The sequence below is a fragment of the Vanellus vanellus genome (assembly GCF_965231255.1).
Source record: "Vanellus vanellus genome assembly, chromosome: 1".
Classification (NCBI taxonomy): domain Eukaryota; kingdom Metazoa; phylum Chordata; class Aves; order Charadriiformes; family Charadriidae; genus Vanellus; species Vanellus vanellus.
This window is the reverse complement of record NC_138905.1, coordinates 23,422,724-23,999,439: the sequence shown is the minus strand read 5'-3', so window position 1 is coordinate 23,999,439 and position 576,716 is coordinate 23,422,724. Positions and strand designations below refer to the sequence as shown.

The 576,716-nt window shown below is 38.8% G+C and overlaps 2 protein-coding genes across 3 annotated transcripts; both read right to left on the bottom strand.

The window, feature by feature from the left end:
* Positions 1–154,692: 154,692 nt before the first annotated feature.
* On the bottom strand, positions 154,693–502,255 carry GRM8 (glutamate metabotropic receptor 8; the record flags this gene model as incomplete). Its single annotated transcript, XM_082479348.1, has 9 exons — positions 154,693–154,989; positions 200,760–201,695; positions 226,471–226,607; positions 288,523–288,723; positions 348,154–348,291; positions 349,462–349,616; positions 350,098–350,233; positions 439,476–439,692; positions 501,746–502,255. 9 exons carry the CDS (start codon positions 502,253–502,255, stop codon positions 154,693–154,695), a joined length of 2,727 nt encoding a protein of 908 aa, XP_082335474.1.
* Positions 502,256–552,912: 50,657 nt separating this feature from the next.
* ZNF800 (zinc finger protein 800) lies at positions 552,913–564,727 on the bottom strand. Of its 2 annotated transcripts, XM_082479976.1 has the most exons (5): positions 564,674–564,727; positions 563,810–563,917; positions 561,489–561,584; positions 557,684–557,827; positions 552,913–554,727 (listed from the first exon to the last, which is right to left on the bottom strand). In XM_082479976.1, the coding sequence occupies exons 2-5, from the start codon at positions 563,868–563,870 to the stop codon at positions 552,962–552,964; spliced, it is 2,067 nt and encodes a 688-aa protein (XP_082336102.1). In that variant the 5' UTR covers positions 563,871–563,917; positions 564,674–564,727; the 3' UTR covers positions 552,913–552,961. The 2 variants fall into 2 exon arrangements, with proteins under 2 accessions (XP_082336102.1, XP_082336101.1); XM_082479975.1 differs by lacking the exon at positions 564,674–564,727 and having other exon boundaries at positions 563,810–564,003.
* Positions 564,728–576,716: the final 11,989 nt, after the last annotated feature.

The following is a 576,716-nucleotide window of genomic DNA, read 5'->3' as shown; positions in this document are numbered from 1 at the left end:
ACCTTCTCTGATGAACAAATGGCAGAAAGAATCAGGAACACCTTTCTATTTAATACCGATGGTGAAAGCAGGCTGTCCATGCCTCTGGGCAGCCTCTCCATGACTGACACCTGAATGATGTATGCTTCCATCTTTGATTTTCTTTTAATTTGCGTTTTTTCTCTGTTTATCCTTCCTTAGAGATTTCTGTTTCTGACCAGCTTGTACTCTGTGTTACTGTTACTGATGCTTCATATTACTGAGGAACCCTATGACTCACACTCTTTGTGGGTTTTCAATATCATAGTGATTCTCTCCAAAACTTCATGCTGTTTTCCTGGGTAATGTAATGACCAAACCTCTGGAGCTGAACCTCCTATACTGTTACTTGGTAAATGTACTTCAAAATTTCAAAAGAGTTTTGAAATTCTAATGTTTCCTTTTATTAAAGCAAAAATTGGAACAAATAACTCTTTAAATAAAGAAGATTCAGCCTTTTCAGGTGATTAGAGTAAAAGGATACAAACCAAACTTTTCACCTTCCCACACCTCTTTGTTGTGCAAATCCTTTCTCAAGGTGTTGTTCTCTAGCCATCAGTTTTTGGTAGTTTTATGGGTTACATCAAAGACCACGCAGACTCTTCTTGGTCTCTAGAAAAAACGTCTTTCTTTCCATCAAGATTGAGGCTGATCTGTCTGTTCCCTTCTCTTTTCAGGAGTCTTCTCTTTTGTTTTTATTGCTGCTATATGTCTCGTTCCTTTCTGACCTCACTTGAGCTCAAGATATTTCTTCCAGTAGAGAAGAATTTATTGTCCATTTCTAGACTTACTGTCCATTTAAGGGTGTACTGTCAGGAGAGGACCCCTCATTGCAGAGATATTTTTCTGGCCTTTTATGCAGCTATGGAAATCATTTATATTTAGCAGAACGTGAAGTTTCCACAGTAGAAACAGTAGTAGAAAGCGAAGAAACAAATCAAGCAGGTATAATGTACTACGAGCAATGATAATGCAAACTGTCTATCTCAATACATCTGTCAGCTTTTGTGTTTCTGTCCCACATGTCACAACATCTGTAGCAATTAAGCTGTTTGTGTGGTTATGAACTGGATCAGTAAACAAATTTTGGATAAATATGATCCTTTCCACAGATTTTTTTAGTGACAGACTTCACAGCAAAATCCTATGACCTGCTGTACTTGAATAAATGAGGGGCAATAGCCTCCTAAACTGATTTTGCCTCTTGAAAGATGGAACAAGAATTCAAAACCTTATAAAGTCTTTGGGAAAGTTCCTACCTACATTCTAGCCTGGGAGAATCAGGCACAATACAAGATAGTTATGGCATCTCCTTTGTGTCCAGTATACTCTGTCTGTTCAGGGTCAGCTCCACAGAATCAAGCTGTACAACACAAGAATTAACTGCTTTGTAATCTGGTAGCAGACTGAAGTCTTTGTGTGTTACGTTTTGGGATTGAAAAGCCATCACTGCAACTTTTCCCACATCTTCTTTCTCTCATTCCTTCTCAGGGCATTCCAGTCATATTGAGAGTTGTTTCTTACCTGTATTATTCAAAACTATTCTGTTCTTTTTAAGCTCGCTGAAGTAATGAAATTGTTTTATAACGTATCTGTAATAAACTTACATGTCATGCTATATGACACATATAGGATTTGGGACACAAAATGGTATTATCTCACCTTATCTGAATGTGAAGCCAAACCCAGACTTCATAGGAACAGAAATTCTTTTGTTGCATTAACAATGCAAAAATTATTTTAGGAGTAGGTATTTCTGCCTGCTATTTGGTTAATTTACATGTAGTGCTTTTGCCTTTCAAGAACAAATGACTCATTTCATACATGCTGGCAGGTATGTATTTTCAGATCTATTAGTAGTGTCACAGAGTGCTCAGAGCTCTTAATTTTCAGTTTTATTTCCTGTGTGGCAAATTAATAAACTACTTTATTCAGTACTGAGAACAGATAACTGATCTTATTCTCTTTCTTAGAAGACAAACAGAATGGGTAGCCAGGTTAAAATATTGCAAAACTTCTGTCTAAACAGCATATTTTCTTACCTTGGGGAATTTTTCAAAGTATTCTGATGAAAATGATTCAATGATTTTTTTGTTATTCATCCTCCCCACTACCTGAAAATCTCCAGCCAAACATTCAGAGCTCAGTTTGGGATCAGATGAGGGTGAGAGTGTGGGACCTGGCATGAGAGAACTTGCAGACCCTCAGTGAGAGCTGGGAGATAAAATTAGAATGGAGTGATGCCAGATGCAACACATGGAAGAAAATCATCAACAGTTGGTTTGTGCACATTCTGAGGTGACAGAATCTATGATGTCCAGCTGAGGTGAGGTCTAATGATATACTCAAATAAAGTTTACATATATTTTCCACAATTTTCTGCCATCTGGATAGCCTATTACTTTACAATTTGTTGTTCTTTGAGTTAATAACACATTAAAGGTAAAGATTTAGCAGAGGCAGAGGGGTACTGAGAGGACTAGAAAGCATCTACCAGCACTGTTTGATACTGAAATACCATATCTTTCTTCAATTTGGGCATCACTTTTGACTCCTGGAATTCTTCATCATCTGGGATTTGAGATTTTCAACTTTTATATAAATTTTCACCCCACAGCTGGAGGTTCTCTGGGATTCAGAAATGTTTGCTGAATTCAACAGATCAAATAGATTGACCCATTACACATTTAAATAACCTGTGATTTAGGAGACCTACTGCACTTACCTCAGCAGTCTGTATGGGCTGGCCAAATATCAGAAACTAATTAGAGAAAGTTAAAAAGAAACGTGACATCAGCAACAGGAAGGGAGCTGATGCTGAACCTGGATGTCCATCCAGTTGTAGGAAACACGCTATGTAATCCTTTAACTGAGTTTTTGTTATTATCTTTAGCTCAAGGAATCTTTTTACCAAAAATGATGACTACAAAATCATATTATACAACAACTAACGATGTCCAAGGGTTTGAATTTGATTCCTAAGCTGGAACTGAGTTACAACTAGAAAAAAGGATTTGCAATAAGAGTTCCTTATTTTAAACAGTGGCTAACAATTGGAACTGGCCTGTACTGCTATTACTGCTGTTTGGAAGAAGGGCTGGATGAGTCCTCTGGATTTATTTCCGATGTTTAAATGGAATTTAGCAGATGTGTGCAAATCTGGTTCATAAAGCTTTATATTTCTGCTTGAACTGTTCATTTGCTTTAAATAGGAAGTGCAGATGAGGACTTCAGAGAGGACAGAAAGGTAACTGAAGGGCCTATTGATATATAAAGAGATGAAGCATTAATAATGTAGTAAAATTAGCTAGAGTCTGATGGGAGATGACAAGGAGTAATGTAACAGCATGTGAAATGGAGTTGGGAGGAGAGACTGCATGAAAAATTACATTTACTAGTAAGTAATTTATTCTTTCATTCCTTAAAATAATGCAAGACTAGGGGAAAAAGAATGTGGGTCGAGTTGTGGCCTGCTATTCTAACCACTTCATCTCACAGTCCCTTTCATAAACATACTGAGCCCTGTCTCATAAGTGGAGATTTTTCTGCCTCCTCTCACCCCCAACAAGCTGTTCCTGAACATCTTTTATTTGATCATTAAGAACTTTCCTCTCACCCTAGATTAAATTTTTCATCACCAGTTTGCACTCCTGTGTGATGTGATAGTTTGTCAGCTTGATTGCTGCTGGACTTCTCTGCAGGGTCTGCTGGTTTCAAAACTTAGTAGTCAGGGACCTTGAATTCCAGAACCACAAAGTGGACTGGACACCAGAAATCTCACTCTGGTTTCTTTCACGGTGGCAATGTGGCTAGAATGGCAAGGCAAAGCATTGGCAAAATGCTGGACAAATGATAAAAAATGTCACATAACTCTTCAGCGAGGAGAATCTGAAGGTGACTAGTCAAATTTTTCTTTCTCTACATGTGTTCCAATCTATTTTACATAAAGAGATGCACGTAGATTTGGGGCTTCACACTGTATTTACACAGCCCAGTAGCAATCTAGATCAGGAGTTCTAACTTTAACTTCTTGGCCACAGTTTGGACACAGTCTTTTGAACTAGACGTAAGTACATAGTTTTCCCCAAGTCCAGTTTAAGGCAGCTGAATTGCATGGGGTTTTTTCATTAATCTCTCAAGGTACACACTATCTAGCATTTCTCAGCCCTGTGTAAGCTGCAATAGATGAGAGTTCTTTGCTAGCCGCTACGTTTAGTTTTTCTTATTAGCAACACTTATGCCTAAAAACACTACTTTGATAGTAACAGACAGCAATCGAGTAACTCCTCAGCCTTCCTTAGCTGGACTAGATGATCTCCAGAGGTCCCTTCCAACCCTGACTATTCTGTGATTCTGTGATTCTGTGAAACTGGAAGAGAGGAGGTTTAGATTAAACATTAGGAAGAAATTTTTCACTCTGAGGGTGGTAAGGCACTGGAACAGGTTGCCCAGAGAGGTTGTGGATGCCCCATCCCTGGAGGTGTTCAGGGCCAGGCTGGACGTGGTCTTGGGCAACCTGGTCTAGTGGGAGGTGTCCCTGCCTATGGCAGGGGGGTTGGAACTGGATGATCTTCAAGGTCCTTTCCAGCCTAAACCGTTCTATGATTAAACAAGTCACATTCTTTAGTTTCCTTTCAAGTAGTAGCTGCTTCAGTCCCTGAACACCCTCCTCGGGCTTTTTTGTTCCATTCTGAGTTCTTTTTTCATTAGCGTGAGTAACCAGAGTCATACATGCCTTCTGCGAGAAGGCTAACCTGACCTAAATTGTACAGTGGGATCAATTTCTTCCTGCCTCTGCTGGAAGCCTCTGTTCTGCTGTACTAAGACTTCATTTGTCTTTTCCACAGCTACATCAAGTTAGCAGCCGGAAATTATGCTGTGATCAACGAACAGATCAAAGTCCTTTCATCTTTTTTTCTGTAGATAAGCTCCTAGACTGATGTCATGGAAGTTTATGTTATTAGACCTGAAGCACATAATCCTGCACATTTATCAATTGCATTACACATTAAAATTCCTGTCATCACAGTAGTTAGTTCTTCCTGTATATACTAATTCTTTTCTTATGGACAACACGTCCCAACTTTATTTCATCACAAATTCTGAGTCAAATGCTATCCTTTGTGGTTTAGGTAAAAATAGTCAACCATGTGTCCTACAAATTATTCCTGTGAAATGCCACTTAACTGATAGCTGATCTTTTAAAATCCATTGTCATCTTCTTTTCATGTTATTGTTTCTCCCTTGCTTTTTAATTCAACTGTAATCCCATCTTCACTATTTTTTTTCCATAAAGAATCAAAATAGATGCTCTGTTGTAGTCCTAATACAGGAAATAATGTAAGTCTCATCAATGTTAAAAAGAAAAAAAGGTATTTGTCATTTATGTTAGCATATGTTCTGATTGATAAACAAAGTTTACACTTATTTCATTTTTGTTTTATTAAATCTTTATGTATTCTTAATGCTTTATTCTGACTGTTAAAACTACAGAAATCAGAGGGTTTCTGACTAAATCTCTTATTCTTTCTACTCTCCTCCTCAGTAAATATTCTTTTAAATAAGAAGCATTTTGCATTATACAGTATAATCACACATTCTATTCTTCAACTGTACAGTACCAAACCATGAGATAATAAACATAATGAAAATGCTTTCTATTATGTACATATTGCTGTGTGTTTATTCTTTTAAAGCAGTCAGATGGCAACATCCACATTTTATAAATAAAATGAACTAAGTAATTTTATTTTTGCTTCACTTGAGTTATGATTATTTCCATTCTATACATTTAATTCCATTAGTCAACTTATTTTTTCTCTTATATTCAATATCTTCCTCTTTTCTGAAGACAAAAACTTGAATTAACTTCATGATTCAGATTTAACTACTCAGGCTACTACTTGCAACTCATTTCATTTGCTGGTCCAGTTGTTAATAAAGACCACTTTTTACACACTGATTTTTTTTCATTATTATTTTTCATTTTTCTAGCTAAATTCAAGTAAAACTGTGGAAGAGTCTCTTAAAATAAAAATTCCAGTTTTGAAACTCACCTGAAGCATAACATTTGGCTAATTTACATATATATCTGAAACCTATTTAAGCCAGGATCCTCCAGTAGAATGTGGGCTACGTGTTACTGAGAATGTATTGTGTGGATTTTAGATTGCCAGAAGAAAATCACTATGAATAAGTTGAATTTTATCTCTGGGTACCTCCATTTCCAGTTCAACACAAGAGAAAGATTGTAACTGGATTTAGGTGGAGTTATTGGACTGGTTGTAAAAGATTCCTGTACAAATGAACCTGAGGTGTCTGTTACATACTCTGGCCTTGTTTTCAGATGGAGAATTTATTAGTACATTCTGTAAACCACCATTTGTGATATTTTTTTTATTATTAAAATGTTCCTTCTAGAGCTAACAACTTGATTGCTTCATAATTTTAACTGTTTTGCTTAATTAATACACTTAAATCACAATTAGTCAGATGTATGGGGGTTCTGATATGTCTGTCCCACAGGGACATTCAGGATACAAAACTTTCTTACATTTTAGACTTTAAAGTTAGGCAAGACAATAAATTTTAGATTTTCAGGAAGGAACTATTCTAGCTCATACTGTCTATAATAAAAGAAAACAAACACATGTTGGTGCGTAATGCATATTCAGTATCTTCCTTAACAAACTCTCATTACAATCTACTTTCACCTTAGTATGACACTAAACAGTGAACTGAAATTTGAACAAATGCAGGAGATGCCAGTAAGATTAAATAGAAAAACAGTATGTGTTGGTATAAACATTTTTTCAAAGAGTTTTCACACATCAACTCTATGAATAACATGATGTAAAATATCAATATTTATTTTTCATTTCCCAGGAATCTGAAACCTTTGCATCTATTTAGTAGCAATAGAGACTGTTCTGTATTACAAGATGTACACTAAGCATCAAGTAATGAAAATAAACTTACTTTTTTCTTTTTTTTTTCTTTTTTTTCTTTTCTTTTTTCTTTTCTTTTTTTTTTTCAACTTTGCTATTGAATCAGTTCCCTTAAGCAAACTGTTCCTGAAGGAAAGAACCGGCAGCCAGTTGGAATAGGGAAGACAAAATACAATGTATCCTGAAGCAAATTTTTATAATGGCTTAATTAATAAGTCTGTTTTAATAGTTAATAAGTTTGCCAGTTTACTAAAGTTATTGTAAAAAGAATATCATTCCTTTCTGGAGCATATAGTTTGTAATATGTTTTTCAAGAAGGAAAATCTCTGCAAAATTTCTTTAGAGAAGAGTATTGTGCTACTTTGAGAACTGTGTGCAAAAAACAGCCTTCAGCTCTTAATGTACCTTATATTACAAAACTGTCTTACACATATCCCAAGTGGTGTAATGAGTTCTACTGAAATGCTACAATTAATGATACCCTTTCATTTCATTCTGCTTGTGAATGATGAACGTTTCTCCTATATTCAGTATGGGAAGAGAATTTTAGGTCATAAAACTCATATCAGAGTAATGAGTTACTTACTAGCAGCAACTTTTAAATTATTATCGGCATCATTTTCACAGACCCTGTTTCTCATGGGTAACTTGAACCACCCCGACATCTATTGGAAGGGTTACACAGCCAGGCATAGGCAATCCAGGACGTTCTTGGATTGCATTGAGGACAAATTCCTTCTCCAAGTGGTTGAGGAGCCAATGAGGAGACGAGCTATGCTGGACCTTGTTCTTACCAACAAGGAGGGGCTGGTAGACTGTGTCAAACTCAAGGGTAGCCTGGGCTGTAGTGACCATGAAATGGTCAAGTTTGAGATCCTCGAGGCAGCAAGGAAGGTGCACAGCAGGCTGACCACCCTTGACTTTGGGAGAGCTGACTTTGGCCTCTTGTAGAATCTGCTTGGCATGGTGCCATGGGATGAAGCGCTGGAGGGAAGGGGGGTCCAAGAAAGTCGGTTAATATTCAAGGACCACCTCCTCCAAGCTCAGGAGCGATGCATCCCTACAAAGAGGAAGGCAGGCAGAAAACCCTGGAGGCCTGCATGGATGAACAAGGAGCTCCTGGACATGACCAAAAGGAAAAAGGAGGCCTATAGGGAGTGGAAACAGGGGCGGGTAGCCTGGGAGGTATACAGAGGAATCGTTTGAGCAGCCAGGGATTGGGTTAGACAAGCTAAAGCCCAGATAGAACTAGATCTGGACAGGGACATGAAGACAAACAAAAAATCCTTCTTTAAGTATGTCAGTGAGAAAAGAAAGACTAGGGAAAATGTGGGCCATCTCCGGAAGGAAACGCAAGAACTGGTTTCCCAGGACAGAGTCAGAGCTGAGGTACTCAATGACTTTTTTGCCTCTGTCTTCACTGGCAAGGACTGCAGCCACACTGCCCATGACACAGAATGCAAAGACCAGGATTGGGAAAATGGAGAACCGCCCACTGTAGGTGAAGATCAAGTGCAAGACCACCTGAGGAATCTCAAGGTGCACAAGTCCACTGGACCTGATGAGATACATCCGCAGGTCCTGAGGGAACTGGCAGATGAAATCGTTAAGCCACTAGCCATCATATTTGAGAAGTCGTGGCGGTCTGGCGAGGTTCCTGCCGACTGGAAAAGGGGAAATATAACCCCTATTTTCAAAAAGGGAAACAAGGAAGACCCAGGGAAGTACAGGCCAGTCAGTCTCACCTCTGTGCCTGGCAAGATCATGGAGCAGATCCTCCTGGAAACTCTGCTGAGGCACGTAGAAAACAAGGAGGTGATTGGTGACAGCCAGCACAGCTTCACCAAGGGCAAGTCATGCCTGACAAATTTGGTGGCCTTCTACGAAGGGGTTACAGTGGCAGTGGATAAGGGAAGACCAACTGATGTCATCTACTTGGACTTGTGCAAAGCGTTTGACACTGTCCCACATGATATCTTGGTCTCTAAATTGAAGAGACATGGATTCTTCAAATGGACCACTCGGTGGATAAAGAACTGGCTGGACGGTCGCACTCAAAGAGTTGCGGTCAACGGCTCGATGTCCAAGTGGAGAGCAGTGACGAGTGGCGTTCCTCAGGGGTCGGTACTGGGGCTTGTACTGTTCAACATCTTTGTCAGCGACATGGACAGTGAGGTCGAGTGCACCCTCAGCAAGTTTGCTGATGACACCAAGCTGTTTGGCAAGGTAAACACGCTGGAGGGGAGGAATGCCATCCAGAGGGACCTGGACAGGCTGGAGAGGTGGGCCCAAGCCAACCTCATGCAGTTCAACAAGGCCAAGTACAAGGTCTTACACCTGGGTCAGGGCAATCCCAAGCACAAATACAGGCTCGGCGGGGAATGGCTGGAGAGCAGCCCTGAGGAGAAAGACCTGGGGGTGCTGATTGACGAGAAGCTCAACATGAGCCAGCAGTGTGCGATCACAGCCCAGAAGGCCAACTCCATTACATCACTGCATGTTTACATTTACGCAGAGCTTTAACTCACTAATTAAGTGAATTAAGCTTATGCTGGAGATATGATGCAGAACAGCTGTACAGAATCAAAGAATCTGGCAACTGATGCATACTATATTAATCTTATGGGACTCTGCTGCCTCCTGATTCAATAAAGTCCCCTATGTTAAGGATCCAGGTGGAAGATGATTATGCAACGTCCCACTTGTGGTATGAATATTCCCCAGTCTCCTTCATGGTTATTTTGGAAGGGAAGAGTAGGCGCAGACAGATAGATGGTGCTTCTTTACCTATTTTTTCAGCTTCAATAGACACAGCTTTAGCAACTCATCCCATTTTACCATATGTTGTGACCTATATCTAGGTCATATCTCTGGAGAGTCCAGCTCTGAGTGATTTTCTAAAGAAGTCTGACTAAAATTTGAAACTTTATTGTCTATAAAATAAAATCAAAATTAACTGGGGAAGCTTGGGAAAATAGCTTGAGATGAGTAAGTCAAATAGGCAGGGGTCTCAAGGCCTGTAAAAGTGTTAATGTCTTTATTTGGACCTTTGGTAGAGTGTCACCCAGTAATAAAATTAGATTTATTATTATAGGCCTCAAGATATTGTCACAGGCTTTTAGAAAAGAAGCGATTTTATGTGTATCTATGCAATTTAAGCAATTTTGCCTGTGACTGAGAATTCCCTGTAGTTTCTAGAAATGAGACCTTTAAATGTATCTTTAATTTATGCTTTTTGCACACTAGACTTTTAAGAAAAGTAGTGGTACTCTTAGAACATCAGTAATAACTGAGTATTTTTTCTCTGTTTTGTGGAGGGTGGGTGTCTGTCTGCCATCCCTCCCCCTTGCTAAATAAAATATTGCGTAATAGTACAACCCACTGGTATATTCTTTCTTTGCAAAAACAATACAATACAGCCCCCCCCAAATCAAAAACCCCACAAAATACACAAAATACCTCAAATCCTTTTGAAACTTTGACCAGTTTGAACCAGTTTTGCCAGAGGAACAGAAGTCACAGAAAAAAAGATGATGACTAGATTCTAGCAAGTTTTGTGGAGACTAGCAACTGAATACTGAGAAGAGATCCACCAATGCCCACAGGCAACGCTTTAAGACAGAAAAAGCTAAATTAGCCTTTGAGAATCCACAAAGAACCTCTGTATGAAGAGGCAAAAACTGCAGTAACCAAAGCCTTGTTGGCTCTGCTACTGACAGAAACATTCATTTTGCAAAGCTTCTATGTACGTGTTGTAACAGGAATTCAGAAGGTTGAAAGAGTGGGTGTTCAGAATATAAACCACAATGTATTCCTCCTCTATTTTTGTTTCTTTATTTCTACTAGATTGTGTTCTCATACACTTGAACACTCTTACTTCATTTGAAAAAAAGATTTGAGAAATCTTTTTTGATGGCCAGGCTCTCTAGAGCTAGAATGAAACATTAGCCATGTGAAGCAGATGACCTAGAGACAGTCCCCTCTTCCCTACCTCAGTTTTGCATGTCCCGTGAACTGTGTCAACCGGACTTACATCAACTTGTACAAAGAAGTACTGAAATGAGGGAAGGAGTAAATAGAGGTATTAGGCGGGTTTAGATTTTGACTTTAGGACTGACACCTCAGTGTCATTAATCAAACCTATGTCTGGGTTTAAAGCGCATGAAGTTAAAAAATGTTCACTCTCACATTTTGAACGTGTCTCTACATTTATGCAAAAACCAGCTTCCTTTTATGTATATATATACACACATATACATATGTATGTTTGATATGTATGTATATTTACATTATCCTATGTTGAAAAGCAGAGGAACAATTAGATGTTAAAAAAAAACAATTCTGCAATGTTGCTTCAGAATAATAGTCTCTGTAGAAAAAGGAAAGAATAGGTGTGTTTCATCATCAAAACAAATATACTTTGTATGTTTATCTACAAGTAATGGGAGAAGAATACTTAGAATGTGAGATTTCATCTTTGATCTGTTCACAACAAAATCCTCCCGACACTAATGAATTTCTCTGTACAATGTTCACTGTGGAAGTAGACATGAAATATTTAAGCAGTCACTGTCATACTGTCACAAGGACACCTCAGCATGGACCCCTCTTCTAATATTTTTTCCAGGTAGATATTTGAAGAAAGTAACAAGTTCAAATTGCTGAAGAGATGAGAACGTGCTGGAAGTTTCTGCATTTGTCATTCAACAAACGCTTTTCATTACATTCAAAGAAACAGCTCATTTCTCTGAAGGACAAAATGGCGCATATCTTTTATACCCAAATATATTTACAATTGAGAGACTGGGGTTTATGTGCCAAGGTTGAAGAGTTCCACCATTGTAACTACATGCAGGTTATGTCGCAGGAGGCTCAAAACACAGGAAAGGTAATGGTGTATTCTGTATGGAGAAATTGTCCTGTCTATTGAGATAAACTTCTATTGTGTATTATGCACAGTAGACTAAATGCTTCCCTGTATGCTATTCTAACAAAAGAGGTGACTTCACTGAGGTAGCATTGGGGTTTTTTTTACATTTTCCGTTGCATTGAATATGATCTGACACCATACAAGTACTAAAAATCAACCTGGTTTACACTTGGCTTTCACAGAACCCTTTTTATTCATCTCCATTCCATCAAAAGTAACAGAATATGTGCTCATGCTTAGTATATTCAAAGCAGGAATAAAATTATAAATTTTACACTCAGAATAATCTAATTTTATATTTTATCCATTTTGCTTTACACTGCAATAGATTAGGTATGCTAGCCAGAGCAATGATATTTCCACTGAGAAGTAAGTCCTTAAACAGCTCTCCAATAGTCACCTATAATTGCCCAAATATCTCTGAATGTTTGTTGTTACAGGTTATTAAAGAACTGGTATTTTATAATGTAGGTTTACTTTGAGCCTGCAGAAAATTTGATAATCTATTAGATGTTCTCATATGTACTTTTTCCAGTCTATCTAATAGATAAACTACCCCTATTCAAAAGAGCGTGTCAGCATATGGTTAATCTTGTGTTTAAGGTTGTTCAGAGTTAACTTAAAAATAATGTATGTAAAGTTAAGTGTTTTACTTCATAAGAATACTTAATTTAAATGCTCAAATGTCTGGAAAACTTGACTTTAAAGATATTCTGCAGCTCAGAAAGCACCCCATAATTCACTGTTTACTTGATTATTCTCCCCTATTTTTCTCAACATTTATTGATTGTTTTCAAACAGATTGATATTTTTTAACATTTCTCTCAAGGATAATCTTACATAATTAATGACTTTTGATCATTATTTGATTTTCCATTCATGCCATCGCATGTGACATTGTTTCTAATCTATACTCAAATAAGCATTATCTAGGAAAAGCACATTCAGAATCCATTGCTCATTAGTCATAAAGGGTGAAGCATTAAACTGTTCTGTCTGAGAGGATTCAGAACATTAAAATCCAGTCACATGAATATTTGCAAATGGTGACAGGATAGAAACCCTAAAGCTGCATACACTTTTTAAACAGCTTCCATAGAAAGGCAAGGCAGAGAGTGTCTGGTAGGTACCAGAAGCTCCATTCTCACTAAATGTCTTTGTCTCCCTTTTCCAGTACTGGCTCTTCGTGACTGACCCTGTAGAAGGAAAAAGGATGTTTTTCTTAGGATTAATCTGGCCAAAGCTAGACTCTAAAATATAGGCTGCTGTGTCTGAACTAATCATCTAAACTTCCTTTATAGCTGGTGGGAACAGGAAAACACTTTAGGATGAAATTAATGTAATGTCATCTGAAGGTACTTATCCATCAGATGAGTCACACCTTAAAAGAGCCTGTTCTCTCCAGTGACTTTAAAGGGCACCAGAAGTTACTTTCTTCGATGTATATATCTTCTAAATTTAGGTGAGAGAAGGTCTGTATTTCAGGATTGACAACATGGGGAGGAAAAAATATTTTTAATATTGTAATTGTAATAAAACCGTTACAAGTATAGCATTTTCTGACAACATATAGCATATTTCATAACATATAGCATAATTCATCCATCACATAGGAAAGGCTATCCCAACCTTTGATCAGATAAAATATTTCACATTGTAAGAACTTCGCTGACAAGAAAAAAGGAATGAAAATTCCATCCTTCTTTTACCTCGATAGCCAAATGTATGTATATATAGGTCATTAATATAATTTGAGTACTGAATGAATTGCAGTTAGTTTTAGAGCAATATGCTGTGGCAAATTCTTGTACTTGTTCTCTCAGACCAAAGAAATGTGAACAGTCTTAGCTTTCAGACTCCTGTGTAGTTCAAAGGGAGAGGGAGGGAACACAATTTTTTTTTTTTTATATATTAAAGGTAAAAAAGTTATATTTTACTATTAACTGTAATTTGGTCAGTCTCTTAGCTTATTAAACAATGCAGGCAAGACTTTGGTCAAGGACATATTTTGAAGTGTTTCTAACTGTATTTAGTGAACTAGTATAGGACTACCTATCAATGTGTTATTTCAGCTGTTAAAATTCTGAAATAGAAATGATTTTCTGTCATGAAGTGCTAGATACTATTTAAAGTCAACAAAATATGCCCAAGGACATAGAGTGTGATGTGTTCCCATATCATCTGCTTTTCTCATGCAGAGTCTATTTGACTACTTTGTTGGATGGGAAACACAGAAATGAACTAGAAGAAAATAGAACCCAAATTTCATTCTTTTTGATTTTGAGGACAAGATACTTTCAAAGTTATGTACAACTTCAGGATTCTGATGCACACAACACAGAGCTAAAAGTAAGCAAATACAACCATTTTTATAGCCTACTTTGAGGAAGCTGTGATCACCAATCTTTTTCATGTTAAGAATTTAGAAATAATTTTATTCTGTGATTGAGAGTAAAGCTGCCTCCCTCAATCATTCAAAATATATTTTTAGAAACACACAGATATGTACTTAAGAAAGGTGCATCGCACTTAACCTAAACTACACTTCAAACATTGGCCTGATTCTAACCTCATTTACATTAGTTAAAATAAGCTGAAGTCACTGATGTTACAGTGTGAATCTGGGGAGAAGCAATATGTATATAACTATAGGAACTTTGTGTGTTCTCCAATATGTAATGAGCACAGCATGCTACTGTTTGAAGAAATAGCGTAGCTGTGAGTTTTTGACCAACTATAAACCAAATGTGTGCTCTTACTATGTACTTTACCCTTAAATGTCACATTTGGAATTAGTTATTGCTGAGGTACCTCAGACTGTATGTGGTAGGTTGACCCTGGCTGGAGCCCAGGTGCCCACTCTATCATTCCCCTCCTCACAAGGACAGGGGAGGGAAAATATAATGAAAGTCTCATGGGTTGAGATAAGGACAGGGAGATCACTCGCCACTTACCATCATGGGCAAAAGAGACTCAACTTGGAGAAGGTGAATTTAATGTTTTACCAATCAAATCATAGCAGGGTAATGAGAAATAAAACGAAGTCTTAAAAAACATCGTCACCCTACCCCTTTCTTCTTCCCAGGCTTAACTATACTACCAATTTCCCCCTCCTGAGTGGCACAGGGGAATGGGGAATGGGGGTTGTGGTCAGTTCATCACACATTGTTTCTGTCGCTCCTTCCTCCTCGGGGAGGGACTCCTCATGTTCTTTCTCTGCTCCAGCGTGGGGTCCCTCCCATGGGAGACAGTCCTCCACGAACTTCTCCAATGTGAATCCTTCCCACAGGCTGCAGTTTACAAACTGCTCCAGCCTGGGCCCCTTCCATGGGATTCAGTCCTTCAGGAACAGATTGCTCCAGTGTGGGTCTCCCAGGGGGTCACTAGTCCTGCCAGCAAACCTGCTCCAGCATGGGCTCCTTTCTCCATGGGTCCAAAGGCCTTGCCAGGCACTTGCTCCAGCATGGCTTCTCCATGGGTTCACAGCCTCCTTCAGGCATCCACCTGCTGCAGTGCGGGGTCCTCCACGCGTACAGGTGGATATCTGCTCCACCATTAACCTCCAAGGGCTGCAGGAGAACAGCCTGCCTCACCATGGTCTTCACCATGGACTGCTGTGAAATCTTTGCTCTGGCACCTGGAGGACCTCCTCCCCCTCCTTATTCACTGACCTGGGTGTCTGCAGAGTTGTTTCTCTCACATATTCTCACTCCTCTCTCCGGCTGCAATTGGTGTCATGCAGGCTTTTTTCCCCCTGCTTAAATACATTATCACAGAGGCGCTACCATCAGCACCGATGGGCTCAGCCTCGGCCAGTAGTGGGTCCATGTTGGAGCTTCTAACTCCTTCTCACAGATGCCACCCCTGTGGCCATGCAAAGTGAATACATTTGTATTATTTGACAACTATTTTATATACAGTGCATATATATACACTAAAAAAAAAAAAAAACAAAAAAAAACAAACGAAACCTGATACAGTTGTATAGGTATTTTTATATATATGGCCTTATGTCAGTATATATATCTATAAGTGAGCATATATCATTATATACACAAATATACCAGTGGGGTTTTTTCATTAAGAGAAAAAATTGTGAGCCCATAATCAAGTCTAGTATATTTATATACTGACAAATACAAATATATATATATGTGTGTGTGTGTGTGTGTATGTAATTTGCCTTTATAAACTTCTCTTTGCTTTTTTTTTCCTGATACTCAGATCTTCAGAAAATCAACATTTATTTGCCCTTTAAAGGCCTTGGATGAATAATAATCTTAGGAAAAGTCACCTAATCTATTTTAGATGCTTTTTTTAGGATCAGATGAATCACACTCTGGAGGTACCTTTTCCTCTTTTCTAAGTACAAAGTGTTTGTAGGGTGACTTTCTTAGCCTTGAACATCTACTTGTTATATCCCTATGTGAATGTAGATAAATATCTCCAGATATAATGCAGACAGAAATTCATTATTTTAAGCAGAATAAGTTCCAAATAAAGCACAGCCGGAAAAATGAAGTAAAACAATTAAATCTTGTTAGAATTTCAAGAGTGGAGTAGAAAGGAATAAAAGCCAGTGGGATAGACTTCATTTGTGTTTCCTTCTTGAAGGTTCATACATTTGGGAAAATATCCAAAATCATTATCAATTAATGAATTCCCCATTGCTTTGGTTGCAACTTTAACAATATTTAGAAAAAATGACATGTTTATTTGCACATTTGCATTGCTGCCTAATTCTGCAGGTACTTAAAACTCTCTAGGATGTTACCTTGTCAACCTGAGAGCTACTCAGAACTTAACTGCTTGTGACTGCTGAAAATCCTGATCTAAACAGCAACACCTCTACCCCTTGCCAAAGCCCTGGCTAATGTTAAGGCACCATAATTCCTTGTAATGGACAATTTATTAAGCTGCTTCTGTCCTTTCTTACCACAAAGCAACAGTCATAAGTTCAGCACAAAGCACAGGGGTTGTGACTGATTTCATTAAGCTGGATGAAAGATGTGGACATGTTGGACAACAACTTTGGGGTTAACGTCCTTTCCTGGGAAGCAAGCGATAAAAATTCTTAGGCACAGAAAGGATTCAAAACAACATTTCCTAAGACAATAATCTCCTTCAATAAGTTAGCTAAGGTAGGCTGATCCCTTAGTCATAAGGCTATAGCTTTGGGATGAAGATATTCATCTGCAAGTCCTTGATAACTTGAATACATTTATTTTAATATGATGTTAATGATATTAAATATTTAGAGACCTGGGGATTGAAGTCTAGCTGTCAGTTGTTGCCTGAATATCTAGTTCCAAGAATCAAGCTCTTGTTTCTTTGTTTTACCTCTTGTAGTCCTTTTTATACAGTGTCATCTACAGGACAGGTAAAGACGGCCTGTTCTTCTCCTTTTATGTTTTATACCTGGAAATAACATGCTGTAACTACTATCTTGGAATGCAGTTCACGGTTCATTTGAAGAACCCAAATTTCCTATTTCTTGGATGACTGTTATGTAAAGAGTGGGTATTATCATTATCATGCTCTGTTCAAAAAGTTATTTGCTCTCCAGAGAGGTTTCAATGTTCTGCATAGTGAGTGGACAGAGTTATTAATCTGAGCTCAAATGAGGGTAGAATTTGAGACGTTGCTGTGCCTGGCATCCCTTATTTTTTACTGCTATGCTGGCTTTCCGTATTTCCTTGCAAGCACTTTCTACTCCCCTGCAGCTTTGGCAATATGAAAAACACTTTGCATGTGAAATATCCGGTTTTCACTGACATCCCAATTAGCTCCGAAACAGGCGTTTTCAAAGGGCTTTTTTCTACGTCATAAGGAACTCTGCACAAAACAGCTAGTACGAATCTGTGAACATGCAAACAATACTGAAAATACCAAATGAGAAATTATTAGAGTGGAACTGTGAATCTGTATGGGAAGGTATTACCAACAGCTAAACCTTCTTTCATTTCTGATTAGCATGCCTATTACTAGGTTCTCAAAAAATACAAGTATCTGTCATAGACATGAAAGCCCTATATTGAAATAACATAATCAACATTGCAATGGTATCATAGAATAATAGAACAGCTTGTGTTGGAAGGTCATCTAGTCCAACCCCCAACTCTTTCCAAAAGTTATTAATTATCATTTCTATAGCAGTCAAAACACCTTAATGCTTATGTGTTTGCACTTTGACGCAGTCTTCTCTTATATGGTCACATTTTTTTCCTACGTTTTTTCCCACATAGCCTATTTCTCATTCCGTTAACATGACAGAAAGCTTTTGAGACATAGAGCATTGATTAATACTTGCTTGCATTTTATTAATAATCATTTTTAAGCCTAGATTTTTCTTTTGCCCATTATCTAAACTCTGCTCTGAAGAAAGAAATAAGAACTTCCTTATGTCCTTTTTATGGTATTCATCACTTGCTAGAGTGCTGAAGTTTTTCAAAGATGTCAATATATCAGTTTTCATAACACTACTTTTCCATTATCTCTCCAGTAGGTAAACTGAGCGACATGCTAGAATGAACTCATTAAGGTTCTGTCCCTATTTAAAGAATTTATGCATGGTTTTTGCACCTTACTTTTCTTTAAATATAATATGTATTTTAAAAGCACAGGCCTGATTAATTTATGTAACTCTGTGCTTTTTCAGATTTTCTGCCAGAAAAATCCAGGTTCTTATGGCAGTCATAAGCAACATATAGACTGTAGGGACCCAGAAAAATTCTGTTAACTGCTTTGCCTAGTATTACCTGGAGCTTCATGGCACAGTAAGTAATAGAATCCAGGTCACTAGGTCATTGTTCAACTACCCTAGAACACATTTTTTTTCTATTCCTTTATTCAATTCTTTGCCTTGTTTACTAGAAAAAAACACTAGACATCTTTTACGGCAACCTTATTCTGACAGAATTTGTTGAGATCAAACATGTTTAGAGAAATGTGATGACTTCATCAGATCTTCTGAAGAAACAGGCCAGTTTTGGAGCTCACTTTCCTGCCTGTTTTTGGTTAGCTCCCCTGTCTATCTTCTTTGCTTTTTAGTTTTAGGCCAGCTTGTGCACACACTCTTCTTCAGAGCAGGATCACAAAATCGTCCATGCTCCAGTTTCCAAGGCTCCTTACTTTTCAGCTGCCTGGTCTCAGGCACCCTGACCGTGGAGACATGAGAGTTTCCAAAATCTGTTATCTCCATTTTCAAAATCATTTCACTACAAATTTTCCCCACACATTCACCCAGAGACAGGTCCTCAACTCTCCACGAGTTTAATCACACACAGATGAAGTTTTACAAGTGTTAGTCTCAGACCAGCAACTTCGATGCCTTAGGCGTGAGATTCTGCCAGTGGGACCCTATTCCCCTCCTGTTTCCAAATGCTGGAACTCCAAATGCCTCTAGTGTCCGTGTGGAAGCCTCCGCTTTGCTCTGTGTCCCAGCAATCCCTGCATGCCGTCAGATACCCCAGCTCCTGCAAGAGATGTTCGAGGGGAGCAGAGGAGGGGGTGAGGGTTCAGTGGGGGTCAACCAGAGGGGTTGGTCTGCTAGGGCACCCCAGCTCACCGCACAACCCAGTGTGCAATCTACGTGCTCTCCCTGGGCAGCACCCATACCGACAGCCGAGAGGTCTGAGTGAGCTAGAGGAAACTGAAGAAAGTGTGGGAGCAAGCATTCGTTGACCTCCATAACTAGATCATCAAAATATGTGCATAAATAAGCAAAAAGACAAGTATTGCGCTGTGTAAAGACTGAATGACACTTCCAGATAGGCAAAGAACCCCCTTTCCCGGTGCCATTAAAAATGAGTGTCACCTGTGGATGTTCATTTAACGCAAGCTTGAAATTCCTTTCCGTGCTACTCCGGTATAAAGGTGACTTATTAGTGCAACAACTTGATACACCCTAGTAGATATACTGTTAGAATATTATTGCAGTATCACTTTTTAAGTTTTCCAAATAATCTATTTCCTGCATTTTTTTGTACCTAAATTATAGCAAATGAAATATTTTAATAACATGTTTGTGAAAGACTGCTCACTTTTTCCAATTGCCATTATGAAAAGCTTTTGTCCATTATCTCCTAAATGTTCCTATTATTGAGCCATTTTACCCTAAATTTGCTTCTGACTTATATATGTTCTGTCTTTGAATTATTATTGATTAAAAAGTCATTTATTCCTGCAATAAGTTAAACAAGAAACTAAGAAGGTATATGTATTTACAGTAATGGAGTCCTCTTGTTTTTCAGTTTTGGTTTGGTTTTTATTTCATTTTGCCACCTGTAATCTTTTCAGAGCTTCTATTTTATTATTTTATTTATTTATTTTTATTTCTTTAATGGCTCAGTTTCTTTTAGTTTCACTGAAGTCCGAGTTACTTGGTGTCACACCAGCTTAGCTGCAAAAGCAGCTAACAATGCTGGGAAAAATGCAGTTAGTGACACCTTATAACGAGGTATTCAAAATGATGGCAAGCTCTTAGACAAAGAGAGGGAAGTTAATTTTACCTGAACACTAGCACCTGAAGAGCAGTCCCTAATGGATTGATTACTACAAAAAACGCACCATTATATGCTTCGTGGGTTAGCATATTTATTTGATGTATTATTTCCAGCCTTCTTGAATTTTTCATGTAAAAGTTTCATTTTGTAGATCTTGATGTTGATAGAGAGGCTATAGATAGTAGCATTTTTGTTTATACTTGGGACCAGAACATGGGTAATCTCAGGGACCGCACCACCACCCTCTGGATATTCTTCACAGAGTAAGGCTACAAACATAGTTTTTCTTTGTATTATTAAAATTCAGTAATTTTAATAATGAATTTTCTTGGGAAAAAAGGGATTTCTGAGAAAAAAATGGATTTTCTTTCTCACTCAACTTTTACTGCCATCTATATAAGGACAAAGAAGAAGTTGCAATTAGAGTTTACCTATAACAAAACAAAAGAAGGCAGAAAAGTCAGGTGGAGTTAAAAAGAAGAATTCTCCATATTGGTTGTATTTCTCATAACACAGGTAGAGCTGTTTGACATTGTTTTTGCTATCCTGTTCATATCTTTCTGTTGTTAAACCAGCTACATTATATTTGGCAATTCTAGTCCTTCAAGAAACATGATTTACAGAAGACTAGCGAACTGAATTGGAGCTCCTATAACACAAGGACATAAAAAATACACTTTAATAATTTTTGTTCCTTTGCTGAACTGGGGGCACCTGTTTAAACTATAGATTGAGGATTGTGTCCATGCAGCAAAATATTCTGACCCAAGTCAAACCTACCCAAATCAAAATAGCAAATAATTATTTTTACTTTCTCTCTCTTCCCTTGTCTCTCTCTCAATAAATATATACACACGCATATATGAAGCTGAAGATGTTACAATTTTTTAAATTTACCATTTTCTTTCAATACTTTTTAGAAAACTGTGTTCTTCTCAAGGATGTATTATAATATAAAAGAAATTTATTGTTTATTTTATATTAGTAAATAAATATTAAAACAATAGTCAGGCAGTATAAACATGTATTTTAGAATTACTTAGGTAAATGCTCTACGCTGTAGAAAAATACAGCTAATAAGAATTTATAGTTACATCATTGAATAAATCCCAACACAATCATCCTTTGAGACTTATCAGAATACAAAAAAGTTAGAAAATGTGACTTTCTAATCATATGTCCCAGTAAGCATTGGGAAAATTCAGTCTTCAGTGATCCTCTGAATCTCTAACTGCAGTTCCTGGTCATAGCACCTGCCTAGTAGGAAAATGGTGCAGAGGGAAGACATACAGATACGTTAATGTTTCATTAATTTTCTTATGCATTTCATTTAACCTTTTTATATATATATATTAGAAGAATTGTATCTTTTAGTAAGAATGAGATGCGCTAGGACATTTTTTTTTTCCTTGTTTTGTGTTTAGGCAGTTGGTTCACAAGAAGAACCAACTATTCTTTGATTTAACTAGGTAGAAGTAGTGCCCTTTGTACTCAGAGAAAAAAAGTGGAATTAACCAGTGTCAAACATGAACAGCATTTCTGTATCTTTTAGAGCTTTGTACACAACCAGCTGCAAAGATGGCAGACAAAATCTTGGGAGCACTGGATAAAAACACTAGTTGATGACCTGTCACGAAAACATTTCCTTTGCTCAGTAAGATGTTCTTTGGAAGCTGTTATAAGGAGATTAAAATGACGGATGATGACACAGTCTAAACAGCACACAGTATTTCACTGGTCGTATGTGTAAGGCTGAAAGTCACCTGGAACTTTTTCTGTCTTTGTCTCTGCAGTTTTGATACATTTTTGTTAAAGCCCAGAACAAAAAATTAACCTAAATTAAAGCAACCATTTCACAGTAATAATACCGACTGGTTTTTTTTATCTTTCATATCACATCAGAATGGTGCTGACTGAAGATTCTAAAAGACTTTCAATATAAACAAATTGACAAGCAGAGAACAAAATGGCTTGAGAACTATTTACTACACAGAGAAATTGCTGGTTCTTATTAAAGCCCTTCTCTTTCTCCATTTTTATTTATCTGTTTGCTTATCATGCAAATGAATTATAAGGTTACAGTTATCTGGGCTTGTCTACTTGATCTTGTATGTATTAGTATCATTGGAATACTAACAGGTGTAAAAAGAATTTATTGCTTAAATGACAATGGAAATGCTGTTTTCCATAGTTCATTTTTTTTAAATTCTGTTGATCTGTGGCAAAACATGGTTTGTTATATTTTTTTCTGTGTAATCAGGTGTCTTCATTAATAACTTGGATGATGGGATGGAGTGTACTCTCAGTGAGACTGCAAACCTGACTGGGTGGAGTGATCACTATGCTGGAGGTCCAGAATGACTTCACCAGGCTGGAGAAATGGGTTGATAGAAAACTTGTGAAGGTCAACAGAAGCAAGTGGAAAGTCTTACATCTGTGATGGAATGTGAACAGTACAGAGTGGGCACCAAGTAGATAGAAAGCAGTGACAGGGAAAAGAAGCTGATAGACAACAAGTTGAATGAGTTGAATCCTTACAGCAAAGAATACCAACAATGTTCCAGCTGTATTAGCAAGAGTGTTGCCAGCAGCTCCAGGGAGGTGAGCCTTCCCCTCTATTCAATGCTTGTAAGACCACATCTGCAGTATTGTGTCCAGTTTGGGCCTCTCCCACACAAGAATGGCATTGACAGATTGGAACAAGTCTAGTGAAAGACCAACAAGATGACTGAAGTCTCATGACATAGAAGGAAAGGCTAAGAGAACTGAGTTTATTCGACCTCAAGAAAAGAAGGCAAACAATGGGAGGGTAAGAGGAGACAAAGCCAGACTTTCTGCTCCAACATGGACAGGCATAGGAAGACAGGCAATGGCTGCAAGTTGGAGCAAAGAAATCCTGATTCAGTATAAAACGCAATTTGTTTTTTTTTTTTCCCCATAAGTATTGTGAAACATTAGAACAGGTTGCCCAAAGATGTTGTGGCATCTTCATCCTTGAAGATATTAAAAACTCAGCTGTACAGGTCCCTGAGCAACCTGATCTAATTGGACTTGCTGTGAGTGGAGAGTCAAAGACGACCTACAGACATCTCTGTAACCTAAAATACTCAATGATTCTATTAAAGGAATTCATGCTTGTTTCTTGAAAACAAAAGAACTTACTACTTACAAATGGTGACAGTCAATACCTTTCTAGCTCTGTGCATAAAGATCAGTGTATTGGTGCTTCCTTACAACCTCTTTTGCTTCTGCAACTTTTATTTTTTCCTCTGTCATTCCACTAAGGTTGCTATATAGTGTATATAATCTGGTTCCTAGTCTTTATATAGCCAGTAAGTCTTCCCTTGTACTCCAAAGAAACTTACACTGTCATCCTCCAGTTTTCTCATACCGTATCACTGTCTCCAAGACTACTGTTCTGCTATATAACAAAATGGAAGGGATACATGACAGTACCTAAGATCTCTGACTCCTATTCACTATGAATTGGTATGTCTATTAAAAATGGGATATTAATATATATCTTTTGCTTGCAGTTAAAATCTTCTGAGGCATGAAATTTGTTCTTCAATTTTAATAGACAAAATAGGTTTAGGAAATCACATTACATTGATTCTTTACAGCATGGCATTACACCTTCCACTTTATTCATATACCTGTGAACAATCAGGTGTTTGAAAGTCTGTAAACCAGGAATTTACACTGAAGAAACCTGATTAGAATAAGTAGGTTTTGATCTTGCTGGTACTGTAGCACCACAGATTAGTTATCTCTAAACTGTTTCTGTTGTCTCCTACTGTACTCACTTGTATATACAAACAATAACGTTAGTCACCCCTGCCAGTGCACGATGCACTTTTTTTTTTCTTTGTATGATCTGACCTGATTGATTTATAGCTCATGGGGTGACTGCTTTGAAACTGTGTGGTGTGAATATGAACTGTTGGCATTACATAGAGAGATGAATACGTTAGCATCAAGGACTCTGATCTCAAGTCCCAGTAGAATCAATAGGACTTTATCATCTGAAAGCAAGCAGGTTCCTGACAGAACTAGGTCCTTACAGTCTCGGGACTCAGCCAAAATACTTTTCATCTCATGAAATAATGGCAGAATGTCTCCCTAAACAGAGGAAACTTACAAAGTATGACTAACACTACCTGGACAGAGATCTTATGAAACAGCCATATTACAAGAAGCCGAAAGAAACTGGGTGGGATAATGCTATCACTATGTAGCTTGCACCCCATGGGAGAGTAATAGTGAATAAAAGCAGCGTACTGATAACACTAATTAACTAGAGGTATCGTGCTGCTGAATGATATAGAAGAAAAAAAAATAATTAGGAAAAATAGATGCAAAGCAAGCAAGATGGAACAGAAAAATAGCTGAAGAAACAGGCAAAAATGAAATGGAACAGAATGTTTTTCAGGGACAAGGGTGCTTGACAAAATTGATCATCTTACAGGGAAGGATAAACCATCGATTCAAAAGCAAAAGAACATGGTAGCAAAATTAGATTGAATATATGTATCCTTATAGAGATAAACGGAGGTAAGAAGTAAAATGTGAAAAGCAGAAGAAAATCATCTTCAAATTGCCAATCCGTCAGTGATATAGGGAAACACAGAAATGGTATATTAATAATCTTTTTTTTTTTCAGGTGCATTAAACTTCAAAGCTGGACATTATAACAGTAAAGGAGGAAAACCTGGGAGTCAGTGGATGGCAACACATGCAGTTTTAGCTAGTTTCAGCCATATAAATGATAGTTCCTGACAGACATTGTTGAGCTTTATCTGCCTTTGGGTGTCTAAGCCAAAAGTTGGATTCTGAAAGAAATATGGAAAACATTTCCCTTCTGACACAGATACAGGAATTTTGAGCTAATATACTTGTGAATGCAAGACTGTAAAATCCACCCTGCTTTCTGTTGACAGCATCATAAAAACAGCACTAATGTTATAATCTGCTTATAAAGAAACTCTGTGTGTAAACTGGGAATGGGCTAACAGCGAATCCAAGTGTATTGGGCCATAAACTTATGGGTAGCTTGTAGCCATTTTAGAAGATTGCAGTCATTAGGTGACGTTTTCTCAAAGAGGAAATGCCTCCTGTTCACAGACCCTGATCCTGGCTCATTTAAACTGCTTTTATATTATCGGTTCTATTGGACTAATTTCTGACACACAGAGAAATGAGTAAGACCCATCATGTGTGGCTTTAGCTTTCATAGTTACTTTAAGAAGACCATTAGGAAATTATTTTTTTTCTTTTTGGAGAAGAATGTTAGGGAGAAAAGCAGGAGAAAATGACAAAAGGAGGGGACTGAAGAGTGGTATGGGTGGTTGCAGGTAAATGGCAGACCCGAAGCTCACTTTAGCCGCAGTTCAGTAACTTGGCTCCGTGAGGCTGGAACGACGGTGAAACCGGTGATGTGTAGAACATGGGTACTGCAGGCAGCATTTAGCTTCCTCGGGTCAGTGAAAATGTGATTCCAAAAGTATTGGAAGTGTCTGTTGTCAGCATGTCTCCTCTTCTGTGGTTTTGCCAAACTTGAGATGGATTCCTGAGGAAGTTAACGGGACCCTAAACAGGATAAAACCAAGAGACTTCTGTGTTGCCAGCAGATGTCTAAATTGGTCTAGGTTTGTACAAGCTGACTCTATTTTATACCTGGACCTCTACTTTCTTCTTTGCCATCTGGCCTTTTTCCAGGATGGATGGTGGATCCAAGGCAACATGAGTGTGAGAGCAGGCAGAAGGTCTGCGATGCCCTTTCATGTGATTTGGTTTCTAAAGTGAGAAACATGGTCCAGACAGGAAATACTGTTTGGACTGTAATTTTGTCTTCCATAAAAATGAATCGGTTTTCCCAATTCCAATAAAAAAAAATGAAACCAGAAAGAGTTGGTTTATTTTACGAATCAATTTATTAAAAAAAAAAAAAAATCATATTTTAAAAGGGGGTTATAGTTTATTAAACTGTAAGGGATCTTAGGCAGTGGATAAGACACGGGGCTCTTTCTTCCCTCCATTCTAAGTAATGAAAGAGTTCTATTATTATTTGACTTAACTTAAATGTGCAATCTCCTGCAGCTGTTCTGATGGTTCAGCCCAAAACTGGTTCTGTTGTTTTGTAATATTCTTTCCAATTAATACTAAAATTGTATTTTATTTTATTTTATTTTATTTTATTTTATTTTATTTTATTCTGAGAGCTTAAAGAGACTAGCAGTAGTTGCCTCCATTTGATTTGTACTTCTCTGCTACCATTATTATGATGCTGAAATCAAGGCAATTTTAAGTGAAGAGAAGACTGTGAGACACAGAGAGGTTGTGGAGCTTTTCTTTCTGACCATGTAATTCAATCACCAGAACAGACAGGCTCAAGTAATACAATATTTGTGTTGCAAAACAGTTTGTACTCCAGGGTTTTTACCAGTTTTAGTTTAGCTCTTGCTAAAGGTCAAGGTATGTTTCTCTGAACAGAAAACAACTCAGGATCCTCAGACTGACACAGCATAATTTTCATAGATCATATTATAGGATGATATGTGCTCCTCTTGCTACCTAAGCTCTGTCAAAGCCTTGGATAAATCTGAACATACCAATTTTTATAAATAATGTTATAAAAAATGAAAACATGCAAAATTAACAATAATGTTTCAGCAGCTCTCATCCAGACTTTTGCTTATATGAGCCCTCAAGAACTAACTTGGTTCTAAAAATGAAAACATAGCAGATTTGTAGATAGAGGATGGTTTAGTGAAACACACCAGCTCTAACAGGTACATAAGTATTTCAGTGCTTCATCTACTTCATGTAGGAATTACAAGTGAGTGAAATAACACAATGTAAATACAAATCCTTTTAAATTCATCCTAGTTTAGCCGCATGGATATAAGAATATGATGTGTGGGAAATATTAAGTACAGGGAGAATCACGCAGAAACTATAAAACTCAGAAGTGTGATGGACACCTCTCTGTTGAAAGTGGGCACACTTCACAGCCCACAGTCCAGACAGCAGGTTTGGGATAGAAGCATTATATTTCTAATGAGTGATCTTCCTCAGCTAAGAAAATCACCTCCTACTTAGGCTGGAGCTTTAAAGCTAATTTGGCAAGCAAAGTAGTGTCTGGCAACCAAAATAGCCTTTAAAGTAGTTTCTGTGGTTTGTTAAGTTCTTCAGAAACACTGGTATCACTCAGGATGTTTTTGCTGGGGTTTAAATTATCTCAAATAATCAAATGAAGACAAGGATTTATAAGCGTCAGATTACCCATTTAGTGAAGCATGGGTTCTGCTCATCCTGATCAGGATTGCTTTGAAGGTTGGTGACTTCATTTGGATGTTTCCCAGTCCAAAAAGTGATGGTCTGTTACCACTTTCTCATATACAAGATTTCTCTCTCATAATTTATGGATGAAAAAATCAGTTCTGCTGCTTCTTCACTCTTGATGCCCAGTGGATACTGGAAGCAGTACCTTGTGCTAGTATCAGTGACTTTTCTATCCTGCAATAAAAGTGTTCCTTCAGGTAACTATGACCACTCTGTTACTTGGAACCTGAATATACTTGTTTGCCTTGTTGCCTTCTGCAGTATCTTGAAATACATTTCAGTAACACTTCTTTTACTTTTGTCTCATTACCTTGTAAGAATGTATGTTCATTGCTAGTATGAAATACTAGCATTTTCCACCTAACTGGAGGTTTTCTAGGAAATGCAGTACTGTAGAAAAGAAAGGAGGCAAGGAACCAAAGTCTCTCATTATTGTTGATCAGTACCTTAATAGTTCACTATTTTACATAAGTATATAAGTATGTGGGCATATCTGTGTATGGAGATTACTTATGGTAGAAGAAAATGTTTTTTTTATATTAGAAATTCTATGTCATTATCAAATAGCACCTGCCCATCTTATAAACACAAGAATAGCAAATTTATCAAAATATTATCTTATGTATTTAAGACATGGTTTAGGGGTGGACTTGGTAGTGTTAGTTTAACGGTTGGACTTGATGATCTTAAGGGTCTAAATGATTCTATGATTCTATTATTCTATTTCAGTGTCTTCTTGTGAAGGCAGCTGTGGGAAATATTACATTTCAAATCTCTCACTGAGAGCATACGCGAATGTACTTTACAGTAGCAGAATCTTGCACAGTATCTCATAAGCAGCAAAAACTGTATTTCACAAAGAATGAGTTCCGTCAAGTTAGTGGTTTCAAGTTTTATTATCATGCTTTATTGATTTTTTTTGGACATGATAATGATATATATCAAATTAATATCCATGCAGCAAAAGCAATTTCTTATTCCTAGGAACTTATTAATCCTTGAAATTGTCTTTAGTATTATGAACTTTCAGCGTGTTAGTAATTTGTATTTTCCTACAAATTTTGTTAGTTTACAGCCTTAAGAGAAGATATATATTGAGGAGTTGTTTTTTTTTAATATTGAATAAGTAATATTTATAATATTTTCTTATTGATATATGTTGATTATATCGTTACAATATCTGAGTTTTTCATTTTCTCTCCTTGTCTACAGAATTTAATAAACCCCTCTAGCTTTGTTAAATCTGTTCATCAGTTATAGACAGTAGGATTCCATTTCAGTAAATAAATATAAAATATAGGGGAATATCAATCTGTCTATTGATCTATCTATTGAACTACCTAGCTATCTATAGGACAGCACCCAAATATATTCGAGTCAGTCCTATGGCATCAATCACCTTGTCACCTGGGAAAACTGGAGCAGAAAACACACACGTCTTTTAAAAATTTTTGTTTACTTCACCTGGTTGTACTGTAAAAGATCACACTACATATAACTACTGTAGCAAAGTACAGTGAATGCAAATGACAAAGCAATATGTTCTTTGTCTGTGAAAGGGAAAGGAAGAATTGCTGCAGATAAGTAGTGGCATTGATCAGGCTCAACATTCTTAAACCAGGGGCAATACTAGAACATTTCCTTCTTTTATTTTTTCATTCCTCCCTTCCTCTTCTCCTAGAGCTTGTGACCATCATTTAACTTCTTTGTTATTACCTTTGTTTTGGCAGCATATGTGGCAACACATGCTGTATGTATGGGTTTTGTTCTCTTTGTTTCACCATAAACCAGCTCTGTCCACCTTTCAAGGTTGCATCCCTTTAGTGATCAGTGATTGACTGTTTCTGATTTGTGGCTATATCCCCAGAGCCCTTGGTATCATCTGTGCCTGTATTGTCAAAGCTGCTGTTATTATCTTGTGCTCACACATTTAGGGCACCATGTTACAATCTACATTGTATCTATCTTGATAGATAGATAGATAGATAGATAGATAGATAGATAGATAGATAGGTTGTATTTCTGTGTGTGTATGAAATTGTAATTATGGTTTTCTTTTGCCAGTGTCAGTTTTGTATTCCATCACTACTTGCTGCGCTGTCAATTTTGTCACAAGTACTTCTGGGCATAAGATTGAGGCATGAGCAAATGAAATCATGAAGAGGGAAAGGATTTCTGGGTTTTTGAGTGAGCAGAAGAGTGTAGAAGGAGTTGATCTGTAGCATTGAAGTGCTGATAGAAAGACTGGATTTTTTGCTGGGGTTGTGTTCAGACTGTGGAGAAGGTATGCAGAGCAGCACACCAGCTGGAATGCACGGATGTTCCATCAACCTCTTCCTGCTCACGGTTTTCCCTTGCAGAAAAATTGGGTACCATCATGGAGTCTAGACATGGTAATGATCCAGTTTTGGAGCTGTGATTGTAGGCCAGGAAATGCTGCCCTGTCTCGCTGCATATACAGAGACTGACTAAGCAGACATCTTGTCCCAAATTCTGGACTATTTAGTACTCCATCAGAGAAGCAAGATGATTTAATGGTAAATAAAATGGGAAAAGATTCAGGAGTTGACCAAGCCCCACTTTAGTGGAAGTTCTGTATCTAGTTAGCCACTGAGTCATGTTACACAATGCAGGAGAGTGCATCAGCCCCTGCTAGTGACTGAACACTGGTGTTGCAATAGTCCTCTCAATCTGCACCTGCAAAATCACCATTTTTCACCATACGATGGAAACTGGGCTATTAGAAAAGATCTTGTAACATGATTATTTTTCTGGAGCTGCTATGTATCCCCAAGAAAGACATTCATCTCACTCTGCCTCACTTTCTCATACTTTTGTAAGTCATGTTAAACAGCAGAATATCAGGTCCAGAATGATACTGTCACTAAAACTCAATTCAGTGTTGATATGGGGAGGTTGAAAAAATGCTAGAATCCATGTAGAGTTCCAAAAAGGACTTTGGCATTGGTATTCTGAACATTACAACACATAATTTACTGGCAGGTGGTCCACAGAGCAGGTTCACAGCTCACAGATGTCCTCAGGAAGCGTCGACTGCATAAATACAGGATAGGAAATAACTGGCTTGGTAGCAGTTTTTCAGAAAATAATTTAGGTCATGAGTCAACAGTGTCATGCTGTTGAGAAGTAAAACAAGCATCACACAGATGTATGTGAACAGGAACCCATCCTGAAAATAAAAAGAAGAAAAGAAAGAGAGAGAAAAAGGGTGAAAAAGAGAAGGAAGGAAAGGAAGAAAGGAAGAAAAAAGAAACAAACAAAGAGCAAGAAACAAAGAAACAAAAGAAGAAAGGAAGGAAGAAAGAAAAATGTGCACTACACATACCCAGAGAGATGACTTCCAGTCCTGAACATGCTCAATTCTGTTATCTTTACTTTCATATTAATTTATTCAGTGTTATTGCTATTTCAAATAAATAATACAAAATCATTTTTAACACTAAAAGTGCTATATAAAGTACTGATATTTTTAATGACTATTGCAGCCTTTACATTGAAATAGCCGGGTTTGCAACTTCTATTAACACTAGCTGAAGTTATTGATTTATAATCCAAAATGGTTTGACATCATTGTCAATAGCTTTTCTTTACAGATGCTGGAAATTAAAATGTAATTTTTGTAAAGCAAAAATTTCAATACTAATTTCCATAAAATGTTGATGTTCAAATAGAATACCATTTCCAAAAATATCCTGGAGCTCAGCTTTGAAAAGAAGAAATGTTGCCTATTTTCTGTGACCAGTATGAGGAGTTAATGCTTGGGAAGTGCTGAGATAAATCCTTATTGATGACTCAGTTAACATCTTGAAGCGAACAGAGTATAAACCAGACAAAATATGTTTTCTTTTTTTTATAACTCAACAAGCGAGGGCATGCAGTCATTAACAAAGGAAAAGGAATGCAATCAAAACAAGTGAAAGACAAAGTCTTAGACTGTGGTGTTGATGACTCATTTTCAAACCCCTTTTCAAATTTTCACTTTATTTTCTAGGGTGGACACCTCACCCGTGCCAGTTTGTGTGACACTTATTAAAAAAAATGTGGAACTTATTTATGTAACGTACTCCTAATGTTTCATGTGCACCTTACATATACGAATGTATTTCTGTTACATCTTTGGATACTCAAAATAAACTGTTTCCAGCTAAGGTGACAGTGACAGTGAACCCCTGAGTCACAGGGCAGACGGCGGGTGTGACGTGCAGCAGTCATCCCCGCCGAGGCCGATAGACTGATACCCTCCATGACTTTAATGCCCTCCCAGTAATGTTGGGGTGTGTCTTACAGGAACTTCCTTAACTTGGATTCAGACTGACAGATACGGTATTTGTGAGGCCGATGAGAGCCTAGGATGGCCAGCTCCACACTAGTCTAACAGCAGCCAGCATTGCAGAGGAATTTCAATCAGTCAGGTGACAATCAGCTGCAATCCCCGAGGAGCTGGTTACCACCTCTTCTGCATAGTGGTCTTTCACTGCTCTGAAAAGCTTACTTGTAACACTGCTTACATTGTCGAGTGTAAAAATAGCTGCTTGTGGCTACTTACCCTGTCCGCGTGCGTTAATTTAAAAACTGAGATCTTCTATACTGTGTTCCCCTGAATATGAATCAGTTAGTTTGTAAACAAAGAACTGAAAAAGATGAGTTTGGCCTGGAGAGACAGCCGAGTCATTCTGTAATCCCCATCCCTTGAATGTAAATGTCAGAGATTTTCTTATTTTACATAATAGCATCTATTTTAGCTTAATGAGCTCTGGGACTTTTGTAGTAAAGTGGTTCAGTCAGTGCCTGCACTTTAAACTTTTCTATCCAAGATTTCTCTTCTTGCCCACTATTAAGAGAAACTTAATAGATTGTCTCCAGGAACTTTCTTTTCTCCTTTCTCTTCATTTTAGCTATTTATTTTAATAAACAGTGTTTGAATTAATTTGAGTATCTCTATCTTATTAGGATAGTGGGTTTTGTTATGCTATGCCTTTTATACCATTTACAAATGAGACACATTCAAATTTTGGTATGAAATCTTTGGAGATTTGATTCAGAAGCAGAAGTTATCACAGAAGATTATTTCTAGTTTAGGTTAAAATAGCTAAATATACCCACTGATCAAAAGAGGAAAACATTTACAAAACTTGAATTATTTTTTTTTCCTTTAGCACTACAACTTTGAAAAAATACAGTATGAATAAAGCAATAATGTTCAACAGTAATTGACATAATTTATCCTCGATTGTGTGACATTATTCTTATTTGTTGTATTGTACATATCCTTTGAAATGAAAGGAAAATTCTGCCTTGTTATAATACCTTACCTAAACAGATGTACTGCTTTAAAAGGCTAAAGAAAGTTTAACATCCTCTAATAAATTATTTGAAAAGAAGTGAATACTGGTTTGGATGTACATTTCCACCAAAAATTTTATTGCAAGCAAAATGGAAATCCAAATCTGAACATTTCCTCTTGTTGTCATTGATATTATTGGTAGTAGCCACATAAGAGAAGGTACTTCAAAACAGCTGGCTATATTCAGAGAACAGGAGCCTCTAGGGTAATAAGTTAAGGCATTAGTCAGCAAACACCTTCCTTGGGTCTATAAATACCAATGTTGAGTATAAAACAGTGATTTTACAGTGTTCAGAGCTGATAAACCCTTAGCATTTCAAATCCAGGGCAATGCAAGTTAAAAGGAGTGATTCAACTAAAGAGATTCCCAAGGAAAGCATGAGGCTTTTCAAAGGTCTGGAAAATCAGACATCAAGAAGAAGTTGAAAGGTATGTTTAGACTAAGGACAGGAAAAGACAGTAGCAGTGTTCATATATGTAAAACAAAGCTTTTAAGGAGTTTATTCCCTTCTCAAAATTCACTGCAGATCAGAAAAGTGACTTTAAATAATGGAAAGAAAGTGTGTAATATTGAGGACAATGAAGTACTACAGTGGTTTGTTGGGAGGCTGTGACAACTCCCTCAGCTCTAGTTTATTTATTTATTGCTCATATTATTATCCAAATAAAATCATGAAGAAATTAATTCAGAGTGCTGAAGTCAATGCAAAATTTTACAAAGACTGAAACACAAGGCTATGTCCTGGACCTTAGATGGATATTCTTTAAAAATTATGCTTAAAACCCCCCAATATTTTCATTTAAATTTTACAGAAAATATTTTCAGATTGAACTAGTATTTTGTCTTCAAGTGTTCTAACTTTTCCATAATTAGTGTATCATTACCCTATCCAATGATGGAGTCTACTGCAACATTAGCAAAATATTTTCTTTATTTGCACACTAATTTATTTACACGTCATATTATACCAGTATTAAACACTAACAAGATTGATAAATGCAATTTCATGGTGCAAACCTGTGATAGTAAAGGGGTTTGAAATTTCATGCCAATCCAACTAAACACCACAAAATATAGCTGTGAATCGTTCTTTTTCTTTTTTTAATCTCCCTAAATATTTTACGCTGCTCAATGAGGGTGAGACAAATTATAAGTTCATTATAAGAATTATAATGAATAGCAGTTACATTTGTATTATTGCCCATTTTCATTTTTCTCATTATCCTGACAATAGGCTGATGTTGTTTTGCCTCATGTTCTCATGACAGTTTGCCAGAGAAGCGCTGTATCAGAATGCTAATGTCTCATCACAGCCATTCTTTGACAGTAAACTTCAACGCTCTGATTTTTCTGGTGTTCAACAGTTTTGTTCAGTGGGTCTATCCTGCTTTACAGTGGCAGTAACCCATGTGGAAGAGTTAAAAATGGACTAGCTGTCAAAGTATGGAAAAGGGTGAGCTCTGTATCTTTAAGGATATTAAATATTTAAAGATTTTTCAAATAACACTCTAAGACTTTGCAATTTAGGTATATTTTTTAAAACTATAAGACTAAAGAGATACTACTTAATTTTTTAAGTAAACCATTGCCAGCTACAAGTTTAGAGTTTATCTAGGAAATTTATGCGTGATCATTGAGTTGCCATATATTTTATCTGAAAATTATTCTTTTTCAATATTCCATGAGCCAAACAGGGCATGTATTCTTGGTCAAAATTGATTCAACATCTGTCTTGCTGTGTATTTCCTCAATAATCAAGCAGATTTTCTTTAGCTAAATTCTCTTTAGAAATATGGTATCTTAGCAAAATATGATAGGTTTATTGAATACTAATATACTCATCTACACAGTCCCTATCTATTGCCCAGCATTATTTTACATATCCATTTCATCATGTGCATAACTGAAGCTGGTGAATAGTCATCCCACTCAGTAAAACATAAATATTCATTTGATTTTAAGTTCACTGTCTTAGACATTCTAACTTCCTTAAATGTGAAAAGGTGTTTAAGTGCTATGCAGTGATGGGGCCCAGAGGTTTTAACGAGAGTAATTTACTCAATGTGAGAGATAAAAATAAGAAGCTTGTTGCTAATCATCTAACCTTAATTACTATAAATCTCCAAACTCCCAAGTTCGTGAAGAACATTAACTTTGGATCCAGAATGAAATTTACTTTCGTGGATCAAAAGTTGATTTTTTCTTTGCATGAGAATAGATAAACTGGTGTGTACGAAGTTGATTAATATGATTAAAAAAAAACCAGCTAAAAAACAAGGAGAAAAATAAAGGTACAACTTGTCTTGGATTTGACAAAAAATTACTGAAACTATAGAATTAGCACAAAGAAATAAAATTTCCTTTGGTACTTTATCAGTATCATGCTTTAGGAAGAATTTCAGCATTTCTTATTGGGTGTACTAGAGGATGTTACCATAAAAGAGAGGGATTGCATAGCAATGCTGTGTTGAAGAATTGAAGTTGAGACTAGATCAAGACATTCATCCACTTAATTCAGTTTAAAATATTGTTTTTGATGGAGACAACTCGTCTGCCTAAACATTTGAAAAAAACCCCAAACTATTTATTTTATTAATCTAGTGTTATTTGAAGACAGAAAGGGGAAAGGGGAGGTAATTACACTATTAAAGATACAGGTCATGAACCTATTCTCCATCTGTTTCTTGTTCTAACATAGTTTACATTGGAATACAACTTGATAGTACTAAATTCAGCACATTGAAGCACTTCTGTCTGTTAAATCCTGGATATCAGACATAACAGAATTTCACAGGGGTATGAATTAGCCATGTTTCTGCAGTCATGATTGTCACGGGCCTAGAGCTCTTTAAAGCAGTACTAGTGAAATAATTAATTTCCTTGGTTCCTTTATCAATTAATTCAAATGTTGACGGACAGTCATAGTTTCTGGGCTCATAGGATCTTCAATATACCAAGCGTCATGGCTTTAAAACAGCCTAACCTGACTAAGACTCCAAAAACTTACAGACAATTTGAGAATTTTTAATAAAATAAATTGTCCAAGTATTGAAATAATTCACAAACCAAAATTGCCTGTCAGCCCAGCTGAAGCGACCATATTTTAGAGTCAGTTAGCAGATCCATCCATTTTCTTGAATGGGCAAGTTAAATCACCAGCCATCACAAGTCTATGAAGAAATCATGCCACTGTCACCTCGGTATTTTAAATGTAAAAAAACACTGGACCTCATTGATTATCTTTCAGTGTGTTCTATCCTTCTCTCTTCCCTGTTTATCATGATGTATTTAATAATTTGGAGTAAAACACAGACCAAGTAAAAATGTGCAACATTTTCTACAGTTTATTTCTGCTATGTATCTGTCTATATAGGTAAACCCTATAGAAACAGAGACATTCACACTTCCTAGCATAGCATGTGTGATTGAGCTTACAGAAAGTTAAAAAGAAATAACAAAACCTCAGAGTGAAGAAGGTTTTGTCCTCTGTTTCTAAGATTCATCTTTGTAGACATCAGTCACTTTGTTCAAAGATCCTACTTTTAAAATTCATTTGAGAACTTAGCCTACACTTTTCTGGAGTTTGGAAATTTGTATAAAGTTGTCTCAGGCAGTCTTCACAAATATTTTTTTCTGCAGGTGCTAAACCTTTATAGGTATTGGGGGGGAAAGGTCATGTGAATAGCAGCAAGTAAATAATAATTTAAATTAATATCTAACTGTGTTCCAACAGGAAAGCTACAGTTTTCTTCAAAGGTTAGGAAAAATTTAACCTTTACTGTAAGCAGCAGAAAAGGCTGTAGATTGGAGATGAGCATAAACATGCTTTAAAACTGAACTGAGTAACATTTGGAAATCCCTGTGTGCCACAAACGTTTTACTGCCTGTTGTCCTTTCAAGTCATGTCACATGGCTTTCTGATCCGTGTTTTGACAAAACACTGATCACTCAATAAAAACCATTTGGAAAGCATTTTGGGTATATTTTACAAGTACAGCTGGAAAACCATGTAGGAATGGGTGCTGTTTTCAGGTGACAATCAACTAATGTCTTTGCTAAACAACATCATGTAGTGTTGCTAATAAAATGATGTTCCACTAAATAAGCAATTGGATTGGATTTGGAGTTAAGAGAACTGATGAGTTCTTGTTATGCATGACAATAGCATTAGAAGCAAAAGAAAATGCAAGCACTGCTTATTCATGACTTGATTCACTAAAACCTGAAATAAACAAAGAGTATAAGACAGTTCAAACCACAGTAACTGGAAGTTAAGGCACTAAATGCAGAATCCTCTGTCAAAATTGGGCCCTGATGGCATGCATCCACAAGTGCTGAGAGAGCTGGCGGATGTTATTGCTAGACCACTCTCCATCGTCTTTGAAAGGTCACGGAGAACAGGAGAGGTGCCTGAGGACTGGAGGAAGGCTGACATCACTCCGATCTTCAAAAAAGGCAAGAAGGAGGACCCAGGGAACTACAGACCAGTTAGTCTAACCTCTGTCCCTGGGAAGGGAATGGAGCGACTCATTCTGGATGTCATCTCCAAACACATTGAGGAACAGGAAGTTATTGGAAGTGGTCAACATGGATTTACCAAGGGTAAATCATGCTTGACCAATCTGATAGCTTTCTATGATGTTATAACTGGTTGGCTGGATGAGGGGAGAGTTTTGGATGTCAGCTACCTTGACTTCAGCAAGGCTTTTGACAATGGCTCCCATAACATCCTCATTAGGAAGCTGAGGAAGTATGGGCTAGATGAGGTGACAGTGAGGTGGATTGAGAGTTGGCTGCGTGACAGAACTCAGAGGGTTGTGATCAGTGGCACAGAGTCTAGTTGGAGGCCTGTAACCAGTGGTGTCCCCCAGGGGTCAATACTCGGTCCAATTTTGTTTAATATATTCATTAATGACCTGGATGAGGGGACAGAGTGTATCCTCAGCAAGTTTGCTGATGATACCAAACTGGGAGGGGTGGCTGACACCCCAGAGGGCCGTGCTGCCATCCAGCGTGACCTGGACAGGTTGGAGAGCTGGGCAGAGAAGAACCTAATGAGGTTCAACAAAAGCAAGTGCAAGGTCCTGCACCTGGGGAGGAAGAATGCTAGGCACCAGTACAGGTTAGGGGCGGACCTGCTGGGAAGCAGCTTGGAGGAGACGATCTGGGGGTTGTGGTAGACAGTAAATTATCCATGGCCCAGCAATGTGCCCTTGTCGCCAAAAAGGCCAATGGAATCCTGGGCTGCATAGGGAAGAGTGTGGCCAGTAGGTCGAAGGAGGTCATTCTCCCCCTCTACTCTGCACTGGTGAGGCCACAACTGGAATACGGTGTCCAGTTTTGGGCTCCCCAGTTCAAGAGCGACAGGGAACTGCTGAAGTGAGTCCAGCGAAGGGCAACGAAGATGATTAAGGGCTTGGAGCATCTGCCTTATGAGGAAAGGCTGAGAGAGCTGGGACTCTTTAGCCTGGAGAAGAGAAGGCTGAGGGGAGACCTTATTATGGCGTACAAGTACCTAAAGGGTGGCTTGAAGGAGGATGGAGCCAGGCTCTTTTCAATGGTTCCCAATAACAGGACGAGGGGCAACGGGCACAAGTTAGAACACAGGAAGTTCCGTTCAAATACACGGAAACACACATTTATGGTGAGGGTGACAGAGCAGTGGCACAGGCTGCCCAGGGAGGTTGTGGAGTCTCCTTCTCTGGAGATTTTCAAGACCCGCCTGGATGCAGTCCTGAGTAATGTGCTCTGGGCAATCCTGCTTTGGCAGGGGAGTTGGACTGGATGATCTCTAGAGGTCCCTTCCAACTCTGAAAAAATTCTGTGATTCTGTGAAAATCACCAGAACACTTTCAGAAATAAATAGTGATATTTTAATATTTCACTATTTCGGATTCCACTGCAGTGTTTAGACAACTTAATGTAAATACGATGTTTTTTTTTCTAGCAATTTCTAAAGCAAAGAGAAGATAGGCACATTTTACGGTGTTACTCTAAGTGTCATTTTTCATCCTTTTATGATGTTTCATTTCACATTACTCTGCATAATATGCCAAATCAAAAAAAATATGCATAGGCTTTTCTTAACAGTGGCGCTATTTTCTGTGTTCTGTTAAAGGAAGAGAAACTTTGAAATCCAGATTGCCACAGGCAGGTTTGAACAAACCTGTTACTGAACGTTTGGTTAAACAAAAAATTGCTCTCGTTCTGCAATAACACAAATGCGGTGTTACCTGCATATCAAACACCAAAGATACATTTCCAAAGTGAACTTCCTTTGCAAAACTGACACAACCATTTCTGTAATTATCATGATTTTTTAAAAGATTTCAGAGTGTTTTAATAAAATTGTCAGAGTGTTCTTACAACTCTACTTTCTATTATATTTTATTTAATCTGCTAGATGCTTTAGACCAATTGTATAAAAAGGATTGAGAAAAATAATTCTGCTATGCAGTGAGAGATGAGTGGTGTGTGGGTGTTCTCCTTCCCTTCCAAAATCAGGGAACAATTAACCATTAACTTCTGCTCCAGCTGAATTTTCTTAAATGACTCATTCTGATCAGGTATTAAATGTTCATCCTTCCAAATTGTGAACTGCCATGTGATAGGATATGCATCAGAGAAATATCTGAATATTTTCTTTAAGGGCCTCTTTTATCAGGTAGTAACAGGAACACTTTTTTTCTCAGAAAAATTAAGATTTTTTCCTTACTAGACTTTGCTTTCATTAATATCTTTTTCCACTAGAATTTTAATTTGGAGAATTTTCCTACAGAGGTATCTGTGGCATGATGATATTATATCTTGCTTCTTCATTATACTGGCTCCAATTATGATTGACTGTCTTTACCGGTGCATGCATTTGTCTTATTCTAAAATTGATAGAATACACACGCTTAGCCTGAAATATACTGGTAGTCACTGGTGACTTATGTGTGTCTAGAAGTTCTGTTTATAGTCAAGTTTCTACTTCTGCATTTACAAGAAATCTGTTGAAAGTTCCTTTCTTTGCTTTTTATGACTTAGGTGCTATTTGGATTAGAATAATACTAGAATTGTGAAATAATTTTCAGTCTCTGAAAGATGTAGTAGACTGTATCAAGGGAAAGCGTTGAACTATCAGCCACTCAGAAGGCAAAAAATAACAAGTCAGCAAAAGTTGTAATGACAAAGTTTTCTTTAGCTAACAACAAAAACACCTCCCTTCACAGGAAGCAAAAGAGCTCATCACAAGACATTTCTTTATTTTCTTATGCATTATTAAAGAAAGGGAAAACAAAACAAGCCGCAGCTCAAACTGCATCTTTGCTTCTTCTTTATTATTGTCTTCTGCACTATTAATTCTGGTTTTATTTGGAACTTTGCTGTCTGATAGAGCCTAGCATCTCAGTTATAGAACAGGACTCTATTTTGCTGGACAGGCCTTAGAGTATTACATTAAAAAATAGATCCTATCTAAGAAGAATAAAGATGCCGAGCAACAAGGATGTGTTCCTGATGGCAAACAGAACGGAACCATTTAGTTGTTGTTTTCCAAATCTTAATTATACATTTCTAAAAAGTACAGTCTAATTTCTCACAGTTGTCATTTGCTAAGCTATTCATGTTATGTAAGTAATTGGTATTTTTCTTTATTTTTCTGGGAAAAATAAAACTCAAGCAAATGAATATGAAAATGCTTTGGTTTGGATCAACATTTGAACTGTAGCTTTTATAACTGAAATTAAAAGCCTGTATGTTTAATTCTATTTGTTTTTCTTGCATCCAACACAAGCATTCCACTTACACATGTAGAAGGAAAGTGAGGGAAGATTAAAAATGAAAGAGGATGGCCACCTCTTATTGAGTAGCTCTGGTGTCTGGAGATCTTATGACTGTTATCCTGCTGACCAATGGTTTTGCCAATTTGGAGTGAATTTGCAAATACTTTCAGAAGAACCGAATGCACAGTTTTTTTCACATTGGCCATATGATGGAGTAGATAAAATTCATAGACAAAATTTGTGATATCAAAGGGATAACTTACTCCTGTATGAAATCCTTCTCTGAATGACCATGTCTACCTCCTTCCATTCAGCTTTCGAGACGATTCTGCTAGAAGAGAATGGATCCCTAAGAAAAAATAATTTTGGGACCTTTAATGAGGTTTGTCTCAATATTTTGCTTCTGTTTTGTTTTGAGGAAGGCATTGCTATCTCAAGATGGTTTATTGATTTGTTCAGGAAAATCAATCCCAGATTTAACTCTACTGCTGTGAACTTATGATTCAAACGAACATGACATAGCCGGTTTTGTGGCATTTTCATTGCTGTTGTTGCCAACATATTTACCAACTATCAAACAAACTTTACACTGCTGTCAGGCACAGCATAGGGAGAACACCAAAAAAAATGTCAAGCAAAAACATTGACTAAGGAAAACGTCTTACCAGGTACTTTACTTCCTATTTCAGCTCTTCTTATGTCTGGAATAAAGGGAGAAACACTTTGTTTTAGTTTTTAAAACTATTGCAGCAAGCCCTTACATGCAAATCCTCTTTTGTAATCAATCATGAAGGACTAAGCACATGCATTCCACTCTTATCTGCAATATTAGATGAGGGTGGGCAGTGAGAGAGTTGTGACTCTAAAGGAAGGTTTCAATTTCTTAAGTTAAACATTTTCTTCAGAGTTGGAAGGCTTAAGTGCCCCTGATCAGGCACCCTGTTTCATTCCTCGTTATGACTTAAATTATATCGTCTTTCTCCATACAGATCAACACAGATTTGGCAGTGCTTGTTGTATTAGCTCTGTGTCTGAAGATCTTAAGCCATACGTTAAGGAAATAAAATCTCCCCCCAGAATATACTAGAAAGTATTTCTCTAGGCACAATCATTAAGAAGAATATAATGATCAGCCAGAAGAAATACATTCTTTACTGAATTTCAAGTTAACACTTTGGAGCTAAGATCTAATGATAACTTAGGAGGCAGGCAATTACTAATAGAATGATACAATTAAAGGTAATGCAAAACAGTACTGTTCACTACGCTTCTGTGGGGTCATTCTTCCCTTCCATTAAGGAAGGTATATGTTTTACATGAACAAAAAATTCTGCAGTATCTACTAATAGTTTAATTAGGGGCAGTAAGAGGATGTTATGAGCACTTATCTCCACACACTAATTGCAGAAAAACAACTAGGTTTTATCTTGATGGCCTCTCTAAAACTACTACCTCAGCTGAGAGCCAGTCCTTCGTTGTTTAGAGTATCCCCACAGTCACATTGTTTAATGTCCATACAACAAAAAGTCAATTTGCATCACAGTCACTCTTTTCATATGGGAAAATTTACTCAAAAAAGATAATTTAACAAGGTTTTTAATTCTTCCAGGGGCAGTGCAAACTTGTTCTGATCCTGCTCTCAGGTCTCCTTTGCAAAGAGGAGAGTTAGCCTGTCAGTTTTTATACAGATCTTACAACATTTAGACTGAAGGCTGAGCAGAGATAAATAATGACCATTAGAACTGCTTGGGGAACTCAAAGACATTTTTAAGACATAACTAATTGGGTTTTTTTCCAAATATTTTTTTATTCTTAGGAGAATTTTTTTCAAAATATCTCTTTTCTGTTCTGGCCCTAGTATCAGTAGTAATCTCAAGAATATAGACTGACATCTGTCATTGGTCAATAACATATTTTCATTCTAATATCTTCCTGATTCAAAAAATTTGATTTTCTTCTACTCTTCAACCATAAATAGCCATAGATTGTTAGGAAGCTGAGCAAAATAAGGTAACTTAGAAAATGGCATAATATAAACTACTTGAATTGTTGGGTATACAGTAAAATTACCCCAATACTTAATATTTGTGGTGTTATCTTAAAATAGAACCAGTAAGAAAAACAAGGGTATGTATACATATGTGTCTGTGAAGTATTTGCTTATTTCTTGTCTATACAGCATTATCATGAGTATAAATATTGCATCACAGGTATAAATGGAAGAAATTCAACTTTCCCCTTAACAATTGCTTCAAAGACCATTAATAAATTCCTGGGTGTGTGGCTACCTCGTTGCACCCCTCTTGCAGGAGATGCAGGTGCTGCGGCTCCAGGGATGCACCACGGGTAGGCGATGGGCACACATCAGTGCGGGTTCCTGTCTGCAGGGTTCAGCTCCCCGGGGTGTTTCGGGGGAGGATGGATCACCCTCCAGCAGCACCCCCCTGCCTTGCCCTCCCTGTTTCCCTCTCAGTGACTTTCCCCCATTAAAAATATTTATACCTCTTTTATATCACTTTTCAAGCTTGTGAGAAACGCGCTCACTGTATTGAATTTTAGTCTGAGGCAAATTCGGTGGAGCAAAGAATATTTATTACAGCGCTGGGAGTTACACAGGGGATTTCTCCTCCTGCGTCTCATTTTTCCCTTTACAACCGCTTGTTTTTATTTCGTATTCCTTATAATTATTCATGTTTCTTCTTGGAACATAGTTTGCATAATCAATGAGTTTTTGGAACGCGACCCACCCCCAAATACATAAACAATGAGTTCTGGGAATGCAACATGCCCCCCTCCCAGGCGCTATGCTTCTTCAAGGGTCTTTCTGATAGTCCATGGAGGGAGGGCCAAAGTCTTTATCACCATGTCCTTCTTGTGGCTTCTTCATTCTTTACGCTTCTGTGGTTATCTTAGCTAACTACACCACCCTTTGTTCTGCAAATTTTCGGTAGTTCTAACTGTTGCTTTCGTCTGATATCCTATTTAAAACTATCCCTTTTCCAAAGGCATAGCAAGCACACACCCATCTTAGCTGAAGCCATAGCGAGCACACATTCACTTTTAGCTGAAGCAAAATTTTTGCCAAATTACTTATTACAAGATGAACTCTCCTCTGTTTCAAAAGTCTCCTTCCAGTTCCCTAGTTAATGTTTAATCTGGTTGATGATCACTTTCCTCTTTAGCATGACCAATTTGAGGCAAAAGTGTTTTCAGACAGTTTTGGGTGTGCTTTTCCCAAAGCACTCACATACCTGTCCTAAGAGCTGAGCATTCTTATCTGAGCACCCCAACAACAGCCTTCTCATTTGCATCCTTTCACTGTAAAACACCGCTTTTTTGTGCATCAGAATTATCTGGCTGACCAGGTGCATTTTGCTTCTAGTGTCAAGGCTTACTACCCAAAGTCTTGTTTTGTTCAGTAACAGAGATTTACTCAGGAAAATTCTTCAAGTCTCGCGGTATGAATACATTTATTTAAAGAGAACACAGCTATGAGGCACAAGTTTATCTTTGTGATGTGTAGACACTTCCCCTACAGTAAGGGAAGCACCTCTTTTTTCTATAATCTCCCGTAAGTTCCGTCATGGAGAAAAGAAAAACAGATAAATAACAGAATATTCCTCTTCAGTCAATATTTCATGCTATGTTCTTCCTGTCTCCACACCTCAGAAGATGATGAAGAAACAACCTGCCAACTCCCCTCAATGAAAGGCCTACAGTTGTGTCTGCTCTTTTTACAGTGCACAAATTGCTCCTTTTAGTTTACAGGGAAAAACACAACCCAAAGGTCTAGTTTTGTCTAGGCCCTCGAATCTCCAGCCAAAAGTAGATGGGAACAGGTATAACGGCCTTGAATAGGAATGAGATTTATCTTTTTAGCCTGTGATTCTTTCTTTCTGCTTGAATGATGTTTTTTTCATAATGTAGTTGTTCTGATATTACACTACAGCTTACTTTCTCAAAACAGGACAATATTGGCAAGAAAACAATTTGCTTTCCTTAATTGCTTTTATAGGAAAATTATTTAATCAGATGGTTCATATCCCCATTGTCCTCTTGGAGAAAGCTCCTTATTAATTACAGAGCAATCATTGAATAAAGACAACGAAATATGCAAAATCATGACAAATTAATTATACAGACATGAAAGTTCAAATAACTAGTTTCATATCTATGTTGTTACAGAACTTCCTTGATTACCAGAAAGAAAGTTGAACATACAATTTATATGTTTTGCAAGATGTCTTGGAATGTCACCAGTGAGTTACTTGGACACTATAGTAATGAATTGTTGCTATACTATGTGTAAGCCTTTCATCACCAATTGACCTGTTAAATATTGTCTTAGAACAATCATGATGTAGATGATTATGCTTAATTTGTAGACAAAAGCGCTAAAGTACAAAAATGATGTCTTGTTCTATGATAACCAATCCTTTGGTAGCAGAAGCATGAACAGAATATCTAGAATCATAGAGGAGAATCATAAAATCATTTAGGTTGGAAAAGACCTTTAGGATCATTGAGTCCAACCATTAAACTAACACTGTCAAGTCCACCCCTAAACCATGTCCCTAAGCGCTATGTCTACAGGTCTTTAAAATACCTCCATGGATGGTAACTCAGTCACTTCCCTGGGCAGCCTGGTCCAGTGCTTGATAAGCCTTTTGGTGAATAAGTTTTTCCTAATATCCAACCTAAACCTTCCCTGGAGCAACCTGAGGCTGTTTCCACTTGTCTTATTGCTTGTTACTTGGGAGAAGAGACCAACACTCACCTCACTACAGCCTCCTTTCAGGCAGTTGCAGAGAGCAATAAGGTCTCTCCTCAGCCTCCTTGTCTCCAGACTAAACAACCCCATTTCCCTCAGACACTCCTCATAAGACTTGTGCTCCAGGGCTTTGTTGCCCTTCTCTGGACATGCTCCAGAATCTCAGTGTCTGGCTTGTAGTGAAGGGCCCAAAACTGAACACAGTACTCAAGGTGTGGCCTTACCAGTGCTGAGCACAGCAGGATGATGACTTCCCTAGTCCTGCTGGCCACACTATTTCTGACACAAGCCAGGATGCTATTGGCCTTCTTGGCCACCTGGGCACACTGATGGCTCCTATTCAGATGGCTGTTGACTAACACTGCCAGGTCCTTTTCTGCCAGGCAGCTTTCCAGCCACTCTTCCCCAGGCCTGTAGTGCTGCATGGGGTTGTTGTGACCCAAGTGCAGGACCCGGCACTTGGCCTTGTTGAATCTCGTACAGTTGGCCTCGGCCTATCGATCCAGCCTGTTCAGATCCCTCTGAAGCACCCTTCTCCTTTCAAGCAGATCAACACTCCTGCCCAAGTAGGAATTCAGTAACCAGTAGTGACATAATTTCTCCTTTTCCTATTTTACGCAGAGAATATTGGTATGGAAACTTTTTTTTTTTCTGTTAGTGACATTAGTTATTTCAAGTTATTTTGTTTGGTTTGAAAATTCAGTTTAAGATACAATGTTACTGCACTGCAGTTACTCTTTTAAGTTTAAATTTATACTGTTTAGTGTTCAGGACGTACTGATTTAGACACATATTCTGTTTATTCACATAAAATTCCATTGCTCAGTTTCAATATAGAAACATAAACTGTGCCTTCAGTTTCCAATCTAAAGAAAGAAAATTTTGTTACTAACATCTGATGACACATAATACAATAATTACTGTGGAAATTCTGATTTTTAACTCTGGCCAAGTAAATGTCTTTATTTTATTGAATAAAAAGCCTCATTTTTAATTCAATAGAAGTTTCAGTTTAAAGTAATTCCACCAGCAAACAACTGTGGCACAGCTCTTCTACTAATCGTATACTCATGAACCTTGATTTTCAGGAAGGAAATTTTATTATCCTGAGTCCAGTTTGCTCTAATTTGTTGTATGTTACTTTTTTCTTCTGAAAACAGGTGGAAACTGTTGATCTCTATTTCCCAGAATACCCTCAACCTGCAGCAGTAAACTGCTCTGCCTGGACAAAATTGCCATTACCATGCTTTTCAAAGGTGCAAGTAACAGAGTGCTAAACTGACAAAAAAGAAAAAGAAATGTTAACATCTGTGAATCACAGTTCACCTAAGAGCAAAAATGACAAAATTTTTGACAAGAAATAAAGTGGTACTGAGATGCTGTGTGAGATGGCACAGATGAATCATCACCAAAAACCAGAGAGCTTCTGCTTATGTCTGTTCATCAGAATGGATGGCTGAATTGATAGAGCACATATTGAATATAAGGCAATGACATATGGACCTATACACAGAAAAATGAGCCTTGCAATCAAGGCTCGAAGCTCCCCTTGGTGCCATAAAAGAAGATACTTATCTCTTCTGTGTTATCTCCAAGTGTACTGGCACAAAATGATTTTTTGGAAGATCACCTGCATTTTCAGGTCTTTGTAAAGAAGGATAACATTTATTCAATTGGTCTGTTCTGATTCTCTAGTGTGTTTCATGTATTTTAATTTTTTGAGACATGCAGGTTACCAAAGTACATTTTCCTCAGTAGTTTCACTTTTATAGTGGCAGCTGGGAACTACAGAAATGTTTTATTATCTGCTCAGTGTATAATGCAGGTGTTATAAGATCAACAACATTTTCTATTCACCTGAGAGACCTATGTGAAAGGAATATGAAAGGTGTGTTGACTGAGTAGGAGATGTAACGCAATAGACCAAGCTCCAAGCAGAAAAAGTAGACATTTGTCTTCAGCGATTTATGCTTTGAAAAAGAAGGCAGATCAAAAATGTATGGGTTTCTATGAGGAAAAATTATAACCAATATACATATATGACTGTTCTTAACAGTAGTTTGCACTCTGTTATATCTTGTTTGCTGGTTAACTGGAAATATTTGGTATTAAATAAATATTTTATGTTTTGGGTAATTTTCCTTAAAAATAAATTGCATTTTCACATAAAAAATATTTATTTCAAAATAAATAATTGAGAAGTCTCAGTTTGATTATGCCTATGTTAAAGAATAGAGATTTTTGTGCTTCTTCCCTATTTTTTGAAGCAAACATTGACCAACTCAATGTGGATACAAAGACAGCTTCAACAAACCCCTGTCTCTGCTTTCTAAAGGACAAAATGAGTAAATAAGATTTTTTTTCCAGTACATTATTATAGTTGATATGTTTCTCCATTGCTGTTAAAATATTTCTGCAATTTAATCTACTGAAGTCCATTGCAAGATCTACATAGCAAGAAGAAAAAGACAGTTTGCAAAGAATTAATGATAAAAATAAAATTTAGGAATTTAATAGCATAAGTTTATTAAAATAGTCAGGTTTCTGGGGGAGGGAACAAAACTTATACATCAGGAATTAATTGAATTTCATTTATTGTTGTTAAAGGGATTCACTTGGTTGTTACTGAATGTTCAAACATATGGGGGTTGAAAAGAAATTACGATCATGAGAACACTTTCAGCGTTACACAAGGGTGAAGAATTTTTCCCGTTTTCTTAATCCTTTGAAATATATTGTTCTTTAAAATATTCATTTAATCTCTAGAAAAACAGAAACAGTATGACAAAGCCAATCACTAACACACAGTCAACTTGTACAATTTTCAAACACTTCACAGATAAACTGTTTTCAGAGTCTGTTATCTCGATTATTAAATCAATATATATGAATAGTGAGTGTACTCCTATGGCATCACAGGTTCACATATTTGTGACAATATTCCACATTCACGGACTCCTGAACTTACTGGTTCTAAGAAATCTATTTCACTGGTTTTACTTTAAAATCCCCATATTATAGACAATGCAGCTTTTACAGTCAACATTAAGCAAAAAGATGCTCAATTGATTTTAGCGTTACTATGGATCCAGTAATCAAAGTCCACAAAAGCTGGTGAAAAAGATTCTTGCTTTCCAGGAAAGCTTGAGTCAAACTACATGGAAGAAACAACATGTGGAGGCATGAGAGAAACTAAAGGTCTTTAAAGTTTATAAAATTCTTCAAGTGCAGTTAATATTTTTTGCTTTCTCAATTTTATAACTCTCTGGCAAGAGCTAGCTTTCTAAATGTGTTCTTAAGTGTCTGTGCTATACTTATAATATTTATTGTTGGACTGTTTCCAGGACCATCAAGGCAAGAGAGATGTAAAATTTGCCATAATTGAGTCCTTAGCTATAGATAACTTACTCTAATAAACAATCAATCTCTAAGTAAAAAAAGGACTCAGTAATAAAAATTGAAACCTTGACTTGTTTTAATATTTTGAATATTCTTATATTTAAATTATTTGAATTGTGATTCTCCATTTCTCCACTTAGATTGCTTGAGTTCTTTTTTTTTATATCCAGAAACTACTGTTCACAAGCCTGGCAAGGTATGTTCCTATCCTTAAACCTGATCAAATGATTTTTCATACTCCTGAATGTTATAGCTTAGATGTTACAATCTTAACATTCTAATTAAAGTCAAGTGTGCACTTTAATAGAAACATTATATATAGAAAAATCAGTAAAAATGTCTCTGTAAGGTTTTCTGTACAAGCAAACTTAGGCTTCTTTTTCTATCTTATTTTTTAATTGGTCCATGATATGCTGCCTTTGGCTTAACAGTTTTTTTTTTCCTGTCTGTTTTCTAAAGATGTTTTAAAACTTCTGTGTCAGCAGTGTCAAACCTTTATCAGAAGTGAACACCACATATATCCTTTCATTTTGACATCTCTCATTAAAGGAGTTAAAAGAGCTCTTGCACAAACCATTCTGTCTTTGGAAGCTGAAAATAGATTTCCATCACGTTGAAACCTGAAAATCCAAAGGGTGCCCTTTGGACATCTCCTGAGAATAAGGACTGATGGTAACAGCAACAGCTACTAGTATATCACAATACAAAACAGTTTAAAGGAAGTAATAAGACTAATCACACTAATGTCTCATCTCTTTTAAAATGGTTTGGCGTTATCTATTAAAAAAATAAATAAAGCCCCACTTTTCTTTCCTAATTATCATGTGAAAAGATAAATTCAAATAGTTTTTCTTGTTTATACATTGTCAGCTAAATGGATCTAAGAAGTCAGCACTTCAAAGAGATCATTATTCCATTGTTGGGAAAACATACGGAAATAGGACATTACAAAGTTAGTGAGAGAGAAAGAAGTTAAAAATGAATAAAATACAAAAAGTTTAAAAGCTCAAAGCAAAAAGTTTGTTCTTTAGGTTTCATCTGAGACATTCATGACAGAGTGAAGGTAAATGGAGAATAGATATCAGTATTAGCAATCTTTTGTCACAAGGGATTTCCAGGCAGTGATTCGGGAAGAGCGATATCACTGTAAACAAACAGCCATTAGTGTAGGTAACTACCTACATGGAGGGGAATTCAGGCTGGTGGTGGAGAAACAGGTAATGCTGGGAGTGGCTAATGAAAGACATTTTAAGAGAAACAGGCTTTCAGAGCAGACGTTTTTTTTCCTAAGCTAGCCTCCAAAAATATAGAAATTTGTGCTCTGTCATCAGGCTCTCTATGCATTGCTCAAGCAGCTGCAAGTTGCAAAGAAGCACGGGTACCCTGACGATGCATCAGTATTACATTATATGACAACCGTAAAAAGAAGTTACATAATTCTGAACTTATCAAAGCATTGGATGCTGTTTGATTTGTGGATGAAATTTTATTGTTCTTGTTAAATTGGTGTTAACAGACAAATATACAAAGATAGAAAGGTAGGAAATATGACATGCTATCCACTAGTCTGTTTTGCCAATCCAAGAAAAAAGTACTCTAGAGGAAGATAACAAAAAATTGCTGGAAAGAGACACTTCAAGGAACTTGTGTCTTACAAATGATCAAAATACAGGAACAGTTCTATGATGAAGCTAATTTTATCCCTAACAGGTACAAACCAACTTGAGCTCCACTTCCTTTTGGTATCAAAACAGGATTGTCCTCACGCATTTGCAAATGATAGTTAGTTTCTCTGTACACCTCCCTACATTTACATGATTTCATGATATCTCATATTTACTTTGGAAATAAAGCAACAGGAAAATTCTTAAATGGGATACGTGTTCATCATGATTGTTTTCAATAAGTTCTTCTCTTTTTATCTAACATTGTCATTGTTACCACTATAACTGGACCACTTGAGGATTAAGATAGTCTCAACTGTAACAGTATGCTCTTTAATGATGATAGGGAATGTCCCCTTGTGGAAATACTTGCTATTATTCTGTTTTAGACATTCTTTTCTATTCAAAACCGTTTAGAAATTTCAAGCTGGGTGTACTGAAGGGCTTAGGTTTTACAATAATAAGCACTGAATTGGGTTGCCAGGCTCTCAGTACAATGTATATGTAGAACTAGATACATCTGGTAAACAGCCATTGGCATAAGCAAAGAGAGTTCTACACTAAACAATAAGAAATGTTGAAAAGATGAGTAAGATATAATTCTTATACCTTTAAGAAATGTGCTACTGCATTTCAGCCTTTAGGAATGATCTAAACTCCATGCAGATTCACATACTTCCATCCATCAATGACTGTCTGATGACTAAGAAGTGTTCATTTAAATCTTTCACAGGGCAAAGTCCTTTCATCCAGCAGGAGAAAGTTCTCAGAATACGTGTGAGCTGTCTAAGTCTACAATCTTTTGATAATAACAATTTTTACTTACAAAATAACTTTTGATGCTATATTTGGAAAGCATCTCTGTATTAGTACTTCTCATGGTAGGAGATATTTAACTAAGAGTTTCTGTGAATGAGTCCATTTATCATAATTTTAAATATCTTAATCTACTTCTCATACTTCAGTACACAAAAACACTAATTAAAACAGCCTGTTATAGCCCTAATGCATTTACTCTTAGTTTTGCTTCATGCCAGTCCTCATTGTTGATTTTTCTTCACCTATAAAAGCTGGAAAATTCTTGTCATCTTCATACTGCACTTGATTCAAGAAGCATTACATAGAACAGAATAGAATATTTATTCATAAAACTCATAAATGGACTAGCAAATGGTGGTGAATAATGAGTTTATAAAGTTTGGTGATGGCCATGAGGAGATGTAGAAAGGTCTCCTAATAATTATCACTGATAAAATAGCTGATGACATTCGGTGCCAATAAATTACAACTCAAGTGTGTGAGGAAAGAGTATTCTGAACTAGGTATTGCGTCCTTAGTAAAGCATAGGAAAAAAAAAAAGAAAGAAAAACTATAATAATTCTTTGAAGACTGTTCAATACCCAATAAAGAAAAGCGAACAAACTCCCCCTGCAAATACTGTGCAGTAATTACAACAGGACAGAGAACAATATATAAAACATCATTATGCCAGTACATAAATAATAATAGATTAAATATTTGGTCCAGTTCTGACCGTTAATATCTGAAAGTAAAGAACATTATTAGAAAGGTATAATTGTGGAGGGCTGTAACTGGGAGGAGCAGGGATGACTGCAGCTACAGAGCAAGCTCCATGCAAATAGAAGTTACACAGACTCTGATTCTTTGGACTTGTTGTTTGTCACAAAAGAGAAATATTGAAGTCTGAGTTGCACAGAGAAGTTGAAGAGAAATTAATTATTCCCGTTTCTCAAAGAGTAGGCAGGAATCAAACCATATTTTCCAGTGATGGGTTGAAAACAAAAGGTACACATCCTTCGACTCCGAAATTCCTTATAATAAGACATTGTAGGCATGAAAAGTTTACATGGGTTCAAAAACTGATTGGACAAATTCATAGAGGAGGTTCAGAGAAACCTTTGTCTCAAGCACTTCACACAAATTTTACAAGGATATATGAGGAAAAGCATAACAGTCTGCTTGCTTTGTCCTGCATTTTGTCCTAGACATCACTTATGACTGTGTCAAAAATATCAGGCACTCTCTCTGACAGAAGAGAAAAAAGAAGAAACCCTGTGATACCAGAAATATGTTTTTATTTGCTTAGCTGTGAATTCATTGCATTGTGCTAACTCTTGAGAACTGACCTCATGGACTTTTTTAGCCACCACCCAGTATATAACCTTAAATGTGACTTAACTAAACATTTTGTTATTGGGAAGCAGCAAGGACCAGCAGCTTCACGAGAGCTGGGAAAACCTAGCTCAGGCTGTGCCCTCACCAAGGAACACAGGCCCATGGGGTCTGGACATAACAGGCAGCATGAGTTGCTGGTAACAAGACCCATCAACAGCCCCAAACATGGCAAGCGATGAGCCAGGTCCAGGGGTTGTCCAGGGAGCCAAGTTAGGAGCAAAGGAGATGAGTTCAGGGACATAAATGTGAGGTAATGTGACTCAATGAACCCAAGTGAAAGAACTTCAAGCAATTGCAATTTAAGTCTCTTGTTGTAGATGGGATAGATGAGAAGTTGTAGCATGGGCTCAGGTTTTGGGTCTAGAGCTCAGCTCAGCCCTTTGGGTTTGCATATTTTTTTGTTTCACTCTGCTTTATGTAGAGTCCATAAGAAAACAAAAGGCTGTTTTTCAGTCTTGCAATGTATATATATTAAGTATTTATCTTAACATTGTAGGAGTATAGATAGGTATGAAATCACAGTAGCATTTGGCATTGATATAGGTTTGCTCAGGATTCAAAAATTAATCAAAAAACTTATTCTGCAAATATATGGGGGTATTAGTAAAACTGACACTTCAAAGATTACTGACAGCATAAATTTAATTTAGTTTCTACAATGTCAAGAATGAGTTGCCTTACATCTAAATAGACCATAAGAAACCATTTTAAACTTGAAGCAAGTCATATATAATCTTTGTGAGAAGAGGAAATGAAAATCAAATTCTCAATTCTAGTTGAATTGAAACATCTCAGGCAAAGGTGACAGACTATATAAAACATTTATATTAAAAAAATGCCATGTCGCCTGGGGCTTATTGATAAATACTGCTTTATTAGGCTCAGCTATTCCTAGAGATATGCGCTTACAACTTTCATAGATTTCCTTCAGCTTATATTTTGATAATCATTCAGAGTACCAGTGCTTCCTGACTTTTCATGCTACTGAGTCAAATTGGTCTTATTGAACAGCTATTGAAACTGTAGAATCACTGAATCATTCACACTGGAAGGAACCTTGAGACATCATCCAGTCCACCTTCCTGCTCAAAACAGAAGTCAACACTGAATTCAGACAAGAGATTTAGGGCTTTTTTCCAGTAGTGCCTTGAAACACTCAAAGAACTCAGCTTCTCTGGGCAATCTATGCAAATTCTTAATCAATCTGGTGGTAAAGTGGGTTTGACTTTGGTTTGGTTTGTGGTGTTGGTTTGTTTTTTTTTTTTTTTCTTTTCTCTCTCCAAGCTAGGCAGTTGAAAGCTCTTCTGTTTCAATTTATGTCCACTGCCTCTCATTTTTTCACTGGGCACCTCAGTGGGAAGGCTGGCTATATCGCTTTGGTTACCCACTTCTAGGTATCAGAAGTCTATTTACTCTTCCCCTAGGTGTTTTCAGTTCTTCAGACAAAACCCCCACAATTCCCAGTAAAGCAGCATAATATTCCTTAATTTAACCTACTGACCATAATCCTGCTAGCTCAGGAGCTATTGGCCAGCTTTGCTGCCAAGACACCGCTGGTTTATGCTCATCTTGCTACCCATGAGGACGCCCAGGTCCTTTTCAGCAGAGTGGCTCCGCAGCCAGCCTGCCCCAGCCTGTGCCACTGCTCGGGGCACTGCACCTGCGGAGAAGGCTGTGGCTGCCAGTCTACCAGGGGTATTTTCTCCAGCCACTGATAGGGATTGAGCTCTGTGGCGTATTAGCACCATTTTGATTCCAGAATTCAGATTTTTTTTTTTTTAATTATTTCATGCTTTTCATCCTTACTCCTTGTTTTGCCAAACTGAAATCAAACAAAGCATGCACAAATACATCCAAAACACTTCTCAATTTTACCTTGAAAACCCTAACATTATGTTTTTAAAATCACCATTAAATTTTTCTTTTATTGTTTTTGTTCTGCTAAGTCTAGTGAAATGAGTGTCTTCACACAGGAAGAAGTATCAAGATAGATTGTTGTTTAAAATAACAAGATATCAAGAAAAAAAAATGCCTCAAAATCTCTTGATGAAATGTTACGTCTAGTCAGGAAAACACCAAAACTCCTATTAAGTCTGATGAGAGTCGTGATTCCACCTCATCCCACCACATAAGGCCTGTGTCAACTCTTCGGTACAGTAAAACATCACCTTTGGAAACAGACAGTAGAGAATTGTTTTCTGCCTAATTCTGATAGGGAAGGACTGGACAATCTAACCTAAATGTCATCACATAATGAGGAGGATCTGGACCTTGTAAAAAGGTATCTATACTTCAAGAGCATCCTTCTCTAATGCTAAAGTCTTGTCCCTGTACCCTGAGTATGTCCTGAGTATGCCCTCTGACAACAGCAGGAACTAAAAGCTCAAGAGGAGAAGGCTGAAATAGTTTCAGTTTAAAAAAAAGAAACCGGACTGCCAGGAAATGACACTAACCTAAGGTCAAGGTTTCCATATAAAATCCATTTATTTTTGTGATGTGTTTTTACAAATATACTTTATTATTACAGGCTTTGAACACTTTTCATATCATATTTTGTATAGGTGATAACATCCATATTAATGCTTGAAGAAAGAAAAAATATCAAAGTCAAGAGAAAATTTTCAAAGAAAAGCCCAAGTCGGGTAAGAACATGTTATTAATCAAACATTTGCCTGTGATGCTTTGCCAGATAATAGGCAGAAAAGTAACTTCACTTGGCATCCAAATCTGTTAAGCAGCTAGCCACTTTCCTATAACCTCAGAGGTTCGTTGTACTTTATGAGTGTCCTTTTCTCTTTGTCAGTAGTTACGTATTATAATTGCTACAATCTATATAACTAAAGAGACTCTGTGATGGCACAGCTGTTGCTGAAGAGAAAGGTGGCTGCAGTGATTATGTTAATGGGATCACTAATTTCTTGTATAAACATAGCTCTAAGCTGTTGTGTTACTTCATGTGTCACTAGCTGGGTCAGTGAAAAATCTTGAGCAAAGTATAAAAATGTTAATAACTTGGTTGTTTTTTATTTGTATTTCAGTAGCACCTATAAGCCACATTAAGCTGAGAACCTAGTATTTAAGGCAAAAAATACCCTGTCTCCTTGTAAAAGCCTACATAATCACAAAACAGGACCCGAATCCACCCTCTCCGCCACTCTTCTCCTCCTCTACTTTGCCCTTATAAGACCTCACCTGGAGTACTGCATCCAACTCTGGAGCCTTCAGCACGGGAAAGACATGGACCTGTTGGACCAGGTCCAGAGGAGGGCCATGAAAATGAACAGAGGGCTGGAACACATCTCCTGTGAAGAAAGGTTGAAAGAGTTGACATTGTTCAGCCTGGAGAAGAGAAGGCTCCAGGGAAACCTTATTGCAACCTTTCAGTATTGTCATGGTTTGGGCTGGACTGGCCACTGAAAATTAATTACAAATGGTCTTCCCCATCTCTCTCCAAGAAGAGGAAAGGGAAAGAGAGAGACTTATGAGTTTAGAAAAAAACTAAACTACTTTAATGAAAATATTAATAAATTAATAAAATAATAAAAAATAAAATAATGGACTATGTACAATATATACAAACCCCATATCGAGCTCCCAGGATGATGATTGAGTCACCAGCAGGCATGGGAAAAGTCCCAGACTGTACTCAGTGATGGATGGGAGCTGGATTCAGGAATCCACAGATCAGGATCAAAGGCAGATGAACAGAGTCCTCCTCAGACACCAGCCACTGAAGAAAGAGGCTGACCCTTTGATACCTCAGCTTTTATACTGAGCATGAGGCAGGTGGAATGGAATACCTTGTTGGTCAGTTTTGGGTCACCTGACCTCTATGCTCCTCCCCGCAGGTGGGACCTAACGAAGTTAGCTGGCCTTGGTTATTATAGCAATAAGTATAAGCAAGAGCCTCTCTGCATACCATTCCTTGGAATAAAACACAACTAATCAGGTTTTATCACTCTGAGAGTGAACAGTTTCTGCACAATATGCTGTTTATTTCAGAAAGTTCCATTAGTTAGAAGAGGCTTAGCTGCAAAGTAAAATTACTAAAAAGAAAATGAGTTCTTTTTACCTCAAACCAGGACAAGTATATAAAGGGGGGTTATAGGAAAGGTGGAGAAACACTTTTTACCAAGGCCTGTAGTGACAGGACAAGCAGCAATGGTTTTAACCTGAGAGAGGGTAGATTTAGATTTAGGTAAGGAAGACATTTTTACAAGGCGGCACTGCAACAGGTTATCCAGAGAAGTTGTATCTGCTCCATCATTGGAAATGTTCAAGATCAGGTTGGATAGGACTTTGACCAACTTAATCCAGTGAAAGCTGCCCCTGCCCATGACAGGGGGGTTGGACTAGATGGCCTTTAAAGGTCCCTTCCAACACAAACCATTCTATGGTTCTATGGTTCCATGATTCTATTGCTTAAATGAGACTCCAGAGACTCCACAACCGAGAAGGTTGTAAAGTAGGTGTGTTTATTCAGTGCTGGGCAGCACGGGGGGAGCAATCATGCGCTCCCAATGCAGTGGCCTTCTCAAATATATATGGTACTTAATTACATAATCATAAGATTTCCCAATACACCTATACATATGCATAACCTGTCCCTGATTCGTATTAAAATTAGCTCTAAGAAGTCATTTTCATAAACTCCTCCCAACTGCACTTGTGCAGTGCCTCCTGGTGGTGGTCGCTGAGGGTCTTGAGGATGAAGGGTGATGATTCCTCTTCATAACCGCAAGTAACCTTTTGTCCCTGCGCAGACTCAGTTCTTCTTTGGTCTTTGTCCAGACCCCAGGGTTGGTTTCAACCGTTTTTCAAGGCATGCTCTTATTCGTTATCAGGAGCTGTCCTTGGCAATGTCTCAAGACTTCTTGCTTAGTCCATTTTTTATCATCAGGCCTGTCCTTTAGGTTATGAATCACTACTAGTTAATCAGTACACAATGTGTTATTGTCTCTGTCATATACCCCTGACTCACTATGGTTCTATGATTCTATGAAAGACAGAAAAAAGATCACAAAGAAATAATGAGATAGTGAAAATGTTTACCTAAAAGAGTAATATACCAATTAACAAACTGTCATTAAAATATTGGAAGCCTCTCTGCTCCTATATGACAAGGAAAAAATATGTGTTTCAACATGAACAAAAGGAAAGATATCTTTTTGTATGTAAGGTGGTCAGCTTTCCTGACTGTACAAGCCTCCTTCCTAGCCCCACAAGATATATACCATGTCTCCCAGAAAGTCAAGCAGGAAGGATCTCAGACTAGTTCATACATGTGTTGACTCTAGGACTTGACAATATGTCCCTGGAGATCTTTTTACATTTCTACAGATAACGTCAACTTTCATGGTTAGTTTACTCCCATAGAGAAGGACTCAAGTTGCCCACAAGTCCATGGACCACTGCAGATACATAGCTGGCCATATGATGTAGCTCATGCCTCAAAGCCTTTCTTGAATTGTCCACATAGAGTCATGGATTGCTTATTCTTGTGGAATATCTATTGATGACAAGAATCTGTCAGGATTTTTGTCACTGAGTATAAATAGAAGCTCAACTTGGACAGCTAATGTGTCTAAAGCTAGGTGACATGATATCCATATGTGTCTCTTGACAAGGGAGCACTGTGTTTTATTATGGGCACAGTTGCCTTTATGTGCCCAATTGCTGTTACATTCATATTCAAAACACTGAGATCTCAGCCTAAGTCCCTTGGAAGATGGCAGCAGTTACAGCAACAGACTAGGAAATAATCAATCTCATCTGTAGACAAGACCTCCAAATCTTTAGAGCTTTTGCAGTCATATCCATTTCCAATTAAGCTTTCCACAAAAATAGGCAGCAAGCCAGGACAGATGAGCCATAGTCTGCTCTCAGCAAGAAATGTCACTTAGGTAGACAGCACTCACGGGGTTCTTTTTTGCATATTTTGAATACGTACAGTGTGATGTACTTGCAGAGCACATCACAGCATTTTAGACAGCAAGTGCGAGAAGCATGGGAAACCTCAGGCAATGTCCATATCCAAAGATAAGCCCAATGTCCTTGCCAAACACAGATGGAAAGCTTTATTCTGGCAGCTGCCTGTCCTTGGATCTCTAAAGGTTTTAAGCTTATGTTATATAATGTGCAAACACAAATATGTGTACAGACATAATCTAGAGGGTACCATGCAAGTAACATTGGCAGAGCCTCTCTTCCAATAATGGCTCTTTTCTACATTCTACCTGCACTTAGGCTTTGGCTTTCAAAGGCTTCAGTTTTGCTCTTCAAAGATAAGATGCAGTATTTTCATTATATAGAACACTGCCAGGAAATTTGTGTAGCAGCTTGTAGTAACAGTTAATGGAGGAAGACACATACATGCTGCCCAATCTCAAAATAAATAGGAAAAAATATGAAGTAAAGTGACAACATAGTGTGATCACAAACAGCTGAAAAATAAATGTTCTCATAAAGAAAAAAAAATAAACAAACAGAATAAACAACTCGGAAGAGACTGCAAATGTCTGCACTTTGGTTTATTTTTAAATTACTTTTTTTTTAGCGCTGAAGTTCTTCATAAGTACACTAAATAACTCTAAATGAAGTAGCTTGAGTGCTGAAGGACATCAGTGCTTCATGACTTTTTTCCAAAGTTATTTTACACCATTTCTCGTTGCTCCTAATGGGAAGACTGCCACACCATAATATTAGTCAACACCCAAACTAGGTTGTTTGGAGCTAGTCAGACAACTCTTTTCAGCTCTGCATTGGTCTGTGCCAGCATCCTTCCTTCTGTATTTCATTTAGCTCTTGGGCTAGTTCACCATTGGCAACCATTGGTAAGCCCCCTAAAACTGTGTGTTAGTATGTCCATCTTTGTTGCACTTATCTTTCAAATTCACCTTAAAATATGTTTGAAAAGCAGCCTATGCTGAATTATTTCCAAACTCCTTTTAGGTACTGAGTGTGAAAAAGACTAAACTATATTTATACAATATTAAGAAAGCCTCTTCAGTCTTGAACGTTGCTAAGATCTGGCTTTACATTGGCTGAGAGTACCTATACAACATGCTTGAATATGTAATTCCATCATATTTTGAGAATTAAGTCATATTTTTGTGGTAAAGATAGGTGTCCTGTTAGAAATACGAGTTGAATGACACAATCACTTGTTGGTAAAGAAGTAACTTTACAGTACTGTAATACTTTACTGAACATTTAGTCTTCACAAGATACTACAAGAACATTTTGCCCATTGGTTTTAGGTTGTGCAACCCTTGCAGGAAGTTCACACATACCATTCCAAAATAACACTATAACAGGAACTGAGAATTGCACGGCCCAGAAACAAATATATTCTGATGAAATTACACCATTCAAGCTTCTGGAAGAATCTGAAATATAGAAATATAGATTAAAAGAATTAATAGTGGCGTATTATTCACTGACTTCAATAGGTCTAATTATGTGAGGTCAGAAAGAAAGGCAGATGGCTGAAACACATATTCTTTAAGTAAAAGAGCAGTATGCTGCTTTTTATACAAGCTTGTTTCCTTGCAATATACTGGACATTATATGCTCTCTAGTTACTGCAATGGGGGGTACAGACTTTTCAGTGGCAAGGCAATGTGATTTATGCATTTGACACTGTTGCAGTTGGTCAGTTCCTGTTTTCCGAAAGCTGTCTTGATAGGCCAGCTGGGTCATTAAAAGTCTAAAATTGCAACAACAGGAGCTATGCAACAAATTGATAGCCAACAAATTGCAACAAAAAGATAGCCATGTCTCTTTCTGCGTATTCTTCATTTTTTCACTGATGTTTTACCCTGTTAAACTTTCAAACCAAGATGCCATACAACAAAACATTCAGAGAGCTCTTTAGGAATCTTGTCAGAGTCCGCTGCTGGTGTGCCTGAAATAGCCAAAGGCGTTCTGATGTAGTGCGAGGTGACCTAAGCAAACTGCCAGATCAGCATTCCCTATTCATGACAGCTCAGCGATTGAGCGTCTGAACCTATGATTCTATGGTGTCTGTCTAACAATAATTCAGGGAACACCATCTGCAGTTTGGCCACACGATATTTATTAAATATTTATTTTTTTAATTATTGATTGTAATTATTAATTAATTTCCAAACTTCCATTTGATTTTCAGAATTGCTGGAAGCGTCTGAAGTAAGTCCACTTGTCCAATCCCCTCTGGAAAGACTGTCTGCTTCTTTCAGCTCAAGTCGATATCCTTCGCTGGCCGGTTTCCACCAGAAATGAAACTGTTTATTCTTCAGGTACTTTCACTGTAGGAATGTAATGTGATTCATGTTGTCTCTCCTTCTGACAGAGGACAAGAAAGTCAATTTCTCACAAGGGTTTTGACTTCTGTAGACCCTAACTCAAATTGATATAAAATTCCCTTTTATTCAGGCAATTTATAGTACTGGCATTTTTCTGATCAAAGCCCAAAAAGTTAGGAACAGTAATTCAGCCTGCTACAGCTATGATTTCTATTTTTACCTATATACAAAATTTAATTCATCATACTTTACATTTTACAATCAGTTGCTTGGTAAGCTTTTGTGCTTAAGACAATTACACATAAGTTTGGTACATATAACCACTAAAGCTACAAGTCAGCTTAGCCTTGTTTGGAAAATCACGTATCAGTCTCAATTGCTTAAAACTAGGGTCTTGAATACTTCCTTCTATTTACTCAAGCTAGCTAATGCCTTCTGTTTTTCATCTAATTTAATGTACAGAATTCGTATGTTTTACTATACAAACATCTTGTTTGTATTTTAGACACTTTTACTGAGGCGCATATACTCCTCTATTAGTAGACATAAATTGATGAAGAATATGAGATTATTGAAATATACATTCAGTACATATTCTTAGAGGTGCTGCACACAGCTCTTGATCATAAAAAACAATAGTTTTAAATCAGTTTCTGCCTTCATTTTCTTACTTCCTTCTCTGCTGTTTGAATTTCCTTTGTGGCCCTACTGAAGGCACTATTCCTCAATTTCAGAATCACTGTGGGTTTAGATTCTCCTATGGGAAGTTCCAGGTCTTTTCTACTAGTTTGTCTTCTCCCACCTACTGGCTCAGTTCTGAGCTAGATGAGATTTGATTTCAGAGGAAACTGTCATTTGACCCAAATCGTGTTATTTAGGATCATGAAATTTTGTCCGATTTATAAAGACAACTGAATTAAAGAAGTTAAAAATCCCAAGCAATATCTTTACATCCAGACTATTGGCTATTTCAGTATGATTAATAATTGTTCCAGCTGATACTGTTTCACTCCCTGTTAAATAATTGAAAGTTCAATGGGACTGAGAGAGAGAAGGAGAAACTGCAAACCTGATTGTACAGCTTGTTGGTTGGTGTTCTCTTCTGGGATACAGAAAAGTCGGGTTACGAGTTTCTGTTCCAAAATACAGTTTAATTATTTATACAAAGAGAAATAGCTTCAATTGTATACCAAGAGGAGTTCACGCCAGGATATCCAGTATCTTGATGATTAGGGTCCTCCCCTGGGATGCTGGGAGACCTCTCTTTCAACTCCTATGCCAGTGAATATTTAATAATTTATACACAGTAAACTGCTTCAGGATAAGCTCATACCAGATTATCCAGCACCTCAATGATTAAGACACTCATTTGTAATTCAAACAGACCTGATTTCAACCCTCTGATCAAATCAGAACCCCAAATCAGGAAGCACAAATTTTTGAAAACAGATTCCTCTTTCCTAGACAAGTGCTTTGAACTCCGGACCACTGAGTAAAACAAGGCCAAACTCCTTATCGGCAGGTTTTGTGGAGCAGAGAATTTTTGAGAGCTGACCTGGAATTAGATATTTGTTTACTGAAGAGGATTCTTTATTGAGAATGTATAATATCAAGTGTTATTGATACCTATCTCAAAGTTCTTCCATATGTTGGCATTCTCATCTTGGGCAATCGTAGCTGTTAGCTTTTGTGAATCCTACTTGTAGACATCAAATTCTCTATACCATGCATAAGACGTCTGGCCTTTGAATTTGGGACCCGAGGTCATAGTAAACTGCAATGTGCCTAAAGGTTATAAATGTTAAAATTCAACACCAGCTTCATTTGTATGCATGGGAGAAGAGAGAAAATACTTATTTATATACAAATTGCTTGTACATCTATGTCACAGAAGAAATAAGGCTACTTCAAAATGAGTAGCAGTACAGATTACTTCCAATTGGCCCCATAAAAGAATATTTTACTTGAATCTATTCTCTGTGTAATCATATGGAAATGTTTAATAATTAAAAATATTTCAAAGAGTTCAAAAAATAGAAATATGTGATAGAAAACCTATACTTTTTCTGTCATCTCAAGGCTCATTTACTCTTTATTATTTAACCTTTATAAGGTATACTCATTTATACAGTACATTTGATGTAGCTGCAATTATTCATTAACATATAAGGTAAATAAAAACATCAATGACCTTGTGAAACATTGGAAAACAAAACAGAAAAAAACCTTCTTGACTAAGAGGGAAATACACTTCTTTGTCTAGACAATATTAGCTTTTCAAGTATCAAATTCATAGTATGCATAAGTCAATGAGAGTCAGGGGAGAATATCATATATAAATATGCTTATTCCTCTCGGACGCCTATATTACTTAGTTATTCATAATGTGTCTAAATTTTTCAGACTATCTGAATGAAGCTATTCAAGCCATACTTAGAGAAAAACAGGGAAAAGGGAAATTTAAGCACCACCAGTTTGAAAAAGTGACTGAAATTTCACAAAAAAAGAGCTTGGATTGTACTTTACTCATAGAGGGAAAAAAAAAGGAGTTGCACAGCAGACTATTATTCTGAACTATCACTATCATTGTTATTGTAAATAATAAAAATAATAATACAAAGATAAAATTTGCATAATGATTTTATTAATTTCTATTAGGTGTATCTGAAACTCCTAAGTGAAAGAAAAACTGTTTAGAAGCAACTGCCAATTTTCATATCTCCCCTGAGCAATGAAATTATGCACTCAACAACAATAAAAATTGTAATTTATCACCATGAAACAAAATGTATAATCTACAATGTGCAGGGAAATAATTGTAGTAGTAATAATATTAACAGTAATGATAATGTTACCACTTCACCCATAAAATATATTTTCCTTTTACAACCGTAAACAATATTTAACACTTGTTTATAGGGCAAAAAGTGCTTTAATTTAAGATATTTTTTAGCTTTTACGTGCCTTTTTTGTTATGTCACAGAAAGTATATGGCTCATTTTCTGGCCGATTGTTCTGTCACACCATTTTCAAACTGCATGTATATTGCAGGCTTTGATTATCACAGAAGTAAAAAACGAAACTGAAATACACAAATTATTAATGGTGCATATGATTCCAATACACAATATGCTCACATATATTTTCAAAGAAGGCTATGTCATAACATGCTTAGAATGATCTCTTTTATAGGTTTTACTGTGTGACCTCTTCTCCCCCCAGCAGTTATGTATTTTAGTGTACACTTGCCAGGTACACACTAATTGAAGTACCTGAAACTTGTATTTACACATCTGACCAATACATGTCCAAAACAGCCAGCAAAGAGTTGTCTGAACTGAATACATTCATTGTGAAGCTGGCTAGAACTAATTATGAAGGTAAATCTAAATACTGCCCTTATGGCATTTTACTAGCAGATCCAGGCAGCCATGTCCATTGCATTCTGTATCTAGAAATGTTGAAAAATCTCCTGAAACTGGGTGTATGTTTCTTTTAACCATTTGAATAGAGCTTGGTGCTCAAATATGGTCAGTAGTTGATACTGTCCTTATTTAAGACTTTAATCTTTCGTAGAACTTGAAGGAAGGTTTTTTCAAGTAACTATAACTATCTATAACTTAGGCATCTGCTCAATGCCAGTCAATTAGGTCACCTCTCTACTGCCATTCAGAGCTTCACAAGAAGACCCAGCAAGGTAAGTCCTTCACGGTGTCTTTTGTACAGCCCGAGGCTGATATCAACTATTAGTTTCTGGGGAAGGAGGTGCCCAACAGGCCGCTTCTGCTTAAAAACAGAGAGGCAGGCTGTAGCAGATCCAAAAGTGCAAATACCCACATTTCCACAAACATTGATTTCCCTTCCTTCTTCCTGCCGTGACCCAAGCCCCCATCAGCCTTCCATGACAAAATTCTTTCTACTATATTTCCACCTACTTAGGTGCCTCTCTCCATGAAACTCTTGAAACTTTCCGAGATTTGAGAGCTCAGTGTGCCTGACAGATTTCCTCCTGGGTATTTGGCTCAGCTCCTTTAGATCCTTCAAGGAAGCCAGGTACCACAGCTGCTTGTACCTGTATGATGAGCAACACAGTGGCACAACCACAGGAGCTGCATTTGAAATTCCTTGCTAAATCTAAGCCTTGCTTAGTTTAGGGAGTATGATTAAACAGCCCTCAAAAGATATGTGTAGCCAGGTTTCTTTCCTGGCAATAGTAGGTTATAAAATTCTTACGGTGAGCCAAGATGATAGTTGTGCTGAATGTTGTCTATGCTATCCTATCAGGCAGCATAGGCAAAAAAAGAATAAGACCTCATTACAAATCTGAAAACACGAACAGAACTTCAGTGAGTGAGGAATTTTGAATCAAAAACCATAAAAAAACTTCTGATTTTGCTTATGTGAGAAAATTCTGAGTAAAAGGTTTTGTCATTAGGCAGATAGTTTCTATTTAAATTCTCTTTAGATGAAGTTCAGCTTAGAAAAATAGCTTCACATGGAAGCAAAAATATCTTTGTTTATGGCTTGTTCTGTAAAGCATGTGAGAAAAGCAGTCCTTTACTTTGCCAGGTTAAGAAAAGGGCAGATCATCAAGAAAACCTTGCTTAACTGTGTAGTTTGCAAGGGGCAGGTTTCTAATGCTGTTTAACAGCACCCATCATGTTAATTCTTTAAACCGCCCAATAGAAAAGGTACTTAACAACTTGAAGTAAAGGAGATGGGGAGGTATTACTCAATAAGCTTTGATGCCCAACATATAGTTCAAGTAGTGGTTTGAGCTTGAGTTGGAGATTTTGTTGTTTTTTTTTTTTTACTTGGGAGCAAATTTTTCCATCACTAAAATGGTGAAGGCATCAATTTCAAAAGAAAATGAGAGGAGGGGAAACCGTGAATCAAACAAAGAAAGCTCCAGTCTACAGAGGTAAAACTGTTTCAAGAATGAAATTCCAAAATCTGTAATTCTTGGTAAAATTACTGTCCATTTTGGTAAAGATTTTTTATTGTTCCCATATTTACTGCAACTTAACATTGAACAGCTCCCAGATCTTCACAGCTACGTGCAAACTGACTTCTTAAGGAAGCTGATAACAATTAATAGCAAAAAAAAATAGTAAACCTCAGACAAGATCAGAAGTCAATAAAAGAGAACTTGTAGAATATTTAGCAAAACTCTTTGCTGTTTTAACCACTTTCTAAATTCTTGTCCTAAGTCATTCCTCTAAAAATTATAGAGTTTACATAGGATGCTCATACTATGATATATACTCACTGAAAGTTGCAAAAAATATGGTAATAAAGAAATAAAATAAAGAATCTTGAGATGCCAGGATTCATTTCATTATGAAATCATTGAGCTAGTTGAAATGCACAGAAAGAATACTAAAATTTTTAGTATATAAAAGAATATATATGTAATATTCTTTATATTAATATAAAGAATATATTCTTTATACTAAAGAATACTAAAGTCTTTTAACTTCAATGAGTTATACATTGACTTTTAATATGGAAGTTAAGGAGACATCTTTGTTCCAGGAAAGCCTGCATGAAGCCATCTTAAACTACAACTTCGGTGGCTGTTTCAGAAAGATTCTTCTCATTATATGAATGTTTTACTGTTTCATTTGAGCAACCTCTGTAGAGATCAGTATAGAGACTATCCTTCCTTGTGTCTGGAGAGAAGTATGACCATTGCAGCTGCTACAATCCTCTATGCTATCAAGGGAATCTTAGCTGGTTTTCATTCCACAGACTTCCTTCACTAGGCATCAGAGGGCCATATGTTGTACCCATGAATACCCTGCAGATTGAGAAGGAGTGCCAAACACAATCATGTAAGAGCTTAACAATAGTTCTTTTCACAAAAGCTTCATGCACTCTGAAAAAAAAAAAAAACAAACTGTGCATTTTATTAGGGGTTTGTATGTGATCTATGGGTATGAGGGTAATAACTAGTGGATAAAACTAGCAGAATTCACCCATAAGATCTCCTAGACCTTTTTTTCCATATGTCTGAGAAAGATTTGCAAATGGGACATGATCATATTGCATCTACCTTGCCAGATAGCTAAGGCGCAGAGTGGTAAACCAATGTCTAACAGCAATGCTAGGACTAGAATATATGTCACATAGCTTTTTAAATGACTGAATATATACGCGTACTATAAGACACCTAAGCCTCCCTTTAGAAACAGTGAAGACAAAGAGACTAACTCATCCCATCTACTTCAGACATCTAATTCAGGATATAAAATACGCTGTAAAGCTGCCTTGCTCTCCAGTGACTACAGAGGGATTCTACACAACTAGATTAGACTGGATGTTCAGTGTTTAGGTGGATAAAGTAGTTTGATGATTCCTGCTATAGAGTTTTTAAGTTCTTCTTTGATGCAGTAGCCAAGATGTAGTACTAGTTTGGCTATTTGTATATTTGTATTTACTCACTAGATATTGAAGGGAAAAATGTTTAACATTTAGGATAAAGTGAGATCAAAACTATGAATTTGTATTTTATTTGGTAATTTGTCTCATGCATCAGTAACACATTCTTCTGTTTTAATGATATTGTGTAGCTCTATATCAGATAAATTTCCGTGATCTATTTTCTCATCCTGATTATTTAAGAACCACAATGAAGGATAGTGGGCTACAAAAACAAATTTTTTGTAAGTGTGCTTTCTGTGTCAAATGAAGGTTTTTGGCATGTCTCATGCGTCCAGTATAAGTGTTATTTGTCAATGTGAGAACTGAATCAAATCAGCAGGAAACAGAAAACTTGCAATAAGAAACACTGTCAAGAATAAAGCAAACCAATAACAATTGGCCAGTAGTTAATGAAAATGGATGGAAAAAAAGGAGAAGAAAGAATTGACACAAGAAGACTGTCCATACTAAGGATAAAAAATGAAGTAACATTGTTTATCTTCATTTGGCTACCTATCTTAAAGTAAAGGATAAGCCCCAATGTTGACACTGTAAAAAAAGAGAAAATATGAAACATTTTTCAAATTTACTCTGTACGTACTATTGACTCATGTTCTAGAATCTTCTACTGTCTTTCTTTTTTCACATTAAATAGTTATTTCTTCCATGTGTGTCACAGACACGCCCCCCAAAAAACCCCTAAAGCTTTTGTGCATTTGTTTTAAATTTTGCAGAAAGAGCTATTTAGCTAAAAATTAAAGAAGTTCAGCTCAAGAATAACTTTGTAAATTTCCTCTTATCTACTCCATTTTTTTAATTTAAATTTCTCACCTCTCTTATCTTTCCAAACTTTTTTATGATTATAGTTACAGTGAATTATTCAAAGAGGTAAATCACTTAGAAGTAAGCTGTCATTATCTACAGCCAGTTTGCTGTAAGTGTATCTATTTTAATGTAAAACTCCCAGCAGTAACAATCATTAAAGCTGAAATCCATTTGGTTCTAATACTTCACGTTTCATGTGACCTTATTGTTTCCTTAAACTACTGAAGGAAAAACGTGTTTTCTTTTTCTCCCATACTGAGCATACAGCGTTATCTCATTTGTCAATTGTTCAGTTACTTTGAGTGCCAAGATATGAAGAAATATCTGCAATTTTGCTTTTCCTTGGTCTATTATTTTATGGCTGCCCAAGATTAGTAGAAACAGCAAACAGTGAAATCACAGTTTTATAATCTACCAGCTGCTATAAAATTATTCTAGTGGCTTTTTGTTATTGCTGTGCTCTTACTCACCATTTTTTCCTGATTTTAAATTATAGTCTATGATCATATAAATTAAGACAAAAACTACATCAGAAATATGTCACCTATTCCTCAAATATGCATAAGGAATAAAGGTGTATTGTGAACTAATTTTCTTGGAGAATGACAGCATCTTCCTTCAATTATTATTAAAATATAATCATTCTTGTCTTGACAGGAAAATACCACTACCTAGGATTTATGATCCAGATCTAAAGATCTGATAGACAGACATACTTCCCTTGATCTTGGTGATTTACACCTGGTGAAGACTAGGTCCAAAACAATGGATTAACCTCAACTTTTTCTCTAAAAGCCTTTAGGGTCTTGTTCCTAAAGGATTATAAACTCAGAAATGAATGAGGTACTTCTTCTAACTGTTTTTTAAGGAGACCGTACTAATTGCCACAAAATGTTTCTGATGACAAACAGAATACATCTCTATTCCCAATAGAAATCTGAAATTACAAAGAAATTTAAGTGTTGACATACTGAAAATATACTATCGGATACTATCAAATCTTGTTTAAAGTCACAACTAAAAAAAATCAACACTTTTTAAAAAATGACCACGATTGATGTATGATTCATCTCATCTAGCTTTTGCTGTTAAAATTGGACAATTTTTATGCCTAATGCCATAATTTAAATTATTCTGTGATCCCTCAAGAAGATACCTCCAGAAGATCATTCATCCTACCAAAAAAACGTATTTTAGGATAGTATGAGTCATCCTCTAGAGGTGTCTATGTTACTCTGTCTACTTTGGAAGGGGGCTAGATGAGTAGCTGACACAACCATTCAATGGCTAAAGGCATGTGAGATGAGTGTTATTTCCAGGAACTTTTCTGCCTTCCCATTAGAATCAGAATCTGAAATAGCTGTAGTATTTTAGGTCATAGACACATACATGGGTCAACCCTTGGTAATTTATCTGTCTTGATTTTAAATTCACTCCGGATGCAGTTAATTTATGTTTAACAATTAATGCTTACAACTACTGACCTTTCAATACGCAGATTACTTCTTTCCATACTCCAAAATGTATGTCCTGAACATTCATGTGCAGCTGTCAAAGATGCAATTTTGTTCCAGATTTATCCCTCAGGTTTTAGCCAAGGAATTGCTATTGTCTTCCTTTTGTATCCCAAGATGGAAGGGAAGGACCCCATGAAGGTGCTCATAGTCTTGAAACAGGCCGTGTCCCAAGTCTGGGAATTAAACTACCAAACTTTCACTGTGGAATAAAATTGGTCCAAAGAGCTGCTTTCTACTTTCTTCCCCTTTATATACCAAAGATACATACTGATAATTCTGATGTGGTACCTTGATAATTGCTGAGAGTTTATGAATCATAAAAATTGATTGTGGCTTTTAAATCTCTGCAGAAAAACATTGGTTTCTACTAAGTTTCCAGACTTTACTGGACTGGTTGACTTATACAATACTGTGTTTTCAATTGCCAATGAATCATAAGTAGTTTTTTTAGCAAGAAGCTAAAAAGACAGTTTTTTCCTTTACTTTTTCTGTCCTCCAGTTAGCTAATATTGATTTTCTGCCACAGAGTTTCTAATGAACTGGAAACCAACCTTTCTCGCTTTATTTACCTTTTTCTTCCATATAGCACATTCACATTCTCAAATTACATGTAGATATGTGTAGGGCAGAATATTACTTTACTTGCGTTCAGAAAAGAAGAGGTTTGAAAACATTTCTAGAGAAAGAAAAATATATAGCCACTCTTTTAAAATGTTTTTTCTTAGTACAAGATTATTCTGTAACAATTGTTAAAATGAGAATATCGTTGCCTTCTACTCTATTGTCTTTACAATGGCTACTATTTAAGATTTAATATGTTTATTCCCTGCATCAGCTAGCAATGTGGATGTGTTTGTACTTTATCACAAACAATTGTGTACTGCAGATATATGTAAGCTATGACTATATTGCTCACTCATATACTATTAGCAAAACATCCTGAGCAGCCTGGATCCCAGCGAAGCACAGCTGGTCAGCCAAGCTACACAGGAAACGCTGAATCCAGAGCTGTCACAAAATACCAATAGAGGTATCCCAGCTAACTATTTTAGATCTTACCTTGTACATCTACTTCAAACTAGCAACATGGCAAGGACAAGTAGGTGAGAGATAGCATGAAATCAAAGCTGCTTACTGATGTAGGAGCTGTCTGAAAAATTTCTGTGGGATCACAGAATCACAACAGTATTTTCAGAATTCAATGTTGTCAAGAAAAGTAAATTTTGTCTGTTATTTAAAGCAGAAAAACCCTGATTTTTCCAGAAATTCAGGAACAAATGAAAATTAAACATTAATGAGTTCAGAGGTTTTACTTATCCACTGGCAGAACTTAGAACAAGTCTGAGAATATGGAAAGCAATGACTACCTAGATTAATGTAATGGTAAATGAATTCAAAGGCTAATAAGTCTTAAATGCAGCAAAGAAGCTTCAAGAAGTGATGCAAAACTCCTGTGTGTTTAAAACTATACTTCAATTTAATTTTAATGAACTTCAGAATATTATTTATCTCAAATAAAAGTCAGGTTTGTTTCTTCGCCGTGCTCTGAAAAAAAGTTCTTGCTATCCTTTGCAGGTACTGTTTTGTATTTAAGAAAAGTTAAAAGAATTAACCACAAAAAGTAAATAGCTTTCTGTCAGCTGTTTATTGCAAAAATTCAGTATAAGTATTATAAGATCATATAAAGTTTCCAGTGTAATAAACTCAATATTAGTTTTTGATATGACAAAAATAATTTTTAAAGTTTTATACTTACTACTCTATATCGCCTTTATTCTCTTCTTGCAGCTACCCTGAGTATCAATAATTCTATAGTTAAGCAGGAAACACAAATGTTCCTGAGAAATATATGTTACATGAACTAAATTAATTAATCTGTACATGGTCTAAATTAATTAATAAAAACAACTACCTAGTGGATGACGTTGTATGGCAAGCTCTTGCTTAGCTGTAGATAACAGATAGACTACTTTAGTGAATACAGGATACTTGGGCCAAGATGTGTAGACTTTACTCACATTGTAGACTCCAATACTATTTCAAAAAAACAGATTATAATTTTATTAAAATAGGATTAAATTCCAGTCTTTGCTATCAGAAAACTCCTTTCAGTAAAAGGACCTCAGTCACTCTAAGGAGAGATATATATTTTGTCAGATATTGGAACAAACCAGTCAAGATACAATCCACCTTTTAAAAGTATCTATCATAGTTGCTTTAGCATGTAAGGGTAAGGATTTAGCTGCAGGAGGGTGATCCAGATTTTATATATGAAGTGCTTAGTTTATATACTTTTCTCTGTTGACTGCAGAGAGTTTTTTAGGTGATTCAGAAAACATTATTCAGTGATCCTGTATGCCAAGGAGGGAACTGCCCAGAGCTTGCTAAAAGGGAAGCTGCCTAACACAAGATTGATTCAGGGCAGCACAAGTCTCCTTTTGTTGCCTGTTGGAGAGGAAATGAGAAGGCACCCTTTTCCTCAAGTTGATTGGCAGTATAGGCACTTTTCAGTGATGAAAGTTTACATGAACATCCTTGCTTTGCAAGAAAGGGTCAGAGCATCAGATTATTGACTAGAGGAAAGAGGGCTGCTCACCATCTCTTTTTCGAAAGTGCATTTCTGTGTACAAAGTAATGTAGCATTCATGAAAATAGAACAGAAAAATAAGCAAGGGAAAGTCTGTATTTATAATCATGAGGTTGGAGATTCTCCAGGATTAGTGTGGAAAAGATGAGTGGCAAATCTTCTATAGACTTTCATTTCAGTTTCAGTTCTTATGTAAATAAGGCTTGTGTGAGCCAATAAGGTATGGTGCCCCGCTGGACCTTTTGTGAGCAGAGAAGGGCTTGTGGGTGATGTGACAGTTGGAGGAAGTTCTGGGCATAACGATCATTAAGTGATAGAGTTTTTGATTCTCAGAGAAGTAAGGAGGAGGGTCAGCAGAACTGCTACCTTTGATTTCTGCAGGGTAGATTTTGGCCTATTTAGGAGCCTGGTTCCCAGAGTCCTTTGGGAGGCAGTCCAGAAGGACAAAGTATTCCAAGCAAGGATGGATGTTCTTCACAAAGGAAATCCTGAAGATGCAGGCGCAGGCTGTCCCCATGTGCCAAAAGACAAGAGGATGGGGAAGAAGACCAGTCTGGATGAACAGAGAGCTTTGGCTGGAACTCAGGGGAAAAAAGAGTTTATGACCTTTGGAAGAAAGGGCAGGCCACCCAGGACGACTACAAGGATTTTGTAAGGTTATGTAGGGAGTAAATCAGAAGGGCCAAAGCCCAACTAGAACTTAATCTGGCTACTGCCGTACAAGATAATAAAAAATGTTTCTGTAAATACATTAGCAACAAAAGGAGGGATAAAGAGTCTCCATCGTTTATTGGATGCAGGGGGAAATGTAGTGATCAAGGATGAAGAAATGGCTGAGGTACTTAATGCCTTCTTTGCCTCAGTTTTTAACAGTAAGACCAGTAGTTCTCTGGGTACCCAGCTCCCTGAGCTGCAACAGAGGGACAGGGAGCATAATCAAACTGCCATAATCCAAGGGGAAATGGTTAGTGACCTGCTACACCTAGACATACACAAATCTATGGGACTGGGTGGGATCCACCCAAGGGTACTGAAGGAGCTGGTGATCAATCATTTCTCAGCAGTCCTGGCTCAACAGGGAGGTCCCAGTCAACTGGAGGTTAGCAAATGTGATGCCAATTTACAAGGGCTGGAAGGAGGATCTGGAGAATTACAGGCCAGTCAGCCTGACCTCGTTGCCAGGAAGACTGTGGAGCACATCATCTTGAGTGTCATCATGCAGCACATTCAGGACAAGCAAGTGATCAAGTCCAGTCAGCATGGGTTTATGAAAAGCAGGTCCTGCTTGGCTAACCTGATCTCCTTCTATGACAAGGTGACTTGCTTAGTGGATGAGGGAAAGGCTGTGAATGTTTACCTGGACTTTAGTGAAGCCTTTGACACCGTTTCCCACAATATTCTCCTGGAGAAACAGGCTGCTCATGGTTTGGACAAACATACTCTTTGGTGGGTAAAAAACTGGCTGGATGGCCAGGCCCGAAGAGTGGTGGTAAATGGAGTTAAGTCCAGTTGGTGGCCAGTCACAAGTGGTATTCCCCAGGGCTCAGTATTGGGGCTGGTTCTCCTTACCAACAATGTGGATGAGGGGATTGAGTGCACCCTCAGTAAGTTTTCAGACAACACCAAGTTGGCAGGAGTGTTGATCTGCTTGAGGCTAGGAAGTCTCTAGAGAGAGATCTGGACAGGCTGGATCAATGGGCTGTGGCCAATTCTATGAGCTTCAACAAGGCCAAGTGCTGGGTCCTGCGTTTGGGTCACAACAATCCCATGCAACACTACAGGATTGGGGAAGAGTGGCTGAAAAGCTGCCCAGCTTTCCTGGCTTTCCTGAAAAGGGCCTGGGGGTATTGGTCAACAACCAGTTGAATATGAGCCAGCAGTGTGCCCAGGAGGCCAAGGCGGCCAACAGCGTTCTGGCTTGTGCCAGAAATAGTGTGGCCAGCAGGACTAGTGAAGTGATCATCCCCCTGTACTCAGCACTGGTGAGGCCCTACCTTGAGTACTGTGTGCAGTTTTGGGCCCCTCACTACAAGAAAGACATTGAGGTGCCGGAGCATGTCCAGAGAAGGGCAAGGATGTTGGTGAGGGGTCTGGAGCACAAGTCCTATGTGGAGCGGCTGAGGGAACTGGGGTTGTTTATGCTGGAGAAAAAGAGGCAGAGGGGAGACCTTATTGCTTTCTACAACTACCTGAAAGGAGGTTGTAGCGAGGTGGGGGTTGGTCTCTTCTCCCAAGTAAAAAGTAATAGGACAAAAGAAAAGGTCCTCAAGTTGCACCAGGAAAGCTTTAGGGTGAATAGTAGGAAAAATTTCTTCACAGAATAGGTTGTCAAACATTGAACCAGGCTGCCCAGGGAAGTGGTGGTGTAACCATCCCTGGAGGTATTTAAAAGATGTGTAGATTTAGTGCTTAGGGACATGGTTTTGTGGTGGACTTGGCAATGCTAGGTGAACAGTTGGACTTGATGGTCTTAATGTTCTTTTCCAACCTTAATGATTCTGTGATTCTAAATTTTAAAAAAATAGTTAAAAATAAATTTTTTATTTGTGTCACTTTTCCAATTAAGGAAATAAGTAGTCTTCAAAACTTACTTTTTTCTTAAAGATTTTCTGAAATCCCTTGCCATTATTTTCTGTGATCTTAATGATGGACAGAAAGTTGTCAAAAATCAAAGCAAGCAGAAAGAAACAGGTCTGGAAGTCTTACAATGGTGTTTTCATACCAACTTTCATGCTTTTTTTCCCAAGATGAAAAACGAAAGCTTCTTGCAGTGTGTCTACAAGCTTTGTGAAGCTTGAGTTTAAATGTGCTTATGTTATATTCAGACAGACAACAGGTGAAGTATAAAGACAAACTGTATGTTTTCTAGGACATGATTTATTAACTTCGTGAAGAAACATTAAAAATAAGAAAAGGAAGAAGGAAAAAGGAATGAAAACTCAGAATTTTGTAAAAATCTTCTTGTTCTCTAGGTCAATACAAGAAACTGCTGGCTGTCTTGCTGTGAAGAGTTTTCCTGTGCATTTGGGTGAATATACTGAAATAAAGAATGGTTAGCCTCAGCCACCAATAGCTGATTTTATTTTTATTTTAATGAAAAGCAAATTTATAAATTTTGATTAATTATTAAAAATTTTTCCAACATCACCTCCACCTGTGAAGTATCTGTGAAAATAGGATAAATTATTTGACTGTGTTCTGGTTTTCCTTAACATTTTGTTTTGTGAAATAATAAGCATCACTTTTATATAACATCAATACTGTAGCTAAACAACATAACGTGTTCCTTTTTCATGATTATATAGCATACAAATTAATCTACTGCACATATTTTGTAATTTGATATTAAAAATTCAGTTTCCACAAATAATTGCAAGTTCACTCTGTGAATATTTTCCAGCAAAACAAATCATTGGAAAATTTGTGAAACGAAACACGAAACATTTTACAAATAACACAATAGATTAATTAAAAAATGCACGTTAATATTTGAATTTCTCTAAGTATGTATTTGTTTTATTAGATTTTGTGCACAATGCATTTTGAGAGTTACATGGCAGTTATTAGTCAACTTTGAACCATTTTTTTAAATTTTAGTCTTTGTAAATTATAAAATCTTTCATGTAAGGGAAAAATATAAGGGTTTTTTGGTTTTATGTTGGCATATTTTGTTCTTTTGCTTATGCTTAGAAAAGTCAAGCACTAGTAACTAATACAAAAAATATTTTGCTCTTAAACGCTGATGGGACTGCTACATCGAAAAGAGTATCAGTGTTTTGATTTTTTTTCTGTGTTTTGGAGAGGGGTACAATTTTTTAATTTGTTGTTAGTTTTCTGTTTAATATTTTATTACACAGAATGCAATGCAAAAAATTTTCAAATACTGAGCCATGGAATTGTTATATTTGATAATACTGAAACCAATGCAAGAAGAAATAAAACTAAACAGGGTAATGTGATGGTGCGCTCTCCCCACAGGTGCCAACCTGACCTTTATCTCCTGTAGCCCTGCCCAAGCGATAACCACCCATGGTGGTCATAATGGGTGCATCTAGTGATGGATGCATCTGGCTCAATATGTTTTTGAGGGAGACAGATAACAACAAAATAGCCAAGGGCTAACTTGAATAATTTGCCCACCTAACCACAATATTGGTACTGTGGTCAATATGCAAATATGACTATCGGTCAATCATTTTAACCCCATAAATAGTGAACAGCCCAAATGCCCTTTGAGCTTTCTTGCATTGCAGTAGGCTGCCCGCCAGGATCTCCCCTTGAGTAGGGACACCTCTCAAGGTTACTTCGCAAGATTCAGAGATTCCTTGCTGCAACAGATCCTTAGTAAGTGACTAATAGCTTGCTAAACTTTGAAATATTAGCTAAGTGATATAAAGGATTGATTGTGCCTATATATTCCTTTAGACATAAACCATTGACCAAGTTTGGGATTAGGACTGGATCCAGCCACACCTAGACTCCTCTCTGAGATGGAGTTTAGAAAGCAAGTGGGTCGTTTCTGAACCTTGACTCAATAGGAGAGTCTCACTGACAGTTCTGTCTGACCCTGTCATTCAGTAAATAACAAAGTGTGTCTTGCCATCAAATCTTGTTAAAATACTGTCTCATTTACTATCAAACTTTGTTGAATGACTGTTTTATATCAATAAATGTATCGCTGCTTCCGCTATGAGGGAAGTGCATCACTCCGTCCACGTCAAGGACACTCTTACAGGTTTCTAAGACCTTTTAGATATAGCATCTTTCACAAAACAACATTACACTTTTTTTTTTCTTTGGGATTGTAGTTGTTATATTATTTCCAATGAAACTTTGTTAGGCCAGATGCCTTCAGCAATAACCATGGCCTGTTTTAGTGTCAGGATAGGCTCTGCAATTCCTGTGGCCAGAGAGGCTTTACAGTATTGTTTTTAACAGGAAAGGTTAACCACAAGGTTTAAACAAGTTTGTTATCTGATGTTGTGTTTGCTATTATATGTCATCAAATATTGAAGAGCTTTCTACCCAAGGCAATGCTGAGTGTCGATTTAGAATGGCAAACAATTGAATTAAACAGTAAGAAAATAACATTGGTCAACATGAGTGAACCATACACCAGGAATTTAAAATTTGTAAGACAAATGTCTTCTGCTTAAGTAGGCATTTTGGATTCCCTGAAGGACACAATGTAGAGGCTAACGTGTGAAACAAAAATAGGTATGTGTTGTAAATAGCAACACTGAACACTAATACATTTTACGCATTTTATAATTGCACTGTTCTACCTCTCTTACCTACGAAAATATTCAGCTGTCTAGTCCCTTTGTTGAACATATCTGTGAAATTTAATGTATAAATATTCAGTATTTTGGGGGTTATGATTAATTTATTTTAAGAATTATTGTATACTTTTATATTAATCAACTCATAAAATCAATCTCTGGTTTAATCTTCAGCTGTATTCTAATGATGTGTTGTTACCTTATGAAGTGTAAGACTGAAGGTTGCGTGCTACTGACATGTTCACTTCATAGGATCATGCTCCTCATCTTTAGCAGCAACAAATACTAGTAGAGAGAATTAATCATTAACAGCTCTTTAATAGGGTCAACAGAAACTATGAAACTGGAAGTAGAGTATTACTTATACCTAGAGGATGTCACTTTGCAATCAGCCACTTATTAAAGCATGAGCATTAGGCATTCACAACAGTGAACAGGATTTTGCTGAAGTGTTCAGAAATTCTTTCATGCATAGGCTTTCTGACAAATCATTACGTTTGAGTTTTCACCCTTGGCAAGTCTCGTTTGAAATTGCAGTATACAAAGAACATGCTACACACATATTTTTATTATCACTTTCCATCTTTGTTTTCAGTTGAAGAAGTCTTTTAGTTTAACCTTTGAGACCTAGAATCCCAGTACCACCTTTTATACACAAGCACATAATTTTCAGCATATGCTCAGAGAAAAGAGGATCTTTTTAAACAAATATGTATTTTAAGACTTTCTAGTTTTTCAGAGCTAAATCTTATACTCAAATTGATAAAAATAGCCAAACAAAGGAAGAATGAAAGAAGGGAAAACTGAAGTTTTGAAAACCAAGCATAATTCATATTTTCATTTATTTTCCCTCTTTTCCCCTTCATCTCAAGAGAAAGAATGCATAGCAAATGGTTTCTTGGTTGTGTGGCAAAGTTAGTATACATAGATTGTGTTTATATTTTGTTCCTGAAGTTGTGAGTTCATTGGTCATTCAAACATCTCGCAGGAGGACAATGTTTGGCAGTGACTTTTCTAAAGGTTGTAGTGAAAAGTACAATGTCATTGGTGTGTCTTGGGATGCCCACAAGTGTAAAGGTACAAATCTGCAAAGCACTGTGGAAGAAAGGATCTGTTTGTACTGTGGTAACGCTTGGACCACACAGCCCATGCCAAAGAGTATTCAGCACCTTGCTGGATTAGCCTTATGGAACAGAAGATTAAATAGGATGAAAAAACACATTACTAATCCACACCTCATCTAGCTTATACACTGTCTGCAGGAGTAAGCCCTAGGCAGTAGCTGTTAAATAGAGCATTTTGCTCTTTCTTGAAGAAGAAAATAAAGATTCTTTTTGATTCTGGGAACTGCCTGCTGCGTTTCTTTGACAGAAATAAGGCGTTTGCAGTGCAATTCTTCTACCACTAGTAGCATTACAAGTGCAGAAAAGCTACTTCTTTCTTCCCTATTTCTTAATGAGAAAATAATTTGACAGTGGGGTGGATTGAGAACTGGCTGGCAGATACAGCTCAGAGGGTTGTGGTCAGTGGTGCAGTCTAGTAGCGAGTCAGTAACGAGCAGTGTCCCTCAGGGGTCAGTACTGGGTCCAGTCCTGTTCAATACATTCATCAATGACTTGGATGAAGGGATAGAGTGTACCGTCAGCAAGTTTGCTGATGACACAAAACTGGGAGGAGTGGCTGACACGCCAGGAGTCTGTGCTGCCATACAGTGTGACCTGGACAGGCTGAACAGTTGGGCAGAGAGAAACCTTATGAAATTCAACAAGGGCAAGTGTAGGGTACTGCATCTGGGGAGGAATAACCCCATGCACCAGTACAGGTTGGGGGCTGACCTCCTGGAAGGCAGCTTTGTGGAAAGGGAGCTGGGGGTCCTGGTGGACAACAGGATGACCATGAGCCAGCAATGTGTCCTGGTGGCCAAGAAGGCCAATGGCATCCTGGGGTGCATCAAGAAGAGTGTGGCCAGCAGGTAGAGGGAGGTCATCCTCCCCCTCTACTCTGCCCTGGCGAGGTCACATCTGGAGTACTGTGTCCAATTCTGGGCTCCCCAGTTCAAGAGAGACAGGGAACTGCTGGAGAGGGTCCAGCAAAGGGCTACAAAGATGATTACGGGATTAGAACATCTTTCTTATGAGGAAAGGCTGATGGACTTGGGTCTTTTTAGTCTAGAGAAAAGACGACTGAGGGGGGGATCATATCAATGCTTATAAATACTTAAAGGGAGGGTGCCAGGGGGATGGGAACAGTCTTTTTTCAGTGGTGCCCAGTGATAGGACAAGAGGTATCAGGCACAAACTTGGACATAGGAAGTTCCATCTAAACCTGAGGAAGAACTTCTTTACTTTGAGGGTGGCAGAGCACTGGAACAGGCTGCCCAGAGAAGTTGTGGAGCCTCCCACTCTGGAGACATTCAAAACCCACCTGGATGCTGTCCTGTGCAATCTGCTGTAGGTGACCCTGCTCTGGCAGTGGGGTTGGACTAGATGATCTTCAGAGGTCCCTTCCAACCCTGACCATTCTGTGATTCTGTGATTCTGTGAATTGGGTCTATTTTTCTTTCCATTATATCCTCTGTCATTGGAAACATTTTGATGGCATGGAATAAGACCAGGTAACTACAGATTTGGCTACAAGATGGAAAGAAACTGGTGATTTGTTCCGGAAATTTTGAATAAGCAGTGGTCGGTTAAGTAAAGTTATGCAGTACCCCACTCTCTTTTTGGACACTGCTCAAGTTCTGATTTAAATGGTAGTTAGTGAATGTGTTTAATTCTAGTACCTTTGCAGTCCCATGCAGTTTACAAAGATTACTCAGGTAATTAAAATGCTATGTGATCTTAAGTAACACGTAGAGTCTAAGTTGAACCTTTACCTGCAGTACAAAATTGGCCGCTGAGAGAAGATTTTGGTTTTACATAATTCTAACAAATAATGTTAACTTTCACCCTTGATTAATCCTTAATATTCAAAAGAGCAAAATGATGGATCACAATGTTGTTAATATCACTATCCTGAAAAATAACTCTATGGAAGATACCAGATGCACTCAGCAATCAATTTCTCTCTTTTATCCTTTTGACTTTGTAGGTGAGGTTGAGTATTCATAATAATTTCATCTAGTTTTGTATAATCTTCTGTATTTTTCTTTTCTTATTCTTTGGATAAGAAAACACTGACTGAAGTAGATTTACAGTCAGGTAGTCTTGGTCTCAAACTTCTGAAAGATATTAAATATAAATGTAGTTTTTCTATCTTCATTTATGGCCCAGTGATCAGAATAATTGATCTTTATGAGCAGAAGATGTCTGTATTCTTGTCTTCTAAATTCAGGGATGTTCCAGCTAGTAGAACATTATTCCTCTAGATTATTTTGGACCTTATTAGTAATCAAAGAATACTTGCTGTTTTTTCAAATTTATTACTGGGAGAGTATCTCTCCCCAAAAAATTCATAATTTAATAAGAAGAGCCATACATGATTGGAAGGAAAAACAAGTGAAGCACTGTCTTAACACAGAAATGCAGTAGCTCCCTACTAAGCAAAGGGTTTCTCTGGAATTATGCCTGTGATGTGTTCTGACAAAAAAAAAAAAAAAATAATGGAGAAATGGGGTAATACATTTATATTTCCTAGCTATGGAAGGGTGCTTCTTTTTAAAGAAGAACAGGTTGGAGTGTTAGAGTGATAAAAGAAGTGAAAATGCCTAGGATTACTGAAATTAATAAAAAGACAGTGTAATGATTGTGTGTAATGATATCTGAGGCAATTGGAAATGACCATTAAAATGCTTGGAATAACAGATGCTTAGGCCTGAAAATGATCAATAACATGACTGTGAGACAGCTGGCTTCATTAATTGAAGAAATTAGCTAACTGGCTAGGAACTTGCATCTGGTTAGATCAATTAAAAACAACTGATTGAATAGAAGGAGAGTTGTGCTTCATTGGTTCAAATAAAATAAGTTTAGTAAAAGATTTAAGAAATCACAGATGGGTGTCTAATTAATAACAAAAACAACAACAAAAATGTCTTGAGTGGTTAAACAGGGAAAAAAGAGTTAGAGCAGACATCAGAGATAAGTGTATTGAGGGCAGATAATGAGGACTTTAGGGTAAGAGTTTGATTAATTGAAATCTATTGGATCAGACAATAGTAGAAGTGAATGTCTGTCTCATGTACAGCCTTTGGTACAGGTAGTTCCTCCTCTACTCATTCAAGAAAACAGGATTTAGGAATATGTGTCCCAGTCAAAAGTGATGAAAGGCATATTTAAAACCTCTGCTAGGACGCAAAAAAGTAGAGATAGACACCAACAGCTTCTAACTGGAAAAATGCAATCCACAAAGCTTTGTATAATTAATTTCCACATCCTGGGAGCACCAGAGTTAACTGTTTTTAATTTAGTGTGAAAAGTGTTCTAAACAACAGAAGACAGGTTCTGATCTCTGTTCAGAAGTGTCCTATTTCAAGCCTGTGTATACTTAAACTCCAATAAAATTCAAAGATCAAGATCTTTCAGTGACCGAAGTTAAAGGTTATGCACTGGAAGAAAGCTGAACATCCTTGACCTTGCCAAATCAAAGCAAGAGTTTTGCTGAACACAGAAGCAGTGCAATAAGCACCGAAGACCTATTACAATCTGCAGAAGGATCCTTTGGAAGTCAATAGTCATCTTTCTTGGCTGTAGAGGAGCCTGAGGAGATGAGGAAGGAAATCTGAATCTCCCTGTGGGCCTAACATGTACTGTTGAGGTATTGTAGCATCTTACTTGGGCAACTTTTCAGGCAGAGCAAATACAGACTGCTGTTCTAGAGAAGTTGAGCAGGATATACACGAATGACCAGAAAGGTATCAGAAGATGCTGAGAGTGCATCCTTCCATCTCCAGGAATGATTATATAATGTCAGAGTACAAATTGCCAATATTAATTCCTTACAATCTTGCACTAACACTCAAAACTGCAGTGCACGTTGTGCCAGCTCATCATAAGGCAACATGCTGAGTGTTAAGGCTGCGAGCAAACAACTAGACGTGACTGGAGGTTACGTTAATTGAGCAGAACGTAAGAAACTACTGCACAGAAGAAAATAAATTGCTGGGCATGAAAAATAACTCTGTGTGTGTGCACATGCGCATGCGCGTGTCTACTGGGAAAATGTGCTCATCATCACTACTGTGATGTAGAAGGCCAAAAGGGAGGAATCCCTTGAGTGCTTTTGTCCATCAGATTGGGACTATCCTGTCACTGGATACCACTGAAAAGACCCCGTCTCTGTCTTCATTGCACATTCCCTTCACGTATTTATATAGATTGATAAGATCCACCCCGTCAAGCCTTCCCTTCTCTAGGCTCAACAGTCTCATCTCTCTCCTTCTTTCCTCATCTGAGGTGCTCCAGTCCCTTACTCATCTTGGTGACCCTTTGGCGGACTCTCTCCAGTAGCTCCACAACTTTCCTGTACTGAGTATTTCCATAACACTGGTTACTGGCCTCCAACCACATTTTGTGCCACTGACCGCCATTTTCTGGGCCTGGTTGTTCAGCTACTTTTCAATTCATTTCACCGTCCGCTCATCCGGCCCATATTTCACCAGCTTCTCTTCAAGGATGTTATGGGAGACAGTGTCAAAACCCTTACGGAAGCTGAGACAGACAATATCCACTGCTCTCCCCTCATCTACCTAGCTATTAACAATTAGCAGCAGTAATAAAGAGCAGTAGTAGGGTCTGTGTTTCTCTGTCACTGAACTACGTATTCATGGGACCTAATATTTTACTTATTCAAACAGGAATTATTTTAAATGTGATCACATGGGGATTTGCCACTACACATGAGAATCATAAATGAAATGAAGTGGAAAAAAATAAGACAAGGACTATTAAACAAATATTAGTCTATATCATTCAGTTATTCATGTGAGAATATTGCTATTTACAGCCCCTTAATAATTTAATAATGTTATTCCATTTTTTTACTGTTACTTTCATTGAAATAGGACCAAGGATTCTGTTATTGATCATAACAGCATTAAGCCAGTCATTATAGGGTAAAGATTGTATTTCTTATAATCTTAACTGCCAATGAGATCCAAAATCTGTCAGTTGGTTGCTCTTTCTATTCTTTGGCAGGATGGCAGCAGAAATTATGCGAGTAGATTGGAAGGAGAAGAGGAAGAGAGATGAAAACAAGAAGTGCAGAAGCTATGGTTTTGAGCAGAATAGATAGAAAAAGACTCAGGTAAGACAGAGTAGAAGAGAAAAGGCACTTGTGTATAAGCACAGAAGGCGGAAGAAAGTCTTATGCAGTCGAGGTTGTACACTTCTTACGCCACAAAGAAACTTTCAGAGAGGGCATACTGTTAACCATACTGTAATATAAAGACAAGGAAAATCCATAAGCTAAATCTACTCCAATGTACCTTTAAGAAAAAAAAAGAATGCCTGAATAATTCTCAACAGTTGCTAAAGGAAAGAGCAAAGCCAGGGCGAACGCAGGACTGCAGTTATGGCTATAATATGAATAGCTTGCACATTTGCCACCCTAGTACTTATTCTTATTTCCCTACCACTGCATCTTTGATAGCTTGGTAACTTTAGTAATAAAATAATAGCTTAGCAGTTAGGTAACATTAAGAAGATTAATTATTTACAATAAATTCTTGCAGCTTGGCAAATTATAAACATCAATGAAGAAAATGTTTGGAAATATTTATTTAGCTGCCTATTGCCCTTATGAGTAGGTAGCGCCTGTGAGGTATGAAAGTGTTTTCCAGACTTTAATTAAACATGTATATGGAATACATGTAGAATATAGAATATATATAGAATATGTTATACTATATAGAGAATAGATTATTAGTATATAGAACTAATACAATTTTAAAAGTGCCAGAAATTAATCTGTTGTATTTTCTACATAAACATATGACTAAAGCCAGGAATGGAACCTTTTAGAATGGTAATGTGTATAATTCTCAAATAATTATTTTTACCTTGTTATTTTGGACTGCAGAAGGAAAACAAAAGCACGTCATTAATACTCCTCCTGCTCTAGAAATAATTATACTAATTAATTGAACAGTTGCAATATGTTCTTCTGATGGCTCTATAACTAGCTTCCATTCATATTAAATCTCCTGGTAATTATCCTTATTATAACAACACATATTTATAACAGCATTCTAAACACTTATCTCCCAAGGCCACACTGGTAGAAAGAAGGTGAAGTGTTATTAGTTTTGCCATGATGCAAACGCTTGACTTCAGACTTTACGAAAAGCCTTTGTATTCCATTAACCCTAATCATGAGATACCAGACTTGTAAAATGCTGCTAGATATTACATTAGCTAACACAACTCACGAGTCCACGTAATCAGCAATAGTGGGAAATGATTCAGAACGTATATTGAAGCTTAATTCTGATAACTGTTTTTACACGGAATAGTCCTATCATAGCATTCTGTTCAAACCTGACTGCATATGAGAATTGCATTTTAAAAATCCAGTCTTGCAAAAACACGCAAACAATGGGGAACATTGGAAACATTTTATAACCTTTATAGCGTTCAGATACATGTCCTACACAAGGTTTGGAGGGAAAACATCTTGAGGAGGATAGGAGTGAGTAAGAGAACTTTTCTTAGTTTCTTATCCCCTCACTTTCCTGCAAAACAAGAACAGCAAAAGTCTCTTCTACAGGGGGAAGTTGTTGGGTTTTGTTTTGTTTTGCTTTGTTTTGTTTTTAACTTTTTTAAAGACAAAAGGAAAGAAGGAAGAACTCTTTTCTGCAGCAGGATCTCTGTGACACCATTTCTTTGGCAACTATAACAATATAGTATTCACACCAGCCATTCCTCCTTCCTATGATAAGTAAAACATTGTACTGATGGCTTTTCAAAAAATGTCAGCAGAAAGAGAGGAAATTAAATGAAAGGTCTACACTCAGAAAGTTGAAGCCTGCACCAATTAAGCTCACCAGGAGACAGCTCTTCCATTCTCTTCAGAGGAGCTAGAATTTTACTCCACAGATTGTACAATTATAGAGCCTAAAAGTACTACCTGTGTAACAGGGAATTTCATCACACAAAGTGAATTCTATTAAACAGTCCAGAGATCCTGTAAATAGGAAAAGAGAATTTATAAGTCTTGAGTGCTGCAGCTGTAAAAAAAGACATATTTTATAAATGAAAACATGTTATTGTCAAGGAGATCCATTTTATTTTTTCTATATATCTAGATATTTCTATTTTCTGTTTTCCATCTTTGCTTTTATTTACCATCTAAAAATAATTTAGATTTTCCTACTGAATTTTCAGATTATCCATTTGTTGTTTGAACTGGCACAGGGAAAATAATTTTACTGTTTACTTTAATTCCTCCTTGTCTTCCATAAAGGCTGCTCTGTTCTCTTCTGTTTCTCTTTTTGAACTCTGAGACTCTTTGAAAGAGTGGAACAATTTTTTTCCCCAAGTGTGTAACTTTTTTGTCATCACATCCAGGGACTGCTTTGGCTCTTCTAATCCTAAGTGAGATGAATCTCTTAAATTTAAATATTAAGAACATTACCACTTTTGATCTCATCTGTATTAATGTGTCAATTTTACCTTCAATAACAAGACATTAATTACTGGCCTGAAGGTAATTTATTCCCTGTGTTCTGTTTGTTGTAATATCTTTATTTTAGCTATTTCTTCTTAGACTGCTGTGGATAACACTGGGAAATGTAGTTCTTCAATTATAACAAGATACTAACAACAAAACTTCCAACTAAGTTTTGCATAGAATCATAGAATTGTTAAAGTTGGAAGCGACCTTTGAGATCATCGAGTGCAACCACCAACCTAACACTGCCAAAACCACTACTAAACTATGTCCCTAAGCACCATGTCTACACGTCTTTTAAATACCTCCAGGGATGGCAACTCCACCACTTCCCTGGGCAGCCTGGTCCAATGATTGATAAACCTTTCTGTGAAGTGCTTTTTCCTGATATCCAATCTAAACCTCCCCTGGTGCAATTTGAGGCTGTTTTCTCTTGTCCTATCACTTGTTACTAGCAAAAAGAGGTGGACCCCCACCTCGCTACCACCTCCTCTCAAGTAGTTGTAGAGAGCAATAAGGTATCTCCTCAGCTGCCTTTTCTTTAGGATAAACAACCCCAGTTCCTTCTGCCACTCCGCATAAGAATTGTGCTGCAGAACTCTCACCAGCATCCTTGCCCTTCTCTGGACATGCTCCGGCACCTCAATGTCTTCCTTGTAGTGAGGGACCCAAAACTGAATGCAGTACTCAAGGTGGGGCTTCACCAGTGCTGAGTACAGGGGGATGATCACTTCGCTAGTCCTGCTGGCCACACTATTTCTGGCACAAGCCAGAACGCTGTTGGCCGCCTTGGCCTCCTGGGCACACTGCTGGCTCATATTCAACTGGTTGTTGACCAACACCTCCAGGTCCTCCCCCCCTGGGAGGTTTCCAGCCCTTCTTCCCCAAGCCTGTAGTGCAGCATGGGGTTGTTGTGACCCAAATGCGGGACCCAGCACTTGACCTTATTGAACCTCATACAATTGGCCTTAGCCCATTGATCCAGCCTGTCCAGATGTCTATGTAGGGCCATCTTACCCTCAAGCAGGTTGACATTCCTGCTTAAACTGCAATCCTAAAACTGTTTTGAGTCTTAGTTTATGAGACAGGTTCGGTGAGGTATGGAGAAATTATGGTGCAAAGTATTTTATGACAATCATGTTTGTATATGAGACTAAACACCCAAAACCTGGGGCACTTAAGGACCTGAGAGACTTTTGAAGAAAGGTCATATATTTATGGCTATATGATGTCATCTCAATACACATACATATATTTCTAACAAATATACTGAACTGTGTTTTATTATTTATATGAATAAATTTTGTATAGTACAGTTTCTAAATATTAGTAAAGATCTATTGGTTCTACAGCATAAAGAGAAATAAAAATTCCCTTTCTGATGTTCAAATACGATGTTGACATAGCAGGAGAAGATCTGGTGCAGGTTCCATATGACTTGTGTCAAAGATGTCTTTGAAATCTTACTGGGAGCAATCACATAACATGTGTCCTGCTTGCATTTTCTGACTTGAAATAAGAAACTTGAGGTTCTCACATGTATCAAGTAGTATAAGATTATTGCAAGATACATCTTTTAATTCTTGATGTTATTTATTGTTTCATTGCAGCTGCAGTTTGCATGTCTCTTGACTTAAGGTCTGGTGTTTATCAGTGTATACTGAAACCAAGCTGATGACACTTCTCTTTGTTAACAGTCTGTATTTTCAAAATTGACATATAACACAAAATGAATGTCTTAGCTGTTTAGAAGAATCCTCACTGGTAACTCCATTTGTTAGTTCAATAGGTGTAATCTTTTTATGTATTTAAATATAAGTAATTTCCACCTTGGTACTGGTGATGGTTTTTCTCCAATCTCTAAGTAAATAATATCAATAGATAATATAATTTTGATTTTGGTAATCATTTTGGAAAAGTTACTTAATACATGTCAACCTCCAGTTTTTCTAGTAAAAACAGTAGCAGAGACTATCCTGGGTTCTACGACCCAAATGCTAAACCCCTGTTTCATCTTTCACTGTCAACCCCGATGTCCTTGAAAAACAGCAAGCAAAGTCCTACAAAAACTTGCAGATACATGCCTGTACCGATGGGTCCTATGATAAAGAAACCACCACAAAACCCCTTTCTGTCCTCTGCCTATCTCATTGATGATTTACTGCTTAAACATCAGAATTACTTAATTAATGTTCTCTAAGCAGGAAATTTTAGATGCACTAATAGCATCAGATTCACTCAGGATAACATTCTTAATTAAGGTATTGGGAAATGCACCTTGAGGAGATCTCTTGGGATTGGTTTTAACAGGTATCTCTACTATGTGCATGAAATTCAGTATGTGTGAAAGGCTTAATAACATTATCCGAAAGGACCAATAGGGAAATGTTTTTAATTAACTCTAAAGTTCGTCAAAAATATATTTCTTTCTAACTATTTTCTTTTTAATTGCCACGTGTCCTTATAGGAATGATAATGGATATTTCAGCTGGGATTGGTATACAAACTGGAATAGGATCTAGGGGGGAACACCAAAGAAGGAAAGATGTAGACCAAATGTCTGCTCATCAGTGCCGTGACAGAAAATACTAGATGCGTAAAGGTTTTCCATCGCTCCAGACATATCTGCATATTGATGATCGGATAATTAGGTGGACTGCGAACTGGCTGAAGGAGAGAAGCCAGAGAGTCGTAGTCAATGGGGCAGAGTCCAGTTGGAGGCCGGTAACCAGTGGAGTGCCTCAAGGGTCGGTACTGGGGCCCATATTATTCAATATACTCATCAATGATTTAGATGAGGGAATTGAGTGTACTATCAGCAAGTTTGCTGATGACACTAAGCTAGGAGGAGTGGCTGACACGCCAGAGGGCTGTGCTGCCATCCAGAGAGACTTGGACAGGCTGGAGATTTGGGCAGGGAATAACTTAATGAAATACAACAAGGGAAAGTGTAGGGTCCTACATCTGGGCAGAAACAACCCCAGGTTCCAGTATAGGATGGGGAGCTACCTGTTAGAGAGCAGTGTAGAGGAAAGGGACCTGGGGGTCCTGGTGGACAGCAGGATGACCATGAGCCAGCACTGTGCCCTTGTGGCCAAGAAGGCCAATGGCATCCTGGGCTGTATTAGAAGGGGGGTGGTTAGCAGATCGAGAGAGGTCCTCCTTCCCCTCTACTCTGCCCTGGTGAGACCGCATCTGGAGTATTGTGTCCAGTTCTGGGCCCCTCAGTTCAAGAGAGACAGAGCTGCTGGAGAGAGTCCAGCGTAGGGCAACTAAGATAATTAAGGGAGTGGAGCATCTCCCTTATGAGGAAAGACTGAGGGAGCTGGGTCTCTTTAGTTTGGAGAAGAGGAGACTGAGGGGTGATCTTATTAGCGTTTATAAATATATAAAGGGGGAATGTCATGAGGATGGAGCCAGGCTCTTCTCAGTGGCGACCAGTGATAGGACAAGGGGTAATGGATTCAAGCTGGAACACAAGAGGTTCCACTTAAATTTGAGAAGAAACTTCTTCTCAGTGAGGGTGACAGAGCACTGGAACAGGCTGCCCAGGGAGGTTGTGGAGTCTCCTTCTCTGGAGACATTCAAAACTCACCTGGACGCCTTCCTGTGCAACCTCATCTAGGTGTTCCTGCTCCGACAGGGGGATTGGACTAGATGATCTTTTGAGGTCCCTTCCAATCCCTAGCATACTGTGATACTGTGATATTAGTTCCCCTTGGTAACGACTGAAACAATGTATGCACCTGCCCCAGTATGTCTGACTATGTAACACCCTGCTGCTGAGCCTAAACTAACGTTCCTTCTTTTGCAATTCTCCTTTGAAAATCAGCGCAAATTTTGCCCAAGTAAGGAAAGCAGAACTGATCTCATAAATCCTGTAGTCACTTTTGTTCTTCAACCTGATGACACTAAAAGGACATATTTTGAATTTGTTATATTGTATTTAAAATAAAATCAAGTGAAGTGATTGTTTTTGATAAAACAGCTAACAATTGAAGCTAACAGCTTCATAGGGTGGTATGAAGTTTCTAATTTTTAAACATGATTCTAATAATGGAATATAAATCTATTCTAAAATTAAAAGAGTAACTCACTATAAAGATACTCAGTAAAAGTTCTTTACAAGTTCTACACAGCTACTTCGAAGTAGCTATTAAGAGTCCTTTTCCGTCATGTTAGAAATTGCAATTTTGATCACTTGAAAAATGAATGACACTGGCTTGTCATATAAACTGATCTGAGCTCTATGGCACTGAAAAAATATTTATATTTGACTAATAAAACATATTTTAAGCTTCTTTTTATTTCTTTTTTTCTTCCTTATCTGTTGATGAAGTACTTCTTTATTACTACCATAAGTCTCAAAGTCCTTAGATGTTTTAATTCAGGCTTCCCTCAATGCAAGAGTCACTGTTAAGGATCTGCTAGTGGGCTTTCCGTCTCTTTCTACTCCATGTTCTTGGAATACACAAAAGATTTGACTCTACCACTAGATAACTGTATCCCACTATTAAATTTTCTCATGCAGAAATTGACCAACAAGCATAAAGACAGGTCTAGAATTTAGTGCAATGCTACTGGACACTACAGGCTACTTATCACTGTGCAGAGACCAGGGCTGGGATGATAACGTGACACATTTGGTCTTCTCATTACACCATCCTAGAATGCATGAGGCAGTCCAGCCCTAAGTCTTGTTTTCCAAATTGTGGAGGTGAAGGCAATTAGTGATTTTTATGCTTTCTAATTAATAATTACGGTATGTATCTCCATCAGCCAGATAGACAAGTTGAATTAATAATAGTGGATTAATTATCTGCCTATATCTAATCACCGTTCAGTAACCAACTTCATATGCATTAGTTGATATGCAAAAGACTTCTGTATCTATCCTTCATTTAATCTTTTTGCTGATACAGCAATATAATGTTGTTGTTATGCCTAATGGTCTTTAAAAATTGTATCAAGTTTTACATCTATATTATAGAGCTTTGCATAAGTCACATTTAATTAAGTTTACAAACTACTCAGGGACATGGCACTGGAAAGCAGAAGGCACAGTATAATTTATATTGACAGAAGAGTGAACATGCTCTGCAGAGAACAGTGTACTATGATTTAGATGAAACCATGATTTGCTATGACCTATACACACAGATATCATAACCGTATTTGAACAAAATGGGAAGTTAAATGAAGAACCGGTAACAAATACAGTGTTTTACTCATTGTCAGCCAGTTAAAACAATAAAAACAGACCTTTTTTTTTTTAATTCTTACTACAGAACCAAATTAAGCCATAGGTGCTGAAGCTGAATCTGAGGCCCTCAGATTTATCAGATGCCCTTTAGCATTTGAAGTCTAGACTCCCAATTTTACTTCTGTGGCTTGATACATCTTACTTCAACAGGAAGCAAAAGCAGGCCGCAAAAAAGATCATTCCACAGTTACCTCCACTGCTCTGTTTCCTCTGTTAATTAACCAAGAGCTGAAATTGTTTACATGAATCCTCCTTCTTTCCCAAATGCTTTAGAGTATACTGAGTCACAGACAAAGAAGCCTTATTACCTGTTTATTTAGAGACATAAAGAAGCAGAAGAAAATTTGATTCCTTCCAAGACATGTTAAAATCATTTGGTAGTCCTTTGGTAATGCAAAATAATAACTGCTATTGCAATTATAAAAGCAGTCTGAATCTATTCTTTTTATGTTCTAAAACTCAAATATGTATGATAAATTGTCCACATTTATTTTTCATTTTTCCCTTCTGCTCTTAATATCATGGATCAAAAGTGTTGTCATACTTACCATTTCATTCTTATTTAGTATTCCACACATTTTATACAATAATCCTAGTTTGAGAGAATTAATTTAATACATTCATAAATGGTATTTTCAAACAATAAATAAATATCAAGAAGGGTTTAGGCAGGAACATCGTGTCATATGCAACAGATGGCATAAAACATGCTGAAGGCCATAAAGTCATTTAGGAACAGAAAATTATACTACCAAATATGCTTGAAAAGGTGCCTGAATGAATGAGAATCTTCATGCCGCAAAACATAACACTCATTAACTGAGTTGAGACAAGTCAGACAATACACTTCTTTGGATTTTTCTTTTTTTCTATTGATTTGGTTAATACAAGTTGGAAGTTTATGAAAATGCATTACATTTCAAAATATTAAAAATATTTTAAAACATCACATCAAGGTCTATACAGACATTATTCAAGTTAATATTATGTAATATTATTTATTTTTATATACAGATATATAACTATTTTCAGTCATTAAGTTAAAAAAAAACTGGTTTTCTCTTCATTGATAATTATTTGTGAAATTTAAAAGATCTGCACTAACATATGCTGTACAATATAGATACAGATATCCTGATACTGTACAAATCTGATATAGATGTCCTGTTTGTGCCCCATAGTCCTTTGCCCCATATAATTTTTGGTACCTAGGTCACTTGTGTTAGAATCATTCAGTACTGTACAGGATAAGGTTGACACCACCAGAAAAAGATTCAGGCGTTATGATTCATTTTCTATAAATGCCTTTCTCTTTTCATTTGCTAGTTATACTCAACAGGGTAACTAGAGTCTTAATGGGGAGACCTTAATAGCAGTGTATAAGGGATACCTTTATGTCAAAAGAGGTTACCTACTTCTAATTTTTCACTATAGAACTTCCTCAGTGTTGATATCTATTCTAGGAAACAAAAAGACAAAACCTACCTTTCATAAAATCATGCTGACTGTCCTAACGAATTACATTTTCAGCTTCCAGCTTATTATTATAAATCCTAAATTATCCTTAAGTCTTAGAAATGATGTTACTCAGAAGTGACGTTACTGGTAAATTCATACCAGAAAATCCCATGGTTTGGCCTTTTAACCTTTTTCTCTCTTCTGCTACTAATAAAATGGTAAATACAGTGCTAAAAGTTTTTCACTGACAGAATAAAAGTCATAAATCACTGGAAAAACAGCATAGGAAAGGCCCACAATTTGTATGATAATTTCTATTTTCAGGCAAATTGAGAAGGACGTGTTTATACAATACACTGATGTAAATAAGGAAGAAGTGATACAGTATCTGTTAAGATTACATCTCGTTAAGTCAAAAATCACTGATAATTTAGTCAAGAATCATAATGGAATTACTTTGGGAGCTCTTTACACAAGTCAGTTTTAACAAGTTTTAGGAAACTGGAGCAGTGCTTAGGGATTAAAACCTAGTAACATATGCTTAATCCTATAAAAAGATAAAAAAGGATAAACCAGAGGACAACAGTTTGGTGTTACTCCTGTGTAAAATAACCAAATGGCTATTTTGGCACACTACCAATAAAGATCTAGAGGATGAAAATGTAAGTAACTGACAGCCAGAATGGTTTCTTGAAAGGTAGGTTTCATTAAGCAAACCCACTGTCTTTCTGGTAGGATTTCTTTGACAGAACTACACATTGATGAAAGTATTTATATTGCTTTGACACACCTTTTTCTCCAAGGCATTTTAATTCTACATAACATTTTGATTAATACGATTGCATTAGGGAATTAATCAGTAACACATCATAGGGACTGAAAACAGTCTCGCTGACATATCTCAAAATATAATTGTTACAGTGGAGGTAAAAATAAACAGGGACATTTCTGCTGGAGATCCTTAAGGGACTGATCTTTGGTTCTGCATTTTTTAGTACTTCCTGTTACGATCTCAATAACTATAGAAAATTTTCATTGAAAGAGTTTTAAAATTACTTACTGACAATAGGATAACAAATACTGAGTATTTGTTACTGAGATTGCCCTGAGAAGGGCAATTTACTAATGCATACTGGGTGATCATTCACTTCACTGATATTTGTGGGAATAGTTGGAAAGTAGAAATGTAGTAGCAGCATATTACTACTTATCCTTCTTAAAATCATAACTGTTCTTGGTGTAGATTTGTATTGTCTCTTACTGAAGTGGATGGAAAGACATTTCTCTGTGAACAATTTAAAACTATCTTTATACTTTTTTTTTTTACCCAAGAAATAGAAGACTCTAATTTGGAGATAAAATATTTGTCCGGTACGTGTGATTGGAATTGGGATTTGTATTCCTGGTAGTTCTTTCTATCACTTACCTTTGTGAATGTGTGAATATCCCTCTTAGCGCTTCTCTTCCTGGGCCCCAGGGAGTATGTGATCACTCATGTCAGTGAACTTACAACATTCACAGCTCTGCATCTGGATGATGGTTATAATAAAATCTTATGTTTCATGGTTTCAGCTAGTTTCTGTAGATACCATGATTACATTTTCCTTCTTTTCCTGCAGAACTGACTTGAAGTAATCAGTTTTTCTTTCCATCTTTCTTTCTTTTCTTTTCTTCTCCCTTTGAAACACTATAGATGAGATGATATAGAATATCCTAAAGCTCACAGACAGAGTAGACAACCCTGTCTCAAGCATTTCCTTCCCTTGACTGACTCAGCATGGTGTGATCATATTGAGTTCCCAACCTGGGATTGAAAACAATTTTTCCTTAAATTCAGATTGGCAGAGCAATCACCTTCTCAGTGCCAAAGACTTGGATCATTTGCTTGGATTGTTTGGCTGTATCTTATTCCAAATGGTGATTTCATGGTCTCTGATTTTCTCTGTCTATGGTGCAATCTAAAAGCTGAGTCTTGACAGGCCTTAATCAAGGTAAAACCTGCATCACTTTATAGCCAGTGATATACAAGAAATTATGATTAAAACATACGCGTGTTCTATGCTTTAACTCTATGAAACAGACGAATCCATTCTTAGAGCCTAGATCTTCTAAATCACCAGCCTTATGTTTAATTGAAAAAATTATGTTGTTCCAAAGCAAAACGTCTAAAAAATAAGTTAGAAAATGGTCCATCCTAAAGCAATTTTAAATATTATAATACTAGATTCAATTCTTTAGCCTATCTAAGTTCCCCACAAAATCATTGGAAAGGGAATTATCCTTTTTGCTTGGGATGCCTAACTAGGAGCCACTCTCTGAATAGATTATGAAATCTGATTTCTGCCCCCACCCACGCAATGAGGTTGGCCTGTTAGTAAATCATGAAACTGCTGTCAACTTCACCTCTATAAATGGAGTACGTAGGCAATGATATTTATTTATGAAAGCTTTACAAATACAGAAGGTACTATGTTCTCACCATCTACAGATCGGTAAATAATCAGAAAAACAGAACCAAATCAGAAAACCCAAGTTAAAGATTCTTTGAACATACATGGAAGTAACTCTTAAAATTGAATTCAATACACTGCATAAAATGCATGTCAAAGTTAATGGTACGTGTAATAGAGAATTATAAACCCACATTAGAGAAGGTACAGATGTATTTAACCTTATGCGAGCTTCAGAAGGCATTGGGTCACATCAGCTTCAGGGAAGATGACAGTTATTCTAACCAAGGACACGGTATCTATCTATCTGTGTGGTCATCTGAATAAGCCCCTTGGGTTGAAGGCGGAATCAAAGCTGTCTGTAAGGTTTCCTATGCATTTGGTTTCTGTGTAAAAAAGTGGAAACTCACTCTCTTCTGGTCCCATAGTGACAGGATAGGGAACAAGATAACACGCCTGCACTCAAGCCTTACAGTACTTTCATTACTTAACATGGATACAGAACTCTGAAAATGCAAAGTAAGTAGGCAACACGTAGCACACTTTTCAAGAATTTAAAGCAAATGCATGTTTCATTCTGCAATACAGAAACATGTTTTCTTCGATGTTGCTGTTGTGCCATTTCATTATTTACGTTGTTATCAACACAGTTTCCTGTTGCAGAGAATTCTGCTGCTTTTTTTCTCTTGTAAACAGTGCTAGATGTCTGTAATTAGTTTACTATAACACTCTGAAGGAGTAAAAGAAGAAAGTAAACAATTTAAAAAATATATATTTTTCTAATATATTCAGTGTTCATAAACAATCTGTAAGAAAAAAAAAAACAAACCAAACACCAAAATAAACAAACACCACACACCAAAAAAAAACCAAAACAAACAACAGAAATCAAAAGCCTGGAAGTCACATCTCTCAGGCTTAATTCATGCTGGATCCACGGATGAGTGTTGTGTGATGTCCTGCTTGAGTGTGTGTCCTGGTCAGCACCTCTGAATTGTGATCCCCAATCCTTAGCCATACTAGGAGACATGCCAGAGCTCCCTCCTTACTGCCATTCTCAGTTTCCTTTGGAAGAAAACTCAGGGGCACGATGATGTCATGCTCAGGGCAGTCTATTCCCCCTGTGGACTTGGGATACGCTGAGTGCAACGGGATTTCAAGTCCATTCCTGCTGTATAATATAGCCACAGCCACAGCTCTGAAAAGTGAGACTATAAGTATCTCTGCTTTAGGAACCAGGCATGGTTATTGTCTTTTAATATTATAATAATTTATATTATTATTTTAAATATTTATATTATATAATTTTTCAAAACATTTTTTCTTGGACAGGATAGATGTTAATTCACCATATCTAATGTAGCCTAATCTAGTTGTATTTTCTCTTCACCTCTGCCTAGTTTCACCTTTCTGTGTTATTATTTTTCCTTTAAAGTCACACAAGTGAGTATTATATACCCGTCTGAAATATATTCAGAACCGTGAACTCCTGACCTCTCTGTCTTGTGTTTGAAGTCAGTAACACAAGTGCTGTCGAATGTATTGGGTGCATAATTAGGCAGGACTAACACAGAACTACCACAACCAAGAGTTCTTCTGAAGATCCCTTAGACATTTAAAGTTACCCTTAAACTTCAAACCATACTCACTCCTGAATAGTAATGCAAATGTCCAGAATATAATTTTTTACTTTCCTTGTAGCAGTAAGAAGATTTAATTAAATTTTATAGCATATAATAATCTATTACTTGTCATAAATTAGAACAGTTTTTTTTCTTTGGTTGGTCGGGGTTTCTTTTTGTTTGTCTGCCTGTTTTTTCTCCAAAATCTCATCAAATAACAAAGAACTGTTAATCTCTCACAAGTGACCTCAAATTGCGGTACAGTGAACTTTCTTTTCTTTTCTACTTCATATATACTGTTCTAATTGTCAGAAAAAACAGACCATGTGATGACAAGTGCCCATGCTCTCGCTATACCTCAGACAAAAGGACAGCTTTAAAAAAAAAAAAAAAAAAGTGTCACCAAGTGATTAGAAGCTAGAACGCCAGCAGTAAACCTTTTTTTTTTTCTGAGCTTGACCCTAGTGAGTCACCTAGCTGCCAGTACTGCAAATCATTTATTGATTTGTTGCGTCCAAGGTTTTTCTTTTCTCCTTTTTCACCTATATCAGAGAGAGATCTATGACACAAGAAGTGTTATTTTGAATAACACTAGGAAGGCACTGAAAATATTATTGCACATCAGGTATGTTCATTACAGCGTGAATAAATTAAGTGAAGACTCTGCATTTGGAGGAAATTATCTTTACTTGAAGAATATAGATCTGACAAACAGTGAGAAACCCTCAAAACCCAGTAATATCGAAGGGCAAACAAAGCTCTCTCTCATATTTCAAATGTCTAGTTTCTCAATGGAAATGTTACCCTATGTTTCATTTTTTATTTTCTGATGCACAGTCACAGATACAACGTGTGCATGAGCAATTTTAGATATTGCAGCTTGTTACAGGTGTCATTGCAACAAACTGTATACATGCATATTATTTAGGTAGCTTCCTGTATGTATGCCCACCTCCAAAGAGTATTGAAACCTTTTATGGTATTTCTTCCTTATAGATCTGCACTTTCATATATTTTAAGTTTTACAAAGGTGTGCCAGATTTTTCCCAAACCAACTCTTCTATTTGAAAAAAGGTATGCAGAGAAGATCGATAGTGTTACACTTTAATTCTGAGGTAGAATGTTCCTTCCATTAGGTACAATATTTTGCACTCATGTTGCCTTTTCCAGAAAACAATCAAAACAAAGCAGTTTTATACAAATGCATTTTAAAAGTCTCTCTATCAGTCTTCGTATTCCACACACAGGAGAAATCTATTGTTACATTCCATTGTGTAGTAACCACAGGCTATTGTTAGCATTTTAATAAAGTTCACAACTGGGTGTCATAATACAGAGAGCTATTCTTTTAATATCTCAAATGAAATCTTCACTCTTATTTCTGTGATAGTCTGAATCTCATATTGCATGGCTCAAGCCACAAAAAAAAAAAAAAACAACCTGCTCTCAGACTGTTTAAATGGTTTATTGGCATATCTGTACTTTTTTATTGATCTTGATACAGTAGACCAGAGACCTATAAATTGGTATTCTTCTTCTTTGCTTAATCAAATTTCCAATAGTATAATATTCAACCAATTTAAAATAATGCTTCAAGAAGCCAACCTTTTTGCTTTTCATAAAGCGAGTTGTAGTAAGGTGCTTTGTGTCATGAGATTAAACGTATCCATCACTAATCTCCATGTTATGTTTGCTTTAAAAATGAAAGAATAAAGTACTTTCTATTCAATGGTGTGAGTTAATTTTCCGATCCGCTCTTGTCATGTGAGTATATACACTAAAAGACCATCTTCTATATTTTAAACACAAATGACTCCAACTGGGCTAGCCTACACTTTCTGCCTTTAAAAAATTTACTGTTGGCTAGTTTCAAGTGTCAGCTTCATCAAATTCCTCAGTGATGAAGAAAGCAAATGTAATTATTTCATTTTGTAATATATTGGGTATAACTGGCTTCCTCTGTAAAGCAAAAAGACTAAATAATTTTCACTAATGTCAGGGTAAGCTTCAATTTTACAGGTGCATGATAAGGGCCAAAACAATATGGTCACTCTGATGTCAGTCTGGACAGAAAATTTCCTAGCTATTGCTATGGATATGTATAATAAGATAGTAGGCATTTTCAAGACACCTTCAAGACTGTAGTAATCCATATCGTGAACCCACAGCAGTATTCTGCTTAGTGAGTGCTTTTGCAAATGTTAGTGTGGGCTCAGCTTCTGCTTCTCATAACAGTGGAAGCTCTTGCAAATTTGACAGAGGAGGTGCTTTGATTAGAAAGAGGCTATTATGTTTATCAATAGGCCATCTGCCTTTTTATGGACATTAAAGCTGTTAAGGGATGCTCTAAGGGCCACTAACTCTGGTGGGCTCTGGGACAAGGGGGTTCTTCCTGCCTGGCTGCTGTGCCCAGCCTGGGCGCCCCGAGGCCCAGGGGTCTCCATCCCCGGATGATGGGCACAGCTGCTGCTTTCCTATTTACAGGTCCAACCAGCAGCAAGGCTGGGCGTGCATCCCAGACACGCACATGCAGACACACACAGAGGACGCGGACACAGCTGTGTACGTGGCTGCCAGAGTCAGGGCCCTAGTGGCGTTTAACAACACCCACAGGTACTGGGTGTCCATCAGTTACCAGAGCCGATGTAACACATAACTGTAGATAGCCAAGTCCTGTTCTCCTTCAGCCAATCGGTCCTGAAGTTCACACAAACGCCCCTGCTCTTTGGATTCACACACACACACACACACACACATTCACAGATTCCTTGAGCATCAGCACCGTCTGTCTGACTGCTCCCCCTGCTTGCATCCCAGGCACTCTTACCTGCTCCACTGGTCTCCCACTCCCTGGCTGGTCCAGCTTGGTAGCCTCTAGCAAACACACGCAAACTGTCACACTTGTCTCACACACACTCCACACTCACTTGTCCCACCCTAATACCAACATGGACCCTCTGCATGGATCTGGGGCCACCTGCTCACCATCTGGTCCACACCCACACACACCAGGTTAGGGGAAGATACAAAGGTAGTGGTCCCTGTGGCTGCTGGCACGCAGGCACACAGGTCCTGTCCCCACTCCAGCTGGTGCTGGGACCCTCCCTCACTGCAGCTGGCACCACGAGCAAAAGGACCCTGTGGCTCGAGGTCTGACTCCAGCTGCTGTCACTTGCATCAGTCACTGCAAACCCCATCTGCTCCACACCAAACACACAGGTCACATCTCTTACCCAGGTGCCTTCCAGCTGCTGACTCTGAGCCCCTCACTCCTTCCAATTGTTGGCACCATGAACGTATGGGCTGCTGTCTCCAGGGTCTCACTCCTGTTGCTGCTACTTGTCAATTCCTCTAGCCTCTCCAGTCGCTGGCTCCTAGACCTTGCACCATTCACAAATGGGTTGAAGAGTGAGATTACATAGAAAGACAATTGAGAAAGGATTTCATAAGAAGATAGGGTGGCTGCAGGGATCAGGCACACTGAATGGCAACTGTTTACATGTGACCAGCTCCCTTAATACTTGCTCCTCTCTAATGTTCCTCACAAGTTCCTGTCTCTTAAATATTCCTCAGTAAGTTTTGCTTAGTCCCACAGACTGCCCTCACACATCCAAAATGCTTATGTTCGTCTTATTTCTGCCTTCTTATCAGTTATAAAGCCCACGTTCTCATCAGTTATAAAGTCCAGGCAGGCCCTTTCCAAGACTATGCCCCATCAGTTGGTGTCTGAAGAGTTTCGCTCTTTGTCATGGTCTCCTTTATGGTTTATCCGGTTTGTGACTCTGAGTTTTATCACTTTCCCTTTCACTTATTATCACCTTTGGAATAAAAGTTCCTTGATCTGACAGTCTCACTGAGGCAGATGATCTCACAGTCCACACATCCTTACACAAACATTTTCTCAGTTTTCTCAGGTGGAGACTATTCCCGCATGTTCGCATGGCCACTCAAGGTTGTGGTTGAAGTACAATGATATCCACCTTCCTTTTCTATTTCCAGTTTAAATGATACCAAAACAAATTAATTTGGTGTGTTGTAGCCTACCTGCAGAGTATGATGGCACTTTTTCCCCATGAATACAGGACAGGGTTATTTTATAAACCTATAAGAACAATAAGATGTTTCTGAATATGCAGTAGTTTAATACATATCATGCTTTTAATGCTCGTCTATTTTCAGGACTTGATTTATAACAGAGCGAGCTTGAAACATGAAAGGCTTTGATAACAGAAAACTAATTTTCTCACAGGAAACCACCAAAAAAATGTACATTTTCATACATAATTTGGACTGCTTAAAAAAATAATTATGCATTACCCAGTATAAAGACATTTTAGTGAATATTGCACCTGTTATGGCATCCTTAGTAGTTACACAGAATGCATATAATGCAGCCGGGACTGTAGTATTCATGATTATGAATTTATACTTTTGTGCAATTTTGGTGTCAGAGAACTTTCCCAAACTAGCTTTGTGTAGTTGGCACAAATTAATCAATATTCATCTATGTTGCTCTTTTTTCCTGTCAATATCAAAATTATTACAAAGGCAGTTGTTTTTCTGTATGTATGCCTTCTACCAGCATGTATTCCCTACACATCAATAAAAAATCCACAAGTGAAAAGCTTGATACAAATTTCGTGAACGGACACTTTAGACCACTGTGCACTGCGCTGTAACATCTCCATGCCCTTCCTATACATTTAAAATAAGCGGTTCCAAGAGTTCAAATCACTTTAAAAAAGGAAAGGACAGAACCAAGAGTAGTTTGTCAAAGCCCCCAGTCCATACAGCTTTGCTAATACAGAAAGAAATTATCATAATAGATATAATTATGATCTGCTACATAAAGTGTGTCTGTGGGACTGTATCTTTGCAACACGGTTTGAGTCTACTTCTCCCTCCACAATTCTTAAATAAAGACAATAGCTTGTTTTTTACTGAAGGTATATTTTTAGTTATAAAAGAACTGCAATAGCAGTATTGCTTTGGTATAGCTGAATAAACATTGACTGCATAATATTTAAAATATTTATCGAGAAATAAAAAGGTTATTTCTTTTCAGCAATACTAGACTGAACCTATTACTATTTATCATCTAAACTATAATCCCTTTTTTCTTTTCCATGAGCACTTAGGAGATCTCTAATCGCAGCATCCCGGAAAGAGTTATTGCTGTGCTGTTTCGAAGCCTGTGATTATCTTCTGGCAAAGATAGTGTTGTGTTTATCCATACTATATTCTGCTGGTTCATAGATACAAAATAATATTTCGAAATGTCGAACAGAAAATTTTCTTTTAAGATTGAAATAAACACACTTTAGTCCTTCATTATACTATATGGAATACATTTGATTTCTGGCAGAGAAAATAACATGTTACTGTAAATGTTTCAGGCAAGACCAATATGGAAATAGCACTGATTTAACATTTTAAAATTCAGTAGAAACTGTAGATTTTCCATATTCAAGACTTCCACTGATTTAGAAATGGCTGAAGACATGTCATGAATGCAGAGATTTAGGAACAGTCTCCTGGTTTTTTATTAGTGAAATGGCACATTTTATAGGTAAAAAATCATAGGTAACAAACAAGTAAATGTTAGCGTTAAGACTTCTCTGTGTTGTAGAAGATAACAACATGAAGCATTTCTATGAATGTTAGCTAATTTAAAAATTAATAAATTTCAAAAAATTCTACTAATTTTTTAGCATATGCATTATGATATTACAAGCATATGCATTATGATATTACAAGAGAATTGTGCAGACAATGATGTCTTCACTTTTATAAGTTGTGAAGTGGGAAAACACAATTTCTTGAACATCAAAAGCCACTCAGAGTTTTAAAAAGGAGTAAGAGAAATGCTATGTTTGAAGTTGTGAGAAGAAATTTCCAAGAAAATCAGATGCTAATTGATTCCATTAACAATAATGTATTAAAAAAAAAAAAGGTTCCTCTGAAGCTGTGTAAGGAATCTGGGGGAAAAGAAGAAATTATGTTTTCTTCCAGTTTTCTAGAGATTTAGATCACTGGCTAGAGTGTCAAAATACAGAATTAGAAAGTGCTAGTATAGATTCATTGATCAGTCATAAGAGTAGAATATGTAACAGTTACCATCAGACTCAGGAAACATGCAGAATCACCATCTGTTTGTTTGCGCCTTATATACCACAGAAGAAATTACATCGATACTTGCTCTTTAAAGGTGTTCATGGCAGCTTTGCTCTAGGTAACACGCTGTTGGGCAATTGATGATCAGGTCTTAGTAGCATTTAAAAGCCCAACTTCCATAATTTCTGAAGGAAACTAAAGTTTAAATTTAGAAAGGAAATAAGACAGGTTGAACAAAAGCAAAATCCATAGACCTGAGCTACATGCTTTATATAATACCACTATTTCAGAAAAAAAGATCCAGCAAAGTCAACGCGGTGAGCAAGGACTACTGCGCATGGGAATGTGTTTTACTGACATGGTCCAGCTGGCGGCTTGAGCCTGACAATCTTTCTGCCAGGATGACTCCACTCTGCCTTCCTGCAGAGGAGCAAATGAAGACTGCACTCGCTCCCCCGGCAGCTAATTGCCTTACCTTCCCCATCTGCTTTGCTGGGTGGTCAGAATCCTACCACCTCCTCTTGCATCCATTTGAAAGGAGAAGCTGGGGTCCCGCAAGGGGGTCGCAAGCTCTCCTTCTTGGCTGATGAGACGGAGTGAATCCCACTCCTCTCAAGGCACCTCTGAGCTGTAAGGAGTCGCTGCACTTCGCTCAGCACTTGTGGCACTCCGGCCTCCTGTGAAGGATGAATCCTAAGTCCTTTCTGACAAAACCGGAAGTCAAGAGTTTCCTTCAAATCGAGGCCAGGTGATCTTAGCCACCAGTTCAGCAGTGACGAGATTTAGACAGGCAGTGGTATACCGGTGTCCAAATCCTTTCTATTCCTTACAGGAATTAAATTCACATCTTTGACTCACTAAGGTCAGCCTGAAACCATTAAGCAATGTTATATTTTTAAAAAGAGATACAACAGTTGTTCATCTTTGCTTGGAATATTAGAGGATTAACTGGAAGCGGAGGAAGAAAGAATGAGCATAAGGACAATCGATTCTCTAATGCAGTGATAAAAGAATTTAATCAAGAGGAGGACGAACTATGTTCTATTCCCCACGCCTAGGAATGACTTGTGCTTTTGCAACCTCTGCTTCTATTTTTATTTAATTAAAAATGAATTAACTTTTTATACAAACAAGCATAAAATACACACGCTGAAACATAAATTTGCAATCCTCTTTTTTCCCTTACCAGGCATGTTAAGTGAGCTCAAGCTGACCCAAAGTCATGAAAAGAATATAATTTTAACAAAGAAAGTCCTGGTTCATTTCATGATTGTAGAGGAGTATGCAAGATTCTTGTATTAATCAGAATCTACATTCAAGGGAATAATAATCTTTTAAAGGCTTTTGGACTTTTTTATTTTAAATCGCAAACCATTTTAACATCTCCTTTGTGGTATTTCTGTACCACAAAAGCTTGATCTCATTAGTGGACGAAGCGGATATAGCAGGACTGTTCCATCGGTAACTGTTGAGCCAGTCCTGTTAGTACGTTGGGGTGTCCGTATCTGTTGTAATTAGTCCTCTCAAGGTGGTCAAAATAAGAACAGATGTAATGCTCCTAAAATACAGCTGAACGTTCTCTCACTCTTAAGTTTAACCCTTGCTTGAAACCAAAATAACCATCAATCAAAATAACAAATCAAAATAACAACTCCAAAACAAGGGCTTCCACACTAGCTTTTGTTGAAATAATGACAACAGAAAGACATTTCAATACCTTGCCTGATGCAGAAATTCTGATATATGTATTAATCTTACATTTTCCTACACCCTCATTATTATTTTTGGTCCTTACTCCCTCCCCTGTCTGTTTTCTCCAAATGATTTACTAATAGAAGACTTAATGCAATTAGCATAATAGAGGCCTGCAGAAATGTGCAAACCTGCTCTAAACACAAATAACTTCAGGTGGTTTTGAGCTCAGGAGGCATACAGGAATGCAAAGAATTTAATTAACAAAACTTTTAATAATGCTAGCAGTATAGACTAGCTTTAATAAGAATCCATCACTGATAATTGTTTTCAAGACTCTGTAAGTCAGACATGGTGAAACAAGCTTGTTTCTCTATTATAATTATATTGTGAAGTAAAGATGTTATTTTCAGTGATCAGACTAAGCAATACTGTACAGCTCAAATGGCAGAATTAAGAAAAAAAAATATTTGGGGTTTCATATTGAAGTAATTGCAAGGAAGATCTGACTGTCACTAACTATAAAACAAGCTGTAACCTGAGAGAGAAGAGAGAAAAAGAAAACACAAAAACCCCCCAAAGAGAACTCAGAGTGATGTTAGTTGACAACAACAGGACTCAGTAACAGCAACGAATTTTTTTTCTTATGTACTTTCCCCAAACTATGTGTTGTATAGAACTAGATGGTACACAATAAGCAGAGGACCTCTAGAACTCATTACATCTCCTTGAATCTCCCAGTCTGCAAGAACACGTATTCACTAGTGCTCCTTAAGTAAAGGAACATGCTTTTTCTGTGCTCTTAATTGAAGCCACTAGCACTTTAAAGACTAGTAAGGTGATGGCAGCAGCAGAATTCCTCTCAGCCATTACTTTCTGTGTGTTTTGTCTGAGCAAGTTACAGAAAAAAATGAAGTAGCCTCCTGAAGCCTATTTTCTCAGTCTGGTGGTTTCTTCAGCAACCACTGGGCAAGGATTTATTTGGAACCCCAAATTCACTTGCTCCTTTGAATTCCAACAATGAAATAATATTCTGTGAATATTTTTTTTTTCCTTTAGTAACTCTTGCAGTATTTATTTAATCAGTACGGGGTTTTTCCCCTATTTTTAAATTAATTCTGAGGAAAAGAAACAATTTGCTGCTTCTGAAGCTGGTGGATGAGCTGGGCAAAAAAATATACCTATCTCTTTTCTTCTGCATCACCTGCCCCTGGGATCTAGTTCTTCTAGTTATCTAGTTAGTAGTAGCTCTTCATGCTGTCCGAGCTGCTGGACATCCTTCTGAATTCAAGACACATAGGCTTTTGATGCATTTCCAGCCTCTTCAGGAAGGAGCTCAGAGCTAGAGGGTAAATGGAAAGTGTTAATCTCCTGCTCCTATGTTCAATGTAATACAGAAAAGCAGACGGCTGTGAGTTCTAGCGGTGATGGATTAACAGTATAAATAATATAAAAGTAGCAGCATACACATCACCTTTAATTTAATGAAAGTCAAACTATTGTTTACTATTTTAAAATCATACTTCCAATCCTTCTAAAACCTGTTCCTTCCCTTCTACCTCCTATTATTTCTACACAGCAGCAATTTGGTTTAAATTGAACTTGGACAAAGTAAATCTAATATATACTTGTCTTGAGTGCTTTCTTGCTTTTTGCAGTACCTGTTCTGTCTCTGCTAAGATTCTTCCTCTGACCTGAGTGATTGCCTTCCTTCATGTCTGAGTGTCAGCTAAGCCCTGAAAGTTAACCATAAGATGCTGTACTCAGGGAACTAGGCAAGTCAGTAGTTTTCTGTTACAATTGCTGCACTTTAGTCATTATTAAAACACATTTTAATTTCTTTTGTGGGCAAATATTCTTGGTGATGCACAACCAGAAGATGCAGGTTTCTAGTAGAGCATCCATAAGCAGCTGTTGCCCTAAGAACATAAACAAAATATGCTGGTCTGCCACTAATGTTTTGGACCATAGACAGGCAACAGTAAGCACTTTAGCAAGAAAAAAAAAGAGTTGGTGTAACCCCAAGTCCTTAGAGATAATGAAGGCTTAAATCTCCTAAGAAAGACAATTCATATCTAGGGGGTTTACCACAGTAATTAATTTTCCTAGGCAGAAACGAAGTCGAAGCTCTCAAGCCTGCTCCACAGAAGAGATGACAGATTATTCTTTGCACAGCTAACTGAAGAAATGCCACATAGCTTCAACAACAGGATTAGTAATGTCAGAAGCAAAGCAGGGTGAGTTAGTGAAGTGCCCTATATTTACAAAAGACACCCTTCTCAAGTTCTTAACAGAGACAGGGAAGGGTCCTCTCCCAAAACAGTGTTGTGGACTTTCCTATTACTCCAGAGTCAAACCTAACTAGCTGTGGTTTAAAACCAGCAGAACGGATAGGCTTTCCTGCTGCCTAGAAGCTTATAGATTATCCCATTGCTCATGATTACACCCCTGCACATCCAGGAGTAAACCCACATGGAGTTTTTTGTGGAAACAAATACAAGCAGAAATGCCAAAGGAAGGATCACAGCATATGAAAGGAGGTACTTGATCTCCCGTACTGATCTGGTTTGAAAAAAACCCAACAGACTGGGCTTTGTTCTAATGCAAAATACAGCATAAAGTCCTGGAAAAGCCAAAACATAAGCTCCAACTTTACATTTTAGTTTCGGTGGGCTTTTGATCTACTTCTAAGTTATCAGATGTATATACAGTTCTCCTTCATTATCACGGTGAGGAGGAAATAACCACCCGTTGGCCCCTTTTGATGACCTCTTTTTTGTCTCTCTCTAATCCTGCTGCTAAAAAATATAATGAAACACACCATGCTGCCACAGCAATCACAAAAAACACATCTCTAAACTTAAAAATAATCTTGGGGAGTTTACAGACCTTTGGACTTTTCTGGCTAAATCTGCGGAAAACATCAATAAGGCAGTGTGGAGGAGACTCCTTGCAGAGGTCTCTAGGGTAGACTTGTAGAGGTGTTCAGGTACATAAAGAGCATATGGATGATACATGGGGGTTCCAAAAATTCTCTGATTTAAATTAAAATTCCCTTCCTAGATTCCTTTGAAAATCTTCTATTTTGTACCTGACTCCAACTGCAGTCAAGCACGTTTGAAAATCCCATTAGACACTAGTTTGCCACTTTAGGAACCTAAATGATATTTAAAATCTGTAGCAAACTGTGATGGAAGGGAAGTGGGAAACAAGGAAAAAGCAGACAGCAGGAACTCAAGGTTATTTCAAAAGGGAGCCACTCATTGTATGCAGAGCCAATATGCTCTTGTTAGTTTTCAAAATGGGGATAAGCATTGACACCACTCAGTTTTTACCATCCAAATTATGCAGTTGCCTAGGCAGTCTCTGTAGGTTGCCTTTATCATCAGAAGGTTGGGGTAGGTTCCTCCAGAGGGTGAGTCAGAGGATCCTAACTGAGGTGCTCTGAACTACTCTGTGAAGGAGGGTTTTTCTTTTCAATACAGACTGGTTACTTTACTTATTTAAAGCAGGTATAGAAAGTTGGACAAAGTCAATAGACTCTGTAACATTTATTTTTAACTATTATGTAAGAATATGAGACTACTATTGTAATAGAAACCATTTGAGAATTACCAATTGCAGGCAAAGCAATGCAACATAGCATGGTGGGGTTTGATATGTGATATAATTATTAAGGACCACCAGCATTATATCTCCCATGAATATTACTGAAAGTGTATTTTGATTTTCTCCCAAAGTGATAAAGCTCATTTTCAATTCCATCAACACCCACTTTGCGCTCTTTGTCTATGTTTAGTTTATTTTAGGTTTTATATAGGTTGTCCTGTGTGAAAATGCAGAGTTGACCGTAAGGCTACTGTGTTATGTATAAAATACACAGAACCCTGTTGTGTTTCCATGGAAGTAACTATTTTATTTCTTCTTAATCCCAACTCTTTCATTACAAATGAATAGAAAATGTGGGCAACATTTTAATTAAAAAGTAAAATGAAGAATGAACTGAAAAACTAATCTTGCTTCTACAGCTTTTGGCATGGACTCCTATACACATCTAGAACCTCGTTACAGAGAGAAGTAAACAACCTACAATGGATCCTGTATTTGCCCTTACTGAATTCCAGTATGGTTTTTTATAGTTATTGTCCTGAAAGCATAACAACTGCAACATAACTAGAGAACTGACTGAAAACTGAAGGAACATAAGTTAATAATGTACTGTTGTGTAGTTAGGATTTTTTGTGTAATACTTGTTTTTCCCCTGAGTAAATAATATATACTGGTGAGTGATGGGAAATTAGAATTTTACTGAGATGCTAGTAATATGTACAAGGGCCCAGCTTTCCAGAGAGATCAGAATGACTATTTAAGTATTTCCCATAGAGTGACAAAACTCCAAGAGTAGATAATTAACGGTATTATGTCTCATAATTCTCTACTCAGTTTACTAGAATGTAGAGACTGTAAGGAAAGACAGGTTCTAATCCCTCCCCCACGTTAGAGGAAAAACAGATTTGAACTTAGGTCCTTCACTTCATATGAATGGTTTTACTGTCCATCCTTTTAGAAAATTTCAAATTAGGTACATGCGAGTTGGCTCACATGGAGCACTGGACTATCCTGGAGATTCGTACACACAAGTAGAAGCACTGAGTTCCAGTATTGACACATTCAAATTATTTACATAGAGCAGAAAAGCAATCCATTTATAGATCAACAGAAATGATTAGACCCACGTATCCAATTCCTCCACAGAAAAAGGAGAGCAAGGCACGGTAAGTTGCATTTGAATGAGGTGGGTAAGGTGGGTTTCAAGTATTGTTTAAAAATTTAACCCTTGTTTATTCTAAGCTGAGTGTGTGCTCTGCCTTCTGAATCGCTGGATGAGAAACATGAAATACTACCGCTTCGATCCAAATAACGTTGGGACAACAAAAGCTCTGTTTGATAGGGGATTTTGGGGTGAATCAACCATTCACTGAGGAAAAACAAATCATCCAACTCCACTGTGGTTACCCAGTATCCCAAGAATACTGATTTGCTGTTTTCGAATACTCGTTAGCTGCTGTTTGTCTTGGGATAACTTTCCGTGAGTAGTACAACTGTGAATTATGTAAACACAAATGCAGTAACAAAGCTCTCTTGCTAATGATGATTGTTTCTTAGTAATTGTATGTATCGTTCCTGTAATTATAATGTTATTTATTATGTTAATTTACTACAGTATTCCCATTAATTATTTCTAAATGTGACTGGACTACTTGCTATTTCTGACACTTGATGCAGTTAGGAATGACGTGGCCCACATTTTAATTAATTTGTTAATGTTGCTCTTGTTTGGTATGTGCTGTACTGTGTAGTGCTTATTTTGCAAGCTTTTTTTTTTTCCCTTCCCTGCCTTTCCTGGTGAATTAGCTTGATCTAAAGATGCAGCATAGCACGAAGGCATTTGCCAAGTTTAAAACAAACAAACAAAACCCTATATATATATATATTCCCCAATGCTCAGCTATCTATTTCTACTATTAGATGGAGCCTTTAAAACTTTTTAAAAGTATATATATATATATGTTTGTCTCTCGGAAACCAGATATAAATTATACAGTAGCACCAGCAGAAAATGACATACCAGTTCTTAAATTTAAAATCTTGAGTTTAGAAAGGACACACTGCCTAAAGGCATTGATCTTTTCCATGCCTGATCCTGATTTTTTTTTCTGGAAGTTATCTGGGCAAGAAATGCATTAAAAAATCAAGAAAGAAATCAGCAAGGCTGGACGAGCAAGGATAAGGGCAAGAGGTGAATGACAGCTAAAAGTAATCTGAATGAGTACAAATGGAAGTTTTAAGTTAAAGTGTCTTACTAAGCACAAAATATCTCTGGCTTCAAAAGCCCCAGAAGACCATCTCCTTGGCAGGCCAACCTATTTAAACAGAAAGGTCAGACTGTCAAAGAAACTAAACTGCCTCATGGAGCTGTAGAGCAGATGATGAACTGGGAAGTAATTTAATGAACTCCTCCAACCTCCCATCCTTTGATATTTCACACTTGGAGGTATTTTGGCTCCACAGTTAGCAGTGCAACAGATATGAGCTCACTGAGTTCCAGGCAACAGTAATTATCCTGAAGAGAAGAAAAAGGGGGAAAGCAAGCTTTCACCCCTTTGTGCCATTAAGACAACTCTAGTTTCACAAATAGTTGTCTTCCGTAATCTGTTCACCTTTTCAGAACTCTCTGGTTTCTCTTTTGAAAATAACGACCTTCGATGCTGGAGTGTCTTTGCTGCTGCCACAAAGGGAAGGGGAGAGCCCTCGGTGGTGGAGCCTTCAGGTTATTCCCCCATCCTATTCTTTCCCTGGTCAGGGACTACATCTGGTCACTCAGGACAATAAAGATTGTCACTGGCATTTCCAGATACAGCTCAGAAGCAATCATGTTTCTAGCTGCCTGGATAGTCTATTTCCTCATAAGAAACGTGCAATGAAAAACATGCTAGCAATTTTTTTGATACAAAAATTGAGGTCAGTGACCAAAAATACTTTTTTTCACTCTCTCCTGTGAACTCTGATATATCTCATTTCCAGGTTAAAAAGTCTCTTTTCATCAAAATTAAAAACAATGAAACCCCAACTAAAAGCAAATTTTTGTATGCTACCTTGCTTCATGATTCCATGGGCACAAATATACTTGAAAAAATGAATTTCATATGTGATTACAATAACTTGTTAATCAATTATTATAATGAAAATAACGGTGACTTACAGTATATTACCTCACATGAACTAGTTATCTGCTAGAATACAATGGTTAGCCACTGTGGTGAAACAAAAAACACGGTTAAGAACACATATTCCAAATACTCTCAATCATCTCAGACAATGTCACCACCTCAGTTCCCTGAGTTCAAAATTTTTACTGAAATCATTGCAAACACTTCTGTGTGTACTTTGAAATTGGCCCTGCACATCCTTTCTTATTTATTGGTTGATTGTAGTTTTTAGCAATTTTTGCATTTGTTTAGGAACTATTCATTTTCAAAGTAAAAATATCATCAGCACTATCCTTCAAACTGTGAACTAGGAAAAAAAAAAGAAGACCCATGAGGTCTATTGTGTTCTGAACCTTCTGATAAGAACAAATCATTCATGCTACAAACATTTTAGTGCCTTATGAAAAGGGTAAAACCTAACATTCAGAACAATGAAGATGCATAAGAAGCTGAGGCTTTACATATCCCTCTCCCAAAATACATAAAATTCACAAAGTTTGTTAAGAAGAGGATAAAGAAAATGTTTGGGGTTTTCTTTCATAAAATAGAGCTACTCAAGATGTAATTAGAGGTGAACAAAACTAATAAAGGGTAGGATTTTTATTATTTTATGTGTATTAATATACATTGGGACCCTGATCATAATTGTGTAAGAGTTCCATGCAGTCACTCATATCAGAGCAATTTGCACCATATAAAAAAGGTCAAAGGTGCCTGAAAAGGAACTGACCGTAATTAGATATTGTAGTATACTCAAGGTCAGAGCCACTAAACAATTTAAAAACTTAAAAGTTATGTACCTGAAAACCATTCTGGCCCTTAAGTACAATGGGTCTCCTGGCTTCTGTTAGTGCCCATGAGGAAAGCTAGACCTTCACCTCGTGAGAATGAGTTTACTGTTCGAAGACCAGCCAGACTGCAACCCATCTCTGTCTCTTCCTTCTTCTTCTACTGACAGAACTGTCCATAAAACAGGTGAAGATCTGCCAAGAAGTTTGTAGCCAGTGTTTTAAAATCAACCAAAGTGCAAGATTGGTATGCTGCACCAATCTAGCCTTAGAAACTCCATTTATCCTAATCCCTAAACTCATTAACTAAATTCCAGTTTACCTTAACTGTGGCAGTTCCAGAGCTACTTCACAGGGCAAACAGGTCAGGATAGCAACTCTATTATCCACCTCAGAGTAAGCCATTCCCACTTGAAGAAAAAAAGTCTATAATTATCTCTCTGCATTCTTGTTTTCATATAGTATCTCGGCTACTATAACCCTCTGCAGGGAAATAGGATATTCAATTAGCAGATTCGATTTTCTCACTAGCAAGGAACTGAAGAGGGAATTAGGCTATATTTGCCTCGCATAATGCCCTGTCTATGAGCTCAAAAGGTGTTTATAGGCCCTACTGAATGTTTTGCATGAGATAGTGATTCTGCAACTGTTATAGGTTCCCCCACAAACGTTAACTTTTTCTCAGTCCAGCATCTGCATGCTGCTTATCGTTTTTCCTGAGGCTGCTTGTAGACACGTATTCCCAAAGAGTCTTCGCAGCATGTTGTTGTGCGTGGGAAATATAATTATTCAAACTGTGTTGTAGGATCCGAAACAGCCAGGCCACAGGGCAGCCAGACATGGAAGAGAGAGAAAATGACCTTGTTACAAAGACTCTGTTTTTTTTTAACCTGAGTGATGATATCAACTACGCAGGGGGACAGGGAAGGCTGCAAGAAGTAAGGCAAAATGGAAGTGAAAGTTGGCTGTCCCAGGTGGACATGATAAACCCTCTGAACAATAGAAAAATTAGTTTTGTGTGGCACCTTGAGTGACTAATAGAAGTAAGGGAGTAGAGAGGAAAGCAGAAGAAAGATGATTCTGACATGCGAACAACAAGGAATCCCAAAAGAACCGGTTTCCCATATGTCAGCTTGTAAGATCAGATCACGCCTAATTGTAAGTTCGCCTGGGCAGATGCAGAGTTAATTTAACATGCCCTGTGGCTGCCGATGTGTCACACAGTCACATGTCAGTCACATCATAAATGACTGATAGTACGGTCTGTTGTTCTATTCGCTCTATACATTGATGTGCCAAGGGAAGCAGGAGAAGCTTTTGCTGCCACCGTAGGGCTCCCTTGCCACCAGTGGTCTGTAAGAACTAACTGGTGAGCAGGCAGCACCCCTTGGGTGCAGCTCAAGAAGGGGGACACTTCTGACAGGGCTTCCAGCTTTTTTCCATCCAGTAGTGACCCACTGAATCAGCTCTCACCTTGCATGTTTGATTAGGATAGATCTTAGGATAGGAAATTTTTCCCAGCATACCTTTTTGGCACAAGCTGAGATTAACTGCTACAATGACAGAATGCACAACAGCAAGCCTACCCCCACAGTGTTAGATGCATCAGAAGGTGGTTTATGAGATTTCCTTCCATCTTTGTGTTGTTAGTATCTTCACAGGGTTAATTACAAGACTCAGCTGTATTGTATGCAAGATTAGGTCAGTTTAAGTGACTAATTTGCCACAGAAATCTAGCAAAACTATAGACACTAAAAAATAAAATGCATCTTAAAGATCAGATTTATTGTGGTATACAAAACAGAAAAGAATTACAGACATCACTCTATTTATGTTATTGTAGCAAGAACATTGGTAGACAATGAAGAACATACTTGTTCTCTCAGATGAATATGTTCGGTAATTTCTCCTTAATGACCATGAGAATTGCATTATACACATTGCTCCCATAGGCATACACAGAATGTTCTCAGGTTTTCAGGAAAAGCAGTTGTAGAATTTTCAGTTCACTTCTAAAAATCACTTTCCCACTGTTACTATACTTCATCTGGAGTGTGGCGTTTGGGTATGCAGTAGGCAACAGTATATAGCCTATAACTGGTGACTGTAACAGCAGCAATATCCTTGTCAACTGGCAAACAGTAGAACCAGTTCCTCCTGACGGCTCTTCCCCGAGCTCTGAGGCATCAGTATCCTCATTTCAACAGGTGGAATGGAGACTTGCTCCCTCTTGTGTTACCTTATTGCTTTGTATTTAAAACACTTGAAAATTGGAATGCATCCTAACCTTTCAGCTACTGTATAAAACCTCACCACTTTCATTCACTAAGAGCTATGCTTACCCCAAGAAAAGATTTTGCACAGCGACTAGGATGGAGTGGGTCCTGACTAAGCTGCTGAAGCAGAGGAGGTGTTTGCTCAGAGCACACACTGTGCCAATTGTTTCCCTCTGGCTGGGTCTAAACAGCCCCCTGATCTGCGTGCAAGAGCCATGAATCGCCATGTACCGGCATCTGGCTCCATCAGGGAGGACGAGGTACCTTTTTCAGCCCCACGGCATTATGCTGTGACAGTAAACACCTGGTGCTGGCTGAGCTCATGGAGCACAGGTCAGCCAAGGAGGTACAAGGAGCTGGTCTGTATATGGACATAGTGCCTCGTACACTGCTCTGGATTCCTTGATGGTGGTGTATTTTGTGCATCCTATCAAAGAAGTATGTAGCCAGGTAACAAGGAGCTTTGATAAGTATATATATCAATTAACCAGTAGAAATCTCTGGAGGGCAGGAAAAACTGTGTCATGCTTCGGATAAAATGGATGTGCTCAGTAAGGGGAAGGTGGTGTGCAGGGGGCACCAGGCAGAGCAGGAAGGCGAGTACAAGCAAGGAAAAGTGACCCTAGGATGTAAAAAAGATCTTTTGCTGGGCAGCAAAGTTTTGGACAGTCTTTAAAGTGAAAGACATTTGTTCTAGAGACTTATATATGACTGGGTAAATTTACTTCTAAGATAGGAACATTGCAGGGAAGACCTCATTCTGCCAATATACAGTGAGTAGATTTGTCTTAAAACTTTTTGTATAAATAGACTTACCAAGTAGAGCTCAGCTTTTTCTGTTTAAAGAAAAAAAAAAAAAGAATTAAGGAATAGATGCTTTCAGTGGGGAGACATGTTTTAACGGACAGATAATGCAAGAGGAGAAAAAAGCCCTTTTAAGATAGGATTTTATTTACCTCAGAGTGCAGGTGGAATGTTTGGGTACAATGCCTGTATTTTTCTTCTGTAAATCTCCTCACCAGCCCCTCAGGGCATCAAGTAAACAATAAAGCATCAGCACTAGACAATATTGCCTTATGAAATTCTGTGTGACCCTCATCTATAGGTACGTGTATATCTTCCATGGCACTTACTCAAACAGTGAGTTTAAAGAGAGAGCTTTTAATAAACCACGTCAAAGGACATACTGTGTGCAGCATAAGTAGTACAAGAAGAGAAAACCAAGAATAAAACATTGAATGGAAATATGCCATTCATACCATATGATCTGCCTTTTGACATATTTTTATCAAAGAGTAGGAGAGCAGACAGCTAATGCTCTGAAACATCATTATTTTCTAGCCAAGTGTTCAAGCCAAGAAAAGATCATTAAAGTATTGAAATCAAATGCTAAAGATATATAAATTTACTAAAAATGGAGAACTGAATATAAGAAAGAGGAAAATACTTCAAAACATTTCTTTTCCAAGCCTTGAGGCAAATAAAACAGTATTAAATCAAGTAAGTGATTACAGTAACTGTAAGAGAAGGCAACCTACTAAACTGATCACATCTAAAATATTCTATTTCTCCCTTTTATCACCTTTTATTATCCAATAATACAAAATATATAGGTGAAAGTTTTCCCTTCTCCAGTAGGTAAATTCTTCTGATGCATCATTTTCTGAGAATTTAATAGTATCACAGTTTCACTGTTCATCTGTGGCAAGGCACAGAGAGACGACAAATGGGAAGAGGGCTTGAAGGTACAGGATAGAAAATATAAACAGGATGAAATCCAGAAATTGTGTCTAACTTGGTTTAATGGCAATTGAACTTGCCCGGTGTAACTCTTTGGGCCTGGTTGCCCTCAAATAACACAAATGACCTACAGAGCAGCACTACAGGAAACAAATCACATCTGCTGATAATGCAGAAGTCTTTGAAACTGTGAGCCAAGATATTTCAGTGAGAAAAATTAAAAAGCAGTAGTTAATAGACTGATGAGGCAAGTCATACTAAAGTGATGAATATCAGGTTTAAAAATGAACATCTGTAATGTGTCTAAAATCAAAACCGAACCACAAACGTGCACTTACATTGTTGAACAGACGAGGGAATACACAAAAGCTCCCGCAGAAGGTAAAAAGCTTTGCCCTGGAGGACAACCAGTCATGTTGGAGATAATTTAATTCCATATGTGCAAACTGATGATGTTATTTTCTTTGGCATGCATAGTTACTTGTTTTCTTGCAACCCAAATTCCTGCAGCTATGGTAGTGACAGGCTGGTGACATTTATGTCATTCTTTGGGAGATAAAACCTCCTCTGAATGCTTCTTTTTCAAGTTGATCTGGTAGGGCATGGGTAGAAGATTAACCGGGTAATTATTCTTCTCTTCTATGAAGCTGAAAGAAAGGCAACTTTCTGACCCCTCACCAGCAGAGCTGGGTTAAGGCATCCTTCAGCTGTTGTCATGGAAGTCAACAAAAAATCCCCATATGCTTCAAACCTCAAGTGGCTAGACCATTTCACTGCTATCAAACTAGTAAACAGGTACCTAATTTTCTATGTTTGGTTTCTTAATTTATCATTACAGGGGGACAGGATAACAGGTTATGCTGTTATGAGTTTTTCAATTCTGTTCTAAAGAGCATATTCTTTCAGCAAGGTGACGGAGCTCTTGTCATTTTATATTTCCTGAGCAAGGAGTCACCCTGTGAAGTGTCATATCAGGTTGTGTCAGTCATGTTGCCTTGCCTAATAATGAAATGAATAGATTTCAACCGGAGCAGAAACTCTGGGAGGGTTTTAAAAAGAGCCTTGAGGTAACAATGAACTTGCCCTTTACAAATACCTACAGAGAAGCAAATCAGTGAGGCCGATGTTCTTGCAAACAGAAGATGCACCTGTTCCTCATCACCCAAGACAGTTTTCACGTAAGTCATTATTACATGTAAGATTCTCCAATCACTTGGCTTTAGCCCACAAATCTGCAAAGCATATTACCTCTGAGCCATTTTATAAGACCAACTATCAAGAAGCTGGATATAAAAATGTGTGAGTGTGTAAGAACTAAAAACATTAAAATATTTTTCATAGTATTGTTCTTACCTTATAATGAAAGAGTTACCAGTACGATGAATTTAGGAATAATACGTGATATAGTGCCCTGTCAAACACTGTGGATGTAGGTGCTAAATCGCTCACTATGAAGCACTTTACTTCCATAGTCACTGTGAGTTCCTCCAGAAAGTTGCTTTCTGAACATTCCCTCTGAAAACCATCAAACACTAGCTGGTTCGTATATTATATGTCCATAGAAAGAGACCTGTGGGTAACGAGGGGAAAGAAGCCCAGTTTACCTTACTTTGAAACCAAATCATGACACCATCTGACTTTTTTAAAGAACAGTCTTATTCTTAGAGTTGGACTTGCATGACAGTGTGAACGTGTACACTGAAGTTCATCGTGTAGATTACTTCATAGTCAAAGAAGACAAAAACATGCAAGCCATGTAACCCTTTTGAGGTATCTTCTTTAAGATGAGATGGAATAGATCAAAAGCCCTCTTTCTCTCCATTGACTAATAAAAGGAACTTAGTATGCTACTTCGGAGGTAGATACTCACTGAAGTTAGGTGAGACTGTCCCATCTTGAATTCTTGGAGAAGGTTTGCAGTGTGAATTCTAGGTATAGAAAATTCACTGTAGTCAAATAAGATACAGTTGCTGGGATATTTAAGGTGCACTTATATTCAGGAAATTCCAAGGGTTCTCCTGTCTTGAATTTTGTAGATCAGAATAATGAAAACTACCTTGGACATGGACTCCAGGACAGTGGTAGCATCATGCAGTAGACAGGAACCTTAAGTATATAATGCGGAGCCGTGAATTTTACTTTAAAGGCTAGATACCTACATTGCCCTTTTGGATTTGCTAAAACTTTCTAATTTCCTCTTAAAACAAAAAAAAAACGAAAACAACACCTGTATTCAGAGGACAGTCTTGTGCTAAACATAATGTTATATATAATATCCAAGTCTCTGGCTTAGAGCCTTGGCTCTGATACCTCAATGAACTACAATAGACTCTTCTAGCCTTGAGTACCTGGTGATTTAACAGAAGACCTGATAACATGGCTGAACTGCTTAGAAGGCTGAAAATGTTTTGCTGAATGACAATCAAATACATCTAGACCTTCTGTGAGAAAGGCTAAATTACTGTTGTTACTATATATTCTTAAAATACATCTGGCTCAAGGATTTTGCTCCACTGCTAGCATGTTCTACCTTTGAACAGGAAGGCTTCAGAATATGAAATCTGAATGATAGTTTGTAGCTCAGAAATAACACTTGTGCTCATTATTGGAGAAAATTAACAAAACTATAACACAGCTGCTCTTCTGTTTTAGCTTACTTTAAAACAAACGAGGCCACCACTCAGCCCATCTAATTAACAACAGCTGGAAAATGTTCTAGGCCAATTTTCCCATTAGACAAATAGCTGTAGGATTTTACTGAGAAAAACAGTTTTCCCAGTACAGGACTGTAAACTGTTCTCTCGGGTATACTGACAGTATGAGAGATGCTAGTTCAGGAAGCAGTAGATATTTTAAGCCTCGAGTGGATCTTCTCTCTAGGCAAGTAGACCAACACAGTTACTGCATGTTAAGAACTGGCGTGGAAAACAGTAGATTGGACATATGTTTTCTTTGTCAAATAACTTAGTTCCCTAGGGTCTGATTCCCTGACCCACGTTGTATGTAGTTTGGTTCATTCCTGGATTGTCTTCTGAAGCGAACCAACTGGTTACTCCTGGATAAAATCTACATGTAAATCTCAGACTACTTTGGTCCAGGGACTATAGGGAAAAGGAATGAATCACGGAATCACGGAATTTTCAGAGTTGGAAGGGACCTCTAGAGATCATCTAGTCCAACTCCCCTGCCAAAGCAGGATTGCCGAGAGCACATTACTCAGGACTGCATCCAGGCGGGTCTTGAAAATCTCCAGAGAAGGGGACTCCACAACCTCCCTGGGCAGCCTGTGCCAGTGCTCTGTCACCCTCACCGTAAAGAAGTGTTTCCATGTATTTGAACGGAACTTCCTGTGTTCTAACTTGTGCCCATTGCCCCTCGTCCTGTTACTTGGAACCATTGAAAAGAGCCTGGCTCCATCCTCCTTCAACCCACCCTTGAGATACTTGTACGCCATAATAAGGTCTCCCCTCAGCCTTCTCTTCTCCAGGCTAAAGAGTCCCAGCTCTCTCAGCCTTTCCTCATAAGGCAGATGCTCCAAGCCCTTAATCATCTTAGTTGCCCTTCACTGGACCTGCTCCAGCAGTTCCCTGTCCCTCTTGAACTGGGGAGCCCAAAACTGGACACAGTATTCCAGTTGTGGCCTCACCAGTGCAGAGTAGAGGGGGAGAATGACCTCCTTCGACCTACTGGCCACACTCTTCCCTATGCAGCCCAGGATTCCATTGGCTTTCCTGGCCACAAGGGCACATTGCTGGGTCATGGATAATTTGTTCTCTACTAGGACCCCCATATCGTCTCCTCAGAACTGCTTCCCAGCAGGTCCACCCTCAAACTATATTGGTGCCTAGCATTCTTTCTCCCTAGGTGCAGGACTGGGGAGGAAAAAAACTGCACAAGATTTCACATCCTTCACCCTACTTTAGCCTATAAGGCCCATTCTGATTCTTCAGGTTGCCTCATGTCAATTTTCCTTCATGGAAAGGAAAACAGATACTTAATAATATGCTACATATGCTTAATGTTATAACCAGCAAAACAGATACTTAATGTTATGCTACAAAAATACCATTTTTGAAAGCCTATGAAACATTTTCAAGCATTGCAGCTACACCCTGGGGTCAAGGGTATATCACAGGGCATCCAGAAAATACTTTTGTCAAATACAGTGCAGTGTAGCAGCAGTCTGTGGTGAAGGGTTTATCATTAATATGGACACAGGAGCTTTTGCAGCTCTTGGCTTGAAGGCCTGGAATCACTCCCAAGCAGCCCGTCTTTAGCAGTATAAGTGTAGTCTGTGCATTTGTCACTGAGCCAATAACTTCCACAGCTTCAGTCTGTATCTGATGCCTCCATTCAAGCAAGATGATGATACTTTGTTCATGGCAGAGTTGCAGGAATGATTAAAAGATTAACTAAAAAGTCACACTATGAAAGACTCCAGAAACTCTACCTCTTTAGCTTAACAAGAAGGAGGTTAAAAGGCAACCTCATTACAGCCTCTAAGAAGTTACAAGGAGACCAGAGATGTCAGTGTGCCAGTATGTCTGAGTAGAAAGTAGAATATAGATATATTAGGGTGAGGAAAAAAACCCACAGCTTTTTTAATAGTGAAGATATTAACCTTTGGAACATATTACCAAGAGGAGTGGTTGATTCATCATCAGACATATTTTTTAAATTGAGACAAGATTTTATTTTATTTTTCCGGAAGACTTGTTCTAGTTCAAACAGGAATTAATTTAAGAAAGTTCTTTCCTTTACCGAAGGTCAGACTACATGACCCTTTCTTGATGGGTAATCTAAGAATCTATTAATATAACAGAGAATTATGCTGACGATACAACTCAGCCAGCCATTTGTCCTGTTGATAGGATACATCCTCTATAACATTCAGACTTATGTTTATAGAACGTCACTTAATTTTAAACACAAAAATTCATGTTGGGCTGACCAGCCATCTCTTTTCATTGTATAACCCACAAAAATAACCTCATCCCAATTCTGCTGTTCATACCAATAACCCATATTTATTTCTATACTGTTCATAAGATTTGTGATATAAATACAAAATTAAATCTGTTTTAAAACTTTTCTATTTTGTTTTACTGTGATTTTTATTTCAATTGTCTGTACAGATCAGCTTCAGCGTATTTCCCTGTTTCAATTCAGGTTTTTGGCTTCAATATTCTCTATTGTACTAGTTATATTTTCCATTCAAAGGATCCTTTTTAATGACTGATGTACAGATCTAATCTATCATGCCTAGATTTCATATTTTCTTTTCCCTCCACATTTTCCTCCCAACTTGATAATTTCAGCTTGTTCCTGTAAGATTCAAAATCATCCTATCACACAGAAACAGAAAAATTGATGTCAATGTCAGGTTGCTACTTAATCTGGCACATTAAAGTAAACTTAATTTGCAAGTATATTTGTCTTTACCCACAACTTCTCTCATTTTTCAGGGAGAAGATTTAAGGAAGCAGCATGTCTGAGTTTGCAGTAGAAAAAAAAATACATGAAAATTTAGTCTATTTGAGTTAGAAAAGCATATGTTGAACTGAGACTGAGACTTTGTTATCTTCCAAATTTCTTTCATATCCTAATAAGTTGTGACTCCATAAATTTAGTGTTTCAAAAATTCCTTTGCACAGCTATTTGTTTTCCTCTCCAATGACTCATAACACACTATATGAAGGACATTCTATATGAATTATCATTCTGCACATGGATTTGCCTTTTTTTCTCAACAAAATAGATCAGCTTTGCCATTTACAAGTATCGGGGAAAACAGAAAGAAGGTTTGTCTGGATTATTTGAAAACATCTTTCAGTTTCTTTCATAAATATAGCAATCAGACTTGACTCTTCAGAAATCAGGATGGAGTGACTGGATTTTGATTTTTTTGCTTCTGTTACTTCACACAGTTCTACTTAGATAACCACAGCAAGGGGGATTTCTTTAATGGAGATTCAGTGCATATACATACATTCCTTGAGTTTCTAATTGGTTTTCAGTGACAGTATTTTTGTCAATTGTTTTGTTATGAAAAAGAAATATAATTTTAAATTCTTTTGATTTAATGATAGAGCTTTTTTTTCTCTAAATGTATGTATAATGTCATGTCTTATTACCACACCACTCAGATTTTTCACAGTTATCAGTCTGACACACTGAGATCCACATTATCTAAGCTGCTGATTAAAATTATATCTTTTTGGTTAATATAGCTCTCTATAATTCTGACTAAGCATAATCTGCAGGGCATGGATATTACATTTTTCATGGCCTGACTACCCTTTTCATATTAGAGTAAACATTTTTTTTCCTCAGATGCCAATCTTGAATAGATTTCTCTTGTGGGGCTCATGTTCAGATGGTTTGTATTGCATTTCAATGAAGAACGATGCTATCCATGTTACACGCTACATTCTTTCTTTCCCTTGATATATACATCTCGTCAGATGTATTTTGCATCAGTGTTATGTCTTGCTTTGCTTCCTACATTCATTTTGGATTTATGTCAGTTCAAATGGCTGTGGCTTGGCTTTCATCTGTGTTCTAATACTAGTTCTGCAAGAAGGAGACAAAGATCTTGTAGGGCTTGATGACCTAATATTATCCATTACTGGTATCGAAATAGTACTGAGGGACTCAACCTGTGAAATTAAATGTTAAATATGGTAGGTACTGGCCAAGTGCAGAACAAAGATTGTCTATCTCAAACCCCTTAACAAGCTGAATATGAAACAGAAAACAGTATGGGATATATTGAGAAAAAATATTTTGAGAGGATAAAAATTTGCACTTTCAGGGTTCTACTGTGTGAAAACACTGGTCTCCATTTCCCATTATTCTGTCTCTGACTGTCACTGGTAACAGATGTCTAAGAAGTGATAGAACAGGGCATGCATATAACAATACCTCTCCAGAAGAATCCTGTCCAAGATATAGCTGTACGGCCTTTTCATTAAGAAGTGGTGTCTTTGCTGTTAATGCTTCATGCATATTTCTTCCATGACACTGTCTAGCTATTTTTCAAATATACAGTTTTAGATGAAGAATTCCACAGCTGGTTTATGTGATGTGTTAAAAAACATCTTCCATCTGTCACCAGATATGAAGACATACCATTATTGAGTTGGGCGTTGAAATTATTTCCACCAATATTTTCAGGTCTCGGTGATTTATTTTTTTCCATTAAATTGTTATGTATTAAAGTATTATTTTTTTTTTAAAGGTAGCTATTCCACTTACTATGGATGGCTGCCATGTTAATTTGTCATCTTTGAACAGTGTTAGTTCCTATCTATAGGCCAAGTTCTGCCACTCTTTCTAACGCTGACTAGTCATTGAGGGCTGGATGAACCAGACTACACATAGATGTATAAGGTCAAATGTAGGCACACCTTAAGCACCTAAGTCCAATGTTTTTTTGTTATCTTTAAACCATAATTTAAAGAAATCTGTAGAGAGGTCTAAAATATACAGATACCCATATCTTGAGATGAAAACATCTTAGTTTCCATCGTTTTGTTTCAATTTCAAAAGTGACTTCAAACCTGGCAAATCCAATAAGGTGGGTGTTTAGCTTATGTTTATTTTGGATTCATGTATATTTGGGTTTTATTAGCTCTTTTTCTCAAGAAGCTCAAGCTATTAACCCTTGAATGTGTGAGGTATGGTAACATTTGTCAGATTTTGCATACGCTGCTATGATAGCTACCCCTGCATTTCAAAGCATGGACAGAAAGGAAGGATGAGTGGCTCATTTCATGGGCAGGAAGGATGATTGGCAGTGTTTTAAAGTAGATTACAACAAATTCTACATCTTTATTTAGAATGAAAGGATCCCGATCACCAAACACAAAATCTCTACTTTCTAAAGAAGTTCTACTTAGCAAAAAAAATTTGAGATAGGTTGGTTGCAAAGAGAGAACGGGAAAGGTCATATGTTATGGTGAGCTTTGGTTATAAAGAGAGAGTGGGAAAGGTCATATGTTACGCTGAGCTCCGGTGGGTCTGAGGTAGATTGTATAGAAATGTAAATATGCTTATATATTGTACTAATTAGATATATTTTTGAAACTGCAAGTGGTGTAATCCTTCTCTGTGTTATTTTGTTCAGAGAACAATTACCTTAAGCAAAGAAATTCTGCAAGTAGGATACACAACTTCGTATAAAACAATTACTTACTGCCTAGTGCACACAACGGGTAGCTAGGATTAACTGCTGGGTTAAGCATAAACATGCTCTCCACTCCAAAAAGTAAGCTAACGACTTTTGGCTGGCCAAGCAGGTGCTACTCAGGTGGAAAAGGTTGCCTCTGACGTTCTTTGGAGTGGCCTGTCCATTTATATTGTTCATTTGCTATCGCCTTTTTTTTTTTTTCCTTCAAATTTTTTTATCTTTTCATATTAATACTTTTTCTTTTTTATTCTTGAGTTGCTAATACTCATAATCTCAAAAAACCTGCCTCTGTCTGCAGTTTTACAATCCTTAATTGCACAGTTCTACTATGCTGACGTTCTCACAGATACTTCTCGCAACTAAACTGTTTCCTCAGGAGTCTGAGCCAAGGTTACTTATCTGGGCCATGTTGGGAGTAGGTCTTGTACAACAAATATTTGAACCTTTGAGATCAGTGTTAGGGTGGAATGAATCTGAGTAGACCAAGAGTTGCTTTTGTGCTTTATCCTACATCCATTTAATGTAAATGTGCTCAAGCCTTCTCCCTTATAGTCAGGAAGAGACCCAGAAATACACTTATCCCTCTTCCTCTCTGAAACCCAACAAATGTAGAGCCTAGTTGGAGGTCAGCAATGAGTGGTGTCCATCAGGGGTCAGTACTGGGTCCAGTCCTGTTCAATACATTCATCAATGACATGGATGAAGAGATAGAGCGTACCATCAGCAAGTTTCCTGATGACACAAAACTGGGAGGAGTGGCTGACACACCAGAAGGCTGTGCCGCCATACAGAGTGACCTGGACAGGCTGGAGAGTTGGGCAGAGAGAAACCTTATGAAATTCAACAAGGGCAAGTGTAGGGTACTGCATCTGGGGAAGAATAACCACATGCACCAGTACAGGTGGGGGATGACCTCCCAGAGACCAGCTCTGTGGAAAGGGACCTGGGAGTCCTGGTGGACAACAGGATGACCATGAGCCAGCAATGTGTCCTGGTGGCCAAGAAGGCCAATGGCATCCTGGGGTGCATCAAGAAGAGTGTGGCCAGCAGGTAGAGGGAGGTCATCCTCCCCCTCTACTCTGCCCTGGTGAGGCCGCATCTGGAGCACTGCGTCCAGTTCTGGGCTCCCCAGTTCAAGAGAGACAGGGAACTGCTGGAGAGGGTCCAGCAAAGGGCTACAAAGATGATTAGGGGATTAGAACATCTCTCTTATGAGGAAAGGCTGAGGGACTTGGATCCTTTTAGTCTGGAGAAAAGAAGACTGAGGGGGGATCTTATCAATGCTTAAAAATATTTAAAGGGAGGGTGCAGGGGGATAGGAACAGTCTTTTTTCAGTGGTGCCCAGTGATAGGACAAGAGGTAACAGGCACAAACTTGAACATAAGATGTTCCATCTTAACATGAGGAGGAACGTCTTTACTTTGAGGGTGGCAGAGCACTGGAACAGGCTGCCCAGAGAGGTTGTGGAGTCTCCCACTCTGGAGACATTCAAAACCCACCTGGACACCATCCTGTGCAACTTGCCGCAGATGACCCTGCTCTGGCAGTGGGGTTGGACTAGATGATCTCCAGAGGTCCCTTCCAACCCTGACCATTCTGTGATTTTGTGAAAAGAACACTTCAGAGTGAATCCACTTCAGAGTCTGATCATGATCCATTCTCTCTCCTCCCTACCCTCATGTTGTGCTCATGTTCATAACTCTTCATAACCTGGCAGTTGTTACACAATGAGAGACAGACATCATGGAATGGAGTGCTTCCAAGCAAAGACAGGTTCCTTACTTCACTAGTAAATGTGAGTGCCACAGAACTGACATCTTTCTCTCATGTATCCCAGAAAGATTAATGTTACCTAGATTTCCATACCTTGGATTCCTAAATAAAATGCATCTGTCTCTGAAGAGACTCCAGAGCTGTAAATCCCTAGCAGCTGAAAGGTCCCATGCTGCCATGATAAGGATTTTGGGGACCCTCTAGACTTCTGCATTTCCTACTAGATTATTTAGTCATGTTCCTCCACAGGACCCTTTCTTTTGCAGAGCTCATTCAGAGGCACTTTCCCAGTTCTGTTCTTGGGGAATCTGTGCAGCCAATTTAGGTCTGTAGATTCTGCTGTAGGGCCAAGAGCCTAAAGCTTAGGTACTGCCGTGTGCAATCCCCTTGTGAATCTGAGCCTCATTCTCTCTGATTGGTTTCTAATTGAGTACACTGTGACTAATATACCATTTCACTGCTATATGAGCTGACTGGTTGGTGAATGCTCATGCAGTTACATGAATATAGCCCATTGCAAATTACCATGTGTTTTTTCTGCCTTTATTTCCTAGCTGTGATCACCATCAAGATTATGTAATGTCTTGCCCATGGAATAAGATTCTACGTGGATTTTTTGTTGGTTGTTTCTTTGGATAAATTATCTCCTGTACCCTTTTAGTATCAGTGTGCTCTCACTGACAGCTTGTTAAGTTTACAAGAAAAAGAAATCCCTTGTATTCCCAGATGTTCAGCTCATCTGCCAGAATGAGAACTGAATTAGGAACTGAGTAATTAGTAGGTGACATATCACAGAACATAAAGTTATACCAACTCAATAGTCTTGAAGTCTATGCAAACTGCTGGTTCCTTTAGCATTTTATACAGGATACTAACCGAGGTATTTTAAAACAGATGACACATTTATTATTATTTCTCATTTAAGTTTATGCTGTCTTTAGTACTCTTGAGTGCAAAATGTTTGAGAAATTAAAATGTGTGAAGGTAACTATGTTGTATGTCAGGCAATTAGGTTTATTTTTTTTAATGAACACATCGATTTTTCTTAGTATCAAAACATCAGGTATATACTAGGCACCTTCTTCTTAAAAGTTCATACAGCACATGTTAAAAAGCTTAGAAATTAAACAGACTCATTTCCCATCACCAAGTAGAAATCATGAATACATGAAGATGAAGAAGAGAGTGATCCTTCCCAGGAGAGGAAAACAAGAGGGATTGCTGTGTCAGAAGAGAAATAAAATAAGTATTATCAATCCAACCAACATAATAAAGAATCTGCAATAAATAATTTAATTTCAGTCAAGTTCAGTCTTTCACACATAGTTTGAGTACTCAAGCATATTTCTTCTATAGTACTGGAAAACGTAATGCAATTTCTCCTGTTTGGGGCAAGTTTATGACTTCAGCTATTGCACCCAACAGAGAAATAATTCTGCTGCCTCTTTTAGGTCAACCAGCCAGAAGTGTATTTATACGGCCCCACTTGCTATAGTATTAGAATGTCGTAGAGCCTTTATATGGTTACCATGGTTGCGTATAAGTAAAATAAAGAAATATTACTATCTCTATTCTGTGGTAACAAACTCTGGCAGACAGGATTTCTAGGCCTTTAAAATTGAAGGTACCTTCAATAAAGCAAAGAAGTTAGTATAAGTCTTTAAAAACCCATGGTAGTATTCTAATCCCTGTGATATCCCCAAGATCCGATCGCACCGTGACATGCTTCCCTTTGGCATCGTGCACATCTCAAATGCACAAGCATGTTCTTGCTAAGGCCTTCTTTTGTGTGATCCAGTAAAATGTAGAAGCATACAGGTAAGTGTGCAACTCCTAATGACTTCGGTGGAACAACTCCTCTCTTTAAGGTTATGTATATAGATGTAACTATTTGATACTACTATTTTTTTTTTCTTTAAAGTGCTTATCCCTTTCTATGGTCACTCTTATTCACTATCAGCCAATTAGCTGATTTCAGTCTTAACAGCTTTTCTTCTATACGTGAAAGATATTCAGATGGTGATCCTTGAAGGTTTCTGAATGATTTCTAGTTACTTAAGATAGATAAATAAATATTTGGCATGTGAAGAAGAATCAAAGGGAGTTGCACTGAGTAATCCACTTGTTTGTAAAATCCCAAAGGCTCCAGGGCTATCACAATCCTAGCGTTTGAGTTGAACCATTTGAAGACTGATATTATGTCTATTTAATCTTGTGCTTCTATGGTTAACCACAGCCTGAAATATTGGTGATTTTTTTTTTTAGTGGGAGTTTAATATTGTTTTTTGTGAATACAAATTAGATAGATCATTGTTGAACAGGAAATCCTACTGATTATATCAAGAAATAAATTATATTCCTCTTTCATACCTATCTTTTAAGTAAAATTCCCTTCTATACCCCAACTATGCTTTCATCGCAACATTCTCAAGTAAAATTTTGAAGTAAAAACTAACTGGGGTGAAGTCCAGGGACTTAGACCAGGTTTAAGCTGCCAGATGTCTCTATGTCTGTTTATACTAGTCAGACGAAAAATGAAGCTTTAACAGAAAACTTGTCAAGATTTCAAAACACGTTTTCTAAGCTTTAAAATTATTTACATGATCCTCTTCCCAAGAAGAGGATTTGCATTTGTACACGCAAAACTATATTGATTTTTCCAAGTAGATATCTGTGTAGTCAGTTGTTTGGCTTTCAAATTGTTGTTTTGTTGGGCAAAGAGTTTTGTACAAATTTAACGGATAACGTTTCACAGAATCACAGCATCACAGAAGGGTTGAGGTTGGAAGGGACCTCTGGAGGCCATCTGGTTCACTTCCCCGGTCAAACAAGTCCATCCTTGGCCAGTTGCCCAGGACCATGTCCAGACAGCTTTTGAATATCTCTAAGGAGGGAGGCTACACAACCTCCCTGAGCAACTTGTGCCATCCTCACAGTAAAAAATTGTTTCCTGATGGTCAGAGGAAACTTGCTGTGTTTCAGCTTGTGCTCATTGCCTCTGCTCCTGTCACTGTAAAGAGCCTGGTTCCATCTTCTTTGCACCCTTCCTTTAAGCATTTATCTACATGGATGAGATCCCTCCTGAGTCCTCTCTTCTCCAGGCTGAACAGTCCCATCTGTCTCAGCCTTTCCTTATGTAAAGGATGCTCCAATCCATTAATAACTGTAGTGGTCCTTCATTGCATTCTCTCCAGTATATCCATGGCCCTCTAATACTGGCAAGCGCAGAACTGGACACAGTGCTCCAGATGTGGTTTCACCAGTGCTGAACAGAAGGGAGGTATCACCTCCTTTGACCTGCTGGCAATACTTTGTGTAATGCAGATGAGGATACAACTTGCCTTCTTTGCAGCAAGGGCACATTGCTGCCTTGTGTTCAACTTGGTGCCCACCAGGACCCTAGGTCCCTAGGTTTGAGAGATTATTTGGAAAAGCTGGGTACATGACGTTGGAAATAAATAGATTATTCCATTTTACTATCCATTTTAATATAATAGAAGAGAAATATATGTTAAAACTAAGCTTTTAAAAGCATTTAGACAGATTTTTACATTAACATTTTAAACAAAATTATATAAACCAAGAGGTTGCTTTTTGAGAAGATGGGTAATCACCTGTGTAATAGTTGAGAGATTTCAGATCTAGTTGCAGACAATTTCCTTAATGAAGAAAGTTTCTATACACAGTGGTTTCTAAGTTTTTAAATTTTTAATTCATATAAATTTTTGTAATTTATGCATTTTGCATAATATTTACCTCTAATGGTGATTTTAATTGCTCATTGTAAACGTGGTTGTGATACTTTAACATACATTGTAGGACTGCTAGTTGAATCAATCTTTGGATTTTTGTTCTATAATGATCAAAATGCTTGTCAAGTTTAAGACTTTCTTATCTATGTTTCTCAAGCTATATACTCTTAGCCATCATTCAGCTGAATTCTAATATAATTTCCTTATTCTTAAGCTATTCCATTACTGAAAGAATATTTTATTCTGTTCCAAAGAGATTTTTTTTTTTCCCAGAAAAGTTATATATAAATTAAAGATAACTATGTTTACAATGGAAATATCTGTCTTCTTCAAAAGATTTGCTCTCTGGATGCATCTCAGTCTACAAGTATTTATTTTTACTGAATGAAACATATTTCAGTTTTGTTAGCGTATCTGAAAAAATGCAACTACTGGAGAGTTAACTGAAACACTCTATTTTATAGATTCTCATAGGATTTTCATTGCAGAACAAGTTCAGTTGTTACACATTAAAAAACAGAGTTGGTAAAGGAATCTCTATGCAAATCTCTGGCTGGCAGAAGGGTTTTCTTAAGAAACATGTCAACAGCTTTGAAGTTGCGTGCTTCCATGTTCTTCCTGTACTTGCTGGTCCTAAATCACAAAATTTTGCCATACAGCTGCGGGTACTTCGCAGAAGAGAGGCTTGTCTAACTAAAAGGCCTTTGGGCATTTATCCACAAAAGACTTTAGTTTCATCCAAATATGGATCCTCTAAATTTCCACTTAGCTAATCCTAGAATCATATAAACTCAAGACAGCTACATTTGCAGCATTTAAATCCCTCCAAATAAGTAAAAATCCTTTTTTTTTTTTTTCTCAAAACTCCTTTCATACAAAGGTAGTTACAAGTTACAGAACTTGAAACAGATAAACAACACACATTAACTTCTTCAGTCATTCCATTCAATAGTGTCAGTCCAATTGCTCATACGATATGTTATTGATTCTCCAGTTTCCCACTCTGCTCACTGTTGTTTTCTTACACCCAATCTATCTCCTGCTATGGTGTGGTAAATCTGGTTATTAGTAGATACAACCACTTCTGTTTAAGAATAAATAAATTTTTGCTGACCATTACTTTGAAAAGTATTCAAAACTGCCATAAAATGCTGTCTTAAAGACATCTCAGTGAAGGTCTTCAAGGAGTGTCCATCACTTTATGTGGACAAGACTTACCTGTTTAGAATACTGGATTTCCACATCCCAGATCATTTGACTCATGTTGATCAGTCAGAATATCACACATTTTTCTCTTTTTTTTTTTTTTTTAAATCAAAGAAACCAGAGCTGGGTCCTGAGATTGAAAATGGTTTGCGATCTATTCCTGATCTATTCTTTATCAGCTCAGGACTGCGTGGACAGTGGTTAGAAACCTGGATGTCTAGTCCTGGGACTGTGCATTACACAATACAACAGGGTGTCTTCAGGCCAAGCCAAGAGGTAGATCTGGGATTGTTTTTGAGTTCAGTTCTTGTACAGATTCACATATACCTGAACTTATTACCATTTATTTTCATTTCAGGCAATCAATGGCTCATTAGCCGATTCATTAACTTTAAACTCCTTCAAACCAGTTCAACTGGAAAGTCCTACAATTAAAACTGCAAGGAGTTCTACAGTAGAGCAAATGCTAGCTTTTGACTCCACTGCAGACACTGGGCACCATTCAGCCCAGTCCATTTTCTTCCACCCCTCTCCCTGTATCTATTATTCAGGACTGACGAACTGGAGAGAAACTGCAGCTGTAGGCTGAGGCTGGGGACAGGTCTGTGAAGCAAAGAATGAGGGATGAAGGCCAGGTGGGATATGTCGGAAGATCCACCTTCAAGCCCCTGGTGAATCCATATGTGCACAGAAGTACATATACACACAGAGAAAGCATCCGAAAACATCAGGTTTTTAGCTGAACTATAATTCTCGAGAAATGTTACTGGTTTAGTCCGGTCTGTGTTCAACGAAGAGTTTTGCTCCAGTTCAGGGCTATTTAAAAGCAAGTTATAGGCTGGTTTGAACTGGTTATGGCAAGTTATGGGCTGGTTTTTAGTGGATTTTGATTTTCAGTCTGATCCTCTGAGTGCAGCACTGTAACACCTAAATTGCTTTGTGCATTTACCTCAAAGTAACAGCAGCTCTGTGGCACTGCTACAGTACCAGGCACTGTGCTCAAGTCATAACCCTCGTCACAGTTCTCAGCTATTCATTCTCTGCTCATTTCCCAGTTCCTCAGAAAATATCAGTGCAGGAACTGGATGTGGCAGGCAAGCTATTGCAAAAGCCAGGTTTGTTTTTTAGACATTGATAATTTAGTGATCTGGAAATTAGGCTCTTCCTATTAAATTTGTAGCCTCCTGGGCATTTCAGGGAGGACTGGATGCCCTCAACTCTCAGGACACACTAGTATCTTACAGAAAACCTTGGATTAACTTCACAGTAAGAAGAACCTAGAGTTTATGGTTGTTCATAAATGATAAAGCTAGTTGCACTGTGGAAAATGCATTCCTATCTGTTGAAGCCTTCTCAGTAAATCGTAATCAACAATTACCATCAGCCACGCGTTGTATATAGATAGACATGTACAGGCATTAGCAAATAATGTCATTTTGGCTCCTAAACTGAACTATAGTCATTAGCTCATCAGCTTTAAGTATGAGACTGAGCCACATGGTAAACTTGAAGTGACATATACATAGAATCAAAAGTTTCAACTTTTTTACTTTCTAGAAATAACAGGAAACTAACAAAAAGCAAACTCCAAGCAGATGCCAGGAGGAGCTTTTTCATGGAAAAGATTAGAAGTGCGTGGAGCAGCCTAGTGGGCATTATCATTAAAGCAAAATCACTGAAGCCATTCAAAAAACAATTACATTAGATGACTCCCTGGGGGGACTAGAGCTCTGAAGGAAAATAAGTTCTGGTAGGATGAAAAGCCTTCAGTCTCTAAGCTTCATATCTATTAGACTTTGTATTGAGTACACCCACAAATATGAGATGCACACTATAGCTAAAAGGTATTGGTTTACATCATCAAAGCACAAGCTACTATGACAAGGTCAATTAATAAATAACTGCTGCAGATAGATCACCCTGGCCTGACAAGTTTGGGTTTCTCTAAACAGGCAGGCAGACATACATGCACACATAAGTACAGAGTATAGGTTCCTAAGCTGATTATCTATTCAACTTAATACTGTAATAAATGTCTTCCAAACACCTGTGTTTTAACAAATTCTTTTTTAGAGACATCAACTTCAAATTCTTTTTTTCAAAGTAATGCATCTTTTATTAGATATTGCATATATAGGGAGAAAGCACAGTAGGTTACATGCATATACATCTTCTAAGGTCAATATTTCCTTTATACCGTTCACTGAATATCTGCTGTTGTAATTCTTCCTTCTTTTCACTCTTTTTTTACCTGTTTGTAACCATTTAACTTAGGACATATTCCTTCTCTTTTTTTTTTTTTAAGTAATTTTATTCTGATTGCTATGCACTTCTAACACTAAATATGGCATTACTTCTGTAGTAATGAAAGTTTAACAAAGGCAGAACCTATAGCATTATAGAATGGAAACCTATCAGATAGATCTATTGAAAGAAAGTTATCAAGCAAAGGATGTAAACTATTCAAATAATCTGTCACTGTAAAACCTGTTCAGAATACATTAAGTCACAGAATCACAGAATCACAGAATTATCAGAGTTGGAAGGGACCTCTAGAGATCATCTAGTCCAACTCCCCTGCTAAAGCAGGATTGCCTAGAGCACATTACTCAGGACTGCATCCAGGCGGGTCTTGAAAATCTCCAGGGAAGGGGACTCCACAACCTCCCTGGGCAGCCTGTTCCAGTGCTCTGTCACCCGAACCGTAAAGAACTGTTTCCGTGTATTTGAACGGAACTTCCTGTGTTCTAACTTGTGCCCATTGCCCCTCGTCCTGTCACTTGGAACCAATGAAAAGAGCCTGGCTCCATCCTTCTTCAACCCACCCCTTAGATACTTGTATGCCATAATCAGGTCTCCCCTCAGCCTTCTCTTCTCCAGGCTAAAGAGTCCCAGCTCTCTCAGCCTTTCCTCATAAGGCAGATGCTCCAAGCCCTTAATCATCTTAGTTGCCCTTCGCTGGACTCGCTCCAGCAGTTCCCTGTCCCTCTTGAACTGGGGAGCCCAAAACTGGACACAGTATTCCAGTTGTGGCCTCACCAGTGCCGAGTAGAGGGGGAGAATGACCTCCCTCGACCTACTGGCCACACTGTGTGTGGAAACAGCACCACAAATTAATTTTATTAAATTTTATTAAATTCAGCTGATGGAATATCAATGAAATATTAACATCTTGAAAAGACCATTGCAGTGCTTTTTGGTCTTGCTGGTTAAAGTGACATTAAGAATAATCGTGTGTTTAGAGACTGAAATGATGCTACAAACAGAAATATAATTCCTATTCAGAGGGATCCATGTCACATACTGGAGCATTCAGTGCCCCTAATTTGCACTTCAATGCTATGTTTCTAGTTAAGAAAACTCTTAACATGTGTCTAAATTTGCTGTCTAGTCAGTAGGAAATGAGGAAGATTTCATAGTAAGCTGATACACCCCTAAGATCACCATCCTCAGGGATGCTACTAATGCGAAAGAGTCCTATGAGAGGAAGAAATAGAACCATGCCCATTTTGCCCATAATGTGGCTTTGTTGAAAATGTGTAGTCACTCAGAGCCCTACTGTTAACACTGACAAGAGATTACTGACACTTGAAGACTGCTAGTCAAATCGCTTCCACAATTTCACCTACATATTTCCATCAAAAAATAACTAGGCTGCAAGATTTACCATTTTAAATGTTCAAGTAACCTGCTAATTCTGTCTGGGAGACATTAAAGAGAAACCAGACAACAAAATTATTTGGCCTGTATAAGGTACCAAAAATCTTTTTTCATATGTGGCGTGTGAGGGAGTATCAGTTCTGCCCTATGGCAACTTTTGACATTTTCCGTTTTTGATTCCACTGGGGACTTCCAGTCAACATCTTTCAGGTGTTTTCAAATAAAGAAGTTCAGCTCCAGACCAACAGTATAGTGTTTAATTTGAGAATTTCTTTAGTCCTGGGTTCATTATCATTTCTGATCACAGGCAAGCTAAGCAGATAGCACTGTCACAGAATGAAGATCATGTATGCCAATCATTTCTTTCCTGTTTTCTGTAAATTACACACTCGGGGAGCTTTTCAAACTGGTTGTGTCTCAGTTGCAGTCTAGTGGTTTAACCAGTAGGGTGGAGAATGACAGAATGTTTCCAAACACAAATAAAACCCCAGATTATCTTCAAAAAGTGAACTAAATTGGACACATTACACAAGTGCTGAATGATCTGAGTGTGTCAATCCTGCTACCATTATCTTTAAGGATGACTCACCAGTTGTGGTCCTCTGGATATACTTTCTGTGAGCCCAAGCACCTTCTTCAGATACTGCTGATGAAATAGAGATTAATGTTCTTGCACAGCTTTTAAATTCTTAAACAGTAATAATTAAAATAAATCATACTGCTACAGTGTTCCACCCATGAACACCTTGGTCAAAAAGATAAATGACATTATACCTAAATGGTATGGACAGTGCATGCTGCATTTGATGCACGTCTCAAACTTCTCCTTATAAGGACTGTATTTTGTAGAAAAGATCATATGGAAACATGTTCTTTGGCCAGCTTCTGAGCATGCAGGTGGGGACTTGTTGCCAGAATCAGACATTTTGAAGATGGAGACTTTTATATAGAAAGCAAGCACCACTTTCTCATATTCCTAGACTCATCTTTTGTTGTAGGCCTCTGAGGGCTCACTCGCACAGGTTGATTTAACTTCATCCTTACGTAGAGAGAATTATTTTCCTGAAGTTTGTCAGCTTCATATGGGTCCACTTCTGCCCATGTCTTGGGCTTCTGTTAGTGTCAGCCAGCACTGCCAGTAACTGTCATAAGCTAAAAGCTGGTAAATAAGGAGTAGAACTGTAGTAGAAAAAAAATGTGGATATTTTATTGTGATTAAAATATTCATCAGGTTCAGCAGTATTTTAACTAAAATATGGAAATTATCATGTACAAAATGCCAACAGCCAGCAATTCTTTGTAGGACATTCTAATTATTTATTTTCACAAAATGTTGGATAATTTGTTTTATCTTAGTGCAGGAGACTTTCTACTTTTTTTTTGGTGCAGGAATAGTACCTCTGTAGACTCATTTAATTGCTCAGAAAAAATCTGGCTGATGAATACTTTGATCTCTTTACATGTCAGCACATTGCTATTTGCATTTTATATCTGATTAGAAAACAGGAATATTTGGCATGTCAGTCAACCTTCTTTTTTGCCTTTCTGTCTTTCTTTCTGAGAGTCTGACTCAGTTTACCCAAAAGGCGATGTAAAATTTGTAATTCTGGCTGTGTATTACGTATCTGACTGGTATCAAAATCAGCTTTCAGTGGGAAATGGGTATGAGTGAAGACATAGTGGATCCTTGAAAATGACCTGATACCAGTCTTTTCAGTTCATGGTCTCCAAGCAACTGTGAGTTCATTTATTGAAAAATTAACTTCATAAATCCCCCCATGTGGTTGGAGGGACTTTAACTATTGGAAATTTCACAATCTAACTGAAAGAAATAAAACCCACAATATACCTGTTTCTGTCACTGTACGGATAAACAGTAACATCGACATCCTGGGTCAGGATGTGTTGCAAGTCCCACGTTATGCAAATGTTTTTTTCGGATGAGTTGTGTTGCTTCCCCACACCAGAGAGCTGTGAGTCTCATTTGCATCAGTAGCACAGCAGGCCTTTGGCCCTGGCAGCTGCCAGCTCAACCCTACCGTACCGGGCAGCAAAGCTGACATTACACTTCTGCTCTCCAGAAAAGGTCTTGCTTTGATCCCTGACTTCATATCTGTGGGAAATTCACCCAGATGGGAAATAGTTCCAGTGATGTTTTCCTACCACAAAAAACATTCTGCTGTCATTAGTGCTGCTCAGGGAAAGCCTGGCTTTCAAGCACAACCTCATCAAACGTAGGTCAGGAGCTGTGTCAGGTGCCTTGGCACTAAGAGGTATACGGTAGGATCCAGTGGTGGAAAATGTGCAAGCACCTGCCTAGGACAATATTACTTCTCTCAAATGGGCACACAGGATTCATTAAAAAGAGGCCTTCTGCTTTGTTCTTGAAAGCAAAGCATGATGTGTTTTAAGGAGGTTTGTTAAAAGGGGATATTGAACACTTTTTTTTCAAGAAAAAAACCCCGAAGGAAGTTACAGTACCATATTAGAGACTTTAAGTATGTGTAGCACTACTCTGTACATAGAACAAGCACGGGGTGATTGCTTTTTGTGAGCATATTACCTGTACTGCTTCATTTCTGTTTTCTTGGCAAAGCAATATACATAACTATAAAATGCACTGAATTAATCAGACTTTCTGAGCAACCAAATGGTTCCTTTCTTTCACCTATAATATTTATGTTGTTGTTGCCAGTGCTGTTGTTTCTCTCTTTTCTGGTTTTATATGTAGTCTGTTTCTTGAAGTAGAAGTTCATTTTTCTTAAGTGAAGAAATAGCTTCTGAAACATCGTCATTTGAAACTATCTCTAGAACACACTTTCAAGGCATCTGTCCTAAACTTTCAGTGCTTTAGGCAATAATTTATAAAGTGCCATCAGTCTGGCATTTGAAATAATCACATTTTTGTTATTTTATCTTGCAAATTGTGCACTTCATAGCTGTCATTCAGTGAAAAATGCCCTGAATTTCACATAAAACTAATCTTTCTGTCATTCCTTGTTCAGTGTCACACAGGAGACAGTGGCAAAAGATGAAAACTCTCACAAGAAATGATAACCTCTGTATATCAAAATGATTGCAACTTGTTCTGCATTTTCAGATAAGTGTATGGACTACAGAAATGAAGAAATAAACAGCATATTGTTTTTAGAAATGTCTATCACTTGTGATGAAAAACTATGGGGAGCCGGGGCAGAATATATGGATACAGTTAGATTTACAACTCCGTATCCCCTCTGAATTATGCACACAGTAAGAACTGCACATCTGCGTTAAACACAGCAGGCAAGCAATACTGAGGTTTATTCTTTACAGTCTGCATTTTGTGAGATACAGAAGGACGTAGATAAATAGAAGTATGGATGGGTTTATCCCTCAATGAAGATTTCATATTGTTCTAACAGGCATGTCCCCAAAAGTTTAGCAGTTCAGTATATCATATGCACCTCCAACATTCATTTTCACCCGTGCACTCACTCTTTCTTTATCTTTTTGAGATTTTATTAAAATTCTATTAAAAAAAAAAAAAAAAACAACACAAAAGTAGCATTCAAAGGTTAATCCAATTGTTGAGATTTTCTAAGAAACAGTAAGCCGCTGAGGCAGGCTTCCAGCAGCAGCCTGTGGAAACTGTCTTTAGATATGATTCTTCAGTTCCTCAGAAGAAACAATCAGTCATGTCTCTAACCAGGAATGTTTTCTGGAGTCGTTTTGCCTTCTTTAAGCACTTTTCACCCTACTATTCCTCATATTTGGCTGGTGTTGCCATGGATTAACTCCACTGATATGTTTCCTTCCATGATATCAAAGCCAGTATTTGGATAAAAAGCTCTAAAGGGAATACAAGAGAACTACTAGAAGCTGTATTGAAGAAAGACAATGATCAATCATAAATCAAAATGTTTCTGTTGGAAAGTTCATCAACACTCTAGCAAGATTAGCAAAAAAAAAGATTAAATGGAATAAAAATAATTCTTTTTCTGAAAGGTCAAACTTCTTTAATATTGGCAGTCAATGATCACAAAGACAGTAAAGACACTGCAGATAACCTGGGGAGTAGGGTCCCGGAAAAAGAGTATAGGCTGTATCAGGCAAACAGGAAGCAAAAGAGGCTTTGAAACTAGCATTGTATATAGCAATTTTTTAATGACATCAATTTTGCAGAAAAGATTTGCAGAACAAGACTAAACTTTGGCTTATCATTTGTTCAAAGAGCCTCCAAGGCACATCTGCATGAAACAGGAACTGATACTGGCAATGCAATTTGTTTTCCTTCCTTTGGGATCAGGATGGAGTTAGTGTATTTGCAGTGTTGTAGATATGAGATGACACTGCGGAAGAAGACATTCTGTAATGCTTGAATTGGCCATTGTGTGCATTTCTAGGTGTGTGTTTCTTCTACATCTGACCAATAAAGAAAAGAAAACCAACACCTTCTAAAAGACAGCAATTAAAGCTATCAGACATACTCAGTTGACTATGTGGAACATAATGGTGAGCTGGAAATTTAGTTATTTTTGTTAAATATAACACGTCCCACAAAATAGCAATTTTAAGTGAGAAAATTTCGATTTTACAGGGAAACGTTACCTTTATTTTGGAAAATAATTTCCAGTTCCCTCTCAGACTAGGATCTGATGGGCCAGGAAGGCTCCAAAAATTTTCTGAAATCCCAGCACTGAATTAGTCATTGACAAAAGAGAATGATCTAATTTGCTTGCAAAAAGACAGGTGCTGTGTTAAAGGATATGTTGCAACCTTTGATCCCAGCCTACATCTTGTGAATAAAATGTTAAAATGATTGTATGTGCGGGTCTTTGCAGAAGTTGTGTGTATTCCTCAGATACCATCATAATATTTTCTTGAATTTCAAAGAAAAATGAGTCTATGTTCTTATTTTCTACCTCTTCCAACATTAACTCTGATGGCTCCCATCGATTATTTTGTCATGTTTGCTCGCTGCAGTTCTGTGGAGTATGTAAGATTAACACACTCTGGGGATGGCGAGTGTCCTTGACAGAGGTCAGTGTGGACTCTTTGGAGCTGACACAGTTCTTTGATAGTGGAACTTTCCAACATTTCCTTTTGCTTTCAGTAGGGTTTTAGGTACTGTGGTTCTGGCACTGCCCTTTTTTTTATCTTTCACGTCCATACTCCTCTGCATGTCATACTGCTCCACTTCTACCATAAGACAAGTCATTTGTGTAATACAAACAAAAGCGTTGTTTGCTATTCAGGTTATTGTGCATCTTTCTGTACTTCTAACATTGTTTTAGCTCTGGGGACACTGCTGTTTTCTCTTCCCTGCTGTTGTGCCATTGAAAATAATAAGTTCCTGGGAGCTAACCACTTGCTGTCATAATATAATGCCAAACAAGAAAAAACATTGCTCTCCATTAGTTTAGTGTTTCAGTGTGATGGAAGAATTTACAGAGTTATCAACATTCATGAAATGTACAAAGGATTCTACAGTGACCTTTTACAGATAAACTTTGAAAATCTTCAGTAGACTATTACTGAAACAAGTTTAATACAACCCTAATTTTTAGTTCTTTTCCCGACAAAGGATTTTTAATAGAATCATTATTAAGTTTTCCAAACTTTTTTAAGTTATCATAACCAGAATTCTTCCAGCTGAATATGTCTTTCACACCAGCCAATTTGTTTTCATTACAGAGCTGCAATAGATTATTTCCACAGTTCTTGTGATTTTACCGGCAAATTTAAGCTAAGTAAGAAGATAAAAGAGGACAATGCAACTTCCATATATTCAGAAGTATAGCATGCAGTCCACAGATAAGATCTTTTCCTTCTCGTATTTGCTGTATCCCATTAATAACAAACATTTATTTTATCAGGAAACATAATAAGGATTAGTGACACATATACTTTGCTCTCCTATTAGCCAATGAATTTTCAGGAGAAAGTCAGAGAGAAATGACTACTTGATGAGAAAAAGACCATGTCATGAATAGATTGCAGGAGGTAATCATCCACAGCAAATGAAACATGCATTTAAAATATGAAATGGTGTTTTCCGGATGCAAACCATTGCAGTACCACAAGTGCTAAAGGTGCCATTAGATTAGATACAACTGAAACTGGGAAAAGTAATGCTTATCTCTTCTGTCATTTAATTTTGCTTTTTTAAATTTAACCAGAATATGTAGATCCATATATAATTTCTTAATTATACCAGATGACACATAAGCTATTTGAAAGCATAGTGATAAACTATCATTTTATTTAATGGCTGATGTGAAATATGCTGGATCATTCATATACATTTTCAAACCAAAGCATTACAAAAGAATGCTGTGAGACATTTGCTCTTTATCCATCCACCATGCTGTCTTCTGTTTTCACATTCTGCCTTTAAGTAAATGCATAAATGAGGAAGTTGTATTCCAATACGATACATTTACAAACTGGATCTGCTAGGAATGCTTTCCTTCATTTCTTTCCTTGGTTAGTAATAAAATAATATCTATTCATAGGAAGAGAGCTAGTACTGTTAGTTAAACACCATGCTGTGGAACTTGCTATTTAGGCATTTCTTGAAAAGGGGATTTTTGACAAAGTGGCCAATTAGTCTTTCTATAAAACAGTTAAAGTATTGTCTATAAATTCTATTTAATTTCTTGTTCATTGACCTGATGCACAGAGTCATTCAGATCTCACTGTATCTATCCTGTAATCACAAAAGAACATTAAGGACTTGTTCCTGATCTCAGTAAAACAAATTTGTGTGTCTTGATAGAGTTGCTTCAGCGTACTCACACATAAATGACCAGTAATAGCAAATTTAAAATTGTAGTCTGTTTCTCCACAATCAGAACTAAACCCTGTTTGTACAATAGTGATTTTTTTATAATTTTAGATGAAAAAAATGTTACTGTGCCTATATAAAAATTTAGTTACTAAACTTCAAGGTATCAGCTACTGAATTACTGTGAAATCTGAGAGGACTGAAAATACTTGAGACAAACCCCTTGTTTAACAAAACCTGGTTAATCACATTTTCAGGCCCTCTCTTATGAATGTGCATAAGCCATACACATCACACTTTCTTTAGTATAATACTTCAGTCACTGTGCTTTTGGCATACTTCTTTTGGTCTTGCCACTGGTACATCATTCATAACTATGGTAGTTTATTCTAGGTAAAAATTAGACTGGAATGTATTTTGACATCATGTATTGCCTGTCTGATTTACAACTCATTGGATTGTAGTAGGTAACAATCTGAACTAGAAACAAGTAGAATCATCCCGTCCCTCTGGGCAATTCTGACTAAGTCTCCTAAAAGACTGCTGTGAACTTCACTTGACTCTGGACTAAATCTTTAGCATACAGTATATCATGGAGTCTGTGGAAGTGTATGGTTGACAGGAGAGAGTAAATCTTGCCAAAGTACACTAAAACTAGGATGTGCTAGATTTATATGGTGGGAAAGCTTCTCTGTAGGAAAACAGTGCCATTGACAGGGGATCTCACCCTGTCACCCATCTGCAAGCCAGAGGCACCAACCCAGGCTTTGATCTGTATGCATTTTAATTTTTCTACAATGAACTGCTCACATTTTTGAAGTGAGGCAATGAAAGTTTGCGGAACTAAGGGTGAAGGTCAGTCCAAGACCTTCACCCATTCCTTGTTTAAAAACTGAAAGCTCCAAGATCTAGATCATTTTAGGTACCACAGTGGTTAACTTCAATAAGTGCTAAAGAGAGTTATCTGTCATAGTCTATACTCCTCTAATGATTTCACTATTTTGTTCTTTTGAATCATTTTTTATTAAATCAGGTTAAAATAATCCTCTGTAGTGAGTGATTTATACTCCAGAGTTACTTGTATGCTTAAAGAATTATAGAACCATAGAATCATTTAGGTTGGAAAAGGCCTTTAAGATCATCAGGTCCAACCATTAACTTAGCACTGCCAAGTCTACCACTAAACCATGTCCCTAAACACCACATCTACGCATCTTTTAAATACCTCCAGGGATGGTGATTCAACCACTTCCCTGGGCAGCGTGGTCCAATGTTTGATAACCCTTTCAGTGTAGAAATTTTTCCTAATATCCATCCTGAACCTCCCCTAGCACAACCTGAGGTCCTTTCCTCTTGTCCTATCACTTTTTACTTGAGAAAAGAGACCAGCCCCCACCTCACTACAACCTCCTTTTAGGTAGTTGTAGAGAGTGATAAGGTCTCCCCTCAGCCTCCTTTTCTCCAACCTAAACAACCTCAGTTCCCTCAGCCACTTCTCATAAGACTTGTGCTCTAGACCCTTCACCAGCTTTGTCCTTTGGAAAAACTCCAACACCTCAATGTCTTTCTTGTAGTGGGGGATCCAAAAGTGAACACAGTATTTGAGATGCGACCTCACCAGTGTTGAGTACAAGAGAATGACGACTTCCCTAGTTCTTCTGGTCACACTATTTTTAATGCAAGCCAGAATGTTATTGGCCTTCTTGGCCCCCTGGGCACACTGATGGCTCATATTCAGCTGGCTGTCGACCAACACCCTTCTTTTCTGCCAGGCAGCTTTCCAGCCACTCTTCCCCAAGACTGTAGCGCTGCATGGGGTTGTTGTGACCCAAGTACAGGACCTGGCACTTGGCTTTGTTGAACCTCATACAATTGGCCTTAGCCCATCAATCCAGCCTGTCCACATCCCTCTGTAGGGCCTTCCTACCCTCAAGCAGATCAACACTCCCACCCAACTTGGTGTTGTCTGAAAACTTACTGAGGGTGCACACAATTGCCTTGTCCAGGTCATTGATAAAGATATTAAAGAGAACTGGCCCCAGTACTGAGCCCTGGGGAATACTACTTGTGACTGGCCGCCAAATGGATTTAACTCCATTCACCAAAACTCTTTGGGCCTAACCATCCAGCAAAGAGTACTATCGTTCAAACCATGAGCAGCCAGTTTCTCCAGGAGAATGCTGTGGAAAACAGTGTCAAAAGCTTTAGTAAAGTCTAGGTAGACAACATCCATAGCCTTTCCCTCATCCACTAAGTGGGTTACCTTGTCATAGAAGGACACCAGGTTAGTCAAGCAGGACCTGCCTTTCCTAAACCCACGCTGACTGGGTCTGATCACCTGCTTGTCCTGCACATGCCACATGATGTTGTTTAAGGTGATCTGCTCCATAACTTTCCCTGGCACTGAGGTCAGGCTGACAGGTCTGTAGTTCCCTGGATCCTCCTTCTGGTCCTTCTTGTAGATGGGTGTCACATTTGCTAACCTCCAGTCAAATGGGAACTCCCTGTTGAGCCAGGACTGCTGATAAATGGTGAAAAGTGTCTTGGTGAGCCCTTCTGCCAGTTCCCTTGGTAACCTTGTGTGGAACTCATTTGGCCCCATAGACTGGTGTGTGTCTACGTGGTGTAGCAGGTCAATAACCATCTCCCACTGGATTATGGGGTGTTCATTCTGCTCCTCATCTCTGTTTTCCAGCACAGGGGGCTGGATGCCCAGAGAACCATTGGTCTTACTATTAAAGACGGAAGCAAAAAAGGCATTAAGTACCTCATTCTTTTCCTCATCTTTTGTCACTATATTTCCCCGTGTTCAATAAAGAATGGAGATTTTCCTTAGCCCTCCTTTTGTTGTTAAAGTATTTATAGAAACATTTTTATTACCTTGCATGGTAGTAACCAGATTAAGTTCTAGTTGGGCTTTGGCCCTTCTGATTTTCTGCCTCCATAACCTTATCACATCCTTTTAGTCCTTCTTAGTGGCCTTCCCCTTCTGCTAAAGTTCATAAACTCTTTTTTCCCCCTGAGTTCCAGCCAAACCTCTCTGTTAGCCAGGACAGTCTTCTTCCCTACAGGCTTGTCTTTCAGTACAACGGGACCATCTGCTCCTGCGTCTTTAGAATTTCCTTCTTGAAAAATGTCTAGCCTCCCAAGGGGCACTGTCTACCAGACTCCTAAACAGGACAAAGTCTGCCCTCCAGAAGTCCAAGGTGGCAGTTCTGCTGACACCCCTCCCTCCTTCTCCAAGAATCGAAAACTATCATTTCTAGATAGCTATGCCCAAGACAGCCTCCGACTATCACATAACCCTTAAGTCCTTCTCTGCTCACGAACAACTGGTCCAGTGGGCCAACTTCCCCGGTTGGCTCACTCACCAGCTGTGTCAGGAAGTTATCTTCCACACACTCCAGGAACCTCCCAGACTGTTTCATCTCCACTGTATCGTATTTCCAGCAGACATCTGGTAAGGCGAAGTCCCCCACAAGAACAAGTGTTAGTGATTGTGAGGCTTCTCCCAGCTGCTTGTAAAATATTTCAAAACATTTTAAGGGTTATAAATATCAATTAAAATATAGTTAAAAATCTATATATAAGTAATATAGCTTTCAGTGATGGCCATTTATTAAAAGTTAATAGTTTAAAAAAGCTATAGTTTATTTTAATGCTAAATCATCTGACGTCTGATCTCAAATCTGCTAGTTGAAAGGTAAGACATTCATTAACTTGAATGGTTTTTACATTAGGGTCATAGGCCCTCAAAAATACTTTGAATCCAAGTGAGTGAAAAGGTATGTGAAAATGGATACTGAACATTTATATTTTTGTATGGTTCTTTCCTATAAGTTTTCCTTTAATTTTTCTAATTGTATTGTCCATAACTAGAACATACTGTATTATGATCATTGGCCAAATCTCAGTTTATAAATTGTTACCACCTTGTGATTATATTTGCCTCAGGACATTATTTTGTTTGTAACCTTTTCATTTTAACTTACCTAAATAATTCTATTATTCCATTTACATTCTTTTGCATAGACACTAGGACAATACTTGCCAAGTTTCAACCTGCAGAATCTTTGGTTTTGTGTTAGATAATATCATTCATAATGGAAATGTCGATAATGGCTTAACTGTAGCTTCAAGAATGTCAATGCTGTAAGATAAAGAGCAGGACAAGGCAGAAACAGGTTGTTAAGAAAAAAATAAACTAAAACACCACCCACAAACAGTGAGTTTCTGTACAGAAAGATTAAATGATGGCTATTTCATAGAGAGAGAAAAAAAAATGCAGCTGCTGTATGAGTATTCAAAGGCACAATAACAAGAGACTGTGGGGATTTTTCTTCTTATTGCTGACTGAATTCCCCCAATCTTCTCATAAAAGTGGACCTTGTAATATAAACCAGTAAAGAACAGTGGAAGCAATTTTTCTAAAATCCGTCCCTTTTTATACTCAGTTTGCAAAATTATAGCAATTTTTCCTTCAACTGTATTATACAGTTCCCTGGTTCTTTCTTTTTTTTAGGAGTTTCCTTTTTATTATAATAGCTAAACAGAAGACAACACCCCAGTAAGCTGAAAAAGGACCACTCAGTCTAATTAGAATCAATCAATTAAAAATATTTAATTTCTTCATCTGAACTGTTTGTGTTCAATGATGACACTGAAAAAGGTTCATCAGTCTTGGTTAGAGGCAGTAGAATGGATTTAATTATTAATTATTGGATATTCATAATTATTAAATCTCCCAAGTAGGGCTCAGGTGGGGTCACAAAATTTAGGTCACCTAACCTAGAAGTTAGGACTTGTAGAGCTGATGCATAATCTCTTGCACAAATGGGACTTAAAGTCACCTGAAGACACAGTCTTGGAAGCAGAATTGACAAATGAGGTTGCTAGAAAAAAATCTTTGGAACTTCTACTGTCTGTACGGGAAAAAGTCTCCTCAGCTAAAGAGAATGGAGTCAACATTTCATTCAGAAATAAAATGCATTGTTCTTCCATATGTCTAGAGAGATACAAGACTAGAATGTGCTTTTGATAACAGTTACAGGAGATAGATATGCACCATTCTATGCAAATGCATAAACTGCACGTAGCTACTCTATAGAAGCGAAACCTATAGACCACTGCTGTTCTGTTGTCTTTTGAAAATGCCCAATTCATTCCATGATTCATAGTCTGCTCATTTATCTGATGAGTTACATTAATACCAGTGAGACTCATAGGCTTAATATACTCCATGTTTCAGACAGAATGACATAGAAAATGCACAGAATAATTTGCATTCCATTTTTACCCTATTGTTGAACCCAAAAATGTGTGTCTTGGTCTTGGTAAATCTGTTTACAGTAACATTTTCTTTGGACTACAGTGAAACTGGAAGATATTCATATATCATATATGAATCTTTATGTGTATATAAAATATTTTTTGTGTATATGAAATGTGTTTTAAAGGCAATTCCTATGTACTGATTTGTCAAATGCTTATTGTTATGCTTATGTTATTATGTATAGATATTACAGACAAAATATTTGAAACTTTTTGTTGTGGAAACTGTCAAAACATTGGTTTTCAGATAAAACAGATTCTTTCTCTTTCTCTCTTAGTGAATCCATCTCAGACATGGAAGTCTGCCTTGTTCAAACATGGATCTAATCAATCAATATTCACAAAAAAAACTTCAATTTGATGAGATATTAGCTCACAAAACAGAACTAAAACTGTTTTTATGAATTTTTTTCACAGGTCTCACTGTATTAGCTGCATTATTCATATGCTTAAAATTAAGCATATATTAGTTTATAGGTTTGGGTTTGATGTGCTTGTGGCATAGTGAAAAAAGGAATTTTCACACAATATATCACACATATGAAACACACAATACCACACTATGCCAAAGCAATCTTCGGTTAATAATTCACGCATTTAAATGCTGTGAAAAACTGTTTTGCCAAATATTTTGAAAATGGAAATTCACTGTCATGAAGTTTGCTGACTGTGTTGGAGTTTAAATGTTTATGTTGTAACAGAAAGAGATTCAGTTTCGGATACTTCAACTTTCATTCATGTAACTTAGGACCATCCACAGCTTCTTTAAGATATGTTACAAAAATACAGCTCCTTTGAGGAAAAAAGCACAAGGAGCCATCCAGGCTAATTCAAGAGAAATAACATTTAATAACCAAATGATTGTGAAGACCCATTGACTTGACGAATGGTAAGTAGTGTACGGAGTGAAAAGTCTAAAAGAACATCACGGGTATAGCAACAAAGTGGAAAGTCCCTAGCTGTCTTTTTTAATTGTCTTTGGAGAGGTTTATTAACGTGATCAATATCTATATGAATTTCTCTTTATCTTTGCATAATCATTTCTAATGCACACACAATCATTTGACATGGGAGTTAGAAAATGTGAAGATTTTGGATGGACAACTGTTTCTTTGATTTTTAAGTTTTAATAAGGCAATAGTACACATATCCACTAAGTTACTGCTTTCCAAATTCTCTATTGATTTCTCTCCTGTTATTTCAAAGTCACCTTTATTGAGATAAGCATCTGCTACGTTTCCCTGTCAGAGACAGGATACTAGGCTGAATAGACTTTCAGATTAATCCAGTCTAGCTGTCATAAAGTCTTACAAACTGTAAGTTCCAGAAATGAAAAGGATCAAAATTATTAGTGGAGGTTCAAAAATATAATACAATCATACAAAATAATTACTATCAGGACTCCTTCACTTTACAAACATATAAAATGCACTTACTTTGAAGGGTGAGAAGGGGGAAAAATACTTCCACTAGTAAAAATCATCACAGAGCTTTGAACAAATAAATTCACATACTGCAGAGTACACACACACACACACACACACATGCGTGCAGGCATGCACATATGTACACGCACACGTGCACACATACACACATACGGACACACACATGCTTAGAGTTTACACTGTGTTCTTCTGATGCCATGATTATTATTTTATTTGTACACCCACCTTTACTGCACATTCTAAACAAACAATAGACAACAGTGTAGGGACTTTTTTTTTCCTTAAAACTGCAACAAAACAAGTCTCAACATTTGCAAAACATTCCTTTATTATTAGAAATAAATTATTTTGTATAAAAATTAGCATGCGTTGACCATTGCATTTATTTTAGCATAACCCAGGACTTAATTCAGTCAGCCATCACAAGAAACAAACTCATCTTCTTTTACAAGTTGAACAATGTAGGACAGGAAAGGAAATTGTCACAATCACAAAAAAGTACTTACAAATATAACATCAGACATGATTTATTTCAACAGTATTTTTTTTCACAAGCTAACATTTGTTTTCCTTTTGTGATTTGTTTCCTTTTGTGAGTGAACAGTTCAGAAGCTTCACACTCTGTCTCTATGTTATAAAACTGGACTTTTCCTTCCCCTGTCTTTTTTTGCCTTTTGCCTCTTGTTTAATCCTTGTCCTGTAGGAGACTGACTATTGATTTGAATGTAGTCTACTGATATTTCCAAGATTGAATTCTGGTGGTGGTAAAGTCTTTGTTTGCAAGATCCCATCCTGCAGGTCTTCCAGTGAATTTCATCCCTGCTCAATCTGCCTGATTGCTGTAACTGACATAAGTTGTCTTGGTAGAGGAGGCTGTAAATAAAAAAAATAAAAAATAAAAAAAAAAACCAACAAAAAACAAAGTTCAGGATTTTTAGAATCAAAGGAGGTAAAAAGAAACCATATTTAGCATTTAACTCAGACAGCGTCCAACTGTATTTACAAATAACATGGCCCATGTTCATGGAATGAAGTAAGAAAGGTTAAGCATGTATATAAGCAGTGAGTAAGTTGGATCTCAAGTTCTGTGTTCTTGATGACAACTTATTTTGTTTATGACTCGGGGAAGCAGAGGTCAACAGAGAGGAACAATGATGAGTGGTTTTAGCACACCCATAACAGAACTTCAACATACTATTGGTCTGGTATTATTTCGGCTGATTTCTGTATAGACGTCTTTTAAATTTAGAGCTTGGATTTTTCTCTCTCTTCTACTGGTTGAAGACAACTTTGCAGCTAGTGGTGGGTTGTCCATGTAGAAGGAGACATGCTCTTTGAAATGAGCGAAGTCTAACATGGGAAATGTCTCTCAAAGTTAGCGAAACTGAGTAGCGAGAGCCTACAGCACATATTCTCTGCAGAGCCTTCAGACACAAAGTGTTCACACAAGTGAGCCAGCAAAAGTGGTTATGAGAGCCTAGGCTGTATTTTAGAGTTGCCATGCTATTATGGTCTCCGTCTGTTGGTGGTCAGCTGATCGTTTCTTCCTGATACCCCTTGTTCAGAATGAGGCAATATATTGAGAAAGTTAAACACCTTTATTATTGTAAAAGTGAACAACTGTGAATTGTCTCGTTGTCTTTTAGTCCTTATATCTTATCCCTTGCCTGTAAAAGCTATGGCCAAGTCTCCACTGTTGTGTTAATGTAGTGGTGGGAAGAGGGAAATGGTGGCATCAGGTCTCGCAGGCAGCTCCCTAATTTTAAACCAGTTGGGTACATGGCAAATCAGACTGCTGGGGGACTGATCCTCTTTTGTGTCTCTATAATAAGGTCTATGTCACACTGCATAAAGAGGAAATTGGCTACCCAAGTATGTTTTATATTCTGTCTGGAACAGACTTGTTCTGTTTGTGACAGCGAAGACTGCAGCTGGCAGGATGAAAATAATTTGATGGCACAAAAATTGTCTGGTCTACAGTTTCAAATATCTTAATTCTGTTCCCATACCTTCCTTCATTTCTTTTTTCTATATAGAATGTGGTGGGAACAGCTGAGATGATAGATAGGAAAATGGTTCTTCAAGTTCACTCCTAAATCTAGCTGAACAGTCTGATGATTTGGGAAGAACAGACTACAGAAACCAAGAAATGACAGTTTCATTCTCCTGCGCCAAAGATTAAACTAAATCAAAGATCACTAAAATTGCTGGAAAATAATACTAGGTAGTATAAATAACTAAATTTGCTGGCTGCTCTTTCTTCACGTTTTCTTTGGGTTTCTGAGAAATTTGATTCTAATATTGCATTTGCCATTTTGTAATACACAACAGAACCAGACCATTGTAATTCACATATCACCATAATTTTTGTTCCCTAAGAATGTATATATAAGAATGAATAATGAGAAGGAAGGTGCAAAATGTAGTATTTCTTACTTTCACTTGCACAGGTATCTCCAGTAGTTTGTGTCTCAAAGAGCTAATTCATGAAAGGATTGCTTTTGGCACATTAAACAAGTCTTTCACGTAATCAATCACAGTATTCGAGCACCAAAATGAAATAGCTTTATTTGCATGTATTGGGACACTTGAAGCAAATATAGCCTCATTTACATCTTTCAGATTTTTCAGATGGGCTGTACTGCTCCCATATGAACTCTCCCATGCTCCCACAGCTGGATTTCTGAGAGGATTCTATTTTTCCTTTGGCCCGTCAAGTTCTTTCTGAAAATAATGCAGGACTGCTGAAATGGCACTAAGTTCCTTAGAGCATAAAAGGATTTTGTTCCCAGCTAAGAAATAACAAATAAATGCACATCTGCAAACTCTGCACACTTGGGAACAAAAGGATGGAGGGAGCAGAGCTTATTTTTTTTTTCCCTTGCCCTGAAATTGGGCTCAGATACATGATCAGGTTAAGCTAGCTTACCACATTACTCTCTATCAGCTGAGTTCTGTAACTTTCTGTGTGTATGTTTTTAGCCCACAGCGAGGTAATGTAATCGGATTTATCACAACTCAGTAAGCTGAATTATGTGAGGACATCTGCAAGAAGCTCAAAATACAAAAATAAGTCGTTACAACGCCTCAGCTGATTTAGACTAACTTCATAATTTGCTGTAACTTTGTTGTATATCTGAGACTTGGATAGTTTTGACAATTACTGTAGGATTGATCCAGAAACAAAACATCCTATTGAGTTCTGAGTGTTGTTACTTTAAAAAATGATAGCACAGGAAGCTAGTGTAGATAGTAGTTCAAAATGTATTAAGTCTAATCTCATCTCAAAACAATGGTTTTTTACTTGATAAACATCGCAAGTGTCTTTATAGTTCACTGTAATAAGCCTCCAGTTCCTGTTTGGGGATCTGAAAGCTTCAGCAGCTGGTGACCTGCTCTTTAAGACTGTTAGCATTTCATAGTAATAACATGAACCACATTTGGCAAGCATAGATGGCCAGAAAAAGTAACAGACTTGGCTCAAAATTTTTCTGGGAATGAAAACTCTTTTCTAGCTCCAGATACTACATTGTTGTTGGAATGATACTAAAAGAAACACAATAAAATAAAAGAGGGTCTAAAGCAATTTAGAACGATTATTGTGATCTGACCTATATGCATTTAAAGTACTTGTCATTGTTATGCCTTCTGTAATTGCATCTGGATATCCTTTTTTCACCCTGTTTCTCAGATACAATTTGTTTCCCCCTGAATATGAATGTATTTCCATAAAAAAGAACTTGACTGTATTGATGTGGGGGACAACATGGAATAAAGTCGGTTACATGGAGCAGGACAAACCAGACAGAGTTGCCTCTGGATGGGAAGCAAAATGAATTACCTGACTGTCTCGTGTCATTTCTTATGTCATGCGTTACGAGCATGGTTATGTTTGTGCTTGGGAAATGGTGGGATATGCTTACTACATATTTCTGGTATACTAGGAATGGCCTGATATTTTGCTATCAGCTTCATATACTGTCATTGAAAAGAAAGATCTACCTCACGTGGAGTCAGTGCAAGAAGAAATTTTGTCATGTTGAGAGGTTGGCTTTGAGCACTGATGGTTCACAGGAACCTCCAAAAGTTTTGACAATAACTATTTTGGCGGAAAAGAGGGAAGCTGATCAAATCCAAATGGCGCAGAACAGTTTGGGGGAAGAGAGAAACCCATCTTGAGGCCAAGAGCTCAATTATATAGGGACAGCTCTCTGGAGTGCAAATGACTTGACTCTGAATTTTTGCCTATGAAGCATTATAATGCCTGGATCAAAGCCTAGGCAGGATATACTCCTAGTGAGCTCAGAATTATATAGATGTGCTACTGTTAAAATCATGTTTAGAGCACAGTAAATAAGCCTTACCCTGCATACATCACACTACTGGAGAAGCAGACTTGCTTCCAGTAGCAGCTGTTTTCATGAATTATGCATAATCCTAGTTTAAGGAATAACAGACACAGCATTTCTTAATTAGGTACAGTAGATAAACATCAGATAACCAAGATTTTCTTATTAACACTCTTTCTCACCCTACTGTGGAATCCTTCCTTTGACCTTTCCTCAGAAGTTTATAATTTTGCAAACTCAGTAAAATCCACCTCTTGCCGTTCTGAATTTTCTTTTGGTGACTTCTGAAGATTTGAGAAATTATTGAGTTCTTTATATTTCCATGCTATTATTTGGTCCACAAGGAATTTTATTGCCTGTCTCCTTTTGTCTTTTGTTATATGTCATAATAGGAAGCTGTATAAACCCATAGCTCAGTCGGGCAGATTTACACATTTTGAAGGCTCGTGAGTTTTTCAAGTGAATTGGTTTGCACACAGTATCCTCCATGCATCAGCAACCATAGTATGGTAAACTTAGGGGCTATATTTATATAGTCTTCAATCTGGCAAACTCTGATTGAATCAGTGGGGGGTTGCATTTTTCTGAAATAAGTACACTATTTTTCTGAAAACTTGGTACTGACTTGTCTGAATGTGCTCAAGCAAAACAATACTATTCAATCTCCTGTCAACATCATCAAAAAGTAAGAAAAAGTCAAAAAACCCACCCTCATTTGCAGTAAAATGACTGAAAAAAATTGTCTTTTACTGCAACAGCTACTGTCCATCCCATGTGACCTCTAATTCCTCAATAGAAATCAATTCTTCATTACTACTAAGCTCTGGGAGTAAAATTACTGGCTCTACCTATATTTGATTATTAATATTGTGAAGTCCAGTTTATAAGACTGGATGTCATGTGGCTGAATGGAAGTTATAACCTCTGTTTTCTTCTATACCAGAGCAATTTAGCGATGTGGCAAGATAGAAGAACTTTTCTGACATGGGAAAGAACTTTCTCCCGTTACTAACCCATGACATATCACAATATGTAATGATCAAACTGTATATGAATTATAACGATTTTGTACCAAGATGAGTAAGACCACAACAAAAACCTGGATGGGAAATGCTATTCTGGGCAGCACTAGGACTCATGAGTTGTGATAAATTAAGAAGTCAACAAATATTAAGTTAAGGTGGAAAGGTAAAAAGCATTATTTTCACTTCTATATCTAACTGTAAAATAAAAACCATGTTAATTGTTTTCATTATATTTTTTTCAACAGCCTTTTTGTTTTGAATATACAATGATGACCATCAATACACCTCATGAACTGTCAGGACATACCACGACTGGTACAGCAATGCACAACACATCAGATTAGCACTAGCTAAAACAGATCATTTCAAAAAGATGTGGCTTTCCAAAATCTGCCTGTGCTTGTTTGTTTCTTTGTCTTATTTTTACTAGCCTCCTGTGTAAAACAATTTGTTTGAAATGACTCTAGGCATTCCTGCATTCAGCAGTACATGAACTCTGACGCATCTCTGGATTCATGCAGAACAAGCAACAAAAATAATAAAGTTTATTATTAAAAGAAAGGGCATTCTTGTGAACGTACATCTATTAGGAAGTGCTGCCACTCTTGACCATGGGAAAGTCTACAGATGACTTACTGTTGGTTTCAAGACTTTCACACAGTTCAGTTTTGACCTCTCCATTTGGTCTGTCATTTCCTTTTTGGGTCAGTTTGCTTTGCATTGTGGCAGCTGTCACTACAGCTTTGAAGCTCCGCTTCCGTTTTTGAACATTCTGCTCTGGATGAAAAATGATAATATAAACCTTGGGCATGTAGAGCATGCCCAGAGACACAGAAGCACTTAAACTCATGGAGACAGTGAGTGTTGTTGTCTGGATGTACATCTGGGGAAGGAAAGAAACAACAACATAAAAAACATTGTTATATTGATGTAATATAAGAAGGAAAATAAAGTAATTAACTTAGAAATAGTAGGTGGAAAGGGAACCAGTAACACTCCTCCTTTTCTGTACATACATCAGAAGGACCCTTGACTTTGGTTGCCTTTAATTATAGTCAAGTACAGCTGTTTCATGTTGGTTTTTTAACCTTAAGAGTAGATGGCAGAAATAAAATTTAATAAACTTCATTCTCATAGAAGTAATCAAGATGCTGTAACAACAGCATTTTCAGAAAATAAACAAATATGTCTGCACAGGAAATGAGGAATGACAAAAGGGTTAACATTCTATAATCTACTTTAATACACAGAAGCCTCCACAACAATATACCACATGGTGATTCAGTAGTATGTGCAGCATGGTTCAACCAGCAGCAGGCATAATGCAGAATTTAATGAAATCTTTGATATACTCTTTGAGTTTCCAGCTTGGAAAAAAAAATAATTAGTTTCTCTGTAGCGAAGCTTGAATAGATTTCCACCTTACTGTTGAATTCTAGTCACAATGCTCCGTTGGCACATAATAAATATATTAATATGTCACAGTCCTAACTAAGAAATCAGAAAATTGGGGACCTGGAAATCTGACCACAGAGGACCTCAGTCCCCTATAGAAGGAAGGAAAAATCTGTCATTTCTGAGTGAGTTTGTCTATTGTTTGTTACCACCCACAAAAAGAAAGCAACTCTGGTCTTCCATAGTCCCACAAAAGAAAATTACAATGATCACTCCATAAGAACAGCAGAAAGAAGATTCTATTTGGAGAAGTATTCAGATAGTATATTAGAAATACTAATTGTAGTTCTGCTCAACATTTATTTTTTCTTAGGAAATTATATTTTATTAGACATTTTATGAGACAACAATTTTACTTTACAATTCTGTGTGGTTTGCTAAACTGAGTAGGAAATCTCTCAGTAATCATGTTGTTATACTGAAAAAGATACTGAAGTAAAACCTGTTCATTGCCCTGGCAGAGGATTCACTGACATTGTCAGGCATGATTTTAAGCGCTAGCCAACACTATCACACTAACCTGGAGATAAGGCAGTAAGTCTGTCTGCAATGTCAGCTTCAGATCATCTGTTTTTATTAAGTGCCCTTGGGTAACTTGGCCCTTGGCAGAAAAGTAGACATATAATAAACTAGTGTGCAGTCACTATTATAGTTGGATGTTTTTTAATGTCTTTCAGCTTACAAAGTTTTTCCATTAGATATTTTCTCCTTAGAGATCTCAAACAAGCTGTGCTCTCACTTAAAGCAATGTTGGGTGAGAAATGTGACAAATGTATTTTGGAAGTGTGGACTGTCACCCTGAACCACCTTGCAAAGTATCAGTATAATTGTACAGAAAAATGCCAAATATTGCCATAAAATGAGGGGTAGCCCAATCTACTCTTCAAGAAAGGACTGACAATGCTTCGAAATTTGTAAGAAGCTGAACCTGCCTTCAGGGACAGCACCAGATTGAAAAGATAATCAGGATTGTCTTCCTATTGTGCTGAGGAAAGCTATAGGAGCAACACCTGCCTTCATGTCAATAATACATCAAGACAATACTTCAGAAATATACAGTCTTTTCTCACACCAGTGAAATAATTCCATTCCTTTCAACCTCCAAAATGACAGTGGTGTGCCCGAAAGCAGAGCTTGACCTACAGTTTGCATGAACGCTTCTAGTGAAAACCTCACACGGTTACACTAACGAGCAGTTTTCAGACCTCTGTGGAAGGACCCCTGTGCAGACGCACGTTCACATGCAAACAGCACCAACAACATAACCAGTTCCCTCTGAACCAAACTGGCTGATCTGCAATGGAACTGGTACGGCAATGGCTTTTAGGGTTAAGTGTTGCATTAAGTGACATCCCAAAGCAAAAGTATTTTGGTTCCTAAGGATGCATATATTTCCTAATGGGATTTGCAAAACTGAAATCAATGCACATAATGCCTTTAACATACTGTAGCACATACAAAAATTCCATCAAACATTAAAAATACTTACCATTTTTTAAAATCCAACTCATGGCAGTTAAGTGGCTAGCTAAGTCTCACCTGTGGAATCAGTAGCAGTGCCTGGCATTTAAATATTTATATTTTTAAGTCCTTATCAAGTACCCAAGCTGTAAGGCTTGTCTTTCACGGTTCAGTATAAGAGTTAGATGACAAAAAAGGATAAAGAACCTCTGGATGTTACAGGGTAAAATACATACATTCATGCAATAGTACTAGTCATATTAGCAAGAAATATATGTGCATCCTGGCAGATCTCAATGACCTTTTTTGTGATAAAAAGTCCCACAGTGCCAAGCTCTCACAAAGGCTAAAGAGAAAACATGTCTGCCTGAAGGTTTACATTCAAGGAAGCTTCATACGTCAATCAGCTCTAAATCTGATCGTGCGTTCACTGAAATAATAAGAAACCATGGATTTCAATGCATTTAGTGCAGGTATTTTGCATGAGCTGTATCATTACATCTAATGTATTTTCTGTGGATTTAATTAAAATGACCAGCACAAAAGTCTATTGAAAAAAATCCAAATCACAGAGAGTTTCGCATTGCAGATTACAGTTCATATGCAGTGGGATTTATTTCTAATGATTGTTGTGTTTTTGAACCAGCCATTATAATTACTGAAACATTAAAATCAGAGCGAGTTGGGAATTTTCTGACAGAACAGTTTTCAAATAGTGAAGATAGTCATTAGAGAGCTTCAGCCTCAGGGATCCTATTTTGCACCCTTACTGCTTACTCTTTAATGAACCTAATGAGAAAGAAGGGCTTCAAGAAGCTTGTTAGACCTTGAGAGGAAGACTTTGAACACATACTTACATGTACACATTGTGTGTGGTGTGAACAGTAGCCTGACTCCATAAACTAATGCAATCGCATACTCAGCTGGATACAAGTTGTCAATGACAGCCTGGGTCTGATTCCTTTTCCTATTGTGTTGGCAGCAACCTTCAAAGGTCATCTAGTCCAATCCCCCTGCAATGAGCAGGGACACCTTCAACTAGATCAGGTCGCTCAGAGCCCCATCCAGCCTGACCTTGAATGTTTCCAGGGATGGGGCATCTACCACCTCTCTGGGCAACCCTGTTCCCGTGTGTCCTGGTTCCAGCAGCGATGGGGTTAATTTCCCCAAGGAGCCGGCGGGGGGGACGGACGGACGGACGGACGGGGGGGGGGGGACGACAGGGGGCAGGTATTCCATACCACGTGACCCATGCCCAGCTATAAAACGAGCGAGCGGGGGTGGGATTAGTCCCCCCTCGGGGGCGGGCTGAGGCGGTCCGCGTCTGGTAGGTTCGCTGCGTGGAGGTACTGTAATCGCGTCTTTATGCTCCTTTATCGGTGTTACTGTTTTTCTTTCTTCCCTTTTGCTGTTCTGTTAAATTACACTCTTTCAACCCACGAGTTTTGCCTTTTTCTGCTGATTTTTCCCACGGCTGTGGGAGTTGAGCGAGTGGCTGCGTGGTTCTTTGATGCTGGCTGATGCCAAACCACGACACCGTGTTTCACCACCCTCATTGTAAAAAATGTCTTCCTTATATCTAGTCTGAATCTTCGTTTTTTAGTTTAAATTCATTACCTCTTGTTCTATTGCAGCAGGCCCTACTTTTTTTAAAATGGTCATTTGCAGGCTGTGCCTGTTTATAAGACAGGAACACCCCCTGCAACTAATCTTGCCCATCTTTGGAATCCCTCTTTTTGCAGCCCGATTAAGCACAATTCTAACAAACAGGATGCCACACACTTGGTTTGACTTTTGTCTGACTCTTACCTTGTTTTATCCCTGACGAGAGAACAGTGGTGTTTTATGGCTGTGCATTCTGGGTACTTTTATTATTCTGGGAACCTACTTTTATTATTCTCGGAGCCTGTAAGTTTTATAGAATTAGCTGTTCTAAAAATCAAGGAGCAACAAAAGTAGTTCAGTTTAATAAGATATGAGGTCTGAATAATTTTTCATGTTTCTCACAGTGGTAGCTCACTCTAAGTTACAGGAGAATAAAGGTCCCTTTCTCACAATGATTCATGGTTACACAGAAATGAATTTCAACACTCCTCACACTAAAACCCCTTCTGAACTACAAACTTTTTGTCCAATAAAGCCTTTCACAGATGTAACAGACTGCTATATCTATTCTCCTTGTTCTTGACAGTCAGAAGATATAAGGCAGAAAACTAAAATCACAGTAGCACAAGATAAAAAATATCTTTATACTATGGGAAAAACTTGAGGCTTAAATACCTTCCTGTCTCCACCCCCAACCCCACACCAGAACTGATACAGGACTTATGTACTTTTTTCCATCTCCACTATTGACAAAAGATCCCTCACAACAGATTGTCCCACATAGATGCTCTAGACCCTGTGTGTCCGCTCAGACACATGATCTGTCTATCTCACAGATGACCTGGACACCTTCCTCATATCAGAATAGTCCTACAAGCTTGGTATATAGACTCTGCCTGCCTCAGCAGCTAAAATAGATAATGACTGTGTGGATATGTAGGGATTTTCTAACTTCTACCATTGGTCCTAGGACTATGTATCTGCTTCTTTCTACTTTGAATCTTAAAATGTGACATAGGAAATACTGGGCCACCCAGAAAAGATATCTTAGAAGAACACAGATTCTCTGAAGGCTTTTTCAGTTTGGAAGTAATTGAAACTGAATTGCCTCCATGGTAACCTGAAAAATTTCTACGCATCAAAGCAGGTGTGTGCACCAAATTGTCCCAGTGCCGGTAGCTGGATGACTACCTCTCAGCTAAGCTTCACTGCTCAGAATTGAAATAACCCCCAAGTCCCCAGCAGTGTCCCATCAGTCTGATGCTTGCAGAGGCAATGTCATGCACACATCATGCCTTGAGTTCAACACAAAGCACCCACTTTCATTAGAGAAAAAAAAATAATATTGGTAATGTCACAACTTTTGTCCAGATTGCTTCCTTGGTTGAGTCCTCCCTGCTTTCACATATAAGATTACATTCGGGCTCTTCAGAATTGCTGGTTTTTCTCATTTATTTCTCATTTATTTTTCTTTTCTACTCTGCTTTAATAAGAGAAATAGAGTGTACCTCCCACCCAGCCTGTTCCATAATCTGGTTTTAATAGTATATCCTGGATAGGTGGGAGATATGGCTATTGTGATTTCTTGAGTGAATTGAATCTAAGTTTTCCACTTTGGTGTAAGTACTCTAAACGTTCGTCTTCTGTGTTACAACTACTAACCAGTCCAGGACTTAGTGAAGTGCTAAACAGCAGAGGGAAGGCTTGGTACATCTCAAGCTATTGGGGTGCCTAGTGTAGATCCAACTCAGCTACTTGCACTCCAAAGAGAAGTGGATGTGTAAAAAGACACAGCTGGTCTAATGTCTTTTATTGGCTAATTCTATGGAATTTTCCATTTAGAAGTGCCTTTCTACACAGGTTAAAAGAACAGCCGTGATATCAAACACCGAAGTCTGAACCATCCTGCTGAGACAGATATACCCAGATAGGCACCCTTGAACATGTCCCACACTGCCAGTAACAGCGCAGAAGATTGAATCACAATTTAATTTTTCCCTTATCCTTGTTATCAAATACTTTGTCTCTTATGTGAATCTTCTCATCTCCTTCAGCCAGTTTCACTTTTTAAGGCCAGAACTGCAGCAAGCTTCGTTTCCCACAAGGGTATTTTTGCTCTCGTTCCCTACTGCCATTCTTGCCTTCACTCCCAGCTGTTGGAAGCCTTTACCAGTCCATTTATAGCCAGAAGATAAATGATACATCATAAAATAAAGATACATGCCATCTATCCACAGGCATCCCACAGATTGGGAGAGACAGCAAAATGGTCCCTTTGTTTTTGTGGTGGGGGGAGCACAAGTCTTTTTAGTCTCAGAAAAAACACTGAAAGCATTCATAGCCACTCTGCCTCTGCTGCAGAATCTAGAGGGCTTAGAAAAAAAGACAGTCCGCTTTTCCTTGTAAAGTCATGCACATGCCATAACATGTCAATTGCTTTTGCATGTGTTGCTGCTTGCTGAAGAGTTGACTGGAGGACAACACGTATGTTTCACAGTTGCCTGACTGCAGGCAAATATATTTGAAACCAGAAGAGTATAAATGGGGAGGCAACAATGCTGTCAAGACATCACACCAATAACTAACAAAAGGATCTGTGCTTCTCTGCAGAACCTCCATCCCCATAAGCTTACACCCACAGATTTTTATTGCTTTCAGTCCACAACCTACTTTTCCGTCTGGACCTGTGGGAAGAAGATTCATCCTTTCTTGAAGAAAAACACTGCAGACACAAGTCAGTCATTGTTTTGCTCCTATAACAAGATTATTTGCCAGGTATAAGATAAACTTCATGGAATGAGTCTCCTTCAAGTGTTTGTTCAGTTAGAAAACATGGGTAACTACTTAACATAGATATTTTTTAAACTCTTAAAAACATTCCTTACCAAACTATCAATTAAAATGAGGCGAGAGAAAAAGTCAAAGCCTTCCCACAAACACGAAAGTACAACATTCATTAGGTTATTATCTCAAGCAGCAAACGTAGGCTGTAATTCTGTACATTGCAGAGAAAACTGAGAAAACAAATCGTCTTTATTTTTACCTGTACATTTCAGTTGCTTTCAGAAACTTTAAGAGAAAGGAAAAACGTAATAACTGATTTCAAATTAAATGTGTGCCAGTTTTAAAAAGTATGAACTATCATTAAAGCTTGGATGCGGGAGTTGCTATAAAAGCTTGTAGCCTCGGTGGAACATGTCTATACCTGCATTTCAGAAACTGAATTATGGTCATGATTTCACTGTTCAAATTTTCCACATAAGTCTAATTTTGACCTTTCCTGCAATATTTATAAGTATTCCCTTTTTACCCATTAATTACTTTATGCAAATAAAGGAATGGCTTTACTATGTCTTTTTCTAGCACTGTATTTATTATTTTAAGGTAAGTAGATACAAAGAACTCAAAGTTGTCAGCTGCTCATTGGAAATGGTAAATTCCACAACTGTACATTGCAAAGTTTGCACTGCATAGTTCTCTCTCCAAAGTGTTATCTCCCCACATGCCGAAAACTAACCTTAGTTCATCCAAACATTTTCCAGTGACTTCTCAATACCTGATTTTACCATGGAGGTAGAGTAGAACAGCTGTATCCGAAACAAAGACAACTCCCAAAACTCAGAAAACGGGAATTTGAACACATTCACTTCACCAAGCTTTGCTAATCTGTCCTGTCATTTTGGAACAACTTGTCCTTTGACCAGTAACAGTTGTCCAACTCTGTGTATTCCTTCATTTCCTAACAAAACATCATTCCTTTGTCACACAAAGAGTGTCAGGATACCATTTTAATGTACCGGATAAGAAGAGGGATAGTTGATCTCTAGGGCTGGGGAACAACTAATATAGATATAAAACCCTACCACTGTGTCTGTATAGTAGACAACAAAACAATGCTATGGTATAGGCCAATTAGGGCTTTACTGCCTGCACTGTTAAATTGTTAGAGCGCTCCTGGCACAAGTGGGCCTCGGCCTGAACCAACTCACACTCTCCCAAACCCTTCCCAAGAGTTTGCTCACAGTTTGGGACGATTCCCACTATGTAATGATGGTATACCCACACTGCTCTTGCTGAGAGATTGAGAGATTTTAATATTATAGACATAACAAGACTATGACAACTGGCTTCATGGCCTGTGAGTATTCTTGACAATGTATAGTTGCTATTTTTGACTGAGCCTAAGGAGACAACACAGGAAGCATCCATGCAGACCAGGGGATGAACCCATTGAGACCCCACCTGCAGAGAAGGACTTGGAGATATCAGTGGATGAAAAAATGAATATGCGTCAGCAATGTGCGCTCACAGCCCAGAAGACCAATCATATCCTGGGCTGCATCAAAAGCAGCGTGGCCAGCAGGTCAAAGGAAGTGATTCTCCCCATCTATTCTGCTCTTGTGAGACCCCACCTGGAGTATTGCGTCCTCGGTACAAGAGTACTGGGGTCCTCAGTACAAGACATGGACCTATTGGACTGAGTCCAGTGGAAGGCCACAAAAATGATCAGAGGGCTGGAATACCTTTCCTGTGGAGAGAGGTTGAGAAAGTTGGGATTGTTCAGTCTGGAGAAGAGAAATCTCCAGGGAGACCTTATTGCAGCCTTTCAATGTATAAAGGGGGGTTTTAAGAGAGACAGAGAGACACTTTTTACCAGGGCCTGTAGTGACAGGACAACAGGCAACCATTTTAAACTGGAAGAAGGTGGATTTAGATTGTATACAAGGAAGAAATTTTTTACAATGAGGATGATGAGGCACTGGAGCAGGTTCCCCAAGGAAGCTGTGGATGCCCCGTCCCTGGAAGTGTTCAAGGTCAGGTTGGATGGGGCTTTGAGCAACCTTGTCAAGTGAAAGCTGTCCCTGCTCATGACAGGGGGGTTGGACTAGATGACCTTTAGAGGTCCCTTTCAACCCAAACCATTCTATGATTCTACAATTCTATGATTTCTATGATTCTACTATTCTATGATTCAGGGCAACAAGGTACTTTTTCAACATGGTAGATATTAATGCCAGTTGTCATTTCTATTGGCAAATGTCACCTCTAACCATAAAATTCTAGAAAATTGGGGGGGTTGCCTGTTTTAATTCTTTGGCTTTGTTGCTTCCTCTATATTGAAACAAAAAAAGTTTGTTTCAATATACAAATTTCAAATGCTTTAACTCTTCTGTAATTGCTACATTTGGAAAAGCTTTCTTCTGATGTGTAACCCCTGTAGACCTAGTCTGTGGTTTTACAGATATCATAGGACATCGGCATCAGAACTAACACTGTCTTGTGGCAAAAGATGGAGAAGATTAGACTGAAACAAGTGTTGCATTATCAAATATTCTGCTCATTGGGAATGAGCAACATTTTTGAACAGAAAAAAATGTTTTGCTTTTTATTTCATCTGCAACAATTATTACAATGTTCTATTTAGAACAGTAATAAACTAAAATCTGCTTCTTTACTGTGATCCATCCTCAGTACATACATCTCATGGAAAATGCTAGGCAGCACCTTGCAGACCTTCAAAGTAATTTAAAATATCAGTAGGCGATTTGATTCTTTTTTCTTCTCATAAGTTAGGTTAGAGATCATGCTATCATACAGGTCACTTACACCACAGCACATAATTTATTGTAGTGTTATGGTTTCTAAAGGGCTATGTGATCCATTCATATCATCAAGCTTACTATAAATAGAGCTACAGTAGTCAATCACTGACCAAAGACCAATCTCTGCTAGATCAGTTGTAACGTGTATGTCAGTCCTGATATTCAGGAGTCTTGAACTCCAAAAGCTGCAGTAGAAAGTAGGTACTCACAATTTGTAAAACTAAGCTAAGAAATTTCCAAATACCAGTAAAAAAAAAAAAAAATTAAATAAGCATATTGGAAAAATTCTGTGCTGCATGGAAAAACTGAGGAAGGAGATTATTTAAAAGTAGTTCTTATGTTATACATTAATTGAATCTTCAACACAATGTGGAAGTAGGATTTTTATGGTGTATTGTGTTACACTTAAGATCTTCTCACGGACAAAATGCCAAGCAAAGAATTTATTGTTAGTCTAATTGAAATCTTAACAGCCTAATCCAAACTACAGCAAATATTATTATTAATCCAGTTACAATGATACCAGTTTTTGTTGTTCAAATTGTTTCATTTTTTTCAGGAAAATCTCATTAATAATGTAGCTAAATCTGTTATACTTGATATTCTGAGTATCAGTCCCTTTTCTTCAGTGATACATACCCTGTCTGTGCTCCTCTGGTTCCTAAGGACAAGAGGTTCAGCCCTCCGCAAGAACAGAGGGAAGGGGAGTTGTCAGTATCCCACGTCCTTCACCAGGAGAAGATGCATAATGTTGATGGCTGATGTTCCCTCCCCCTAGTCTTGTGTCCACCTGATGTTACTTTTACACATTTACTAACACTTCGAGCTTATTTGCTTTTTTTAAAAATGAGTTCCCGTCTATAATCAATCTCCACCCCCTAACTGCTTATTAATTGAAATTGAGTCCCAGTTACTTTGTTACTGAGAGGCTTTACAGGTTTGTTAGACTTTTACCGTATACAATATTCAGAGAGATAAGCTGAAACAGGTAGTAGTCTCCTGACTGCTGAACAACTGTTATCACAACTAACACAAGGTCGGGACACAAGCCAAAATATATCCCAAAAGCCCACATTGACAGGTCAGTACAAAGCCTGTAGCCTTTTCCTAGTAACAAAAAATCGTATTTATTGGCCTACAGCTGGGTACTGTGTACAACAGTGAATTTCAACCTTATTTCCAATTTTATTTAATAAAAAATATTCCTTTAATGTAAGATTTCCAAATATTTTTTACCAGAGTTGTAGTCTAGCTTTCAAATCACTTTCATAGTCTTTTCAAATACTTAAAAAATTAAAACTCTTTGGTGAAATGTATTCTGATTTGCACAATTTAGATCAATTAATATAGATAAGATGCAGCACAATTTAGAGAATCGCTTTATTTTTGCACTTTTATAATTTTTAGCAAAATTTATATTATATAAGATGTTTCTTATTAATTCAGTCTTCAGGTTTCTACTTTGAATGGAGATTGTATTTACCATAGGGCTAAATCAACTAGCAAATGTGGCAGGTGGACAAGTATTCAAAATAAATTCATGTAGATTGGCACATCTTCAATCATAATCCATTCGAAAATATGGGAGCTGACATTTTGGAACACTTAACACTCAAGGAGCCAGTTGGCAACCCCAAAATTGTCACTTTCATATGCATAATTGCCTACTGATGAAAAAGGGAAAGAAAGAAAGCTGCCTTGTAGAGAACTAAGGAAAGATGTTACCAGGAAAAAGAAAAAGTATGGCTTGGATTTAATTCATGGTCCAGGTTTAAAATAAAAACTAGATGGTTTGCTATAACAGAGTTGTTGACTGACACATTCTTACAACTAGAACATATTGCTGAGTAGAAAGCAATCTTTTTCTTTGTCCAGATTTGAAATTTTTAGAGTATTACAATCTTTTTTTTTTTTTTTTTAATGGCCAATACTGACTGAAAACCTATTTCCTATATTCACAAAACATAGAAAAGGGTTAACCTTAATTGCTGGTTTATTGTGCTATTAACTGCATTTTAGTTTCTGTTTTCTGAAGTCTTTTAAATACACAATTACCTGAGCTAAAGAGATTACTGTGCTCTAGAAATACTATAAAACAACCTCTAACTCTCTAATAATTAACCTGCTACTAGGTTTATTTTCAAAATGTGTTTATTTATTTAGTGCACGTGGCTTAAGTGTCAGAGTTCAAGTACCAGATAGAGACAAATATTAAGTGAAGCACTCTTGTTCAGAAGATAATTTTATTTAGCATCTTCAAGCAGGGCATAATTAAGTTACTCTGTCATACAAAATGATGGAGGCTTAAATAAGTAGCAGCTGGTTACCCCAATGGCTGTACAACTGCAGGGCAGCCTTTGGCAGGAAAAGCTGTGCAAACACAACCAATACATTATGCTAATGGCAACAATGCAACGAGCAAGGAAGCCGCTAAAATGGAGTGACAAAAAGAAAAACAAACAATCAAACAAGTCCCCTCAGCCCTTACCATGCATTTCAATTGCAATTTGCGAACAGAAATCTCACAATGGCTGTCCTCAAGTACAAGCCTTATCTAGAATTGTTTGCTGAGTCCATGCCTTATGCCAGAATAAGTTTAATGACAGCAGGATAAATCCACTGATGGTTGCTCCCTTGATTTCAGTGAATTTACACTGAATTACTCCAAGCGGTGAATTGACCAAAACATATAAACTAGTAAAAATACTTTTCGTTAATTTTCTCTCTGATCTTTTAGAAAAAGAAATTAAATAAACTACAGTATAAGTGGGCAAAATTAAACTTAAAAATATGCACACTATAAAAGTGTTTCCTCCCTGTTGCTACTAATCCTTACAGGTTTCACTTGAGCATTTACTTGCCTTGGTGTCACTCTGATTTTTTTTTTTGTTCTGTAATTCACTGTGACACTGCTCCAGTAGAGTTTTTCTGTCAGATTTCATTCGTTGCAGAAGGCCATTGTGAATTCCCTACCTCACTCTGCAGCAGGATGAACCCCCCACTAAATGGAACGGGATTTTAGAACCAGGTGCCAGGTTCTTAGCTGCAGTGCAGAGGGTATGTTGAATGCTACACATGACACGTTCTGTGCTACATCTAACCCACAGCCCTTTCAAAGTCCACTACAACAGGACTTTCAAAATAGGATTTTTCAAAATAAATCTTTTCAAATCAGACTTCTGAAAGAGCCTATACTGTTTTATAATCTAGGCCAAAAATCATAATCTAGATTACCCAAAACGGAAGCCAAGGACAGGGATTTCCAGGAGTGGAGGCAGCAACCTGGAAAAGTTTAAGGGTAGAGCAGAAACTGGAGGAGAAGAAACACCTTAAGAGCAGTTAGCTTATAAACTGTTGGAGGTGGTAGAAATATGGAGAGGAGTCTCTAACATACATTTTCCCTTGTATTTTTCACATGTAAGTAAAACCCACACTACTGCTGAAATGCTGGTAACCCACCAACCACACGCGAAGGAACCTGGTGCATATTGAAAATTACCATCTTAGGCAAAAGTCTAATATGAAGAGTAACAAAATAAAAAATCTTAGGCAATACATTCACACTATCTCTAGTAGGAAGTGCGCAAACACAGAACACAGAGCACCTGTTCCTGCTGCACAGACTTTATTATCTCATTTTAGATAAAATGTCAAAAATGTCAGATAGCAGAAGACACTGATTGGGTAGAAACTATGAGAGTACAAGCAATTTAGCAAGCATAACTTTGCTTTGGGACATTTTATGTCCCTCTGTGATGGCACATGATTGGTGTATAAACCTGGCCAGATTCATTTGTGCTGGCTACCAACAATGTTTTTATTGGTTTCTCGTTAGGTGGCTTTGCATGCTATGAATTTCACTTTGGCAGTCTTTCTCTGAGTTCCAATTAATGCATGTATGCAAAATCTCAGCTCTTTTCCCTCAGTGTCTGTGCACCTACCATCTCAAATGACCTGAGTGCACCAGTTCGGAAGAGAAAGGGAAGAACTACCACCTCTTTTAGGCTATTGGTGTGGCTTAACCTGAAGTAAAACCTAACATGTTAAATTTTCTGGGGGGAGTACCAGAAGGTAGGAACTTATGAGTAGAAGGTATGCAGCAGGAGATGTGTCTAAATTGCACTGCAGAACCATGACCAAGGTGGGCTTGTGACTGATTCAGGGCTGACTCTAGTATGCCTTGGCTGATAATACCCAGGGGAACTATGAGTGACCCAATGTTGCAGTTTAGGCCAAAATCCACTACTGGGGACCTGAGGAACCCCAGACGGGACCAACAGATGTTCCTCTCTACCCCTCTTCAAAGAGAGAGGCAGTCCTCAAACCAGGACACCCAAACATTTATGTTACTCTTCCAAATGCGGTTAATCATACAAGGTGAATCTGGCACATTGGGATGTTCATGTATCCACCTGCTCTCGCTATGGTAACACTATACAGAGAAGACAAGTCAGTACGCTTCCCTTTAGAGATCTGGGTTGCTTCCTATATAGTCACTGTTATCATCTGCCACAAGGGAAGAAGAGATTTGTTATCAGCCTGAAAAGATATTGTCTACAAGGACAGAACAGACCTAGATTCAAGCAGAATGTGAGGAATAGCTGTCAAGAGATTCAGGTTCCTACTGTTCAAATTACAGAATCACAGAATGGTCAGGGTTGGAAGGGACCTCTGGAGTCCACCTCCCCTGCCAGAGCAGGATCACCTACAGCAGGTTTCACAGGACAGCATCCACACGAATTTTGAATGTCTCCAGAGTGGGAGACTCCATAACCTCTCTGGGCCTGTTCCAGTCCTCTGCCACCCTCAAAGTAAAGTTCCTCCTCATGCTGACTTGGAACTTCCTATGTTCAAGTTTGTGCCCATTACCTCTTGTCCTATCGCTGGGCACCACTGAAAAAAGACTGTTCCTATCCCCCTGGCACCCTCCCTTTAAGTATTTTTAAGCATTAATAAAATACCCCCTCAGTCTTCTTTTCTCCAGACTAAAAAGACCCAAGTCCCTCAGCCTTCCCTCATGAGAGACATCTTCCAGTCCCCTAATCATCTTTGTAGCCCTTTGCTGGACCCTCTCCAGCAGATCCCTGTCTCTCTTGAACTGGGGAGCCCAGAACTGGACAGAGTACTCCAGATGTGACCTCACTAGGGCAGAGTAGAGGGGGAGGATAACCTCCCTCGACCTGCTGGCCATGCTCTTCTTGATGCACCCCAGGATGCCATTGGCCCTCTTGGCCGCCAGGGCACATTGCTGGCTCATGGTCATCCTGTTGTCCACCAGGACTCCCAGGTCCCTTTCCACAGAGCTGCCTTCCAGGAGCTCAGCCCCCAACCTGTACTGATGCATGTGGTTATTCTTCCCCAGATGCAGGACCCTACACTTGCCCTTGTTGAATTTTGTAAGGTTTCTCTCTGCCCAACTCTCCAGCCTGTCCAGGTCACTCTGTATGGCAGCACAGCCTTCTGGTGTGCCAGCCACTCCTCCCAGTTTTGTGTTTTGATCGTATACTCTATCCTTTCATCCAGGTAAAATTTGATCTCTAAACGTCAGAATATGTTGGCATAAGGCATGAAAAGATGATGTAAAATCATCTCTTAAAATTTAAACAGCTGCAGTACTCTTTGATATACTGTGTTATTCAGTGGTGTCAGCATTACTGCTGAGAGGGAAACTGCTTGTCTCTCATGTGAGCATTCTCAGTGCAAAAAAGTTTTTGATTTTTTCTCAAACTAAAAATCCACAAAAGTGTTCACAAATTCAAATCAGTTCAACTGAAGAATTTGGTTTAATTCTTTCCGAAAATATTTTGCTTCGTTTATAAGTATAGCTAGTTCAGGTTGGAAGGGGCCTCAGGTCTCTAGTCCAACATTCTCTTTAAAGCAGGGTCAGCTGTTCAGTCACATCAGGTGTCTCAGGTCTTTATCCAGTCAGGTCTTGCAAAAGCCCACCGATGAAGAGAGACTGCACAGCCTCTCTGGGCAACCTGTTGAACTTGACTGTCTTCAGAGGGAAAAACGGTTTTCCTGTTCTCCAATCTGAATTACTTTTGCTCTCCTACCATGCCCCACCGTGAAGACCCCGGCTCCATTCTCTCAGTGACACCCATGTAGGCACTTGGGGGCTGCTGTTCAGTCTGTCCAAAGCTGTGTCTGCTTCAGGCTGAACAAGCCCAGCTTCATCAGTGTCTTCTCACAGAGTAAGTGCTCCAGCCACCAACCATCATGGTGGTCTTGTGCTGAACTTGCTCCATTTTATTGATGTGTGTCTTGTACTGGGAGGCCAGTATTTCAGATATGGTCTAATGAGAGCTAGGTAGAGAGGGATATTTGCTTCCATCAATCTACCTACTTTTGTTAATACAGCCCAGGAGGCTCTTTGCTCTGTTTGTGACCAAGGCACTGTTAGCTCACACTCAGTTGGCTGTCTGAGAGGCCTCCATGGCCTTTTCCCCAGAGCTGCTCCCCAGCCAGTGAGTTTCAAGCCTATAACATTGCAAGGGCTCTACCTATCGAGGTGCCAAACTGCATTTGTCCTTGTTGAATTTTATGATGTTCCTGTTGGCCCATTCCTCCATCCTGTCTAGGTGCCTCAGGATGATAGCCCTTTCCTTTAGCATATCAACTATTAATTCCCAATTTGGTACCATCTACAAACTTCATGAGAGTGCACATCATTGTCAACTGGTCATTGGTAAAAATGTTAAACTGGACAGGTCCCAGAACAGACCCCTTGTTACTGGCCTTCAGGTGAAGTATGACCTATATCCATGAGCCTCTGAGCCCCATCATCCAAACTGATTCTTACCTATTTGGCTTTACACCCACCCAGACTCTAACATCCTAACTTGGGTACCAAAATATTGCAGGACACAGTGCCAAAAAGCCTTGCTAAAATCAAGGTCAATGACATCCCCAGCTCTCCCCTTATCCACAAACCCAGATGTCCCGTCACAAAAGCAATCAGGTTGGTTGGGCACGTTAACTGGTCCCAGTAACATTCTTCTCCTTCATGTGCCCAGAAATGTGTTCCATGAGGGCTTGCTCCATCATTTTTCCAGGGATCAAAGTGAGATGGAGCTGCCTGCATATACACCTAAATGTTTTTCAGTTTTTAATGTTGTTCTTAAATTTGAGTACTACCATGTCACTTACAGGAAAATGGGGGAAGAAAAAGTGTCATCACAAACCATACAACATTAGTAGGAATAATTAAGAGGTGTTACATCACAAGTCCTATAACAGTAGTAGTAATAATTAAAAAATGTTGCTGAATTATCTGTAACAAAAATTGAGAGGTGTTACTAACTATTGAATGATTTTATTAATAATTTTTCTCTTTGTCTTTGTGGTATACTCTTGACATCTTGACCTTCCTTGTTCTGTCTTCTTGAACTAAATAAAGAAGACTGTGACAGGGACCATATTTTAATTTGCTTTAATTTGCTTTAATGTGCTCAAATTTGCACATTATGGATATTTAAATAACCTAAATAATAATATCAATAACAAATTAGCATTCCAAGTGAAATTATAAAATATGGTGAAACCTATGTAAAGTACATGGGATTCAGGTCAGCTCAATTAATATTCTGTATTTTATATGGTATATTTCACTTGACTACTTTACAGAAATTAAGGGGTTCTATTCCTCAAGGCATTTTATAAATGTTAATTATTAATAAAAAGTAAAGGCTTTTCTTCAGTACTGTGTTTCCAGTGCTCAAAGCCAACCCCGAATTCAACAGATTGCATATTTTGAAGATGTTGCCAATGTTTTAAACAGAAAATCCCTTTGGTTTACATTCCCATATATTCAGATTGTTGTTGCACATCTGCTGTAATGATTAAATAGGACATTCCATCTCTGGAGGAAAACCAACTCAATTAAGTGAAAGAACAAAAAGGTAGTTTTCCTTCCCATTCTTAAAAATAAATTAAAAACGACACTTCTGTTTTTCCTACTTTTAAGCTGTAATTAATACCTGTAATTGTATAACAAAATGACAGAGAGCAGTCGCATGCCAAAAGAAACATGACCACAGAATTACTAGTTACTAAATACTGATTTTCTGTCATTAAAAAAGATTAAGAACCATCACCAGATTTGTTAGTTATGGTTCCAATACATCTAAATAAAGGGACCAATACTCCTTGTTCTTCTAAACTAATGAGATGATCTATTTGCTTCCCTTTCAGTGAACATGATTCAACGTGCTGGAATACAGTCTGCAGCCTGCAAAATGGTGGCCAGACAAAAGAGCCAACTTTGTTGGTTCACTTAACTGCTTTCTTGGGCTATTCCAAATTAAACGCTTTATCTTGCCAGATCACCCAGTTTTTCAATGCAAAATTTAATGCTTGTCTAAACTAAAGAGCCTCTGCCACTAGCCAATCTGCTGGGGCCATGCTGTCAAAGCCCCTTGATGTATGCCAAGAAGAGATGCTCTCCTGCCAGCACAGTTACATCACCTCCCTGAATGACAGATGCAAACCTAACATTAGCTTTCCTCTATTGGCATAACGACACATTGGGGATTTGCCAGTGTAACGATGTTAGTCAGCTTCAGTATGTAAGTGTGAGTTGGGTTTTTTTTTAGTTTCCTCTCTCCTAGCTCTGTTGGCAAGTCTTTGTAGACATGGCCTAAGAATGTTACTATTAATGGTCAAAAATGGCAGATGAAAATGAATTCCATCTATAAGGTATTTAACTTACTAAAATGTACCCAAAGATTAAAAAAGCGCCCTTGAGGACCATAGACTTCTGTTTCATTTAATTAGAAACAAACAGCTCATTGGAAATGTTTCTTTTAGCTGTTTGACCAGAGGCTCCAAGAAGTAACAGTCTTTATCTGAAGTGTTTCCTATGTTGGAATATTCACAAATTTATTTTATTCTGCAATGGAGGGTTTATATCTTATAATGTTTAATAAGGTGTAGTTCACACTACAGCTTGTTCCCCTCTGTTCATGTAGGACCTCCACTTCTACAGAAAAGTTGGCTGAAACTGGATGCCAAAGTATTCATTTTTTTAATTTGTGGTGAAATTAACATGACTAGGGCTGGTCATAAGTAAACTCTAAGTACTTTTGCTATACAACTGCATATACTGTCTATACTTCATTCTATCCGTCAGAACCTCACCAATCCCTATGTTAGCCTGGCAGATTTTACTGTATTTCCTTCTATCATTCCTATAAACCTGGAGAATTAAGTTGTTGTTGCCATTGCTTTATCAGTGGTTAGTAAATCTGACCTGCAGTGCAGACATCTACAAATTCATTTTCCGAAAGGAAGGGGATGTTTCTTTCACGCTTTGCAAATCAGCATGAATAGCAAACAAAGAATAAACATGGTGCAATAAGATGTGTGTTGTTATTTTATTTACTATTTAGCTTTATAACTGTATAAATAATCTGGCCTGGAGAGGAACAGTCCAGTCAAATTTAGCACACATTTATGTAGCAGCGGTTTGTGTAAATTGTGTTTGTGACAGGTTATAATACTATGAGGAAATATTTTGAATGGAAGTAACAGATGACCCATGATAATTCTAACTAAAATATATTATTGGTTTAACACAGCTAATAAACCCATCATATTCCATCAACTGAGCTTCACTAAGAGGCAAAATAATATATAGTGCATGATAAAACAAATATGAAAAGGCAAGCCCTGCTATTTACCAGCTACACAAATCCTCTAGTAGCCAAAAGTGATCCTAACCACTGTCTCCCTGCTGAGCCTTTTAGAATAAACCCTTAGCTCAGGTCACTTCCTTTGTTTCCCTGTGTCCTATCTTGTAACCTCTTTTGCCTTTATCTCTGAAAGCATTTTTAGATTTTTATTATCTGACGGGTCGCCTACATCACTGACGTGGTATCCTGCCTTCACTGCCTTCCCTGATTGGATGACCTAATTTTAGCCAACAGGAGCACTAAATGAAATAGTTATTCATGCCTTGAGACTATTCGGGTGAAGGCTAAGAGTACTTTAGAATGAGGGATACAATAGGGGACAGTAAGTAAAAGAACATTCAGAACATTAAAAATAATTTCCTGTCCTTCCCCACAGCCTCTCCCCCAATCACCCCAAAGGCATTTTTTGCTTTTTGCATGAGGTTTATTTTTGGCTGTGAATATGAACTCTAGAGTTTATATTAGCTGTGCTCCTGCCTTCTGAAGGCAAAAGGGAGAGTGAAATCTAAATCAGATACAATGGCTAGCAAAATTTGCAGACCCTTTCTCTTGCCATTTTCTTACCAATTAGCTGCTCTTTCTGCCACCATTCTCAGCCTTCCTTTACCAGTGCTGCTCACCCTGATGACTGGCAACCTCTGGCTTTCACTCCTTGGATATGCCCAAGGCATGTTTGAGGGCTATAAAAAGTTTCCATGAGGCATTTGCCCTCAAATGATGAGCTCTTGTACCATACTGTTGAGGAAAGAAGTGGTACACAATCTTTCTCTTTACAAGTAATTTTTTTCTGTGCTCATACACGTGACCCCTGTTTTTCCTCATCCGATGTGTTGCATATATTTTTCTTGACAAATGCAGTTATTTTGCAGTAATCTCCTTTTCTTATCCATATTACTGATAGTCTTCCTCTGCTTCCATGAAAATGAAAAATCTACAAAGTAGGTATGCCAAAGATGGGTTGAAAGCCCATTTAGTCTTCATGCATATGCCCCAAGCCAAACTAGAGTTTTTGTAGATGTAACAGCAATGTAAGAAAACCGGGAGAAGTGCTTACTGAATCACAAGTCAAATCGCATAAACAGAATCATAAATATATTATTCCACTGTTTACCCAGCTCTAAACCTGACACTTAACAAGAAACGTTTAGCCACATGAGACAGGAAATTGCATCTTCTCACTTATCCACATTCACGCTCTGTCTCTTGCATTTGATTTGTGCCAGATTAGCAGAAGAGAGCGAGGGATGAAGCTAAATTGTTCCTCCCTGTGCAGAGGGAATGCGGAGGTCTCCCAACAGCAAGTGGCTTTCCTCACCATATGTGCTTCTTCATCTTGGCCCAGCAGGGCAGGAAAATGAATTTGAGGATTTTCAACACAACCACACGTTATGTAAGTGTTAGCTGCAGTGCTTGGCTCCATTTTCGCTTTGAGTGGCGTATTCACATGCATTTCACAGAGAATGGCTAACCCCAAAACTGCGAAAAGGTTTAGTATGTGCAGCAAGATCTATGGAACTCAAGTTAAAATTGTTACATGAGGGTGAAATTCAGGTTAGTACTTTACATATAATGGTGATGTAGCTCAGTAAGCAGGGCTGTCTTTTTGTGCACATGCAGCATACTTAGTCATCAGTTCCCAGGGTAGTCCAAAATCAGCCTTGCTACTCTCAGTGCTGATAAAACAATGGACTAATTTGAGAGAACAGACTCACTTGAGACAAAGTAATTGACTGAATAACAATGCTTTTGGCTAATTGATACAGAAGTTCTCTAGGTGGGGATTTTGGACAACACAGGAGATTCTCTGAGCAGGTCCTCCTGCCACAGGGCAATTGATAGTCACCATCTCTATGTGTTTCCTATAGGAGTGGAAAGGGTAATGCAGGACAGCCTTTTGCAAAGAGATAAACAGGTAAAGAAGTTAGGGGATGCTTCGTACATAGTTCAGGATAATAATGGGAAAAGTTCCTGCATTTGCTAGAGAGGTGAACTCAGCATAAAAACTGTTGAGGGAGTCTCATCCAAACAAATTGAAAATGCAAGGATCCAGACAGAGACAGACCATTCTGTTTGAGAGATTCAATTCTCCACGTGAGCATTACCCTATGCAAGTATTTCAGCAAATTAGGGGATTTTTTAACAAGCATTCCATCTGTGTATCTTTGCAACACAGGAACTATACGGCCCTGAAGGGCATTTTCTTTAATGACAGACTAACATGTTATAATATCACTTGCCAATATATGATGGATGTATGTATGGCCAGGCCCAAAGAGTGGTGGTAAATGGAGTTAAATCCAGTTGGTAGCCAGTCACAAGTGGTGTTTCCCCAGAGCTCAGTATTGCAGCTTTTTCTAATATCTTTATCAATGACCTGGACGAGGGGATCAAGCGCACTCTCAGTAAGTTTTCAGACAACACCAAGTTCAGTGCAAGTATTGATCTGCTTGAGGGTAGGAAGGCTTTACATAGACATCTGGACAGGCTGGATCGATGTGCTGAGGCCAATGGTATGAGGTTGAACAAGGCCAAGTGCCGGGTCCTGCACTTCGGCCACAACAACCCCATGCAGCACTACAGGCTTGGGGAAGAGTGGCTGGAAAACTGAGTGATGGAAAAGGACCTGGGGGTGTTAGTTGACAGCCATCTGAATATGAGCCAGCAGTGTGCCCAGGTGGCCGGGAAGGTCAACAGCATCGTGGCTTGTGTCAGAAATAGTGTGGTGAGCAGGAATACTGTGTTCACTTTTGGGCCCTTCACTACAAGAAAGACATCGAGATGCTGGAGCGTGTCCAAAGAAGAGCAGCAAAGCTGGTGAAGGGTCTGGAGCACAAGTCTTATGAGGAACGACTGAGGGAACTGGGGTTGTTCAGCCTAGAGAAAAGGAGGCTGAGGGGAGACCTTATTGCTCTCTACAACTACCTGAAAGGAGGTTGTAGTGAGGTGGGGGTTGGTCTCTTCTCCCAAGTAACAAGAGATAGGACAAGAGGAAATGGCGTCAAGTTGCACCAGGGGAGGTTTAGGATGGATATTAGGAAAAAATTCTTCACAGAAAGGGTTGTCCAACTTTGGAACAGGCTGCCCAGGGAAGTGGTTGAGTCACCATCCCTGGAGGTATTTAAAAAAGGGATAGATGTGGTGCTTAGGGACATGACTTAGTGGTGGTTTTGGCAGTGCTAAGATAATGGTTGGACTTGATCTTAAAAGTCCCTTCCAACCTAGACAGTTCTATGATTCTATGACCTCCCCTCAAGAAATAGCATTTCAGATGCAGCATTTAAAGTTGTTGCTTTAAATGTGGGATATTCATGTCTATACTGTTTTCACCAGGTTGCATGATGGCCAGCATCCAATTAAACACAGGTGAAGTCATGACCATCCTTCTTTCCTGCCTTCATCATATTGATTAGTGTTCCCCATTACATGGGTATATACAGTATTGCTACCAAAAGGGATGAGATGTAGAAATCTCTGTAGTTTTTCCACCAGATGTGAAGTCAATACAATTCAACTAATGCCCTTGAAATTAGGTGATGTGTACTGTCTTCTGGAAAAAAGTTGGGCTGCTGGTCAGACAGTGTGAAGCATTTTACCCTCATATCCTGATGCAAGCAAAATCAAGCTTCACCATTAGCAGATACTGAAACCCATAAATCTTACCTCTGCAATCGTGAGTAAACAATATACTCCTTAATACTATTTTTATGAGTGTGTGAAGAGAGTTTCTTAGAACAGAGGAGATATAAGGGAATCCATGGTTTAAATTGTTGTCCATAGGTATTTCTATGCTAGTACGTCTCTGTATCACTCCATTCTTAAAAACCAAAATGTAGTTTTTAAGTAGATGAAAAGACCTTTCTTTCATATATTATTGACATAATTTATATAGCAACCAAATGCTTGGAAAACTCGTTGTTCCTAAGCTATTGTCAGACTTGATTCAGGCATTTCATATTTACATAACAGATTTAAGGCCTTCTTCCAAAATGTAATACTCTAAATTGGATCATATTATATCAGATGATCTTTATCACTTATAAACAGGCCCGTGAAACAGAAACAAAAGCCTTCAGTTGTGTCCAGAGTAAAGGAATGTACCCATTATATTTGTGGGTTTGCGTTTTAGGCTACTAATATTTCATAACTGATCCCACAAACAGTGCCCCCTCCCCCTCTATCTACATCCACTCTTGTTTTCACTGCTATTCAAAAAAAGAAAACTAAAAATCAGACAAACAGAAGTATAAAACAAGGCTAAACTATCTACATATGCCTACTTAACTACTAAACTAAATACATATGCCCCTTTATTTAAGATTATAAAGTTATATAGGAACGTTCTGAAATTTATTATTTGTCACCTTGGAAAACAGTAAAGGTTTTGGTGACAGTGATTACCTGACTGAAGGAAATGTGAATATAAAAGTTTTGATTTGCACCAATTAACTGAACATTGAAATCAAATTAAACAAGCAATAAAAGCAAAGTATATCTCAGGAACATCATTTTGAATCTCAAAGTTACAACAGAATAGTGATTCTACGCTGTCATAAAACTATTTAAAGTCTCAATCGTGGATCTCAGTGTACTTTAAAATCACAACTGTCTCCTTTTTTCTCAGTGAAAGCCTTTCAAGTTAGCAGTTATTTGAAGTTTTTCTTTCCCTATGAGTATCACCCTGTGAGGGTTTTCTGCCAATGCCTTTTGGGGGGTGGAAAGTATCCTAATTTTCATTCTTTAAAAACCCTGTGACTCTGCAGCAGTCAGGCTTTTCTGAATGCATGGGTAACAAAACTGGGAGTTTACCTCCACACTCCCCCTCTGCCAACTAAGTATCCTGCCAATGTTCTCCCAAAGCTTACTCAGATTTCTGCCACCACAGTTCTTCCACCCTTTTCATACAATTTTTCATTTTCCTTTTTTGTCAATACTAAAAAGTCAAAGATAAGTCACATCTATAGACTATCAGAAGTTACAGGTTGTTAAAGGATCTGCTAATAAAAACAGGATTTTAAAGGGAAAGTTTATATGTGTGAAAATATGATTGACTGAAACTGCGGGTGGGATAAACGACCAAAAAGCTTATCTTATCATAGCAAAGTAATATAGAATATCAGACACATGCAAAGACACGATCGTGTCTTCTGGAAGTCATATCAAATCATACGCCTTCTGATAATCAAAAAGAGGAAAAAATTGAAATATTCTTTAATGCTAATTCTTTCATGTAAAATGCATTCCATTTCCTCTGAGAAAGAATTCATCAACCACAGCAATGTTCTGTATAAAAAGTAGATGCTACAGGGTTGATGTTAACAGCTAGCAAAATGTGAAAAATTGACATAGCTAAGACATTTACTAAAATTATTATATGATACAGTAAGTGTTTGTTTGCTTAAAAGTCACCATTTCAGACCACTGAGGTGCTATGAATGTAAGGACTCCGTGGTGTTTTGGTTTTTTTTTAATTCCTAGGTAATTACTGTGTATTAACCACTTTAGCACATATAAAAGACTAGCATCTGGGTTGCAGAAATATTCGGTTTTATACTTGAAAGCTTCCATAGATTGCATGTTCAGATGCACAACTTTTGATAAATACTGCACTTGTAAATGTGAAAAGATGACAGACAAGTCATTGACAAGTGGACACTGACATTTCTGTGATTTTGCTAAGTGTGGTTTCTTGTAAGACTATGGGTTTGGGACTCAGCATACTGACTAGAAGCCTAGGGTGACTAGGTTCACATATACTACGAGTCTGCATACTGTCAAATAAATCCCAGCTTATCTGTCTGGAGAACAAATATTGGCATAAGGAACCTGAATTATTCAGCTCCCTTACATTAAGCTCACGAAGATTGTGTATTCCTTTATTCATTGAGCTCTATCCACCAACTCCATATAAATGCCCATGTGACCAGTAAGCAGAATTTTTTTTATCTCATTTACCATTTTTGTTGAAATATACTGCAAACTGGTTTTATTACAGTAATTATTTTTTTTAAGGATTTGCCAACTTCCTAGAATTTAAGTGGAATTGTTCTATAGAGTCAATTTAAATGTTCTTCAGTCATGAGAGAACCCCCATCTCCTGAAACACAACTATGTAAATGTGTAAAACATGCAACTGCAAAGAATTTTAATTGATTGGTCAACATGGCAATGCAATCTATTCCTCCTTCATTGGAGTGCTCATAAATTACAGCACAAAATAAGCCCTAGTTTGCTCCAAAACCTTATGCTGTTCAGTTAGCCATTATGTTCTGCTTGTGGGTTGACTACAGATTCTCCACAAGCTGAGCACTCTAGCCATCCTGCTGCAGTGTCAGGATGCAGTCAGATGCTGTGAGGTAGACACATCCAGAAGAAAGGCCAAGTGCGGGAGGCCCTCTCTCCCCATTTTACTTCCAAAGCAGTAGCTAAACAGTCTGTCCGTAAGACACACAGTACCTTCCCATCAGAGCAGGCACCCTGTAGATTAGGAGCCTTCTCTAAAAGAAGAGGTGCTTTTAAAACTGTTGGTGCCACAACAATTATGTCAGATTAGGAAATTTCACCAACTGCATAAAATCTAAAAGCTTCCACTAGGATGAAAAGTCATACATTATGTATTTGAAAGGTATTAAACACTTTGGTTTGCATTATCAGATGAAAGGATCTTGGAGTAATCACAAATAATTGAGCGACACAAGCATTTGGTGTTTCCACTTAAAAAGTATACCGTTGCTATGCAAGTGGAAAATCACAGCATGGTTGCAGATGCACATTCTCTTAGCTGCAGAGAATACAAATCTCAAACTTTCCAGGATGAATACATGAAGAAATGAAGACACGATTCTAAATGAAGCGATGTTCTTCTATTTCATAACCACAGCTACATAAAGTTGGGGGTGGGGGTGTTTTCTTGGTTTTACTGTCTTATTTTTTTGCGTGGAATGACCGACCAGATCTCTCACATAAAGCAGAGCTGTAAAAAAAGGATGAGGAACAAAATTCAAAAGCCTGAACATCACAAAAGATTTTCAGGAGCTCAGAAACGCTTTCAAAAGTACCACATAAAGGTAAACTAACAAAAAGGAAAAGGTGATGACAAAAAAAACCAACCCACCCAGTTCTATTAACTTCTGCTAAAAATAGCTATTTTACTTTAAAAATATATAATATAAAATGAAAAATATTTAGTTTTCTACATGTTTAAGAATGTAGAATTTACCAGATTAAAGTGTGATCCATGTGTCAAATATCCTGTCTTAGAGCGTGGCCAAAGCAAGGTGCTTTAGAGGAAGGTATAAAACAGACCTAGTGGCAGGAAAATCTACTCTCATGAAGTTCTTATCTTCATAAATAATCATAAGAGACCACATTAAATCCTTAAGAATGATAATTTTTCCCCTTACAAAATTGTTTCAAGCATTAGAAAATGCTACCATATGCTATTGCTATCCTTACCATCTAATTTCTTTTGCATATGGTTAGATTCTTGGTCTCTGACAGATCTGTGTGCAGGCTTTTCTGTGTATCTGCAAAATTATTAGTTCTTTTTGGACCTACCTCCACACTTTTGTGCGTGTAGAAAAGACCACAGTGATGGGTATTGACACTGAGAGTTTAGCCTCTCTCTCCTCTGCTTTCAGGTGCTACGCATATTATAAAAATAAGATACTTATTCCTTGGATAGACAAAAAATCCTACCAGAGTAGAAAGCCTACAAAATTCTCTACAGCTGAGGACCCATTTTGCATTTTTATGTTCAAGTACATCTGGACTTTTGATCATGAAGCTGTATCTAACTGTTTGGGAATGTAGGCGTGCAACTGCTTGCAATCATCAGGCGGAGCAGTGGGCCAACAAGTAGCTGCTGTGGCTGTCTGTGTATCTGGGGAAGACTGCACTGAATTCTGCATGGAATTGCCAATTGAAAAGGCTATTGTCACACTTTTTAATGTCACTAACAGATTCGAGGACAACAATAATTTCAGTGGAGATATCCTGAGATGTCCTTTATCTCCTGGGAAAGGAGCTGTGCAATTTTTCTATGTTAGTCATCAGTTTCCATTTACAAGTAATAGTAGCCGAAGGCTGTGTTTCCCCTAAGGCTACTGTAGAATATTGTGTACAGCACTGCCATGAAGGAAGGGCGTAAGATAGTGAAGTTAAATCAATGATTTATTTTTTTTTCCTCTGGTATGGCAAATAAGCCATCATTTAAAAATCAGTTGGGACTGAACCAAATACATTTATTTTGGTTTTGCCCACAGAAAAATACAAAGTCAATAATGTACACCATTTTTATTAATGAATATTTTATTTATCACTGAGTCATATATTTGCTTTTCAGGCCCTTGAAAGATAAGCAAATTAAATCAAATAGAGATATCAGAGACAGAACAGATGGTGGCATCCTTTTACCTCATAACTGTTGTTAGATATTGCTGGTTTTCCTCGCAACCATTCTTGAGAATGGAGGGACTTTGTCTTATATTTCCTAGACTAGTAGCTTCATAACCTTGCCACAGAGCATCCTGGAATTATATTTTGCCGTACCTTCAAAGGGAACCTTTCTATATGAATGAGCAATTAAAGACTCACTGAAACAAGAATCCCAGCTTTCTCTTCCTAATCTGTGTCTTGCTAGTAGGTTCCTTGGCACAATTAGCTCCTTTACAAAGTATCATTCTCAGAGACAATGCTCAAAATTATTTCAGGGATAAAACCAACAACCTTTTCCAAAGGCATTATGGACAAAGCTTTGACAAATACACCTTTTTTTCCATTTTATACAGTTACTATCCCAGCAGGAAATGAATTCACAAATTCTATATGATCTCATGGTAAAAGACCCATATTACCGGGAGAGACTTCTGTCACAAAAAGGCATCTCATATACTGTATGCCCTCAGATTACTTCAGTCACGTTGAACTGAAAAAAAAAATGCACAAAAAAAGTAAAATTACGTCTCAGGTTCACAGATGCACAACATAGGACCCAGATGAGATATATTTTTAGGTGCCTTGTTGTACTGATGTAGCCATTGTGGTTTCTATTCCTGCTTTGTTCAGCACTAAAGATGTAGCCAAGTCTTGCATATCAGAGATCTTCCTTGATTTTTTTTTAATTTCCTTTTTGTTGTTGATGTTTTTTTCCCCATTTTGTAATAAATATTTCCTTTCTTTACAAAGATTTCACACTAATAATTCAAAAATGACTTATACAAGTCATCAACACTGTGCCATTTCAGAGTACTCTGCATCCCAGACGACACAACATTCTCCAGAAAGGTTGTTCACCACCTTTGAGTCCTACTGTGGACAGTTTTATACTGATATTAAAAAGGGATGGTAGGACTTAGCGTGCTACGTTCACTAATTTAGATTTGCTCTTCCACATTACTAGCAGCAGGAGACCTGTATTTCATCTTCAGATACCCATATTTCTGTAAAAGGAGCTCAGAAAATTAAATTCCACCTGTCTTTGCAGTAAGCAGCACAGCGGTATGAAGGCTTCATTGGTCACATAACAGTGCTGCAACTGCAAAGTCACAGGGCAGTGACTGACCATGCTGTAGTGACACACTGAGCTCCATACTCTGAAGTGATGTCTCCTGGTCTCTTCCTTGAGTGCTCCTCTCAAAGGTACTTCAAGCTGCTCAAAGTACTGTGTAGAAGTAGCTCCTCTGATCAGTGTAGGAGTCATATATTCTATCTTGCTTTGCAAGTAGCCATACTTATCATATGAGTTCACTGGAACATGGCAACCTCCTAGAATATAGGATAATCTCTTAGCAAAAAGTATCATGCAAAGCCATAATAAATTTATGAGATGTTTCTGTCATCAGTGTCTCAATTTGGGGGTTTTTCATATCCACAATGTCAGCTTGAATAGCATGTATACTTAGGAAAGGACACAAACTGATGTTTTTTGCTCTTTCCCTTGCACTCTTTGGCACAACTGAAAAGAAGACGAAGCTACTTTGGGAGCTACAGAATCTATGTGTCCCAGAATGCCAAAATTAAGCTTGCACAAAATCTTCAATTATGAAACACCATATATACACAGGGTTTTCTTTTGTATTTCTGTCAACTTGCATAGATTTGATTCTAAGGAAAATGGAAATAATTTTACTATAAAAATTAACTGAAAGCAGAAATAGGAAAATCAGACAAAGTATCTGATGTGGCTTCGTCAAGTAATCCATTACAGCAGACATGGCTCTTTGCCTCCTTTGAAATGTCCTGTGTGATATGAAATAGTACATAACCAAAAGGAACTCCATACTTCTTACTAATAAACTAAGTCTTTTTTTCAGTTGATGCGCTGGCCTGTTCCGTTGCACTTTATGGTATCAAAACAATTACAATATCTTGCTGAATCTCAAGAATTGTACATTTTAATTTGGTCCTGAAGCGGTCAGGCAGTTGGACCATTGGAGGTCCCTTCCAACTGAAATTATTCTGTTCTGTTCGATTCCATTCGATTCCATTCCATTCTATTCTATTCTATTCTATTCTATTCTATTCTATTCTATTCTATTCTATTCTATTCTATTCTATTCTATTCTATTCCAGCTCTTGATGTACAGCACTCATGATGACCTTGTAGTAATGGCTGGTCAAATCATGGCATCAAATGTAGCTGTAAGTAATGTTTCCTATATAGCCCTCCTCCATGCCTCAGGTATGCAAGTATGTCTTCAAACACATGGATTAACCCACTCTTGAACTCAAGAAAGTGGCTTAATATACCTTAAATCCACACAGAATTCTTTTAATTAAACTGAAATTTGAAAGCAGAGCTTCAGGCATGGACTTGTAGGAATACTGGGAACAGAGCTGAGGATCACTGACATGGCATCTTCCAATGCTGTGAAAAATAATCTGGATCCAGGTACAAAGCAACGACATTTGCTGTACAGTGGTCCTGTGAAAGTCTGTCCAAATGGTAAACTTTCAGGACAATGATTCCACCAAATGTCCTACCCACCTTAATCAACATGACCCAAACATCATTTGCTGAGATTTTATTCAATATTCCCACACATAATTTTCCATCTACTGACAGCTAGTTTCTCCTCATCTGCATATTCAAAGCAGAACATAGAAATAAAAAGGTAAGCCATTACTAAAACTTTCTCCCTATGCACAGCCTTAGAAGACATCTTATGACAAACTTTAGCTAGTCATTCATTCTCCTTACACAGAAAGAAAACGCAGGAAGGTTGTCCAGTGAAAACAGAAACTTGCCTCCATAAACTTTCCAGAACAGCTACTGGGTGTTTTGTTTCTTCGCAAAGTTGTTCAGTAATCTTGGAGGACAATTGAACATATGTAACAAAGACAAGGAAGGGCGTCTTTTGTGCATATTAAGTCAAAAGATAAACACAGCATTGAGGGGCTGGACTTTGCATGAACTGTATATAACTACTAGATATGAAATTGTAAGGATTAGGAAATCAAGTGCTATGTGGCTTGATTTACAGCAGAATATTTTGGGTATATTAAAATTTTAGACTTCCAGCCTTTCCAAACATCCAACTTTTTTTCTTAAGCTTCTCTCCAGCCTGCTCACCAGAACTGCTCCCTAAACACAAACAACCCATTGTTTGTTAAAACATTTCCTCATCATTTGTTCTGTATCTGTGAAATACCTACATCTCCTAGTAGAAAGCTGTTTATTCATCTGAAATAAGCAGACATGATCTCTGAAACTGCAGAGAAGTGTATTTTTGATGGACTGCAACAGGGGGTGACTTGTGTAAGTGAAAAAACAGGACAACTGGACCCATCTTTGAAAATTACATGTAGTCTAGTTCCCTTAATGTTCTTTGACAAATCTAGGTACTTTAAGCTTTTAGGAAGCAGCAGAGCTTTTTCTTTTCTTTTTCTCTTTCTTTTTTTAGCACAGATATCGCTCACACACTTTAATTAGATTGTGAGCAAAATGCAGTCATCATCTGAATAAGAAAACATGTATATTTAAACCTCTGAGAAAAGAGTGTGTGATTCTTCAAAATAAGTGAGAGGTCTTGGTTAAGGAAACGAGAGAGTGAGAGAGTGAGAGAGATGAATTGTGTATATACTGAAAAAGTGATTTCAAAGAGCAGTTAATAAGGCATGGAGTGTGGGGGCCTCTCTGAAATATCCTTCACCCAAGTGGATGGCTTTGTAGGAGGAAGACAGTATTGTTTACCAGAGCTGAAAAGCTAGAATAAAAAAAAAAAAAAAAAGAAAAAGAAAAAATCACAGAGTAAATAAGCACACTGGTGCTCTGAAACACATCACTGCTGGCTAACCTGACAGGTTAGATCTACATTACTTGCTTATACTCTGTCATTTTAAACAGCGTGATAGTGCTAACTGCAGTAAAAATAGGTCTTGGCATTGACTCTGAGGCATTACATGTGTTGGAGAGGTGCCCACAGTTTCATTTTGCAACCACGGGGGTCTAGTCTTTTGTCAATGTGTGCGCACAACTTCCTTAACATTAAAAGGAATATATGCGTTCATCCATGGGCAAAGAGGCCCAAAGAGCTTGTGTTAGTATTCGAAAGACAAAATTGAAGTCAGGCATAATATTCCTCATTCTGCACATAAAAAGTCTAGCGTAATTTTATAAAAGCTTTTATTTCAATCATGTATAGGAGACAGAAATTATTAATTACTCTTATAGTCAAACAGTGTTCTCTGCAAGATACTAGTACATTCTGTAACATGAAACCGGCAGCACTTAAAAATCTCTTTGTTGCAATTAAAAAACAAATAAATCTATCCAGAGTAGATCTTCAGCCTACTGTGAGTGTTTTCGAAATCCCCAAAACTTTTTCCGGCAGACAGGTATAGAAACCATATTAACTTCTGTCACACAGAAGAGGCCTGTTCAACTGCAGTTTTGCCATTTCCTTGTATATTCTGGTGACCTTGAGAGAAGATGGATATAGTGAAATGCTAAAACACCTGGCTGTGATACTAAAATGCCTGGCTCTGAACCACCGTTTCAAAGCACGTGCAGCTGGAGCAATGCCAGCTGACAGTGCATCCCTCTAGCCCACAGACTAGCCTGAAACCTGCCCCAGTACCATACAGAGCTACACGGGTGCAAAGAGAAAGGCCAATAAAGGAAACATTTAGTCAATGAGATCTGCTTCTTACATCCCTGCCTGGAACACAGGAGGAAGCACACCACATGTTACTCTTTCTTACATCTGTGCCTCTTTCATGCTTATGAACTTCTACTGTAGCAGTAAAGCAGTGTATGACACTGTTTAAGGACATAATGTATTTAGCATTTCTCCTGTTTTGGATGTTTAGAAACCCAGACCTGCCTGCAGTGTATTTTTACACCATTCTCCTGGTGTGCAGGAGAATTTAAACAAACATAGGACTGTTTATTAATACTACACAAAAGTATAGGATAGTCAGCTCAAGATAAAGCTAAGCCATATATGATTTTTGGTTTTGGTAAACAATGAAAAATACAGTGTTAAATTCCCCAATTAACACAAATGTGCGAAATTATAACTTAAACAGGTCCCTTTAGAAAAGTTTCTAGCAGCTTGGAAAATAGATGGGATACATACGGAGGAAGGACTAAAGGAAGAGTTAGCAGCAGTTGGGGCAGTGACACCAAAGGTTTCTTGACATCATTGGCAAAAATTCCACTTATCTGAACTGGATTGTGGCTTTACTTGAATCTTTCAGAAATGGAGCCCTAAACAAAGGAACTAAAACTTGGATAGATTTGAGAATGCTGGATGTAGTCAGATGAAAAGAAGGAAGGAAGGAAGGAAGGAAGGAAGGAAGGAAGGGAGGGAGGGAGGGAGAGAGGGAAAGAAAGAAAGCATTTTATATACAGAATCAGAATTTTGCTAAACTTAAGAGTGAAAGTAACAAACACCAATACCAAAAAGCCAACATTACTGACAGTGAGGGAGATGACAAAGAAACCAAGGGATAAGCACAGGGTCCAAGCACTAAGTTACACAGAAAAGCACTAGGATTTCAGATAGCATGGAAGAAAAGTGGCACCGGTTGGAATGAATGTTCTTTCTTGGACAAATTATAAAATAAGCAAACAGGGAAAAAAGAAATCAGGATATAAACAGTAGCAAAAAATGAAGGTTGATAAGGACAAAGGTTATGGCTTTGGTGGTGGTTGGAAACAAAGAAATTACAAGCATCATTGACAAGGCAAATAGTGCGGAGGGAATAGCAGAGAAATTTCCAACTTGGAAATCTGGAAGCCTTGATGGCGATGTGTGATCTTTGTAGGTCAATAAAATTTTATGCAGTTTGATGGCTCAAAGGGATAGAAGGTGATGTGTTCTGGAGGAAGCTGCTTCAGACTGTACCATAATTTGCATTGTATGTGTAGGACTTCTCCTTCTAAAGCATCATTTCAGTAGATCAGCTCTCAAGGAAAACATATGGTGCAAACAATTCCCTTCCAGAGACCATTTGAAAAGCAGTTTTGGGCTTTGGGACCAATTTCTGTATCACGCCACATTGGTTTGCCTGTGTCTTTTTGATGACTAGATTAGGAGATAGATGTTTTGCCTGCTGTGAGCTCTTCTGCTATACCTCACTCAATTACAAGTGCTAGCTCACTAGAAAAAGACACTTGCAAAATGTCATGTGTTCCTCAGCTGCAGAGCTAAAAATCTTTTCCTATACTTGCTACTAAACACTGTCTTTTAAGTAGCTTCCTGCTTCTCTCTTAAACTGCTTCTGACCTTGCTGTTTTGTAATTGGGAAATGTTGTGCAGTACCTGTTTGAATGGCATTCACAATACCTGTGAATACCTGCTGCTATTCCATCTGAGTTCAGTGGAGTTAAAAAAGGACAATCAAGTCCTGTGCCTTTCTTCCCTTCATTGTTCAGCTATTCTTATTGTACTGTGGTAGAGAGGAAGAAGTTTTCTGTAAAAAAATAAATTTATGCAGGTGCTGTGTCATCAGTTCTATCAATGAGCCTGATAATATCACTTTAATGCCATCCATATGTTTCATAATATCAAGTAAACATGACCTTGATAATCGCCATGAAAACAAGCATTTGACCATTCTGCTATGGTCGTTTTTCCAGCAAACTGACTGATTATAAAATTACTCTCAAGTCTGGAAAGCACCATTAAAGGATGAAAAAAATCAAACTGTATGTATTGAAAATTCGTGTCTAAAGTCTAATTAAAGTTTTATTCCCATAATAGATTTAGGTTTTCTTTTTAAGAGTAAGCATAAAGCTCACTAGTCTGTGTGAAATAAGACTTTCATCATTTTCTGGTTCCTATTATTTCCATTTTTATAAGAATTTAACATTCACTGTCCCCTACATGAAATTTTAGACTTTTATTGTATTTATCAAATCTTTGCAAATTTTACTGGTCTTATATCTAATTAAGTTTCTGGGCTGAATCTTGTGGGTTTATTGGATGCCCAATTCATTGGCACATTCTCAGCTACACAAACTATGACAATTCTTAAACAACAGAATAGTAACCAGGGGCTGAAACACACATCAACTTACTGTGCTTTACATAAATCACACATTGGTTGAGTTATCATAATTGCCCTTGAAAATGTTATTAGTATAAAGGAAATATAGGGTAATGTGTCTTCGATTAGGTGCTGATCATGAGTCAAGTTCCAGATGTGGCTTTTGACACTGTCTCCTGTAACATCCTCACAGGTAAGCTTAGGAAGTGTGGGTTAGATGAGTGGACAGTGGGGTGGACTGAGAACTGGCAGAGCTCAGAGGGTTGTGATTAGTGGCACAGAGTCCAGTTGGAGGCCTGGAACTAGCAGTGTTCTCCAGGGGTCAGTACTGGGTCCGGTCTTGTTCAACATAATTCATCAACAACCTGGATGAGAGGATAGAGTGTACCCTCAGCAAGTTTGCTGATGGCACAAAACTGGGAGGAGTGGCTGACACACCAGAAGGGTGTGCTGCCATACAGCGAGACCTGGACAGGCTTGAGAGTTGGGTGGAGAAGAACATAATGAAGTTCAACAAGGGCAAGCGCAGAGTCCTGCATCTAGGGAGGAATAACCCCCTGTGCTGGTACAGGTTAGGGGTTGACCTGCTGGAAAGCAGCTCTGCAGAGAGGCACCTGGGAGTCCTGGTGGACAACAGGATGACCATGAGCCAGCAATGTGCCCTGGTGGCCATGAGGGCCAATGGTATCCTGGGGTGCATCAAGAAGAGTGTGGCCATCAGGTCGAGGAAGGTCATCCTCCCCCTCTACTCTGCCCTGGTGAGGCCACATTTGGAGTACTATGTCCAGTTCCGGGCTCCCCAGTTCAAGAGAGAAAAGGAACTACTGAGAGAGTCCAGCAGAGGGCTCTGAAGATGATTAGGGGACTGGACATCTCTCTTATGAGGAAAGGCTGAGAGACCTCGGTACTGGGGCCTGTACTGTTCAACATCTTTGTCAGCGACATGGACAGTGGGGTCGAACGCACCCTCAGCAAGTTTGCCGATGATACCAAGCTGTTTGGCGAGGTAGACATGCTGAAGGGGAGGGATGCCATCCAGAGGGACCTGGACAGGCTGGAGAGGTGGGCCCAAGCCAACCTCATGCAGTTCAACAAGGCCAAGTGCAAGGTCTTACATCTGGGTCGGGGCAATCCCAAGCACAAATACAAGCTTGGTGGGGAATGGCTGGAGAGCAGCCCTGAAGAGAAGGACCTGGGTGTGCTGATTGATGAGAAGCTCAACATGAGCCAGCAGTGTGCGATCGCAGCCCAGAAAGCCAACCGTATCCTGGGCTGCATCAGAAGAAGTGTGGCCAGCAGGTCAAAGGAGGTGATTCTGCCCCTCTACTCCACTCTTGTGAGACCCCACCTGGAGTACTGCATCCAGCTCTGGAGTCTCCATCATAAGAAGGACATGGACCTGCTGGAGCGTGTCCAGAGGAGAGCCACGAGGATGATCCGAGGGCTGGAGCACCTCTCCTGTGAGGAGAGGCTGAAAGAGTTGGGGCTGTTCAGCCTGGAGAAGAGAAGGCTCCAGGGAGATCTTATCGCAGCCTTCCAGTACCTAAAGGGGGCCTACAGGAGAGCTGGGGAAGGACTTTTTACTGGGGCATGTAGTGATAGGACGAGGGGGGAATGGCTTTAAACTGGAAGAGGGCAGGTTCAGATTGAACATTAGGAAGAAGTTTTTCCCTTTGAGGGTGGTGAGGCACTGGAACAGGTTGCCCAGAGAGGTTGTTGAGGCCCCATCCCTGGAGGTGTTCAAGGCCAGGCTGGACGTGGCCTTGGGCAACCTGGTCTAGTGGGAGGTGTCCCTGCCTATGGATGATCTTCAAGGTCCTTTCCAACCTAAACCATTCTATGATTCTGTGATTCTATGACCTAGGTCTATTTAGCCTGGAGTAGAGAAGACTGAGAGAGGATCTCATCAATGCTTATAAATATGTAAAAGGTGTGTGTTAAGAGGATGAGGCCAGACTCTTTCCAGTGGTTCTCAGTGATAGGACAAGGGGCAATGGGTACAAACTGGAACACAGGAAATTCCATCTCAACACGAGGAGGAACATCTTTACTTTGAGGGTAGCAGAGCACTGTAACGGGCTGCCCAGAGAAGTTGCAGAGTCTCCTCTGGAGATATTCAAAACCCACCTGGACGCAATCCCTTCCAACCTGCTGTAGGTGAACCTGCTTTAGAGGGGTGGTTGGACTAGTCGATTTCCACAGGTCCCTTCCAACCCCGACCATTCTGTGATATGTGGTTTGTGATGAGCTTGTACATGCATTGTTATTGAGGCTCAGCCTATGCGTGGTAATTTACCAGTCCGCAGCATTTTATCATATTTGTAAGATCAAAATCTTGATAGTGTTATGAAAACTAGCAAAATTGGAATTATTTTAGTAGGATATAAGAAAGATGAGAAGCTAAATATCTACTCAAATGTGAGCTAAAAGCCTTTTTAATTTGTTTCTCCTGTCTTAGATACGTGTGTTCACTTCTTTTCAGTAAGGTAAAAGCACTGATAAAGCTACAACAAAGGCTACTTTTGTACTGCTTCCAACTTGGCGGGAGCTAGCAAGTACAAGAAGTTTCACAAGACCATCCCAGAAAGAGTTCCAAGCCAATTTCTAAACAGTGTTCTATTTAAAGATTTTCTGTTTTTCTTTACAAGAGTATAAGTGTAAAAGATGATAGTCACAATTAACTTTCTATTACCCATAGGTATATTTTTTCCAGGATGTCATTTTATCATATTCTTAACAGAATGTGGATCTCCATATCCTGGGTGACCAGGTCTCCTGTTTCCTTCCAGAGAGGACCCGCATATTCCCTAGTCTTATTTTTATCACTGACATACTTACAGAAGTTTTTCTTGCTGCCCCTGATGTCCATGGCCAGATTTAAATCTATCTGGCCTTTAGCTTGCCTAACCTGGTCCCTGGCTGCTCAGACCGTTTCTCTGTATTCCTCCCAGGCTACCTGTCCTTGTTTCCACCCTCTGTAGGCCTCCTTTTTGCTTTTGAATGTGTCCAGGAGCTCCATGTTCATCTATGCAGGCCTCCTGGCTTTTTTTCCTCGTTTCTTATTAGTTGGGAGGCATCACTCCTGAGCTTGGAGGAAGTGATCCTTGAATACCAAGCAGCTTCCATGGGCCCCTCTCCCCTCCAGTGCTTTATCCCATGGTACCCTACCGAGCACATCCCTTGAGAGGCCAAAGTCTGCTCTCCTGAAGTCCAGGGTGGGAAGCAATGTGTTTTGAAGCAATGGCTGAAAGGAATGGGGTCCTGTCAGGCTACAGGGCAGCACCAGAGCTACTCACTGAAAGATTCATTGGTCACCCTGCTCTGATCTCAAGCTAAGACCAGTTTTAAGTCTGACATGGAAACCTGAATGAGTTTATAGGCATACATACTTCTGTGATGATGAACTTTTTATTAGGCATCTGAGTCCAAAAATTGCTACACATCTATTCATTTTGAATACAGAATAATGGACTGTATTGAATAACAATGAGATGCAGGAGCTGCATTTGCCTCAATCCATTTTTTTATAAGGTCCCATGATGCAACATTTTACGTGCACCACTTGAATCCCCAAATCCGTTCTTGTTGCATACAAAGAGGCTTGCAATTGGTCAAAAGAAAAATGCTTGCTTTTAATGAACTGTTAAAATCTTTGTAGTCCTCTTCAGATGCACTGTGGCTGGGTACCAATTGTCAGTGCTTGACCATCGAGGTATGAAGCAGTTGAGAGCATGACTAAATTCTAAGATGTATTACCTACTTTTTCTTTTTATGCAAAACCATCAGTGCCTGATGCTGTCCATAATAATGTCATAGAGGACCTCGTCTCACAGTTACACTTGTAGATGAAACACAGTTGTGACAGTTTATAGCATCTTAATACCAATGAGAGATCTCTTTCTTACTGTGCAAAGATCATCTGATACAAATAAGAGGATTTCTCTTTACCTGCCCATGTTGAAGACAACCAGATTTTTGGCACTGAGCAAATCGGAGCTAAGTTATCATTTTTGTGAGGTGAATCTGATTTCTAGAAATACAGTAGTTAAGGCATTTTTTTTTTTTCAGATTATTTCTGTGAAACATTTGTGGTCTTTCACAAACTGCCCTCTATGACTACTGATTATTGTTTTCTAAAATAGATGAAGATGGCAGAGTTATTTAGCCATGTGAGCCTCACAAAATTGTTTCCGCTTCTCATTTAAAATTAGGTACTTATCACAGAAGCTAGCAAGTATCCAAAAAGATCTATTTAAAGTTCTCTGGCAAGCGTTCCTTCTTTGTATACCTCTTACCAGCTCTCTGACATTCCCCAGGATAGGGCAGTAAGCAGATCACAGGCTAATTTAATTTTTCTGGCAGGAATTTCCTGTCTCCTCCTTTCCCAAAGACCCTGAAGCTATCATTCATCATGAAGCCAGAAGCAAACACGTCAAACAAGCAAAACACTGGCGTTTTCCATTATGTGACAGGTGCACATCTCTTCAATCTACACAGCTAGGTATGCCAGTTCAATGCTCATACTGGAACAGACATGCAACCATGCAGAAAAGAACAGGCTATACAACCTTCAGGTGCACACATGAGTGTCTGAAACTGAACTGAAAAAAAATGGCTTTATATTTTATTAAAAAAAACCACTTCTTTCTTAGAGAAGCTGGAATTTTCTCTCTTCCCGATACCTCCTAATAACCTTATAATTAAAATCAGTGCTCAGTGTGCATAATTTAAATGCTAGTAGCTTAATTAATATTAATGTAAACAGAGAAATCAAATTACAACCTAAAGAGTGTAGACATATCTTAAAACAATAAAGTTGAGTCTTTAAAATTACATATGCATTAGCTTTGTATAAAAAATCTTCACTCAGCAAGAAGAACACTCGCTGAAGCTTGGGTACACACTATGCTGAATAACAAATATCTAAACAGGGCCTAGAATTTTAAAAAGTAGCTGCATTCAGCCCTCCACAAGATTTCATTGAGTGGGTAGCACAGTCTGAAAGAAATCTTCCCCCTAGCTTTCATGTACTTTAAGCAGACAGGTCACACCTACATATCATAAGCAAGCAGAAGCAGAGGGACCTTTTCTCTTCAGTCCAAGGAGGTTTCAGCAAACCTTTGCGGATGCATTTGACCTCAAAACAACTTGAAAGAACTTGGGAGCCTTGTCTCTTTTCCCTCCAATCATTTATTTCTGGAGCAAAGTAGCTAACAAAGAATGCTACGATCTTAAATTATCAAAATGAGCCTGAACAGCACCTAAGTGAACAGAGCTCAAGATATCTTTTTGCACAAGAGACTGACTTGGTTGACTACAGTAATCCGTTCTAATTTCTTAGTTAATCATCTAATGCAGTTTAGATTATTACACCATGATAATACAGTTTACCTTCTAAGAAAGTTAGTACTTGGCCTGAAAGCTGGTCAGAAATGTTTTGATAAATGTTTCTTTTATATGCAAGTCTGGCATTACAGTTAACGGTCAGTTCAGACATTTTCCAGTTTAAGAAAGTGGAAACAGTTTAAAAGTTGAGAAATTATCCTTTTTCAATATCAAAACTGCTCTGCTTCCAAAATTCAGTTTACACTCAAAAATCTTGAAAAGGTTGAAACTGAAAAAAAAATCTTCTAAATGCCCACAATATTTTAAATGACCCAATCTATCATTTTTGTCTCGTTTATTAACTAATAAACTTTTTTTCATAATTTTCACTTCTGATTCTAAGACACAACTTTTGGAATTGGTTCCCACAGAGTGACTTTTGAAAAAGAAGAGAATCTCTGTATCTACCTGGTTTCTTATTAGGGGTACATTTTGCAGTTTACCCAGACACACTGGAGGAGTATGACAACTCCTTTGTCCTCTTGCACCAGCTCATGGAAGGTTGGGGAGGGAAGAAAGGATTTGTGGGGCTGCTGCAATCGTTATTTGTTCAGCCAATGGGTGGACCCAGCAACGTCCGTGACCTGCACTGCACTGAGTATCTTCACCAGCTGGAGGGAAACATGCTGCCTTAGGAATAAGCAGGGAGCGAGGAACTTCCCTCACAGAAGGAAAGATTGGGTGCTAAAATGCAATGCAGTCATACTCTTCTTCACATCTTTTTTCCCACTCTGCCTCTAGAGCAGAGCAATGAAGTCCTAATTTCTGCTAAGGATTGGGTCACAAATCCTAGGAAATTATCAAATTTAGAAATAATTTAGCTCATGAAATATTTACATTTGGAAAAACATTAAATGAGAAAACATTAGGAAAAGCTTTTCCTTTTTAAAACACACTTCCCAGTGAGAGGGAATGATATTTCTATCAGACAATCTGGTGGGTTTATCTTACTTTCTGTGTTTCAAAACATGCAAAAATCCAAGTACTGATAGTCCTGCAGGTCTTCCCATATTCTAAAGATTCTAAAAACATCAGCAATAGCACAGAAATTGAGTTTTGAATAGTGATGAACTGCTGAATGTGAGAAGTATCGCTTCAGCAGTCTTCTAACTTTGGACCCCATAATAATGAAAATTAGAAACTGTTCCAAATATCCCTCAGATTAATCCTCATGCTATGCACAGGGTTGGCACCGCAGATTCTAGTTTAATCAAGCCAAAGATTATTCATAAAATTGAAGAAATTCTAACATGAGAAGTTGTCTTTCTGGACTTTTTCCTGTGCTGTGGACTGCATGGTCTACGTGCAGAGCCAGATCTCTGCATATGATCAGGATCAGAAGGAATGCTTTGAGGTGAAGAAATGGCACAGTCTGAGGCATTATTAAGATGCTTTGTTTTCTTACAGTCAATACATTTAGCCAAGAATTCATAACATACACACACACACACAAAAGGTGATTTGTATAAATTTTGTAGAAATTTTGTAGAAATATGGGGGAAGTAAGGGGTCTCTACCTGAATTGTCATTGTCATCATTTTTTTAAGCTAAAGAACATACCTTATTAGACTGATGGAACCACCTCTTCCTCCCACTAAGAACCGAATATCTTCCTCTTCACAATTACAGCAGTAGTTTGCAAGTCAAATTAATATTGGGATAGTCTTAGAATTGTGTCTACCCTCTTTTAATGTTACTAAGAAACAGCTGGATATAAGCATAAGATCCACACGATCAGTAAATCTAGGATGAAAACAGCTGGAATAGTAAGATCATAAGGATAATAATTCATGGGAAGATTCCTACCATATATTACAACTTGTTTTGCCTCTATTGCAGTTATGAAAAGAGAGATCAAACTTGTCAGAATAATTAGAAACATGTTAAAAATTATCTGTCTTATTACACTTTGCAATTGCTTCCGGTGGGAGGAGAAGGAAGAAATCATTCAGCATTTTCTATGGTCCTCTTTCCTTTCCAGAAAGTGCAACCTCTATTCTTTCACAGTATAGGGAACAAGAATTCATCTTCTAATTCAAAACAGAGTATTTCCAGGTTAATATAATAAATGGTGTGTTTCTTATCTGTGAATGAACATGATTCATCCGCCTGCCAAAACTGGTAAATGAAATTTAAAAAGTTCTGTTTATCAAATAGAGATGTACTTTAAACAGCCATCTATCCTCAGCTGGGTTTTGTGCAGTCTGCCATTGTAACTTAATTTTACCCAGAGGTTCATCAAACATCTGTTTTAATCACTCAGCTGAATTCAATCTTTTTTTCTGTGGCATTCCAGTCATCATGACATTTGAGACATCTCTATTCCAGATGATCCCAGTACGTCCAGTGTTCTGCCATGTACACATGCAAGACATAGATGAAAGCTATATTCACAGAATGCTTTCTCACAGAATATCACTCCTTTGCCTCAAAAACACCTCACTGACATTTACGCAAGTGTTAGAAAATTGGTGGTTTATGTCTTAGGGTCACATTTTTCATTCAGTTCAATGACGCACTGGAATAATTTAACTATTTGCAGCAAATTGCTTTCGTAAAGCAGCAGCTGTCAAAACAGGCTTGATCATAAATGGACAAAATCATTAAATAGACCCCCAAAAAATCACACGGGACTTAAAGTCAATGCTCTTATTGTTCTCTGCAGAACATCTGTAGAAATGACAATCTAAAAATGCATGTTTTATATTCTGCTGCTTGAGATTAAGGACAAACAATAAACATGGAGTTCCATAAAAGCCACCGAGCTCGGGTTATGCAAGGTTATTTTGGATTGGTATCTTAACCTTTTGTTACTTGTCCATAGATATATCTATTATTTTTAATTTCTTGAGTATTATATAGTAGTTTTCTCAATTCTGTTTTAGTTTTAAACTTACGTGTAAACTGAGATAATATATATGAGTTGAAAGAGCATCTCTTATAAAGGACTGTTAAAAATGTTACAAATGTCAAGACTATAAATCAACGTATTTTCTCTGAGTCTTGTCAAGTTACCTTAACTTTTACCATGTTTCTCTTGTGGATGTGTCACACCATGCAAATTCCAGCATTTAACCCAGCTGTATTAACACGCTGGAGACTCCAGGTTCCTCATATCCACAGTGGAGAGAGGAGTGTCCCATACTGTGCTTCACAGCAAGAACGTGTCAGCAAGATTCACAGTCTGTCTGCGGAAAAGTACTTATGTGTATTTACATGCCCTACATCACACATATTTGAAGTTTGATGGACACCAACACTATGGACTTGTGCCGACTGTACAGGCTTATACTCCTCTAGGTTCTATCCAGAATCTCTTAGCAAATTTACGTTTTGGGGAATTGATCCCAAGGCCACTAAATGTAAAGGTAACCTTTCCATGACAGTCTATGAGTTTTGGATTTAGACACCTTTTTTAGCATTAATGGTCCTATTTTTTGTTTATCAGTGGAAATATTTTGACAGTGAAATAAAAACAAAAGCTTATCAGTACTCTTTCTACTTAATCTGTGTTCATGGAAAAGTTAATCAAGTAAATACAACCTCTCTTTCAAAAAACTCATAATGAATTTTGCTGTTGTTTTAAACACTACTAGTGTTTAGGAAAAGAGAAGTTCCTCAAAAAAATTTGGAGAAGATTTAACTACTCTTTATTCAAACAGAAATGTGTCTAAAGCTAGTAGCTCAATGAATTTCTAGTTGGAAGTACACCTGGCTTGTACTGAATGCTACGTCAATTTTACTACTGTCAACATTTCAACGAAGCACCATTGTTTTTAAATAGTACTTTAAGTTCCCCAGCTTATTGCTCCATTCTCTCTGAACAAACTCAAGCCATAAAAAAAAATAATTTCAGGATTCTAAAATCAACTGCAAAGTGAGTAAGCACCTAACAAAAGTCTGTTTAAGTTTATTTTCCCTTTCATTTCTTTCATCCTCAAAAAAAGATCACAATGCTAAGTTTCAAATAAGATATTCTACAATGTATTAGTTTGTTCTTAAAATGCTTCTTTTGGTGTTATGCATTAACTGAGAAACCTACAAACGATTTTGAGTTTATTCAGACAATATATATGTGTGTGCAATAAGTTATTATATTTTTGTCCTATTCAGGCAAGCAATTTAATTGTATAAATACACAAACTATTATGATGATGCCCACAAGATTCTGTGTGGAAACATACTTTTATTTGCAGCAAAAAAGTGGAAACACTGTGAAAAGAATTATTTGAATTACAGAGCTACCATATTAGCATATTAATTTGGTTTTTCCTCCTGAAAGTCACTATCTGAAGAATAAGAAATCATTTAGAAAAAAAGGCAACTAACAAGTGAAATTTCATGTTAGAAGCTGTGCAATTTTGTATAATATGTGTGTTCAATCTTGGGTTTCATAAAAGAAATGCAAAAGAGATGTTCATTAGTCTTGTCTTTAGAGGTCAAAATCAAATCCTTTACTACAAGCTAAGGTGAACCAATGATGCAAATCAAAACTCACTGCATAGTTGCCAGCCAAGTAACATTTTCTGTGTTTCAATACTCAGAAATACATTTCTTTTGTTATAGGTACTTGCCATAAAACTGACTGGCCCAACCTGTTAAAATAAAAAGTACCACACATTTATAGAATAAAGTATTTTTCTGACTTAAGCTTACACTTATAAAAAAGGCAGAATTTAAATACAATTCACTTAAGCACATTTTGCTGTACAAACCAGGATTTTTTATCTTGCTGTATCTATGATATGCCATTACCTTGGTACTCACTTCCCCTGGCTTAATCCAAAAGGCCATAGAAATCAAGCCCGATCCAATTCAGCAAGCCTGCGTACTTCAATTCTTAGTGAGGAAAATGTTTTTCTGCCTCGCTCTGTCCCCCATACAATCCCTCTGCTTGAATTAGCAGTTATTTTATCAAGCTATGTTCTTTAATTCTGCAGGTAAGAGTGCCCTCTAAACCAGAGAAGTCAAACATTTGCACTAAGTGGACACGTTGAATTTTCCAATTAAAATCAAATGTATATTTTAAAACATTATAAAAAACACCTAGTAGAGGAAAAGGGGGAAGAGTTTTATCAGAAAAGGTCGATGACTTTGATTTCTTATTTTTAAGATTTTCCAAATCTCACAGATTTTCAGTTTTGAAGATTGATGCTGGTATTATTGCTCCTTCCTACCTAACTTGTCATTTTCACCACTACCAGCTGGATAAAAACTCGCACAGTTGACATTTACCTCTGCCTTCCCATTAGAACTGAGAGAAGGAGAGTTAAATGTCTGACATATTTTGTACTGCTCACCATGACTGATATCAGGAAAGATCCATGTCAATTGAACAAGGAATAACAGATATCCAAGTAAGCAACATTTAATTTCTCATTAGAAGATCGGGAAAATGTTTTATTTTGTTCTGAAATAATAATTAGTGAATTATGCTTTATATAGTTTTACATACACTTCATTCACTCCTCCTTTTTTTTTTTTTTTTTTTTTTAAAGGTATATGTGTCAACCAGAGACAAAAGTAATCCTTTTCATTCTGCCCAGGCATTCTTCTTCATTATTTTTGACAAATGTAAGCTGATCTTTTTAGACTTTTGAAATGCAACCATTTCTACTGGATCTGTGGACGATAACAAAGATTGATAGTGCTTCATGTAACAGGCTAAAGCACCACTGAAGGATAATAATAAACGTTAGAAGAAACAGTCATACAAGGAAATATTGAGAAAATGTCAACATTATTATGCCAGCCACATCACAATCACATACAGTTTCTTGTGTTAAAATATAGAAAACCTACCTTTTGAATCATATATTTTATTATCCGTGAATTCTGAGAGTTTGTTTGCAATTACCATTTCGAATTACTCATTTGTAAGAGTGCTGTAGTGCTAGAAGTATTGAGAGATGAAAATAGAAAAAGGGTAGTATTTGATTTGTAAACTTATCATCACTTACCTTCTCTGCTGATTGGGCCGTACCAAAAAAGATTGGAATAAAAGCTAACCAAATTATGCAGGTTGTGTACATAGTAAATCCAATGGGTTTTGCTTCATTGAAGGTCTCTGGAACCCCTCTTGTTTTAATAGCATAAACAGTGCATGTGACCATCAAGAGAATACTGTATCCAAGGGAACAAATGAGAGAAAGATCTGAAATGTCACATTTGAGAACTCCCCTGGCATTTTCTGGTTCGAGTGTCCTCTGCTCTCCATAGTCTACGATGATATGTGGCGGATCGATAGCGAACCAGATGAAGACTCCAATAAGCTGCATGGATATGAGGCTGAAAGTGATCACCAGCTGGGAAGCTGGACTAATAAATTTGGGAGCTGTGACAGATTTTTTACCTTGTTCAAATATTCTGTGAATTCTGTTTGTTTTGGTAAGCAAGGCAGCATAGCTGAAACACATGCCAAGTCCTAAAAAGATCCGTCGAAACGAGCAGACCACCGTATCAGGAGTCGCAATCATTAAAAAAGTAATGGAGTAACAGAGAAAAATCCCAGTCAAGAGCACATAACTGAGCTCCCGTCCAGAGGCCCTGACGATCGGCGTGTCATTGTACCGGACAAATGTCACAATCACAAAGGTGGTGGCAATTATACCAAGAATAGCTATGAAGACGGGCACGATGGCCCAAGGAGAGTGCCACTCCAGTTTGATTATAGGGATAAGCTGGCAATCCGTACGGTTGGCGTTCGGTCTCTTATTAATGGGGCACAGTTCACAGTTGAATTCATCCACCTGGTAATGGTACCCCTCACAGCGCTCACAGTGCCAGCAGCAGGGCACTCCCTTCACCGTTTTCTTTCTTTCCCCGGCTTTACAGGGCAGGCTGCAGACAGATGCTGGATGAGTGTGTTGTCTGTTAGCCCACTGCATGTCTTCTACCTGTGGGTATAAAAAATTAATGAGCCTTCTATTTTCCCCCATTTATAATATCCTAATCCTAGCCACAGGTTTGTCATAAATCACTACATGCTGACAGTACAAATACAGTTTACCATAATAAGAAACCTGTTTCTTTCCCTTGTATTGACTTTATAAAAGTGTTAAATGATTGTGTCCAATAAATCATTCATGCCACAGGCTTGATGAGTGTCATTAGTTTCTATTTACCTCTTTACTGCTGACCAAATTGACGTCGGTAAAGATATTTATTGACTCCGGGCTAGTTTAAAAGCAAAAAGCCCTGTAGACAGTGCTTTAAAAGTTAATCACATGTAAATATAAATACCAGTAGTTCTCAAACATTTAATTACAAAATAAGGCTATGTGAGTTTCAGGAAAGTTTCTGGTACAGTAAAGAAATGGATTAAAATCTCCTTGCATCAGCACTGGCAGAACAAAGAGTGCCAGAAGAAAGATCCGTGATGCCACCTCTTCCACAAACGTGGATATTTTATATTTTTCCACTTTCCAAGTCTCAAAAAGCATGAGAGTGTTTTGTTTACATTTCTAGAAGATCAAAATGAGTATAAACTTCTTTCTGAATAATAATGGAAAAAGACGTCATGGCTACTACTTTAGTCCTCTTGGTTTAAAAAGTCCAAGGATCTTTTTGTAGTACAGAACAGATGCAGACAATGCAGTCTTGTTTTGGAAATCCCAGATTTCTCCACAGCATTGTATTAACAAAATACACTTTTTTTCATCCACTTACCTATTATTCATGCATGCCCTCCAAATAAACAGGAAACTCATGGATTTAAAGCACCTTTGCTTAAAATTATCACTGAGTTTGGTCCCAGCTCTCCTTAGCCCACCTCGTTCTGATAGAGGTCACACTGAGTGAACCAGAGCAGTGTGTGGAGCAAAGAGCTACTTGTAGGCACCAGAATCACTTTGTGTTGCTCCCATGCTCCACCTTTCATTCCTTTGTTAGGTGGCAAGCACTCAACGACAAGGGACGTGCCTTGCTCTTGCCTATTAAGTACTTAGCACTTTTGATTCATTTGGAGGCTTTATTTATAAGTGAAACAGCAGTAACAAAACTTCACGCGTCAGGAATGTTTTCAGTTCCTTCTGGAGGAGGACAGAATGAGGACAGCTTATCAAGAGGGATAATTTTGGCCTTAACAGTTTCTTTTTCCACCAATTTTTCAAGAGATTTGAGAAAAAATCACAAGGTAACATTGCCGGCCCCATTTGCCTTCCTCAGAGAGCCAGAGCGCTGGTTGCAGCACCTCGCAGGGTGAATAAAGCAGCAACAAGCAGCCAGGGTCTTTCTCTGCTCTGTCCACTCTTCTGCAAAGTGTAGGACTTTGCAGTGAAACGCCACTCAACGGGGCAAACAAGGCACCACAAATAACAGAGAGACACACAACTCGCTCATACAACCAGCTCTGTGGATCCCTAAAGTCACTCAAGGGCTTCCGTGGGGCTTGGACCGGTCCCGAACCTACAGAAGTTAACCATATTTTATATCAAGGACTGTGATAATTACACAAAATGCAGCATCTGGTGACTATATAAAAGGAAATCATTTAAGTAATTAGCTTCCTAAAAACCACAAGAATAACCCAGTTACATAAAACAGCTTTGATAGAGCCCTAGCAGAACACTTGACACTCTAAGAAAAATATTCACCTCTGTTACAATCTCCTGGTTTTAATCACTGAAATTCTCAAAGCCTGCATAACCCCTGCTGTTTCATCTACTAGACAAGAGAGAAAACATGTTATGATGAAATCAGTGTGATAGCAAAGACATATTCTCCTTCACAGTGTTGTTAAGAGAATAAATACATCAAAGCTTGTGATTTAGTCAGATGCTATTATAATGGGGGCAACAGGAGGCCATGGTCATTAATCCAGATCCGTGGATAAATTTGGGATGACTCAAAAGAGAACAGTACTGCATATTTGCCAGATTATAGCACACAATACAGAATCAACAGGAGAGTACACAACACCTGATCCAGCATACGCTGAGAATGGCATGGAAAGGCAATATCTCATCTGGCAGAAAGCCTGACAGGATAAAGCTAAGGTGTCCAATATTTTTAACACGTTTGAACTAGCGAAGTGAGTTTATACCAGATCAGCATTTAATACCATGAGGCTACAGTGTTTCTTATCTGGCATTAAGCATCCTAAAACCACATTTACTGTATTGGATACCCACGGCTTAGACAGGTACACAGAATTCCTTTGTGTCTTTCAGAGTTTCTAACTTAATAAAAGAAAAAAAGAATATAATTTATTTTACAGATACTTATGATTTTGCATACTTTTGTCTTGATGGTGATTTAATTGGCTAAAAACATGCTTAAAAACTCCTCCTGGTTGCCAATACTTTAGAGTGCCTCAGGGTACACGACCCAGTGGCAACAACTGACAGTAAATTCGTATTTCTGAAGGTCACTGGTAAAGATTCATTTTTTTTTTAATTCTAGTATATCTGACACATAAACTACACAAGATATAAGTTCCAGCATAGCAATACAGGGTTATGAATGTTGGAAAACTCGCCAGATAAACAAACTTGAGTCTTTTAAGAAAAAATGAAATATGTGTATAAGTACTATTAGCTGTTAGCAAAAGAACAATTATCAAAAATGAATGGACTCTTAAAGCATAAAAAAAATCTAAATAAATGTAGAAAATACCTAGAATGAATGGCTGGTGCAGGTGCATTTTATAAGGTATACAAGTTATGTCTTACAATCTGTCTTGTTTGGATTTTTTTTTAGGTAAAACACACAGTTGCATTTAGGTTGACCTACATTTCTGAAAAAGCTCTTAACAAAAATGTTATGAGTTCTTGCTCACGAGCTTTTTATTTCATTTTCTATCTAACACGAAAGAGAAGATATATTCCCAAGAAACATCGGCGAGTGTTTGAAATTGGAGACAGAGAGCACGATTTAAGGTACTTGCAGATCTGAGAAAATTCTGGTGCTGTAGGATTTAAACTCTGGAAGTGGGTGCAAAGATGGGATTCTACTATGAGCACAACCATCCTGACAAGTCAGTTTATAGCTACATTAACAAGCAATGTGGCACATTAAGAGCCGATCAGTGGAGGAAAGGTGTTGGCTCTGAGGACTTGATGTTCACATTGGTCAGTATTTGAAATAAGAGTCTGGGAAGGAAGCTTATATTGAACTAATTTTGATGTAGTTCAGAGGGCTGAAGACCCAGTAATGATTAAAGAAGACTAGATGACCTTCTGGAAAGCATCTTCTGTTTTCATTTCAGCCAAAAGCAATCCAGTTCACTTAGCCTGAGACCCACTCCACAATGAGCAAGTCTGCTAAGTGGGAATAATTAGCAGATTCATTTCAAAAGCAGACTCTTGATTGAAACCAAAATGCTAATGTGTGTACACCCTCAGTCTGCTACTTAGACACTACTGTAATAGAGACAGAGTAAAGGGCAGGGCAAATTACACCTCAGAGTGAGCCCTACTTGCTTTTATTACATTCAAACAGGTCTGCTAAGGGTTTCTGTATATGCAGCAATTAAAGACTGAAAATTCATGCTACTTCTGGTCATCTGGTTCATTTCCAGCTATCCATAGCCTGCAACAGTCTTTGCCTGTAATGTATTTTTCAGCTATTATTTTGCATAATATAAATGTAATAAGGAAATCCAGTACAAGACATAATTACAACAATGGTCTTAAAAGCGCTATCAGTTTTTTCAGTGACTGAATGTATATACCAAAGGACCCGGCTTTTCAAACCCGTGCAGAAGATACACCAGTATAATTATTTTTTCTGTCCTTAGGTTACAGTACTATTGATCCCACTTCTCTGAGATTAACTTTAGACAATAAATGATAGCAGAAACTCTTAAGAAACAAGAAAGTGAAGGAGGATCATTTGGGAACATAGACCCAGGGACACTGTATAATTTTCAGAACTGCTGAAAACCTGTAATAGTCATAAACTTTAAAGGGAGTTGCTGGATGCTCAGCCTCTTTTGAAAATCTTTTTTTTTTTTTATGTAGACATAAACATTTAGCAGTGGAACTTTCAAAAGTGCCAAGGGGAACATGTTCAATCCAGCTAATTAATTTAAATGGGAGCTAAGTGTCTTATCTGTTTAAGTGCTTTTGAAAATCCCACTATGCTTCCATCTGCAGTTTTCACAATCTAAATACTTTGGGAAACCTGCCCCAAAGTGATCTAGAAGTTCAAATGTTACAAAACTAACTTCAGGGGAGCTAAACTTTAGGCACACATTTTCAAATGAAATTCTCACAGGGGAAAGAAACTGACACAGAAGCCAAAGCCAGACAAAAGAAAGACAGAAAAGAAGGGTTTTTTTGACATTGAACAAGAATGAAAAAGTTCTGCATCTCTTCAGCCCTTACTGATCAAAATATCTGGGTCTGCAGCACTCTTTATAATGCTCAGACTCTGCTAAAGCTGGGTGAGTCTCAGATTATTAAGTAGCCTTAGGTAAACGTGGTTTCTAGAAGACTTCTTATGTCACCTTCATTTTCATGTGACATCTTATAGCTACAGTGTGATACGTGACAAGACAAAGTTCATTGTTGAATGCATCTGAATTCATCACCTAGGTCAGATGGACTGGAATGGCCTAATTCTGTATCTATTATTAATAATACTTTAAACATTATTATTAATTTTATTTGAGTAGCTTCTCTGGGTTTGGGAAGTGTCTGATAGATTGATGTGCTATCATGAAATACCTCACATTCCCCTAAGATGAGATTCCATTTTCTACTATTCCGATACTTACCAGAGTGAAAACAGAAAGAGTATGACAGCATGTCTGTAAGACATGTACTCATTTTCTATGAAATGCATCACGATACAAAAAGAGAATGGCTTCACTGCTATTTAAATAGACATAAAAATCATCTCTATATGAGATATCTGCCTGATGGAGCTCCAATTTGCTTTAATTTCCAGCACTAAGATTCACAGTTCACTAAACCATTAAAATGCAGACAAAATGCCATTTCATATCACAACCAAGTAAACACCTCTATCCTTCATGTACATTACAGATACAATTTCCTCTAATATCTAATAATAAAGCTAAAAATTAATGATGTGAGGACTGGGCTAAAACAAGATGAGATTTACATGACACCGTACAAGCATCACATTCACATTCCTGGCACCTATGTTCTTCCAATAATCAAACAAGTCATTCATTTAGCAATGCCCTCAGCAACCAGAGGAGATTGTTAAAAAATGCTGTTAATGGGTCACATATCATTTCTGAACCATTTATGTGTACAAAACCACTCTGTTTTCCATTCTTAATGATCATGGAAAAATTTATCACTTACGTAATTCAGCAACTGGTGACAATACAAAGGCACTTACTTGGACAGCCTTCGGAGAGTTTATACCAAGGACGTGGCAGGGGGGTTGGAACTAGATGATCTTTAAGGTACCTTCCAACCTAAACTATTATACGATTTTATGACTCTATGACATCGGTGGATAGCATTTTAATGTTTCTGATTAGGTTATATTATCACTTGCAGGAACTTTCATTTTTGAAATCTTATCTCAGTGCTAGATATTTATTAAAAATAATTAAAAATATGTGTTTAAGAATATTATTGTAATGAATGGAATTATACAAGATCTCGATAGAGGAATGCAAGTAGTGCATTCTACCAGAACTGTGGGAACAGGCAAACATCTTATTGTGTAGCCAGTTAGCCAAGACTTTCAGAAGCATCAAGGCTCTCACGTATAAATTCATACAGCTTTTAACAGGTATTCTGATTCTTAGTTATAAAAATGTCAAAGAACTGAAATACCACCTCCAGCTGTCACTAGGAGTTGTTCTTATTTTTGTCTCCAGTTCCTGGAAGTATTTCTCTTCTGACAAAAAGGTTCATCAGAGGAGCATAGCAAGTGAGTGAATTAAGGCAATTTAGTCTAATATTTAGCTTTTTAAATTGTCTAATGCATCTATTCTCACAGTAAAAGTTCAAGTCTCTAATGTACCTTGTCCAATCAAGTCATCTGAACCATCAAATACCAAAATTAAACTGAAACTGGTTCAACTAAAGTGAATTCATTATGAGCCTAAATATAATGATCATTGCATTCAGCCTGCCAGACAGATTTTTTTCCCTCTAGAGAAAAGCTGGGTATACTTACAGTCTAAACTTACAAATATTTAAGCAAGCATGTGCAGAAGGGAAATAAGTCAAGGACAAAAAATACAGTTGTAAATTAAAAAAAAAAAAACAACAAAACAAACCCCAGAATTAATCCAGATTGTCAGTGCAGTATAAAATTACTATTATTACCAATTTTGTCATAATTGCTGTAAATTATTTACCTCATTCACCCCATACGGATGTTTTCCTAACAACTGAGGAGTCATTTTCTGGAATTTCAGACATAGACATTCCTAGAGGTTTGCAAAGAACATGGGATCATGTCTTCGGTTTTACCACATACTGCTTGAAAATTAATGCAGTCGAATATCGGTTTGAAGAGGAGTCTGAGAAGCTTGATCAAATACAATGATCATTAAAGGACCAGTCTGAAATACTAAAAGGAAAATCATTCTTTCTCTTTTTCTTTAGGAACAGAAGCACAGGTTGTTGTTGCAACCCAGATGGAAGCTGATTTCTCCTAACTGTGAATGCACCTGCCCAAGGTTCCTCCTAGGCACACTGCTTACCGTCACTATCTCACAGGTTCCCTAAACGAAAACCAAAGACAGTTAAATTTACTGTCATTTAAGTTTGAATACCTATTTACATGCATGTGTGTAAAATTACTTACATCCATGTAAATAATTCTACACAGGCTCCAGGGAGATCTTATTGTGGCCTTCCAGTACCTAAAGGGGGCCTACAGGAGAGCTGGGGAAGGACTTTTTACTGGGGCATGTAGTGATAGGACGAGGGGGAATGGCTTTAAGCTGGAAGAGGGCAGGTTCAGATTGAACATTAGGAAGAAGTTTTTCACTCTGAGGGTGGTGAGGCACTGGAACAGGTTGCCCAGAGAGGTTGTTGAGGCCCCATCCCTGGAGGTGTTCAAGGTCAGGCTGGACGTGACCGTGGGCAACCTGGTCTAGTGGGAGGTGTCCCTGACTATGGATGATCTTCAAGGTCCTTTCCAACCCAAACCATTCTATGATTCTGTGATTCTATGTATGATTTAAAATGTCCTGCACTACAGGAAGGAATGTTGATATTCATATTATTTAAAAGTAATGCTACAGAACGGTTAAACAACTATAGTCTCAAAGCTTAGAGTTAGACTATACATCTCTGATACAGTCTGACTTTCTCGGTGATCTTGGGCAAATTATTTACCCTGCTTGAATCTCAACTTTGCAGTAGGCTGGAGGGAAGCTGTCATGCAGACAGGAGCAGTGGGGACACTTAAGCAAGTTTAAAATGTGGGTAAGAAGTTTAAGTAGGGACATAACTGATCTCCATCTCTCAGGTCTGGAAGGTTTTTTGTGAAGCAAGTACTTATATTTTAGAAAGCTTGATTAAAACAATTTTTTACTTTTAAAACTGAGCAATATTTTTCAAAGAACTGATACCAGAAACATCATAACAATTTTGTGCTTCCTCAGCATGTCAAAATCTTTCTTGTCATCTCCAGTTTCCCAGAACTACATTATCACCAATTTCTGGAATTGCTACAACTAAAAGGATGTATTTTTAATCTTGTGTCCATATTAGCAAGTAATTCTCAGCTAGCACAAAGTAATTAAAGGGAAGGATGCTCCGAGATAATAAATGCAAACAGAAAAGAATGGTGTAAAGATACATAAAGTTTCTGGTGTAAAGATATATAAAGTTTCTTATGGTCATAAACAGAAAAGGTTAAACACTAGCCTTGCTTTATCAGTGGATGTATGTTATTTAGTGTGCTGAGACTGTAATTTTACCTCAAAGAAACCAACTTCACTACTTAAGTCATATAATTCATGCCTGCTGTATACTTACATTGAGGAGCATACTGTGGAAACCTTAGACAGGGAATCATCATACTACTGTATTGTAATCTACAGAGACTGTTTATTAGTGCTAATAGACTTTAAACCCCAGTCTTAAAATGCTAGCCTTTGAATGGTTTGGCATCTGTTTATTTTACTTTTTTTTTAATTTTGATTTTACTTTTCTCTACCTGTGGTTTTGTTGGTACCGATGGTCTATGGAAGTGCTGATCCTAACGGACTCTTGGTAGAAGGGTAGGAGGAGCTGCAATATATTCCCTTCTTCAATTTGCCAAACAACAAACTTATTAATTTCCATAGAATACCTGGAAAACAACATTTTATTCTCAGATTCCTCGGGGAGTAGACTAGCACAAAATGCATCGATGAGCAGGACATCAAGTAAACTGCTATTGTTACTGCCCTGTGCAACTATCAGGTGGAATTTTACAGCAATCTCGTAGGCGCTTCTATTCAATATGAGCAAGATTATTTTTTTTTTTCTTTCTTGGAAGCATGAATCACAATTAATTTTTAAGCACCTGGTTCTGGAGATAGTCTCTTTATTTAAAATGAAACCAAAAACCAAAAACAATACAAAAAATCCAACCAAACAAAAAGTCCCACCACAATTATTTCCTTAATAGTTTTATGACACAGAAATATCCTATTCAAGATGGCATCAGCAGACTTTAGATTTTTGGAAGTGCTTTGCATGGTCTATAGTGTATATTTTGAAAATACATGATCAATATTAATGGATCAGACTGGAAATCAGGTTTCCAAAGTTATTCTTTATGCAGACCATTTTCACATAGACAATCTCTATTGCATATCCGTACCTAGAGGTCCTCACTGCCCTTACATGTACCTGACATGCACACGGAGAGATTTTAACGAGAATTTTTATGTATAACTTCTGATATACACACAGGGATCGAAATTGTCATATGCTACCAAAAGCAGACTGTGACAGAAATTTGCTTATGATTAAGTATGTTCAAAAAACCTCAAATTAAAAAAACCCACCTTGTCAGATTTAGATTTTTATTTAAGAAAGTGCTGGTTTGAGAGAAAACCTTCCACCATTACCCTTTTTTGTCAAGTGATAGTTTTTGACCAGCTCTAGTACTAACTCTATTTGAACCATAAGGCTTGGAAGTACTTTTTTCTTCATGCAGTTGATCATGCAGAAATAGCCTGCAAACATACTTCAAAAAAAGTTAATGCTTTGAGAAAAGAAAAGGAGCCTAGTTCTGGCAAAGAGGATTTTAACATCACTTTCCTTGTGCCTGGGGAACATTCTCAGTTCTGCCCATGGTTCATGTGATCACTAATTTAATAAACCAGTTCATTTCTTGATGAAGCTTTTAATACCCATAACAAGCATGCTCTCTCCCAAATCTGTTGCTTTTATTTACAGTTACCTAAGTTAAAGTTTGAGTTGGCCTGTCTCAAGTCCAGTGGTCCATAGCTACTATATTTCCCTCCAACCTGTGTCAGATGCCTTTCGTTCCCAATGGTGCTTAGATTCTCCCCCACTTCACAGCTCACAGTAAACAGAAAGAACACAAGCAGTTAAACACAGCTGCCATTTAACTTTAAGGGAATTTTATTTTATTTTTCTTTAATTTTAAGACTAGTACATTTAATAAGTCCCACTGGTTAATGAAAAAATAGTCATCATTACATGCTTTTAATCATTCTGTTGTTTTAAAGGTGAGTTTCTTTATCAAAATAAGAAGATGCTGTCCCTAAACACCTTCATGATGGCCTGCAAAAAAATGTACTGGGCTAGACCTTCAGCAGATTTAAATCAGTCCAGTAACTTCAGCAGAGTCATACTAACAAGGGCATGACCCATACATATATTTAATGTTACCTAAGGACATGACCTGTCACCATTTTTGTTATATTTAACATTTCATTATTTTAAAACTAGACATTGGCCGATCATATAAAGCCTCAGTTCAGTATGACAAAAGACGTTGATTGGTTTGTTTTAGTGTTAAACCTGCCCCATCATTTTTAAATGGTTCATCTATTTCCTCTTTCTTGATCACTGCAAAAGATGTTGTGCAACTGAAGAACGAACGCTTCTAAATTCCAACCTGCACAACATTTTCTACAAAATAATACCAACACACAAAGAGCATATTCTTTTTATTCCCACACTGCTCACAGACCAAGACCTCAGTTGCACTAAGGGCTAAACAAATCTGCAAGAAAAAATGATGGTCTCAATCCTAAAGAATTCACAATCAAACTGTAAGATAAAGGAGAGCAGAATATCAGCAGAATACAGAAAACACATCCTAAAAACAGAAATACAGAAAATACATCTGAAAAACAATAAGGCAACACCGATCACCATGATAGTCAGCAGCTGCAGCATACCTACAAACAGGTGGTTTTTGAGGAAATTGTAGCAAAAAGATTTCTAATGACGGGACCGAAAGAAGAGAGCAGGGCGATTTTGCATGTATTTCCTGAGCTTTCCATCGAAGCATAAGCGGCAGCAAGACATAAGGGCACAAAAGCACAAAGGCAGTAACTTCATCACTAACCTCTCAAAGAATAACAGAAAACAGAGTTGGAATATCCTGTGCTTCTGTGCTTCTCTGTTTCTTAACAGTGTTTCTGCAAAGTACTTGAAAATTTGAGCAAAGTTGTCCTCACCTCGACAACCCTGTACCTTAATTGACTGTGACAAAAGAACAGACAAGTTTGGTTGAAATGTAGGCATCGGGTTTATTTTCCTGTCTCAAGAAAAGAGGCACTATGCCCAAACCACTCCTGACATATTTGTCCAACCTGTTTTTAGGAAAAGAAGCTCTTAATATGTGTAGTACATTCTACCCTGCCTGAAGCACTGGAAAATCCTAAACACTGAGACATACATTTTGACTTTAATTTAAGGTGGTTTGCCACTATAATAGCTCATATCTTCTTTGCCAGCTCTTCTTAGTGAGCAGTCAGATATTTCCACGATAATCATTTTGAATTTTCACCACTACAGAAACAAAAGAAAACAACACTGGTCCTTTAAACACGGTTCCAGTCAGGTAACAAAAGCACATATAAAAAGTCTGAAAGTCTGAACTACTTCAGAACTGGCAGAAAGCAGACTGCGTTTTATACTGAGATTTTCAGCAGCAGGGGAAGAGCTCTGCCAAGTCTATGCTGCTGCTTAGAATGAAGAGTCAATAATTAAATTGAAAATTCTGTGGAGAGACTTAGTGATCTGGCAGGCACAAATCAAGCATGTGGAAGAAGTTTGAACTGGAGAAAATACCACACAGCACATTTAGTTAGAAAAAAAGGGGTAAAAAAAAGAAAATCCTTGTTACTAAGGAAAGAAAGATGAACACATTCAAAATGAGAGTACTTCAGGAAGTCAGGGGTTTCATATGGACTGAACATATTGAGATTTATTCGACTATACTTAAAGAACTGACTGAGGAGACAGAAAGGTCTTGAGACTTTATGGGGAAGTATGGAGAACTTGCAAATGGGAAGTTTATGCCTAGAAAAGGGGAGGGGGGGGGGAAGAAGGCAGGGAATTATCAATCATTCAGTTTAACTCGAATTCCCATAAAAATCCTGAAAGAAATAAACAAACACATTTCAAAAACACAGAGAAAACAAACAAACAAGACAAATAACAGCCAAAAGGGATCTGTCAACAATGAGCTGCCGCATTTCCTTCAGTGAGAGTGTAACAGCTAGGTGTCATTTATCTTAACATTAGCAAGATTTTTGACACCATCTCAAATTACACTCTCAGTCATAAGCAACCTATTGAAACAGATCTAGCCCCTAAGGGCTCGGGCCAAATTATATCAGAAAGCTGTGGGAAGATAAAATTTGTCATTGATTCATTGTCAGAATGGAAGGGATGGTACAGGGTGGGGCCTGGAAAGGTCTATTCTTAGTCTGCTATTATTCAATACTTGTAATAACCACTCAGTGCGGTTTGGATGATAAAACAGAGTATATGGTAATCAAATTTGAGTATGTATAACACTGGGACGGGTTGAAGCTATGCTGAAGGTCAGGACACTTATTCCAAATGATACTGCAGAGAGTCTGAAAAAAAGGATCGTGCAGTTTACTGGGGACAACTCACAGGTAGCACATTACGGGTCAGGAAGGACAGAGAGACAGCAGCTCTTCAGAAAGAAGAGGTCTCAGGGCTGTAGTGGATTATAATATGTTGAACCAATGTCATACTGTTGCAAAAGGGGCAAATGCCATCCTGAGAAAAGCAGATAGATAAACTAATCTTTCCCCTTCAGTCTGCACTCCTGAGTACTGAAATGATGTTTCTCCTGTACTCTGCAGTAGTGAGACTTCAGCCAGAGCACTTCGTGAAGGCTGGATCATTGTGTTTCAGTTTGAAGGAGAATCAAGTAAGGGAGTCCAGAGGAAATCAGCAAACGTCAGAAGTGTGTCTAGAAAAACATGATCTATGTGACTAAATTGAACAAATTCAGGTTGTATAGCCTGAAGAAATAACACAGCCTAGGGGGGAAAACAATAGTCTTCGAATACATGAAAAGGATAAGGAAGTGTTCGATGTATACTGAATAAAATAAGAAGTAACAGGCTTAAATTATAGCAACGAGGAGTAAAGTCAGGTATTTATAAGACACTTCAGAGTGATAAGGGTAGTTAAAAATGCAAGAGAATGCCTTCAGAGTCTGTAAAGTCTTCATCCTTGGAGTAACATAAGATGCTAACTTTATGCAAGGGCGAGATAGTCTCTTGAGATCCCTTTAGCTGTCTTCTATAACGCTAGGGCAGATTTCAGGTATTAAATACTTTGAGCACAAATAAAAACCTAAGATCATAACTAGGCCAGATAAATAGAAAAATTTCAATGTATTCTCATGACAACTAAATTCTGTAGAATGCCTTTTGCGGTTTTACGGAATTCTTATTTAAGAAACTGATTTTTTATGCTGATGATCATGCTTTTCTTACGTCTTGGCTAATTAATGATCCATTTTAAATATTTTTATGGGTTGAGCTGCCGTACTGCTTTTGGTTACAGGGAAAATCATAGGGTCATTATGGCTGGAAAAGATCTTTAAGATCATCAAGTCCAACCGTTATCTAACTCTACCAGGCCCACTTCTAAACCATGTCCCTGAGCACCATGTCTAGACAGCTTTTAAATACATCCAAGGATGGAGATTCAACCACTTCCCTGGGCAGCCTGGTCAGTCTTTGATAACCCTTTCAGTGTAGGAGTTTTTCCTAATGTCTAACCTAAATCTCCCCTGGTGCAACTTGACACCATTTCCTCTTGTCCTATCCGGTGTAACTTGTGAGAAGAGACTGATGACCATCTCGCTACAACCTCCTCCTCCTAAGTAATTGTAAAGAGCAATAAGGTCCCCCCTCAGCCTCCTTTTCTTCAGACTAAACAACCCCAGTTTCCTCAGCTGCTCCTCATAAGACTTATTCTCAAGACCCTTCCTTCACCAGCTTCGTTGCCCTTCTCTGGACCCTCTTCAGCACCTCAATGTCCTCCTTATACTGCAGTGCCCAACACTGAACAGGGTACTCAAGGTGCAGCCTCACCAGTGCTGAATACAGTGGGACAATCACTTCCCTAGTCCTGCTGGCTACACTATTCCTGATGCAGGCCAGGATGCCGTTCTTGGCCACCTGGGCATGCTGCTGGCTCACGGTAGAGCAGGCTGTCAACCAACACCCCCATGTCCTTTTCTGCCATGCAGCTTTCCAGCCACTCTTCCCCAAGCCTGTAGCATTGCACTGGGGTGTCATGGCCAAAGTGCAGGACTCAGCACTTGGCCTTGTTAAAGTTCATACTGGCCTCTGAACTGAAGTTCATATCAGCTTCAGCCCATCGATCCAGCCTATCCAAGTTCCTCTGTAGAGCCTTCCTACCCTCAAGCAGATCAACACTCCTGCCTAATTTGGTGTCATCTGCAAACTTACTGAGGGTGCTCTCAATCCCCTCATTGAGATCATTAATAAAGATAATAAACAGGAGTGACGCCAACACTGAGCCCTGTGGAACGCCATTTGTGACCAGCCGTCAACTGGATTTAACTCCATTCACTACTCTCTGGGCCTGGCCATCCAGCCAGTGTTTGATCCAGCAGAGTGCACACCAGTCCAAGCCTTGGGTAGCCAGTTTTTTCATGAGAATGCTGTGGGGAACAGTACTGAAGGTTTTGCTGATGTCTAGCTAAATAACATCCACAGCCTTTTCCTCATCCACCGAACAGATCACCTTGTCATAGAAGGAGATCAGGTTCGTTAAGCAGGACTTGCCCTTCATGAACCTGTGTTGACTGGGCATGATTGTCTGGTTGTCCTGTAAATAGTACATAATGGCACTCGAGATGACCTGTTCCATAAGCTTCTCCGGCACTGAGGTCAGACTGACAGGCCTGCTGTTCCCTGGATCCTCAGCCTTAGTAACAGTGTTTCCCCCTGCATCCAATAAAGGAGGAAGATTCTCCCTAGTCCTCCTTTTGTTGTCAATGTATTTATAGAAGCATTTTTTATTGTCTTTTACAGTAATAGCCAGATTGAGTTCTTGCTGGGCTTTGGCCCTTCTAATTTTCTCCCTGCGTCTTTGTAGTCCTCCTGAGTGGCCCACCCCCTTTTCCAAAGGCCATAAACTCTCCTTTTGCTCCTGAGTTCCAGCCAAAGCTCTCCGTTCAGCCAGGCCAGTCTTCTACCCCGCCGGCCCATCTTTCAAGACACCAGGATGGCCTCTTCCTGTGCTTTTAAGACCTCCTTCTTGAGGAGTGCCCAACGTTCCTAGATTCCTTTGTCCTTCAGGACAGCCTCCCAAGGGTCTCTCCTCTCTGAGCTTCTCAATGCTTCTCTGAGAAATAGTAGGGAAAGAAGGTCTAAGTAAAAGAAATCACCACTGTCACAACAGTTAACTCTTTTCCACATAGATATAAAGGAACATAAATAAGCTTGGGAAGCTTTAAGCAGCTCTCATGTAAAAAACATCCAATCTGGAGTTCTGTATGCGAATGGAAAGCTCTCCAAGGATTCACAGAAAAGCTGTCCTTACCTATTAATCTGATACACAAACCGAAGCAATAGAGAATCCTAAATAAGTAAGCAAGTTCATAAACTAATAAATCTGTCATAGTGTTCTTCTAGAGTTCTTGCTAAAGACATACCTAGAGTGTAGGAGTCCAGCTGCTTGTATCCCTCCCAACGTTTGCTCAAGGCATACAGAAAATCTGCCTTTGATCACTAGCAAATACAACAAAACAAACTAACAAAAGCCAGAAAACTTAAGAAATGATGGCTGAAGGAGAGGTCAGTAGTACTCTTCTGGCCCTTCCTCTGAGTCAGCTATGCCAAATCAGGTTGTACAGCTCACCTTCTCCAAATAGCCCATGGTGCTGGAGATTTGTGCAGCCTCCCAGGCAACGCAGCCCAGTGCTTAATTATTCTCATCATTAGAATCTTCTAGCATGTCTGCCTTAAATCTCTCTTACTGTAATTCAAATCTGCTACTTCTCCTAATAGGCAAATTAACTATGACTAACAGTTTGTTCTTTTTCTGCATAATCTTTTCTGTATTGAAAGAGATTAACATAACTCCCCTCAGCTCAGTCTTCTCCAGACTAAACAATCCTGGTTTGCTCACCCTTCCCTACAGGCATACTTTAGGATGGCTGATCTTTATCATTGCTTGCAGCTGGACTCTCTCCAGCTACTCTACTTTTCGAAGTGAAGTCACAGTTCTGCAAGCGAGGTCATAGCACTGGGGAAGAGAACAGATAGATTACATCACAAGTCTACGAGTTCCCTGCTGCAATGGCCTCTGGCAATGAAAATGTAATTTACCCATTCCAAAGCCATTGCTTAGTTTTACGCCTATGCTTTCCTTCAAGGGGCTTCACTTCAATTCATGGAGTTACTGGAAACATTACTGCAATCATCCCTATTTGATCTGGTCATTCCCTGCACATCCTATTGTCCCACTCAACATTAAATCTGAGTTGAAGTTACAATGAGATTAGCTATACATTCTACATTCCCTGCCTTAAACTGGACTATCACAATATCACCACTAAACCCAGTGATACCATTTTGAAAATACAGAAAATAAGTCACTCCCTGTCTTTAAATAATATTAAAAAAAATAAACAAACAAACATTTGGGGATTTATCAGTATAAAAAGTCCCGGATGAATATTAGATGACTATCCCAAAGAAATGAAATTAATACTACTGCAAGATGAAGAGAAATTGCAGCAAAAATAATCATATAATAAAGTTCTGCGAACTGCTGGTTATTCTCTTGCATCATATCATAACCACTAAATGTCTCTTTCGTTTTACATTGAATGATTTTTAATTTAGTAGTAGACTTCCATTATGTAACACAAATGAACAACAATTAAAGTCATTTAATCTACCACTTTTGCTTTTAAGCATGAACATTTTGCTCCTAGGTTTAAAGGGCAGCTCAATCTTCAAATTACAATACACATATAAATTTCTGTGGGGGAGAGGAGAAAGATGGAAGTGACTGGGGAAGAAGCATGCTGATACTCCATGTTTCACACTGGTACTTCACAAAGCAATCTGCTGCAAACATGCTGCCAGCCATGCATAATCCAAACTACCTGCTATGCCCAGTAGCTGTTTGTCTGTACTAAAGGAAGTCCCAACATTAGCTGGTACCAGGGGAGCAGCTAACCCTGCTCTGAAGTCCCATATATGAATGCAGAACTCTCCAGGAATACATATAAAAGCTGATTTTTCATTGTTCTATTACTGCACACTTGTTTTTATTGTGAAAGAGAAAAGAATATTTTAAAACACAAATTATTTTTTTTTTCATTCATGGCAAGGGCTTCTTTCCTTTTTTTTTTTTTTTTGAAAAAACAAGAATACTCCATGGTCCTGTTGGCTATGGTTAATTAAAGAACAGTTCATTCTAATCATAACTTCTTACAAAGGATGATCACAAAAAACTACAAAATATCTACCATCCACTCAAGAATCCTGTTATAAATTCACAGCCAAGCGTGCAGCTGCAACCCCTTGCTTCATTTGAGAAACCTGACTTTCACTCACCCTGACAAGGTGGGAAAAAATCCCTATTCGTCCTGACTCTTAAGCAGAGGCTGTTTCATTGGCAATCTGGTATGATTCTAATAAAGAACAAATGGTTATCCAAGTTCAGGATGTTTTCTTAGCCGGAACTGTTTTTTCTATTTTCTTAGGACCAATGAAGTAAAAAGCTTCAGAAGGAAGACAAATTGTCATTCTTCTTGGGTTCTTCTAAGGTCTTTGGCTCTTGAATCAAAGTCCTGTTTTGATTTTCAATCATGTCTGAAACAGCATCTGTCTTACTGCAGGCACATCTCAAAATCATTTAATGCTTTTTCAACATCTGTATTCAGCTTATTTCCCTCCCATCCCAGAGTAATTTTTTTTATGAATAATACAATCTGTAACCTTTCAAAATCATAAAATCCCAATTTTATTCCATGTTTCGTGTATTTTGTTGACTTGCCCACAATTTGCATCCACTGTAGCCTACTGTTGACTTATCTCTTCAGTCTAGCATTGGTCCTTAGTGACTACAAATCTCGTATTGACCTCAGACTCTAACAGTAAAGAAGAATAAATCCTGAGTCATACTTATTGACCAGAGCTAAGATCAGGACTAGCTCTGTAAAATCTAAGCAGTTTTCTAAAGCCCATAGTAGCCTCTTTCTACTTTCAGCCCTATGCAGAATAAAGGAAGACAGAAGTATAATTTTGAGAAGAAGAATAGAAGAACGTAAAACATTTTTGCTTGTCTCATTGAGCTTTATTTTTAACCCAGCATCAACAGTTTTCAGGCAGATGACATGGAGAGACCATAAGTTTGACCTCTACTACTCTATTACGTATGGGCAAAACACCCTGCAGGCAGTACGACTGTTATATTTTGTTTACAGATTTAATCATATACAGCACTAAGTGCTCCTGTTGTGTACGTCACTATAGTGTGTTCTTTTGTGAAACACAAGGTTTAAGTTCAGCAATTTGAAAACATCTATCAATTATATAATAGCTGCCACTGGAAAAAAGAGGCTCTCTGGATTCTTTAATGAAATATAGTGGCCTACAGCAAAGCTTGAAACTTATTTGCTGCATGCAGTTAGAGAAAACATCAGAAGCTTCTTGAATCATTTTCTTTTACCATGTCACAAGAAAGGGAACTAATGCATTTTGAATCTGTTGCTTCCAAAAAAAATTGACTAATGTCAGTGTTGATAGTTTTCTTCAGGATTAGATACATAATTTACAAGAGTCCTAGAAAAGAGAAATCAAATACTGATTCAAATCTTTTTGAGATATGGTTGCCTGAAGGGAAGCTCATTGTCAATGTGGGGTTCCCAATTTTTACTAGTTCACCAAACACTGTGCTTAAGGCTGATGATGATTATGACTGTCTCTCTGATAGTTCATCACATCGGTGTAATTTTAATTTATGGTTTTCTTAGTCATAAATCAAGACCATTACAGAAAAATGGATGCCCCTGAGTCATTTATATCCTCAGTGCATACACTCGGTAAATCTGAAAGCTTATGCATCCCATTATTTCTAAAATATGCTATTGTAAAATTTCTCTTGCATTTCAACAGAACTCTTGTGCTCTGGTGAAAAAAAAAAAAACAAAAAAAACCACAAGTTAATTCTGCCTTTCACTGTTTTCACTTGAAACATACAGTGTTTTGATATGCTTTGTTTTTATTCTTAAGGAATGATATCACGTAAATGGATATCATAAAGGAATTTTTTAAAAAAGTCAAAATATTAGATTTTAAAATTCTTAAACATTTCAACTTTTCTTTTTCCAACTGGCATTTAGGTTTCAAACCAGAACATTTTTAAAGAGGGGAAAAACATCTCTCAGAAATGAACCAGAACAAACTGAATGGGTTCCTAAGGAAAGGAAACTGAGAAACTTGTTATTAAAACTTTAGGACAGGGATTATTTCCATCTACTGCCACTGACAAAGGCTATCAGTCAACATCTCGATCTAGCCCTTATTACAACACGTGCAACACAGAACACAGTTTCTAAGAGGGAATTCGTTATTAATCATAAAAGGAAGTTGATTTCAAATCATAAGTGTCAGGAAAAGCACGCTTGTTTTTAACAACTTTCATCCTACAGAGATTACATGGTTGAGAGCTCAAATTTGCTAAACCCACACATTTGCAGGGAACTTTTACATGTGACCTGGTATGCAAAATGCGGTTGCAATATGAATAAAACATAACTTTTGCAGAAACAGCTACCTTTTCCTGGAGTTTTATTCATTATGAAAACTAGAATATTTTTTGGAAGAAAGGATTTTAACTATCACAGTTTCCTGAAAAATAAGTTATCTTCTTCTGCTTATAAAGAAAAGAAAATGAGGAAAGCAAACAACAGAAAACCCTGACAGTTAGCGTGTAGTCAATCAACAGAAGTTCTAATGCAATTATTTTTTCTTTCAAAGAGATTCTAAAAATTTTTAGGGTCTGGTTATTTCCAGTACATTAAGATCATTTAAAGTCAGGCAACCTTAGAGAGTACAAGGACTGTAAAAGTGGTGTAAATTTACATTGTCAGAATAATGTGAAATGATAATTGTATAAAAGATGACCAGGTTCTTTGAGATTATAGTTTGATGTTTCTAAATATCTGCTTTCAGAGTTCCTTTGCATCTGTCAAAGATTGAGATACTGTAGTCAAACTCAAGAATCACACAAAAAAATAATTTTTGAAGATCATGATTCTTTTTAAATTTAATTTCTATACTGTATCTCTGAGCATTGTTACACATGTGTTTGTTTTGTAATAATTGCAGGAGTAGTACTGATCAGTAACCATGAAGTTCCTACATCTGGAAGCTATAGCTGCTTCAGAGGAAATCTGAAAGGTCAGTCTGCCTAAAGGAGAGCATTAATGTTACTGAGGACTACAGGGAGAAACCATCACAACTAGAAGCGTCTCTGCAGCTGGTGAAGTCTGCTGACAAAGAGCCCCTTAGGGAACATGATACAGAGACTTTATCTAGCCAGAGTCAGCACTTTTTGCCCAAACAGAAAGCCAGCACTACACCAAAAAAGGAACAAGTCTGAAGCTTTACCACAAGGGCCCTGCAGAGTCAACGAAAACATTGAGGAACCAGAGACACCAGCAGAGGATTCCTGAATCCTGAAAGCTGGGGTCAAAGACAGAAGCAGGGCTCTCCATAGGGTGAGGAGCCATAGCTCACACAACAGAGACCCACAGCCAAAACCCGGCAGAGAAAATATCAAACACCCTAAGGAAAATGAAAACAAAAAAGGAAGGGGAAAAAAATCATAAAGAAAAAAGGAAACCATTTTATTCAATTAGTTAGATGCAAGTCATATTCTAATCTTAGTTACATTAACTGTTCGAAAGGTTGAACTGTACTACAAACCTTGTACTTTCATGATTTATTTTTCTGCCATAGAAAATAAATAGATTTTTAAAAGCTATAAATTTTCGAATGCCAGCCATATAGGTGAGCGCAATCATAAACACATCATAGCTACAACGTGTTACCACACAATTTGAGGAAGAAGTATCTGTAAAAACAGGAGTAGAAGTATTTATAAATGATATCTAGCTATTCATTAAGAACCATAGTTACATGTGTCTTCATTAAGAGGAAACTGCAGAAAAAAGGAGGATATAGTGGGAAAAGTATTATGTTTTAAAAGCATCTTATTTATAGAACAGAAGGGTAAAAAGTGCTCTGCCATCTTGATACTGCTTGGCCTTCAATAAATATAAATGTTTTCACTGAAACCAATGAAAACATCCACTGTGTTCCCTCTGATTCATTGGCACCAGGAGAATGTTGTTGAAGGCTTCACTAAAGTCCAGGTAAACAACATCCACCTCCTTTCCCTCACCCACTGAGCAGGTCACCTTGTCATAGAAGGACACCAGGTGAGTCGAGCAGGACCTGCCTTTCCTAAACCCACACTGACTGGGTCTGATCACCTGGCTGTCCTGTACATGCCACATGATGGCACTCAAGATGTTCTGCTCCGTAAACTTCCCTGGCACCAAAGTCAGGCTGACAAGCCTGTAGTTCCCCAGATCCTCCTTTCCACCCTTCTTGTAGATGGGCATCACATTTACTAACCTCCAGTCGACTGAGACCTCCACGGTGAGCCAGGACTGCTGATAAATGGTGGAAAGTTTCTTAGTGAGCTCTTCTGCCAGCTCCCTCAGTACCCTTGCATGGATCCCACCCAATCCCATCGATTTGTGTGTGTCTAAGTGGTGTAGCAGGTTGCTAACCATTTCCCCTTGGATTATGGGAGCTTCATTCTGCTCCCCATCCCTGTGTTCCAGCTCAGGGAGGTGGGTACCAGGAAAACCATTGGTCTTACCATTAAAGACTGAGGCAAAGAAGTCATTAAGTACCTCAGCTTTTCCCTCATCCTTTCTTATTATTTCCCCTCCTGCATTCAATAAAGGATGGAGATTCTCTTTAGCCATCCTTTTGTTGTTAATGTATTTATAGAAACATTTTTATTGTCTTCCATGGCAGTAGCCAGATTAAGTTCTTGTCTTAATTAATTCTTCTAATTTACTCCCTGTATAACCTCACAACATCCTTGTAGTCCTCCTGAGTTGCCTGCCTCTTCTTCCAAAGGTCATAAACTCTCTTTTTTCCCCTGAGTTCCAGTTAAAGCTCTCTGTTCGTCCAGGCCATTCTTCTTCCCTGCTGGCTCATTTTTTGGCACATCAGGACAGTCTGCTCTTGTGCCTTTAAGATTTCCTTCTTGAAGAATGTCCAGCCTTCCTGGACTCCTTTACCCTTCCAGACTGCTTCCCAAGGAACTCTGTCAATCAGGCTGCTAAACAGGCCAAAGTCTGCCCTCTGGAAGTCCAAGGTGGCAGTTCTGCTGACTCCCCTCCTTACTCCTCCAAGAATTGAAAACTCTATCATTTTGTGATCACTATTCCCGTGTACAAGATGGCCTCCAACCATCACATCACCAACAAGTCCTTCTCTGTTCACATAAAACACATCCAACAAGGTGCCTTACCTAGCTGGCTCACTCACCAGCTGTCAGGAAGTTCTCTTCCACACACTCCAGGAGCCTCCCAGACTGTTTCATCTCCACTGTATTGTACTTCCAGCAGACATCTGGTAAGTTGAAGTCCCCCACGAGAACAAGGGCTACCAATTGTGAGACTTCTCCCAGCTGCTTATAGAATATTTCATCTGCCTCTTCATCATGGCTGAGTGGTCTATAACAGACTTCCACCATGATATCTGCCATGTTGGCCTTCCCCCTGATTCTTACCCATAAACACTCAACCGTATCATCACCATCATTAAGCTTTAGACAATCAAAACACTCCCTAACATACAGGGCTACCCCACCGCCTCTCCTTCCTTGCCTATCCCTTCTGAAGAGTTTATAGCCATCCATTGTAGCACTTCAGTTACGCGAATCATCCCACCATGTTTCCATGATGGTAATTGTATCATAGTTTTCCCACTACACAGTGGCTTCCAGCTCCTCCTGTTTTTTGCCCACGGTGCGTGCATTGACATGTGCTAAGTAAGTTTAGTGAACATAGAAACAGATGGAAATAAACAGTACCACCCCTATTACAAGTTCCTTCTTCATTGTTACCCTACCAGTACCTGCAGACACTGATGGAGACCAGCAGCCCTGACAAACTTTAAGAAATAAAACCCAGTCATCCCTTTAGAAATCTTCCAGGCTTCAGATAAAGATAAGTAAATAGGGAAACAGGAATGAAAGTTAGGGAGAGAAACGTCTTGCTGAATCAATCCAGTCGTACTGTGCACGAGGCGACTAAGCCCTGTGTGCCTGCTCGCTCCCTGGTCCGTGTGAGCAGGGGGTGTGCAGCAAAGCAGTGGGCGGTGGGACGAGAGCGGGGCCATAGCACAAGGCTGGGAGCAAAACCACCCACCGTGGAGCAGTGTACTGGCCTATTTACATCTCCATGACTCCACATGCTAGACAGAGCTTGCCTGTGAATTTGGACAACCAGTTGTATCTGCCATGTGAGCTCATGGAGGTAAAAAAAAAAAAAAGATGAAAAAAGAGAGGCAAAGAACATCCTAACACATCCATTCTTAATAAGAGTTAACAAGAGGTGTCCTTAGATAAATCCTGTCCTGTTAGCTTTGTGGTCAATGTGGTTAGCATGGTGTGGTTTCAGTAGTCTGAGTAGCAGCCAATCTAATCCTATTTCAGAGAACTCCCTGGAGTACACATACATCAGGCAGAAATAATGGGACTGAAAAGCTACAGGCTTAATGAAAAATTTAGCAGTCTAGGGGGGACTAGAAAAAGGCAGATTGGAATGGAATTAAAATTGGAGCAAATTCTAACATAGCTTTTAGCTACTACTACGTAACTGTTGTGTTAGTACTAACATTTGTGCAAAAAGTGTGTATCAGTTTATCAGCTCACTTAATAAGCACTAACTTTTCAGAAAACTGAAGAAATTATGAAGATCTGGAACGTATGCCATAATAGTTATGATAAGGGTCTAATTCTAGTGTTTTCCAGAAATTACTGTTTAGTATTAAACTTGTTTAACCATTTTCTTTTCCCTTTCATGCCTTTCAACAGACAGATATCAGGTTAGAGGAGGGAGATAACACTGCCAGACAATCTCTACACATGGTTTCTACTGGTACAGTTTTTTTCTATTTGGTCAGAAGAATTAAATAAACGAGTCCTTGACAAGTAGTTATAGTTATTAAATAGTAGATATGGTAAAGTGGTTTAACAGCTGTGGCTGAAAACAAGGAGCTATCATATGTGTTACTGTGAGTAACACTCAGATAATTATTGCAAAGTAGTCTCAACGGGACAATCACTTGTAAATATTTGCTACGCTGTCTTTGTTACTCTTCTTCAAGATCCTCTCACATGGAAAAACAGAGATGTTTGGACAAAACAACTTCTCAAGTTACAGCTGTGGCTTGATGCTTAGCTGTCATACAAATATTGCATGTTATATTCTTTGAATCTTATTGGGGTGTCAATTTTCAAAACAAATATGAATCTGTGCAGAGGTGGGGCTTAACTACCAAAAAACTTGCAGAATATATTAAGTCAACAATTAGAAACACCTCCTAGGGATGGGTAAGCCTTTTGTTTCTTCCGCTATTAAGTAATAAGGGGTTATACTAATCCTTGTTAACTACATAGAAAAACTCCAAATTGCCCCTTTATAGTCAAGAAATATTTTTATTGCAGTAGTTCATCATCCCAGGGTTTTGACTAAATCAGAAGTGGGTAAAGAGTCCCAACTTCTCTTTTACTAAATACATTTCCATCCCCTTATGTTATTTGAAATACCTGGGCAATATACATGTACCTATCATTTTGTCTGACACTCTCTTTTGAAGGATGAGATATTATTTCCCTGCCTGACTTAATAATCAGTCTGCGGAATATCAGATAGATAATGATTCTAAAATATCATTTAAAGGAAAAGGTAAATACACAATCCCAACCTACTTTAAAGTATAAAGAATATGGTTCGGGTTATTGTGCTATCGTTTAATGTCTTCTCAAGAACAGACTGGAAGAGCTTTCTCCTGCCAACTGACAGAGAATAAATCATCAACATTTTTCAAGTGTTTGGAAATAATGTAATACTCAAATGAGTATTCTCCAATGTCAGCGTCATAATCAAACTAGTACTTACATTTAGATGAAGCTGGTTAGTCCACTGACCAATTACTTTGTATTCGGTACTCTTGTTGGTGATTTGATACTGAAAAATATCATAGCGTCCAGGAGCATCTCCATTTTCATTGAAGATAACAGGTGTTCCAGCACTCCCTGAAAAAAAAATTAAAAAGCAATTAGGGTAAATACCTTTAAAGCAATTTTGCCAGAAAATATATTTTGGAGGAAAAATGCTAATTAGAGATTGAGCAGCTCCTTCATAATGCAAGGCTAGTATGGTAATAAATCCAAAAATCTCACAAAGAGAAAATGTGTGCTATTATCATCATCACAAAATTTACCCTATCTATGAGTTAATTAAAACAATTTAAAAATATTATCTTTTGAAATCTTTTTTTTGGTTGGTTGGTTGGTTGGTTGTTTCTTTATGTGTATGTATTACAGAACATTAGGAAATTCAGTGATAAAACATAAGTAGAGAAACTCCTTTTGATTTTCAGAAGGGCACAATTTCACTTTAGGATGTGAATACTGTGCAGTGGGCACAAAATAGCAATCTTGTAATGAGCTCCATAAAGAATTTCCCTGTTAAGTATGAAGATAAAATTAATATCATCAGCTTAGGAGCCAATGCTCTTTAAAGACCTTGAGATGCAAGTGTCTAAATGTGGTCACAGTTAATGTGATCGGTTTCTAGCACTGACCACCTATGTAAAAGTGTTTTATCAAAATAAATTAAGGATAGCAGCTGTGTTTGTTGCTCTCTCCTCTATACATGACACTGTTTGACAGAAAAGTCCATTGCTGAAGCTGTCAAAAGTTATAAATCGACACTGTTATTACTTTGATCAACAAAATGTTCAAAGATTGAAAACTACACGTCTGCCTTGGCAACCAGGCCAGCCAAATTAGAACACATTTTGATGAATTCCCTCAAGGTGACATCAAGGATCTGCACTCCTACAAAGACTTTTCAAAAACTACACAAAGAATGCCATTTTTACCCATACACCAAACTCATATGTATAGGTGAATCATATTTATAGTTGAGGTCCGCTGAAGACAAATTCAAGTATGTTAAAGTTCTATTTCAGTGACTGGAGAATTAAATCTATCTTTACTGTGGAAAAACACCAAACCACCACAAAACCCACGCCCCAATGTTTTCACATTTCTCTGAATGAACATCCAAGAAAAGGAGAATATCCCGTTCATCGTAAATTCCTACAGTAGACTTGTTAATGTGGCACCTAGAGGCACTAAGTCCACTGTGAGAGGTTCCCAGAGAACGGCAAAACCAAAAAGCTTGAAATTCTGCACACATATCAAGTGGGAATAGCAATCTACATACGCCAGAATTTCAGCATAAATACTTCTTCTGTCTCCTGTAAAGTATTTTGTTCTCTTGTTTTGTATAGCAGCTTTCATACAAAACTGATATCCAGTGAAATAAACAGTGCTTTGAGAGTGACAAGTGGCACATTAACTACTGTGCCAATTTCACAGTTCTGCCAGCAAAAGTCTGGCTGCAAAAAGTAAATGTGAGCAACCATGGGAGAGGAGTATCAAAAAATTATGTGTGATAAAGGCTTAAGATCCCATGAAGATACAGGAGACTCGACAAAAAATTTTGGAAGGCTCTCCTTGCTTTGCTCCCAGTTCATTTGACACAATGAAGGGCAAGAAAAATGCCAGTCTACAATCTTCCAAACAATGAAATTATTCTTCACTGCTCAAATAGCAGGTGGTCCAATAAATTCTTTCCACCCAATAAACACATACTCAACTGTTGTTGGTATGTAGGTAGGTACGGAGCTAACCTTCAAAATACTACTCTCAAGTAATGACCAAATTCATCTTTCCACTCAGCAGCATTTGAAGAGCTCATGGAAAGAATAGATATCTTTTAACAGATGTCCTTTGTATCCCTTAAGACTGATGGGAACTTGAGACGTTATTATGCTCAGCAATAACAGTGTGATCTTATAATCTATTGCTGGTCCTAGAAATATCATGTACAAAGAGACGGACTATCATACACGCCAGAACCATCTTTCTCTTTGATGTAGTGGTGTTCTCAGCTAAGGCGTAACAGCATCTCACGCTGTGCACCTTGGTCAACAGGGACATAGAATCGCGCTGAATTCAGCTGCCACTCCAACTGAGTCCAATAAGATATCTCTCATACACTAGAAGTTAAAACAACCTTTTCCAAGTTAATAAAATTAAGCTTGTTAAAATCTGGAATAAGTCACAACAGATTCACACCCCCAAACACTGGGAAGAACACACTATCCCTCTGTTGAATAGCAGATTTTAGAAAGTATGTTAAGAGTCACAATGCCTGCTGTAAAGTAAATTTGATTATGTTCTAGCAGTCCTGCCATAACTAGTAGATACTGTTAGCAAGCAGTACCAGATCATTATTTTCATTCTGTCTGTGTCTTAAGAATAATATACGGGTTTTAGTTCATTGTTGCATTGTGGAGTGAAACATTTAATGGACCTAAAATAAGGAGGTTTAAATGACTGGATTGTGCTGATAAACCATTAGCTACATAACCAGGAAAGCAAATTTTAAAGGCATTTGAAGAAAAACTGGGGATTTTTCCTAGGGTTCCCAAAATTATCAATGCAAGGTGGTAGCAGAAGCCTTGAAAGTGTAAGGACAGAATGAAACTAGAGGCCTCAAGGCTATAAACAAATCACCAATGGTTAATTAGTGTTCTTAAAAAAATACTAATCTCATCTGAAGAAAAATATACCCCAGCCGATGAACAGTTCGCCTGAGAATGGATAATCTACAAAATAAAAAGGTTTGCTAAGAAAATGTGCTTTGTTGGATAGTCCATCAAATTAAAGTGAATACTTCTGTGGAAAAATTGATTAACACTGTATAGAGATCAGATAATTAAACCACGTGGAGAAACATTGTAGCTGACCATAACTAACAGCATAGGTGGAGGCATGTCTAGATTTGGCATATAACACTGTAACAAATGTCATTGAGTTGTACAAGTGCCTCTTTTTTTGACAACCGGATATGCAGAACTGAGCACTCTTGATATCTGGCACTGTACTGCCACGTATTCGTGGACTGTATCATTACCATTACAGGGAATTGCATCTCAGTTCTAGTTTAAGACACTGAGTGTTTAATTGCTCCACTTAATGGTCATTGAGGACTGGCTGCTAAACCTAAATGCAACACACTGTGGAAAGCAATACAGAATGCAACACTGACCTGAGGTGATAACCACAGGTTATATAAATTCCATCTTAGATAAAGAGATTTTGGGAAACCACACTGAAAAGTTCTTGGATAGGGTATTTATCTTAGAAAATGAACTTAGGTATCCTGATCCAGGAACCACATTTATTGGGCACCATCATAGGAAAAATGTTACTTTTGCTTAGGAAAAAATGGCCCTGTAACGCTAGTGTGGACCACCTCAGAGAATACAAAGCAGCCCACAATTTTTTTAAATAATTTCACTGATTTAATATTTTTTTTTTCATAATTTGTCAGCAATCATTTAACAAGGTAGTTAAATAGCACTGGGGGAACTGTGTCTTTGGGCCTTTTCATATTTTGTTCTCTGTGTGGTTATGTTGCCATGCATAATTCTAACCCACGATTGCCTCGGGTAATGGTATTCAATCTGTCGCCTGAAACAGAAATACATGGTATAATTTCAAGAATACATAATAAGATTGCCTAACTATGGAAAGTCATGTGTGAGCCTTCATCTTATTCATCTTTCCTTTGTGGCAATCCTTTTTTTTTCTTTTTTTTTTTTTTTTTAATATATAAATATAGTTATTTTGAGATCTGTTTCTGAAGTCTCTATTTGCTGAGCAATTCCAGAATACTCTTAGAAAGTCTTTTTTTTTTTCTTCTGGTGTATAACTGTAGACTGATAAGTGGAAGGAAAATTTAAAATTTCACAATGAAGCATTGCTGAAAAAGTTCACAGACTCTTTTGCAGTTAAAAAGGTAAAACAAAATAGGAAAATGCAGCTCACTTAATGTCCTCAGTCTGTAAAGGAAAGACCAGCAGTTCAGTCTCACAGTTAGTATAGGGTGAAAATGTCCATTTTTCTTTAAAGGAACCACTTGACCAAAAGGGACAAATGGGATAAGATACAGTGAAAAACACATAGAGGCAGAGCTCCATCCATTCTTCTACTCCTTCAAAGACATCACAGCATGAAGTGATTACATTGTCCTGACAGCAGAGCTGTGGCTGCATCCGATGATGCGGTTCAAAATACAGACAAAGAAATACTGGCTTGTGCACCTGAACTGCCTGCTGTCCTAAGCTTTTCAAGTCATAAACATAAGCATTTGTCTACTGCTGGACTTCCTTTTCACAGCCATATATACTGTAAATATGATGCGGTCACCAAAAAGCTTCCGAGTCTTTGCTGCATTGCATACCAAGACCGTTAGGTTTTTTGAAACACGGAATGGCTGATCCTGCTTCAAAATCACTCCAAAATCAGACTAAATAAATAATCTTCTATAAACCCTGTAGAAGGATGCTTTGTAGAATAGTTCTGTTACCATTCATTTGAAGACAATCCATATCCACGGCATAAAAGAATGTCACATTTTATTAAGCCTAAGGACACATTTACTTATTGTACATATAAAGTAATAATCTGGTACCGAAAGAAATTCTCCCTCTTCCTTCCCAGTTTACAGCCAGCAGCATTAAACAGCTCTGGGTGTTAAACTAGCACATTAGCTAAACAGCACTAAAGCAATGTGTCTGTGACCTCAGCTGTTTATGAGCCTTTCAAAATGCAGCTTAAACTAGCCAGAAATGTTATTTAAAGAAGAAAAGAAAGTATAATGCACAAGGTTTTTAATTCAGAATCTAGGATGTAATGAATCCTTTTGAATTTTTAATGCCTTACACTGATGTCAAGGAGGACTCTTTCTGATAAACAACTGTTTTATGACAGGTCTTTTGTGCTCTGAACTTGAAAATTCGCATTCTTCTGAAGAAATCCTTAAACATGTACTTTGATATTCTTAAGATGCTGCTCTGCAACTACCTTATCCTGCATGTGCCTACTTTATCAAGTTACATTTCACATGGATCTAAACCATCCCCCGCTCCTAAAGCAAACTGTAATCTTATTTTCCTGTGCGGTTACGAGCACACTTGCCTGGATGCCTTCCAGTGAAGTTGTTCTCTTTACATGTCAGGTGGTGGAAAAGAAGTGGAATGACTGGAAAACCACAAGTTCATGTGTAGTGGTGGCCAACTACATAATAAAGTGATTAATCTGTAACAGTTCCTAAAAAAAGAATGCTGGTGAGCCTTATTATAAAAAATAAAAATCTGTTAAATTAAATTAACAGCCTTGGGTTTTTCTTATATGAAAAATTTACTTATTATGAGGCACTGCTACTTCAGTGCCTTGACAAAAGTGTAGAAAAGTGGTTGTGTTGGTAAGTCTTACAACTGCCATTTACAGAATATGCCAACTCAGGGGGAGCTGCTTTCGTTACAAAGCTTGGTACCAGATGCAAATCTGTTATTTCACCAGATTTCAGTGGCTTGATATTAATTTCATTTTTTAAACTGAAATGAAAATTATTTAAACTAAGTCTTCATCCTTTGAGCTGCTCCACATAGGCTGTTTTATCTGTTATGAATCCTAATTCACTCAGCATGGATTCAAATGTATGTTTAGGTGAATGGAAGTCAAGCAGTTTATTGTACACTATAATGCAGTTAACTGTTCCATATCAAAAACTTCAGAATGCACCATCTGTTAGAATTTGGCTTTATTGGAAGACTCAGTTTTCTAGGATCAACCCTTATTTCATTAATTCATACAATTAGTTTCAAGTGCTGGAGTTGGGGGTTCAGATTATTTTTTTTTTAATTAGCATTTCATTTTAATTAGCCATTAAAAAGAAAAAGTACTATAGAGATATACATGAATTAAATTGTTCTCAGTAAAGCAGAAAGAGGGAGAGTAACCATTTGAACTTTCTGTACTGAGAGTTCCCAGAGAAGAAGAATGCATTTGTAAAATTAAACAAGAAATTTATCACTGATAAGTATTTCAATGAGACAAAAGAAATAGAAGGTTGAAATGGAATCAATGGAAAGAGTAAATACAAGCAAAAAAAAAAAAAAAGTCAAAAAAACCCCCCAGAGAATTATAAAAAACTAATCAGAAATCACAAAAGTTAAATTGTGAATCTTAGGCTGGCAGAGAGAGGAGGAATACACACTGTATCAAACTATGTAAGGTTTGTGAGAAATGAAGCCATTACCTGCTCAATCTCCATACAGCAGACATTTTCAAGCAATGAGCAATGTGGTTACTAAAATAAAAAATGGTGATTTTCTTACACCTATTCAAAATCTGAAAAGACTTCTCTTTATGCTTACCCTAAACGTGTCAGTTCAAGATTAGGACAATAAAACATTATTGCATGCAGTTGCTGTAAACATAGGTGTTTATTGATGGTTTAAATATCCTACCATACTGGAGACATCCACACGGATATGCAGAATATGCATATGGCAGAGAACCTGTGCCTTTCTGAGGCAGCAGCTGGAGGCCAGATGGATACCCTGGGGTATCTGAAATGGCATTCGATGCCCATGTTTAGGCATTATCTTACTCACCGCGGGGCAGATTCTGTCTGTTCATGTATGAATGTACAAAATAGAACTAAAGAGAAACTGAGAGTGCTACAGGAAATGAATTATATACAGATTTGGGGCATATGTGATATAAATTATGGTGGTACCCACTACAAGGTTCATACAGAAAGTAAAGAATTGGGTTTTAAAATAAATTGATATAAAACAATTCCAGCTCAGGCAGTACAACTTTATATTATTGAAGCTGATGGACAAGAATTTTAATTATGATTCTGCAGAGATGTGTATAATTTATTTGATATCTTGGTCCTCAGCACAGTGAACGATTAGAAATGTGTACTTCTGTGAAAGGAACAGTTCATTCCACCCCTGCATGAGAACATCAGTCAGGGTGGGTATCATGATCACATGGTATTTAAAATAACAAATAACAAGTAGTAGTAGTACTTTTTTCCTTCCAGAATGTGTTAGAACTCCTTGCCACAGCAAGAACGGAGACATGATGTCTCATAAAACTTACCCTAAAATGAATAAAATTTGACGATGAAACTGAGTTGTTCCAGCCAACAGTACAGTTATATTAAAAAGCAATTTGCCCTATTGTTCATTAGTATGTCTATAAGTGATTATTAAAAGCAGTGATCTAGATGCAACTCTGGTTCATGCAGTCTTTCAGCTACTAATTGCAAGAAGAATATAGAGGAGAAAAGTTCTTCTACATTTTCTTTGTTCTCTACATTCGCTCCCCAGACATCTGCTGTTGGCTGTTCTCAGCAAACTACACTGGCGAAGTTTTTGTTCATGTCCCCTCACAAGTAGTATTTGCTGCAGAATATAAAAGGACAGAACTGTAGCTCCTCTCCTTACAACACCTCGAGTCTACTAACAGATGATAAGAATACCTGTAATACAACCACATCGTGGATTAAACTTCATATTTTGCCAGATAAAGAATTTCAACTGCTAGACACCAGTCCTGCTATGGTGACATATTATTGTGAAGGCAATTTTATATTTCCCAACCTCAGCTGATCCCGTTCTTCTCTGGACAGCAAGGCTGTACCTCTACCTTCACCTCTCCTCACAGAGGTGGGGTAATGCTATGTGAATGACTTTCCCTACTCCAGGGCTAACCGGAGGCGTGGGAGGTGTAGTTGAGCTTCTTCGCAGGTAGGTGCTAAAGCAAGGCAGGCATTAGCACTGTGGCATTGGCAGAAACATCCATCAGTCCTAGGAAAGAAGTGTGAAGAAGGAGGTTCCGATGGGGTAGGAACTACTGAGGAACAGAAAATGAGCCCTTTTTGGACCTCCCCTGCCACCTTAGCTATGTTCTTTTCACCTCTGGAAAAGGGACAGTCCTGTTCACACAATTACATCATCACAGATAGGGAAGGGGATGTGGGGGGAAGAGAGGAGGCAGAGAGTGAGAGAAAAAGCTTGCCATTCCCTACGTGTGGCCCAAAATCTCAGTGCTACCAGCATACTTGGAAGAATCCAGCCTGTTTTTATTCTGTACTCAGAAAATCCATAGACAGGTTTCATCTTCAAACCTATGGCATATATCGTGTGCCAGAGAATATTAGTTCAGTTCTCCAGCTGAAGAACCAAGTAAGTAAAAAAAAAAAAAAAAAAAAAAAGCCAACAGGCTCTGGGAATAGATATTGTGTGCAACGGGGGCACATAACTCAATCCCTTAAAAATCAACATATGACAAAATTCAACTGCAAGATAAATACAACTCTAGCAACATACTGAAATAGTAGCAAAGTGATATGACATTAACTAATACAAGCTAATACTACCTTGTACTAGAAAAGGAAGTTGTAAGAGGGTCATAAGATTTTGGGGGTAACAACTATACAAACGTGTAATAAATGCATAAAGTTTTGTTTGCATGATATTATAGACTGAATGGTATCTAATATTCTTGGGTAGCAAATGTTCATTTTAATGCTATCACATATGTGTTCATATATTTTAAAAAAGTTGTTCTTGGATTTTTTTTCTTTTTGAATGTAATTTGTAGCACCAGCACATTTCTTGTAGTCCTTCTGAGAAGAGTTCATGGTTATGATTTTTCACAAGAAAAAAAAAGAAGGTAGCTTATACATCTGCTGAGAAGTAAGTGCGAGTGAAAGCGTGAGGAATTGTTACCACAAATATAACTGCAAGTGATTTGTTTCAGTACGCCAAAGTGAATAGACTCCAAGTAAACGTGCATTTCTCTGAAAAACCACAATCATCTCCAGTCCTCAGCAACACAACAATGCAATAGATGCGCAGTATAAAAGGGTCTTCTTATCATTTATTTCCATTCTCATATTTTTACAGTAAAATAAACTCTTCCAAGAAGCTGTAGCTATATAGTGCCATTGGAAGAGATCAGAAGAGATTGAGGACATCCAGGAGTGTCCAAGAACTTCTGCATTAGCGGTGTTTTGGTTTTTTTTGTCACCTAGAAGTCTAATTAATATGGGTGCACCCTGTCTGCATGCAGTAGCAAGTCTCCAGTGATTCATGAGATACTGAGGATCCTCCTTATTATTATGCCTTTTCAGTTTTTCCTGTTTTGTGACATTATTTGGGGAGGGTGGTGTGGCACTTCATCCTCCCCCTTTTCTTTTTATTTTTATTTATTTTGGGGGGGGGGGGGGAGGGTTGTAACCTGAATATAGGTTACAGCTCTCCCACTTCAGACCCCAGTCTGAGCATTTACTTCAGGCCAGGACGAAAATGTGCCAAGCAGACACATACACACCTATGTGGATTTCAGAAGTCAAAAGACACTAAGCTAAAGTGTTTCAAATAAGGAAACAACTTCAGTGAATATCAGTAACTCACAAGTGCCTGTACAGTCTCAGAAAGAAAGATTCTTCCCCTTCCACTACAGAACAATACCTGTGGTACTGAATCATATGAGAGAAAGGAGATGTGGAGCTACGTGAAAACCCTGCCCAAATGGAGGTGCAGCTCTTACACGTAAGTGGATCAAAGAGAGCTACACATTACTACAGGAATCAACACAGACACTGTGATGTTCAGGAACTAGTTAAACTGCAAGGGGTGTCTGCAGAAAAAGGGAGCATCCGAAAAGCCATCTATACTTCCAGCTGCTGTTGGACAGAAGTTTTGGGAGTTTGTTCAGCATCTCAAGCAGTTCTTCTGTACTAATAGATTCCTGAGGCCGACGGGAGGCAAATAAAAGTGCTTTGCCACAGGTGATAGCTGCCTGGGGAGCAAGGCAGCATCCTGGTGAGGAAAGGTAACTACCGTCTTCAGAGTAATTGTTAAAATGTCATCAAAATGGCAAAGGGGGTAAATGGTCCTGCTAACAGGAATCATCCCCAGTACAGGGACTTCTGATCCAACTCCAGCAGAGCCTTTATTTGTGATTCTGCTCCTCTGTCTGCAGGCTATTCTCTTGAAGTCTTCACCTGACGAGCTCTCTGTTCAGCAAAGTAGGGCTTTATGTGGAGTTACTCTCCATGAAGGTCACTGCCTGTACTGAAGCTGGTGGCTGGGCTTTGGCTTCTGTCATCAGCTTCTTTTTCACCATAATATTTTTAAATATGAAAGAAAGTTTGGAATCAGAGGGGAAAGGTAATAACCTAGACCACGGTCACAGTTCTCACATACTAAAATGTGATTCATCATGCTAGTACTGACATGTAATTTTTGTGGTATTTCATGTCTAAGCCTTTATTCTTTTTCCAGAAATAATGTATTGCTAGAATAAAAACGAACAGAAAATAAACAAAAATTAAAAACATTGTCACACAATCATAGCTAAAATAATGGATTACAAAGAAAATGAAGGAACTAAACAATTTCCCATTGAAGGCTTACACAAAGTGTAGCTGATTTACCAAAAAAAAAAAAAAAAAAACCAAAAACCACCCACAACCCTAAAACAAACATACGAACCAAGAGCCACAAGCCATGAAATATGAGGATGCCCTGAAAGCCCACAGATAATTTAAGATTTCTCAAACAAGACACATCTGTGTCCTCTCATTGGGATTGTCATTATGACATGGAGATTAGTCCATTAACATTTAATTAACAGACACCTGAAACATAAATGTCATTTTCTTCTCTGTCTAACCCAGCTCCACTTAACATTTTCTTTCACATGCAGCTTAGTATGACCAATGTACTATCAGTCATCCGTGAGGCTAGTTCATCTTGCTGAACAAGACCCTATTTGACTTTAAGCTATTTCCTGTTGTTTCTTGAGTGCAATAAGCTGTGTGGTAATTAAAATAATTAAGCAGGTTAAAAGTATACCAGGGAATTTCCTAATAGTGATTTCTATCAGTTGACAGGGATCAGAAAAGGCCCTCCTTCCAGTGCTTCAGCTGGTACTTAAACTGTGATGTTTAGAGGGGACACAGCTCCAAAGAGGAACTGTTTAATATCCATAACCCATTTTGTAACTAGATTTCTGTTGTACAGTCTACATCGAAAATGAACTAACTCACAGAACCATGCGCACATACGCACACAGATAGCTTCAGGTCATGCTTCAATTATCACAAAAAATTTGGAGAGAGGCATCAAGCAGAGACACCCCTGTCTGAATCACAGCTTTAGACTTTCCAAAGCATCCAAGGCAATGTTATTTCAGCCTCATGACCTTGTCATGTCTTATTGTTTGATGTTTCTAGAATGCAAAACAGTCTAATAGAATTCACACCAGATACTACGTTATTCATTAAAGTGCTAACTTGTGCTGAAAAGAGGGGGCAGACTACGGAGCAGCTCCTGAGAAGTCTGATGTGTTGCAGCAAGGAAAAAATGCTTGAAATTCCCGAGTCCTTCAACTCTGCATGGCAATAATTAATGTATTGAAGTCAAAGGATAACAAATAATTTTGGGGTTTTATTATCTTGTTTCTTTGTAATTACAACAACCATTAGTGAGTAACTGGTGCCCAGTGAAAATTTACTCTGTTGCCATGGTTATTTCAGGTAATTGTAGAGCTATTAATCTCCAAATATACACAAGAATATTAATGCTATATCTATAAAACATTTAAAAAGTAATTTTAATTTACAATGTTTTACAAGCAGTTTATGGGTCACAGCCTTGCTGAAGAACTGACTTAAATTTGGAAGTGAAGTCATTTAATACACCAATAACCTATACACTCACTCCCACACTTCCCACTTTTTAAAGACCCTATTATAGAGATCATACTGACCTTTCAGGAGGTCAGTCCATGGGAGCTTTCCATAGTAACTTTTCAGAAACTTATATATCAATGTCTACACTAATTTTATACCTTTATGGTTGTTACGAAAAAATATAACTGAATTTTTTTCACTGAATCTTTTGCCTAGGAAAAAGGATTACTCACCTGTTTACATGCAGTATATTAGAAGCTGTTGATATTTGTGGAAGTAATTTACTTTTATTGAAGACAAATGAGCACATTTTTTTTTAATAGCATAACAAATCTGCATGAGAGGAACAATATATTCTCTGAATGGCTAATCTCTCCATTCAAGGAGACTGATGATGAGTATTCTTCATTAACACGTTTGTACAGGTACAGTTCTGTATTAAAGTTAGTGAATAACACAGGCCACATTGCTAATGCAGTAAAGCTTGAGACTATACATCTCAATCTTGTCTCCTGCTATGAGAAATTCCCTTTCCAAAAATCACAAGTAGAAATACTGAACACTAACATTTTTGCTATTACTGAAATTTCATGGCTAATCTTACAAAACTTCTTTTTGGATCCCAGATACTAGGTTCATGTAAACGTGGGAGAATCTTTTTAGCTTTCTTTAAAAAGTTTTGAATCCTCAGGGCCACAGAGAAAAACTTTCATATGCAGCCAAACTGCTATTCAGAAAAACAGATGGTGCAAAAGAATTGCTCCAAGAGTATTTTTAATCTCAGAATCTAAAGGCTTCTTTGGGGGCCTGACTCAAGACATCTTTGCTCATGGTCTTGGAATACTTAGTTGTAGTAAGCGATATAATGAAAAATGCTAACATTAGACATCCTTCAAATCTTGAGATTATCTTCCCTACATAACTAAAATGTCTATTCATCAAACAATGCTGACTTCTTCCTTCAGTATCATAAGGAAGACATAAACCGTTTAACTACTTACTTAAATCAAGTTTGCAAATGACTTGCATTGTGGAAATGCAAGTTAAAAAAAGTTAAAAAAAAATCGTAAAAACTAGAGATTTTATTAAATGTGTTTTGCTTAAAATTTTGACAAATCTTTATAGTTTATCACTGTACAATGATAGTCACATATAAAGATAAACCAACATTTTTTCTTTTGCCACAGTTATCAAGGCTTTTAACATTTAATATGCTTGTTGGGATTTAAATCCTAAAAATGATACTATTTTCTCAGTTGGGCAACCAAAACAGATACCATTCTTCTCTCAACTCATGCTCAACCATAGTAATGACACTGTCCTGATTGCCTGCTTACCACAAAGGGTATTTTTTAGCTGATTTAAATGTCAGTAGGCCTATCAGCAGCTCACGGAGAGCAAGGACCTGTTGAATTTTCTAGAGATGAAGTAATACATCTTGAGTTGGCAACGGGCATACCTGTCAAGAGAGCTGAACCCAGCAATACTGGGTTGAAAAAAAGACACAGACACACAGAGACGAAAATAAGATCTTCTTGCTCCTGGTGCTATTCAGCATGTGTGAAAATAAGCTTTTAGGATTGAATTGGAGAAGGTATTGATTGGGTTATCAAACTCACCTGATTATTCCCAGCTGCTCAAAATCTACTATTACAACATTTTAAAAAAAATCATGATGGAAAGTTTAGTACCTAGATTCAATGCAGTTACTGGAATTCATAGAGCCATAGGTTATCTCAGGTATTTAATGTCAGCAGAGCCTTCCCAGCTGTTTGAAGCCTTGTGAAGTCTCTAATAAGAGCTTACTTATCATCATGTCCCAGTTTTCACTATACTATTTTGTTATTGCAACAGATACCTGGGAGACATCAAAAACTGGAAAAAGTCTTGTATAGATTCTCATTTCCTTCTAAGAGAGTTGGACTTATGTACCCTGTAAGGGTAAAAATCAATATTTGCCTGTGCAGCCTAAAGAGCACACCAAATCCCCTTACCAAAAAAAAAAAAAAAAAAAAAAAAAAAAAAAAAAAAAAGAGCAATTTTTTTGGTCCAAATTTTGGTGTGATTTAAAAGACAATAAATCGAAAATGTGGTAGTGGGTATCTCTGCTTATTATAACCTGAGCAAGTGCAATGGGACACAGCCTGTGCTAATTATTAGAACTTGCACAAGCTTCAGTCACAGTTGCATCCATGTATCTATAGGTAGCATTAAGTCCAAAGTGCTGAAGATTTAGGACTCGTTGATCCCACTGTGTAAGCTTCAGCTAACACTACGTGACCATTATTTGAGGCTTTTAATAACATTGACTGATTTCATAAAAAGATGATTTACAGACTAATTCCCTCACAAATCCCTACAAGGACAAGATTCTAGATGCTGATCTTGCAGAAACTGCCAGAATTACATAAATTGCTTCATGGATGGATCCTGCTCCAGAGAAAGAATACTATATTTTTACCACAACCTGTCAGATTTCAGCTGCTTTCTCTCATAGTAAAAACTCCATCAGTTCAGCCCACTCAAATATTCTGCTTTCCATGCCCATATCACATACCCTTAGAACAATGGCTTTATCACCCCTCAAAATCGCAATAAAATAAGAGAAACAAAAAGATGATTTCCTATTCAAGAAAGTATTACAAAGCCTTTTCAGACTCTTAAACTAATATTACCTCTGCAGTTACCTGGAGCCCTCTCAGATTTGTTCCTTTTCAGGGTAAACTTGATTATATGAGGCATGTAGTTGCAATCTTAGCAAGTTAACTAAATAAGTAATGCACATAAAATCCCATTTTCTTGAAGCACATCTGGTCTTCTTGCTATTTCTACAGCCCAAGGAAGTCTTAGGTCGTATTTATAGCTGATTCTCCCAACACATCTAGGCAGGGAAGACTGCAGGAAGTTATCCCCCCGAGCTACTTCAGAGAAGCCAGCACATCCACGTAGTATCGTGCATTGCACCTTAGCAACACAACCTCCACAAGCAGCACAGCTTGGTTAGTACGGTGCTGGACCGGGTTCAGCGAGCCCCATGTGGCAGCACTGGGATAGTTTCGGTGCTCGAAGCAGTCACAGTGAAGTAAAACATCCCCTCATCACTGCTTTCCACTGTACTGCCTGTGACACATCCTTACTGCCTTTTTACTCTTTCCTTTCCTTATCAACCACCTACACAACTCCCCTCTCCACCTCATGAAACCTGAGAGCGCAAGCCAGGACCTTCACCACACACTCTGCATCGCCTGATCCGCTATGACTGTACAGCTCATTGCTTGGAACGATGTCTCTCAGTATTTACAGAAATTTCACTCTTTAAAGGAGCTTTGCAGACGCTTGCATTTGGTAAAGAAGAAAAAGGTCTAGCAAAAGAGTTTTAACCAGTCCTTGACTGGCTGATTTCATTGAAAACATCTCATAATGTTCCATGCTATTGTAAAAGCTGCTGACGTCTTGTTTCCTCTCACATCCCTGGCTGAAAATTTACTATCAAAGCTCACTATTATCTCTCATTAAAAGAATTATCTGTAGAAAAGAAGATGCCAAATAAAATAAAAGTGTGTGTACACATATAATTTTATTATTTTTTTTCCCCAAAAAATGTTAGTCTCTATTTCCCCAAATCCTCAAATCAAGTACCTGAACCTAGGTGGAAGAGGAAGGATTTTACTCCTAAAAAGGATGCCTTTGAAAAGTTGTCTATACAAGGTTTCTTTTAGAAAAGGATGTCCGGGAGCCCTGATAGCACAGGAATTAAGCTCAGCAGAGCAGTACACGACCCCTTGCTAGTTGTTCATGACTGCCTTTTCCCTTGAATGTTAAAAATGTTACTTGTAGTCACAATTTGTATATCTCGGCTTAGCAGGGATTAAACCTTCCAAGTAAAATATGTTTTGGTTGGTCACAGCCCTGCACTGTCCTTCTTTGATATTCAACTGGTAGTGTGCAGAACGTACGGCACAGCAGCGCAGCAAAGGCTGTTCGCTTTCCTTCTCGTGGCTTCCTCTGCGTGAGTGTGGCGTGTTCCCAGTGCTGTTACTGTCACAGCATCCTTCCCACCCCTGACTCTGGGCCTACTAAAATTTCCTGTTTAGTTACCTGAAAGACTTTGAAGTGGTTGGGCCCCTGCCAGCTCTGTCAAAGATAAATCATCTAGTGAGACCTCTGGCTATGGGACCATGATCATAGCTACTCCCAGTAAGTAAACAAAACCTGGTGCCTGGTGCCACTAGGGAAGGGTGTTCTGTGCACGTCACACAAATTAACCCCTTAGTCTTTCTGCTCCTGTAACTGATAACACCACAGATATTGCTACTTACCTCCAACTATATGCCGGTTTCCATTCAACAAAATTCTAAAGCTCGTGGTGCGTTCTCACCTGCCCTCTGATGTCTGAAAGCATCATATGCAGTTCTGCAGGGTTTACAGGTTTTCTTGCAATCTGTGTGAATTCTCCAGGTGTATGGGTGCCAGACTGAGAATTTTCACCTCTTGTCTTGCAATCGGAGTATATGCATTCACTTGCCAAGGTTCAGCTGGAATGGTCTCACCTGATGATTATGCAAGATTGTCCCTCATACCTGTCAGATGACTTTTCACTTTTTGCCTTCTGCTGCTCTTTTATCACTCTTTCTCACTGTGACATTTTGTATCTTAAGATTATAAAATCCTGTTGTGATCATTGCATTCCTTTTATTCTCTGCTTTAATTTCTTGTTGTGTTTTTCTTTAGAATGGCTCTCTATCAGAAGAACAAAATCTCATCATGGGACAGAGTTCAACTTCATAAACAGATCTTGAATAAAGACAGGTATAAATATAGGTAATCACCAAAATCATGAGTTGGTTTCTTGAGAAACGTTATCCTGAAATTCATGCACAGAAACTGATTTCCACAAACTGATAATCTGCTGGACTCATTTAAATGAATGAGGAATGATGTTTCATTGAGCAAACCCAAGCTAATAATTTCTGATAGAGCACTCATGACCCTTTAAAAAATGTATCTAGAAAACAGTTTATTCACTGTATCAAATTGTGTCCAGATGTTAAACTATTAAAACAAAGTCAAAAACCAAACCCAACCCCCTCTTCTTGTATTTTGCACTTATATTTGCTATGTCATTGAGAAGATTTTCTTTACTGATATAATCCAACACATTAAAAAGGCCTTAGACATTTTTATACAGGCTCCCTACAGCTACAATAAGCTCTGTAAAAGAAGATCCTAATTTGCTTCAAGCAAGCTGTGCATGGGAGCTAAAATCCACCTGTACACCATCCTTTCCAGGATTCAGAAGGTGAAGAAAAGAACATTTAGAAGAGCAGGATGATGATTCAAAACACCACAAAGAGAGCATCACACTATCCATCTAAGTCTATAATGATAATTTCCCAATACAGTGACCTAAATCTAATCAGTGATGCATGGTAACATGAAAACACAGTCTTTACCACCTGCAGCAATACATCTCACCTGTGATATGTTGCAGGCATTAGACTCCAAGTCCTACATAATTAATCACAGTCTGCTTATCTAAATACTCCCCCAGTGTTCATATAGACTGTTTCTTTCTTCTAGGTCAAAAACTTCACTGAAAACTAAGGAATTTTTGTCATTTAATTCTGCTAAATTAATCTTTTCTAATATTTCTTATATTAAAAAAAAAAACACAAACAAAATCTCTAGTAAATACTTTTAAAGATAATTAAACATCTATCAAATTACTCTTCATGCCAGAACTTAAAAATAGAGTTAAACAAAATTATTTTTGCTATGAAAGCTATCAACCAAAAACCTTTTTCAATGAAAATATTTTTGTGGTAGATTTTTTTCAGTGGAAGTCTAAAAGGCTTCTGAATTAAAAAAAAATAAAAGTGTTATATTAAGATAACATCAATTAATGTTGATTCCATGGGTCCTGATGGAAGCCCACGGGTCCTGAGGGAAATGGTGGATGGAGTTGCTAAGCCACTATCCATCATATTTCATAGTTTTATCTGTCATAGTCATTGCAGTCTGGTGAAATTCCCACTGGCTGGAAAAGGGGAAACACAACTCCCATTTTTAAAAAGGGAAAAAAGGAAGACTCGGGGAACTACAGGCCGGTCAGTCTCACCTCTGTGCCCGGCAAGATCATGAAACAGATCCTCCTGGAAACTCTGCTAAGGCACACGGAAAATAAGGAGGTGATTGATGACAGCCAACACGGCTTCACTAAGGGAAAATCATGCCTGACAAATTTGGTGGCCTTCTACATCAAGCACTACAGCATTGGTGGATAAGGGAAGAACAACTGACATCATCTACCTGAACTTGTGTAAAGCATTTGACATTGTCCCACATGACATCCTTGTCTCTAAATTGGAGAGACATGGATTTGATAGATGGACCACTCAGTGGAAAAGGAACTGGCTGGATGGTCACACTCAGAGTTGTGGACAACGGCTCCATGTCCAAGTGGAGAGAGTGACAATTGGTGTTCCTCAGGGGTCAGTACTGGGACCAGTGCTGTTTAACGTCTTTGTTGGTGACATGGATGTGTGGATAGAATGCACCTTCAGCAAGTTTGCTGACGACATCAAGCTGTGTGGAGTGCGCAACATGCTGGATGGGAGGGATGCCATCCTGAGGGAATTTGACAGGCTTGAGAGGTGCGCCCATGCAAACCTCATCAAGTTCAACAAGCCCAAGCGCAAGGTCCTGCATGTGGCTCAGGGCAATCCCAAGCACAAATACAGTCTGGGTGGAAAACGGATTGAGAGCAACCCTGAGGAGAAAGACTTTGGGTGTCGATTGTTGAGAAGCTCAACATGAGCCGGCGATGTGTGCTTGCAGCCCAGAACCCCAACTGCACCCTGGGCAGCATCAAAAGAATCACGGCCAGCAGGTCAAGGGAGGTGATCCCGCCCCTCTATTTTGCATCTAGCTCTGGGGTCCCCAACATAACAAGGACCCGGACCTGTTAGAGCAAATTCAGAGGAAAGTCACAAAGATCATCAGAGTGCTGGAGCACCTCTCCTGGGAGGACAGGCTGAGAGAGTTGGGGTTGTTCAGCCTGGAGAAGACAAGGCTCCAAGGAGACCGTATATCAGCTTTCCAGTACCTAAATGAGGCCTGGGACTCAGGGGAGGGAACTCATGGGGAGGGACTCTTGGTCAGGGAGTGTACTGATTGGAAGAGGGATAACAGTTTTAAACTGAAAGAGGGTACATTTAGATTAGATATTAGGGAGAAATACTTTACTGTGAGGGTGGTGAGACATTGGCACAGGTTGCCCAGGGAAGTTGTGGAGGTCCCATCCCTGGAGGTGTTCAAGGCCAGGCTGGATGGGGCTTTGAGCAACCTGGTCTAGTGGGAGGTGTCCCTGCCCGTGGCAGAAGGGTTGGAACTAGATGGTCTTTAAGGTCTCTTCCAACTTTAACCATTCTATGATTCAATGATTCTATGATAATATAAAACTGTATACATTTAAAGACAAAGAAATCAAGTTGAGTTAAGGCTGTATGCTCTGCATTAAAAAAAAAAAAAAAAAAAAAAAAAAAAAAAAAAGTGCGCTAACTATTTCATCCTGCCAAAGCAAGAGATTTCATTGTACGGCTTTATTCACAATAAAGCAGAATTGTTGAAAACCTCAGAAAATAAGCAAACAAACCACATCCGCACATAATGTCTAGATTTCTAGACCAAACCACAGTGTAAAAGGTTGAGCTAACCTTGGAGTAAGCAGAATAACCTTTGGAAACTACACACAGCATCTAAACCTTCAGCTATTTACTTATTACCAATTTTAGCACCATTAGGCACTTTGTGTGAAATTTTATCAGAACATTAGTATACACCTTTGGTGTTCAAAGGCATGAAAATCCATTTATCTGGACTCTTAACTGCCCCCAAGGAATGTATTTATGAACTGTTAAAGCTGCTTGTTATGACCTATTACATTAACCCACTTCATATTAATATGTCACATGTACAATGTTTCTGCAGGAAGAAAAAAATGAAGCAATTTATACTCTTCTGTTGTTGTGCAAGATACTAGAAGTGGCTCAAACAAATCCTGTTTCGTTTTAAGAAAACCAGACATTCATAGTTTTATTCTTAATTGAGAAATACAAAGGTCTGGCTTTCCAATTCCATGTGTCTGATATTTTAGTGTCTGGTTTATATCTCGTGAAATATCAAATGCAGAAAATATATAATCAACAAAATACACAAACAAGGCAACTTTATCAATTTCATATATTTTTCAAATACAAACAAAAAAAAATCTTCTCTGATATTATCCTTCAACGTCAGCATATTTAACACTAAATTGCAGAAATAGGCACCTAAAAATCTCTATAATATTCACACAAAGGCCAATCAAATAAATCCTAGTTAGATAGGCTCCAAAATTCAACACGTTGGTTTATTAAATTTTACTGCATATTTCCTCTTTGCAAGGGATTCTGCTGTACAAAGACATCCTTTTGATTATTGAGTACGGTTTCAAAGACATCCTGTGGACTTTATCTGTGAGTGTAATAAAGGACACACTGACATTCCTTAGACTGTGTTTTCCAGGGCTTACCAAATAAGCTAATGATTTTTTCTTGTAATGTCAATAGCTGGGGAAAGAACAAACACACTTGCCTGGAGCTTTAAAAGACAAAAGAGCTTTATACCGAGACTAGGATGCACTTCAGTTTCAATGCAGAGAAGAGGAAAGCAAATCCATATAGATACGCACATGGAAATGAGTAAGACTTCTGTGAAGCCTATACCATGCTGACTAACATCCCTGTTCATTGATCTGCACATATTTTGACAGATGAAAGATTGTTCCAGGCCACAGCTGAACTGAATGCATGGAAAACAATGACACAAGGACTAGACAAACTATCAAAAATTTTGCTATGATACAACAAATACAGTAAATTTTGGAATAGTTGCAATTTCTCAATCATTATTATAATGGACAAATGAAATGATAACGCCATTATCTTCCATCAGAAATTTATATGAACACAGAAATTCTGATTTCTCATAAGGAACTTTTGCTAAATTGGCAGTGTAGACTGTCACAGAATACCAAAACATGATTGTCGTACACCAGCTCCAATCTGTTGACAGTCCCAAGTTCACTGAAACAGACAAATGCAGCTATTTTTTCACATCTAGAAGTTGTTTATCAATGCAAAAATATTGTTCCTTTTCTTACCAGCATTTATTCTCTAGGAACAGGCAAATTTAAAAATTAAAACCATTATTTTTTGTGAGCATTTGTTGCTTCCGTTCAGGGGAAGGCAAAGAAAAAAAAAAAATATTTGCTACAAATTGAATAATAAGAACTTAAAAAGCACTGTCTGTTGTCCCACAGAATTTTAAGTAACTACAAAAGGAGGGACCAGCAGAAGGGTAGAAAATTTCACTATGTGCTTAGGTTAATATTAATTCCTGGAAAAAAAGGCTTAAAAACCAAATACTTCAAATTATACTGGACATCTGCACAGTTTTTTGTAGTCATTTTGGATTCACTTTGACTTTTTTTTCCCCACACAAACCAATTACCTCATTTCTTAAATTGAAAGTTGCAGAGAAGACGACAGAATGATCTAATATCTTTTTCCATCCTTAATGCCATCTGTACAAGTATTTATGTTGTAAGTGAAAAATCATGGGGTAAAGCCAAAAGTCTTTGATTGAGAGGGAAGAGAGAAGAGAAGGATGCAGTGAAGAATATTGGCAAGAAAATTTTTCTCTTAGTCTTTTAAAATCTTTCATTATTTTATTGTTTATCTCATCTTAAATTTTAGCCTGACATCTGAATGTTTACACTTCTACAATATCAAAATTCTTATTTCAGTGTAGTTAATTCATGAAATATTTTTTTTTCTATTCTTTTTTTTTTTCCTTCCAGAAACAGGAAAGTTGCTCTTTCATCACCACCTAAAAATATGCAAAAGTTATAATTTTTAGAAAAAGAAATTTAAATACTAAGTTATTTCTGATGGAAAATTGAGAAGAGTTATTCAAACATTCTCTCGTACATAAGATTAGCTAAAACTCTTTAAATTTAGCTAATATATCAAAACAATTCTACATATTGAACAGAGAAGATACAGTTTTTCATGAAGGACTATTGCTCAATATCAGGCAGTTCAGGATGGCAAGTGTCATGATTTTATTTTTATTTATAAACCCCAAAACTCATGACATTTTTAAAGAAAAGAGTGTCTTTAAATCCCAAGTTTCTCATCTGTATGCATATTCATCATATGAATCATTTGATTAACCTAACGGGCTTTCAATAATCTTGAAGTCAACACAACCTAATTTTCTTTCTATTTATCATGACTATATTTTAGACACAGCAAACCGTCTTGGCCATAAATAAATTTTACATTTAGAACAAAGTGTAATCTGCTGTACAAGACCGTTGTTGACATAATTCAAAGTACACACCAGACACTAACACGACAAATCACTAACATACAAAATGTTAACTAATAAATTAATTTTAAGCCTTCCTCCTGTTAGTCCCCCAAAAGGAATACCCATTGTTTGGGGATTTTCTCACTAATGCTTATCCTCTACTTTCTTTTCTGTGCACATGGTAAGTGTTAAAATTTCAAAAGTACAAGACATTTAACTGTGGTGTTTTAAAATATTATTCAAAACTTTTTTTTCCCCAGAAAACACCTATAAGTCCAGCAGAGAGAAAGTAGCAGAAGAGATACTCACATAAAATTTCTCTTGTTCTCACTGGACGCGTGTGTCTCTATATCTCAGCCATATAACGGTGGGGTAGTTTGATTTCATTTTATGTATTGTATTAAAACAGATGGCCCACAAGTTTTACCATGAAAACTGGTAAATGTTTAACATACCTAGATTTCTACCCAAGTAAGTCAGGTAATCACCCACTTCCCACATTTCTGTCATCCCTCTGGCTACGCTGCAGGTACAGAACCTATGCCATAAAAAAGTAACATTAAGGGATTATGCCTATCATCTCAGGCTGAATATTTCTGAGTCTGAAATATCATTTGCAGAAAGGATTCAGGTGACAAAATGTTAGACTGCTGAAAGGAGGGATTGGGTTTCCCTAACTTATTTCAGACACAAAAGATTCCTTGAATTACACCCTCTGGTATCTCAAGGAAAGATGCAGGAAGACAGTTCATTGTGCTCACATTTTTGCTACACGGAAGTAATTTCCGAGCTCAAACTTTGGTTTTCCTTTGTTTGCCTTAAATTAAAAAATGGGACTGAAGAACAAAAAAGCGAAATGGTAATGCATTTATCTCATACACAGCAAACTTCATGTGGACTTACATCAACTGTTGATGAATGGAAATGAGTAAATGGATGGTTAAGCCTTTCTTAATCTGCTCATAATTGAGTTAATCTAGTTAAGTTAATTCACTTTTAATTTATAACAATGGAAGCATATTTTCCTAGCTGGGATGCATCTACTGAAATGTTTTACCGGATTTGAGGTGTAATAACACAGGATGCACTCCATTCTTTTCTTTTAGCTAGAGATATCCTGATGAAAACATGTTGTCTAAAAACAAAAGCAGTGAAATCCTACCAATTTAAAATATCATTATCGCCCACTAGACCAACTTTCAGCTGAAAGTATAAGGCACTGGGGAACATTCTGTAAGCATGTGAAACAAAAATTCCTCAAGAAATGCATAACAACATAAAATAGTGTAAGAGCTATAAGCATCCATTCAGCATATTAATGTAGTGCAGGAAACTCAGATATTCTGGAAGAGGCCCTGGGAACAGTAATTACCAAAAGAAGGGTGATGTCCCGCTTGATAAATACTGGAGTATTTGATCATGTGACTCCTGCCTGACCTTGGTTAAGGAATTTAAGTGGTGGGGAAATGCACCAGTTCTCCCAGCCTTGTCCAACCAAGCACAGCAAGATGCACCTTCTCTCCCATTGAGTAGGCAAGGCCTTCGCAGTCCACCCATCCTGTCTCCAGGTGTCTTATCTAGCAGTTTCTGGCAAATTCTGCTGGTGTGTCCTGAAGATCAACTCCTCTCCACATTTGCCTACCTGTGGAGATGTTCTCTTTTCTATTTCTGTTCTTTCAGCCTTGACAGGTTTGAGGAGTGGGCACATTTGAATCTCATGAAGACCAAATGCAAGGTCCTGCGCCTGGGTCAGGGAAATCTCCAATATCAGTACAGACAGGGGCATGAATGGGTTGAGAACAGACCTGTAGGGAAGGCCTTGGGTATACTGGTGGATGGAAAATTGGACACGAGCCAGCAATGTGTGGTTGCAGCCCTGAAAGCCAACCGTACCCTGGGCTACATGGCCAGCAGGCTGAGGGAAGTGATTCTCCTCTACCTCACTCTTATGAGACCCCATCTGGAGTACTGCATTCATCTCTGGGGTCCCCAGTACAAGAAAAGTGTGGACCTGTTAGAGCATGTGCAGAGGAGGGCCACAAAAATGGTCAGAGGGCTGGAATGTCTCTACTGTAAAGAAAAGTCGAGAGAGTTGGAGTTGTTCAGCCTGGAGAAGAGAAGGCTCCAAGGAAACCTTGTTGAAGCCCCTGAATATATAAAGGGCGCTGATAAAAAAGAGAGAAAGACTTTTTACCAAGGTTTGTAGTGACAGGACAAGGGGCGATTGTTTCAAACTGAAGGAGAGCAGACTGAGATTGGATACAGGCAAGAAATTTTTTACAATGAGGGTGGTGAGGGACTGGAATCAGTTGCCTAGGGAAGTTGTGGATGCCCCATCCCTGGAAGTGTTCAAGGTCAAGCTGGATGGAGCTTTGAGCAACCTGAGTGAAAGATTTCCCTGTCCATGGCATCATGTAGTTCATGAATTCTATGAATCCCTGCAGGAGATCACATTTTCAGCTTCTATCCGACTGCTTCCCAAGCACTTCCTTGCCATTAGGGACATATAAGCAACCTCACATTCTAAAAATATGACAATATTTCTAGTTGCAGTTTCTCTAGCTTGAGCTTTTAAACCATACCATGCTTGCAAAATTAAAATAAAATTAACTTCTCCTTCATTAGAGTTTATTCCTTCATGAGACAAGAAAGAAATCAAAAGACCTCTTAACATTTCATTAGATAAAAATCCTCAAGTTTCTCATTGTTAAAAAAATGCTTTCTAAAGTCTTGCAACACTTTTTGTAGTCTCTTTGCAATATGTAAGCACCATTTTTAAACAAGGAATACTAGAAATGGATAATGACTTCCAGTGATAATACCACAAATGTGGAAGACAATAATTTTAATTACACTTTTCATTCTGCTACTTATACACTCAGAATCACATTAGTTTCCTAACCAAAATTCTACCCATGAACTGAGGTTCAGCTGATTATCCACCCTGAGTCCTAAATTATTTTCTTGGTCCCTACTCCTTAAGACACAATTCAATGTCCATTAATTATACGAAAAAAAATATATTGTAGGGTCCAGAATATAACTTCACAGACTAAAACATCAATGGATTTGGGGTCATTTGCTTATTTTTTGTAAATTTTTTCTTAAGCCTACAGAAGTTGATAAATAATTAAGCAATATTAGCAGTTAAGTAAAATTGTTAATTAATTAATGCCCTGCTAAAGTGAGGAAAATAGGGCTTTTTACACCAAAAGATGTAGAAGCAGCATATTGCAAAGATGATGATGAGTAATTAGTTTGCTTGCTTGAGAAGTGCTATTAACAATACCAACATGCAGTGTAATGATTCCACTGATGCATAATATAAGAGCAACAACCGAAAGGGTGCAAATATAGATATACCTGTTCAATGCCCAAAGTGACTGCTTAGACACTTTTGATTCTGTGAGAGCATAACCAAAAATTCCCTCAAGCGTGATTAGATTTGCCCTCATTTTGGGATTTTTCTGTGAAATGTAAACTAGCTTTGCTTTACATGCTTTATCTGTACTAGCAATAGGAAAGTGTCAATATAATAAAACATTTTCTTTAACCAGATAATATAATGTTTGCATCATTCAAAGTCACATTTTTGATCATTAAATATATTATGTGCCGTATACCCATATTATTAGGCTATTAGTATACCATGACAAGTTCAGAAGTCAGCTCATTAAAAAGTTTTGTAGCTTTCCAAGCCTAAGGCAAGCTTAATTAAAGTCAGGGAAGAATTTTAAATTGAAAGAAAATTAAAGTAGTAGGAAACATAAAATATAATCTACTGAATCATTTGCAAGTTGTGCAGTAAAAGCGAACAGGATCAGTTGTTAATGATCATCGATTAAAAGGGTCACATACATTACAGCCTAGGTTAGAAATAACAAAGGAAAGCCCACTTTGAAGAAACCTGACTCACGTATGTGCCTGTTGGGCTCTAGAAGAGGCATTTTTAATTGTATAGTATGTGATTAATTAGTTAAGAGAGCATGGACTCAGTCAGCATGGGTAGGATTCATCGCACTTCACTTAGCTATTTTAAATTATTATATAATAAGTGGAAAGAGACAGACAGTGTGATTCATCTTATTCTAAAGATGGTTTTTAATACAAGTGGGTGAATCACCCCTCTGAAGATTCCTAGATTTTTGATAAACTGTAGAAGGAGTTTAAATGGCTAAACTAAACTAAAAGCCTGGTTTTGCACAGTTAAAGTTAGGTGAAACAAAATTGATGCCTTAAATGTTTAAGCTAGGAAATGAAAAGTATAAAAAGATGCTCTTTAGACCTACATCATGGCTATTTTTCTCTAGGCAAAAAACCCCAACAAACTGAAAATTATATAAATTAATCATAATGTACTTTTGAAATAAACAGTTAATTTGAATTATTCAAATTCATTTTCTTTTCTGCAGATATGAGAAGATCTTCCATCCAGGAAGATAATGTTCAAACATATTATGATATCTTCTGATTTCTTTATAGAGGATTTAATTTCAAGAGTGTATTTAGAATTGAACAAATGTACTGGTCTTCCTTATCAGTTAAAGACTTTCCTTCATCATGTATAGCAGTAGCTATCACAATGTGAAAAATTCAAGATTTGGTAATCATTACTGGAAAATCTCAATGTCATGGTTCCTACCCATTTTTCTCTTTCAGTTTCATGGATTTGGCCCAGATAGTTCTTTGCTTCTGATAATCAAAGTTCTTTTTCAAGTTAAGAAGGGACATTTGGGGCCCAAGAAGATATTTTTGTATCAAAACCCAAACTTTCTTGATGACAAAGCTAATAGTAACTAAAAACACCTGGTGCTGTATTTTTCAGTATATATATGCAAAAGCTGCACGTGCTAAAAGGAAAAGGGAGAAGCTATTCAAATGAATGTTGTGCTGCATGTCCAGACTTTCTTATGTTATTTCATTCTGTACAGGAAATTTATTATCTGGGCAATGCAGCCCCGTCAGCAAATCTCCAGTCAGTTCTTATTGCCAATATAATCGACAGTTGAAGTTATGTCCAACAGCAGCTGCTTCACTCAACTTTCCTAGTTTTGTTCCATCCAACTGGACCAGTGGTCACAGGTCTTTTTTTCAGCACCCGTGTATTTCTACTGTACACGTTTGTAGATTACAATCAGGTTTCACTTTGAGATTATATATATATATATGTGCAAGTTCCGGTTTAGCCCATCATTAATTAAAATGCCAAGTTGCACTTCACTCTTTTTTTTTTTTTCCTGTAGTGTTTCTTACTGTTTTAAGAATTATAGCTTTCCTGGATAAAAAACAGTAATAAATATAAAAGTCAGACCCACTGAACATGAAAGTCAGGACTGGGATACTGCTCTAATGGGTCTCACTTTATCTGCTTTCTCCAGATGGACTGAAAATATCTTCCCTAAGAAGGCAATAACTTAAAAATTCGTAATAACTTATTTAGAAGGCACAGCATCCTAATTCCTTTAGGATCCAAGCAAAGGTTAGTTCCCAGGCTGCTTTTAAGTAAGCTTACATCACAGTATTTCAGGAGTGCATGTTTTCTGATTTGCTTTAACAGCAAATAGCTATCCCAACCTCAGAGTTGCCAGTCAGCAGACTGCCAGGATACTTTTCCTTGTTGCGTGTCTAAGAAAAAAGATCTGAGTAATATTCTCCCAAATTTTCAGAACTTTAAAAAATAACCTAAAGGTAAGGGTTTCAAGGCTAGTTAATGGGTTCGGATTCCCAATCTGTTCAAGAAATGAAAGAAAATTATTTCCTACAGCTTTGAAATCACAACCTGGTGAACTATCATATTTTATATATATGTATAATAAATTATTATAAATATATGAGTTTATAAAATAAACTGGTGGGTGTGTATAAACACAAAGAAATTGTCTGAAACAGGCGAAGCACAAGCGAGTAATTGTTCCATTAATTGCTATAAGAGATATTATACCAATCAGGCACTGTTGAGACAGATTTAGCTGGAAAGTGTGATTGCCAATGAATTTTATGACATTTTTCCACAATGCAAATCATATTTATAAAAAAGAGCTGTGAAATCAATCACTTTATTGAACTCTGATTGTAGGAGTATAACTACATAATTAGGTTTTAAATCACTACAGCATCCTAGATGAACATGTGTTTTATACCAACCATTTAGCAGACCTGGCAAAAAACAAGCATAACATAATAATATGCATTTCTTAAACAAGATCAGGTATCAAATTTAATTGTATAATAAACGCAAGTGTTTAAGGAAGCAATGAAATAATGCCAACAGAACTATATGCTGTTGCTCCCTGTTTCCCTGGAGGCTCGTCTCACTGTTTTTCTGCGTCACCCAATTCTGTAAACATATGTGAGGACCCCGGTCAAAGCAGGAGAGACACCAAGAGAATCGGCACAGCAGTCTCTTAAGTTAGCTTTGACATCAGCTTCCCAGAAGGGAGTCAGCTTTAAGAGCAATGCTGTGGGTTTGGTACCTCCTCGATCAATCTATCAGAACATATATTTACTTCTGTTTGATCTTTCTTGCCCTGGGATTTTTTATTTTTTTTTTTTATTTAACTTTGTAAGGTTAGTGGCACATAATAGAATTGTTTTCATATTTATACTTAAAGTGTCAACTGAATTGTTAGTGTTAAGTATAGCCCAATGTAACCTGAATTCAGCAAAGAAAGAAAGAATGCTGCAGTTTTACCTTCTGACCTCACTTAACAAGTGATATCTTCAACAAGGTTAAATTTCTATCCAAAATAAAAATCTCAGTGTATTTTAATGGCATGTTGCACTAAGTCGTATAAGAAGATAAATCTAGGCCTCCCAAAGTTAAGTTTAAAATTTATTTCAGTTTTCAGTTCTTGATTCTTCCTCAAACTTCTTTCTTCCCCTTTTTGCTCTTTCTGATTAGTACTTTTATATTTAAACACTTCTCATAGTTTCTCTGCTAGGGTCATAGGAAACTAATTCTGGCTCAAGCAAAATTTTCTGTGCAAAAGCAAATTTTCAAGGTTCTTTCTTAAGCATGCCTCTAACACGCTTCTCCCGGCTGGTAGTGATAAAAGGTTTGCCCTCCAAATGGCAGTAATGCCACAGTGGGCTTGTCAGAGAGTTAAAAATTCAATAATAGCATATTGCCAGAGTCTTCAAGGGAAGCAACTTAAATATGTGTATCAAAAAAAGGTGACCTAATTCCGGCCAGAGTGATATCTGGGTTTCAGGTATCAGTTCATCTGATTTGACTAGTAAAAGGCTGTAAAGATAGGCTGAGAGAAAGAGAGGGATGTTTTATAAACATGTTGTGACATTGGTTAATCAAAAAATTAACTGCTTGGGAAAGGTTGTGGGATTGCCAGATTTTTAAACACGTTTTCCCTGCTCAGCAGTAGAAGAATGGACTAAACAACGCCTCAAGGATTTGCCTCGCTCTATTTTCTGACACCAGTATTTGAACATGATAAAGGAAAAAGACATTCACAGTAGCATAAAAATTATTCAGAAGTATACCATTTCAATTTTATTTCACATTTAGATCATATGGCCAAATGACCACTGCTTAGATATACTATCTATGTATTGATAGTGTTTTCATAACACTCAAAATTTCAGTCCTCTGTGTTTGATAATGCCCTGAACAGCAGTAGATGAATGAGCCAAAGCAGAATGGCAACTCATAAAGAAACTGTATCACAATTGCCAGTGTAAATACCATCTGTATTGACCTTAAATTCTTTAAAATTTCCCAGGGTGTCTTATTTTCAGCATTTAGGAAAGCAGAATGGCCCAAAGTACACATTAGTTTATTACTGGGAGATAAAATTCAGATAAAGAGATCATTACCTTAGAAGACAGGAAGAAAACACAACTGCAAGTATTGATCCTGATTTTAATGTCATTTTAAGGTATTATCTGGGCAAGGAAGCAGCTTTCGGAAGACAGAAGGACATTATTAGGAGTCAGCAGGAAACAGAACTGAAATAAGAGGACTCTGTCCTCTTATTGTCAGAGTTTGAAACTCACTGTGATGCCCAGAGAAATATATCAAGTTTCACATTTTCAGGGGAACTGTCATAACTTCAAAAGAACTAATTATGCTTCATAAGTAATTTTCCATATCGACACCGAGTCTACAAAAGAGTGAAAGAAATGAATCACATGGCAACTACTTTTTCCAAAGGACTTGCAGAATTTAAACCACTATAAATTCCTTGAATTGGCATCCAAAATATGATTAGGTCATTAAAATTTTTATCACTATGAGTAAAAAAATGCGTCTATCAAAACCATCATTAATTTGCGTATCAGAGACCACAGCCAATTTACAGTGATTGCATAACAATTCGGACATCTCTGTATCCAAGTCACTCATTACTATGAAAGAAAATATTTATCCACTTCTTTTGTGAGTTCTGCTAACACCACATAGATGAGGAAAGCAAATTAATTATCATAACACCTTTCTCCACAGAAGTGTGTATCTTGGAGACCTCGGCAGTCTTTGATAAAATGTAACCACATAAACAGTATATAAATAGATCAGGGAGAAAACTAGTAAATTAGGTCTGTGGAGGCATCATTCTCACTGAAATCAGAGGCAGAAATAGGACAAGGTCAGGCCTTACAATCCTGTAACAAGCAACAACACTGACAATATGTTGGTGTAACCATATTGATTTCAATAACTATAGTTTTGATTTATGCTGGTGTCAGCTCAGAAGCAAGTCTACACACATTTTCATGTCCACCTCGGTCTAAACAAAGCCCTCTGACAGAGTCGTCAGCACCAGCAGCTATTTCACACCTCTGCTGTGGACTGCTCACTGCAAGAGTGACCTCACTAAGCCAACAGCAAGACTTTGTACTAACATATTATCAGACCAACATATGTTAGTAAAAAGTGGGTGTAACTTTTTAACAAGCAGCTGCTGAGATAAAAGACAGTCTCATGCCTGAGAAAAATTCAAGTAAAATGTGCAATGGCTGAGTTTTCCTCAGAGATTTCTAATTTGGAGAATTTAAACCTCAGTCCCAGATGGTGAATCATTCATAAAATTATCTTCATTGACATCCTTAACATCAGTTTATCATAATATCCCTTTCTTCATTACTTATGGTATCTATGCAATCAGTGGCTATTACAGCTTTCAGTTTGGTTTTTAAAATACTTAGTAATTACTCTGGTAACATCCCCTTTCCTATCTGTGACAATGGGCTTTTACTTTCTGTGTGGTGAATTAATGACATTAATTAGCTCTATGCCTTGACAACACACAATTTCTGCCCAAGGGCTTCCTCAAACAAGAAGGAGAATAAATGCAATGAATTTGGTGTCTCTTGAAGAGAACTGGTGAGATGTAATGCATACGGCTTCCTGAAGATCTAGATCCCACTCCTGGCTTGAATAATATCACTTCAAGTTTAGACTCGCGTGATCAGAATTAGGCCAGTTACACGTTTTTCAGGCCCAGGGCAAAATTGGGGTGAAATGTAAGTATTTAGTTTGGAAACAGATCAGTTAAATGAATAATAAAAAATTAATTTTTTCGCTATTGAATCTACTAATCCTTATAATACATGACGATCATGGGGAAAATCTATTGATTTCCCACTTTGGAAGTGTAGTTACTTATTTGTTGCTAAATGCCTCTAAAGAGAAAGGTTGCTCAAAACCCAGTCTCTATGTTTAAGAACACAGATCTTGTGAGATGCACATATGCAAACATAAAGTATTTACAAGCACCTGCAAACCTGAGCGTGTCTTTCCCCCTGAGCAACACACATCAATTCTTAAGCGTGAATTCTGAAAATGCAAAAAAAAACCCAAGTATGTGTTTCTAAGCGAGAAGAGGCAGCTTTAGAGAAACAAAGTAGAGGCAGTCCACGAAAATCAAGCCCAAAAGACCATGCAACACAATGAACGTTTTTATAAATTACTGCCAAAGATGTGTTTCCTGTTTGATCTGCAAATACCAGTTGCACCCTGAGAAGCAAATTTTTGCATCCAAGTATAAATATCATTGCACAAATGGATATTTCTAGTATACAAATAGTGCATAAATGCACAATCCTGTGTGGATGGATGAGAATTTGGATATAAATGTTCGAATAGACAACAGAATAAATTATAAATATGTTATGAGAGGTACAGATTTAGGATAGCATAACATTAGTCACATATAAGCATTAAAATGTTAATGGAGTGCCTGGGCAATCCACAAACCTCATGCAAAAGCAATGAAGTTGCTTTCTGAGTAGGGGCGAATTAACTGATTCCCCCCACCCTAAGATTATTTTAGACATTCCCTGTCACGTTGAATTTCTGAACTGAAGACATTGATGAGATCCATTTATATCATTGTTGTTCTTTTATGCAGGGTGACATAAATGATATGAGGCATCTCAACAAGATAGAGCAGGCCAGAAAACCGTACCAGGGGCTTTGCACGAACTCCGTCTCAGCTCGCCATCACAAAATACGTGCTTTCCTTCAGAATTTTTATATAGTGAAGAATAATTACATTATTGTTTCTGTTCCCCAAACATAATTAAGTGTAGCACCTCTTTAGTGATTAATATTTAATTAGAACCTGATTTTCAGTAAAACTCAGAGGTAAATAACTGCATTCTCCATTTACTAATCTACACTGGGTGGAGTGTGGGAGGGGAAGATTTACCACACCAATGTGACCATTAATACTGTTCAAACTGCACATGTAGAGCTTTGATCACCTTCAAAATAGTATTGGGACTTCTAATGTAACATTAATGCAGTGCCACAGTATTACGAGGAGTGAAAAGTGTTATTGTTACAGAGTATGCCCTTCTATCAAATACTGTGTAAATGACTAATTAAATTACGGTTGTTCTGATGCTGCACTTACCTGAGCATAGTCTTTACTATAGCATTGAGGATTAACACCTCTGACAGCAGGCCTGACCAAAATGAGATCAATTTTATGAAAATATTTTAGATTCCAGTGTTATATCAATCACAAAATGGAAACAATTTTAAGGGGTTGTGGATTTTTTAGAAAAAGCAAGGCAGACAGCCCAAATGTTAGGGGGTCACAACACATCACTAGTTCAAGCCCTTTCCCTGAACCAGGGTCTCACACATTCCAGTCAAAGAGTTACTGTTTATCTGTTCATCACGGTTTCTCCCACCCCACCCCCTTCTCTTATGTTTATCCATCTCCATTCCCTGGGAAGTGTTCACACGAAGTTTTGATGATGGAAGTGTGGTCAAAACAGCTGCACTTCTGGAAGAGTTTAGGTTTCCAGAAATTACCATTTTGAAGTTGAAAAGGGTTTTTTCAATGTTCTTTCATCCTCACCTTCATATCCTGCTTGAGAACAGTGACTATGCCAAAGCATCCTGGGGAAATGGAACTTATTTTCATAGTAAGGTTAAGCAAGGGGTGCTATTGCATCCCTAAAAACTGAAAGGTCTTGTAAAAGGAAGAAAAACCCTGTTCTAAGACAGGAGCCTTAGGGTTCTTATTCGCGTCTGTCTATTTGAGACACTGTATTGAACCAGTCACATCTAATTAACGAGTAATTTTTGAGATGTAAGCTACAATGATAACTTAATACCCTAACAGCTTTGGTTTCTATAAGCCCACCACATCACATTATTCTCAGGATAATATTAAAGCTAGCGTAGAATGGAAGGCTTTAGGTAGTTTATTCTTCAAATAAAACACTACCCAGGACCTAAACAAGAGAGATCAGCAGAAATGTTGTGGTATCAATACAGCCCTATTTATGTAGTACACAATTAGTGTATTACGGTTTATGATTTTTTTTTTTCCTCTCAAAAGATCCAGCTGAATCAGTTAGCTCTTAAACCATTCAAAGTACAGGCTTGTTTTGACTAGCCAGAAAGAAGAAACAAAAGGCAATACTGTTTCAGTGAAGAAGCATAAGACAGACCAGAAAATTTATTGAGAAGTCATTTTCATGGCAATGAAAGAACAAGAGTTAAGTATTGACTGAAATTGCCTTTTAAAAACAGGTCTGATACCGACTTAGCGTTGAGGGCGCTCTTTTCCGGTGCTCATATTTGTAAGATCCTAGCATTTAGTACAAATTCAGTGGAATAAAAAGCTTCAGTCCAGGGCTGGCAAGGGCGAGTCTGACAGTGGTTGCACTAGAATTAGGAACATGCTGCACCGGAGTCTCAGCAGTGCTCAAACACATATTGATGCTAATCCCTCCTCACCTCCAGCAGGCTGGCAGTAGTCTTCATATTAGTATGCAAAGCCATTTATTACTGGAAAAATAGGGTTATTCCTCCTCTTGAAAGTAGGGATGTATTCACTCTTGTTTATTTGTTATCTTTAGCAGAAAGTGGATTTGGTTTTTATCACTGTTCTTTAAACCTTTAGGGAGATTAAGCCCTGGCACACATACTGACCACATGCTCCTAATCCCCCCAAAACATCTTTTTTTTTCAGACCACTTTTATACGTGGTATGTAGAAAGGAATCAAATAAAATTTAAACCATTGGCAGTAAACGATTGTTTTTTGTTACTGTAACGCATGTAAGAATCCAGCAGGCCTACCTCTCACAGCTGCGATTTCGGTGATGAGTAAAGGTATATACAAAAACTTGCGTTTTAACTTTTGCCTGAGATACAAGCCTTATAAATCTCATCTATGTATATTTTCAGCAAACCAGCATTTTTAGGAGTACAAACGCAGTAAATCCTGTGAAAATGCACACCGTAAAAAGGCAGTTAAAAAAATTATTAATGGTGATAGCAGCCCAACAGTAAAAGTGTACCTGTTCTAAAGTGCTTCCTACAGAAATCCAATATGTTACTTTATTTTAATAAGTTCTGCCAAAAAGTCTGAAAATATACAAGCAAACTCCCTTAATACAACCACCTAAGAATAATTTGCTGCTCCAAAAGCTATCTGAAGCAATTTTCAGCTCTGCAATTAAACTAGGTTTCATTTCCTTTTTGTTTTCTTTTTAATCCTCCCTTTGCAGAGTTAGAGGGTTTATAACTTTTAGAGAAAACTGTCGGGCTGAAAATGAGATGCAGAAATAGAGAGTATTTAAAGACAATCTATTGCAGATTGCAACAGTCCTGAATTGTAGTTGCTAGTACATCAGTAATAGCAGGGTGACAGCTTAGCAAACATTTCACATGGATGGTTTCACAACGAATTCAGTCATAATAGTTCATATTGCAAACTCTCCAAAAGCTCAGATGTTATACACTCACAGGAAATGCTAGTCAAACACAATCTAGATAGATAAAAATGCCACTATGAACAGAATCATTTACCTCTCTTCGGTTATCATTAATTTTGTTAAAATGATGGATTAATGTCACCTCATTCCCCCCTCCCACCCCCCCTTTCACACACATGTACATGCACATTTAGAGTTTGGTCTTCTACATTAAAACTCCCATGCCAGAAAAGTTTTGAACGTGTAATGTAAAGTGGTTCTGACAAGGGTATCGGTTTTAATGATTTTAATCTCACCAACTGACTGTAACAGTGAATATAATAATCTTTTTTTTTTCTTTTCCCTTTCATTTTCTCTTTTCCAACATGAAACACAAAAATTATGAGAAGTTACCAATACTGGATTTACGATAGTGAAGAGCAACCAATAAGGAAATTTAGAATAAAATGGTGGTTAGAATAAATAGCTGTTAATTACATAGGGTTTTTTCTTTTTTATAAACTGGACAGATTTGTAGTGGAATGCATTCATATCATCATTTAGCACTATCAATTTACCTCAAATATCATAAACATTGCAGCTGAACAGGAGTAACATTCCACAGCAAGGAAAGAAAATGGCGGTTCAAATACCATTTTTCATTTCTACAAATTTTCAATTGAAATTTTGTGGTGAACTTGTTTTTAAACCTTACCTCAGGAGAGCTGACACTGTAGAGATACAGTTAGACAGCCCTGGACAGATGCCAATCATTTCACCCATTCGATAACTCATTGTACTTTCAGAATGACTGTTATCAACCTTGCCTTTTTTCTGCTTTAATTACTGATTAATACTTTTAGTATTCTCAGTTTGTTCCCTTAATGCTATCAAAAGATTAAATTTTAGAGACCACTTTTTCCATAAAATACTACAGTTTATTCAAGAAATATTCACTTTTTCATTAGACGCCATAAAAAATATATGAGTTCATAGGGACCAGCTGGTCATTGCTGGGCCTGTGACTGTTCTGTGTAATCCACTTACCGGCTCTAAATATGAGTTCTCTGTAGGGAAGCTGAAAAGCAAATCAGCATTGAAATTTTCTGGAAAGGACTGAGAAGAAAAGTTTTCCCCACAGAACCTTCTCAAAACTGTTGGCCACAAAGAGCAATGTGATGTCAGTTTTAGGAGAACAGCGGATGTTCCTACTCTTTTAAAAATCACACCCTAAACGTCACTGTTAATATAGAAAGTTTTGAGTACCTCTGATTTGGTCCTCTTACTGCATTTTCTGTGATTCTTAAACTTCTCCTAAAAATTATACTGTTTTAAAACAACTCTAAGATTTTCCAAATAATTTATCATATATAGCAATGTGCTATTATATGCATTAGTTCAGGGCTCCAAGATTTATCCACGTTTCTAAAAGCCAGAATTTAGAGAACTACAAATAAAAGAGGAGTTTTACTGTAATGAATGTATTTTAAACAATGTCCGCTCTCTCAGATTTTGATGGTCTTAACAAATTTTAATAAATGACACTTTTCCTTGTTAAGAGACAATATTCTTAACAAGAACTGAGGGAAGATAAAATTCAAAGAAAGAGAAATTAGATAAACATGATTCTTGTCTTAAAGTAGGAGAAGGAGGGAAAAGTCACAAAATTCAATGCCAATTAGCTCAATTTCAACTCCTAAAAAGTGGTAGCACAAATAATCAAATGCTGTCTGAGTACTTACAATATAAGAAAGATATGAAGATGAGTAACAGTGACAGTGGATCCGTCAAAAACAAGTCATCTCAAAATAATCTATTTTTTTTTCCGTGATACCAAAATAGGCCTTTTGGATAGAGGAAAAGCAGACACATTGTCGCCTATTTTCACTTTAGAAAGCCGTCTGATGCTCCCCCATATGACATTTTGATAAGCAGACTAAGGAAACATTGCTTGGATGGAATTACTACCGAGTGTCGATATTGACAGCTCGCTGTCAGGCTGGAGAAGAGTTCGCCGTACCATTCCACAGGGGTCCGAGCATATTCATTATTTTCTTTAATTGTTTAAATAAAGAAATCAGAAGTATGATTATTACATCTGGCACACGACACCATGGTGAGAGCCACAAATACATTGGACCAAAATGATCTCAACAAATCGAAGAAGTCTGAAGAAAATTTAGTACAAATAAGGGCAAGATCTGCATTTCATGGTAGAAAAATTAACCACAGAATGGGAATAACTGGTAGAGAGCAATAGTATCCCATTAGTACCAGTGGCTGTAAATGCCACAAGCTGAACTTGATGATATTTTATGCAAAAGTGGCATTTTGAGATGTATAAAGAGATTATTTTTAAGCACTCTTCCATCCCATTCAACACCAGCAAGACTTCAGCTGGAATATTATATCCAATTTTGAGAACAGCATTTTAAGAAGTTTATGGAACAGCAAGGGAAGCTTCAGGGGAGAGATTAAGAAAACAAAACCTACAGTAACTGATTAAAGGAACCGGGTTTATTTAGTCCAGAGAAGAAAAGACTGAGGGACAATATGACAATATGAAATATGTAAAAAGGTAGGAAAAATAAGAAAGCAAAAAGATCTTATTCTTGTCCACTGTGGATGTGAGATTAAAATAAGCTGAAAATTTAAGATCATTATTCCAAGACATGGAGTAACAACTTTCATCTGCAAGAATAAAGACTTAAGTTAAACCTAAGCAAAAACTCTCTAGCAGAAGGCAGTGAAGCAATGAATTGCCTGCAAGGGCTGCGAAAATCTCACAGCAGATTTTTTTCAAGAACAGGCTGGACAAGCATCTGTCAGCAGTGACAACAGTACAGTTACTCCAGGCTTTGGCAGTAGGATAGAACCACTAACTCTTCCAAATCAACCCCAAATTTATTTTGTACTATTTTTATGATCCTATGCTGGTTGCTAGTTATCTGTCAATACACAAGTAAGAGCTTACAGACTGAGCCACAATGTACAATATATAGTGACGTGCTTTTAAGAACAGCCTGTAAAACCAACAGGTATGCTTGACTTCTGTTTAAACTTGACCAGAGAATTTACTCAAGGACTGAAACTATGAAAATCAGGAAAGGAGTGTCTGAATTTTAAATGTAGATATGAGGGGTAACAATGTAAATCTAAAACCACACATGACAGGTTTCTACTAAAGAATAAAACTGATGGGCAGTTAAAAATGATATTCTTCCACAGACTTATATGCACACATTACAGCTGTACTGTAACACTGATTCCATTAAAAACAAACAACAAAAAAAACAACAACAAACAAAACCAAAACCCCAAAACAACCAACCAACCAACCAAAACAAAAAAAAACCCTGACCAATAGCAAATCAAAAGCAAGCTCTTTTTTTTTTTTTCCATTTTAAATATTTGGAGATTCACAATATTATGTATCTGGAATGGAAGCAGAAATGTTCCATTTTTCACATCACAACCTGCAGAAACCTGTCTGACAAGTTTTAAAAGTGATTCTGAATCAGATTTCAGTCATAACCACACTGCTAACTCAAACTTCTCGATGTCTGAGGTGACCCCAGGGGAAATACATGTCTGCACAAGTAGTGATTTAGTTTTGCATTAGAACTTAAGGCTAAAATGCATATGTCTGAGATCAATAGGAATTTTGAATTAAATTATGTCCCTTTTTTTTCATCTTTCTTTTTTTAATGGCTTTTAAGTGACTTCTCCATTAACGTTGTTATTAAGTATTTATATAACCAGAGCAAATATTGAGCATTCTGGAGAAGATATCAGTTTGATGTTCTCTCTTCCAACAACAGAGTCCATGTGCTTCTGTTTCAGAAGATGAACTCCTCAAGCCTGCAGACAATGGTGACAGAAAAAATATCCAAGAACAACTGAAACTGCCACATCTTCACTGCACTGCTACTGCCAGATTTGCAGTAGGTAAGGAGCCATAAGTCAGGCTGCTCAAAGCAGAAACAGTGATTTACAGCTGCTGTTATTTCTCCTTCCTTCTTTCATTGGGGTCTCTACTCATGTCCCATCCCTTCAATGATCGTGACTATGGAAACCTCATTGTCCTTTAAGAGCAAATCAGTACAATTCTGTTTATTGATCAGCACCTGTGATTTCAGAACCTCATTTCTTCAAGCAAGTTAATAAAAGCACATAACTTTAACTCTGTATTAAAGTCCTTCATTTGTAAATATGGAGCAGATAACACCTTTAAAAAAAAAAAGATTATGTATTTGTCAACTAAAATTGTATAATGATCTCTAGCACTTATACCTCATCTCTATTGTTTATACATACATCTTTTGTTACTTAAATCTTCCTGAAAGAAAAGATATTCAGATCATTAGTTCCAGGAAGCTTCTCACATTGTCAAAATCATGTCTATTTGTTTGCAAGAGCTATTATTATGCTTAAAATGCATCTTTATTACATTTCTGCCAGCTGAGTGCTACTTACAATTCCATTAAGGTGACCGCTAACAAAGCAGTTAGGCACAACTTTATATGGATAATGTTACTAACTTCAGTGAGTCACTAGATGACTTACTTGTTAACTGCAGTTTTATGCCTTAAGGAGATTCTTCCTAAAATGTAAGGTTATACCCTTGATTTTTAAATCTAACTTAATATTATTTGATATTCCATAAGAAAATCTTGAAATTCATTTCCTCCAAGACCACTAGAAGATTTACCAGGTGAAATAAATTATCATGATAACATTGTAACACTGAAGGACTGCCCAACAATACTACCATATACCAGCATCACTGTGTCTCAACATTTCTTCAGGAACATATCAAATGTAAAAATCTGAATATGTTTAACCTAGCACTGCCAAGTTACCACTAAACCATGTCCTTCGGTGCTACATCTACATCTTTTAAATACTTCCAGGGATGGTGACTCCACCACTTCCCTGGGCAGCCTGTTCCAGTGTTTGACAGCCCTTTCAGTGAAGAAATTTTTCCTAATATCCATCTTAAACCTGCCCTGGCGCAATTTGAGGCTGTCTCCTCTTGTCCTGTCACCTGTTACTTGGGAGAAGAAACCGACCCCCACCTCGCTACACCCTCCTTTCAGGTAGTTGTAGAGAGCAATAAGGTCTCCCCTCAGCCTCTTTTTCTCCAGGCTAAACAACCCCAGTTCCCTCAGCTGCTCCTCAAGACTTGTGCTCTAGACCCTTCACCAGCTTTGCTGCTCTTCTTTGGACACGCTCCAGCACCTCAATGTCTTTCTTGTAGTGAGGGGCTCAAAACTGAACACAGTACTCGAGGTGGGGCCTCACCAGTACCGAGTACAGGGGGATGATCACTTCACTAGTCCTGCTGGCCACACTATTTCTGGCACAAGCCAGAACGCTGTTGGCCTTTTTGGCCTCCTGGGCACACTGATGGCTCATGGTCAGCAGGCTGTCGACCAACACCCCCAGGTCCTTTTCTGCTGGGGAGCTTTCCAGCCAATCTTCCCCAAGACTATCTTTGCATGGGGTTGTTGTGGCCCAAGTGCAGGACCCAACATTTGGCCTTGTTGAAGTTCATTCAATTGGCCTCAGCCCATTGATCCAGCCTGTTCAGTTCCCTCTGTAGAGCCTTCCTACTCTCAAGCCGATCAACACTCCCAGCCAACTTGGTGTTGTCTGCAAACTTACTGAGGGTGCACACAATTGCCTTGTCCAGGTCATTGATAAAGATATTAAAGAGAACTGGCCCCAGTACTGAACCCTGGGGAACACCGCTTGTGACCGGCCACCAGCTGGATTTAACTCCATTCACCACCACTCTTCGGGCCTGGCCACCCAGCCAGTTTTTTACCCAGCAAAGCTTACACCCATCCAAGCCATGAGCAGCCAGTTTGTTCAGGAGAACGTTGTGGGAAAGGTACTACTGATCGTGAAGAAGAATGAACTAGTTTGGTTCTATGTAAATAAAAGTCCATTTAACAATGTCTTGCGATTTCTTGAGGAAATAATTACCAGATCACCTTCATATGCATGCAAAACTCTAATAAATATTTCTGTAACACAGAAGAAACTTAAACCAGATACAAATAGGAATGTAGACTTTTTTTCTTTCATCTATTCTTGCAGTAAAAAAAAGTCAAAGAAACAGGAATGTCAGGGCAGAACATAGCTAACAGAAGCAGGCAGCAGACACAGCAGCTTGCTCTGCATTTTTTGGGTTCTGCTTGTAGATCTTCTGTGAACTCCTTCTGAGATGGCCAGGGACTCCAGAAACTCCTGGAGGTTAGGCAGGGTGCCTGCTGTGCTGGCGAAAGGCAGCTGTGGGGGCCTGTGACTTCCAGCATCTTCTAACAAAGATGTTCCTGCTCAAAGGGTGCTTTGAGCTTTGACTGAGCAACTCTGAGCAGGGAGAGTCAAGCACCAATTCAGTAGGTGCTGGGAGAGGGGCACATAAGGGGCAGCCCAGAGTGCATTTCCGAGAGAAGTGGTTTCTGCAGAGGGTGCCCAAAAGCTGGCTAGAAACTCTGCCGCTGAAGTGTTCACGTGCTCAGCAGTGGCAGTGGTGTGCCAGAGTGTGTCCCCAGCACACACCTGAGCAGCTACCCCAGCACATCAGAGGCTCAGGCCAAGCTCCCAAGGGAGGATGCATCTCTGCAGGCCTCTTACTGAGCCTGGGGCTGGACGGTGATGGGCTCCCTGCCTGCAGAAGGTGTGTGCTGGGGAGGACCCACATCATCAAGTAGAGGAGGTGTGCCAAAGGAGGGGAAGGAAGAGTCTGTGCTTATTGGGTTCAGAAATGGAGACTCCCAGGATGTTGAAGCCTGAGACTTAAAATGGCAGGAGAAAAACTCCTTCTCTGATTGGCAACTACAGAACAGGCTCAGTGTCCTGGTAGAAGATGAGCTGCTGAGTCTGAGCAGGAGGTTGAGAGGGTGTGCCTTCCCTTCTCCTGAGCACTGGTGAGACCACAGCTGGACCGTTGTGTCCAGTCTGTGCTCCCCGGTAAAAGAGAGACATGGACATACTGGAGTGAGCCCAGGAAAGGGCCACAAAGATGATTAAGGGCTTGGAACACCTTTCATACAAGGGGAACCTGAGAGAGCTGGGACTTTTCAGCTTGGAGAAGGGAAGGCTTGCGAGTTGCATCTTATCAGTGTACATAAGTATCTTATGGGAGGAAGTAAAGAAGACGGAGCCCGACTCTTCTCAGTTGTGTCCAGTGACAGGACAAGAGACAATGGACACATACCAAACTACAGAAAATTCTGTTTAAGCATAAGAAAAAGCTTTTTCTTAGTGTGCAAGCAGGCAAACGGTGGAATAGGTTGGCCTGAGAGGTTGTGGAGTCTCCATCCCTGGAGATATCCAACATTCAACTGGATGCAGACCCAAGCAACCTGCTGCAGTAGCTCAGTATACTCTGAGCAGAGAGGGTTGGACTAGACATCTCCAGAGGGCCAGCCTCCACTGTTTTGTGATTTTGTGAGCAGTAACTCTATTTCTGAGTCTAGTGATCCCAGACTTTCAGAAAGTAGCAAATGATCAATGACAATGACATGAATATTTTGTGCTATTTAACTGTACCACCAAGCCAGGATAGGTGTAAAACAGCCATAGAGAGCTTTCTTTGCTGCCTCATTTCCCACTGTTAAATACCAAATGAGGAATACCTGAAAAATCAACCTGATATGTTTCATGAGCCTCAACTCTAAATGCAAAGGGATATTATAATTCTATGCATGTATTGTCTGCTTGAATCTATGCAATGCAGACTACTCAATCCTGAATGAGAAAGGAAGATGACCCATGAAACACCCACACTATTAATTGTTGTCAGCCCAGTGGAAAGACTTCAGGAGCTCAGCCCTCAATAGCTTTACATTGGAGGAGCTAACAAAGGCTCAGGCATTTAAGAAATTATACCTGTAGTCAAGGCACTCCTATGATACATACGATTCTTACGCTTATTCTGGCATGGAAACATATAATGCTTTCTCTTTAGAAGTAAGATTGAATAATAAACTAAATAGCTGAAGATACGCATAAATAGAAACAAATCTTTTCATCTCTCTGTAAAAATCTAGCTCTAGAGTATAATTAGGAACTAATAAAAGTCTTTGTTGCAATTCCACAGATCTTGTCTCTTACAGATAATTCGTGATAACTGACTGAATAGTCCCAGAAGTTAATATGAGGAATTTAATTAAAAATAGGCAATCTTTTTTGGAAGTGCTACTTTTTAGAAGACCTGCTTCCAGGAATGACAGTGGACAGGTCAGTGTAGAAAATTGCATAAAAAATGATATAACCTTAGGATATACACAATGCAATGGGCTGTACAAGTCTTCTGTTACAGTCGGTTTTCTCATTCCTGTGAACTGCTCTTTTAGGATCCATTTAGCAATTAATTGCAGTCCTCACTAGATGATAATGCTGCTACAGAAATCTACAGAATAAATTGTGCCAGTGCAAAAGAGGCAGTGATTGGCAGGCCTTTCTTAATTATGGCATTAGGTTTAGCACTTGTGTTAATCTGAAATTCATTAACATGTCTCCAGATACCACTAGTTAAATCCAGTTTGCCAACAGGCAGAGTCAGTTCTGAAATTAGTGCTTCAGAAAACCTTGTTTACTGCCTGCTAGCCTCTGGACAAAAATACACTGAGGTCAGGTTTGCTGACATATTGTTTGACTGGATTCCCAAAACAATTCTGTGATATTCTCAAGGGGCAACTCTGGACACACAAAATCTAGAAGGAGGTTTGTGCCAGAAACACTTACCTACAAGTAAATCTCTTATTTCTTCAAACAGATTCTTAATTCCTCTTTTTACATTGTATTGGTACATCTTTCATGCTGCATTTTCATAATCAATAGCTATCCTACCCATATAGAAATCTCTGTAGATGACACAGACAGAAATGCGAATGAGAATAAAAGCTACATAAATTTTTCAGAAATGGATCATGGCAATGATCCTGGTGCCTTTTTTTGAACAGATAAGTTATTTACTTTACAAGGAAAACATGACAGATGTAACCTTTCCAGGATTCAGAATTTTATTCCATGGGAAATGACTGATTGAAATTGAGAAGATGGGGATCAGAAGCTGGACTGTAAAGTGGATAAGGAACTGATCAAAAAGGTTGTCTTGAAAGTGTCTGGGTATTGGCGGGTTCCCTGTGCAGTTCTTCACAGTCTATTAGGAAAATTTTAGTGTTTTCACCAGTGACTGTGGCCCCAAAGGGCATTTTTTTTCCCTTCAGGAACAGAGAATGTGCTAATGAAATGTGACGAAAGTGTGAAGATGGGATGCATCAGTAATATGGAACGAGATCAAACATCACATGGCAGAATCTGGCTAATCTTAGGGACTGAGGCAATAAAAAATAAGAAGATATGTATACTCTGATGCATTTATAGGCTAATAACAGGAACTTTGCTAGGAGTACAGGGCACGTGTGTTTCCAGGTACAAGAGAAGAGAAATAGTGTAACAGTTCAGATAAATCTCACTTTAGGCTCCTGTCTTTCTCTTCAGGCTCTTTCTTCAAACACATTAAAGATGTATTATCTACCACCATAATGTTGTAAAATAATTTTTATTTCATATTTTGATCTCTGATATAATTGCACTGGGATTCTGTATATTGTCCAAACTTTTTCCCAATCTTATTTTGTAGACCTTTCTTATTATAATCTCAGAGCAGTAAATTTTGCAAGGATTTGATATAGATCTTAGATCCTTAAACAGGCCATCATATGAAGCCATGAAAGACAACCTGTTATTAAACTTCAAAATTCATGTCTTCTAAATCTAGCTTCCAGTTTTCTGTCTACATTTTTGTTCTTATTTCTTTTTCACTCACATATCAAATTATTTTACATACATTTCTTAGAATATACTGAACTCTTTCTTGGAAATATTTGGTCATTTTGCACTGGATGGACAGATGCCATAACGATGGATTGGGTGAATGCCACAGAACAACGAACTATATAACTCTTTTCCTCATCTCATTTCTATAGCTATGGTTGTCAAAATTCCTCCCTTTCTTAGACGAGTGTTGACAAATCACAACAAAAAAATAGCATTATCTCATTGGGCTCCCCAAAGTCTTCAGAATTAAACAGAATACTCTTCTACCACATCTAATTCTTTTTCCCAGTTTACTTGAGTTCCAAATAATAAATAACCTTGTAAATGCTGTTGCTTGCACCCGTGCACATTCTTTTTTTTTTTTTTAATATTCAGTTCCCCAGCCTTGTCAACCCCTGTAACTTATTGTCAGAATTACTTATGTAACTGTTGTACAGACAGACAATATGTTATATTCTGCATTTACATGTTTCTATCCACAAATTTTTCCTACTGGTATCAGTAGGCTCTTTGAGACCAACTTTATGTTTATTTTTGCTGAGCATCTTCCTTATTGTTATTTCCTCCCCCTTTCCTTTCTCATTCTTACCTTTACAACCTGCAGCTTTTTTTTTTCACTTTTAAAAATGCTTTCGTATTGGTGTGTCTTAACTAGTCTATATAATCTCTGTGTATATGGGGGAAAACCCCATATGTATTACTTCTCCTTTCACTGCTTTTAAAGCAGACAAAAAATAGCAGTCTAACTTTATTACTAAATAATTTATGGGTATTGTTACTGGTGGTGTTCCTGGTAATTAGATTAGTATCTCTCTACAAAGTACTGTTATCATAGGGCTTTTGAACCTAGTCTAACTTTCTGCCATTTCTTCTTTCATTTGGTAAACAACTTTCAGGTGATTTACAATAATAACGCATCACTTTATTCCCAGCTTCCCTCCTCAAGCTCATTTTTTTCCCTCAAAACTGGAATAATATTGGAGTCGTCTCACCTGTCTTTGGAAAGAGACATCTAAAGCTGATATAGTTTTATAGGTTTGCTCTGCTGTCAGTGGAGGCCTCTCTACAGCACAATTCATCTGGCTTATTTTAGACAAGTAAATGATGAGGTGAACCATGCCCCAGTAAGTGACTTTCTCTCCATTCACTATAAAAGCAATGTAATCAACTAGTTCATGTATAGACATCTGCACTGTACATATCTAATGTGAAATAAATTGAATTCCATTCCTATATTGTTTTGCTTTATGAATCGCTGAAGTCTCTGTGTCCTTGTATTATTCCATTTTTATATTTGTACCCTCTTCCACTTCATCTAGTTGCACGTCACACATAAAATAGAGTAAACCGAGTAGATCATAGTAGTTTTGCTGCTATCTTTTACAATGCTAGGAAAAACTGCATCTTTTATCACCTACATCATCATGTGCCTGTGTTGTTTGCTGTTATTTTTCATGGGGGAAAAAAAAAAAAAAAAAGGCAATACCATTATAAATAGCTCTTGTCTCTAATCTATCTACTGTTCAATATTTGTAGCACATCAATCTGCTGAAGTTATAAGCCCTTCTGTTTTTCTGTGCCTAACCTTATTACTTTCCATTTCCTGGCAACAAATCATACGGTTCAGGCACCGGCTTGTGACCCTGTTCTATGGGAGTCATGTTCATTTGTTCTCACCCTCAGTGCTTTGTCCACAGTTTTCTATTATTGTCAGGTTTCATTATCCTTCTACATTTCCCTACTCAGAAGCCCTCTTGTTACTTATCTGTCTGGCAATTCATAGCAAGGCCTGTGCTCATTCCTGTTAAATACTCCATTAGAAATCATTAGCAAGTCAGGACCATGAAGATGAAAGATTTACATTTTCAGAAATATTCTTCCATTGATCTGGATGTTATTGATTCTGGCAGAGGGACCTCTGAGGGAGGACAAAGAATTGTAGCAGTAGCAACGGAGAGAAACTAAGGATATTTATAGTCATCTGGACATGTTAGCAGTAACAGATACACATACCAAATCAAGAAAATAAAGGTAAAAGTTTAGAACAATAGATCTGTATTAATTTTTCATATGTAGGCCTCAATACAAGATCTATATGCAATCTCTGAAGACATTGAACCCCGTGAGACTTATTCCCTTTCTTGACCCCTTCCCATTCAAACACAATACATCTATATTTACAAGGTCTGTGTTATCACAGAGACCAAGGACTCCACAATCTGAAAATCACCCATATGAAACAGGAAGACCTTTTTATAGGAAAAGGACCAATAGCAAGGACAAGATTTCATATGCCTGTTTTGGTGACCAAGACCTGAGTTGAACTTAGTTATCTAAGAACTGTCCAACTGACATTGATTTGCACCTCTGAGTTCCTGAAGGACCAGCATTTACACTCCCATTTTCAGAAGCTCCTTACTCCAGCCAGTGAGGCACACAGCTTCTTCTTCAGCCCCCTTGCAGCTCAGAGCCAAGAGGGAGAGGCTCCTTTGCCTATGTCCGTGATCTGAGTTGTCCTCTCTGGACAGAATTCAAGCGAAATGCAGCTACAAGATCACAGGGAACCTGGCTGCTGAGGGAGGCAACTCACAGCTCTGCTGTCATGACACCACTGCCCAAATTTCAGACAGGCTTCCCCTGAAGGTTAGGAATACTGGAAGCTAAGAGACTCTATTCCTGGGTCCTATTTCCCAGAGGTTTTTCAAGGACCAGAGCCACAAAAAGAGTTTCTTGCAACTGCTCAATGAAATCAGCATCTTTGTCAGGAATGTCAACGAATTGCTGGTTTTCATTAGTGATTGAACTGATACGAACATCACTCGCCAGTACAGCTTTAAGGCCTAGACACATTCTGATTCTTCATGAAATTAATTTTAGTTTAATTCAGACCAAAATTAAAAAAAAATCCTTCAAATCAAAGCCTGGTTTTGTGGGGGTTTTTCAGGTGACACAGGATAAACCGGATAAACAAATTTCTCTTTAAAGGCCAGTTTTGCTGTGTAACACTATTTCAATCCAGTGAAAGAACTGAACTCTTTTATAAGGTCTTTGGTTTTCTGGGTCTTTGTTAGCATTTAATGACTTCAGAATTAGAATACACTATACTATTCCATGAACTACTGACACACACACACACACACCCTGAATTAGGGAAATGCTTTCTAAGTGTTCGATGCTGGAAAGCCTGACTTCAATACACTTCCTTAGGAGCACATAATAACCTCTTGGCTGCACAGATGCATAGACATCTGTTCACGTGACATGGTATATGCACCCAGGTAAGTGTTAGACCCTGGCCATAGAGCTCACAAGGTACGCGTTTATAGGTGTTAGTAGATCACTTCTGTAAAAAAAAAAAAAAATAAAAAAAAAAATTGCCACTTCTCCAAGAAAACAGTCTGTACTTCTCAAGTCGCACTGGTGTTGTTCACTGTTTGGCAAGTATAGGCAATGTCTATTATCTGCTTATCTTCCTAGGAGATTTTTAATCTGATTATACATCAATATAGAACACACAAAAATCTCCTCATGTGCATTTGGAGGACTCAGAAGGTGAATTTCTCAGCTGCCATTTGCTGCCTTTTTCTTTCCCCCTCTTCACCTTAGTCCTTTTCAGCAGTCGCAACCTTTCATCTCCATAGGAGCGGCAAGGTCCTGCTATTCAAACCAAAATAAGTTCGCTTAAATCACCTCTGAACACAGGTTCAGAGTCCTTACTTAAAGAGAATGGTTCCTGTCTTTATTTCAAAAATTTGGTGGACTGAGAAAACAGCCACTTATGTCTGCTATGTACCGTGCACTGGAGTTAAAACACATTCACACATATGCTTTCACTTTATTTGTGCAAATTGGTATGAGCATTAAGCACTTAAATCCCTAAATACTAAGAGAGACTGTAGGTGCATATTGCAGATGGGTATGCCTGCTACGAGATAGCTGGCAGAAGGCATAGATTTTTGCTCAGACCCTTCACACCTTGCGACAGTGGACTTCAGCAGACCTGACAATTCAGTCCCCAGCACCTGTGGACTCAGGAAACTTACTGGCCAAAAAATATCTACATGGCCTAAAAATGCCTTGAAAACCTACAAGGTTGTCCCAGGACTACCCAAACAAAGAAACAAGTAGACAAATAAATAAAATAACATTTGTAGGTACTTTTTATGTTAGTAATACAGTAATCCGGAGTCAGCGGGTGTCAGGCAAACAACACAGAAACACGAGAAATCTTCAAAAGGTCAAATTAGGTCTAGGGCAAATCGACTGAAATAAGGAACAACCTCAACATTCAGCTGTAACTGGAACTAAAAATAAACAACTTTCTTAGGTTTGGGAACACCTACTCGAACATTACTTTCTCTTTTTTTTAACGCATTCCTCAGAATTTTCTGATTCACCGTACGAGGCTCAGGACAACTTATTACAATAAGAACAAAAGCATATGCGCTGTACGCTCAGGTAAGCAAGAAATCCTGCCTAAGCACTTTGTGCATGAACAATATCCCTTGCTGGTAAGAAACGGCGAAAGTCCAAAACAGAGAAAAAATTATCAGTGTTTGAGCTGCAGTTAGTCCGTGCATAAGAGAGGATCAATACAACAATTTGTAACTATCAAGAGCTGGAGCCTTTAAACGCCAGCTGGCTTAGCAGAAACCTTCCCACAGTGGCTGCACGTCAATATAAGGGTTATTTCCAAGCACCTTTAGTTGTTTTTCTCCAACATGATAAGCAGTGGACTCTAATATCCCGAGGCTTTCTCTTCAGATCTCTGGGTAGGGACCTGGAAGAACCACGGCAGAGGCTGCACTAAATTAGCCTTTCGAGTTGGCACAGGCTGGCGTGTGCTGAGGAGTCTGACTGCCCTGTAGCTGCGTACATCTGCGCACAGATGATGACTTGAGGTTCCATACATAATTTTCACTTTCCTTTAAAATGCATAATAATTACCTCCAAAAAGTGGGACACAGCTACCATAACTGGCCATATTATGAGTCGTGACTTAAAGCTACCTAGGGATATATTTATAAAATGTGATTATGTGTGGCACGGGAACAGTGCCAATACGTTTTTGTCTCTCAACTCGATCAAGCTATACTGGAGCAAAGCCAGGGTAGTCCCAGAGTGGCTGCAGGGCCAAACAGGAAAATCAAACGTGATCCAACGGGAGCTCAGTGCGTCTTCCGTGACTGTATCTGTTCGCTTAGCCTTACAGTCAAAGGAAAGCAATCTACCATGGAGGTTGTGCATTTCTTGCTATTTTAAAGAGTTTGATGAGCATATGTACGGCAAGCCTTGGAAGAAAAGAAATTCTGAGGAGGCAGCTGGACACAGTGCATGGGTGACATATAGCCGCTTCCTTTCCGCCCGGTCCGTACAAACTGCCACCTTTGCCTGCCACAAAACAAACAAACAAAAAAAAACCCTCCCTCACCTTTCTACTGAAAAACATACAGCTCCCAGGAGAATATTCATTTAGCGAATGTCAAGGACTGTCTCTTACTGTGCTGTTCTTCTATTTCTGCAGATAAACATATGTGACATAGAGCACCTCTGTAAACCCAGGATGTTCTGAATTCCCCAGACAGGTCAGGTAACCGCTATGTTACTGTGATGCTTTCCAAGCTCTTAGGAACTGTCCTCCTGTACAGAACAAGCACAACGCCTAAACTTGAAGCCACATCTAAGTGGCTAGATGATACTCATAATAAAAATAAGTAATTGCAATTGCAAATGTTTTTTTTTCTATCTCTTTGCTTTCCAGCTGACCTGGATTTTACTTTAACTTATTTTTTTAACAATTCTTTAAAACTGTTAGGGTGATTAGTTTTTTACAGTTGGTTTCCAGTGTGGTTGATGAAAACAGGTATTCCAGACCCACTAAAATAAACTGTAAATTTTTCACTAGTTATAGTAGAGTAGGAACTTTATAAAACTAGTGTTGATAAACATAATATTTCTGTGGTTTTCTGGTTATGGATTTTCCGTTTTCAACTAAATAATGAACAGGTATCATTTATTACCTACTTTTCAAGAAATATTTCAGCAAACTAAATGACACTTTTCCATTTCAGAATGTGAAATAAAAAGGGTGAGCTAATTTAACAAAGAAGTTAAATACTCCTCATAATCTCAGAGCATTCAGGTTGGCTCAATGGTTTTTAATGCTTCCAGGCACTGGAAACATCTGGACAGTAATAACAAGTATTAATTTCTATCTGCTGTGATATTTGCATGTTAATGTACTTTTAGGACAAGAAGACAGATTGAAGATGAAGAATTTATTGCAATCATCATTTAAGAACATTTTTTCCTTAATTAATTAAACAGTTGAATAGATCAGAGTTTCTACTTCTTTATTGCTGGTTATATTGGTAAATTCTGATTACAAATGTCTTTAGCACCTCTGAATCCTTATTTGTTTTAAGTTAAAACACGTGGAAAAAATTTACAAGGAGATATGCAGATAGCATAGACCTATAATTGCAAATGCAAAAAGAATTGCTGTAGGAACAGAGATATAGCAAAACTATTGCTTGAAAAACTGTGCAAATTGTTGGGGTTTTGCACAAATGGACTTAACCAGTCACTCCCACTTCTGTGATTTTTTTTTTAATCAGGGTGCTACCTATTCAAGCTATATTTCACATATTGCAAGGATGTTATAAGAAACTTGAAAGATATTAATTTCATGGTAGCATATCATTTAACTTTTTATGGTTCATTGAAAGAAAATAAAAATGCTTGATGGAATAATCAGCCACCATTATTACATGAAAACCTTTTTTTGCCTAAACGTGAATTTTCTCCTTTATATTAAAACCATGGCAATATGTGGATAGTTTCTTTCTCTAACTCAAGTTGGTTTTGACCAACTTTTTGGTTGGTTTTGGTTTGGCTTGGTTTGTTTTCTTATTGGACAATAACAAAAAATGTTTATTAGCAAAAAAAAATTAAAAAATCATGCTAGCTTCTCCAATTCTTTGCAGATAATACAGATACATTACTTTAAAACCAATGGGTAACATGTAATTCATCTTCTAGAAACCAGAAAATTTTCATCTGAATGAAAACAAAAAATTATCCAGATTTGATGATAGGTCTTTCTTTGTCTATGGTGCACAATAAAATAAAAACTCCAATGAATGTGTAAAATTTATCCTGTACTGCACGAAGATTGCTTGCTTCAGTGCTAGCTGGGTAGAAATATGGAGTCATACATTTATAGCTGCTTTGATTCTGCTTTCAGTAGATTAAAAATACAATAAAACTATGACTTTATATAAAACAATAGCCACTTAGTGCTACTAAGATAGGATATTGAGAGTCCATTTGGATAGGACTTCGAGGAAGTCTTGCATTCTTAGCTGCACAGTGACCCAAATGCAACAAAACTAAAGAATATCCTCCCAGTCATGCTCTACACTTGTTTAAGGCTTGCTTCTGGGACATGGCTTCAGTCTGCTTTGGATTAAAGGCTTAGAAGTCAATTACTTTACTTCCTTAGTGAACCTCTGAATCCCAGACTAATATGAAAAGTTTGGGGGAAGGACCAAGCCCCAGTGTTTCTAACATCTTCATCTCAAAGCAGAGGTAGCACTGCTGTATTAAATATTTCTAATTCCTTTCTGGAACTGTTCAGAGGCATAAACCTCTCCCCTTGACTTAATATAGAACGGTTGTACCATTCCCTTTTACCCTCCAGCTGAACTCCTAAAATTTAGGCAGGTCAGCCTACGAGACAATAAACCTCACACATTGTAATTGGTGGGTCTGAAGAGGAAGCTATGATTGGTGTGTAAATTTTGAGACTGTAGTTAAAAACACATCCATATTTTCAAACTCTGAAATGTAGCTGAGTATCCTAATGTCCTGGTTTGAGGTAAAACAGAACCAATTTTGTTCATTAACTTCGCTTCTTAGCTGGGCCTCTTCTAACTACTGAAATTAACTGCATATTGTGCAGACAGTGTTCACTCTCTCAGAGTGATAAGACCAATGTTTAGAGCTGATGCCCAGGCATGGGATGCAGAGAGGCTCCTGCTTATACTTATTGCCATAACACCCAAGGCCAACCAACTTTGTTATTTGCCACGTTGGAGGGTCGGAAGCGGAAAAGCCTAGTGGGGTCCCACCTGCGGGGAGGAGCGGACAGGACAGGTGACCCAAAACTGACCAACAGGGTATTCCATTCCATCTGCCCCATGCTCAGTATAAAAGCTGAGGGATCAAAGGGTCACGGGGCTCTTCCTTCAATGGCCGACATCTGAGGAGGACTCTCTTCATCTGCCTGTGATCCCGATCCTGAATCCAGATCAGGAATCCAGTTCCCGTCCGTCACTGAGTCCAGTCTGGGACTGCCCCAGTGCCAGCCGGTGACGTGATTGTCATCTCGGGAGCTTGATACGGTTTTGTATATATTTCATTATTTCTTTTTATTTTATTATTACTATTTCATTAAAGTAGTTTAGTTCCTTCTAAACTCATAAGTCTCTTTTTCCTCCTCTGCCTCTCTCTTTGAAGAGGGGTAGAGGGGAGCATCTGTCGGTTCCATCTGGGGTCCCTCGGGTCCCCAGTGGTGGATTTAGCCTAAACCACGACACCTCTCATAATTTTACCTTTACATTTAATAGCTCAACTATCAGCAAATAAAATTGTATTGAAGTAGAGTACCAGTCAAGCTCATAATTTGTTAATAGAGCTGTAAGAGAGAGAAGCACCATTTTCAAATCCATCTGGCTGTGTAGGCTCCTATGACTTGGCCTAAAAGAGTTTAGGCTTCCAAGTGGAACTAATAATAAAGAGTATTCTGTTTCTCCTATATTTCAAACTATTTTTTTTATTAAATGCTAATGTAATTATAGAAGTTAATAACCTAAAAAAATTGGCAGAAATTGAAAAATGTTAATATGGAAGCCTAACTAATGCATCATCACTTTGAAAGCGTGTTATGCACAGAGTCCACAGAATTGCAGCTAAAATCTTTACTGCAAATTATTTTACCTTTAATCATCAGTGTTCAATTTTGATGATAGAGATAACAGGAGAATTGAGAGAAACAGCCTTTCTATTTAAAATAAAACGCCTCAGGAATTTTTGCATCAAATCCATTTTATTTCAGGCTTACAAGGGAGAGATTTGGCTAAGACTATGGGGAGCAACATTTTTGGGTCCAATCTGTTCAGCATAAAACATAACCTGCTGCGTGGCCAAAATGATTGGATACCTTAATCCTCAGGAATAACAGCAAATGCTTCCTCTGCTGGAGTAAATTAGAGAAGCTTCTCAGATAAACTATCTTTCACATATTTAATATTTCATACTATTAGAAATGCTTTAGCCAGCCTTTGAGAAAATCTCTCTGACTCAGAGCTGCTTGCAGAAAACCAAACAGAAGTAGGTGAGTTGCTATGGTGCCTAAACGCTAATGGACAGCCTCCCTCTCTGGTAGCCTTTAGAAGCATCAGCCTTTCCCATCAGCTACATGGAGAACTAGACATTTGCTTTAAACTTCACCAGCTACTGAAACTGAGGGAAACCTATTTACCTGCAAGGGATGAACTGAATCCCATCACTTTCCTCTTGGATGTCTTGTTTAGTTTGCTCAGATTCTCCCTGCTTTCGCTAAAGATCAGATCTGGTTGCAAGGTCTAACGTATCTAACTTGCTTTTGAATCCAGTACTGCTTTGACTATAGATCTGAACTTGGTTGATTGCTGCCGAATACAACATCTCCCTAGAGTAGAAAAACTAAATAGTGCTGTCTGATGATGTTGGCAATGTCTGTTAATTACAAATTTATTCTCTCCTCACTGAAATTCCCCCCCTAAAGTATTAAGTCTACCTGATTTCACTGTCATTCCCTTTAGCATAGAGAAATCGTTATTTTCCTCCTTATATGAGAATCTTAAGATTCGTCATGATAATTTCACTGTCACTGACCTCCCTGAAGAATTGCTCTATGTTTTGAGTTTGTCACTAATCAGCCATTACCAGTTAGATCACATTTTACATGACTGAACTATAAATGCACCTTCTTTGTATTATCAAATACCCTTACTAAAATCTTTGTTGCTTTTTTCCCCTTGATGTTCTTTCTAATGTGACTATTTCGTCAGTAAAAGCTTTTAAGGAAAATTAAAAAGGCTCATATTATTCTGTTACAGAAGTACCAAAAAGCAATTCATTTCCCTTCATGACTGTCCCGTTGGCTTGCAGAACTGTTTTCTTACCAAACAGGTTACAAATCAACATACAGAAAAATTAATAACTCGTGCAAATATTCTTACTTGATTTGATAGATTTAAGAGGAGATTTTAAATTTAAACATTTAAGTTAGGAAGCTTTTCAAGGTATTCTTCCTTTAAAACATGTGGCATGCCTTCTTCCTGTTAATAAAGGTAATAAGGATATCTGAAGGACTTAATAACACCACAGATTCGCAGCTGTGATGTTTCTTACACCAACTAAAAGGTAAAAAATACATGCATTATGGATCCAGTTTCTTTGCACTCTAATACCTTTTCACTCAGAATGGCAAGGGTTAGTTTGTACTACTCCTCAATATTGCTTGAGTTTTTCACTTGTTCATATTAGAAAACTGTACTCTAATATATCTGAATATCCTCACCTATGCAAATCAATTTTCATGGGTAATGAGGGTAAATCCCTTATGCCCTTCTTTTACATATTAATTATTAAAATACCTTATGAATTAGACCTTGTTCCTCAAAACAGAGAATTGACCTCAGCCACGTTCTACATCATGAATTTTGTATGTGGAGCATATATACTGCTCAATTAATCAGTACTTAAGATCTGTACATAAGCGAGAACACAGCTATGAACTGTACTTATGTTTAGGTTCCATCTTCTAATTTCACACCCAGCATTTTCATAATCTCTGATTTTAATCACATGGATTCATCAGGTACCTAAGAATCACAGCAGCTCCAAGCTTTGCCTGCTGCACGTGCTTACATTATAACCGTACGTTACTTAAACCCATTAAGAGCGATTCAGACCACTGTTCAATTTTAGTTTCTTGTATACCACCTGGATTAATTCTACTGAAATAATTAGCATGCCAAAGCAGACCTTACTTGAAATCATCCCCTGCTCGTCCCCAATAATAAATTAACAGAGGTAACAACTCCTTTCTTAATTGAACATAAAGGTATGGGAAACAAGACATCAGGATTCTTTATTAGAAATGGTCTGCCATAGCCCCACTGCATTCACGAGCCAAATCAGATACCTCTCAAATCATGACAAAAGTACATGAAAAGAACGAACTATTTTGAATTCTGGGGTTTTATGAGTTCAGGTCTATGTTAGTTTAGGCTTTAGCCATGTTTTCAAACATTCCTCTGTACCACCAAGATTTTCCAAAAAAATTACATGGAATTGTGTCAAGTGATTAACTTATGACAGAACAAACATCACAGATCATAATAAAACTGCAGCAGACATTTCCCCTTCCACTCCCACTTGTGCAGCTGAAAGCAGTATCTTCATTTCTTCAGCAGAGTACAAATTAGTGAAACTAGAGTTGCTACCGCAGTGAATCCTAACAAGGGCAGCAGAGTTCAGCCTTTCCCAACTCATTGTTAATCTTGGTTGTCCCTATCTTATCTACTCATCTGCTATTATCTCCCGTTACACCCAGATAGTTTTTAATCTTATCGGCATATAGTACCAGTGGCATCATACAATGCTGAGTGTTTCTGACAGTACAAAATCCTAAATTATGAACTGACAATAAGAATTTGTAACTTTAAAAATCACAGATTTGCCCAACTTCAACTATTTCAAAAAGGGTTTTCTCTCTATTTGTAGTTGTAGATTTAAGAGTTGGATTTTTAAAAATCTGGGTTAGGAGCATAGCTCCAGTATATTTTAAGTGGGACATTTAGTTCTATTGTGCTTAATGGCTTAAAAAATGTCAAAACTTATCAGCCTCAAAGGGCACCATTTTAAATCTTCTGTTTTAATGATAAATAATGATTTGAGAATGCAAATTTTGCACTCAGTGAACGAATAGAGAGGTGTCAGCTTTCTTCAAGAAAACACTTAAAACAGTCTGGACTGAATATTAAGTCAGGAAAGCTTTGCACAGATTGATGTCTTAGCAACTTCAAAAGATAGCAGGAGAAAATGAATTTTGTAAACAGCTGATTCCACAATAATGATTCTCTGGAGGGTTCAAAAGTTTTCATGAGAAACCCTGTTCTTTTTTTTTTTAAAAACTGTCCTCCATAGATACTGCGTTCTCAGAAAAAAAATATTACAATGTAATGTAGAGTGATCATTAATTTTTAGTTTACTAGTGTCGACAACTTATTTTGAGTTTGCCTGCTAGTTTTTGTTCTTATGTTCTCATTCTCTGGTACCATTCTGCCCTTTCAGGATGAAATTTTTCATGTTTGCTTTTTAAATGAGGCTGATGCTGCAAGCATGTGTTTCCCTGTGTGTGTAGCCAAAATGAACCTTTTCTCAAAGGCATTTAATTAACATATCTAAAACTCAAATAACAGCAAGGCTTACTAGTCCACTCAGACTATGAAATTAGTTCCAGAAGAATAGGGCAAAAGTAACATATGTTCATTTAATATTGTAAAGCAAGGGTAAGTGATATACTTTTCTTTCTTTCAAGTCCAGCTAGGGCTATAGAATCACAGCATGGCTGAGGTAGGAAGGGACCTCTGGAGATCACCTGGTCCAACCCCTCTGCTTAGAGCATGCTCAGCTAGAGCAGGTTGCCCATGTCCAGCCAGGTTTTGAATATCTCCAAGAATGGAGATTCCACAGCCTTTCCAGGTAACCTGTTCCAGTATTATTGCAGATTTGTCACAAAATCCCAGCAAGCAACATAGTTGCTTCACTTTGTCCTGGAGAAGACCAGAGAAAAGGTTGCATAATCAGACTCAGAATTTATTTCCCGAGTCTCCTCTTCACCAGGACGGGGAAGCGATGTTGCAGTGACCTCTGGCAGAAGCAGACAACATTCATCTAAGCAGTGATGGCAGAGGGGAGACGGTGCTTCCACCTGTTCTCTGCTCCCTTCTCACTTATCCCTGCTCACCTAAAAAGATGTCAAAGGAGGAAGTATCCATGTCCACCCTCAGCATAAGGAACCCATAAAAGCAAATAAAATGTCTGTTTGCATGTATGGGAGCAAAGGCCAAGTTCTGCCCTTACCTTTAAGATTAAGTGGAAGACTCATATTGTAATATCTGTAAATACATTGTGTTACAGTGTGTGACGTTTTCTCAATATTTACCCCTGGAACTGGTACAGTGTGTTGACTAAAGGTAAGCAAAAAACAGCTACTCTATACTAACTATAAACCTGTATATATGGAAAGAGTGAACTTTCTCCTATATGAAATGTTTTATGTACAATGTAAGCAATGATCTTTATCTTTGGAATTTAATCATAAATGTTGATCTTCACTTTTGTAGTGGGACAACTGGGGAGAGGGGCACTGATCAGTCTTATCGTTTATTCCCACCCAAGAAATAGTACTGTCTCCATGTTGTCATCCTATTTTTGCTTTGTCCAGAAGGAAGTAGGAAGATAAATCTTTTTCTTAAAACCAAAACCAAACCAAAACAAAACTACCTTTGAACCACCTCCATCCACTGCAAAAGCATGTTCAAGTTCTATTTCTGTTCCATGTTGAGCACCTATGTTGAATTCAGCAGAGCACTTCTCCTAAAACACTCAGCACATCCCAGGGTAAAAACTCTTAGAAAACATCTGCTTATTTTGTAGACACGATAATGAAGTTAAGTAGAGCGAGAGCACTAGAGCAATATGATGGGAAAACATATTGAATTATGCCACAATTACACTATTGTGCTTATCTCCATTTATAAACCTAATTAATAGAAAAACTATTCACTTGACGTAACATTAAATATGAAACATCAGTTTCACGTAAATATCTCATTTTCTTTGGATACAAAAACTGGTAGGGAAAATCTTTCAAATATATTACCTTTATTAAAAGAACACCATAAAGTGACAACATTCACTTTTTGCCTGGGGAAAAACAAAGATAAGTAGGAGCATGAAACTTCTGAAAGCTCTAAGTATTCTTTGATCAAATAGCCAGAAAGGGCTGGTAGCGGTCTACTAATAGTGACCACCAAGAACACAGGGAACTAAATATGCCTCATCTCTGCACACCAGCTTTATATTTTCCTGTTGTTTAAAAACTCTTTCAATGTACACAGCAACCAGCTGTGCCCATAACATGTTAGAGGTTTCTTTTCCTATGAAATTTAATTCATTATGATACTGCCCGTTATAAATGAAAAGCACTTGTTTTTAGACACCATACTTTGCTATCTGTTCTAAGAAAAACACAGACAATACTAAAACAGAAGATTACACTCAGTAGTAACTCAAATCTCAAGTATAAACAAACTTCTTTATTTCTATTACAAATGAATACGTTCTATCCCTCTTAAAGTCGTGCTGAACTGTGAGATTTTCTGCATTTAACATACAACTGGAAGCAGAATATCTAAGCAGAAACAAATGTCGTATCAATTACATCAGTACACTGTGCACTGGTGGTTATGTTCACCCTTCAGTCATGAAGGTGTCATGGAATATTACACAGATGAATCCTTCAGGGGAACAAATCTTCATAATTTGTAAATAAAAATAAACAGAGTAAACAAAAATAAACACATTCCAAAGTGATTACTTGCAATCAAAAGCAAAAGAGTTACTCCAATAAACTGAAACATGTGTTTTCTTCCCCTTGCAAATACCCTCCATAAGGCAGAGAGGTGTCCTTCATAATATAGGTCATATTTTCTGAGGTGAAACCCACTAAGTTGAACATCAAAATGGACACACAGCACTACTGTCAACTCCCAACACAGGAGGTCTAGCAATCTATGTAAATATTCACCTCTGTAAATGAAGTCAGACACGGCGGCAGTGCTGTCCTGAGGAACAGGAATTTGGGATTAATAGGAAAAGACAAAGGGTTAAAGACCTGCCTGGATGCAGTCCTGAGTAATGTGCTGTAGGCAATCCTGCTTTGGCACGGGAGTTGGACTAGATGATCTCTAGAGGTCCCTTCCAACTCTGAAAACTCCGTGATTCCATGAAAGACTGTCCACTGCTTATGTATCTCAACTCATGACCGAAAAAAAAAAAATATTTTGACATAAAACAGGACCAAAAAAAATGGTATACCAGCACATAATGTGGACTAGCCTAGTACAGGGAACAGTTAATGTATCCCACAGGACAGAAAGTTAACTTCACAGAAATGTGGTTTGTTTTTCCTTTCTTTTTTCCTCCCTTTCAGTAAATTACTAGTTCAGAAACAGATACTTTTTCATTAGTGTCCAGAATGCTTTATGCCACTTTTTCATCTCCCCTTGTTGCAATACTTTGAATCAGCCAGAGAAATCATGACAGGCATTGATGAAATACATCAATCTAGGGAGAGAAAGGTTTCATATAAAATGTACAGCTTATCTTTTTATGTTAAACTTTCATGCTCACCAAATGAAAATAGATCACATTCTTTGTGCTTTAACAACACAGACCCAGAAGAATATCCACTAGAAATGTAGATAATTATCACTGCAAACCTTACAATATGCTGCCTACCTTTGTCGTCATAACAACATTTCCCATTTGCCAGCAACATATTTTGCTCCAGGTTTTCTTTAAAATCACTAAAGAATCATTTAAACACCTTCTATCTTTATGTTCTGCAGACAGGGATTCCCTTTTCATGAAAATTGCGAAGGAAGAAAAAAGTTCTAGAAGAGGAAAAAAACTGTGAATTCCAGCCAGTGTTCATATCAACCAAATGGTCTGGTATATTACCTAAAGCAAAAAAAGCTAAATTCAAAATGACCTTGTGCTTTTTTCAAAAAGGCTGGCAGCTGAGGTCATTGGAATAAATTGTGATAGACAGTTCTTCTCTCTTCATAGTTAGAAGGCATATCTAGTACATGAATTACCACCAAGTAAGGAAAAAATCAACCAAAACACAGCAAAGAAAATTGTACCATTCCTTTGTAGAATAATGCCATAGTTTGCAATAATTATGACTATAATGAAATAATATAGGTTTTCAGCAACTTTATTTCACCATCAAGTATGTTCTACCCTTTTCAATTCTACATACATAAATAATTCCTGTTCTTTATTGGCCTCTCCTGTTAACAGCATAAGCATCTGTAACTCCATTTCCCCAGCAGGCAGATCCCAGCTGCACAGAATATTATGTACTGTTGTTTAAAAATATATATTGTAGTTGTGTTAAAGCTCACTAAATCACCGAGTCAAAAACAATGAAATGGAAAAGAAGCTGGAACGGCTAGTGAGTGTTTTAATTGAGATTTGAATATGCAAATTGAAAGCAAACTCCTCACTATTCATTTCTGTAAGGAAATTGTTAACAGTCATTTCAGAAGGCAAGTTTCAAAAGGGTGGGTTTTTTTCAATTCATTCTCTGCAAACACATAAGCAACCTCTGTCAAAGGATTCTAATCTGTCAATAGGACTGCACGAGTCCTCAACTTGTTTCTATAATAGCAGCTTTTCACCGGAATTTTTTGATCGACAGATTCTTATTTTTAACATCTGCCTCTTTTGGGAGCAGCTTAATGTTAAGATGAAAAATACACTTGGGGTTTCAAAGCAGGTGGAAAAACTCACAGTTCTGAGTTCTAAAGCAGTTCTCTCTAAACGAGAACTGCTTCTAATCCTGTTTTCACTGTGCCTTAAAGTATCCTATATAAAGAAGAAAACACATCTTGTCACTTCTGAAACATTTAAAGAAGAAAAAGGCAGGGAAAAAAGAGTACGTGTAACTTACCGTTAAAATTTACTGCCCGTATATAGCTAAGTAGTTCTTTACCATCAATTGTGCTCATCCTTGGGCATAGACCGATATATCCAGGACAGAGATCTTTATGCATGTTGTGTAGCGCATAAGCCATGGAATATACTGCATCGATTACAAACTGAACTTTTCCTTCTTGCTCATAGGCCGAATCTCTTGCAATTCTTTCTAAGCCTACGGAAGAAAGAGAGAGAGAGTCAGTTTACTTCTACTTGTGTGTGTGTGTGTGTGTCTGTGTACGTGCATGAGTATTTGTGTGCAAAAATTCACAGTAGAACACAAATAATTACGGTCAGGTTGATAGGTAAAGTTGGGACTCATCTATCCATCACCTAAATAAACAAGACAAGGAAAAATACGGCCATCTGGTTTTGCTTCTAATCATTGTACATTGTGCCAGGTATATAAACAGTATGTTGAGTTCTGGGCTGGCAGAGAGGACGGAATATTTCATTACAAGAAAAAGAAATATAGATATATGTATTTCTACAACCCAGTAGAAAAAATCTCTTTCCAACTTATTGACTTTCATTCAACAGCTGTTTATTGTTATTTATAGGACACTTCTACAGCAGTCTGCCATTCTGTTTTAGATAAATTTAAGGCTACCTTGATTTTTATCCCTGTCTATTGTTTGATAAACATTATTTAAACATGTCAGGGAAAAAAAGCTGAATGCTTGCCAAGTGATGTGGCCATCTGTCTCCATACTGAAAAGTGCTTATTCTGAGACTTTTTTTCCGTATTTACTAGTGAATTATGCTTCACATTGAGAACCTTGTACTGTCTGCTATTTCCTACAGGGACATTTTTCCTTCAGAGGGAATACAGAGCAAATCAATACATTATGAAATTTTGATTCTGCAGGAATTGCCCACATTAATCATCTATGTCCAAATCCAAAGAACTCTTTATATTCATAGGTGATAGTACTAAGTGGAAAAGTTAAAAAATAAAGTTTGGGAAAATTATATTTTAAGTAGGCAACCAACATGAAATCCCACGTCCTGTATGGGAATTCAGCCACTGATTTCAAAGGCTCAAAATCTTAATTACAAGGGGAAAGAGGGCTCTGCAGATCTTGGCATGAAATCTGCCCCGCTGAAATCTACAGTCAAGTTCCCGTTGACTCAGTGAACACAAGATTGAATACTGAGGTTATCTACCAGATTAAGAACTCATTCGGTTTTCCATTCACATTATTTAAGACCATGTAGAAACGAAACCAAAAGTTTATGCACCATTTTTTTTTATTCTAACATTATACATCTTATTTTTTACGTTTCTTTCTTATCTCTAAACATGGGCTTTATCAGTTCTAGATATCAGTTTTGTTGTTCCCAAGGTATTAAAAGTGCTTTTTTTATGCCTGAAGATATAGTGTGTGAAAGATCTTTCTTTAGACAAAGTCTGCTAGCCCATATGAAATGAAAAAAAAGCCAGGGAGTCTACTCAGAGGCCTTTCTTCTATTTGCCTGCTGCACTTCAGTGCCACCATCTCACATTACAACGATAACATATGAACAACTTTGTAATCTGACAGTCAGTAGTGTTTTGTGCTTTAAACAACCCTGAGCACTGGGAGCGATAGCCTTGAAAATTCATTATGTGCTTTTATTTCTCCTCAGGGATTAGTTCCATAATAAAAAATCATTACCTCTTGAAAAGGTACTGACCAATTGGAGAGGTAACCATATAACTCATCTTTGTGATCTGTTATAAGTAACTTCATAGACACTTTTCAAGATTATCTGATGATTGGCAAATAATTAGTAAATACCATGACTCTACTGCAAATAAACAAACAGAAAAACTTTCCCTTGCACGTGCTGAACATTACACAATTAGTTGCAATGCATTGCCCAGACATAAAAGAAGATATGAAGGATGGAAGACGAAGCTTAATTAGATTGCAACTTTATTAACTTATTTAATTTGGGAACTGGCTTCCAACAGTAAGTGACGGGTAGAGCTCATGATCTCCACCTTAATTGTTCCTGCCTTGTTAAGGGCTGCCAGACAAGAAGTGAAGGACAGGGTTTACAGAACTCCTGCAGGCACACAGCAGTCAACAACCTGTATGTGCTCCCCAGAGTTTCCACATCCTCTAAGCAGGATGGTCAGGACAGGAGGAGTTTGAAGGAGATATATCCGCTTTAATTGCCAAGCTAAATGTAATTCCCCTGACATAGCAGACGGATGGATGTGTACATTGAAGGGCGGGGGTTTGGTGAAAGACAGAGGGAGATCATTTTCTCTAATAAATGCTAAATCACAAAACACTAAAAGTTGCAAACACTTTAGCAAGTACCTTGTACCAAGTGGTACAGATTTTAAAAAGGAGAAAAAAATCAGTATTATACTCCCCTATGTTATACTGTATTTATCGTCTATGTTATCCCTCATGTATCCCCTATGTTATACTGTATGTAGGATTTGCATAAATTTCCTCCACAGTATAACATTTTACCTTTACTCTTCAAAGATATGTGACTGTAAACTAATTTATCATTTAAATTACAGAGAAAAAAAAAGAATTTATTGGGACTAAATATGTTTTGGTACATACAAAGGGGTGAGGAACATCACAGAATTATCAGGTTTAAACTTGTCAAACCCAGAAGGCAATAGATAAGAAGAGTCTCTGTGCTTTGCATAACTAAAAAAACGCAACAAATTGGATTATGTGCTCTTTCTTTTGAGGTTTCTCTTCATCTTCTCTTTCTAGAATTCCAAACATCTAAAACAATAATATATAAAGATGACAAGAACTCATCAACTTAAATTACATTACATTGCCCTAAATAAATGTTAATATATAACAGTAAAATGATGCATATTGTCTAAGCCATAAATATATTCAGCTCCTACAGAGATAATATTACATGTTTGGAAGACATTATAATAATTTTTCTTCAGATTTGTATATCAAGTAATAAAGAGTTTCATTTATAGCTTGACTCTCGGCTCTACGAGGCATGTTTCTACACACACTGGTGACTTGAAAGAATATAACAATTTGTATCTCATAATAGAAATGTTTTAATGCTTTCTTAACGATCACTTCAATTTCTCATCCTACAGTCTTACCGCTGGAAAAATTGCTTAGGCTGTGTCTTTATCAAAAACATTGAGAAGGTGTTCCCAACTCTTGAACTTGGGCACTTGATACCCCCATGGTCTGACTGTGTGTCAAGAACTGAGACGAGAACTGGGCTCACACCATCCCGCCTTATTCTGATCTCCAAACAAAGGAAAGCCAGGGAAATGTGCCATGGTGCTCTCCAGCAGGTCTTCCAATCCAGCTGTTGAGAAGAGCAAGCTTGCAGGGAATTTCAGCAAGATGTCAAGACTTTCCCCAACCAATGGAGAAATTACATAGACACATATACTAAAGTTGTCATCTTGGGCTAGAGAAGAGCTAGGAGAGGTGTAACACTAGCCCAGGAAAAGCGTCAGCTGTTCCTGGCTCCTTCTATTTGAAATCTCTCTTGGGAACCCTTGAGTGAGCCACAGGAATGATCCTATAAGAGCCTGTACAGGTGAAAGAGTTGCTACAGCTACTCTTGCACTTCCTGAGCACGAGGGACAAGCTGGACTGCTGCAGGAGGTATTGCCTCCGTACCTTTTAATCATTTAGCCCTTTTTTGCTGTAGTTCCATAACAGCAGGAAGGTGAGAGGTGGATTAGGGGCATAAGGGGATGTGGCTGGGGCTACTAGTCTGGGAGGGGAAGGCAAAGCAGGTGACATTGTCAATTCCCTAGGTATGAACTGGGAATCAAGAGCTTTCAGGGAACATAATCAAGAGAAATTAGTCCTTTACAACAATAAATTAAACTTTATTTTAATTAAAAACTTAATAACAGCATACAGTAAGCAAATAAAGATTAATGTAATATTGCTAAGATAATGAATTCATACATGGGTGATGATACCACCTGTGGGATACAAACAACTATCTTAAACAATCAAAACTTTAGTTGCTGATCTCACTAACAGGGGACTAATATGCCAGATGATAAATGTTGTATAATTCATCCAAGTTTTAGAAACCATGTTCTTAATGATGATCTTAAAGCGCATGTAGAGGTAACGTCTGTGCACATATAAGTCCATGCCAATAAGAAAACTTCAGACCAGAGTTCCTAGTTATTATTCTCTTAGGAATATAAAAAAATCTAAATGAGGCAAATGGATATACCTGTTTTGTAACTTGTGATACAGTGAAAAAATATTAAGTGCCCTGTTTCTGGAAATCGCCAGTTCACATAATGTCTAAGCAATCCCATTCCTCCTGTCTGACAACTCTTTCTGTTTCCATTTCATATTATTGAAAGCAATTTATGTAAAAGTGCAGCCTACATTATCTCTTATGATTATGTCTATAGTTTCAAGAATCCATCACGTATATCTCATTAAAATCTTAACTTATGCTACTTGAAGACCAGAGGCTGAAGTCGAGGAGCTTGTATACAACAGCTGGCTAGAACTTCAGATTGGAACAACTATAGGTTTCCATTTATACTATCTTAAGCCACTTATTTCTTTGTTTGCTATTGCTTGATTTATGTATCTTACTCTCATGGTTGGTAATTTTGGTGAAAATCAGTATTTATCAGGAAAAAAAAAAAAAAAGCTTAAAAACAACACGCAAGGCTTGCTCATCTTGTCCTTCAGTTGGGGAACAGCAATGTGAACAGTTGGCATCGCAGTAGCAGAAGTCCTACTGTAGGAGGGCCAGGAATCTCCTAACTGTGGATTTGTCACTGGCATGGAAAGATCCCTTTCCGAGAGCTTATATCCCTCCCGCCTTTCCACATTCCCATCCACTCTTCTGTCACCCTGTCTCCTCTCTCATGTGCTGAGCGACAAATCAGCTCTTTTATGGACCGTGTGCTAAATAAGGAGAGAAATCTTTTAGGGCTAATGGTGGGAGGACTCCCACCCCAATGGAAGAGGGGGGGAGGGGGAATAGGGGAGAAAAATTGCAATAAAAATCACTGTGAAAAGGGTAACAGGCAAACTGGTTAATCATTAACAGCATTTATTCTACTTGCTTCCCTTTACCTGCCTTTGTTATATATGCTTGTGCATAATTGCTGCTTAAAGACAATTGCTGCTTTTGACAAGTCTGGATCTTGGATAGCTAGTAACATTTTTTCAGTTCACAGTTACAACTCACATTTTTTCCTCGCCACTAAATTACTTACCCCCATTACTTGGCTCACAGAACAGTTTTACTTAAGCTGCCCTTGGAAGCAAACGAAATCAAAGATAAATATTATTGCGTTGAAATCAATCTGTCTGTGCATGACAATCACAATCACAAGTAAATCACAATAATTTGCAAGCAGGCTCCCACTACTCTTCAGCTCAGGCATGATAGTCCTCTATTTGTCAGAATTGGTTAGAACTTCCCGTCTTTGCAGCCACATTTTTTTCCTCAGAAAGTTGGCAACGGTAACTGTAAGTCATTTCAGCAGTCTCAGCAGGAAGCACCAGGAGCATATGTTGCTCCCATTGAAGCCTTCCTGATTATTCAGCTATTTTCCTCACACATTATAGAGTTTGCTCTCTCTGAACAAATAAGGCAGTAGAGATCATCATCTTCTGTTACTCAAACTTAAGGGGATGATATACTTTTATGGAGGGGGAGCTGAGTTTTCTAATATCTGCATGGTAACTGTGATGCTTGTTTTGTGCATGAGTTAGTTTGCAGAGAGCATCGCAAAACCTGCGGCTCCACTGTAATAGTATAGTGTCAGTTTAAGAAGCAATTCAGAGAGGAAGTTAAGGATTATATCAATTTTCTCAGCCATTCCAAAAAGAAAATTGAGAATGTAGAAGCAATGATAGTGAAATGAAGCAGTTTGACTGTCTGCTCCTCGCCAGCAACTGACAGGTGTGGTTTTGTGGTTTAATGAACTGCCACCTGATGTAATTTTTCTGGGGTTATGCCTCTTTATGCCAACACACAAAAAAGAAAAAAAAAAAGAAAAAAAAAGAAAAAACCAAGACAGCAAGTCCAATTAGCGAACGCCTGAGAAAGAAACAGTTTTTCAATTCCTAGAATAATGTGGAGATTTTAAAATACTTCCTACCCAGAACTGGGCTGAAACCCCACATTTTTAAAACATTTCTCAAGCAGAAAATAGCAAGAACATTTCACGTAAGTGGATATGTTTCAACAATTTTCACTTTAACATCACCATAAATGAGAAACTAGCTTTTTTGTTTGTCTGGTCCTTTAAATGTAGTACCGTAAAAATTCTATCCTTGCCTACAACCATTTTTCATTGGAAATACTATAACATTTTTCCTGACCTTCACAGTAAATCGGAAATTTGTTTCAGCAAAACACTCCTAACAAATGCACAATAGTGTATATCAAAGGGGAATTAAACAATTATTCTTGTCATATTGGGGTTTTTTGTTCCTACTACTATATGTGACATTTACTAGAGCGTTTTCTCTTAGGAAAACAAACTGAAGTTGCATTGTTAACAGAAGATTCTTTTTTTTTCCTCAAATCTGTGCTTTGAGAGAGTCCCTAAAAACAGTTTGAATGTTGTTATCGGAGTGAAAAACTTTCCCTTTTCTAGTTAATGCCTTCACATTGCTTAATTATATCTCCTTAAAACAGTGTATAGAGTTGGAGAACACAGGCATTCAGAACTCTCAAACGTTTAAAACCTGAGTCTATTACGTCTAACACCAGCGGTATTGTGTAAAACACCATCTTGCTGAGCCAAGATTTGCTCTGCCGTATATGTTAGGCTAAACAGTAATGACTGCATTCAAATAATGAGGAGGCACGGTTGGGTATGGTTTCTGCCAACCAAACTAAGAACCGCACCATGCAATTAAAAGGAAAGGTATATAAAAAATACAGCGGGAGAAGCAATATTTCTTTCAGGTACATCCCTAGCTAGTATCAATAGAATTGCCCATGCAGGAAGATATTACTTAGTGTGGACAAAACTTGAAGCTGGGTATAATGTTTTAAAAATTTATATGTACTTGTTATCAACGGATTGCAGCTTTGAAACTGCAGGTAGAGCATTACCAATGTTACTGCCAGAAGATTCTTGCCCTGCAAAAATGGTGCCCTGGCAGAGATCACTTTCTAGCTACAAATTATCTGCCAACCTGAGAGCACATACCCACTCCAGAAATACCTGCAGAAAAAAAAGGAAGACAGCGTAGAAGTTTAAATAAAAGGGAGAGACTATTGCATGACTAAGCAAAGATCCACAGCAATTAATAAATCTGACATCACAATAGGTTTTGTTAGATTTTCTCCAGGTTTTATGCCAGAGACCAAACCACAGTCAAATTTTGCAACGCTTTCTTTATAATACATTTCACGCATTTTGCAGATTTCCTAAATATTTACATAGTCATCTAAATATCACTCAAGTCCCTTCCTGCTTCTTCTGGTTTTGTTTTCAAAACTACACTGAACTCAAAGATTCCTATCTCAGTTTTGTTTGTCATACTTCTGCAAATTTTGTACCATATATCATTTAGAAGTGTTAATGTACAACTGCCTCTTTAATTTCTCTATATTTCTAATTTTAGTATGTATTAAAGCAATACAGTTGATTTGATTCTATCTTACCATGGTATTGAGCTTTTTTAAGACTCTAATTATATCTATTCTGTTTTACTTAATAAACATCTAATGCAGAAGTAAGTTCAATTTCTATATTTTTCAGATTTAAGATTTTGTTTTACATATATCAGTATATAGTAACAAACAAAATTCATTTTCAAATGTAAACCCATGAGTTTTAGCATTAATTACTATTTCTTAAATTCTATGAAAATAGGGAGTTTCAGACTCTAAAGTTGTCAGTTTGGTTTGTGAATAAGGAATGTTATTTTACTGATTTTTGACCAACTCAAAATGGTACAGAAAAAAAAAAATGTTTCAATTATGTTATAAAAGGAGGTGTGTTTGTCATAATTAAACCATGTCAAAAGTTTTATTAGAGCTTTCTGAACAAAATAATATGAAGATAAAGGAGATCACTTGCTTATTCTCTGCAAACACAGAGATCTAAGGACTACTTGATCAAAGACATTTTAAATGTTGTTTGAACTTTAACTCTCAAAGTCAGGTCAACCTTTTTGACTCTACCTTGAATTTCTGTACCCACAAATATAAATATTTTCATTAAATGCAGCTAAAAGAACGCAGTAACGTGGAACCATTTGTCATTCTCCATCCTACTTCAACTTCCGTAAAGTCTATGAAAATTTGCCACAGCTGTGTACCCTGTCCATTTCATAACTGGGACCCAAAGACATGCTCAGGAATTCAGTCCTGCACCCTGGTAGCCAAGCACACTCCTTTAGGTATGCACAATAAGCAAGACTACAAAATCTGGAGAAATCCCACATTTCTTTATCTCGCAGAATAGTGTCAGTATACAGGTGAGTGTTAGCATGAATAGACAATCAAATATTTTGCTGAATTTCTCAAGTTTAAAACAAATCCAAAAAAGGGACACCTTTTCAGATCTAGAGGTGAGTATATTGACAGAACCTACATCTTCTAACACAGATTACCCATGGGAATCTTCTAACTATGGGAAGAAATTGCTAGCGTACTAGTCCAGGCATATAGGTGGAAATAACTGATATCACTGTAAAACCCCACAGGCTGCAAGCACTTCTAATGCAGACTTCAGTGTATAACTACAAAGCCTATAGCAATGGCTATGAGCAAGAGAAAAGATTCAGTACAAGCAACTGAATTTATTCATTGTCTGTTAGCCATCTCCAAGGGCCTTCAGTGCATAGCAACAGTATGTATAAAGATCCTTTCCTCTGTTTGTTGACCGTGAGAGCTTTTGAGTTTCAGGTTCAGACAAGAAGCTCTTGGGACTTTTGTCCTCAGGAGTATTATTTTTAGTTACAAACTTGATTGAGATCCTGCTTAAGAAAGGGCATTCTTGCAATTGGAAAGCATTCCAAGCATATCATTTTCTTAAGTATTTGTGGCCACTACTTGGTATGAGTCTATTTGCAGACTAAAGAGTTAAGTTACAGTGAGACTTCACCAAAAACATTGCAGCGTCTGTACTAGTCGTATTAACGTGTACCGACCAGAGGTTTAAGCATTTTCCATTAGTTTGATGAGAAGCTCCACAAAAGCAGATTAATATAGGCTGCTAAGAGTTCATAGTCAGCTATTTATCAAAGAAAAGTATCACTTTGAGATGTTATTCATCACCTATAGATACTTGCTACTAATCCTTCTGTAGGAATTTAAGGCCTCTTCAGCTGAGCCGATGGAAAGAGCTTTACGTAGGAGCCCCTGCTCTGATATTGGAGAGCTGGGCTGAATCGGCTGCTCCTGCATCAAATGAGGACCGTGTGTGATGGATGTCTGTTCCAGCTTAGCTTGAAGTCTGCAAGCTAAGGGGCAGCAACATCCCATCAGGGCCATTTCTGCAATGAATATTTGATAGCTTGTTTATGCGGAGAATTTAAATATAGATTTGGAGTGTACTGTGAATTCCCACTCAGACTAAGCGTTTTAACGTCGTGATTTTACATCAAGTATTGAATAACTTTGGTTGCTCCTGAAAGGGAGCTTTCACCAGCTTGCAGTATTTCCTTGCAGTTAGCCGCTTAGGCACGATGCATCTCGTGAAACTTTAGTGATCCAACAGTTAATTTTCTAACTTCACAAAAGCTTTATTTGTTTTCAACGAGAACTCACTCACCCTCTCTGAAAATAAACTTTAAGAAAATGGGTTAAAGTGCCCTCCAGAACTGACTTTCTTGTGTGACTAGCTTAGACTACATAGTTAACTACCAGAGAACTAGAATTCTGCAAGATGAATCCCAACTGAAAAAAAAAAAAGGATGAGTCTTTTGCTAATCTTGAATTTAAATGAAAAAAATAGACTTTTGTCAAGCCTTGGATAAACTCACCGTGGTGTCCAGCATCTCCATTGAAGAACGGTTTCTCCTCCACTGTTTAACTTCTCTGTCCCCATGTACTCCGCTCACTCCCGGGTCTCCCTTAACCCAAGACCTGACATTCCCTCGGCCACCAGCCCCCTTATCCCACCCCTCCTGCTCATCCTTGGTGGCCTGTATTATTTTCCTTTGCTTACTCTGTCATCATCACAGTGCTCTTCAATCACATTTTGCTGCCAGTCTGTGTGAATTCTTTGCAATCCTCAGATGAAGCCTATTGATAATATAAAACAGTCTCTCACATACTATCTTCTGTTTAGTCAGGTGCTATGGGGATAGAGCCACAGCTGCAGCAGAACAAAAATTCAGTTGTTAGGTTTTCTTACAGTTGTCGCAAGGACTGACTACAGCTATGACAATATATGTCATATTTGGATTAATTCACAGGGCTGCATGTTTACTGCTAAGGAGAAAATTATGCAAAAAGATTTCAAGGCAAATGCAATGAAACCCGGTGTAAAATTAAAATAAATGTAATCATAAATCTTAAAACAATTTAACTGTGAGTTCCTACTGCGTTTGTATTCACAGTATCAAACTTCCAAGAGGAAAATTTTGGAGCTGGACAGGATAGAAGTACTCATGACAGAGTTCACATGTGGAAATAGAGTGGTTTTTTTCAGGAAGGAACAGTGGGAGGTTTTTTTCAACTGCAACCAAAAAGGAAGGGAAAGAAAGAATGCTTTTCACGGCAAAGGGACAACTACCAAGTTAAGCATATAAAAGATCGAATAGTAACTTTTTACAATATTAAAAGCTGAAGAAAATGTTGCATTAACTTTTCTGTTTGCCCTATCCACTCTCTCTTCCTGCTGTGTCCCATTTTAATGATTCCATCACACTGCAAGAAGTAGGACATGACGAGGAAAAGAAATAGCTGATTTCACTTAGTGTAACCAGTAGGAAAAAATTATACAGTATCATAGAAAATTAAATACTATTTTTTGTTTCCATTTCTCATTTTTATGTAAGACGAAAGGCAATCTTTTGATAGTCAGAATGGAAAACATGGGTTCAAGAGCTTTGAATTTCTATAGGTTATAATTTTATTATGTATAAGTCAAAGTAAACCTATGTGATTTTCTGGAGATGGTGAAATATCACTATATTCTACAAGCTGTGTAGACAACAGCTGAAACAAGGTTTTCAACAGGTGAAAATCTGTAATTTCCCCACTACTCTAATTAAAGGTGTTTCTTCAGGACCTGATAAAAATAAGAGCATCATAAATAAGAACTAAGCAGCTACTTAATGGACTGCTTGATGCCATGAACAGGACATGGACGATTGGCTTCTGGAAGGGGATTTCAGTCTAAAACAGGAAGACAGTTTACCCACAAACACTACTCTTCCGACAACCTAGAAGATAGCTAGTTCTTTAATCACAAACTAATTAGAACTGATTGGCTTCATTGTTAAATTAGGGACATTAAGGGGGTTTGCTCCTTTAGCGGGTTTGCTCCTTTAGCAGGTTTGCTGCACACGCTCCATTGGCAGCACTCTTACAGCTGCACATACCCCATCCTCACTCAGGCCAGACAGTGACAATCACAGTCTTGAAGAAAAGTCCCCTCATTGATGGTGCCATCCCTTTCAGACGCAGAGAATCGATTTGCTCTACTTGCTCCCTCTGCATAAATCAGGACAATTATCTACAAAGAGTGAAGGGAAGAGGAGGATGAGACTTGTCTGGAGATGGTATTTTGGAGGTGGGGGGTAGAAGATATGCTGTCAGGGCTTCTGCAGCACGTTTGAGAATTATCTTGGCTGAGACATGCGAAATTAGACAGTGCTGAGCAAGGTGCTCGTGACTAAGCAACAAACAACACCCAGAGAAGTATAAAGGTCCCTACAGTACAATTTAGGCGTCTAATATTAAAAAGTAGTCAAAAACTTCCTTAACTGCATAAAGACCTTTAAATCTCAAAACTTTACCAAAGTATCTGAAGTTCTGCTATTTCACACAGCTATTTCACAGAGCCATCTTGAGGATTTGAGGGCCTTTCCCCTCTGCCAAGGGCCATCTAGAATTCATAGTACAAACAAGTTTAATTTCTCGCAGGGGATGAATCCAACAAATACATCTGAGTACATCAAATTTACAGCGAGTTTAGCACAAAATATAGACATCTGATACTCATCTTTTCCTTAAAATTCTTCGTGATTAAGCACTTTCTCAGGAATCAAATCTCTCCTTTAGGTGCTGGTACACTAGTAATAATAACATAATAAATATGCAAAGTACTGTTAAAGCACAGGCTTTCTCTTTATAGGAGGTACTCACATTGTCATATTTTACATATGTATTCCAGCAAAGCCCCTAGCATGAATTGTTATGAGCACAGTGAGGCTTCAGACTTGCAATTCACTGTACAATCTTATAACAGCATTCTGAGCCTGAAGTTTTGTTTTCATCAGTGGTTTCTACTGGCAATATGTACCTCAAAAAAGCAAATCTTTAGTAGCTTGTAAAATTGAGACAGTGAGCACCTGCTTGGTTGTTCTCATGCACTCTGAAATCAAATGAAAAAGGACGTGACTTTTTAGGTATACTGAATATTGCATTGAAAGAAAAGACCACCTGTGATAAGCGTTATACCATCACAAGACTATTATAGTAACCTAAGGCTGGTCAAAAGTCATTTTTCCCCTAATCTTGAACAAAATTGAAACGCTCCCATCTACTTTCTTACAACACATCTTACAATTATAGATACACTTTTGGAGAAATCAAAACTCCTCTGCAGAATGCCACAATCCTATGCACTTCATGTTCCAATTTACCAAGTGCAGTTTGATCTCGTTTTACCACGGTTGTTTCATTTCTCCTTATTCTTATAACTTGTATCATAACCTTTAGCGTACAGACTGATGGGAAAAGCCTCAAAATCGTTTAAGTGTTTCACCAGTACATTAGATGTGTAAATGTGTTTTGAGCCTCTTTATATAAAAAATATATTAGTAAACTGGAGCAACTTCAGCATAGAGCCACCAAGACGTTCAGGAGGCTGGAGCACATGCCCTGTGAGAAAAGCCTAAGGGAGATGGGTTTGTTCAGCCTTGAGAAGAAATGGCTTTGGGGTCAAGTCCTCAAACAGCAAACCCCAATGCCTACATGGAGATGGAGCCAGGCTTTTCACAATGGTGTATGATGCAAGGACAGGACATAATGTCCATAATTTGAAACAAGAGGTTTAGACTGGTAAAAGGTTTTTTCCAGTGAGGATGCTCAGGCAGCAGAACAGTCTGCCCAGAGAAGATATGCAGTCTCTCTCCATCCTTGGAGGTTTTCAAAATATGACTGGCTAAAGTCCTGAGTCACCCGGGTCCAACCTCAAACTGTTTTGAGTGGGAGGTTTGACTAGAGGCCTCCTGAGGTCCCTTCCAACCTGAGATATCCTGTGATCCAATATTCACACGCCACTGATGTCTTGGTCAATGCTACTGAACAATCTCAAGTGCCTATGTACATATGCATATGTACAGGTGCATGTACTCATGAAGGTGAGCATGTGGAAATCCACAACAGTCTGGATTGAGGGAGCTCTGGAGGCATCCCACGTGAAAGATTACCCTCCTCTCACCTTGCCTTCAGACCCAAAAGGCAGGTTTGTATAACAACGGTTCTGACAATGGGGCCTTTGGTTGATTTCTCCCTCAGTCCTTAGGTGATTAAGAACAGTTCAAGGCAAACAGAAAGCCAGGTGAATTTGCATGAAAAATATTACTAGATTTGACCTCATCATGTAAGATATCTGAATCTTTAAGGACATGTTACAGGGACAGGGGTACAATATATTTAGCCCTACCAGGTTGGATGTTTTTTATTGCGACTACTGTATCACTTATTGCAAGAATTGTATAACTAAGACTTTTTCACTCATTCCCATGAGGCTGGAATTCTGTGACAGTGGGAGGAAAAAAAAAAGTTTACTGATGGAAAGTGGTGGGAAGAACCTTTTTTAAATATGGTTCAAACATTTTAATCAGTAGAGAGCTCACTCACTGTGACCTCAGTGGATACCAAATTTTCAAAAAACAGAAAGAAAAGCCAAAATGTACTTTGGTAAGATCATTTTTAAGCCAGCCTAATGAATGGGCAAGTGGCCCATTTCATGACTGACAGCTTTTGGAGCTCCTGGCAGTGACCTCTTCTCCTGATCTAGATCAGCTCAGTTCCAACGGAAGTCAATTGAGTAAGGGTGATTTACAGCCCCTCCAATTTTGTCTCAAAATCTGGTGTAATATGAGAATGCCAGAGGGGTAGGGACAAGAATTTTATTTTTTAAGACAAATTGCACTATTTTCTGTTACAGTAGACTGATTGCTTCCTTACAGTAGACTGATTCTAATGTTCTCTATTTTAATTTAATCGAAGAGAGGGCACCTGAAGGGATAGAAATTCCAACACAACCTAGATCATGTAGCACAGGGAAGCTGTGGTCAGCCTTTCATTTTAATATTCTCCAGTCTCATGGGTACATGCGCTTAGTTACACTAAGTTAATTAGTTAGCAACATATAATAGCTGACATATAATTCACAAGATGACCATCATTGTAAACAATGTAAACAATATTTTGTAACTTATGTTTCCCAAAAGCTACGTTAAAGCCTAAAATAGATCTGATAAAATTTAGAAAGTTAGGAGTGAAACACAGTAAAACAGTAATTACTATTCAGGATGGAGAATAACAGAGATTTTTTTTTTCTAGCTGTAATCAGTGTGTAATTATGGCCCCACAAACAAGGCAACACATAAACAGTTAGAAACTAGTGCCTTGCTCTATGATATAAATTTGCAGTCTCTTCAGGCTTTTTATCTTCATTGCCCTTATGGACAATTGGAAATCTGTATTTTTTAGGCTCCAGCTCTCTTCATCAGTAGCACCATCCAGAGGTACACTCTAACGCTCTGGAGAAGCCAATTTACTAAAAAAAGCACCATGGAGAATGACAAATAGGAACATTTGTTTATTTATTTTAAATAAGGCAAAGCATGAGGACAAAGTGATTCTGTTTTGTGCATGAGAAAATTCAACAGCAAAGCAAAAATAAAAGATTTTTTTCACAAAATGAAATAATAAACATACATGACAGCTTCTTAACATGAAAAAAGGCAGTCAGTTACCTTCTGTTATGATTTCAACCTCCTAATGTCTTGAAGTCGAGAAAGCCTCCCCAAAGAGGGACAGGAACTTTATCAGAAGGTCCCTCAGATTAAATGAACATTTTCAGAATTCTGTTTTCTCCATTGATTTATACATATTCATTTCGTTTGGACACTGAAGGAAACAAGTGAAATCTTACTGAAATCCAAGTGATCCACATTGATAAGTGGAAGATTTGGCCAATAACAGTTGTGGAAAGAGGTGATAACCGAGAGATTATTTGCTTCTTTCGTTGAATAAACCTATACATTTGTTGTTATTAATTATCTTTATTATTCAATGTAAAAATAAAAGCAAACAAAATGTATTCTACATAAAGAGTATTAAAACTGGAAATTTTGGTGATTGTTTAAAAAGGATGCAGTTGGCTTTATTACACATTTTTCCACAGCTGTAAAAAATCCTTTACTTAGAAATGTAAAGATATAAAGATACAAATGGCACTATCGTCTGTGGTAGACTGATTCCTCCTCAAAAGTGATCTCAAAAGATGAAAATTAAATGTACGTGATAGATACATACACACTGAGTGAATCACATATACTGAATTATTTGTTTACTTTCTTCTCTTTTTCTTTCTTGAGAGGATATTAAAGCCTCAGAGTCTGTGACCAATACCTTTACTATGTATTTTTTGGTGGGAATTATTTTATAAAACAGATTTTCCCATAATAAATCTCTCACAAAGCAATGAAGCAGCTTTGCATAGGGAGTAATGGCGGAACCTGTCCTGTATTTGTTTTACATTATTTGTCCTAGAGCTTTCTGGAAATAATTCTTAACATGTTATTTGACCATAAGAAGTGAACGTATAGCTAGTTGTGATAAGAACCGTGATAAGAATTGTCAGTAAGGAAGGGTCAGTTCATTCTCAAAATACATGCCTGCCAGCATGACATGGAAAATTTATGTGAGTGTCAGGCTGTGCATAAACTATATAATTACCATTACAAAATGACTAAACAGGTCTGGCAGTGCACTGAAGAAGTGGGTTGCAGTTAATCAGCGCAATCTAGGAGACCCGACAGTCATGATTGAATGCTTGCTACATTTGAAGAAAAATCTTTGAATAGCTGTGCTAGGATCTGTGACACGCTGGCGTGAAAGGCTACTTCAAGACTGCAGAGCCAAGAGAAACCAAAATACTCTTGCCAACTGTGTAGGCAAAAATGAATTTGTGCTGCCCCAGGATGGGTCACTTTTGCCACAGAAGTCAAAAAGAGAAAGTCAGAAATCTTGTAGAGCTCTGAAACGCTGTGCTTGCCCTTAACAATGTCACGAAAGATGAAAAGAATGGGAATAGCATTTGCCATAACCACAAGTGACTTCACCCCTTTGTCAGCTGAAGCCACTGTTTCTTGTAACTCTTGGGGGAGCTGGCAGCAACCAGCTTGGCTCTCCAGGCTGCTGGATGGGGGAAACACGGCAAAGTCTCCAAAAACCTGATTTTGCCTAGGTCAAATTTGGTCCTATATTCCCCTTGCTTCATTTAGACAGTTTTCAGATGGAAATGCACAACATCGTTTAATGAAGGCAGCTAAATAGGAACAATGGGAGCACTGTGGTTTAAATCCTTCTATTTAAAATACACTCCCACTACGATCTGGAATAACTGCAAGTGAACCTGTAAAATTGGTCTGGTTTCAGTGAAACAAAAACAAAGATCTTACAAAGTGTTACACAAAATGAGTATATCACCAGGACTTGTACTTAGGTAAAAGTCTCCCTGAGTGATACCAATAAATATACCTTGCTAATACTTTTTCAAGATTTGACATCCAAATTTGTTTTCTGAACAACCAGTTTGCCCGCAACACGCCAGAAAAGGAGAGCTATGGCTGAGGAGGTCTTCTTTGAAACACAGACTTGATGTATAGACAAGAGCTGACAAAAAGATCAATGACACTTCTTAATAGTCCCATCAGTCCACTCACACTCCTATTAGTACATAACTATTTTAGTGTGTTCATTGACATCACTTCTGCCTTCATGGGACTGAGATAAGGCTAATTTTTATATCCCGGCCAGAGTTCTCAATTGCTAACTCAAAAGTAATTCCATTTATCAGTAGATGGACCTGACGGTCCTGATGTCACCAGAATATTGGTAGCATTTAATTTCTACACCACTCAGAATTGCCTTTGGCAAAACCACACACATGATGAATAAAATAAATGACAAGATTCACCTCTTTTTTTAAGACTCAACAGCTAATAGCTGCTGCTGATACAACACAATATGTAGGAGAGGGAGTACAATGAGAGCTGGTTTTTTTGGTTTTTTGTTTTTTTTTTTTTAATTCTAGTGTCTCTCTTAGTAGAATTAAAGCATCTTACTATTTTATTTCTCTTCATTCTAGACTCATCTTAAAGAAAAACTGTAGTCTTCCTTTAAGGAGCTTAACCTTTTATTCTTTTATGTAAAATTTTGTTCCAATTTAAAACAACAGATTCATCCCTGCGTACAACCATAATAACAAAAGCTACTGTGGATATCATTATTTGCACTGATAATAATATAAATTGTAAATTTGTTGTGTATTGTCCCACTGGTGCTAGGAAAGCAGCACATTAAGCAAAGTTACCATTTCTGCGATTAGGAGACCCAAACACTTCAGCAGGGAAGAGTTTCAGAACATCCCTCTGCCCTACTGCTGTTTAACTGCGTTAAGTTCATAGGCAAACGCTGTTTTGATTTGAGCCCTTATAATTCATCAGAGCACAGACTCTCAAAAGAGAAAGTCTGTTTAGTCTATCTCTACCATCATAATGACAGGAGAAACACAAAATAGCCTGTGGCTCTGGGTGAGTTAATTATCTACATTTTTTTTCCTAGGACACTGTCTTGAAGTACTAACGCATTAACCTTGCAGACTGTTCTCTCAGACCTTCTGCACAGCATGAGATTACCACTAGTCTCAACTGGTTAGTGTCAAGTTCCCTGCTCTCCAGGGTTACTCAGGTCACTCCTCGTTGCCTGGAAGATTAATTTCCCTCATAGGGGCAGGGTAAGTTTAAGCGTACAAACACTTGAATTAAGTGATATTAAGTGAACATATTCTGAATAGAGAAAAACAAATTTACTGTTTGCCCTGATGAAACTGAAACACTATTAGCAAAGAAGATCTTTTCCCGAGAACATTTATTCATACCTATTCTGAAAGTATATCCAAAATATCTATTTTAATGAAAAGGACTAGGACTCTCCAACAATACACTTTGGTTTGCCAATACCATAAATGTCATAAAGTTTCATTTATATATAAAAACAATATATTTATGTTTATATAGGATACAAGGAGTGAATCTTCATCCACTGTAAGTCACCTGTATTCATGATTTCCTTGCAATCCATTATATAACTATCCTTCTTGTAGGATAATGATTCACCAAGCTGTATCAAATGCAAATGCAGTAAATATTCAGCAGAAAATTTTAAGTACGATACAAAGATTAAAAAAACTAAACATATAACTAGCTAGCTCTGACTAGATGTTTTCATTTGAGCTTTTATTTTCTACTGTTCACTGACTTTGTACAATGGAAATAGATTAAACAGATTTACATTTTGGTTCTTGGCGTAAACACTACACTATTGAAAGAAATATTGATTCATTTAACTGTTTGGAAGTGCTGCCATGTGGCTTCACTGGAAACAGCACATTTTTGTTATTCTTTCAATTCTGAAGGATTGCTTGGGTTTGCCTTTTAGCAGATATTTGCTGATAATACCCTTGTTAATTAAATCATGATAACTGTAGTTAATTAGATTGTAACTTTTGTATGACAGATATAACGTATTACTATTATAAAAGGAGTATCTTTTCTGAGCAGGACCGAGAGAGCTTGCATTCAGCTTCATTTCAGATTCTTCACCTTTCTGAATCTAAGAGCCTGTTTCTTGATACCAATGTGGAAATCATTGATAACTGACAAGCGTGTGAGCCAAAAGACTTTTAGATCACTATACAGTCTACAGAATACTGTCCTTCATCTGAAGCAATCATCTTTGAAGAAAAATTTCTGCAAGACATCTGACCTTAAGACTCAAAAGAAAAAAGTGATAAACTACCAAAAGATATGGGATGTGGTTTACATCGTGCCCTAATAAAGATATCTTTGCAAATTTTAGAGATTTTTCTTCCAAGCTCTGACAGCACATATCTGTCATACAGTTTCTGGGAAATACAAGAAAAGTAGTATCACCTTTCAGTAAAATTCAAGTTTTTCAAGTTACCCAGTGAAATGTCTGGTTATGAATAGCCTCATAAGGCCAAATAATCTTATAAGGCTGGCTGAAAATTTGATCCCAAAGTAGTCTAGTTTTGGAATGAGCCAAAACTGATCTTTACTAGGAAGAATTGGTGAAAATCAAATTATGCAAGTCACAGTCATGTCTAAGTACTGTATGGCATCTACAGTGACTCAAAATAAACTCTGTCAAGATCACAGCCAAGCTAGTATAGTTGTTCTGTAATTATTTAGGTAACATAGCTGGAAATCCTACAGAAACACAGAAGATACACAATACAGTTCTCACTAACCATTTGCGTCAGGTAATCACTGTGTGCAATAGAATTACCAGCATTTAAGAAGCATTCTAATAGAATTATTTACTTCCCAAGATGCTTATATTATTGCTTTAGGTGAGTTTCTTCTCATTTTTGTTAAGACATTTCACAGCTCTCAGCATACAGTTTAATGCTGCTTCCAGGAGGAGACCAATTCAATTATGTCCTTTTAGTTTTAGGCAGCATTCACACACAAAACTAGAGTTTCAAAGCAGGAGATGGATTTAATTTATTTGAAATCACTTAAAAACCCTTCATTTTTTTAACTGATAGTTGAAAGTTCTCAAAAGGCTTTCTTTAAGGAAAATCATATTTATCTGAGGTTTTCCTTAAATAACCCAATGATCAGTGCTGATTAGAAATTTCATCTGAAGGAATGAGTTCAACACTTAAGACTTAGCCTGGACTTTTCCTGTCTACAAGGCATATTGTTAGGATCGTTAATTTCTCTCGATAGGATTCCAGGCTCAGATGATGATTTCAGTTGCACACATTTTCAATCTAAAATAGTATTACAGTAGATTTCTTCCGGCACAGTTGGCCACATTTATATTAGTAAATGAAACGGGGCTGGGTTTCTAACCTAAGCATTAGTGTGCAGTCATCCGTACGAGTAAGTTCGTAGCCTGGGCTAATAATGCCTGGTCCTGAGGGGTACCATACCCGGTTGGGATGCAGCCACCCTCTTTTGGGAGGGTAAGAAAGTTAAGCCGTATCAATGTAAGTCACATCACAGCACCATCTTGACCTGTTGCCAGTTTGGTTTATCTGTTCATAACTGCTGCTGTCAGGACCTGCCCAGCTTTCCCCTGGTCCCCCTTATCCCACCCCAGGGACCCAGAAGCCCCATTTTGGCTGAGCCCCCAGCCCCAGCAACGCCTCAGAGGTGCCTGGCCCGCATTTAGTGACTGCACTTCTAGGGTCGACCTGAAAGAGGACACCTGTGTGTGACCATCACTGGCTGGCTGGGACCTGCTGCTGCAACCCCCTGGTTCTGCTCACGCTGCTCGGGGGCTGCTTCCCAGCAGCTGAACACAGACATGTCCCTAGCAGTTTTCTGAAGGAAAAAAAAAAAACAACAAACAAACCACCCACGAAACAATTCTCATCTACAGGTGACATAGAAAGAAAAGAAAGAAAAAGTTACCTTCCTGACATTTGTTTTACACCTTCTAAACAGCTCTTCAGTAGAAATTGACTTTCAGGAACTGACCAGTGATATGATCTCCCATCTTAAGTCTGCCTGTTCTGAAATATTTAACTAAAGTACATTTCAGAAAGCATGACTGTATCAGTACTAGAATCCTTGACTTTAGTTGATTTACTAGCTGTACTTTAGCTAGCCTTTGTATGACACATTCCTCCTCTAACTTCAGTAAAATAAACAGCAAGCTCAGCCATTGACATGCCTTATTGTCAATAAGCTGTTCAATCAGCAGGTAGTTCAACTATTATTGAATTATTGCTGAAATGTCTTCAGCTTTAATTCCTATGAGTCCTTTGATGATATTTTGGGAAATATTATTTCTCTAGTCCATAAAGATAAAAAGAAAGGTGAAAAGTTCCTCTTAGAGAAATTTCTAATTATTAAGTGATAAGAGTAGCATTAATAAAATATATTGACAGGACTGTCATCTTTCACTCAGTTCTAAAGTAAAATTTTTCACTCATTAAAACCCAAGAAGTGCCCTATTAGAGCCTCTAAGTCAACCTATTGGTCATAAAATAAGCTGAGTTTAAAAATAATGAGCTACTGATGTAGGATTAATGCTTGATTATCTTTGTGAAGTTGATAATAGTGACTATTACACAGACTTGCCAGAATTAATGGGCCATACAGAAGTGACACAGAAAGGACAGCCATTGCTAAATTATTTTTATTAGAACTTCTTTTTTTGATGGTGGAGTGTCATGTGAAGCATGCTATGCTTCACTTTCTCCTGAGATTTGGAAAATATGACTGTCAAAAACAAAGTGTCATGGTTCTTTCTCATTTATACCACAGTTAGCTTGTTTTGTCTTTTTTAATGTAGCACATATTTGGGCGATTGTGATGGATACAGGGAAGCAGGATTTGGAATTAAGAGATAAAAACTGAAGTAAAAATGCAAACTGTACACAGCAGTACAAATTTCTCTGTATTTCCTTTTGAATTGATAGTGAATCAAAGTTACAACATAAATAAACTGTGTTTGTTTTTTTAAGACCAGAATGAGCCAAAAATGTATGATATATGTCAATGATACAGGATTAAGTGTATCCACTCTATCCAATCAGAAGACATACACAGGCTGTTCTTCAGGTGTGAGTGCTTTAAATTCACCCACCTTCATTCAACATGCATATAACACTTATTGTTGGTTTTGATTCATCTCAAGTTCACAGTCCAGAGACGACACTTAAGAAAAGTAATCATACCCTCCCTGTTTCATTGCCTCGTTAGACTTAAAGGTAATGTGAAAAAGCAGTGAAGTGAAGACCAAAAAAAAACGGAGTATTCTGAATTACAGTTGCAGCAGTCACCATCAACCCTCCATGGTATCTGACATACCCTCAGAATACCCCACGTCCCTCCCTCAGTAACAAATGCCTTTCAAATTTAGTGGTCTAGATTCATAGAATCATAGAATCATAGGGTTGGAAGGGACCTCTGGAGCAATCATCTAGTCCAACCCTCCTGCCAGAGCAGGGCCACCTTAGAGCAGGTTGCACAGGAACGCGTCCAGGCGGGTTTCGAATGTCTCCAGAGATGGAGACTCCACCACCTCCCTGGGCAGCCTGTTCCAGTGCTCTGCCACCCTCAAGGTAAAGAAGTTCCTCCTCATGTTTAGGTGGAACTTCCTATACTCAAGTTTGTGCCCATTACCTCTTGTCCTGTCACTGGGCACCACCCTAAAGAGCCTGGCCCCATCCTCCTGGCACCCACCCTTTAAGTATTTATAAGCATGGATCAGGTACCCCCTCAACCGTCTTTTTTCCAGACTAAAGAGACCCAGTTCCCTCAGTCTTTCTTCATAAGAGAGGTGTTCCAGTCCCCTAATCATCTTGGTAGCCCTATGCTGCACCCTCTCCAGCAGTTCCCTGTCTTTCTTGAGCTGGGGAGCCCAGAACTAGACACAGTACTCCAGGTGCAGCCTCACCAGGGCAGAGTAGAGGGGGAGGATGACCTCCATTCAGCCATGTTACTCTGAAGTCTGTAATAAATATACAAACATATATATACACATTTGAATTCTGTTTTCCTCTCAAGTCTCCCAGAGGAATAAGCACTTTTAGTAGGACAGTCTCGTTAACCTGCCTTTTTACAACAGGATTCTATGCAAAGACTCCACCCCAGTAAAAGTCAATGTAGTTGTAACAGACGGAAACAAGGTGGGTGCGAAGTGCATGGCTTACTTCCTTCTCTATATTGTATTGCCATCCTGCACAGCTTAGCAGACTGACACAAACAGTGACAGAAAGAAGGCAATTAAAAAAACAAGTCTTAGATTCTGAGGTACTGTCATAAACCCCTACGGCTGTTCTGGTCTTCCAGAAGCACTAGTCTGGTACAGTTAAGAAGTTTCTGTTGTTTTCCTTATGCTTTGGTATTCAGAGAATCAGGAGTAACCCAGTTACAATTCCTCTCAGAATCATAGAATCATAGAACGTAAGGGACCTTGAAGACCATCTAGTTCCAATCCCCCTGCCATGGGCAGGGACACCTCCCACTAGACCAGGTTGCACAAAGCCCCATCCAGCCTGGCCTTGAACACCTCCAGGGGTGGAGTTTCCACAACTTCTCTGGGCAACCTGTGCCAGTGCCTTACCACCCTCAGAGCAAAAAAATTCTTTCTAATAGCTAATCTAAATCTATCCTCTTACAGTTTGAAGCTATTCCCCCTCGTTCTATCACTACATGCCCTTGTAAAAAGTCCTTCCCCAGCTCTCCTGTAGGCCCCCTTTAGGTACTGGAAGGCCACAAACTCCTCTTCCTCTGGTATTCCTCCCAAGTAAGGTATTGTTAGCACAGTAGAATCCTAAGGATTCTGTAAGATGAACCTATTAAGCAGCCATTTGCGCTGAATTTATGGCCACTTTCTATTGCAGAGCAGTGATGGAGCCTGAGGCAGACAAAAGTTCTTGCAAATATCTCTAGTGCCATCTATTTAGCTTTGATAGAGGAAGAAAGAAGCTCAGCCACACTTAACTAAATTACACCGAATGCTGATACGTGAATATGGTGTCAAAGTTAAACGAAGTGCTATGCGGAGATAATATTCTCTTTCATTGCAAAGACCCAGAGCTAATCAAAACAATTAACTAAGCTATTAACCATACCGAACATACCGACGAGTATTGTTTATTACTCTTCCCAAAAGAATTTCTCATTTTTCTATGATGATGGAAGAAGGGAATACATTATCTTAAGTGTGGCAAGTGAAAATTATAATGATCCTAGAACCATCTTTGAAGAGTGTGTAGGAGAGCTAATAGTAAAGGAATTACAGAGAGTAGACATGTTGGCACCAAATGTGTCAGCCTCACACTATTCACGGGGGTGGGCTGTAGAGAAGCTCTAGAATTAGTCCTTTTCAACATACAATAATGCAATTTTTCACCCTACTTCTTTAGTAAAATGCTAAACAAAAGTGCTTTTCTCACTGATTTCCCATGTTTGATAAATAGACAGCAAATATAATGTGGTAGCTCTTGTCCTGACTTTCTCTGAGATGCTCAGTTAGGGGACCCTATTTCTATGAATTGGCATTGATTACCATCAATTACTTATTTATTGAAGTTCTGTACGGACCTTCAAATTCTTTAATAAACACGCAGCAATCAAATTTTGTAAATTACATACCCATATGGATGCCAAGACTTTTATTTTAAAATCGTCTTCAGCACACGCACAACTTGGTGAGGCTGTATGGAGTTTGGCTACCAAGTCATTTGAGTGGAAAAAGACAGGAGCAGTCAGCTTGTTCACATCTCTGACAAATCAGGACTCCACCTGACACTAGAAGAGGAGGCTCTTTACATGTTTACTATTTACCTTTTCTTGGTCTAATGCAAGACTGGCTTTTTAAGTGAGTACCTCTCCTTAAGGGAGGATTCAATTTCAAGTTTATTATTACTATTGTTGTGGTACAACGCTGTAACATGACCTTGTGCTGATTCAAAAGCTGAAGCTATTTTGGGTACAAAATGCTGTACAGTGAAAAATACTTGGGCAATACATCAGTGTAATTCTAGGCACCTTGTGAGCAGCCTCAAGTTAGCAACCTCTGTCCTCCGTATCTTTTCTTCTCTTTTTTATCAGAGAAAGTAAACATCAAAGGAAGATGCTTCAGAAATCAAATCGACACACAGTCTTTCTCCATCAATCACCTCACTAAACTGTTCAAAGACATGGATTAAAGGAAAAATGTGAAATCAACACCACAGCGGTGTCTTTCTGTTCAAGAACTATCAACCTGCTCTGAAACTTCAGTGTGATAGCTGAGTTTTCTCACTTACATAGACTGGTATCTGTAAAACTACGGGTAATTTTACAGAAGTCTCATGAGTACTCATTCTGTTGGGATATTCAGATCTCAAAGACAGCTCCAAAAATTTCAGCCATCAACTACAGAGCTATCAAGTAACATTTTAAATGCGTCTGTTCTGCTTTCATGAAGAATGGAAATTGTAGGTTCTGCAACAATGGATGGAAATAAATGTTGAAAAGACTGAGTCACAACAAAGGAGTTGAATTACTGGGTATATTTTTTTTATAAATATAACAAAAGGAAAGGAATCTTGACAACTTACATCATTAATCTAGCCTGCTCCTCTAAGCATTAGTCTATATCTGTCATTTCAGTGATAGAGGCACTGTAAGCAGTTCACTGTGTCACTTTTATATTAGCATGTATGATCAAAGTAAAAAGTAACAAAGATAAAGATGAAAAAAAAAATAAAAATCCAAGGTCCAGGAAATGATGGTAATTTGCAGAAAAAATTCTAAAGAAAAAGATGACTTTGATTAAATCCTGAAAGTTGCACTGTCTGAAGGTCAAACTAGTAGTGCTGTCACAGATACTGTTGGCAATGGGTAACAGTAGCACTAATACCGAAGTACTTTACATTCAAGAAAGGAAAATGAGAAAACCCAGACTTTAAGAAAAGAAAAGAAAAAAAAAAAAGTGGGCTTTTTCTGCATCACTGAGTATGCTGTAACTTTCTGTGTAATGGGAAGGTCTATGGAAGGTCTATGCTGCAAAAAATGTGACAATTTCAAAAACCTGTGGATGAAAAAAGGGTAAGCATCATCAAATCAAGTCCAGAAGGCATTCTGCTAATATTTAATACTGTCTTATTGAAACTGGCAGACCTCTCACAATCCTTTGCCTTTTCCACTCTCTAGTCTATATAAAACATAAAACAAAACGGTATTTTTTCCACAGATTATATATTGACACACAGCATGCAGTACTTGAGAACATACTGATGATAGCTGGCTGTGCAGAATATATCAGTCTGGAGCATTCAGGGAAAAAATCTGCCAGTCAGTTCATCAGTGGAGAGACTGATGGAATGAAGAGAGGTTTTAGCAGGATGCTGAAAAGGGGAAGAGAAAAGGAGAAAAGAGGGTGGTAAGAGATGGACCGCAGCAAAAGCTGTGGAAGAAGGAAGAAGAAATGAAACTGTACCATGAGGCTGAAAAGGAAACAGAACAGCAGCAAGAGTAAAGCTGATTGTGAGAGAAACTCTTGAGTAATAGGGTTCCAGATGTTTTGGATTTCTGTGCTACTTAAACGTTTAAAATTATTGGTTATAAATCTGCATCAGAGTTCAAATGATATGAATGTTGCCATTCTGATTCATAAGCCAAATTAGAACTGAGGAAAAACACAATGTCCTCTATTAAGAGTGACTCTTCACATCTTAAAACCTTATTTCTACTGTTAATTTGTTATATTTCAGATTACAATATTGTTTTGAAGTTCCAGACAATTTCAGAACTTAAAACCAGGCCAAAATACCTAGAGTCACATTAAAAAAAAAAAGATTTAGGAATCTCAGAACGCGAGCTATCCCTTTGCAAAACCTTAGGTGCCCAGCAGAACACTGAGACTCCCTTATATGACCACGTTCATGCCCAGAAAGAGGAACCCATGTGATCTTAAGCTTTTAAAAACTATTCGCTTAAAAATCGACAGTAGCTCTAAACAGAGTCAGTTGCCAGCAGCACCACTAGCAAAGTAAGAAAGGCTGAGAGCAGGAATAAGACAGCTGCCCATTGGCACCTTCTTCCATTTTGGTTCATCCTAGCTTCATCCTCAAGGTTGAATCTTCTAAAACTGTTCTTTTCTTTCAACACCTGGTGGTGGTGCTGTTGCTCCTTTCTATACAGTAGTTTAATCTTTCCCGGTTTTACCTGGGATGAGAACAACCCCGAGTTTATTATCTAGCACACAGCGCTACAGTAACGTTGCTATACTCTCCCAGCTTCTCCGTGGTCTGTAGCTCAGGTGTCCCTGCACTTCATAGGTATGCGCTGAACACTTTAAAAATCCACTGGAAAAGGACAGTCCTAGTTTTGTTTAAAAACAAAAACAAAAACAAACAAAAAACAAAACAACAAAAAAACAGCTTAAATAAGGAAAAAAAGACAGTAGGATGAGAGCAGAAAGTCAGTGACTTGACGAAAAGTGTTGGAGTTGGAAAAAGAAGGCAAACCTCCTGGACTTGGGCCAGCGCCATATCTACTTGTTCAGGCAGTTTTTCAGAGAGTGGAATTTCACTCATATTACTAGTCCTATTTAGTCAGGAGGACTAAACTTGCTTATTTAGGTGACTGTAGAGGTCATAAAAATGTAGAGCTGTAAATATTCCCCAACCTGCTGTGCACGTGTTTATAAACAGGAATTAGCATTAAGAAGACAAGTGGTTGCTAAATCTGAAAGACTCTTGCCAGTGATAAGCACAGCATAGTTTCTGTATAACTTTACTGATCGGATTTTCCAGCATTTTATAAGACAAACAAATTCTAAGGGAAGAAGCCTATTCCTTTGATTTACTGTTTACGATTAGTATCAGGTACACATCATAGTAGATGAAAAGCTTGCTTCAAATGTAAAAATAAATGGTGCGGGCTGAAAAAAAGTCAAACCATAGCAACAAGAAAATTTAAAATGAATACATAGCAGACCTATCTAAATTTTTCAAAATCCTGCTAATTATTTGATCTTATTTAAAAAAAAAAAAAAAACAAACAAACCAACAACAACAAAAACAACAACAAGTTTTCATAGTTATCAGCTGAAGGGTAGATAATTAAAATGTACGAACAAAACTAAATTAAGCACTAGCAAGGGCTTTTTCATTGTTTGCAGATCATCTAAATGTCAAAATAGATCTATCCCATTAAAGAAAAAAACCACAAAAGACAAAAACATGACTAAATCAAGCAGGACCAGATTAACACTTACGCACTATAGGTCTGAGATTAGGACACCAGCCTTTGGGATAACATAATGAGATCTGAATCCCAACTTTCATTAAAAAAGCATGTTTCTCATCCCTGCAGTGGGCAGGAGAAAGGAACAGAGAAAGGGGAGAGCTTAAAAACAGAATTATGGGGAAATTAATGTCCATGTCTGCAGCTAACTCCAATGGATTTAAACTGTAGCACTGAAATAAGTCTTCATGCAACAAGCAGAATCACACTGAAGGCAAAGGAAGCAAAGGTGAAGATTTGGTGTTGTCCTGTACTAATGCCCTGGATTCTGTTCTTCAATTGTTGCTGACTTGGGTACCATACAGCACATCACATCTCCCTTCTTTTTGTTTCTGAATAACAAATGTACTTAGAAATGCTATACTGAACGATCTTGCTTTTGAAGCACATTTTTCCCCCTTCTCTGCTCTTTTTGTTTGCTGGTGCACATTTACTGTCTTCACAACCTAGACTGTCCTTAAGCTTTAATAAAATCATGAAAAAAGAAAGTTCAGGCAGGGTGAAGGAAAAATAAAAACTGGGCAGTAGGGACAGAAAAAAAAGTCAATGTAGCTCAAGGAAATAAAACCAGAAGAATAATGACCAGTAAGAAGAGAAAATTGTAGTTATCGTAGTTTTCAAAACATTCAATATTGAGAGAAAAGAGCAAAGCAGCAAATGTGAGAGTAGCATCATGAGCAGGGATAGACATGGTGGTGATGTGAATGGAATGGCTATGTATCTGCACAATTGCATCCACATCACCTGAGCACGAATTTAAGCTTTGGATGTGACAGTGCTAATTTGAAAAAAGTAACTGCATCCCCCTCTATTAGTCACACTCATAAATCTATGCTTGTGCAGTGACATCTTTCCTTGTGAACATCAAGCATGGAAAAACATTTCATCTGACATCCCAGCAACTATATGTCTATGTCAGGGCAATTTGTTTCGAAAGTGAACTGGACTGAGACATCCCTTCTCTGCTACTGCAATTGCACAATCTGCAATATCGTTTCATGATTATGTTTTTTCTTTCCACCTAAAGTGCCTAAAACAGAATAAGAAAATAGAAATAGAAATTTAATAGTCATTGATGCCCTTTCTAAGCACTTCCTTATTTGTCACCAAAATAAAGATTGCATCTATAATGCCAAAAGAACTCACAGGCAATCTGCTCCTGAATTTCAGACAAATGAAAAAAGAAAAGAGCGTTTTCCATTCCTAAAGTTTGTGATTCTTTTGATTTCGCTCATTTGAATGTGATTATTACAGTATGGTTCACCTCTAGATGCAGATATCTAAATATCTTGAATGTAGACCTATCCATGTGCTTCAGATTTCTTACTCCCCTTGAGGTCATGGGAGAGCAAATCAATCAAGCCAATAGACTCTAATAAACTTCTCAGATCACCCTAAAATGACATCTGGATTCAGTAAGCTGAATACACCTCCAGACTTTTGATTAGCTCTGTTGACGATGCAGAACATCTAAATTTAGGTGTCTGAGTCTGGAACTGAATTCCACTTCTGGACCTCAATTCCCCACATAAGAATAGCCTCTTCAGCTGCCACTCCAGAAGGGCACACGTCACTCCAGCCAGCCACGTACAGACTTATTTGATACCAAGTGTCTCAAATGACCTATGTGTGAACAACTTAATCAGTTTACTCAAGTGCCAAAACCAGATGCTTGTTCTATTTGTTTTTGCAAGGATTTATAAAGCATATAGATTTGGCTCCATGGGTTTGCTTAGAGATTTCAAACCTAACCATACATCCTGGGCTTTATTCAGGTTGTTGGATAAATATAAATCTTGATCTCAATGACCTCATCCTGATATCACTCGAAAAGTTATGCAGGGTTGTCAGACATACTCTCTCTGCGATATATATGACATGCAAACAAACCACCGTGTGAATGTATTTCTCACCGTCTTCCTAAACGGCCTTTTACTGTCTGGAGAGTTGCGAATTGTAGGGATTATTCAGCTTTCTATCAGAAGTACTTCAGCTGAAACTTTCAAGGATTGCATTTGCCTTTTTAAAAGCCCGATCACATTTGTAATTCACAACCATTCTTTGATGGAATACTAAAGCCAGACTTCCAACTCTGTTTCTTCCATGTGATGAATTTTTACTCTAGAGTACATATTCTTGTTAGCTTTTTATTATCAGTCCCTATTAACTCTTATTCCAGGTCTATTTCTCTATTCCTCGGGAAGTATTTTTTTTTAGTATGAGTGCCAAGCTTCCTACAGATTGGTAACATCTCACATGTGTGTTTCACCAGATGATTTCCCTCACAAAAACCTTCATTTCTGTGCCCTGGCCACTGATAAAATAGGATGGGTTAAAGGGCAAATGTTTGAGAAATCCTGTTAGTCATCTACCCATGTTTTCCTTTGAATACAATGCCTCCCCTTCCATTAGCCTGTTGTATTAATCTTATAATATAGTAGATTAATAGTTAAATTTTTTACAGTTCTTACTAATACCAACATTCTCCATTTCAAACTCGTGATTTCTCCTCCAGCATTGTGTTAAAACCTAAAAACATTGTGTTAAAACCTGTTAAAACAGAGATAAGATCAGGTACATTTTCTCGATTTAGGAAAAAAAAAAAAAACAACCTACTAAATCAGAACTTTCTTTTCAGATGTTTAGGCAAAACAAATACCCATATGAAGATGCACCTCCTTTCCCCAAAGCTTCAGCTTATCTGTAGTCTAACTGAATCCCAGGCAACTTCAGGCTATATTACAGTATAGTATTCTAAAGCATCTTCTGCTCCTGGTTGTGCCTATCACCCCAGAGCTCAACTAGCATTAAGCTGCACAGTACCCAGTTCACACCAAAGCCCCACACAACGCACACAAGGTGTTTTCCGGTTATCTCACAATCCGGACCCAGTCTCAGAAACACGGTCAGAACTCATCACTGGACTTAATAAATACATCCCCTAACCAGGAATACGGTGACACTCCTCTTAATCCAGCAGCCAGTCACATAAAGCACTTACCCATTTCTCTCAGGATATTTATCGGTGTGAATGGCGATTCTGTTTTTTTCCTTTGAGAAATACTGCGGTAAGCAGGGAGGAGGAAGGGGTCATGGCAAATACCTGTCATTGCAGTACTGTCAGCACCTGTCAAGAGTTTTGATCTCCTGATCCATCTTTTTGAAGCTCTTCCATCATCTTTAACAAACTAATCAAATGTAACCTAAGCAAAACATAGGCAATGACTTCACTGCAATTGTTCACTGGGCACTTCATTGCTTCTGTGAACCCTGGCTTTATGCACCGTGCACCTTCTTTCCGATGTTTACCTAGACTGTCTAGGTCTGGCCGAAGATTACAGGTGTTAAAGCATCTTAAAATAATCTGTAAAATACTGAGTATAGATCTAGGTCACTGGTGCAATGCTAACAGATTATAAGGAAGTCATATAAGAGAGAAGACTAGAAATTTATGTCTCTCCAATTTCAGAATTTTGGTTGGGTTTAACCAACTGGCAAACATTTCACAGGCTGTTTGATACCTTTTTTCTTGCTCAACCAGCATTATATCAAATCTTGGAAGTTAGTGGTGAGACAATGATATTTTTCATTGAAATTCTTAGTCTCAAGAGGTGACATATTAAACAAATGAGTATTATTAGAAATTTTCTCAAGTTTCATACTCAAAGTTTTGCACCTTACTTTTTCCCATCTCCTAGGTCACAGTACAAAAAGTAGAACTTGAGAAGGAAAAAAGCTTTTAGAAGTTAGTCAAGGATTGGTGAATTCTGAAACAACCAAAGCAAAAACAACTCTTTTTGTATTACATTTCTGCTAATTTCTAGCTTTACATGTCAGAGAAAGCAACAAAAAATGCAGTTCTGAAGGATAGCTGCCTTGTTTTCTTGCAGAGCTATCTTTTGGATAAAACATATTTTAATCTGTCAATCTGCTTCCTCTGCCAAGCAGTGCTCAGACAATTCAAACTAGTGGATGAAACCATACGACACAGGACTAAAGTAAAGTAATGATATAACTACAGGAAAAGTCCAAAGGAGAAGTAACCTGTAAGCTGTTTCCAAATATTGTGTTATGATTACAACTGTATTCATCTTTCTGGACTTGATTCACAAAGGGCAAGTCACGTTTGATCAACCTGGTAACCTTCTATGATGAAATGACTGACTTGGTAGACAAGGGGAAGAGAGCAGTGGATATTGTTTCCCTTGGCTTCAATAACACTTTCAACACTGTCTGCTCTTAGATCCTCATAGAGAAGCTGTTGAGGTATGGGCTGATGAGCAGTGAGGTAAATTGAAAATTGCCTGAACAGCTGAGCTCAGAGAGTGGGGATCAGTGGTATGAAATCTAGTTGGAGTTCAGTAACTAGTGGTGTGCCCCAGCGGTGAATACTGGATCTAACACTGTTCAATATCTTCATTAATGATCTGGATGATGGGGCAAAGCATACCCTCAGCAAGTTTGCTGGTAACACGAAACTGGGAGGAGCGGCCGATACAACCAGAGGCTCGTGCTGCCATCCCGAGGGACCTTGACAGGCTGTGGAAATGGGCTGGCAGGAATGACACAAAGTTCAACAAAGGGAAGGGTAAAGCCCTGCACCTGGAGAGGAACACTCCCATGCACCAGGGAATGAATGAGCCACGAGTAAAATATAATATAGAAAATTGAAAAAATGGTTTTCTTTGTCAACAGGAGCTGGGTTTGGAGCATTACAACATCTCCTTCCCCCAAATCAGGGGAAACAAAGTGATGGAGACAACTTCATAGTTGAAAACAAACCATCAAGTTTATGAATTAGATTCGGTGATCTAAGAGCCTGAATTTCCAGGGAACTTAATCTAGTGACCCATGAGACCTCTTCTAGAGCTTTTCTCTTACATAGAGGTATTGACGACTGCTGCCATACCACATAACAGGAACTATTGTAATGTGATGTCATTGCCTTTGATGTATATTTATATATTTCTACATAGTAAAACCATCATAGGTTTTATGAAGAAAGAAATTGTGTTAAAAAAACCTTTGTGACAATTATCAATAAAGCCTCCGACTTATAAAACAAGAAAAATTCAACATCAAGCCTCAATGTGCAAGAAAGTGCATGGAACAGCATATTTTAAAGTATAATGTTCTATCAATGTGCTTTTCCAATTCTTTTATTCTAGCTAGGCTTGCCGAGCCTTTCCAATAAAAACATTTTTTCCATGGATTACTCACTGCATGAAATCACTGTCTGCTTTCCAAAGAAAATTATGAACAATGTCAGGCAAAAGTAGTAAGACAATCATATTTTTATATTTTGATTAAGGTACCTCAACAGAATCTCAGTTCAATTACCTCATTTTCTTGTAATCATGTATGAGCTGAATTCTGTAGTCTACTTCTCTCTTCCACGATGTGCTGTGGCTGTAAAATTGACATGATATGCAGACTTTGCTTATTCAGTTAAGAAGATTATGATATTGTCCCATTAGGAACCATTATCAGTCTTAGTATTGAGTAAGATACACTGTTCTGTCAGTAGAAAAGGATGGGAGCAACCGGCAACCAGAAATGCATTCCCCTAGAGAAATGTGACAGCAACCACAAAGCTAAATATTTCTGGATTTTAATGCAATATCATCCTTCCCTCACACACTCCTGTCTGAAGCCACTCTGGATATTTTGATGATTGGAACAAGACTAATCCACAGTACTCATTCACCTCTGCCTGCCCTCTTCCTCTCGTTGTAGGTAGGTACCAGCGAGAGCTGAGACCCTGCTCACAGGCAGGGTGTCTGGAGTCACAGCACTCCTGGCTGCAATCTCCGTTTGTAAATGGACACATACAGATGATTCATGTTGCCCAGGGAACGTGCACATAATGGTTTGGGAAACCTCTTATCTAGAAAAATGAAATCCTTAAGGAGACTCTAACAAGCATCTCACAGCATTCATTCAGTGTTGCGTTTACTCTTTCAGACAAAGTGCTCAGCATTGCACCAAAATCCTATTTTCCTGCTGACCTGAAATAGAACAGCAGGTTTCCCACACAAGCATTGATAAGCTATGAAGTATTCCCCATAGTCCTACGATGACAAGCACATGTTTCAACCAAACAACATATTCGGTCATCAGTGGTAATTCACAACAGCTGAAGAGCAGACATCTTTGACTCTTCAACAGGGCCAAAGCTGCAGAGATCAGCAGCATTCGTCATGAATTCATCCACAATAGGGTGAGGTTTTTTCACCGAACACTTTGCAACACAAAGGTTAGATTTGCCCCTTCCAGTATGAGTTGCCATTCTGATGAGTGTCAACTCTTCTATCAGAAAAAGCAAGTGATCTCATTCTACCGAAGACAATTATTTCAAATTTGTTGCTAAATGATTTCTGGTAAAACCAAGGTGATGAACTATTGAACACTCAGTTCATTAGCTGTCATCCAGCCTGACATTTCCATCTTTCAAGCAGTATTGCAGAAAATCAAAGATACAGAGGGCTGCACTTCCAAAGCTGCAGAGGCAGCCATACTATCTTCAAGAAAAGGGACCATGAAGGCTATCACTAATGGAATGTGGAAGATTACAGCAGCCCCTAAGCCGATAAAAATTGTTTGAAAGTAGAAGTGCCCTTTAGGCACACAGTTCCAAAAGGAACTAACATTAATAAAACAGAATAAGATCATAATAACAGAACTTAATAAGAGAATAAAAACATAATATTCTGGAGACAGAATAAGAAAAAAATCTTGGCACAACTGACTGATGTTACACTGTGGCACTTTTTAAAGTCATCCTATTTAAAAATTGCACTCTATATCCATGTGAAAGACAGTTACAGTGTATAGAAAACAGGTGAAAGTAAAAGAGTGTTTACTAACTGAACACCTTTATGGCAAAATTCTCATACCAATACATATGCAAAGGAAATAATCATTGTTCTATAGTACATTCTATATGTTAAGTTACAATTATTCTTCAATTACTGTTTGCTTTAACTGCTTTAGTCTTTCAGCAATTTGTTACTTGAATCACCTTCTGCAAGGGCTTATCAACTGGATTCCTAGCTTAGGTACCCTCTTTAAAAATTGAAGAAAGTTTTCTGGTTTTCTCCTGTCCTTTCTGTTGAAAAAGCTAAATATAAAGAAATCTTTGGGTTTTTCATTCTCTATTATTATTTGTTTCTTCAGAGCTTTCTCCCCCCTCTACACTCCCACTTTTTATTCATGGATTTTAAAATAAATACTTTCTTGGGCTATTTAGAAAACACAAAACCTACTCTAAAATGCCCTAAAACCTACACTTTCTTTAAAACTTTTCCAGTTTTCTTCCAGTAGACAGGTACGTAGTGTTTGTCAGTACCTGCTTAAGTGTTAAATGTGTCTATTGCTCCCAGGCATCCTGTCTGCCTCAGTTCTTTTGAATTCCAATCACCATCTATATGTGACATGACAGGGATGACACAAGTATCAATTTATTGAAAGAAATGTATGATGTCTGTGGTTTACTCCCTGGATCGGAAATTGTATTCTTGTGTGTGCCGTGTGCTGCTTATATTGATTCACTCAGGGCAACTCCTCTCCATTGGCATTATTAGACTTCAAACTGACTCCCACAGCTTTGTGAGAAAATAATCCTCATCTCTTGAGACTCCTCAGAACCCATGTCCAGAGCAAGCCTACAGCCTGCTGCACTCCGAAACTTGTGCTGTTTCTTGAGCAGGAAAGTGCTCCATGTTAAAGATCATTTCGGTAAGTAGCTACGGCTAAGCTTTCATTTAGGAAAGGAAAATGTTAGATACTTGATTAAGAATAGGAAATCACATTTTTAAAAAATTAAATATGAAATGTTCACAATATTCCCAGGACTTCACAGTCAACTGACTCAGTTTCGCTCCCTGTTATTAATTGGTGCGTCCCTTCTCAGTGAGGAGAGTTGGGGAAAAATTCTACCACCTACTCCTGAAATCCTGCTTCCCTGAGCTAATCTCCTTCCTTGACCACTGTACAAATTTAGTGTCTTATGGAGGAAGCCAAACCTGCCACCTTCAGCCCACGTCTGCTTCAGAGCAGCCCCTTCTCCAAGCAAACCATCCTTTCTCAGACACGCTCTCCCTTCTTTGTCTTTCAGCCATCTTGGTTTGTGTATCAGCAGAACCAACAGCCAAGATTTATATAAAAGATAGTTGCAAGGAACATGGCTTGGTGAAATCTCCTCAAACTACATCGAGTACCCCAACTGCTACCTTCTGCTTATGTGAACCAACCCTCCTACAACTAGCATCGAAGTTACTCATGTCCTTTGTAATGGAAAGGAGCTGGTTGATTTCAGGATCTCGGATGTAAGAACTGCTTGTTAAGTTTAGGTATCTAAGTTATATTCACAGGATCTTCAAATGCAAATACCCTTGTCATTAAAAGAATAAAGAACTTTGGCATTCATTTAAAGAAGACTAATTTGCTAGGCACTTAGTATTTCGGTACAGTTAACTGCATATATTAAGCAGAGATAGTTCCAATCTCAATTTCTCTCTTCCTTCCCTTTAGAGATGGATTAAAAAAATGCTGATTTGATAAGCACAACATTCCTCTCGCTTGCCCCGTGAATGAGGTTTCTGCTTCCTTTTTGTAAACAAAATTCAAATGTATCTATCTACTACATAAGTTTGAACATACTGCCTGTTTCAGACTTCTTTGCAAGAAGGATCATTTTCAGTATAGTGGGACCAAGTGACATCCCTGTTATTAGATTCATACATTTGAATTCACTGTGACATCTTCAAAGAGTCTGCACATGAAATTCTAGCAGCACAAATGACAGATTTGGGACCCAGCATTTCATTCTCTTCCTCAAATTTTGTGAACATTGTAGGTCTTGGGCTGAGATTGCAGGAGTTGATAAGATGATACTTTTTTTTTCTTATTCTAAGGTAATTTACCTTTGAATATCATCATTGTTGATGGATCCGTGATCTAAACTGTGTTTGTAGGGTTTTCACAGGGATGACAGGTCAGTGATTTCCTCTGGCACTAAAAGGTGGCAATTATCTTTTACAGTTTAGTCGTTTCCAAGATTCAGGGTCTGCATTCATCTAATTCAAAGAAGAGGCACGTATCACTGAGAATCTGTAAGCATTTCTGCATTCCTGCTAAGATCTCTTTGCATACAGTTAAGTTTATTCCTATCCATATAAAAGCCTGATGGCTATATTTCTGCACAGTAAAACCCAAATAAATACTGAGAGTCATAAAGAGTTCCTTTATTTCTTTAGGCAGTGCACTAAAGCAGCGCCAAAGAGGGTAATAGGTTCTGCAAAGCCATTGCTTTTTGCCCTTGTGCAAGTGAGCAGGACAGGATAGAGAGTGACTGAAAAATTATTGTGACAGGCTCTCAGCTGGCCATAACTCCGCTGTACTCTTCCCTTAAAAGTGACCAGACTAAAGACACTAAAATGGCTTGCAGCATCAATGATTTATTAAAACACACAGTAAAACAAGTGACTTTTACATATCCAGTTAAGTGTAATATGGTGAGACAGAGTAAAATAAATGGTTTGCAAACAAATCTCCTCCGTATTCACTGTATCTCACAAAGTAGGTCCTTCCATCCTTGTTTTCTAGGTCAGCAATTTTTAGCAGCTTCCTGGACTCCAACAAATCCACTACGGTCTGCTCAGAATCCCCAGCGAGATCCCCTTTTCTACGGGGAGGTTCCCGCAAGCCCCCCTGCAGACTTTCTGCCAGCTCCGTGCTCCCCGCAGGAGTCTCCCAGCCTGCCCTTGTGCAGCAGCATCCCGGCTCATGGCATTTGTCACTCCCTATCTGTCCTACCTCACGTGCCAGAATCCTCTCCCCCATAACCACCCGCCGTTGTCCCCAGGGAAAGAGCAATTTCCCCCTTTTCCTGCTGGTACCACGCTGCCACTACCGCAGCAGCCCCAGCGTTGCCAACAGGCAGCCTCCCTGCCTGCTGCTCAGCCCTATTCTTTTTTGAACAATTGGTGCCTGTACACATATAATAAGGTGAGTTATAAATGGTACAACAGGTGCCACTTATCACAGTCCTTTATAGTGACTGATCTGACCTACGTGCAATTAGTACACATCTGCATGACAAGCTATCGTACTTATTATTTTGAAAATCAACATGTCATTGACTTCTTCAGGGGTGGAGAGAGGTGACAGCTGCATTAGGGCTGACTAGAGGAACCCAGACACAGCAGCAGTCTTGTCCAAAGAGCAATCACCTGTTCTTTTTCAGTTTCCAAGGGTACTTCAGGGCAAAACAGGTTGGAACTCCCTGTTTCTCCGAGTCAAGAGGGACACTGCTGTTCAGAGGATTAGGTCGACGCTTTTCCATTGCAAGAGAATGACTTCAGGCAGCCTTAGGGTTGGACTTCAGTAGAAACAGCAGCTCCTCTTTGCAAGGACATGAGAATCTCATTTACCTGTGCAAATAGAAGTGCCTTCTTTTGCAAACGCCAGGACATGCTGTCTCACAAAGAGGCAAGGTGCCATCAGTCACTGGTATCTTCACTCTCAAAGAAGTAGTGTTTCTCTTGACTCCGAAACTTAAGAAGGTACTGGGGGAGATGGGGGCTGTCACTTGAAGCACTGCTTCTATCAGCACACTGGAGATGCCATGAGAAATTTAAACCAGCTGCAGTTTACCCTTTTCCAAAGTAGCAAAAAGAGAGCAACAAAGATCATGACCTACAACACCTCTCTCTCTCTCCCTAATTGCACCAGAGCAGACCAAGAACATGCCACCCACTACTGCCGGGTACCCTGCAAACGAGGTGAGGACGACAGCTACACTATTGGAATGTGCTAGGTTGATAAAAAATTTAGTTGTACTTATCTTCCTCTTAAACCAATTGGTATTTTGTGCTGAAGGTTATTTTGCTGGATATTATTTTAAAGAGCCAATGGCTTTTTAAAATTGCTTTGAATTTAAATATATGTTTTACGATGACAACTTTTATCATTTAAAAAAATAGCTTTACTTGCTTTTTTAAGCCCAGTTACTTTTTTTCGCCTTAAACTGCTTGGCTTTTTTGTGCTCCTATATGACTGTAAAGAGGAGTATGTTATTATTTTTGGAAAGGTTCCTTTTTATATTCTTTTTTTATTACTTACCCTAGTCTCTTAATTGTTTTTGGATATGTTTGGGTGTTCTTTTCATCTGGAGGTTTATTTATTTTTTTCCCTGTACAATATGTTCTGTACTTCCAGACCTGCTACATACTAATTTTACTTAATTATCTATCCCTAAATGTTCACCGTCTTAAAATCATCCCTCCTTAAAATTTGCTACTATATGTTGCAGACTGTGGGCTCTTCACAAAATACATTAAAAATATTCATCACTGTTTCTCTTTCTCTCTCAAAATGAAATTGTCCTTAAAAAAAAGCAAAAAGACTTAATATTTAATCTATAAATGGAAGGGAATAAAAGACGTTTAATAATGTGCTAATAGCACATATTTTTAATTAACACGTAATAATGGAAAAAAGCACAGTATTTTCATATTATAGATGGAATTGCAAATATTATTTGTGTATCAGTTGCCAGATAAACTGAATAATTTCAGAGAGAGCTTAAAATTTTCATATAGAGGGTATATTTCATTTTACTGAATATTTGTGTGTGAGAAGATTGATATAGTATGGAAATGAAGCTTTGTGTTTGCAGTCCAGAGAGTGTCAATGTAGTCATAATAGGTGAAATTTGCACAAGTGGAGACGTCCCTCATAAAGGCTTCCATACCTTTTAGCTCTTTACCTTCTACATTTCCATGGAGCTATAAAGGTGGTGTCCAAGCACCAGCTTGGCTCTGTGCCGCAGCCTGGTATTCTGGCTGCACCAGGGAGGTCCCACCCAGGACACCCAGATGTCTACAACAGGAGCAGGTATGACACACAAAAGGTCTCCACATCCTGACCTATTTTGTTTCTGACACAAATTGACACCTAGCAAGTTAGAAACAGTATTTTTTCCTCCAAGAAAATGAGAGATAAATGCATCTGCAATCCTATTCCTGGTCTCTGTCTTTGCAACAGTTTGTTCCATAAAGATGGATTGCACTCATGTTTTTACTGGGACTCATAAGTTGCATCCTTCCTGAACACGTATTCCTTGTTTGACAGCTGTGTAAGGCACCTCTGGACAATGATTTTTGTTAGATTTCTGGAGGTATTTGTCTGTCTTTACAAGACATAAAGGCATCTAGACAGGGTGGTTCTGCCTACCTTGGGCAGAACACCAGAAGTTTCCTTTCACTTCAGATCCATTCACACCACCCTTATGTACGTTTTGAGTCACTCAGAGGTTTAGGTCCTTAAAGTCCACCTAAACACACTGCTTAGGTGGTCTTGCTCACAGTCCCAAATATTTCAGGAAAATCAAGGTTATTAAAGTTCTCCACCTTCTTGTTATTCACAATTTTCATTATTCCTAAGAACTTTTAAAATGAACCCAGAATGAACCACAGACTTTCCAAATACCAGAAATTACAGTGTTTATTCCAAAGGTAACACATCACATTTCTTTAAAGTCTGAAGACCAAAATATTTCTGATCAATAGCATTCGGTTCAACCTGGAGCTGAAATTATCAGTTCCATTCGTGGGTCACAGTTTATAATTATCTTCTCTGTCTCAGATCTTATTCATCAGACAAACCAGCTATAACAGACTTCACAAAAGGCTTTATTTTGCCTGGTTTTGCACATAAATACTGTGTTTGTATTTACTTCAGATACAAATGGTGCCACCTGCTCCTCTTAGTACCCTGACATTTGGTGCTAATTAGATGGACTTGCATTATCAACAGCAAAGTAATACCGCGCTGCAGCAGGCACGGTTACCATGGATCCTAATGCACTCGGCATTCCACAGGAAATTTAGCAGAGCATAAGAAATAAATCTATTCCTGCGTGAACCTGCACCAGTTCTGTGACACTATTAAGATACATCCTCAAAGTCTGCTAAATCCAAGGGTAAATACCATTATTATTTCTAAACTTTTATTAAAGCATTTTACTATTGAGTCACCAGGTAGGTGAAGCAAAATTGCAAGTCGATTTTAAACACCCTGACAGCGCTAATGGAAACAAGTCATGCATTCAAGCTGAAAAGGGGAACGAGTCTCAACTGGGGATCAGTTGCCGCAAAACAAGACTTCTGGCATCCGTAAGTGCGAACAGTCAAAACAATTCATACTTGTAGGACTGTCACACTGCATAGTTGCAGTGAAAACTCACACTATTTGTTCCTTTTGAACCCTACCTGAATGTACCTAATTACTCTGATGATAAGACCTAACAAACAAGGGCTAATGCAAAAGTTGCTTCTACAGTGTGATTTGACATAGTTCAATAAACTCTACAGATCAAATTAAATGAGAAGGAGGAGGAATGGATTACGGTGAGAGCAGAAGGTGAAGAAAAGAAGCTAATAACAGAGAAACAAAACCATTAAATAAGAAGGCAATATAAAAATAAAATTCTTTCTTTTCTCCCTTCCTTACAATGAAATGCATTCAACACTATAATTCTTCCCATCTGTTCTAGGGTCCGACCTCTCCATATACTACAGTTGAGACAAATTAGCATTTTCTGCTCCAGGCATCAGCCTCAGCCATTGTTTGGTGTTCCTCTTTCACTGCCAGAACTATCTACGTTTCTGTCCTGTACACATCTTCAAGTGCCATGGAGCCAGACTTCTATGAACTTTAAGATTCTTTCAGAGTTGCACTCAACCTCTCACATCTCAGAAAGGGAAAGTTCAGCACCCGAGTTATAAATTGCACATCTTGTGTTCTCTGAATGGGCTTTTTTAACAAACTACCAAAGGCAAGTTTGAAACATTATCGCCTTCCCCTTTTGATGAGAATGATTTGCTGTAGTATGGAGCGACACGCTGCAATCAAAGGAAAATCAGGGAGAGATCCACTCCCCAAAGCGGAAAGCATCATAGCACAGTGCTGGGAAGCACTGCGGGATGATACGCAGCCTCACCAGTCCCAGGCTGCTAGCTCCACGCGAGTCCGCTAGGTTTCCTCACAATTGAATTCTAATTAAAATATTTAACCTTTAAAAGATGAAATTCATTTGAAAATCACCTCACTAAGCTCAGTTTATATAAGTGACATAGCCCAAGGGAGGTAGAAGAAAACAGGCCAGACAGCGTCTACAGCTGTAAAAGCTTTTAGTGGGGTGGGACAGATCTACTGACCAGGAAGTTACAATTAATAAACCACTGCATGCAACAGCTAAGTAATTAAGCAGGTAGGCAATATATGATCTGAGGAAGGACAGAAGCAACATTTCCTCTCTTTTTTTTTCTCTCTCTATTTTGAGAGATATAAAATGAACAATGGGCCCAGGTTTGTAAAGCATAGATCAATCTGCAAGCAGTCACATTAAGATTCAAAATCACACCCTAAAATATTAACAATCTGTCTATATTTGAATCAGCAATCAGTTTCTAATTGTGGGGAATTTTCTGTACCTAATTACCAATAACTGAAGTGGCAGTGAAACCGCAGCGTATGAATACAATGCACGCTTTTGAAACAGGAAATCTCAAAGTTTACACACAGAGTAACAAAAAAAAAAAAAATATCCACTGAACTGACTGGGGACTTTGCTTTGCTTGGAGCCCTGAAGACTGTTCAGCCTTCACAGCTGCTAGAGCCTCCACCAGAGCCTGCCAGTTGACAAAATTTCACAGCTGGGATAAAATCTGTGTCCACGTAGCTGAGTGCATTCTTACCCTGGGTGGTTCGTGAATAACCAAAAATTTGTCTGTTGTATGGCATGAATACTGAAGAGGAAAGAGAGAACTGTTCTAATGCCTGGCCAAGAAAAGTTTATCCATCAATAAGAGGGAGTTGGTTTTCCTCAATTTCCCAATAATACAATAGCCCCCACAAATAAGGAAAAACATTAAGGAATCTTCTGAACAAGAAAAGCTTGTGATAAAGATTTCCACAATTATCAATGTACTTTGAATTAAAAACAAAGAAAACCACAGCTTTCTTGAACTATAACTCATCGTGAACAAGATTTACTTCATTTCTAATGTCATGATACTGCCAAACCTCAGTCTTTCAAAGAAGCTGAGTACCATGTCGCTGTGATACATGCGCAGTAATTTGTTAAAGGTTTCATCCTAAGTTTTTCTGGGGGTCATAGGCCAGGATAAGAGAAGTGACGTGAATGCTGTTATTTTTGGAAATAAGCTTAAAATTAATAAAGTTCTATAAGAGCATCAGATTTGTGTCCTCCAGAGCGCTTCAACCTCTTGTAGTTATTGACAGCTGGGTTTCAGGAAATACATAAATGTTAAGTGGTGAGTATACCCAGCTCCTGCCTGACATGCTACTTCTACAATCACATCTTTGATTTCGAGGAAGAGAGGAAATATGTAATTTAGATGTTCTCTTCTGAAAAATATCCCCATAGAAAGATAAATCCATTGTCCAGAGGCATGGAAAATTACTAGACATCAATGTCAACATTTTTACCTGGGTGATTCATGATAATGAGCATGTCATTTGTACACGTCACTATTGTCTCCATCAGCTATGTGCTAGATAAAGATTTGCACAGGTCGCTGTTCACATACGTACTGCATACAATAAATTATTTTACACTGATTTGATAAAAATTATTTTTCCTGGGTCCCAAATCATACTTTTTTCTCATCTTAAACTACAGACTTATGGGGAGGCTTTGTTACAGAGTTACATTTCACTAGAGACCATGTTTCCATCACAACAAAAATACTTTCTGAAAAACCTTACTCACCGACACTCTGGTCTCTAGGGAAAACAACACAGAAAATCAGCACAATGTTGAAAATATGATTGTTGCATTTTAGAACTGAACTAGTTTGAAACTTTTGGTTACATGCATTTGATTTTTATGTTAGATAACACACTATATTATTTTTATTAAAGTACAATTCTCTTTTGCTTTGAATTTAAAAATGGTCTGGTTTAATTTCACTTCCAAATGTCAAATTCCTTTTTGAAATAGAAGATTGATCTTCTTTGCAGTTCCACTTCTCTAGAGGATTTCCTGAATAAAGGTTTTGACCCTTAAGGTATTTTTTCCCACTTTCCAAAATAGGTCCTGAATGTATAACAGCAGTCATAGGAAATGCTCTGCTTTTTCGAACAGTAGAAATATATCATCTGAGATTAGGAATGAGGGAGAGGGGACTGGGACCAGTTCTCCTGTGGCCTGCCGGTGCTTGTCAGCGCCAAGAGGTCCAGCCCCAAGCCGCAGCTCCCACAGCTTCAGCTCCCCTTTCTCCAGGCAGCCCGCTCTGACTCTTAATAACTCCCTCAGCCCTTCTCCACCTCCTGCTTAGAGTTTCGATGCTGAATTGAAGATCAGTAACGCAAAGATTAGAGGGAGGAGAGAGGGATGGGAAAGGCACAATATTTTGCTCCACAGGCATCCTCTGTGGACTTGCATACAGATAGAGATGACAATAGAATTAAGGTAGAGGGAAGGGAAGTTTTATATAGGAGAATAAGCGCATACCGAGACATACACACATGCATGTTGTACACTGTAGTAATATTTTAAAATGGAACACCCCAGAGAGTAGACCTGTATGGATATCAAAAAACAAGGAATAGGGCTACATCATCATCCTTTGATCAGAAAATGAATCGCATGCAAAGTTGAAGAACAGAAAATATGACCAGTGAAATGTATTAATAATGCAGTTTTTCAAATAGCCACCTACTCTCTCGGGAGGTATCATAAGAAGGCAAAGTACAGGCACTTAAAATTACTATTTCTTTGTGGAACTGGCTATGTAATATTTCTACATGGATTAAAAATATATTTAAGACATGCCACATGTTGCCATAATCATTCTTGAGTCCTTTCAGCTGTGAAATGCTTCTGAGTTCAGTGCAGTCCTGCACAGATGCATAAGTGCGCCCCATACAGCCTGCCTTGCAGGATTGGAGCTCTATTTCTAAATATTGCACAGCAAACTCTTTGAAGGCATAATTACACCTGAAATGCTTGATCAGAATGTAATTGAGTTCCTCACCCTCAAATGAGAACTAATTTAAACCAGCATTCAAAACTCCGCTTAAAAAAGGAGGACTTTGGAAAACAAAAAACCTAGTAAAAAACTTGTTAATAAAGGAATTGATGTACTGAGCTATAGAAAAATGTACAGTCTTATAATATAAGAGTTACTAAGGACTTGCATACCATGAACCAAATGTCTAGGAATGACAAATGAGATCAGACCAGCTACAGAATTAGCACTATATATTAAAGAACAGACAAGGCAACAAGTTAAAATTTGACCTTATCAACAAGTGTCACAGAATTGAACTCCTTGTGTGATCAGAAAGAGTGAGAGGATGATGTTTTTGGCTACTCAGCCACAACAGCAGCAAGGGAAACGAAATGCTAAAGAAAGTTATAGAAACTGAAGAAGCAGAAATCATGATCATTTGAAATTTCTGATAGCCACATTTCAGGCAGGTAAACAGCATCGTGAAACATCAGACAGAGATAATGAAAATGACTAACATGAACAACAAGCAGAGAACCCAAAGAAGAAAAGGGATGTTTGGTTTTATCTGGAAGTGTGCACCAGACCCAATTCTGGATAGGACTACAAATGACTGCCTTTGTAATCACGACCAAAATATGCTCAGATACACCTTTCTAAAAAAGAAGACAACTAAATAACTAAACACAGAAAAAAGAAATTAATATAGGAATGTTGATTTTTTTCTGTTAAATGAGCACTAGAAAAAGGCAAGGAAGGTGTTAAAAGCAGCATCCAAATTCTAAAAGCACACACTCTTTTTTTTAATGTCACATATATAACCGAAAGTAAACATACAGCTCTGATCCTAAAGTCTCTAAAAGCAAAAGCCAACATGATTCAATATCACAGTGAAGGAGACTGCAAGAAATTTTAATTTTTTTTTTTTCAGAAGTGATTCATGCTAAAATGAGAAAAACAAAAAGGATAAACTGTGGAAAATAGAACCACATAACAGCAGACCAAAAGAGATTTCAAAGAGTAATACACACTTCAGTTCCCTCCCACATACAATTTTCCTTTCATCGATACTAGAGAATTCTAGAATTTAGTATCGCTGAGGCCACATTCTTGGTTGGTTACCCTTTTCACAGGGTGTTCAAACTTCTTGTCTCTATTTCAAGGTTCTGTGCAACCTGTCTGTAAAGCTCTGCTTATTTTCATCTCACTTTTAAGATCTAAAACTCTTGTCTTCTGAAGTGAAAAGCAATGTAGCTTCCCTTCTGATCATTCCTTTAAAGCTTTTCTTATCCTACTCAGCCTTTGATTACTGACCTCTCTGTGATTTCCACACAAAAAATCAAGTTATTACCCTCATTTGGGGGGCCATATTCTTTCAAATTTCATACCTCTTCATGTCAATAAAGCAACACTCATTTACAGCATTGAAGCTTTGGCCATTATTCATCCTTTGTACTTTATCTCTGTGCAACTAAGTTGCAATATCTTTGGACTCGTTTTCCAAAGCCCCTTTCCTTTATTATCATCCTAAATTACATGAAAGACAATTTCACAGAGGAATTAGTGAAAACAGTTCGAGCAAAATGGAGAGCGACCTTACTACTCATCCAAAATTCAACCCAAATCTTATGCAGACCTGAAAGTCTCATACTGCACCTTGCAAAGGTACGGGTCAATCAGAGCCTGTGTAACAGAGCACTGTTTAACAGAGAGCGCCAGGCAAGTTTTACCGTGAAGGCTGATATCCGGGCCACAGGTAGTTCTGCTGAAAAAGTGCAGAAGCTACAGTATAATATGTAGATTTATCTGCCCTTTTTCCTGCAGGCTGTCAGGCACCGAATTTTATGTTCCACACTACCCCACTGCACAGAGAAACTGCAAATGTGAGACCTTTACATTCTCACTTGCTGTTCTTTTAGCTGACATGAAGACTTGTACAATCTAATAAGTGAATTAATTCTTCTTCCTTGAATTATTTTTTGCTCTCTCCCTTTTTAAAACACTGTTGCAACTACGGATTTCGCCTAAAATCCAGTGGAAGGGTATCAAAAGTTCATGAACAAGTTTCTTATTCTTCCTATTTAATTTCAATATAATTTTGCAGAAAAGTTATACTTATATATATCCACTCTGATTAAAACATAAAAGCAATGAGTTCCAGGAATTAAACCCCTGAATGTGTGTGCTATCAGTAAATAATGAGCAATTTATAGAGCAAATTTAGACTCCCTTTCTCTTTCCAAATTCTGTGAAAGCCATTTGTAATCTTATGTTTATCATTTATTTGGAATTACTAATTACTAATGGTTAATTTGTGTTCTGTACATTGTTCTTTCTGGATAGTTTTTATCTAGAATTTGAGGAATGTTACACACTTTTAACAAAGATGCAGAACACATGACAGCCTTTTTGTCTCTTAGTCATCCTATTCGATTTTGCAAATTGCTTTTCTCTACTGTGGCCTTTTGGCAGATTCTAACATTTCTGTCCTAGTTAAAAAGAAAAATCTATTATTCTAGTAATCTATAAACGTGGACTGTTTGTTATATTTTCAGATTTTATATGTAATGTATCTTGCAAGAAGGTTCCGTGAATTGCAGAGCTGATTCTATCACGCTCTGAGCCAACATTACAATTTTCCTAAAACTGCCACTTCTAGAGTCTCAGGCTCTTTTTCAAAATTTAAAAGGAATAAAATGAATTTGTTTCTTGTTTGCTCTAGTTTCAAAAGTCACAGGAAGAGACAATTTAAAATGTTACCTTGAAGTGCCTCTGGTGCTGGAAATTATTTGTTCATTTCAAGATGAGAGAATAATTGTTGATCTATCTGAGAGTCTCTGAAGAACTGCTCTTGCAAGGGTACGGCTCAGGAAAAAGTCTACCAATACTCAGAATTGAACACTGAAAGTGAAAAAGCACCCTTATTTTCTAAGCTAAACAAAGCTTGTGTGGCACTTAAATTCCGCTGGACTCCTCTGAATAGGTTTATGGCATGTGCAAATGCCAGCTTGTTTTTCTTCTTCTTTGCTTGAAAGAATAGAACAGAAACAGAACAGTTAAAAAAAAAAAAAAAAATCTGAAAAATACAATTTCTGACCCAAAGAGTTTATACTTCAGCACACGGAAAAGCAGGGAACAGATGGGAAGCAAGGGAAAATTGAACAGCATGGTAGACCATGGCCTTAGCACACCACCTGCCCCGTGACTGCAGAGCTTTTGAAAGCATTTGGGTCTAATTATTTTCTGGGGTCAGGTGGAATGTATGTAGTGCATAGTTAAAATTCAAGACAGTGAAAGGGAAGGTCTAAGACAGTAACGAATCAACCAAGACCATCCTTGGCTGACAAAACTTCAGTAAATGCTGGAGATACAGTAGAAAAAACTCACAGCATTAATCACCCATTGTTTACTGATACAGTTGAAGATACCACTAATGGAAGCGCACCTTATCCCACAGTATCACTTTAATAAATTGAAAGCAACTTATTTTCCACAGGGTACGTAGCACGCAAGATCACAACACCAGCTGCTTTTGTCTCAGTGACAGATCATGTACATTATGTAGATTCATCAAAGATTTTAAAGCCTTAATTTGTCTGTCTCCTGGGATTATCTCATCACGGAATAAAAGGATCTTGGCCAGAATAATTAAATATTTCATTTTTAAACAAAGCCTAAATATAAACCCGAAATATAAACTTTTGTCAACAGGTCCCTTTAAAATAGTTTGCATAACTCAACAGGATATTGCATCCTGAAAATCTATGGTATTATCAAGAGGCAAATAGTCACATACCCAGATCTGAGGAATAGTTGCTGATAATCTATGTAAAGAGGACTACCATGTATTACCTTCCGTTTTGTTTCTATCTGTGAAAATATCTGTAAGGATGCTAAATTATCTCAAAACATTTGAGTAATATACTCATAATTAATACGAGCAAATATTAGAGTTATCACCAGGATCTTGCATGAACTGTGAAGGCAGATTGCTATGTTGAGAAGGTGGTGATCCACACAACCATGGAATGGGATTCATTTCACTTGACTCGAGGCGTCTAAATACGGGGCACCTCATCCAAATTAGTCGTCTAGGTCTATTTGCAGTCCGTAAAGAAAGATGGGCTTCCTCACAGGGTAAGTCATACCAGTCTAAGCAGCTTAATAAGACATGTGGAGGTGGCCTGACAGAAGCTAAAGAATTAAGTAAATCCTGCCTCGTGAGCTCCACCCAAGGGCAATTCTGCAAACCCTGAACATGTACTAGTCCAGAGCTAGAATGGGGGTCAAAATCATTATGCCCAGTCATGCAGTTAAACCAGTGTAAGTTCAATGTAACAAATATACCTCTCCTCCCCTGTACACCGATTTTACCACAAATTGGGGACACTTGTGCTTCCACCTGACCTTTCATAAGAACCCTCCATACAAAAACACCTATCTCAAATATTGGCTACAAATAATATTTTGGAAATATTGAACTATAATTGGTACAGTTAATGGATACAGTTATCCACTAAAAGCCAAATTCTGACCTCTTTTTCTACACTGATTTATACTACAGCCCATTATGTATGCCCCATTGATTTTGCTGGGTCTATTTCTGCAATAAAATTCTACTCGGTAGATTAAAACACATCTGCATCTGTTTACAGATGACCAGTCTGAACTCCCTTCCACAAAAGGTGAACAATTACTTATAAAACAGGGGTAATTCACAGGTGAATAATTATTCAATATATTGAAAATGATCATGATCTAAAAGCAGTCCACACTAAGTGTTTTCATTGCTGCTTCATGAAATCATGAAACCACTTAGTTTACCTATACGTTAATATAATTATTAAAAACATAGATTTAATTTGGGTATTGGTGGTATCTAACATCAGAATAAGTTTAAACTTTTTTTAGTATCAAACATTATCAGTAGAAAGACCACAAAAAAAAAATTAAATAAATTCCTTTGTTTTACCCTTGTGCTCATATTTGTTTTAACTTGTTGATATCCTGTAAATCAATATTAACTAATAGAGAAAAAGCTGTTTTGTGCGAACTTCTGCATCAATAGTTTATGATGTAAGTCACTCTGCACTCCAGTATATGTGCGAGATGACATTTTTCTGCAGTTACAAAAAAGCCACTTTTTTTGATCCACTGAGAAACTATGTACTGGTAAATTTAAATGCATATCTTGAATCAGTGCATACTCCAAGAATATTAAAAATAGCTTATAAATATTGATCTGTGTATTAAATAAACTTTTTTCCCCTCAGAACAGCTGATCAATGGAATAATGCAGTTAGTTTGTCGTTAGCGGTCTTCTGCAAATAAGGGCCAAGAGCAGTCAAATCCTTCTTGTTGGCAGGAACTGAGCACAGAGAGGAATCTACACCCTTCTTATTTACTCAGAGGGATCCATGTCATTAGTAGCCGATTTCCCTCATCATACAGACTCTGAAAACACCAGATGGGGGGGTGTCCATCTTTCTTCGGCTCTACCTGCTCAGTCTCTTGAGTGCAGCTACACATAGTTTATGTGGATGAGGAATGTATTTTTGAAACAAATTTCCTGGCTGCCTTCACCCTCACATGGTGGAGCAGTCTTGCTGTGCACAATCCAAGTGCCTTTCAGAGGAAACCAAACTGTAGGATGAGTGCCGGGAATACAGCAATGGCCCTCCATCTCAAAGGACCATACTAACCTGAAGTAAAATCATTTGAAACAAGTACAGTGAGGACCTTGAATGTTCATCATCAACTACTACTACTTTGCTCTGCAGAGGTGCACTGTTTGATAACACAGAGATGGTCTCAGGGCACCTGGGCTTCCTGGGGAAGAAGGCCACTCTTCCTTCACCCAACCAGTATCCCCCAGGAAAAAATGTATCACAGACAACTACTTGTGAATATGGAAGAACAGTTTCAACCAAATTGACATGCTTGCTGCTGATCCAGGTGACTAAGTTTCCCCTCCAAAATCCTCAACAAGATTAGTTCACAGAACAGTGCTAGAGTGGTTGGACAGTGGTCAACAGGTTTGAAGGATAAGTAACCCTCTTATGAGGTTACAAGGAGCAAATCATTCTGTCTGAACCAGCCAAAGACATTGAAAACTATGCAGCTAATGGTTCTTTTTGAAGACTTAAGTATTTTTTATTGTACTACTTGTAGTCTAAGGACTCATCTAGTCAGGTAGCAAGTATGCACCCCAAATGTGCATCCTTATAAAATGTTTAAGCACTGTAACCTGAAAAGCTTGAATAATGGCACAAATGATGTATATACAAAATTAAAACAGTTTTTCCAGTCTTCTCAGAAGGCAGGATTACAAGAACTTGCTGAGAAAGGAAAACAACAAACATCTTATGTACTTGAAGAAGGATATCTGGGACTCAGGCTCATACAGAACTTGTCTTCCTGTTCACAGCAAGGATCTGTTTGTGGCAGACTAGGAGAACAAGCTGATGAAGAATAGCATGCAATGCTTCAACTAACAACTTCCGTGTTCTACTAGCATCTGTCCAGAGTGACTGGTACTGGAAATGACGGAGTAACTTACTATCATCTCCCATGAGCAAGGATTGCGTACAGATGACATTCTTACACGTGTGACATCTAAGTTACATCATAGAGTAATATTGGTTACAAGTTTTCTGAGGCTACATTTGAGCAGGTGCAGTTCCAGAGTTCACACAAAATTGCACTTAAAGTAACAATTCACATGCCATTCTTGTAAAGGCTCTGATCTGGAATAAGAATTTCTGGATTCATAAGTAACCAGCAAACACATCCGCAGATGTGCACCTACATATGTGTATTAAAAGTATTCCAACTTGGCAGCAAGTGTATCAAATCTAAAATGGCAAGATACTCCGTTTAAATGATTGTGCAGTGGAATATGACTCATAATTTTGTAAAACATTATAAATCTAAAATTGATACATTTCCTGAAAGAATACAGGACTTGAACTCTTATTTATGAATAAAATTATAGAGAAACAAAGGCATCTATGGAGCATATCAACAATTCCTTCTTCATATTAGATAAGAAGCTTTTTTTAATGATACGTTTTGTAGGTGAATTTAAGCTTTGACAACAGGATTGAGAAATGATATACCACTGGTTATATTATAAATATATATATTCTCCCCCTCTACTCTGCACTGGTGTGTCCACAACTGGAATATTGTGTCCAGTTCTGGGCTCCCCAGTTCAAGAGAGACAGGGAACTGCTGGAGTGAGTCCAGCAAAGGGCAACTAAGGGCTTGGAGCATCTGCCTTATGAGGAAAGGCTGAGAGAGCTGGGACTCTTTAGCCTGGAGAAGAGAAGGCTGAGGGGAGACCTTATTATGGCGCACAAGTATCTAAAGGGTGGGTTGAGGAATGGAGCCAGGCTCTTTTCAATGGTTCCCAGTGACAGGACGAGGGGCAATGGGCACAAGTTAGAACACAGGAAGTTCCGTTCAAATACACGGAAAAACTTCTTTACGGTGAGGGTGACAGAGCACTGGAACAGGCTGCCCAGGGAGGTGGTGAAGTCCCCTTCCCTGGAGATTTTCAAGACCCGCCTGGATGCAGTCCTGAGTAATGTGCTCTGGGCAATCCTGCTTTGGCAGGGGAGTTGGGCTAGATGATCTCTAGAGGTCCCTTCCAACTCTGAAACTCCGTGATTCCGTGAAAGACATCTGAAAATACTAACAACTGGTAAAACAACAAAATAGATGACAGTAAGTGAAATGAAATCATATCAGTGAATGGGCCCCCGATTTGACAGCTCTCGGACATACTGAGTTATGCTTATGCACATTAGCAGTTGCTGGAATGAAATACTATTCAACTTGAATCCTCTGAAATTCTGTAGTTTCTGGAATAAGAGCCAGAACTGGCCCTTTGTAAGACAACTGGATGTGTATATTTTGATCAAACACACCTGAAGCCATTGTCTTCTATTGCTTATCACTCTATCAGACACTGACAGCAGAGAGTTGGCAAGGTTCATGCCTGACAGTTTTCCACCATCAGGAGAGAATTTCACCTAAACATTCTGGCCTGATGTATAGCATGAGAACATCTGTATTTCAGTCTTGTTAATTTTGGCAGAATGTCACTCACCATTCTCAGACATCAGCTTTTTTTTTTTTTTGGAATTTACTACCCAGGCTTCTGAAATTGGGAACCAGAGAAAATCTGAAAACACAGTGAATTTATGGCCTATGGTATACCATAACAAAGAGATTAAACTTCATTTAGGTTACTGGAAGAGGTCTTGGCGCCACCTGGGACATGATCTATTGTCCTAAAAACAAAACTGAATGCTCTCTGGCTCCATATATTATTTAGTGGCACACGATGCAGTTTGATTTAATGCTACATTAAAGGCAGCACAGGACCACTGCAGTGCAGCTACCTGTAACACACAATTTTCATAGTTCTGAGATAATGTCCAAAGCGGAGAAAAAACAGCTTAGACTATGACAAATACTCCTCAAAGTCTTTTGTGTCCAATTGATGTGATGGGTAGCAAAGATTCAACAGTCAACTTGGCTCCTGCTTATCATGCTGCAAATTGGACTACTGTGGTTTTTACACGTACTTACACAAAACAGCAATAGACATTTTAGAAATACAATTAAAAAGTCAAAAATCATCTGCAATGCGTTTATAAGCTACTTCTCAAAAGGGAATCAAGAAAATGTCAAACAGCAAAAGAAGAGAAAGAATAAGAATCGCCTTTTCTACCTCATGCCTAAACATATTGGTCACAACACACAAGTCTCACAAAGAGGGAGAGCATGCACTTCTTTCTGTGTGCTCAAAAACAGTCCCTCCTGAGCCTTAGTGCCTTTTGGGAACTGTGGTGCAACTCACCATGTGTCTTAACCACATCTGTGCTGATTTTTTTTAACTTTTTGTAGGTCTCTTTAGGACTGATTTTATGGTAATGGAACCATTACTCAAACTAAATAGCAATGCACTGCACCTCTGCAAGATTCACATTCTGCTACTGAACTTTTCAATTTGATCTATAAATTTTTCAGAATGTGGCTCAATACACACATGAGTAAATCTACTTCTTTCTATTACTATTTTTACATCCATTGTATTTATGAAGAGGTTAATTAAGAGAAAACAATTAAATAATGTATCTGTAAAGTTCCTGGGTATGCCTGATGTCTATTATACTGCACTGTGATTATTTATTTTTTTTAGTGAAACAAATAGTTCAGTTTGATACAGCAAATTGAAATTAAACTAATTCACATGGGTCTCTATATGCTTTTGGAAACTCTTCCATCTTTATTTTTAGCAGTGCAGTCAGTCATTATAGGCAGTTAAAGGCTGATTAGGTTTGCAGAGTAGTTAAAACGCTAACCACACAAAACAGGGTGAAAGACTACTTCTGTAGGGATGTGCATGAAGGAGCTTTTTTAATTAACATTTTTGTTGAGGTTTTATTAAAAGGCCACATTTTGCTCTTCAACGACTGCAAATACTATGATAAATGCTTGCCTTGAAGGGATACTACGGGGAAAATCCAGAACAAATCTCAATGGAACTGTATCTTCTTACATCAGATTTGAATTTGAGGCTACAATTGCACACATTAAAACATGATACAGTAAGCAACTTTACTTCATGTTAGATTTCTATCTGCTTATGCATGCAAACACAAGTATCTACATGTGTATGCACATATATACGTAAAAAGGACTTCTTCGGAATGTTTTGTTAGAATGAAATCAAATATTAACATTCTGTGAGGTTAATGGAAGCAAATCTGAGTACGTTTCATTTAATTCTTACCCTTCTCCCTTAACTCTTCATCATTAATATCACTTTCTTTTTCTGTCACTGTGGTTTGGTCTTCTGAAATAGTGATGGTGCATATTGTCAGCCCCACAATTCAATGCAATTTTTAAAGAGGACTCTGGGATATCTTTGTCTCATTTTCAAATCTTTGTATTCATATTTTTCTACATTTCTTTAGAAACCTACCTTAAGGTCGGACTGACAATTAATAGCTCAACAACCAAGAGCTGTAGTTAACAACACAATACCAGGAATATATCTGGTCAGTCCACAATGTTTCTACATAATGCTAAATCGTCAGCTTCCACAAACCTGGCCCATCAATTGAGTCAAGCAGGCAGGTGAGGGTATGGGAAGATTTTCCAGGATGTTAAACTTAAAGTAGAGCAAGAAGCATACCGTCTCTGCCATCTCCCACAACCAGGGTGTGATCCCTTGCTCTTGAAGAAGGTAGGTAAGCAAAGGATGAACGCTGTCTCTGTCTTTACATTTTTCTGTTGGGGCACAGGAATGAGTGTAAAGCCTCTCATCTCACTTCTTATTCCCACAAAGAGATTCCAGTGCTAAAGAAAGGCTCTTGAAGATCCCTGAAAGATTCATGTCTCACTAAAGATCTTTTTATTGAATATAGAAAACCCACACCTTGAATAAATATGTGAAGTGTGGCTTCTTGTAACCTCTACAGACAGTTCAGTCCTTGCAGTGCTCCATTCTTTTCTGTTTTGTTGTAGTAAGACACACAAGTTTTCTCTGCAAATGCCTTTCCCCTTCCCCAATTAAAAAAGTTTAAGGGTAGTCATTGAATAATTGTTTCATGTTTATTCAGTTAATGGCCCAATTTGATTTTTTTTTTTTAGCTCCAGAAAGGTCGGAACAAAAAAGTCTCTAATATTTTTCAATGAACTATTCTAATCATCTTGATGATTTGATCAATCCACACTCACGTTCAGAAACACATAGAGCTAGTTCTAAATCAATAGTGGCAAAGCAATTACTTTTTCAAAGTTTTGGTGAATCATTGCTTTCTGTAAATTGGCAAAAATCAGAAAGCAAATGATCAGGCAAACTCCAAAGAAAGTTATTATTTTATCTATCTCCAAAGCACAAATTATTTTAGGAATAAGAAGCAACAACAACCACAAACAAACAGTTTTTTTAAAGAGCATTAAAATAGCAGTTTTCTTTAAATAAATTATTTAAGCCATTACAACACTAGACTATAATAATCAGTAACGTATAAGAACAGGAGGTACGTATAAGGAGGTAAGATCACTTATGCCCTTTTGTAATTCTGAACCTTGAAAGAGAGGAAATCCCTTTCAGGAGTTTCAGTGCTAAAAAGAGTGTTGATTTTACATGAAAAAGAAAAGAGAAATATTCTTCTCTATAAAGCATTTTCTAGTATCTTCACAGGAAAAAAAAAAATGCTTGAAATTGGATTAGATTGGTAGCATCCTGACTGCAGGTAGTAAAAATTTAAAGCTATGAACAGATAACTTGACTAAATAGAGAACAGGGATATCAGTTTTGTTGTTGTTAGGAATTACAAATGTCATATGAGAAAAAGGTTCAAGTACCTCCTAGCTAAGATAAACAGGAATGCCTAACAAAAGACATCTCAAGTCTGAGGAAACTTTGTAACTATCAATTTGCCTTTTAATATCTTTGGAGAGGAAGATTTTCAGATTGTGGCTGTATCTCGAACTTCTGGATTTCTTTCAGTGTATCAGTGGTTATTGACACGCTATACGAATTGGGCTGGTGGGTAAAAGACGAAGCAGATCTTATTATCTGCAGTGCCCAGATAAAATATGGGAAAATTAGGATAAACGGTGTTTGTAAGTTCAGTCTTCAAGTCCTGAACTAGAAATGAGAATACATTCCTTTTAAGTATTGAGCTGAAATTTAGGACTGAGAAAGGACATAAGTTTCAGAGAACACTGGCAAGTGGGATAGGCCAAGGATCAGTGTCTTCAGTATGAAGTTATAAAAAAATTGAACATAACAGCTCCTATATTCTTGTTGAAATTCGGGGGTTCATTCGTTTCTTTCATTTACCACCATTATTTCAGAGCACACTTGGCCATGAAGTAACGTCTTTGGCCTTTCAAGGGAAAGATATATTCACAGATGGGATATTCTCCTCTAATCTTGAGCAGATGAAGAAGATCACAGCAGACTGACTCGTCTGCTTTCGGGGCTGTGGTATGAAGAACCAGCCAGGATTTCATTGCTGCCTCTCTTTTGTGCATGGGAGGCCATGATAAATGAATTGGGGTGGGTCAAGATGCTTTTTGTGATTCTTTAGGTCTAGACTTGGGGCAAGGGGGAGGAGGGGAAATTCACGCATTATCCTTAAATCACAGGAGGTTTATTTTGAACTTCCACACTCATCTCTTGATTCATTTTACTTAAAATGAACACACTTTGTTGGTGTTCTTTTCATCCAACTCTTTAAATTTGAGTAAGGTAAGCATAGCAATCATGAATCACCATCTTCTTTCAGGTCTGCTGCTGTCCAAGTATCTTTTCTATTGTAGTAAGCACCTTTAAGCGGTTTTAGTCAAGGGTCCTATCACTCGTAGCTACTCTTACTTGCAGAATAATTCATAGCTTTTTCCCCTGCAGGTGAAAATGCCTGTGCAACCTTCGTATGAGGCTGCCCACATCTTAATCCCACCCCTTGATACCATGTTAACTTTATCGGTGCAGAAAATCTGTTTTCTTTCTGTTTTCAGGCACAGAGATCATACCACAGTTTTGTTTCATAAAGTATACAGATATCTGTTTCAAATAGCAAATTACTTTGAATCTATCAAGACACGGCCTATGCATTTTATACACTACTTTTCATTTGGTAATTCAATTTGACAGACGTGATGAGGCTGAAACAAGTCATACAACCATCTGTGGTAACATTTAGAGCTTCCCAAACTACAGCACATATACCACTCATTCCACCTGAAGAACTTCAAAAATGCATCTATTTTCCACTTAAAATAGTAAAAACAAAATAATCCTTTCCCAGACACGGGTAGCTACCCAGCCATGACTTACCGCTGAATGAACCAAGGCCAATGAGTAAAGGATTAACGAGCTACCATTTAGCTCACTGAGGAACTGAATATCCTCCTTTTCTTTGTGGAGTACGCAGTAAAAGGCAGAAAACAAGGCGCCGTTGTTGAAATGAGGGAGTGCAGGCATGGCTTCCACATTTCTGTGTGAGATCTATCTGTGCATCGCAAAGCCCAGTGTAGTAAGTCTTTGAATCGATGGCACAGTACACACACGATAAATCTGATGGTTCGGGAAGCGCAGGATTAACAGCACACGTGGTTGGAGACTGCACGGAACGTCTGTCTGACAAACCCAGGAGAAGGGTGGTTCTGGCGTGCAGCTTTTGTTTGCAGAAAGTTTGGAAGCGCACCCCCATAACAACAGCTGTGTGACAGTGTCACCAGGCAGCCAGAAATCTTGGAACCGCAAGAGAACAAGAGCGTTCACGTTCCACGTGGAAAATATTTGGTGAAAGCAAACACTGGCAGGGAAATCGAGGCACATGGATGACTTACGTAGAGCAGAAAAATGAGTATTACTGCTGCCACTAGTCGCAGAGATGGTGGTCGCTACCACTACTGCTAGGGGTGGCGGCAGTAATTAAGCAAATGACACTGGGAGCCCTGACATTAGGAAAAAGTACCTATACAAAAAGTAACATTAACAGTCTGCTGTAATCACAGCAGCCTAAAGGTAACAATCTTTCGCCTTCTGTGAGTAAGCCTTGTAAAACCTTGTAACCAGTAAACCCTGCAAGGAACAACAAAAAGCCAACATCTCACAGGTGAGATGAAACTCAGATCTACTGATGCGACTGCTGTATTACCCGTTGTGACAATTGTGCTGGGGTATGATGCCTCAGCAAGCAGGTTTGAGAACACCAGTGCCAGTTATATAGAGTTTTTGCTCAAACTTCACAGAGACTTTCAGCTTTATAGTACGATAAAGAAACCTACAATTTATTTTGACATGAGGACAAGTGAAAGGGACGTATTGATTTGATTTTTATTTCATCCTCAAACACAGTTTGTAAACTAAATAAGGAGTTCATGACTTGACCTATCATCAAGACCTCAATAGTTTAAATAGAAATTTAATTTTCTCTGTATAAGCTTCAGGGATAACAATATGAGAATTACTGTGATGTGCCTGTTCTCCCCAAAAAATCATATTGACAACTATAGATGAGGTGAGAGAGGAGGTCATTGAAAACATGAATGGAATTGAACCACAGCCACAGATCTTAAACAAAATCTGTACCATCATTGGATTTGTGCAAATTAGCTACTAACTTCTCAAACATTGCCCATGAATTTTTTCTTCAGGTTTGAGAAAAAATGTCACACTTTTCTTACAACACAATAATTTGTATTGGAGAATTGAAGGCAGCCAGAAAAGTGATGAAAAGGAAGCAGTTCTGTTCCTGCACTCCAATAAACAACTTACAGATAATGTTTTACTTTTGCTGTTACCTGTGCATTTCTTGATATTGCTATTTCTTTTCCCGTGGGATCCTAACTTGCATCCAAAGTTCTCCTCCCAAAATTCTGCAAACCATACATTTCTTCGATTGTTAGCAAGTGTTCGGCTCCGAAAATATCTATCAAATCCTACATTTAAAAGAAGTGAAAGAAGCATTAAAATATTATACAGTATAAAAATAGTAATGTAAAGACAATAAACAGACTTTGTATAAACATCAGAACAAGAAAAAGCTTGAGGTAAAACATACTATGATAAGATATTTTATGAGCATAGTAGTATCTAAGGATTAAAAAATAGTATATTTTTTATTATCCCATATTTGCTGTAGAATAAGATTTTTTTAAATACCTACAGCAGTTAAAGAGTCTCTAAAGCTCCAGCAGAATTCTATAATTAAAAAAATGCAATGCAGATGGTTAGGGAAATTTTTAATATACAGATGACCCAAATAAATAATTACAAGAATTACAATAATTACAAGAAATTAGACAAACTATGATCACTACTTAGTCAAAGACTGTCATACAAACAAATATCATATCAAGGCCACTTGAAATCACCAGGTACCCCTCTGTTGAGCCAGAGGGCTTCCAGGACACCTAAAATTCTGCTTCTATTTATATGTTTAATGACCCTAGTTGAGAAACTAAAGATTCCTACTTAGACCTGGTCAGACTCTGCACCAGCCTTACCCCTACAACCCAGCAGCCATATTGAAATCATGACTAACACAGACCATCTGGATTAAGCTCTTTACAAATGTTTCCATGTGGGATCAATAGTGCTCTTTTTTTGTAGTTGTTTACTAGTTCAGAGCACTTACCCAGACAGTAAGAGATGTTACTATGTCCAGTACCATCCCAGGAATAAGGTGATTCAAACCAACAGCTTCCACTTCATCCACCAAGTCAGAAACTTTGTTAATATAGTGGCTTCTTAAAGTAAGCTTAGGAGAGGAAAGCAGAGCCTAGATGGATCTCCTCCCAGGAGGACGTGCTGAGTTATCATCCATTTGATACTCTCCTTTTTTGTCCTAAAGAACCACCAGGCTACGGGTAAGAAGCTCTCCACCACACTTGCTCTAGTTATTAGACAATTATAAGACTGCCTAATTGCAGATTCAGCGTCTCCTCATCTCAATAGAGACATTAAATAAATATTGGATCAGGCCAACTCAAGTTTTCCCTGATTTCCCTGGATTATGGACTATGTGATTTTTTAATTACTTTTTTAAGAGAGCTAGAGTGCTTGAACGTTGTCAGAAAATGAGGGATTTGTGCCATGTGCATTCCTACCATCTATTGATGTTCTTTTGGGCAGAATGGTTACTGCTCCTTCCGCAATCTCCTCCTGCTGCTGAACGGGTGAAATTTTTGACCCCCAACTATCTGAGCCAATCCAGAGGAAATGTCCAGATTGATTTGCTTTTTTGGCTGCTTCCAGTATTCGCCTGCAAATAAACAACAAACAGCTAATTAAACAAACTGCATTTACAAAGAACTTGAGAATCCCTAGCATTAATTCTGGCTATGCATAAGTAAGCTCACACTAACCAATTAGTCAATTGTTTTCACAGTCTAAAGCAAATTCAACAACAGCTGTAGTGAACTCAAGATACAGTACTGTACAAGTTAATTTGTTTCATCTTTAGACATATTTTTCTAACATTCTTATTGGTTTCCTCCTTTTCAGTCACCAAATAACAATCTGTTGGAGCTGCACTCTTAAGAACTGGGAACAGGTTACATCTCCCCAGAATAAAGGACCAGCCCACTATATAGTAGCAACTCAATTTCCTATCACCAGAGTTCCAAGAATTTTTACAAGGGATTAAATCCAAAACCTCCTGTGTTACTTTATTCTGCATCAGCCATTTGAGCACCTCTGTGAAGTGAGAATGTCTTTAACACACAAAATTAGGAAATAGGCACCTAATATCATCTTCATTCGCAAACATGATCACTGCTCGAGCATTTGGAGTTTCCAACAAGCGCTTGATGATCTTTTCAAATTCTCCTGGTCTTGGTTCTCGAGGGATTTTGAGTGACTGAGCAATGCAAACACCTCCTGAGAAAAATGTAAAGGAAAAAAAAAAAGATAATTTTAACACATTAAATATCAACACTTCAGGTAATCCATGGTTAACCAGGCAGGCAAAGAAAACACGATACTAATCTGTGATACAGCAACACAGCCAAAAGTTACCTTCTCTGTTTATTTTGAAATATGCACTGTACAAACTTACACACTCATACTGCATTAAAGAGTTCAACTCAGGTAGCTGTTACTTTATTTTTTTATATAAAATTTAAAACAGCATCCTGAGCCAGTCCCTCAAGCACCATCCTGTGGCTCAGCTGGATTGAGTTCCACAGACCTACCCCAACGTATAGCAGCTGAGAACCCAGCCTTGCCACAGGACTGCATTTGACCACGGAGCCGTGATTTGACAGTTATCCCATGTTTGTAACGAGGCTCTTTGGTATCACATCCTGTCATACACCTCTGCTTTTTCAGCAGAGAGTATAAAGTTAACAATAAATGCTGTGGTTACAGAATCAAGTAGAAAACTTGAAATGTTCTTTTATGAACGAATACATACATATCACTTCTAACTCTTATTATGACATTCTTAATTAAGTTGTCTTAATTATTTAAGAGGTTTTGGGTTGTCAGTGAATATTCTAAATTACTAATCAGCAAATGAACACAAACTCAGCAATGATATTTATATCTCTTCCTGACAGAAGGAGGAAAGTGCTTATTGAAACCTTTACATTTTACCTGTCCTGTAAACAGGGACAAATTTCTACAGAAACTCAGTGATTTCTAATGGTTTTCATACACCAGTTCAGAGGAATCTCTGCTTCCCAGTTACAACGCTGTTATCAATATTTGAGCAGACAAGGAGAGAAATTCCTTAAGCCTGTTTCATGAAACACTGAGTCCAGATTGGCACCAATTTCCTATACTACAGATGATCTTTGTGTGACTGTTTGCTGATTTACTTTAATTATTTTTTCGTTAAGAACTATTGCCTGATTCTCACTGGTACATCTAACTCCCACCAATATTTGCTGTTGCCTGTTACTCCCAAAATAAGAGTCTCTAGTGGAGAATCTAATCATTAATAAAACCAGGAAATGAAGAAAATGAGAAAATGTTTATTTCTAACAAAAAGTGACATGTTAGTAGGGAAAGGCAAAGCGAATGATAATGTTTGCATCTCTGCATCTAAATACTTCTACAGCAAAGACTGCCTTCAGCGTGAGTGAGAATAAGAATGTGCTTTAAAAGAGCTCTTCTATTTTTAATGAATGCCAGTATTTATTTTCTGATGTATAAGATCATTCGGGGCATATACATATTAAAGGTAATTAGACAACTAAAGTCATAGTTAGATGGCTATGTTGTAGACGGAGAGGCTCTCCAACTTTCTCAACAGTTTTGTCATCCCTATCAAAATGTGAACCTTATGTTTTTCCAAAGTACTTTACAAATTAGGTTAATATACACTGTCAGTGATAGGATTTGAAGAAAAACAGGTGTCCAGCCAGATGCAGCTTGGGATGTAGAGCTACATGAGGACATTTCAAAGTTCTCTTGTGTTAGCTTTCTTAAGCTGTATGTATTTAATCTTTAAGAAAAACAAACAAAAAGGTATTTATGAAGCCTTTTTTATTTCTTTTACTCATATGTAATATTTAGAAAATCCTGGGGATTCAATATCAGATTTTGTTCTGCCTCTGTAGAATCTCATCGACCTCAACAGTTCTCTGCAGAGGCAGATCCTAAGTTGGAATCAAGTTTAGACATGGCATAATGAAGCATGGGATTATCAACTGACAGTACAAAAATAACAACTTTCAAATGAAATCAGCCAGTTTTAGTCACGGGCAAAGATATCACCTTTTTCAGCTACGCATCAATTTCTTGGGAATTTAAATTATTACTGTATTAGATTGAGAGATGTATACAGATTTATCCCACATTCTTTTCTGCCTTACATGAAATAAATAGTATTTGCAAATCAGAACATCTGCCATTTCTAACAAAAATTGTTTGTACACATTTCTTTACCATCTATAAATAGTATAAAGACATAACATAAATAATTTATCTGTTTTAAAATGAAATAGAGTGCCTTTCTCTGGCAACACATTTCTTCACATTTTTACGAACAGCCTGGCTCCCCATGACGGACAGCTAATTTGCCTATAACAGCAGATGAGCCCGTATAGCAGGTGACCCTCATATTCACCAGGTATTTTTGACAATCCAGTAATGAAAAGATGGACACTGTACTATGAAAAGCTTTAGCCAATTTTCTGAAGTGATATTAAGCTATTGTGATAGACACTCAAACAGCCCTTTACTGCAACCTCTTTCTCAAGTAACAGGTCTGAAATGTAAGAGAAATATTTAGCAGTCATCCTGTAAATTTAACAAACAGCCATTCACTGTTAAAAAGGAAAAAACAAAAAACCGTGCCAAGCTTTCAACTGTCCCCAAAGTCATTTGGGCACAAAAAGTAAAACAGATCCTAGAAAATGACATAAAGAAATAGACTGTTACCTCATAAATTTTGAGCCTACATTTTCCAACCATTTCTATTCATGCAATGGCCCTTAGGAAAAAAAAAAAACAACCAAACATTCTTTCCATAGAAAACTCAAATTCAAATGTTACAAAATGCGTACATATAATACACTATATACAGCCATCTACATTCCGTGTGGAAGGAACATCAAGCAATGAAAAACTGCACTCTCTAAAAAAGCTATTTTCAGTCAAGATGGTGTAGAAGAAACAGCATTCCATCATTGCAGCAGCAAGTTCAGTCATGACGGTACTGTACATCTTAGCATCTCTACATTGAAGAATGTGTTAAGTACTAACAGGAACAAAATAAAACGCAATTCAGCCTTGTTGCTACATTTATAATGAATTGTGTAAGCTATCTCCAGCACACAAAACACTTTGTGTACACCCTTATCTTTTTATTGCATATACAGCTGTTGCGCAAACAAATAACAGAGTATCAATTTTCAGCTAATGATGAAATGCTAGATCCACAAAGGTACTTACCACATTACGGTGTCTACCCTCTCAGCACCCCGCTGCCTTTGAAATCTACAGCCTGGGCTAAGTGCCCAGACACAGAGAGAGATGAGTGTCTAGGAAAAGGATTCACAGGAGCCAGCAAACTGAATAAGGAATAATTATTACTCAAAAAAAAAAAAAAAAAGCTAGCAGAGGTACTAAGAGGTTTTAAGGCCAGCAGTTAGGATAATCTTATGAAGTGCGAAAAAAAGACAGATTTCCCAAATCAAGATGAAAGAGAGTTTGAGAACAGATGTCTTGTACATAGTACCAATGGATTTACCATTTGCTGCTGAGGTGCCAAAGGGCAGATGGTTCAGGCACCTAATGCCCCTGGGGGATTTATGGCTGTGAGTCGTAAGAACAAATAGTGTCTATGTGTTTTGCCCTGTCAGCATTTCTGACTGATTTGGCATGACGACCGATTGTCCCCTGTTAATGGTTTCTAAAATGTTTGCCATCTTTCTTTGTCTAGGGATATACCTAAAAACCCACATTGGTCTAAATTTCCCTTGGCTAAAATTATGATTAATCTAACATTTGTATGAGGAAACGAGAACTAACCGTCTTCTTACCAAAAAGGAAATGTTGTTTTCAAACCCGGTCAATTAAAAGGACTTATGAACGGGCTTCAGAGAGGGCTGCATTAAAAGCCGTTATTGAGACCAAGAAGGGAGTCAAACAGACAGACTCATTTCAGGTAGCTCAACTAGGAACAGATAGCGATAACCGTACCCTGTCCTATTGTACCCATTCCCTAATTTATATATGACAGAGGAAATGAAATTAAGGGTTTGCAGCTGTCACACATTTTAAAGACATTAAGATGGCACTGCTGGAAAGAAGTTCTTCAACTACTCCGGGGGAAAAAAAGAAAAAAGTCTTAGCACCAAACTGTGCTAAAGCCTCTCCTGTCTGTTCTCAGATCTGTAAAACTAAGGTTGTACCCAGTCATCCCAGAGCTTGATTTGAGGAATAAAACAGTTAATATGAACTGCACTGTGCCGGTGATGATAAGTATCCATTTGTCTTCTGCCTAACAGCTATCAAGTGTGATATCCAGCACCTGGGGACAGGGGACGACGAAGGGAAGGAGAGCAGCGGTGGGAGCTGGAAACCAGGCTCATGGCAGGCAATGCCCCACTCGTGATCAGGGCTCAGTCCAGCGACTCTGCACTGTGGTTACCACCTGGTAACTCATGTGCGTTTAAAATGAGAACATACTCAGTCCTGATCTACAATAATATGGGTTTGGGTTGTTTTCTCCGTTGTGATAAAAATCACATCTTAAACAAATTGTTCCGTGCTCGGCTTGGCTTGCTTACAGGTGCTCTGTGTAACACTGCTTGCGGGAAATAGGTTATCACCAAACAAAAAACTGGTAGATTTTGAAAATATTGTCAGTACGCTGGATTGGTGAGCTTTTCCCTTTCTTTTTATGCTCTTACAGCAATGAGTCTACCGAATAAAGAATAAAGCAAAAGGGAAATGTAGTACCTGCATCATTTTGGTGGTTAAACTTACGGTGATTTTATAATGATAAATATTCATTCTAGCTCTCAGGGGTTCTGAAGTCATAAGATGGCATGCTAATTGTAAACCATTAAATGCTCGAGTATGCGGAGGTGGGTGTCAGAAGAAGAGATGTTGAGTGTGTATTTGGAAAATAGCAAGCAGACTTGGTAGAAAACTTGCACTAACAAATGAATCTCCTGCAGCAAAGACTGAAAGATGAAGCTAAATATAAATACAAGGGCCATATTCTCTCCTACCCCAGCTAGGATCCAGCACTACCTTATGGACCAACTAAGTAGGACACACAAGAAAGGGCACTGTCTTTGTATCAAAAAAAGCTGAGGATAGTTTTCAGTCCAAATACGCTCAGTGTTGGGACCACAACCATACCACTCAGAACTATTTTATCTCCCCGTGCGTATACCTAGCCCTACCATTGTAAAAGGGGAAGGGATCAAGCTATGCGCTTGCTTTGACAAGCTATCTATTTCTTAGCCTAAGGAGGCATACCTCACCTGACTCAGCATACATCATTGCAAGTCAGTTATTTCATGGCAGCTTCATCACAAATCACATTGTTCCTGAAAAAGCTCAAGACAAATAGCCAGAGCACATCTGCGACCCAGTCCTACCTGGCAGGACTTCCTCAGCTGCTTTCAAATATACATTTATTTTTTTTAAGATGAATTATATGTGACTGGTCACTAGGCCAAGAAAATTTTAATGCAGGCCCGTGGAAAGTTTCCAAAAGACATTACAGAAATATATGGAGGCAGAGGAGTTCTTATTCCAAGTAGGGGAACAGATGTCAGAGACTCAGAAGAAGCCTCGGTAAGAAACTCTCCTGTGAGGCACACAGTGTGCTGTCACAGGCAGACGCAGCCTCTGTCTGACAGGAGACTTCACACTTCTGACAGTATCACATGATGCAAGAGAACATGAGGAAATCCAGACAATCACATTCCTCCTCCTTTTCCAGTCCTTCCCTTGGTTACATTGAATGTCTAGAAAACCTAGACCTGTTTATATTGAAAGTCTCTTCCAATTGCCAGTTCAGCATGAAGATTAAAAACAAGATGTTCCTCACTCAAGTTCCATTGACAAAAATCAGGATAGACTTGGGACTTAGTGAATCCATCAAGACCTTCTTTTTAAGCAGACAGTTCATTATTTGATAAATTTGGATGCTAAGAGATCTGAATGTTAAAGCAAAATAAGGTAAGAGACTGTTCTGCCTGGGACTTTCGCTGATGCCGACAATCAGGAATTTTTAGGAATTATTCTTTAAACCACAACCAACTTGCTGCCATCCTCTTGTGTATCCTTAGACGCCTTTGATAATAATTTTCCAGAGTATGAGTCAACAGGGAGTGACACCTAGGAAGGTATAATTACAAGTTGAAGATCAAACTTCACAAGCAAATAATTCTTCAAAATGTAAATGTCTCCTTAATGCCAAAGTACTGTAGGTGGGAGGTCTGAATGCAGACGTGCTTTCATTGCTGAGCTGCCTTCACTTAACTACCCCAAGAAACCCTATGATCACCAATGTGCCTATATGGACTTCGGGGTAGCTTAGCTTTTCGGATAAAAACCTGAGACCTCTGCCTCTCACTGAAGTCCACGCCATGGCATCTTCACTGCTATTCATGTCCAAACCTAGTTAAATAAAATCTCATTGCAGTACACCTCCTTTGTTGCAGTCACCAACTAACTGCAGAGTGGAAATATCCTAAACGCTTGTGGCTTTTCATTTCCTCGGAGGCTCACCAAATACCTCAGCAAACAATTCAGTTACTCTTGCAAAGACAGGTAATTCTTCAGCCAATAGCAGCAATACTTTTTTGATATAAGGCAATAGAAAGAAAAACATTTAAAAAAATAAGTAATTTAAATAATACTTCGCTCTGAATGGACGAAAGTGGCACCTAGCATCCAATACGCTAAAACATACTGGAGGATGAGAGCTTTTGTTATAATCTTGTAACAGACAAAAGCAGTCTGCATTTTGAGCCCATACAGTGATGTCTTTTTTCCTTTATTTAAGTAAAAATGCATTTTCTCGAAATCCCTTCATATTTAGGACAAAGATGTTTTTAACATACAAGCAGGTAGATGATGCTTTTTCACTAACACATCAGTTAGTTTCTACTCAAAACTAACAGCTTTTAAGAGATCAACATCTCACTTATTTTAGTGTTTTAGAAAATGCCTTTTAGCAAAGTTTTTTTGGGCCTTCCTTTTATTCATTCTTTTGAAAAATAAAACCCAAATTAGAAGACATCCAGTGAAGCCAAGAAAAAAACCCAAAACATTCTGATAAGTACAAGTCACCCGTTCCATTTAAATCTGTTTTTTTACATTCCTATATGTATTCACAGGCATACAGCCATGCATATTTCACAAACACATGCGCTCACACATATACTTACATCATGGGCAAAGCAGATGTTAATTCTAAAATAGAAAAGGAAGAAAGGAAAAAAAAAAAACAACAGTTCTGGCTCCATATAAGACCACTGACTATTGGCTTCAGTCATCAGAGTCTGTCTCTAAGGTGACATGAAGCCAGAGAGATCTGTTATTTTTATGCTTCCATTCTGAACAGTAAAAAAATCCTCTTTTTTTTTTTTTCACCCTGGAAGAAACAGTTCTGAGTGTACCACTACAGCTTCCATTAACACCAGCATCTGACGGAAAATAACTGCAAGGGTTATTCTCACCATCACCAAAACTACTGATTTTTTTTTTTTTTTAGATTTGAAAAAAAAAAAAACACAAACAACACATTTTTCATCCTTTGACTTTTAGTGCGATTTGTGTAAATGAGAGCCAACTTTCACAGTGTTGAAAGTGAGAGGCTAAAAGAAAAATTTATCTGTAGTAGAGATGTTTATGAATGGGTAAAAATCGCATACCCAGCAAAAGAAATTAAAAAAAAAAAGCCTGAAAAGAATGAATTGTCAAGGTTGTGAGAGAGGGATTTTCCCCTCTATAGTGAATCACTGTATAACTAGTTCATAAAGGATGTATGGGATGCCCAGTCAAACTTCAAAACAATCTGTGTCCAAAAGAATGTAATTGAAATTGGTGACCAGTTACATTTTCTGGTCAGCTGTTGCAATGCTTTCACAGCTATGTCTTTTTATTTATCATCGCAGTGGGTATGAATATCTCTGGGGAAACATGGTTCTTCCTACTCGCAGATTTAGTACTTGCAGAGGCATGGTATGGAAACAGAAATATACTGCTATTTTCTGGGTTTTGGCTACTTGCCATGTATCATCCTTAATGAGGAAAGGAGACCCTCTTTCTTTTTGTTTGTTTTCTAAAGATCAGGAAAACGTAGGTTATGAAAAGAAATTTCATAAATGCCTAAATTCTAAAAGATTTTCTTTTTTTTTTTTTTAAAGTAAAATCAGTTCTACTTCACAACAAAGTAATAGTGTGAACCCAAACCCTGGCCTGTGGTTATCTAGCATATTTTTCTCTGACAGTACATTTGCTTGAATATGGGCCTTATTCTTTCCTCCATTTCCCTAAAATTCTCTGTATTAATTGGCCTGTGTAGCAGTAAAGATGTGGGTTTGATGTTTCAGGGAGTTTAGATGCAAATGGCTACTTCAAAAAATTCTAGAGGTGGGTCAGGCATAAAAATCGCCAGTTGACCTCCAAGTATAGTTACAATCCCTGATGTGTGTACTCAGCATCATGAAGATGACACAGGACCTTATAGCACTCCTTATCACTATGTTTAGGCAGGAAAAGAAACCCCACCACAAGAAGGGCTGGATTTTGTAAAAACATTTCTAAGTAAATATAACCCTTCCTTTCCTCTTTTAGGATAAGTTGTTCCCTACGGGGATCTTCAGTTTAACATTTTTTTATTCCACTCCCCACCCTGTTTATTTTAAATATTTTATCAGTGATATAAAAGACTGTTTTCAGTTGAGTTGTCCTGGATTGCCTTATTTTAATGGTAGGCTGGTGTCCTATTTTTCCCTTGCATGCTTCTTACTGCTATCACGATGTTCAGAGATTGCCTTCAGTCACCTCCTTTGCCCTTAAATGCTGTACACGGGCAGCGGAACCTTACTTTTAATCATTCCTTCTAAGAAAAATACCAGCAGTGATTAATGTTCTCATTCTAAAGCTTTTTGGTCTGCTTTCATAAGTGAAGACATTCTTCTTCCTTGCAGTCATAAAATAGCCACAGTTTTCTTGTAGTCACTGGAATTTAAAAAAAAAAAAATAATCCCTTCTGCTTTTTGCTGTCTTCCAGAATGTTGGTGGCAAAAGCAGTTATTTCCATCTTTATGTATTTCTTTAACCAAACAGCTTAGTATCAGGGAATTATTTTTAAAATTAGGCATATGTTATTTAGCTTAGGTTCTCTCTGGTCATCAAATATTTATTTTCTCAGCACTTGAACTATCAAAATAGTTTGCATGTAAAGACTTATTAACTTTAATGAAGATAACCCTGAGTTTGAGTACTGATGTGTGAGCTTGCATGTGACATTAAAAAAACAGTCTCAGATTTGAAGTAAAACCAAATACTTGTCAGCTAAGTTTTGTCTGAAACTGGGAAAAGGGAATTTTCTGGTTTTCTCTACATGAAATTATAAGCCCAATTTTTTTCATGAAAATCAAGAAGAGTTCACTTCTGACAGGGAGTCTCGTAGGCAAATCTAATCCCCAGAAAAAAAAAAAACAAAACAAAACAACATAGATTTCCCTATCGTCTCCTACAACACAATCTTGCATATGGAAGTAATGGGTTTTACTGCATAAATTCTCCACATGGTATGCCTAAACTAAAGTTAAGCCCATGCTAACATTACTCGAGTGCTCACTTGCAACCTTGTGCTCAAAAAGCCTAATTTGCTTTCTCGGAAATTCCTGGAAAGTCAGGAACCACACTGACTTCAGCCATGCAGGAACAAGCTGAAGTTCTCTTCCAAATCATGATTGTCTTACAGAGATGATGTCATATATAAGGAGCTCTGTCCATGGATTAGACTAAAAATGAAAAGATTTTCAGGCCCAAACAGACAGTTGTCATCATCTACCTTGGCATCTTCCACACCTAAGGTCGATCAGAATCTTTTTCAAAGGCCTAAGTTAGCTTTTGCAAAGGCAGTTTCATTAAAATTGAAATATTTTGCCCTTGTTTGACAAAATTTTAAAGCATAAAAAGACATACTGGATTAATTTTTTTCCTTTTATCTTAGCAATACTAAAACATTAAATTAAAATGTGAAATTTTTCTTTTGAATGTATCGTTTTGAGGGAGTTTTAAGCTTTTTATTCAGTACGAGATGGCACGAAACATTACTGAAACAAAAAAGTTAAATGCTTGAGAAGTAAATATTTTATTTTCTCTATGGAAAATTTCAGTATTTGTTTTATTTTTTTATATCAGAATTTGCAATGAAATTGAAATATAATTTCTGAGTGGTTCCATGTGCAGCAAACCAAAGAATGTTACCCTATAATATCTGAAATCAGCTGATTTCCATCTGAGCTAAACTGTATTTAGATAAAAAAAATAAACACGTCAAGGTATGAAGGGTGTGCCACACCCCTGTAGAAGTTTCTACAATGATTTATAATCCTCATTACTGAAAAAAAAAAATGTTCCTTTTCATCAGTTTAATGTTTCTAACTTCAGTTTACCACAACTGGGTTTGATTATACCTTTTTAATCAAAACCAGAGATCCATCTCCCTCATTATTCCAAACACAACAACTTGCATGCTGTTAGGTTATGTGAATAAATTATAAGTTAAGTAACCTTCTATCATACGAATTAGGAAGGCTGAGTTTATCTAACTAGGTCTCTAGATTGCAAGCTACATTTGCAGAATTCATATATCTATTTTGATGTTAGTAGCTAACTATATTTGTCTGACTTTAAAGCACTTTGAGAACTGGACACTTGGGTAAGAACACCAGTAGGATATAAAAATACTAATGAACTTTATCTACTGACTTCTTACCATTGAGGCTTATAAAATATGGAGAGAATAAAGCTGTCTTGTATATTGCTTCAGGTCCTTATGTTCCTTTACACCAGTTGAAGATACAGTGATATTAAGGATCAGCAATCCTTCTTTTATAACACAACAGTAAAATAAAGGAATGAGTCAGTGAGTGAACAAGAGTCACTCTGTAGCCTTCCACATAAATAAAACTACTGAAGCCTACCTTAATTTAAAAAATGTGACTTAATTACTGTTGGCTACACAGCTACTGTAGCTTTAAGAAAGTCTGTGGCACTGTGTTGTGAGATTTGGATCAGAGAACAAAGTCAAAGAGAGGAGCCTGATGTCTCTATGCGTTTAATACCAAGCAGTAAATCATCTCCTGAGAAGAAGTTTAGGAGTGAGTGGATCTGCTAATTGGTCTTTTCTTGAAGCATGTTGGGAGGAAGGATTAGCTTAATTCATAAAGCCCCAGAGAAAAAAAGGCATCAGGTCAAAAGTGACTAACCAGCAGACGTGCTTAGAGGGCTGCAATGGGCCTGAGAACTTAGAGCTGAAGGAAGAGGCAGGGGAGTGTTCAGAAGACCTATGCGTGCAATAGAAGACAGCTTGCAAACTGAACACGTGTTAGTCTGCTTCAAGGCATGTAACAACAATGTAGAAATGATAGGAGAAGAGTAAAAACATTGAAATGGTTTTAATTGTGGAATATAATAAATGCTGAAAAGGTGCTTACATGTTCCTGGACTAAAGGTACCATCTATGTACATATAAAATAAATTGTAGATATACAGCAATGTGTACATTTACTAAACGTCTAATTACTCACAAATGTTTTCTGTTCGAAGACACAAATATCAGATTAGTCTTCTGAATTAATCCTATCTTGTAAATGATACAGCAGGCACATACGTCTACTACGGAAGAAGTCCTTATTCAGTAAGAATACAGGCAGCAACTCTGCAAGTCGAATCACTGAAAAATTCTTAGATTTAGACTAAGGATTCTGGATAGGAGGTCTGACAAGTGATCTGCTTCAGGCCTATTCCCACTATTTCTAAAACGGGAATGCACTGTCTTGCCTTTTTGGAAAATCACCGGCATGTAGGATCAAAGTTTGCTTTTATGTAGTCTGTCAATAGGTGTACTAGAACAGGATTTAACCCTGCCGATCCATTTTTCAGATGGTAGAAACATGACGTCATTCTCTCTAACATTCTGAAAGGAACAAAGGCTCTACCTAACATCAAAGAAGGAAAACGTGGGGAGAAAGCTGTTACGCATGCAGGAAGACACAGAAGAACCTGCTCTTTCCATCAAAGTCCACAGCTAATGTAAAATCCCCTGTGAAGAATAGCACCTAAGGGGAAGGAGAGCTTTTGCTCTCCTAGGCCAAACTGGGAAAGGCTCAGCCAGAATGTATGGAACTCAGTCAACCTCAAGCAAGCTGCTCAGTGACTTCAGATGAACGAACGCAACTGTATTCAGAATTAAATATGCTAACAGTACACTACAGTAAAAGGGAAATCTGGATACTTTTACTAATTTATCTATCAAACGGATGAAAAGCGATGTCTGTAAGTCAAGGAAGGCTTAGGACATAGAGAACAGATCAAACACTGGGAAGGTGGTTGGACCACACTTCAATTCATGTCACAGAGCTGTACCGTTCTTTGTTCTACCAGAGACGAAATCTTGCAAGTACTCCTCAGGTTTTGTTTCTGCCTAGATTTTAATGTTTTAAAATTAGAAAAATTCAGATGCAGCTCCTTCCCTGGCAATAATAGCTGTGCTGCAGGAAATCACCATTAGCTGCAAGAGAAAGTGGTTGCTTTGAGATAGGTTATGTATTAAAGGTGTCTAGTAACTGACAAAAGACATCTGCGGCTCACCTCCTTCTAATAAAATATTGGATAGATCACCATATTTTGTAGACAATGAAGTAAAAAAAAAAAAAAAACAATTACGCCAAAAAACCCTATAATCATGAATTACAAAATTACTTTTACTGAACATTGCATAGTAGTGGACACCATTATGCTGTTAATACAAGCTGAAATAAAAGCCTGTTTTAATGTGCATCTAGTCTCCACATAGGACTTTGATCAACAAACTATCTCATCAAGGACCTGAAGGATTTTTCTATGTCCATGCTACTCATCTGATCACATGGTTTCAGTAATTTGATACAATTCTTCTATCACATATAACATTTTTAAGCATCCTTCATTATGTTTTTCTTTTTCCCAAAAGCTATCAGAAATTATACCGGACAAAAATCCATTATCCATGGGGCACTTATATCTCACTCATTATAAAAGCAAAATGCAGAAATACATGTTTTCAAAAATAATTAATTAATTCTGAAATGTATTGCCCATCAAATCTGTCAAAAGATGTACCAGAAGGAAGATGAAGGTACTTCAATTTACTCCAAGTTATATCTTGAATAAAGACATAGGATTAGCCTCATGGACTCATGAGAAAGAAACTCCGCCTTGCAGTAAGAAAAAATCCATCCTATGTTACTTGATGAAAGTAGCAAGCGAGGATAAAAAAAATGAAGATAACATAGAAGACAAAGGGAAGATAACAAAGCAAGTAAGGAATGGAGAGCTGTGCTACAGTCACTCATTGTTCAGTGTAATGCACAAATAATAGTGCTGATCCTAAAACAAAATCTTCTGCAAATGCCTAGTACTAAAATAATAATACACCTTTGTTTGCAATGCTTTATGATTAATCACTGTCAAGTTTTGAAGTGGAAAAAACATACAGTAGGAATGAATCCTTTATTCTCCAGACTTCCAAAGAACTTTCTTGCTCTGCTTATTTAAGAAGTTTCACCAGTGAAATACATATAGTTCTGCCAAGAGAAAGAGTAGACAAACAAGTATAACTCTTCCAAACGCTCCATAATAAAGGTGCCTGGGGATTTTGCATTGAAATACTCAAGTCAAACACATGTTTTTGAAGAGCTCAATAAAAGTTATTAGAAATTTAAATATTGAAATTTTACTTTTTCAAATTTTGAATTCTGATAGCAGCCAAAATACCACAACTTCAAGACTATTTTTTTGCACATGAGAAAAACCACAAGCAGCCAAAGTTGCACAAGGTTCCACTTAATTTAGTATTTGAAAAGGCAGTTTCATTAGAAATGCTTTTGCCACCATTTAGAAAGACTCCACTGATGGAAAGAGGGAAAAGCAGAAGAAAATAATTTTCAATAGTAAAAAAAAGAAACAGCCCTGAAGAGCACAAACTTCTGCCCTCTCTTTTCTTATGTTTGTTTTCTGTACAGATGGACAGACTTATTTAGAACACAGAGTAGCCAAAAAAGGAAAACAATGAAAACAAAAGGAATATGGGAGACAAAAAAAAGGGAGATGAACTGCAGAATAGGACTAGTGATAGCTTGCCTGAGGGCAAATTTAATTCTGATGAAAAAAAGCAATATTATATATATACACACACACACACCAACTTAAGACACCCAAACCCCTGCGTCTCTCTACAAGAGGAGAGGACAAGTCAGGCACAGGGAGCCTGCTAATGGGATGAGGTTCAACAAGGTCAAGTGCCGGGTCCTGCAGCTGGGTCACAACAACCCCATGCAGCACTACAGCCTTGGGGAAGAGTGGCTGGAAAGCTGCCCAGCAGAAAAGGACCTGGGGGTACTGGCTGACAGCCGGCTGAATATGAGCCAGCAAGTGTGCCCAGGTGGCCAAGAAGGCCAATAGTGTCGTGGCATTTATCAGAAAGAGTGTGGTCAGCATGACTAGGGAAGTGATTTTCTCACTGTACTTGACCCTGGTGAAGCTGCACCTTGAGTACTGTGTTCAGTTTTGGGCTCCTCACTACAAGACAGACATTGAGGTGTCTAAAGGAGAGCAATGAAGCTGGTGAAGGGTCCAAAGCACAAGTTGTCTGAGGAATGGCTGGGGAAATTGGGGTTGTTTAGCTTGGAGAAAAGGAGGCTGAGGGGAGAACTTATCACTCTCTACAACTACCTGAAAGGAGGTCGTAGAGAGGTGGGGGTTGGTCTCTTCTTCCAAGTAGCAAGCAATAGGACAAGAGGAAATGACGTCAAGTTATGCCAGGGGAGGTTCAGATTGGATATTAGGAAATTTGTTTTCACTGAAAGGGTTGTCAAATATTAGACCATGCTGCCCAGGGACGTGGTTGATTCACCATCCCTGCAGGTATACAAAAGACATGTAGACGTACTGCTGCGGGACATGGTTTAGTGGTAACTTGGCAGTGCTAGGTTAACAATTCGACTTGATGATCTTAAAGGTCTCTTCCAACCAAAATGATTCTATGATTCTATGATTTCCATGTGCATATGTGGTCTGCTACATCCTACACCAGACAGTTGCATGCAAGACATGCTCCAATTTCAGGCTTCAGATCTGGGGTCCCTGGGTCAATACTTAAGGCTGTCAGTGTCCAAATACAACTCATTTGAGGTTTTGTAAAACTATAAATTGATTACTAGCCTAGGCTAGCCCTTTTCACAAAGGCAACTTTACTTCTTGATAGATAAACTAATTATTGACAGGTTTTCCATATGAAGTAAACTGTGGGCATAGTGACCCTAATGACCAAAATCCAGCCATTCTCTACTCATAGTTTTACAATCTTTTCCTCCCCTGTGAAACTTCTACTCACTTCTTTAAGATTCATCTCTTGCATAGAAAAAAGTCATGAAGCATGAGATTACAGTTGGTAGAGACCAGAGGAGCAGAAAAGGAACACTAAGGGTCTTCAGCTTCTCTGGTAGCCTCCTATCTCCAAGCCAACACATGCATTCCAAATATAGTATCATTCTCTGGAAACTCCCTCCAGAGGAGAAAACCCACAAAAAACCTGCAGCGCTGCACAGAACCTATGTCTTTGTCCCATACCCTAACTCCTCTGTGTCCCATGAGACTGTCCTACACTGTCTTATGTGACACAGAACAGGTCACTGTACTCCTGCACTGTCTTTCACTGCTTAGCCTCTTCACCGTCACCACAGCTGTAGTCGAGCCCAAAAGTATTCCACGAAGGAAATATGTCTGCTATGCACTTAAAGAGACTTCAGCAGCTGCAATGCTACAGAGGTGTTTGGAGTAAAATCCTACGTAGAAAAAGAACATTAAGAGTGCAAAACTATGTACAACAGAATTAGCCATTGATTGGCTTCTCTGAGACTGTCTTATTATTTATTGGAAAATAATATACTAATGTCCTAGCAACCACCTTTAACCATCTGTGTGGATGCTAGATTCAGGTCAGTCCTTTACAAGCTGAAGGGCAATGGTGCCGATGACAAAAGTCCAGAGGCAATCCCACATGGGACTTCCTAAATTGAATTCCTGCTCTCACAGTCTTACTATGCTTTCCTCTAAGTTGCATGTTTCAGATTGGCATTGCAAGCCAAGCTCGACTTAGGCACAGTGAGTGAATGGTTCAAGATCAAAGCCAACAGATTCTGTCCACCTTTTAACAAGGCACAGTGAAATGATGCTTATGGCATTGGAGAATATACAGTCAGCCCAGGTCCCCCAAACAGAGGCAGTGAAATGAACCAGGCAAGGATCTATCAAAAACAAGCACAGCTCAAGGGCATGCCCACAGAGTTACCTGCCAGAGTTGTAAATTCTGAGGAACAATCGAGATCATGTCTCAACAGATAACTTAGATTCCATTCTCACAGCTAGTCGGCAAGAAGCCCAGCTTCTCTGAAGTGCTAAATCTAGTGCCTAGTGACTAGCAAGGGAGAAGATAAGAAAATATTTTACTTATACCAGAGTGTCCTGGTATTTTCCCATTGAGCACATTCTCACTATTTTCAGAACATCTGTCAAAATCTCTCTCCAAGTCTCCTCAGGTAGTTCTGTCTACAAAGCCAGGATCATCCTTTCTGAGTGAACCAGTGCAATAGGACTTAAATGACCCACTCAAAATCATTTTTCCCAGAGCGGATATGACTGAAAAGAGGGTACTCTAATGTAAGGTTGGGTATGCAGATTTCCACCTCACTAAGAGATGGATAACTCTACTCTGTCAGAAAGGAAACCTGTTCATTATGGGAAAACAGCATGTACCTGGACAGTAACAGTGGAGTTTGAACATAAACTCATCCCCTGATTTTTTTCACAGTAACTTCACAGAGAGATGAAATCCCTCACCGACACTTCTCAGACCCCATATGAGCAGCAAACACCTGTTTGTTAATAATTAATGAAGAAAAATGAGATCATTTCAAAGAATAAATTTTTGTTACATTTTGTTTGTCACTGAAGGGACTAGGAAAAAGGCGTATTATTCTGATTGAAGGCCAAGATGGACAAAATGCTTCTCTTCTAATAAAATTGTATGTATGACAGGAAAGGGTACTTATTGCATTTCCTCAGAAGATCTTAGTTCCATATTTTTATTTGGAATAGTCTTTTTTTTTTTTTTTTTCTCCCCACATTTGTGGCTGAAAGCTCCCTGCCAGCTGTCAGTTTAATTAAATCTTGCTAACAGAGCCCACTGGATTTCCAGTGGCAAGGGAATCTCTACAGAAGAACAGCCATTTGTTATGGGTCTGACCAAAGGTTCATCAGCCTGATAGTCTCTTTTCTGGCTATGACTCATAATGACAGAGTAAACATATGTGCTGGCACGTTTTCCCAGCCTTCAATAATCTCCAGCTCAAGGGCTTTTTGAGAGAAGGTGTCTTTATGCTCATTAAAAGCCCTTGAGAGAACCTTTCTCTATTAATACATCTAGTCCACTTGAACACAGGTAAAAGCTACGTTAGGTATTCCAGGGGTCCTCTCAACATCACTAAGTCTAAACTTCACAGTACCTAAAGATCAGTTTTCCTTTTTCTTTCTCTGTGATTACAGTCTTAAGCTCCAAAAATCATAGTTTGATCCTAATACCATGACAAAGTACTTTTCAGCTTTCTCATCTAGTTAAGCTGGTGGTCCCATGCACCTTATATACACATCAATTTTTTCCCCTTCTTTTATGAACAGTTCTGCAAAGTATATTTAGATATATTTCTATAGAGCTTCTTAGAATATTCAGGTATCTAAAACTGTAGGCATATTTTTATATCCCCATATGTGCGTCTGCAGATTTTTTTTATGGACCCCAGAAAACTGGCCAAGAAAAACAGCATATGCAAGAATCTGAATGTACAGGCATATACGTATATCTCTAAAGGCTGCATGAAAGTCTTACTGAAGTAAGAGGTTCTTTAGTTTCTAGGACAACTTAAATCAAGGATCAGATATTTGACAAGCAATTTGCTGTTCTGAAATCAAGAGAACTGTATTTTTTATGAATGATTCAAAATACTAATTACAGAATAATCTCAGGTATCTTTTCTTTGTGGCTTATTAACAAAGGGCTGACAGCTGATCTTGTACTTACATACTGAACCGCTTCATATTATATATTCAAATGTGGTGATTTCCTACATCTATTTCTGTTTGGAAGTATCCAGTAACTGCACTATTTTAAGGCAGAGTTCTCATATGAGGTGCTGAAGAAAACTTTTCCCATACATCTAGAATAATTGCATTTATAACAATAAATTGAACAAGACAAAATTGGTTACTGATTTGAGTTTAGCAATTTCATTAAGTTTGCTTCTAGAAGTCCTATTTCATACTGCATAGCTCCCACTGAAGTCACTGAAAGGGTTTCATTTTTCATAGTTTGGAATGTTCATTAGATATTTATATGAAAAATGAGAACGAACTATGCTACAGTAGGTAGAACAAAAACAATTTCATAGGGCAGTAAACTCTCATACTCCAGGGCATAACCCAAGCAGTAATTTATAGGGTTAGACAGAAGCTTTGCTCACGGACAAGTTATTTCGAAGAGAACACAATTAAATGTTAAGTACCTTCCTTCAAAGTGTCCCTTCAGTTGGAAACTGGACAAAATATGGTATCACAATTTATTTGCCTGGATCTTTGTGCAACCAACTCCTGCCTGCCAACCTTGCTAGAGTGACTTCCACAGCTTTCTAAGTGCAGACTGCTCCCAGTATTGCTCACATAATCAGACATCAATTGGATCAGCTGATGATATTCTTTAGGATTTAAAAAGCATTTTCTAGCCATTTTACTTCCTTTTACTTTAGTCTATTTCCTACACCCTTAATTCTTTAAGATATGAAATGACCATGTTTTCAAGTGAGCAAAGCAAATTCTCTGTATACTCCTTGCATATCGTACACACCACCCTGAAATAACACCTACATTTGAAAGCATAAATTATCTTCTTCCTTCATTTGCACATGGACTGTTTCAGTTGTAATCCTGTAGCCAAAGCACAGATATGTGCAATATCTAAAACTGTATTGATCGAATTTATCCAAGGTTTGCTTTAAATGAAGATAAAGAAAATCCTTTTTAAATGTAGGAAGGTTAAACATATAGAACATGCACAATTATCTACCTTGTTCTTAATACACTTCAGAAAAAACATTGGAAGAAGCAAAACCCTTCATCCACTGCAGCCAGTGATCAAAGGGTCTTTACAAAGCATCAGGATTAACTGTTTCAAAAGTGATAATTAGCCTGATTGTCCTTTTCATTCAAAGGTGCTTCTCATTTGCTCCAGCACAATTTACCGTACACATAGCTTATCATTTAATATCATTACACCTTTGCACCAATTTGTCAGTGAATGTATCTTACAAAATTTGTTGTCTACAACTTCGCTCTTTGGGTTGTATCTTCCCTCTGGTAATAGGCTCGACCTTAAACGAGTGATCAGACAAATCACCACAGGAAAGGAATTAAAATAAAGAAAAGCAGAACATGATTTAAAGTTTTCGTGAGAATCCTCAGTGACTATACACAGTGAGATAAGGGCCTTTCACTCAACACGAAGCAAAACAGCAATCCAGACCCAGAGTGCAGCAAAGTGAGCGGCGAAGACTCAGCCATCAGAAGTAAAAATATCAATTCCTGGTTTTCCTCCCCATTTCCTAGAGAAGAAAGCTAAAATGAGTAAGTTTGTCAAACTTAAAACGTAAAACTTAAGGCAGGGGATCCCTTCTGACTGCTCCCTCCCACCCAATGACCAGGCGGCAACCACTGCAGTTGGCTTTTACAGGAGAGGGGGCTGGAGGCAGGTGCCACTGCACATTGTACCTGCACCAAATGGAACTGGTGGCAGCTCCTCCCAAAGAGACAACCACAAAGTTAACTTCCAGTAAGATACAGCACAGGGCAAGCCTGAGGTTTCAGGAGCGACAGCCATGCACCGGCGAGGCAGGAGGTGTGTTTCACAGCAGCAGGGGACCTGCCTTGCAAACATCCCCAATCTGCCCAGAGCCAGAAAACCCACCTTGTCCAGGTGGGTCAAGGGCAGAGACGGTGTCTGCAGCCTTCTGTTTACCTCTGCTGCCCCTTTCCCCAAAGCCGAGATTCCTCCGAGAGAAGGGGTAAGAAAAGTTTGCTTTAACAAGTCCCACAGCATAAACTGCTCAATAACTTAAAATAGGAAGACCTTCTGTGGCGGTTTGTCGAGCCTTTTCTGCCTGCTATGAGAAAATAATTAAATAAATCCTGCACAGCCACAGAAATGTATATTTAATTAACTGTGATTCTTACATGGCATTTAAGAGGACTGTGCTTTCAGAATGAAGCAACATGATGTGATTTCTGAAATACCCTTGTGTTTGAGATACCCATCTATTTTATAAGCAACTACTCACTACCTCATGGTATACAATGTGCAACTATAGCTCTCTGAAGTTTGGGCCAAATTCTACCATCTGGACTTCAATCGAAAAGTCTGTTAAATAATAACAGAAAACATTTGTCACAGAGATATATTTTAAAGAAGGGAGGTTGAACGTAAGACCCTCTTCTCACTTTAAAGGTCCTTCTTTAGGTTCACCATGGTTTATAACAACTAATGATAATAGGAAGGAGTTCCCAGTATGATGACAAATTAAAAACAAAAGAGAAGTTATTTGGCTACTTTTTTTTGATAAAATCCAATTTTGGCCTGCCGATGCCAGGTGAAAGGGAAGCATAAGGACAGGTTTAGACATTTTGTATTTCTGAACCCATCCTTGGGACAGCACATGTTTTCTTTGGTGTTTCTTTCACATTTACTTAGAGCACGATAAATATATCTATCCAAGCAACTATATCAACACCAGGAGCTTTTTTTATCTAAGATCAGGCGCCTTGTGTTGTTATGTAGGTGGAAAGGCAGATAAGTTTCTCCTTCTTCCTCAAGATGAGTAGGTGTGTGGAAAAATGCCATACGAATCAAATTATCTTTGATTCATCATTATAACATTCACATCATACAAAATTATTTGCATTTAGGAACTCTTTCTTTACCCCTGCATTTCTGGGAAGTATACAGTATACAAAAGAAAAGACCAGAACGCAAGGAGTCCACTGATTCAAGATCAAATTTATCTTTGCATTTGCTCCACAATAATTTCTTTATTGATTTTATCATTTTTTTATTAATGCTTTAACAATAATTTGTATAACAATATTTAGCAAATGCCTATTGCAACCAAATCTTTTTGGTAAATGCCTACTCAAAGCGCTTAGAATCCCCTTCTTCGAAACACCTGTGGTTAGGGTAAATCATATCATCTACAGCGACCAGCTGAGCTCAGTTCAACTATGAATGTTCTTTTTTAATCCACCTGGATCTCCTCTACTCCTCCCCACACATTTTGTGGGCAAGAAAAACCAAAGGTCTTGATTACACAGAATGCCCCACAGTATTTTCTTCTAGAGCATTCAAGCATAAAATTAAGGACACATTGTACCATTCCTCCAGAAGTCTACAGTACTGGTATTATAAATCTCAAACTGACTTCCTTATTTGATCTTTTCCCAGCATGCGAACATGCAGGCGCTGGAAGCATCTGTGGGATTCTGAATACATCTGAAGTAATGTGCACATAAGTCCCCTGCTGAATGGGTCTTAAATCTGCAGCGTTTATTGTTCAGACCACTGCTTCCAGTCGACTTGCAGAGCAAGAGGATTCCTGCAGAGGCTTTATTAAAGTCCAAATTCTGCAGTCTGACATAAACAAAATGCCACTTCTCAGCTTGTTACATGAAAAATACGTCTGTTAACAACACTCTATTTCGTTCACTTGACATGCAAAGCCAATTGGGAGAGTGATCTGTGGGGGAAGAAATGGGTTTGTAGTCTCTTCAAGTCAAAAGATTGAGGATGTGTTTCTAGCTGAGCCATAAGCAACTCTGAAGAATCATAACCTCTTCTTCCTCCATCTGTAAAAATTGGTATTTCTTATTTCTCATGTAGACCCAGTAGGCTAAGATATTGTTGATTTCTGATGCTATAGGAGTGAAACTAAAAAAAAAAAAAAAAGAGTATTCACAACTTAAAAATTGGTACAATGGTTTCTTTATTGGAATTTAAAAACAAGCACAAACAAACAAAAACAGTTTTATCAAGCTTATTCTGTCCCACCACAGAAAACCACCTGAGCATTGCAAAGTAGTAGGAAAATACTGGTGAGTTGGGTGTCCAGATTTCAAAGGATTTTTGTTTCCATATTCATACAGCAAATTCAGCTAAAGGTATTATTAGTTCTCTTTTTCCCCAGTTCATTTAACATGGGCCTTTCTGCTTCTTCACTCAGTGTTATTATTTCTAGGTGTGAATGCCTTTTCTGTCATGTGAAATTGATATCCTATCTCATTAACATACCATTTCTTTTTGGATTTCATTTTGTCTCTTGTCTATAGCTAGTATTGTCTATTTTACTTTTTCTTTTCTTTGTTATTGCCGCTCTTACTCTATAATGTGTTTTGGAATGCAGTTTACGTGAAGGATGCTATACAAAAAGCTAAGGATAATCTAATTTCTTTCTACCAAACAAGACTGAGTTCTCTACAGGAAAGAGTTATATCCATTATTCTAGTCATTCAGAGGGGTTAGATGATGAAAAAGTCAGAATAGCTAGTCAGGGTGTATTCCGCATTATTGCGGTTGTGTAAGGGCAGAGGGAATACAATGGGAAATACTTTTTTGTTTGTGGTCATTAATTTCTGCATTGCAAAAAAAGTAACACTGAGCAGATGTACCTTTTTTTTTTTTTTCTGAACAGAAGTGTTTTCTCTTCCTAATTAATTGGGGACTTATTCAGAACTGGCTCAGCAATACAAAATTGACCTTTGAAGATCAAAGTGATAAGCCGTATGGGGCTAATTCCTGCCTCTCTTATGTATGCGAAACTCTCACACATTTCAGATGAGTTTGCATCAGGATTTAGACAAGTGATCATCATATACCCTGAAAAACAGCCCCTGATACAGTTTAATATGTACAACCAAAACTTTCATGTTTTGCTTTACATTCTTCCCCCTACCCTCCAGTATCCACCCCTTCCGTTTTTCTGGGTTTCTTCTGGGAATGTTTTACCCCCACCCACATCTTCCTCAGTCATCCCATAACGCTTTTGCACAGTTGGCAAGCTTCTTGTAACATACACAAAATTTTGAGAGTGAGAACACTAGCACTGAATTATTTAAGAGAGGCTCCTCATTGCACTGCTGTTTCATTTCAATTGTTTGAAATTGTTCTGCACCTTAAGGCATATGCAGAATCCAAACCAGGATCCAAGTGTGCTTACATTATATTATTATTTCTTGAATGAAGTGTTTTAATACCAACAACCGGAGGGTTAAACTAATAATTCGGAATCAAGCAAACATTTTTCTTCTGAAATACCTCACAAATTACACTGACTGCATAGTTTTGTATTACATATTTATAGTTTATATTAAAAATACTCACTACAGTAATACTCTCTCTGCTGCCATAAGGATTGTTTTATCATTTTTTTCCGCAGAAACACTTCTTAAATTTAAAATAGACCCTGCTGGTATCACAAGGTGAAAGTTGTAAGACCTCAACACCACCAACAATAGCCAAAAGTATATTAGAGATTAGTGTGTTCAGTGGATTATACTCCCTTCTCACTACCACAGTTGCATTTTATGGTGATGAACTATCTAGGCAGAGAATATAATCTATAGTCTATAGTCATCCCAGTCATTAAAAAGAAGTCTAAAAAATTCTAATGCTCTGACATTGTCATAACAGCCAAATGACGCAGGTGCAAGATGTTCTCCAAAACTCTCCAAAGCTCTCGATTACTGCACGTCAGCCGCACGTGCGGAGCGCTGCACTGCACACTCTAATTAGGGAAGAAAAAGTGGTTTATTTTACAGGCAAATTTCTGCACTGGTATTGTTTTGACAGAATGGGAATACACCTTGGATGGTATCAATGAACACAGTTCCTTGATCGTTGACACAGCTATGTTTGATAACACAATTGTCAATATAATATTTTTAACTTGATTGCAGATGGAATTAAGAATAAAGCAATCTTACTGTACACCACCTCATAATTTGCTAGCAGACTGAAAAAAATAAACAATATTTATTAAAATGTTTTTATTTTAGGAGATGGGAAGACAAGACAGACCTGTGATTCACCTGTAAAAAACTCCAGGCAATTCAGATGTGGTGAAGAGAAGAAACAAAATCCTTATAAAGGTTCTGCCAGAAAAGCTTTGATAAGATCTTGTGCCTTCACTGACATCAAAGTCAATTAATATAAAGATGCAAATTCACTGGAAACCAATAAGTTCTACTATTTATGGAACTGTGCCATAGCCATGCGGTAGTTAGTACAGAGCAAAGCTTTTAAAGTATTCACTAATCTCAAGTTCTTCGTATTTTAAGACACCTTCCAGGATGCTGAAAGTGTAGGCAGGTAAGAAACACTTCTCAAGCTCTCAATCAGTAACTTAGAAGGTCAGATAATCTGGGCCATTGCAACAATAAACATAAAACCAGGTACTAAACTATATTCGAATTTTGTACCCTGTTATGCTTTTAGGTTACATACACAAGTCAACACATTAAAGTCAAATAAAGAAGACCTCTCAAGGGTGAGATGCACCAGTGCTGCAACTGGCTGCACTCTGTGAGATGGTAAAATACCTACTTACAAAAAAGCGGAGCTGTGAGGATCTCTAAATTAATGTTTTTGAAATACCATTATCTCTACCTACTTAAATTCTGCACAACATTTCCATAAAAACACTCAGGATAAAATGCTACACTGAATTAAACCCCCCAAATTCAGTCCTACTATGATCATCTGGTTCTCTCAACAGTGACAGAAAAAATATTGTAAGACAAAAGGGCTATTTAAATAAATCTGAATGTTAACACAAGAAGGAATGTATAGACACAGACTATGAACATGTTGAGGCTGGAAATTAGAAGCTTCTTAATTAGCTGGGAAATAGAGTGTATTATTTCAGTCGGTGCAGAGAAAGCCATAAAGCCCAGAGGTTTTCAGAAAAACCTAAGTCAGTTTATGAATGGCATCCTGACCGCCCTAATCAGTGTCCGTTATCTTTTCAATCATATCCACTTATGGAGTTGAGTGAGACATTCCTGGAGCTCAAGTCAGAATTATAAGGGACTGCGGAGAACCACAGTACTTCACTGCAGACCCAGCAGGACCTGCGATGCTGCAAGCAAACAAAGGCCACGCTCCGGGCCAGAAGGCTGTGACCTGGATTCAGTTTACTGCTCTGCTATTTGTCTCTCACGTTCCCTCAGGCACATCCCCATCCCAGAAGCTTTTCATCTGTGATGGAAGGAAATACTTAACACCATCAGAGGTAGGTACAAGGATCAATATCACAGGGATCTTAGATACCAACGTAACAAAAATCGCCCAATTTTACAGGGTGCTTTTAATCCAAAAATCTCAGGTTTTATGGGCACAGGCTCCTCAGCTCTGTTAGCACACCTCGCTGGCATTTGCATTTCAGGCCAGGTGACAGAAGTGCTGCTAAGAGGGCACAGACCGGCAAGCGAGGCAGCTCGTGGAGAGCAGGAGGCAGCCAGGGATGACGCAGTGCCCGTGGTCCTGCTGCCTACTGAGACCAGGCTGGAGCCCTGCACCGCACTGCGGCTGCTGCACCGAGGGGAAAGGGAGCACGGGAGCTTCTCTGCGTGCCTGTGTGTGCACGTGTGTGTGTGTGTGTGTTAGGGGTGAGGGTGAGGCTGGTGGGCAGCTTTGGACCCCTCTGAGCATAAGGGATTGCCTCCCACAGCCCCCAGCATGAGAAACACAGCCACCTCTCTGGGTCTTTCCCCTGTCTCCTGGTTCACCTCCATCCTCCTCCACTCCTGCCCCTGCCAGGAGCAGCAGGGCTTTGGCCAGGTCCCGTCTTGTCATCTCTGATGGAACAAAATTCTGTTTCACCTGCTCTGTTGGGAGGCGCTGAGCTGACGCCGGCTGCTACATCAAACGATGACTCTGCCACTGTCACCGTCGCAGCTGCTTTTCAGTTTGGGGGCTGGCACTCTGGCAGTGTACCGCATATCTGCTGGTTTGGTACTGCCTGGCAGATGCTTTGTGATGACTGCATCCCCAGAAGAAAGCACTGGGATTAATATGCAGCTTATCGGTATTTAACAGTCAGTCAAAATATCAAACAGCTATGTATAAAATTGTATCTCTGTTGCTACCTATACTCCTCTGTGTTTTTCCTCTGAGCACTGATTTTGTAGTATCGTATTCAATTAGGATCTTTTTATACATATTTTGTAGCTGAAGTCATACATCCAGCTTGTTAGCCTAAAATTCACAGATTGCCTCCAGTGTTAAACTTCCTCTTTTAACAGTACGCTCAGATTTCTGTTTATAGAATGTGAAGTAAAAATATAGCTCCCTGTGGGGCATTTCAGAGGATGACTCTAAATAAGCCAAAGGCAGTATATTAAAGACCAGATCTTTATTATGAAAGCTTATAAATTCACGGTAACTGGCAAGAAAGGAAGGCCACAGAAAATTCAAGAAAATAGACTAAATTCAATAAATATGTTTTATTGATGGGCTACTGAAGAGTAGACAGCACTGCAGAAACAACAGCTTAGAAGACAGATCACTATCTGGGCTAATAACAGTTCACACCCATATCTGGCTGGAATTCTAATATCCCCATACGGAAGCCAGGGCTAACTCAAATAATCAAAAAGTCAATATAGGATTTGGACTCTAAGCCCAAACCTGCCAAAAGGTCAAGAGAATGGAAGGGCTCAGCTCTAATTAGGAGCTGAGTATCTCATTTACATCCACAGCTTCTGCATGTGCATAACAACAGAAAATGAAGGAAGCAAATTTTTTGCACGCTGACTCACTGGATTGTTTTCCTTGCAACACATCCTGCTTTAGAGCTTGTTAAAGTAATTCTCGCCATAGGGCCTCTTTGCCTCTATAGAACCGAAGATCAAGTCAGTTAAATGCTATGTGATCCCACGGCGTGAGTATTTTAGAATCCTTTACCCTCATGTTAAATTAATAGAGATGAGTGAATTCATCATGATGCACAACTGGGCGTTTGGGGGGCTTGCATCTGGTGAGGCTTTACTGATTTTTATTGTTTTGCTTTGGGGTTTTGAGGGGTTTGGTGGGGTTTTGTGCTTAATCACTTGGGCCCCATCAACGTTCTTATTTTGCTTAAGTAAGCAATTTCTTTGTGACACAAAATTCTGACTAAATTCTTTAATCAGCTTTTGCTCAGAAACTGTTTATTTCCATCTGCATTACAAATGCAGGATTTAAACAATCTATCAACACAGCATAATGCAGCAAGTGATCTTGTCAGTTTGTCCTTTCCTCTCAGGGATGCAGCTACTGTATTCTGTACTTCTGAAGAAAGGAAATAATAGGATTAGAAAAACATTGAGGACAAGGGGATGTCAAACAAAAGAAAAGCATGCTGCGGTTCTAAAACATTCTCATCTAGTATTTGGAATTGTAATCCATTTGTGCTAAAGTCTTTGCCTCTGCTCATTAAACAGAAAAACATAAAAGACTCATATACTCTTATACTGTAGTTTGGCCCATAGGGAACAGTAATTAAAACACATTTGAGTAAATGCCATTTTAGTCATTATTAAGCAACCTAAAGTACAGTCAGCCACACAAACACAGCATTATCTAAGGATTACAATGTGTGAGACAGTCAGCAATCAAATAACCTTAAAGGTCCGGTGCTTACTTAGCGTATCAAAAATTAGTAATATATAATGCCCAACTATTTCAGAAAAATGATTCCATACTTCTATGAAAGAAATGCAAAACTGCGGGCCAACAGGAATAACTACTTTCTGCGAGGACTTGCAGCTATTGTGCAGAAGTTAACTCAGTTCATTATTCAAATAAATAGCCTTTGTTCTATAGCATAGAACTCCAAGCAAACCCTCTAAATCCAAATACCTAAAGCGTCTCTCTGTATCACTGCTAGACAGTTTTATTAAAAAAGAAACACTATTTAAATAAGTCCCAGTAACGTCAGATATACAGTATATTTTAAAAAAAAAAAAAGCTTTGTGGTCTATTTTCTTCGTCTTCAGAGATATGAATCGGGATGTTTTTCATGCACTTCTGTATTGCCTCAGTTTCAGGTGCCAGGCTAAATAAGCATTCAGTTAAGACTTAGTTCTGTTGAATTAGGATGGTATTGAGAAGAGTGACCTTCTCTGCATATTAAAGTTTACATAAGAAAGGTGAAAAAATGTTTATGTCGTTTTAAAAGGCCACGCTTTCCATTTAAACAGAGCAGCCAGCAAGCGCAGATCATCCTTAAGGGTGTTAGGGTTGTGTGCTAATCACTCTCAAGTCTGTAACTGTGAGTGAATAGCATCAGGAAATCACACAAAATAAAAGACCAAACCTACCTCTGCTGATAACACGTCAACTCTAAAAGCAATGTCAAAGCTGATTTTGAAACTCAACATTAAGGCTTAGGGCATTTCTCCTATCAAGACCAAACCAAAACTCGTAAAACCTAAAACCAAACCAAACCAAACCATACCTCCTCCTCCCCCCCCCAACCCAAAAAAAAAAACAACCAAACCAAACAAACAACCACAAATAAAAAAAATAAAATAAAAAAAAAAAAAAACAACCAACACTTTTTGCTCAGAACATGTTTTCCCATACCTGGAGTAAGTGAGCTGCAAGTCTCAGAGAGGAGGACTGCTGGGATTTCTAATACAGTAAAAGAGAGTCCAGTGAGACTGAGAGACTCAAGACATCAGTCTCTCTCACATCTAATTCAAGGTAAGTCATAGAATCATAGAATGGTTTAGGTTGGAAAGGACCTTGAAGATCATCAAGTTCCAACCCCCCTGACATGGGCAGGGACACCTCCCACTAGACCAGGTTGCCCAAGGCCACGTCCAGCCTGGCCTTGAACACCTCCAGGGATGGGGCATCCACAGCTTCTCTGGGCAACCTGTTCCAGTGCCTCACCACCCTCAAAGGGAAAAACTTCTTCCTAATGTTTAATCTGAATCTACCCTCTTCCAGTTTGAAGCCATTCCCCCTCGTCCTATCACTACATGCCCTAGTAAAAAGTCCTTCCCCTGCTCTCCTGTAGGCCCCCTTAAGTACTGAAAAACTGCAATAAGATCTCCCTGGAGCCTTCTCTTCTCCAGGCTGAACAACCCCTACTCTTTCAGCCTCTCCTCATAGGAGAGGTGCTCCAGCCCTTGGATCATCCTCGTGGCTCTCCTCTGAACATGCTCCAGCAGGTCCATGTCCTTCTTATGTTGGGGACTGCAGAGCTGGATGCACTACTCCAGGTGGTGTCTCACGAGAGTGGAGTGGAGTAGAGGGGCAGAATCACCTCCTTTGACCTGCTGGCCACACTTCTTCTGATGCAGCCCAGGATACGGTTGGCCTTCTGGGCTGCGATCGCACATTGCTGGCTCATGTTGAGCTTCTCGAATTCAGATGAGAATTCATTGTTTTGGATATGAGCTGAACTCAAAACAGAACGGGAGCAATTTGACACTCCCCATTGCTGCAGTTAGCAAAGCCAACCGACATTTACCGAGGTTGTACTTACTGTTCTCACAATCCCTTTTCTTGGCCAATTCTTGTGTGCAAACACCATAACAATATAATATAACAACACCAGCTTGGTTAAGGCCCCTGTATTCTTCAGCGCGCATTCAAGCAAGGCTTATGCAGTTTTGCCCAGATGCGTGTACATTTCTGCGTATCGAGGTATGCAGAGGAAAAAGCCGAGATCAAAGCCTCTTCTCTCCCAGGTGAATTGCAGAGCTACACAGTCGCTCTCCCACCCCACTGAGCTTAGTTATTCATGAGGAGGTGCAGGATATTCATCCCCTCAGAAAATATTACTCAGGTAGGGTAAAGCTATCAGTGAATACTTTGGAAAATGCTTCTGGAAAGTACTGTAAATGTCCATCTGCTCTCTGCAGAAAGGAGGATGGTGAGATGTGGAGATAACACAAATGTTCACAGAGAAATACAAGTTACTGACTCTTTCTGACCCACTTGGCTGCTAGGGTACCTATAGACTAAAACACTAAAAGTAGTCATCAAAAATATGGCTGTCTACCAACTGCAGTAGGATTTGCAGTTGCAAAATATTGTCATATTGCTGCAATCAAAGAGAGATTGATCTAGCAATAGCATTATTTTCAGCTGTCCAACAAATCGTAAAATCATCAGATGCCACCTGGTTTTTCACAACATCCCGTAGTGTGGCATTATTTTGAGTCTCTTCCTCACTCTTACGTATAATGGCAAAAATCATGAAGACCCCATAAAACTCTACTTATCAGAGCCATTTAAGCATGCAACTGCTGTAGTTTCACTGATCAGCACCATCAGAGGTCTGATCAAGCTCTGCTTCCTAGGACTTTCACCAGACTGCTCCCTCATGGGGTATTTCTAGGGCCCACCTAGCAGCACTTGCCCAAGAACTAGACCCCCTAATCTCCCTGCTTGTGTCCCTGTGCTAACCTTACAGACTGTCCCCTGACTCCACCAGCCAGTCCTCGCCCCAACCTGCATTCCAAAGAGGCAGGAGAACTATTCCTCAACCTAACCATGCCATGCTGGAAGTATACAGTACCTACAGATTAAAGCAAAATTAAAAATACACAGTTCTAGTCATAGGTATGCTTGCAAACATGCAGTTTGACATCCTTTTAAGCTGTAAAGTGTCTTCATGACATTTCTGGGCACGTTGAGAGTTACTTCTGAAGCCTGGAGTCTTTTCAGCCCAGTTCACTTTACCAAGACCAACAGCGAAGCCATGCACACACATCATTCAGTGGCAAAGTTCTGGCCACCAGTTCCTCCCTTTTTACCTGCTGTGTTTGTGCCAGGCTTTTCAGGTGATGCTGGGAGTCTATCTATATATCAAAATTTTGCCTTCTTTATTCTGTGCATAGCAATTTTCCACCCTCTTCCTGCAGATAGAAAAAGTATATTCATTCTTGATCAAACCACAGTCATTAAATTATAAGTATTGTCCCGAAGCTGAAGGGTATGTGTTGGAAACCTTGTCAGTAAATGTAGATAAACATTTACCAAGAAGTATTCGCAACACAGCAATTTTCATAACTACATAATAATTCTGTAATATTGATTGGAATCCATGTATCATATGCAAGTTCCCCTAATCATCACATGTACATACCGATGTCTCTTTGAGCTGCTGCAAGGACGGGCAGCATCTGCAGTTGTTGCGAAATGTGCGTTTATATAAGAATATAAATGTATCTACTCTAATTTTAGCTCCTGCCAGCAGGGGAAAATGTTTGCAGCTAAAATACAAAGTTTGAAATTTTTCTAAACAATTTATTCGTAATTACTGTACCGCCAACCGTACTCACACATGAATAAAACCCAAAGGATTTTCCTGTTAATTTGTTCAGCGTATATTCAGAATTTCAAATATGTTCAATTACAGCTTAACCAATTTTCTACATTTCTTCTGATTGTTCTGCCCCTGCCCTTTAAATGATGAGACATCTTTCTGCTGTGACTGCAGTATAGACTATTTCCTTTCACTATTAATAATCCCATTGAGAAATATGAAGCAGCCCGACAAGATTAGTTTAAGCTTTATTTTCCTAATATTCCAAAACTGAGTATTTCCCTAGTTCTTACAAGGATAAATTGTATTTACCACTGCTCTTGTCAATTCAAAAATATTTTCACATTCAGAAATACTTGCATGTTATGTGATTTACTACACAGTGGCAAAATAAAGTGGCAGAGGAGAACAGAGTATCCTTAGAGATGGACAGAAAACTCCTTGATTTTTCATTCCTTCAGTTTATATTATGTTTGAGTTTCGGCTTTTTTTTGTTTTAACTGGTTGCCATGTGAACTGGCAATACGGCATACAGCCTTCTATACTTGTTAATATGTTCCCATTTTGAGAAAAGATGGGCAGTTTTTAATGTATTTCTCTTCGAACACATTGTGTTGCAGGCTAGACCTCATGCAAAAAAAGAATTCAAAGTATCATAAGCAATTCAGCAAAACTGTGACTTCCACCAGGCAGATCTGCCAATATGCTTTATTTTGGGAACAAAACTACTGACTTTATTACACCAAATACAAAATCGTCACCAACAGGACTAACAGCAAGCGCTAACAATGGACTAGCTTTTGAATATTAGGATTTGATTATTCATCTGACCTTCCAAAGAATTGAGCATTTATGAATAAAAAACTTTTATAATTAGTATCCATCCTCTGCACAATCCATATTATCCTGTACCTCAAGAATAAAGTAAAATGCATGGGAGTATAAAAGTGTTTGTGATGGAGACAGAAGAAGGAAAAGAAGAAAACATTCCTTATAAGAAAACAACACTTAGGTTTAATGCCAACAAAATAACAAGATTGCTAAATATGATGGGAAGGAACACTTACATTCCAGCCATATGCTGAGATTAATTTTTTCTAGAAAAACCGCATTCAATACAAGTGTATCTGGAGAAGAGCACTTCGCTGGGTACAAGTCATAGACGCTTGTACTCGATTTGTAAGGGGAGGAAATGGAAGAACAAGAGGGAGAGGAAAAGCTATATTAAGAAGTCAAATTGCAGGAGCCCTTTGACTGCTATTACAAACTGAAGAACATCTTCAATACTGAAAACCTGCCATTAATCTCTTATTTACATGGAAAGCACATGCTTCTTTTTATCTGAAATACTTACAGTAATGACAGGAGCTGGGACTAGACAGATAAACACAATATGTCTGGTTATCAAGAAATTTAGATTTCTTATCTAAATTTGGGTTTGAAGATGATATTTGCCTACTGCAAGCAGATAATGCATCTGCTCGGTGAAACTTATGTTCCCATCATTTTTACTGCTAATAGCGGTGGTGAAATAACATTTTCATGGGGCCCGATTTTTCAGGAAGCAGTCATTCCTAATGGAGAGGTAGTACAGCTACTGAATCCTCCCCAAAATCTCAGATTATAAAGCCTGAAAGCTTACAATGGTGAAGCCCAACACGAGTCTAGACACAAATCCATAAAAGTAATTTAAAAGTTTTTAAGCCCGAATCATTCTGAGAGAAACATTTGAGCTAAACAAACAGGCATTTTGTGATGCAACCGTTCTCAGAAAATTTCCAGGAAGGACTGCCTCTTGCTGCATTTTTAATCAGACTTGGTAAATACAGCAGCTGTACGCATCTGCTTCTTTCTATGCATGTCTGATATGAAAGTGGGTGATTGGGAGTGGTTATGTTTATTTATCAGCTTTAGTTAATTTTTTAAGAGCTCTGGAAGCACATGTGACTTTTAACAGGAGATCGTGTGGTCCTTTAAACATCTGTGCTGTGTAATGAAAAACATTAAAGTTTCTGTCTTGCTTAACCAGCTAAGTCAAAGTCAGGGAAAATAGGAGGCCACGACACTACTCGTGCAAGGAAGATATAAAGTCATCTCCGGTTTTGTTTTCAGGGTATTCTGTCATGTAATTTATGGGCCTCATTATAGGCTAAGGTACCCAACGCACACATCTACTTTGATCACAATATTAATTCTGGCGATTGGCTTGAAGTCCCCACGTGGACACTCATGCCACCCAATGTAACACTTTTGAAAGAAAATGCAGAAGGAATGCACACACAGCAATTCAAGACTAATCCCATCATTCATTTAAAAAGCTACTTTTTTTCTCACTCTGCTATGTGTCCATCTCTCTCTCTTATTTACATAAAACTCCCACTGATTACACAGATGATGGTAATTAAACTAAATCATTCTATGGGAGCGCTGCCAAAGACAGATAAACCCAGGTCCTGCTGTACATGTGTCATATAATGGGGATATCAATTAAAGTGCCTGATATTGAGCACAGAGATTATCTTATTTTAACATACCCGCATACTCTTATATTTCTGAATCATAAGGCCACAGTTTATCTGCTGATCTACAAGCACATTCTCTGCTGTGGGATAACATTAATTAAGACTGCTAGAAAAATATCTATACATATCTCGAGTTTTTACTCATCTGTCCTTTTAACACCATTAAGTTGTACATAAAAAAAAAAAAAAGATGTGGGCAATGTCAACACTATGTTTGTCATTCTTTAAGAGTCATCACATCTCTATTCTTGATCCACTAACAAAACACACTAATTCTTGAAATAATTAAGAGTTTTACTCCTCATTTTGAGGACACGCTCTTCACAACAGTTGAATGCCACGAGGCCTGTGAAGGTGCAAGCTGGGACTGACTGTGACTGACTGACAGTGACTACTGACACCTCATACGCTGAATGCAAAACCATTCTGCGAACCGCTCATGTCAGTAATGTAACATTGTGTCCCTGAAGCTGGTTGGTTTATATTTTAATGGTACCCTACTGCTTGACTTCCTATCTCCTATTTGCTGAATCAACACTATTGCAAAAGAGCAAAGCCTGCCAGACATAGCGATGTTTCAATACAGGATGATTCATCGTGACAGGATACTGAAAGCCCTGTGGCATGTGCAGAAAAGCTTTAAATAGTACTTTGTTGTTAACTTATTTTAATTAAAAAGGCAAACGCACAAGAGAGAAGAAAACAATCTTTCTGTATCGCATCATTTTTATTTGCTCCACTTACCAGCACAGGATTGTTTTGGTTCCACTAACAAATTCTATTTTAAAAGAACGCTTTCTCCCCTACTTTCATATTTTCCTTTCTTTTCTGCATAGCATATCTAAAGGCACACAGCTACTGGCTGCAAATACTATAGAGAATCACTAAATATAGGACAGCATGAAAATATGTTGAATACATTTGTCAGCACTGTATTAAAACAGAGCTGCATAGCAGAAAGATTCCCACATTGCTAATAGATACTGGCTTTGTCACCTTTCCCAAGGTGAGAGAGAGCACCCACACAGGTATCATAATCAGCGACGTTTTTGCAAATCGGTTCAGGATATTTTATTTATTTTTTCCCCCGTAAAATGCATGCTGAAAATGTGCTAATGAAGGTTACACAACTTTTTAGTATTATATTATTAGCAGAAATTCATTCTTTCATTTGAAAATACAGAGGTCTGAATCTCCCTTGTTTGAAGTGTTGCCAGCACAGCTGCAGAGTGCATCTCAGATTAATGGGAGCCATGACAAACAGAATGAGTTACCCCCGTGCAAACTTTCCATCAAATATGCACAGCAGGTAAACAATTGCAAACTTCCATATTTTCTCTGCACTGTGAAGTCATTGCAGATGACATTATGTTGTTATGTAGCAAGGGACATCAAAGCAGTATGTCACATCAGCAGAAAATCCAGAAATAGCACAAGAAATATTTCTACAAACTATTTTCAGACTTTCCCAGGAAAACTACTGTGAAGCTGTACGGTAGAGCTAAAAAATTACAGCAGTTTGCAGGCTCACTAATCCATGATATAGAAATGGACCAGTGATCCTTAATGAACAGCCTTTCAGCTTCACAACAGCTCTGCAGAACAGAAGAAGGGCTGCAGAATTCCCTGTCAGAAAAAAAAAGGAGTTTTGCTAATGATATGACTCCATTGATTTATTTTTTTTTTTCTTCAGATAAAACTGTGAGATTCATGGTGCTACCCAAAAATCTCATATCCAGAGCAAAAGTGGCAGAAACGATCCCTTCTCCAGACTTTAAAATAAACCAGTTACTTTTATTCCTTACAGGTAACAGAAGCTCCGCTGTGCATGCCAAGCTGTGATGAGAAGCGTTACCAAGTATGTTTTAACATCATGACTGCAAGGGAAGGCAACTCTTGGAATCCACATTTAATCTGCTCTGTGCTACCAACTGCTGCTTCTTTAAAGCCTCTTCAGGATGCTGGCAGGGTTAAACGGCTGCCTCCACATGTTCTACAGCCTATGAACAACCGAGGAGCAGCGCAGGGAAATCCTGGTACTGGTACTTTCCAAGACACTACAAAGTAGTTTGCACATCATCAGTGCCAAAAATCTCAACCATGCTCACTTCAGAAATGAAAAATTTTTCATGTTGATTTTGATAAAAATACTTTTGCCGTTGGGAATATATAACGAAAAAGAACTCGGTGGGGGTTGTAGTAGAACAGTTTATCTTTTGAACAACATCTCAACAATAACCAAATATAGGTATATTCATTTATTAACAAATGTGGAGATCACATCTGTTTTGTTTTCTTAACTTTGGCTACATCTCAACAATAACCAAATATAGGTATATTCATTTATTAACAAATGTGGAGATCCCATCTGTTTTGTTTTCTTAACTTTGGCTACTTATTGGATCCACGTACTTAGTTGTTCTAATAACCACAGAAAACAAAAAAAGTCCAAATTCTCTGTCCCTTGACAATTACATGTGTACCAATTCTCCCCTGTTCCCAGCAAATTACTTGGGTCAAGTGCAAGATACCCTTAATAGCATTTGTTATCATACAGGTTTCTGGCAGACAGCAGTATCTTAGGTTTCCACGGGCATTTCTTATCATTAAATGGCCATGTAAGTCCCCTGGTTTTGGCAGATATCTTGCCTACTGTTCTTTTCTTCTCATATTTAAGTCAATAATCCTCCAGTCAAATCAGTCATACTTAAAAAGCTTACACCTAACTGCTAATTCACAAAAATAAGTAACGGAGAAAATGCAATGTTATATGAAACACCTTACACAAAAGACATGGATATGTTCTCTACATACATGGTATAAAGGACGCAAAGTAATGAGATTAAATTGCAGCAAGAAAGATTCAGGTTAGAAACAGGAAAAGCATCCATAGAACCAGGGCAGCTAAAACACTCAAGCAGAGTGCTTGGGGCTGTGACAGGCTGTGTCACGCCTGTCATTGGAGGTCTCTAAGAGTGTAAACAAAAATCTACCTTGAAATGTTATAGGTGTTGTCAATCTTGCTGTGTGTGAGATGGACTAAATAACTTCTTGTAGTCCTTTCTGTCCCAATCGTTCCAGAATGTGCAGGAGACATGGAAAATACAAAGTTCAAAAATTGGACTAAAAAAAAAAAATTACGCTACCCTCTAAACTAGTATCTGAACTCATCTCTAGAGACTACTTCATTCTTTCAACACCTATTAACAGACAGCACACCCCTGGGGAACGGATACTTCTAAAGCAGAGAGTTGGAGAAGGAACGGGAGAGAAAAAACATTAGATACAACCAACACTACAACTGGTAAGAAATTCACCTTCTACTCTTCTTTCCCGGTTGGGATTGAGAAACTCATAAATGTGACATGGCTCAGGTGAAAAGAAGTGCAAAGAAAGCCCCACCAGAAATGCTACATAACACAACTTTCCTTAATATTATTGTCATTCATAATAGCAAGGTCTCATTAAAATATTAATGAAAATGACACTGACTTATACCAAAGCGACTTAGACATATCTCTTCTACCCACGGCTTCAATTTCTCTAGTGATTGTCTTCGTACCATTAGCTACACATTTTGATGTCAGAAACATTTGAAATGTAGTAAGACAAGAAGAACCTTAAAAGCACGTACCCATCCAGGAGGAGGCAAGTAACCTGAAGAAATCCAAACCTATGTTCCAGGGAGCCAGAAGCACCGCAATACCATGGCAGCTGCCACACAGCCCTCTCCGCTCCAGCGGAGGGGACCACTATCTGCAGTCATCCCCACGGGCATCTGTTGCATGTACACTGCCTTTTCTGACCTGCCAGTGCAGCTGTTTCTGCGGTGACACAATAATAATAACCCAGTCCAAACGCATGATCCAAGCTACGAAAGCTTATGTAGTCATAACTCAGGTAATAGTAAACTACTATTTACATTACTTGTACTAGCCCAGCTCAATCTGAGTTCACTACGATCAGGACACAACACCATGAGCAGCCGAGTTTGTTACGTGCGAGGACAAAGGGGAGGAGTGACCCAAGTAGCTGGGCTCACAACCCTCCTGGCTGGCCCAGCAACAGCTGAAGGAAAATGTGTGTTCAGGCCGCCAAGGAGCAAGGAAAGGAGATTTTGCCCTTTTTCCCCTCTAGTGGAATGCAACTTGGTGTGACACTTCTGTGTTTAACAGCACTGCTGTCTTGCAACGTTTTTCTCTGTGCAGATGAAAATAAATGTCCATCCACAAAGAAATTGTAATCGTTCCCAACACCCATATTTTTTATTGTTACTTTAGAATACTTTGCTGAGAAATTTTTGCAAAGAATAATTTCTCCTAGTCACTCCTAACCTCTGTCATTTAAAAAATTGTCATTATTGAATTCTAGCTCTATTTTCAGGCTACAAAGTCATTCATAAGGTTAAAAAGTTAAGAAAAGGCAGTTAATTTTTGTGCATGAAGAAGAATCATGGACGAATTGCCTGCTTTATGGAGACAAGGAAGCTAACAAAAGTTCTCTGATGACATTTACAAAAGAAGCAAGATTTCCATTCTTCAAAGCCGCATAGAAAAGATCAGTAGAACACTCTGGTATTCAATACTTTAATGTAAGCCTCTATAATTAAATGTTAGATTTTCTATTAGAGAAATGATCAGATTAAAGATGGGTTGATCAAAGATTTAAATTTAATTTGGCTACTTTAGATACTCTAATAAAGATGTTCTGTTGATTCTCAAACCAGTAGCACTTAAATTAAGAGCATTTCAGGAAATGCCTCATCACATTGTGAACTACAGCATGTTCTTCTGTACCGAGCACAAAATTCTGTCCTTTTAGGGAAAAAAAGAAAAGCACACAAGAAGATTTTCTGCTGATCTCTGCAGGGTAAAAGGGTAATAAAAGCTATACTGTACCCTATCCTTTGAATTTTCTCAGCCTAATTGCTCACTACACCCACAGACTCACTTTTCTAGAAAATAATATATTAATAGACTTCAACCATACCTTTTCAACTGCATTTTTTATTCATTTTCATGTAGAATAAAGTTCTCAGCAGAGGATCAACCCTGTATCAACAGTGCAAGCTTCACCCTGTTTCCCATCTCATGTAGCATATGATGCATAATCCTACCGGGACAATGAGGAAATTCCCTTTTTATGTCAGCTAAAAAGGGAAGTCCTTGGACACCATAATCAGCTTTCTCTATCTTACCCTGTAAAAGAGTAAACTAAAAGAAATAACTCAAATGCAATAGCTTTCCTGCCTTGTTTTAGTAAAACAACAGTACCATAGGCCACATTCAAGACCCCTATGAAAGAAGAAAGATACCAGCGGCATGAAAATTTTAGTTCATAAGAGCTAAATGTGTATAGCTCAACTAACTGATAGCAATGAAACTCCACAGTAAGTGAACAGAATAAGCAATTAGTCTATCTACCAGCATTTCAAGTACCACATAGACATCTGTAGCTCAACTGAGTAACTAACATAACTGAAGAATTATTTTCCATTACATCTACGGCATATTTCACCAAATATTGGGCAATTTGTTTACTCATGTCCTCAAGCCAATAAAACACATAAATCTGCCCATCAGATGTCCTTGTGCTTTTCTTGATCTCTTCACTTCTTGTTTATTCCTTTCAAATGACACAGACTAAATGCTCATTTGTTTCCGCAGTCCCAAAGACCATCCAGTCTAACTTAAAGCATGTAATGAAGTAGATGCCTATACCAAGACCCTTATCATTCTTGTCTCTTTATTGTCCATATAAAAATGACAGACTTTGTCCACAAGCATCTCAACCCACCCAAAATCTCAACAATTGTCTCTCTCTCTCGCTCTCTTTCATATATATAACAGCTGGACCTGATGGTCTTTTCCAGCCACAACGATTCTATGATTCTATAGATAGGTAAGGATACCTAAAATGAGGTGGGAAGAATCTGGGCCTTAGCTGCAGCCGTAATAAATATGTATTAAATGCTGCTATTTATCAGCTACATAACATTGAATCTGAGCACTGGAAGATACCAGAATCTGAACCCAATCCAAAACAAAAATGCGAGCCTGAATCGCAGACGGTATTCTGCATCTGAATCAGTCTTTAAAACACCACCATATACAATTCTCAATTGACTCTGAATTTTCAATTTGGGTTCTGAGTGATTTTCTTTCAAAAAAATGAGAAAAAAGAAATTTATTCTCCAAATGTGAGGGTTAAGGTTAATTACTATAAATTCTCCAGTGGCCCTACTGATGATCACAATGGCTGTGGTTATTTCAGTGGTTTAGAATTACAGAGGGAGGAAATGCAGGCATTATGTTGAATGGTCCAACACATAATTCTAGCAGCAACAGAGTAAGTTGAATGTCAGGAAAGATTGCATGAAAAGGATGTCATAAAGGGTGAAATAGTTTCATAAGAATAATCACAGAAGCAGCAAGACTTAGCAATATTATGTAAGACACACAAAGGCACCTCGTATGGTAGATAAATACACATAATAATTCTGTAAGACCAATTTTTCTTCATCTACAATTATGTACATACAGTTATTTGCTTTCATGGATATGTGACGAGAAAGGTGAAAAATGCAGCGTGTTTACATTTAAAACCACACCTGCAGGTATGAAGGCCAACGTTGACAATTCTCATGCTTACAATATTGCTTCTTCTTAATCTTGTTTACCACCTGGTTATGGGGAGGGGAGAAATGACGATACACAATGTTGTGATCAGCGGCACAGAGTCTAGTTGGAGGCCTGTAACCAGTGGTGTCCCCCGGGGGTCAATACTTGGTCCAATTTTGTTTAATATATTCATTAATGACTTGAATGAGGGGACAGTTTGGTATCATCAGCAAGTTTGCTGATGATACCAAACTGGGTGGGGTGGCTGACACCCCAGAGGGCCGCGCTGCCATCCAGCGTGACCTGGACAGGCTGGAGAGCTGGGCAGAGAAGAACCTAATGAGGTTCAACAAAACCAAGTGCAAGGTCCTGCACCTGGGGAGGAAGAATGCAAAGCACCAGCATAGGTTAGGGGCGGACCTGCTGGGAAGTAGCTCGGAGGAGAAGGATCTGGGGGTCCTGGTAGACAGTAAATTATCCATGGCCCAGCAATGTGCTCTTGTTGCCAAAAAGGCCAATGGAATCCCGGGCTGCATAGGGAAGAGTGTGGCCAGTAGGTCGAGGGAGGTCATTCTCCCACTCTACTCTGCACTGGTGAGGCCACAACTGGAATACTGTGTCCAGTTTTGGGTTCCCCAGTTCAAAAGGGACAGGGAACTGCTGGAGCGAGTCCAGCGAAGGGCAATGAAGATGATTAAGGGCTTGGAGCATCTCCCTTATGAGGAAAGGCTGAGAGAGCTGGGACTCTTTAGCCTGGAGAAGGGAAGGCTGAGGGTAGACCTTATTATGGCGTACAAGTATCTCAAGGGTGGGTTGAAGGAGGATGGAGCCAGGCTCTTTTCAATGGTTCCCAGTGACAGGACGAGGGGTAATGGGCACAAGTTAGAACACAGAAGTTCCATTCAAATACACGGAAACACTTCTTTACGGTGAGGGTGACAGAGCAGTGGCACAGGCTGCCCAGGGAGGTTGTGGAGTCCCCTTCTCTGGAGGTTTTCAAGACCCGCCTGGATGCAGTCCTGAGTAATGTGCTCTGGGCAATCCTGCTTTGGCAGGGGAGTTGGACTGGATGATCTCTAGAGGTCCCTTCCAACTCTGAAAATTCTGTGATTCTGTGATTCTGTAATATCTGATAACATGAGTGATTTTTAAAACTCTTAAGTTCTGAAATATTTTTTTTCTGATCAGTAAAATGAGAATTCTAAAAGTTAACAATGCTTCTTCAGTTCAGGAAAGCATACCACTTGACTTCTCAAGGGACAGAATATTTGATACCAATATTGCAAGAAACAATTCTTGAAACAGACCCATAAATCCACAGAAAAGAGATTAAGTGGGATGTTGAGAAGTAAAGCACATGCAGGATGAGAAAATGGTAAAAATTAAACGTGTTACTATGTAGCTGTTGACATTGCATACAATGGACAAAACTTTCTTCCACTCTTGATCATTACATCTCGGTCTTCCTTTCACAACTGGTTATCAAATACAGTACAACTTGGAAACTTCCTTTTTATTATATATACTTAAGTAACACTCTGAAACTTTGTTTTCCAGACATCTGTGCTAAATGTGAGCTCTGGGCATATGAAGAGACATCCCCCCTTCATACCTCATGAGGCAGACCCTTGGGTGGATGTATCAAGAAGATCTCCATATAACAGGGTTAAAAAAAAAGACTGTAAGTCTGTCAGATTCAGAAAGGTCAGGATCATTGGAATTTAATCTAAGATAATTAAATTTTTATGTAGAGAAAATTCAAAGCAATCAGCTAAAGCAGTATAGAAAGAAAGAAAGTTTTGAAACAACTCTCCCCCACGAACAGGTCTTTGATGTCAGGTTTGACTTCAGCCTACTCAGCAGCATAGGAAGGGACAGGCAACTTGGCACAATCCCCGCTGGACCCTCAGAAACCTCTCCCCAGCCCGCCAGGGCTGGTGTTGCTCCTGGCTGCTCTCAGCCTCCTGGCAACCTCTGGATCATCCTCTCCCTCGCTGCTGAGGAGCTGGAAGTAACAGACAGTTGCAACATCCAGTGAAAGCTGCAGAACATAGAGATTTCCTTATATCTCGCTTTGAATGTCCAATGCCTTTTCTTTCATTAAATTTTACTTTGTGATTCTAGAAGTATGTGAAAGCAAAATTTTAGCACCTGAGACATGTCACCTATTCATCGCTTCCCAACATGTAGTATCAGTAAAAGCAATCCTTTCTACCCACCTATTGACAACCATGTCTGTTATTGTTGATTCACCAATTTGTGTCAATTTGCTTGCGTAAAATTGCTATTACTAATCTATGACATTATTAATCACAAATTTGGAAGGTTCTCTCTAATTTCTTTATAAAGTTCTGTGAATGCATTAAGTTCAATAAAGTAATCAGAACTTTTTCTGAGAAATTCAGAATTCATTATATAGGGTGACATCTTTTATCTTCCCGAGCTCAATGGTCCATAATATATGAATAAACCAAATTTCAAGATTCCTGCTCAGCAGGAATATCCTGTCACCCAGCCAGTGACCTGTTGCAACATCTATTATTAGATGCACAATTTAATTAGGATACACACTCAGGAGATCTGCTTAATCAGGATGTCTCCCAGTGAACACATTTAAGTCCAGCAACACTCATTGGCAATGACTTTCATAATGGGGACAGTAACTTTCCTTAATTGGGATGCCTTAGGGTGAGTTAGTGTGTAAACCTGAGTCTTGTAGTACTTCTGTCTTCTCTGGCAACAGCTTTCAGATTTTCTCAACTTATGACAGAAAACACATGAAATATGTATCTACTGCCTCCTCCTAACTCCAACCATGCAATAATACCAGAAATATCAGAGCTAAGGAGTGTGGGTACGAACCCCTTCCAAACCAAGTTATAAAATGAATTTTCAGTGAATATTATAAATTCCAAAGAAAAACATCAGGGAAAAATCACATTCAAAATTAATAACCCAACTTCATGGAAAAGTTTTTATATAGATCTCAAAACTAATTTTCTGCAAGGGAAAAAAAATCCTCCTACTTGCATTGTGAAGGCTTCTGTCAAACACAGCATGTGTCGTTTCATTTGTACCATAATTCGAGGTACCTACTACAGGCTTGTGGAACCAACAACGAGGTTATCTTAACAAGGGGGGGGTAACACTGAAACATCATAAATAAATAAATAAAGTGAAACATCCTCTTTGAATAAGTTTCTGCACAAGGAGTGGGGAAAAAAAAAAATGTAGGAAAAAGATTATCCAAATTGCTCAGTTGTCAAAGGGAAAAAACGCACACACCATTTTCAGGGCACAAATGGCATGCAGATGCCCAGCTCTTCAACTCTTTTAAAGTCCCAGTAGAGGCGCGGTCAATGTCTGCGTACAAACTAAACTTTAATAGGCATATTGGGCCCAATAATTCAATGAGCTGCTTGTGCCTGACTGAACCTTTTTGTCCAGTAATACCAATGTCAAAAGTGTTACAAAAAGACCAATGTGAACAGCAGTTCAGCTCATCGGGTTTCTGCATCTGAAAGTTGGGCTAATTTGGGCTCCATGGTAAGAGCTGATATTAGAATTACAACTAACTCCAATCAGAGAGGCCCTATCCTACACGTTATCGATCACTCTCACCTGCCAAAGAATATAAAGGTACTAAGAAATTGCTGAACACCCTAGAAATCTGGCCCATCTTTTTAAAAAGGCTACTTCTTTTATAGTAACAGCCATGCATCGTAGATGTTAATGGTATAATTTAATTTGTATTTCTTAAAGGATTTGCTGTTTGGGGAACATTACTGTAACATAACAAGATCATTTGAATAGGATTCCTTCCTTACCTTTAAAGGTTTGCTGCAGATATTTCATATCTTTGCTTTTGACTAGATTAATTATTTCTTATATATTATTTATAAATGCTATAACAGCAGTTAGTTGATCACTATTGCAAAGATGAGGCTAAAAGACTGTCGTTTGACAATTTACTTTATTAGCTCTGTCTCAAATGCAGCATAATTCAAACCAGAGCATGTGAACTCAAAGCCCTTTTACTTTCCTTACCCAGAGACAATTTTCTTGTGAAGTTTGAAATACTAATTTGAAATTAGTAGTGACCTTTCTTTCAAGTTTTGCCTCAGCTGCTCATAGCTCTGTCATTACTCAAAACCTTTCAACACCTGGAAAAGAACATTCTTTGGATTTCTGATGGTAATTTGGTATATTCACTTCCCTAAACCCACTTTTGTCCGTTTAAACTGTGCACTGTCAGCAGCTTTATATCTGAAGGTCTTGCATTGTGTATATTTCACAAAAAAATAAATAAAATATGTATTTAATGTTGGCAACCCAATGAAGCGGGTCTCTGACTATCAGGGCGCTCACACTAACCGTGATGATATGGGGGGAGCTTCTGAGTCCCTCTGAAGTTTTATTGACCCATCGTGCTCTGCCATGAAATCTTTAGTCTAGTTCACACTGGAAGATTATGAAATTCCAAGGCCATACTGTGTGTATTTGCATTAACTACAGAGAGAGAAAGAGAGAAAAAAAAAAGCACTGCCTCTTTATCTATTCTGCCAACACCTGGGAATACATATTCCATTTTAGAAGAAAGGGAAATATCGAGCATGACCAATCATCTGATTTTATTAGAGATTTATTTTTCTTATGCATAACCATCATAATTCAGAAGGCTTTGTCTTGCCACCCAGTTTTGCTTAACTATTCTAGGACTAATCTCGGTTTAACTGCCTTTGCTGTAGTTCTTCACAGATCCACTCCCTTTCCATTGAAATCCTATTAAAATTATTTGACTAAATTTTCTCATTGAAATTAATTACACTCATTAGATATTTCATTCAAAGATATTTTTCAAGAGTATTTATGCTAAATTTACTACAAAACAGTTTCACTGAATGCCCACTAGTTCTTTTATTATAAGCTTAAACCAAGAAGAGTTTTCCAGTCTCAGCGGAACCCATAATGGTTTTTAACTATTTCTATGATCTCAGTCTTTACTCAATTAAATGATCTAAATCCCTTTAATCTGTCCTCATTTAGAAGGCTGGCCTAACCTTTTACCATCCTATCCACCCTTCTTTGGTCATCTCAAGTCCATTCCTATTTATTTTGAAATAACTCTGCTTAGCTCTTGCTTACTGTAAGGCATAAATGCAATATTTATTCAGTTTAGTGTTGAGTGAACTTGTTCTGGTTCTGACAGAACTGTTCAAGAATTAGCCGGTCAGATAGCCGATAGCCTCTTCATTTGCTCCTTGCCTTGCTGCCTGCAAGCTCTGTATTTTTAAAATGTTCAAGTTCTACCAGAAACCCCCGCTGGCAGCAGGTAGCATGCTTTGCTGTGTATCAGGCACAGGTTGATGCCGACCAGCGTAGGCTGCAGCTAGATAAATAAACAACACACTCTGCACAAATACTGTACTGAAAACAAGTCTTGAGAAAATTATGTGTCAATTAATTTGCTTAAGAAATATGACATTCACCAAAACATAAATACCTAATTTAGCAAATACTATTTGCTGGCCACTACGCTATCTGGATTAAACTCATTAAGCTATTTACTGTGTCCCACAGATTCTTTCCTTGTTGAGTGCCAAGTAAACCCACATGTTCCCAAATTTTCCCACCGTGTTTGAGCTCCATCTTGCTGCAAGGCTTAGAGCTTAGAGTGACAGCTCTGTCCCAGTGTTAGGTATCAGACTGCAGCTCGTGTTTTGAACCCCAGTGCCACTGGTTCCTCCAGCTGACGCTGGGGAATCTGCACTAGCCCAACATCTGGTGCAACTTGCTTCCTCCCCAGCCCTGGTTCAGGCCAGAGCCAAGTGTCACAACCCCCAGCAACAGAGCACTGCAACATCTCACAGCTCTTGCCCACTCCTTCCTTCTGTTTTGGATAGGGGGTCGAGTAATAAACACCCAAGAGCTTTTCTTCTACCTTGCTGCTCCTGGGATGACTCTGTTTACCTTCATGAATGGGTCTGTAGATTGTAAACTAACTCACATACTGTAATGTTATTTGGTTGCCTGCCTATTTTTTTCACTTCTACTCCTTTTATAAACCCTCTCTTTCCATGTTGAGTACCACTTTAAGGTCACCAAGGCCGTCGTGACAGCTCCTGTTGATCAGAAAAGATCCAAGGCCGAAAGCCATAATTTCTCGCAGGAGGTCAGAGTTTAGAGCTGGTTGAGAAAAACTACTCTGTATCCACACATTAGAGAAGAAGAAAGCAAGCAGCTGTGTTATGTGCCTTGATTAAACTGCCTCTTTATTCATCACCAATTCTATCAGCCTCAGTTGAAGAAACATTACCAACAGGCAATTTTTAAAAAGAAAAACGAAACAAAATCTGCAGTCTTTATGTGCACATATTCAAGTGCCATCTCCAAGAAGAACATCTATTCAAACAATTTGAGCTAGAAATATGCTGCTCATTGACAATGCAAGATAACCAAGGGCTTATTGATCTCTCTCCTCCTCCTTCTCCTCCACTAAGAGAAAGAAAGAATGATAAAAAGCTGCTGTTGAGATAAAATGCACCATACTTAGCAACAAGTATAATGCATAAAAATAAAAACTTTAGGATTAGCTCAGTTACTGTCAGCACAGTATTAGTGAATGACTTTTTTTTTTTTCCAGCCCTACCTTTGCCCCCTAAATTCTACAATAGATGGAAAGCAATAGTGATATCAAATATGTACATCCTGGGAATGCAAAGCTGCACAAACTCCTGTGTGATTGTACAAGCATATCCACATAAGCAGTCGCTGTTACTTGTTCACTTGAGGTCTGAGCTGGCTGGATATAGGCCACTTCCAGTCCGAAAACTACAGAACCATGTTAACTGGTTTATTATTTTAGGATTAACACTGTGATAACACATGCTGCTGGCTTGCACTCAGCTGTCTGAGAGCACAGATGGAACAGGAGCACAACTGTCTAAACCTGTACATGTAAACATGGCCTGAATGTCACTGCAGATCTCCATTTGAGGAGCTACGACAGGAACTCCATGGGATATGCACAATGAATCTGATTCTCCCTTCACTAACATACATATAGGAAGTAATGTCACAAATGATAATGAATTGCACCCATGATCATAGATATTAAGTGCAATGACAACCTGGCTTAGCAGCATCTTCAAAGTATATCCAGTGTCCCCACTGTTCCAGTGTTCAGTTGTTTTCTTTGCCAGCTTCTCGTGTGTTTTCCTTCCATTCTAGTACGGTCAGGATGGATTCTGATGACAAAATATGTGGCCAAATGCTATACTTTATGCCTGGACAGTTAACGTCTGGCAGGACGTTAAAGCAGCATTTCATGGTTCCAGTTTTCCTGAATATAAATTAAATCACTAGAAAGCAATTATATTATTTATTTCTTGTCAAGTCATATTGATATCATAGAATCATAGAATGGTTAGAGTTCGAAGGGACCCTAACGATAATCTAGTTCCCACCCCCCTGACATGGGCAGGGACACCTCCCACTAGACCAGGTTGCCCACGGCCACGTCCAGCCTGGCCTTGAACACTTCCAGGGATGGGGCCTCAACAACCTCTCTGGGCAACCTGTGCCAGTGCCTCACCACCCTCAGAGTGAAAAATTTCTTCCTGTTGTCTAGTCTGAATCTACCCTCTTCCAGTTTGAAGCCATTACCCCTCATCCTATCACTACACTCCCTGACAAAGATCCCCTCCATGTCTTTCCTGTAGGCCCCTTTAGGTGCTGGAAGGCCACTATAAGGTCTCCCTGGAGCCTTGTCTTCCCCAGGCTGACCAACCCCAACTCTCTCAGCCTGTTTTCATAGGAGAGGTACTCCAGTCCTCTGATCATTTTTGTGGCCCTCCTCTGGACTGGCTCCAACAGGTCCAGGTCCTTCTTATGTTGGGCGCCACAGAGCTGGATGCAGTACTCCAGGTGGGCTCTCACCAGAGCAGAGTAGAGGGGCAGAATCACCTCCCTTGACCTGCTGGCTTTGCTTCTTTTGACGCAGCCCAGGATGTGGTTGGCTTTCTGGGCTGTGAGCGCACACTGACAGCTCATGTTGAGTTTCTCATCAACCAACACCCCCAAGTCCTTCTGGGCAGGCTGCTCTCAATCCATTCTCTGCCCAGCCTGTATTTGTGCTTGTGCAGAGGTTCCCCGTGTTGCAGCCCCATCTGACAGGGTACTGAGGTTGTTCTGGATGAAAACAGCATTCTGAGCTCTTGCTGGTAACTGAGGAGTGCGTTGCAGTTAATCAGCATATTCCAGGAAGAAATCAGCATCTTAGGACATCAATAACTAATTAATTGTCCTTCCTAACTGACTGTATTTGCTTCCATAGATGTTTGATCAATAAAGCCCACACAAGTAAGAATGAATAGGACTGGATGCTTTTGATAATGTTCAGTGTCTAGCTGGGTGAAACTACAAGAGAAGAGGTGGAGTTTTAAAATCATAATATTTTCGCCTCTGTGATGTTTTCCACATGACTTAGGTTTTGTGAATGACTGCACATATGTAATTCCAGCACACTGAAAAAGTCAAATACACCCTCCTTATTCTTAGCTGTGCACCGCATCAGTTAAAATACGCCTCTTCCCAGGACTTCTTGTAGATTCTTCAATGGATTTCCTAATTCCTATTAAATTTTATACATTCAGAGAGAAAAAAAAAAACAGCTATCTGTCATCTAATGCATCTTATTCCCAACGTGTGTTCTTTATGACATACCTCCTAGCATTTTACCTAATCTAACCATAATGGCAGGATCTAATCTGCACTTTGGTGTCTCAAGTGGAATTTATTTTTAACCTAAACCAGAAGCAGGGAGAAAACATTTACTTCCTTCTTACCTCTGCAGGAACTTCAACCCTATAGATGCCATGATTAGTGGTGTTATAGTTCCCTGCTGCCTAGAGCTCCACTTCTGCTTATGCCTAGGGCTGTCTCACCATCGGCAGGCTTAAACAGCTCAGCATCTATGTCAAAGAAAAACCCTATTAAAATCAAACTTGAGTTCTGATTCCCATTAAAGTTCCTCAAGGGGTTTGAACTGTAAGTCTAACAGAAGAGGGCTTTCTACAAAATATAGTTCCAGCTGTCACTTTCAAAGGTGACATGGTTCACTGAATAGTCTACCACTTTTTCCATAAAATAGGCAACAAGCAAGACACTGATATTCCATGGCTACTTCAAACTTCATCTCCTGTCAGGCGGACAAAGGACAACTTTCCAACCACCAGCCTGTGAAGTGAAGAGTGTCCACACCTGCTAACATGTTAAGAGCAACAATTGTACTCTGGTCTTGCTGAAAAACCTAAAAAATTCAGTGATGAGAACAAAAAGAAATAAGCCCCAACAGAAGTTTTCAGAAACTCCTGCTTTACTACACACCAAGAAAAACCAAAACCTCAGTAGTGAAGAGTAGAGAATTTTATTTATTTGAAGCTGCAGGAAGAAGATAAACGTACTTTTCTTTTCTAGGTGTATAATGACCCCAGTTTAAGAGATTGTAGAAGAGCTCTGGAAGTGATGATCCACTCGTTACAACAGAGCTCTGTTTGTATTCAGTGAAGGAGGATTCAGTAAAGGAGTCCTAAAAGTGCGTACTTTATTTAGACAGCCTACGTGATCAGAACATTTTTCTTTCATGTCCGATCATTCTCCTCTTTCAGCAGCCAGTGTCGGATGTTTTCTAAGATGAAAAAGGTTTATATCACTTTTTTTTCATTCAGTTCCTATTCTGAGCTGTAATTCATTGATTTTAAAGAAAATCTTGAACTTATTCCTAGTGCCCGATATTATCTCCTGCACAGTATACCTTACATCACCCAGAAGTTTCTAATTCAAACCCATACCTTTAAGATGAACTGGTGAATTCCATTTTCTTCTGTTTTCTGCTTAGTTTCTGAATTCCCAGGTGCAGAGATCATCTTTTTGTTCAACAGCTACCGCATCACTTGTGCTGTAAAGCATTCAGCTAGAAAAATCTTCAGACTTGGCTGACAGTGTTCAGCAGCAGAACTATCTTACATCATTTGCTGAACTTTTCTTATCTTAGATAATGCTACTGGTAAAAAAAAATTTTTCTCCCTAATATTGTCCAGCATCAGTTTTAGCCATTAAATATTGTAATATCTTTTGTTCTACAAAGGATATCTTCTCTTCCTGAGAAGAGACACACAGACTAGTTCAAATCACCTGGTCAAAAGAGGTGATTATCCCACTGTATTCAGTGCTGGTGCAGCCTCACCTTGAATACTGTGTGCAGTTCTAAGCCCTGCAATTTAAGAAGGAAGAAGGTCCTTGAATGAGTCCAGTGGTGGGCAACAAAACTGGTGAAAGGGCTGGATGGCATGTCCTATGAGGAGCAGCTAAGGACTTTGGTTTTGTCTAGTTTGGAGAAAAGGAGGTTGAGGGGTGACCTTATTGCTCTCTGCAGGTTCCTGAGGAGGGGAAGTGGAGAGGGAGGTGCTTCTCCCTGGTATCCAGTGATAGGATGCATGGGAAAGGTTGAAAACTGCGCCAGGAGAGGTTTAGACAGGACATTAGGAAGAATTTCTTTACTGAGAGGGTGGTCAAACACTGGAGCAGGCTTCCTGGAGAGGTGGTTGATGCCCCACGCCTGTCAGCATTTAAGAGGCATTTGGACAATGCCTTTGATAACATGCTTTAACTTTTGGTCATCCCTGAATTGGTCCAGCAGTTGGACTAGATGATCATTGTAGGTCCCTTCACACTGAAATATTCTATTCTATTCTATTCTATTCTATTCTATTCTATTCTATTCTATTCTATTCTATTCTATTCTATTCTATTCTATAGTTACAGTCTAGACAAGTGGTCTGTGCAGTAGGTGGGAACTGGCTGACATGTTGCACCCAGAGGGTGGTGGCAAATAGCTCATTTTCAAACTGGCAATCAGTCACAAGTGGGGTCCCCCAGGGATCGATACTGGGCCCAACACTGTTTAATATCTTCATAAGTGATCTGGATGATAGCATCAAGTGTTCCCTGATGAAGTTTGCTGATGACACCAAACTGAGTGGGGAAGTGGACACTTTGGAAGGGAGAGCCACCCTGCAGGAAGACCTGGAGAGGCTGGAAGAGTGGGCTAACAAGAACCTTATGAAATTCAACAAGGACAAGTGGGAGGTCTTGCACCTGGGAAAACATAATCCAGGAGTGCAGCACAGGCTGGGATCTACGTGGCTGGGGAGCATCTCTGTGGAAAGGGATCTGGGGGCCCTGGTGGACAACAAGCTCAATATGAGTGAACAGTGTGCTGCTGTGGCAAAGAAAACCAACAGGATGCTGGGTTGCATCAACAAGGGCATCGCCAGCAGAGAGAAAGAAGTCATTGTCCCACTCTACTCAGCGCTTGACAGGCCACACCTGGAATACTGTGTTCCGTTTTGGTCCCCACTACACAAAAAAAAGGTGTGGACAGGCGGGAGAGGGTCCAGAGACAGGCCACAAAGATGATGAACGGACTGGGAAGCCTGCCATTATCAGGAAAGGCCAAGACAACTGGTTTTGTTCAACCTTGTGAAAAGAAGACTTAGGGGAGACCTTATCACCATGTCCCAGTATTTAAAGGGTGGCTACAAAGAAGATAGAGACTTCCTTTTTACAAGGAATCACATGGAAAAGACAAGGAGTAATGGGTACATCCAGCTTTTTTGGAGGGCTTTTCCATAATACAGATGTTCTTAATTGACAATCTCACCTGGCAAGTGAGAATGGGGGGGGGGGGGGGGGAAAGAGCGAAAGGAAAGAGGTATCTAAATATGACAAATATGCCGTATAACAATAACTCCAAATGGCTATGTCTCCAACAAGTATGTCATCTGGTCTCCATGTACAAAAAGTCCTTTTCTTGATTCCCATCTGTATCACTAAGGTCCTGGTAACACTGCTACAAACTCCTCACCTCCAACACATGAGGCTATTATAGGTATACTAATACCACTAGGGTGGCCACTTCCAGTCATCCAGAAGTGCTTGTTGAAGAATCAGTGAACAATGTTCCAGATTTATCACAGGTGAAAAGGCAAGGGCAACTGTAGGTGAGGTGGCTAACTTCATCTTTTCTGCCACTTAGAGCAAGATCCACACTACCTTACATCATCTTAGTTTGAATTATATTTTAGGCACTTAAGAGCCTCAAGAACAAACCAAGAAAACCAGTTGTCCTGAACTTATACACAAAGTCCTATAAGTGCATAGACACACTCTAGAGAGCTCAAAACTCCTTCCATATCTACAATTATACGTCTGCACGTGCTCAGCAGTGGGAGATTCCTGCCTCAGGTCTACTCAAGTATCCCCTGGTCACCTTAAAGCTGTAATAAGTCCACCTTCAAAGTCTGACCTGATCACAACAGTATCAAATAAAACATAAAGCAGTCATTTAATTACAGTATTTCTTCCATGTGACAGCTGAGCGGCTAACACACAGGTTGGTACTCTGAGAAGGTTGGAGATCTCAAAAGCTGTCCTAGCAGTAATTGAGATCTCCGTTGATTCTTAGATATCCTAGCTAATCTCCTTTGATTCTATATTTCATTCTTTACCTTTTTGTATATTTGTATGATTTTGCTGGATTCCTATCAGAAAAAGAGACAATTTCTGCTATTTAGAGAGGGTTGTGGGTTTTTTTGCCATCTTCTTTATGAACAGAAATTAAGAAAGAAAACCATATGAAGAAATTCAAATTATTTTGTTTAAATGCTTTACATAGAATTTAGTCATCCAAACATGGACATCCAGAGCTGGTTTAGGTCCTGGAAGTGCCTAGTCTCCCGTGGACCCAGCAGCACCTGAGGTACTGACTCTGCCCTGGCAGGTGTGGCACGGGAGCAACAGGAGACCCATGCCTTTTGGGAGCTGCCGCTGGAGGAAAAATGACCTCCCCAAAAGTACCTATACATCAGTAAATGCCTTTTCTTCAGCCGCTGAATTCTGCCCTTTTTCTCAACATAAAAACGTTGCACAAAATATAAAATTGTTACATAACAGATAAAAAAGCCATGTATCAATGTAATTTCTGTTGAGGTTATTACCATATGCGTCATTACCAAAATAAAAGTTTTGTTATATCAACCATTTTTTCAGTATCTATAAAGCTCTATTGTCCGGGTGAGGAGGGGCAGATGAGATGACAACAACAACTGCCACCATCACAAATAAAACACATTCCCATTTTTCAAGTTACATTAATGAAAAATAATTTTCAGTCTTTACTCTTCCTTCCCGAGGTAATAGTTTCAGGTTCTTCACCAGAGCGGTAGCTATCCATGGCCCTTTCCTGATTTTTTTTTAGCATCTTTCCAGTTCTGAAGTGCCCAGCACTGTAGCATTTTTTTTTCAGTTGTAGTGTTAGCAGCTCTCAGAAAGGGGCATTATCACCTCCTGTTCTAGCTGTGATGCCTCTAAATATGCTGCAGTTCTAAACTGCTTTGACTTTTTGCTGCCATATTTCACAACAAACTTATATCTAATTGTCTATTATTGCCCATAGGTCTGTTCTTCAACATTATTGATTTCCATCAATCTTCTTCCTGTTGAAGGTGTTTGGGATTATTTTTCCCCAGATATAATCAATCTTCCTTCCTGCCCATTCTTTAAATCTTCTCTAGGAACCTGCCAGTACAGTTCTGTGAAGCACTCTCTCAGCGGTTTTACATGAAAAAGCCCACATTATAAATGCATAATTACTGGGTTTTTTCATTCTTTCCTGGAAAAATAAATATTATTTGCTCTAGTAAGGAACAGAAAATCGTTATTCAGAGGGTTAGAGTGGAGTTACAAAGCCACTTGCAGCCAATGACACCTTTCTGAATTTCAACAAAAAACAGTGGGATTGCTCCGGTAATTTACCCACTAAGACGAGCTCAGGCTCAGGGTGAACGGAGGAGTTCAGCCCACATTGAATGTGCACTATGACATTGTCCTTCTCACCAGGTCACGTCAGGCACAGCATTAAGTTAGCAAGAAGTTAAGAAAACCACACCAGAGACCCACAGGTTTCTGAAGTAACAGCAGGGAATCAGACGACCAACTGCCGAGGACTAACAGTCCCTTCATCCCTGGCACCCCTCTACTGAGAAATTCAGAAGTTATACGGAATCCTATCTAACATCAGTAAATACAGAACACTTTAGCCTTTACATACTCATTTCCATGAAGACCAAATGCAATTGCAACATGTAACCAGTCACCCTTTTACCATTGCTAAACAGTTTTTGAGCATTCATTTAGTTTTGGGCTATGAAAACCTCACATTTTGGAGGCATGCATTATTATAAAATAAGAAAAAAGCCTCACAATCAACATAGTCTAAGAAACAGATTTTCTGGTGAATTTTTTAGAGCCATTTCTTGATCTGGTGACAGTTTTAACCAATATAATACACTGGCAAAGCTCTACGGCACAAGAATTTTGTTCTATTTCAAATCTTACTTTATAACTTCTTTACTAATGTAATTTGAACAAACAGGATAATTCTTTCTCCTTTTTTTACTTGCTATTTTCTTACTGAACTTGGTGAGAAGAAATTATTTTTTAGTAAAAAAGGTTTAAAAGGTTCTATAGAAAACCATATCTCATATGTCAAATTTTGGTTTAGAATACAGGAAAAAATGTATCTGAACTAGAGTTTCTCCACAGATTTCCACTGCAAGGCCCATGTTGTGATTCAGGTCATCCTGAGGCTTCAGTCATGAATGCAGAATATGCCACCATTTTCACCAGTCAGGTTCTAGTCAAAACAAGACAGTGAAAGTCTGTATCTTCTGAAAAAAGGGGCACTGAATATTTTTTAATAACAGTGTCTCAACAGCAGCAAGACATTCATTTTGAATGTCATCAGCTGTTCATTTTGAAAAGCCCCTCTATGAAGAAATGTTTCAGTCAATTTTTTATTATAATTTTTCCTTCTCCGCAAGACAAGATAGTATCTCTGAAAAATCCATCAGACTTTCTCCCTCTTCCCTTTGGAGGACTTTCTTGATATGTTTTGTTACAACCCCTATGAAATAATCTGTTGATTATCAATGCTAATCTGCTGAGTAGAAAGGATTATCTAGCTATATATTAACTAAAATGAAACAACTGAAATGCACAGAGTGGTTTATATTCCTCTATTTTCATTATCATCATTTACTTTCCTCCAGTCCAGCCATCATTTATAATAATTAACACCCTGTTTCCATTTACTGTGAAGTCTTGGGACAGGGACAATCTCTGCTTATCAATACAGTGAGTAAAATGCGAGGATCCCAAATTTGACTGAAACCTTTTGGCATTATTAAAAGAGAACTAAAACTGTCTCATGGTATTAAGATACAAAAAGACAAGATTGTGGTCTTATGAAGCAACCCAAGAAAACAAGCAGTTTGATTGACTCATGAAGGTTTTAAGAATGTAAGCACAAAGATCTTCCTCGGTTTTGGATGATTCGGAATTAGCTCAAAATAGTCGGGGAGAACAAAACTGGCAAGTTACAATGCACTTCCCTTCCCAGATGACATTAACCCTATCTTCTCTCTCTTCTTTATAAGCAGTACACTTCATACCTGAATTAACCTTGTTAACATGAAATGTGAGATCCCTGAGCACACTTGGAAACTGAAGCCATAAACACTTCAACCAATCGTGCGTCCTAAATACCCTACAACAGAACTCAGAAAAGCAGCAATAGCATTTGCTGCTCCTTGTCTTAATGGGTATTTTATGCATTTTTAAGATTCTTTCTACCTCACTGTCTGTGCTCCCCATTTTTTTTTTGTGTTATCTATGCTACAGATTCTCCCACCTGTGCTATCAGTGCTCTCTAGTACAGAAGCAGAAGGAGCATGACTGTTTCTCACCTCAAAAAGACAACTGCACCAGGCAAACATTGGAATGCAAACCAAGCCATCATGACACTAAAACCAAAGGAGTTAGTGCAGTGTGAAAAAACAGTCTCGTAGTAAAACTTCAGGCTTGGAATGTACACATCATTTGGTTATCTATGGAATTGGGACACAGACAAATTACAATCAGATACACTGGCACATTAATGTAAGGAATATTTGTCACTGCCCTGCAACAGGTACTCACACCCATGTTCCAGAGACACGTTGCATCACATTTAGGGTAGCAGCATGTGTCCAGCCTGGTACTGTAGTGTTATAAATTACGTGCTAAATTTATGTCCCCTCATAATTTGTTCATGTGCCTTTATCCAAAGTGACATCTTCTAAATGATGACATTATGAAAATGGAGATACTTGCTGGAAAGCTTGCAACTCTTCCAGACGAATATCATCATTCAAGTCTTGAAAAGCCCAATGAAGAAACTTGGACAGATCTGAAGGTAGAGCTGGGAGATTTTCAGTAGTAACCTTAGGAAAGTTTAGCAGATGTTTTTGGTTTCCAAGTACAGCCCAAGAATAATGTCCATCATTCTGGGAAAATGGCTACTGGGCCACATCAACATCTTGCAGCTGTAAATAGTTTATTATCGATGAAAGAGTCACTGCTCTGTATCAGAAAAGCAGTCCTGTTATAACCAGTCTTCAGAAAAGAAACTCCACAGAAAAAAAAAAAAGTAAGGACTGACACATAAAGGACCTCTGGGAACTGATTTTCAGATGTGCTTAGTTCTACCACTCCCAAAGACTTAATTTGAAAATTCAGGTGCTCAGAAGAGCTGAAAATCAGTCCTGTAAACCACATTCAGAGATCCCAAACTGCTCTAAAAATGTTATGACTACATTGGAAAAATCGTATGAAGGTACAATCTCGTTACTTACAGTTCAGCTTCTTCCTACACTAGAAAAGAGGAAATTTATGTAGCATGGTCTTGACAGTTATTCCAGTAGGAAACTGCGACTGATGGGCTCTGCTGCTGGCTAAACAGGACAATTTCTCTTACACGGGCAGACTCACAAATAGTTCAGCGTCAACTTACTACACTTTACACCACCACTGTGCTGTTCCTATTCTTTCTCCAAGATGCTTCATTGATCTCTCTTGACATCTGAAACTTGGTCAGAACTACACACAACACTTCCTATGGGCTCTTACTATACTTTTGGATTCCAGCATGACCAGATTTAGTTTCCAAACTTGAAACTAAAGATAAATAATTTATGACAGCTCATAATCTGGTAAAAAAAAAAAGGTGAAATGTCAGGTTTTATACAGCTAAAACCCACAAAGCTTTATAGGTATGTGGTTTTGCTTTGTTAAGAAAAGGACAAAATTCACTGGCTAAACACACACTTGTGTGTTTAGCCCAACAGCCTGTCCAAAATGACGGAAGCATAGGGAGCCTCCCAATCAATTTTGTCTGTCCCACAGGCAACCTTGCCAATAAGAGGACTTTTCAAACTTCTTAACAGGGGCTCCTTAGCAAGATCTGTTTCTTCATGATTCATGCTTTCTAAATATATTTTAAAACCTCTAATTTAACGTGCCTACCTTCTGCTCTCTCTAGACTCCATTAGAGGCCATATTGTGTTTTCCACTAAATGGTGACAAGTCTATCGCCTTGAGAATACATTGCTCAAGGTAGTGTTTACCTCGAATAAACAGGAGCCAATTTCTGCATCAGATGAGATCAGCAGAGCAAAAACCTTTAGTTTCATGAAACCATCAAAAACACAAAGAAGGTCTCTGACAGACATCCTCTAGTAAATCTTGCTGTCAAAGTTTAATTATTATCATGTCCACTAGGCTTGTGGTCTCCAAGCTTTTTTGATCATGCAGCCCATCAGTAAAAAATTTTGAAGCACACACCCCAATATCTATTTATTTATAAACTATATATGTGTACTACTGTATTATTAAAAATAATATACTCTTGCTATGATTATTATTAATAATCACGTACTACTAATATTATTATTATAAACATATCCAGAAACAAAAATTTTAAAAAGACAAGATAAAGATGAAATGAATATTACTGTTAAATTTTTTTTTTCATTTTAGCAGTACTACAAAAAAATTTTCTTCTTGCACCCCAGTGGATTGTCTTGCACACCCACTGGGGTGTGCAAACCCCACTTTGGAGACCACCCTGCTTCTCTGCCAGATAACACGTGTTTGTGCTATAGTTACACCAATACGGAGATAAAATATAAGTACAATGCGTATTTATCAGCAGTTTATTGAGATGGCATTATTGTGGCCTAGAGGTGACTGAGACCCAGAAACGCAATCCTTTCTGCTACCCTTATTATTGGTACTCTGTTAATATCGCAGCGAGGTTGGGCAGACAGCTGTAGAAAGCAGGGGAGTGCATCCTAAGCAAATCAAAATCAGAGTCACTACTGAACATCTGTTAGCGCCGAAAGGCACTCAGTTGATTGTTCCATGTAGACCTCATTGCCCTTATTTTCACTGTGCTGTGAAGCAGTTTGCGTGGAGCGAGACCATATAGGGAGAAAAAACAAACTGTCAAAATGTTCCACTAGCCCTAGGCTTGAATATTTTGTCTGTTCTCCAAAAAGTGCATATAAATCAGGTAATCGAAAATGACAGCAGTATCACCTAAATTTCAGTGTCTAAAAGTTAGATAATAGAATACAAAGATAGCCATCCAGGCTGTGCCTATTGTCACTGGGGAGGAACCAGCCCTACCAGAGTGCTGCTCATCTCATCCCATTGCAAATATTTAAGATAAGTAAAATAAAATGGCTTCTGAAGCCGTCTTTATCTGTCCATGCTGTCCGTGAGGCAGCTTATGATAACTAAAGCCATCACAAATACATGGTGTTTGAACCCTTATAGTAGGGCAGGTGAATACCACCCTTATCCCTACCTGTTCCACTGCACATGCCGCAAACATGGACTTATACTTGGAAATGCTTGAGATAAAGTTTCCCTAAATATATGTAATATACTTAATTTCTTAATTTCTTACGCTACATTCTTCTGATATGAACACCGATGAGACAACAAAGACTACCGCAATGACTGTGTTACTGTCACCCTGTTTTCATATGGTTTCATATTACAGCTCTTATTTAATTTGTGGCTGTGGCATTTAGAATACCTTGTACACCAACAATATCAGCACCCAGACAGATGTCTTGTGCATTCACAATGAATCACAGCTTTCTGACCTTTAGACAACAAGGAGTAGAGGAATAATTATTCATGTGATTATTTGCATTTTGGTAATGTCTACAGGGCCATACCATTTTACCATAAACTTTGGACACGCTATTTGCCCTGTCAACCCTTGATTCAAAAAAAGATCAAAACAAAAATCATGGAGAACGTATGCAGCATACAAAAGAGCTACTGGCGTAACAACAGCCTTTGGTATGCCAGTCAGGAGGAAAGAGAAAAGTTAGGAGGAGAAAGGTGAAGAGTAAGGAAGGAGGACAATGAGGGAAGGGAAAGAGCCAGAGGAAGGAAGGGACAGGCAGTGAGAATAACAAGATGAGATGGCTCATGAGAATAAACACACAGGCTGCCAAATGAAAACAGTGGTTTCCACTGGTGCTCCAGCACTTCTGGAGCAGCCTGTTACCAACTGCTTGGTGGGCTGAGATGGTGGGTTTCTCTCTACCACACAACAAGGATTTTTAGCTATGGGCAAGAAGAGTTCTGGCACTTACAGGTATCGGCCTGCTTCAGGAAGATGTAAAATGGACCTTTCCTTTAATACCCTCCCAGCACACAGCTGGGTCTCGGACTACTACTCCTGCTACTCCCAAGTACTGTCTGAACGTGAGGATGACCATGGGCACAACATACACTGTTGTAACAAACCAGGTATCCGGTGACAAAACATGTCCCTTGGGCAACAGGCCTGTTCATTATGCGCGTTACCTAAGACGTGTTTTCCTGTTACTGCAAGGGAAAAAATTGCCTCCAACTGACACAGGCATTCCCAATACCCACCACAACACATCCCTCATTTCACTTCTGCAGTTTCTTTTCCTTGGTTTTTTTTGGCAACAAAAAAGCTTTATAGTACCATTAACACTGTGAAACTGAAATAAAGTCTGTGCCATGATTGAAACAGCTAAATATTAAAGAACACAAAAATATTTTGTCCTTTCTCAGCTTCTGATAGATCTGTAACTCTGCTGCCAGTTCACTGACATGAAAATTGTATTAATTGCAGTAGTCGTGTACCTAAAAGGTCAGGATGCTCAGTTTCCTTAGAGCTTTAACAATTAAATTTCCCTCTTATGCTTTTCCTTTTGTTAAAAATCTCTCAGAAATAAAAAAAAAAAAAACTCAGAAATATCATGGTATATTCTCTTTCAACAGGTAGCTCTTCTTTTATACATCGCTTTTGATATATGCTATAAAGCTACACTATTAGGTGCTCTATTTAATAAGTAATTTGGCCTAATCTTGCTGCAGCTCCTCTCCCATTGCTCCAGGATTTTTCTTTTCCATCCCAAGAGAATGTGTTATCTTATCCTCCTAAGTCCTTGCTTTAGGTGTTGTGAATTATAAAATCGTGGCAGGTTCCACTCCTGAAGTGTCTGCGTTCTAGCAATGTAGAAATTAGTTCTCTCACAGGCAAATTTCTACTACTTTAAAAGAGTTTTAAAACTTTCTAGAAGGCACGTGCCCCTACATATGTTCATGAGACGGATAATAAATTGTAATACTTCAGCAATATTTAAAGGTCCCTTTTTGAAGATAGGATAATCTTAAAACAGATCATCAATTGTTCTTGCTTCAGGGAATTTAAAAACACCTGTGTTAAAAACAACTGTGTTAAATTTTCTTGTGTCATTTAACACTTTTAGGATATACAGCCAGATGTAACCAAAGGCACCCCAAATGGTAAAACACACACTTGAACTAGACGGGTAACCTTATGCGTAGAGAGCCTCAAATTTGTCACTCGTTGAAACCATTTACAATCAACTTTTCATGTTCTTCAGTAATCCACATCTTTGTAGCTCCTTGTAAGATACTGCAATGAGTATTAAAAAACTGAAAAAAAAATCTCTTAGGTTTAGGGCTATATTTTTTTTGTCATATCCAATGACAATGACCCAATAACCCCAAAATGTAACCTTTATTCATTGTCCAGTTGCCTGCCTTAATTAGCTCTCTTGTTTAAAATAGTCTTGGCTATTTAAAAGAAATGGCTATATAAAAAGAAATAAAAATATATAATGAAAATATATCATGGGAATTGTGGGGTTTGTATTCTCAAATACATTTTAAGAAAGTAAGCAAATAAAAGACTACTGAATTTAACAAACGACAAAAGTTATTTTGGGCTTTCATGAAGACACTGTATGAAGACACTGTATTTAGGAAAGTCTCCAGTACATACTTCACCTCTGCAATTCTCAGTGCATTTCAGTCTGCATCTTCAAGCAATTTGTTTTTGGAAAGGCTGTCTTCAAAAGAACAGTCACCCTACCAACAGGTGACACAGTGTAAGAACACACATATGGTCTGCGCTTCAGAGAATTTGAGGTATTTTCTTACAACTGTGAGGGCTTTCACCAGCATTTAAATTTTACCCCTTAGAAGTTCCCATTTTCAATAACTGTAAGATTGCTTTGTTTTGATTTATAGTCTTTTTTGATACCTCAAAGCAAGAGCATCTGTTCAGTATTCTAGAAACTTTATAGTATTTAAAGTATGGGCTGAAACCCTTGCTTTTGCCTCGTATCCTAGGAAAACATCAAGCAACTACAACAGACGCAATTTATCTGTGATTAGTTGCAGTTTCTAAAAGCCTCATACAACTGCAAATATCAGAAAGACCACTATTTCCTACACAGAGTTTTGCATCATTTTGCCTTGCTATTCCCCAGTGTAACCAGTGAGAATATACGTATTCTGAGCAGAACCAAGGGCTGATAGCTGCATTTTTTAATGAGCCAAGAAAAGAGACAAAGATCCAAAGTCAAGATGGTCAAGCGTCTCCTAGTCCTTCTCAGAAGGCTCCAGATTAATTGCCTCCATAGTCTTAATACTACCAGACCAACCGGGTAACCAGTAATCCAGAAGGAATTTAAAAAAAGAGAAAAAAAGGGGGTGAGAGGTGGGAGTGATGGAAAGGTCCATTTAATACCCACAGACCAGTAATCATCACAAGATGATTTTCTGAATACAGAAAGAAGGTACAAAATTGCATATTATTACCCTTCTAACTCTTCTCAAGCAATAGATCAATGGGATCACCCAGTCATTCAACAGAGGAGGAGACACTCATGAATCAGTACGCTCTACGTACCAATTTCTCTTTGCTAAAAAGCATTCTTCAAATTTAAGTAGATGGAGAGTATTGGGTTTGCATGGCAAGGTTTTGGTAGCAGCGGGGCTACAGGGGGTGGCTTCTTTGAGAAACTGCTAGAATCTTCCCCTGTATCCGACAGACCCAATGCCAGCCAGCTCCAAGACGGACCCACCACTAGCCAAGGCTGAGCCAATCAGCACCTCTGTGATAATGTATAAGAAGGGGGAGAAAATTGCTGGGCAAGAACAACTTCAGCCGGAGAGGGGAGTGAGAATATGTGAGAGAAACAACTCTGTAGACACCAAGGCCAGTGAAGAAGGAGGGGCAGGAGGTGCTCCAGGAACCGGAGCAGGGATTCCCCTGCAGCCCATGGTGAAGACCATGGTGAGGTAGGCTCTCCCCCTGCAGCCCATGTAGGTTAATGAAGGAGCAGATATCCACCTGCAGCACATGGAGGACCCCACATCAGAGCAGGTGGATGCACCTAAAGGAGACTGTGACCCCGTGGAGAGCCCAGATTGGAACAGGCTCCCGCCAAGACCTGTGGGAAGAGAAGCCCCTGCTGGAGCAGGTTTGCAGGCAGGATTTGTGACCCCATGGGGGATCCACACTGGAGCAGTCTGTTCCTGATTGACTGCATCCTGTGGAAGGGACCCAGGCTGAAGCAGTTCATGAAGAACTGCAGCCTGTGAGAAGGACTCACATTGGAGAAGTTTGTGGAGGACTGTCTCCCGTGGCAGGGACCCCACATTGGAGCAGGGGAAGAGTGTGAGAAGTCCTTCCCCTGAGGAGGAAAGAGCTGCAGAGGCAACGCGGGATGAACTGACCCCAACCCCCATTCCCCATCCCCTCGTGCTGCTGAGGGGGGAGGAGGTAGAGAAAATCAGGGGTAAAGTTAAACCTGGGAAGAGGAGAGGGGTGGGAGGAAGGTGTTTTTTAAGATTTGGATTTATTTCTCATTATCCTACTCTGATTTGATTGCTGATAAATTAAAATAATTTTTCCCAAGTCAAGTCTGTTTTGCCCTTGATGGTAATTGCTGAGTGACCTCCCTGTCCTTATCTCGACCCACAAGCCTTTCGTTATATTTTGTCCCCTGTCCAGCTGAAGAGGGGAGTGATAGAGCGGCTTGGTGTCAGGTCAGCAGGCAGGTGGGTGTCCAGCCATCGTCAACCCACCACACGGGCCAGCAAGCTGAGAATGGAGAACTTAAAGATCACTCTCTATAGTATTTACTTTTACTGTTATGACATGACATTCCCTAAACACATCAGTTACTGGCACTTCAGAATTTCAGATACATTTATAGACAACTCTGATGGTTTAAATATTGTCAGTGTTTAAAAATCAGCATCTTAATGTTACCTATCTCAAATTTCCATGTGTTCAAATTCCAGAGCAAGGCTTTGTTCCACACATAAGATCAAAACATATGTGACTTTACTGAGGCTCAGATAAGCCTTTGGGCTGTCACTGTGCTGTGTGGTGATCCCAGTGGGCCAGACAGATGGGCACCTTTACTGATTTCTGCAGTTGCAGATATGGCCTCAACTTTGTACAGTCCAACAGTCTTTCATAACTCTTAAAATTCATTCCCATTAAGACCTGTAGTTCTTTAACCATGACATCTTCTCCCATAGTATTTTTCACAGTTCAGTTTAGCTGTCTCAACAAAGATTTTATACAGTACCTCCATTTGTTCTTTATATCTAAATTGTATAATTGAACTCAAACATTAGGATTTGAAATGTAAAAACGACTTTTTTCACCATAGTTCAGAACACATCCAACTCTACTTCTTTACTGACATTTTCTAGGGACTGACATAATAGATTATAAAGCTGTAAATCAGCTGTATATAGCACATCCAGGAAGCAATCTCAGTTTCAATTAAAATTTGTGCATTTCTATCACCAGATACCAACAGGTGCACTATTCCTTTGGCTGCCAGAAACAGTCCAAATTCATCACAGTTTGTATTTTCCCAGATTCTCAGCTCCACATTTTCTCTAGTTGCAGTCCATATTCTACAGTCAAAGGAAAATTTGCTCCCAATGATATTGTGTGACAGCTGCTACTCATGGCATCAGTGCATGCACTGACTGTTGTAATCACCACCAACAAAATTAAATGTTACAGAGTGGTACAAAGTTGCAGTGCATGTAGTTGTTCATTTTGTTCAAATGACAGTATCATTAAAGCCATTGAAATATTGGAATTTGCCATGTTTTAGCCCTGTAACCTTGCACCCCCTATGATGCAAGGCAGACACCTCAAAACCAGAAGTTTTGTCAGTGGCATGAATACTTCAATCAATCACAAAATTGTAAATAAATTAATCTCTACAAAGCCACAACTAATGTTCCAATAATGTTATTTTTAAAAAATAACTATGTATATGTTTTGTAATGTTAGATGCACAACCTTAGTATCCCATAATTCTGCAAAACCTGTTTCTTCTACCACATCTATAGAAAAATTGCACATTCAGCTACATTGCATTGGTTCTGAAGGCATGAACTGCTCATAGAATTGCAGAAATGCCTCAAGATGGAGGTTGGCAGAATGAGCGGGTACACCAGAAGAAACCAAGATAGGTTGGGTGAGGCAAAACAGATGATTGACTTGAGAGAGGAACTGTGCGATTTAGCTTGAAAAAAGAGTCTAATAACAAACTTCTCAGAAATAAGATATTTCTATAATGTTGCTGATGATGACTGCACCTAATATTCATGCAGTCATCAGGAACACATTCTTTTTTATTAGATGATCTTTGGGCAAGGTTTGCACGTGCCTATCATACTCTGAGTGCCCGTGAAACAGCAGTAATTAATGATGAATCATTTATTCATTGAATTTTGTCTCTTCTTATGCTTGAATACTGACACAATTAGTCTGCAGTTCTTAGACTCATGTTTCAAAACTGGTGTATCCAATTATTTTCCATGAATATTTCTTGATAGGCAGCTTGCACATGAGCTGTTCTTATTGAAACTACCAGAGCACCAGAGTTTCAACAGGCAGATGGAACAGATTATATTCAACAAGCTTTGACGGAAAATGTTTCCAGTATGGCCCATTTCATTACGTCAGATACTGTAAAGTCTCGTGTTGAGTTAGGTCATTCTTGCTGTCACATCAAGAGGTCACATTCCCCAAGAACGCAATAGGGGATTCTGCACATTATATCATGTGCCTCAGCAGGAAGGAAAATGAATGTCATACGCCTGCTCTTCTGCAGTTACCAAGTTAGGGGATGTCATTATTAACATTTACCACATTGCCTCTGAGAGGCAGTCGCAGGATGTGTCTTTTACCTCAATGCCATGCTCGGAACCCATCATGACAAGCCGAGAAAGCCTTTTAAAGATCTATTTTCTCCTTTCATTTCAATAAGGCTCAGAAGGCCCTTTTCCTCACACGCATTGCTTTTCTACAGAGTAACAATTGGAGATGCTTGCAGCGAACAGCACAAGAGCAGCACAAGAGCACGTCGTGTCTCTCGTTCTTTACACAAGCAAAATAATCCATCTGAAGAAATCACCCAGTCACAGCCAAGCACCAAAAACTGTTGTTAATTAAAATATAGAGCATGCTACCTGCATTTATTCTGCAGCTCTGGTTTCGACTAGCTTCTCAAAAGCAGGATATCTTGATGGTCTGCAAACAGAGTCGAGACTGACACATCCAAGCTAACTGGCTAAATCATTCAGTGCTGTCAGGCCCTGGGATCCTAATGCAGTCAACAGCAAGTACTTGCAATGCCTATTCAAATATGTATAGCAGACAGTCTGTCTGAGACCCAGAATCCAATTGTAATCCACAGAATACCTTAACATTACTTCTCAATTGTTTATTCTGCCTCCATCACCTTACAGTGATCATCAGCCTGTTTTCTTCATAAGTTCTATGCATTTTATTAAAAAGAGCTACTTCCTAAAGCATCATTTCCATAATTGAACATGAGCACCTAACTCAACAAAGCAATGTGCTGAAAGTCACTGGGGCAGAATTATAATGGATATAAATAGAAAACAGCTTTTCCCCTTATTCTATGGTGGAAAGAATTAAAAATGTCCTTTTCTTTCTGGAACAAAATATTGTGCCATGGGACTAACCCAAGCATTTATTTTTGTCCATTTCCAGATTTCAGCATATTTTTTCCATGCAGTCAGATGATGTATGCTGCAATTAGGTGCTCTGGAATAGGAGTAATAATGTCATTTAAATGTTATGAAAAATCTCTTTAAAATGCTAACTTGAGAATATGACCAACATAATCAATATTTCTCTAGTCACCTGTAACAGACTTAATTCTCCTGAGAAATCCTAACAAAGCTGGAAAATCTCTGCTTGCCTAGAAAAGAAGGGCTTTGCTATCTCTTTCTGTCATTCGGAGGACACAATGCTGGGGTGCACAGGAACACGGGATTAGATGGAACTGGATAGGTCCCCAAGTCCATTCCCAGTGACAGCAAACAGTCTGGCAATAGATCCACTGAAAATCACTTTAGGCCCCCATTCAATAAAAACAAAAAGTTTAAGACCTTTCCACAAACACTTTCCAAAAACCAGAAAGCCAAAGAAATAACAGCCAAGCATTACTGCAACTCACGCAATGCAACAGAAGCACATAAAATGCCTGCAGCGCAATCTTGCCCCAGGGATGGACACATAAAAGCCACTGACAGGGGTTGAGAGCTTACGGGGATTTTATTTTCAGCAGCTGAGTTGCAAACTTGCTTCCTAAGGCAGCTTTGTGGTCAGGTTCAGGTCTGGTTTTTTGTACATCCAGATCTATCCTTCAGCTCTCCAGTCACAGAACTGGAAGGTATAACCAGGGAGAGAAACACTCTTGAGGGAACAGACCCAGGTCTTTCTCCCTGGGTTGTGTCTCAGCAAGGAACAACACAACATAAAAACATTCGTGGGCCACAGCTCAATACTTCAGTTTCTATCTTGCTTTGGAGGAGCTGAGGCAAAGGACACACGTGTATGAGCTGCTAACGCAGGAACACAGGACAGCACATCTCAGGCTAATGTGAGGGAGAAGAGGGTTAAACCCTCTTTAGCCCTTTGGTAAATCTTTGCGTCAGGCAAGGTCAGTCCAGAGGAAAACCATTATGCTACCTGATGCTGGAGAATTAAGGAAAGGTCAAAAAGGAGTGCTGTAAAAAAGGACTCAGGCAAAAAAAGTAGTTTATCTTCTAATCTGCGGTGCCAGAGGAAGGAACATTGAACCTGCTGCAACTTCACCTCAAGTGCACCTCCACAATGGATTCATCTTGGTCATTAATAGCTACAGTGGTAGAACTGACATGGAAATTTGTGCTTAGCACATTGCTGAGACCTTTTACCTGTCCTACTACAAACTGGCATGTTCCTCAGGCAGACCTTGGGCTATGTGAATCCCTGTGCAAAATGCCCACAAAAGCCAGAACCGTGAGGGACCGAGTCAGACCTGCATAGTAAGAACTAAATTCTGTTTGCAGTTGAAGAAAACACTCTTAAATCAGCTGAGAACAGTGTAAGGAGTTAAATCCCTTTATTATTTGTTTCCAACTGCAGTCTTTGACAATAGCCTCTTTATTTTTATCCTGCAAAGGTTAAGCAGCATCTAGGCAAAAAGCACATTATGGCACTGACAGTTTATTTAACTGTGGCGATATTAAATTTCTGTGTATGTGGGAGGGACACTATCAAAGAAACACATTTCTCCCTTCTTTTTCCTTTTCTCAGGTTCCATTTTTTACTTCCTAAAGCTACTTACTAACAACTTCGCCCATAGAGCAGCATCAGGTAAACTATGTTGATGAATCCCTTCATCACATAACTTCCTGAGGAGATGCTCATTGCATGTTTCTTCTAAACCAGCAATAAGAAGCCTATGGCTTAGTAGGTGCAATTAAAATCTTGACATTTACCACACACAGTACTCGCAGTTACTGCGATATTTACAGTATGCCACATTGAGTTCTGAATGCCACAAATACTATAGGGAAGGTAAATATTGCCATGCACGAAAGATGTAGGCGCTGATGGTTTTCGCTGTCTTATAAACAATGTATAAATCATTGGTAAATAAAATCCTTCATTTCATTCCTTTATTTTTCTCTTTTTTGGGGGGGAGATATTTTTGGAAAGAGATTTTTTCCCCTTTTTATCTCCAATAATTACTTTCTAAGAAGGAGGAAAAAAAACAGTTTTTACTACAAGAGCTTTAATTTCAGGGGTAAATAAGAGGCCATTGATTTAACACTCCAAATCGAGTTTTGACCACATTATTGGAATGCTTTGCACATTCCAGAGATTTTTAAGATTTTTACGAAACAAAGCTTACGCAATCATACTATCATATTCTGTGTGAATGCATTTAGCCTTTTTCAGGCATATTGCATGAGGTCTACCAGCCTTTTGCACAGTTTCGCCAAATTTGACAGAGAGATAGCGGTCCAAAAGCTTATTAAGTACGTTCATCTTTTGTGAAAGCAAAAGGCTGATTATAGACGAGAGATCCAGTTAGTAGTCTCACTGAGGGAAAGGCTAATCTCAGCTTTTGCTAGACACCATAACATCTACCCAGGACAGAGCCATTTCAAAAACCCCAACAACAGATAAAACTTTAATCAGAGTTCTCAACCAATTCAACCATGAAATACCAAGCCATAATTAACAAGACTACATTATGCCCCCGCTCACAGTTCTTGTTTCTTTAATGTTGAGAACCAGAGATATCTGCAGTTTAGAATATCCCAAAGCCTTTTATCTGCTCTCAGGCTCCGACAAAAATTGAATAAATTCAGGGAGCACAGATTGATCAAATGGCTATTAAATAAAATGGTCCATCCAGCTACACTCCATGGTCTAGGAAATCCTGGTGAATCACTTTGCACGTACATTCTGTTCCTTAGGGTTTTTTTCTGCAAACTGCCTTTGCCGGAGACAGAGACCTGAGCTATCTGGACCTTTGATTAAACCTCATTCAGCTGCATTAAGGCTCTTATGTTTTGCAAATTCTGGATGATTACTTTAATCATAATTAAATTTCACTGACCTCTCTTCCAAGAAAAACTCAGACATTTGCTCTCCCTTCCCTTAAATGAAATGGTGTCTGCATTTCATAATATTAAATAATGGATCGATCAAAACTCCCTGATTCCTTTCCTATAAGAGTTCTTCTATTGGCACAGAATACACATGGGATGAAATACAATCCTGCTAATGAGATGATTAAGTTAGGCACAGCCTGATTGAAATTTTAAATGCCTGGGCCCAAACAAGGACTTCTCAGTCCACTTAAATTGACTCTCTAGAGAGTTTAGGCAGTCAACAGAAAAATGCAGAGGAAGATCTCATTCTCTTATTACACCTCCCTCCTCCTGCAGCAGAGCACTGAGCCCCTTTTTGTTAACACATGTAAATCTAAAAACACTCCATTAGAATCAATGTCAGGATTTTAATATAAATATGGGGTTTGCTCATAGCAAAAGAGAGAGAGAAATGGAGGAAAAGAGACAAATTAAAAAAGGAAGGAAAGCAAACAAGTCCAAACTCGACACCAGAGACCTTGACTCCACTCACTGCAAAAATTAAGGACAGGTATAATTTCCCCTCTCTTTATTCATATGAGAAAGCAAACCGCTCACTTTCTCACACACACACCCTCTCACACTCTTTGTTTGTCTTGTCCTGATGCTCTCAGAGACGGCTATCTTTAGTTAGCCGTCTTTGCTGTAAGTTTTTTTAACTTCTAATTGGATGGTCTTCCAGATTCTGCGGGACCCTGTCAGAGAAATTCCTGGGGATATAAGCCCTATTTGATGAAATTGGGAGCTGCTAAATTAGCAGAGGACTGAAAACAGATATGATTCTTTGTTCATGTAGCAATCCTGTTTTAACAGCAAGTATTTTTAAGGACCCCTATAAGGAAACAAATGTTTGTACATTCATCTTCCTGTATTTTATTTTCTGCCAAATGAGACTGAACTTATAAATATTTTCTCTGTATGCATCTCTGAGAATGTGAATCTTATTCTGTGTGCCTGCTGACACACCCTCAACCTTAGAGATCCCAAATTTATAGGCACCACTTGAACTAATTTCCCCAAATCATTTTCATTTTTGTGCTCTCTGAGTGTGCATGTGGTTTATAGTCACGTGAAAAAAAAACAACCCTACAGGTAACAGCACCCTCCCAGCCAGGTGGGCTCTGGCTGAGCCAGCCTGGGGAGGGCATTCACACATCTCCAAAAATCACCATTTTCTGGTGCTAGAGTTTACCCCATGCTCTAGTGCAAGCACGAGATGGCCATGATGACCATGGCATCAGATGAAGTGAATCAGCCTCCTGATTACAGCCCGTGTTTCAGACTTCTCTGAGGACTTCAGTAGAGTTGAGAACGTGGCCTGCTTACAGCCAGAAGCCTCCAGCAGCAGCTTTCAAAACAGTGAATTTGGGTGTCTAAGAGTTACGTCGTCTGGGAAAAGACAGCTGGAAAGCCATCTGGGGCTCCAACAGGATGGATGGGATACCACTCGTGACATTTTATGCTACAGAAGCCGTTCTTTATCCTTCATCCTTAATTCCTCTTTATCATCAACAAACTGCATCTCTTGTTTTCCTTTTTTTCTCCTTTCTTGCCCCAAAAGACTGTCATGAGCAAGTATATGAGAAATCAAAGCTCTCTTTTTTCCACCACAAAGATCTTGTGGTAGTATATAGCATCTGTAATGCTTTCATTTCACCGTGTACTTTGCCGTCAGCTTTGAGACTACGACCTCTGTCTCTACTTTCATACAAGCACCGTTTCGCTTCCCGCTGCCCCCACAAATACGTATGCATACACATGTTAAGTTCAGCAACTCAATGCAATGAATCAAAAACCCTATAAAAGCAGAAATGACTCAGTTCTTGGAGAATGTAGCACAGGATGTTGCATCTAAAGCTAAATCAAAAGTAACAAACACTGTGGTAAAAACTTCTGGCAACTAGCTTCAGCTATGAAAATAGTGCAAGTCCACAAGACGCCTTTACTAGCTTTCTTTCCCTAAGTCTACCATGGACGGACAAATACCAGCTGTGTTTCTGCCTTCCAAAAGTTCTTTTACTTCGATAACCGTGTTCCCCTTGTTAGACGCCAGCAATCAAAAATCAAGTAGTTAAACCTGATATTCATTTTTATAATGAACTTAAATTAAATGCAAAATATAGCTGAATTTATGCCATTTTTGCATTTTTGTTGTGTCCATTATCAGTCCTACAGGACTTCAGAGAAAGATTCAGTGGTATTAGGTTTACTTTAATACACAAGTAATAGGTTCTTGCTCTCTGTCCCTTCGCACTGCCTCTGCGATGGAATGATTGCTTTCTTTTCCATTTGATGAGCAGTGAAAAATAATTTCAGTAAGAATAAAAAGCTGATCAAACAAATTAATCAGCAGAAGGCTGAGGCTAATCTTGGTATCTCATCATGCTGGCTGTTAGTGGCATCAGTCTTATTTGTATTCCTTCACGGTCTGAAGTCTATTTATTCACATGCGTGGAAAGGAATGAATTAGAATGGTGGGAAATTCAGTGCTCGTAGAAGTGGAGAATTAATAATGTTGGGTAAGCAAAAGCAACAGTGCTGTGTAAACTCTCTCACCGTGCTCTCAACTCCACACGGCATAGATTGCTAAAACAGTGAATTGTGACAATCTCGTAATATTGGACTACTTCCTGATAGGAAGTTTGGAGACAAAAAAAAAGCTCATTTGCACCAATAACTAAGATTTGAGCTCACTTGCAGAGGTGAATGTTTGGCATTACCTAAACATATTTGTTGTCTATGTTCTGTTTTTTTCAGTTGATTATCCAAAAGCCCACAAAAGCAGTCATCGAGATGAAATCTGACCTGCCCTATAGTCCACAAAACTACAACTGTTTCAATAGGAAACTTTTCTAATTGAAAAAAGTGACTTAGTATAGAATACACTCTCCAAGTTAGATCTGCATTCAGAGTTGTGTTTGAAAACCATATCTCATAACTGGAGTGAAAAAAGAGTATCTGTGTATGTATTTCATTTCTGTTAGTTAAGACAGAGTGAGTTAGAGCATAAGGATTTTGTGCATCACCAAAAGGAACATTTACTAATGACTTGCAATTTCATTTGAATAAATCCATTTAAGATGGCATATAATTACAGAGTCATCAATCAGAATACCATCAGAAAGAAGTAGGAAATTCATGGCTTGAGTAAAAAAGATGATTTGATGGGGCATATGGAAGCCAAGTTCAACTCTCAAGCTTGGAGCCTGCACAATCGTACTGTCCCCAGAGCCTGAGCAAAGCCTATGGACAACGCAGCATGCGAAGGGATCATCCAGGTCTCTAAGTCAGACCCCACACTGTCCCAGGCAAACGCATTGAACAGGTCCATTCTTTAAACTTGTTCTGTTTTCCTTCCCATGAATAAATTAAATTAAACTGAGCAGAATTCAGGGGGTTACTCGGCTGTTCAGCGAAACATTAGACTGCCTAGAGTATCACTCCCGAAGAAAACGTAACTACATTTTGTTAAGTATTTTGTGAAGCTCAACATAATGTAAACTAAAGGCTGATAACAGATAGCAGAAGCAATTCACTTAGCATTTTTTCCCTTTATGTTGTTTCTTCCCCTTCTTTCATTTCTCATTTTCCCTGTTTTCTTCTGTGTAGACTTTCTGTAATTGGACTAGGAAAAAAAAAAAAAAGTATTCAGACACGATGTATTTTACCTTTTAAACCTGTACAAAATCTCTCTCCTGCACAAGTTTTTCTATGCCTGTATAACAACTGAAATAACAAATGAGCAAAATGAGTTATTTAGAAGGAAACAGAAGGCAGCTCTCCACCCGCTTCAGAAGTCCTTGAATGCCTTTCACCACTCCTCCTGAGAGGCACCTGAGGTGCAGGTAGCCCACAGGGGCTTGTCACAGGCTTTCGATGCCTGTGGCAAGTGCACATATGGGAACTGATGCTCTTCCATCACTAACACATTTCCTGAAAGCATCCAAATGTCCTTCTTTCAGAAAACTCTCTCCTTTGTAATTGTTTAAGACAAAGAAAGCTCCAGTTAACTTGACCTTAGTTAATGAACCTTAGAATTTCATGGACATTACTGTGGAAAACTGGCCATTACCATTACTCCCTAATTGGGAAGTCATTCTATATCTAAATTGAACACTTGCCATCGCTTGAAATCCTCCCCCTCCCCACTGTGCTCAGACTCTACCAAGGTCTACATGGGAAGAAAATCATCTTGAGTCCCATGACTTTAACAACTTGTGTACAAACATCACTGTTAACTCGTGTACATCTGATTAACTAAAATATTGAAACAATAAGGAGATTTAATCATTAAATGCCCATTAATTTCAATAAGAGGTCCATAAATAAGCCTGCAAAAACTTGTGCCACCAAGTGACTAATCTGATAGCATTCTATGATGAAGTGACTAGATGGGTGGATGAGGGGAGGGCAGTGGATGTTGTCTACCTTGACTTTGACAAGGCTTTCGACACTGTCTCCCACATCATCCTCACATGCAAGTTTAGGAAGCGCGGGCTAGATGAATGGACAGTGGGGTGGATTGAGAACTGGCTGACAGATAGAGCTCAGAGGGTTTGTGGTTAGTGGTGCAGAGTCTAGTTGGAGGTCAGTAACAAGTGGTGTCCCTCAAGGGTCAGTACTGGGTCCAGTCCTGTTCAATATATTCATCGGTGATCTGGATGAGGGGATAGAGTGTACCATCAGCAAGTTTGCTGATGACACTAAACTGGGAGGAGTGGCTGATATGCCAGAAGGCTGTGCTGCTTTACAGCGTGACCTGGACAGGCTGAAAAGTTGGGCAGGGAGGAACCTAATGAAATTCAACAAGGGTAAATGTAGGGTACTGCATCTGGGGAGGAATAACCACATGCATCAGTACAGGTTGGGGGCTGACCTCCTGGAGAGCAGCTCTGTGGAAAGGGACCTGGGAGTCCTGGTGGACAACACGATGACCATTAGCCAGCAATGTGCCCTGGTGGCCAAGAGGGCCAATGGCATCCTGGGGTGCATCAAAAAGAGTGTGGCCAGCAGGTCGAGGGAGGTCATCCTCCCCCTCTACTCTGCCCTGGTGAGGCCACATCTGGAGTACTGCGTCCAGTTCTGGTCTCCCCAGTTCAAGAAAGACAGGGATCTGCTGGAGAGGGTCCAGCAAAGGGCTACGAAGATGATTAGGGGATTAGAACATCTTTCATATGAGGAAAGGCTGAGAAACTTGGGTCTCTTTAGTCTAGAGAAAAGAAGAATGAGGGGGGATCTTATTAATGCTTTCAAATACTTAAAGGGAGGATGCCAGAGGGATGGGAGGAGTCTTTTTTCAGTGGTGCCCATTGATAGGACGAGGGGTAATGGGCACAAGCTTGAACATAGGAAGTTCCATCTTAACATGAGGAGGAACTTCTTCACTTTGAGGGTAGTGGAGCACTGGAACAGGCTGCCCAGAGAGGTTGTGGAGTCTCCCACTCTGGAGACATTCAAAACCCGCCTGGACACCGTCCTGTGCAACCTGTTGTAGGTGACCCTGCTCTGGCGGGGGGTTGGACTAGATGATCTCCAGAGGTCCCTTCCAACCCTGACTATTCTGTGATTCTGTAATACCACTCTGTAGGTTACTTTTTTGTTTTTAAACCAAATTCTTTGCACTTAACTGGAGGAAAAAGAAAAAAAAATATCACATATTTTGCATATGTTTCAGCAACAGAAAGAATACCTTCAGGCTGGCTTCAACATCTCAATTCTGTGAAAGGGACATTATACCTTGCAAAACAAATGATTCTGGAAAAAAATTAAAAACATTAACCAATTAAAATAATTTCACTTAAATTAAATAATATTTCTCCATTCTGAATAAGCTCTGAAAGGATTTAATCCATAAAATACTACAATATAATGGAAGTAATTATGAGGTTTGACAATTCTTATAAATTGAGCAGCGCGATTATCTGCACTTCATTAAGTGCGTTAACATGTTGGGTAAAATACTTATAATCGTATCACTCAATTTACTGGCCTCAGCAAATGTTGTAATGCATCTCACAGCAAATCCAATAGGCTAGAAGAAGATATTTCAATGTATGCTAGAGCATACATAAAAGTACTGCCCTCTTCTGGTTGGTATTTGAACATAGCAGTGGATAAGGTCTGTGGCTTATGGATTTGTGCTTTATTCCCATCATCCATGGGAAATTCTAAAAGGTTGTTATTATATGCAACACTGAAGACCTGGGCAGGCTCTGTTGAATTATACAGCCTCTCATTCTACCACGAGAGCAGGCTTTCACGGTACTCTTGCCAAACTTCAGCCTAAACTTTAATAAAATGGTGGTTTATTTCCTGAGACTGCCCAATACCATTCTCTCTCATCCTTCTGGGGCCTTTCTAGGCAAGCTGCCTCTGTGGGTTTCTCTGCATCCCAGGTAGCACTGGTGAAGTTCGATATGATGTAATTCTCTCAAAGGTTACGGACTCTTTTAGATGTTCTGGGACGTGCACACCGTTTTAAAGGGAGCAGGCCATGCAGAAGATAAATACAGACATTCCCCACCACCTTCAAAATAAAGGACAAGAAGTAAAGTGGAAAATAGGAACACCTACAAAAATAAACAACACAAATTTAGTTCAGACTTTTTGTTCCAATTTTTAAAAGAGATCAGATCTTGATTTGGTACTCCTGAAAAGAGGTGTGATCGTTCTTAACTTAGAGAGCATTTACATCCACGGGATTAATGACACCCTGCAAATGTCATGGATCATTTAATGGTAATTAAACATTACCAGCATAAATGTTTGCAGGAATCACTGAGGTGTTGGTACAGTTTTGTTTTTCTTATCCCCTCCCTCCCCAAACATTTACAAATTCCATAGGTGTGTGTGCTTCAACAGACTCAGTTCTCAATTTGGAAATCTACAACCGCCTTGTTCTTGCGTTTGCAAGGCTTTTGAAATTTTGTTCCTCCCTCTATGACGAATCCCAACATTTTGGCAAGCAGCCCAAGGAGAAGCTGACTTATGAAGGCGTATGAAGGGCATTCTGCATTTCGGTATGCTATTGTACAGTATGCTCAGTGTGTATATGGCAGGAAGTTTTCTGGACGCATAGAGTCACAGCAGCACATAGGGATTTATCTGCATGACACCTCTGCTACTCAAGGGTATGGTTTTGTAACTCATTCTCTTGATTAATTGTCTAGTCAAAATATCCTGCTTTAATTAACAATGTTAAAGAAAGAAACCGGCATTTTTGTTAGAATTTCAGCATTTGAAACAATTAGTTCTATTTCTGTTTCTCCTAAAAAGTGACGAAGAGCCACTAATCATTCTATATTGAAGAAATGTTAAAAAGTGGAGAAACAAGCAACACTATTTCCATTATAGAAAGTCCTTGAGAGAACAGTTTTGACCTAAGAAACAATTTGTCTTCTAGTAAGAGAAAAAAAAAAAAATCCTTTTTATAATCTGTAAGGTTTCAAAACGTGTATTTCTGCCATCCCAATTTATAGTGGTGGTATCACAGCTTGTAATTTGCATAAAAATCATGCATTTCTAACATAAAAAAAAATCAGTGTAGGAGTCTTTCCAACTATTAGCGAAGCATACACATATGCCTTTTTTTTTTTTCTGGAATGAGTAATAGTAATTCTTTGAAATATTCTATTCTTTGAACAGAACGCTTCGGAGCTCTGTGGGCAGTTCATTAGGTAACAGAACTGAAGGAATGACTTGTAGCTGACTAAAAGGGTTACCCCAGTCTGAACGTATGCAGACTCATGCAAGCATCCAAGAGAGAGCTGTTACCGCTAACCCCCCCCCACTGCAAGTTTAATAGCAAACGTGTGCTTACTGTGACTCAGAGCACGATATGGCCCCTGCCCTTCAACACAAGAAAGCAAATATATGAAATGAAGACAAGAATGTCGCTTTGACATTTCCAATCAGACATTCTTAGCTTGTAATCTTGCAAGAATATTGTCAGCATTGTAACGTTCAATTCATTCAGCCCTTCTACATCGTGCAGATGAGCAAAGCCCGAGTGTCTTGTGTTAGCATAGCGTGTTAAAAATAGCAGTCAGTGACAACTGCAAACTGTTGTTTCTCATAGAGGCCCTGAACAGTTCTGTATTAGTGAGGGATGGGGGAGATTAGAAAAAGTAGGGAAAGTCATAAAGAAATAAAACGAGAAGTGAAGATCCTACTGATAGGCCCAGAACACATTGGACTTTATCATAATGTAAAGGAAGAATGACAGTGGGCATCTCTTTGGTAGGCCATGGTTTGGTTTGGGTTTTTATTTACACTATCCTTTTTTATCTCTTAGACCCCCCCCAAAAAAAATCCCAGAAAGCCGATCATAATGCTAAGTTTGGTAAGCCCTAATAAGTTGTTTCAGTCTTAAAACAACGGCCATGAAGCTACAACAGACTGAGGAGACTTGGCTATGAATATACCCTACTGTTGGGGATATAGTCATATATGTCACAGCACAGTACATAACATAATGTGCATAAAGTCGCATATCATGTTATATAAGCATACAGAATGATGACTGGTTATTTTCTTGCTTTGCTTTCCCTTCAGAGAAGGGACAACCTGTGTAACAGCTTCCTAAATCTCAGTAGAACTGCCCAGGAAAGTAGACCATATATCGTCTGCACACACTATTTATTAATTATTCTCAAAACTGAATTTGGCATAAGGAAGGAAGGAAATCAGATTCTTGGGTAGCATTAAGCTTTATGATTATTGTTTTCTGATAGATATTACCATTTAGCCAAAATTGATTAAAATCTTGAAAACAGTTTCAATTTTATTTGTACATTTTTTTTCTTTTTAGCATCACAAGACATAATTGCAAAGACATCAGATGAATCACTTATTTTCTGTTTCATTTTACGGCTTTGTAAAAATAAAATCATACTGAAATCTGAACAAAACATGCTTCAGCTGAACTGTAATGCAGAAGTGGGCACAACAAATATAATGCAATTTCCCTCTCTCCTAATTCATAGTGAAATTATCAGTTGTGAAAAGTTCTAAAAATACGAGAAATTCCAAGTTTCATTTAGGGCTAATCTAACACTTGGAAGACTTTTGTTCCCTGTTACATGGGCTTTCAGTGTACTGAGTCGAGTCAGTGGCTTCACTTACAGTTGGATGACAAGAAGAATTGAACTTAGCACATTTTGAAAGTTACTAACCTTCACCCTCAAACTACCAGCTCTATTGCTTCGTTAATGGATAGCATGATCCTACATAATAGGGAAATGTATGAGTTTAAACCACCTTGAAGAATAAAGGCATTTAGGAGGGTCATATAGATATGCAACATACATTTACAAGGTAAGCTCAGATCTCTCTGCATTCCATCATTATTAGTACTTATATAGAAAGTAAAAGTAATTACCACCGAAACAGATATATAATCAGCCTTGCATATAGAATATTAAATCTCATAATAGAGTTCTTAGAAGAAAGACTTCAGGAACTTGGGATCAGTAGGCAGAAATTGGGGGGTGGGGAGAGAAGAAGGCCCCCTAAGGGTCAAAAACAACAAAGAGAAAGAAATAGTCAAAAATCAGCACTGGAAAAGGCTAGCAAACGTGTGCTCTAGAACTGACTACTCGGGCTTGGTTTGTATCTCACCACGCACTGCAAAACAAGGGAGCGGGAGACTACTGAGCAGAAAGAATGGAAAATTTGACAACGGTATAAAAATATTTTAAATAAACAAGAGCAGAGAGAGAAGACAGTATTCACAAAGCTTGATAAACAAGTATATCATAGAAAAATATTGACTATTGACAAATGCAAGGGAGTGCACACTGGCAGGAATACCTGGAATTGTTCACACACATCATTGAGTTCTAAATCAGCTGTAGCCATTTGTTAATAAACCTTGAGTGTCAGAACAGATAGCTTTTGGAAATAATTTGCTTGATACCCAGCAGCCAACAGAAAAAGCTTACAATTTGTCAGGATGTATAAAGAATGGAGCCGAGAATAAAAATGAGATTACAACGACACTACATAAATCAATAGTAAGGTTTTAGTCGGAGTGTTCAGTCACGGCTACACAGCTTAACAGAGATATAAATGAAATAAAGGATCCAGAATCTGACAACAAAAACTATTAAACCGCAATTACTTCATATCTTCCAACCCAGAGTTAAACTAAGTAAGGTGGCACACTACAAAGGACGTTTATCTGGATTCTCCTGCACACCATTCGTGGCATCAAAACAAGAGGACATTCAATGAGAGAGGTTAAAATGATAAGAAGAAACCATAATGTTTATTAATTTTCATGCTTTGGGAAATCTAACCATCTGCACTAAATACCTGGGGTTACAGAACACTGTTTGGATAAGTAATTCTACCAGTGACTGTTAAGACTGTTACTATTTGGGGATCTTTCTCTTCCACGTAATTAAGGCCACCACTGGAGACAAGATATTGACCGTCAGTGTCTCGCTCAGTCTGACAGTTCCAGTGCTTCAGTTTTTAAACTTCAGCCACAGATCATGAACCAGCCGATACTAAGAGTATATTGCTAATATTCAATCATGAAGTATTTCTCACATGCGATTTTTAAGAGGTACAGTCTCTGGGTAGAAATTAAAGCTGCAAAAATGTTAAACATTTAAAACTACTAGAAACCATTTGAAGGCAAGACAGACAGACAGAAAAATGCAATTCTCTGAGCAAACTCAAGAGCTAGGAGCTTTGCTTTACCAGATGTAAGTTCTTAATGAGAATGAGATTACCGACTCGAGACAGTGAAGCACAACCAAGATTACAATTCAAATACTGTGAACCCTTTAACATGATAATAAAAAAGAATATGTAAATACAGCCCAAGCCCATGTCACCATGCTCCTTCCTGTCATCTTTGCCTGGATGGTGCCCTTAAGTACAGGCTCTCCTTAGAAAAATTTGTGGAACGCTGGGAAAGCAAACCCATGAAATGTTATGTTGGCAAAGTTCATTCACACAGACTCTGATCAAGGAATATGCCATGGTCCACATATTTGATCCCTGATTCAAGTCGGACTCACAACAGTCATTCACACCACTGCAATACAGAAGGTGTCATGCAGAATCTTGTATGAAAACAAGCTTTCTGTAGAAGTGACTATAGCAGAAGTTTATAAAAAAAAATAAATTACAGAGGAGCTTTTAGTCAGTTCTTGATAAAGGAGAAAAAATGTTTCACTCATTACAAACTATTAAGCTTCTGGAACTTATTATTGACAGATTTTCTTTTTTTTTTTTAACAAGTTAAATGCAAATACCATGGAAAAAAAAAGCTGTCAAAGTATTTCTCGTAGTTCTCCTCTGTCTTGCACCACAGCAAAATCATAACGCAAAAACCAAACATGGGCATCTTTATTCAGACTGCACATCGTATTGCATATCCTTAATGATTTCCCTTCTAGTACCACCTTTACAAATATTTTCACTTACAACAAGAATATCCCCTGGGATTAACTCTCTTAAAGTCCACTTCCTGTTAATGGGATTGTGTGAAATTCAGTCAACGATTACAATGGCTACATTTTGATTCAGACATTTCCTAAGTTTGCTTTCACAGGAGTCTTTTCATTATCTGTGAATTATTTGCTCTGGGACTCCTTCTAGGAAAAGAGTCTCAGAATCTGAGAGAAGCTACAGGCTCTACAGTAATACATGCTAATACACAGAACAGCAGCACTTGAGAGATTTTGTTTCTGTCATTGCAAAGATCTAACAGTACATTAATACCTATATATTTATCCTACCTTTTATTTCAGAAACTTTAATCGAAGTTTATATGTTATAAAAGCACCCTTAAACTCATAAAGGTCTGATCTCTAGCATACTATAGACTACAATTTCTAAATTTCGCCCAATATTTTGTAGTGAACTTCCATTTAGAAAGATTTCTCGTATTGATTTATTGGTTTAAACCCCAATATACTAATATCCCTTAGTATATTTAAATGCTTATTCACACTTAATATTAAAAAGTACACGTTACATCTTATTTGAAATAGTTTCCCTTAAACTACTGAACAGTTTATAGACACTGAAATCTGTAATCCCCAACCACTGGTCCAAAGAGCTCCACGTTTGAAAAACCACTTCATGAAAATGCATATTCCTTATGAACACCACACACTATATTTCAACAAAAGTATGATTTTAATCTAATAAAATTGCTTTCTTAAAATTAGCACCAACACATTTATAATTTTTTTTTGTATTTTTACACTTAAAAACCTTGAACCAGATATCATGACTAAGTTAAAAGGTTCTAGTAACAAGCCATTGCACTAAAAGCACTGTTGAAACAAACCTTTGTTTCCCTGTACGATTTTAATACTCTTTGATTTTGTGCTCACAACCATTGCAAATATCTGGTGTTCACATGAAGTAAAAGGAAAAAAAGTCAATGAGCTTTTAACATTTATTTTTCAGAGTTTTCTAAATGTTCTAGGCATCGCTGTGGAAACAATCTGGTCCTTGCTCCAAGGGGCTTATTTGTCCCAGGTCTCCAAGAGCTGACTGCTATAAGCAAAATGAAATTGGCTTCAAGACTCAGAAGAGATTCAATACCACAGTTATTTGGTAACTGTACCATATAAGAATAGCTAATGAACGCAGTTTTGACCACAGTTCACACTCCAGCTGGCACGAGACAATCGGTATCAGTGGGCAAAACCGGGATGCGTGAGGTCTTCCTCCTCCCAGCCTTGTTGGCAGCCTCGGAGACAACCTTCCTGTGCATTTAATCCTCTGCTAAACCCCATGAGATTCACTGACTTCTTTCAGTTTCAAGCACATGCAGAAGTCCCTCTTTCTTTCCAGAATCAATTTGCAAATTATCTCCTGTAGAATAAAAACCATTTGTGCAGGTAGGGGAACCAGAGGAAGTGTTTAGCACACAAGCGCATCCCTTGTACCATAGGGATGGTATCTACCCCCAGCTCCAGACTAAAGCTTCCTTGGGATCCCCTTTCCCAACTCTCACAACTACTTCGTTCACTCCAGAAGTATTAAAGCTTAGTGGTGGTTTCAAATATGTGAAAACATTGCTTAGACAATCCATGAAAAAATTATATTGTCTCTAAATTACTTAAGCTTCTTTGTAACTGTTTCTGCCATTTTTTGTCATGTTACCTTAAAAGCACCCCTATGAGAGATATTATTGCTTGATTTGGCCACAAGAAGAAGAAATCTGAACAGAATACAACTCTTTCAAGTTTATCAGCAAATCTGTGCCACGCTAATTAAGGAAGCAAGGTTGGCTGTGTAACTTTTGTCTATGCAGTTCACTTCACGGTAAATATTCTTTGGGGCAGGTACAAATCCCAGTTCTACAGATGCTTTCTGCCTTCCCCCCCCCTTCCACCGTAGCTAGTGAGCTTTCTACAGGTTTAAATAGTGCCTCAACTAACTGACTGAAGAGGAAACCCCTCCAAAGCTATTAGAGATAAAGCAGTCCCTCTTCCAACAAGCACTGGAGGGTCAGGGAGCATACCAGGAAAGTATCACTGTATGCTCTCTGCTCCCAGATACCTCCCTAAAACTATAGAGGAAAAAAAACACAGAATTAAAGCTGAAGAATATCATATCGATTAGCACCCCTGAGAGAAATTAAAATGGTCCTTCATTATAAATGCCTAAAAATTACAGTGTTCTTTAGCAGGTACTAATTGGTACAAATATTAAAAACTGCAGGAATAATATTCAAGCTTTTGCAATATTAATACACCTACCACCCGATTTTGTAATTTTTCATACATTACTTTGAAGCTCCTGTAGCCAATTACACAGTGTTATTATTAATTACAGTTTGCAGCTTGAAATATAGTGTTATCAATAGAGTTCAGCTGCATAAATATAAAAACAAAACTTAAAATTGAATTAAACCTTTTCCCCTTTGTGAGGGCATGTTACAATATTCTTAGCTGTGCAAATCAATTTGTTAAGCTTGAAACCAGTCTCTAAAGCAGAAATAGCTCTGAGAAAAAGGTTATATTTCATGTACATGTCTTCAGTCTTCATGTTGCAAGGTTTTTTAATCTTCTATCAAATAACATCTTGGGAGACGCACACAAAAAAAGAAAGTCTATTCATCAGCTTACTTAATGAGATATAAAAAGCTTTACTTTATATCAACGGTGTACAAAGATTATTGCATGAAATGTCAATTAATCTTAACAGTAATCCATCTTATTTATTTCTAAATTATCAATGAATAAACTAAGTGGAGAGGAAAGATTACACACCCTTAAGTTTTATTTTCCTGCTCAATCCTCCCTCCCTCCCCACTAAACTTTCATTTTATCCATTGAAACCTTTAGACGTCCAAAAGATATTAAAGGTAAGAGGCAATCCAATAATTTGGAGAAAAGCAGAGAAAAGCACAGCTGTAGACACACAAGAAAACTGACAAGAGGCAAAGATGACCTAAGAACAATGTCAGAGAAATGTCACAAACCATTCCCTATGTAAACAAAAGAGAGCTAGCTATGTTGAAGTCTGAAACATTTCAAATAAAGCTACTGTAACTTTCATTCTGCATATGTATTCATTACAATTAGGTGTATAGTTATCAGTGTGACTGTAATGGTAAAATATTATGAAGGATCATAAAGTAACTGCGGTCCCTTCCCAGAAAAATGCTATTAACTGCAATACGCCAGGATAAAGGGAGCAGGTAAAACTACAAAACCCTGTTCCTAAAAACAAGCATTCAAGGGTACAAGCTGATGTCAAGTACACCCTTCTCTTCTGGGGTAAAGCTTCTACGAAGTTATGTCATTTTGGCCATCAAAGATCCGGTCCTAAATACTCTTTGCTGTCATCTTTACCCCTCTGGCAAGACAAGCAAAACTGACTTATAAGGGGAAAAGGGGCAAGCAATGCTGAAGTTCCTCGCCTATTCTTAACGAGCTACAGTTCCCTGGCTTTACCATTTTTACCTCCTCTTCTGATAGTGTCATGAGTGTTTCACTGCCAGTACCCATCAGTGCTTGTGTCAATTTTTCATTGCCCACTAGTGGGAATAAAATGTCACGTAGCATTTCATATACTGTTTGTGGAATTGTTAGGTTTTCCAGTACAATTATTGCACTAACTGAGCAAGTATTCTGACGCCAAAGAGATTCTTCTGAACGAAATGTTTTTGTATTCTGTAAAAACGTGAAAAGGATCCCATGATTTTCTCTCTGATGGTAAATTCATTTGGTATCTAATAGCAGGGGGCATGAACCATTAAAAGAAGTCTGATTAGAGGCTTTCCAACATTTATTTTGTCAAACATCATTAACAGCAAAGTAAATAGAAGAGCAATATTCAGCGTGACATTTTAATGAGGACTTGGTAAAACGTGCTTCCTTCTTTTCCCCTTTTTAGTTTCTGTCGGTGAGTCAAGTTTCTCTCAGTTTAATGCTTAAACTCTTAAGCATTATCATTTCGTATGAATTCATTCCTTTGGCCAATGTACCAAAAAGATTTGATCAAAATTATTACAGTGGTATCATTGATTAACTTTGTAATGGGAGTAGAAAATTCTATAAATTTAATCATTGTCTTAAAAAAAATAATGCATGGAAGAATGCATTGGAATAAGTACCATTCCCTATTCTCCTTACAATCATTGTCATGTAAAATATTTAATTTCCAGCTATGCATTGTCCCAGACAGAATCTTTGTCATTAAAATGAGAGCAGATTCTGATATGTAATATATTCTGTGACATGTCAGGGTGGCACCACTTTGACCTTTTCAGTATTCCACATTTCATTTGGGAGCCTGTTCCTTCCTTTCTGCTTCTGTTACTGATCAAGAAATAGCAGTTGAACAGAGGGCCAATCAAACTGGAAATTAGAGGCAAAGAGTCAAGCCCATGACAAATAAGTACGTGAAATTATAAGTACATGAAATTAATCTCTATTTTTAAAATATTTAAAACCCCACCCCTTCTTAACTTTTAATTCTTAACTGACTGGAGAAAATTTTAAAAAAGAAGGAAGAAAAAAAAAAAGAAAAACCTACACACCAGAGTCACAAAACAAACAAAAAACCCAACCAAGTTTTCCTATCTATATTTTCAAAACTGCTATCTCGCATGTCCTCTCAGGAACTGAACTTTTTTCAGAAATGAATATATCAATTTCTTTCACATTCTTTCCTCAAATTTATTGCTTTCCATTATGCTTATCTTCACATTTATTTTGCTTCCAGTTGTTGGTTACTTATCTCAAACAGGATGTAAAGTACTCAGAAAGGAGTTGAGCTGTCCTACGCATTTGGATGCCAGCAGCACAAATGTCATTGCGGGAGCAATGTCCTGGTTAGGTTCTCTTAACACACAGTTTATTAACATAGAGCTGGTAAGTTTTGCTGTTTGGTGTGCAGCCTTATATTATGTGAAGGATTTTATAAACCTACCTCGACTCTATAGTCTCAGACTTCATAATTAGATGCTATTCAAACTTCCAATTCTAAAGCGTTTCCAGCCCTATGGTTCAGGTGAAAAGTCTGAGGACAGCAGATAACAGAATCAGGCTGGAAGGGACATTAAGAAATCATCCGATCCACCTCCCAGCCTCAAGGAAGAACTAAGTACAGTTATACAATCCCTTAGCAGGTGTTTGTCTAATGCATTCTCCCAGATCCTCAGCAAGAGAGGCTCCAAAACGTCTCCAGGCAAAGCCGGTCTAATGCTTTAATGCCTTAACCATTAAAAGGGGCTTTCTCCAAATCTAAATGGAGTCATGCTAGAGATTAATTCCATTCCTTTTGTTCACATACACTGCATCTGGATGAACAAGTGATCCTCTACGTTTCTGTAAAAGCCACTTGTCTATTTGAAAACATTATTTTCCATCACCTTCCCTTCTTATTCAACTCTTCTTCAGGCTAACGAACCACCTTGCTTAGTGGCTCCTCACAGACCACCCTTTCAAGGTTTGTGACTGTCATTGCTCTCGCTTGCGGACTCTCTCACCTTTTGTGAGGTGAGGGTAGAAACCTGTATCAAGTCAAAACGCGGTTTCACAACTGCTGGGCAAATTGGAGGTTTACTCAAATTATTTTACAGATGGTACACCCATCTGCTTGTTCCCGTAAAACATAAGGAATATAGGCAGGTTATAATTTACTATCATGCTTAGATCATTTTTTGAGGTAGTATTTTTTGACCAGTCTTTCTGTATTCCTTATTGTACAGATCCTTCTTGCTGAAGCACAATGCCTTGCATTTGTCTCTGAAATCGCACGCTATTTTTTCAGACCATATCTTCAGTTTTGGACTCTAAGAATCTCTTCCAGTGCACTCCTAGGCCTTCCCAGCTTGAAGTCACCTGCAGATTTTACAATCTTTTCCTTCATTCCAAGTCCATCTGGACTAAATATGAAAATATTGGCTAGTACCTGATCCAGCATAAACACCTGCCAAATACCGCACAACACATTCTTCCTTTTAAACAGAAACCATTGCTAATTACATTCTGAGCAAAGTTTTCTAAATAGGTCTGCATCCAGCCTATGATATTTTCACCCAGATCCCAATTCCCAAATTTGCTCAGGAGAATACTGTATGAGACAGTTGAGATAACACTACTAAATTCGGGAGACAAGGCATCAACTGCTTCTTCTCTAGCTATAAAGCTGTTATCCTGTCAAAGAAAATTATCAGATGGTTTTGATACTATTTGTTCTTTACAATTGTGCACTGGCTATTGATCGTGTCCCTGTGATTTACCTGATTATTTATTTTAACATTTTTCTAGGAATTAAAAATTACTTGTCTGTCTTTTCTGCTTTCCTTCTTCAGAACCATTTGAGTCCCTGGTACCCATATGAGCACGGGGTTTAACAAAATCAAGTGCTCTAGTAGAAAACGTAAGAGGAAAAAAAGAAAAAAACAAAAACCAAACCACAAATCAGCACTTTTTATGCTTCTTGGTATTGCACATACCTTGTAATGTTTAGGATACCCATTTATGATTTTAATTGTTTTGGATTCACAGTCCTATAAATAATATTTATTTAATTAATCTTATTAATATTAATTTTGTTATCAAATGACAACAGTCATTTTTTATTCTAGGATCAATCAAGATCTAACTGACACAAACACAAGTCATTGTGATTACAATGAAATCACAGTTGTTGTTCTTGCACCCCTCTGAAGACCTCTCATACTTCTGGAAATGGGAAACAATAAAAAGGTCCTGAACACTTTATTTGTCTACTTTCAGGTCTCAGCAGAACAAGCTGGGCTGCGGATGGTTGCCAAGAAAAAGGGATTTTCAGCCAATGAACTACTCAGTGAATGTCTGGGGCAGCCAACCTATCTACTGCTGAATTTGACACAATAGATAAACCATCTCTTTTAGATATGAACTGTGGAAGAATCATCCATGCCTGTGCAAACTCGAGCTTAAACCACTGTATTGCAGTCAGCCTTGGCTCTCCCATGAAGACATCTAGGAACTGACAGCATTGACTAGAAGCTAGAAACAGAATATTTATTAGTTAACCGATTGAGCATATTATACACACCAGTTCCCTAATGGCATGAATCGCTGCAGTTCTGTCTTACTGCCAAATTGTTGCAAGTAATCCGTAATCTTTATGGTTCAAGCATGAGTACCTGAGACACACGCACCTTCCTGTATGATTGAGATGGTCTCTATATTTACACGTGATTATTGAAAATGGAAGGTGTTATTATATTTTCTCATGCAAGATGACTTGAAAGAATCAGAGTTCATATATACACGCCCTGAAAGTCAAATCCAGTAGATTAATCCAGACTTTCTGAGAAGGACAGGAAGGCTGTTTGCAATTTCTTAAGGTTTTTTTTTAAAGGATATTATTTTGTGTCATTTGACACTGTACTTAGTGAAAGACCCCTTTCAAGCCACCTGCTACTCATCATCTTATTCCTTGGTGTCCAAAACCTACTGCTGAGAAACAGCCAGTTTTTCAATCCAGAAATAACTATGGAAGTGTGAAAAAAAAAAAAAAAAGATCAGAGGGACTTAAATATACTTCCCATAACAATGCCTGTATTTATATAGCACATTTCATCCTGAAGGAAAAACAAGGGTGTATCTTTGTTCTTCACAGATTTTTTTGTTGTTTTTCAGATTCATCAAAATTAAACTCTTTAAATATATCTGTGCTGGAACACGGAAAATGAGGTCTCATAGGATTATGATTTTCCTAAGTTAAATCAATTGCATCTCCTCAAATCTGGCTGTAATTTAGCTGGTGGTTGCTTTTTGCCCCTAACCCATCAAGGAGCTCCCCCTTTCCAAAAGGCACAAGAAACACACATTTTTTGCCGCTCTCAAGAGCTCTTCTTAAATTGCTGCCAGAACTGTCACCTTGGCAGATGCACGAGCAGCAAAATCATCCATAAGCCCCTCCACTTGCGTCCAGGTTACACGCCTGCAGGTGTTCTGATCAGCTCAGCGATGCTCTGTAACCCGGCAGCTGTAAATACAAAACCTGATAAACATAAACTCACCAATTTCTCTGGAGATCTGGGTGAACGCCTCCACGCCGCTCTCTCCATAGTTGCCTTCGGAAGCCAGCGTCGACACGTAGTTCCACCCAAGGGCCGTCACGATGTCAACCATGGCCTGTGCTTGGTAGGAGTCCGGTGGGACCACTCGAGAGAAGAAGTCATACCTGGTGTTATCGCTCAGTTCTGGAGCTGTAGATGCATAGCTGATTTGAGGTATCTGCAAATAGAATGACAAGTCATTCAAGCCAATCTAATACCATTTTACACTATAAACTTGTACGTTTGAAACGCTTAAAATAGATTATGCACAAGCATTGCACAGAACTGAACATCTTGTTTTAATGAAATCAACTCATCAGAAAGCATCGCAGATTTTGCAAAATGTCAGTCAAGTCTTATTGTATAACCCTCTCACCAAGAAATAATGCATTCTGCTTTTCTCCAGATGACATGATTCTTGACATGTAAGTGTAACAATTTCTTTTTTGATCCTGGCTCTGATAGGAACAGGTGAAGAAAAAAAAAAAGGGAAAAAAAAAAAAAAAAGGAGGAATCCTTACTATTACTACAGAAGAGGAAAAGGTCAGTTTTGATGACTGTGATTCTTAAAAATGCTACACTTAAAATTGATGCGTAAAATGCAGATTATTTCCATTTCATTGTTTTGTTTATTTATGTACATGCAAGCGTGCTTTCCCATTTTATTCCTATTATTCAAGCTTTCACTGTCATAGATTTTTCGTTTTCCAGTATTAACATGGTTTTGTGCACGATTTAAGAATATGAAGACTATGTAGTTAATACCAAAAGCTATCTGATGAAAAAACCACCCCCCCAAAAAAGTTATCTGTATACAATATACATATAGAGAAGGAGAAAGGCTGCAAGGGTAGCAATTTTTGCAGAAACCACCACAATATTTTTTGTAGAAACAAAAAGGAGAAACATTAAGTAACTAAAAGACATTTTTAAAATCAATTACTGTTTTCATAGAAAAGAAATTAGGGTGATTTTCTGTTAAATCTTGTCTTAAATAAATGGTTTGGCAATGTCCAGAAGAAGCTGTCTGTAAGCAATATTCAATTATTCTGAAGAATATTTTGGTGCAAGAAAATTTAATTAACGTCCATGATAACTTAAAAGGGGAATGATTTTCTCATTTAAAATAGTTAAAGCGATGAAATAGTCACTAGCTTGAAATGAAATATACTCCAAATATTGCATTGTTTTTGTAATCTATGCTTAATTCACATCTTACAAAACATAAAAGAGCCTTCAAGAAAGCAGTCTGAAGAGAGTTCCTAAATTGATTCTGTTGAGAACCTAATTTAGCAGACCCAGATAGCAGGTGATCTGGTAAATGCTCACTGTCATATTAGATGCTACAGTAGAAGGTTTCGGTGCAACCCTTAGGTCCTGTACAGTGCTTCCTCATCAGCACAAACTAAAAAAGGGATTTGAGGCAAATATCAGGGATTCAAAGAGTCTGGTCATTAACCGTACCTGCAAAGACAGGGTAGACTCTTACAGCCTGAAAAAAACAGTTTATAGCCTAGGGAATGGCAAAATCATTTCTCAGTCAGAAGCAAACAAAATAAACTCTTATATATCTTGGCTATATTCTTCTTTAAGAAATTTTCTACTCATGGAAACGCCTCACAATAAATAATCTGAAATGTTATTATTATAACAACCAGAGAGAACAGAAAAAAGAAAAAAAAAAAAAACAACAGAAAGGGAGGATCACAGAAAAAGTAAGCTAAAGGTTATATCTCATGGAAATCAGTATTCCTAACACAGCCAAGATCCACCAAGTAAAAATACAGGATAAATTGTCCTTACAAAACTTGCCTTGTATAAATTCCCTTTCTTTCAGAAAATGTTTGAAACATCTTTACCTCTTTACAGACAATAGACTTCGGCCTGTAATAACATAATTACGTGCATATCATTCCCTTTCTAAATTTGCTCTATTACTCTCTAAACCAGCCGTCTATTTCCAGGTAGAAAAAAAAATAAAGGCAACCTCTGTGATTTTAGCCATTTTGTTCCTCGGTGTGCCATTTCACAAATACTATGGCGTTGCTGCTTTGCTAAAAGCCATTTTATCAATAACGTTCATAAAATCAACACCAGTAAGAGATCTTTATCATTGAAAATCTTGAAGTCTAGTCCACAAAGTTATATCCATTAACTTTCTCAGTTCCTGTTTCTCTTCAGGCATGAGATGAATAACAAATCCTAGATATGCGTCTGTAGGAGAGCTGCTGGTACAACACAGCAACGAGATGTTTCAGATCAATAAAGATATTTTATGTACTATGAATATCACTTATTTGGGGACTTGGAAAAATGAAGAGAAGAGATGTTACTTTCCTACTTTCTAGGTCTTTGTAGTTCAGCTTCTTCCCTAGAGTCAGTTCTAGTAACAGTGGAAGAAAACGGAAGGTAAATACAGTCCAAACCAAATACCCTGAAATCATTTGGCATACCTAGTAGGCTTAAATCACCACTGTTTTATAACTTCCCCCAACTTTTCACTAGCATGAAAGAACCATATGCCGTGTACAAGTAGGGAGAAAGACCCCCTTCTAAATAGCGAGCCATCCCCAAGTTTTCAGAAAAATAGTTCACGCAACGGAATATGTGATTATTTTCCTTATCTCTTTTTGTACAGATCTGTCATGGTTCTAGAAAACACTTTACATTCAAGAATTTTGTCCCCAAAACTGCAGATCTCCCACCCAGAAATACCTCATGGATTTCTTTCTGTGAAAGCATTCTATATGAAAGTAAACAGAAACTTCCTTCCTTGTCTGCTTTTAAATGTACATTTGTATTCAGGGGGGCGCAGAAAAATAGCTTTAAAATTTGAGGATCTGGGGTACGTTCTAACAGTTAAACGGTTACTGAAAAGACTCAGAACAATGCTCAAAGAAATTGTTTGACATGAGGACAAATTGTTAGGATTTAGTGGTTCGATAATCCATGAACAAAAAATATATATGCATTAAAATGTAACAACTCTAGTTATGGACTGTAGGTTTAATAAACCATTTTACATTTCCCCAAGTACATTTTACAAGATAGAGCATAATGCTGCCTAAGCAAGGGAACTGTTGTGCTCTATCAATTCAGTAATATGTGTTTTTAAAACTCCCTAAATACAGAATGTATTTATACTTTAAGTTCCACTGGCCTCACGAGACATAAATTTGCATTTTGAAAGAGACCTTTAAAGGGGTTTTATATTTCTCAGTCTAGATTTCTCAATCTAAATTTTCAAAATTAAATACAACATGTGTAACATTTACATTGTACTTAAGTGTACAGTATAGCACTGTTGATAGCGTACTTCCTTTTCTTTGGGGGAAAAAAGCAAAAAAAAAAAAAACCAGGGGATTATATAACTACATTTGAATCAGTTGTCACACAACAGCTGTCACATTCACTGACAATGGCTAAAAGCGTTCATGTTTGAATGTTTATTGATATATTTTTTCTATTCTTTCCAACCCTGTGGTTCGGCTGCTGCCTCCCAATAACCTATAATCTGCTGATAAACTCTCGACTTCTAGTGAGAACTACCAGCAATCCCTCAGTCCTTTCATCTAAGTCAGTGGTGGCTTCATCTCATTTTATTACCCAGTCACTTCCATCAGAAAATGATTCTGCATGATTTAAGTGGACAGGCTAAACCTTCGAGATACATTCAAGCCAAAATCAGCAGTCAATAATAGTCCGTTTTTTCTGGTCATTTTTGTATACATCTCCAAGCTGATTTAAAACTGTCTCTGAAGGTCTCTAATCCTCTGGGAAGCGGAGAAGATGCAGCAGTTACTTTTAGAACTCACTGTCCACAAAGTGTGACTGTGGCAGCACTTCAAAGGGGGAACAACATCTGTACCAAGCATTACTACAGAACAGACCGCTGCTCCCTGATGGAGAAGGTGTGGACAACTTCACAAGTGCCGAAGGCAGTTAACGTAACTTTTCACTTATTTCAGCTAAGTGGTAAACCACTGTCAATCCCCTGTACACTGAAAAGAAAAGCCACCTACCACTCCCAAATCCAGGACTATTCATAGGGGAGCATTACCCTGGATCTGTTTGGTGGGTCCAGTGCTGGGATCCAAATCCAAAACCACAGAGGTGTTGGACTGAGGACGGTAGGGGAAACTACGTGACCTAGATTTGCCCTTCCAGTAAAGCACCTTCACCACAGCAGGTAGCTCTTAGTGTGCCTTCTCTTCAATGGCATGCTGTCCAAGTTTTGGACGGAAGTTCACTGGAACCATTTTTATTGAGCTTTCGAATGCATTTGCATGCTGCCTGTGTCAATGTAAAGTCTCACCTGGCCATTTCAAATGACATCTCCCTTTATACAGCCTTTCAGCTGAAAGCATGATTTGGGAGCAGAGTAGCAGACAGTGAAATGAGCTAAGCTCAAAAGAAAAAAAGACCTGAGAAAGGAATCACCGGTAATTTTCAACATTACTGATTATGAGTTACAGCAGTAGCTGTGCCATACAGTCACCAAGCGTAATGGGCTTAAATCACTCGCATCTTCAGTTTCACTACCCACTCAGTCCTTTCACTAACTTTAACATATCAACTAGCATTTTATTTCCCTTTTCCATTCTCTCTTGACTGAGCGGTCATTTTTTTCCTGAGGAATATTAGCAATAGCACATTAAAAATAGTAATAAGTACAGCTAATAAATTGAAGTCAATAAACTTTGGGTTAGCGATCGCTCAGTATCAACTGGCATTTTACCACCAACTAATAAAGCTTGCAAAGGAGTAAAAGTGCTTGAAATAAAATTTGACTTCGGAAACACGTTTTCAACTTGGTGATTTTTTTTTAATTTTAAATGTCTATCATTAATCATTAATGGCCCCTGTCTTTTCAAGATTTTTATTCCCTCTTCTGTACAGCAAGAAGGAGTTCTTTGTAAGTACAAAAAACTCACAGTGGTGAAATGAATCCTCAGGGCCTCGATATTGAGCAGTTGCTGGATGAGAGCTGAGGTCACTACGTTTTAGCTATTAGTCACGTTCATAAATTGCCATCAGCCAGAGCATCATCTTAGCCTGCTTTCACTTCTGAAAAACACGTCAGCCTACAGTACAGTACTGCTAAAGTTATTCAGGATACACACTCAAGATTCAAAAGAGTTTGATGAGGCTTAATAACATCTTACACTATACCAAACAAGATTTAAAAAATCTTCTTTTTTGTTACTAACTGTAGGAGGAGATGAAACACACCCTGAAACTGGCCATTTCTCTCCACTGACTATAAAGGGAGCCTGAGAGATTAATTCAACTGTTACACACACTGTGTAGAACAATACTGTAAACAGTTACATGTCTTCCGCTGAATCTCACAATCCCACTCATTTTGGCTACACACGACTATTAAGACATCTGTGCACGGCTAATGATCAACTTCCTTCTGCGATGTCTTCATCTTTCCATCTATGACAAAAACTGAGTGGGTCACCCATGCCATCATTAGAGACCTCGTTTCATTCATTTTCAGAATAAACCAACATTAAATCACGCTGGGAAGATATAACACATTAGGACTCAGTAACACCACTGGAGATGTGAGATGCTCCATTCAAAGCCCAGAGCAGCTGAGCCGGGTGACACGTTGCCAACTCCTCTGCTAGAGCTGATGTCGTGGACAAGTTCCAGCATATCAAGTTTCCTGATTCAGCCTCTTTCCATGGATTTTACCATGAGGACAAGAGGTCTGTGACAATCTATTTTGCCAGTAGATGTATATATGTATTCATTTATATTTATAAGCACAAGTAAATCTAAACTATATATATTTACATTTTTACACTTAATGCTCTCTCTGTATGTTAAGGACACTCAACCACAGTATTTACCACGTGTCCAGCAATGCATCTTGCTCAAGAATTACCACAGATTTCCACCCCCCCAAAAAAATTATGTTCATGTCAGCTAGAGTCAAAGCAAGAAAAAACAGGTATGCTTTTCACCTAGATGAATGCAATTCAAAATGTATTCAATTCAAAAAAGTTTAGTGGAATTTAAAAGCTTTGGAAAGGGAAAGAATAAAAGTAAAATCTGAAAGCTGCCATTCGCTGATTTCACTTGGAAGGCAGGATTTTTTTAAATCCATTTGAATTATTCCAAGCCATTCTACTTGCAGTAAATATCATAGCAGTTCCTGTCAAGGGTGTTTGCAATTCATACACCTAATGACGAGGAGCTAATGATAACACAGTTTCAAATCTTTTGAAAGTTCCCCATATGTTTGTATAGGTTTTGTGCAAAGACGTGGTCTTTGTGATAAAATGCAACATAGCTATTGCTATTTTTTCCTCAAACACAGGGACAGAAGTGATCCATCACACCTAAATGCTTCTGAGCTGCGATGGGTAAATTATTTTACTCTTTCTTTTCACTTCCTATTACTCTTTCACTGGCTTTACTTTACTTCTGTTGCCATCAGTTACCTTCAGAAGACATATTCTTGAGCAGAACATGTCTTCAATGAGCTGCACTGATCTTTTCATGAGAAAAGGACATAGTTGAGAATCAATGCAGCACAGTTTGTTACCAACAAAATTATTTCTGCAATACATTGGTCTGGTATGTGGGAAATTACAAAGGCAGATGTAACCGCCAGTGCAGTGGAAATACGGGGATAAAATGAAACATGTAAATCCTCTTTCATTACTGATTTTCTCTTTTTTTCCTCAGCTATTACCACACCTATTTCTGAGGTTATCCCTGGTGGTCAAATGGACTAGCAACTACAGTATTCTGAATAAACTGTATTACCGTAGAGAAAGTAATTCCTTATAGTTAACACATGTAATTGTATAGTATCAGATTATGGGATGAAAAAGATATTAAAGCTCCATTGCATTGCATTCTATCCCCACCAGACAGAAAATATCTTTCATAAAGTCTAACCAGATGTGCTAAAGACAGTGTATTTCCGTTTGCCACCTGCTGTGCTGCCCTGGTAGAACAGGATGCGACAAAGGAGGAATGTGTATAATATAAAGTGTTCAAATTTGAGAAGTAGTTTCCTTCCAGTGGATTGAAGTAGGTCAGGGACTTATTAGAAGTCATTACTTTTAATTACACACAAGGGATACTATAGAAAATAATAATAATAACAACAATAATAATGATAATAATAATAATAAATAATAATAATAATGTTATATGGCAATCTCAAATCCCATAATAGATGCAGCATCTATAAAACAAATGCACCACTCTGTGCTGTTTGATGCACTTTAGGGCAAAAACATTAGAAGGATATTTATGCGTTACGAACATTTTTACAGCTGAAGCACATCTTGTCACACTGTGCATTGCTGGGTAACTCCAGGAGAATGAGAATCCATCTAACGACAGCTTGAACTGCCATCAATGTTCTGTGCAAGAGAGTCTATTGATAAATGTTTAACAATGGCATTTTCTCAGTAAGGGAGCTCTATTCTGGTATTTCCACATCATTTTAAATCCTGGGGTTTGCCTCTCTGAAAACCAACTATGTTAAGCAGTTGCACATTAAATTATCCACCATCTGTAGGCAGCTTCTTTCTAAATATTTTAAACCCAGCTGAGGTCCAGGCACTGAATGATAAACTGCAGAAGCAGCAGATCAAATGAATAATATTCATACTGAGATCAAATCACAGGGAGGGGAGGTGCGGGGGACCTTGAGCTTGGGAATGGCTGTTAGCTCTTCCTTCACACTTTCTTATGTTCTCCAATCATCAGATCAAACGGGGAGCCAAGGATGGTCAGATAGCTTTAGGGAATTCTTAAACTATTAAAACTCCTTTCTGACTTGTTGGGGAAACCCACACTTAATTATGTGCATCAATATGTTAGACTTGTGTCAATCTCTGCTGAGCACAGTGTGAACTCTGATATTTCAAAGCTGGTTTAGCCCTACTTTGCTCATTAGAGCTTGTCATGTCAGTGTCTAGAACTGTAATCTCTCTTGATGAGTTTGAGAAAAATATACAAAGATGTGCATTACTTCTGGCCTGAAATAACAAAGCCAACTTTTTATTATTATTCAGCAGTAATAAATTTACCTAGTAGCTCATAAAGTATTCCTCAGTACAAATCGAGTTTCCTTTACATTAATTTACTAATTAATAGCATAGAGAGTACAGCAGGCCACTTCAGAGACTCACCTATGGGGACACGGAGTTGCCCACGGGAATTTTTCTGATGACAGAGACCATCACTATGGAAGAAGTAGGTGCTCTCAGCAGGATGTAAGATGGGTGCTCTGCTTAATGGAAAAATCTGATCTTTTCATTCACTTTTTAATGCTGCAAGGCCACTCCTGCTTGCACCACTGACTGAGCAGTAGTACTATCCTTTTGCTACCCATGCTGCCGGCTTAATGTCATGAGATACAAGTAACTGAAAATTATTATGGGGAGGGAAAGCAAATTTTATATTGTTCACAGCTCTCTCCACGGTTGTGGACAATGTGAAGATATGTAAATGGGGCTCAGCTGGCCAGACAGATATGACCAGTGCTTTAGCGGGTGCTTTCACATACTGTAGGGTTTGCTGCCCACACTTCGGCGACCGCCCCAGAAAGCCCAGCTTTCCTGTAATCTGTCTGCCCCATGCTAATGACATGGCTACCTCATATCAGAGCGCATTAAGGGAATCCCTTTGATTCACTATAGCGAGGGATTCCTTCTGCAGCACAGGCAGTTCTTATGGGATTAAAAGCATCATTTTAAATCCATATATTACAGACTTGGAAGAAGAGAAATGAAAAGTGTCCCATTTTTTTGTGCTCAGATGACTTTTCTTCATTTCTTAAAACAACCAGACTTGGCAGTTAAGCAATTTTACCTTAAGTTTTTAACCTTAAAAGTTACAAGAAGAAAACACTAGCCAGTCCCAAGCCATTTCTAAAAAGTTAAATGTTTCCTGTATTACCACAGTAAGATGCTAAGTCCAGTTGCTACTGGTAGAAAAGTTGGAAAAAAAGCTAAAAATTTCCAATCAAAAGATTGGAAGTTATCTATGAATTAAGCTCTGAGGCCCATGGGAGTAATATCCAAGCCTTCCCTTCTATTCAAAATGCACTTTATTTTAAAAATAGTGGAGTAGCTGTGGAAGAAAGGCATCCTCCTCCACACGGCTCCTGAACACCATATGGCAATGTCTCTTCTTTCCCATCATTACCAGATTTCCATTCTGATTTCCGACTTAAACACTATGGTTTATCACTACATCAATCCATGGATTATTTTATCAAAAGCATCATGGCAAGCAGAAAGATTAAAATCTAGGCAAATCAAGTGAGACCACAATGGTGTATATACAAAGTAGGACCACGTTGCCACTGGTCTTGAGACTCTGCAACAGCTCCTACAGAATTTTGGAAATTTATGAAAACCTAAATATTAAAAATCCATGAAGTGGACAGGTGCATTGTACTTGAAGAATTCACTGGGGAGGGATGATGGGCAGGACGAACAAAACAAAACAGAAATACTGATTACATAAATGAATCATGTGATCAAAGTGATTTCAAACAAAAGGAATAACCTAGTGTCTTGTTTCCTTGTGTCTAACAGCGTCAGAGTCTGGAATCCTCAAAAGTACAACCTGGCTGCCAGTGAGTTAATCTTACTTGGTCCTTTTGAAAATCCCGGCCTTGCAACATAAAAAGGCGGGTATAAGTGCATTATCCACCATTTGGGGATTGTTCACGAGAATAACTATCACAATCTCAGCCTAGAAAAAAGCAGCATTGTAGTATGGGCTCAAAAATACATTGTACAAAGTACTAAAGTACATCTTGTCCCCTCCCTACACCAAAAACCCTATACTGAAAACTGCATGCCCAAGCACATGCAGAAACTTGATAGCCACCACTTCCACCGAGCCATTTTGCAGATGGCGTTTTGGGCCTTCATGAAGTACATGGTGCTTTGGAGACTCCTCCACAGCCAAAAAGTCAGAACAGCACAAACAGCGCTCAGAGTCTTTCTAACTGGATAGTAAGATCAAAGAACACTGAAAATTAGAGCTTAAGGGGAAAAAAAAATAGCGCTTTAAATAGACTCCATAAAATACCCATAATAATACATGGTACCAAACAGAAAGAAAAACAATCAACTTTCTCAAATACCTGTATTTCATAAATTTTGTCATTCAGATGGGATAGGTACAGCATTACAAATCATACTCAAACCACACAAACGGACCACAACACAAAGAGGTTGTGCCCACAGTCAGGCGTATCAGAGACACCCTTGAAGTATAAACTCATCCACCACTTGTTTTGACCCTGCCAGCAGTCATAAGTCAAGTTTCCAAACTGGAATAAGATTGCCCTCAAAGTCAGGAACTACAAAATAAATTATTCTATTTCCATATAAAAATATTTGTATGTATGTATGCATAAAATATGTACACATACGCACACACGTATTCCATGTGTTGGGCCCCTTTTCTTTCCCTTCTGACAGAGTGGTTAGTGGCTTATACTTCCCCACTGGGGAGGCTCCCCAAATTTTGCTTCTAAGCTGTTATTGTTACTGACTCAAATTAAACAAGAAGATGAACTTTAAGAAAAGCACAGCTTGAAGGGAATGAGATCACTTGAAGAAACAGAGATCTTGAAGAAGTTTCCTACCTGTACAGCAGTATATTCTTAGCTTCTCCATTTATAGGTGAGAATTAGAATATTGTGGAAAGCTTTCTAAAAATAGTTCAACACTATTTCTTATTGACCTGTTCCCTCTTTCCTACATATACAGATAGGTAATTTTCTCTGTCATTTTTGTCATTTCTTCCTATAGCTCATGCTTTCTTTCCTCAGACATTTCAACAACTTCTAGTTCTCTCCTGCTATCTTCTTGATGTTCTCTTTCCTCTATGCGAACATGTCCTTCTTCTCAGACATCCCTTTTCCTCCACACCTGGTTTCTCTACCTCTTCTCTCTCCCTCCTCCCTTCTCAACCACAACTTGACTGAAACGAGAAGGAAGAGTGGACACTGATTAGTTTCTAAAGAGCTGATTTAAGATTCTCAGTTCCAGCCCTGCTTCTCCCCTTCAGCAGGCTGTGGTTCAGGGATACTCAGTGTTTCCACTTGGCCCAGCAGAAAGGGCAAAGGGTAACTCCTCTTCTGTGAAATAAGCCTGGACAGGGTCACCCCTCACTCTCCTCTATTAAGTAAGAGTTCCTTCCCCATAATAGGCATTTTTGCTCTCTGACTGTATTGGGAATACATCCACAAAGTCAGCAAAAGCAATACTTGATGTAGGAAAAAGCCTGTATTGGATGAGCATTTCACATAATTTCTGCAAATTCTCCCTTTCCCTATTTTTATGCATTGCAATTTAAGTATAAATCAGTTTACTGTTATCACCACCATACAGCCTTTTTTGAGTGCTAGCCTTAGCCTTCCTGGCTAGTGCGATGGAGATTTCCTCCCTAGCTGTGACTCTCCAGTATCTCTAAGTCCAAATACAGATGATATACATGTCCTTTTGAAGGTTCTTAAAAGTCCTCCTCAGTTAGCTTGATCCTGTAAGTCCGTCCCCACCACGAACACCCTACTTCAGCAGCTCGGCAGGATGCTGAAAGAAGAGGGTGTGAGAAGCTTTCAGTAAGCTCAAAAAGCTCCACCACTCATTTCCCCCCCCCCCCCATTTCGGCAATCCCAGGCACACCCCATATTTCTGACAGGATGTCAACAGTCAGAGGCAGAGCTTGCTGACAGCCACCTTCCATTGCCCAGAGAAGCGGCTCCCCTGCCTGCCTCCACGCCTGCGGTTATCAGCGCACCTTTGCCACGCAGCACAGCCAGGCAGTGCTTCAGCAGGCAGCCGAGGGAACCTTGGCCCTGGCGCTCCGTACAAACCTTTGCTTTCATTTAAAGGAGGTGGAAACGCTCATTTCAACCCACGGCGTATTTCACAGAATTCAGGGTCTTTATTTGGGTAGAACGAGAAACCAATTGGTTTTCCTTTGACTTTGATTGATTTTTCCTTTGACTGATGCAAAACATCTGTTTTTATGAACCCAGCTTTAGTACAGATCCTTTTAAAGAACTCCACATTTGCCAGACAGTTTTTCAGTCTGCAGCTACTTTATGCAGTGCACTGGTGTACTGATCAGTAGTCTTTGGAAATCTCCTTTTGTATACTGTGAACAAACGATTTGTATTAGGAACTAGAGTACCACTGTACCACTTCTGAATACTATAGCAGCTTTTGATGAGTGAACATCTTTTATTTTGAAATTGTCCTCCCTCGGTCTGTTGCTGCATATGTTAAAAGACCCCATCAAAAGCAAAATTACACTAAACTAGATTTAAAAGTGTCAAGTGCATTGAATAAACATTGGAGACATCAAAAGCCTGAGTGGATGCTCCTGATGACAAGTGGTGTGGGAATGCCAGCCTGTGTTGAGCCTGATACAATTCCATTTCTATCTACTTATTGAAATTGCTTCACAAATATATTTCTGCATATCAGTGTCACCTATCCACTTCCAGGCACTGGAAGAGTTGGTTTAAAATTGCCAACTGAAAGAAATCAGCATATTTTTCCATGGAATATCAATGTCATCTACATCTCTTTCAAAAAAAAAAAAAAACCAAAAAAAAAACCAACAGCCCAACCCACACAACTTTGAAGCATTTGTTTTTGATGTCTTTAGTCTGTCTTCTCTTTCACAGTTTGTAGATCTTACTTTTTAATCATAAAGGCAACAAAGCACTGAGATTTATTGGAACAGAATTTGCAGGCTCTGTCTGACACACAGGCTGCCTATGTAACATATGGTGAAGTTAAGCACCTTGGAATGGGATTCACATGATACTTCCAGAACTAGCCAGCAGGAAATACCAAGCAAGAGACATGCCCAAGACCTATTGTTTCTGGTGTAGGTGGAACCAAGACTGCAGTTAATTGCCCAAAGTCATCTTCCGCAAATAAGACTGGTTCACATTTCTCTTCTAAAAACAAGTCTGGAGAAGAGGACAATGTTGCCATCTCTAGTTATTAAAGAAAAGCTAGTTGCCACAGAGCCCAGATTTATTCACTTGCATCTTCAATCTTAGTTGGGAGCACTTCTTTTGTGTAGGGTTGACGACCTCCCTCAAGTCCCTTTCCTCCAGCTTAGAAACCAATACAGAAAGGGTTATAGCAAAAGCCAAAGCACAAAACGTGTCTCTTGCATCACCTTCAGCACGCATACAAGCTGAATCAGATCTCCCAAGGAATTACTCTAACACTGGCCAAGCTCAGATGAGTAGGACCCTCTCACCCTCCCATGGCAGCAGATGAGTTGCGTGAGTTGCATCACACCCTGCATGGATGAGTTGCATAAAGCTGGAGAACAAACAAGCACAGCAGACGTAATTGCACAACTTTGCAATGTATCTCAGCTGGGGCAGGTCCCAGGATCTGGTTTTCACTTCCTGAGGTATGTTTGACACTGAATAAATTACTATTTGCCAAACATGTAGGCAATAAGTTAACTTCCAAGGTGGCAGCCCTTGTGGGGAAATGCAGCCACAGAATTGTAAATGCTAAGAGAACTTTAGTGGCCAAAATTAGACATCAGAAGTTTCACAGATTCAAGAACATCTTTACAGGTCACAGACTGAGATGTCTGAGTGCCACTTCAGGCATAAGAGGGCTGTGCAAGGTCTTACTTATGTTATCTGGGCTAGGCAGTCAAAATATAACTCTTCAGATTTATGAAAACAATTAAGAGGTCCCATTGAATTATGCAGTTTCCAAAAAAAAAAATCTGCAAATCTTCCATGTCAGACTTCTAAAGAATTGCAATTTCACTCCCTATTAGGATAAGAGAAATTTCTGCCTGACAGAATTCCCCATACTATTGAATAAAGTTATTTTCTATACGTTTGTACATCAGTCTCCTATGTATTATTTCTGAGCATTTTCCCCTGCACGCTTTATAATATATATCCTTTCCACTCACTTAATTTGGCTGAGCCAGCAATTAATAGTATTTTACTCAAGAGAGATAAAGATTTTGGCTTTACATACACAGGTGTCACAACAGTAAGACTCCAACAAAAAGAGCGAATGGTTTCCAATACACTTCTCCATGTAGAGAGGAGAGCTCTGTACAGAATGTGTAAGAATAAAAACAGTGCTGGTGGCAAATAGCCCCAGAGTCCCTCTGCCACTTAGGGTGTCAAAGCAACGGGCACCTCCAGAGGCCAGCTCACTCTGTGCGCTGCCTGATGGACACCAGCCTTGGGGCTCGAGTCTCCAGAGCCTGCTCTGTCCTGCAGTTGACTGCAGAGCAAAAACTGTTTTTCAGACGCGAGTTTGCCTGCAGAAACCCTCACCTTGGGTGCTTCGCCTCGCTAGCCAACACCGAGGCCACCATAGGTGAGAACAGAACGCGGTTCCCCACCCCAGTGCAGCCTCGCGGGAGGCAGAGCACGGCTGTAGTACCACGGCGCGCAGGAGAGGAACGGCTCACCCCAACATAGCAAAGGCTTGGCATTTTTCTTAGTTCCTTGAGAATGAACCCCCCCTCTGAGCTTCTGCAACTGAGGTGGGGTGCTCACACTGCTGCCCCTCCGTTCAGTCCTGTGGGACCACTGCCAGGGGCTGCACACAGAGAGCGCAAACCACGGCATCGCGCCACGCCAGGCCAGAGCTCACGGAGCATCTCGCGACTACATCAACAGAAAGAAGCCAGCATTTCTGGGACACTTCATTTACTTTCCTTCTAGTCAGGGACACATCACTGAGAACGAGACACTAAGTGCACAGGTAGCACAATTGCTTTAAGGCCTATATATAAAGTTATAGGGGCACAAAAAGGCTCAGCAAATTCTGGTACCTCACTAGACAGGAGATCATTTAAATCTTTGCATAAGCACCGGGCCAGCCACGTTATACCACCACTTTTTCCACATGGCAGTTTTTCTTTTTTGCCTTCCCACACCAGGACTATCACTTCAGACCACAAACTACTGATATTATTAGTGGTATTCTCTCAACTTTTCCTAAAAACAAAGAAACAAACAGAAAAACCCTCTTCAGACCTCTGTTTCACAGTTCGGATCTGTAGACGTCACACAATGCAGAAAGTGCTACCAAGAAGCCTTTCTGCATGGAAATTACTGGCTTGTCTCCATGCTACCATTTCACCATAGACTTTGGAAATCTCAGCGCTACAGAAGAAACTTCCAGAAGGATAATTAACAATCAGGCTCTCATGTGATGTGAGCATCAGCCTCTCTTTACCATAACTCTTGAAGCTATAAAACAAAACTAATGCATATTTCCTTTGTTCCCTAAATTGACTACTCCAAAAATACAGGACTCAAGCCCCAGACTCTGTAAGTTCACTATCCAAGTGCTTATTAAGGTCAAGGAAGCTTTTCACAGACATGGAATTTTACCTGAAAGCAGCAGTTGAAGAATCAGAATCAAACAGATGATCAGAAATGTGATCTTCTCACACACATCTTTTTTAAAGCTTCTATATACACGCCTACATAGTCTCAAGAAGCACTTGAGATTCTTCTCACACTGCATCAATTTCCACATCTTATCTCACTGCAGCTCATACCTGCTGCAGAAATGAAGCTAAGAAAAAAAATTAATATGCTCAAACCTACGAGCTAATAATAAATTCCTGATGTATAGTCAGAACGGGTTAATTTGTTTTATCTATTTAGAATGCAAAAAGCAGCGAGTTAAATACTGAACTCTCTCTCAGAATGTGAAAAATATATTATCCTTTTTATTGACTGTAAACATTCAATCTAAAGAACAGTTGGAAGGTAGAATCTGGAATACCTGCTTTGATTAGTCAACAGATGCTCTACAGAGTCAAAACTTACTTATTACCTGAGTTTTTACTTTTAATGTTAACTCAAACAATAACAAAATAGAAACCTAAGCTTCCCCCCCCCCGAAGCAGCAGCTCTCTAAAAACTATCCCTGCTCTGATACTTGATTATATCTGCTTCAGGGAAAGTTTCCTATATCTCAGATAACTTCCACCTGCTTGTATGAGTCACCTGTTAGTACAGCTGCTTCTTAATGGTAGTGCCTTGCAGCTGAGATAAGAGTGAATTCAACAACTAAAGATCAAGAGGTGATTTGATAGTCTAATACATTAGTTTCCTCCGCTGACAGAAAACTTATTTCCTTGTATAAATAAAATCATTACATGATCTAGTAGCTAAAATGAGGAAAGTAAAAAATTAGGACTAGAAATAAGATAAAGATATTTAATGCTGAAAGTAACAAATAGCTGTAAAACTGTGCTGGACTCTATTTCTTGATATCTGGTGTAAGATAGTGGAGTACAGAGCCTGGACTGCAGATCAGCAGACTTCAACTTATTCAGGAAACTGCTGGGTGTGATCCGAAGGCAGCTCTGAAAAGTAAAGGAGTTCAGGGAAGCTGGCGGGTCTTTCAGACAGCATCCTACAAGAGCAGTCCTTCCCAATATTCAGGAAGACCAGTGAACTTATGAGAAAATCTGCATGACTCAGCAGGGCAATATACAGGAGGAAAATGCAGGGACCAGGTACAGGAATTTAAAACATTGCTTGGGCAGGCAGGGACAGTGTCAGAAAAGCCAAAGCTCACCTAGAGTAAAAGGGACACCAAAAGCAGCAAAAAGACCTTCTACCAATACATTCATAGCAAGATGCTGAACGAGGACAATGTGGACCCATTGCTGAATGGAGTGGGTAATTTAGTAACAACAGACACAGATATGGCAGATACTTGATGCCACCTTTTCTCCAGTCTTCACCGACAAGGTTTCTCAGGCCTCTCTGCTTAGCGAAAGGGTTCACAGAGAAAAGCAACTTTCAGTGGATGAGAATCAAGTCGGGGATTACTTGAGATAAATCACCCTGTGCGTGCCAATGGGCCCTGTTTGGTTGTAGCCAAAGATTCTGAGAGAACTGGACAATATCCTTGCAAGATCACTCTTTATCACCTTTGAAAGGTCATGGAGACTGGGAGAGGTCCCCCATGACAGAGAAATTAAATGTTGCACCCCAGCTTCAAAAAAGTGAAAAAGGGAACTAGATACAGATCTGCCTCACCTTAATCCCTGGAAAAATCATGGAGTGAACCTTCTTGGAGTACATCTCTGGACACATGAAGAAGAAGATGACTTGAAGCACTCAGCATAGAATTACCAAGGGCAAAACATGCCTGACCACGCTGATTACTTTCTACAATATAGTGACTGGGTCCATGGTCAAGGAGAGAGCAGGGGATGCCAGTTACCTTGACTTCAGCTTTTGACACTGTCTCCCACAGTATTCTTATATCCAAGTTACAACTTTACAATCTGGTGGTGAACAACTGGATAGGTAAAAATCCACTTGGCCAATCAGGCAAGGGTGATGCTTAAGGGGCCATACTCCATTTGGAAGCTAGTAACAAGTTGACTACCACAGGGGTCTGTTCTGGGACCCATCCCGTTTAACATTTTTATCGGTGACCTGCAGGTCACTGAGGCAGTGGAGTGCACTCTCATCACGTTTGCAGATCACACCAAACTGGAGGAAACAGTGGATATGCTGCAGGGCAGGGATGTCGTATAAAGGGACCCAGACAGGTTTGAGGGACAGGCCAACAGGATCCTCATGAAATTCAAGAAGGACAAACATAAATCCCTGTATCTAGGAAGGAAGAGCTCCTTGTAATGATACAGGCTGGGGACCAATGAATGGGGAGCAGCACTGTGGAAAAGGCCCTGGAGCTCTGGAAGACCTCAGCATGAGCCAGCAGTATCCTGGCAGCAAAGAGGTCCAGCAGCATTCTGGTCTGTAGTAACAAGAGCAGTACATCAAGGGAAGGGATTATCACCCTCCACCCATCACTTGTTAGACCACAGTTGGAATACTGTGCGAAGTTTTGGGTTCTCCAGTACAAGACAGATACAGATAAACCAGATCAAGTTCAGCAAAGGTCCACCATGATGGTTGGGACCTGAAGATCTTGCCCTGTGAGGAGAGGCTGAGGGAGCTGGGAAGGTTCAGCTTGGAGCAAAGTTGGCTTGAGGGGAACAGAACAACAGCCCTTCAGCATCAGAAGATGCATCCAGACTCCACAGCCATACATGGTGGCAGCATGAAAGACAACAGGGAAAAGTTGAAACAAGAAAGGTTCAGACTGTTATGAGGAGAAGCTTTTTCACCATAAGGATACGCAGGCAGTGCAACAGGGTACCCAGAGAGTCTCTCTCCATCCTTGAGAATTTTCAAGACCTGAGCAACTAGTCTGATCTCATAGCTGACCTTGCTTTGAGCAGGTGTTCATCACAAATTACTGGTGACAGGACTGAGTTTAACTTCAAGTTGTCCTTAGTGCTCTCTGTAGTTCATGAAGAGAGACAGGAACCTTGACTGGGTAATTCACATCTAAATGGACTGATAAACCTCTACTGGAGACCTCCAGTCTCCAGTGACTGCAGAGAGAGCTTAGATTAAAGTCACAGCCTCAATAATATTCAGATATCTTTCTGTCTACCAAAGAACCTGCAAATATTTGTCTCAATTCTTGTTTAAATTTAGAATTTAAATGGAAGTCGGTGTTATCTGACCTAATTTCAGTCCCCCTCTATGTCCTGACAGAGAAAAGTAAATATAACACGGTCATTGCAAACATGCAAGATCCTAAACCTGTACAGATTTTGTTGCTACCTTAGGAATTGCAGCTGCATAGTCAGGTGTTGGCGTTACTTTCTCTAAGACTTCCATGGGGAAAAGAAGGTATATTAAATTTCATTCAGTAAATCACAAAAATGATAAAGGAGATTTAAAAAATATTGCTGAACCTTAAAAAGCAAACAGACATGAAAGACTTCATAGTAAATAAAGACACTTCCAACTGTATGGGCAAGAATTGCGTGCTACAACAGCACAAAAAGGGGAATTTGCATTGAACTAAGAAATAAACTCCCACCATTTCTTAAAATATGCATAGATGCACACGCACAGAGTGTAGGAAGAGAACGCAGCAAGAACTGAGGTTCAGTTCCTGTTGGTCAGGGAATCCACTCCACTCTGCAGCAGCCCCAGTGGCACCCCTCTCTACTGAAATGCCAAGGAATTTCTTAGCTCCTCATGCATCCTGATTTTGATCCCATAATATGGGCAGCAAATCAGGTAAGGCACATGTGCATCCCCTCTCTGCTAAGGTCCAGTTTCCAGAGATATATGGCATTCTCACATGAGAGGCACCACAAGCTCTAAAGACCACTAGGAAAGTGAAAGATGTCTTCTAAGTTTTCCTTCCCTTTTTCAAATACAGAAGCAGCGCCTTACTAAGAATGACAGTCTTCACCATCTAGAAAACTCAAGATATTTTAGCAACATGCTGGTTATGTATTTGTAAAAAAAAGGAAAAATAATAAAATTTGAAGCACACATCAGTTCCATCAACCGGCTAAAAAGGTCAATTTCACATCAGCAAAGAGATGAAAAACCTTAGCTGTATTTCTGCCCTTTCCACATAATTTTCAAGATGTTCTTTGTAAAAGATGTCCATCTCTTCTAATCAATTTCATTTTCTTAAATACCACTACATTAAACAGCTCTTGGAACATTTTATTAATTTTTATGAGCATTTACCTCTTCCTCCGGAATGCATAGTTTCAGATTTATTTTGCTTTCCAGCCTCAGCCTCTACAGCTACAGTTCCAGCAAAAGTGCACTTCAGTTCTAGCCTCCCCAACACAACGAGCCTTTGCTTGTGCTGTGTGTCCCAGAACGCAATAAAAGCTCTGTGGCTAAGTCATTGTGAAAATATGTAAGAGCACTGGCTGCTAAATCTTTCTGAAGGTAAGAAAGAATATTTACTTGTTATCATGCTTACCATCTATAAAGCAAGAATAATTTGTCATTAAGATACAATGCTCCCTTTGCCCATTATCCATCTTTCAAGAATGATAGAACTCCACATTACCAAAACGGTCTTAATTTTGTTCCAGGTAAAAACATTTTGAAAGAAATACTTTAAAAAATTGTCAGTCTTTGTAATTAGAAATCAAATTTCTGTAATTTCTTTAATAAAGCAACATATTAAGTATGCTACAAATAAATCTAATAAATTACCATTTTTAATTAGGCATAACAAACAATTAAACAGATGACATTTAAAATTAATTTTCTTTACCGGCGGGAACATGATTGAAATCGGTGCTGAGCCCAGCACTGTCCTTGTGGATATTCTTTCAAATGCAGTGACATTCAAAACCATCATAACATTTTCAGAGATAAGTCTATTTCCATTTTTGAGGTTTCATTTTTAAGCCAGGTTTTTTTCAATTACCAAACTTCCCTAGAAATGCTTCATGTCTTAAAGTTTCTGCTCAGCTCCGTAGTATGTAATTGCTGAACAGCTGCACAGTCATACCAACCACTGATAAAAAGGCATTACAAACTTCTAAGCAAATCATATTTATAATGCATAATATTCAAGGCCAAAGAAAATCAGTGGTACTTCAAGGCAAACTTCTGAAAATAGGGCAAGAGCATCTTGGGAAAGATGACGGTAAATACTGCGCAGCAATGAAAAGATGCAGCTGTCTAAAACATAACTGCCATGCACCATACACACTCAAAAGAGAATTACCTTACTTTTGACAGCACTTTGTCTCCCGAATTATAGCATTATCCGCAGCTAACTGCTTCAAGGACTGGAGTGAAAACTCTTAGAAGTCCAGTCCAGCAAAGAGTAGGTACCGTTAGAAAGTACTGAATTCTGAGCACGTGGGTTGTCTCCCTGACTTCATATAGTTAAATACCTCAAAGAGTTGCCCCTGTGAGATGTTTCAGGTGATCCAGAAGCCACAAAGGAGATGCTCTATTTCCTGCTCTGAAAGCTTTTCCTTGATTCTTCATTTGCAACGGTGTAAGCGAAGAGTGAGTCTGTTGAAATCAGTGTGGAGTAGGGCACTGTAAATCCAGCCAGAAAGGAAACCTGGCAGGTTTACTTGCAAGCTTTACTTAGTAATTGTCATCACATGCATACACGTTATCTGCAAAGCATCAAATGCTAAGAACAAAGCGAAGACATTTCATGTTCACTAAAAGGTGACAGTCAAGTTTTTAGAGACTGCAAAATACAATAGAACATTTCACCCAGAAGATCATTTTCAAGAAAAATAGGGAGCCCGAAATGAGAACATGAATTTAATTTTTGTTCTGCCGCCTGAGAGAACTAAATGTAGAATGGTATCTTCCTGCTTGGACTGGATGTGTGATTCCCATCAGCAGAAACGAGTGCTATGTATGTGCATAGAGGGTAGAACAATTCTGGGTCTGTATATGCAATCTGGAGTGTGAGAAGGTAGCAGTGGGAAGCTGAAGTGGCCATCCTTGTAGCTAGCACATCGCTAGAGATCTTAAATTGAAGAGGTAGTTGGAGAAACCTCTTTGTGACATATGTTACATCAGTCAGTTTAAGACTATAGCTAGTCTGTTTTATGTATCGACATATATATAAATATATACATATCTGAAAAATCATACAAAAAAAAGAATAAGCTTTTAAAACATTAGAATTATGACATAAATAAGTCTCTGTGCTTGGGGAAAAGCCTCGGGGGAACAGTTCTACAGACAAGCCCCTGCAAGGAAAATGCTTCCAGGGAATGCCTCCCTAGACAAATCTCCTGCTAAGCAGAACGCCTCTGGCAAAATGCTTTTGGTAAAATGCTTCTGAAAGATGATGACTCTCTTGACACAACCTGTGCGCTCTCTCTCTCTGAGAGTGCCCAAAGCCAGGCTTTCAGCGCCGCGAGCAGCAGCCCATCTCTGGGATAAGCCCGGCTCCTCACTGTCTCCAACCAGTGAAAATAAAAACTGGAACCAATTGCAGTCTGTATCCCAATGATTACAGAGATGGAGATTTCCATAATCACAGTTATTGCAAATATTTGTTCTTTGATTAGGTAATAGTGACAAATAACTGTCAGAAGTAAGGGGTTTCTGTGTGATAGAGTTACTGAGAAATAATCATGCTGTGGTTAGGCAAATCAGTCCTCATCAGCCAATCTGACTGAAAGGATTTGCATATGTGATTACAAATGTGCGGTAATACATATGTAACTTTGGGCTCTGCCTGCCTGAGAGACTACTTCTCCCGTGGAGTACTTGGTTATCTGAAAAATCCTGAAGTTACACTGATACTGAAGTTTTGTCTTGCTTTTCACATTCCTCGCATTATCTGGTATGAGTACAGCTGTTAAGATATTCTTGCGCCAAAGAAATCTTAAACTAAATACTCACAACAAACAAGATTAGTGTAGGTTCCCTCTTCCTCACTAATGTATTTATTTTCTCACTGTCCTCTTCCTGCAACTACATCCCTTGAGGGAAGTTTTTCCAGTCCCTATGGACACTATGTAAGAGTGAAAAAGCAAAAAGTAGGAAGTCACCATATTTACTATAACATAGAATAAGGAGATCAGAGCACATAGATAAACGTGCTGTACATATATTCAGAAAACGTCATGGTTTGAGTGAGTCAATCGTGTTTCAAGCATATTGCTGTAGCTCAAAAAAAGTTAGCCATGCTTTTTGCATAAAATCCTTCAGGGCTAGAAAACAAACAGCAATCTTCAAGCTGTAGTATCAATTTCCCCTATTTTGGATTGCTTACCTCTTCAGGTCTTGTGGTATAAAGAGCCTTACAACAACATTAGCACTAGCTTTTTGGCACTGCAGAAAACGGGGAGGTAGGGGAAGGAGTATAAATTTACAAATGATCGAGCATTTTCAAGACTTTTCCACCAAAAGAGATTCTATTTCAGCTTACTGATCGACCTGAATATATTTGATACAGTTAATTTTCTGCACGTAAGTTTGAAAATGTTGATACAGGCTGATAGCCTGCAATATCTTGTCACATCACAGTTTAGACTGTAGGCCAGATCCTGTTCTCCTAAGTCTTGTCTGAAGCAGAGAGCAAGCGTACGAATTCCTCTTACACCTCCAACAGCCATCCAAACTGCCAACCGTGTGCATAAGCCTTTTTCTGCTTGGCCTAAAAGTTCCTCTGGTGTCTAACGTATGTATCCCATAAGAACATATCTATGTTGAAATGCATTGTTAGTATTTCTAATGACTTTGGGAAAACGGCATTTGCTATCATAATGCAAGGAACTTGGATTTGTAGCATCAGAACTTACAACAGTCGTATCTCCTAGTATAACTACAAAGTATATTGTTCTTACATTGTCCATTTAGATTAGAGAGCCAATTCTCATTTCTTATTTGTTTTTCTGTATATATTGTGCTGTTCTTTCTGTTGTCAGTGCACGGAAGAAATTATAAGCACAGAATTCTTTGCAAATAGAAATACCATTGATGCCGCTTAAAGGTAATTACAAAAGGCCTAAGAAATGCTCTTTACAATAATAGAGACAATGAATAGAACATTTTCAGATACATGCTTATTCAAATAGTTTAAAACTAGGTGCTGTCAGGTCTGAGTGGGAAGGGTTTCTCTATCCCAACAATAATTTCAAGATTTCAATACATTTTGTGTTCAGTGTGACAATGGAAACAAGACCTGATCAACTTTTCCACGGGGAAAAAAAAAAAAAATCAGTGGTTTAACATATAAGGTATTTCTAAGAAGTGGAAAACCAAAGGTTAAATGTCTAACTAGGAAATGAAAAGCGATACACTAATATTTCAGGTGGGATTGGGGGCTATCTGGAATTTCTAAGGGCTTATAAGCACATAAACTCCTTAATGGATCCAGAAAACTTTCCATGATCAGTTTCAGTAAAACTATACACTATAAACAAAAGTTTACTTCAATAAGTCTTCATTTTCAAACAAAAAAAGCCAATGTTCATTCTAGACAAGCCTTAGTTGCTAGTATCCACATGTTTATATAGTACTCGTTTTATTTTTATGGGTTTTTTTTAATATTATTCTGTAGCAAGTGAGTCATTTGTCAATCAAAATAAAATTACAGTCAATTTCAGTCTGTGGTGCTCACTCAAACCAGCTATCTAATTAGACATAGTCAACGTTATGACTCATAAACTAATGAGATCTCCCCTTTTGATTCTTTCAAAAAGGAATAGGGATTAACTCACTTGAGAAACCGTTTTCCCACTTTGAACATTAGACCATAGTAATCACGAGATCAAAGGCAATCTATTAAAAGGGGGTATTCCATATGTATTGTATAAACTTACTGCATAATATCCTGTTAGGAAATTGTATGTTCTTATCTAGTACTGGAAAAACATTCAAAAAAACACTTACAGAATTTCTCTTTCATTTATTTTTTACCTGGAAAAGAAATAGAAACTGTAGTTGTAGCCAAAGGCTGACTTGCAGACACAGCAAAGCTCTTTCTCACAAGATGGGGCTGAGACAGCTGCAATGGGCATGCCTATATGCCAAAAAAATAGCGGGGATAATATCAGCATGCATTGGTTTCTTGGCATCAGCAGGTACTACCAACAGATTTTAATTCATTTTTCCTATCATTAAAAAGTGTCAGAAATGCCTGAGGGTTTCTATGTTGCTTTGCTTTTTAGAGAAAAGCTTTAAGCTTTTTAAATTAAGTATCCAGAATGTTAATGCATAGTTAATATTCTGAATCTACTTCTTTACACTGATTTATTTTAGTCCGCTCTTTTTTTTTGTTACAGAATGTAAGCCCACCTCCAGAATGACTAATTTAGGCACTGGTGTATATATATTTCTGGTACCGGCTGAACTTTAGTGTAATCAGTGTGACTCGGTTTAAACACATCTCGTACATCAAGGCGACTGCCCTTGCCGTCCGGCAGCAGGGCACTGGCAGAGAGGAGAGATGGTGTCAGGTTCCCTGCCTTTCAGTGGGCTGCAGCCCAGGAGGGTAGCTCGTGCTCCTGGAAACCTATCTTCATTTTGCATGACATTACCATTGAGGAAAAACTACATAAAAACAAGGGCATTGTCATGTAACTCATCTTAATTACCATCAGGTTGCCTTTGCGGTGGCCCCTTTTGCCCCCTCAAACGGGCACTCCTCCTTGCACAGGCAAAGGACCGCAGCCTGATGAGTTGTAACAGCCTTGCCCCATGCCAGGGGTTTGGCCGCCCCTGAAAACGGATGAAATGGGTGGACATGTCCTGGCCAGGCTAAGGAAGGCTCACACTGTCCCTTTTCTCTTTCTTGCAATCCCACCAGGTGTCATTCCCAGGAAAGAGGGCTTTTTCACCTTGTTATTATTTAGAGGGTGCCATCACGAAGTTACAGAATCACAGAATTACTTAGTTGTAGCTTCACCCATTACTATTTTTGACAGGTTTTCCGGGTCAGAAAACAGCCTAAACCCTAACTGCCACCAAGCTGAGAAACCTTTCTCTAGCAAATAATGTTTCTGAGTGCTTATGGGCAACATAAGCACTCAGAAGCACATGTAGATGTGGCGATTAGGGACATGGTGGACTCGGCAGTGTTAGGTTTATGGCTGGACTCAATGATCTTAAGGGTCTTTTCCAACCTAAACGATTCTATGGTTCTATGACATGCTTCAGATGCCATAGGAACTTTTAGACAAGCAGGGATGTATTTAAAGGATTATGCATGCAGGTCGGAGGGCTGGATTGCTGTTGGAGGCGTGAAGGGAATTCATACGCTTCCATTCTGGCTCAGATAAGACTTAGGAGAACAGGATCTGCCCTACAGTCTAAAGTGTGATGTGACAAGATATTCCAGGCTATCAGCCTGTATCAACATTTTCAAACTTACATGCAGAAAATCAGATGTATCAAATATATTCTTTTTAGCAACTAACAACAGCCTGTTACACAGATATCCTGTACCCAAAGCTACTGTGAATAAAATAATCCTAACCCTTCCAACAGTCTCAGTGATTAGATTTCAGAAAATTATATTCCACTGCCTAAAAATCCTGTTTTAGTTTTATTTTTCAAATAAAATGTTGACCTTTAAATTGCCACACAGACAGCAAACCAAGCTAGGTTTTAAAGCATTTGATTCAGTATTTTTAATTGAAGGCAAATGCTTCACAAATTAAAGAAAACTTCCAGAGGATACCATTTTTAAGATATCTCCTAATTTGTGACAGACTCAGAAACTGAGATTTCCTACTCACTCGCTGTTATTTTCTGTAGTTTTGGGTCACTCTTAATGAAGGTTGTACATTGGCATGGAGTGTTGCAATGGCCTTAGTCTGTAATGGGCTTTTGTGGACCCGCTTAAACTAAGTATCTCGTTACCTGGTTCTTTGTTGTGGAGGGAACAAGAATCAATACTGATTGAGGGGTAGATCAATTGACCTTTCCAATTTTCTCATTCTACATTGGCAAACGCTCATAATGTAAAACAACTAAGCTGATTTATCCAGGTTTGACTAGTTTTTCAGTGGAGTGAAACAAACAGATATTACACAAATTGGTTTGTTGTAACCTCTGCAGGATACCTGGAGAATTCAATCAAGCAGCCACTTAGAGTCCTCTCTGCCTTCCTTCTGCCTCCGTTGCAGCAGGCTCCTGCCAGGGCACCTGGATTTAGTGCTCCTGCCCTTCCTGGCTCGCTGCACTATGGGATGAACAGGAAAGCAGAACAACAGGGACATTCCTGGAAGAGGTTTCCCACCATTTGGGGATCCCCCTTCAGAGTACTTGCAAACTGCGTTCATGCTTCCCTCATTAGCTTTCTGCTGCAGGAGCAGAGCTGGTCCTAGTGCGGAAAGTTGATGAATCACATCACATAGAATTAAAACTATGCGCACTGAGCCTGCGCACGCAGCCTGGCTGGGGAGGACTGTACTGGGTTTGAGTGGCAAGATTTTGATAGTGGGGGGGCTGCAGGAGTGGCCTCTGTGAGAAGCTGCTAGAAGCTTCCCCTATGTCTGATGGAGCCAACGCCAGCCGGCTCCACGAAAGATATCCACCTGCAGCCTGTGAAGGACCCCACAGCGGAGCAGGTGGATGCCCGAAGGAGGCTGTGACCCTGTGGAAAGCCCATGCTGGAGCAGGCTCCAGGCAGGACCTGTGGACACATGGACAGAGGAGCTCACACTGGAGCAAGTTTGCTGGCAGGATTTGCGACCCTGTGGGAGACCCACACTGGAGCAGTCTGTTCCCAAAGGACTGCATCCCATGGAAAGGACCCACACCGGAGCAGTTCATGAAGAACTGCAGCCTGTGAGAAGGATGCACATTGGAGAAGTTCACGGAGGACTGTCTCCCATGGGAAGGACCCCACACTGGAGCAGGGGAAGACTGAGGAGTCGCTCCCCCCCAGGAGCAAGGAGCGGCAGAGACAAAGTGACGAACTGACCACAGCCCCCATTCCCCATCCCCCTTTGCCACTTGCGGAGAGGAGGTAGAGAAAATCGGGAGTGAAGCTGAGCCTGGGAAGAAGGGTGGAGTGGGGGAAAGGTGTTTTAAAGATTCTGTTTTATTTGTCATTATGCTACTCGGATTTGATTGGTAATAAACTAATTTCCCCAAGTTGAGTCTGGTTTGCCCGTGATGGTAGCTGGTGAGTGATGTCCCTGTCCTTATCTTGACCCACGAGCATTTTCTTATATTTTCCCTCCCCTGTCCAGCTGAGGAGGGGGAGGGATAGCGTGGCTTTGATGGGCACCTGGCATCCAGCCAGGGCCAACCCACCACAATGACCCAATCAGTCTTATACAGACTTGAGTCTCAGGTAACTAAGAAGGCTAAAGGTTTCAAACCCGGCATGTCAACTACAAACTACTCTGGTAAGTCTGAAAATCACTGAAAGCCTAAATGTTTACTCCCTTATTTTTTTCTGGCAATCTGTTAAGCTTCTTTACAACAAATACTTTTCCAAACTTCCCTTGGAATTACTGATGTGTTTTAGGAATAATATCTATGAAGGATCTCACAAAGTATGTTAGCTGCAATCAGTACTTCCCAAGTGAAAACTTTTATGGCTCTGAACATGGGAGCAGAAGGCTCATGTGACAGCTCAGCTTGATTTGTAATTAATAAACCCACAGGTCACTCAGCAAGAGTTCCTATTGCAAAGGATTGTTCTTTCAAATATTAGGACAGGAGCTGACTCCAGCAAGGTTGAGGCTGTTGGCCAGCTAATTTGGGTAGCACATGATGCTGAGCATCTGCTCCAAAGCAGATGCTAAAGCTTCTTTCACTTGCAGACACAGTCCTCCCTTCTGTCTGTAGAGGTTCTAGTAGATGGTGCAAACAGAAGCAGCAGGGGCATACTGCAGAAACCTTGACGGTCCTATTTATATCTGTTCTACATAACTCAAGTTCATAACTCCACCAAAATACTGTGAATCTCTCTCAAAGGACATCCACATGCGTGCTCAACTTCAGACAAGTGGCCTGATTTTTGGGAGCCTGGTCACCACAATGGGACAGCTGACCACTCAGAAACTCTGCAAAACGGGCCAAGATGAATAAACATTGTTCAGGATGAACCCATTAGTCATGCAATGCTTTAAGAATGCCTTCACCCAAAATACTTTAAAAATCTGAAATGGCTGCAGATCTGCTGACCACAGTTGTTCAGTGATGTCTCTAGGAGCTTTGTGGCAAGAAAGCCAGCAGCTTTCTGGCTGCTTGTCTGCTAAATCTCCATGTTGGCATGAAATTTGTTTACAAGACGGAGATAATATCCTTCGATAGTTTTTCCCTGAATACTTCCTAAATCTTTCTACTGAAATTTTAATTGAAAGCTATGATAATGATTCCAACTCCAGTTAGAAAAAAATAACTCAATGGGCAGCATATAATCGGGGTAAATCTTATTTAAATTAATTCACGTTCAGGTATCACATATGAAAAAAATTTTAGTATGCACTTTAGTAAAAATTAAATCCATCCAGTCTAAATGTAGAGAGCTTAGATGTTTGTGTATAGACTGATAGATAGATAAATGTAAATGCTAGTGACAAAGGAAACCGAAGGAACAGACATTGGTAACCCTTGAGTGTTGAGAAGCTATTTTTTCATGTTACATTTTGCCTACTTTTCCCATAAACGTTTTTATTTGATCTTAATTGACCTACCAGAACAGGGGCCAACTATCAATTCTGTGCTGTGGACATCTGTACCTAAAAAAATGAACTGAAAAGACCAAAGTTGCTTCATATACACCAATTAACTATCAAAAGTGAAGCATTTGAGTCACTACAAACAGCAGCCAGTTTTGAACTTAGAGGTGAAAGTATCCACATTACAAAGCTCAAAAATGTTGAGGGGTTATATTAACATCTGACTCTCACTCAAAACAGATTCTATTTTTAAGGAACAGAATAAATCATTGCCCTCTGGTGGCCAAAATGGCATTTTTTAAACATTATGGATTCAAATTTTAAGCAGGGTATATAGGGACAATAATCCACTATCATATGTGTAGAATGAAAGATCTTCAAGGAGACTACTTTTTATTGATACTGATGTAAACGGTAGAAAAATGCACTCCTGCCTTTCATAGTTTCAAGATACAGGCTCTAATTAAATCCTTCATCTAGATACAGCTTTATTCCCCTCCAAGATTTTTCTCAGTTCAAATCCAGTTTGGCTTGTGTTGAACACACCCCCATGAAACATAAGCCTGTACTACTTACCTTTACTCAATGTCAGGAGCAAAGCGTGCTTTCAGCACTTAATCAGTTCTGTCAACAACAGTTTGAATTTAAACGTAGTAGGGCGTAATTATATTTGTCCCTGAGAATGCTGTTTTTTCCCAGACAGCCACCTACAGATGGATGTGAAGTATGAACTCGAGCAACACAGATGGTCTAACAATGGTTCTTGTATGGGGAATAGCCAGGCAGAGGTTCCCCCGGTCCGTCCACAGGCAAGGGCCAATGACACTACTGGTGTCTGGGATGTCACGTTGAGAAAAGGGGGTTTGTTGTGCTACGGGAAGAGAAGCAAGTACAGCCAGTGCGCTCAGACGAAGACATATGCACACACTGTCCGTGTACCATATGAGCGGATTCAGAGAGGACACTGCCTTCTGACGCACAGACTGTGCCAACACGCACGTTCTGCCTTTGCGTTAGCAAAGAGCGATTCCAACGGTATGTCTTAGCTCATGCTGACCACGCTCTTATACACCAGAAGGTCTACAGAACTGCTAATAAGAGCTCCATGATACATACCAAACGTCTGTTGACATCCTGGTTGCTCATCGTTTTACAGACTCTTTAACAGGACAGACTCTTTAGTTCCGCTCATTGCTTAAAAGTCACAACCGCTCTGTTGATTATGCTGAAAATACAGTGTAGGAGAGGGAATGATCTGAACCTCTCACACTTCTTTTCTCACAGCCCACCTGAACAGGTCCCGCTGCAGCTAAGCACACGTCTGGAGGTCACTGCAGAAGGTGCAGCCCTGCACCACCCTTTTATGTCCCTAACTCCTCCGGGCTGTGACCTCACACTCCCGGACCTAGAAAACTCCCAGGGAGTCTGTATCCAAGAGTTAGTTTATTGACATAAACCTATATTCATTTTATCCATGGAAAACTTAAAGGACTCCTGTTTTGAGGCTGATTTAGCCCAGTAATTTTCCTGGGAATTAATACTGTCATTCCATTACTTCTTCTCTTAACTTTATTTCATCAGTGTAATTATAGTTTCTTTTCACTATTTTAAGCAAAGAATAGAAATGACAGCTGAGCAAAAACACTTTTCAAGTAAAGAAGGGGGAAAAAAAGAAAAGAAAAAAGAATCCAAGCCAAGACAGAGCAAAACCAGAAAATGGGTCATCTAGGAAGCTGCCTGTGTTAGAAAGGAGTGAAATTAAGCAAGGTTATGGTTAAGTTAAGGTTATGGTTTTTCCAGTCTAACAGGTAGCTTTAGCAAGTTCTTAAGGAAGATGATAGAAACAGGCTGGAGAACTCCTTCCTGAAAAGAAGGGTAAGATCTTTATCCTCCAGCCCTAATGCTTATTCACATAATCAGTTACCGATTTACGTATGTCACACTTCTTGTGTTGCACAACTGACTTCTGTGTTCACACCAACTGTAAGCTTAAACTCTTCTTACTACCTATTTAAAAATGGCTGCTTTTTAAACTAAAATATTCTTGTACCAAAACTTGGTCATTTTCCCTAAGCCCAGCATTAATCTTCATATACTGTACCAATTAAAGACGTGAAGGATTGGTTCAGTTTTCTTCAGTTTTTTTTTTTTTAAATGTGAAATGCTTTGACTGGATCTTCATTTCTCTGAATGCAATTACCTTTTTAAAGAACAATGACAAAAGCTGACAATAAAAACAGAATGACAGAATCAGATAAATTTTATGAATGTTATGTTGCCTATAACAAATGAATAATCTTTTATTCTGAGTATTGGCTGAAATATGACAATTGTCATCTCATAGTGCTATTCATTTCATTAGAGAAGGATAAGCTTATTTCCCTTTGAAAAGCAGGTTTTAATCTTACAGCTGCACAATTTAGATTGTTTTCTTCTGTCTTTCTCAGCAATAAAATATGCTTTATTCTAGCTATGCCAACAAAGTACTGAGTGCAAGCAACATTCCTATTGATTACAGTGCACAAAAATAGTAATCAAGCACTTCAGGATCTCATCCAGTATCTGGGGTTTCTGGAATATTGACACTGGAGTAGATGTTATGCACTGGTTGTGAAATCACCAGTGTTTTTAAACAAGATCAATGAAGATTTTAAAGCAGTTATTATTGCCCCTAATTGTCATGAAATTCAGAAATGAATGATCAATTATTCCAAACTTATGGGAGCCGTGCTTATGTTTGTCTTCCAAAAATAGGACCAGTGCCTCTCTATTGAATACTACCCACAGCAGATATATGCAGAGATCATTTTTGGGAACTCCATCTTTTATCTTTTTGCCCAAATATAGTTAATTTTAAAATATTTTCTGTATGCTTATAAGCATTTGTAAAAATCTTTCTTTTGAGATCCGATCCTGCACGGGCATGCTTCTTATAGTAATATTACCAGGACTTAAAATACCCATAAAATTATGACTGTGATCCCATTTGCATCGCGAAAGTTTTGCTCTGGGAATTTCTTTGGAAACTAGTGCTAAATCTTTACCTTACGTTAAAAAGTAGTGCATTCTTCTTTAAAACTGTGTGAGATTCTTGTGCTAGGGAAGACTCAGCAGAAAAGAACTGCACGCATCAGCAGGACCCTGAGCATTTCAACAGGAAAATCTCCCAGGGAAACGAGAATTTCATCTGGAACAGCAAAGGCAAGACGGGGCTTTAATAAGGGGACATGTGCTGAGATGGGCCACGGCTGGAGGGTCTGGGGGTGGCACAGCCAAAGCTCTTGCAGCTGCACCAGTACCAGCTGGACAAGTTTATCTCGGGTAACCCTCTCTTTCTGAACATATTACAACAAAGGCAGGGTTTAGGAGGTTCATAAGGCCAGACGGTTTACCCCTCGGTTTAAATGGATTTTCTTAAATACTGTACATCACAAACAGATGCCGTTACACCCAAAGGTGCTTTGTTTTAAGTATAACTCACGAGGACTCCTGAGGAGCTCCCATAAGATTGTTTTTGAACTTCAAATGATGATCCAATTTGCAGAGCAGTCTGGTACCTTTTAACTGCAAATACTCCTCTAACAGCAGCCCCGACTTCATTTCACACCGATGTGTGTAGACAGCCTGGTTACATCACATGCCACCGCGCACTTTCACAGGCAGCTGTTACATTATTTAGCATAGAAGGGGGTAGCTGAGGTTCCTGGTTTATGTTATCTACTTGTGGATGGCATCTCTTCTCTCTAAATTTCCAAGTTCATGCACAGGCACCCCAAAATGAGCCACCTTGTAGCCAGACCTATGGTGCCTCAGGGTGAAGACAACCCAGCTGCTTGCATGTGGTTTGCCTACGATGCCAACACCATAGGAAAACAAAATACAATATTTGATTTGGAAAAATTTTAAAAAGCACACTTTGAAGGAATAATATAGGGAGATTTTAGAATCTAAGGCTCAAATGTCAACTCAGTAGTTCTTTTAAAAGGAACTCCTGCTTATGAGCCAAAAGCTACGTAAATTGCTGGCTAAGATTCCTCGAACAATTGAGAATTAGGATTTCTTCTGTTCTTTCCTGGAATTTGTTGTGATCAATAGAAACGTTTCTATTCACATCTCTCCTTCTCCTTCAGCTTTCTGCATTATATGCAGAGTCTACAGCCACTCTGATTAGGAAACTTAAAAAGCTTAGACATTAGCTGCTTAAGAATTAACTTCTTAAGATTTAACTTCTTAAGACCATATAAATTTAGATCCTCTCTGCTATGACATTAGCCCAACAATTCAAGCAAATGCACGCTCTGATTTAAAAAAAAAAAAAAGGAAATTCATACAATTCATAAGGTAATTACGCATCTGCCAAATACGTAGAAATGTACTTTCTAGTCTCTTTCTTTAATCTTAAGTGTAGAATACTCATTCATTTCCAGTAAAACCTTTACTAGCAAGGTGAACAACCTCAGAGCAAAGCTGATCAACTTCGTGTTTCAACCACATCTCTGTTCCCTGGATCATTAAACCAACAGAAATGCAGAGTCAACAGTCCCTTTCCTCCCATCACGACTCACAATTGTCTTCTCTGATCTACTGCTGACGTGTATATACCTTCAGTAAGAAATGGATCTTCTGGGAGACTGGCAATGAGCAAAAGCCCAGTGCAGATTTAAAGGCTTAAAAATGACAAATAAATTAGCCCATGTCACGCTGTTTTCAGATGTGTTGAAACATTTGAAAAGAACTTCTGTTTTCATTGAAACACTGATATTTTAGCTCATTGTCATATCCTTTTGAATGCATTTTCATTACTGAAAATGGATTCATAAAACTTTTGCTTTTGGATCTGATGTTTTCAGACTTGAAATCCTTATGTCCAACATGAGAAGGACATGCCTGAGTATGATTGAATTTAAACGCTCTAAACACTGAGAGGGGTGCCCAAACTGAACAAGAGAAGCAGCATAGAATAATGGGGCCTAATTCTGTCCTCAGGATTGCCTGTGCAGTCCCCCATGACTTCAATAGATGTATTATATTGAACTGTAGTACTTTGATAAATTAAAAACAAAAAGAGTTATTATCTGTTATAAGCAGATCATATATCAATAAAAAGTATTATTATTATTACGATCCACTCCATCCATCTGTCCGGACAGGATTATCTTTTAAAAGGGCATTTTCTGGCACTTTGCTCAGTCCAGGTTTAGATGTCGCATGAGATATGACATATTCCTTCCTCAAGAGGCCAGTTTGTCTCTGAAAATATTGCAGCCATAAAAAAAAAGATCGTCAAGGTCAATGATTATTTACTTCATTTCCTTTAATTACTTGTTATAAACTCTAAGATGACCCTAAATCATTCAGAATTATTTATCTGCAATTATACAGTGCATGAAATCTTATCTTCCCTGCTGATAAATGAAGGGGGGCCGAAATCTCACCCCACCGCACGGATTCTGTAACGGGCCTTCTCAGAATTGCTGCAGCATCCAACCGAGTTAAACGCAGCCTGAAATGACTGACTTCTTGGAAACCCAGGATTCAGGCCTATTAACTCTTGTGAAATTTCGTTTTAGGTTGATCAGCCCTCTGTTTCTATGATCTCTCCTGTTTCCTAACTGGAGCTTCCCTGTGTGTGACTCTCTCGTGAGGACAATGTGCCCGGCACGGCAGGCAGCCTTACTCTTGAAACAGGACCAGAAAAGGCGCCGTTATACTCCACTGAGTTATTTGATGCTGTTCAGTCCCATGTTGTACAGGCTGCTTTTGCTCTTTTCCTACACCGCAGTCACTCATCAGATTTGCTTTCGGTTCCATCCTTGTGCCTTCCAAAATATTAAATCTTGTCAGTTTTTTGCATCACAAAGAATAACAGTACATTTCCCTGAAATATGATAAATTACACGGTAAAAACTGGGGGATGAAGCCTGATTTTCCTCATTTCCTCAGTTTCTAATTCCACCCTTGGAAACTCCTTCTACCTTTTCATTTTCTTTTATTGTCACTTAGCCTTTAAATATGTCTTCCATTTCCTCTTCTCCTCTTCTTTACTATCATCTGTTCATGTCATCAATTGCTGTCAATCCTCTCTCCTAGATCATTTTGTATAGGAAAGGATTTAATAATAATCTCTCTGGCATCCTGCTAGAAAACTCCTCCGAATTTATTACCCAGACATTTATTATTGCCTTTCACTTGTGGTCCAGTTACTAAATTCTCATGTCAAAAGACTATTTGAATTAGCATGAAAATTAGTATCTCGTAAGACATTATACAAAAGCCTTACTAATACTTAGCTTCATCGTCTCAGGCTGTAGTTGTGCCAAGATCAACAATTGCTTTTGTGAAGCTGTCATTACAGGACGTCTTAAACTTTACAGACCATTAAATCGTTTCTTAGGAATTTAAGGCGGAAATTTCAGATCTGCTGCACAGTTGGGATACAGTGGTCTTCACTGGGAGACTCAGCAGGGGTCAGATAGAAAGATTTTCCCATTTGGGACTGCATATGGATTTCCCAGCAGCTTGCTGAAGGCTGCAAACATGAAAGCTGTATCTGTATGTGGATCTGTCTGACCTAGCCATACACATAATTTCTTTTCTTTCATTCAGAGACATACCCAGTGTCCACCCTTGTGCTTTCCAAGAGTCGTGCACTTACGTGACACGAGGAGTGTACAAACGCAGTCCAAAGCCTGGACAGATATTTTGCCTGTTCCTCTTACTTAGAAGTCCTTTTGCAGCTTTTGGAATACACATAAAAAGGCCAGGGCCAGACTCATCCTGGCATAAAATCACCTCTGTGGAAGAAACATCAGCAAGTCCTACAGCACAGTTTTGGTTTCTGTCAACAGGTACCATCTCAGAATATGCCTAGACTTAACTTGGGGAATAAACTGGGCCAGGTTCTGGCCATCCTGGGGAGGAGTATTACTTTGTATACAGATATGAGCTCGTGGCACAAAGGGCAAAAATAAAAATTTAAAGGCTGAAAAACAGAGACAAAAGAGTCCACACTAATTTTGTCCTCATTTTACAAGGAATAAGATCATTCAGTCTCATTCACCATCAGGATTTCAGCTTAATACCTGGTCTCCAGAGGTGTATGACATTATTTGCTGGTTAAACTGAACAAAAAGTTGGCAGATCTGACCTACTGAAGGTAGGTAGGGATGGGCAAGATTTATGGAATTCCCTTACCTGTTGCTCTGCCTGGGTTAAGACTCATAGTAACGTACACGTCTCTTCTGTGACCTAATAAGCTCATATAAGGAGACATATCTCTGGTCTTCTCTCACCTCAGTGTTCAAAACTTCCAGTCATTTCTTGTTGTATTTTCCTCTCTCAATCATTGTTTAACTGCTGTACATATTTAGCTCTTTAAACCTTTCCTTACTGTGATTTCTCCAGACCACAATAATTTCTGTTGTACACATTTTGAAATGTTGCTCTATTTTGTCAATATAGTAAGAAAAAATATGGGTGAAAAATTACACAAAAGTTTGAAGTAAACTGCTGTCTCTTTCCTCGGTGTTGTGATCCCTTCATGAATGCATACTGGAATCACACTGTCCTTTTCTATAGCTTTATCACATAGCACACTTATCTGCTGTCCTTACTGGATAGTAATTACAGTTATCGCTCTTCCCTTTTTTTCTGTCCTGGAGCTGGGTAAGGTCTTTTCTTTTCTTGAGTCTCTGGTGCCATCCCAGTTGCTAGTGGCCTTTGTAAGTGGCCAGGTGCTCAGAGAGTGTCAGTGATTAAGCATCATCTGGAATGATTGATTTGCCTCTGTTTACATTTTCCAACTATTCCCAAATCCGTATTTTATCAATAGCTGTTGTTACACAATCTCAATTGTGTTCTAATTGCCAAACCTTCCTTTTCTTTCTATTTATTGTTAAAGGCAATATTAAAAGGGGGCTTAAATCCCCTGGCTATTTTTAAGTCGCATTTAATTTTATCCGTTTCTTATTTATTTTTTAGTGCCCTTTCTCTCTAATCTAGTTTCCAAGTTACCTTACTTTCTTCTGGAAAGCCTTATATGACTCTGAGTCATTTCTGAGAGGCAAACTGCATAGCTACCCCTTCCAATTCTCTGCTTTTTCCTCTTGAAATCTGTTTTGAGGATCTCACTAGTTTAAAAACTGGAAGCAATAATGCTATTTGGAAGGAATATGCTCCTTGCTCTACTTCTCATGTGTGAGGGTCAACCTGCTTATCTCAATGCCATCTCCAGCTCAAAGGCTTTCCCTTCTCCACCTTGGCAACCACTGCTCCAGCCAATACTCTCTTTATATTTCACCTTTATTTAGTGTTTCTCAGTACTCTCTGACTCCAGTGTGGGCTTTGGGGCTACTGCCATCACAGACATGTTGGCAAGGGGAAAGGTAATAATGATGCTATTGCAATTTAATGTAGCTCCAAAATGGATGTGAGGGATTTACAAGAATTCAATTATGCATACTATTATTCCCTGTCTTACTTGTACAATAGCTTGACCCAAGCCAAAGATTGCTTGCCTCCTCCGTACCTTCCCATTGACTTTGACTTTGGGTTGCTGTCTGTCAGTAAACGTGACTGTTAAAAAAAAAAAAAAACCCCAAAAACAAACAAACAAACAAAAAACCTTAGAGAACAACTTCATTTGTGAGATTGGCAGACTCAAGGCAGAACAGCAACAGCAGAAAATGCAGTAAGTTTTCAAACCCCATGGAGTAATACAGATGTAAACCAGCCATTGCAGTAATGTGGAAGGTTTAAGGTAACCAAGCGATCTTTTACGGGAAAGGAACTCCTAGGGGAGGAAGTCCTCTTTCATTTGATTAGGGAGAGAAGCATAACTGGTTTATCTGAGACAGAGGCAAACCAAGGAAAGGACCAGCCATTGCACAAAGCAGAGCTTGTGGAGTCCTGTCATGCTGCTAGTTCAGAGGCAAATTCTTTTCACAAGAGGCCCGGACAGTTCAGTGAATAACATTTCTTGATGAAATGATAAACATGTACAGTAATAACCTCACAGTATCTCCGAATGCTGTGGGATATTGAATCTGCTTTTCTGCTTAGCAGAGATAAATCTATTTTCAGAAAGGTACTCTTTAAGGAAAAAAATTTACTCATGTCAAAGCAGTCAGTAACTTTAATTTCTAAGCTATGCCGTTTGACTAGCTGAAGCATCACAGTGACATTCCTCTCACTGGTGTTGGGACCATAATATTATCATTTTTATTATTACTATCAGACAGAAGTAAAGCAAAAATAATCCTCTGGTTTCTAAGATTAGTGGATTTTAATTTGCTCTCTCTCTCTTTACTGCTATAGCTATCTCACCATTTCCATCTTCTCTCTCTTCTGCTTATTTGAATCTACCTTGCCCAGAAAATACAGACCAAACCCTTCCGCATGGTCCTCTGACATTCACCTTGCCTGCCAGCTGCCACTCAGCGAGTGAGTGGTAACAGCTGGAATTACAGCGCTGGACTCATCTGATAGCCGAAATCTCTGTGAAATCCCATTCCTCTAAAAGAGAGGCAGCATCTTTGGCTTGTGCCCTTTCCTAAGCCATCATATGAACAGTAAGGCTGAAAGGAGATGAAAGCAAGTACTTTCGGACTCCTTTCACATGTTCTGAATATCTGAGGCTCCCACACTACTTCCAGAGCTGCCAGCCCCTTATAGCATAACCCTTGGCATTCCCAGCCACGCCAAACGACCTTACTGAATCAACCTGTAAGTGCAACTTTCTAGGGACATTACAGAGCAGTGAGATCAGAAAGGATGTTAGAATTACCTGAGGATATCGGCGAGGAGTAGCTATTTTCGGGCTATCAATCTGTTTGCTTATTAAAAATGTGGGACTCCAAATTTTGCCAGTGATAGTCCCCACGAACTGCAGTATTCCTCAAATGCCACGCTCACAAATTTGTCTCAAGAGCACAGAAACCATCTATTCAGAATTACTCACAAGTAAATGGCAAGTAAATGAGCACCCTTATTTTTAAGTCAATACAGCGGGTCTTCAGATGGTCTGTCTCACTCCCTGCCTGTGGCAAATCTGATTTCTTTGCTTCATTCTGCGATGATTTTGGCACACGTGAACTGTAGGTCAAATGCCATAAAACTGATGCTTTCTGAATTTTTATAATGTTTTCTGCTAAAGCCCATTGACAGCTCGGCCCAAGCAGTTGCCATCAGATAATAAAGCACTCCAGACAGAGAATACCTGAATGAATTTTGTGCAGGTACTTCGCAGGTCAGGTAGTCTATCAAATTGGGTAATTCAAAAGCTATTTTTACCTTAATGGATCTGTTTTAAATGTGCACAGCCAAGGTCAGCACATTAAGATGAATTTCTAATGTTCATGGAAGGAGAAAATATTTTTGGAACTTAACTCTTCCCCTAAGACAACAGAAGATAGAGTTCCTCTTTGTTAACTAATACAGGAATATTTGAAAGGAAACAAGGATACCCATTTCCCATCTGACCAGGATGCCCAAAGAAAGATGTCATATGTTGTAAGAAAACAACACATGTTGTCAGCTGACAAAGCACAGGGGTTTTGTACTTGGAGTGTGATTCCAGTGATTTCATGGCCTGACACTTTGGATATACACTTCTGCTGTAAATTCCAGCTTCATACCAAACATAAATCACCCATGGAAACCTCTGCAGTAACACATGAGAAAGAAACCATGTAAGGTCAAACCAATGGTCTATCTTTGACAGCGGTCAGTAACAAACGCCTCAGGAAAGTGCACGATAAACTGCAGATCTTTTGTCTTTCTATCTTAAGAGATGGTCTCAGACTAAGCTATTACGGGGAATAAAGGGTTTGGGGCAAGACCAAGGGGACTTACACTGCATTTTGCTTCACCTCCATTAATGACTTTAAACACCACTTTTGAAGACAGGACCTAGCTGAAAAAGAAAATAACAATGTCCGCTTTGCCTTCTTGAGACCAAATCCTTACAGAGAACAAATTCGCACATACACAGGAACGATCACTACCTAAGCTCTACCCAATTGTGCAATTAAAGTTTCCTTTCATAAAGCCCTGATCTGTTCTTCTTATATATTTCTCAGGCAATTATTTATTTGGAATACTGTAACTGTACTACCTGCATCAGAGAGTGGACATTTACTTGTTTCAATACAATTACTGTAACCAGTAAGTTAATGTAAGCTCATAACCGAGATGCCATCATTACATAGATTTATGAGAAGAGCACTAAACATAAAATTGAGGTAATTGCCTGTGTGCTGCCAGGCTATTTTGCCAGTTAATATAAATAATATCATTCTCAGCATGAGCCACCAGAAGGACATCATCCTTAAAACTAATTCCTCACCTGCCACTGTCAGAAATTTTCACTATAAACTTGATGAAGAATGTGTTGCTAAGTGTTACTGACAATCATATATTACCAGGGAAAGGTGGTTACCTCGAGTACCCCAAACAATCTGTTGTTTTGGTATGTTACCACATAAAATTGATTTAATGCTGCAATTTTCCATTTCTCTCTGGAGCACAGGCTGCTAATTTATTAGTCACGTATATTGAAATTTCTGCTTTTTCCATTCATGTATAAATCTCCATAAGCAAACTGAGCAGATAGTTTTTTGTTTGGTTTGTTTTTAAAACTTGGAAAAATAAATCACATGTGAAGTTCTGCTAGTCATGCTGTTGAAATGGGTCCTACAAAGCAAGCAGAAGTTAAAAGGCATACAGAAGATCTGAGATAGGAAATGTTGGCATGCAGCAAAAAAGACTTATGGGTTTTCTTGGTTTATGCCTGCAAATAAAAAACTTAAACAGAAATACTGAGAAGGATGAAGTAGAAAGGTGGGTTTTTTCTTTTTCTTAGTAAACAATGCAGTAGTTGATTCGAATGGCTGCTAAAGTACATATTCAAATTTTTACTCAAATTTAATTCCTAACTTCTTTATTTTTTTGATTTTTTCAACCAAAAAAAACTGAACTGTGTGTCTGAGACAGTGATTCTGGAGATGTTTGACTCCCAACACTTAAACAAGAGCAAAAGCAGGTCCCTCAGCACTCAGGAATGCTCATCTGTGACCGATCTCCTCTTTACCCACCAGGTTCACTGTTTATCGGAGGTCTTTATGAGTCCATCGAATCTCACCGTAAAGTGTAAATATTGTTGTAACTGAACAAAAGGAACTTAAAAGCTTATCATACACCAGTGCCACTGAGTTTTCTGAAATACAGGCTGATGGTCTGAGCGGGATCACTGTCATGCTTTCGTTCACCGTGGGGCCTGTATGTTAGCACGTATGGATGAACCCAGGACTTGTCTCACATACATTTTAAAAGCAGCAAGTGGTGAGGCATATTGCAGGTATAGCTGAGAAAGATCTCAAAGAACTCAAAAAGCAACGAGTATGATGGCAAATTACTCCCCGCTTGTTTGCTCTGCAGCCAATTCCAGAGTGGTGCAAAGTACTTTAAAACCCAACAGCTTTTAGGAAAATAACTAAAGAATAATGAATAGGCTTTGCTAAAGCTAGGGATTCCCAAAGCAAATTTTGTTTGTTCCAATAAAGTTCATGGTACTAGAAAAGGTCTGATATTATTATCTTACAGGGAATGGACTAAGACAGCATCATTAATAATACTCCTTCCCTTGTAAAAGACAGTTGCGGAGGGACCATGATTTTTGCAAACAATCTTATCTTCCCATAGCCCTGCACACACCAGAAACCTTCCAGGTGAAATGGATAATAATCAAAGAAGATGTGGATAGCCTTTTCAAGAATAGCACCCGTGCATCTCTTGGATATATACAATAAATGCAGAAAAATTCAGGGCAACTAACTTTCTGAAAACTAGTACGTCTGCTCAAGACAGTGGAGCAAATGTGGTGATGAAAACATTAAGCATGGGACTAGGTATCTCATTATTCCTTGCCATCCTTTATAATATTATGTTTGGTTATAAACAAGTGCACTTTCTGTGTATTTGGGGAAATGGAGTGTTTCCAGCCTGAAAAGACAATTCAAGTGCAAAGAAGCCAAGACTTCATCTATCTGAAAGTCAGGCAGCAGAGAGAGATTTCAGGTAACGAATGCTTTCCAGCCAATTAATCTTTTCAAGACTCTTCTGGCTCAGGACCCTGCAGGCCAGAATACTGCAGTAGTAAGTTAGTATTGCTCACGTGGTGGTTCCAGGCTGATAGAGATATGTTTTCTGTCCTCAGCCTCCTGCTGAATTAGAAGGGGTACCAACATTACCATGCCCTGACAATTTTGCCTTCTATCCACCAATCTTTCAATAATATGTTCTATGACACAGGACTAATTTTCAAATATTCTTCCTGACTATTCTTTCCCAACCTTGTATTTGCAACTGATCGTTAGGATAGAAGCACAAACTAAGCAGTAGTTAGTCTCCTAATCTCATGATAAACTATCAAGTTTTTGATCAAGCTCCCTACGGGACCATTTTAACAACAACTCCGGGATAAAGTAAGTATTTGCTCATTTATTTATTTTATTTTTTAAGTTATAGAGCCAGGATTTTATATTGCATCATACAGAACATGAATAGTCTCGACCTACAAATCCCATTTCTTTTGGCTCAGTGTGTATATCTTGAAATGGCCTGGGTGACCGAGCTAACAGGAGAACAATACATTCAAACGCTACAACCGGTATCAGCTTGCTAAGCTGACAGCAAGAATGTAAGATAGCGCAACCGCACACGTAGTACAGAGTAAAGAGCACCTCTGCACGAACAGTGCGTTGAGCAGAGGACACGGCGGCTCAGACAGTCCGTCTGTAGCTTAACCACAAGGCCGTCCCCTATGGCAACTGTGCCAAATGCCAGCACAAGGGCCTGAGGAGCCTGCCAACGAGGCAAACGCGCTCGGTGGAAAGAAGTGAAATGAGAAATGCAATGCAATATATGAAAAAAAAAAAAAAAAAACACCCCAATTTCATTATCCCACTGTTAAGGGAGGAAGAAAAACTGTCAGCCTGTTATAAAACACGGGGTTTAAGGTTTGGGTTGTTTTTTTTTTTTTAATAATGACAGTATAATTAAAAAAAAAAAAAAAACTGAACTTTTGGTGTCTAATTTCTTCATTAAGACTTGAGAAGAGAGAGGCATTGATAAATGAGGCTGCAAACCACTGTGCATGGGGGAGAGTAAGTAACACAGATGATAGGAGATAACAGCACTTTCTATGGTTATTATCACCCTGAAAAGAACTGCTTGAGCTTGGAGCTTCTGTAGATTAACAATACAACTGACAGATTATAAAACAAGAAATATCCCCCCAAAAAGGCACAAGAAACACACCTTTCCTCCACTTTTCTGGGAGAGAATTGCAACGATGGCTTCTAATGATTTTTGGAGCCTGTCTGTTCGTTCGCTGCATTCTCCAACAGAAGTGAAGCACTTGTTTGTTGAACTCACCGCCCCCATTCTCCTGGTTGCTTCGCTAAAGAGGCCATGCAAACTCGCCGCAATTTGTCTGTAGGTTTCCTCCCCTGACACAGTATTATTTCCTCAACATTCACAGGCAGTTTCTCTCGCCCTCCCTCCACGCTGCTCGCCTCTCTCCGAGGCCATCAGAGAGCTCCTGGCAAATACAGAGATTTCAGCTCCCACCAGCGTACTCTGCTTTTGCCTCACTGATACTCCACAAAAACCTTAGAAACAAGATGGAGAGTCAAAAAGGTTCAAGGAAAACTGGCTGCAACTACCCCTCCAGTTTCTGGCTCATAATCAGGAAAGGAGGGCCCAGAGGGGCTGTGGCGGAGCTCTGTCAATTTGGGGAGGAAACATTTCCTTCACTGAATCAGGCATTGGCATAAGAGCAATATCAGCAGAAGTTAGCAGAGGGCTTTCCCATCCCCAAGCAAAATCTTATCCAGATAAACCCCAAGCTATCACTGGTATTAATGTAAAGAACTGAATATATTTCTGATGGTTTTATTAAATAAGGAAAGGTTAAAGCTACCTCACTACCTCACAAAATGACTCGTGGCACTGAGGTTTTCAAAAGTTGGTGCCGTTAGCTTTACAACTCAAAATCGTGCTAAAAAGATAATCAGGTTTATTTGCCAAGACCTATTTTCCATCCCCACACGCGGGCTGGCATTCCTGATCCTTTCATTCTACATTAGTACCGGTTTACATCAGCTGTTGCATTATTTTGCCCCTGGCAGTGACTGGTGGCCAGAATTGCCTTTCCCCCCTCCCCTTATCAAAATATCAGCTTATTCTAGTTCTCAGATTTCCCTGGCAGTGTTCATGGAGTAAAGCGCTGCTTAGCAGGAGGAACAAGGCAGACACAGCGTCTCAGGGGTAATGCTGACAACAGGAAATAAAAATCAATTTTACAATCTACACAATATCAGCATCCCCGTTGCCTTCTAGGTACTGCGGTGAGCCGCGGGGTGCGGCAGATCCCAGCGCGGAGTCCGAGCGCCCAACCTGCCTCTGTGCTCACCTCTGCAGCTTTGCCTAGCAAAGCACAGCACCCGTCTGCTGCTCTGTGCTGGGGACCCCTCACCCAGCACCCCCAGCCTCACTCCTCTGCTTCTGCTCCTCTTCCCAGCAGGATCTCAAGCCAACAAACCACCAGCCGTCTAAGGCTTGAGCCTTTTTACTCAGTTTTCTAAGTCAAATTACATTGAACGTTAACACACAGTATAAATAGATGAAATGGGCTGTTGCTATTTAAGTCCTATATATTTATCTCCTGTGAGAGATTAATAATAATAATAATAGTAATAATAATAATAATAATAATAGAGCATGATAAACACCTACATAACTACACATGCAAAACATAACCAAAAATTAAGTGTTAACTACGCATGTAACTGATCCTTTGCTTTGCAAACACGCAATAATTGGCAAGTATCTGCAGATGTGCTGATAGTGCTACTCAGGTATGTTCTGTCTTACTGAAAGAAAGGTTTTAATGAAATAAATGTCAAGATGATTTCTTGGATGACTGCTTACACTAGGATTTGATCTCTTGTTTATACTTGCTTAATATCCATAAATTATGGCATATGTTTCAGAAGCATGTAATTACACTTGTCATTCTGGGCGTTAGGTTTGTAAGTACTGCAGACAAACTGTGCAGTGATAGATGGCCAGTTCACATATCACTTACGGCACGTTAAATCATTTTCCAAAATAAACCACATGTAGCACTGTAAAATATCAAAGATATACGGAAGTAATATTACTTCTAGTTTTGCAAGTTCTTACCAGCAGCAGAATTTTACTAACTTTGCCTCTCTACGGGTGCCTACTTGATAATCCTTTGCTAAAAAATGCATTAAATGCCATTAAGTTTTTCTAGGACATGTCTGTAGCTGCATTTTGCAGTTTGTAGTATTACTATCAAGGTTTGTTTACTTGCTTGTTAAAGAGAATTTTCAAGTCACTCGTATGATCATCAGCCATCCTGAAGCGCTACGCTGGCCTGTGTGATGAAAAGACCAAAGTATTTCCTTCCATTTTTTCTAAGGTAGCAATAAATGTTTCTTAATGTACACCATTCTGTAATGCTTTCCAGCAGTAACCAAAGGGAGAGGAAACTTTCATGTATCTTTTTACACTAAATTTCCATGAGTCGCTTAATGCTCTTAAACCAGCTTCAGACATTCTCATTGCTACGGATAGAAATTGGGCCTATGCCCATGAGAGAACACTTGGCCCACAATACTAAGATCTCCCCCTGCAAAGCCAATGTTCAGCTGCCGCAGGTTTTCCTGGCGCAAAGGACAACCTGCCACTGTAGGCAGGGTGGATGGTTTTTAACTTGTTGGCTTAGGGTAGGCTGCTCCAGCATATCAAAGAACACACATGGCTGGTTTTTGTAAACCAAAGCAAAGCCCCTATTTGATACATTGCCAGACAAAATTTGATGCTAATGGTAGCATATGCACAAGCTGGTTTGAGGCGTAGGACAACTTTACTTCTCCAAAAGTATAACCACTTTGATCTAGTGGTATTGCATTTCTCGTGTCCGCAGGTGTCCTGGTGCACTGCCCAGGGGTGGCAGCTGGGGCTGCAGAGCACTGCCTGCTTACAGGTCTCAGGCTCCTGCCATCATTTTCTGTTCTCCGGGGCATCTGGTACAGTGCAGGGAGTGCAGAATTCAGCTCTTACAGAGTGCGAATCAATATGTATTTTTTTCTCTTTTAACCCGTTCAACAGAAGCTTTTAGTAAAATCAGTGAGATTCATATATATTGACAGCTAACTCTATAACTCAAGTTTTTTTCAATCAGCGGATCTGAAAAGTACCCCAATTAAAGTCACAACTACTGTATTATTTCATTATGACTCGCAGAAAATGTCGGTTGTATGCTGCCTTTACCTCCTCCAGCCCTCCCCACATGCACTCATAGAATGGTTTAAGGTCAAGAAGGGACCTTGAAGACCATCTAGTCTCAACCCCCTTGCCATGGGCAGGGACACCTCCCACTAGACCAGGTTGCCCACAGCCACGTCCAGCCAGCCCACGTCCAGGGATGGGGCATCCACAACTGGGCAACCTGTTCTAGTGCCTTACCACCCTCAGAGTGAAAAATTTCTTCCTAGTATCTAACCTAAATATACCCTCTTTCAGTTTAAAGCCATTACTCCTCATCCTATCACTACATGCCCTTGTAAAAAGTCCCCCTGCAGCTCTCTTGTAGGCCCCCTTTAGGTACTGGAAGGCCACAATAAGGTCTCCTTGGAGCCTTCTCTTCTCCAGGCTGAACAACCCCAACTCTCTCAGCCTGTCTGCACAGGAGAAGTGCTCCAGCCCTCGGATCATTTTTGTGGCCCTCCTCTGGACCTGCTCCAACAGGCCCATGTCCTTCTTATGTTGAGGGCTCCAGAGCTGGATGCAGTACTCCAGGTGGAGTCTCACCAGAGCAGAGCAGAGGGGCAGAATCACCTCCCTCGACTTGTTGGCCACGTTTCTTTTGATGCAGCCCAGGATGCGATTGGCTTTCTGGTCTGTGAGCGCACATTGACAGCTCATCTTGATCTTCTCATCAATCAGCAGCCCCAGGTCCTTCTCCTCAGGGTCGTTCTCAATCCATTCTCCGACGAGCCTGTATTTGTGCTTGGGATTGCCCCAACCCAGGTGTAGCACCTTGGACTTGGCCTTGTTGAACTTCATGAGGTTGGCGTAGGCCCACCTCTCCAGCCTGTCCAGATCCCTCTGGATGGCACCCTGAGCCTTCAGCTAGGAAATGCCACAGACTTAACTGATTAGAAAGACTTGTATGTTAGATTTAAAAACAAAAAAAGGCTCCATCATAGTCTAATTATTTCATTTTATTTGTCCATTTAACATTATTTTTATGGTTCATTTTCTGTGTTTTTTAATATTTTAATGGTCTTTAGTGTATTATAGGGAGGCACCTGGAGCACTGCTGCAAATAGGAGTTGTAAAGTAAAATACAACATTATTTATTATTATGATATCAGTCTACCATCAGTATCAGTATCCATAATACTCACAACAGCCTAAAGAAAGAAAGAATGACAAATATCACTGTCAATAGTTGCTGGGGGAGTGTCCTCCAATTTTCTGTATTCAAAACAAAAATCTCCACAGTCCTTCAATAAAGCCCTATGTGTAAAATAAATCAAAAGTAATTACAAGCCTGTATTTCAGGGACAGAAACCATTTATATTTTATGAGAGTACGTACACGAGATGGTTCACGGCAAGGGTTTTGCACTGCAGAGATGTCAGCCCTAGATACTGAAGGACCTGTTTTGGATTTAGACAGTTCAGAATTGAGATGGTCAGTACTGTATAACAGTAGGTGGTTAGAACTCCCTAGTCCTTGGAATTCACTTGGTCTTTGTCTATGATTGATGAACATACATAGGCACTTCCAGAAGTCCACTTGCGCTCCAGACTCATGGGGGATGATTCAGCCATTCATATGAATACAGTGGTGAGTCTTTGAGGTCTATATTAAACTAGACAGCTGAAGACAAGGTGAGACGAATCTTGTGTTACCGTTCTGGCCAAGACTTTCAAACTTCAAGACAAAAAGCTTGGAAATCCACGGCTAAAGCTTCTAACTGAATGTTTCTGTATTCAAATGTGCTTTACTGCTGGGTCTCCCCATGGCATTCAGCAGGACTTCTTTAACGGTTTGCCATTGGTTCTGGTCTCTGTCACCAAGTATCTGTCATTTTTTTTGTAATTTATCCTCTCAATGCACAAGTATGTTCCAAAAGGAAAAATGAGGCTCTAGTAGCTGCCTGTATTATACTTAATAGCTTGGTGGTTAGAGTACTCAGCTGGGAACAACTAACCATTGAATTATAGGGTTTTTGGACATGAAAGTCTCTCCTGCTGAAGCTGTTCATGTTTTCATAAACAATTAAGCTTCCATTGGACCCGCCTGAGAGTAATACACTGTGTAGTCCAGTATTCAGCAAGGCACAAGGATAGGTAAGTTCAAATCATTGCTCTAATGAATATTTAATGAATTCGAGCATAGATGAAATAAAATGTTCCCATTGTGAAAGCTTATCAGCAGTGAATAGACAGCATCTGGCAACAGCAGCGTTAACTTGCGTACAGCTGTTCAGAGGGAGAAGAGCAGGAAGGAGTTTTCAAAGAAGCAGAGGCACAATTACAGGCCTGTTTTGACAACGAGTTCTGAGATTAGACCTCTCCAGGGAATGTCCTGCACACAGGAGACCGGTGGGATAAGACCTGTTCTGGCAGAGACAAAAGTCATGGGGTGGAAGTTCAGGGAAGCTAAATGATACAAAGTGCCCTGGTGTCCCAGTGAAGGAGGACACTTCTGCCTGGCTCTCGCTCGCTGTGACCAGAACTCTTAATTTTACTGTAAAGCAGTTCTGTCTGTTGTTGTGGGGACTGGAGTTGAGCTGTCCCGTCTCCTAAACTGTATTTGATTCCCTGCTCTGAATCCAAAAGGAAGAATTTGCCCAAGAGCCTTGTGTAAGTCACGAGTAAACACGCTGTGATAAGAAGAGGGGCACCGCCACTTAATGAACGGTACCCAAGATTGGCATTTCAAACTTATCACTTTTTTTCCAATTATAAACATTCCAAAATAGAAATAAAATATTTTGTTTCACGTGGAATATAAGTTAGCATTCAACACAAAACAAAACACTTTGGAGTGCTTTCCTCAACAAAATAAAACACAAAAAACCCCAACCAAATAAAAAAGCCCCCAAATCCCAATTCAACATGATCATTTTGGTTGAGATTAAAATGAATGTTTATTTTCAGTTCAGCTGTCAAACGGACTAATTATTTGCACAGCCTTGCTCACAATATTGCATTCATGCTTTGGGTATATTAAAAACAACTGAAAAGGAGAAAATTTAAAAATAGGAATCACCTTTACTAAAAGGTGTGAAAGGCCTTCTTAGTTCCCAATCCACCCCTGGTAAATAGATGAGGCAATTATTTGCCACACAGTCACCAGAAGCTGCACTATTCATAGGGATTTTTACTCAAGCTAGAGATAAGCAAACAGACTTTTAATGAAATCAGCATGAAAAAAGAAACAAAACAAAAAAAAATGGTTCCTGAGACACCAAGAAATAAACGGGAATAATTGTCAGCTAGCAAGACTTTTACAAAACTGATTTGACTGTCACTCTTATCAAGCATTTAAGAACAGAAAAATTCCACTCAGCTAAGTAGAACATACATTTACACACACCTGTCTTAATTTTCTTTTATCCTACACTACTTAATTTCATGCTTTGTCGTAATAATGGCAGACAATCATTTTTCCCAATCACTCTAATATAGATTGCAGAGATGAGTTCTAACAATTTTAATTTCACTGGGCAATAAGCCAAATATTTTTTCCCTGACTCTGGGGCTCTCTTTCTTTGACTGTCGTGGTTTCCTAAAGGGGGGTGTTCAGCCTCTGATTGCAGGTCAGCCAGGCTTCACCACTTGCTCCAGAGACTGATGACTTGCATATTTAAATCATACAGTGAGTTGGATAATCCCCTTTCATAGCAAAACCCAGGGGAGGGAACTATGTAAGAGGATACAAGGAATCCCTCGTTAAGAACTAGCTATCTGAGGTACTTATATGCCCCCACCCCTCACTCCTATATCTGATTATCGAGGAGCCTTCATATTTGCAAATCCCTTCTGGCACAGAAGTGCTATAACCAGGGAAGCAGGGGCAGGAGACCCTGGCCTTCAGTATTCCAGAGCCACTGGGCATCCAGCTCCACGAGCATCAGCCGTCAGGCTGAGGATGCGCTTCTGCGTGACTTGCCCAAGGTCGCAGAGAAAATCTGTGGTGAAGCAAGACAAAGGATGTAAGGCTTCAGCAGGCACTACCACACAGCGAGGGCAGCCTGTCACGCTCAGACAAAGCTTTGCAGCTTGCCATTGAGCCGAGTGATTATGTGACCCATCCCAAAAGGTACCCTCCATCTTCATTGGCTTTTTAAACCTTTACTCTCATGCTCTCCTGCACGCCAGAATCAAAAATTATTTGGTGCGTATGCAAAGATGCAATAAAACAAGCATAAATTCAACGGTGAATCTTCATTCCTGAAGCACAAGTCCCTGGCTATTCAGCCTAAAAATAGAAATAAGGAGAGAAAAAAAGAAAAACACAAGCTTTGAAACTTGGCAGGAACGGCAGGAAATCATACCTTGAGTCACAGGGCACTCTCGGCATCTGTTCCAATGCAAGCTTTTCGCACTCCCGTATACAGCACAGCTACCCTCCCTTCACATTCCAGTCCCCGAGACTAGCCCCACAGATATTATTCTTTCTCTGCAGCACATCTTGTCTCAAATACCTTACATATCCAGCTTTCCAAAATTCTCTCCAGTACTGGAGACGTGAACTAGCTCACAGGTGATGAGGTTTTGCTGTTCAGAAGATATTTGGCAAAAGAGGTCCCAGTGGGCTGAAATAACAGCTCCAACTGCATTTAGGTTTTGGAAGTGGAATTGTTTGTAACATGCACAGAAAAGGAAATGCTAGTTAATAAGATAAATGTTTACACTTAAACTTTCAAAGGGCATCATCAAATCCTGTCCAACAAAGACGACATAAACACTTTTTTTTTCCATGCTTTCTAATAGCTTTTACTTTCATTACAAACACTTCAGTTCTGCCTGAACTGAGCACAAAGAGAATCAGCCCTTTAATCCTCAGGACAATACATATTTTCTTCACACTTTGGGAAGTAAATATAGCAGCTGGTAACTTTTAAATCCTGTGCTTTGTTATGCAAAGTTAGGAGTGGAAAATGCTGGATACTTTACCTAGATCATTTTCCTGCTGGTACAAAAATGTATGTTTTTATACTTTTATCCAATCTAATTTTCAGAAAGCTAGGAATTAGGAAATTTGGCGTTTCTGCTATCCCACACAACTGGATTAACCTTTAGACAATGTACACCATGGTACTTCTTGGTGGTATTTTTTTCTAAGTGTCAACCTATATTTTGGCTCCTGAAACAATATTCTATCTATACTTGTCCGTGCTCTACTAACTCCTATTTATCAGTAGAATTTGGGGTGTTATGTTTGTGGTCAGTCCATATTACAAAAGCCGCTCTGCAGAGACATGCCTGTGGAGATCAGATTGCCACCTCCCCCAAGGTCACTGCCGTCCCACAGAAACAAACCATCTCTCTTCCAACTGAACGTATCCCCATAGCTCTTTGTAGACTGAGAGCAAAAAAAGCATCACCGCAATCATATCTAAAAACATCACGAAGCAATAACTGAGGACCCACATCTGCTTTTATTATGCACCTGCTGAACTCCCATACTGTAACAGAAAGCCATATAGAAAGACAGTAATGCCAACAGGATGCAATATTGCATGGACGCAGGACATTATTTGCCTCTGGATAAATCGTTTCACAGTGGTACAAGTCACTGGCTTCCCTGGAATATGTTGCTCTCCCAGGGATCCTTCCTCATTTAAACAAGACTGAAAGTGGCACGAAAATCAGACTCCATTTCCCTTTTGAGTAAACAGAATTCAACAAGCAGGTCCTATCCTGCTGGCTACAGAAGAATGTAGTCACTTATGTTACTTATCTGCTGCTCCTGAACTCAGCAGAAGCCAGGAATCTGAATCAGAAAACAAGACGTGCCCCTGCAGCAAGCCCTTCTGCAGTCTTGGGGTTCCCAGGCCTTGGCATTTTCCATTCAGTGTATGACACCACTGTGTTTGTCTCTGCAGGACATGGTTCTGTGTGGTCCCGACCACTATAGCGCTGAGCATAGTCTGAATCCCCAGGATTTTCTGTGCTGCGCTTAATGATAAATGAGTTCCTTGTCTCAGATGACCAGGACACATTCTCTTCTCCCACAGCACTCTCTTGAAAGGTTGTTTGGACTCCGTAGCCCCCAGCCAATAAATTTATGGTAATATAATAACATAGCAAATATACATGTACAAAAACACACATACATCCATCATATGTTCCCTCCTTTCTATTATTAACCGGTAGATATTGTCTTCTGTAGCAGTGCATTTCAACATTTCAGGCCATGCTCCACTTCACTTACGAATCCCTTCACATATCATCCGAATAGGCAAGTCTAGAGACCCCCTGTGACTTCACCCACATCTCTACGGCACATCTTCTAGACTGGTGAGTCCTTGTCTAGGTGACAGCCCTCAAGGAAGTCAGCTCTTCTGGGAGGGGACTGCCTGTGTTTCAGCACTATTGATAAAACCAAAGCATACTCACGGCACCAAAGAAAAAAAAAAAATGGGAAGACAGACAGCCCTTTCTTCATCTCTTTTCTTGGGCTTTGGTTTGGAAGTGTCGGGCCTGGAGAAATACTGCAGGATCCATAGCCTCTTTGAAATGTTTCTCTAATGAATAGCCTAAGTATAACTGCTGTGATAACTTTTCACCAAGACCTTAACATTTCAAATGACTTTACAGACAAAAACCAAAGAAAATTTATGTGAATAATAGTAACAATCACCATGGGGTATCAGTGCTACCATAATGCAACGGAGTTGCTTGACAAAATTTTACCCAGCCTGGAAGAAGATTTTAATGGCATTTTAAATGTGACAGAGCCACTATCAAAGTAAAAAGATAATGGAAGTTGTTAGAAACTTTTTGTAGAATGATACCCAAAATGGGCTATCGTCCTTTTGCTACTTTTAAGTTCATAGAAGAGCCATGTGCATAAATGTACCAGTGAAGAAGGAATAAAGATCCTGATTCTGCCTCTACAAATACTGCTGCTACGCAACTAAATGCTGGAGGCACCTTCTATGAAAGAACATAAGCCCAAACTCGAAATATGTATTATTCCAGCTCAGAGAAATCACTTTTGCTCCTGTTTCACAGTCTCAAGCTATAAAAGAAATACAATAGGAAGAGAGCTCTTGCAATACCATGGCATATCTCAGCACTGCTATCAGAAATAATTTATTTCAGAGAAGACTTAGAGCCGGGTATCTATCTGAAGTGCCAGACAAGAAATCCTACAGTGAGGTAAAAAAGAGAGACCCTTGTCCCTTTAGGGCTCAGTGTCTCAATGAGCATTTCCCTTATTTCCTGTTATCCCCACAGAGAGGTCCCACTCCTAAGTCACCCGAACTCCAGTTCTTCCTCCTGCTGACCCACTCATCCTCATGACCCACAGAAAGTGAGACCCACTCAGAGCCTTCCTTATTCCACGTGTCTGAAAAAGAATGTGTTTGGAGACTATGGAATGAAATACTCACTTGAAAAATAATAGGGACAGTGGTCGAAAAGTAACTTTTCTTAAGATGACAAGAGAGAAATAGAGCAGAGGGGAAATAGAAGAGAAAAGGAGGTGAATAGGATTCCTCCCACATGAGGAAGGAATTAAGAAACCAGCACCACCCTTGCAGGTGTTTAAAATCGTGTCATAAACGCATACAGAGCCACCTATGACTTCCACGCAAGGCTTCCAAAGCTTTCCAGCGACAAGCTTCTGTCTGGTGACCATGCAAGCGTGGATCAACTCATCCTATTTTTGCAAATGTGAAAGACGCATCCACTCTCAGAGAGCTGATGCAGTCTCCCACTGAAAGAATTTTACTCTCTCTATTGAGGACACGGGCAGCCAAGGGCAAACAGCCTCCTAATCTAAGGCCTCACTTAAATGCTTAATTGTCCTGTCAGAAGGATAGGGGACATAATATCTTGCTTTTCTGATCTGGGAGCATATGTAGATCCCAGACCAGAGGAGCATTTTGCTCTTGGCTATTTAATTCATTCATGTGGAATCAGTGTCCTTCAGTAAGACTTTTGTTTGGATGACTTTTTTTCCCTGAGAAATGCTAGCAAACACAAGGATATACATTTAAGCGCTCTAAACCAGTTTAATCCTAAAAGCACATTGTGCTTTAGGGAAAATAATGAGGACGGAAATACACAAACCCACAAAATCTACCAGTTGGCTGTAGCACACAATACTGCCTGGTTTCTGACGACAGGCAGAATGCAGGACCATTCATATTGCACAGCTGTCACTGAACTGAAAGAATTATCCACCGGGGAAAAAAAATAAGTCTTAATTTAGTTCTCATCGTGGCCAATAAAACTAACATTGCAGTACTAAAACACTGAAACAGCTTCAATGATCCTTGCAGTGTTTTGGCTTCCTTTCAACGTGACGTAGGAGCGAAGGAGCTCTGTCCCAAGAAATCGGCAGTGACGTCTACGCTGGTAAATCACATCATTTCAGAGCTCATCCCTCAGCAACAGCTCAGCTGACTCCACCCCTAAACTGTCAGGCCGGTCCGTAGCTCAGCCGCAGCCTGTGCCAGCCAGCAGTCTCCCAGTTTCCAGACGGGCTTCAGAAGTCAGCATGGGTCAGGAATCATTCCCTCCCAGTAGTTTGCACGCAGCCCCATGACTTGAGGGAATAGAGGAGTTTATGATACGGATTGTCTGTGTCAGCTGGCCTCGGTGCCAGAGAACTACGCCAGGTACATTTTTACTAGCAGAGAGGTAAAAAGTGCCTCCTATTAACACAAGATCTTTAAAAAGCCCACTGCAGAGTTTGCGTTTCTGTGCGTATAAGTGAGCCTTTGCTGAACTGCTAGATTCCTCGCAGCCTTTAGGTCTTCTCATTTGTCAAATTAAAACTGATATCGATATTAATACAGGTACTATTTAACAAATAACTCGGGGGCCTCTGTCATATACAAACCACCGTCATACAGTGGTAGGCACTCAGCAAAACGTCAGCCATAAAAGGGTGAAAAAATTCTCTCTGCCTTTGCAGTTTCCTTCATGTGAAGGAAAGATATATATATATATATCTCGTCCCAACTACCCTCAGGGAATTAGAAAGAAAATCAGACCGTTTGCCTTTAATAGCCGCACTCCCTTTGTAAGGTGCTCACATACTGTGATTATGGAATGACATGAAAACCTCAATGTTTTAGACAGCTTCAGCTTGCCTACAAAAACAAGGGAGACATCTCAAACTATTTAACAAACATTAATCAAGCTTCCGATTGTTCCTGTGAAATGGTTAAATACCAGCAAATCAAAATGACAAAAGAGAAGCACAAAAAGGTCAAGAGATGCTTCTCAAGCTTTGTAGCAAACTAATGACAAACATGGAAAATAATACAGAAAAACAGATTGCCCCTTTGCTCTAACCACTAGTTATAGATCCATCCAGGAATGGGAGAAGACTCAACACACTAAATCTTTAGAGGAATATTTAAGGAACTAATATACTGTAAAATACTAAATGAATGCATCAAGTTGTGTTTGTACTCCCTTGCCTCAAGCAGCTCAGCACAAATAAAATTTGATGCTAATCAGTCCTAGCAGTTTTCACAGAAACAGAAAACCTATTATTTCCTCTAGCTGCAACTAAAAAATTTCCCAACTGTTTCATTATTGATACTTGCAAAGTATCTCTTGTACCTATAATTTTATCTTGGTGTTGACCTGGCATTTGCCTCTCTTGACCATTTAACACGTTTAACCTGGTAGTAACAGAAGAAGCATAGTTGAATTAAAAGGGCTTTTTGCATAGTCAAGTACCTACTACCATGGAAATATAAAGCTATATGAATGTTTTTTTTTTCCCTGTGTAAAAGAAGCTGAATTATAAAAAAAAAAAAACACAAAAATTGAATTATTATAATGGTATTCTCCAGCCAATAACATGACAAGATGCTTAGGCACTAAACAGATATGTGCTTGTAATAAGCTACGAAAAAACACTGTAAAATTAAATGGGATGTATTGGCAGTGGGTTCCTTTTATAATTAAAAATGATTCAGAAAGTGAAAATATTATCTAGAACAAAAGTAAAACAAATCTGTTCATCTTAAGAGCTGATTTCAAAATGTTTCAGTAGTCTTCTCCCTACTAACAACAATTTTTCTTCACACTTCACACAAGATTTTTCACATATGTTTTAACCACCAAAAAAAAAAAATCACCCTATTTCAAATTTCAAATGCTATGCAGCAGAAAGTGTTATTGACAAGTGTAGCATGACAGAGTGAACAGAGAAAAAAAAGATTTATTTTAATCAGTTTAAGCACATTTTTTATTAATGAATGCCAGTATGTTGGGTAAAATTCTTGAGCCTGTTCTTCACTTTTTACAAGTATGTCGTAAAGCTCTTCCATCGTGGAAAGGCCCTGCAGTCAGACATGGAAGAGATTGACTCCTGCATCCCTCTAGAGCCTCTGAAGTCAGTAATGAAGTCACTCATGAAGTGCAAAAATTCCCACAGATAGAGTGAGGATCTGTGCATAGTTCAGGTTGCCTCAGAAAATTATGTACGTGCTCTCTGAAATTATGTGGTAAAATGTTACTACATTTTATTTACATCATAGAATCATTTAGGTTGGAAAAGGCCTTTAAGATCATTAAGTCCAACCGTTAACCTGGCACTGCCGAGTCCACCACTAAATCATGTCCCTAAGCACCACATCATGTTCCTTTCAATCATGAGATGCTCTCTATTGCCACAATTAAATACATAACCCTGTATTTACGAAGTTCAGTGAGGTTCGGCTCCGTACATGGGCAATGCCCTTGTTTCTGGGAGGCCTCTCTGCCGGTTCGTGCAGGTCTGGAACAGAAGGCAGCAAGAGCGCCAAATGGCAGCCAAACATAAAAAGACCTGCCACTGAGCCTAAAATAGCATCATCCAGGTACAGCCCTGGTAGCGCACAAGGCTGCCAGCCAAAGATATATGCTAAAACCCAAAATGAGGCAAAGAAATAATCAAAGCACATAAACAAAATGCTTAGGGAAGTAATGCGTTCACTTCTAGATTTACTGAAAGAAACTACCCCTTGCATTTTGGGATGGTTGCACATAAAGTTGAAAGAGTAACTCCATAATGTCATTTGTACCTGTACTTCTGAAGAGGTAAGTGTGTATGAAATGTATAAGGCAAATGTGCATGAAGTGAATATTAGTCCCTCTTCGACAGCAGCTGTTAAAGTGGATTACAGTGGTTCAGCAAAAAGACCAAAAAGAGGAAATAAGTCATTTAGTCTTGGGAAAAGAGGAGAACACAGCAGGCAAGGCAAGGTAAAAGGCAAGGCAAATCAAGGCAAATAAAGGAATAAAACTGTCAATTAATATTTTGGTTTTATACACATGTACAGAAATACATACAAAAAAGCTTAAGATCACAATTCATCAAGCATACTGTCCACCCATCTCAATTCACATGCGAACCATCGTCCCCAGGCTGCTCCCCGTGTGACATTGGCTAGAAGATGTGTGAAGGTGACAGATGGAGTGTACCATGGAGTTCAGAAATAGCGCGAGGCTTTCAGATGGGACAATACTAGCATAAACAAATGTCTTCCTTTTTTTTTCCCAGCAGATTTTAACCATTGACGTGAGTTATTCAGACATAAAACAAGTAGAAGCTTTGAATACAGGGAACATAACACATGATGCAAGCTAAGTTACAGAGTTGCTTGTTTCCTCCAGGCCAAGTTTTGAGGGATCGAGAACAGCTCAAATGCTTGTGAACGTCACACAAACAAGCTAACGGATACCACCTGGCCACGCCTGAGCACCCTACAGGAAGCCAAAATTTCAGTGAGACAAAGCCAGAGGAGGGAGTAAGAGTAAGATTTTGAGTGATCCACTGAATAGAAAAGTTACCTTCGTGCTAGTGAGAGTCGGCCAACTAGGACAGCCAGCCCCTCAATACATCCTACCAGCCAAACAGAAACCAACTTGGCCGCAGGATTTCCAGACTGAAAAACAAACCAAAAACAAAAAAACAAACAATGTCACCTTCAGTTACCAAGAGGAAAGAGCAGCTTCTGGTGCACCAGAAGAAAGGAAAGGGACTGGACCATGCCTGTCTGTCCAATTTTTAGCCACTGCCATGAGAAATGCTAAAAAACTGTCAAGGCCCCGAAGGCACCGACAGGCACTGCAACACCATTCCTTGCCCAGCCCCGGATTTGGATCCATGTGTTCAAGGTCATCTCCAATATGGTGCAGATATGTGACCCTGGCTCAGCCCAGGAAAACTGTTAAGTTGTGACAAAAAGCAACAAGAAGCCTCATCAGGACCTCTGTCCGCCTTGTTTGCTCAGCAGCTGCATTTCAGCTCTGGCCCTTGCCCTGGGATCCTGCTTGAGCTGAGCTGCTGGCCATGTACCTTGCTGACCATGACCCTGCCTTGCTGACCTGAATCCCTGGTTGACCATTGACCTGCCTCACTACTGTGGACTTGTTTGGCAGTCACTGGACTGTTTGCTGAACCTGCTCTTTTGTTCTCAGGCAGGTGAGACTGTGTCTCCATTCATGAGACCACTGCCCTTCTTGCCTTGCTGTCCCCTCAGCTCCTGTCTCCATTTCCCTTGTGAAGCAGCCCACTCCTGACGCTCTCTGACAAAAACAACAATAAAATGGTATAAGCTAACAACTTCAACTGTGGACAATCTGTCCTGAGATCCAGGGAGAACTGTTTTGAGTGGGTAGCTACTGTGTTACTACCCAGCACACTCCTTCTGTGCCTGCCTCTGAAGGTTCTCTCTTTCTTCCACTATATTTGCAGCCAGACCACCTCCAAGTTCTTAAAGCTTAATAAGCAACTGCTTCACACAATTTTTTTTGCATCAAGTAACATAAGACAAAAAGCAGCCTCCTTATGATAACAAGTCCGCTTTCAAATAGTTAATTCCTTGAACAACTGTTTCCTGCTTGTGAAGTCCCTCTGAAAGGCCTAAAGCCATCAACAGGCGAAATTTAAGCTGTCCAAATTTGGACCATAATGTTTTGGACCTACTAAGGGTAAAAAATCACCTGCTAAGTAGTGGTGTGCCCAGAAATTCACAAAAGGAGAAAGGACAGAGAAGAATTCAAGGTGAACAATTTGACCAGGAGAAAGGCTATAGATTAAGGTCATTTTCTGTGGTGCCTTCCCTCCCCTCTTCTCATGAAAACACTTAGATAAAAGGACACCATGACTATCAATCAGTTTATACTATCCATCACATCATCAGATAAGACTATTGACCTGTATGTTTTATGTTGTAAAATCAATGAAAGGAAGAAAAATATAGCAATAAAAAGTAAAATAACAGCATGAAAATCCGAGCTGCTGAGTATATTATTTCTCAGGCTATCTTTGTTTGTGTATTCACATTGAGTGATGTAATACACTTCTCACAATTTCATCACAGATTAAAATTTCGCTGGATCACAATGCTCTCAAAAAAAAAAAAAGGTATTCTTGACATTTAGGAACTTCAGAGTAGATATTAAAGCAATACTGAACTTCAAATTACAGGTTCAACTTGCTGAATAGAACTGTTAGACAGAAATATACATGAATCACACTCATCCTAGATATAATGGAAACAGGCATTTGCATGATGGTGATCACTGACTTCAATGAAAGTACAGACATCTACACCAGCTGAGTGCCCGGCCTTGACATATACCAAGATACAGTAAACACAATTTCATACCTGGAGGCTTTGTGAGCATGGACCAAGGTCCTGGTCCTCAGCTGCATTGCTGTGGTGATGCATTAGCTGAGAATCTCAGCCCACGTACTTGGTCTGAGTACAACCCAAACTGGATTATCCTTCTATATTTCTAGGAAATGACCCTCAACTTCCCAATCCTCTTGACTATAACCATTGTGAATGGTTTCTACAGCGCTGCTAAATGAGGGCCTTATCCAGAAGCCTTTACTCATGCAGAGATAACAGATCTACTTCTGAGAGGAAGGTGTAAAAACATACTTCAGATACATGTCCAACATCAGACATTAAAGGGTATAATTTGTCAATTTTTACATTATTAAGAATATTCGTGGAGGATCTATAATTAAAACTAAAAGAGATGTCTCCTCCTTTTGCCAGCAGCTGTGTTACATCAATTAAATGGGTAAATAAGATCTTTCCCTAGAGGGGATAGCACGTGACCCTCTATTGATTAAGACTGCAGTAGAACGTTATTTGCAATCTTATTGCATAATGGAAATCAGGAGGTAGCTGTCATGGTTTCAGAAGACAAATTGCCGCTATCTTAGACAATTCATAGGCCTCTTTCCTTCTTGCTGCTCTTAATTCAGAGTTAATGCATGTCTTACAAGGCTTAGTTTCTTAAATCAGTCTACGACACTGAATTCAACGCAAAACTGGATGTAAGCGGTAGTCTATGTGGCCCTGCATTATGATGGGTATTAAAGTGACCGTTCCATCTATCATTACTTCAGAACTATGCATTATTTAAGAGGGTAACACAACTTCAAAAAAGGATGGGAAATTAAAAACAGACACCTCCTGCAGCATGCGTGATTGTTCCTGGGAAAGGCAGGCCTCCCCCACCAGGCACTGCTCCAGAGGTGCTCTCCGTGTAGAACACTTTTAAGTCTTAGCTCAGTTTTGTGTACTTGATTTTCAGAAGCAAAACATACTGCTGGAACAAGTCCACTACTACTCTCAAACCTGGGCAGTAAGTGCAGCTAGGGATCAGTTTTGAGATTGTAATGAACACCTGACCACAACCCAGCAGATACTTTGCTCCTCCACTGAACTGTAAATCCGTCATTATGCCCTTCATGGGAGAACCAGAGGGAAGGACAAAAATCTCCCTTTAAATGACTGAAACACTCTTTGCCAATTTGAGAAACCTTCAAAAAAAAAAAAAGCCAATCTTTCTTTACTTCTAATCAATCTCTCAGTTACAACAATCAGAAAACAACCGCAACACTTTTCAAAATACATAACAGCAGTACGTATCATTACCTGAATCTTCTCCACTGAAGCCAAAGAAACGGTCTTTAAGTGGTCTTTGGTGGTTGTCAAGTTGTAGGACATAAGACAATATTTCTGAACAGAAGGAACGAGTCTGAATAACAGGGGACGGTGGGACAATAGCAGATTCAGACAAAAGTTACAGTCGTTCCATGTGTAGAAAAAAGTGCTCAACTTACCCTGATATGTTTGCCATTGCACAGGATTAAAAATTAAATGTTTGCTGCCTGATCTGTTCCAGCTAAGCTGATTGATTAGAACGTGTTCATCTTCCCATCTAACTTAGCAAGTTGAAAAGTGGCAGGTTTACTTTTCCATTATTTATAACGCCAGAGCTAAACAAAGTACATGGAAGAAAATGCCTGTAAAGCTGTTGTCCAAAAGTAATCACTTACAAAGTAATAACAAAGTCTGGAAAAAATTATCACCTTGTAAAAAATATGGAGGAGGTTAAGATTTCAAGGCAATCAAAGATTGCTTCAGTACGCTTCATTTGTCTAGGCATGTACATCTATAGCACTAGTTTATTACTCGCATATCTTCCTATTTAGGGAAATTATCTGGTCCTCCTACAAATGGATTTGTGTTTAAAACTTATATTTCATTTTCCTGGAAATTTGGAAAATCAGTCTCAACCTAGTCTTGACGAGCATAAACACTCAATATGGAGCAAATGCGAGTAGTGAAAAAAAATAAGGATGCAAATCCCTGAAGAATTAAAATGTGCCCTGGTTATTCAGAACTTCAAAAGAGGCATTTGACACCTTAAATTAGGGTGCACAATCATTGCTTTTTTTTCCCCTCCCCCCTTTGCTTTGAAAGGGCAAACCAGTCATTTCAGATTTCTGAATCTAAAAAGTCCTTTCTTTTTTGAAGGTAACACAACACAATCAGCTCACTCATTTCATTGTGCTTGAAATTTAAAAGAAAGATATAAAATGTTCCTTACCTTAAAAAGTCTTAAAATATTTGCGACCATAATGGACACAGAACTTGCTGCAGCACCTATCACACCTGATATCTTGTCTGGCTTAGTGAAAATAGGTGGGTCACCATTAGCACACTTCACGTCTGAACCATCTTTTTCTATCAACGCTTGCACAAATGTTAAGGATTGCTCCAATGCATAAGTGTCCCTGGAACAGGTGTCGAGGATCCGGACACCTAAGGTGATATTGGCAAGAAGATCAGGATCTTTATTAATCTGATCAATTGCATACAGCATTGCCTCTAGTCTGTGGATCCCTTTCTCCTTCTTGAGCTCCCCACAAGGCACCCCTCTATCCCCTTTTGCATGGACAGGGAACAGTCCTCCCAAGATGATGTCCCCATCCAGTCGGATGGAGTGGGCATATTCCTGGCCATGAGTTCTTTGCATCAGGGTGAGTATCCAGTAGAATTTGGCTGTTAACAGGAAGAAACAATGGCAGGAAACTAATCGTTTTCCTTCGTGTACCATTTTCTCTGAAGACTTTGCTGCTATTCAGTATCCAGATTTTCTTCTTGCTAAAGGATGAGGTTGAGCATTTGAAGCTGCACTTTCTGGAGGCTACCATCAGTGCCCAATAAGTAATATAGAACCATGGGGTAGGTAGAAAAAGTATCTCAGCAGAAGTACATAAAACGTGTTTTACAAAAGATGTCCACTGATGTCATGGGTTGATGAGCTTCTCCAAGAGGTGGTTTTCAACTGCTCTTAGTTGACGGTGAAGCGTAGAGTAGTATCTCTGGTCCTGATGCTAAGAGGAGGTCAGCAGCTTATGTCCTTGTATTTTGCCCTGCAGCTGAGGTACTTCTGAAAAAAAAACAGTGAGAAATACCATTTAGTCCGGCGGCTTTATACCTGTCACACAGTGTATTTACTTTTGAATAGGAGTTACATCGCCGAGGTTTTACTTTCGATATTCTGTAAGGGAGTAATTCTTGGCCATCTGTGAATTTGAACACCTGGCTGCACTATGCTACAAGCCAGGAAATTGAGGATACCAGCAGACCAAAAGCCAAATCAGGGGAAATAAACTTAGCTTGGTGTTCAGGTTCCAACCAGTAATTCGTATTTACCTTCGCACTGCATGACATCCAGAAACAGATTTGATCCGTAACACATTGTATTTTCTGTTTTGCTGTATCATTCTGTTCCAGCCTACAGAAGTGCAATAACTACTTACACTCTCACTCGCGGAGAGGTCCCATTTATGACAATGGAGTAATCAGGGCTCCTGAATTTAAGTACGCTCTTCAGCCGCTGCAGTACAAGCACATTCAATTCATTTGGATATTAAACTGATTATTTCTCCGGTGGAATTCACTTTTTTTCTGGGCTTACTACGTATCTAAAATGCCTTCCAGATAATTTCTAATACTAAATTACTTTTATGAAAAGGTAGCTGATTTCTTAAGCAAAGAGAGCACAATGTATTCTGTTAGGAAACCAGCTGAACATCCAGTATTCCCTTTCCAACATTTCACTCGAGCTGAGATCCAACATTAACAAGATCTCTGTTCTCTGCTTGCATTTGGACCACATCAAATAGGAACAATGTTGTGCCCCCACTGACATCTGGAGAAGTCCCACTGATTTTAACGAGATCAAGATTTCAGCCTACATATCTAAACACCTGACTGACTGTTATAAATATTTCCAAATTGCCCCCACTTTAATTCTCAAGTGAGTGGCATTTATTTATTTCAATATTTAACAAAATTATACATAATTTTTTAGTCCTCTGAGGAGAAGAGAGAGGGAATTCATTTTACTTAATACTAGATAGGTACGCTGTGGGCAACTGCAACTGAACTCTCAAAGCACCTGTTATAGGCTATGGAGAGCAGTGGACATCCTAGGGTGCAATTCACCTGGTCCTTTTCTTTAAAAAAAAGTCTTATTTATTACCAAATTGATAGCATTGAACAAGTGCCCACCCCACCGCCTATACAGAAAATCCAGGCAACAGGCTCATCTGTAGATAAGTACTTTGTCCCTAGCGATCTGAGTGGTTCCTACCAAAAATATGATCAAATTAGAAGACAATTATAGACAAAATTAGCAGACAGTTATAGACAACTATATTGTTTTTCAAAGACATTTTGAATTATTCTCCACAAAATTTTTATATATTATGTGGTAACAATACCCAAAATGTGGGTTTACAATGCTTTAAATTGATCTTCCTCTTCTTACATTTATTTTGTTACATGCTTTTCCCCAAATGATAATACTAAGCTCAGAAAAGATGAAGAAGGGTTTTTAAATAGTGGCTACTTGATGACCTGAGAAAAAGATTCACAGTGGAAAGTCTTCTATTGAATGTAAAGGTATCTCGGTGTGATTTGGTAGCAGAGTAACGCCTTGAAAATGAAACTTGTTTAATGGGTGTGAATAAAATCACTTCAGTTGGGAACAGCAGCACGCAAGACTTTCAGCGCCTCTTAACATTTAGTTTTTGCTTGAACGTGGCCCCGGGTTGAATCTAAATGAAACGAAGCCTGTGCTGGTTCATGTGATAATCCCATCATTCTCCTTTGGCTCCTTTTGGGCACATAGTTTACAAATCTGACCAGGCTTTGGCCCCATGGACCAAAATCAGACTCAGACCCAAATGGAGTAACTTCACTAACTGTCACCGTGTGAGTTGATCCAGCCCTGTGGGATGCTTCTTATACGGGCCACACTATAGAGAAAAGATTGTATTCGCTATTAACAAGCCACAACTGTCTGCTGTCTTGATTGCCTTAGAAGAAAAACGCAGTTAAGCATTCAAAATATTAAAAGTTGTAGCTACACCTAAAATAGACATAGAGGCAATTTCCTTTCTGGTTCCACCATGAACAACCAACTCATTAGCCTGGGCATGTATTTACAATCCATACAGGGAGCGATTCTCTGTAGGAATAAATTATAAGACTGTTCTTATTTAACACTGTATGGAGAAAAAGAAAGCACCGCTGAAAAAGTGAAGGCAAGAAATGCTGCTTTTTCTCTTGCTTAGCCTCAGGTCAATTCCTTACAGCCAAAAATGCCAGAAATTAAAGCAACCGTCAGTCTTTGTACAAACAAATAGTGATGAATTCAACTATTGCAACCCAAATTCCGGCAACAATGAGGAAGCTACAGTGAGCCAAATATCCTCCATTCAACATCTTATCTGGAACTGACTGAAAATAAATTAATTGATAATAAGAATTTTTCAACATTGTAGTCTACATAAACATTAATTGCTCTGCCTCAGCTTGCGTGTTTGCCTGAAAAAGTATGTTTCTTCGCCGCAAGTGTCCACAGCTTGTCTATAAAACAGAAATAAAATTTTAAAATGTTCTTTTTAAAAATTTAAGACCTTTCAGACTTTTTTATGTTACCTAAGGAGTAAAAGCTTCTGTTACACTGCCTAATTTATTCATGCCACACTGCTTTTCATATATTGATTAATATTAACTTTTACAGAATGTTGTAAGCCTGTGTAGCTAAGCAGAAAGCATCTCATCTAAATGAATTCCATTTTTATCAATGAATTTTAGTGAAAAAAGCATGGGCCTCTGGGCTATAAAGCCTGAATGAACTTTCCTCATGTGCAGAGATTTCCTTCGAAGTAAAATGCTGTCCTTTTCCAATTGACCACAAAAGTCTGAATTAACGCAAATAGGTTCTCGATTTGACATATTCCCCACTGTAGTAGTTGGTGTTTGCTAGAAACATGACTTCAGAGAAGAAATTCACACATTTCCAAGCACAATCCAAATGTAAGTGCACCACAAAGCCTCTCTTCCAGTCACCTTGGAATACATGCTCCTCTTTGGTTTAATTCATTAAATATATCTGGCATTATCAGAACATACTGCTATTTTTAAAGTCAGTATTTCAGCACAAACCTCCACTCGTTCTGCTAGAATATATATTTATTTTTAAACCTAAGGAGGCGGGGTACTGCAAGACAGGGGACATGGAAACTTCTGCATGTAGTGTCTGGTTCTGAAATTACTTCCTTCATAAAATCATTGAGCTTTATGAGACATGTAGTACTCAAGGATGGATACTTTGGTACCATGGCACCAGAGTCCGTGCATCAGCATATGCCTGGACCGGTCACTATTCCAACCAGAGACTAACTGCACTGAGAGATGGTCTTATTATGGGAGATCTTTATGTTAATGAACAGGTCTAAATAATGAGCTGAGAGTGACAGATAAATAGTTTAATAAATATAGGCAGTGTCTCTCTTTTGGTAACAAGGTTCCTGAAAGAACCGTCTTCAGCTGGCACTGAAGTCACGGCTGGAATCATATAGAAAGGTTTGATATCTTCACCTGGAAATATTGTTTAAAAAAAATCTCACATTACAGACAGGTGCAGGAACAGGGAGTGCTCTCTGCAGCATAAGCAGGAAAACATGTTCACTGAACTTCGTGGAACATTTTTTTAATTGACGTTGCCTGTCAGACTCACACGATCCCTTTACTGAGTGACAACAAAAGACTATTGGGGGGGGGGGGGGGGGGAGGGAAACATCTGAGAAGTACTTAAAATTTTGTTTCATGGCAAAACATTAATTTCTCTTAGCACTTGAAGCACATTTGACAGCACTAAAATAAAATAAAACCAATATTCTGTGAACTAGAGAAGGTGGAGTTTTAGGGTGAAACTGCTTTTTCTGCTTTCACAAAACGTCAGATTGTCCAGTCAATGCAAAACTGATATGGTTTTACTCAATGAAAACAACATAACAGCATCTTCCATTACAAACATCTGAGGAGAGAAAAAAAATACAAAACTGTGCTTATTTTGACTTTCTGCTACCGACATGTTACTTCTGAAGTATCAAATAAGAGTTATCTTGCTAATGTTCTTTTTAGTGATCATAAAAGTTGCCTCTTTCTCCTGCACAGCCTTCAGCAATGAGCAAATAGAAGAATTTCCACATAGAGTAAGTAAAGAGTTGCCACCTGCATACAGTAACATGACATATATAGAAGATTAATAGGTTTTGCTGACAACAGAAGGGAATTTGGGAAACCTTAGGCCTTGACACCGCAACTTCTGACTTGCAGGAGAATTCTTCACTGATGTAAGTAGTCTTATCTACCTCAGTTCTTCTGTAATGATTTGCTGTGCCCCTGCCACAGAGGTAACCTTTACACAATAATCAGGACTTCAAGGCGAGTCACCCTCAGCATCTCGTTTACAGGAACTATTTCCTCCTGTGCACCACGAGAGAAATGTCTCCACTCAGTCTGATGAGCCTCTTTTCAAATACCCCAGAGCACCTGCCTTCACTTTCTACCCTGCAAATATCCATTTTCCAAACGAGCTACCCTGCTAAAAACCAGCACAGGCCCTTCTGCCAGGGTGAAACTAACAGGAGCTTATGATTTTTAAAAAGGAAACAGCATCAAATATTTTCCTCTGCCCTTGCCTGCTCTCACAGCTGAATAAACCCCATCAATATTAACACCTTTAGAGTTGGTTTAACCTCTGGTCTGGCAAGTGATGATCAAGGAGATTTTCCCAGACAGCCCAGGAGAGCTCTCCCTGTTGTTTGTGTTTTCCTTTTACCCTCTTCCCACCACACTCCCGCTCCCCAGCCGGCACAGCCGGGCTCAGAGCAGGCGCTGGTACCGCAGCCCAGTGTTCCGCCAGAGGGGCTCTGCCTCGAGAAACGCAGCCGCCCGTCGAAGTCGTCCCGGGGCATAAGTGGCCGTGTCCCCCCGGGCGCTCAGGTCGCGGCGACCTCCGCACCCCGCGCATCTCACGCCGGTGCGTTCCGCACGGCACTCCGCACCGCACCCCGCCCACCGCACCCCGCGCATGCCGCCCCCGCACTCCGCCCAGCACTCCACACCGCACCCTGCGAATCGCACCCCGCGCATCCCGCTCCGCACCCCGCCCAGCACTCCACACCGCACCCTGCGAATCGCACCCTGCGAATCGCACCCCGCGCATCCCGCCCAGCACTCCGCACCGCGCACCGCACTGTGCCTCCTCCCTCCCCACCCCCGCCCGGCGCGCACCGCCGGCAGCAAACACCCGGCCACGCACCGGCTCCTCCGTGCCTTCCCGGCTGCCTTTCGGCTCCTAATACATCCCGGCAGCTTGCCGGGCCCGAGGAAGGGCTAGCGCAGCCCGCCCGGCCCCGGCCGGCCCCGCCCGGCGGAGGGGCCCGGGGAGCGCCCCCGGGGCTGGGCGAGCCGCCTCTCTCCGCGCACCTCCACCGCCGTCCCCCATCACCGCGGTGTTCCTCCCTTGAAGGGAGCCCCCTATTGTTCTCCACTTCACTTAGCGAGCGATTTTTTATTATTTTTTTTTTCCCTCTTCCCAGGCTCATCCCTACCCCAGCTGGCGTCTGTTGTTGCGGGATTCCGGCACAGCCTCGGCGCGGCTCTCCCCCGGGGCCTCGCTCCTTCCCGTTAGCGGCCGTAGGACGAGTTTACACCGCTTCACCCCGCGGCCTCGCAGCCGGGGCGGGCGCTGCGCGGCGGGCGGCGGGGACATGCGGATCTGCCGGCTGGAGCCGAGGCTCCGGCGGTCCCCTCCGAGCGCCGATCCCCCGCCGGGAGCACCGCACCTCCGCCGGCGGCGATGCGAAAACCAGCGTCGCCTTTTATTTACAGCCGCCGGTGATTCCTTCCCCTCCTTCCATCAACCGGTCAGCGTTAATGCGTTTCTGTTCCCCCTCACTGAAAACCTAAGTCTCTTTTAATGAATCCCCAGTCCCAGAGGTCAGAAGCTTGCGAACTCCAAAATGCCAGCACCGTATTTGCGTGCACTTTGGGTCACTGATCGATTTTTATTACTTAAATTGGGTTGGTTTGCTAGGTTTTTTGTTTTTTCTTTTTTTCTTTTTTTTTTTTTTTAACCGGGTTGTACATCCACCTGCCAACACTTCGGATTCCCGCACCAAACACACGCCAGCGCTGGGGGATGCTGCTCCGCGCCGGGGGCCAGCTAACCCCTCCCCGCGGACCGGCACAGCCTCTCTCCCTCTTCCCCGGGGGAGAAAGCCCCCGGAGCCCGGCGGGGATCCCTCTTCCCATCCCAGGGACACGGGGGTCTCCCGCGCGGAGCCGAGGGAGCGGAGCCCACCCGGCAAGCGGTGCTCGCCCCACCCCGGCCCCGGAGCCGAGTAGAGGAGTTGACGGCGGCGGGTAGGGCTAGCCCCATTCCCCCGGGGCGGCGGGAGCCCCCTCTTCCCTCCCGGCCAGCGAAACGTGAACAGGACGGCGGAGAGCACGGGGGAACTCCTGTGTCCCCCCTCTCCCCCCCGGGGGTGGGAGAGGAACCCAGTTAAGGAGGCAACGGGGAGATCTCCCGCTTTCAGGAGCACCGATACCCTCCCTTTTTGCTCGCCGCTGTGACGGCACCGTGCCCGGGATCCCTTTCCATAGAGCTGACTGGGGAACGATATCGACAATAAAAACGATAAATAATTGAAGCAAAAACCCAAAAGCCCCCGGCGCCACGAAGCAGGCGGAGAGGATCGTCCAGCCCAAAAACCGTTAAATGAGGTAAAACTTGCATTATTTGTGGTCTCCTCTCCCCTTAAAATAAGAACTAAAGGAGACACACACACACACACACACACACACACACACACACAAATACCTTGATGGCAAAGAGTTGCATATCCATATTACTGTAGAGGTCACTGGAATTAATGCTCGGCGCCGATCGGGAACAGCATGAGGTAATTTCTGTCCAAGCCTCGTCTCAAACAGCTTCTCCCGACAGCGTCGGCTCACTGTGCCGGAGCTCAGCCTGGGACAGGTATCCCGGAGAGCGGTTTCAGTCGAGCTGCATAACACTCGCGATTAGCCACGCCGAACCTGCTCTGCTCTCTCCTTCCTTATTCCTCCTCCCCTCGCCTAAAAAAAAAAAAAAATAAAAAAAAATAAAACCACCACAACTTTTTGGGACCAGCGGCTCAGCCCCCGTCACCATACCCACCCTCCGCCTCCCTGCCGGTCAATCGCAGCGGCGGACACACGCACCGGCCCGGCCGTGCCGTTCACAGACAAGTAAGAAAACGCCCCCCCACCCCCTCCCCAACCCTCCCCGGCCCTCTGGCCCGTCCCCCGGCCCGTCCCCCCCCCCTCCCCTCCCCGGCGGAGCGGTCCCCGCCAGGACCCCCGCGGCCCGGTGTGTCCCCCCGGGCGCCGGCGGGACCGGCAGGGCGCTGCGCGCGCTCACCGCGCCTCCGGCGGGGCGGGCAGGGCGCGGCGGGGCGGCGGCGGCGGCGCCGCACTTGTAGCTGTTCGTGGTGCTGAAGGCGGCGGCGCTCCCCGGCACGGCGAGGCACGGCACGGCACGGCACGGCACGGCTCCATGTGAATCCCCAGCCGGCCGGGGGCTGCGGCTCCGGGCCCGCCCTCCTCGCCTCGCCTCGTCGCCGGATCGCCGGTGGGGACAACCCGCGGCCGGCACCGCCTCCCCCACCCCCCTAACCCCGCAGCTCTGCCCGGGGCGCGGTGCCCGACAGGTTGGCCGGGGGATTCCTGAGCAGGGGGGAAGACATTGAGGGCGGAGGCGGTGGCGGTGGGGGAGCGGGAGCAAGGAGGGGGCACCGGCTGGGATGTTTTAATGCGGCCTCCCCCGGGGTGCGGGACCTTCATCCCCATCCCGCCTCCCGCGGGCGGCGGAGCCGTGTCCTCCTTCATCGGATCGATGGCACAGGGGAGGTTTCCCGACGCTTTTTGCACCATCCCCGGTTTCGGCTCTCAGCTCGGGTGCCGGGTGGCGGAGTTTTTGTTTTTCCCCAGGCACCGGGGAGGTTTCGGCAGCGCGGGGCCAGGGCCACCCCGGAGGGTGCGGGACGGGGTCGGGAGTACTTTACTGGAACAGTCTGGAAGCTTGCTCCTCTCCTCAATGGCTCTCCCCGCCCCAGGGCCATGCCCCGCTTGCCCAGGGATGCTCCGGGGCGCTCCGCTCCGGGCCCGGCGGGGCCCCTCGACAGCTGCGGGAGCGCCGCACCGGCGGGGCAGCAGCCGCCCGGGAGCGCCCGCCGCAGCCTCGGTGAGAAGGTTCCACCTCGAGGGCGCTGCTCGCAACTGCACCCGCGGCGCCGGGATCCACCGGCCCCGGCACGGCTCAGCCCCGGGCCCCTGGAGTAGGAGAGGGCTCCAACCTCCACGGTCTGAGCAGGACGGCCGGTTCGTCAGGCTCCTGACACTAACCAGACCTTCGCCATCTTCCCATTTCAGATTACCCTGAACTGCTTTCCTTAATGACAACTAATAATTTTCTTTGCTTTGCCCAGAGTTGTCTTACTTCGAACATCAGTGCTGGAAAGAGGAAGAATTCCAGACATGCTCTGATATATCCAACCAGTGCTTCCATGATCGTCTTTGTGATATGGTACTGCTTGGATTTACGTACTAAAGGTCTGCCCCAGGCAAGCCGCGGGACTCTGGCAGTATCTGATGAGTCTTTCAAGCTTCTGTTAGTTTCTGTAAGTTCTGTTAGGGAGATGATCTTTTACTATTAGAACATGGCTCTGGGAAACTGGCCAGGTCTTACACAGAATATATTGAATCATGTTTTCGTTTGTTTTTTTTTTCTAAAAACCTTCCATGAAATAAGACTGAGGAGCTGTGATTTCAGTGATCTTATCATAGAAATCTGGAATATAGTCACATAGGTTAAATCATGTTCAACTATGAGCAAAATTCCATTTTAAAGCAGAGATCCTCTTTAACCTCCACCTGGAAAATAAGCCATCAGTAGTGTTGGATAGACCAATTTCCAACCCCATTTACACTCCGCAGCTCCAGCAGCTTAACAGAAAGTTCAGCAAAGCAAAACCAAGTGATGTTCTGAGGGCACAGCTGATGCTTGAACTTTTGTGTAAATCATGCCACTGGAGGTGCAGGCTGAGGTCAAGAGATTAGTATAAGGAAGCCTCTAATGTGTTTGCAGCTTGGCCACCAACCTGAATGTAATCTGTTGCCTCACCCTATCTCTCCCAGCCACAGCTTTTCTAGAGCACAGTTTGGGGGGCATTTGGAGTGTGTCTTATTACATATGTTTACAGTAGCTCAATGACTTTTAGGTGGGAGTATGATAAATAAATGCACAACCAAAGAGATGTGTGTTGTGTTTTGACTAAATGCAAGCAGAGAAAATAAACTGAGGGGAGAGGGGGGAAGGCAGAGGGAGGAGAAAAGGAAAGAATGAGACGCTTTACATGAAAATGGTCATTTGGTGAGGATAGATGGCACACAAGAGAAGCAAAATACATCCATCATTCTTTGAGCGGGATCCGTTCTGATTCAAGCCCAGTGGCAGTGGTTGTCAGTTTGTACAGAAGACTAATGTCAGGACTGGTGACAAACACTACCTGCACAACTAACTCGGGAGGGAAGAAGTGCCGTTCTGGAGACTGAGCTGCCATAAAGGAGTTTTTAAATGACCCCTTTTCGAGTGAGAAATTCTGATTCTCACAGGAAGCACCTTACACGTTAGGAGACTGGCATGGACTAAAGGCCATACTAAACTGTGAAAACAATAGAGAAATGGCCTGAGAGGCTTCGGTTTTAATTACTGCCTAGAATAAATGCTTGCTCTAAACACCTCTTTAAAGCCAAGCAAACCCGAATGCATCAGTCCATCTCTGTGCCTCTATTTCTCCTACCCAAGAGACATTGAACCTCCGTGTATCCAAGCAGTGATTTTGGCAGAGCAGTTCGTGTTCCAACAGCACTATTCCATAGCCGCACTCACCATTACAGTCTTTGAAGATATTCAAATGGGGCTGATTTTTTGTAACTATGAAATAGTGCAAAGTAAGGCATTCTGAGTTCTGGGTGGATTTTTTTATTGCAACAGAGTTATTCAAACATGGGAATTAAACCTACTGCGGCAATAAAACCACTTGAATAATCACTTTTAGGCAAAGGTCTGCTGATTAAGAGCCTTCAAGGAATACAAAGCCATGAAGTCCGTGATTCCCATTAAACTGATAGTGGATACTGGGTTCCGAGTTCTATTTCAGAACACGGGTGTTGGAATTTTTCAAGGAAACATAATCACTGAATAAAGAATTTGACACTTGTGTGTTTTGCATGCACTTCTCTAAGACTAATATTTCTTTGCAAAATTTATTGCATGGTGAAAAAAATAAAAGGGGGAGAAAAAGCATTTCACAATAGTAACTATGACAAAAAGCATTATCTGGAGGCCAAAGAAAGTGTGCAACCATCTGTAAAATAGAACACACCTTTGGAAGGCCCCGACTGTGACTTATTTCAAATAAACTTTTCAGCGGTGAACAGGAGATGTCAAAGCTCAAACTATAAAAAGGAAGACAACCATCATGTAGGAAAGGTAGCACAATTTCCAGGGAAGATATTTTCAGAATCAGAATATTCTCAGTATCTGATTTCCAAATGTGTCTAACAAACTCCAATATGTTAGAAGACTTTAGCAGTTGGAAACCATCCCTCTGCCGGAAAGAGCAGCGCAAGAGCATCATTCTGTAAATGGGTTTTTTGAATCTCTACTTTCAAGGGGCAGCGGGAGCCGGCTGCGCCGCGGGGGAGGGCAAGCCAGCAGCCGAGGCAGGCAGCACAGCAGGCAGGGGCAGTGTTGTCCACAAGAGACATGGCCCCACAGCAGCCGAACCACAGAGCAGAGCAGGTCTAGTGGCAGCAACTGGGGTGAGCACAACCCAGTGATTGCTAGACAAGTCGCAGTGGTGAGGCAAGTCTGAGGTCAACTGGGAAGACAAGCTGGGGGGATCAGGATCTTCATCAGAGAGGTACATGTCAAGGCGTAGGCATGGCTGCAACAGCTCAGGAAAGGGCACAGGAGTGCCAGAGGTTAAGAAAGATCCTGAGTGATGCTGAGGAGGCCAAAAGAGATTTCTTACTGCTTTCTCACGAAGCTGTCTCCTCAGCAGCCTGGCCCAAGGTCATACCACTGCTGGCCCTGAGCAGAGGCTGCCAAACCCATAGGAGCAGGGCAGGACTCTTGGCCCTCACTTAGACACTGGTCAGAGTCTGTGTCATATCTTCTAACATCTCCTTTTTCTGCACAGAGCTAGAGGACGACAGTGGCACATCTGTCCTAAACACTGTCATAAAACTTGCTAAATTTCCTTAATGCACAGTGTAAGAATGTGCCTCTCAGTGCAATTGATATCTGAAGGAGACCCATCTGGAAGTTAGAAATGGTGGACTCATACTAAATTTAAGTGAAGAATATAGTATATTTATGAATCAAATACAGTGTTTCCAAAATACAAGTGGATGATGAGCCTGCAAAATCATCTCCCACACATGTCAGAACATTGAAGTCTGCAGAGACAGTTGTGAAGCAACATAATATTTGCCAAAGAGAAGACAGACTCAATCCTAATTAACTAAAAATTACAACACCCACAGAGGGAGTTATGCATTGTCATGCCTTTATAATGGGAAAGTCTCCACTAGCATGTCCCCTAGTATAACGGCTGTGGCATTTTATATCTATATTTGATAAAGTATCTATATAGGTACTAAGTTCTGCAGCTTCTAAAACCTTAGTCTTTCATTTTGTCCTTCACTAAAGGAAAAATGAAACCCTGTTTAAGTGTGCCTTTCATTCTAAGACACTTTACAAAAACTGATAAAAAGCTATATATAGTGATTACTTCACCAGCCTTTGAAATGCTGATATCTCTGAGGTGAGGGACAAAAAAGGTTTATAAATCAGAAAGTAAAGCCACATTACCTTTTCAACATGTGAGCCATAACCTTTCCTCTTATACGACAGCAGATGGACACAGCTATTTTACATGAAAAAATAATCTTTGCATTTATTTACCCTTCCAAAGAAGTTATTTGCATACAATGTCATTTGCCAAACGACAAATGGAGCTGATCATGCTCTGCCTTGTTCCAGCCGCTTTGTAGGCTGTTGGCAAAATCCTCTGAGGTTAGCAGTGCGTGGAAATAGCTAATCTTCAAGTCTGGTGTTTCCATCATTTTCTGGACAGCAGAATTCGTCAGAAGACTGTTTTCTAAACTAACTACGCAAAATGACCTGCATACTCCCTAGATAAAAAACGTACTCAGGGCTTGATATAAGGCAAACTCAATTCTACTTTTAATACTGTCTATTAGACAGCCAGAAAACAAACCATTAATCCATCATCTAGAGTTCAAGGCATTGCACTGCAAAGCCAAACATTTCTTTTCATGGCTTGTTGCAGAAGCAATAGAATTGCAGCTCTAGGAATCATCAAACTCATGAATGAAGACTCACTTGAAGTAACAAAATGCATTGCTTAAATATGATGGTAAGTTTAAATGTTGCAAGACCCACCCTCAAGCAGCATTGAGCGGGGAGAGCATTTTGAAAAGGCTCTGAGAATTCCCCTAAAGCCATGGCATCCATACAGCATCCCTACAGGCAGCAGAGATATGTCCAGCCCCATATTTGGCCTGAGGTTATTCCCTGAGTGGATATGTAAACTCACAAGAATGATGTTAAGTAGATTAGGGTGTCACTTCATGTGTCTAGACTCATAACCTCAGAGTAAGCAGGTGAACATGCCTTATTAGCTGTTGCCCCCAAAACTGTTCTTTAAGAATCATGTAAATGTATTGTTGGGTTCTTAGGAGACATTGAAAATGGAGGTGAATTTTCTTGGGCAAAATACACAGGTCATCAGGAGAGATTCTCAAACATCTAAAATGCATTTAAAATATCCCTCTAGGCTCCCTGTGTAAATGCAAAATATGGGAATGGAAAGAAATAGCTACTTCCCAGGCAGTGAGTCATCTGATATTACCATAGATGTCTAAATAGAACATGTAAATCATGCCTGAGAAGTGTCTTTTTCTCTCCGTGGCCTATAAAAAGAGTCTAGACAACTGGCTCGGATGTGAATGTCTGCATGGTAGATGATGGAAGCGAGGTGAGGTATATCCACCACTGGAGCATAAGAAGATGCAGACAGCAAAGACAACAGGTCAGACTCAGGTTCTGAGAGCACACGCCACCAGCTCATGACTAGATTTACTCCTCATTATGTCTGTTCTGGTGGTAGGCAATACTCCAGCACTAATGATTCCTTCCTCTTCCCTTTCTCTCCTCACAGTAAGTTGCTGACAAATATTCAAAATGGTCTTAAGAAGTAGATGAACCATGTGCCAAGTATTTAAAAGTGAAAAAGCCTTAGGGAAAAATAAATATTTTGTATTTACGAAGAAGTTACATATTTAGAAGGAAATAATTCTGCAACTTTTTCCTAACAATTAATTTAATTGGTACAAAATTAAGCAATCATTTTAATTAACTGCCTGTGATAAAAGGAATGGTCATGGTTGGGTTTTTTCCTGCTTGACTTTTACATGAACAAGATGTAATTGAGCTGCTGCTCAAGATTCGCATATGATGACTTTTTACATCCATATGGCACTTTGTGGGGGAGTTCACATTAACATTTCAGCTTGGATCATGAGCACGCTTTTGAAGTAAACCTCCTAGTTGTCCCTACTTACTATGTGCTTTGGTTAACATAACAGAGCAGTCTCGGGGCTCATGGACTGGATTCCCTTTAGGGGAAACTAGAAGTTGAAGTTACACTCCAGGAGTCCACCTGAAGTGTTACAACCACTAACCAGAGCTAGTCTGAAGTGTTCCACACGTCCACATGTGGTGTGAACATCAACTCATCAGCACCAAATGTTTTGCTCTACAGACCTGCACTGCCCCATGTGACTTAAGATAGACATAGCCCACATCAGACTGAGGTTGCAGTCTTGAACACTGTCCCAGTATTCCCCTGAGGGCCAGAGCTGAAGGATGGGACTGGAGTTCAAAGTTAGCTAGATCTTGTAACTAATTAAAGGCTAGCATGATGCACGGCATATTTCACAAGGAAGCTTCACACCTTATTTAATGGTTACCAGCTGTAAGTAAGGTATACGGTTCTATCTTGTATGCGCGAAGTGAAGACTGAGCTTTTTTAACACAGTGGAGGATCAGAAAACATATGTGCAACCATATTTGCTGCAGGTTCTGTGCTACTGAAACAACAGAGAACTCCCTATCAGTGTTGTTGAGAGGAAGATTAAGTATACAATGATGCAACATTCATCCAGTGTTCTGCTCTGCGTCCGCAGCTTGGGAATTGCCTTCATTTATCAATGATAAGGTGATCTTAATAAATCCCTTCATTATTTAAACTCTACTTAAAGCACAAAACAATCAATGACATTATTTTAATCAAGAAAGACCAATTGCAATGTACTCTTATGACAGTGGAATTTTCTTGTCTTAAAAAAATAACCTAGGATATCTAAAAGCCACTTTGTCATGTCATTGGTATTGAGGTTAATGATTCTTGCTTTCTTGTGCTTCCTTGCTTCACTCCGACCTGAAGACTGGTAATCACTAATGGCATAATTAAGTGAGTGTTGTACCAGACGCTTATTGAGCAGGGATGCTACTGTGGCAGAAACATTTCCAGTTATTAAATGCCACCTCATAGGTCTTATTGGACAACTTTGGGACTGGCAATAGGCATAAAGCTGTTTCAATGTGAAATACAACTATGTACTATGTTAGATGCTAAAATATTTAGCCGTACATTTTCACTCTTCAGCTTGGGTTCAGCAAGGAGACTAAGGCACGCGTATGCGGGATTTTCATTAGCATGGTCACAAAATCATTTCAAGGAGGACATATGCTCACGTGCAGACAATGAAGTGGGGGAAGGCTCAGCAATCTGTCTCTGCCTTAAACCTTTCATTGTCTAAACAAGTCCAAGTAGAGTTTAGGGGTTTTAATAGATAAACGAAGTGTACTGAAGTAGTAACGTTCACATTCACATGGATTTATAGAAAGCTTATTATGTTGTAAAACTCAACATAAAATTTGTGTAGTCCTTAATGTCTCTAACTGCTTCTCCCAGATTGCCTTGTGTTTCTCCTCAATACTAACTCTCAATAGGCACGGTTCTGGTGCTGAGAAAAAAAAAACACTGTGTGCCCACAGCCTGGCCAAAACAGGTGAAATGGAAAAAAAAGGTTTTGAACTCAAATTGAAGCCCTTTCCCTCAGTACAAGAATTAATTCGAATATCCAGCCACCAGCTTTCAAGAAATAAAAAATTATTTTGGAAACATAGGATCTTTAGATCTCCATCACAGGGGACAATTCAGTTGAAAAACTCCATACACTAAAACGTATTTGGGGGACTAACTAGCAAACATATGAACAGAGAGACAGGGTGATAAAATAAGCAATGTATCTGAACGAAATAAAAATAAATTAAGTAATTAAGGGTCAGACAAAAATATTTCCCCCTCATTTTTTTTTAAATTTCTTTTACTCCCTAAATGATATCGATGTTTGGTGATGGTTTGCCTTTTTTTTTTTTTAATTTTTATTCAATACTTCCAAAAAATCAAAGAAAATTTGAAAATGAAGGGCTAGGGATATGCAAGAGAAGAAACTGCTGAGAGTAGACCCCTCCTGCAATCTTGGAGCTGTGTTATTCACTTGCCACGACAGAAACACATGAAGGCACCCTCTTTCCGACCCATTGCAACCAATGATTGAAACCAGCACTCCCTGACATCAAGAGACTGCCCTAATTGCAAGCATACTCCAGGATGTGTTTCATCGCACGTGTCTACCTTTGCATTTTAGCTTGGATTAGGAGTGCTATTTTGAGGCAAACCTCTTTTTCACCCCTATTTACAGGATTTAGATTGTACCACAGAGCTGTCTTGGACCAAACCAACAGCATCATCCTCTCCGATGAAGCCCAAATGCAAGCTGCACTCCAGCTCCACTGGGCACCCAGACCTCAGAACCAGACTAACCCTACTCCCAGGTGACACCCCTGGACCAGGGACAGTGTGGACACGAGGCCCTTAGTGCCCACCACGTAGATCTGTTCCTATTGTGCTAAATGACTTGCTCTACACATCTTCTATCCCTCTCTCTTGTGCGGTGTTTTCTGCTTCAGATCAAAATATGCCCCCTGGGCCAGGGACTGTGTTCCTGAATGAGCCCAGAGAGATGCTGACCGGAGGGATATTCAGCCTTTTGCTTAAGCAGCTCAGGAGGCTGTAGTAAAATTGCCCCCGTTCCCTGGTGCTTGGGACATTATCACTTCAGCAAATTGGTTGCAGAAATGCATTGAGAAAATAATGAAGATTTTCATCAGTTTCAGGGACGGGAGATATATTTTATCTGGAAATGACTACATATTGAGGTGTCCCAAACATCTCTTTTCAATATTTTTGCTTCACAGAAACTTTTAAGAGTTTCTAATCATTCTCAAACAGGAAAAAAAAAAAAAAAGGATGTTTTAAAATATCAGCAATTTTCATAAGTCAAGTTTCTGCCAGTTCTGTCAGGAGCCAGTTTTGTGTAGATAGATCCACATAAGCGCTATTATTGCTAACTGCTGGATGAGAGCCCATGGAAGCAGTGGCTGCAAGTCAATAGTCGCATTCCCTTCTGCCACTTCTATTTCCTAATAGCAGGGGAAAAAAATCATATGAACACCACATAAGGGTTTATAAAAATGCTCATTTGTTGATCATCAGAAAGAAACATTATTAATCATATTATTTCAGTGACATATCAATGGATTTACAAGTCAAGGACTTAAAAATTACCTTTTCTTCCTGCACCTGCACTGTATGCTGGTATAGGTGGAAACTGTACTCACTAAGGTCTGGCAGCTACACTTCTACAAAATTAACATTATAATATGCTATGCTGCATATTCATTGAAAATGCAAAAAGATCGGATTAAAATAGTATGTTAGGATATCATTATTACTTATTAGTTTTTAAACATTAACACAGACTCTTGTTTTAAACTTCAAACACATGAAGTAATGAGTGAAAATAAAATCGCTTCAGCGATAGCGATAGCTTTAGCACACACAGAATGAGCTTGTCCATATTATGGAATAATATTGGTTTTACAAGGTTTAGCTAGTATGTGTTAGTTGGTTAAACCAGTGGTTTTCATACTCGGCTTTGCAGGTCATAGGTGAGGACCATACCAAACATATTTACCACTAAGCAGAAGGCTGCATAGTGCATCATGTTCTGTGACAAATTTTAAGGACTGACAGTGGTCCTCCAGGTGGGACCAAGAGTCACGTGCCCCATTGGCTTAGGCACGTAACAGTTCACACAGGCATATAACAGTAACCCTAAACTTTTTTTTTATAGACTAGGAAGAGAAATAGCCTTCTTCAGGGCAATCGCTTCATTCTCAACTGAATGTCTTAAAAAGGTTTGGTAAATTGACTCCTAGGTGTGCTAGTCTCTCTCCATTGACCACAGAGGGAGTCTCAGGGGACTAACAAGGGGGACACCAGCTTTAGACATCTACAGCCACCATCATCTAGACGTAAGGACCCAAGTCGTTGCTGACAAAAAAAGACAACTTTAGTTTAGGTCTTTGCTCCCATTTCAGACACACATTTCCTGGTGGGAAGATCCTGGAGGGGTTTGCCCTTTCCCAGCTGCCTTCAATGTCCCCCTCCACAGCCTCCTTACAGACAGCTCAGATGCTCCTGCTCTGCGCCATGGGTCCTCCACCTCTTTTTGTGAAAGGGCTGCCTCTGCACAGGGATTTCGGGAAGGGAGAGAGGAGGACAGCCTCACAGCTTTCCACCGCCACCCAGGCCTACACGTGGGGCACGCTCTTCCCCCCTGTACAGGGAGCACTGTCCCACAAGAGGGTCATGGCAGGCATGGGGGCTGCCTCTGCACGGATGGGCTGTGTGTCCGCTCTGATTACACAGCCAGGAGCGCCTGTGTCAGCACAAGCACCTTACCCAACCATTTCTACCTAAATCTAGCCTCTCTGCCTAATCTAGACCAACTGACATTGTCACAGATGTGAAACATGGACACAGACGTGCTGATACTCACACAGCTGAAACAGAGGAGCTCTGCAGCCTCACGTACCCCGGGGAAAGGAAATACAAGCACACAACTTAATTGGGAACACGGTTTTACCCTGAATCAGCACAGGAGTTTTTCCTCCTGCAGTCCCACAGGGGTGATGAAAATCTCTTTGTACACCACCTTCCAGAGAGGAACCTGAAATTGAAGTGAGCTGGTACTGGCATTCAACACATCCACATTTTCTAGAAATCTTCTGGTTTATTTTTTCTGCATGTGCCAGTTTCCACAGGGGGGTTCATTTGGATCCAGGTTTCTCAGTGCAATACAGGTACATTCCATAAATTAGCTATTTTATAGACAGGATTATGATGCTTAAGACTCATAACTGCAGCTTTGCAGGGGACCGTCTGACTCAAGCTCACCTCGTCGGGGTTCTGAAATTCTTCTGCTTCTGAGCTGCAATATTTAAAGTTGTCACATCTCTCACAAAAAGAGTTTAATTGAATGGTCGAGAGTGTCCCTTGGGAGGCAGTTTTGAAGAGCAAAGGTGCCCAGGAAGGCTGGGCATACTTCAAGCAGGTGCTCTTAAAAGCTCAGGAGAAGGCCATCCCCTTGTCTCGAAAAACGAGCAGACGGGGAAGACGACCAGCCTGGCTAAATAGAGAACTTTGGCTGGACCTCAGGAAAAAAAGAAAAGTTTACATTCTCTGGAAAAGGGGGTTGGCAACTTATGAGGATTATCAAGATATAACAAAGCTATGTAGGGGGAAAATGAGAAGGGCCAAAGCTCAATCAGAACTCAGCTTGGCCACTGCAGTCAAAGACAATAAGAAAAGGTTCTTTGAATATATCAATAGAAAAAGGAAGACTAGGGAAAATGTAGGCCCGCTGGTGAATGAGACAGGTGCCCTAGTGGTGGAGGACGCAGAGAAGGCAGAGTTACTGAATGCCTTCTTTTCTTCGGTCTTCACTGCTAAAGCTGTCCCTCATGAATCCCACCCTCTGAAGGCAAAAGGGGAGGTCTGGAGAGTGGAAGATTTTCCCTCAGTTGAGGAGGACCGGGTCAGAGACCACTTGGCCAAGCTGGACATTCATAAGTCCATGGGCCCTGATGGCATGCATCCGCGAGTGCTGAGAGAGCTGGCGGATGTTATTGCTAGACCACTCTCCATCGTCTTTGAACGGTCATGGAGAACAGGAGAGGTGCCTGAGAACTGGAGGAAGGCCGACATCACTCCAATCTTCAAAAAAGGCAAGAAGGAGGACCCAGGGAACTACAGACCGGTTAGTCTCACCTCTGTCCCTGGGAAGGTATTGGAGCGACTCATTCTGGATGTCATCTCCAATCACGTTGAGGAACAGGAAGTTATTGGAAGTGGTCAACATGGATTTACCAAGGGTAAATCGTGCTTGACCAATCTGATAGCTTTCTATGATGTTATAACTGGTTGGCTGGATGAGGGGAAAGTCGTGGATGTCATCTACCTTGACTTTAGCAAGGCTTTTGACACTGTCTCCCATGACATCCTCATTAGGAAGCTGAGGAAGTATGGGCTAGATGAGGTGACAGTGAGGTGGATTGAGAGTTGGCTGCGGGACAGGACTCAGAGGGTTGTGATCAGCGGCACAGAGTCTAGTTGGAGGCCTGTAACCAGTGGTGTCCCCCAGGGGTCAATACTTGGTCCTATTTTGTTTAATATATTCATTAATGACCTGGATGAGGGGACAGAGTGTATCCTCAGCAAGTTTGCTGATGATACCAAACTGGGTGGGGTGGCTGACACCCCAGAGGGCTGTGCTGCCATCCAGCGTGACCTGGACAGGCTGGAGAGCTGGGCAGAGAAGAACCTAATGAGGTTCAACAAAACCAAGTGCAAGGTCCTGCACCTGGGGAGGAAGAATGCTAGGCACCAGTACAGGTTAGGGGCTTACCTGCTGGGAGATAGCTTGGAGGAGAAGGATCTGGTGGTTGTGGTAGACAGTAAATTATCCATGGCCCAGCAATGTGCCCTTGTCGCCAAAAAGGCCAATGGAATCCTGGGCTGCATAGGGAAGAGTGTGGCCAGTAGGTCGAGGGAGGTCATTCTCCCCCTCTACTCGGCACTGGTGAGGCCACAACTGGAATACTGTGTCCAGTTTTGGGCTCCCCAGTTCAAGAGGGACAGGGAACTGCTGGAGCGAGTCCAGCGAAGGGCAACTAAGATGATTAAGGGCTTGGAGCACCTCCCTTATGAGGAAAGGCTGAGAGAGCTGGGACTCTTTAGCCTGGAGAAGAGAAGGCTGAGGGGAGACCTGATTATGGCATACAAGTATCTAAAGGGTGGGTTGAAGAAGGATGGAGCCAGGCTCTTTTCATTGGTTCCAAGTGACAGGACGAGGGGCAATGGGCACAAGTTAGAACACAGGAAGTTCCGTTCAAATACACGGAAACAGTTCTTTACGGTGAGGGTGACAGAGCACTGGAACAGGCTGCCCAGGGAGGTTGTGGAGTCCCCTTCCCTGGAGATTTTCAAGACCCGCCTGGATGCAGTCCTGAGTAATGTGCTCTGGGCAATCCTGCTTTAGCAGGAGAGTTGGACTAGATGATCTCTAGAGGTCCCTTCCAACTCTGATAATTCTGTGATTCTGTGAATGAAAGGAAATTACGATTAAAACATATACACATTTTCTAAAATAAAAAGTAATTTAATCTGGCATTTGCCAGTTAAAAATACACTTTTACAAATAAATTTAGAATGTCTAGAGAAGCTAATTGGGTTAATTTGGATAATTTTTAAAGCTTTTCCTCAGCGGAGTCAATTTTAATTTTGGGATTAAATGAACAGCTAATAGAGACATTCAGATTTTTTTTCTCCTCATACATTTGATGTTTGCTTAAGGATTATTTCCTAACAACCACCCCTTCAAAAAAGCACTGCCTTCAATGAGTATCTAGAGCGTATGTGACTTACTAAAAACTTAAAATAAGCCCTAGGTTATTACATTTGCATCCATTAACACCCTTGCTTCGAAAAATGGCTTTTCTAAAAGAGCATGTTTTAACCTGCTGGTATTACTTACTTGCATGAAGACTACAGGATTTTACCATTTTTTGGGGAGTTTAAAAATTGTTCAGTCCTCAGCGCCTATTGATGATTTTCTTGGTACTAACAAGACTACTACAACCTGATGCATTGTATTCCATATCACAATGTCTGTATATGCTCCATATAACACAATTCTTCTTCAGCAGAAAGAAGCATGAAATCAAACCAATGTAAAATAAAACCAATGTAAAATAGTGTAGGGAAAAGGAAAAAAACTTGTCCGTGGACTCTGACTCCTTGCAAAATGACCTTGGAATATTCCCTCAGAACAGAAACAGTTAATGTTCCTGTTAAGCTTGCAATAAAACCTCATTTAAAAGTTTTCTAGACAGTGGTTTATCTAGGATTAAGTGATTTGTAATGTCAGAATGAACAATTGATCCATTCTGGAATGACTTGAGAGATTTCTTGTTTTCCAACCTGATCCTTCTGACACCTATACCATCCATTTACCACTTCCAGTGTTTGGTAGACTTTTCTATAACTCAGCAGGTTCGGTTCTGTAGCTACAATTCAATCAAAAAATCATGTCAGGACTCAGATTTATATTAGCTGAAATTAGAAATGTTGGTCATTTGTTACACTTGGCGTCTTATTTGTCTTCTGAGTCTCAGTTTTCCACTGAAGACAAATTCGCGAGGTTTTCATAAAAGCTAAAGAAAAAATGATTTTATTTTTTTTTATGGAAACAGTGCATCCTGGTATTTATCCACCTTCCAGGTTTTTACAAATGGTCATATATTTCACAAGACTTATGGCCAAAATCACAAGAGCTGTCAGCACTGACATTTACCCATCAACATTACAGGGTGAACAATTGAAAAGATACGTATGAGATCATTAGAGGTATAGAAGAACTGTTCGGATATTTTTTCGTACCCCTTTTGGGTTAGGTCCAGTAAAGGATTTAAAGGCAGCAACACCTAACTCTTAGGCTGACTTCCAGAATGGAATCCAGAGCCAGGTACCTGAGCTCCTTCCAAAACTTGAGATAAGTCACTCAGTGGGAAGAACTAAGACTCCTGAACAGTGGTAAGAACTCCGGTCCCCCTCATTTCACTGCGTCCTGCCTCTCCACAGCTAAATCCTCCTGAGGCTGCTGAGCCTTACTCCCTCCTGCATTTCACCAGGAGGCCTCATGCTGCCCCGCAGCTACAGTGCAAGAAAGGCAGCGTGAGCCTGAAGTCTCTCAAGTTGAGAAGGGCATCCCACCCATGTCTCTGCCTCCTGGGTGAGTGCTACAACCACAATATGAGAGGTTCACTAGAAACATCCTACCCATAGTTACCACTTGGGAGGGACACGGTTTTGGCAGTGTGCAAGGCAGACTCACTTCAAAGGATTCTGCATGCTTCTCTGCCTAGTTTTGGGATCCACTGAGGCTTGGGCAGGCGGGCAGCATTGCAGGCTGAGTTGAAGAGCTCCAAACACATTTAGAAACTTCCAGTTTTAAGCAACCCTTGGGCAGGGACATTTGGATAAAAGGCACCAAAAGCTCGGTCCAGTTGTCTAACCACAAAAGGTGTCTAGTAATGTTTGTCACATCCTAGAGAGGCGCAGCTGGGAGATGTGACACAGGCCATGTGGGAGACCTCCACTTTTCCAGAGTGGCAGCAGGAGGCCAGCAGATACCCTGTAGCCTCATAAATGAAACCAGACGCCTAAGTTTTAGTAACTGAAATAAGCCTATATAAAGACTAAATCCCACGTTAGGCCTTGCTTCTGGCCTTTGGTACATGGAGAAGACACTGCAAGCAGCAGTAAGTACTAACCAATTAGTTAGAGGTGAAAACCAGCTGAAAACATGACTTCTCCTATATATGCTAATAAAATGTTATGGAAAACAGCCTGTGCCGAAGCACAGACCTACCTAGATCTGCAGCTGCACATTGTGAAGCCTGTGGGAAGTGAGAATACAACAAAGTGAGAAGCGGCTGCCTCCAATTTCCACTCTCTTTTTGAGGTCACTCAGACCATACAACAGTTTACAGCTATACAGACAGAGAAATCTATCCATGGGTCTCTCTGAGAAAAATAACTAGTAGAACTAGAGTTCTAGTTCACTAGAGTGAAAGCCCACCTGATGAGATTTGTAAGCAAAAAAGTATCTATACAACATCAGGACTGAGTGCTTACCCCAGCGGGCTGCTTGTTTTGGCCACAAGATGGAGGCGGCTTTTGCCAATTTCTGTTTAACTTGGCAAACCCTGTCCAAGTGTAGTCACAGTGAACATGCTCCCAAACCAGAGGAGGCACATGGTTCCAGAGCTGATACAAAACGGATGGATGGGGGTTAGATTATAATACAACCAGTTCAAACACTTTGACAGCGATAGCATTGCATGCTATTGCCTTAAATGTATCCAGCCAAAGCCAGTATCATAAGAATCTCACATTTCTTTCACATAGAAATAGCAGTGGTAATAAAGTCAAAGATGATACCATATCCAATTGTATACACACAAAAAAAAGATTTTTTACTTTTTTTTTTTTTTTAAGACACAAAGTCTGATTTTGGACACATTTTCTAGAGGAGACGCCCAGCAAAGTCAAGTTCATAGAATCATAGAATTGTCTAGGTTGGAAAAGACCCTTGGGATCATCGAGTCCAACCATCTACCCTTCTCTACAAAGTTCTCCCCTACACCATATCCCCCAACACCACATCTAAACGTCTCTTAAACACATCCAGGGATGGTGACTCAACCACCAACCTGGGCAGTCTATTCCAATGCCCGACCACTCTTTCTGTGAAAAATTCTTTCCTAATGTTCAGTCTAAACTTACCCTGTTGGAGCTTGAAGCCATTCCCTCTTGTTCTGTCATTAATTACCTGTGAAAAGAGACCAGCACCAACCTCTCTACAGTGTCTTTTCAAATAGTTGTAGAGAGTGATGAGGTCTCCTCTCAGCCTCCTCCTCCTCAAACTAAACAGTCCCAGCTCCTTCAACCGCTCTTCATACGATTTGTTTGCTAGGCCCTTCACCAGCTTCGTTGCCCTCCTCTGCACTCGCTCTAGCACCTATTGAGGTGCCCAAAACTGGACACAATACTTGAGGTGTGGCCTCACCAGTGCTGATTACAGGGGCACAATCACCTCCCTATTTCTGCTGACCACAGTTACAAAAACAGTTACAAAACAGAAAGCAAGACATTATTTTTTAGCAGCTGCATTATGTGAGCAGCAGGAAGAAGGCAATATCAACATGGCGGTTTGAAATTAATAGGAATTTGGCCAACCAGCCTAAGGCTTCTTTTATGCTGTCTTCAAGGGGATCTGTTTACTAAATAATCATTTAATCCCATGTGCTTCAGGAATACCAGACATTTGAAATGTCCTGGGAATACCCAGGACATTTACATAAATCCTGGGTATTGTAAAGCTAACACTTCATGCAGATTCAGAAGTTCATAGCATAGCGTTCGACCTTTATCTGGTCAATCATACTTTTTGTCATGTGCAACAAATGACGCTATGATCTAATTCAGATATTTATGCCTGAAAATGGACTTGTTTTACTTCACAAACTTTCTTGTTTGGAGTATTAACAAGTCATGAGTCCCAGCTTCTCAGCCCAGAGGAGACGAAGAAGCCAGTATACATATGGTTCCTAAAAACAGTAAGAAAACTTGAAAATCGTTGTGCATTTCTGCCACATGCTGACCCAGTGCTGTAGATGTTTGGCTTTTACATATTAACCCGTCCGTTCTGATACTACTCAGTTGAGTCCAAGATGGCCACCAGCTAGCTGATGTCTTTTTATTGTCATCTTCTTACCAGTCTCAAGTTGCAGGTAGCAGTGGCAATACCTTAGCTTACCACAGCACAGGTCCTTGCTGCAGTGGGTCAAACCAAACAATCAAATGCAGGGCTGCAAAGCATCAAAAAAGTTATTACAATTGAAAGGAAAGCAAATTCCTCTCCGTTACTGCCTCGCATTCCTTTATCGTGAAGGACAATCCTCGGTCAGGTTCTCCAAGCACACACACTCATTTTGTGACTGCCCATTTTCCCTCTTTCCCTACCAGAGGAGATGTGGGAGTCCCGGGCTGTGACTTGCACCCCTGACCAGATTGAAGAGGTAGATGTACAATTTGTAAATAATGCTTTCAGCTGAGGTGTTTGACACCCACCAGGCAAGCATAGATGCTATCCTTTGTTTTTCTGAAATGTAAAGTTACTTACCAGAAAGAAAAGTACCCAAAGTCCCACGGAAAGAGTGTGGCAGGAGTGGGAGGGGACACAGGACAGCCCCTGTCTCCCAGCTGGGGGCCAGGCTCAGGGACCTACAACACGTTGCCTTTCTCATGCTGCTTTAGCCTTCCATCTGATCGTGTGCCGACACTGACGTGAGAGGTAACCGTATAAGGTCTCATCAAGATCGCTTTAAGACGTTACAGAGGTTACAGTCTAATCCATTTCTCTAAAATACAATTGAGTATAAAGTTTCCACTCCCCAGGGAAAGTTTCACACGAAACATATTTCTCCACTGTGTATGACTGGGCCTAATACAACTGCTACTCAAATGGCTTCTCAGCATCTGGTAATGCCTCAGCACTCCCTCGGAACTAGAAGAGCTTTGTCCTTGAGCTTCTTCAAGAAACTAGAAAGTCTGGGAGAAGATTGACATTGACTTTTAAGAAACATTGGTATAATGCGGAAAGAAGAAAGAACGACAAAAAGCTAATTAGATATTAAGAAGGTTAAAAAGGATGACCTAGAGGGATAGACTGGTATTGATCGCACACAAAATGATGGAAGGCTGATAGGGATGCCATTTGCCATGAGTAAGAGTATGGTAGCATAATTAATGCCATTCAGTAAGAAATATGGAGAACAGATTTTGTCACACAAATACCATTACTGGAGGAGATTAGAAGTTTAGGTGATAAAGGTAATTATACTGACATAACAGGTCTTGACAAGGTATTTTACATCATGCTGCAGGACTTTCTGTTTAAAAACAAGTTTTGTACAAAAAAGGTGTAGAATTATAAGAAAAATAAGATGAAAAAAAACTTCGTAAGATCATTTAGTTCATCATCCAGTTGCAGATGCTTGAATATAAAATGGAACTCAAATGGAAATTGGATTTATACGTTTCTAAATAGAAGTCTCTTAAATGGTATTGCACAGAGTTTCTACTCTTGGCTCAACACTATAAAATACCTTTATTATTGAGGTGAATACAAAAGAATCACTGCAGCTAAAGTACAAACTCTGGCTAAATGAAAAGAATGGGTTAGCTCAACACAGAGACTGTGGTGCTAGAAGCGCTGGTTTCATTCGAACAAAGAATATAGGTCAAACATCCAGATATGGAAAAGCAGTATCCTGTAATTCAATGACCGGGAGAAGAACTCTAGTTTAAGGGAAATAGCAAGTGAAAAATAAGCTCTTAACATGACTGTGTGATTATCAGGGCTAGTATGATCTTCTGACGTGTAAATAAGAATGAATCTGCTAGAAGTAGGACAATTGTATACTGCCCAACTGAGAAGAGCTAATGGGGATTAGATTTTTTCTGACATTTTTCATCAGAAAATTCAATGTGCTCGCAGGGAGGTGGAATTTAAATAAAACTCTTTAGAAAAAAGTGGGGAAAGGTTTTGATTTTCATGACATCTCTCTTGTAGTTTTAAATATACTTGATTTGGTTTTAAATTTAATATGCCTTTTATATCTTAGGTATCATCATATGACATAAAAAATAAAAATATTAAAACTCAAATTGTAATGAAATATTTCATGTTTGCTGTAAGATTACTTTTGAGCCTACAGTTGTAGACATTGTCAAGATCTTCTCTTTTTGTTCTGATTTGGGAGAGGGAATCTTTGAAATTCCAAATTTTCTGTCAGCTGAGATTGTAATTCAAATATTGGAACCTGAGACCTATGTCAATATTGTAAGAATATAGGAAGCCAAGAAATGTTATAAACAAGCTGCAAGAAGGATGTGAAGCTGCACTTCTTCACAACACAGCTTGAAAACAGGGGTTTGGGTGTTTCCTTAGTTTACTGGACCAAGAGAAGCATAACAAGACCTAACACGAGAACCACAAGCCAAATGAATTCCAATTAAAATTAAGTGAACATTTATTACCCATTAGAACAACTAAATTGTGATTGCCATAAATCACTCATTATTTGGAGCCTTTAAGATGACATGCTTCCCTCAAAGGCATGCTGGTAGCTCAGTTACAAACCGAGGACTCAGTGCTGAATTTCCGCGGGGAGGTCCTGCAGGAGGCCAGCATTTAAGCCCATGAATACGGGGAAAGAAACAAAGCCGCAATCAGGCACTGCTCAGGTCAGGCAGATGCTTTCTGCAACCGACATCCATTTGCAAGAGCCAGAGCTACCTGCCAAAGGGTCTGACGGGGCGGGAGGGGGCCAGGGTCTGTGGCGCGGAGCACTCGCTGAAGACAAGACACGAGCTGCACAGGAGATACTCCGAAACAAGAACAGCCACACATCTATAGGTACAGCACCATGAGCAAAGCACTTTTAATCTCCCCAACCTTTCTATGCAAGAGCTAACAAGAAAACAAAAAAGATAAGCAGACTTTTTTTAATGGTAATAAATCAAATTATAGGGGGAGTTGTCTGAACAGGACCCAACGGGCAAAATTATTCCAGTCCACAACTCAGCAATATCTTTGATGGAGCGGAGAAAGAGCTAAAAACTGAAGTACAGATAACTAAAAGGAAAAGAGAAACAACACTCACTGTCCTCCAACACACTGAACATTAGATGTCAGGAGAAAGACCCCTTCCCGGGCAGATCACCGGCACCTCACTCTGACTCAGCTTCTTCCCTGCCAGTCAGTCTGTCTGCAAGCGTAACTGCAACCTTAGTGTCTTTAAAATATCTCATATACCTGATAAATTGTTCCTCTTAAATCCATAGCAATAATGCTTTTGCCTTACAGCTTCAGATTAAGAGGCACATTTTTGCACACTGCTAATCTTTGTATAACTCTTGTTTCAGGAAAACAGATCTATTAGTATAGAAAATATTATAAATACAGATTAAATTTTGAAGCTGTATTAGAGTGTAAGAAATCTTTCTTAATTTCGGCAAAACCCTCTTCTTACACAATAGACCAATCATAAGCAGATGTTTCCGTTAGTATCAGAGAAGCAATCATCTTCCTGACGTATTAGAAATGCAACAAATACAGCTAATCTGCATCTATTCACCTCTATCCTTAGACTGCAAGTTCTCAGACAAGAGACTGTTTTTTTCCTGAATGTCTGGAAAGTGTTCAGCAAATTGTGGGCACTGACATAAATAAATAATAATACCTTCGTCACTGGGGACATTTAAGTAAAATTACACTCTGCTTTAACTATTAAGCTCCTCTTCCAAAATCCCAGATGAGCAATGATGTTCAGAATCCCGGTTTTCATTTATCTCATTTCATTAGGAGTTTCCTTCCAGCAAAACAGAACTGTAACCATACATATTCATATACTGTTCGTACATATTCATACATGTTCATATACTCTTTCCCCATGCACCCACCGGTGCTCAAGACAAACACTCTTTCTGAAGTGCTATGGGACAGATTCTGTTCTATTTGCTGCTTCAGATTTCTTGTTATTTTCTTTTGAAAATACAACGTCAGCCAGGACTTAAGAGGGAACAACCTCAGTCGTCTTTGGGGCGTTGTTTATTGTGCTTAAGGAATGCTTAAGGCAACAGATGAGGCAATGGAGTCACTGCATGGAAAGAGAAGATGCCAAGGAGCACCAAGGAGCCCATCGGTCCTCAGGAAGAACAACAAGAACTTCCCAGGGAAGAGGAGACTGGACAGAGTTTGCTATAACTCAGCACGTTGCTGAGCAAAGACTCACCTGAAAAAGCAGGTTCTGTTGTTTTGTTGGGGTTTTTTTTTGCATTTCCTTTTTGTCTTTCTTAAGAGCTCTAAGTTCTCTCAATTTGAAAACTTAATTTTCTAGTTTGTATTCAAATAAAGTTTGCCTTGTTTGGAGCTAAAAACCAAACCACTAACTTTAGTCCTTTGAGAATTTGTATATAAGAATTTAACAATTTAATATAAGAATATAACATAAAAGTATTATTTAACATAAGAATATAATATAAAAAACTTTGTCTGACGCAAAGTCCCATCATACACTACAGGGACAGAAAGAGGACTGTCCTCAGTGCTGTCCCCACCACGGGTGCAAGGACAGAGGCTTTCACACTGGGAGGCTTCACTGCTGTCAGAAGTGGAGCAGTAAGTGCGAAAGAAGGAAAGCAGTGGAAAAATAGGAGATATTTTGAATGATAACAGGTCTCCTCACCTCCCCACACACCAAATGTCCTCCTGCAGGGCAGACAGGTGCAAAAGAGAACAAACAAAAGAGAACTAAGAGGGAAAGCAAAGGAAAATACCCAAGGACAGCAGTGAAAAGTGAAACGAAGGATAAAGGAAAACGGGGAATCATGGCATCGCTGGCAGCAAAAGCAGAAAAACAGAGCAACAGAACTACACCAGAAGGTCTTTCCTTCCCATCATCCAGGTAACCCAGTTATCCTAAACTGGGTCAATTAACTTCTTGTGATACTGAGTGAGTTCAAGAGAGAGGAGGCAGCTATTACTCTCATGAGATGATGTGAGATCACCTGAGACAGGTGACAAAGGTTCCAGAACAATTGGAAATGGTGTAAAATACACATCACAAACCAAAGCAAGTAGTCTTTCTTGCAAAATTGTATTTTTTTTTAAAAAAAAAAAAAAAAGGAAGATGGCATAAATGCTCAACTCCTCCTTAACCCCCAGCACCTGGAAGAGAGTTGTGCTTTTTAGAAAGTAGTTCCTAAAGCCCTCTGATCTCACCATGAAAAACAAAGTTAGAATGGGGCAATGCCGTAAGCTAAACATAGATTTTGTTGGTACAGCCCCAATTTTTAACTAAAAAAAAATTGATAGTTTAAGCAAAACAAAAGAACTCACAAATGCCCTTTACTTTAACAACAAAGCTTGCCTTCATTTAAGCTTGCAGGACATACTGCCAACTGAGATAAACTATATCTCAAGAGAGACATTATAGTTGGCGGGGGGTGGGGGGAGCACAACACCATGGGCTTTCCTTTTCTTCCAGTGTATCAGGCAATTTGTCCTTTGTGAACAGACCTAAACAATATGCAATAGCAAGTTTTCCTTTCCTCAAAGGGGAGGAATAAAGGGTGAGATCTATGTTTGAAAGCAGTGATTCTATCTGTGACTAATACTTTTTCAACTTCTGCATCCCTTTAGATGTCACGATTATATATATTTCCCCAAATTAAGTAGATAGGATTAAAGTAGATACATAAAGCCAGGAGAAAGTCAAATGACGTTTCTGTGGCCAGAAAATTCTCAAATTGGGAATTTAGGTTTGCGTCTATCCCAGAGCATTGCCATATATGAGCAAGCATCAGAACAGAAGGATGTGTCACATGGGGTTCTCTAGGGGTCTGTCCTGGCTGCAATACCTTTCACTATTTACTCCATGATTCAGAAAATGCATACTAAATTTACAGATGGCAAGAACCTAGAAGGAAATGAAAGTATTGCAAAGGACAAAATAATCTTGACAAAAAATGGAAATAAGGTCTGGGGGAAAAAAAACAGAATGCACAGCAACGGGGACAAATTGAAGATATTATAAAAGCAAATGAACCACACAAATACAGAACAGGAAATAGCTGATTAGAAATCAGCTCTGTAGAAAAGGACCCCAAACGATATCAAATAGGAGCCGAATGTAAGTCAACATCAAACTACGGCAGGTTTCTTTAGGAAAGAAAGGATTCTTCAGGCACCCAGGAGCTGGAATATAGTATGCAAAACAAGTGGGAAAACCCTTCAGCTCTGCGCTACAAGGCACGACTGTGATAATGCCATGTTCTCACAATACAAAAATAAATGTGGGCCAACTAGAAGGAATGCAGAGGAGAGATGCAAGAACAGTCTTAGGAAACACAACCCTGGAGGAAAGATGGAGCAGTGAGTTTTTCAATCCAAAGAACATAAGACTAAGACAGGACACGCTAACAGCCCTCAAGGACATAAAACGCTGCTACGAGGAGGGTTGAACAGTTAGTTCCCCAGGTCCATCCAGGTGAGGGGAAAAAGTAACAGGCTTAAATGTTAACAGCTGTGCTTCTACTTCAAGACAGGGGAATTTTCTCTGTTGGCTAGAATAATGAAATGTGGGAATGGACTGCCTGAAGAAGAGGTCAGACAAACCTTCCTCAAGAAAGACAACTGACCCTGCCTTGGAGTAAAGATAAACTCCAGATGTCCCTTGCAGCCTTATCATTCTCAGGTTGCCTATATATTATAAAAAAAAATAAATAAAAAAAAGAAAAAAAAAAGAAAAAAAAGAAAAAAAAGGAAAAAAGGAAAAAAGGAAAAAAGGAAAAAAGGAAAAAAGGAAAAAAGGAAAAAAGGAAAAAGGAAAAAAGGAAAAAAGGAAAAAGGAAAAAGGAAAAAAGGAAAAAAGGAAAAAAGGAAAAAAGAAAAAAAAAAGGAAAAAAGGAAAAAGGAAAAAAGGAAAAAGAAGGAAAAAAGGAAAAAGGAAAAAAGAAAAAAGGAAAAAAAGGAAAAAAGGAAAAAAGGAAAAAGGAAAAAAAAGGAAAAAAGGAAAAAAAGGAAAAAAGGAAAAAAGGAAAAAAGGAAAAAAGGAAAAAAGGAAAAAAGGAAAAGGGAAAAAGGAAAAAAAAAGAAAAAAAAGAAAAGGGAAAAAGGAAAAAAAAAGAAAAAAAAGAAAAAAGAAAAAAGCTAACATTCTGCATCCTTTAAGAGCAATCTCTTCATCTTGCCTAGCCAGCCTCCTTCACTGATTAGATGACCGTGCCTTGCTGTGTTCTCGTTTCTCAGCCCTCCCCAGGTCCGCACATAGGCTCCACTTGGTCCGGAGCGGCTGCCTCTGCTCTCCCGTTTCCTGCACATACACCGGGGCTCTGTCTGCTTTCTCTAAGCAATGCTCTACAGAGGACACAAAAGCCCGTATGGATGATTAATAGCTGGCTTTCAAGGCTTAATGATTTGGCTTAGAAACTACATCTTATAGATCAGTCAGCTAATCTAGATCTTGGCCAGCTTCTCTACTGCTCTTTCCAGCAGACAGAGTGAATATTCAGCTCAACGTCTCTTGCGTTTTCAATCATTTTTCTCCATTATTAACCACCTATTTGGACAACTATTCCCAAGTTGCACCACTTTGCTCAGCAGACCATCACTAGTGCATTCCCAACAAATAAGCAGAGAAACCTTAAACCTTGATCAAAACAAAATGTTGTTAAAGACACAGCAATAATTCAGGAATTGCTCCAGTTTTCCAGCTCCATGTATTCCGTTTTCCAGTTTTCAGCTCTGCAATGATGAGACTGCATTATATCTAAGGGAGAACACACCGTTTTACTACACGTTGGGTAATATATACAATTCCAAACAGCAGATCTTTCCTTCTGTTACTGGAAGAGAGATGAATAATAATGTTAAAATTAGTTACAGCCAGTATGTGGTCGATGGACTGTTGCCATATGGTGGTTATGTAAATTAAATGACAAAATAAGGATCTAGCATTTATAAGCAACTTTTGCACACTACAGAAACCCGGTCTGCCTGTGCAATACCTACTACCCTCCACTTATGGGAAAAGGTGACATCAAAAAATTGGTTTTCTCCAAGACTCTGAACAATTACTTCAAGGAAAACACAAACTTCTTATTTGCCTAAGATACAAGAATATTAAATCCAATCACCACTCTTGTGCGTTATACAAAGCAGTCTCGTTCTTGAATTAAGTTAAATGTCTATTTTCCCTTGGTAAAATGATCTCCCAACAACGCATGGCTGTGTTGCCTGTCTGGAAAGGTGCCTGACTGTACTTTGTGGATGACTTAAATGCCCAAACTTAGGACAAAGATGATTTCTCTCTGGAGGCTGCCAAAGCCACCTACCTTTTTCCCTGACTAGAATGGGAACTTAGGACCAATTTTAGGAGTCCTGATACTCTACGTACCTGTCATTGAAACACAAAACGAGGGCTACAGATGGGTGAGCAAGGTGCTTCCCCACCACCATTGCCCAGCAAACTTTAGTCTAGAGGCAGCATTTCAGACTCCATATGTAGCTATCATGTAGCAAAGTGTAGATGCACTTACTATGTATAATTTAAAATATTCCAGGTTTTTCTTATTTAAGGAGGCAGGGACAATAGGTGTAAGAGAAACTGAATTAGATCAGAAATCAAAAAAACAGTTTCTTCTAAAGCTGGGTCACTGTATTAAGAGACCAACACTCATTTCTCAGGTTATAATGAAAGCATAGCACCTGCTATGGAAAATAAAAGTTGAAATTAATTATGGTATATAACAGCTTCATGAATCCTTGACATACAGCACAGATTAGATTCAGGACTCCTACTGTCCCACCACACAAAACCATGAATATTTTTTCTCTAACCATATGCACACAGGCTAATTAACACAAAATCCTTTTTCCTTACTGAAAAAGAAGTCTTCAGGCTTTATTAGAAGAACAGGAAAGTAATTAACTAAAGATTAAAGGGGCTCCATATGCATGAAGCATGATAGAAATTGCCAAAAGAAGCAGGAGACAGGTAATGGAGGATATAAACAAAGGCGGGGGAGGGGGAATGGGGGGGGGGTGGAGAGAAAGAACAAGCAATAGAAGGTTAATATTAAAATCACAACTGGAGATCTTTCTCAGTAACCTGTTGGAAGTCAGCCAGAGGGAACAGGTCTAATGCAGGCACAAGCTTAGGCAAAAGTGTATGGCCTCTGCGATTCAGGTCAGATTACTTGATCATAATGCCCCTTTCTGGCATCATAAATCTAAATTACACCTGTGTGAAGACAGAGGTGAATACTAAGCATAAGTGTAAGTCTGAGTCAAACTAAAAAGCTTACATTATCATGATAGCAGAGGCAGTATATAAAAGGCATTAACTGTTTATTTTTGACATCTCTATCAGTCTTCACAGAAGGGATATGTCTCATGGGGCGTAGCTGCTGGGCATCTCTGCCCAGCTGGACTATTCTGCCAAAATTATCATCTTCTTTGACCCTTCTATCAGAGGGTAGCGCTGGGTTTATAACACGATTTCTAGCAATGGAGCATTATTTAAAAGCCATAAAAGCTGCACAGCCCTGTCTGAGCGGATCTAATGTAGCTATTTTCCAGCACAACTCAATGGAGGTGGAAGTCCCTACGTAGAAGGTGTCTCTATTAATACAACCTGGCCTATTGCCCTATGACAAATTGCAATACGTAGTAACTGGCTTACTTCTGTCCACATAAAAGTTGGGATATATCTGAAATATCCCCTTACAGTGGATACTACAGGCTCGGAAAGGGGAAAAAAAGGGAGGTATGATGTCATTAAGAAGGTCAGTAAGTCTCAGGGAGGTCCCAAGGTCCTTTGACACATACTGCTAGGGTGGTCAGAGGTCCCGTCACGAGCGCTCACATTAGAGTAGTTATTAGATCTACTTAAAAGTCTGTTTTGATGGAAAAATGCAGACGTGAACCACACCGATCAGCATATCAAATAGCTCCTGCAACACTATGGATGGACCTGTCTGCCTGGAGCTCCACATAAGACCCCATCCAAAAGTGGGTGCTGCCACACACCGCACCATGGCTCACTCACTCTCAGTGAGCGGGGGCACAGCCGACACCACGGGGCCTCTCGGGGCTCATTAGAAGCTGAGTATTCCTTAGGGACAGTGACTAGCCCGGTGGATCGGCTGGCAGTGAAACCGTGACAGTGAATTTGGCAGGTGGAGCATCCTGTTAATTCATTTCCCCTGCAGATAAAAATAGTCTGCATGTTGGACAAACAGCTTCTCCCTAATGACTGTAACTGGCCATGGCTGACGTTACCAGAAACACGACGACAGCCCGAAAAGAAGAGTTTGTTCCCTTGAAGAGATCAATTCTCTTCTCTCTCTCGAGGCAAAATGGAAGAGTTTAATGGAATAGAGCATCATCTTAGTTAAAAATTGCAGGGCACCATTTATCTATAAGAAACTACTGAACTTCTGCTGTTTTCAGCTAGAAGAGAAAGATCTGCGCATCCCAAGTGAACAGCAAGGACTGAAAGTTCGTGCTGGTACTGGTAGCATTTCACTCACCTTAGAGCAACACGTAGATTGCAGTAGGAAAATAATTATCTATTCTAACATTGATGCAACTCATAAACACCTTCCTATGCTGTCAGATGTCTGTTAAAGTCATCTGGTTGTGAGGTATGTCCCGTAACAGCAATAGCTGTATAGAGACAATGGTGGGACGGATATGAGGACAGAACGATCCTCCAAAGAAAGCTCTTCAGAGCCTGGAGCATACTCTCCACTTTATGGAGCTGAAGTTTGAGCTACCTGCCTATCTCCAAGCTTAGCAAGAGACCTTACCTGGCTGAAAGGGCTGGCTGCAAGCAGAGATAAACAGAAGGCCAAAAGAGGAATTCCAAGGATTCCTTGGGAATCACAAAGGACACATCTTTCCTCATTCTCACAAAGGGCCGTGGTGCCAAGGAGGCTGGCAGAGCTATCGCATTAGTAGCGGGCGCTGCGGGCAGGGAAGGGCTGGGGTACAGCCCCAGGGAACAGCCCCGGGAGCGGCAGGCGTGGGGCTGCTCCGCAGGGCAGGAGGAGCCGGGACCTGGGGTGGTCACCAAACTGGGGAGCCGGGCAGTTTCCTCACCGGCTCAATGCACTCCCACAGCCCCCATGCAGCCCTAAGTTTTGGTGAGCAATTTAAGCATTTAGTACCTCGATTCAAGATTTCTGGACGTTCGGAATTGCAGATGTAACCGCTGCAGAGCACTCATTTGCAGCAAACCCATCATTTCACACAAGAATTGCATTTAAGCTGTGCACTGTGTGGATCCAATAAATCTGACACAAAGCGCTACGGAGTGCTCACACATGCAAATGGGCCCGCAGACAACTCATCGGCATCCATGCATTAAATCCCACATGTCCTGAAGAGGTCTGATTTGACTGTGTACAAACAAAATAACTGAGCTCACTGCATAGGTTTTAACTGTATACATAAACATTTCTTCCCAGGCAGAATTATAAGCTGTGAAAATGCGGGGCTTTGATGTGGCACTACTGGTTTTAGCCATCATCCAAGACACGGAACAGTCACTATACTGTACACTGACCTGTATATGCCTCATTATAGCTACCACCATTGTATTCCCTGCAGTTACTGCTCAGAATATGAGAGATACTGAGATATTTTCCCTTTTGAAAAAGAAAGAAAAGAAAAAAGCGAATGCACTTATTTGGAAAATACATGAATTGTTTTTCTATTATTGTTTTTCTTTTGGCAGAAGCTTTGCTAACTTAAAGTTAGGTAGTCGTCTTTACCAGCAGCATAAAGAGATGATATCTATCTGTAGGCATGACCCATGCTTCTCCTTTCCAAATGATAAGTCTAGAAATATAATAGGATTCAAGGTGTGAAAACAACATGTTTACAGATGCTAAATAACGTAACAATGCAGAAATTTCTATTTACAATATCTCTTCCGCTATCCCCAAGATAAAGCTTCTGCATTTTAAAGGTGGAGGTAATTTTGTCGTCAGTATTTTCTTTTTTAAATGTAGAGGTAAGTTAAATGAAGCTTGGAGGAGGTAACAGACGTTAATAAAGTACAACTCCTCTGTCGATATTTGGTAAGGGATTAAATAACAGCACTGAGCTTAAATGCTATTGAGCTGCACAGGTTCATGATGTGCTAATTCTGAGAGAGCGTCTGAGCAGATGCCATCTAACACTGTTACAGTGCATTCTTCCCAGGTACCTCACACCCCTGGGGACAAGAAGGAATGCAATCAGGCAAACTCAAAGCCTTTGTCCTTACAATCATCATTCCAGGATTTCAAATGCCACAACCCAGAAACCGTTTACAGAAATCACATTAATGACTCATTCCTATGTCGCAGACTTGACCAAGGGTGACCTTTCCACAGTCATTTGTCTTCACTTTTAGAATAGCCACCTCTCGTTACAAGGCTGTGCTCGCAGAAACCGGCTACGCTAAAAATACCTGCGGATTTGCCGTCTCCAAAACCCTCGTCGAGCTGTCTGTCTCTCACGATAGCAAACTGCGTGCTGCCATCTCGCGGCGAGCTCAGCCCCGCTCATCCCGCTCAGCGGCTGCCGCCCTTCGGCCCGGCGGCACCAGGTCACTTGGGTGACAGGTTACGGTCAAGGGCAACACTGGAAACGTCTTTTTTGAAAACAGCCATGATACAAGCTGAAATAACTGACTGCCATTCGGTCCTGTGAAAGGCAGACCAGCAGGAGCTCAGACGACGCAGCCCGACCGCCCACCTTGCCCTTTAGAAGAGGACCTGGAGGCGAAGGTGGGCTCCAGGCGTCACTGGGTTTCCTCCGCACCAGCTCCCCGTCCACATTTGAGCTCTCTCCTCAAAAACCACTGCAGACCTGGCATCTGCTGCACCTGAAAAGCCTTATTCCTCACGGAGTCTGAGCTGCTCTGCCCAGGTTTCTTCACCGCACCAAGATTTCCTCCTACTCTGTTTGCAGCCACCGCTCCAAAAGCCAGATTCCTTCCTGGCTCAGGGTCTTCCCACTCCTCTTCCGACATCTCCCTGGTCTAGGGAAGAGGACTTGGCACTATGGCAGCAGATAGACGTAGCTTAATAATATCCATAGCCCTAGTTCCCTTCCTGCCCACGCACAGAACGCTTGCCCAGAGCCCTTCACTCTCCGTAGTACAGTAAAGTGAAGACAAAATGAGTTTTTAAGATTGTGAATGCCACAGGGCAGGAATTACCCCATTACTCTCACATGCGCTTGGTATAAAGCATTTTGAAAAACAGCACCAGCTGCAAGTGCTTTAATGAGTCTTACCATAGTTATCTAGTTACTCTGCTGAATTTTATTTATTTATTTGTGCTCCAGACGTAAAAAGAAGGTGCAGCTCCACAGGCAGCAAGCCCGTTCAGACCAGGAGAAACCTGGGTTTCTTAAGGATTTGAATTTAGTTACGCGCTACCGGCTCAGAACGACAAATTAATGACTACGGAGAAAACAATTCAAAGGCACCAAACCTCACCTTAAAAAAAAAAACAAGAGACAAATAAGCCCTTCACCTATGATTCAGGCACACTGAAATGGTGAGAAAAATAGGGCTGGACAGGGCCTGAAGCTCTCAAGCGGTTTACTGGGTACCTAGTGCCGGGAGAGAAATATTACTCATGGCAATTGTTTCTCTAATCTATTCTTAAAGGCATAAATATAAGGGGATCCACATTGTTCCTGCCTAGATCTCTCCCTGCTCCTCTTTGCCTTTTTCAAAATCACCTGCTAGGATACTCCATAACCAAATTTTAAAGTCCCAAATCAGCGGTGTTTATAGCACCTCACTCTCCAGAAAAAAAATCACTGACCCAACATTATCAAATGTCAAGTGGCTTCCAAACAGCTTTCAAAACAGACCAAAAAAAAAAAAAAAATCCTACTTCCAATAAATCAAGTGTTTAAAGAAGCTAAAATAACAAGCAGACAAATAATAATTCAGCATAACTCAACCACAGCCAAGCAGTAAAATGTTAAAAATTGGACTGGGGACTACACAGCTGAGTAAGACGATGACCACCTCACTACTTGATGGAAACAGAAAAATGACAGCAAGCACCTTCCACAAGGGAAGAGCTTTTCTATGAAAGAATGAGAGAATTGTCCTGTAGCTGTACCACCATAGCTGGCACAGCTACATAGTTAGCTTTATCCTTTTCTCCTTTAAGAGGTCCTTACTCACATATTAAGCTTTGCCCTCCAAAACCTGTTTGAAAAATTATCTTAATGATTCCACTACTTTATTCAGATTATATTGCCCTGTGTTCCACTGTTGTGGGCATTAGAAACCAATCTATTAGGATGGGAAAATGCTTCAAGATACAAAAATATATTGTTCTGTACTCCAAGATAGGGAAGTATCTTAGTCTGCTAGTGTGGTTTTGAAGCCAAGAATGCTAATACTTTGCTTGCCATTTCCTACCACCACGGGTCGGTCCATGGCTGCGCATGCATTCACAAGGAGTTTCAAAGGTACCCTCCGCCCTCCTCAGTACACATTTTTCCAAGACGAAATTTCCTTTCAAAAGGAAGTCTCACTCAAAACATAACTGAGTACCTGACTCTGCATTGCCGCAATCAATTAGTTGCCTTAACATTTACACAGAGGTAAGACAAGGAAAACAAACATCCTAGCATTGCATCCTGATAAGATGACTGTAAACTTAAAGACAGCTTACTGAAAACAAAGTAAACTTTTTTTTTTTTTATTTGAAAACAACTCTTCAAAGTGGAATATTGCCAGTATCACCTCGAATAGCAGAAAAGCAAATTCTAAAGTTAGAATCAGGAAATAATGATAATTAAACTGTAACTCAGAATAACAACAGCCAGATCACAGAATCACAGAGTGGCAGGGGTTGGAAGGGATCTCCGGAGATCATCTAGTCCAACTCCCCTGCCAAAGCAGGGACACCTACAGCAGGTTGGACAGGAACACATCCAGGCGGGTTTTGAGTATCTCCAGAGAAGGAGACTCCACAACTTCTCTGGGCAGCCTGTTCCAGTGCTCTGCCACCTGCAAAGTAAAGAAGTTTTTTCCTCATGTTGGGATGGAATTTCCTGTGTTTGTGCTCATTGCCCCTTGTCCTGTCACCGGGCACCACTGAAAAGTCTGGCCTCATCCTCTTGACACCCGCCCTTTAGATATTTATAAGCATTGATGAGGTCCCCTCTCAGTCTTTTCTTCTCCAGGCTAAACAGACCCACATCTCTGTGCCTTTCCTCATGAGAGGTGCTCCTGTCCCTTGATCATCTTTGTAGCCCTCCACTGGACTCTCTCCAGTAGCTCCCCATCCTTCTTTAACTGGGGGGACCAGAACTGGACACAGTATTCCACATGCAGCCTTACCAGGTGGGGTGACCTCCCTCGACCTGATGGCCACACTCTTTTTAATGCACCCCAGAAGACCATTGGCCCACTTGGCCACAAGGGCACATTGCTGCCTCATGGTCAACTTGTCCACCAGCACTCCCAGGTCCCTCTCTGCAGAGCTGCTTTCCAGCAAGTCAATCCCCAACCTGTACATGGGGTTATTCCTCTCTAGATGCAGGATCCCACACTTGCCATTGTTGAATATCATCAGGTTCCTCTCCACCCAACTCTCCAGCCTGTCCAGGCCTCACTGCATGGCAGCATGGTCTTCTGGTATGTCAGCCACTCCTCCCAGTTTTGTGCCATCAGCAAACTTGCTGAGGGTACACCCTGTCCCCTCATCCAGGTCGTTGATGAACCTGTTGAACAAGACTGGACCCAGTACTAACCCCTGGAGAACACCACTAGCTACAGGCCTCCAACTGGACTCTGTGCCACTAATCACACCACTCTGAGCTCTGCCATTCAACCAGTTCTCAATCCACCGCACTGTCCACTCATCTAACCCACATTTCCTAATCTTACCTATGAGGATGTTATGGGAGACAGTGTCAAAAGCTTTGCTGAGGTTGATGTAGACAATGTCCGCTGTTCTCCCTTCTGTTCTACCCAGCCAGTCATGCCATCATAGAAGGCGATCAGATTGGTCAAGCATAGTATCCCCTTGGTGAATCCATGTTGACCGCTCCCGATAACCTTCTTTTCCTCTACATGCTAAGAGATGACATTCAGGATAAGTACAATTTATGAGATGTTTGCATGCTGTTAAACTGCAAAATGTGGCTTGCACAAATGGAAATGATCCCAGCTTGAGCTTCTAGACATTACTGACATTTAAGAAAATAGTCCTTTCTATCTCGTAAGTGTGGAAGACCATTTTCATAAGTGCCTAATTTGTTAGTAGTTCCAAGCACGTTTCCTACATACTTTCTATACCAGCTGCAATTATTTTCACTTATAGGAATCTGCAATATCAAATGGTTGGCTTCAGGTTCTAGGAACAGCACTGCAGCCAAAACTCTTTAAAACATGTTTGTACATCTACCCAATGCGTTAGGTATTCTGAAATCATTAACACAACATACTTAAAATGGATCACTCACCTTAACAGGACACAGACAGATAGTCAAGAGTAAAGAGAGTTAATCTTTTCATTAAGAAAAAAATCACATTTTCTAAAACAAACAAACAAACAAAAAAAAAAACACACACAAAACCAAAAAAAAAACCCAAACAAACAAACAAAACAGATAAAGAAAAGAAAAAAAAGCAGGAAACAACAATGGAAGTTGTGAATGTCCCATCCCTGGAGGTGTTCAAGGTCAGGTTGGATGGGCCTTTGAGTAACCTGGTCTAGCAGAAGGTGTCCTTGCCCATGGCAGGGGGATTGGAACTACGTGATCTTTAAGGTTACTTCCAACTCTTAACCATTCTATGATTCTACGAAACATTTACAATGTTCCCAAGACACCCCCAATCACAATCTGTAGGAAGAGTATGTTAAATTCTTGAAGACTTGAGTCAGAACAGTCCTCCTTGGCACTACTCTGATGTAAACTATGGGACCAAAGAGAGTGTATGCCTACTGTCTTGCCTGATAACAACACATCATAAGGGGTGAGGCAGTTCCCTCAGACGGGCATTTACAGGAGTCAGTTTACCAGAGGTAATTCTAGCTTTGGACACCAAGACACAGGTAACATATAGGGTACATTAAAAAAAAAAAAAAAAAAAAAAAGAAAAAGACACTGGTTTACTATGGGACAACTGCTGCCACTGCCCTCGGCAAGTAGAAGCAAGAGGATACTTCCACTGCTCCTTCCCTAAAGATAGCTTGGCATGGTCAGCTGGGAGAACGCCTCCAGGCTGCTGGACAAACATGGAAAGAAGAACCCTGCAATAACACTATCAGACTTCTAAGAGAAGCAAGAGACTTGCAGCAAAATGAAAATCCACAGTTATGGTGGAAAAGTCTTTGACAAATGTCAGGAGAGACAGCAGGCAGTCGGGGCAAACTAAAAAGATGCGGAAAGTTAGCTCATTCTAGAAAGAATGACACCCACATACAAAGAGGGCAGAAGGAGCTTCATTTTTCAATGTTTCTTACATTTAAACTGGCAGATTCTGTTCCAATACAAAGTATTATTCCTCTACTTTAATATTTTTTTGTTCTAATAGCATCCCTATTTCACAAGCTGTAAGGCTGCTGTTGTAGCCACTTAAAAGAAAATGTGGGACAGCTTCACCTCAAGGCTCTGGTCAACTCAACCCTGTCATTTGGAGACAGATGTATATAACTCAGCCTTGCTATCTAAATTGTCCCCAAGTAGCCCATCAACATTCTTTCAGCTTTCTCATTTTTATACTGAAGTGCTATACATGCACAATTTCACATCAGCATACCAAAAAGATCATCTCGCGTATCCTTATACTTCAAAACTTATATCCTATCCATTCCCAAGTCCCACATATGCACAGAAAAAATGAAACACCACAGAGGAGACTACCATATGCAAGTGCTCTTTGAGGAGCAAATGTCCATATTTACCTACTGAGATTTAATAAAAAAGAACAAAGTCACCCACAATCTGTTCAGTTTTCAGCAAGGTCAAGAGAGGCATGCACCTTGTTTTCCTCATTTATACTGCTGGGAACAAGTACCCTGAGCCAGCACAGACACCTGATCTTAAACCTTGGGAACCCAGACACCACCTCATCTATTACCAGTTTGACACCATGCAGAGAAATGTCTCAATGAATTTGGAAAGCCGTTCCCACTTCTATATCTGAGAGAAATTATTGACCTCCTGTTACCTGCCAATAGCATGAATGTGTTGTTGATGGAAAATATAGCTTTACACATTTAAAGGATGGAATGTGTCCGTTTTAGGCTTTTTTCATTCTTAGGTAGTTATGTTTCTTCAAAGAGAGAGTGACAGTTCGGGTTTAGATATACTGTTATGAAGGAAATTGATTACTATGTTTTGCACATCCACATCTATTTTAATTCTAAGCTGCAACCAACCTGCCTTGCCACAAGACAGTGACTTTAAAACATCTTACTCGTCCTTTTGTTTGCCACAGAAAGTCACAAGCCGAGGACTGTAAAACCACAACATCCTGGAGAATAAAACACCTGAGCAAGGGAGGGGAAAAATGCGCATACAAGATATCCCACAAACCCCAGACTGTGCTTTTGGTCTACGTTCTGCCCCAGGGCCCACTGACTTCTTTTAGGTAACATGGATAGCTGTGGGAAGATCATCAAAGCAGACTGTTTTGCCCCTAAATAAAGGAGCTGACTCCGGACTTAAAGCACATCAGTAATGTGAAAAAGCAAATCCAGTTCTGCCAGGAGAGCCGAACTAGCTATTACTCTGGAAAGGTTTGTGCTACGAGGAGAGAGCAGGTAGATCTGAGTTGCCTTAGACTGAAATGGCAGGAAAAGCAACCACCACCACAAAAAAATACTGGTATTACCAGATGCCAATAAATTTAGTGCAGTGGATCACTGACACAGACAGCCTCAATCCTATCTATATACGAGGTAAAATCAGTATCAAATCTACTTCTGGAGAATAACCTTATAGCAAGATACAAGGGCACATCCTCCTCAGCCATCCAGACTTCACAACCACCATGCCAGCATTGCTCCTGGCAACGCAAGTCAAACAGTTCATAGTTTAATCTATTTTGAAGAAGAATAGGTTTGGTCTATACGCTATCAAAGGCTCAGGCTATCTTCATTTCCCACTAAAACCTCCAAAGCCAGTGTTATTGTTTCCTCATTTGAGACATTGTTCCAAGTACACAGCACTTTTAATAAGATTACCGATATCTTGCCAATCCCCTCAGGGATCAATGAAACCAAAACCCCTAACTTCTCAAATTACATTCCACTTTGTGTTTATGAAATTACTGCTTTAAGATTGCAACTGAGGGATACTGGGAAACAAGCTTTGCAAGCTCCCTATGAAAGGGAACTAAAAAGTATTCCACATCATCCACTTCCTCTGCAATCCCTTTTTCAAGACGGGTGGAGAACCGTTACCAACCCCAGGGGTTCTCCATCAACACAATTACTAAGGTCCCGTACCTACTAACTTGAAACCAACATAAACTGGCCCTTCCCCATTATCCTCATAATTGCCTTTATGTTAATTCCCCCCACGGGCTTTCTCCAAAGATCTTCACTCTCAAAATCTGCTTCCAATACACTTACTCTCCTGGCCTACTAAAGCAGCAGCCAACCACTTGTATAGCCGTAATGGTGTTAGAAAACACGGAGACAAGTTGTTCACTACTGACTCCTAACACCAAAATGAAAATCCTCATTCATATCACATATACTAGGTCTGTATCTAAACCCTGCAGCATAAATATTTCATAATACAAGGACAGCATCTCCAGGGAATTCTGCAGGCTGTACAAACTACCCGTAGCTGTCAAACGGAATAGGTGTAGCCAGTGATATTTAGTAATTTCTCAATGACATAAGCATATAAAATACCGGTATTCAAACCCAAGGAAGCAAGTCAAATAGTGGAAAAGAGAAAGAGAACAGGTGCTTATAGTATCAGAAAGGGAAACAGCACCGCATCGGTTGATTGTAACTCTTCAGTATAAAAGAATACATTGCTTCTCAAATCTCTACCTTTTTCTGTTAAGTGTATCATTAAACAAATTAAAGCTTTGCACTGATAGAAAAACAGTGAGCCAATAAAAGTTACAAAACAAAACCCCATTAAGAATACTGATTTTTAATAAGACTATGAAAAGCTCTGCAATTCCTTATACTTCCAAATTCAAAACACAACTTTTATTAGAGTCCTCCTGAGAAAAAACTTTCATGACAAGAACCGTTCAGATTTGTTGAAGCTTGCCTCATTGTTGAAGCTACTTAGCTGTTACAGGACACACTGCGTGCCGCATTGCACATTTTTTAAAATCAAGTTACTAATTCAAGGGGCAATCTGAACCGAGTGTCACATAAGCTTTGTTAGGTGGCAAAGTATGTTTAGGGTTCTTTTATTCTCACAGCAAAGACCCTTTATCAACCTCATAGAAATAAGATAATTTTCCCCCTGTTGTTTAATAAAGCAATGGGGGGGGGTCCTACACAGAACAGATCTAGACAATGAGAGCATTTACCAGAGTCCCCAAAGACTTCCTTTTACATTTAATATCCAACTTCTCGGATATCTGAATACCCAACTTTATTTCTTCTCTACATCTCATCCCTGAACTAACATACTGGCCTACCTTTATAGTCTACCAATTGTTGTATATCACCATACACCAAAAGGGAATGATGTAAAATATCTACCCACAGTTCTTACAGCCATCAGGCAAAACCTATCTCATTTTCAAAGTACTTCAAGCATTTGGTCACACAAATTCTTCACGCAGTAGCTTTAAGTTCATCCCAGCAGAATCCAATCAAAACCAAATGGTGATAATGACCATCAACTATTTAAGCTACAATTTTCTTTAATTCTCCTATAAAATCGAGGATTTCAAACCCTGGAACCTAACATTCCAGACAGAAAATACAAGTAAAAGATAAAAAAACACTCCAAATTTAAACACAAAAAAAAAAAAAAAAAAAAAGACCAACCCACCAGGAAGACCAGACACCCTCAGTTGAGATACGATTAACTAAAGAGAAGGTGGCTTTGAGACAGAAGCCAGCACTTCATTAGACTGGGAACTTCAGGAAGTTTCATGCCTCCAGTATTAGTGAGTCTCACTTGTTGTTTATGCAAGATTTCGTATCCGTTTGACATTAAAGCTAGCCCCTCAAAGCCTTAGCCTTAGAAGATATGTACCACTTTAATAAAAATTCATTCTTGGTGTTACAAGACAGGCTTCCATACAGAATGCTTAGATCATCCTCCAAGTTTTTCATAAGGTATCTCACGCCCATTCTGAATAAAAAGCCGTTTAACAAGACTCAACCTTAATTCTGAAGGTCCACTAAAGAATTTACATTTGTCTTTGCCTGGTTTGGCTTGTTTTGGCTTGGACTAATGATCAACAATACAAGACTGCATCTTAAAAACTCTTATCCAGACACGCTGGTGTGTAACCCTGCAGGTAAGTGCCCACATGGATCCTGACTATATTCAAACCTTTACTACAAATTTTCAGGATTTGTCAAAAAATCTGTATTGCGTGATTTAAGAGCAATAATTAGCAATCCTTCTCCACTCAAATTTTTGTTTCCTCCCATTCAAGATGGTTGCATGGAAAGATTAAAAAAAAATAAATCACTGAATTGAAGAAGTCCATCACAATCAGTATAATTTATTTTCATTATAGGAAAAAGAGAAAACAGTTATTCGACAAGTCAGAAAGAAAAGAAGACTTGTGCTTCACAAGAGCTACCCAGTAGATTTAACCCCATGGGAAGATTTAAAAAAAAAATAATAATAATTGTTGCAATTGCTAATTATTAAGCCACATCTCCAAGAAGAAATATGCTACCTCAAACTTTTGAGTAGAACAAAATAATTTTGTAGCTCTGTTTATCTACATGGATGCAGAATTGGAGATCCTTTAGAAGAAAGCTTACCTTTGAAATAGGAGTAGCTTCACCTTCACTTATTTCAAGATGCAGACCGCACACTTACCCAGAACAGATAGCAGAAACCACAAGGATTAGCTGAGAAACAAACAGCTATTCTACCCCTACGCTTGTATTTTAATTTCCTAATCTTAATCCCCAGGAATTCATGAACATTAGTTAAAATGCACTAACAAATAGCTTGAGGTCTTCCTTTACAAAAGAATAAACAACGAGTACGGCACTTCTTTTCTTATATTCCAACTATAAAAAGAAGTAACATTAGATGGCGACCAACATTATTTGCAATGCAAAACTATGTAACCCTATTTTCTTATTAAAAAACCCTGCATAGCTTATCTCCTTCAATACCAATATTCACTTGTGTTTTAAAAGGATAATAAAACCAAGCTTTGCTCACTTAAGGAAGAGATACCTTTACAAGCAACAAAAGGCCAGTATCAACAGTGCTGTTCTAAAAATATAGCAAGGGTTAACCTTCAGCGTGGAGAAGTGTTCACTCCACAAGTGCCAAATTTTTAATAACAAGAAAAACCCACATTTATTACAACAGAATATTACAAACAACTAGTTTCAGTGATCAAAGAGTAAAATTTTACAAAAATGCAAATGTTGTAATTTCTCATTGTGGAGTGATAGATCTTTTAGGTTTACAAACACGACATCTTTTTGTTTATGCACACTTAAAAGTGATTTCCACTCTGCTTTATTTTCCATCACATACAGTACATTTATCCAAACAAAAGCATGTACATTCAATATAGAACATTTTGAGCAAGAGCTACAGTCCAGTTCCCATTCACAGTATTTTTAGTGCAATGCACTAACAGGGCCAAATATTTCTCTATCCATAAAAGTATTTTCACTCCTGATCTTGTGATCAACATTTTTAGATATATTTTATACAAAAAGTATATATGAACACGAGGCACCTCCCTAAGTAAGGGAGCGAACCTATATAAAAAAACATGGTATTTCTTCTGATGTATAATACCTTTCAAATTGTAGCAATTTGACACAAATCACTAAACAAAATATTTTCTAAAAAGTAAAAAACAAAACAAACAAACAAAAAAAAAAAACTAAAAACAAACCAAAACAGAACAAAAACCCCCAAACCACTGACGCATGAAACCTGCCAAGAATTTCATAATGGTAGGCATGCGACTGTTTTACTACAATCTTGATTAAAAGGTTAAAGAAAGGGATCTAAAACATTTTCCAAATTATACAAAGTCAAGTGCTACCTATAGTGGTCATTCATGATCTTGAGAGAAAAAACATTTTTAGTTTCTCCCATACTATCCTCCCTTTTTATTAATATTTAATGAAATAAGCTAACATTATAAGTGGTTGTGCACAGATTGTCTGTCTATAATACATCAGCAAATATTCACTACCTTCATATTAACATTAGTGTGTTGATCTTTCAAAACATAAACTGAAAAAATAAACTGCAACTATCATTAAAGTGCTTGTGTATAATTTTTAAAAAAAAAATAAAGAATAGAGGAATGTGGATATTCTTGTAAACTTCCTAGATGTTTACAAAGTTGTCCTATGCACCACATATGGAAACAAAATGGAGATCTTTGAAGCAACTTCAGTACAGTGAAATTCAGAATGTCCCAGAACCGGGAATTTAATCAATATGAACAAACTGATGTTATGGCAAATACTAAAAATTAGTATAATTCAGCCAATACACACTACATTGTTTGCTCTTATACATTCATTTGTAATAAATTTAAAACAGTATATGACACAACATTTGCCAAAGTAGGACATCACAAAAATGTTAGAGCTGTTCATCAGTTAGCACTACTAGGGAGGACCAGTATGCATGATGAGCTCTCTGAAGATGATTTCCTAAATGAGGAACAAAAATCTTCTTCCAAAGCTGCTTTTCATTAACTTGCCTCTGTACTTTTTTTAATTTCAGAAAGTTCGTTCTATACTCTGTCAAAACTCAACTGCATAGAGATAACTACTAATTTAGAAGCATATGTGCATTTCAACTACTTCAGAGTTTTGTGAGGAGGCATCATCCTACAAGCAGTCAGAATGGTTATTAATTTAGTAAGAAAACAACAGCTTATGAAAATATTTTCTCCTTACAGTACCATTATCAAGATATTACCGGTTCCAACAACAAACTAAAATCTTTTTCATTCAAATGAACTCCAAACTTTACGAATATCACTTGGACCTATCTGAGGAGAAATGGGAATAAATTAATACTTTGAGCTTACCCATATAATTCTGTTTTAAATTACACAACATAAATAATTTACAAGGCTAAATTTTTAATTCTTGATCAAAATGCAGAAGTCACTCCTCCTCTTAAATTCAGCATAATTCAGGGTCCAGCTTGGCTTATTTTTGAAGTTCCATCCCACTTGGCCAGGATTTGTTATGAAGTCACAAAAGCAACAGGTTACAATTTAACATAGCTGTTCACTACAATAGCAATTCACTACAAAAGCTGAACTCAAATCAAATTACCACCTGGGAAACAGCATTTCAGAGGTGAAATATAGAACAAGGCACATACACTTGGTTTTATTTTCACCAAATATGCTAGAAAGGTATTTTTTAATAGGGAGGTATCACTACTGTCTCTCTTTGTTGTAATTTTTTGTACAATCCCCCAACTTTCAGACATCAGTCGGTCATTCTGAAATACAAATTGACCGCATACATACATTATTTCCTTTTTTAAAAGGTCCTTTTAAAAACAGGTCATCTTTAACATGAAGGCTATGGAAAACTGAGAAATTATGAACACAATCCCTCCCACTGTAAAAAACTTCCCAGAGTACCATATAAGCAGAAGTTCAGAAAATTCTTGGCCATACTTCTACACATATTTAGACATAAAAAAAACATTCTTGAAGAGACTTGACCACTTTAAAAAATAAACGACCAGAAGTCTCCGAACCTGTGTTTAAATAAGCATTAAAAGAATCAAATCCTAAATTTGATGATTTTAAAGGTGTTTGTAGGCACCTAACTCATACTGATTTTAAATCAAAGCAATTAAGCATCCAAATTACATTCCGAAAAACTGTTCTACATCCTTTTGTAGACAAGTCATAGGCAATACACATTAAAATTAAAAAAAAAAGCACGCATGATATTTCCAATGAGTTCATAAAGATTTTTTCTGTCAACAACTTTTACTGTAATACCTTTAGTACTTCTTCAACTGGGTCACAGAGGAGTTAATTAACAGGTTAAGTTATTCAAATCAAACAAAAATATTGTTAATTTTAAAAAATTACTATTGTAGAAATTTACTTATATTAGCTTGATTACAATAGATGCCTTAAGACAATTTAAACAGTTGACTCGGTACAGTTTAATCTATATTCTATTCCAACTTCCTACAATGACAAATTTAGAAATTAACTTTTTTCCAAAACACTAAAAACAAAATGTAATAAACAAATTTGACATCTACCTTAGTATTTAAGCTGCTAAAACATAAAAACAATGGCAAATATGTTTACAGGAATAAATCAACAACAGCTAATGAAAGGCAGTGGTTTTGTTTTGTTTCTCAATTAAAAAAAAAAAAAAAAAAAAGACAACAAAGCACTTCTTTTTTTTCCTCACCAGACAACAGCTTTAGATCTTGTACTTCTGCCTTTGGTTTTATTTTCTTCCGGTGAATGAGATACGTTTGCTTTGTGGGTTTTCTTATGATGTTCTAGAAAAGCTTTTCTGGCAAACGCTTTCCCACATTTATTGCATCGGTGCAGAGAAAAGTTTTTTGTTACTTTTACTTCAATGCCAACATCAGCTCCTACATCCTTTTTATTGGGAGAATTAGAGGTGACATCCTGTTTTGAAACAATCTGTTTTGTTTCATCCCTCTGAGGGCCTCTTTTTGTCACCTTATTTAGAACAAGATCAATTGGCTTTTTTATTGCTCTAATTTCTAAACTTGCAGTTATTTTCCCAAGGTAGCGCGGTGACTTTTTATGAACTACAGTTATATGCCTTATCACATCACGTTTGCGACGTGTCTCATAAGAGCAGAGTGGACACCTGTAGTATTTAACATAAATGTTATTTCCATCTGTGTGTAATTCAATGTGTTTTGTCAAGTTCTGTTTAGAAGTAAATTGGCGTTTACAGAGTTTACAGTAAAGCTGCTTGAAGTCAAAGCCAGCTGAAAGTTTTGGCTTCCTGGTTTTTTGCTGGCCACCTGCAGCAGATGCATCGGTTGATTTAGAGGTTGATTTAGTGGTTGATTTACAGGTTGATTTAGCGGTTGATTTAGAAGTTGATTTAAGGTTTTCAGGGTCCTGTTTAACTTTATTTTTCTGTGCTGACGGTGTGCTCTTTTTCTCATTTGAATGATTTGTTCCCTTTAATTCATTCTGCGGAGAAAGGGCAATAGAAGGGGGTGAAGGTTCTACAGAATCTGCTGGTTCAACTTTTACTTTTATTTCTGTGCCATTGGCAGTATTGTTGAGTCCTTTCTCTCTTTTAGAGTTCTTTCCAGAAAGAGTTATCTTGTGAACAATTTGCATGTGCCTTTTCAGCATTATTTGTGAACTATATTTTCTCTTGCACAGAAGGCATTTGCATGCAGTTAAATTGTATTCAGCCTTTGAAGACGACTTTTGTTTCCGGGTCTTAAAAGATTTTTTAGCAGAAACTGTATCCAAGAACAAAGGTTGCCCAGGCTTTGTAGCTATATCAGGAGTAATGGAATCCCTTCTTAATCCTCTATGAACTTCATCAAAATGCCTCCTTACGTTGGCTTTTGTAGCAAATGATTTATAACATACAGGACAACTTCTACCTAATGCTACAAGAACATTCTTATTTCGTCCTTTTGCAGAGCATTGATTTGGTTTCTTTTTTGTTTCTATGTACTTCTTTAGCTCTTCCATCTTTTTTTTGTGCACTTTTCGAATGTGCCGGCGTACACTGCGTCTGGAATGAAATTCTTTCCTACAAAGGCAACATATCAACTGGTGGCCAAAATCAGAATTATCCAGAGAGTCCACCCCAACACTTACTGCTGGAGGCTGTTCTTCAGGAGTAGGTATCACTTTGTTTGTAACAGGATCAGCAGGAGGTAATTCTACAGTCTCCCCAGCTGGGACTGGGGCTGGAGCTGAAACAGTCTTGAGTTGCTCAGTGCTGAGTTCCTGTATCTGTACTGGAGCTTGATCAGGGGTACTACTACTTTCTGTGTTCTCATCTGGGCTATCAGTCCTTGATACATATTGAAATACAGCGTTCTGATTAGTTTCTATAGGTTCCAACTTAATTACATATTCTTGCTTATCTACCCTTGGATAGATTGCTTCCAGGAGGTCACTTATGGCTTGACTCTGTTTATCATTTATATCTGGAAGGTCTGTGAAAAGAGGCAAAGGTATTTTTTAACGATTTGGTAATTTCAAATTATTTACATTGCAAAGTATCTTTTAACCACTGTGTCAATTCAGTCACAAAATTTGCACAAATCCTGTATTTGTACTATTTTTCTGACCATTTATATTTAAAGCCTTTGAGTAATCATTTCTATCACATCAGTGCAAGTGACTTTTTATTAAAGGCCAATGCTGGAAGTACATCCTTCCAGTGTGCTAATGTGACCAAAAAACCAAAAATTAGTTTGCCTGGAATTAAACTGTTCTTTAGAAATCTGCATCAATTGCAAAAATAATGACACACGACTGAGCTTGTTCTGCAGGTGTGTAAGTAAGCCAGAACCATCATTAGAAACTGATTTCCCTACTGCTGGAAACAGGCATTCTCAACAAAGGAACCCAATTCTGAAAATAAGCTCTTCTCTGTGAATTCTGAACAGTCCTTAAGAAAGAATGAAACAACTGTGTAACCAGAGCATTGTATGAAGATATAAGTAGATAAGAAAGGACTTAACTTCTGGGGCAGGAAAAGCTTTTAGTAATACCAAAGCAGTTAATAGGCTCAGTGATACAGTTAAGTGTTAAGGACAGAAAAAGCCTGTATTATTCAGAGGAAAAAAATTGTACTAATTTCTCAAAACAATAAAAACTGAGCCAAAGATTTTAAGAAAGAATAACTTCAGTGAGCTTCACCAAAGGTTCATCCTGCATTCTGTCCTGATAACGTATTAGAGCAGACTTAAAAAGCAAGAAAGGGGGATACAGGGATTCTCCTTGTTTGTCTGATGCTAGTAAACTTCTCAAGCTGAAGTTCGCCTTTAAAGTACTCTTTTAATACATCTAGTTTCCAAAATGTTTATTCAAATGCTTTTGAAGCATTTACAGTCTTGGCTACCACAATGTTAAGCGATGCTAGTTTGTTTGTTTTACCAGAAATATTGACAATTTTACTGTCTGGTAATTTTGCTGGATAGCCCACGGTTTTTGTATTATGCAAAAAAAAAAGAAAAACAAATTATCACTGCCATTTACCTTCATGTCATTCATGATTTTACAGGCCTCAGTAATATCTCGTTTTTAAATGTCAAATTAGTTCAGTGATCTAGCACACGACATTAAGCACCTGCACTGGCACAACTGACCAGCCAGGGTGCTACAGCAAAAAGGTGAGGCACTGAAATGATACAGTTCAAAATTATCCATGATGATTTGAAGATGTGATTCCTGGTAACAGCTAATTAAAAACCCACACTTAGTCAGGTTTGTTCCTTCCACACTGCCAGCAATACATGAAAAGAGTGTCAGGTACAAGAAATACGCTGTTTTGTTGCTCAGAACCCATCTTTTAACACTGAATTTTTAACACCTTTTGCAGTCAGTTTGAAATGGGACTATCTATATAATTTTTATCAAGGGTAAAAAGTCCTTCCTATTTTATAGCACCTTTTCAGACCACTTAATGACTACACTAGCAGAATACATCTCAAAAAAATCGTCAGGGAATACTCTTTGGAACTTTTCACCATGAGGATGCTGAACTCTTATTCCTACCTCTTGTTCACTATCTTTTAATTTTATTTATTGGAAAAACTCCCACTTTATTCAATAACCGTAATGCTCAATTTTATATAACACAAGTACTTATATAGTTTTATTCAGAGCATGTACTAGTATTCTCTTCATTCGCAATTTGCACCCCTCCTAGGGAACTGTGAAAGCTAACAAACCAATGAAACAAAGGCTAGAATGTCAGGAGCTGGACGGGAAGTCCGTACTCAGGGTATTCTTATTTTGCTTAGAAACTTTTGCACCCAAGTCAGATGCACTTCTAACCTTGCTTTGAAAATACAACTCATCCCTTGTCACAGAAAACCTCTGTGACTCTCTGCAAGGGGCCAGGCACACTCAGTTAAGGAAGGTGACAGTACTTGTCTTTTCACCTTCTCCTTCACAACATTAGGTGACACAGTGTGAAAAAAGAATCACCTACATAAATCTCTGTTGGTTCCTAATTTTTGAAATGCTGAGGCAAGAAGGCATTAATCAGGACAGAGAAATCCTCATGGCACCTACATTGATCTAGTCAAGATATCAAGATAATTAGAAAGTTTGACAAAACTTTTTGAATGCTGGCACATTTCCAAATTATTCAGCTTTACTCAGAGCAACAAAAAGTCATCACTGGAATGAGACTTTAATAATTTCTTTTTCCATAAGAATATACTTTATTTTTTCCTTGTCGTTTAAGTTACTTTCTTTTAACAATGAAGCTTAATTTCTACAACAAAGGTGGTGGGCTAGGCATGATCACAGAGAGTATCTTAAAGCGGCATGAGGTGAGGCTGTGGGAAAGAGATAGTATTACTGAAGCACAGGTCCTTAAAGAAAAGGGTGAAGTTTCAGTCTATGTTTCAGAATAAGAAAGACTGAAGGATTGCATTTATGACCCTGAGCACTTCCCAAGTACAGGAGAAAATTAGGGGTATTGATCCAAGTCACTTCACAGGATCCAGCTGAAGTCCATCAGAGCTATGCTGATCTAAAACTGAAAAGCCTTGTTAGACCCACACTTTTTTGAGATTCATTTCCCAGTCCTTTGGCATACTTGTCAGTAGCTCTCACAGAAAAGAGGGAAAAACAGAAAAGACAAAGGGGAAGAGGGAATAAAAAGTGTTAACAGTGACACTCTTCATTAAAAGGTTGGACATATAAACGAACTATCAAATTATAACATTGACATGGGTCTTGGTTGCTAATGCATAAGTCAGTGCTGTAGCTTCTTTACTACCATAAAAGTGATCTACTTATGTTACTATTGAAATTCAATTCCACTTCTTTTTCTTTTCATTTTGTCTCTGGTGTGTTTGTATAAATGGTACAGAAAGATAAGTTTCTCAATTTCAGATAGCTTTATTAAATATTTCAATTAGTAAGACTTACTGTCATCCATCTGGAGACTTGGAGGACAATAAAACTTTTTATGAGTAATTAAATTTGGTAATCCTCTGAAGAGACTCCGGCACAATTTACACTCAAAAATGGTGTCCACATCTTTTAACAAGATATGTTTAAGTTGTTTAGTTCCTGCAATAAAAGAAATGTTACACTTCAGGAAGGTTTTCTGTTTATCTTTTAATTTACAACATCCAATAAAAGCGGAAACATTTTAAAACATGACAATTATAACAGCATTTTATCTTGTGTTAATGCTACTTCATTGCACTGTAAGTTTCTGACACATACTCCAAGTTTCACTATGAAGACAAACCTAGCTTGAAAAAAAAAAAAGTCGAGGATTACACACATTACAGTTTACAGGGAAAACACGATGGTTTAGGATGAAAACTAACAGCTAGCAGTAGCACGGAGTCCATGTTACAGTGTCTGGTTGCTGCAATACAATTGCCCAACAGGAAAGAATAAGCTCTTAGAGCAATTAAAGAAGCCTACAGCATTTTTTCTTTAAGCTTATCCAACAGTGGTAAGAAAGTAAGATATATGCAGCTATTTCATGTAAAAATAGCACCTGGTAAGGCAAAAAAATATAGAGCATACAATAAAACAGAGAATAACTAACAGGTCAAGAAATTTAACTGCATCTAGGTATCTGACTCAAGATCAAGATGATGATGCTTAGGCAAGAAAGTAGAACTGTAGACATATTTTCAGCCTGCTGAAAGGAAAACACATATAATTTAAGTCAGAAAATTTTCTATGGAAATATAAGCAGTGTGAAAAAATGTGCAGGTTTTCCAGACTATTACACATTGTATATTCAAAAAACCCCACAAAGATACAGTTTGAACCAGAATTGTTGATGTATTCCAGCTCCTGCCTTGCTTAAATAACTAAAGGATTCAGAGTTTAAGTTACGTTCATAGTTCTTGTGAGATGAGAAATGAAGGAGTAGGTTTGAAGCGTAACGCCTACAATCAGCAATTGGTTACTAAATGATGAATACTTAGCCACTCCATATTGGAAAGGAACACTAGCTAACCAAAATCAGCTTATAGCTCTATCTTGATTTTTTCTTGTAATGGAATAAATCAAAATTAATCAAAATTAGTCCAACAAGCAAAAAATATAATGAAACTAGACTAAGAATAAATAATATCAAACAACTATCAAACATCATGAAGACATTCTTCAAGCTGAAATAGAAGTTCAAATTTTCTGTTGTCACAGACGCTTCTCTTAAAAATTCCTTTTAAAGATCAAACTCAGAGTCACACTGCAGAACTATTTCCTACATAAAACTCTTTCAAATATTAATAATTTCATAACAACTAACAGTTTTTCAATATGAACAGGCCTTACCAAGACAACCTTTCCTTTCTTGGTGTAATAGTAGTACTACAAATTTTTTTACAACTGAGTTTCAGCAAAGCACCGTGTCATTTCTTTCTTCCACAACTGCTTGAAAATGGGACCCAAACTTGACTATCTGAGGCTACTGCCCAGTTTCTGTCCCCTCCTATGCCTTTCCTGAGCCACAGCCCTAGTCTCTTGTCTTTTCCTCTCACTCCTTCCTCAAGCATTACTAACCTCACCTTCATCTGACATGCCTTTTTACAAACAGACTACTGGACATATATTTAGATTTACTGAAAACTCCAAATTTAAAAACTGTATGGAGTTTCCCCCAAAAAAGGAAGTTTTTACTCAGATCTCACCAACCAACATTTGAGTTTCTGCATCTGAAGAAAATCACTGATGAAAACCCAGCTGAACCAAACTGTAGATGTTCCATGTAGATAAAATTCCAGTAAGTTACCAACTATAATTGAAGCAAAAGGCCTCCAATTTGGTGATAGCACACAGTAAAACAAAATTTGGCCGTGATGTTGATGAGCCCCAAATCCCTCTCCAAAACAACAAAAAAAAACAATTAAGCAAACAAAAAAATCTAATTCTACACTATTTCCCAGTCAAGGGAAACACAAGGTATTCATTCTCTCTCCTGTTATACTGATAGTTCAGTCTTTTTCCATTTGGGACTGAAATGTTTTTGTCTAATCCAAATTATTGGGTTTAAGAATTACTGGGTGAGATTTAAGGATTTATGACATACTGGAGGTCAGACTAGATGACACTGTAGTCACACTGGCTTCAAACCTTCCGTATGCAACTATGAAGCTTTTCATTGGTGGGAATAATAAAAAAAAAATATTGGTCCTTTTGAATTAAACTGTAGACCTTTAGGGACTTCTGGAAACAGCAAATTAATTTAAAACACCCACTGGTTTTGTGGACACAGAAGGCAGAGAAAAAAATAAGCGTGTCCCTACTCTTCACCAACTGCAGATTGTCGCAATGAGCAGTCAGTCATCTGCCAGCATACGTTGCCTCCAGCTTACTAAAGCCTTCTCTATTTTGTAGTTACATCTAATTGGGGCAGGAGATAATTTGTCAAATTCTGTTAATAATTGTAAATGTTGAAGCTAGAATAACATCGTAGACACAAGACATCGTTAGAGAACATTTGTTATTACAAATATTTCTCTCGCAGAAATACCAAAGTTTATGCCTTTAGCAAGCAACTTCATTTTTAGAAAAAAAAATATCTAGATTTAAATTCATCTGTTATTCTTAATGCTTTGGATGACAGAAACTTCTGCTAAAAATGCATAAATTATGGACAATACTCTGGGTTTAATCTCTATTCCTTTACCACAAGAATCATAACAGCCTCTTTCCAAAATCAAACGTTGCTTGTTCAAAACTAACCAGTAAAATCTTGGTCTAAGTCCTTTTGCCTTGTGTCTAATTTCCCTGATGCAGATGACTGTAAGATGGCAAGGTAAGCTCTCAATTTAACACCTGCCAGTGAGGACAACCTGGAAGTAGCCTAGAGACAAGAGTACTTTCAACTAGTTCACGCTATTACCAGTAGAGATTCCTTTAATCTACTTCAAGTGAAAGATGCCCTGCCACCCATACCAGAGGCCTTAGGCAATCTCATCCAAACACACTTCTAATAAAAGTTTACTTAATGATGACTCTCATATCCAGTTTTCCTTCTTGTAATAAGTTGTTTAAATGCAAGTGGAGAACATAAACTGAATATTGTGCCATTCTACAAGACTCATCCCATTACATAGCAGCAATTATTAATATATATGAAGTGTTTCATGTATAACAGCTTTATGTGGAAAAATCTAGAAACACGTAGATAGTAGCATTAAGACATCGCTTTAATTTTTGTAGTAACTGCTGTGTTCTTTCACCAAGGGTTGTGAAAATAAAATGTTTGGTTTGCCGTATCAGAAGCATAGAAACAGCTAGAAAACATTAAAGATTTGAATCATCTAGGGCATGTTCACCCAAATGCTCAGTTGTTATTCTTAGGTTCATTGCTATGTATTGCAACTCAGAAAACAATCAAGGAACAACTTAAAAGTCACGTGATAAAGCAATTCTAAAAATTTCAAGGTAAACACTGAATTTTCTCATCATCTGAGGAGTTTTAGGATAAACTCATTAATAGCAGCAGGAGGGATGACATAAAGCAGAAAAACAAACTAATATTTTATGTTTTTGAAAGATTACTATACAGCAGCAGCTGTACCTTCACCACACTGTATGAAAACCCTTATTAAAAGAACCAGCACTTAATACCAAAAACCTACAAGTATTTTTGCAAATATGTAGCAAGTCAGATGCTGGGGTTTTTTTAATATACTAAATACACTTAACTCTTACAACAAGGTAATAAACTTCTTAAGAGTCAATCATAGTTTCATACCTGATCGAAAACACTCAATGATTTGTTGAATACCGGATTTTGATGTTTGCAGAGGCTGCTGTAATAATGGAGGATCACCAGGTTCCAACAGATGCACTGAAATATATAAAAGGATAATAAACCATTAGAGAATACTCAGGTGATTTTTATTAAGTTATGGTCTGTGCATCCAGTAAGCTAGCTAAAAATAAAGGCCAAGACTACAGTAAAAGTTGTCTTACTCAAAAGTTTTCATTTACACTGAATTGCAAAACAGCCGATAATGAATTTTCCACCCATGATACCTCTGACAGTTTGCTGTCATTAAAGAAAATGTGTACTCAAAGCTATGTGTATCAAACAGAAAAACAGATAAATATACAAAACCAAACTGACTCATTAGAAATTTCCATCAATCAAAGAAATTCCCCAGAACAATCTACTTGACTCCCATTGTTCAAACCAAAACAGATATACAAAAAAAGCACTACCAAATACTCTACTTCACAGCATACTATGTGATTTCAGTGTTGTCAGTACACACCTAAGCACTGAATCCAAATCTAAAGTAGCAATGATCAGAAAAAAAACACAGGTATAACTAAGTTGTATGTACCAAAAATAGCTATTATGATATTTTTAACCAATAAAACCACATTCCATAAATGCTTCTGGTTCAAGCAAACTGCTGAAGTAATACCTTATTTCTGAAGTTTCATTCCACATCACAATGTTTGCAAAAATCTATCGAAACTAAAACATCTATTGATCAGGATGATTATTAGTTCTTCCAATACGCAGTATTTATGCATATGAAGATTAATAGCATTCCATTGCTGTGTATGCATAAGGCAATTAAGCTTTGCCCAGATGAATAAACATTTAAATGAGTAAGACCACTTATTCAAGAATGTGTTCACAAAATCATTAGTTAGGTCTTGTTAATTTCTCATTGACAAAATAACTAGTTTTGTAGTTCATAAATCAGCTCCTACCTTATCCATTTGATTTTTAACCCCATTGTAAGGTTTCCATTTCTAAATGAAGCACTGAGTATCTCTAAGAAATTTATTTTTAATAAAGAGCAGTAGAGGTATAGTATAAAACTATACAGAGATATTAAGTGCAAATAAACACATTTTGACAGGAAAGTTGTTCTAAAAGATGTTAAGGTTATAAATAAATTCAAGCTGAAAAGAATGTCAGAAAGAAAAGCAGCCTAAGAAAAGAACGATAGAACAGTCCACCCAACTATGCTGGCCCCATAATATACTATTATATATATGAACACATAACAACCATTACAAATCAGCTAATCGTTTGGGGATCTCCAACACAATGACATATTGTATTCTACTAGCCTATTCCCTATTCTTCAAACTAGTATATTTTGGTTTGTATACTGCCTCTGATATGCAGATGCAACACCCACTGACATCAAGAGGAGTTACATACGTGAAGCAGCCATAACACATTGATGTTATTTGTAATGCAAAAAATGTATTTTAGTGTTTTTTAAAGCATTATAACTGAAAACCATTTCATCTTAAACACAAAGAAATGTTTCTACCAGCTGAATAATACCTACTCCCAAATTACATTTAATTAAAGGAGCATTATCAAAGTTGCCATGCTCATGCTTTCAACTAGTAATTCCCCAAACTGATGCCTTTCTTTTCAAAGCACATGTGAAAGCACCCAAATAACAAACTCTGCAACAAGAAAGGAGCCAAATTTCCTTTTAGTCTACTAATTATAACAGCAGGCAGAACAATTACAAAAAAACCTAGCAAGTTGGCTGAACCTTCAAAGTATGCATTATACTTTCCACTGATGGCATCTTCCATGTCATACAGCAGTGGAATGCAAATACACATTTTAGAACTTTGGGGTATTTTTCCTTCTCTGAAAATAAGATATTTCAGTTCATCAGAGCTGACCAGAGAAGTTATAAAGTAAAAACATAATCAGCGAATGCAAGAGATTGCCAGAAATATAATTTTACAAAAAAATCAGAATATTACACTGTTTGGAAACAAAAAGACCTGTTGTTTTACACAACTTCTTGCCTTGCTCTGCTCACTGCACACAATGCCCATGTGGTGGTTTGGGGACTATTGCACATACTGCAAGAATGGAGAAATTGTCTTCTTGAAATAATTTTAACGTGACAGTTCGAGGATACAAAAAAAAAAACCAAAAAACAAAAAACATTTTCAACCGAAATGCACAAACTTTTTTACATCCAAAACTGTCACTAATGACGCACATCTGCAACACCACGACAGCTTCCGCAAGATTTTAAGGAAGTAAAGCAGCCAAAGCATCACACGCCACTGTACCTGGTTCACAGCATCCATGGTGATGGTGGTCAGTCTGGCAACACTTGTCCCTTAGAGGCATTTTCCGTGCGCACCACCTACTTTCCTTCTACATCCAGCAGCTCGTTTCTGCAAAAATAAGCAAATTAACTGTCACCGCCGAGGAAAGAGGCGGCTGGGGACGGCGCTAACCTCGCACACCCACTGCCCGCAGCGGCCCCGCCGGAGCGGGCCAGGAGGCAGCGGCACCCTTCGGGCAGGAGAAAGTTTCCATTGTTTACAGCCGGTCTCACAACGCCCTCTCCAACGGCCGCGGCGCCGAGCCCGACCGCTCCGCTCCCGCCCGGGCCCCGCCACCCACCGCGGCCCGGCCCGGCCCGGCTCGGCCACCTGCGTGCGCCTGGGCCGGCGGAGTGGAGCCCCCGGCCGGCCACCGTCCCCCGGGCCCAGCCAGACCGGCCCGGCCTCGCCGCCCCCCTCAGCGAACGGCTCCCGCCTCGCCGCTCTCCCGCCGCCCCTCGCCCGCGCTCCGTCCCCACCTCCCAGCCCTCCTCCCGCAGCCCCGCCGCCGGGACGGCGTCCCTCAGCTCCCCGCGGGAGCGGGGAGGTGAGGGGGGGATGGGGGGGGGGAGAGGGAGGTAGAAAGTTGCGTCCCCGACAGCCCGCGGCCGCAGCCCTCCCTCCCGCCCGCCCGCCCGCCGCCGGGCCGGGCGCCCCCCGCGGCGCTGCTAGAGCCGGGCGCGCCCGCCGCCCCGCCACGCCACGCGCGAGCCCGGGGCGGGGAGGGGCGAGCGGCCGGCAGGTGACAGCGGGCGCCAAGCGCCGCCGGCGGGAGAAGAGAGCGCGGCGGGCGGGTCGCCGGCGGCGGTAGCGGGGAGCCCCTACCTGGGCGAGGAGCGCCGGCTTCCCCCTCCCCGAATAAAACTTTATTCTCCCCTGTCCCGCCAGAGCGGCGGCCGCTGACCCCGGAGCCGGATGGGCACGGGGGCAGGAAGTGACTGCGGCCCTGGCGGCGAGGGGGCCGTGCAGTGCGCAGGCGCCTAGGCTCGCCGCTCCCCCGCCCCGGCCGCACAGGTGCCGGGCGGCGGCACGCGGCGTGGCAGTTGCGGCGCGGGGCGGCCGTTGGGCGGCCCCGGCCCGGCCCGGCCCGGCCCGGCGGGGGCTGAGGGGAGGCGGGACGGCGCTGAGGGAAACCGCGGGGGCGGGCTGAGGGAGAGCGCCTCGCTGCAAGGGTTAAGCGCCGGGCGCGAGGGGCTCGGCGGGCGGCGGGAACCGGCGCCGTCCATGTCCCTGAGGAGAGAATGGTTCGCCGCCAGTCTGTGCGCAGGCCGGTGATGTGCAGGGCTGCCCTGAGGGCACCAGTGCTCGCGGACACCAGTGGGAGCAGCCGCCGTCACCTTGAGGCGGCGTTTCTGCCCAGGCTCAGCCTGGTCTGCTTTATTGGAGTGTTTTTTTTTTTTTAAAAAAAAAAAAAAAACACAACAAAAAACAAACCGATTCTAGTAAATTCACCATGGAAAAGGATAGATCAGTGTTTTCAGCACCTGGAAGAAAAGTTTATTTTCTGAGAGAGAATTGTGTGATATGTATTCCCAATATCATCAAGAGGATGTTGGTGCACTGTAGTGAACGGCCGGGAAGCTGGTGGCTCCAGAGACATTTCCACTGGGTGTCTGCTTAGTCCTACCCTCAGTTCGTGCACTTCTCTAAATAACTTGGGTTGGTGAAAAGGTAATAGTTTTTGCCAAAGGAAAGGTTGTGAGTAAGTCTTCCACTTATGGAAAAGCGTCTTATCATTTAAGGAGAAACTTTTGTAAGAAAGTAAAAGGAATAAGCACATCATTACAGAAAAATAGCTGAGTGATGGTACTAACGCAGAAACGATCTGTTAAGCTTCGGCTTGTGATAGAGTCACTTCTTAATGGAGATGGTTTTCATGTCTTACTAGCACTGTTTCTCAAAGCGGACACAGAGAGAGGGTTTTTACTGTCTCTCACCATCAACTTCTAAGCAATACAGTGTTCTTTTAAAATACAGACATTTAGTTCACCAATAAGTCTTCCCTTTCCAAAGCAACAGGAGGCCAAATTCAAACCCCATAAAGTCCATTTGGGTTTTGATTCATGAACTTGAGACATCTTTGGTATCAGAGAACACTTTGAACAGCCTAGTGCCAAGTAGCATCTTAACTCTGAAGTACAGCAGAAGTCAAATTCATGTTAGGCATCCAAACACAGGTCTCTGCATATGTCCAGAGGTGCTCTCATCATGATGAGCTTAGCTATGTACTGAGCTCTGCTGCATTTTAGACACAGAGAGAAAGAGGCTTAAACTCCACCGAGCCACGGAGCTGCGTTCAGCACCTGGATAAAACTGTGAAGCTCATGGTTAACAAAGTGCCAGGCACACAGCCATCAACTCTCTTTCTGCACAATAACCTACTGACTCTTGTACTTGCTGAAGAAGTAACAAACTTGGAGAATTAGCATTCCCCACCTCCCAGGAGAGGTGGATATTGGATTCAGAGTAAGATCACCTTCCATTCTCCCTAATGCCTCCGTGCTACGAATACAGAAATAGTAGAATAACAGCAGCTTAACTTTGCATCTTGGTCATTTACCATGGACACTGCTAGCCCCATTACCGATATCATGTTTTGAGTAATCAAAAAATAAGAAAGAGAAAAGCAACCTGCAAATCATAAACTCAGCAATGGAAGTTCAGAAACTTCTGGTTGTATTTCAAGTGACTGAAGAGGTTTTGAGAACTTTTATGAGTGGCTGAGTGCCACCCACTAGCACAAAAAGCAAACATAGTCTTTGTTCATTTCCTCGTAAACTGGCAGAAAGAACTGGAGTAAAAGAAGTCTGCGCACCTTTATTGATTTCTTACAATCCCAACCATCATTTATCTTAGTTTCAAAAGGGATATGTTTCACACGTTTCCAAAAATAATGATCCAAATGTCCTCTACTGCCTCAGAAAAGTCTTGGCAAGATATGGTGTCTTCAGATGTGGCCTATCCAGTAGTAGTTCCTCCACTTCTTCCTTGAACTTTACTGATAAAATCTAATAAAATTTCTCAAGATCCAGCTTGTTTATGGGGACAATGCTTAAAGATTTAAACAGTGAGAAAAGGAATACAGTGCAGATGAACCACTGCTTGGAATCAAGTGTTGGAGAGCAAGAGTGCCTGCCCCTATCAGTGGCAATGGTGTTCCTCAATTCAGCACCCCTATGAAGCATTGTTTAGCATGTCCTTTGTTGAGGTCCAGCTCACTGTAGAATATTTCATTGTAATAGTTATCTCTCAAATACTGACTTACCTTGATGTCAGGCTTATAAATGTCATCTCCTAAGTGCAAGGATCAAAGCCAGTGGACAAAGCAAAAGCTTATTAGTGCTGCTTCTGCCACTTCTCTGACTATATTTCTTTTCAGCTTCAGAAAAATCATTATTTCTTATATATCACATGTGCAGCTTTAGATATAGGTCAAACCCCATATAAAATTATAAAGCAATTTAGGCTGAGGTCATCTTGCCCAGCCTCCTCCTTAGAGCAGGGCTATTTTCAAAGTCAAATCGTGTTGCTCATAGCATTGCCCTATCAAGTCTTGAAAATCTCCAAGAACGGGGATTCCATAGCTTCTTTGGGCTTCTGTGTTTAGCTACTCTCACTGTGATTTTTTTCTCCTTCTATCCCATCAAAGTTTCTCTTTTTGCAGCTTATGGCCATTCCCTCTTGTCCTTTTCCTTTCATCTCCCCAAAAAAGTCTAGTTCCATCTTCTTAATAATCCCCAGTCAGTGAAGCATAGGGATTATATCCTCTCTCAATGTTCTCTTCTTCAAGATAAAGACAATTAATTCCTTCAGCCTCTCGTGTCATATGTTCCAGCCCCTGGAACCATCTTGGTTACCTTCTTCTGGTTGCTCTTCAGCTTCTGAGTCTCTCTTGCATACTTGGGAGCCCAAACTGGACACAGTATTCCAGATGTGGCCTCACAAATGCCAATAGAGGAGAATAATAATTTCCCTTCATCTGCTGGCTATATGCTTATTCATGTAGTGTGGTATGTGGTTAGCCGTCATTATCTCAAAGGTGCAGTGCTGACCCTCATTCAACTTTTTAGTTGGGACCCCCGGGTCCCTTTTTGCAGAGCTGCTACTTCATTAGCCAGTCCCCAGCCTAGACCGTTGCATGCTTTTTTTTGATCCTGGGTGTAAGACTTTGTTCTGTCAACCCATTCTTCTCTTGTTCAAGGTTCAAGGCAACCCTGGCCTCCCGAACATCAGCCAGCCACTCCCCCGGTTTCACGCTGTGCATGTGCTAAGGGTGCATTCCAACTCATCATCCAGATCACTGAGTACATTAAACAGCATAAGCCCCAATATTGCTCCTTGAGGAGCACCACCCACAACTAGCTGCCAATAAGTTTTCAAACTACTGACTGCAACCCTTTTGACCCTGACAGTCCAGCCAGCTGTATAGCATACATATCTGCCTTGTAGTCTTCCCACCCGGTTACATTTGGATTTGGCTAGAGGGATGCCATGAGAGCCTGCGTGGAAACCGTAGCTAAGATCAAGGTAAATGACACCCTCTGCTTTTCCCTTATCCAGAGAGCCACTCATTTCATCATAAAAGACAATGAGATTGGTTAAGCAAAATTTGCCCTTCTGCCTTCCCCCTCTACAGTTTTAATACTTCCAATTAAGTTAAGTACTGTACTGTTTAGTTTGTTGTGGGCATAGGGGGGAATTTGCTTATTTTGGAGGGTGTCCAAATGGCAGCTGAAATATTCTATCATAAATGCATTTTCATAACTTTTGTGGAAGACAGAAAAAATGGGCAGTGTTGCTCGTGTGTGTGAATCTTAGTAACTTATTTGACCTTGTAACTTGTTTGTGGGTGGAAGACCCTCATCTGTATATTGGTGTGTTTAACTCATCATGTAGTTTTTTAGTGATATGGGCAAGCAAATGCACCAAAACTTTGACCAGTTGGATAGCCAGCCGTGTGCAAAGTGTCTCTGGTAGAGATAAAAGTTGCCAGCACAGATCAGGTAGTTCCAGCTGACCTAGCAGAAGATGCCTTCAGGAGGATAATTGCAGAGGGGAGTCCTTTCAGCCAGTGACTGACCATTGTGTATGAGAACTTCGCATCAAGGTGTCAAAGATCCCAGTAAAGCTCACTCCGCAACACACTGCTGCAGTTGTTCATCCACCAGGATGAACTGTAACTAAGACCAGGTGTGAGTTTCATTTTGTAAATGAAGAACAAGCAGATCATTTTGCCTGATTTTGAAAAATTGAATGTTCCTCCATTACATGTGAATGATAATTGGAATCTATAAATACCTTATAATAAAACTTATTGAATAAAAACAGTGGGGCAAAAACTGGGTAAACTTTCTTTTTGTCTTACATAGATAAGAAAAGATTCAATGAAAATAAAAGGCAGAGATTTTTAAAACAATAAGAAGTAATTCTTCACACAGTCCATAATTAGTTTGTATCCAGTGAACACAGAAATTCACAGCTAGACCACATAGTGTTAAAAAGTGCAGCATGCTCTTCCATATAACAAAGATAAGGATGAAAATCCTTTTGATCCCTTGCATGTAAATTCTATGCATAAAATACATTACTATGGGAGGTTTTTTGAGTTTAGCTTTTGTTCTCTGGCTAATATTTTCAACATAGCCAGTAGAGTTTGAAACAGCATCTTTATTTATTCATTGCCTTTTAGATGATATGGCACTGGTGACATGTTTTGAACTGAGACTTCTGTTACAACTTGATGATCAAATTCTTTTTTAATTGTTTCTCTGTTGTGGTTAATGGCTTTGAGAAATCCAAAATTCAGAACAATTTCTCTTAGTTACTAGATCGTGCTTCCAAGATGTATAATAAAGTATTCTAGCAAGGGAGGTATTTTTTGGTAGAGGATATCAAAGCATTATCTCAAATAGTTGTGATAGTAGGTTTAGTGTCCACTGAGAGGTTTTGTTCAGCCAAAGGGCTGCTAGTAACACCTGCTGAGATGCCTTACCATCTGTTTATGCATCTAAGAGCTGTAAGATTTGATTAGTAAAACTTTTCCTCGTGCACTGTGACCACTGACATTTTTTTCTGTATTTGGGATGCATTTTGGATGAAGCACCTGGCTTCACAGTAGTTTTTACTAGGAGAAAATAATTCTAAGTTGGAGTGAATTAATGCCGTGACACTACACTGAGCAGAGTTCGGGTTTGCAGAGATGAAGGTAAAGTTGCGTAAACTCCGAGGGATCTCACATGTAATATGTGTTAATCAAGCAGTGTCACAAATCATAGTCATAAAGTGTTTTGCTGCAAATACAGATATTCCAGCATTCCTTAATACATCACTTGTAGTTTATCTTACTGATTTGATGTGGCTTTCATCTAATGTTCTCACTGAAAGCATCCTGTAATGAACTGTACATTCATAAACTCCAGCTTAAACAAATTTTAGACATAAAAGTCTGAGAGCAATTCAGATTGTTTCAGGCACATAATACTCCTTTGTTAGAGTCTCCATGTCCATGATGGCCAGATGGGTAGAACACTCACCAAGGAAGCAGAAGACCTTGATTTCCAAATCCTAAACTGCAAGTTAGAGACCCCTTTTGTTAAGCACAAGGCACAGTTCAATCATGAATGCAAGAGCTGGGGGGCTCTTGCCTAAGGAGAGCTTAACAAAGACAGGCTGATTCTATTGAGAATGCGATTAACTTGGGGAAGGGGAAAAACAATACTGAGTTCTGGTTGCAATTCCCAATGCTGTTTATTTATTTATACCCAATGATGCTTAAATAGGAAATGAATAAACAAGTCTTTAAAGCACAGACATGTTAACTCTCAGATAAAGGTGGGATCACTCAGACAACTCTAAATTGTTTTTTTCGTGTCAGTCACTGTGAAGAAGTACATTGAAAGTTTTCTATGCACTACAAATGAAACAATATGAACTAGTTCTCCTCATGCTGTTTTATAATCCAATACAACTTCCTTACAATATTCACAGTTATAAAATATGTACATTTATATGCCTCGTGTTTTTGGTGGAATCTTAAAATTTAATTCAGTTATATTTGCATCAAATCTACATTTGCATAATTGGAATGTTTACACTATCCTTATACTTTAGCCTTGACAGTATCTTATGGAAAATCCCTGGGCTAGAATAATTCTAAATCTTAGTCAATGCGTATTCCTGTCTAACAAGCAGCTGCATCTTCATGCTCCGTTCCCCAATTAACACAAAGCTTCATTACCCTTTTGGGATAAAAATAAACTGCTATGTGTATTATCTTACCCATAATTCGTTTATTTACAAACTTAGTAAAACTCATAATTAGACTTCTCATGAGGTCTGATTCCCTTCTGTGCTTTCTGGTGCAGTACTATAAAGTTTAGCAAAGGGAACAATTTGCAGTGCATCTCTCCCCTAGGAGATCCTTGTCATCATTTGATCACAGATTCAACCTATCCTGTTTTTTTCCCTTTATACCCTTCAGCTTTGATTCCTGGTTGCACAGTGACACAGCTTCACATGGCAGAAGGGAAAATTTTCTGCCCTAGAAGTATTTAGTTCATGATTACAGCACTTTTGTGGAAAGCATGACCTGGTGGTTCAGTCTCCAGCAAGGCTGCATGGGGACTGGAATCCAGGTTTCCCATTCCAGTGCTGCACCTTCTTCTGACAGTGGTTTCTAGCAGAACAGTTAGATTGCATACAGAGTAAATGCTTTTTTATCAGAAAAAAATCTGTCTAGCAAGAAACAGCTGAGAAGAAAAGCTTTGGCAAACTGCAGGTGACAAGAAGTGACCATGGTAACACACCAAGAAGACATTCTGAATCATCAGATCAGTGTGCTCAGTAACCTTCTCTTACAAGGAATGAGGAAAAAGGGTCAAACTGCATTGAATACGTACCTTGGGTAGTTTTGACTGGGACTTGGGCACCTGTGGCACTGGGAACTTAACCTCAACTAGCCAAGTTCCAGTATTCTGATTTCCTCATGGATTTTTAGCAGGTACAGCATGATTTGTAACTTTAAAATAATTTGTCTGGCATAGCTTTCTTTAAGAAAAGCATAATTCTGTGTAAGTATTCTCCCCTTCTTACTTTTTGTTCCCTTTTTGGTTTACTGTTACCTACTTAGCTGGGTAAAAAGCCAGTTCTCACAGTACAGGTAGATTATTTAACAAAAAAATGAATCTAAAATGCATTAGGAAACATGAAAGACTTGCTTACAGTATTATATAATGAATTTGCATCTTCTTACCACATTCAGTTTTCATCCAGTCCAGTGATTTTTTTCCTTGTACAGTCTTCCTGCAGAATGAACATGAAGTTAATTCAATTCATGTTCTCATCCCTGATTAATCTGATTAATATAAAGTACAAACAGATATGCAACACAATGAGATGCATACTTTTAGAAATCATTTAATTGAAACATATATATTTTAAGGGTTTAATTATACTTACAACATGCACTAGGAAATGGAGGAGAATGCATCTGGATTAGCGATTTGAGGCCGAATGCAGGCCTGGTCTAGCATGCTTATGCACAAGGTGATCATGTTCTGTACCATGTAGTGTATATAAAAACTATTCCTATTTATGAATCTAGTGAAGTTTAAAATCAGTATAAAGCATTGCCAGCTGTCTCTTTCTTCTGTAGGTGGTGGCAAAGGATGCAGACTGTCGAAGACAAAAGAGAAGAGGGAAGAGAAGACAGAAGAATTCCTAATCCTTTCAATGGAAAAGATAAAGAAGCATACTCCTAAACATATGTTGAAATGTGCTGGTGAGGGGAAAGTACTGGAGAAAATTGGACAAGGGTATATGTTTCCCTGTATGTGCATATGTATGTGTGTGTATGCTGTTGTATGGATATAGAGTGGGAAGGGGTAGGAAGCAGGAGAGTGTGGGAGGTAGTTTAGAGAAATAGGAGAGTGAGAGAAATATATCTGGGAGGAATCTTGGAGAACGAAAGTGAGAATGAGAGAGATTCATGAGAAGAGGGGAAAAAGAATTGGGAAAGACATAGAAATGATTTAGAATGAAAGGAGGTGCGATAGCCTAAAAATAATGCAGGCAAGACTGACAGCAACAAATATAATGGAAAAGGCGAGGAAGAAATAGGAAGACAAGAAAGAAAGAATAAGCTGTAAAATTGATTAAGCCAGGTTTCCTGTGGGTTTATGATTTGTAATGAGATTATCCTGTTTGCTGACCATTTTCATAGCATTTGCAGTAAAAGCAAACAGGAAGTGTAAACATAAGCATCCAGGCCCTGGGTTTAATCAGAGCAACAGTGCTTAGCAAATCCAGAAATAGTACTCTTTCTATTCAGAAAGAAAGCAACTATGTTGATAAGCTTATTTATACATATGTGTGTGTAAGTCATATATTGGAGGACAATAGCAAACTTTTAATTTTTGTTTAGGAAATTCTGATTTCCTTACCAAACTTGCAAGTTGTTACTCAGTATCAAGGAACAAATACAAGTACTTTGAGATGTCTGAGGACAAACCATGAAAACAAAACACAAAAAAAAGCTGAATTTCAGAAATAACACTGTCAAAAGTCCTAAGAACAAGAAGTTGTAGAAATCCAATATATAAATTAGTTAAATACAACTAACCCAATTAGCATAAAAATACTGTTTCATATAAAGGACTACAAATGATAAATCATATGATGAACTGAAAGAAAAATGAAACTGTGCATGGCCTAATGAATACTGGTAATAGGCGGCTGATGAGGTAGTCTACATATGTCTAAGAGAGAGCATATCCATATGAATGAACTGAGGTGCAGTTCTGCCCTTGGTGGGAGGCTGATTGGGCTGATATCTGCCAGGCTCCACTCAGCTTGTTGGAATGTTGTAACACTTGAGACCTTGAGCATTCTGTCAAAATTGGCTGAAATTTTCAAGAAGGTTCCAAAGCTATTGCAAGACTCCGACCAACAGAATGTGCAACAGAGTAAATCTTGCTTTTTTAGGAAGTGAGGCTAGAACTGTAGAAAAGCAAAAACAGCTGAGAGATTTACTTAGATAGACAGTTGATTGCCACTACATTAAAGCTAAATACAGTTTACATTTCCACTGCAAATTAGATTTTCTTCTTTGATAGCAGTACATGGCATGTCTAATTTGGACTAGAAGCCCAAAATAAAGGACACTTGCTTTAAAATAAAGTCAGTGACAATAAACTAGAGGTACAAATTGGGAGGTACAAAGCACAACACAAATCTGGACAAAAGATAACAAATACACAAAAGTACAACCAATGTGACAGAAAAGATTAACACAAGACCATCCCTATTTCAGTGTCCAAAATCCATGAATGCATAAGAAAGATATACACTAAAAAATCAGGAATTAGAAGATTAAAAAGTGATGACAGAAATAGTATTCAGCAATAAAAGAAGTGGACAGTTACGTCGGTAGCATCATATTTCAGCAGCAACCATTCACGTTGGAATTAGACAGCAATGACAAGTAGTCTCAAGGAATCAAACCTCAAACAGAGAATGAATCCCTGTAATGAGCAGGACTGATCTGCTCTGACGCTGACCTACTGCATCTCTCTCACATCTTGACAGTACCTGTGTGAACGAAATTTATGGTAATGAAACGTAACTGAACTGAGATTGGCAGAGGATATTCTGGCAGGGCATATTTTGTCTATGGAGGAGTGCGCCATGACTTGCTCAAGCTGTTCTTATCGCACAACTTTTACTAATTTTTCTTTTTTTTTAATGTGTTAAAGAAAAGGTTGGTGTGCAAATCAGCATTTTTTTCATTCACCAGCTCAGAACACTTTTATGATACTTCCTTGAAAATAACTTCGGATGTGCTATTTAATTGGCCATTCAAAATGTATTGTCCAAGCACCATGCCAGCTGCCTCTCAGGTGAATTAATTCTGTCATTCGCTTCACTTATAATGCATCTCCTTGAACAACTGCATGGTTAATAGCCATATTGTATTAAGCAGTATTGATATTAGAGAATAGTTCTGAAAACCAAGTGAATTTGGTCTTATCACTAGTTTGGTGAACTAACCAAAAATGGTGTCTCCCAATTTTTCCTGTCACACAGAGTGATAGACTGGGTCCCAGACAGCTACTGAATTCAATTAGTTATGTGCAAAGGAATAAGTCCATAGAGGATTGTAGCAGCCCATGTCTATTATATAGCAAAAGAATAGTTGGATTCCATTAATTCAGCATGGATGTTAACTCATTCTGTATTATAAGATATAAACATTGGAATAGGGTAAATGCACTGTTTGTATTTAAAGAAGAAGAAAAAGACAAGCCAAGGACTTAACAAACCTGTCAGTGTACCTTCAGTCCCCCCAGATACTGAAGGAAGTGATGGAAGACACTATTATTAACCATCTAGAAGATAAAGGGGATATGTAAAAGCCAACATACACCTGTCCAGTACAAATCATGACAAGTTACCTAATTTCCTTAATGAGTAATAGGCCTTGAGAAAAAAAGAAGTGGATTCTAGCAGGATTTCAGGAAGGCTTTTGATGTTTTCTTATGTGGGATTCTCATTCATGAGCGTCCATGTGACTAGAAAACCACAGGCAAAGAGAATTTACCAATGGTGTACTGTCAAACTACAAAATTATATTAAGACTCTATCCTGGTCCTATACCATTAAGTATGTTCATTCATAACTTGGTATGTTTGTTACATTTGCAGGCAATTTCAAGCTGAAGGATCTGCAAGCACACAGAAGGCCAGCACGAGAATTTAAAATTGTTTTGATGAATTCAAAGAATAGTCTACAAAAAGAAGACATAGTTCAAGTTTGGAAATGTGAAATTCTGCTCTCAGATAAGAACAGACATTGTGTGGGTGGCATGCAGGCATTAATAATTTAAAAAATCATACAGGGGAATAAGGTAAAGATGCTACAGGAGTGTGTGTGTACATGAATCTAAGTGAATTATATCCTAAATAGGAGAAGTATAATATTAGAGCTACAGTTTATCAGATTACCAGAAGGGTGATAGTTACCACAAACTGCTGAAGAAATTAGTGAGGTAGAAAATAATAATAATGAGAGATTTCAATTATTTGCTGTCATGCGATTGAGATTCCCCAGAAATCAGGAAGCAGGTGTGAATAAACCACCTTGAGATGGTAAAGGTTATGAACAAAATGAGACGAGACTTCTTCAACAGTAACATTCAAATTTTGAGAAGAAAAGGAAAACTTGAAAGAAGCAAATAAAAAAGGTTGCATTGGACTGGAGACTTTATAAAAACATCATGTTACAGGCCAAGAGCCAATGAATACCCTAAATTAGGAATACAGAAAAAGCATTTAAAACCAAAACAACACTAGTGTGATTAAACTACAAAGGAAGATACTGAAATATAGAAATAATTTAAATGAAACAAAACGTAGTCATGTCCAAAAGAGGAAAATAAAAAACAACACCAAAACAAAACAGAAGGAGAAGCTCTGTGAAGTTAAATGTAAAATCACAGAAAAGTCCAAAAACACTATTTTGAAGAAGCCCTAGCTTAATGTTCAAAGCCATCTTAACCACATTGAAAAGAAGCAGCTCACCAACCATCAGTGGAACTGATCAGTGAACACAAGCAGCACTCAACAAAGATAAACTATATCAGAAAAAGCTAAATTAATTCTTTGCATCATTTTTCACTGAAGGGAAGGTCAGGGCAGTTCTTAATACCATTCTTTATGAGTGATGAGTCTGAGGAACTGTCTCAATTCCAACAATAAAAGAGGTTTTAGAACAAACCAATAAAATTATCCGTACTAAATTACAAGGATAAGATGGTAGTCATCCCAGAGCTGTAAAGAAATTCAAACATTAAATTGCTGAGCAGTAGTGCTGT

Excerpts from the sequence above, each read along its gene's own strand:
- ZNF800 (XM_082479976.1), bottom strand. The coding sequence starts at position 563,870 with ATGCCTCTAAGGGACAAGTGTTGCCAGACTGACCACCATCACCATGGA. Across the intron at positions 557,828-561,488 it reads CATTGAGTGTTTTCGATCAG|GAACTAAACAACTTAAACAT; the intron begins GTATGAAACTAT and ends CTTTTATTGCAG. Across the intron at positions 554,728-557,683 it reads AAGTCTCCAGATGGATGACA|ACCTTCCAGATATAAATGAT; the intron begins GTAAGTCTTACT and ends CTCTTTTCACAG.